The sequence below is a fragment of the Pan troglodytes genome, chromosome 10, assembly GCF_028858775.2.
Source record: "Pan troglodytes isolate AG18354 chromosome 10, NHGRI_mPanTro3-v2.0_pri, whole genome shotgun sequence".
NCBI classification, from domain to species: Eukaryota; Metazoa; Chordata; class Mammalia; order Primates; family Hominidae; genus Pan; species Pan troglodytes.
Genome location: NC_072408.2, coordinates 108,663,859 through 109,214,227, shown reverse-complemented (window position 1 = coordinate 109,214,227; position 550,369 = coordinate 108,663,859). Strand labels below are relative to the sequence as shown.

The window sequence follows — 550,369 nt, the reverse complement described above, 5'->3', positions numbered from 1 at the left end:
ATGTCTATTGGACAGTACTGACCTAGATCTACCAACCATTCAGATATGGAGCACTTACTGCATGCCATGATTCTACTTGGTGCCTAACTTCTTATACTGTCAGTACTTCAATCTGGTGAGTCTAAACTGAATATGCTCCTTCCCCTTTCTCATCCCAAGGTTACTCTACACTTCCACTTTGCCACTTTCATCAGTTACTGTGTTCCAACTTTCCAGAGTTAGAAAGTCAGACATCTTTATCTTTTCTCACAGTGCATCATTTGCCAGGTCCTGTGCAGTTCCCTCAATAACGTCCTCTCTGTTTTCTCTCTCCCCACTATTCTCATGCCACTGACATCTCTCAATGGACAACTTAGTAGGTTCCCTGCCTCCTTCTCTTCCCACCCCAGTCTAATCTATATGCTGCTGCCACATCAGTCTTCCTAATCCACCAAAGTGATGTCAGAATAAAAGAATGGTGCATTTGAAGGGGCCTTCCAAATCTCTGTAGGCTCCTTTCAAAATGAGATGAATAGATAAGATTTACAGGGGAAGTACTGCCTGTTTGCCACTGACTATTAATAGCTCACATGCATAATCATGTGAAATCATTCCAATAATATTATGAGAGATGTATTATTTTTATTATGCCCATTTTGCAAATGGGAATCCCAAGACCCAGGGAGATTAAGTAACATACCCCAAGGTATGTTAACATTATTTGTGAGCCCAGGTCTATTTGCCTCCAGAGGTGTTGCTCTTAAATTCTATGCTATATTATTAAAGTAATTGGGGAAAGTCTTCATAGTCCTCTCCCCCCAAAACTTGCATCTTTCTAGATCAGTAAATTCATCCTATGTCAGATCAAAAGTCCTATTCATCCTATGTCAAGTCAAAAGTCGAAGTCATTTTTGATGCTGTTCTTTCTGTCACACTCCAAATGAAATCCATCAGCGAATCTCATAATCTCTCTCATAGAAACATACACCAAATCTTCATATATACACTGTCATCATAAGCCCTGCCAATGCTCACTTAAAATTTAATTTGGTTACTTAATGCTGTAGTGGGTTGAACTGTATCCCTCAAAAAGATATATTTGAGCCCTACCACCCGCACACACACACTTATTAATGTGACCTTGTTTGGAAATGGAGTCTTTGCAGATGTGGTTAGTTGAGAATCCCATGACTGAATCATTCTTGATCTAGGGTGGATCCTAAATCCAATAAATGGTGTCTTTCTAAGAGCAAGGAGAGGGCGATTTGGACAGAGACACTGATACATGGGGAAAGGCCATGTGAAGAGGGAGGCAGACTGGAGTTGTGCTTCCACAAGCCAAGGAATGCCAGAAGCCACCAGAGCTGGAAGATGCAAGGAAGGATTCTCCTCTAGAGCTTTCAGAGAGAGAGCATGGCCCTGCTGACACCTTGATGTCTTACTTCTGGCCTCCAGAATTGTGAGAGAATACATTTCTATTGGCTTAAGCCACTCTGTTTGTGGTAGTTTGTTGTGGCATCTCTAGAAAAATAATACTCCATCCTTTCATCTTCTACAGTCTGTTCTTAACACAGGAACTTCTGGTTTCTGGTCTTGCAGGTAAGGATCTTAGAAGTCAAAACTCCAAGTAAAAAGCTGAACAGAATGAACAATCAACAACTCTTTTTGGATCCATAATAGAAGGGAAGACACAAGGCAAACTGCTATCCACAAGACTGGAGACAGAGGCAAATACAGGGAATCATGGCTTCCCAGGACATGCTCATGAGCAGAAACTGCCATGGGAACTAGTGCTGTGGAGGAACACCTGAACTGTAATTGACTAATTACTGGGGACTCAGTGCTGTCAAGCCAGATAATTAAAAACTTTAGGGGTCTCAGGAGCTCAACCAAGTTCCCACAGTAAGCCTAAGAGAAAAATCCCCTCATGTTTCCATCAGGGGGAGGGTAAAGGGAACCATTTTGAAATAGGCTGGGGAATTCTGTTCTTAACAAGATCTTCCCCAGAATAAACTAATTAATCAGAGTCTAACCCCCTAGGGTATCATCAGAAACTAACTGACCTGGGGGAAAGGAAATACCCAACTCCATCCCACTCTAGCCATTCTGTTCCACCTAAAAGGGAAGAAAAAACTGAGAAATACTTCTGAAGTTCACAGTTCAAAGGCATAGACTCACTAAAGGACTGAGACCTAAGTATATGACTATAGATTGCTTTCCTGCTCCCCACAGCTTACCCCACATTACAAGGGGCTTACTTACCTGATACATCACATCCAACTGCCAAAAAATTATAAACCATACCAAAAGACAAAAACATCATTTGAAAAGCCAGAGCAAGCATCAGAACCAAATATGGCAGGGATATTGGAATTATCAGACCAGGAATTTAAAACAACTGTGATTAACATGCCAAGGGCTCTAATGGATAAAGGAGATAGCATCCAAGAACACATGGACAATGTAAGCAAACAGATGGAAATCCTAAGAAAGAATGAAATAGAAATGCTAGACATCAAAAACACCATAACAGAAATAAAGAATAACTTTGATGGGCTTCTTAGTAGACTGGACACAGTTGAGGAAAGAATCTCTGAGCATGAGGATACAGCAATAGAAACTTAAAAACTGAAAAGCAAAGAGAACAAATACTGGGGACAAAAACAGTACAAAATATCCAGGGACTGCAGGACAACTACAAATGGTGTAACATATGTACAATAGGAACACCAGAAGAAGAAGAGAAAAAAGCAAAAGAAATATTTGAAATAATAATGGCTGGGAATTTCCCCAAATTAATGTCAGGACGACAAAGTGTTGCAAGGAGCCAGTTAGTGTTCTACTGCATTGAAAGGTAATAAAATATTCAGTAAGGTATTTTATAATGTAAAGGATATTTGTGCTTTTCGTGAGTAGCTTTGGTGAATCAGAACAAACATCACATTGAGGCTGAAGTAAAGAATGAGTGACAGGTGTGGAAATGAAGAAAAAAATGTGTAGAAGACTTTTAAAAAGAATGTTGACCAGGAGGAATCAGAGAAACAGGGCTGTGGAATTAAGAGATTTTTTTTTAATGGAAGATGCTAGAAAAGGTATTGATGCTAACAGAAATGACAAAGTAAAATGTCAAACCCGCAACCAACATAATAGTGAATAGGGAAAAGTTGAAAGCATTCCCTCTGAGAACTGGAACAAGACAAGGATGCTCACTCTCACCACTCTTCTTCAACATAGTACTGGAAGTCCTAGCTAGAGCAATCAGACAAGATAAAGAAATAAAGGCATCCAAATTGGTAAAGAGGAAGTCAAACTGTTGCTGTTTGCTGATGATATGATTGTTTACCTAGAAAACCCTAAAGACTCTGCCAGAAAGCTCCCAGAACTGATAAAAGAATTCAGCAAAGCTTCTGGATGTGAAATTAATATGCACAAATCAGTAGCTCTTCTACACACCAACAGTGACCAAGGTGAGAATCAAATCAAGAACTCAGCCCCTTCTACAATAGCTGCAAAAATAAAATAAAATACTTAAGAATATACCTAACCAAGGAGGTAAAAGACCTCTACAAGGAAAAATATAAAACACTGCTGAAAGAAATCATAGAAGACACAAACAAATTGAACAAATCCCATGTTCATGGATGGGTAGCATCAATATTGTGAAAATGACCATACTGCCAAGAGGAATCTGCAAACTCAATGCAATTCCCATCAAAATACCACCATCATTCTTCACAGAACTAGAAAAAACAATCCTAAAATTCATATGGAAACAAAAAGAGCCCACATAGCCAATGCAAGACTAAGCAAAAAGAACAAATCTGGAGGCATCAAATTACCTGATTTCAAACTATACTATAAGGCCATAGTCACCAAAACAGCATGGTACTGGTATAAAAATAGGCACCTAGACCGATGGAATAGAATAGAGAACCCAGAATAAACTCAAATACTTACAGCGAACTGATCTTAGACAAAGCAAACAAAAACATAAAGTGCGGAAAAGACATCCTATTCAACAAATGGTGCTGAGATAATTGGCAAGCCACAGGTAGGAGAATGAAACTGGATCCTCATCTCTCACCTTATACAAAAATCAACTCAAGATGGATCAAAGACTTAAATGTAAGACCTGAAACTATAAAAATTTTAGAAGATAACATCAGAAAAACCCCTCTAGACATTGGCTTAGGCAAGGATTTAATGACCAAGAACCCAAAAGCAAATGCAATAAAAACAAAGATAAATAGCTTGGACTTAATTAAACTAAAGAGCTTTCACATGGCAAAAGGAACAGTCAGTAGAGTAAACAGACAACCCACAGAGTAGGAGAAAATCACAATCTATACATCTTCGAAAAAAGTTATAGAAATGGCCAACAAACATGAAAAAATTCTCAATATCACTAATGATCAGGGAAATGCAAATCAAAACCACAATGTGTTACCACCTTACTCCTTCAAGAATAACCATAATCAAAATATCAAAAAATAATAGATGTTGTCTTGGATGCAGTGAAAAGGGAACACTTCTAAACTGCTTGTGGGAATGTAAACTAGTACAACCACTATGGAAAACACTGTGGAGATTATTTGAAGAATGAAAAGTAGAACTTACCATTTGATCCAGCAATCCCACTACTGGGTAACTATCCAGAGGGAAAGAAGTCATTGTACAAAAAAGATACTGGCACATGTATGTTTATAGCAGCACAATTCGCAATTGCAAACATGTGGAACCAACCCAAATGCTCATCAATCGAGTAGATAAAGAAACTGTGAGATATATATATGTGTGTGTGTATTATATGTATTATACATATGTGTGTATATATGTAAATGTAAATGATAGAATGCTACTCAGCCATAAATAAGGAATGAATTAATGGCATTCACAACAACCTGGATAGGATTGGAGACTATTATTCTAAGTGAAATAATTCAGGAATGGAAAACCAAACATTGTATGTTCTCACTCATAAGTGGGAGCTAAGCTATGAGGATGGAAAGGCATAAGAATGACACAATGGACTTTGGGGACTCGGGGGAAAGGGTGGGAAGGGGATGAGGGATAAAAGACTACAAATTGGGTTCAGTGTGTACTGCTCAGGTGATGGGTGCACCAAAATCTCACAAATCACCACCAAAGAACTTACTCCTGTAACCAAATGCCACTTGTTCCCCAAAAAACCTGTGGAAATTTAAAAAAATGATCCAGTATAAAGTTAGAGGCTAAAGGTAAAAAAGAGAGAAAAGAGAAAACTTGAAGAATGAAGTCCTTGAGAAGATGAGAAGGCATAAAATCCAGAATCTTGCAGGAGAAATGTTACTTCCTTGATGACAATGGTGGGGTGAGAAGAAGAAAAAAAAAAAGTGCAGCTGCAAGTTTATAGACTTAGCAGAAAAAGTAGGGTGTGCCTATGTGATAATGTCTATCTTCTCCATGAGGTAGAGTTCAAGGCCATCACTCAAAGTGGGGATAATGGTGAAGAAGTGGGCTGGAGGGTGAAAGTTTGAAGTGAGCGTAAAAGGTATGAAATGTTCATTGTGGGGCAGGCATGATGGCTCATGCCTGGAATTCCAGCACTTTGAGAGGTAGAGGTGGGTGGATCGCTTGAGCCCAGGAGTTTGAGACCAGCCCAGGCAACATGGTGAAACTCTGTCTCTTAAAAAAAAAATTACAAAAAATTAGCCGGATGTGGCAGCACATACCTGTGCTCCAAGCTTCTTGGGAGGTTGAGGTAGGAGGATCTATTGAGCCCGAGAAGTCAAGGCTGCAGTGAGCCATTATGACACCACTGCACCTGGCCAATGGAGTGGGACCCTGTCTCAGAAAAAAAAAAAAAAAAAAAAAAAAAATGCTCATTGTGGCAGGCAAGACAACTTTAGTAGAAAACTACATCAACAGAGAAGGTCCTTTTGAAGTTCTGAATTACAAATATATAGTGATACTTTATCCCCAATATGACTTTCACTATGGCCCCAGGTTGAATGTACAAAGGAGAAAAGTCAAAGTCTTTGCTAAATGCAACATTAAGTTTTACTTTCTTTCAACCTTCAACAAATTCCTTGCAGTCAATCAAAAAGTGTATACTCCATCTGGTATTTATTTTTTGATACCAAAGAATTGTTTGGGGAATATTTTTAGTGTTGCCTTGTTGAAACAATCCTGGGTAATTTTTCATTGCTGAAATAAGTAGTATTCTTTTTGTTTTTGCAAATGAACTAAGAACAAATATGTATACACAGGTTATCTTCAACTCCTCTGTTCTCACTCCTACAACTATCTGTGGCCATCAAGCCCTGCACACTCTGCCTCCTAGGTCATTTTTCAATCCATCCTCTTTCTCTACATCCACTGCTATCACTCTAGCCCTACACATCAGTGGGACAACATATAGCTGCACATAAGAAAACTCTGAGCCCCACCCAACTGGCTCAGAACTTCTAGAAACTGGGACCCTAAATATCCATTTGTAATAAACTCCCCAACTGACACTTCTTCTGTCAACATCTGTCCACATTTGGAACCCATTCCACCAATATGCAACCTGCATTTTGGACTTCCTTGACTTTGGAAAAAAGCACCTGCACCTAACAGAAAAACAAATCTGAGAAAGAGAAAGAGCATCCCATTTTTGAACCAATACATGATCCTCAGAGATGACCACTTGAGTCTAGAATACACATAGCCATTTTGTGTGTAAGAATTAATGTTTATGGAATGAATAAGTGCATGGATAACAGTTGATCCCACAGGAACGAATGAGGAGGTGCTTCATTCAGTAGTAGTCTACAAGACTTGTCAGGAACTTTGCAATGTTGAAGGTCTGCCAAGGAGGAGAAATGCCCAAGGCCAAGGAAAAGTTTTGTAAGAGGAAAACTTAAAGAGGAGTATGGAAGTTTGAAAGGAGCCACATATGAAATAAAATGTCATTTATTCTTTTCTAATCACAATTTAGTTTCATAAGGAGATTTGGCAGGGAGGGAGCCCTGGTTGGAATAAAGATATTCTGTTAACCAGGGAAGGCAGTGGAGATTACAGTAGCCAAATACACTGGCCTTCCCTAACTTGCCAGCTGTTTCCTTTCTGTTGAACGGAAATAGAAAAACTAAGCCTTCTAAACTCAAAATGAAAATAATTTTTTCAGACTCTAGAGAGCATGATCAGGTTCTTACAAGAGAAACGACTTAGCAGTGACTTAATAATGCATCCCCAGAATACAAATTCAAGGGACCAGACATGGAATGTTCGCAGCCTTTCTAATGACATTCACAGAGTTATTTTTATGCTTAATCAAATGAGTCTCAGACAGCTTTTGAATATGGAAACGATGATACACAAATGTTTGTGCCAATTTCTGGTTATGCACTTTGCTTAAAAATTGACTTGGACTAGCTGAAATTTTGGCTGAAGGGATTTCTTGGTGAAAACACAGTAAAATATGCAGGCATTTCATCTGAATTGAGGGAGGTGTCACTTCACTTTGAGTTTCAGGGTTGTAAAAGGTCAGCTAGGTGACAAAGTGACAAATTCTCATTACACTATTTAACAAGATTTTATAGATTACATGTTGAAGTAGGCAATTTCCATTACCATTTCCTGGATGGGGAATACATTGAAATCCTCTATTAAAAGTATAATAAATTACTCATAGCCTAAAAATTAAGCATGTTCCCTTCATTTGCTTTTGCCTTAGAAATGCAAAATTATAATATGATATAATTTTGAACAAAAAGACATAAGAAACATTTAACTTAAAACATCTGTTTCACAAATAAACAGAAGCTGTTAGATTTAGTTCAAAATTAGAGCACCTACGAGCTGACTGGATTTATGGTAGCACTGTCAACTTAGTACAATTTTCCTTATATGTTATATATCAGGAATAAGACCAGGGCTCCCCAAATACCCCATGGACGAGCAGTTTTCATTTCCCTCGAAGTCCTTGTCTTTATATTTTACCCACGCTGTGCTGGTTTCTAGGAAATACCTGGTTGAATAATGCAAAGCAAGGAAGGGAAGACCCTAGGAAAATCTCACCAAAACGAATTCATTTGAAGAGAAAAAAAAATCATTTTTTCCTTGGCGAAAGTAATTTAGTTTGGCTTTCCACATGACCCAAATTCACCATATAATTACCAGTTCTCTGTTTCTCTTCGTGCCGTTTTGGTCTGGCCTTTGAATCCTGGGTGTACCCACAGTCCAAGGGATTAACTGAAAATTTCCCCTGACATTATTAAACCCATATACCATGCATTTTATGGCCTGCTGCAGGACCCCGATTGCCAGCACTAGGAAATGTGCTCAGGAGATTGGCCCAGGCCCCAAAATCAGATAAAGGGAAAAGAGTTATTGGAATAGACTAGTTGTAGTTGTAAACTACATGAGGGCAGGGATATGCCTATCTTACATGCCATTTTATCCCCAGCAATTAGCCCAGTGCCTGATAGGCACATAGAAGGGGCTCCATAAATATTTCTTAAAAGCATATACAAATGAATGAGTAGAAAATCAAATTAACAACCCCAGAAAGGTGAAATAGTAAATAAATAACTTCTCTTTGTGTTATTGCAAAAAAAAAAAAAAAAAAAGCTGTCAGAGATTCTTAGCTCTGTACCACACACACACACACACACACACACACACAAATTTGGCTGGGCACAGGCAGTAAGAACAACTACAACAAGCAATTATTAAACTATACTGTGTAGCAGGCATTGTTCTAACTAAGTCCTTCCTGTGTATTAATTTATTTAGTCACTGCAAACTATGTTGCAGAAATTATGATACTGTGATCGAGGAGACAAGGAAGCTAAGAATCTAAGGGTTTTATAAACTTCCTCAAAATTTCCCAGCTAATAAGAGGAGAGAACCAGGATCTAAGGCAGTCAGTCTGATGCCAGAGACCATATTCTTAATTGCCGTGCTGTATTAACTCCTAAAATTAAACCTAGGGCATGAGGATGGTTGCTGCATCCAGTACAAATGCTGAGGGCCTATGCTCCACATCTCCAAGCATCTTCTGGAAATCATGCCTATGTTTCACGGTATTTATTAGTGACCGTGGTCACTGAAAAAGAGATATCCAAATAGATAACTCATATGGACCTTAGCAAAATCTGGGGACATTGTCGGGTATCACTTCTGCTGAAAATTTATGGGTTGATATGTAAGCATATGTTTACAGAAGGTTCTCAACAGCAAAGGCTGAGAGAGACAGCTAACATGGCCCTCCCCTAAATGGCAAAGCAAGGTACACTGTCCACTTATACTTGCCGGGTCTCCTCCCCATGGTCCCCTCTAGCATCTTCATCCCAACCCTCAGCCCACCAGTTTTCTCCCTCCTCCTATCAGGTCACTATCAACTACCCACTAGCCCAGAGAGGGGGTGGGGTGACCTGGTTCTTCCCCTGTTCTCTTTGTAACCTAACTTTATGTCATGGGCAACTTGCTTCCTTAAAGACCTTTTCTTTGGATTCTCAAGCTTCTTCCTCTCTCATTAAGAACCTGGCTCTTGCAAGTCAACACTTTAGCATTCGAATCCATGTTTCTATTGTGGGGTGCAAGAATCTATTTTATTAGTTTCTTTCTTTTTGCTGTCCTAATCTAACAATGCTAACTCTCCTCAAAGCAATATGGATGCCTCTGGTTGAACAGGAAAGATATGCTGTAAACATAAGCAGAGATGATATTTCTAAAACAAAAACCTTCCTTCTATGCCAGTGAACTATAGACCACTCAGCTTAAGAAATCATCAAAGCATCAAAATTTACCTTGAAGTGTTTAGCTTTGCTGTCTCCTTCCCAAACCTGAGGAAACAATTCTTAGATGTAGTAGAAAGAAGCTCTGGATCTTAACTTTTCTCCTACATCTGCCATTAACTTGCTGTTAAACTTGGGCTAGCCATGTGTCTGCATTGGGGGATCTTCCCCAGCTGTACAGTTTATGGAACAATCATCTCACTCACTAATTATGAGGCAATTACTATGGGCCAGACCCTCTCTGGGAAGGTGTACATGCATTGCCTCTCTTGACCTTGCAATGATCTTCAGAGCTAGGGAGGTATTTTTATCCTCATTTTACAGACAAGGCAGCTGAGGCCTATCACCCAGGTATAGTGATAAATTTTGATTCCAATTCAGATTTGCTGGGCTTTGAAACTCTTTCCACTCTACAACTATATAGTGTTTAGATTAGTTTTCAGTGTGTATTTCTACAGAGCTGCTAAATCTATCATAAGGGCAGCTTTAAGGGGCAAATACAAAGTCTGAAACACATCTATGCACAGTACAAGAAAGAGAATACCCAATAGTTAGACACCCCAGTCAAGGGACAGAGTCATGGAGATACCCTTGTCCAAGAACATACTAGCAGCAAATGTGATTCAACAAGCAAATTCCCTTTGGTTGACCAATCTGGGTTGATTACATTGATGGGATAATTTCTCACCCTCCTAAGACAAGAACAGAGTTGCAAAATCTTGGGGAAAAAAAGGGCAAGGCAGAGACCACAAGCATTCTGGCAAAAATCTGATTTGCAGTGGCTTCTCATGCGACTTATTTCTGCCGAAATGATAAGGAGTTCAGGCAGGCTCTCTGGGCAGGAAGCTCCAACGCCTAGGGAGGGAGCCTAATTGGGAAATGGACAATGAACCATACACAGACTCTTGTATCCCTGACACAGCATAAAAACTCCCTTTGCTCTGGATGGCAAACTTGTTTTCCCACTGTGCGCGTGGGAGAGTGATGACGCATTCTGTGACAGTAACTGCGAACAGGTGGGGGGAAAAACAAGGGTCACTTCCAAGAGGGCTGTTAAAACTTTCCCTTTTCAAAGTCTGAGGAAATAATAATGTGGCTGCCCAAATGAAAACCTATCTGTTGCTATGCGTTCAGTGTACACCTTGCTTATCCACTCAAAAGTCGCAATTAAAATCACAGCTGTTATTTATGTTTGGATTCAGATGCTCTCTCACAGCTGTGGCAAAGGAACAAAGGAAAATACCCTTGTTGGTTGTTACACCTGCAACTGGGATAAATGGTGGTTGATGTCAGCTGCACTTACATTGTATCTGGAATAATAATAATGCTTTTCATTTGCAGAGAGCTTTACAGTTTATGAAGCCCTTTTGCATGCATTTCATGCATTCACTAAAATTAAACATGGGGCCTCCCTTACAGAAAATAATACAAAGGGATCTTTTTTCAAAAATCAGCTTCTGCATCATGTGGATGGCCCAACATTTCTGCATATTTGAAAATATTTATTACATGGTCATCATGATGACCCTAAGGTTTCCCACTGAACAATTTTTTTCTTTACTATAACAACAACAGCAGCAAATACCACGCACACACGCACACACTCATGTTTCCCATTTTTAATTGACTTTTCTTCTTTGCTTATTGATTTGTAGGAGTCACTTACATATTCTAGGATGAGTTCTTTGTCAGATATGTGATTTTTTTCATATCTTCCAGATGCTTGTTTGGTCTGTGATTCACATACATTCTTTGGCCTTTAGAATTAGAAAAATTGCTAGTGATTCTTTAGCCTGACCTCTTCATTCACAGTTGAGGAAAACGGGCCCAGAGAGAGGTTCATGTAGCTACTTAATAATAAGATTAGGAGACAAATCTTCTAACTTTTTCTCCTCATCTGTAGCTAATAATCTGCACTGATGAATTCTTAAGTTGTGGTAGTCTCACAATTCACACATTGCAACAACAACAAAAAGACTCCTGACATATGCAACAATATGGATGAATCTTAGACACAAGGTTGAGTGAAAAGTCAGGCACAATGGGTTATATACGCTGTGGTTCCATTCATATAAAGTTCAAAACTAGGCAAAACAAACCTACAGTGATAGAAATTAGATCTATCCCTTGAGAGAGGGTAGTGAAGGCATGAGGAAGCTTTCTCCAGTTGTCAAAATGTTCTGTATCTTGATTTGTGAGATAGTTATATGGGCGGATACATATGTAAAAATTCCTCACACTGTACACTTAAGACTTGTGCATTTTACTGATGTATATATGTTATATATCAGTAGAGAGCAAAGGAGAAAACCAAAGCAAAATAGAGATTTCCCTATTCCTCATTAATGTGATGGATATTGACCAAAGAGAGTAATTCTGGCCCTCAAATAATTTTTTAACCTCAATTATTCTTTTTGGCTGATTTCCACTATTATACAAGCCATGAAGTTGCCAAATCTCTACTTCTTTGAATAATCTGGCTCTGCCTTGAACAAGCTGTGGGTTGGGCTAACTGACCTTCAAAGCGTCTCCTAAGTCCACATTTCTGGCATTTTTTAAAAAAGGGATGCCAATCTCTGAGTGGGAAGGAATGTCAGAAGTTGTCTTGTTCTTGTCTGTTATTTTGTAAGAGAGAAGAGTGAGCTTGGAGAAAGAAAACGACTTGTTCAAGTGGCATCAATAGTAATTTGCTGCAGACCTGCAGGCCTCATCTCAACTCAACTCAAAAAATAACCCATGAGTGCCTGCTATTGGGCTAGGACTGAGTCAGATGCTACACTGGATTCCCAGACTCCATAATGTCACAGATAATGTTCTCATTGCACTGTTGTGTGAGAGAAGCAACGATCTCATCTTCCACATACTCATGAGGGCACCAGCAAACAAGGTTAGAAGCCTTCAAAATGAAGCAAGACCAAGGTCAAAACACCAAAGTTATGTAACCACATCCTGTCTTTTCCTGCACTCAAACACACAACCATCAGACAAAGTCTTTCCTTGTCCCAGGGTAATGGTTCTGGGACTCTACATCATGATAATGGAAAACAGTAATTTTAGAATCTACTATATAAAAATTCTACTTATATGGCCTAAAATTATGTAAACCTGAACTTTCCTATTTTATAAATTTCTACTTCCTTTCTGGTGAAACTCGCATTCTTAAGCAAAGCACATTCCTTCTTTATGAACTTAGCACACATGATGAACTAATTGCTATAGCCTTCTTACAAAGTGGTTGTAGGAACCAAACGTGAAGAGTGTACAATTTACCCCTCAAAGCATGCAAAGCATGAGAATTCCCCATTGTGACCAGAGCATAGCACAGTAGATGCAGGCTAATAGAGAAAGTCAGAAGATATGGATCTGTTTGAATTCTACCGCTAACCAGCTCTATGACCTTTTTTTTCCCCCTGGACAATCATGTCTCCTTTCTGGACCTCCATTTCTCCATTCACAAATTGAAGAGGTTGTACCAAAGAATCACCAACATTCTTCTTAGCTCTAAGTTTCAACAAAGGCTGTAACTCATGGGCCCATTAAGAAATGTTGGAGTCTGGTAGGCTTTATTGTTGTTTCTGGGAGCACTATGGGCAGTGAGGATGCAGAGGGTTAAAGAAGAGGGGAAAAGACTGAGAAGATAGAAGAGGGAAAGGGGAGAAAATCGAAGAGACAATGAGAGGGAGAGACTTCACTGAGGTCTGCATGACTAGCTGCTAGTCAGGGTCTTCAGGTGGCTCCAGCATTAGACTTCTGACCTCCCTTCCTTTTCCTTCACAACTGTACCCACAACATATCTGGTTCTATCTTAATCAAGGTGGTCCACAAAAGTCCCAACACCTCACTGTGGAGTGGTGATTGGCTTATAACTATACTTTCCCCCCTCACCTCTCACCTCTCCTTCTTCTATGCCATTGCAATCTATCCCAAAACTTCTCTGTGCCCTGTAGGCACAATAATCCACACAACACATTTCCTTCTATTCCTGAACTTCAAGGTTGAAGTCAATACCTGTAACTGCTGGGCCTAATGGAGACCATGTGAATATATAATGCCCACCACCAATCTCCCTTAGGTCTTCCCTTCATGAAGCTTTGCATGGCTCAGAATTTACCTGGGATACAGTTGAGGATTTTTCAACAGTGAGTACAGGATAGGTGCCCACTGTGTCTCTTAAGAAAGCAACAGGAGTATTCAGAGCCTTTATCTGAAAGAAGAACAGTTACTCTGAGGGCATAGTTGAGCCTACTTCATGGAGCGGTAGTAAAGCATCCCTTCCCTCAACACCATGGGTGTACAAACCAGATTCAATCTTGTTTTCTAACACCACCATTTATTGAGGCCTAAACAGAAATATGAGCCTGTAGGAGCCACCTCTTGCATTGTCTCTTCACCATCTACAAAATTGAAACCAAACTCCCCAACATGGCATGGAAAACTCTGCATGAACTTTTTACATCTCCATTATAATTTGTAGCAGGTCTCCAAGTGCCTGCTTTGCCTTCTTGAATCTGATGCTCTCATTCTGTGGTCCTCAAATTGGGTGAAGTGGTTCCATGTATTAAAATCACTGAGGAAGCTTTAAAAATGGAGATGCCCAGGCTATATCCCAAACCTCTTAAATGGGAACCTTGGAGGATAAGATCAGGCCTCAGTATTTTCTAAAGCTCCCTGATGATTATAATGTACCAAAGTAGAGAACAACTGCTTTATTTTCAGTTTAAAGAATCACTGAGGGGATTAGTTACGAATAAACGTTGTCAGGCTGCACCCCAAGATTACATCAGTAAGTATGAGGTTAAGATCTTGAAATTGTATTTCTAATAGGCTACCCAAGGAATTGTGGATGAAGATGGCATGAGGACCACACTTGGAAAAAACACTGCTCTTGGCCCACTGGGTGACTCAGTCCAAGTTGCCGGAGTAAATCAAGCACTCTCACTCTCCTTGGACTTGTTTCGGCTTTGCTCTCTGCCTGGAAGGCCCTCCCCTCTCCCTGACCTCTGAGAGAACTTTTGATTACCTTCCAAATGTAAACTCTTCTCTGTGACTTTTCCTGACCCTTCCCAGGAGGAATTAATCACACTCTCGTCTGAGTTTCCATAGCACTTTGTACATGCTTCTGCTAAAGCATTTATCACACAATATTATGGCTGTTTCTTTATGTGTCTGTCACACCCTTTAAACTGTACTTTCCTTTTTTCATCTCACCAGCACCTAGCACAGTGCCTGGGACATAACTCAAGTCAGTAAATGTTTATTGAATTAAATGAAGTTGTTTGTGGAGTTGATCACCATATCAGATGTCCATCTACATGTGGCAAGACTGCAGACACTGGAATGGGGCACAGGAAAGAGCCTAGTGCCAGAAAGGAGGGTTGGTCATAATGAGGCAGGGTAAGAGAACTGCCCGCCCCAGTATGAGGACTAGGGCATGACTCCTCCAACACAGAGGGTATGCAGAACAGATTCAGGTTTGTTTTCTAACACCAGCAAGGACAGGGGAAATATGTAAGATGGTAATTTAAAGTTCAAAATGGACATGAAGCAAAACTTAAGGCACAGGGATGTAGTAGATGATTATAAGAATAACTGGGGCACTTAATATTTAAATTAAAATAAAACAGATTCCTGAGCCAAAACCCAGACCTACAATCAAAATCTCCATTAGACATGCTGCGAATCTGAATATTTAACAACAGCCCCAGGTGATTCTTATCATCAGTCCAGTTTGTAAAACATGGTGTGTATTAGTCTGTTCTCATGCTGCTAATAAAGACATACACGAGATGGGGTAATTTATCATGGAAAGTTAATTGATTTACCTTTCCACATGGCTAGAGAGGCCTCAAATCATGGCTGAAGATGAATGAAGAGTTAAGTCACACCTTATGTGGTGGCAGGCAAGAGAGAGTGTGTGCAGGGGAATTCCACTTTATAAAACCACCAGATCTCATGAGACTTATTCATTATTACAAGAACAATATGGGAAAGACCCGTCCCCATGATTCAATTACCTCCCACTGGGTCCCTCCCATAACACATGGAGTTTATGAGAGCTACAATTCAAGATGAGATCTGGGTGGGGACACAGCCAAACCATATCATCCCATGATCCCACTTGGGTGGGGACTCCATGGTCCCCACCCAAATCTCATCTTGAATTGTAGCTCCCATAATCCCCACATGTCGTGGGAGGGACTATGGTAGGAGGTAATTGAATCATGGGAGCAGTTACCCTCATGCTGTTCTCATGATAGTAAGTGAGTTCTCACAAGATCTGATGGTTTTATTAGGGGCTTTTCCCCCTTTTTGCTGGGAACTTCTCCTTGCCACCATCATGTGAAGAAGGATGTTTGCTTTCCCTTCCACCATGATTATAAGTTTCTTGAGGCCTCCTCAGCCATGTTGAATTGGGAGTCAATTAAACTTCTTTCCTTTATAAATTACCCAGTTCTGGGTATGTCTTTATTAGCAGCATGAGAACAAACTAATACAGTAAATTGGTACCACAGAGAGTGAAGTGCTGCTGTAAAGATACCCAAAAATGTGGAAGTGATTTTAGAACTGGGTAACAGGCAAAGATTGAAACTATTCGGAAGGCTCAGAAAAAGACAGAAAAAATGTAGGAAAGTTTGGAACTTCCTAGAAACTTGGAGGGCTAAGAAAACAGGAAGATGTGGGAAAGTCTGAAACTTCCTGGAGGCTCGTTGAATGGCTTTGACCAAAATGCTGATAGTGATATGGACAACAAAGTCCAGGGTGATCTCAGATGGAGATGAGAAAATTCTTGGGAACTACAGCAAAGGTAACTGTTCTTATGCTTTAGCAAAGAGACTGGCAGCATTTTGCCCCTGCCCTAGACATCTGTGAAACTTTGAACTTGAGAGAGAGGGCTTAGGGTATCTGGCAGAAGAAATTTCTAAGTGGCAAAACATTCGAGAGAAAGCACAGCATAAAAGTTTGGAAAATTTGCAGGCTGACAATACGATAGAAAAGAAAAACCCATTTTCTGGGGAGAAATTCAAGCCTGCTGGAGAAATTTGCCTAAGTAACAAGGTGCAGAATGTTAGTCACCAAGATAACGGGGAAAATGTCTCCAGGGTATGTCCAAGACCTTTGCAAAGGCCCCTCCCTTCACAGGCCTGGAAGCCTAGGAGGGAAAAATAGTTTCATGGGGCAGGCTCAGGGCCCCCCTCCTCTGTGCAGCCTTGGGACATGGCGTCCTGTGTCACAGCAGCTTCAGCTCCAGCCATGGCTAAAAGGGACCAAGGTACAGCTTGGGTCATGGCTTCATAAAGTGCAAGCTCCAAGCCTTGGCAGCTTCCATATGGTGTTGAGCCTGCAGGTGCACAGAAGTCAAGAATTGAGGTTTGGAAATCTCTGCCTAGATTTCTGAGGATGTATGGAAATACCTGCATGTCCAGGCAGAAGTTTGCTGCAGGGGCAGAGCCCTCAGGGAGAACCTCTGCTAGGGCAGGCAGAAGGGAAATGTGAGGTCAGAGCCCCAACACAGAGTCCCCAATGGGGCACTGCCTAGTGGAGCTGTGAAAAGACAGCCACCATCCTCCAGACCCCAAAATTGTAGATCCACCAACAGCTTGCACCATGCACCTAGAAAAGCAACAGACACTCAACGCCAGCTGTGAAGGCAGCAGGGAGGGGGGCTATACCCTGCAAAGCCACAGAGGCAGAGCTGCCCAAGGCTGTGGGAGCCCACCTGTGCAACAGCATGCCCTGGATGTGAGACATGGAGTCAAAGGATATCGTTTTGGAACTTTAAGATTTAATGACTGCCCTATTGGATTTCAGACTTGCATGGGGCCTGTAGCCCCTTTTTTCTGGCCAATTTCTCCCATTTGGAATAGGTGTATTTAGCCAATGCCTGTACCCCCACTGTATCTGAGAAGTAACTAACTTGTTTTTGATTTTACGGGCTCACAGGTGGAAGGAACTTGCCTTGTCTCAGATGAGACTTTGGACTTGGACTTTTGAGTTAATGTTGGAATGAGGTAAGACTTTGGGGGACTGTTGGAAGGGCATGATTGTGTTTTGAAATGTGAAGCCATGAGATTTGGTAGGGGCCAGGGTGGAATAATAGGGTTTGGTTGTGTCCCCATCTTGAATTGAGTTCCCATATCCTCATCTTGAATGTCCTCATCTTGAATTGAGTTCCCATAATCCCCATGTGTCACAGGAGGGACCCAGTGGGAGGTAATTGAATCATAGGGGCAGTTACCCCCAAGCTGTTCTTGTGATAGTGAGTGAGTTCTCATGAGATCTGATAATTTTATAAGGGGATTTTCCCCCTTTTTGTTGGGCACTTCTTCTTGTTACCACCATGTGAAAAAGGATGTGTTTGCTTCTCCTTCCACTATGATTGTACATTTCCTAAGGCCTTCCCAGACATGCTGAACTGTGAGTCAATTAAACATTTTTCCTTTATAAATTACCCAGTCCTGTGTATGTCTTTATTAGCAGCATGAGAATGGACTAATACATGGGGCTAAGCCAACATCAGGAAGTATTGGGAAGAGGCAGAAAAGGTTTTTAATGCAGAGGAAACCCAGCATCCTCAGGCACCTAATGATCTGTCCTGGTGGTACTAAGTCCCAGGTGTGATTGGAAGTGAGGGAAGTTGTAAGTTTGTGGGACAGTGGCCAAGGGTCATTCCTGGTTCCCAGGAGGCCACTTCTGACTTTTAGAGAGCCTTAATAGTGAGCTGCACCAGCTGCATTGCAGGTCTTCCTATCTATCCTACCACCATGAAGCCTGGAGCTGAGGCAGGGATGAGTACAAGATGAGGCATATTATGCAGAGAGGGTCTGGAAGCTGAGAAATGAAGCCAGCACTAACGGAGTGGGTGAGAAAATAAATTAGAACACAAAGAAAATCCAGTCCTGTCTCTCTCAAGCTACAACAGTGTAAAGTTGTCATTCCAGTCAACTGGATAAGTTGTCATTACCCAGGAAAGGCAGGGGGGTTGTAGGTGTTTCATTACCTGGAGTTAGCCAAAGTGGGAACAATCTCCCAGACTGCCGTAAGTTTTGACACTAACTGCGAGTTTGGGGAAGTCCCTAAACTACCTTAGGTTTGATAATTATTTAGAAAGATTCATAGAACTCACTGAAAACTATTATACTCACAGCTACGATTTATTACAGAAAAGGATTAGGACCAGCGAAAAGAAAAGACACACAGAATAGAGTTTAGGATTCCAAATGAGAAGCTTCTATTGTCCTCAATACAAATTATCTTTCCAGCATTGATGTTTAACAATACAGAGTATTACCATCTTGGGGAACTCAGGTCAGTGTCCAGAGTTTTTTATTGGGGTTTTATGATATAGGCATGATTGATTGATTCATTAATTATCAATCAATTGATTGCTCACATGGTTGTACCCTGTCTTCAGCTGCACTCCTGCTTTCTTGGATGTTGGGGGTCAGGCTGGAAGAGGCCTGAGTGGTGGCAGGGAAGGTATGCCTGGTCTTTGCTATCTTAGGAATGGAGTTAATTCTTACAGAACCAAAACTGGATTTTCCTTGTAGTCACATTGCATAGTCATAGGATCAATCTAAGAACAGATTAGAACTAGCACAGCTGTCCTGAAAGTTTGGAATGGAGGTAAAAACATCAAATATATATACACATGGTGTCTATCTATATTTCAGTGAAAAAAAATCAATTAGGACTCAATAAAAAAATCAATTAATTCTTGTAGAAAAAAGCATCCATTATGTGCCCAGTACTATTCTAGGCATCAAACCACAACTAGAAGAATACTATAGAAACATGAGATACAATCAAGGATGCAAGAATTTACAATCTAATTGAGGAAGATAATTCAGACAAATGAAATAATAGGCAGAGGTTTTCAAATAGAATGGAGTGGGGCATGTCAAGCTCTCTAATACTGATGATTACTGATGAAGAAATGTGTTGATGATGGGAATGTGTGAACTTATAACTACATGAAGGCAGAAGAGTGTCTGAAGCCCTGAAGGAATAATGTGTAACAGCATATAATTAAGGGCTTAGATGTGAGATATAAGCTGTACATGTGAAAGGAGCTCAAGGAGAAGACCAGTAAGGCCTGAAAAAAAAGCAGGAGTTTCCAGACAAACCTTGAAGCAGCAATGATTTGAAGCAGAATGATTTGGACAGAACAAGTGGAAAAAGAAGGCCACCTCAACTGCCCTGCTGGACAGTAAAGAGTTAACTCCATACTATATCTATTTCACTAGAACCAGCCATCTGAGCAGCAGCCTGTACATTCTGATAATGAAAGTACGAAGCAGAAGCTTTAGAATAGCCTTCAAAAGCTGATACACAGAAGCGAATGGCACATTCATCAGGATACTGGGCAATAACAAATATACAAGGCCCCTTCCCACCATCTGCATGAAGCAGCTGCTGAATAATCAAAATATACCACTTAGAGAAGAAAATGTTAAACAAAAAATGGGAAAGAGGGAGAGAGGTCTGTTGCTAGCTGGAAAAGGAAACAAGGGTAACCAGCAGGGAGGGTTGGGGGCACTTACTGAAGAACAGGGATCAACATAAAAGCATCCCCAGAACAGCGCAAGCCATTGGCACAATTCTGAATGACCAAAGAACTTGGAAGACAGCAAAGGTCCCTGAGCAATTTCAAAAACTCTCTAAAATAGCTTCTATTTTACTCCTTACTAATTTATTCAAAATGTTAAGGTTCCAAACATCTCAGTCTGATTTCCAAGGCTTTCTAGAATCTGTTAACAAATCTTTTCTCTGTCATAAATTATTTAAATCATGTATTCAACAAATACTTGAGCACCTCTACAGTTCTAGGCTCTGAGGATTCAACAACCAACAAAAAGTCTCTCTCTTCGTGGAGATTATATCCCACTGGAGAGGGACAGATAAGAAACACATACATGTCTAATATGTAATACAGTTACCAGTTCTAACATGGGAACTAAATCATGGATAAGGGGAAGAGAGAGAACATGGGGTAGTACTGTTTATATTGGGTGCGAAGGGAAGGTTTCACTAACAAGAGGCATTTGAGCAGAGAGTCAAATGAAGTGAGGGATTAAGCCATCTGGATATGTTGGGGGAAACATTCCAGGTGGAGGGAACAGCTAGAACAAATCCTTGAGGCTGAAATGAGCTTTACCCATAGGCTTAAACATGGCAGGCAATTGGATAAGTGGAATGAGATAGAGTGAGAGAGGTAGGCAAGTGCCAATTTACACAGTATTTTGTAACCCTGAATAAATTCAAATAAGTTTGGATTTTATTCTGGTTGCAGAAGAAAATCTTTGGAGGGTTCGCTTTATGATTTTATGTGCTCAGTAACAGAACTGGTTAAATGAAAATATGTCCTGCTCTTTTCATGTCTTCTCTCAAAGCATGGCTTCCCTGGTAAAAAGACCATAGTGAAAATTTATTATTTCCACCCTCAACTACTCATCTATGTTCCTTTTATTTTCTCTTCAAATGGCCAGTGTTTCTATTGTGAAGTGACCCAAAACTTGACTCCTGAGGGATCTGAGTTTTCAGTGGTTCCTGCCTATGTAGAATTGCTATATCTTCCCTTAACTTACCACCAGACAGGGGAATCCTAAAAGGTTCCTTTAGATTCATTTATATTCCTCTCTGATCCCACTGTGTATCAAAATATGTATCAGAAATCTTTGCTAACAGGATCAGTCACCCCAGCCAATACTATGACCCATATTTTCCCTGCCAAGTGGTAAAAGGAGCCTGAAATAGCAGGATGGCAGTATCTGTTGTTTCCTGTGGTTAAGGCATTTCTCCTCCAACTACTAAAATCCTATACATTTATTGTCCAGAGTCACAGGTGTAATATTAATGTGATCATGAGAAATGGCATTCCCATTTCCTTACCTTGGTCCCTGGATTTATCTTTTCAGCAAGAGCCTTCATCATGTATCAAACACAGGAAAACATGTCTCACCTCCAAAATGGTACCCCAACCTTTCAAGATTTCAACTTCAAGTTGGCATCATAACTGAGTCTTACCTCAGTCATTCCACTGTTTTGTAAAGCCAGTTGCTTCCAGGACAGAGAGTTTATAAGAACATGAATTTTCATGTGTGTCAGCCTGTTGGCTTCCTCTCCCAAAAAAGTTTCTTGGTGAGAAGCAACACTGGGTGGGATACTGTGATAGTGAACAAGGAATCTAGATTATCTACAGATGATAGCTTTGGCAGAAGCAAGGTGGGGGAGGAAAGGAAAGTAAATCCAAATCCAAATAGTGCTTATTTTAGTTACGGTATAGTGCTTCTTCCTCCCCAAAAGAAGGAGTTAAATATGGCTCACCAGCCACCATGTGACTGACCAGTATCCTTGGAATGGTATCAGATGGGAGTGTCAGTGTTTGTCACCAGAGCTGGCAAATTGATGATGTCAAGAAACCCTTGGTGAAGGGAAGCTCACATAATTAAGCTAGGATGTCAGTTTCTGCCACCATGGCCACTTGACTAACAAGTCCACTGAGCACCATTGACAAAGCTGAGGACAAAGCCCTTCAAAGGGTAGATTACATTAATCACCTAATAATTGTGGGGAACCACAATGTTACATGGAACTCAAATATTGTAGATTCATTATGAGGGCACATCAGATTAAAGTACACCTGGACACGTCGGAATGTATGGTTTTGTAATCAGAAAACATTGTTCAGAATTTCAATTTTGTAACTATTTTTAATTACAGAAACAAATTTGTAATGATCTACCAAAAAATTATATTGAGTAGCTCAAAAAATCTCTAGGAAAGTCAGCAAATCAGGCTTCGATGCTATACATTAAGGGATCATGTTCAAAATCATGCTACAAAACCCTAGTTGATAAAGACACCACTGTTACCACTACTAAGTGGGTGTGATGATCCACACTCCCATGACTGGGAATTGCTAATTGCCCTGCAGCCATTGCTGTCCCTTGAAATTTGAAGTAATGCTGTTGCTGCCACTCATCACTTCAATAGATCTATGTGATCCTTGAAGTTCTGCATCCATCCCTATTTTGTCTTTGTGTTTGTGTTTATTTGTTTTACTGAAAGGCTTTTTTCTCCAACAGTAAAGTCTAGAGAGATAACATAGAGTTTATAACATAAACCAAAGGAAAGGAGAAAATGAATGATGAACTAAGAGCAGCTTTTCTATTCCAAAAGAAATTAACCATTGGATGGGAGAACAATCTCAGGAATCTTGACTGGTGTTGATATAAGGTAGGTCACTTGGAAATAAAAAGCACCCTGTCTCCTTCATAGGGTCAAAAGCCCAAAGAGTTCAGTGAAAGAAACCTAGGGTATGTTCAGAGAAACCTAAGGACTGAAGGAATCATTACCTGGTTTCCCAGTTTGTGGCTTGGGAGACTGCAAAACTTGCATGGGAGACTTCAATCCAAAATGAAGATGAAGTAGCAATGACTGAGAAACATGTAACAGTGAAAGTCTAGTCAGAAAAACAGAAACCAACTGAGGCATTTTAAGCAGAAAGAATTTAATGCAGGGAATTGGTTACATAAATGATGAAAGAGCTAAACAGCCAAAAGCGGTCACCACTTCTAGGGCTGGAAGGACAAAGAGAGAATACAGCATTACCAGAACCAGAAACTAAAGCCATTTGGTGAGAGTTAAAACCATGGCAGGGATCACTCCATAGGAGCTGGAAACACAAAGAATGGGGCTAACGAATAAGAGCTAAAATTTCATAAACAAACAAAAGTAGCCACTGCTGGAAGCCTCATTTAAAGCAAAAAGGAGGAGAAATACTCTGGTTCATCTGCTCTGCAGTGCCTCTCATTAGCCAAACCTACCTGAAAACCAGTTGGAAGTGGAACCTGGGAAACATAGCTCCCTGCAACAGAGATGGCATTAGCTCTCCAAAGGGTCCAGCAGAAGGCACAGGAGTCTCTCTATGTTGCCCATAAACACTATTGAACTCAACTACCTGATTCAGAGCAGGCTTCAGCACGAATACTGCAAGCCTGGGGTTGCCATGGCCAGGCTGGACGTACTCTGTCTCAGGTCTCATGGCTGGAACACAAGTCATCATTATGGAGTCACACATGTGTGATATCTAGTGATTATTTCATAACCTGTGACTAAAGCAGCAATGAACACTGATGCCACCATGACCACACTAGGTTCAGGGGTGATGAGATTGAAGGTCATGGAAGAACCTAACTGTGTCATCTTTTTGTACTTGTGGGTCCTAAGAATCTACACTCAGTGAATGTCTCCTATTTTATATCATCCCTAGCCTTTGGTGAGACTTCTTTCCTTTAAGTTGACCTCAGCAAGGTATAACTTGCTATATTAGTCAGCGTTCTCTAGAGAGACAGAAGTAATAGGATAGACGTATATACAGAGGGGAGTTTATTAAGTAGTATTAACTTACACAATCACAAGGTCCCACAACAGGCCATGTGCAAGTTGAGGAGCCAGGAAGCCAGTCCAAGTCCCAAAGCTGAAGAACTTTGAGACCAAAGTTCGAAGGCAGGCAGCATCCAGCATGGGAGAAAGATGTAGGCTGGGAGGCTAAGCCATTCTAATCTTTTGACGCTCTTCTGCCTGCTTTTTATTCTGGCCAGACTGGCAGCTGATTGGATTGTGCCCACTCAGATTAAGGGTGAGTCTGCCTTTCCCAGTCCACTGATCAAATGTTAATCTCCTTTGGCAGCACCCTCACAGACACACCCAGGAACAAAACTCTGCATCCTTCAATCCAATCAAGTTGACACTCAGTACTAACCATCATATTCACCTAAAACATGTGTACTGGTCATGCCCATTTTCACAAATTCTCATACCCAGTCCTCTGTTGGACTAATGAAGAGGCTAGCAGCTTAAGCTGTCAGGCAGCCAGACTTTCAAGAAAACATTTGAAGCTGGGAGATGAAAGAAACAATGGACAATTCATTGCACATACTAGTTTGGTTATTTAGGAGAAACTTTGTCTCTGGAGCCAAGTCCTTGAGACCTTCACACAAAATTGGCTTGCTTTCTTCTGGGGAAAGATCCCCTAGGATTATTTGGGCAAAGAAGACATACTAGGCACTCAGCATCCTGAGAGAAGGGTGCCATATGTAACCTTAGTACTTCTCAAATCTACTGGGTCATGAGTTTATACAACTTCTCTATAAGAAGGAGGTGGTACCCCATTTACAGATGAAGAAACTGAAATTTAGGTGATTAAGGCAATTTCCTAAGGACATACAGCTAATGAGTGGTAATACAGTTTGAATGGGTCCCCAGAAGTTTATATGTTAGAAACTTAATTCCCAATGCAACAGTGTTAAGAGATGAGACTTTTAAGAGGTAATTAGGTCATGAGGGCTCTACTCTCATGAATGGATTAATGCTACTGCGATGGCAGCATTAATCCATTCATGAGAATAGAGGTTATATTAGAGGTTGCTAATTTTTTATTTAAAAAAATTAGCCCTCTCCTCTCCTTTCTTCTCCTTCTTCTCCTTCATTCCTTCGTCGTTTTCTTCTGCTCCGTCCTCCTCCTCCTCCTCCTCTTCTTCTTCTTCTGCTTCTTCTTTTCTTCTGTTTCTGCTTCTTCTTCCTTCTTCCTTCTTCTTCCTCTCTCTCTCTCTCTTTCTCTCTCTCTCTCTCCCACCTGTGTGATGCTTCCTGCCATTTTATAACACAGCAAGAAGGCCCTCACCAGGTGTGGCCTCTCAGTCTTGGACTTCTCAGCCTCCAGAAATGTAAGCCAAATAAATTTCTATTCATTATAAGGGATCTAGTCTGTGCTATTCTGTTACTGCAGCACAAAACAAAACCAAGACAAGTAGCGGACCCAAGTTTGAGGTAACAGCATCCAAGACTATCCTTCTAGAAAACATTTAGGAATCCCTCCCTCCAAAGAATGGAGAAAGGAGGTAAGTCTAGGAATTCTTAGGGTCTAATAACCCAAATTGGACAAATTAAAGTACCCTAAGGCTGAATTAGATCTGATTCCATTGGGATTCATAAAGATTACAAGGGAAAAATAGGCAGGCGTTCAAGACATTGCATTGTCATAGGATTCTGGAGCCTTGTCTAACATCAATTATTTCCCAAACTCTTCTTTTATTTGCTTTGGATTATCAGTGACCCTCTAGTATAGCCTAGACAATGGAAATATTGCAGCAAATTACACAATGCCATTACGTGGTGAAAGGAACCTACTTAGGTTGATGGATTTACCAATCAGTGTTCCCTATGATTCACCTTATCTGAGGGTTGGAAGAAGGAAAAGAGGAAATTGCTCTTCTTCCCACTTGCTTTCTAGCACAATATACCTCTCCTGCCCCTTCTCCCTACCCCAGCTCACATCTGACTACCTTCCTCTGGAGTGGTCTCTCTCATACATTATTTGTTGGGCAGGAACTCTAGGCAAGGCACTTTCCCACCTGGGAGGGAATTTTAGGGTCTTAGCTTTCCAGAAGTGGAGTGGAAGGCCATGCTACTGGTAAGCCCAGCTCAAGTTCAATGCTTCCTATTGCACACACTCACTTATTCTATAAAACAATACTTGTAAAGCATGAGACAATCCCTTCCGGCCATGGCCTGTCACTGCAATTCCCATCATTATGCTAGTCTTTCTGTCAGGGCTTCTCTGTCAGTCTCCTGGCCTGGGGACTCTGAGGTTCTCTCTCTTTTCAGAGAGTCTGTTTCATCTCCACATTCTAGCATCAAGTTAAACTATTGTTTTATGAGAAGTGTTAGAACAGAGAAAGGAAGCAGGGAAGTTAGGGCTGGTCTTGCTCTCTGGGTCCCAAGAGAAACCTGGTTCTTTCCTGTTATCTATCTTCTCCCTTCAGCCCATAACCTAGGTCTTTTTAGAGGATGTCCTTTTTCCTGTCTCTGGATTAAACAACTGGGATCTCTGACTTTTGGTCCTGAGGGCTTTATCTGTAGCTCTGCATTTATTCTGTATCCTCTTTGATCTCATCCCTCTTCCTGCCTCAGTTTTTCTCCCTTTCATATCCCATCCCCATTCCCCAAGCTTGATTTTCCTGACTCTACCTTTTCATGTTCCCTGATCTCTCAGGTTATTGTCCCAGGAACTCAACCATCATGATCTTTTCTACAAATAACTTTGGCACTACCTGCTCACATCTGACACAACTATAGGTCCTGGCCTCTTCCTCCATCCTAGACAATGCTATTTTCCTTGAAAAGTCTTGTTCACAGCTTCACAATGCACAGCTGCATTTCAAAGCAATAGTTATTGGTTCCTACTATGCCAGCAAAATACTTAAGGCTACACTTTTTTCTATTTTAACAAAACATTTTTAACCAATCATAACTACTTTTTTCAGGTCTTAGTGCATTCTTTCCTAGAGAGAACACTGGAAAACATACACAGCAAATCAGAATATTCCTGCAAATATGTGTGTATGAAATGTTTCGGTGTAATGTTAAAGTTGATATGTTTCTAAGAACAAGTTTTTCTCCCTTCCTCTCTTCAGTGTCATAAAACCTTAAAACGCCATCAAAAACCTCCATAATCTATTGGGAAATTGTTCCTCACATATTCCTGCTTTTATTTACCATACACATAGGCAAGTCCATTAAAAGGAAAATTTATGTTGTTCAGTGTCAAAAGCCAAAAGGAAAAAATGTATTTCAGAATGAAAAAGAAGCAAGCAACTACAAAGTCAAAAAATTCTGGAAAAACTTCAAGGAATGATGTAGTAGGACAAGTGAGAGATAATTGAGGCAGAGAAAACTGATTTTTTGTAGATGGATTTCTTAAGCCAGAGAAACTCTGCTAACATCAGTTCCCACATGTGCCATAAAACTCAAACTACAATTTAAAGCTACTCTAAGGAAATTTAGGTACCAAAAAGCAAGATATTTCATGGACTCATAGTTTCAGAGCTGGGAGGGACTTGAAAGATCAGTTATCCAAACCACTAAACTGCAAAAAGATAGACTTGTATAAAGTGAGTGCCGGTACTGGATAATGGAATGACAGCTAACATTAATCACAGAAAACTTACAAACTGACATGTGCTTTCTGTACATTATCTTATTTCACCTTACAATAGCTCTAGGAGGTCAGTATTACTATTATACCTATTTTTCAGATGAGGAAATTGAGACCTAGATGGATCAAGTAACACATTCAAGTTTTCACAGGTAGAAAGCAGCAGGGCTGATGTACCTATGGTGACAGCCTGACTGCAGAGACCTCTTAACTACCAAACTATATAATCATCACAAGAATTTGGTCAATTCAAACCTCTGGTTAAACCTCTCCGGTAATGAAAGCAAATACATTTAGGCAGGACTTTTTGGCTTTCTGGCGGATGGTTCCTGTATGAGTTAGCACAATCTAGTTTGTGCTACATTAACAAACAATCCCCAAATCTCTATGACTTATAACAGAGGTTTATTTATTTCTCGCTCATGGTACTTTGGGTTGGTAGTGAGTTTGGCTTCACATTGTCATCACTCAGGACTCAGGCTTGCAGACCTGCATCCTCTGGAATGTTGTTGGTCACCATGGCTGGAGGAAGGGAAGATGTCTCCTCCGCTGAACCTAAAGGCTTCTACCGGAAGAGACGTACATCAATTCTGCTCACATTTCATTGGCCAATGCAAGTTACATGGCCACACCTAATTTCAAGGATTTGGGGAATTGTGGTCTAATATGAGGATCACTTGCTAATACATTATATGGCTTGAGAACACTGCAGGAAGAGAAAGTCTGGAAATATTGATAAATAGTTCTAATGACTGCTTTAGTACCAAATTCACAAAATTGTCCTGTGAGCTCACTTGACTCTAGTGGTGTTGACTAGCCCTAATAGAGTTTGGATGTTGTCCCCTCCCAAACCTTATATTCAAATGTAATCCCCAGTATTGGAGGTAGGGCTTGCTGGGAGGTGATTGGCTCATAGGGGTGAATTTCTTATGAATGGTTTAGTAACATCCCCTTGGTATTGTCCTCATGATAGTGGGTGAGTTCTCATGATATCTGGGTCATTTAAAAGTGTGTAACACCTCTCCTCTCTTTCTCTTGTTCCTGCTTTCACCATGTGCCATGATTGGAAGCTTCTTGAAGCCTCCTGAGAAGCAGATGCCACTATGCAGCCTGCAGTTCCTGTACAGCCTGCAGAACTGTGAGCCAATCAAACTTATTTTTTTGTAAATTACCCTGTCTCATTATCTCTTTATAGCAATGTAAGAATGGCCTAATACAAGCTCTAACTCTGTAATGTGAATTTGTTTGTGTACTTTGGATTTCTTTGTGTACTTAATGAACAAGCCGAATTCCAAATTATTTGCTACCTCTGTGGCTCTTTTTAACCACTGAATACACTTTCCTTCAAGTGCAAAATTACATAGGCAACACTTCAAACAAAATTACTAAAAGGAAGACTTAAATAAAATCCCATATTCCAACTCATAAGCAGAAAAATTGAGATTCTGTGACATGAGATAGCATATGCAGAAATTCCTAGCATATTGCCTGGCACAGAACAAGCACTCAATAATTGTTAGCTTCCTTAAACATTTCAGACTCCAATTAATCTTTCTCCAAGAGACACATCTATCTCAATAACTGCCAAAGATTGTTGAAGTCTAGCAACACTTCTGGCTCTAATACTGATTGCCAGACACATGGCATACTATGAAATTACAAAGACAAAAATGAATGACCTTGGAGGGGGTTGTCCCAAAGCTCTTCCCCAGAGAGAAAATGGTGAAGATAAGTTAGCTCTCCGAGCCAGTAATTTTCATGTGAGTTGAACTTTCTAGAGCATGGCTCTTTCTAGTTAACTAGAACAGTTTTCAAACACTTTTGACACATGCTGGTCCTCATTGCCACCCTCTTTGTCATGCGATGACACATTTGTACAGAATACTGGAGGTAAAGGCAGGTGAAGGGCAATAAAGGTTGTTTTCTCAAGAAGAAAAAGCAAAACCACAATTGGCACAATGGAATTTTCCTGTTAATTGCAGGAAAGATAGACTTGGGTGTCCAAAGGCAAAATGCAGGAAACCCCACACAAAAGTGAACCTTGGTAACCAGAATTGTAGATCTTGGGGGAAACCCATGGTATGAGAGCAATTCCCTTTGAGAATTTAGAAAACAAACAAGGGCAGTGCCAATCGCATAATTCTGCTCATTCCTTTTCTGATTAAAACCAGGATCAAAGGAATACCAGTCTACTAGAAAAAAAGAGTGGATATTTTTTACTGGCCTCACCCATGATGAAGACACTTTGATGATGGAAGATCCCCCTAACTTTATTCTACCTTACTTGACCCCAGATATGAATACCTACAAGTGAAACCTTGCTTCTTCATTTTGCAATATGAAGAAATGCTTGCTGGGGGAACTTTCTAGCCGGATACCCTTGAATGCACTTCCTGATGAAGTGGGAGATGCGCCAGCTGCCACTACAGATGCTGAAAGAACTGGGAACAAGTGAAGCTGATTGTAATAATATGTTGCACAAGACTGAAGGAGCTATGGTGATGGAGAGCCCCAGTACAGTGTGGAGGTACCATCCAGCTAAACAAAGGCCAAGGCAAAATTTGGCCCATTCCTCTAGCACAACTATGAGGATTACTTGCTAATATATTACATGACATGAGAGCGCTGCAAAGTATCTCTTAAAAAGAAAAAGAAATAGTAGCATCAGGGTGAAACTGAAAGGTTTTTGTTCCTAGGAATTATAATTGGCAATTTAAGTAGATTGTATAGGCTGTGATTTCAGAGACATGGAGAAGGCTCTCAGCCAAGAAATATATCATTTTACTACTTGCAAATGCTATCATTTCCATCAATAGAGATATATTTAAGTCCTGTCCTGTTGTTAAAATAAAAGTTTAGGGCTTAGTAAATCAGCATCAAATCATTTATACCTGACTATGAATTAATTAGTATATTACCGTCCTAGCCCAGAGATTTGTTGACATATCCCAGCAGCAAAATGGGGGAGAAAGAAAAATAAAAGAGTGTTTCATGTTTGAAGGAGATGTTACAGCATACAGGAACAGATTACTTTAGATTTCAAAAGCAGAGGGGTGGGAATGAGATTTCTGGGGATATAATACAAAGAGGAAGACAGATAGTGAAGGCAAAGGTAAAGTTAAATTTTATTCCTTCATTTGAATGTTTTTGTTTGTTCAATACATTGATTGATTGATTGATTGAGCCATTTGCAAAACACTGGATTTTTTAAGGCTAAGAGATACTAACATTTTAGGCCAAAGATGAAGACTTAATAATTAGTATTGTTTTTTTCTTTTCACTACTTGTAACTGCCTTTTCACTGCCTAGAATACCACCAGGCACATGTCAGATAATAAATATTTTTTTCATGACTGGATAAGTGAATGAATAAAACTAAAGCTCTAAAAGCAAATAAACAGTGTTTCCTTCAAAGTTATCACATGGGAGATCGTGTACTTTTTCCAATCATTTCTTTATTGCTCAAAACATATCCAGACACTCTTCTATGAATCACCAAGGCAAGCGACAAAGTCAATTTAAAATCATTAGTGGTACTGACATGGTTTGGCTGTATCCCCACCCAAAACTCATCTTGAATTATAGTTCTCATAATCTCCACATGTCATGGGAGGAATCCAGTGGGAGGTATTGAATTATGGGGGCAGTTTCTCCCATGGTATTCTGATGATAGTGATTAAGTTCTTATGAGATCTGATAGTTTTATAAGGAGCTTCCCCCTTTTTGTCACTCTCATTCTTCTCCTTCCTGCTGCCATGTGAAGGACGTGTTTGCTTCCCCTTCTGCCATGATTATAAGTTTCCTGAGGCCTCCCCACCCCTATGGAACTGTGAGTCAATTCAACCTCTTCATTATAAATTATCGAGTCCTGGGTATGTCCTTATTACAGACTAATATAGTAAATTGGTACCACAGAGAGTGTGGCACTGCTGTAAAGATATCCCAAAATGTGGAAGTGATTTTGGAACTGGGTAACAGGAAGAAATTGGAATCATTTAGAACGGTCAGAAAAGGACAGGAAAATGTGGGAAAGTTTGGAACTTCCTGGAAACTTAAAGGGCTCAGAAGACAGAAAGATGTGGGAAAGTTTGGAACTTCCTAGAGACTTGTTAAATGGCTTTGACCAAAATGCTGACAGTGATAAGGACAATGAAGTCCAGGATGAGATTGTCGCAGATAGAGATGAGAAACTTCTTGGGTGCTGGAACAAAGGTGACTCTTGCTATGCTTTAGCAAAGAGACTGCCTTAGAGATATGTGGAACTTTGAACTTGAAAGCAATGGCTTAGGGTATCAGGTGGAAAAAATTTCTAAGTGGCAAAGCATTCAAGAGGAAGCAGAGCATAAAAGTCTGAAAAATTTGCAGGCTGACGATGCTATAGAAAAGAAAACCCCATTTTCTGGGGAGAAATTCAAGCCTGCTGCAGAGATTTGCCTAAATAACAAGTAGCAGAATGTTAACCACTAAGACAATGGGGAAAATATCTCCAGGACATGTCAGAGACCTTCATGGCAGCCCCTTCCATCACAGACCAGGAGGCCTAGGAGGGAAAAATGCTTTAGTGGATCAGGCCCAGGGCCCTCCTGTTCAGGACATGGTGGCCTGCATTCCCACTGCTTCGGCTCCAGTCATGTCTAAAAGGGGCCAATGCACAGCTTGAGTCATTGCTTCAGAGGGTGCAAGCCCCAAGCCCTGGCAGCTTCTACATGGTCTTGGCCCTGTGTATGTGCAGGAGATAAGAACTGAGGTTTGGGAACCTACGCCTACATTTCAGAGGGTGTATGGAAATGCCTGAATGTCCAGGCAGAAGTTTGCTACAGGGGTGGAGCCCTCATGGAGAACCTCTGCTAGGGCAGTGTAGAAGGGAAATGTAGGGTTGGAGCCCCCACACACAGTCCCCACTGGGGCACTGCCTAGTGGAGCTGTGAAAAGAGGGTCACTGTTCTCCAGACCCTAGAATGGTAGATCCACTGACAGCTTGCACTGTGCACCTGGAAAAGCCAAAGGCACTCAATGCCAACCCATGAAAGCAGCCAGGAAGGGGGCTGTACCCTGAAAAGCCACAGGGGCAGAGCTCTTCAAGGCCATGGGAGTCCATCTCTTGCATCAGCGTAACCTGGATGTGAGACATGGAGTCAAAGGAAATCATTTTGGAGCTTTAAGATTTAATGACTGCCCTATTGGATTTCAGACTTGTATGGAGACTGTGGCCCCTTTGTCTTGGCCAATTTCTCCCATTTGGAAAGGGGGTATTTGCCAATATCTGTAGCCCCATTGTATCTAGGAAATAACTAACTTGCTTTTGATTTTGCAGCCTCATAGGTAGAAGGGACTTGCCTTGTCTCAGATGAGCCTTTGGACTTGGACTTTTGAGTTAATGCTGGAATGAGGTAAGACTTTGGGGGACTGTTGGAAGGGCATTGAATTGTAGTTCCCGTAATTCCCACATGCCATGGGAGGGATCCAGTGGGAGGTAACTGAATCATGGGGGAGGTTTCCCCTGTGCTAGTCTCATGACAGTGAGTGAGTTCTTACGAGTATGAGATTTAATGGTTTTATAAGGAGCTTCCCCCTCTGCTTGGCTCTCATTCTTCTCTTTCCTGCTGCCATGTGAAGAAGGACATGTTTGCTTCCCCTTCTGCCATGATTGTAAGTTTCCTGAGGCCTCCCTAGCCCTGCAATTGTGAGTCAATTAAGCATCTGTCCTTTATGAATCACCCAGTCTCATGTATATCCTTATAGCAGCAGGAGAATGGACTAATATGGGTACCAAGTCATATTCCTCGGTGACGTTTTTTTTTTTTATTTTTCTTGTTGTCACAAGTCCAACAACAGGTGAACTTTCAAGCAAGTCCTATTTTTTAATAAAAAATGAGATATAATTTTATGAAAAGGTAGACTAACTTTCTTGTGGCATGACCAAATCTAAAAGGGAATCCCAATCACTCCAAGAAAGCTCTAAGAAATTGTTGGGCTGATTGGCTAGCCCTCCCAAGAGGCTACCTTGAAAGATAATTCTTATTAAATATTTAAATTTTGAATTATTTGCTATTAAACAACAAATGAACAAAAACATATTGTATTCAAATCCTACTCTATGTTTCCTTCTATTATTCATTAAGTACATCATTTTAAAAAGATAAGATTTTACAAGTATATACTCCAGTAGGGCAGGACAATGATGTATACTTTGTTTGCATCACCTCATCTCATCACTCAGCCAAGATGTAGCTTAGGTAATAACTATTACATGTATACAGTAAGGACTCCTACACATATATCTCCACCTCTGACCTATCCCCTGAACCCTAGATTTATATTTTCAACTGTCTACTAAACTCCCACTTGGATGTATAATACTTATCTCAAACTCAACAAATCTGAACAAAATTTTGCATGCCCTAGTCTTCTCCCTCTCAGTTAATGGTTCCACCATTCCCCAGTTGCTTAAGCCAGAAATCTAGGAATCAGTTTTGATTCTATTCATTCCTTTAATCCCCAGACCCTATCTATTAGAAAATCTTGTGAGTTCTAGCTCCAAAATATTTCTAACCTCTCTACCACTCCCATCCTAATCCAAGCCGAGGATAACTGGGCCAGTACAATAGCTTCCTAAATGGCCCTTTCTACTTTCATTCTTGCCTATAAATCTTATCTCCTCAACCAGACTGATCTTTCAAAAATATCAACCAGGCAATCTAAACCCTCTAAGACATCCCATTACATAAAAATCTAACCTTATTGCCGTGGGGGCAGAGCCCTTTGACATGGCCTCAGCCTCCTCCTCTTCCAACAACTCTACTGCTTACTTGCTCTGCTCCAGCCCCTCTGCACTGTTCACTGTTCGCAGAACCACTAAGCTTACCATGGATTCAGCCCCTTACACTTTGCCTTCCTTCTGCCTAAAATTCCCTTCCCCCAAACCTTCACAAGTCTGATTCCCTCTCATCACCAGGACTCTGTTCAAATGCTATCTTCTATCTAAAATTTCCACACTCTAGCCACTCTCTATTCCCCAACCCTGCTTTATGTTACTCATATGACTAACCATATCTGAAACTGTTATTTTGTTGTTGGTTTACTGTCTGTCTCCCCTACATCTCAAACATGAGTGCCATGAAGTAGGAATTTTGCTTAGCTTGTTCACTGCTAGAGTTTAGAACACACTTGGCACATAGCAGGCACAAGATAAATATTTGTTGAATGAATGATTAAATCAGTATTCAATAAACCATACAAATTGCATGATAGTTGTATTAGCCAGAGTTCTCCAGAGAAATAGAACCAACAGAAGATGGATAGATGGATGGATGGATAGATAGATAGATAGATAGATAGATAGATAGATAGATAGATATAAGAGGATATTTATTGCAGGCATTGGCTCATGAAATTACAGAGGCTAAGAAGTCCCATGATATGCCATCTACAAGTGTACAAGTGGGAGACCCAGGAAATCCAGTGGCAGAAGTCAATCCAAGCATGAAGGCCTGAGATCAGAGGAACTGATGGTATAACTCCAAGTCCAAGGCCATAAACCTGAGAACCTTGTGGCGAGTGGGGGCATTGTTTTAAGTCTTGAAGTCCAAAAGCCCAAGAAATAAGAACTCTAAGACCCAAGGGCAGGAGGAGATGGACGTCCCAGCTCAAGAAAAGAGATTAAATTCACCTTGCCCCACCTTTTTTTTTCTATTTGGCTCTCAATGGATTGGACGATGCTCACCCACATTGGCAAGAGTGTATCTTCTTTTCTCAGTCTGGTGATTCAAATGGTAGTGTCTTCCAGAAATACTCTCACAGGCACACCCAGGACAAATGTTCTACCAGCTATCTGGGCGTTGCTTAGGCCAGTCAAGTTGACACATAAAATTAACCAACGAAGTAATTCTAACAAAGATTTATAACCAGATTACACTCTTCTGAAGCTAAAGAACTGCTAATGGAGATAGCAGTCATCAGTTACTGTGACAGTTAATGTTGAGTGTCAACTTGATTGGATTGAAAAATGTGAAGTATTGTTTCTGGGTGTGTCTGTGAGGGTGCTGCCAAAAGAGATTAACATTTGAGTTAGTGGACTAAGAAAGGCAGACCCACTCTCAATCTGGGTGGGCACCATCTAATCGGCTGCCAACATGGCTAGGATAAAAGCAGGCAGAGGAATGTGGAAGGACTAAACTGGCAGAATCTTCTGGCCTCCATCTTTCCCCTGTGCTGGATGCTTCCCGCCCTCAAACATCAGACTCCCAAGTTCTTCAGCTTTTGGACTCTTGGACTTACATCACTGATTTGCCAGAGGCTCTGAGGCCTTTGGCCACAGGCTGAAGGCTGCACTATCAGCTTCCCTACTTTTAAAGTTTTGGGACTTGGAATTGCTTCCTGGCTCCTCAGCTTGCAGACAGCCTATTGTGGGACTTCACCTTATGATCATGTGAGTCAATACTCCTTAATAAACTCTTAATAAACTTTCATATATTAACCTATCCTATTAGTTCTGTCCCTTTAGAGAACCCTAATACAGTTACATAGACAAACCATTGGATTTAAAACTAATGTGTTCACACAGGCCTGGCTAGGTTACTAGTTGTGAACCTATATTAAGTGTTAGCTGGTAAAGGGATCTTAACAGGGTGTCACACTAGTTTCAGGATCTTTGAGTACTAGATAAAATGCCTCCTTGGGCAGGTGGAAGATGACTGAAATAAAAAAATGTGCATATATCATCCTGGTCAGTCCTCACAAGGTGCAGAAAATGACCAATGCTGGCATTGATTGACTGTCCTTCTTTGCTCTCTCTCCTTTTAAGAGTGTGGAGTCTATTGGAAAAGAAGCATTAAATGAATTCACAGCATTATCTTACCAAATCCCTGTAATTATTTTAAGTATGTGGCACAATCTGTGCACAGCCAGTGATTAAGCCATGCCACAATTAAAACAATACCATGAAATAATTACAAAAGAGCTAGACAGACTGCTATCTCTCTGCTTGGTGTCCAAATGTTACACAGAAGAATGTAATTCTACTCTGCAGAGACCATTAAAATCTTCCAACATATTTTTAAATCCCTGGCTGTCTGAGGGTGAGTGAGGTCAGGGAAGGCTGGGTGACAACAAAGAGTGGGGAAGAATCTTGAATGAAGCTTGGGCTATTTAGATAAGCCTTTCATCACAAGAGAGAAAATAACTAAAAATAATTCTTGAGAAAATACATTTTTTTCTCTTTATAAAAATGGATTTCTGTCTAATCAGAAATCCAGATAGCTTGGCTGGACTACAGGACCTATCTAGAAGACAGAAAGACCTGGCTAATATTTCTCCATTTAGACTGAAGCTACAATTATTCTCCTAGTCAGAGCAGATGAAGGAAAGAAGAAAGAATCCAAAGGCTAATGTTAAATTCATTATTTTACACAGTTATCCACACAAGCCCAATGGCATGAATAAACAGTTTATGTGTATGCATCTCTATGTTAACAATACTTTAGCAGGTTGCTTTCACTGATACTATCATTGTTTTTATTTCCAACTAATGACAAGAGAGGCAGCCCATAAATACAGGTTAAACCACAAAGGAAGGTATCTGGCACAAAAAATTTGCCCCAGATCAGTGGAAAACAGCTATGAAATAAGTAATTCCAACTGATTCTTTTATTTGAGTCCAAGGCTACCTGGACAAAACCATACAAATGGAATCATCTTGTGGCATTATATGAGGGAATGAGAGAATTTGATTTGGTGGAAAGTAAGTATCAGGGCTTACCTTAGTTCAGCTGGTCCTAAACCAGTAGCATTTGCATTGCTTGGGGACTTCCTAGGAATGCAGCTTCTGGAATCTGAACTTAAACCTACTGACTCAGGAACTCTGGGGGTGGGGGCCCAGCAATAATGTGTCTTAGGAAGCCTTCCAGGTGATTCTGATGCCCACTCAAGCTGGAGAGCCATTGCCTTTGAGTCTCTTCACTCTTTGATAGAGAATTATAAGGATCCAAACATGCCATCACCTGGGTGTTCCAGGCTTCTCCTTTGGCTCTAATCCCAGCCTTCCCATATGCTAGGCGTGTGAGTAGAAACAGAAATAAACTGCCAGCTAAACTCCTCTCTACCCCTGAGGGGAAGGTTATAGGTAGACCCATCTGCAAAACCAAATCAGAGAAGCTAGAATGTCGTGTATTTTCTCTGGATAGAGTGATGCTATTAAGAATAAAGTAATTTAGGGTAGCATTATACATTGGATCTTAGATCTAAAGAGTAAGAGATCTTGAGTTCTTTGATTCCTAGTTAAATATTCTTCAGTACCTGACACTATATTTTGACTGTATTGGCATTCTGTAAATTTTGGTGTAAGTAAATAAAGTACAAATTACCCTACTTATGGGAGACACTTACTTTCAGTTCTGTTTTCTCTCTACTGTCTTCACCTGGCCACGTATATCATCCTAAAAAAAAAAAAAGAAGAAGAAGGAATGGCCATTTCCCAGGTTCCCCAACTTAAAAGTCAGACCTTACTGGAAAGGCATGAATGTTATTCATTCATACTTCTGTTCATTCAACCAATGCTAACTGTGCATCTGTCACATGTCAGGCACTGGGTTAAAAACTGGAGAAACAAATTCAGGTATGGCATTGCCATACACCTGGGAGCACACAGTGTGCTATAAGGGAACACGCATAAGTAATTAAGGACAATAAGGTCTTCTAGTTGCTATGATCATAGGGAGCACAGGATATGGCATGCATACAAGATGGTATGTTTGAGTCTACTTCTAAGAGTGTGGAGGGGTGTCTGGTAGCCTTGTGCCTGAATATACTCCATAGATATTTCTATGCCAGCTTGGACTAAATCAACTCTGTAAGGATTCAGAGCTTGTTATGTGACCTGAGATTCATAATGACCAGAATTTGTCAGTTTGGAATCAGTCAAGGACAGGAGGATTTGAAAAAAATTTTTCCTTAGACAGAGTCATCTGAACATTTTCACCACATACTACTTTTTTGGGACTGTCTACCGAATCTGTGTGTCAGCTCACTTGTGCCTCCTTGACAACTGAAGTCAAGGCCGAATGCTTGGCAAAAATATTTCAAGCAGCATGCCACCCACTCCCCTCTCTGCTGCCACAGTGATTCTAGACTCTGTGCAAAACCACCCTAAGCAACTAGGGACCATAACTAAGGAAATTGATTTCCTTAAAAAGCAAATGGAATGGAGTTGCCAAAAGAGTTTCTAGGAGGATATGCATGGAATTTGGGATTTTTGATTTGTGTTTCTACAAACTCTGGGCAAGCTGCCCTACTAAAATTACCATTAAGTTGAATTTATGACCAAGTAATGGTGCATTTCTCTCGTTAAAGACAAATCTTCTCTATCTGTCTGGGCTTGAGCGTGACCTGCGTGGGAAAACAATAAATCACCAACCCTGCGCTGCTTTTTTGTATGCCTTGGGACTGGAGGGGGATGCCAAAGCACTTAAGGTCAGCTTTGTGATTTGTGTCTCAGGAGGGCAGAAAAATCAGTTTGAGGATTTGCTAAAGGATCAACAAAATAATTGATAACCAGTGCACTGGCATGATTCTGAGGTTGGAATGCCTTTGAAACAGTTCCCAAATGGCACCAGGGATTAGGAAAGATTCTTGAACAGAGAATGAGTTATGTGACCTGGGATGTACTTTAACTCTGCCTTTGACCTGGGTGTCGTCGTGAAGAACACTTGGCCTCCATGACCTCATCGTCTGTCAAGTAGGTAGAATAATGGCTGCAACCCAGATGGAACACACAAAACATCCAGAGACACCCTCCAAAAGCTGGCAGTTATTTCTGGGGGCTTCCACAGCTTTTTTATTAAAATAAGAGAAACAAAAACAGATGAAAATAATACCTAATTTTAATCCTTAATTTCAAATTATGGGATATTGACTGCTAATGTTTTTGCTCGAATTTTTCAATGCTGCTTGTCCTTCAAATTTCTCCCTAGAATAAACAATAATTGTAATATTTTATATTTACTAAGTGTTTAAAACCCTGGGCCAGGTACTATACTAAGCCCTTTACTTGCATCTCCTATAATCCTCACCAGCACCTCTTCAGGTGGGGATTTTAGTTCCATTCTGTAGGTTAGAAAACTTGGGTTTGTGGAAGCCAACCCACTGATGATGTTGAAACTCAAACTCAAACTAGACTGTTCTGGAGTTTGTACTTATAAGCACTAAGAGAGGAAATAACAGGGATGATGAAGGAAATTCTACCTGTTCTTAAATTTCTAGATCAAATTTTTCAAATGTTAGATATAAATTCTTAATATTAGGAGGTTTAATAATTGGTTGGTTGGGAATTTCTCTTTTACTCTTACAATACAGAGGTCCATTCAATACCTGTTCCTTTCTCTCCCACTGACAATTAACCATATCCTTCTATTTCATATTCAGAATATTTAAAGCAGAAGAATTTTCAAGATAAACCCTCTACTTTAACTTCATTCAGCAGTCTCACTCCCTTCTTTGGCAAGTTTTATACTTTTTATAGCCTCTGATCATATCATAATATAAATTATATTATCAAGGAGTTAACTATACATTCTTCAAAACCTTATTCCCTTTAAGAACTTATAATTTATTCCAACCATTTCTGAGATAAATTATTACAAATCTCATGACTCCATGTCCTCTGGGAAATTCATACTTAAAAGGCTTTCTATACAAATACAAAATATATCCAGACTTCTTTGCATTCTAGTTTTGGGGTCTGTATTTTCTCTGTCTCTCTTCCCACTGTTGTGAACTGTTTTTCCACATGCTGTCAGTGTGGCCTCACTGGTTATAATCTATCTTGCTTTATAAATAATTGTCTACATAAGTACCTGAAGGCAGATCCATGTTTCTACTGTGAAGTAAAGTGCACAAGCTTTGTGATACATATTTTATATTATCATTTAGTTTATTATACCTGTGAGGTCACAACAGTTTGCCTGATGGTTATATTTGACCAAAGATGTAAGTTGAATATGAATATAAGTTGGATTTTTTGCAAGTTATACATACATATATAGAAATAGAAATAGATTGGTGTATGATGATGTGGGAGATATAGATATCACACATGGGTGTTTTAGCTTAGACTCTTTGTAGACCAGGCATAATACTGAGAGAAACCATGAGTCTAAATTGGTGGCTGTTCTGAAAAACATGCATAAAGCCCAGAATTCAAGCTAAAACATTACTTACTACAATGTTTACTTATACTGCAATACTTTATACACAAAAGTCACTTAATAAAAGCTAACTAAAGAAAATCTTACACAAAGGCATTCAATGCCAAACCATTGAATGGTTTGCTAATGTCTTTTTCTTCCCAGATCCACCTATGCTGCTCTTTGAACTTAAGAGTATGTAAAATATTTCACATGTTAAGATTTTTTCCTCTTTAAGAACATACCAAATATTAATAGAATTAAAATATAAGTCAGACTGCAAGAAAATATTTGCAAATTATGTATCTAATAACTTTATGCACAATATATTTTTTAAACTCTCAAAAATCAGTAATAATTTTTAAGAACTAGAAAAAATATTGTGACAGACACTTCATCAAAGAAGATATACAGATGGCAAATGTATTAGTTCATTTTCACACTGCTATAAAGAACTACCGGAGACTGGGTAATTTATTAAGAACATAAGTTTAATTGACTCACAGTTCCATGGGCTTAATAGGAAGCATGACTGGGAGGCCTCAGGAAACTTAAAATCATGGCACAAGGTGAAGGGGAAGCAAGGCATACCTTCCCATGGTGAAGCAGGAGAGAGTGAGTGTGGAGGAAATGCCACACACTTTTAAACCATCAAATCTCACGAGAACTCACTACCACAAGAACAGCAAGGGGGAAGTCTACTGCCATGATTCAGTCACCTCATGCCAGGCCCCTCCCCCAATACACAGAGATTACAATTCAAGATGAGATTTGGGTGGGGATACAGAGCCAAACCATATCAGCCAATAAGCAGATGAAAAGATTTTTAACACTGTTACCACAAGAATGTACATTTAAGACACAATGAGATACCACTGCATGCTTATTAGAATGGCTAAACTTTAAAAACTGACCATACAAAATGTTGGTGAGAATATGGAGAAACTAGAACTCTCACAGACTACCAGTGGGAAAGTAAAATTGTTCCACGACTTTTGAAAAGTGTGGCCATTTCTTAAAAAATTAAACATGTAATTACCATATGATCCAACCATTCCACTCATAGGTATTTATTTACCCAAGAGAAATAAAATCATGTGTCTATATAAGTATTTATATGTGAATGTTCACAGCAGCTTTATCCCTAATAGCCCCAAACTGGAAACAACCCAAATGTCCATCAGCAGGTAAATGGAAAAACAGATTGTGGCATATCCATACAATGGAATACTGCTCAGCAACTTAAAAAAATGAACTACTGGTACATGCAACAACATGTCTGTATCTCAAATCAATTATGCTGAGTGAAAGAAGTCAGACAAAAAAGAATACATGCTCTAGAATTCCATTTATCTAAAATTCTGTAAAGTGCAAACTAATCTATAGTGATACACAGCAGCTCAATAGTTGCCTAGAAGCTGGGGTAAGAAAAGGGAAAGGGAAGAACACAAAGAAATTTGTGGAGATGATGGATATGTTTACTGTTTTGATTAGGTAATGCTCATCGGTATAAAAGTATGTCAAAAATTCTCAAATTGTACACTTTAGATTTTTCAGTTTATTGCTTGTCAATTATACCTCAATAAAGCTATAGCAAAGAGAAAAAAAAACATACCAAACAAAGGAAAGGGAATAAAAGTGATTGCAGAATCAAAATTTAGATACAAAAGAAATCGAACAGATCAAACCATCTACTTATCTATTTTATGGATGAAGCAATTGAGGCCTAGACAATGGTTATTCACTAGGTAGACTAATTAGGAACACTAAAATAACAAAAATTAACAAATTTAACATTTGGTAATTCAAAAAATGCATCAAGTAGTCACCTTGGTGAAAATCAGAATTTTGTTGTATTTGCTTACATTACATCTGGGGTCATAATATCATAATATGTTCAATGTATAGGGCTTCTAAGTATCTTAATCCCATTATGTTCCTAGTAATGTCAATTGGCTTGATTGAGCTCACACAGTTGGTGACACAGCAACAATTTGTGTCTCTAGATTCTCATCTCAGACTCTACCCTTTAGAACAGATTCACAGAGCTGGAAGAAAAGTCCATATCTGAAGAATTAGCAGTCAGATGACCTGATGACCCCCAACTGGGAAGAAAAAAGAATTATGCAATCCAACATATGGGCATCTCTCTTGCCAAAAGCAACCCTGCAGAAATTACCTCTTTGTTAGGCTGTGCAAACTTCCACTGGTCACAGAAGCTCACCCCTAATCCCTGCTTCAGCTTGGGATTTGTCTGCTACAGATTCCTGCTAAACAGGAGCCAGGCACAAGTGGGGAAGTCCCCAAGAGGGAGTAAACACAAAAGAAATCTATAGACTGTCTACAAAGGAATGAGTCACCAACTAACAGGAAAAATAGTACTGAGAAGTATCTGATAGTCTCTTCTCACAAACAGATTACTAGGTGTCCAGGTTTCTATTGCTGTATATTAAGCTACCCCAAAATTTCATGACTTAAACAGCAATAATTATTTAAGAATTTGCCATTTTGGCAGGTCTCAGCAGGACAGCTTATCTCTGCTCCATGTGGCCTAACTGGGGTTGGATGACCCACCTCCAAGATGGCTTACTTTCATGAATGGTAAGTTGATGCTGCCTATTGGTTCCTCTCCATGAGGTGGCCTAGGCTTCCTCACAGAATAGAGACTAGGTTCTAACAGCAAATATCCCAGAGATAGGAAGTGGAAATAGCCAGTTTCTTGGTATACAGTTCGGACCTTACCAGATCAAGTGCCAGTTTCCAGACCTGTATCTTAAGAAACTGCCACAGCAACACTTCTGCCATGTACTATTGGTCAAGTAGTCAAAAACACAGATTTAAGGAAAAGGACATAGACCACACCCAACCTCTACAAGGAAGAAGTTTCCAAGAATTCAGGGGCAATATTTTAGAGCCATTACATCAAAATGCCACATAATCACTACAGTTAAAAAGTACCTGGAGGCTGGACATGGTGTTTGAGGTCTGTAATCCAAGAACTTTAGGAGGCCAAGGTGGGAAGATCACTTGAGCCCGGGAGTACAAGACCGCCTGGGCAGCATAGTGAGACCTGGTCCCTACAAAAAAATTAAAACAATAGCCAGGTGTGGTGGCACGTCTGTAGTCCCAGCTACTCAGGAGCCTGAGGTGGGAGGATTGCTTGAGCCCAGGAGATCAAGGCTGCAGTCAGCTGTGATCGTGCCAGTATACTCCAGCCTAGCTGAGACCCTGTCTGAAGAAAAAAAAAAAGTACCTGGACACTTTTGTTGGTTTCTCTTTAAACCTTCGCTCTCTGATAAGAGAGTAAAGGACTGTGTGTATTCAGCTTGACCACAATCCCAGTACTGTAAACAAGACTGGGAAGCATTCTCTGCTGGCTTGTGTGTGATCTGGCATCCACTTTGTTTTCACACTTTATAAATAGAAATGGTAACACTGCATTTTTAAATCCACCTAAAAGCTCTCTGTAGACAAGGATTTTATCATGTTATAGTGCCCCAAACTTAGTAGGTACTTACCGATATTGCAAATTGATATAATAAACCAAGTTGGCCCTATACAACTGTCAGATTTTTTGGTAAATATTTATCACCTCAATATTTGGTAATACAATAAAAGAGAAATGGAAGCTATGACTTCTTCCTTCACCTCACCATTAGGTGGCAAGTGTAATAAAGGAAATCTTAGACAATATTCTGCTACATAGAAATATCTATTAGCAAGCAAGCTTCAAAATAGTCATAGAAACTATTCCCCTGGCTTGAGGAAGTCAGTCCCTGATATCTATCTTTTAGGCACTCCAACAAGCTTTACAATAATAATCTAACAGAAGAATCAGCAAAGCCTGTAATTGGATCAGGTAATAGAGCCTTGATTAAACAGGGAGGTGTAGAACCAAAGTTCTAGACCCAGGGGATACTCTGAAGATGTAAGGCTTCTGGGCTTGATGGGTCCTTCAATACTGTTCCTTCAAGGACAAAGATGCCTGTGTAATCTTTTTTCAGCCAGACATACCTTGGACACCATTTACTTATCCCCCAAAATTATGCTCAACATCCCTTACCCTCATCAATGAACCCTCTGGTGCAGATTTAAATAGCAGTATCTGTATTCCTGCATTAGGTGACCTCACCCTGGGAGCCTGAAACCAGCCATGGTGAGAGTATTGATGGACAGAAATCAGCAAATGCTACAAATCAGGACTCTACTCTTCCCCAGAGCTGGTTGTTAAACATTTTTTATTACATTACTGTAACTAACTGCCCCTAAAGTATTGATTAAAGTTAATTTGTTTACATTATTTATACTGGAGTATTCAAAAGTTACTTACTAATAACATAATATGTAAATATTAATTGATTATATTAATTATTGTATACAGTTCTATATTTAAATGAGTAGGGATGTATAAGTGTGTGGGGATGTGTGTGTGTGTGTGCGTGTGTGCACCGTAAGTGAGGAGTTGTTTGTCTAATCTTTCCAGCTCAATATATTCCATGAAGTTTTCAGTGACATCATATTGAATAGAATAGAATAGCATTTGTCCAGCAGGACTGAATTAGATCACAGTGTAAGAGCTTTTATATGATTAGCCAATTAAGGTTAAGACTGATCAAAGATAGAATGACATATTAATCCAATTTTAATTGTATTTTCATTGAAAATTCTGATTTCTCCTAACCTGAGGCACAGTCCATAATTTTATGTGCAGCATGATAAGAAACACCAGAGTTCAAGTTTCAACTTTGGCATATCTTACCTGTGTGACCTCAGACTAGTCATTTCTGAGCTTCAATTTTCTCATGTGTAAAAGGGGGTGATAAAAATGAGATTATCCATGTGAAAGCACTTGCAATTTGTATAATGCTGTAACATACTGATAATTTATTATGAAAGAGCCTCACAAAGAACTAGTTTCTAAAATGTTAATAGATCAGGGGCTGGGCATAGTGGCTCACATTTGTAATCCTAGCACTTTGGGAGACCAAGTTAGTAGGATTGCTTGAGCCCAGGAGTTCAAGACCAGCATAGGCAACAGACCGAGACCCCATCTCTACAAAAAATACAACATTTAGATGGGCATGATAGCATGTGCCTGTAGTCCGAGCAATGCAGGACGCTGAGGTGCGAGGATCGCTTGAGCCTGAAAGTTGAGGCTGCAGTGAGCCATGATCGCACCACTGCCCTCCAGCCTGAGTGACGGAGTGAGAACTCGTCTCAAAAAAAAAAAAAAAAAAAAAAAGGCCAGGAATGTCCTATTCTTCTTTCTTTAATGAGAAATAATAATTTTACATTTTAAAAAGAATTTATCTGTCAAAATCAAGAGTATTAAAATTAACTTTTCTGGATTCTCTATGATTGCAAACAAAGCCTGATCACAAAACTGTCATCAGTTACGTACACTTTGACACATTAAACGTCATCATCCTCCTGGGATGTACATGGGATGTTCTAGCTGAGGCTCACTGCCTCAGAACCAGCTCAGGTCCTGCAGTTCATTGCCTGTCAGTAGTCTATATTTACAGTGTTTCCCCCAGTGAACTATATCTTCACATTTTTTCTTTCCGTTTACTTCTTTATTATAAAACACCCTCCTCTCCCTACCCCATCCACACTCACACATATGGAGGAGGAAAAAAAAATGGCCCTGAAGTGTCTGTCCTTTAATCTAATTTTCATTTTCAGTAAACACTGCTCCACCTTACCTCACTTAATAGGTGCTGGAACTTTATTTGTATTATTCCATTTATCTCTCTTCAAAATATTCTCTTTTAAAATATAAGAAAACAAACTGAGCTTCAGAAAGTTGAGAGACTTGCTCAAGGCTCACAAAGTTCATAATTAGTATAACCAGAAACGATTCTCATTTTTCCTTGCTAAGAATCCCTCATAAGCCTTACAAGTGAAATCACAGACTCTCAGAAATCAGTCTATTTTAAAAGGTCTTCTACACCACACAATAGTTTAATGGCTGAATCTCTTATTTCCCATTAGAACAATGAGCAGTTGTATTAAAACTGTATGTCTGACACTAAAACGTACACTTGTTAAAAGCGTGCTTTTTTATCTTTGAACTCCTAGTGAGTGTCCCAATGCTTGGCAAAGGGAGTCGTTTAACAAATGTTTGTTCTTTAATGAAAGAATGATTCCATTGGCCATGCATTCTGACCAACTGAACACCTTCAGTGACAGAAAAGACACTATTGCCAGAGGAAACCATCACCTTCAAGACCTCCTAATGTCAAATTACTTGTCTAAAAACAAAAGAAAGAAAGGAAGGGAGAAGGGAAGAAAGGAAAAAATAAAACTTAAACAAATAAAAGGCTCACTGTGGCTCATGTCTGTAATCTAGCATTTCAGGAGGCTGAAGTTAGAGGATCACTTGAGCCCAGGAGTTTGAGACCAGCCTGAGGAAACATAGCAAGACCTCATCTCTACTAAAAAATTTTGAAAAAAAGCAATTAGGCATGGTGGTACACACCTGTAGTCCAAGCTACTTGGGAGGCTGAGATGGGAGGATCATTTGAGCCCAGGAGTTTGAGACTGCTATGAGCTATGATTGTGCCACCACACTCCAGCCTGGGTAACAGAGCAAGACCTTGTCTAAAAATTAAAAAAATATATAAAAATAGAGGCTTCCCAGGAATAGATTTAACTACTTGAAACAAACTATTTTCAAATGAGATGCACTGACCAGGAAACCAAGCAAAGACAGACATCCTGCCTCCTTTACTCCCTCCAAAACAAACCACATTGCACTCTATAACAAAGGAATGTTTTTTTCAATAAGAGCTAAAAGATTCAGAAGACTACACTGTTGTTAGTAAATGGAGAGCTTTCGTTCAATAGTCAGTTCACAAAAATAACTCAAAGTTAACTATGGAAACTGTGTCAGTTTTGAAAGTGATGAAATAATAATGCACATATGCCATAAAAAATAAGCAAAAAGAAGATTATTTAAAGTTTAGAATTCTTTTTGGATTAACATTTTATACTTTTGAAATTTCAGAGTTCTGGGGTATGTTCACAGCTGCTCTGATTCTTCAAACATGTATAAGTTAAAAGTGCCTCTCTTTTCTCAACAGATGAATGAGTGAGTGAGGAAGAAAGTGGCCCCAAATGAAGTTGTTGTGGAAATAGGCAGGGCTGGATCATTCACGGCCTTGCAGGTCATGGTGAGGGGTTGAGATTGAGTTGCCTTTAGAAAGGTAATGGGGAAACACTGAATGATTTTGAGCAGGGATTTGACATGCTCAAATTTTACTTATATTTTTAGAATGTGATAAGATTTATGTCTTAACTTTCACTGCTGGGTGGATGATGTAGTCTACGAGGACAAAAGTAAAAGCTGTGAGATCCTCTGGTTGACAAAGAAGTCCAGACAACAGATGATGACAGCTTGGACCACACTAGTGACAGCAATAATGGAAAAAAGTAAATGGGTTTTATATTTATTTCAGAAATAGAATCAATAATTATAGTGGTTACTGTTGTATTGGATGTATGAGGTGAAGAAGAGAAAATCAGGAAAACACTTGAGTTTCTGGCTTAACCAACTAGGTGGACAGTGGTACAACTTACAGAGATAGGCTTAGGGTGGAACAGGCAATGGTTGGGGCAAACCAAAAGTTCCATTATATATATGTTAAGTTTCAGACATCACTTGGTCCTCTGGGTATGCATTTGTTGATTTGAATATCTGTTAAATCAATGAATATAGTTCTAATTTCACTTAGGATATAGAAACTGCAAAAGAATGTCACTATCACCAAAACAGGAAAAGTTGGTAATCTAAACTCTTAAATAATTTACACTGCCTCAGGAAAAAAAAAAAAAAGGCTGAAAATCTACAAAATAGTTTTCAAGTTCATCAGTGAGCTGAGGTTGATCAGTTGAACTAAATTCCTAAGGGTGAAAGGCTCCTCATAGGTAACATAGGACACTCAAATGTTTCACCTTTTAGGGAGAATAGGAGGGAAGGGAGGCAGTTATTGGAGTCAGTAAGATGAAAATAGCTGAAATTTAGCACATTCTTAAAGGACAAGTGTGGACTAGTGTGAAAGTGTAGAATCTTCAGGTGCCACAGGCACAGGGAAGTCTGCACCCACTCATGGGGTTCTTGATGGGTCTCATCTGAATATTCACAAGAACGATTGAGGGCAGGTAGGAAGCTGGAGAAAGCGCCTCTTGGTGGCACAGGTGTACAGGGTCTGCTAAGGTTTGAGAGAAGAGCAGGAGTGTCTATGGAATTTTTTTTTTTTTTTTTTTTTTTTTTTTGAGACAGAGTCTTGCTCTGTCACCCAGGCTGGAGTGCAGTGGCACCATCTCGGCTCACTGCAAGCTCCACCTCCCGGGTTCATGCCATTCTCCTGCCTCAGCCTCCTGAGTAGCTGGGACTACAGGCGCCCACCACCACGCCCAGCTAATTTTTTTTTTTTTTTTGTATTTTTAGTAGAGACGGGGTTTCACCAAGTTAGCCAGGATGGTCTTGATCTCCTGACCTCGTGATCCGCCCTCCTCGGCCTCCCAAAGTGCTGGGATTACAGGCGTGAGCCACTGTGCCCGGCCACAGGAGTGTCTATGGAATTTCATCTCTCAATGGGCTCTGCATGAGTACAGTATGGTGAGCAGCTGCTACTTCCCACAGCCCAGAATGTTCTCAGATAGGAAGTAAAATCTGTCGCTGTTGAGATGATAGAAAGAACATGTTCACATCCCAGACATGACAATGCTTTCACATGAAGTAAAATGAATCTGCCACTGAGGGAGGGACATGAAACCCTGTCATGTCCCTATTTCCAGGCAAAGGTAGGCTGCTACTGGGAAAGTGGTAGAAAACTTTCTCATGTGCAGGATCCTGCACTAATACAAAAAAGAGGACTGCTATTGCTGGGGGCGGAGGCAGAGTTCACCTGTTCAGCGGGGAGGGAAGTACAGGAAACCTACCTGCACTCTAAAACATGGACTGAAAAGGAGGCAAAGGCTTGTCATGGGAGAGACATAGGGGTATTCAAAACAACTGACATCAGGCTCAGGAGCACAGGACCTGCCTGAAACTAAGGCTGGAACAGGAGAAGTGAAAGCCTCCAACTCCAGCATGAGTCTTGCACAGAATAACAAACAACAGAAGTCTCTAGGCTAGGGTAAATACAAGAACATGGAGATAAATCCCCCCAGTGGCAAAGTCATACATGGATTGCTGAAAGCTGAGAGTGAAGAAACATTTAGAAAATTCCTCTAGCACTTCAGACCTCACACTAAGGGTAAGGTAGCACTTGTCTACCACAGGAGGAATTTGAAGCCTAGGGTTCACTGAATATAACAATATATCAACACGACAACAGCAAACTTAAACTCAGCTCATGTACATATCAGAGAGCCTCAACTGCCCAAAGACTCATGATCTAACAGAAGAAGAAGCATGCCTACTGCTGGGCATAAATATTATTTAGCTCAGTTTCTAATGTTATTTTGTACACATTATCTGGTATGTAAACAAAATTGCCATATACACAAAAAGCAAGAACATAACAACCCATTGTCAAGAGATTAAACAAACTCAGAATTTGGTCCAGATGTTGAAACTAACAAACAGGAACTTTAAAATAATTATAATTAATACATTAAAGGATCTAGTGGAAAAAATATGATACATACTTAAAGAGATAAAGATTTCAACAGAAAGATGTATTCTTTTCCTAGGGGTACCATAACAAATTACCACAAACTGGGTGGCTTAAAATAAGAGAAAATTATTCTCTCAGTTCTAGAAGCCTCAAGTCTGAAATCAAGGTGTCAGCAGAGCCACACTCCTGGAGGTGCAAAGGGAAAATCCTTGCTTTTTGCAGCTTCTGGGGGCAGTCAGCATTCCTTGGCTTTCTTGACTTGTGGCCACAGCACTCCAATCTCAGCCTCTATCTTCATATTGCCATCTCCTCTGTCTGTCTGTGTCTTAACTTCTTCTGTATATTACAAACACACTTATCATTGAATTTAGGAATCACACAAGTAATCCAGGATGATCTACTCTCAAGAACCTGAACTTCATTCATCTGCAAATACCCGTTTTCCAAGTAAGATAACATTCACAGGTTCCGGGGATTTGGACATAGATATATCTTTTGAGAGGCCACCATTCTACCTACTAAAGGTGGAAATCCTGAGAATCAGATGGTGCCATCAGCACAATAATGGGACACCCCATTATTACCAAAGATGTCCATGTCCTACTTCTCTGAACCTGTGACTATATTACCTTACATGGCAAAAGGGACTTTACAAATGTTACTAAGTTAAGGATCATGATATGAGAATATTATCCAGGATTATCCTCATAGGCTCAATGTAATCACAAGGACTGTGAAAGAGGGAGCCAGGAGAGACAGAGTAATTTGGAGATGATTTGCAGTTTGGCTTTAAAGATGGAGAAAGATGGAGAAAGAGAACATGGCTTTAAAGATGGAGAAAGAGGTCCTGAGATAAGGAATTCAGTTGGTCTCTAGAAGATGGAAAAGGTAAGGAAATAGATCCTCCTCTAGAGTCTCCTAAAGGAATGCAGCCTTACTGACACCTTGATTTTAGACAAGTCTGAGACCCATTTCAGACTTCTGAATTCCAGAACTTTAGTATAATAAAGTGGTGTAGTTTTAAGCTAGTAGCATTGTGGTAATTTGTTACAGCAGCAATAGGAAACCAATACCAATGGAAATTCTAGAGTTTTTTTATTATTATTATTCCTTTGACAACTTTATCTGTAGACTAGACACAATGAGGAAATAATTGATGAACTTGATGACAGGAACTACTGAAAATTAAATAATTAAATGCATGGGAAAAAAGAACAGATCATCCAAAAATTAGGGAATAAAACCAAACAGTCTAATATACATGGACTTGTATCTCCAGAATAAGAAGACAGCAAGAACCAAAGAAATATTTGAAGAGGTAATGGTCAAGAATTGTCTGAAGTAAATTGAAGGCAAAAACAAAAACAAAAAGCAAAAAAAAAAAAAAAAAAAAAAAAACCAGACCAAAGAATCTCAGAAAACTATAAGCAATATAAACAAAAATTTTAAAAACACAGCTATGAAAATTATAGTCAAACTGCTGAAATTCAAGTTTAAAGGGAAAAATCTTGATGTAGAAAAAGAAAAAGGAAACATTACATAGGGAGGAAGATAAGAATCATACCAGACTTCTTTTTAGAAACTATGCAGTTCAGCAGATGATGTAACATCTTCAAAGTAATAAAACAAGCACAACAATAAACTGATAATGATATATCCAGCAAAAATAGCTTTCAGAATAAAGATAAAATAAAAACTTTCTCAGACCAACAAAAGCTTAGGGAATTCATTGCCAGCAGACCTGCAACTAACCTATTGAAAGTTCTTTAGGCACAAGAAATATGATACCAGATAGAAAATTACATCTGTGTGAAAGAATGAAGAGCATAGAAATGGTAAAAATATGGTTAAGTATAAAAGATGTTTTAAATTTTGAATTCCTTTAAAATATAATTGTCTAAAACTATAATAGTAACAATATATTATAGGGTTGATAATACACACAGAAGTAAAAACTGTAACAACAATAGCACTAAGGTTGGAAGAAAGGAAATAGAAGTATATGTGGTAAAGCTACTACACTCTATGTAAAGTGATACATTTGGAAGTAAACTGTGATAAGTTAAAGATGTTTAAATCCTAGAGAAACCACTAATAAGCCAATTTTGAAAATAAATATAATAATGAAAAATATTTAGTTCAAAAGTAGGCACTAAAAGAGGAAAGGAAAAACAAGGAACCAATGGGAAAAGTAGAAAACATTTAGCAAGATGGTCTATTTAAACCCAAACATATCAATACTTACATTAAATACATCTGGAATTAGCACTCCAATTAAAGCCTAACATTGTCAGGTTGGACAAACAAGTAAAATGCAATTATACGTTGTCTACAATAAATCTACTTATAAAGACAAAGGAAAAAGTAAAAGGATGGAAAAATTATACTATTAATTAAAGGAAGCTGCAGTGCTTATATTAATATTAGCTAAAGTAGTATTCAGAATAAGGTATATTAACATCAACATTACATAATTATAAAAGGGTCAATTCATTAAAAAGACATAATATTGCTACATGTATATGCACCCAATAAAACTCCAAAATAAAGCAAAATCTATAGAACTGAAAGGAGAAATAGACAAATATACAATTACAGTTGGAGACTTCGGACACACCTCTATTACTAATTAACAGGACAAGTAGACACAAAAAATTAGTTGATGAGTGATAGAAGATCTGAATAACATTATAAACTTAATTGACTGTTTTAGTGTGCTTGGGCTGCTATAACAAAATGCCAGCCATAGGCTACAGGTCTTAAGTTACAGAATTTTTTTTTTATCACGTTTGTGGAGGCTGTAAGTATGAGATCAGGTGCCAGTATGTTTGAGTTCTGGTGAGGGTTATCTTTCCAGCTTTTAGATGGCCACTTTCTCTCTGTGCTCTCACCTAAGGTAGAGTTGGGGAGTGGGGAGCCGAGAGAGAGAGAGAGAGAGAGGATCTTCCCCTTAGAAGTACAACAATCCCATCATGAGGATTCCCATCCTCATGACTTCACCTAGCTATAATTATTGTGCAAATGCCCCATCTTCAAACCACATTACATTGGTAGTTAGGGTTTTAACACATGACATTCAGTGATGACAGAAACATTCAGTCCATAATATTCCACCCCTGGCCCCCCAAAATTTATGTTCTTATTGTATGCACAGTACATTTATTTCATCCCAACAGCCTCAAAAGTCTGAACTTATGCCAGCATCAACTCTAAAGTCTAAAGTCCATAGTCTTATCGAAATACCATTTGAATCAAGTATGAGTGAGACTCAAGGTACAATTCATCCTGAAGCAAAATTCCTCTTCAGATTCAGCTCTGAATCTGTGAAACCAAACAAGCCATGTGCTTCTAAAATGGTGAGCCAGCCATAGGAAAGACCTTTCTATTACAGGAGAGAAAAATAGGAAAGAAAAGGGTGATTAGTCCCAAACAAATCTAAAACCTAGCAAGATACATTCCATCAGATCTTAAGGCTCAAGAATCATTCTCTTTGACTTGATTCTCTATCTTCCAGACCCACTGGGGTCCTATCTTCAAAACCCATGGGGGCAGAGATCCTGTATTCATGGCCCTTCCAGGCACCCTGTCCCCAGGGTTCTTCAAGGTGTCCTGATCCTTCAGCACAACAAAGTGGTCCTGGCCTCACAGCTTCAAGAAAGAGGGCATCTGACTTATTGAAAACAAGATGGTGGCTCTGTTAATTTCTGAATTACCTTTAGGGTCATTTTTCCTCTTATTGAAGGATAGCACATGTTCACAGCCAAAAGACTCTTTCATCTTTTCCCCCACAAATCCCGATGAGTCTAATAACCTTCCTTCCTTTTGTCCTTTCTGCATCTCCTTCAGTTTAAACTGGCAATGTTGCTGCTTATATAGTCCCATAAGCTCTTCATTGAATGACAGTCCAGGCACACCCTTGGTGTTCTCTTCTGAATACTTTTTCATTTTTTTGCAATATACGTAGGCTGAAACTGTTCCAAATCTTCAAATTCAGGTTCCTTTTTGCTTAACAATTCCTTCTTCAACTTATCCTTTAACAATCCCTTCTTCAACTGTCTCTTATCAGGTTTTAGTATAAGCAGTCAGGTGGAACCAAGCCACTTCTTAAACATTTGCTTAGACATATCCTCAACTAAATATCCAATATCATCATTTGCAAGATCTACCTTCCACAAACACTAGAACCCAAACATAATTCAGCCAAATTCTTTTCCATATTATAACAAAGATCGCCTTTCTTCCAGTTTCCAAAAATATGTTTCTCATTTCATCTGAGAGCTCATCAGAATTGCTCTTAACATCCATATTTCTAGCATGCACCTCAAAACACTTCCAGCCTCTATTCATTACCCAATTCCAGAGCCACTTCCACATGTTTAGGTATTTGTTACGACAGTACTACAAACACTTTTCAGTACCAAAATATGTATTGGTATGAATTATCCAGAGAAACAGAATAGAAGATAAAGATATAGATGAAGATGTAAATATAGATATATATTTATTAGAAGAAATTGACTCACATGGTTATGGAAGCTAGAAATTTTCAGGATCTACAGTCATCAAGCAGGAGGACCAAGAAAGCCAGTGAGATACTTCTTCTCTGAGTCCAGTGGGTAAGGACCAGGAGAGCCAATGGTATAAGTTTCAGTCTGAGTTCAAAGATCTGAGAACCTGTAGATCCAAAGATGTAAGTTCTAGCACAAGTTCTAGGGCAAAGCCAGGGGACAATCAATGTCCCAGCTGGAAGACAGTCAAGCAAAGAGTGACTTCTATTTTTTTCTTCTTTTTGTTCTATGCAGGCCTTCAATGGATTGCACGAAGCCCAACCATACTGGGGAAGGCAATCTACTTCACTCAGTCTACACAATAACTCCCTTCTTTTCCTGCTGATTCAGAGGCATGTTCAAAGTGTCCAGGTGGCACTCTTATCTTGCAGTTCAATGGAATCATTGTTGTGTCTCTTGGTGGAACCATTTCTCCATTTGGAACTAAGACTTCTAGGCCAGCAGAGAACAGGGTCATAGGAACAAGGAAAAAAAAGTTTTGCTAGTGGGTCATTAGCAAACTGTGAATGTGAATGGAATGTAATTGTGAATGGTGCAACTCTCACTTTTCACCCATTGATTCCTGTATATCATACAGAACTATCTATAAACTAGGTCTGAGTAATCTTTTCTCCTATCAATTGATCATAGGTGCTATAGTTTGAGTGTACCCTCAGAATTAATGTGTTAGAAATTTGGTTCTTGGTGCAACAGTGTTGGGAGGTAGGGACTTTAAAAAGTCATTGTGGCTGGGTGCAGTGCCTCATGCCTATAATCCCAGCACTTTGGGAGGTCAAGGAGGAAAGATTGCTTGAGTGCAGGAGTTTGAGATCAGCCTGGGCTATGTGGCAAAACCCCATCTCTACAAGAAATAAAAAATTAGCCAGGCATGGTGGTGCATGCCTGTAGTTCCAGCTACTCAGGAGGCTGAGGTGGGAGAATTGTTTGAGCCCAAGAAGTTGAGGTCACAGTGAGCCAAGATCACACCACTGCACTCCAGCCTGGGTGATAGAGTGAGACCCTGTCTCAGAAAGAAGAAGAAAGAAGAAAGAAGAAGAAGAAGAAAGAAGAAAGAAGAAGAAGACATCATTGAGTCCTTAAACGGGATTAATGTCACTCTTGAAGGACTCAGTTAATTCTCTGGGGAATGAGTTCTCACTGTCATGGAACTTGATTCATTACCACAAGATTGGGCTGGGGGTATTATAAACTGAGGCCACTCCTCATGTTTTGATCATTTCACACACACCCACTTCTCCTTCCACTTCTCCATCATGTTATAATGCAGTATGAAAAGCCCTCACTGGAAGTTGCCACCATGCTTTTGAACCTTCCAGCCTCTAAGGCTGTAAGCCAAATAAGCTTCTACTCTTTATAAATTACCCAGTCTGCTTGATTCCGGTATAGCAACAGAAAATGTACTAAGATGATAGGGAGCTCCTCATGAGGCCATAAGTGCAGACTGAGGGAGAGAAGGCAGTGTAACAGGAGTTGAAACCATTGGCATTTAGACCACTTCTTTGTGTAACTTACTTGTGCCTTTGGGGCCTTCTTAGGTCCTATCACATATATACCACTTCCATTTGAAGTGGTATATGCCCAAACTTATGGCTTGGTGAGTCAAAACACCATGATGGGCAGCTCAAGTTGCACCGTAACTTTGTGGCCCATGATTAAGCAGTCAGTCTCTATTAAGGCCTTGTAGTAGGCCATCAGCTGTTCCTTAAAAAAAAAAAATAGTTATGTGCAGAGGATGGCAGAGCTTTATTCCAAAATCCTAAAGGACTATGCCTAAATTTACTTATAGGAGCCTGGCAGAGGCTCCAAATAGCTTCCCTACCTGCCACTGACATTTTAAGCACCATTGGGTCTGTTGGATCATATGATGCAAGAGCCAAAGCAGCTTGCATAGCAGCCTGGACCTGTTGTAGAGCCTTCCCCTGTTCTAGGCTCCACTTAAAATTAGCAGCTTTTCAGGTTACTTGGCAAATCGTCTGGAGTAACATACCCAAATGAGGAATATGTTGACTCCAAAATCCAAAGAGGTCCATTAAGCATTGTTCTTATTTTTTTGGCAGTGGTGGGGGGTGAGGGGGTTGTCACCCTTAGACATTTTACTGAGATAGAAAGTCTTTCCATTTTTGTCTGATTTATTTCCCACCTTCTGAAATGCAAATGACTTAAGTCTAGAGTAGTTGCTACTTCTTGCTCACTACTTCCAAACAGCATAATGTCACTAATATGACAAACCAGTATAATATCCTTTTGAAGAGAAAGATGATCAAGATCCATGTGAACTAAATTATGGTGTAAGGCTGGAGAGTTGATCTACTTCTGAGGTAGAATAGTGAAGGTATATTACTGGCCTTTCCAGCTGAGGGCAAACTGCTTCTGATGGTTTTTATTGACAGGTATGAAGGAAAAGCATTTGCCAGATCAATAGCTGCATACCAGGTACCAAGGGATGTGTTAGTTTGCTCAAGCAATGAAATGCAGCAATTGGAATCACCTCCTGGTTAAGCTTACTTAACTGCTATTCTCCAAGATCCATCTGTTCTATGCACAGGCCAAATAAGAGAGTTGAGTGGGGAGTAGTAATCATCACCCCTGCATCTTTCAAGTCCTTGATGGCAGCACTAATCTCTGCAATTCCTCCAAAAATGCAGCATTCCTTTTCGTTTGCTATTTTCCTCTGTAGAGGCAGTTCTAGTGGCTGCTCCCACTAGGTCTTTCCCACTACAGTAGTCCTTACTGTGCAGGTAAGGGAACCAATGAGGGGATTCCAACAGCTGCTGAATGTATCTATTGCAATTATGCATTCTAGAACTGGAGAAATAATCACAGGATGTGTTCAGGTACCCATCGGGCCCACTGTGAGATAAACTGGAGCCAAAGCTTCACTAATCACCTGACCTCTATAAGCCCCTACTCTGACTGGTAGACCACAGTGATGTGTTGAGTCTCCTGGAATTACTGTCACTTCAGAGCCAGTGTCCCGTAATCTCTGAAAGTTCAAATTATTTGTTTTGGTTTTTTTCCCAATGCACAGTACCATTAAAAAGGCATAAATCTCTTTGTGGAATTCTGGGAGGAATATTAACAGTGTAAATATTTGTCCACGTACAGGGGTCCTTCCTCAAGGGGATCCAGCCTTCCCTTCATTCAGGGTGTTCTGAGTCTGTAAAGTGGTTCATGTCTGGAAGTGATTGTGAGTGAGGGGCCATAGTTCTGTTTTCATGATAAACTATTTCCCCTCCTCCATGACGCCAGCTTTCACTGGGCTCATTAACACCATTTCCTTCCCTGGCCCCTGCAGCCCCAAGAGTACTAATAGCTCCCTGATGTTGCTAGTCCCTGGGTGCCTCACCATCCTTTGTTGGTTTTCTTATCACGGCTCTGACATAGTCTCTTCACAAATCAGTCCTACTCTTCAGAATATGCTGTGTTTCTTCTGTGTTTCTTGCCAGAACCCCTTGACTGATCCACTCTTACTTGCTTGTGTTTTAAATTAAAGTCTATTTCTGCTTTCCTGTTTCTCTTCTCTACCTCTCAGACAATTAATCTGGAGCCTTAACTGGTGACAGTCTAATGATATTTCTGCTTCATTTTGGCTTGGATTATTTATCTTGCAGGAATTAAAAGAATTAAAAGGCAAGGAATAAGCTATTGCATCTGGTGCTTCCTACAGTTAAAAAAAAGAAAAGAAAAGAAAAGCACAATGCCTAATGGGGCTCTTTGGATTTTGGAGGCAACATATTCCCCAACTGGGTGTGTTACTCCAGCCCATTTGCCAAGTAACTCATCCTACCAAACATATTATATAGTTAGCTTTTTTATAGAGCTTTCTCTGACTTTTCCCTCCACTCCCAACCAGTTTTAAATGTTTCCTTCTCTTTGCTAGCAGTTATTACATATTCCTTCATCATAATACTTATCACATTGTTCTGTGACTGTTTATATACACCTCTCTCCACTAGACTATAATTCCTGTGGGACTGTGTCCTATTTATCTTTCTACCCCAGCATCTAACACATGCATAGTCCATAGCAGTTATTCAGTAAGCTTATGATAAATGAGTTAGACAGGGAAGCTAGATTCCTCTATAATCCAGGTACACTCTAAAGGTAAATCCACTATTAATCAACAAGTCTATAAATTGCCAGTGTTCGATGCCAAAAAAAGTTTTCTCCAAAATTAGTTGGAAACACACATGCATTTGAAACTTTCCAGTCTTTTTGGCTCATCCATATTCCTTAACAATACCTTAGTTGAACCCTCCACCCAGCATAGGACCACAGAAACACACATTTACAGAGTTTAAGTACAAGAATCTCCTATACACACACATGGACATTGTCATACTCCCCAGCCCAGGTAAATCAAAGGGAAGCATTCTTTTCTCCAGCTTCTCCAAGCAGAGGCAGTGAAATTCCATACCTAATACAATTTATCCTCTCTTGCCTATTTTCTGTAAGCTAACTTTGGAATCTTAAGGTTTTAAGATAGATCCTAAATACTAAACACCTCTATGAAAATGCTATTTTAAAGAGTTTTGCAAGGTTACACTCTGGGAGGCTTCAGTTCATGTGCCTTTAGCTTCCACAAAACCTATGTCAATCTGCTGTTTTCTACTCCATATGGTCTGGAAAATAACTCCTCCCTTTTCCACTGCAGGAAGCTAACTCTACAGCAGAAGCGGTGAGTCACAAGGACAAGAACCAAATGATATGGACGACCCCATCACAACAACTCAAGCTGGTATAAACATTCTCACATGGCATGAGAATGAAACATAATGCAGTGCTCCCTCTCCCCAGACCTGGGTCACATTCCTCTATGGATTAAATGCAATAGCAGTTAGGTTTTAATTGCATTCCTTTGAGCAATGTCATTTATTTTACCTGTTGTTTACCATTAAATTTATGTCCTGGAAGATGTTGATAAAACTACAAGAGGGAAAGTATCCTTTTGCTATGGTTTGAATAGCAAACCAAAATTTGTGTTGAAATTTTATCCCAAATGTGGCAGAGAATTAGTCCATTCTCATGCTGCTAATAAGGACATACCCAAGACTCGGTAATTGATAAAGGAAAGATGTTTAATTGACTCACAGTTCAGCATGGTGGGGGAGGCCTCAGAAAACTTACAATCATGGTGGAAGGGGAACCAAACACGTCCTCCTTCACATGGTGGCAAGAGAGAGAAGTGCAGAGAAAAGGAGGGGAAAGCCCCTTATAAAATCATCAGCTCTCATGAGAACTCACTCACTATCATCAGAACAGCATGGAGGTAACCGCCCCCATGATTCAATTACCTCCCACTAAGTCCTTCCCATGACCCATGGGGATTATGGGATACCTGAGAACTTTGACATGTTTCTGACATGCCCTGAAAACAGCTGCCACATTGCCTCAGTGATTAACATTCGGCTCCTCATCACATATGCAAATTTCAGCAGCCGGCTTGAATTTCTCCCCAGAAAATGGGTTTTTCTTTTCTGTCACATCATCAGGCTGCAAATTTTCCAAACTTTTAAGCTCTGCTTCCTCTTGAACACTTTGCCACTTAGAAATTGCTTCTGTCAGATTCCCTAAATCGTCTCTCTCAAGTTTAAAGTTTCACAGATCTCTAGGGCAGGGGCAAAATGCCGCCAGTCTCTTTGCATAGCAAGAGTGACATTTACTCCAGTTTCCAACAAGTTCCTCATCTCCATCTGAGACCACCTCAGCCTGGACTTTATTGCCCATATCACTATCAGCATTTTAGTCAAAGCCATTCGACAAGTCTCTAGGAAGTTCCAAACTTTCCCACTTCTTCCTGCCTTCTTAGCCCTCCAAGTCTCTAAGAGTTTCCAAACTTTCCCACATTTTCCTGTCTTCTGAGCCCTCCAAATGGTTTCAACCTCTGCCTGTTACCCAGTTCCAAAGTTACTTCCACATTTTCAGGTACCTTTACAGCAGCGCCCCACTCTCTGTGGTACCAATTTACTGTATTAGTCCCTTCTCCCACCTCTATAAGGACATATCTGAGACTGGGTAATTTATAAAGGAAGGAGGTTTAATTGACTCACAGTTCCACAGGGTGGGGGAGGCCTCAAGAAACTTACAATCATGGTGGAAGGGGAAGCAAACACGTCCTTCTTCACATGGCAGCAGGAGATGTGCAGAGAGAAGTGGGGGAAAGCCCCTTCTAAAACCATCAGATCTCATGAGATCTCATCAGATCTCATAAGAACTCACTCAATATCATGAGAACATGATATGGAGGTAACCACTGCCATGATTCAATTACCTCCCATGGGGTTTTTTCCATGACATGCAGGGATTATGGGAGCTACAATTCAGTATGAGATTTAGGTGCGGACACAGCCAAAACCATATCAGGCAGTATTGAGAAGTGAAGCATTTAAGAGGTGATTGGGTCATGAGGGCTCTGCCCTCATGAATGACTTAGTCTATTCACAGATTAATGAAATAGTGAGTTATCATTGGAAGGGAACTGTGGCTATATAGGAAAAGGAAGAAAAACCTAAGCTAGCATGTTAGCGCACTCAGCCCCCTTGCCACGTGATGCTCTGCACTGCCTCCGGACTCTGCAGCATCCCCATTAGCAAGAAAATGTGGCACATATATACCACGGAATACTATGCAGCCATAAAAAATGATGAGTTCATATCCTTTGTAGGGACATGGATGAAATTGGAAATCATCATTCTCAGTAAACTATCACAAGGACAAAAAACCAAACACCGCATGTTCTCACTCATAGGTGGGAATTGAACAATGAGAACACATGGACACAGGAAGGGGAACATCACACTCTGGGGACTGTTGTGGGGTGGGGGGGTGGGGAGGGATAGCATTAGGAGATATACCTAATGCTAAATGACGAGTTAATGGGTGCAGCACACCAGCATGGCACATGTATACATATGTAACTAACCTGCATATTGTGCACATGTACCCTAAAACTTAAAGTATAATAATAATAAAATAAAATAAAATAAACAAAACAACAACAACAACAAAAAAAAGAATCAAAACTTAAAAAAAAAAAAAAAAAAAAGGCTCTTACCAGATGCAGCTGCTGAACTCTGGACTTCTCATCTTCCATAACTGTAGGAAATAAATTCCTTTTCTTTATAAATTAGCCAGTTTCAAGTATTCTGTTATAGCAAGAGAAAACAAACTGAGACACCTTTCTTATTGCCAACCACTCCCTTTTAGCTTGTTATACTCTAGCCACCCTGAACTGGTTAGTGAGGAATTATTTAAAGCCCTCAAATGTGACATTGGTCTCCTTTGCATATACAGATGGCTTATGCCAAGAAAATTCTCCTAAACCAGAAGGTGAATAGAAACTAGTTTAGAGAAATGCAATAACAGTCAAATTTAAATTATCCTCAAGGGGGAGTAGCATAGGAGATGTCTTGATAGTATGACAGACAGCACTGGAATTAAATTGAATGCAATGAATTGAGTGAAGAGGGATGATAAAGTGTGAGGAACCCTGCTCAACACCTTCCTTTTAGTATCCTACCTCATTTAATCCATTTAATCATTTAATAATTTAATCTATGGCTGGTAGGTATGATTAACCTCATTTTACAAATAAGGAAACTGGGACTCAAAAGGGCAAGTAAGGGACTGAAGCTTTACTGTACTTTAACTAAATGAACCTTTGAGTTAATAGGATTGGTGATGGGGATGGGAGGGTTTCTGCTCCAAACAAATTAATCTTCTCGTTGCTTTCATCATCCTGCCCCACCCAAACATGTATTCTACTTTTTCATTTCTGTGCCTTTGCTTCTTTCCTCCCTGAAATGTCCTTCCCACTGCCATCTCTGCTAATCTAAACCTCAGATCCCAGCTCCAATTCCATTTCTTCTGAGAAGGCTTATCAGATTGTTCTGTGCACAGAGAATATACCCTTGCTGAACTTCCATGGCCTTTTTTTCTATGTTTTGCTCACATGACACTTGTCATATTTTAGCTATTTGTCATATTTTAGCTATCTTTCCAAGTGTGTGTCTTTTCTTTCCAACTAGCTTATAAGCAGCCCAAGACCAGGTACAGTACTTGATCTTGATTTTAGCAGCCCCTGTGTTTCCCATCATTCTTTTTTTTTTCAGAGCAGGAGTGAAAGTTTATTTAAAAGCTTTAGAACAGTAAGGAAAGGAAGGAAAAGTAAAGTAAAGTACAACTTGCGGGAGGGCCAAGTGGGCAACTTGAGAAACCAAGTGCACTTCTTGAGAAACCAATTGGGCCTCATCATTATTTATTTTGTTTTATTTTTATTTTGAGACAGAATCTCACTCTGTCACCCAGGCGTGCAATGGCACAATCGCGGCTCACTGCAACCTCTGCTTCCTGGGTTCTAGTGATTCTCATGCCTGTCTCCCCAGTAGCTGGGACTACAGGCACCTGGCTAGTTTTTGTGTTTTTAGTAGAGACAGGGTTTCCATGTTACTCAAGGTGGTCTGGAACTCCTGGGCTCAGGTGATCCACCCACCTCAGCCTCCCAAAGTACTGGGATTACAGGCATGAGCCACATGCCCGGCACACCCCATCATTCTTAAAGATAATTCTGAGCACCCAGTATAATACCAACATATAATACACATTTAGGGAGAAAGGAGTGAACAGTTTTTAGAAGAAACATTTCAAAACATTTCAGAACACGTCTACTGAAGAAACATTTCAAAACATGTAGAAATGTTAGATGTTGTGGGAAGATCAATAAGTGTCTTGTATATGTATATGTCCTATGATTCTGTAGTATTGCTAGGTTCTCATTTGCCATAGAAAAAGTAAATCTATTTACTAAAATTATTAACTAAATAAAATAAAGAAATAACTAAATTCTTCTATAAGAGTTTTCATTAGCAACAGCTGAAACAAACACACAAAAAGGACAAATCACCATAACCTGAGTTAACTGGATTATCCTATTTTGTACATAAGCTTCCCTTACATGGCTTCATTTTTCCTTGAAAGAGAATGTACCTTTCTAAAAAGGTGTTGAGAGTCAAAGGGCATTTGCCTGGGACCCAACAAGCTACTTGGATGGCCCTGTTTTCCAACCACAAGCCATAGAAAGAGTGATAGAGTTGAGGAAGGTAGTCAGAAACAGTCAAAATCTCAACTGAGTGAGAACAATAAACTTAAAGAAAACCCAGGTCAAACAAACAGCTTCACTGAATGACCCACTCCTTCAAGGGAATTGCCCATTCTTTAGAATCATAAATCCTTTTTCTTTCTTTCCTTTGTCATGTTACACAATTAAGTCTTCTAGTTAACAAGAAAAACATCCAACTTACTTATGTTCAATTAAATTCCCATGAAAAGGACAAAAACTGGAAATGTTTTCAAGCTGAGAAGCATTAAAAAAAAAAAATCAAAAGCATCCATCAAACCATTCTGAACCAAATTAAGGCATTTAGCACCATCTTGGCAACCTGAGCCATATGCCCTACCCTGTCCACCCAGCAAGGACCATCTAAGAAACCACAGGAAGCTCATCCCAGCCTCCTTCAGCAACATTCCTCAGTCTCAGATCAGGCCCAACCCAGCCTGGGATATCCCAGACACAGACCTCAGAATGTAACCTACATATGTTCTTCAGTATTAGGTTATTTCACTATCAAAGCCTCTTTTACGAAAAATTTAGGGGTAAAAAATAGGGAAGAAAAAAATCACCTATAATTATACTTTTTAAGCTAGCAAAAGATTAATAAAAGTCTAGACAGATTTCTCCCTCGAAACCTTCCCCCACCTCCCAACCAATTCTCATCTCACCAAATGGCATTACCATCCACCAATGAGGCTAGAAAGGCTGCATATATTTAGCAGTCAGCCTATATTTCTCTATATATATCCAATTAACCAGAATTTTTCTAATAGCTTTCACATTTATTCTTATAACATCTCCACTTCATCAAATATTTAAAGGGGTTAACATTTTGAAAATATTAAACCAATGTTCTTTTTTGTTGTTCTTTAACTATTATAGCCCCAGAGAATTACCCCTATGGCAAGGAGAGGATTATGACAAACAGGAAGTGCCAACAAGACAGGAAAACACAAAAAGCTTACTTGTCTAGCCTCTATGGCAAGCTTGTCCAGTCCATGGCCTACCAGCCACATGTAGCCCAGGATAGCTTTGAATGAGGCCCAACACAAATTTGTAAACTTTCTTAAAACATTATGAGAGTTTTTTGCAATGTTTTTTAAAGCTCATCAGCTATTGCTAGTGTTCATGTACTTTATGTGTGGCCCAAGACAATTCTTCTTCTTCCAGTGTGGCTTAGGGAAGCCAAAAGATTGGACACCCCTATTCTAGAGAATTGTGAAGGAGAGAGAAACAGGGGAAGCATGTAGTATAAGAAGAAAATAAACCTCTGAGGTTGTAAGCCATCAAGATTGGAAAATACTTTGTCACAGCAGCAGTACCTAGCCTATCCTGACTGCTATTCTGGGTTACACCACACCCAGAAAGCCCTGATAAGCAGATTGATGCTATCTCCAGCATCACCTAGAGGCATTCCAAGCTGACAATCTCTTGCTCTGCCTTTTCTCTATCTCCTGTAGAGGTGTCATAATGCTCAAATCACTCATAAGAAGTTAGAATAGGTATGGCTCCATGTTTGGAAGAAAACAAGAGTATGGTTTTCAAGATTTATGTGAATCTTAGGTTATAACTTGAGGTTCAAGTCTCACCATTCCCAGGTATACTCCGTGCCTAATCAATTCACATCTCCCTGCCTTCTGTCCCCTCCCAACCACTACCAATCATCAGCAGGAAATGTACCTGTGTAAACCATGTCTAGCCTTCCTTTCACCTGTCCTCATTTCTGTTCTTACTTCCCATCAGAGATCTAGATTTAATAATTCTTGTTTTCTTCTCTCACAGTCAACATTTTAGAAAACATGACCAGTATCTCCTACAAAAGAAGCCTGATTTTAATCATTGTTTTCTACCAATGACCAGAAAATATACTTCTTGTGGCCTCCATAATATCACTGTAACATCTCTTACCCTACAAATTGTCTTTTCAAAAGCAGGACATGGTGTGTCCTAAAATTTAAGCTTCCAGTGTAAACAGTTACATTTTCATTGAGATGAATAGGTTTGCCCTTTCCACTGTTGCAAATAAACCGAAAACAGAACACTACTCCCTGGCTCACCATCATTAACTTTTAACAGACAATCCACCTCGTATTAGCAATGATTGAAGGAGCCATGCAAAGATTGAACAATGAGACAGGCTTTGCAGCAATCCCTCAAGGGCAAGGAGACTTTGCAGACAAGGTACCTAATTCCAAGAGTAGGAGAAGCTAAATCATTCTTTCAGGTTCTTCTTGGCTTTTTGGGTTCTGTGGTTCTGTGATAATGCAACAAAGCTATTCTAAAGCCACTTAAGTCAGGTTAAGAGATTTTTTAGTTTAAAATTCTATACTTACTGGAATTGTTAGAATTTAGGGCCCACGAAATTAAAAACAAAAAAAAACTTCAATACCCTTGTATGTCAGAGGATAATTAAATATATTTGCTCATAGGAAGAGAGAGAAATAAAGTTTTTTCATTTAAAACAAAAGCAAAAATGTAATTGATTCAAAGTAAATTGAATGACTGATCTTTAGAAAAAAATTATTTCTTAAAAAAATAAACATTTAGTGGCACTTACTATGTGGCATTCTTCTAAGTCTTACAACCACTCTGTGAGGCTGATAGACCCATTTTATGGATTGCAAAAAGGAAACACAGAGAAGTAATTTTCTCAAGGTTATACAGGTAGTAATTGAAAAACGCCAGGATTCAACCCAGGAATCTGGTTCTAGACTCTGTGCTTTTACTCACTCCGCTGCCACTTAACTAAGAGATCCTGAATAGAAATTTCAGGTTGACTAGAGATTTCTGGAAATCTTCGAAGAATTTCGGGACCCAGAATGACTTCTAGGCATATCTCCTGATAACAACCCACCAAGAGATCATTCAACCTGTGCTAGAACATCTCCACCAGTAAGAAACTCACTATGTATCAAGACGACTCATTGAACAAATGTAGTTATTAGTACGTTCTTGATTCTGTTATGATAAAATCTATTTTTGTTACAATAAAATATTTTCTTGTTGCATCATCTATTAATTTTGATTCTATTCTTTTGAGTATGTAGTATAAATCTAAGCTCTCATTCTCATGTCTTCCCTTCAAATATATGAAGAATCATATATCATATATAGTTTCAAGAATCATTACGAGCCTCATCACTGTCCCCTAAACATAATCTAGTTTGTCTGCATCACTCTTAAAGTGGGCTGCATATAACTGAACAAAGTACTAAAGCATGGTCTGATCAAGGCTGGATATGACAATACCTTCAATTTCCTTAACTCCAAGTTTCTTAACAATATTATGTACAAGAGACACTAACTCTTTTGAGTGAGTCATATCACATCAACAATTCATATTGAACTATCACTTATTGAACTATACATAAAATACAGTATAGTTCCAAAAGAGTATAGAAAACATATGTACAGTGTAAAGAACTAGAATAGAAATCAACATCTGTGTATTCACAACTCAACTTTAGAAATATAACACTAAAGTGGTAGAAACCTCCACATACATCTCTCTGTTTGAGGCTCTCTTCCCGTTCCCCAAAGTAAGCATTAGATGGTATTTTGTGTTCATTTCCATGTGTTTTTCATTATGGTTTTACCAAACATGCGTCCTTAAACAATAAATTGCTTAATTTTACCTTAAAAATATCTTATAAATGGAGTCATAATGTGTTTATTCTTGTTTCACTCAATATTATGTTATGGAGAGTCATCCTTTAAGTTCATTTTATACCTTTCACTGCCAAGAGGAATCTATCCAAATTTTTCCCATAGGGTGAATAAAATTTTACATTTATCTCTGTTACATAGAATATACCCATCTCTTTCATCTTAGAAAACATCTTACTGAGTAAGAAAAACCTTAAATTGGTATAGGGGAACTGCCCACACTGTAACCCCTGGATCCCTTCAAACACAGCAGCCCCAAGTCTTAAAGGAATTGCTTGAGAAGTAACTATGCTTCCATGATTTAAACTACATACTGAACAAAATGGTCTTTAATTAAAAATAAAAAAGTCAGGTGCCTAATAAATTTAAAGCTGATTTTGATTAAGCTCAAAGGCAAATTATAATTTTATATTATTTGCCACAGGTGTAAAGTATGCACATTTAGTTTTTTTGAGCAAATAGATTTCTTTAATTAACATTTTCAAGTGATCTTAGCACAGAAAGTCATTATGCCACTTGAAAATAAGGAACTTTTAATTATTATGCAGGATATTTTTAGTTATCCTCCATAATAATTAAAGGACTGTAATTCTTGGTAAATATAGAAGCAACACTAAATTCCTAGAATCAGATAATGTGGAAACTCTGAAAATCCGTTTAATTCTCTCTCTCTCTCTCTGTGTGTGTCTCTGTCTCGCTCTCTATTTCTCTCTTCTCTCTCTTCTCTCTCTCTCTCTCTCTCTCACACACACACACACACACACACACACACACACAGAAACATAATACATTATAGTAAATTACGGTAAAGGACTATAATTCTTGATAAATATGGAGGCAACACTAAATTCCTAGAATCAGATAACATGGAAACTCAAACTCCATGTTTAATTATATCTGTCTCTCTCTCTCTGTCTTTCTCTCTTTCTCTTCTCCCCCACTACCACACACACAAACACACACTCCTGAAACTCATAAGTAGATGAAACAATACCCCGAGGTACCCTTTAAAAATCAGAACTGCTAGTCTGCAGGAAAAGAGCTTAATTTCCTCTCTTTTCCCCTTCTAATCTTCTAGTGGAGGTGCCAAATAGCAGCAGAAACATCAAAAGGCAAATGAAAAGGAGGACAGAGGAGAAAAGATCCTGGTTCATGCCTGTCATTTCCATGCAATCTTTTATCACACATTGACTAGGCATAATGGGGAGGTGTCAATAAGTAATGACCTTAGGACAGTAGAGGGGATCACTTACCTATCATTTTAGATCAAGGAGCCCCTGTTATCCAATAGTGGGAGAATAAACACTGATAAACACACCTCACTACTGTATTTATTTAAAAGCAAAGCTAATATACAGCAGGGAGAATGTTCAAAAACCATTATCCTGTCCTGTCCTATTAAGAATAACATGTCTACAATCCCTATTAATTTTTTCAACCAATAGATAGGTACATATTCAACTTGAATGAAAAACCAACAAATCATCTAGAGATGTTCTTATTTTCCATCAATGTTTTGACGAAACCTGATGGTTTAGGTATGTAGAAAAATACATTAGTCAGGATAGGCAACTGCAATAACAAACCACCCCTAAAAACCTCACTGGCTTGTACCAAAAATAGTTTACTGTGGCTCACACTACTTGCCAGGGCTCTTATCAACTGTCGGGTCAAAAAGATCTCTTCCCCAATTATTCAGGATGATGAAGGCTCTACCATATGGCCTTCTTGGTCAATAGAGAAAAGTAAAAGATAGATGGAGACGTTTGTGTGGACTCTTCTAAGATTCATATCAGAGGCAATATATGTCATTTCGAGCCCATTGACCACAACTAACCACATGACTCAACCCAACTGCAAGAATTCTAGGAAATTTGGGGGAACATTACTGTCTTTGCCATAAAACAGTATCCAAATCCAGACTTTATGATGGTAGAAAGTTAGCAATCTCTCATTTTTTTAACCTCCTTTCTCTACCAGAGAAACATTCATGAAAACCCAATAAGAAAGGCAAATTTTCAATAGCCCAGGAAACTAGCAGTGTTCATCAATGATCTATCTGAATGCAATAAAAAATTCTACTAGTCAAAAGGCAGAAAACCTGTAAACAATTTGCAGAGGCATGTGGACAAAAATACATTAGAATAAATTCATCCATTTAGTCCGGGTTTTTGCATTTAAAGTTTGCCTTGGCTGGCCTTGGTTGATTCAGAGTTGCTGCCAAAAGCAGCCTGGGATATTTCATTACCTCCTCAATCAGCTACTCGTACCAGTCTCTGCAGTTCAATTTAACTGTGAGTACAGATAGCTGGGAAGAGCTTTAGAGGCTTGACATTTCCTCTTAGTGAGAAATTTAGTAGGATAAGAAAATTTCTTGTTAGGCAATCAGAATTCACATGAAATAAAAGACTGGAAAACACTATAAAATAGGTAAGGAGCTATGCATATCAACCAGTCTCCCAGCTTATGATATGAGGTTCCTAGCAGCAAGTGATGGGAAGCTGGCACAAATCAAAGAGAATCCAGCAACCTTTTATAACTGATATTGTCCTAATAAGTAGTTTGGGATATAAGCAATGACCTCTGAGTAATTGTTTTAAAAAAGGTACTGAATGGAGGAAGAGAGTAGAACAATATTGACCATCTTAGAAAACAGCTGTAATGCAACACTAAGCTCTATTTGCCCAGATTAGTAGGAACCTTTACTATCTGTTCCCTAGAGATCCCCATTCCTGAGTCTAAAAACCCTCCAGGATGCTAACTCATCTTATAGAACAGTCTTGCCTACTTCTCCTTGATTCTGATACCAGAAATAAGATGCATTTCCTTGAGGATAGAAGATCTACTATAGTTTCTGAAATCTGGTTGAGAGGCGGGGACTCCCTTCTCTCCAGACCCTACTCGTGGAATACAGGGTGTACCTTGGTGCCACTGAAAATACTGCGGCCTCATTTGCCCTTTCCCTGGCTCATGGGGCAAGGGTGTGATAAAAGAAAAACTTCAGCCAAATTAAACTTAAAGGAGTTTAATTGAGCAATGAATGATTCATGATTCGGGCAGCCCCCAGAATCACAGCAGATTCACAGACTCCAGGGGTGCCTCCTGGTCAGAAAAAATGTATAGACAAAAATGTTAAAGTGACACACAGGAATCAGAAATGAGGTACACAAACAGCGAGATTGGCTACAGCTCCACGTTTGCCTTATTTGAACCCATGCCTATTAAGAGGGAGACATTTCTAATTATTGCCTCTTGTATTCTAAACCATGGAAAAAGGACCTAACAAATTATGTCCTTCTAGAAAAGTGAAGGCCTCCTGGCAATGTTCTCTTTAATCCATGATGTGGGTTAAGAGGAGTTTTGACTGATTATGAGTCAACATATGTACCACTAAAGTTTCTCACCCACCTTGGGCCTTCATCTTTTATCTATTAAAGTATAAGTTTATTTATGTATAAGGCTGGCTTCCCGCAAAATCCTTCACAAATAAAATTATACCCTATAAGTGCACATTATAGACCCACTTTTCATTTCTGTTGCTCATAGAGGCATAAACAAGGTAAAAATATTCAAAGGTAAGAGTCTCATGATAGTAGAAGTTTTGACCTGTGATCTTGGGAAAAGCTGTTCACATCAAGGATGCCATCTTTTTCTGGGGAGAAACTTTCCTGGTTAGTTTTACCTTAAGAGTTCCAATGGGTGTACAGTTCCAGGAGTATGGAGGGACCCTTCTCAGTTGTGAGATTATAAATCCAAGGTTCAAGGCTCCAAAGTTTTACTGTAGTGTGGATGGCAAAGATAGTCTTTCTCTGATGTTTTCAGAAGATCCAATCTACGGGTTCCCGATTGCGAAGGTCTTTACCTGGTGAAAATACATGGTAGCACAATAATCTACTGTTACATCAGCCCTCTTGCATGGGAAAGCTTTTATACAACCAGAAAACATGCAGTGAAAATGACAATTGAATGAAATCTCTTTATAAATGTTTAAATGACACATTAGGTAGCCAAATGTACCTGAAGCTTTGATTGCCTTCCCAGGAATATGAAACCAAACATTGGCTTTAAAATATTTCCACAATCTATAAGTCACCACATCAGTATATTCTATTTGGATTATTTTATCTTTTCCGTGATGAGTCATGGAATGCAGAACCTTCAGTAACAAAAGCTTTAAGGACTCGGGAAGGACTAGGAGGCTGTCCTGGTTCTTCATGAGTCCATGCTTAACATCAGACTCATGTCCTCTTGAATACCAGTTGTTTCTCCAATTTAGATGCATAGCACTGATAACTAATGGGTTATCATAGGTAATTTGACTTAGACCAGGGAGTTCATTTAAATTGTATATTTAAACAATTTTAGTATTGGCTGATTTAGCATGATAATCTAGAGCTTGATTTTGAAAGGTTTGTTAAATACCAAATGTTTAAAACACTGGATATTACAAAATAGAATCTTAGGTTACCATAAGTCATTCATTTAGCCAAAATGATAACTCAAAAATGTTTTAAAGGACAAAACATTCTGATAAAGAGGAGACTCAGCTTTCCAAGCAAGACCCAATGAAGACAGCATTAGGACAATTGACTCTGTCTCCTTTCTTTCCTTCCCTCCACTTTTCCCTTTTGTAGCTTACTTAAAAGGTAAACTAAAACCTTTTATCTTTTAATATTACATAAAAATCCTTTTTAAAAGAGAAAAACAAATTTTATGTTCCCATTAGTGTATTTTTTATGTTAAAGCTAGTTTTTAATGACATTTTATAAATCTATTGTTTTAATTAGTTTGACCATAAGGTAAGATTTTCATAAACCTTTGATAACCCTTTACAACTCTTTTTCTCAGAGCAGAACAATGTTCTAAGAAAACTCTGTTGTTCTTCTATTCCAATGTCCAATTTATAGAAAAAAAAATGAATAATGCCATTTTAACTTTAGCCAATACATTCACACATAGAATCTCTTGTAATTAATTTTTATAAACATTCACAACTTGTTCTAACCTTTAGCTTTTTAATTCAAAATAAATCTTTAACCCTCTAACCTAGACAAAAATTTACATTCCCATACTTTCTTATAATCTCTCACAAAAACACATTTTATTCCCTTTACAAACCTTGTATGTAAACTTATTTTTTCAGTAGTCTCAATTACATATTAAAATGTTAACTCTTAGCAACTTTTACTTTTGGTGAAAACCTTGGTAAGTAAGGGATTTTAATTATGTACTAGGTGTGGAGCCTACGACCCAAACAGAAATGCAGATAAGATCTGAGCCTTTCCAGTGTCTAACTCCATGTGTCCCAGGCCTTACCTAGCTGTAGAGTAGGCAAGCTGTACAGTTAAGAGTCATAGTGGCATTTTATGAAGCATTTAGGAAGCCTAATCACCTTTAAATTGTAAAACAGTGGGGAAGAGCCAAGATGGCCGAATAGGAACAGCTCCGGTCTACAGCTCCCAGCGTGAGCGACGCAGAAGACGGTGATTTCTGCATTTCCATCTGAGGTACCGGGTTCATCTCACTAGGGAGTGCCAGACAGTGGGCGCAGGTCAGTGGGTGCGCGCACCGTGCGCGAGCCGAAGCAGGGCGAGGCATTGCCTCACCTGGGAAGCGCAAGGGGACAGGGAGTTCCCTTTCCGAGTCAAAGAAAGGGGTGACGGACGCACCTGGAAAATCGGGTCACTCCCACCCGAATATTGCGCTTTTCAGACCGGCTTAAAAAACGGCGCACCACGAGACTATATCCCACACCTGGCTCGGAGGGTCCTACGCCCACGGAGTCTCGCTGATTGCTAGCACAGCAGTCTGAGATCAAACTGCAAGGCGGCAGCGAGGCTGGGGGAGGGGCGCCCGCCATTGCCCAGGCTTGATTAGGTAAACAAAGCAGCCGGGAAGCTCGAACTGGGTGGAGCCCACCACAGCTCAAGGAGGCCTGCCTGCCTCTGTAGGCTCCACCTCTGGGAGCAGGGCACAGACAAACAAAAAGACAGCAGTAACCTCTGCAGACTTAAATGTCCCTGTCTGACAGCTTTGAAGAGAGCAGTGGTTCAGTGGTTCTCCCAGCACGCAGCTGGAGATCTGAGAACGGGCAGACTGCCTCCTCAAGTGGGTCCCTGACCCCCGAGCAGCCTAACTGGGAGGCACCCCCCAGCAGGGGCACACTGACACCTCACACGGCAGGGTATTCCAACAGACCTGCAGCTGAGGGTCCTGTCTGTTAGAAGGAAAACTAACAAACAGAAAGGACATCCACACCAAAAATCCATCTGTACATCACCATCATCAAAGACCAAAAGTAGATAAAACCATAAAGATGGGGAAAAAACAGAAAAGAAAAACTGGAAACTCTAAAACGCAGAGTGCCTCTCCTCCTCCAAAGGAACGCAGTTCCTCACCAGCAACGGAACAAAGCTGGATGGAGAATGACTTTGACGAGCTGAGAGAAGAAGGCTTCAGATGATCAAATTACTCTGAGCTATGGGAGGACATTCAAACCAAAGGCAAAGAAGTTGAAAACTTTGAAAAAAACTTTAGAAGAATGTATAACTAGAATAACCAATACAGAGAAGTGCTTAAAGGAGCTGATGGAGCTGAAAACCAAGGCTCGAGAACTACGTGAAGAATGCAGAAGCCTCAGGAGCTGATGCGATCAACTGGAAGAAAGGGTATCAGCAATGGAAGATGAAATGAATGAAATGAAGCAAGAAGGGAAGTTTAGAGAAAAAAGAAAAGAAAAGAGCAAAGCCTCCAAGAAATATGGGACTATGTGAAAAGACCAAATCTACGTCTGATTGGTGTACCTGAAAGTGATGGGGAGAATGGAACCAAGTTGGAAAACACTCTGCAGGATATTATCCAGGAGAACTTCCCCAATCTAGCAAGGCAGGCCAACGTTCAGATTCAGGAAATACAGAGAACACCACAAAGATACTCCTCGAGAAGAGCAACTCCAAGACACATAATTGTCAGATTCACCAAAGTTGAAATGAAGGAAAAAATGTTAAGGGTGGCCAGAGAGAAAGGTCTGGTTACCCTCAAAGGGAAGCCCATCAGACTAACAGCGGATATCTCGGCAGAAACCCTACAAGCCAGAAGAGAGTGGGGGCCAATATTCAACATTCTTAAAGAAAAGAATTTTCAACCCAGAATTTCATATCCAGCCAAAATAAGCTTCATAAGCGAAGGAGAAATAAAATACTTTACAGACAAGCAAACGCTGAGAGATTTTCTCACCACCAGGCCGGCCCTAAAAGAGCTCCTGAAGGAAGCGCTAAACATGGAAAGGAACAACTGGTACCAGCCACTGCAAAATAATGCCAAAATGTAAAGACCATCGAGACTAGGAAGAAACTGCATCAACTAACGAGCAAAATAACCAGCTAACATCATAATGACAGGATCAAATTCACACATAACAATATTAACTTTAAATGTAAATGGGCTAAATGCTCCAATTAAAAGACACAGACTGACAAATTGGATAGAGTCAAGACCCATCAGTGTGCTATATTCAGGAAACCCATCTCACATGCAGAGACACACATAGGCTCAAAATAAAAGGATGGAGGAAGATCTACCAAGCAAATGGAAAACAAAAAAAGGCAGGGGTTGCAATCCTAGTCTCAGATAAAACAGACTTTAAACCAACAAAGTTCAAAAGAGACAAAGAAGGCCATTACATAATGGTAAAGGGATCAATTCAACAAGAAGAGCTAACTATCCTAAATATATATGCACCCAATACAGGAGCACCCAGATTCATAAAGCAAGTCCTGAGTGACCTACAAAGAGACTTAGACTCCCACACATTAATAATGGGAGACTTTAACACCCCACTGTCAACATTAGACAGATCAACGACAGAAAGTCAACAAGGATACCCAGGAATTGAACTCAGCTCTGCACCAAGCGGACCTAATAGACATCTACAGAACTCTCCACCCCAAATCAACAGAATATACATTTTTTTCAGCACCACACCACACCTATTCCAAAATTGACCACATAGTTGGAAGTAAAGCTCTCCCCAGCAAATGTAAAAGAACAGAGATTATAACAAACTATCTCTCAGACCACAGTGCAATCAAACTAGAACTCAGGATTAAGAATCTCACTCAAAACCGCTCAATTACATGGAAACTGAACAACCTGCTCCTGAATGACTACTGGGTACATAATGAAATGAAGGCAGAAATAAAGATGTTCTTTGAAGCCAACGAGAACAAAGACACAACATACCAGAATCTCTGGGACACATTCAAAGCAGTGTGTAGAGGGAAATTTATAGCACTAAATGCCCACAAGAGAAAGCAGGAAAGATCCAAAATTGACACCCTAACATCACAATTAAAAGAACTAGAAAAGCAAGAGCAAACACATTCAAAAGCTAGCAGAAGGCAAGAAAAAACTAAAATCAGAGCAGAACTGAAGGAAATAGAGACACAAAAAACCCTTCAAAAAATTAATGAATCCAGGAGCTGGTTTTTTGAAAGGATCAAGAAAATTGATAGACCGCTAGCAAAACTAATAAAGAAAAAAAGAGAGAAGAATCAAATAGACGCAATAAAAAATGATAAAGGGGATATCACCACCGATCCCACAGAAATACAAATTACCATCAGAGAATACTACAAACACCTCTACGCAAATAAACTAGAAAATCTAGAAGAAATGGATACATTCCTCGACACATACACTCTCCCAAGACTAAACCAGGAAGAAGTTGAATCTCTGAATAGACCAATAACAGGAGCTGAAATTGTGGCAATAATCAATAGCTTACCAACCAAAAAGAGTCCAGGACCAGATGGATTCACAGCCGAATTCTACCAGAGGTACAAGGAGGAGCTGGTACCATTCCTTCTGAAACTGTTCCAATCAATAGAAAAAGAGGGAGTCCTCCCTAACTCATTTTATGAGGCCAGCATCATTCTGATACCAAAGCTGGGCAGAGACACAACCAAAAAAGAGAATTTTAGACCAATATCCTCGATGAACATTGATGCAAAAATCCTCAATAAAATACTGGCAAAACAAATCCAGCAGCACATCAAAAAGCTTATCCACCATGATCAAGTGGGCTTCATCCCTGGGATGCAAGGCTAGTTCAATATACGCAAATCAATAAATGTAATCCAGCATATAAACAGAGCCAAAGACAAAAACCACATGATTATCTCAATAGATGCAGAAAAAGCCTTTGACAAAATTCAACAACCCTTCATGCTAAAAACTCTCAATAAATTAGGTATTGATGGGACGTATTTCAAAATAATAAGAGCTATCTATGACAAACCCACAGCCAATATCATACTGAATGGGCAAAAACTGGAAGCATTCCCTTTGAAAACTGGCACAAGACAGGGATGCCCTCTCTCACCACTCCTATTCAACATAGTGTTGGAAGTTCTGGCCCGGGCAATTAGGCAGGAGAAGGAAATAAAGGGTATTCAATTAAGAAAAGAGGAAGTCAAATTGTCCCTGTTTGCAGACGACATGATTGTATATCTAGAAAACCCCATTGTCTCAGCCCAAAATCTCCTTAAGCTGATAAGCAATTTCAGCAAAGTCTCAGGATACAAAATCAATGTACAAAAATCACAAGCATTCTTATACACCAACAACAGACAAACAGAGAGCCAAATCATGAGTTAACTCCCATTCACAATTGCTTCAAAGAGAATAAAATACCTAGGAATCCAACTTACAAGGGATGTGAAGGACCTCTTCAAGGAGAACTACAAACCACTGCTCAGTGAAATAAAAGAGGATACAAACAAATGGAAGAACATTCCATGCTCATGGGTAGGAAGAATCAATATGGTGAAAATGGCCATACTGCCCAAGGTAATTTACAGATTCAATGCCATCCCCATCAAGCTACCAATGACTTTCTTCACAGAATTGGAAAAAACTACTTTAAAGTTCATATGGAACCAAAAAAAAGCCCACATCGCCAAGTCAATCCTAAGCCAAAAGAACAAAGCTGGAGGCATCACACTACCTGACTTCAAACTATACTACAAGGCTACAGTAACCAAAACAGCATGGTACTGGTACCAAAACAGAGATATAGATCAATGGAACAGAACAGAGCCCTCAGAAATAACGCCGCATATCTACAACTATCTGATCTTTGACAAACCTGAGAAAAACAAGCAATGGGGAAAGGATTCCCTATTTAATAAATGGTGCTGGGAAAACTGGCTAGCCATATGTAGAAAGCTGAAACTGGATCCCTTCCTTACACCTTATACAAAAATCAATTCAAGATGGATTAAAGACTTCAATGTTAGACCTAAAACCATAAAAACCCTAGAAGAAAACCTAGGCATTACCATTCAGGACATAGGCATGGGCAAGGACTTCATGTCTAAAACACCAAAAGCAATGGCAACAAAAGACAAAATTGACAAATGGGATCCAATTAAAATAAAGAGCTTCTGCACAGCAAAAGAAACTACCATCAGAGTGAACAGGCAACCTACAGAATGGGAGAAAATTTTTGCAACCTACTCATCTGACAAAGGGCTAATATCCAGAATCTACAATGAACTCAAACAAATTTACAAGAAAAAAACAAACAACCCCATCAACAAGTGGGCGAAGGACATGAACAGACACTTCTCAAAAGAAGACATTTATGCAGCCAAAAAACACATGAAAAAATGCTCATCATCACTGGCCATCAGAGAAATGCAAATCAAAACCACGATGAGATACCATCTCACACCAGTTAGAATGGCAATCATTAAAAAGTCAGGAAACAACAGGTGCTGGAGAGGATGTGGAGAAATAGGAACACTTTTACACTGTTGGTGGGACTGTAAACTAGTTCAACCATTGTGGAAGTCAGTGTGGCGATTCCTCAGGGATCTAGAACTAGAAATACCATTTGACTCAGCCATCCCATTACTGGGTATATACCCAAAGGACTATAAATCATGCTGCTATAAAGATACATGCACATGTATGTTTATTGCGGCATTATTCACAATAGGAAAGACTTGGAACCAACCCAAATGTCCAACAATGATAGACTGGATTAAGAAAATGTGGCACATATACACCATGGAATACTATGCAGCCATAAAAAATGATGAGTTCATGTCCTTTGTAGGGACATGGATGAAATTGGAAATCATCATTCTCAGTAAACTATCGCAAGAACAAAAAACCAAACACCGCATATTCTCACTCATAGGTGGGAATTGAACAATGAGATTACATGGACACAGGAAGGGGAATATCACACTCTGAGGACTGTTATGGGGTCGGGGGAGGGGGGAGGGATAGCATTGGGAGATATACCTAATGCTAGATGATGAGTTAGTGGGTGCAGCGCACCAGCATGGCACATGTATACATATGTAACTAACCTGCACAATGTGCACATGTACCCTAAAACTTAAAGTATAATAAAAAATAATAATAATAAAAATATAAATTGTAAAGCATTTCTGGCATTAATTTCTTTTCATAAATTGTCACGACTTACACATACCATGTATGACATGTTTAGACTTTCTGACCTGCCCTAAACATCCCTCTTTTTAAACAACCAGTCATTTTACTTTAGGACAATAATTTACCAAAAAACATCCTTTCTTATGTAAAATCTCTTTATAACCTTCTTTGCATAGCTAGGGGGCATGGATAATTCCATATATCCCCAGGCCTTATTTAGAATTTAATGTCTTCAAAATAAATTGAACAATTTTCAAAAGTGAAAGCAGTTTATGACCTTAAAGCATTTAGCAAACCTAATATCTGACCGGCATAATTTAGACAAAATGTGTTTATTTTATCAATAATCTTTAAAGCTGTTTTTATTTCCCAATAATTACTAAAGTTACATGAACTAAAAGGCCTTACAGTTTTTATTTTGCTTTCAAAATATTTTATTTAACCACTTGTTTTTGTTTAAGCCAATTATTGGAGATCTTTTATATAAACATTACACACAACACATATATAATTACACAAATAGACAGACATAAGAAGATTACTACAGTAGTTGTAAGATTTTTCATTTGCCAGTTTTTAAGTTTCTTAATTGGTTATTGGATTTAGGGTGGAGCCCTAGGAAGAACAGGGCCAGGAAATGGGTTTCTGGTGCCTCCTGTTTTTCCCAAGGAATCCAGGCTCTTAGAGCTTGAATATCTGCTTTTAATTAAGCTGACTTTTAACCATAGCACCCTTTAATAATATCCTTTTAAAATTTCTTATTACCCAGTTTGGCCAATATTTCTGGTTTTGAACTTTACCAAAGGTAACCTCCCAGGTGCTCAGCGAAAGGAAAACTTAGGATAGTCCATGGTGGAAAAGAGACTAGACAAGGTTATGTAGATATTAAACCAGAAAAGGCTTGCTTTCTAAGCAGGGAATTGAACCTGGACTTCTAGTGTGAAAGGCCAAAACCTTATGTACCGAGCTATACCACAGGGAAAGTTCCACTGTTCTTCCCAGAAGGAGTCTAGAGTAGTTAATTTTGAGCTTGTAGAGGCTTTTAACTACTTAAGATAATTTTTAGAGCTAACTATGACATAAAACCTAAAATTCGTGTTCCCTGGAAGGTGGAGACCAAGAGAAAGTACTGCCACGTGGTTACAAAGTCAAGCTCCCAAGGACATGAAACAAGATGGAGACCCCATCCAGTTTTTTGTTTGTTTGTTTCAGGGACCTGCAGGAAAGTTTGTTATTGACCAGCCTGCTGGGCCATCTTGAGCAGCGAGCTTATGGGGTCCTAAGCCCATGTTTTATCCTAAGGCACCCCTTGACACAGAAAAACAAATTCATAGCACAAATATATCAGTTTAAGACTAGCCTCGGAATTCTTTTTTGCATTAATCAAAACTTTACAGAAGAGATAAACAGTGACTTTTTTCTTTTTCTTTTTTTTTTTTTTTTTTTTTTTTTGAGATGGAATTTCACTCTTGTTGCCCAGGCTGGAGTGCAATGGCGTGATCTTGGCTCACTGCAACCTCCACCTCCTGGGTTCAAGTGATTCTCCTGCCTCAGCCTCCCGAGTAGGTGGGATTACAGGCACCTGCCACCACACCCAGCTAATTTTTTGTATTTTTAGTAAAGATGGGATTTCGCCATGTTGGCCAGGCTGGTCTTGAACTCCTGACCTCAAGTGATCCGCCCACCTCAACCTCCCAAAGTGCTAGGATTACAGGTGTGAGCCACCGTGCCTGGCTTAAACAGCAATTTTTACCATTTAATCAACTGTCTGCACAGAGAGGGAGAAGCCAGAAATCTGACTGGTAAGAAATTCTTACCCTTTGGCCTGCATGCCAGGTTTCTGTGTTTCCTTTCCCTAAGTGGCCCCGGTAACCCAGCTTGCCACACCATCCCATTGCGGGACAAGCTGCATCATAAAGGAAAATTATCTTTTTTCATTCTGGCCAGAGTAAAACACATGTGATAAACAGACATTAGCCACTCTGCTTAGCACCCAATATCAAACTGGCAAGGCTTAAATTTGCCCTCGGCTGGGCCCCATCATCTTTGATCCAACCTCTGACTAGGAGTTTCAACACATGGTCTCTGGGCATGATGGTTGCCCTGAGTAACAGAAAAGATGAAAAACAGAAAGGAGAGAGAGAAAAGGTTTGCCTGTGGCAGGGTGGGGAAGGCAAAATGCTCAGGAAGACCAGAGAAAAACCAACCCATTGCAGTGATACTGAGAAGTTCAGGCGGCTGCAGCTGCTGTTGTAAAAGGATTTTTTTTCCAGCAGTCCCATCAGCTCTCAAGTTTTCCCTTTTGGGGGAGGAAAAAGCTCTCCGTGTCCCACGATCCTAATTCTGTCACCCATAGTTGTCAGCAAAGAGTGCAAGGCAGATTATTCCAAAGAAAACAGCAGTTGACATCCCGTAGTGCCAACCCTGTTCTTAGCCAAAAGGGACTTTACCGAGAGCCCTCACTTGTAAATGTACTTCAGTGCCTTGTTGTTCATTCGGAACGTTCCACTGTAAGTTACCTTTAGTAAGATTTTGCCATTTCTGTAAGACTTCGCTGCCTCCCAGGCCTAAAGTATAAGCCAGAAGGAACTTAGTTTTCCAGAAATTAAGGATTCCATTTTTACCTAAAATATTGGCTTTACTCTCAGGCTCTCTTGATTAACTTATCCAATGATTTTTTTTCCTACCGATGCATGCAAGAAAAATGAACAAAAGGGTAGAACACAAAAATCCTTGTGAATTTTCAAAAGCCAAACTCTATAACCCCTGAAATATTACTGCTTATTACCAGTTCCTTTCTGACCCAGTCAGATGTAAGAGGCCTCTAACTGGATCCAAGCCAGTTAATTCCCGGATCAAATCTGTTCCTGGACCCAGTCCAGTTTCTGTCACAACTCCAAACCCAGTTTGGATCAGAAATTTGCCCAAAGAAACTCAGAGAGCTCAAAACACAAATCCGCGGAGCTCCAAAATCCAAGAGGGAACTTACCCACGATCCCCAGCTGCTCTGAGAGATCAATGGACACAAGTGGGTCCTGCAGGTACCTTGTGTGTTTACTCAGCACTCCTGGGGGTCACTAGAAGCTCCACTTTGGATCCTGCTTCTGACATCATCTGATAAAAGAAAAATTTCAGCTGAGTTAAATTTAAAGGAGTTTAATTGAGCAATGAACGATTCACGAATTGGGCATCCCCAGAATCACAGCAGATACACAGAGACTCCAGGGGTGCCTTGTGGTCAGAACAAATTTATAGACAAAAAGTTAAAGTGATGTATGGGAATCAAAAGTGAAGTACAGAAACAGTGAGGTTGGTCACAGCTCCGCGTTTGCTTTGTTTGAACACTCAGCAGTCTATGAGTGGTTGAAGTATGACCACTGGAATGGCCAACACTCAACTATTGTTACGGTGCATACTATTAAGTTAGGTTTTCAATTTTATCTGGCTATTAAGCTAGGTTACAGTTCATCTACAAGGACTCAAATAGAGAAATACAGAGTCCTTCTCAGGCCATATTTAGTCTGCTTTAACAGATGCCTGTATTAATCTGTTCCACACTGCTAATAAAGACATACCCAAGACTGGGTAATTTGTAAAGTAAAGAGGTTTAATGGACTCACAGTCCCACATGGCTGCCTCACAATCATGAAGGAAAGTGAATGAGGAGCAAGGTCACATCTTACATGGCAGCAGCTAAGAGAGAGCTTGTGCAGGGGAACTCCCATTTATAAAGCCATCAGATTTCATGAGATGTATTCACTACCACAAGAACAGAATGGGGTAAACTGCCCCCATGATTCAATCTCCACGTGGCTCTGTCCTTGACAGGTGGGGATTATTACAATTCAAGGTGAGATTTGGGTGGGGACACAGCCAAACCATATCAGTGCCATACTAGGAGAGTCAAGCCGAGTTGAACTGGGACCACTTCACACACACACCAAAAGTTACTAGCACTTAAAGTGGGTATATCATTTAGAGGGAAGTCTGTCATTGTCCCTGTTCCAGGACCAGAGCTGTGGCTCAGAGATTTTGCCCAAACGTAGAGAAGCACGCTGTATAACAGAATACTTCAAATCTCTCCCCAAAGAAATTGACTTCATTTCCAACAAACCATGGACAATTTCAAGCCTAAAGGCACTCTCAAAAACAGTGAAAGTTTGTGAAAAGCAATTGGGAAAAAATTGATAGATTCGTTAGAGATATAGCCTAAGTTGTAAGCTGGATGATTTGCTATAGAGAAATAGAAAGCAAGACATCTGGGAGGAACCCTCTTAGGGTCAAAACAAATCTCAAAAACTGACCTCAGGAACAATTTTTTAAGAAGAGCCCAAATTTTGGGGTCAGTTTGTAAAACAATCTATATTCCAGGGCATTGTTGAAAGCAACAGAGCCATCAGCCAGCAAGTAAGTAGTGGAGCATAATACCTGGGTATGACCAGAGAAAAAGACAAAAGAGAGCTCTGCCAAATCCACTGTGTTGCCAGCTGACTGTGAGCATATCAAACTGCATCCCCTGAGAAACAACTTTATAGACTTTATGCTTCAGAGGAAGAAATAAATTACACCAAAATAATCTAGTCAATCAACAAACAAGTAAATAAGCAAATAACAACAAGCCCCAGAAGACCAGTACCCAGTATTATTATAATATACTACCTAAAATTTTTCAACAAAAAATTATGAGACATATAAAGAAGCAGGAAAGAATAAGCAATACACTGAAAAAAAAATTGTAGACAACAGAAACTGCCTGGAAGACTTACCAGATGTCAGATTTAACAGACATCAGATGTCAGATTGAACAGAAAAAGTTTTCAAAGTAGAGATTATAAATAATTTCAAATAATATTTTCAAATAAAATGGGCCATGATTTAAAAAGTGAAGTATGATTACAATGTCACATCAAAAGACACCTAAAAGTGAAAAAGCTAAAGCTAAAGACAATAAGAAAATTTTGACTACAGCAAGATAAAAATGACTCATCACTTAGACTGAAACTCCAGGAAGATTAACAGCTGATGTCTCAGCAGAATTAATTGAGGCCAGAAGGACAACATATTCAGAATGAACCAAAAAAGGCAATTATTAACCAAGAATTCTATATCCACCAAAATAAGGTAAAATAATGACATGTCCTAATAAAAACAGAGGGAATGTGTTGCTAGCAGACCTACCTTATAAGAAGTACTAAAAGAAATTCATGCTACAAACAAGTGAACCCTGACAGTAATTGGAATATATATGGAAAAAAGCAAAAAGAACCAGGAAAGGTAATTATCTAATTGTAAAAGTCAAGGCATTTCTTTTCCTTTCTTCTTCTAAAAGATTTTAAAAGTAATTGTATAAAGAAGTATATAATGTGATGTTGAGCCTATAACATAAAAATGTAATATTTGTCAATAATAGAACAAAAGAGGTGGGTGGGGGCAAAGCTGTATTGGATTAAGGAAATGACTTCAGATGGCAACTTGTATGCACAGGAACACATGAAGAGAACCAGAAATGATATATTAAAAGGCTAACACAACAAAAGCTATAAATGTGTGTGTGTGTTTGTGTGTGTCTGTATTTGCTCTCCTCAATATCCTTAAAAAACATAAAAGCGTGTAAATTTATCATTACAACAATGCATTGTTGGGTTTGTAATATTCAGATATTAGATGTAATAGATGTAATATGAATAAGAATAGTACCACAAAAATGGGGGGAAGGGAACAAAGGTATATAGAAGTAACATTTCTGTATCTCACTAGAATTAATTTAGTATAAATCTCAAACTGATTATTATAAGTCACAGTGTATATAGAAAAACCCTAGAGTAACCACTAATAACTTAAAAATATAGTGAAAAAATAATTTAAAAAATTAAAATGCTACATTATAAAATATTCACTTCATGCAAAATAAAGCCGTAAAGCAGAAACAGAGGAACAAGAGAAACATGAGATACATAAAAAACAAAAATGGCAAACATAATTCCAACTATATCAATAATAGCATTAAAGGTGAATGGACTAAATAATCCAGTCAAAAGGCAGAGATTCTCAGACTAGATCAAAAAACAAGAGTCAATACATGCTATCTATGGGAAACACATTTTAGATTCAAAATACAAATAGACTTAAAGTAAAAAGATGAAAGAGAAATATCATGCAAACAGCAACCACAAGAAAGTTGGAATGGTTATACAATTACCTGACAAAATACACCTTAAAACAAAAGATATTACTATAGATAAAAGAAGATGTTTTTTAAAAGGTCAATTAACCAGAAAGATACATCAATCAAAAATATATATGCACCTAACAACAGAGCACCAATACATATGAAGCATAAATTGATTTAAATGAAGAGAGAAATAGACAATTCATCAATAATTGGGTACTTCAATACCCAATTTTCACTCATGGGTAGAACACTAAGCATAAGAACCACAAGGGTGTAGGAGATAAAAACAGACATAAGCACCACCTACTGGCCTGGAAGTTGAATGGTGCAACACAACAGGAAATCTGCTGACTCAAGTGCAGAGTACTGGAGAATGAAATAAGCTTCCTGAGACTTCCATCACCCTGAGCCCACAGGAGGCAGTGAGTGAGGCTGCTCACATGCTTAGCACATCACTACAACAACCAGCATTTGAGAAAGTCACCATACAAAGGCTATTACCAAAGAATTTATACAGACTCTTTGCCACTGAAAATACCCAGAACCAAACCCAAAGGACACTACACCACATCATACAGTACAGACACCTCCTCAAGGGGGCAAAATAATCCTGTCCAAAGGAAAGCAAAATTAAAAAATAAGAAGGAGAGACAGCTTATCCGGATAAGAAACAACCAGGGAAACAACTCTGAAAGTATGGAAAAAACAGAATGTAACAACACCCCCAAAGGGGAATACTAACTCCTCAGAAACAAATCCTAACCAAAATGAAGTCTTTGAAATATCAGATAAATAATTCAAAATACTGATTTTAAAGAAGCTCAGTGAGATCCAAGAAAAAGCAGAAAACCCATACAAATAAAACAGAAAAGCAATTTAGGACATGAAAGAAGAGATAAATTGTCATTTAAAAAAATACACACACACAAAACTTCTAGAAATAAAAGATTCAGTCAAGGAGTTACAAAATACATTGAAAGTGTTAACAATAGGCCAAGTGGAAGAAAGAATTTCAGAGCTGGAAGACAGGTCTTTCAAATTAACTCAGTCAGACATAATATTTAAAAAAATTTTTTTAATGAACAAAGTCTTTGTGAAATATAAAAGTGTACAAACCTATAAGTTATAGGTATTCCAGAGGGAGAAGAAGAAAAAGCAAAAAGTGTGAAAAACCTATTTGCAGAAATACTTCAAGAAAACTTCCCTGGTTTTAGGAGAGATTTTGACATCCAGATACAAGAAGCTCAGAGAATTTCTGGATAATACATTGCAAGAACTTCACCAAGACTATCCAAAGTCAATGTAAACAAAATAATCCTGAATGGCAAGAGAGAAGTGTCTAATTGCATTTATATATATATAATCATATCGGACTAGTAGCTGCCTTCTCAGCAGAAAACTTACAATCCAGAAGAGATTGGGGGTCTATTTTTAGCATCTTTAAAGAAAAAAAATGCCACCCAAGAATTTTATATCCTGTCAAATTAAGCTTCATAAATCAAGGAGAAATAGGGAATTCATCAACACTAGACTGGTCCTCCAAGAAATGCTCAAAGGAGTTTTGTTTTTGTTGTTGTTGTTTTAGTAGAGATGGTGTCTCACTATGTTGACCAGGCTGGTCTAAAACTCTTGGCCTCAAGCAATCCTCCCCCTTAGCTTCCCAAAGTGCTGGAATGACAGGCATGAGCCACTGCCCAACCTCAAAGGAGTTCTAAACATGGAAATTAAACAACAACATTCACCATCATAAAAGATCACATAAGTAAAAGCTCACAGACCTTATAAAGCAATTACACAATTGAAATCCCAAGGCAATCAGCTAACAACAATATGATAGAAACAAAACCTCACATATCAATATTAACCTTGAATGTATGTGGCCTAAATGCTCCACTTAAAAGATACAGAGTGGCAAACTGTATAAAAAAGGAAAACCCAAACATGTACTGCCTACAAGAGACACACATACTGGCTAAAGACAGCTATAGACTCAAAGTAAATGGGTTGAAAAAGATATATCACGCAAATGGAAAACAAAAGCAAGAGAGAGTAGTCATCCTCATATCAAATAAAACAGACTTTAACCCAACAACAGTTAAAAAAAAAAGGGGGGGGGCAAAAAAGGTCATTATAAAATGATAAAGAAGTCAATACAACAGGAAGATTTAACTATCCTAAATATATCTGCACCCAACACTGGAGCACCCAGATTCATAAAATAAATACTACTAGACCTAAGAAAACATATTGATAGCAAAATAATAAGAGTGGGGGACTTCAGCACCCCACTGACATCACTAGACAGATCATCAAGGCAGAAAATCAACAAAGAAACTCTGGACTTCAACTGGGATGTAGACCAAATGAATCTAATAGAGATTCACAGAACATTTTATCTAACAGAATATACATTCTTCTCACCTCCACATGGAATATATTCCAAAACTGACTATATATTTGCCCATAAAGCAAGTATCAATAAACTCAGAAAATCAAAATAATAACAAGTATCTTCTCAGATCACAGTAGAATAAAATTATAAATCAATACCAAGAGAAACTCTCAAAACTACACAAGTACATGAAAGCAAAACTACTTGCTCCCAAATGACCTTTGGGTAAATAATAAATTAAGGCAGAAATTGAAAGACTTCTTGAAACAAATAAAAATAGAGACACAACATACTAAAATCTCTAGTATACAGCAAAAGCAGTGCTAAGAGGAAATTCTGTAGCATTAAATGCCCTTATAAAAAAAGATAGAAAAATCTCAAATTAACAACCTAACACTGAACCTCAAGGAACTAGAAAAATAATAATAATCCAAACCCAAAACTAGTAGCAGAAAAGAAATAACAAAGATCAAAGCAGAACTAAATGAGATTGAGATTATTTTTAAAGACATAATGAATCGATGCGACAAAAAGTTAGTTTTTTAAAAGGATAAACAAAATTGATAGATTGCTAGCTAGATTAACCAAGAAAGAAAGAGAGATTCAAATAATTATAATCAGAAATGAGAAAAGGGACATTAAAAATGATGCCACAGAAATACAAAATATCTTCAGAGACTACTATAAACACCTCTATGCACACAAACTAGAAAACCTAGAGGAAACTGATAAATTCCTGGAAACCTACAACCCTCCAAGATTGAACCAGGAAGAAATAGAGATCCTGAACAGACCAATAATAAGTAATGAAATTGAGTGAGTAATAAAAAAATCTTTCAACAAATAAAAGCCCAGGACCGGAGAGATTCATAGCCAAATTTCACCAGATACACAAAGAAGAGCTGCTACCAATCTTACTGAAAATATTCCAAAAACTCAAGGAGGAGGGATTCCTCTGTAACTCATTCAATGAAACCAGTATCATCCTGACACCAAAATCAGGCCAGTACACGCACACAGAAAAGCAAACTACAGACTAATATCTCTGATGAGTATAGAGGCAAAAATTCTCAAGAAAAAACCCGCAAACTGAATCCAACAGCACATCAGAAAAATAATTAATTATGATCAAGTGGGTTTTATTCCTGGGATGCAAGTACGGTTTAACATCTGCAAATTGAAAAGGGTGATTCATCACACATACAAAACTAAAAAGAAAAACCATATGATTATCTCAATACATGAAAAAAGGCATTCAATAAAATCCAAAGTCCCTTCATAATAAAAACCCTCAACAAACTAGGCATCAAAAGACCATACCTGGCTGCTCTGCCTATGGAGTAGCCACTATTTTATTCCTCTAAAAAAAATAAAAATAAAAATAAAAAAGTACCTAAAAATATAAGACCCACCTACAACAAACCCACAGTCAACATTATACTAAATGGAAAAAAGTTGATTGCAGTACCTTTAAGAACTGGAACAAGACAAGCATATCCAATCTCACCATTCCTATTGCACATAGTACTAGAGCACTACTCAGAGCAATCAGGTAAAAGAAAAAAAGCATCCAAATTGGAAAAGAGGAAGTCAAATTATCTCTGCCCACTGATCACATGATCATATACCTAGAAAACCCTAAAGACTCCTCCAAAAACCCCTAGACTTGATAAACAAATTTCAATATACAAAATAAACATACATAAATTGACAGCATTTCTATACACCAATAACATTTAAGCTGAGCGCCAAATCAAGAACTCAATCTCATTGGCAATAGCCACGCACACACATACAAAATACCTAGCAATTAATTTAATCAAGAAGGTGAAAGATCTCTACAAGGAAAACTACAAAATACTGTTGAAATAAATCATAGATAACACAAATGGGGAAACATCCCACACTCATGGATTGGAAGAATCAGTATTGTTAAAATTACCATACTGCTCAAATTAATCTACGCATTCAACACCTATCAAATTACCAATGTCATATTCCACAGAATTAGAAAAAAATTCTAAAGTTCACATGGAATCAAAAAAGAGCCTGAATAGCCAAAGAAATCCTAAGCAAAATGAACAAATCTGGAGGCATCACATTGCCTGACTTCAAATTATAATACAAGGCTACATTGACTAAAACAGCATGATACTAGTACAAAAATGGCACAAATATCAATGGAACGGAATAGAAAACCTGGATATAAAGCCACAAACTAACAATCAACTGATTTTTGACAAAGTCAACAAAGATAAACAATGGTGAAAGGACACCCTATTCAATAAATAGTGCTGGGAAAATTGGCTAGCCATATGCAGAAGAATGAAACTGGACCTCTATCTCTCACCATATACAACAATTAACCCAAGGTGGATTAAAGATTTAAATGTAAGACCTGAAACTATAAAAATCCTAGAAGAAAACATAGAAAAAACTATTCTGGACATTGGCATAGGCAAATAATTCTATGATGAAGATCCCAAAGGCAAATGTAACAAGAATGAAAATAGACCAATTGGACTTAATTAAACTAAAAAGCAAAAGAAATAATCAACAGAGTAAACAGACCACCCACCAAATGAGAGAAAATATTTGCAAATTATGCCTCTGACAAAGGACTAATATCCAGAATCTATAAGGAATATAAATAACTCAACAAGAAAATAACAACCCCATTAAAAGTTGGGAGAAGAATATGAATAGACATTTCTCAAAAGAAAAAATACAAGCAGCCAACAAACACGTGAAAAAGTGCTTAACATCAGCAATCATCAGAGAATTGCAAATTAAAATCAGAATACCATCTTATACCAGTCAGAATGGCTACTATTAAAAGGTGAAAAAACAATAAATGGCATGGATGTGGAGAAAAGGGAACATTTGTACATTATTGGTGAGAATTTGAACTAGTTCAACCTCCATGGAAAACAGTATGGAGATTTCTCAAATAACTAAAAATAGAACTACCACTGGACCCAGCAATCCCACTACTGGCTATCCACCCAAAGAAAAGGAAACAATCATATCAAAAAGGCATCCGTATTTGTATGTTCATTGCAGCATTATTCACAATAGCCAAGTCATGGAAGCAACCTAAGTGTCCATCAACAGTTGACCAGATAAAGAAAATGTGGCATACATACACGATGGGATACTACGTAGCCATAAAGAATGAAATTATGTCCTTTGCAGCAACATGGATGGAGCTGGAGGCCATTATACTAAGTGAACTAACTCAGAAACAGAAAATCAAATACCACATGTTCTCACTTACAATAGGGAGCTAAACAATGGATACACATGGACCTAAAGATGGAAATAATAGACACTAGAGACTCCAAATGAGAGGAGGTTGTGGAGGGGAGCAAGGGATAAAAAATTATCTATCAGGTACAGTGTTCACCATTTGGGTAATGGGTAAACTAGAAGCCCAGTCCCCACCAGTACACAATATACCAATGTAACAAACAAGCACATATACACCCTGTGGGTAAAATAAAATAAATAGATAAATAAATAAAAAGAACTGGGAGTCCAGAATAAAACCATGTGTCTTTAGTCAACTTATTTTTTACAAAGGTGTCAAGACAATTCAATAGTGAAAGAATAGATCTTTCAACAAATCATTGCTAAAACAACTACATAGCCACATGCCAAAAAAAAAAAAATTGGGCCCTTACCTCACACCATAAGTAATAATTAATCCAAGATGGATTAAGAATATACATGTAACAGCTAAAACTATAAAACTCTCAGAAGAAAATATAAAGGAAATATCTTCATGCCTTGGATTTTGAAATGGATATGACACCAAAAGCATGAGCAAGAAATGAAAAATTAGATAAGTTGGCTTTCATTAAAATTAAAAACTTTTGTGCATCAGAGGAACTATCAACAAGGTAAAAGAAAACCCATAGAATTAGAGGAAATATTTGCAAATCATATGTCTGCTAAGGGCATAGTATGCAGAATATATAAGAACTCTTACAACTCAACAATTCAACAATAAGAAGACAATTTTAAAATGAGCAATCTCAGAAAACATTTATCCACAGAAAATATACAAATGGCCAATAAACACAAGAAAAAAAATGCTTGACATCATTAGTCATGAGTTTCCTGGGGCTGCCATAACAAAATACCATAGAGCAGGTGGCAGAAAAAAATTTTTACACAGTTCTGGAATCTAGAAGAACAAGATCAAGGTGTCAGCAGGTTTTCTTTCTTCTGAGGGCCTTCTCTTTGGCTTGCATATGTTTGTCTTCTTGCTCTGTCTTCACATGGTCTTTCTTTTGTGCACATAGATCCCTGGTGTCTCTCTATTTGTCCTAATCTTCTCTTCTTATAAAGATATCAGTCAGATTGGGCTAGGGCTCACCCTAACAGCCTCATTTTAACTTAATTACCTATTTAAAAGGCCCTATCTCCAAACACAGTCACATTCTGAAATACAGGAGATAAGGGATTCAACATATGAACCCAGGAAGTTTGGGGAAGATAATTCAGGTCATAACCATTATAATGGGAATGCATATCAAAACCTTAATGAGATATCACTTTATACCCAGTAGGATGCCTAGAATCAAAAAGTCATATAATAACAATGTTGGAGAAGATATGGAGGAATCGGAATGCTCATATACTGCTGGTAGGGATGCAAAATGATGTAGCCTTTGGAAAACAATCTGAAAGTTCTTCAAACAGTTAAACTTAGGGTTACCATATGACCCAGTAGTTCTACTTATCGATATATACCCAAGAGGAATGAAATCATATGTCTACATAAAAACTTTTCCATCAGCTAATTAATGGATACATAAAAATGTGTTGTGTCTATATAGTGGGATAATATTCATCTATAAAAGGAAATAATCTCAGCACTTCGGAAGGCCAAGGAGTTGCAGATCATCCTGGGCAACATGGGGAAACCCCATTTCTACAAAAACAATTAGCTGGATGGAGTGGTGCACGCCTATAGTCCCAGTTACTCAGGAGGCTGAGGTAGGAGGATGGCTTGAGCCCAGGAGGTGGAGGCTGCAGTGAGCTGAAATCGTGCCACTGCACTCTAGCCTGGGAAACAGAGCCAGACTCTGTCTCAAAACCAAAAACAGGAATAAAGTACTGATAAATGCTACAATGTGGATGAACTTTGAAAACATTACACTAAGTGAAATAAGCTGATCACAAGGGCCTCGTGTTATATATGATTCCATCTATATGAATTGTCTAAAACTGGAAAATCTATAGAGACAGAAAGTAGATTAGTAGCTGCTTAGGGATATGGAAACTGGTGGACAGGCAGAAGATAGCTAAAGTACATGGGTTATCTTTTTGTGGTGATTGAAAGGTTCTAAAATTGACTGCAGATATGGTTATGCATACCTCTGTATATAATAAAAAATAATTGAATTTTATACTTGGATAAATTTTATGGTATGTGAATTATACTCAAGAAAGCTGTTAAATTTGAGATATACACATAGAAAGAAATATATAAATATCATATTACAGTGGGGTATTAGTTCCCTGTAAGGATACTAGTCAGATTGGACTAGGGCTCACCCTAACAGCCTCAGTGGGGCTGCTGTAAAAAAGTTTCAGAGATCTTGGTGTATTAAAACAACACAAAATTAATTTCTTACAGTTTTGGTGGAGAGGAGTCTGGATCAGTTTCACTGGTATAAAATAAAGGTGCTGGCAGGGCCACGTTCTTCCTGGAAGCCTTAGGACAGAATTTGTTCCCTTGTCTTTTCCAGTTTCTAGAGGCCACCAGTACTCTTTGCTTTTGGCCCATTTCTCCATCTGCAAAATGCATCACTCCAATCTCTGCTTCGGTCAGCACATCACCTTCTCTCTTATGAGAACCCTTGTGATTACACTGGGCTTGCCTGGATAACCAAGGATAATCACCCCATCTCAAAATCCTTACCTTAATCACACCTTGAAAAGTCCCTTTTAACAAACAAATTAACATTCACAGGTTCCAGGAATTAGATATCTTTGAGGGGCCATTACACAGTTCATCACAACTAGAAGGTAAATTGGAAATGAAATGGACATTCATTGTAAATGTTGTATCTAGGAGTAGAAACTCTGAATAGACTAATAATCCTTGAAAAAACTGAAAATAAAGAATTGCTTCCTTCAAATCCTTTGGGTCTAGGTGGTTCTACAGGAGAGGTCAGCATTTTGTGAAGATCTTTTCTGCATGCATTACAAAAGGACTCTCTAAAAATTTTTACCAAAGACTGTATAAGGTATTGTTAACTTTCTATCCACATATCTAATTTCCTACCGGATATCTCTTTTCTATAAAGATGTCTCACAAACACCTCAAGCTCAACATAGCCAAGGCTGAATTCAACCTCTACCTCCACAACTAGTTCCTTCATATGTGGTGTCTTATATATTTTTGAAAGTGTATATATTTAAAAGCCTATCTGGCTTAAGCCAAAAAACAACTTATTAGTGCACATAAAAGAAAAGGTGCAGGGGGTGGGGCCAAGATGACTGACTAGAAACAGCTGTGGTCAGAGGCTCCCACTGAGAAGAATGAAAACAGCGAGTGAATCCTGCACTGACAACTGACGTATCCAGGTTCTCTCACTGGGACTGACTAGGTGATTGGTGTGACCCAGAGAGAGCAAGAAAAAGCAGGGTGGTACGATGGGCCACCTGGGAGCCACCCAGGGCAAGGAGAGCTCCCACCCCCAGCCAAGGGAAGCGGTGACTGAGTGTGCTAACCTGCCCAGGAAACTATGCTTTTTCCACAGATCTGTTCAACCCACAGATCAAGAGACTTCCTCGTGAGCCCATGCCACCAGGCTCTTGGGACCCAAGCAGAGAGTTGTAAAGATTCTCAGCAGCCACTCTGCTAGAGACTGCCTAAGACTACTGAACTCCTGAGGGGAAGGGTGGACACCATCACTGCAATTGTCTGCTGCCTAAGATGACTAAGACAACGGAGCTCCAGGCAAGAGAGGTGGCAGCCATCACTGCAGCTCTAGTCTGCCTTTTTCCCCTGCTGGACTCAGGAAGACTGGGAGGTTCAAACCTAGGGAAAATTCCCCACGGCACAGCACAGCACAGTGGCTGTGGCAGATTGTGGCCAGACTGCCTCTTTAGGCTGGACCCTGACCCATCCCTCCTCACTGGGCAGGGCCTCCCTAAAGGAATTTTAGCAACTCCAGCCAGGGGTTTACAGACAGAACTCTAATCTCCCTGGAATGGAGCCTGTATTAGTCTGTTCTCATGCTGCTGATAAAGACATACCCAAGACTGGGCAATTTACAAAAGAAAGAGGTTTAATGGACTTACAGTTCCACATGGCTGGGGAGGCTTCAGAATCACGGCAGAAGGCAAGGAGGACCAACTCACGTCTTAACATGGATGGCAGCAGGCAAAGAAAGAGAGCTTGTTCAGGGAAATTCCCATTTTTAAAACCATCAGATCTCATGAGACGTATTCACTGTCATGAGAACAGCATGGAGAAAGACTCATCTCCATGATTCAATTACCTCCCACTGGGTCCCTCCCAGATCATACGGGAATTCAAGATGATATGTGGGTGGGTACACAACCAAACCATATCATTCTGCCCCTGGACCCTCCCAAATCACATGTCCTCCCATTTCAAAAACAATCATGCCTTCCCAACAGTCCCTCAAAGTCTTAACTCATTTCAGCATTAACTTAAAAGTCCACAGTCCAAAGTCTCATCTGAGACAAGGCAAATGCCTTCCGCCTATGAGCCTGTAAAATCAAAAACAAGTTACTTACTTCCTAGATACAATGGGGGCACAGGCATTGGGTTAATACGGCCATTCCAAATAGGAGAAATTGGCCAGAACAAAGGGGCTACAAGCCCCATGCAAGTCCAAAACCCAGTGGAGCAGTCAAATTGTAAAGCTCCAAAATGATCTCCTTTGACTCCATGTCTCACATCCAGGTCACGCTGATGCAAGAGGTGGGTTCCTATGGTCTTGGGTGGCTTCACCCCTGTGGTTTTGAAGGGTACAGCCTCCCTCCCAGCTGCGTTCACGGGCTGGCATTGAGGGTCTGCAGCTTTTCCAGGCACATGGTGCAAGCTGTCAGTGGATCTGCCATTCTGGGGTCTGGAGGATTGTGGCCCTCTTCTCACAGCTCCACTAGGCAGTGTCTCAGCAGGGACTCTGTATGGGGGCTCCAATCCTACGTTTTCCTTCCACACTGCCCTAGCAGAGGTTCTCCATGAGGACCCCACCCCTGCAGCAAACTTCTGCCTGGGCATCCAGGCATTTTCATACAACTTCTGAAATCTAGGCAGAGGTTCCCAAACCCTAATTCTTGACATCTGTGCACTCACAGGCTCAACACTACCTAGAAGCTGCCAACGCTTGGGGCTTGCACCCTCTAAAGCTATGGCCCAAACTCTACATTGGCCCCTTTCAGCCATGGCTGGAGCATCTGGAACACAGGGCAACCAGTCTCTAGGCTGCACGCAGCATTGGAACCCTTGGCCCGGCCCATGAAATCACTTGTTCCTCCTAGGCCTCTGGGCCTATGATGCAAGGGGCTGCTGTGAAGACCTCTGACATGCCCTGGAGGTATTTTTCCCACAGTCTTGGGGATTAACACTTGGCTCCTCGTTACTTATGCAAATTTCTGCAGCCAGCTTGAATTTCTTCTTAGGAAATGGGATTTTCTTTTCAATCACATTGTCAGGCTGCAAATTTTCTGAACTGTTATGTTCTGCTTCCCTTATTAAACTGAATGACTTTAACACACCCAAGTCACCTCTTGAATGCTTTGCTGCTTATAAATTTCTTCCACCAGATACCCCAAATCATCTCTCTCAGTTCAAAGTTCCACAAATCTCTAAGGCAGGGACAAAATGCCACCAGTCTCTTTGCTAAAACATAACAAGAGTCACTTTGCTCCAGTCCCAACAAGTTCCTTATCTCCATCTGAGACCACCTCAGCCTAGATTTCATTGTCCATATCATTATCAGCATTTTTGTCAAAGCCATTCAACATATCTCTAAGGAGTTCCAAACTTTCCCACATTGTCTTGTGTTCTTCTGAACCCTCCAAACTGTTCCAACCTCTGCCTGTTATACAGTTCCAAAGTCGCTTCCACAGTTTCAGGTATCTTTTCAGTAGTGCCCCACTCTACTGGTCCCAATTTACTGTATTAGTCTGTTCTCATACTGCTGATAAAGACACACCCAAGACTGGGCAATTTACAAACAAAAGTTTAAGGGACTTACATTTCCACACTGCCTGGGGAGGCCTCACAGTCATGGCAGAAGGCAAGGAGGAGCAAGTCACATTTTACATGGATGGCAGAAGGCAAAGAAAGAGAGCTTGTTCAGAGAAACTCCCATTTTTAAAACCATCAGATCTCATGAGACTTATTCACTATCATGAGAAAGACTTACTCACAGCATGGGGAAAGACTTGCCCCCCATGATTCAATTACCTCCCACTGGGTTCATCCCACAACACATGGGAATTCAAGATAAGATTTGGGTGAAGACACAGCCAAACCATGTCAGAGTCCCTGAGGGAAGGGGAAACCATGGTCTCCACAGATCAGCCAACTTAGTCTTTCCCCCGCCGGCTCTGAGGAATCTGGGCAGTCCGGTGACTGGGATTCCCCCAGCACAGCGCACCCCCTCTGCCAAGGGGCAGCCAGAGTGCTTTATTAAGTGGGTCCCTGAACCCATGCCTCCTGACTGGGTGAGACCCCCCAACGGGGGTCTCCAGACACCTTATACAGGAGTGTGTTCCCAATGGCATCATGTTGGTGCCCCTCTGGGACTGATCTCCTAGAGGAAGGAGCAGGCAGCCATCTTTGCTGTTCTGCAGCTTCCACTGGTGATACCTCCAGGTGTGGGAGGGACCCAGGTAAATAGGGTCTGGAGAGGACCCCCAGCAAATTGCAGCAGCCCTACAAAAGAGGGGCCTGGCTCTCAAAAGAAAAACAGAAAGCAACAACAACAACAGCATTAACAAAACAGTCCCCACCAAAACCCCACCCAAAGGTCAGCAGCCTCAAAGATCAAGCTGGATAAACTCACAAAGATGAGAATCAATGAAAAAATATGCTGAAAACTCAAAAAAGCCAGAGTGCCTCTTCTCCTCCAAATGATTGGAACACCTCTCCAGCAAGGACACAGAACTGGGCGGAGGCTGAGATGGATGAATTGACAGAAGAAGGCTTCAAAAGGTGGGTAATACTCAAAAGAAGACATTTATGCACCCAAAAGACACAAGAAAAAATGCTCATCATCACTGGCCATCAGAGAAATGCAAATCAAAACCACGATGAGATACCATCTCACACCAGTTAGAATGGCGATCATTAAAAAGTCAGGAAACAAAAGGTGCTGGAGAGGATGTGGAGAAATAGGAACACTTTTACACTGTTGGTGGGACTGTAAACTAGTTCAACCATTGTGGAAATCAGTGTGGCGATTCCTCAGGGATCTAGAACTAGAAATACCATTTGACCCAGCCATCCCATTACTGGGTATATACCCAAAGGATTATAAATCATACTGCTATAAAGACACACGCACACCTATGTTTATTGCGACACTATTCACAATAGCAAAGACTTGGAACCAACCCAAATGTCCAACAATGATAGACTGGATTAAGAAAATGTGGCACATATACACCATGGAATACTATGCAGCCATAAAAAATGATGCGTTCGTGTCCTTTGTAGGGACATGGGTGAAGCTGGAAACCATCATTCTCAGCAAACTATCGCAAGGACAAAAAACTAAACACCACATGTTCTCACTCATAGGTGGGAACTGAACAATCAGAACACATGGACACAGTAAGGGGAACATCGCACACCAGGGCCTGTTGTGGGGTGGGGGAAGGGGGGAGGGATAGCATTAGGAGATATACCTAATATTAAATGACGAGTTAATGGGTGCAGCACACCAACATGGCACATGTATACATATGTAACAAAACTGCATGTTGTGCACATGTACCCTAAAACTTAAAGTATAATAATAAAAAAAAAGGTGGGTAATAATGAACTTTTCTGAGCCAAAGCAGTGTGTTCTAACCCAATGCAAGAAGCTGAGAACCATGATAAAACATTACAGGAGCTGTTATCCAGAATAACCAGTCTAGAGAGGAACATAAATGACCTGATGAAGCTGAAGAACACAACACAAGAACTTCACAATGCAACCACAAGTATCAATAGCCAAATGGACCAAGTGGAGGAAAGAATTTCAAAGCTTGAAGACAATTTTGCTGAAATAAGACAGGCAGACAAGTTTGGAGAAAAAAGAATGAAAAGGAACAAACAAAACCTCCGAGAACTATGGGGTTATGTAAGAAGACCAAACCTACAACTGATTGGGGTACATGAAAGAGACAGGGAGAATGGAACCAAGTTGGAAAACATACTTCAGGATATCATCCAGGAGAACTTCCCCAACCTAGCAAGACAGGTCAACATTCAAATTCAGGAAATTCAGAGAACTCCAGTAAGATACTCCATGAGAAGATCAACCCCAAAACACATAATCATCAGAATCTCCAAGGTCAAAATGAAGGAAAAAATGTTAAGGGCAGCAAGAGAGAAAGGTCAGGTCACCTACAAAGAGAACCCCATCAGACTAACAGTGGCCCTCTCAGCAGAAACCCTATAAGCCAGAGGAGATAGGGGGCAATATTCAACATTCATAAAGGAAGTAATTTCCTACCCAGAATTTCAAATCTGGGCAAACTAAGCTTCATAAGTGAAGGAGAAATAAAATCTCTTTCAGACAGGCAAATGCTGATGGAGTCTGTCACCACCAGGCTGGCCTTGTAAGAGCTCCTAAAGGAAGCACTAAATGTGGAAAGGAAAAATGGTACCTGCCACTGCAAAAATACACTGAAGCACAAAGGCCAATGACACTGTGAAGCAACTATATCAACAAGCCTACAAAATAATCAGCTAGCATAATGATGGCAGGATCAAATTTATACATAACAATATTAGCCTTAAGTGTAAATGGATTAAATTCCCCAATTAAAATACACAGAATAGCAAGCTGGGTAAAGAGTCAAGACCCATCAGTGTGCTGTATTGAAAAGACCCGTCTCATGTGCAAAGACACACATAGGCTCAAAATAAAGAGATGGAGGAAAATTTACCAAGCAAATGGAAAGCAGAAAAAAGCAGGGGTTGCAATCCTAGTTTCTGACAAAACAGACTTTAAACCAACAAATATCAAAAAGGACAAAGAAGAGCATTACATAATGGTAAAGGGTTCAATTCAACAAGAAGAGTTAACTATCCTAAATATATATGCACCCAATACAGGAGCACCCAGATTCATAACACAAGTTCTTAGAGACCTACAGAGAGACTTAGACTCCCACACAATAACAGTGGGAGACTTTAATACCCCACTGTTAATATTAGACAGATTATTGAGACAGAAAATTAACAAGGATATTGAGGAATTGAACTCAGCTCTGGATCAAATGGAACTGATAGATATCTACAGAAATCTCCACCCAAAAACAACAAATATACATTCTTCTTAGTGCCACATGGCACTTACTCTAAAACTGATCACATAACTGGAAGTAAAACACTCCTCAACAAATGCGAAAGAACTGACATAATAATAAACAGTCTCTCAGACTACAGCAGAATCAAATTAGATCTCAAGATTAAGAAACTCACTGAAAACCACACAACTACATGGAAATTGAACAACTTGTTCCTGAACGACTCCTGGGTAAATAACGAAATTAAGGCAGAAATCAAGAAGTTATTTGAAACCAATGAGAACAAAGAGACACTGTACCAGAATCTCTGGGATTCAGCTAAAGGAGTATTAAGAGGGAAATTTATAGCACTAAATGCCCACATTAAAAAAACTGCAAAGATCTCAAATCGACACTAACATCACAAGCAAAAGAACTAGAGAACCAAGAGCAAACAAACCCCAAAGCTAGCAGAATAAAATAAATAACCAAGATCAGGGTGGTACAGAAGGGGAGAGAAACATGAAAAATCCTTCAAAAAATTCAATGGATCCAAGAGCTGGTTTGTTTCAAAAAAATTAATAAGATAGACTGCTAGCTAGACTAATAAAGAAGAAAAGATAGAAGAATTAAACAGACACAATAAAAAATGATAAGAGGGATACCACCACTGACCCCACAGAAATACGAACAACCATCAGCGAATACTATAAACACCTATATGCAAATAAACTAGAAAATCTAGAAGAAATTGATAAATTCCTGGACACAAACATCCTCCCAAGACTGAACCAGGAAGAAGTTGAATCCCTGAATAGACCAATAACAAGTTCTGAAACTGAGGCAATAATAAATAGCCTACTAACCAAAAAAATACCCAGAGCCAGACGGATTTACAGCTGAATTCTACCAGAGGTACAAAGAGGAGTTGGTACCATTTCTTCTGAAACTGGAACTCTCACAGACTACCAGTGGGAAAGCAAAATGGTTCCACTACTTTGGGAAAGAATGTGGTAGCTTCTTAAAAAATTAGACATGCAATTATCCTCAGCAAACTAACACAGGAACAGAAAACCGAACACCGCGTGTTCTCACTTATAAGTGAGAGCAGAACAATGAGAACACATGGACACAGGGAGGGGAACAACACACACTGGGGCCTGTCGGGGTGGGGGATCGGGAGAGGGAGAGTATCAGGATAAACAGCTAATGCATGTGGGGCTTAATACCTAGGTGATGGCTTGATAGGTGCAGCAAATCATCATGGCACACATTTACCTGTGTAACAAACCTGCACGTCCTGCACATGTATCTTGGAACTTAAAATTAAATTAAATTTAAAAAAAGAATAGAAAAAGTGCAAGGGAGAGGATGACATAGGCATAACTAGATTCAGTACTTAAAGGGCATTCTCAGAATTTTCTTCTCTCTCTCAGCTCTGCTTTCCACTGTGTTGGTTCCTTTCTCACAGACATTCCTCTGATGGGTTCAAGATAACTGCTTCAGCTCCAACAATTCACACTCCCATGCCTTTTTCAACAAGTCCCACCAAAGCTGTCAGACTCACTCTAACTGTGTCAGCTTAGTTGCTGTGACCAACCCTGACATGTGGCTGGGAGAATGTGATGCACTAATTGGTCCAATCTGGTTCATGTGCTCCACCCTTGGAGCTGGAGGTGGAATCAACTCCATCTAAGAGCACATGAATTGAGATTGAGCAGGAGTTGCTCCTAGTTGACAATTGAGACATAATTACCAAGGATATATACTGACTAGCCACAACCACTGTCCATTCATTACAGACAATGTTTCCTGTCTCAGTAGATGGCATCAATCACATGCTCAATCTAGAAACCTGGGAATCCATCTTTAGGTCTTCTTTCTCACTCTCACTCCATATCTAGCACTGTATTATTACCAAGTCCTTCTGACTCTTTTCCCATAAACGTCTCTTAGATTTCTCAAGTTCTTTTTCTATTCACGCCTACCACTCTAGTTCCAAGCCTCCAACATCTTTCTCTTGGATGGTGCACTGGCATTTTAACTGATCTTCCTATATCAACTTTTAAACTCACTTTAGTATATTACCTACGCTGGAGTTGGAGAGCTCTGAAAGCTAAAATATGAACATGACACCCTTCTCTTCTACACCTTCAGTGATTGCCTATTCTTCTCAGAATAGAGAGGTTTGTGCACCATCCCCTGTCATGAACTATATAGTGCATTTAACTGAGCCTTGTTAAGTCCTTAAATGTGTCATACTCTCTTTCCCCTGTATCATGGATCCTCTGGCTACCCTGTCTTCTTGAAACTGCATTCCTCCACACCATTCACTATCACATGGCAAGCCCCTATCCATCTGTCTAATCTGTTTGCATTGCTATAAAGGAACACCTGAGACTAGGTAATTTATAAATAAAAGAGGTTTATTTGGTTCATGGTTCTGCAGGCTGTACAAGAAGCATGGCAAGAGCAGCTATGTCTGGGAAGGACATCAGGAAGCTTCCACTCATGGCAGAAGGCAAAGGGAGCAGGCATCACACAGCAAGAGCAGAAGGAAGAGACGGGGTGGGAGGAAGGTGGCACTCTTTTTAACAACCAGATTTCACGGGAATAAGAGTGTGAACTCACTCAGTCTCACAAGAATGACAAAGCCATTCATGAGGGATCCACCTCCATAACCCAAACACCTCCCACTGGACCCCACTTTCAACACTGGGGATCAAATTTCAACATGAGATTTGGAGGGTACAAGCTATATCACCATCCTTCAGATCTCAGCTTAGACACTGCTTAGACCAGAAAAACTTTCCTGATACCCTTAGTCTGGTAAGGGGTCCTCCATTAGGCAATTGTGGCACCCTACACTACCCTATGATAGCAGTTATCATACTGTATTACAATGACCCATGTGTTTGCCTGAATATTTCATCAAACTTTACATTTTATGATAGAAGTAAAGATGAGCACTTGTTCATCGTGGCATCCCCAGCACCCACAGCACAGTTTCAGTGTAACAGGTGCTTAATACTTGTTAAAAATAATAATAGCTAATGTTTACTAAGAGCCTGATATGTCCCAGCTACTACTTGAAGTGTTCTACATGTGCTGACTCATTTAATCCACCAACAGTTAATCCACCTTCTGGTTTATAGATGAGAAATCCAAGGCATAGGAGGTTTGAGTGAATTACAAAGGTCATAGCACTGAAGGTTATGGAGCCAAGATTTGAACCTAAGCAGTCTGGTTGCAGAAGCCAAGTTTTTAACCACTATGCTATATTCTTAAATGTACACGAGCATGCAAAAATGCTGTCCTAGATATTTTGAGGAATACAAAAATGACAGGGGGAGTGGAATAAAAAAGTATACAGATACATAAAATACCCAACAGAGAATTATATAATATAAGGCTTTCTTGATTTTAGAACACACAAACAGTAACAAAATCTTTCTGTTTGGTGAGGTTGGATTTGCTCACAGAGAAATATTTCAGTATAAAAATTCCTGAATTCAAATATGTTTGTGATTCAATTACACAGTGGCAGTTGATATTTATGTTGAAAATGAAAAATAAGACCAACAAGTTATTCTGGACACCAAATCATGTTTAAACTGCTACATTTATGTTTTGAAATATTTTTCTATAACTGCTAAACTTTTCAACAGGACCAGCTCTCTGACATTTCTTAAGAATTCCCATACAAAGTCTAGTTTCACCTGCTTAAAAAAAAAAAGATATTATGACTGTCTGATACCTCGGTCGATAAGTAATTAAAGTAAAGGAGATTTCCCTCACAATCCCTCAAAATTAAGGTAAAGTTTAGGGAAAATGTTTTATAAGCATAACAAAAGTAGTTATCAATTAATCATTACTTCCTTCATTACAAGAGTACTTAATAAATGCTTTAACTAGTTCTAAGACTGTTCAAGGTAGATATTGGAACACATAGAGAATAAAAACCTACTTTGCAAATTCAACTGAAAGAAATGCTACTGTTGATATAATTTGTGAGTCTCTGAACCCAGTTTAACGAGGTTGTGGTTAAAGTGATACAGTTTTTAGTGACCAGGAGCATCTTCCAAAAGAAACAGTGACCACTTGCTGATGATGATCAAAAATACTCTTGGTAGAATCTTTCTAACAAGTATAAAATAATATTGCTATTTTATTACATTGATGGAAAATGTTAAATTAATAGAATTGTATGCACATTCATGATAAATATGAGTGAGTTTGACTTTGTCTCTGAAAATTGGGAAGGTGAATGCATTTAGTGATGCTCAAATAACAATACTCTTAGCATAGTGAATGTTAGAATAGTCAGTCTGCAGAGGAAATATGTAGATGCTCATTCTCTAACATGTATTATTTAAATTGGCCTAACCACAAAGAGTGAAGAAAAGCTTACCTTTGTGAATTAATTGATGACCATCTTTGAAGTTATGATCCTCTGAATATAACAAACCATTAAAAACATTTTCACTGCAAGTAAACATCCAATTTGGACCTGTTTAGTGAAAGGACAGTTTGAGACAGATAAAAGGCTGGACATTAAGATAATTTTGAAGAAATTTTTATTAAAGGAATAAGTTTAACAAAATGTTAGTGAGTAGAGATGCTTAGAATTAAGATTTCATAAAGAATAATAACAAAGACCTATAATTCACTTTTCCATCTTGGAGAAGAGTTTATTCTCAGGTTTAAAATGTCCCAAATATTTTTGTTCTAATAACTATTTCCTTAGGAAACCTTTTGTTTACATGTAGCCCAAAGTTAAAATTTTATTCTTATACAAATGGTTATAAATTCTTAATAGAATTTATCTGCATTTACAAAATTATCATGTGACCATTTCAACATATATAAATGTTATATTTGCAAAATAAGAAACTTATTTTGTGAATGTGATTAGTTCCAGAGAGTCCGAGTATGACTTTCTAAACCAACACTGCAAAATTTCAGTAAAGATTAAAAGCTCTTCATAGGGAAACAAGTAATGGCTGAAAAAGAAAGCAAAATAATCAGGAATAAAAATGAAAAATGTAAAATGTTATTTTCTATGAGTGTCAAACTTGAATAATTTATTCATTAGCTTTGTTAGCTGAAGAGAAAGTAATTTTGAGTAGTTACTGTAAAAGGTCAGATGGAAAACAAATTTCCTCTGTGTCAATAGGTTAACAAAATGTTATGCTTGCTGACTGTAGAAAGAGGGCAACTCAGAGAACACTTGACCTGATTAGCTCATCAGCAACCCATTAGGATGTTTTTCTTGGAAAAGAAATGGGGAACCCATTTGCACTATTTTCATTACCTTCCAGACTTTGTATGCTGTTGTGTAGCAGATGCTTAGCTACTAGTGGGCACTTGATGTGCAATTACTGGAATATCTGAGTTCTGGTTTAAATTTTCAGGAATCCTGATCCTTCCAGGTTCCACAGGAAACTAAAAGGGCAAATATTTCACACAAACGTTACCTTCATGACCAACTTCCATATATACATTCAAAGACATATGGTATACACAAATAAGTGATATATATAAGTACAGTCATGTGCCACATAATGACATTTTGGTCAATGACAAACTGCATATACATTAGTGGTCCCATAAGATTATAACAGAGCTGTTAATACCCCTGAAGGCCTTCCAACGGGACAAGATGTGGAGGTGGAAGACAGCAATATTGATGATCCTTATCTTGTATAGGTCTGTGATGGTTAATATTGAGTGTCAACTTGATTGGGTTGAAGGATGCAAAGTATTGATCCTGAGTATGTCTGTGAGGGTGTTGTCAAAGGAGATTAACATTTAAGTCAGTGGGCTGGGGAAGGCAGACCCACTCATAATCTGGGTGGACACCATCTAATCAGCTACCACTGATTATAAAGCAGGCAGAATAACGTGAAAAGACTAGACTGGCCTAGCCTCCCAGCCTGTATCTCTCTCCCGTGCTGGATGCTTCCTGCCCTTGAACATTGGACTCCCAAGTTCTTCAGTTTTGGGACTCAGACTGGCTCTTCTTGCTCCTCAGCCTGCAGACGGCGTATTGTGAAACCTTGTGACCTATTGTAGAACCTTGTGATCATGTGAGTTAATACTTAATAAACTTCCCTTTATATATCTCTCTCCTATTAGTTCTGTCCCTCTACAGAACCCTGACTAATACAAGGCCTAAACTAATGTGTGTGTTTGTACCATAGTTTTTACCAAAAACTTTAAAAAGTAAAAAATTAAAAATAGAAAAAAGCTTATGCAATAAAGATATAAAGAAAGAAAATATTTTTGTATAGCTGTACAATGTGTATATGTTATGTTTTATGCTAAATGTTATTACAAAAGAATCAAAAAGTTAAAAAATTTTAAAGCTTGTAAAGTAAAAATGTAATAGTAAGCTATGGTTAACTTACTGAATAAAGAAAAGTATTTTTAATAAATTTAGTGTAGCCTAAGTGCACAGTGTTTATAATGTCTACAGTAGTGTACAGTAATGTCCCAGGCCTTCACATTCACTCACTACTCACTTACTGACTCACCCAGAGAAACTCTGAGTCCTGCAAGTTCCATTTATTGTAAGTACCCTATACAGGTGCACCATTTTTGAATCTTTTATACCATATTTTTACTGCACTTCTTCTATGTTTAGATATGTGTAGATACCAAAATACCATTGTGTTACAGACACCTAAAGTATTCAGTACAGTAACATGCTGCACAGGTATGTAGCCTAGGAGCAATAGGCTATACCATATAGCCTAAGTGTGGAGTAGGCTACACCATCTGGGTTTATGTACATATGGTACACTCTGTGATGTTCACACAATGATGAAATGGCCTAATGATGCATTTCTCTGAACATATCCTCGTTAAGGGACACATAACTGAATGTATAAGCTTGTACATATCATGTATAACTCATTTTTAGATAAAACAGGTTGGGGAGGAGAAAGAGAGAGAGAGAAAGAGAGAGAGAGAGAATACTGTAAATATTTGAAGTTTGTGCTTACCTGCCCCCAACTTGACTCTGAGCTTCTTAGACGTACAAGCTTTGCCTCCCAAGTTTCTAACACAGTGTCTGACACATCATAAATGTTCAGTAAGTATTTTCTGAATGTATTTTTCCATTGACTGGATGTTCACAAGTCCTTTCAAAATAAATGTGGGTTTTTTAAAGTGGTGTCAACAGGTATACCTGCATGTTGTCTCAATTTTGTTCATGTATACAAATCTCTCTACTTCTTTTAATAAATAATAATTAATTGGTAGGGCAGAAAATATCTTAACCTCCACATTCCTAAGGTTTGTTTTATGAATTTTGACTTCTGACTTCTTTTTTGGCCAAAATGATTTCTCACATTTATATATAGTGTTAAAAAGTTCTATGTACAAATAAAGAACTAAGATTTAAGTATTTCTTCCTTATTTTTAGGTTTAAAAAGAATTATGTGTTTGAATGGTGCAATTTACCTGCTTTATGTTTTGGCTAATTATTTTCAATGGAATCTATCATTTAAATTTTATTTATTATCTAAGACTTTAAAAGTGATTATAAAAAATTTGAAAAATAAATAAAATCACAATGGACCAATATAAAGATCCTGTAACTCTGGGACCAGCCCAAACTGGGCCCATGTTGTTAATAACAAAATGTTGAGTTACCTTGTAGTAACAGAGCCAAAAACTGCAAGTCATGAAGCCCAGGCATGCACAACAGAAAAAGCTTTGACCTCTAACAATACCCAAAACAAATGATTTCTCTCCTCAAAGCCAACAAGACTGGAACATGACTGGAACCATAATACCAGAACTCTTTCTGAAGCAAGGGGTCTGTTGACCCAGAAGATCTAGAGCTAAAATTCACTTCAATATACCTTACCATAACTGGTCAAATTTGAACCCCTGCAATCAGATTCTACAAATCAACATTCCTAAATCTTTTCTCTTGCTCTCCAAGCCCATACACTTGCTCCAGACCCCAGATTGAGGAAACAGATTTGAGCTCACTCCTGACTCCTTGTTGACTCATTTTGCAATAAAGTCTTTCTTTTCTCAAAAGCTAGTGCTATAGTTATTGGTTTCTGTGTACATCAGGCAGTGAACCCATTTGCTTGATAACAATTCTGAAAACAAGGAAAGATATGAGTGTATTTATGAAAATAAATACAATTATTTTCATAAAATACTATATCATGAATTAATATTCAATAAAATTACAAAAATTATGGATTCTGGAAGTACAGAAAGAAACCTGAATCAAAAACAATGAAATACTGAGACAAAAAAGAACTAGAAAAATTTTAAAGCTATAATGAAGGAAATAATGTCATATAAATATCTTCTACATTACTATAAGTAGAAATTAAAATAGCGACACCACTGTAGACAAAAAAAATCACTTGTAAGGTTAGAAATGCTTGAGAAATTATCCAACAATATGAAGTAAATGAATCCAAAGGAGGAAAATGATAGATATAAAAAGCCTGTTTCTAAAGAAATGATCAGAAGAAATGGAACACAGGTGATAAAGATATAATAAAATAACTATCTTATTTATCTGTGGAAAAACTCATGAAATCAGTAAATCAAAAAGGCTTCTTATGTACTAGGCAAAATTAATTTTAAAAAGTCATCACCTTAAAATATCCTGGTGCTATTTTTAAATTTCAAGGAAACTGAAGCAATTCTATAAGCATTCAGGTAAATGTAAAAGATTTCCTACAACTTCCAATTCCAGTAACAGCATTTCCAGTAACAAATTAGTCTATTCATAACAATTCTAATTGCTAAAATCATTTTCTTAAAAGAATCAAAGAAGGCTAGGAGCGGTGGCTCACCTGTAATCCCAGCATTTTGGGAGGCCAAGGCGGGCAGATTGCTTGAGCTCAGGAATTCGAGACCAGCCTGGGCAACATGGTGAAACCCCGTTGTTACCAAAAATAAAAATAAAGCCAGAAGTGGTGGTGAGTGCCTGTACTCACAGCCATTCAGGAGGCTGAGGTGGGAGGATCACTTGAACCTGGGAGGAAAAGATTGCAGTGAGCCAAGATCCCACCACTGCACCCCAGCTAGGGTGACAGAGTGAGACCCTGTCTCAAAAAAAAAGAATAAAAAATTTCGAAAGATTGTGAGGATGAGATACCAAGCCAAACTCTAGAAGAAAGCAAATATTCAGAAAAATGAACACCTCATTAAGCTGCTTTCTTTTTCCCCTGAGGAAATTTTCTGACCTAGATAAAATTGAGCTGAAGTTTAGAGGGCCTCAAGGGGCATGGGGTATATAAGTCAAGGTCCAAATCCATGAGAATCCAAATAGGAGACAAGCACATTAAACTAAAACTCTGAACTAAGTAAATGCACTTTCCTAATCACAATCCACATGTAGGGAACTTTCTAAGGGTGAGATTTCATGCTGAGCAGAGAAGGGGGAAATCGAATCTTTAAAAAGTTGTAAAACTTAAAACTGGTAACCACAAGTGAACTCTTGCACGGATTTTCAGCCCTGTCTCACATTAGTGGGGTGGTCCAGGAATCCTCAAGCTGTAAATTTAGTTTAAAGTAATTCTGGGATGGTTATGCACCTAGGGATCTGACAGGAGTAAATACAAATTCTAACTAGAGGAGGAACTTTAAGGCCTAGGGAATCCCCATAAATAATTCTTAAGGAAACGTGGTGGCACATAGTCAAAAATAACCAAGCCCACAAGGAAAAATGATACCATAAGGGAGACCAGAAACATGAATGGCCAGTAAAAAGAGAGTCACAAAGATGTCAGATATTGGAATAATCAGACACAGATTATAAAGTGAATAGGCTTGTAATGTTTGAAGAAATAAGTCAAGATTGAAAATACCTGAAGGGAAGTAGAAATATGACCTACAAGATATGAAAAAGAACCAATAAGAGCCTTAAGAAATAAAAATACAATATCTAATTTTAAAAACTGAATTGGATGTGTTTAGCAACAAACTGAACAAAACAAAAGATAAAATTGCTGAGCTAGAAAATAGGCCATTAAAAAACTCACTGTAGCATAGTAAGAAAGACCAATACAGAAAATATGAAAAACAAGAGACAATAGAAGACAAAGACATGCAAAGATTGCTTTGCTTGGAGAAGAAGGTAAGAGATGTGTAACACAATATTTGAAGAGATAAATGACTGGTAATTTTCTACAAATGATGGAAGATACCAACCCACATATTCAAAAAGCTGGAAGAATCACAAGCCAGATAAATTAAAATGTACCCAAATTAGATATTTCAGAGTCAAAAGTATAGAAAAATAAAGACAAGGTCTTAAAAGCAACCAGAGAGAAGAATAGATTACTGTATTAATTATACTTTTTTATTTTCTTTATTCTTGATGTTCTGGCATCTGAGGCCTCACTGACCAGGAAAGGACTGCCCCTGCCAGGGTTACATAATTCTTAAAGATAGCAAACAACTCACAACTTTCACATGCAATCTAACCAATCCAGGGCACAATCCCCTATCTCCTCTATGTGGCTCTTACTCTTTAGGCCAATATTCAACTGCCTCAATCAACCCAGGATCAAATATCAGACAACTCAAGACATCTCCTACAGCCCAGAGCCTGCTGAAATTATTCAAACTAGCCAATCCTGAAACCATTCGCCCTGCCTCATCTATTCTTTTATAGTTCATTTTACATGTCAACTTGACTGGGCTACAGGGTGCCCAGACATTTGGCCAAACATTACTCTGGATGTGTATAGGAAAGTGTTTCTGGATGAGATTAACATTTAAATAGGTAGGCTGAGTAAAGCAGACTGCCTTCTCTAATGTGGGTGGGCCTCATCCAAACAGTGGAAGACCTGAATAGAATGAAAAGGCTGAGTAAGAGGAAACTCCTCCTGCCTGACTTCTTGAACTGGGACATTGGTCTTTTCTTTCTCTTACCCTTGAAATGAAAAATTGGCTCTTCTTGGCTTCCCAGTCTGACAACTTTTGAACTGGAACTTACACCATCAGATCTTCTCATAGGCTTTCAGACTTGGACTGGAACTACTGGACTGAAATCAGCTCTCCTGGATCTCCAGCTTCTTGACTTCAGATCTTGAAACTTCTCAGTCTCTATAATTACCAGAGCCAATTTCTTATGATAAATCTATCTAGCTATCAATCTGTCTACCTATCACATTATTCGTTCTGTTTCTCTGAAGAACCTTGACTAATACACATTCCTTTATACAGAAGCCACAATAATGCCTTTTGCCCATGTTTTGTTTCCATTCCTTCTGCTTCCTGACCAACCTGGTGTTTCTCCATGTGATATTACATGGCATGCATGTCCCCTCCTGTTGAGAGCTGTGAAGAACAAACTATCTTTTTAATGGCAGTAGTCTCCTGATCTGACGGCCTCAATATACCTGAATTATAATAAAACCTATATTTTAAAATAATTACTTTGAGAGAAACAACAGTTAGAAAAGACAGCTGACTTCTCAATAACAACAATGAAAACAGAAGACAAAGGAATATCTTTGTGTCAATGGTACTAACTGCTAAAATAGAATTCTATACCTAAAAATATAAATATTAAAAATGAGAGTATAATAAAGATTTAACATACAACTATAAATTTGGAGTTTGTCATCAAAACACACTTCGTAAATTGCAGAAGAGAGGACTATACTAGAAGAAACACAGCAGTATACAGATGACACTTAGACAATAGAGAATGGAAAGCAGAAATCTCTGAAAAAATCAAGTAGAAATGAAAAAACAAAAGGATATATATACACAGCATGTATGTATAAGATTCTCAAAGGAAAAAAGCAAATCAGCGCCAGAAAACAAAATTTTAAATATGTCATTAAAGAAAACTTTGTTAAAATAACAAAATACTTTACATATTAAAGGGAATACCATGTACATAGGAAAATTTTCCCAGAATGATTACCACCAAAATGTAATAAAACTATTGTACCTTAAAAAATATTCTCTTGTTATTTAAGCCAAAAAAGTAAATTACATACAAGAAGGAAAGTTATCAGTTTGGCATAACTCTTTTAGATATGGAAGACAATGGAGAGATATATTTCTTACTCAAGGCCAAGAAAAAAATGAGTCAATGATTTTATATCCAACTTAAGTGACCATCAAATATTAAAAGCACAACTGAAATTTAGAAGCATGCAAAAAAAATTCAGAGAATATTATAAATCTTCAATAATTAAATTTAAAAAATGTAACAATGATACAATAATAGACAAATCACTAAAAAAGAAGATAATATGAAAGTGATCTTATGGGAATTTAATATATTATAGAAGTTACACTTTAAATCAATCAGGAAATAATAGGCCTTTACGTAAACGGAACTGGTATAATTAGCTTCATATACAGATGAAAAAAATTAAAATTAACATTCCTACCTATGCCACATGGAAAATATCTAGACAAATTTTTAAAATAAACATAAAACCAATAAAATTACTAATACAATATATAAAACATTTTTAAGCTTCACATTAGGAAAAGCATTCTCAAACAAGGCTTTTTATCTAACAATTATTTAACAATTATTATAAACAAATTATTGTTAAATTTGACTATATAGTAATAATAATTATTGAGTACTTATTATATGCCAGAGACTATTCATTATTTAAGCCATTTAACATTCACATCAACCCTGTGAGGTGATTTCTATTATAATCTTAAGTTTACAGGTGAGAAACTTGAGAATAAGAGGTTAGGTAACTTACCAAAGATCACACAAATAGTTTCAGAGTGGGGATTCAAACCCAAGTCATTTTCTTTTAAAGCCCATACTCTTAACCACTATGCAATATCCTGCTCTACTTAAGACACAAGAAATAGAGTTTAAAAATAATCACTAGGCTTGGATAAAATAACTGTAACACAAATAATATAAAAAGGATTAATATTTGGGACAAAATAAAGAACTCATACAGGCCTACAAGAAATTGAAAAGCAGCCCAAAAGAAAACTGGGCAAAGGATAATTCACAGGGAAAGAAACTTGAGTGGCCAGTATGCATATGAAGAGATAATCAACTCAGTAGTAATCAAGAAAATGCAAATTAAATAATGAGATACTTGTTCACATTCACCAAATTAGCACTAATTTTAAAAGTTTGACAAAATTAAGTGTTGAAAAGATGTAGAGAAATCACCATTATTATATACTGCTGATGGAAGAATAAATAAGTACAGCCATTTTGAAGAATAGTTTGACAGTATCTATTAAAACTCAAAATGCTCATATCCTATAAACCAATAATTTCAATTCCAGGACTCTTTCTTTAGGAAAAAGTCTGCACTGGTAGACAGTTATAAGCATTGTTATTTATAATAATGAAAAACCAAAAGTAAACTACATGTCCATCAACAGAGGAATGTGATTATGTGTATATGTATTTAATAAAATTCTGTGCAACAGTTAAAAGAAATGAACAAGATCTAAATGTCTCAATACAAATAGATATGAAAAATATAGTGTTGAGTGAAGAAGTGAAACAATCTCTGGAAGTATAAGCCCCAAACTTCAGTCTGAGGTTGAGGTTTTGGTGAAGAGAAAATCAGGCAAGAGAGTAGAAACAAAGGGATCTTTAGGTTTATCTTCGCTTGTCTTTTTCAAATGTGAACGTATCCATGTTTTGTTGTGTAATTAAAATTAATTTTTAAAAAGTTTGGCAGTAATCAAAATTAGTAAGTGTGGCAACAGAAAGTACTCTATCAATAATGAGAGTTTTCATCAAATTTGTTAAATTTAAATTCAAAGTGCCATGTTTTGCAATGTCATGCAGCTTAGGTTCATTATCTGTTAAAGTGTATCATTCTGTGGCCAAGGTCTTTGACTAAGCTTTGGTTAAAATAATAGTTATAATGATAGCAATATGTTTCAATGTTATTTAATGAGAAACTTTGAGTTGTTGACACAAGTGCTTTTAAAACACAAAGCATTGGACTAGACATTGCCCTTTGTTTTAGCTAAATATTGAAGAAGTTCAGAGAATATTTATATACCAGTTACCATAAAATTTAAATTAAATCTATACTTATTCTGTATCATGTTATCTTAACATTGAATTTCTGCCTAAGTTTACAGAATAAGACAGTTTTCTTATAATATTCAAAGGTTTGTTTTAATAATTTCAAGAATTGTTGACTTGTAATGTTGAGAATATAAATTCTCGTTATAGGAAACTACATTTTTTAGAACATTGGCCCTAGAGAATTGTCTTTGTTTCCATAAAACTGTAAACTGTATTTGCCATAGTTTGCATTTGCTCACAAAGTTTACAATAGCTAAACACACTCTCTGACCTTCTTCCCACCCTAATCTTGTTACAATTAACTCAACCAGACTATATGGCTTTTCTTGGAGTGGGAAAAAAATCTAATGAAGACTCTTTTCTTGCAGAACTTATTTTTGCAAGTAAATTAAATAAGTGATTCAAACACATTATTTTGAAGGTACAAAATGGAATCTTATTCCATTGCCCATGATTCATCAAAAAATTAAAGTAAAAGTTATAAATGGAACATCATGGATGTAGCAATTAATTGTCTGCTTTTCCCTTTAGACAAATTCCCCATTGAGAAAGATTTCAACATAAAAATAAAATCAGGAAAAGATACTAAAGAAAGCATGAGGTATAAGACAATAATCTCTTGAGTGAGAATGGTTTGACTAAAACCATTTTTTAAAAGATGGATGAATTCAACTATATATAAATAAAAAGTCTAAGTACCTAAAGAAACAAGCAAGCAAAGTCAAAGCACAGCCAATAAATTGGAAGAAAGTATCTGCAATACAAATTATAAAAGGCTAATTTCATAAAATGTGTAAGCTCAGAAAAATCAATATAGAAAAATGGGCAAAGGTCATAGACAGATAAGAAAAAAAAGGAGTACAGACAAAAATACAAATTCATTTTTTAAAACGAAAGGAAAAACAAGAAGATGCTGATTTTCATTTATCAGATGAGAACAAATTTTAAGAGTTTAATAATACGAGGAAATGGGCACTCATACTTTCAGGTGAGAATTTCACTTGGTACAATCCCTATGGAGAGTCACTGGGCAATACCTGTTAATATTTTCAATACACGTAAGTATCATCCCTGTATTCTACTTTTAAAGTTATCATTCACATATATTCAAACAAATGCACAAAGAGGGAGCTAAAAACAATTCACTATAGCACAACTTGTAATAGCAAAAAAACTGGAAATAATCTAAATTCCCATCAATAGAGATTGCTTAAATAAATCATGGTGCATCCCTAGAATGGAATGCTAAATACAACTATAGAATAGTATCCAAGACATCTTGTTACAAGGAAAAGGCAAGATACAGAGCAGTGTGTAAAATATGCTATCATTGCAGGTCTGTTTTTAGACTGTATATATATATGATAATATGTATACATAATATCTCAGGAAACACAAATAACTGATAGCTGTGTTAGGACTGAGGGGCAACATTTATTTTCATTGTCTATTTGTTGACGCCTTTTGAATTTTTTTTTTTTTTTTTTTTTTTTTTGAGACGGGGTCTCGCTCTGTCACCCAGGGTGGAGTACAGTGGCTCGTTCTTGGCTCACGGCAAGCTCCGCCTCCTGGATTCACACCATTCTCCTGCCTCAGCCTCCCGAGTAGCTGAGACTACAAGCGCTCACCACCACGCCCGGCTAATTTTTTGTGTTTTTAGTAGAGATGGGGTTTCCCCGTGTTAGCCAGGATGGTCTCGATCTCCTGACCTCGTGATCCGCCCGCCTCGGCCTCCCAAAGTGCTGGGATTACAGGCGTGAGCCGCCGCGCCCGACCGCCTTTTGAATTTTTTTTGTACCAAGTGCATATATTACCTACTTTGAAAATTAACTAAAATTGGGTGGGGGAGAATTTGTAAATACATGCAGATGCTTGATCAACTTCACAATTTGTATACAACATAATTTTCTAGGAATATTAAAGAACAGCCTGAAAAACTTGAGACTAAACATAGTAGCCATAGATCTCAGAGTGCACATCTGGGTAAGTAAACTATGCCAAGAGAGCAATGGAATTTTATAAATCTGAATCTCAGCTACCTTTCTCTTGTGTGCAGTTGTGTCTAAGTTCCAGGGAGCTGACAAACTATTGAGATATTGGCAGGGAGGAGGGAATAGAGCAGATGTAGTGTTGGAATCACTTCTCTACACAGACATACACTGAGAAATCTACAATCCCAATTGGTCTTCCGTCATCAGCCCACACAGCTTAGCAAGAAGTTGTTCTTATTCCTGTCCGAATGGGCATTTCAGGATCTCCATTTCCTCTGCTTCTTCAGCACCACACTAAGAGTGGAACAGGATTCTTTCTCCTCCTGTTTTCATGTCACACTAAAGAATATGACTCTCTTTTGGGAGGTCGAGGCTGGCAGATCACTTGTGGGTCAGGAGTCCGAGACAAGCCTGGCCGACATTGTGAAACCCCATCTCCACTAAAAATACAAAATTAGCTGGGTGTGGTGGCACGTGCCTGTAGTCCCAGCTATTCAGGAGGCTGAGGCAGAATTGCTTGAACCTGGGAGGTGGAAGTTGCAGTGAGTTGAGATCGCACCACTGAAATCCTGCCTGGGTGTCAGAACGAGACTCCATCTCAATAATAATAATAATAATAATAATAATAATAGAATATGACTTTCTTTGAGGCTGACATGGCCTTATCATCCAGGGGCAGGATGCCCAAGTCATATCATCCACCCATATCCCAAGCTTCTCTAAAGTCTGGCACCATGCCTCGTCTGTCAGCCTGGAGGCAAGAGACAAGGACCCTCTCTCTGGGACCTCCTAGACTCCCCATTTTCATTAATTCTCCTCTATATAACCTCATTCCTCTCAGCCCCAGGGAATCTTTTTCTTTTCTGGTAAAGTAAGTAAAAGCCATATTATTTCTCAATGTTTCTCAGAAACATTTTATCTATATTCTCAATCTTCTAACTTCAGCTAAAGCTTAGACTTTTTGAACACCTGCTTTTTTCTACCACATTATATCATTTACCTTTGAAATGGATCTCAGGGCCAACTCTCCTCTTGAAAGCAGAGATTCTAAACAAATAAGAACATAAGTTAGTGTTCAGTATTAAATATTGATCTGCCTCAAATACAACAGAAGACATTTAAAGTGGTAAGATCTTGGAGTTAGATACTTAGGTTCCCAAATTCTGACCTTCCATTTATTGGCTATGTGATCTCGGGCAAGTTGCTCAATGTTTCTATGTATCAGTTTCCTCATTAATAAGATGGAAATAATAACAGTACCTTTCTCATAGCATTGTCATAAAGACTTGATGAGTTCATAAGTGAGTGCCTACTAGGTAGTATGGGCTCCATAAATGTTAGCCACTATTGTTTTTAGTCATAATAGCAGTACCATTTTGTATAATCATTATGTTAAGTTTTTACATCTCTATTCTAAAACATCACTGGTTGTTCATTGCCCCTGCTGTAGTATATTCTAGCAAATTTTCATCCCCATATGGGCTTACAAAGAACTATTTGAAAGAGAGGTGTTAGAGTTGAAGATAAAGGCTAATGCTCTGGGTGGTTTCAGAGAACAGATGTAGAAGACAGACTGCAGAACGCAGAAGAGACTCTCGTCTCTTACTCCTACTCAGTGAAAGCTTCCTGTGTCCAAGGTAGATGGCATATTAAGAATGGGTAGAAATGTCATACCACTTACCAGCTCAACCCCACATTCCTCCTCAAGGCCCTTTCCATATTTCACTATTAGAAACTCCTCTAGAATTTTGTCAAACATGCCTTTTTTAATTATTTATTTATTTATTTATTTTTGAGATGGAGTTTTATTCTTGTTGCCCAGGCTAGAGTGCAATGGCATGATCTCGGCTCACTGCAACCTCCACCTCCCAGGTGCAAGCAATTCTCCTGTCTCAGCCTCCCAAGTAGCTGGGATTACAGGCACCAGCCACAGTGCCTGGCTAATTTTTTGTATTTTTAGTAGAGATGGGGTTTCACTATGGTGGCCAGGCTGGTCTGGAACTCCTGACCTCAGGTGATCCACCCGCCTTAGCCTTCCAAACTGTTGGGATTACAGGCGTGAGCCACTGCACCCGGCCTCAATATGCCTATGTTTTAATGCTACTACAACTTCATATTTCTTCTCATGTTTTCATAAATAAAGAGGAGATAATAATAATTTCATGAATAATTATTGGGAGATGAATTCCTCCCCAACCCTCCCAGTTAGGAGAATGTATATGGAAGCAATTGTTACAACCTGAAAATGTTCACTGATGAACTAAATACCTATGAAATTATTTTCCTCTCAATATCCCTCACATCCTGACATATCAATATCCCTCAATATCCTGACATCTATTATAACATTTAACAACACAAAGCACACAGACTGAAGGGCAAAATTTAAGTCTTGCAATATGAAAAAGACAAGATAGACACCTCAAAAAGGATAATTTGAATATAAAAATATGAAATGAGGCCCTCAGGAAAATCTATGAAGCCAATGAAATTTTTTTCAAAAACTGACTCTACATGATCACATCAAGAAAAATCAAAAACATAAAGAGAAGAATGTCATATTCTACTGTCATACCATTTGTCAGAAAATGTATGCCAAAGTCAACATCTGATTTATTCCTTGTTTTAAATCAATGCATAGTTACAAGCTAAATTTTATAAAGAGAAATAAAATAAACTTGTTTTAATGATTTTTGCTTTATTTGCTAATGCTGTAATGAAACCTTTTATTAACTATATACCGTAAAATTTTTATCCCCATTTAAAATGGATGTATATTAAAAGTAGGCTTTTTCTAGTGCCTATTTTGTGCTTATCATTGGGAATTATTGCATAACAAAAGTAGAACCCAAGGACTTTCAAACTCAAATGTTAAGTTCTATTCCTTGTTCTCAGTTGAGAATCCCACACGAAATGAGTCTTCATTATTTTTCCAAACCTCAGACAACAGTATGCATAATAAGGTACCATGCGCTCAACTTTTGAAAAATGGGTTCAATTTTACAGTCTTAAATTATAAGAATGGCCTTGAAGCCATAATATTTGGAAGAAACATTAGATATAACATCATAAAGCTAGTTACCATTAAGTTGGTTGCTACTGTATATAGCTCAAATATCCATACTTTAAATTTATACGTATGGGAAACACAGATTATAGGATTAGCACTCACTATAGCTTTCTGACTGGATCTAAACCTACAGCAGATATAGATTTTTCCCCCACACACTATCTCCATTAACAGAGACAAATAAATAAATAAATCTAGGCAAGTTGCTTTGATTAAAACCATACATTCAGAGTATGCCTTGCAGGATAGTTCTGCTGGGCTAACCATACCTCTGAGGGCCAGACATCACAGCATGTGTCTCTGATTCATATACTTCCCTGTGGATGACCCAGGGAAAGGTTCAACATAGAAAGAAAGATGGCTCAATCTTTCTCAAGTCCTGAGGAAAAACAGGGGGAGTTTGTTCATTGAGCTAGTCACCTTTTAGGATGTGAAAACAACCAGACTCCATGGCTTCTGGCATAGTCCACTCTTCTCAGATTTCACCATCTAGAATTTAACATCTTTATCAAAAACACCTTTTTCTAGATTCAATAACAATTAAACTAAAGTACTATGGCAATGTTGGAATTGAGATTGTCTCCAATATTACTGTCTAAGACTCCATGACTAATATGGCAGAAGATCATAAGTGAAACTAAAATAAAGAATCTAAGGCTAATGTGCTTAATCTGGGGTCCCAGAGTAAAATTTGAGAGATTCATGGTCATGGGAGGGAGGAAAAGATACATTTTTTACCAAACTCTAACTTGACATTTTTCTTAATTCTAAATAAAGTTAATAAACCACCATAATATTAGCAGCATCTATGACTTAGTCACCAACAGAAATCACAAATATTTTCATACCACCCTATAGTTGCAATGTATATCTAAAAAATAACATTTACATTTATCTCTATTTCAAAATTATAGTAGTAGCTAATCTGTTGCTAAAATTGCATGTGCTTATAGTCTTCTTGCTATAGATGCTCAGTGTAATGTGGGTAACCAACTATTGAGGAACTCTGTACTCCATAGTCACTCAGCCACCACATCTCCCACCTCTCACATGGGGGACCCAGATCCCTGCTGCTTTCCAGTATCTCCCATCTATAATTATTGATCCATCATTGAAAGTGGTGAGTCTTTAATAAATCAAATTAATTGTAACTTAGCTATAGTCAGCCTTCCATATTTGTGGGTTCCGCATCCATGGATTCAACCAACCACAGCTGGGGGAAAAGTGGATAGTTGATGTGGCAAGAATCCATTGGTCAGAAAAATTATAAATGCAAATATATTTTTAAGTGGATGGTTACATCTGTATTGAATATATATGGACTTCTTTCCTGTCATTATTCTCTAAGCAATAGTGTATAACAACGATTCATATAGCATTTGCATAGGATTAGCTATTACAAGTAATCTAGAGATGATTTAAAGTGTACAGGAGGATGTACATAGGCTATATGCAAACATTGCACCATTTTATACAAGGTACTTGGGTATCTATGGATTTGGGTATTTGAGAGGGTTCCTGGAACCAATCCCCCACAGATACCAAGGTAAAACTGGAGAGTACTCACTTTGGTAGCACACATACAAAGTGCTATGGAGATACAGAATGGAGAGTTTGGCTCTGCCAGGGGAGGTTAGATTTGGTTCACAGGGAAGGTATTCCCAGAGCTAGCTCTTAAAGAAAGAGGCTTGAAGAAAACACAACATACACTATACTCAATGATACATTGGTAGAAATATTTTCTGTGCTGAAAAAGACATATGTTTAAAGTTAAAGTGGCTCTGAAATCATCCAGAGAGAGAGAAACAAAAAGTATGCCTACATAAGAATACAATTTAAACTAGTTGACTTATAGTAAAACATAAAAGATAGAACTTAATCTTGACTCATTCCTCCTGAAACCTCACCAAAATGGTGCTAAAGGATTTTAAGATATAAACCCACAGGTAAGAAGAGAATAGCAGAAGAGATAAAGAAATTCAAATTTAGAAACAAGAAAGCAGATGGACAAGTAAAACTCCCTAGCAAACCAGAGAAAGCTGAAAACAAACTGGCCATGAAGGAAGAGCAGAACTAAGCTGATTTGGACTGCAAACTCCAAGAGGGCCTCAGGAATTGGAAACCTCAGGTATCCCAGAAAGTGACTATGAAGGTGAAGCTGAAAATGGGTGAACTGATGGCAAGTCTGAATAAGAAACAATAGGATTCCTAGCTCTCCAGTTCACTCCACATCTGGGTGAATACTCTTCCCCCACCTTGGAAGAAGGTTGAAGGCTTTCTTCTCTTGCATACTGAACCAGACTTAGTAGCACCAGGCTTACAGAGAATTGAGATAAGGTGTGCTACTAAAAGAAAAAAAAAAAAAAACTGGGAAAATGTTGGAAAGTATATAGTGAATGGTGATATTTGGGAGCCTCCATTTCCAACTTGATTCCCAGAATACTGGTAGCAAAGATTTTAACTCTCAGGCAGGGGATTGAACGAATATTGCTCTGGGAAAATTAAACCACTGAAGATTGTGTGTGTGTGTGTGTGTGTGTGTATTTCTTTGGGAGACTTCCAAAGGTAGGAAGTCTCCCAAAGAAATGGCCCATTTCTATAACCAAACATGAAGCACACCATTTAAAACCTACACACAAACACAAAACCTCTTAGCTCTAAAGTGTGCTGGGACTACCAAGAGCAGCAGACATGTAAGGAAAGACTCTAACATTAAAGAGAAAAAAACAGAAGCAAACCAAGAGACAGAAGGAGAAACTTGGAGGAAAGGAATCCATTCTAAAAGCAGAATAAAATCTCAAAAATATAATTAATATCTTCCATAAGATACTGCATCCATGAGCAAAAACAAAGTATAAAAACAAAGTTCTTAGGGATTAAAAGTATGGTAGGATAAATGAAAACTCAGTGGAAGGGTTAGAAGATAAAGTTGAAGAAGTCCCTAGGAAGTAAACTAAAAGATGAAGAGTCATTTAATCTGTTTAGCAGCAACAGATAATTAAATCATTTTTTAAAAAGACAAAAAGCTGAAAAACAGGAGAAAAAGAAGAGAAAAATTGGAGGATCAGCTCAGGAGCTCCAGGAGATCACCAAATAATAGTTTACAGAATAAAGAACAGGAAAAAAAATGGTGAAAAGATTATCAAAGAAAAAATACAAAAGCAATTCTCAAAGCTAAAGAGCACTAGTTCACAGCGGGAAGAAATTACTGAGTCCCTAAAAAAAATGAATATAACCGGACCCACACCAAAGCAAATAGTTATGAAATTTTATGCTGACAGAGACACACAGAAGTTCCTAAATTTATCCAGAGGTAATAGCTCTTATGCATAAGATGAGGGATCCCAGTGGTATTGAATTTCTCAGTAGCAACACCTGGAAGACAAATTGTATGTCTTCAAAACTGTGAAAAAAACACATTCTATTATTGAACTACATATTACTTCATATCCATTACTGAATATGTACTTTAGCTGTATGACAAAGGGCAAAGTATTAGAATCAACATCCAGCCAAAATCAAATGTCATTATCATAGAATAAACTTCTGAGATACAAGATTAAGTTGAAATTTTATCTTTCAAAAGTAAAAGCTATTACAATTTTATTAAAGGTTTTAGTAATCTTTAAAAAAAATTTAACATGCTGAAGAATTTCTCAATATAATTTTGCAATTAGCTACTAAATTGCTCCTCTAGCCACTACAGTTCCCATATGAAAGGCCCGAGGCCCATTTTCAGGTGAAGTCAATGGAGAACCAAGCTATATTTTAGCTAACTCTGCTGACACAAAGTACTATTGTGGTAATGTTGCCACCAAATTATTAGGTTCTCCTTTCTCTCTAATGGTAGCTAAGGAAAAGATTATATTGACTTAAACTCCTGGACTCGAAGATTTGGTCAAAAATGAACCAATTTTATTAAAATAGTCTCACAAGTTAACTATACTGCTTTAAGATGCTTTTGAAATATTTCCAAAATACACTTAAGATTGTTGTCCTCCCTTATACTTTAATTTCAAATATTTTCATCTACATACTTCTATTTCACACAATCGCCTACAAAACCTTGTCCTTGATCTTAGATTAAGACTGGGAATAAAACCATGTAACTGAATACCAAGATAGTAAAACCACCTCTGAATTTTTTCTGCATACCAGCTTTCATTGCATGCCCATCAGTTTCAGCATCCACACCTGGAGTAGAATTATACAAGATCCTTAAAGCAAGTATAAAGTGAAAAATATGTGCATTATCAAGATACAACAGGTTAGTATTCAGTCTTGTTATGCTGGTTTAGGATTTTCAAAGATTTCAATTAAGTCTTTCTTCTGTACAAGGGCATGCCACCATGCCCAGCTAATTTTTGTATTTTTAGTAAAGACAGGGTTTCACCATGTTGGCCAGGCTGGTCTGAACTCCTGACCTCAGGTGATCTGCCTGCCTAGGCCTCCCAAAGTGCTGGGATTACAGGCATGAGCCACCAAGCCCGGCCAGCCTTTTTAATATAACAGGTCCTATTCAACCTTATTTGTCCATCTTATATAAGTTCCATATTCAAACTTCTTGTATATTAAAAGGAGTTCCATATTTATACTTCTTGTATATCATATAGTTCCCTTCTATAAAAAGAGTGATAAAAGTAGACCATATTTATGCTTTCAACAAGAATTTCTTTTTTATTGTACTATAATTATTTTCACACAAATGAAGGGTATAAACAAAACTTTATGTGATTCCTAAATCACTCACATTCTTCATTATATTTCTTCTACTGTCAGTAACAACATAAGACAACTTAAATGAATGATTTTTCCAGAAAATTATAAATTCTTAAAGCCAAATCAAAAATAAGTAAAATAAAAATCTAGGCCAGATGCGGTGGCTCCTACCTGCAATCCCAACACTTTGGAAGGCTAAGGTAAGAGGATTGTTTGGGCCCAGGAGTTCGAGACCAGACTGGATAACATAGGAACACCTGTCTCTACAAAAATTTTTTTAAAAAAATAGCTGACAGTGGGATGCATGCCTGTAGTCCCAGCTACTCGGGAGGCTGAGGTGGGAGGATTGCTTGAGCCCAGGATGTCAAGGCTGCAGTGAGCTGTGATCATGCCGCTGCACTCCAGTCTAGGCAATAAAGCAAGACCCTATCTCAAAAAAAATCTAAACATACCAATAATCATACAGTAAATTAGAAAAGATGACCAGAAATTACTCAGTGATATACTAAACTCTTGAGAGTGGATTGCATGCATGTCTTCCCAACTCTGTTTTCAGCGACATCACATTTATAGCTTGAAATCTACCATGATGGGAATATTTACATCACAGAAATTGGCAACAGCTACAAAACAAGGTTTTTTCTTTTCAGAGACCTAGTTGTTGAACATTTAGCAGCATATTCCTGGAATTAATCCTCCATCCAAAGTAGCTCAGGTCCAGTGGTTTCCCAGTAAAGTTCTGGCAAACATTCAAGAACAAGTGATTACTGTATTACAATGCTTGCTATTTATATTTAAATTATTTTTCACATAATCTTCACATTCTTAATTTTACAGCAAAACTCTTTGAACAGTTCTTCATACTCTCTGTCTTCAATCCTCCCCATCCCCACGTTTATTTTGAATCCATTCCAATCAGGCCTTCATTCCCAGCACTCTACTGGAACTGCTTGTGTCAAGACCATTTGGACCCCAGTGTTTGACAAATCCAATGGTGAGTCCACATTCTTATCTCACTTGACCAATTAGCACTATTTTACACAGTCGAATATTACCTTTTCCCTAAAATATATTCTTCTCTAGGTCATTACACTCTACTAGTTTTGCTCCTATCTACTTGCTGTTTCTGAGTTTGCTAATTTTTCCTGATCTTCCTGATATTTTAAAGCTGCCCAGGGGCTCAGCCCTTATCTCTTCTCTCAATCTATACCAAATCCCTAGAAGATCTCATTCACTTCAAAACTTTATATGAATTATATATGCTGGTGAATCTCAAATGTATGACTCCAGCACGGACCTCACCCTTGAACTCCAAATTCATGTATCCAACAGTCTATCACACCTCACTATCTGTTTATCTAATAGACATCTCAAATTTAACATGTCTAGATATATAGTTCATGCCATGATGAAATAATTCATATAATATTTATCCTCCTACAACAAACAACTCTAAAATTCAACAAAAATAAATAAATAAATGGCCTTCAGACACTGGAAGAAAACAGTACAGGTGCAATTCTTGAGAGAAGAAAAAAATCCATAAGGTAAACTTCATGTTCTCCCTGGTTTTTTGCCTGTGGGCACCTTATGAATAGTAGCACAGAGAAGTAGATCACAAATAGAGAGCAGATATCTTGCCTAATAGAGAAAGCAAAGTGAAATGTGTGAGGCAAGTTACCAGAGAAGAGAGAGCTGCATAGAATTATAGTCCCATTTGTTTGTATAGAGATCCACTTTAGTATCTGCATGAATATTAAGCTATGCATGCACAGAGCAAGATTCCAAGAGATCGGTTAGGGAACAACTACTAAAAGACTGTGAGATTAATGCAAACTTCACAGCTCTTACAATGCCGAAGATGTTCAATTTTTGATAAGCCAGAATGAAGAGATTTGGGAATACCTTGGGCATTTAGTTTGGATCCCAGAAAGGGTATTTCTTAAGTGAAGAGTTACTCTATCACTAGATCAAGGGCTATTCCAGACCCACCCAGAGAAAGCTTAAAATCAAGTGGGATCAAGATGATTGAATATATTTCCTGCCATCCACAACAAAACTCAACCTTGCTTAATGGAATACATGCTCTCGGCATACTCTATCAAATTTGTAACAACATAGCATCATAAATGTCCAGCATACAATAAAAATTACTAGACATATGAAGAAGCAGGAAAACAAGGGCCAAAAACAGGAGGAAAAGGTCAGTGGAAGCCCAGAGATGGCACTAATGTTGGAATTAACTGACAAGGACTTTAAACATGTTCAAGTATTAAAGACAAAGATGATTGTAGTAAGTAAACAGATACAGACACTGAAAAGAGAATAAAACTTGGGTGGAGAAAGGAATGAAAATTCTAGAACTAAAAAACTTATCTGAAATGAAAATTTCACCTAATAGCCTTAATACTAGACTATACATTGCCAGAGAAAGATTAGCTTTGGAGATTAGACAAAAGAACTATCCAATCTAAAGCATAGAAAGAAGAAATTTAGATTAGAAAAGTGAACACAGCCTCAGTGGCCTGTGGAACAATATTATGTAATCTAACAAATATGTAATTAGAGTTCTAGAGGGAGAGGAAAAAGATATCAGAGGGGGAAATTTAAAAAACACTATAGTCTCATATTTTCCAAGAAGTTTAACTAATCAGATAAACACAAATAAAACCACACATGGACACACTACAATAAAACTGCTGAAAGCCAAAGAGTGAGAGAAAATGTTAAAAGGGCACAGAAGGGGTAAAAGACATATTACATACAGGTGAGCAACGGGAATGATTGCTGTCTTCTCATCAGAAACAGTACAAGCCAGATGACAATAAAATGTGACATATTTAAAGTACTGAAAACATAATCAACAAGAATTCTATATTCAGAAAAAAAGTTTTGATATTGAAGGCAAAGCAAATATATTTAGATTTTTTTAATCTGAGAGATTCATAAATAGGGGCAAGACCTGAACCTTAGGCTTAAGAAAAAGGATACCGGCCGGGCACGGTGGCTCATGCCTGTCATTCCAGCACTTCGGGAGGTGGAGGTGGGCCGATCATGAGGTCAAGATATCAAGACCATCCTGGCCAACATGGTGAAACTCTGTCTCTACTACAAATACAAAAATTAGCTGGGCATAGTGGTGCATGCCTGTAGTCCCAGCTACTCAGGAGGCTGAGGCAGGAGAATCACTTGAACTCAGGAGGTGGAGGTCACAGTGAGCTGAGATCACACCACTGCACTCCAGCCTGGCGACAGAGCAAGACTCCATCTCAAAAAAAGAAGAAAAAAAAAAAAAAAGAAAAGGAAAATGATACCATGCAGAAACTTGTATCTACGAGGAATGAAGTATACTGGGAAAAAAAAAAGGTAAATATAAATGACTCTCATTTCTCAATTTATTTAAAAATTGGCTAAAGCAAATATAATAGTGTTTCATTGTATTTGTAACATATGTATAACAAACAGAAAGACATAATCTAAAATGTGTATGTAATCAATAGCAAGCCAAGATAAATGATGCAGAAACTGGCAAAACTAAAGAAATAAATGTACAAGTTCCTACTTCCAGTATGATATTTTAACACTACTCCCAGAAATCAATTTTCTAAAAGTTGGTATGATTAGAAAAAGATCTCAGTCCATTATTGGAAGGGTAAAAAAGATTAGAAAAAGATTTGATCAATATTATGACCAATTGTACTTTCCAAAAATGTTCTCAGCAACATTTACTGTCCCACAAGCTCCTCCAGACCTAGTCATACCCTCATTAAGAGGTGAAGTCTATATCCCCTCTCTTTGTCAAAATGGACAGTACTCTGTGACCACCAAAACAAACGGAACACAGCAGAAGTAGGGCTGCATGACTTCCAAGACTAGGTCAAAAAGTTGATACAGTTTCTACTTGGCTCTGTCTCTCTCGTGACATGAAACTTAGGAGCTCTAAGCCAATCGCTTCCCCAAAGCCATTGCAGATGCCATATAAAGAGATCATTTTAAAACAGAGAGAGATTCCCAGCTTATAGCCTTTAATTCAGCACAAACTAGCTGACACTGAGTGGAGTCTGCCTTTGAGATACTCCAGCTGATGCTGAATGTAGCATAACTAAACTGTTACCACCAAGACTTGCCAAAATAGCAGAATTTTGAGCCAAATAAATGCTGTTGTTTTAATCTACTATTTGGGGGACATTTGTTACATAGCAATAGATAACTGAAACAATCATTATCAACCAATACTATCTGATTGACATTTATAGAACACTATAACCAAACAACTACAGAATACATAATCCTTCAAGTATTCACGGTACATTAATCAACATAGATCATATATTGGGCATAAATTTAAAAGGATTAATACCATACTAAATTAGAAATTAATAAAGGAACTAAGTTAAAAATCAATAACAAAAATATATCTTGAAAAAAATACCCCAAATATCTGAAAATTAAGCAACACAGTACTAAAGGATCCAAAATCAAAGAAGAAATCATGAAAGACATTTTAAAATACCTTGAAATAAATGAAAATGAGAACAAAACATAATAAACATTATGAAAGGCATCTAAAGAAGCACGTAGAAGGTAATTTGTAGCTTTACTAGCTTACTTCAGAAAAAAGGAGAAAGGTTGAAAACTCTTAAATTACCTCAAAACTCTACAAAATTAAACCTAAAGGATGAAAATGTAGGCAACTAAAAAATAAAATAATGGAAATCAATGAAATAGAACACAAACAAGAGAAAAATTAATAAAATCAAAAGCTAGTTTTTTGAAAAGTTTAATAAACTTGGTAATATCTTACCGAGACTGACCAAAAAATAAAAGGGAAAAAAAAAGAAAAAGAAAGAGAGCATCTGGAATGAAGGAAGGCACATCACTATAGATGATGCAAATAGTTAAATAATAATAAGAGAATATTATTAACAGCTAAATGCCAATTAATTTGACAAGTCAGAAGAAATGGGCAAATTCCTTGAAACACGTAAATTACAAAACTGACACAGGAAGATAGTTAAGAAAAAAAAAAAACAGAATACTCCTCTAAGGTAGTCCCCTTTTATCCACTGGGCATACATTGCAACACCCTCAGTGAATGCCTGAAACCATAGACAATATCAAACCCTAAACATACTATGGTTTTTCATATACATGCATACCTATGATTAAGTTTACTTTATAAATTATCCACAGTAAGAGATTAACAACTTCTCTTTGACATATATTTGACTTCTCTTTGGTATATCCTAATTGCCAGCATCACTATGCTCATGCTTTGGGGTTATTATTAAGTAAAATAAGGGTTATTTGGACACAAGCACTGTGATACCATCACAGTCAATCTGATAAGAGAGGGATAGTAAGTGGCTAATGGGTAGGTGTCATATATAGTACTGACAGCTGGACAAAGGGCTGTTTCACATCCTGGTGGGACACAGCAGGATGGCAACAGATCTCATTATGATACTCAAAATGGTGTGTGATTTGAAACTTATGAATTGTTTATACCTGAAATTTTCCATTTAACATTTTCTGATCACCGTTGACCATGTTCATGTTCCACTGAAACTGCAGAAAGTGAAACCATGGGTAAGGGAGGACTACTGTATCTGTAAAAGATATATTGAATTTGTAATTAAAATTCTTTACATAAAATAAATTCCAGGCCCAGATGGCTTCAATGGGGAATTCTTTTAAACTTTGAAAGAAAAATTAATCCTAGTCTAATGTGAGATCTTTCAGAACATAGAAGAGGAGGGAATTCATTGTATGAGACAAGCACACCGTAATACTAAAACTAGATAAGAACCTTGCAAAACATGGAAAATTACAGACCCACATCTCTCATGCTTATTGTCTCAAAATATCTTCACAAAAAATTAGCATATCAAATCAGAAAATATATACAAAGAATAGTACCTCATGAGCAAGTTGGGTTTATCTCAGAAATGCAATGTTTATTTAGCATTCAAAATTAAATCAACATAATTCACCACATTAACAGAATAAAATGGCCACCTCTCTAATTACCTCAATAGAAGCAGAGAAAGCAGTTTACAAAATTAACAGTTTCCTGATTTTACAAAAACTCTCAGTAAAGAGTAATAGAAAGACACTCCTGTATATTTGCATTCATCTCCTAACTTTAGCCTTTGTACCTGTAAAATCTATTCTCAAAAGAACAACAAAGTTATCTTGTTAAGACATAGTCAGATTAATTTCATTCTTTGGTCCAAAACATCATGTGGCTCCAAATTTTGCTCTGCATTTTAATTGGAAAGATAACTTAGTTATGTGTATAATCTCTAGAGCAAGTGCTAAAAAATACAGAGATATAGAACACAAGTGAATAGAGAAATCAAAAATAGACTATCAGAAAAAGACAGCAGGTAAAAAGAATAGAAGACAAAACCAGAGAGGATAAGTAAAATAATAATAATAGTAATAATATAAAGGTAGATCTAAATGCAACCAAACCAATAGTTACTTTAAAGGCAAATAATTGACACACCAATTAAAAAAAAATGATTATTAGATGGGAATTTAAATTAAAATACTTTTTAAAAGACACTTAATTGTATGAATTTATTTGTGCATATATGTGTGTGTGTGTGTGTGTGTGTGTGTGTGTATTATACATTAAGTTCTGGGATACATGTGCAGAACGTGCAAGTTTGTTACATAGGTATGCACGTGCCATGGTGGTTTGCTGCACCCATCAACCCATCATCTACATTAGGTATTTCTCCTAAACCTATTCCTCCCCTTGCCCCCCACCACCTGACAGGCCCCAGTGTGTGATGTTCCCCTCCCTGTGTCCATGTGTTCTCATTGTTCAGCTCCCACTTATGAGTGAGAACATGTGTTTGGTTTTCTGTTCCTGTGTTAGTTTGCCAAGAATGATGGTTTCCACCTTCATCGATGTCCATGCAAAGAACATGAACTCATCTTTTTTATGGCTGCATAGTATTCCATCGTGTATATGTGCCACATTTTCTTTATCCAGTCTATCATTGATGGGCATGTGGGTTGGTTCCAAGTCTTTGCTACTGTGAACAGTGCTGCAATAAACATATGTGTGCATGTGTCTTTATAGTAGAATGATTTATAATCCTTTGGGTATATACCCAGTAATAGGATTGCTGGGTCAAATGGTATTTCTGGTTCTAGATCCTTGAGGAATTGCCACACTGTCTTCCACAATGGTTGAACTAATTAACCCTCCCACCACCAGTGTAAAAGCATTCCTATTTCTCCATATCCTCTCCAGCATCTGTTGCTTCCTGACTTTTTAATGATTGCCATTCTAACTGGCGTGAGATGGTACAGCATTGTGGTTTTGATTTGCATTTCTCTAATGACCAGTGATGATGAGCTTTTTTTCACAAGTTTGTGGGTCGCTTAAATGTCTTCTTTTGAGAAATGTCTGTTCATATCCTTTGCCCAATTTTTGATGGGGTTGATTTTTTTTCTTATAAATTTGTTTAAGTTCCTTGTAGATTTTGGATATTACCCTTTGTCAGATGGATAGATTGAAAAATTTTCTCCCATTCTGTAGGTTGCCCGTTCACTCTGATAGTTTCTTTTGATGTGCAGAAGAAGCTCTTTTGTTTAATTAGATCCATTTGTCAGTTTTAGCTTTTATTGCCACTGCTTTTGGTGTTTTAGTCATGAAGTCTTTGCCTATGTCTATGTCCTGAATGGTATTGCTTAGGTTTTCTTCTAGAGTTTTACGGTTTTAGGTTTTATGTTTAAGTATTTAATCCATCTTGAATTAATTTTTATATAAGGTGTAAGGAAGGGGTCCAGTTTCAGTTTTCTGCATAGGGCTAGCCAGTTTTCCCAACACCATTTACTAAATAGGGAATCCTTTACCCATTGCTGGTTTTTGTCATGTTTGTCAAAGATCAGATGGTTGTAGATGTGTGGCATTATTTCTGAGGCCTCTGTTCTGTTCCATTTTTCTATATATCTGTTTTGGTACTAGTACCAGGCTGTTTTGGTTACTGTAGCCTTGTAGTATAGTTTGAAGTCAGGTAGCATGACGCCTCCAGCTTAGACTCCCACACAATAATAGTGGGAGACTTTAACACCCCACTGTCAATATTAGAGAGATCAATGAGACAGAAAATTAACAAGGATATTCAGGACTTGAACTCAACTCTGGACCTAGAGAACCTAATAGACATCTACAGAACTCTCCACCCCAAATCAACAGAATATACATTCTTCTCAGCACCACATCACACTTATTCTAAAACTGACCACATAATTGGAAGTGAAACACTCCTCAGCAAATGCAAAAGAATGAAAATCATAAAAAGCAGTCTCTCAGAGCACGGTGCAATCATATTAGAACTCAGGACCAAGAAACTCATTCGAACCTGCACAACTGCATGGAAACTGAACAACCTGCTCCGGAATGAATACTGGGTAAATAACAAAATTAAGGCAGAAATAAATAAGCTATTTGAAACCAGTGAGAACAAAGACACAATGTACCAGGATCTCTGGAACACAGCTAAAGCAGTGTTTAGAGGGAAATTTATAGCACTAAGTGCCCACAGGAAAAAGCAGAAAAGATCTAAAATTGACACCCTAACCTCACAATTAAAAGAACTAGAGAAGCAAGAGCAAACAAATTCAAAAGCTATCAGAAGATAGGAAATAACTAATATCATAGCAGAACTGAAGGAGATGGAGGCACAAAAAACCCTTCAAAAAATCCATGAATCCAGGAGCTGGTTTTTTGAACAGATTAACAAAATAGATAGACTGCTAGCCAGACTAATAAAGAAGAAAGAGAGAAGAATCAAATAGACACAATAAAAAATGATAAAGGGGATATCACCACTTATTCCACGGAAATACAAACTACCATTAGAGAATACTATAAACACCTCTATGCAAATAAACTAGAATATCTAGAAGAAATGGATAAATTCCTGGACACATACACTCTCCCAAGACTAAACCAGGAAGAAGTTGAATCCCTGAATAGACCAATAACAAGTTCTGAAACTGAGGCAGTAATTAATAGCCTACCAACCAGAAAAAAGCCCAGGACCAGACAGATTCACAGCCAAATTCTACCAGAGGTACAAAGAGGAGCTTGTACCATTCCTTCTGAAACTATTCCAAACAATAGAAAAAGAGGGACTCCTCTCTAACTCATTTTACGAGGCCAACATCATCCTGATAGCAAAACCTGGCAGAAACACAACAAAAAAAGAAAATTTCAGGCCAATATCCCTGATGAACATCAATGAGAAAATCCTCAATAAAATACTGGCAAACCGAATCCAGCAGCACATCAAAAAGCTTATCCACTGTAATCAAGTTGGCTTCATCCATGGGATGCAAGGCTGATTCAACATATGCAAATAAACAAACATAATCCATCACATAAACAGAAACAATGACAAAAACCACATGATTATCTCAATAGATACAGAAAAGGCCTTCAATAAAATTCAACACCCCTTCATGCTAAAAACTCTCAATAAACTAGAATGTATCTCATTGATGGAATGTATTTCAAAATCATAAAAGCTGTTCATGACAAACCCACAGCCAATATCATACTGAATGGACAAAAACTGGAAGCATTCCCTTTGAAAACTGGCACAAGACAAGGATGCCCTCTCTCACCACTCCTATTCAACATAGTATTGGAAGTTCTGGCCAGGGCAATCAGGCAAGAGAAAGAAATAAAGGGTATTTAAATAGAAAGAGAGGAAGTCAAATTGTCTCTGTTTGCAGATGACATGACTGTATATTTATAAAACCCCATCGTCTTAGCCCCAAATCTCCTTAAGCTGATGAGCAACTTCAGCAAAGTCTCAGGATACAAAATCAATGTGCAAAAATCACAAGCATTCCTATACACCAATAATAGGCAAAGAGAGAGCCAAATCATGAGTGAACTCCCATTCACAATTGCTACAAAGAGAATAAAACACCTAGTAATACAACTTACAAGGGATATGAAGGATCTCTTCAAGGAGAACTACAAAACACTGCTCAATGAAATAAGAGAGGACACAAACAAATGGAAAAACATCCCATGCTCATGAATAGGAAGAATCAATATCGTGAAAATAGCCATACTGCCCAAAGCAATTTATAGATTCAATGCTATCCCCACCAAGCTACCATTGACTTTCTTCACAGAATTAGAAAAAACTACTTTAAATTTCATATAGAACCAAAACAGAGCCCATATAGCCAAGACAATCCTAAGCAAAAAAAATTAAAATTTTTTTAGACCCAACTTCGTGTGGTCTACACAAGCACTGCAAAATCATCACAATGTACTTTTACATTAAACATCAAAACGACAGTAAAACAATCAATTTATTCTACTATAATCAAGAATAAGTGAAGTATGCCTGCTAACTCTATTGTTAATTAACATTGTTCTGGGAAAGTTGGCCAGTGCAATTGAATACGAAAGCAAGTTAAAAAGTATGAATATTGGACACGAGGAAAAACTAAGTTTGAAAATGGCATTACTATCTAGATATAAAACTCAAAAGAATAACCTGAAAAGCAACTAGGATTTGTAAGAAATATTTGTAGAGTAGTAATTACAAAATAAATAAAGCTCAATATTTTCTTATATTTGGCAATAATGGATTGGAAAATAAATTACATTCATAATAGCAAAACAATATATATCACCTAAGAGTTAAACTCATGAGAAATGTGCAGAACCTCTGTGAAGAAAACCACAATATTGTTGTTGAAGAACATAAAAGAAAACTTGTCTAAATGGAGAACTATATCATGTTACCAGCTAAGAAGACTTAATATTGTCAAGATGTTAATTCTTCCCAAATAAATAAATAAACTCAGTACAATCCCAGTGGGTTTGAGGATTTATTTCTGGAAACTCAACAAATGATTCCACAGTTCATCTGGAAGAATAATACATGAAACTAAGTAAGAGATTTTGAAAATTCTAGTAATGGTAGAGATTTGCCCTGCTAGAAAATAAAATGCATTAATATATAAAATAATGGTTAAAATGTTGCAGTGCTGCCATAACAACAAGCAAACAATGAAATAAAATTTAAAGTTTAGAACTGTTTCTATATAAACCTAAGATTAATGTGTTAGCAGTGGCATCTTAAATAAGTGGGGAAGAAGACATTACTCTATAAATGGTAATGAAATACATAACTAACAATTTTGGGAAAAATAAGCTAGATTAGTATTTTATACTATATTCAAAACAAATTCCAGACTTATTAAAGATTTAGATACAAAAAATAAAACAACATTGAAACACTAAAGGAATATATACGTGGATATATAATTTTGCTATGGTAAAGAAAATGAGTCCTAAAGTAGAAACCACATGGGAAAATATTAAACTTGCTATAAAAATATTTTTTCATTTGGTAAAAGATTACATTAAAATAAACTTGCAAATTACTAACAGAAAAATATATGCAACATATCTTTAAGAAAAAGCTCATATAAATCTATATGAAGTTGACAAAGGCATCAAAAGGAAACAATATTCACTAAAGGATAATAATGGAAAATTCCCAAAAGAAGATATAGCCCGGCCAGCCACCCCGTCCGGGAGGGAGGTGGGGGGCAGCCCCCGCCCGGCCGCCACCCCGTCAGGGAGGTGGGGGGCTCCTCTGCCCAGTGGCCCCGTCTGGGAGGTGAGGGGCCCCTCTGCCCGGCCGCCACCCCGTCTGGGAGGTGTACCCAACAGCTCACTGAGAACGGGCCATGATGACGATGGCGGTTTTGTCGAATAGAAAAGGGGGAAATGTGGGGAAAAGAAAGAGAGATCAGATTGTTACTGTGTCTGTGTAGAAAGAAGTAGACATAGGAGACTCCATTTTGTTCTGTACTAAGAAAAATTCTTCTGCCTTGGGATGCTGTTAATCTATAACCTTACCCCCAACCCCGTGCTCTCTGAAACATGTGCTGTGTCAACTCAGGGTTAAATGGATTAAGGGTGGTGCAAGATGTGCTTTGTTAAACAGATGCTTGAAGGCAGCATGCTCCTTAAGAGTCATCACCACTCCCTAATCTCAAGTACCCAGGAACACAAACACTGCGGAAGGCCGCAGGGTCCTCTGCCTAGGAAAACCAGAGACCCTTGTTCACATGTTTATCTGCCGACCTTCCCTCCACTATTGTCCTATGACCCTGCCAAATCCCCCTCTCCGAGAAACACCCAAGAATGATCAATAAATACTAAAAAAAAAAAAAAAAAAAGAAGATATAATTATTTGTCCCCTAATAATTAAAAGTACAATTTAAGAGGTATACCTTGTTAGAATATCAAATAGGCAAAGTTCTCTCTATATATTAGTAAGTGTGTAGGAAAATAGTAACTCTGATATATGAGTAGAAGAGTATAGATTTGTATAATCTTTTTGAAATGCAGATTGGAATTCTTGAAATTTTGTAAATTTACCACTTAGAAAAATGAATCCTAACAAAATAATAATGGATTTCTCTAAATAAATACTCATGGTAGCTGATTAGGAAATGCCAAACTAAAGATGGCTCCACATAGTTTTCTTTACAAAATCAACTCAAACCAATGATGAAAACTAAAAAAGAAAAAAACAATAATTTTTGATAAAGTTAGAACACACCTGTAACCTCGAACTACAATATTTGAGTAAGAGCTGCCAACAGGGAAGTTCAAACAGGAGTGCAGGGAAATACCTATAGACATCTGTGGCTGAGAATCTCAGCTAACTGGGAGGCCAAGGTGGGCAGATCACAAGTCAGGAGATCGAGACCATCCTGGCTAACAATGGTGAAATCCTGTCTCTACTAAAACTACAAAAAAATTAGCTGGGCATGGTGGTGGGTGCCTGTAGTCCCAGCTACTTGGGAGGCTGAGGCAGGAGAATGGCGTGAACCCAGCAGGCGGAGCTTGCAGAGAGCCGAGATCCTGCCACTGCACTCCAGCCTGGGTGACAGGGCGAGACTCTGTCTTGAAAAAAAAAAAAAAAAAAAAAAGTCTCAACTAAACCAGGTAGAGTACAGTTCAAAGTATGTGACACAATATGAGAGGCAAAACCACAAACCTTGTCTAGAACAATGAGAACAGGATGCCTGGTCTTTCGAGGGAGCTTATCTGGACCTTCTTTGAGCCCAGAGAACAGGCAGGGAAGGTGAGGCTGAACAAGGAAACACACACATTTCTGAGAAGCAGTGTATCCTTGAGGAAGCGTGAAGGAAATGGATCTGAATTATGAGTAATCCAGCAATTGCTGATTTCTTTGAACTAGAGAAAAACGAAGGTTAAAATAGTGTACATACACACACACACACCCCTGAGTCATAAGGAGCTTTACTGTGGAGGAGTTACTGCTTGCCTGGAACACTACTCTATTCTCTCCCCTGAAGGAACCTCTTGAAAATAACTGGAGGAATTAACCTCATTCACAAAAGTAATAACACAAAAAGAACCAGCCAAGGATCTATACAAAGTTACTTTCAGGAAAAGGAAGAAAAATGTGGGAAAAACAAGTGGCAGGTGATGAATACACACCAGAACAATATTGTCACTGCCCAGATAAAAATCATGACCAAATAAATATGGCCGTGAATACTACGCACCTAATGAATCAAAAAGCTCAAATCAGACAGCTGGAGGAGATGAAACATGAGCTGGCAGACTTGAAAAATAAATAGAAAAATAAATAAATAAAGCCATCCAAGAAATCAAGGCTACATTAAGCAGCACAAAGAGTCATCACTGAATTCATACTAAGGCACAAAAGAGCAGGGTTGAGGAAAGCAAGCAAAATAATAGACATGGAAAACAGACCAAAAAAAAAAAAAAAAAAAAGGGTGGTGGGGGGAACACACAATAAATAAAACATAAAATAAAATTTAACACATAATTTTGAAGAACCTATAGCTTAAACCGAAAATCCTTACCAAAATTAAAAAAGCAGAAAACCTCATGCAATTTTATCAACATTGAAACATTTCCTAGTGATAGTATAGGTCTTCAAATATCAAAACAACAACAACAAAAACTTTGGGCATTCAGGCTAAGATTATTAAGTAACCTACAAGTTTGAAGTGGACTCATATTTGTTCTTCCTAAATTTTCTATTTCTAACTCTAAGGCCACCCAGCTAGATACTGCATTTTCTAGCTTTTTTTTTAGTTAGCTACGGTGGCCATGAGCAAGTTCTGAATATTGAATATGTACAAAAGTATGTAAAGTCATTTGCAATTTAAAGAAAATCTGCTTTCTCTGTATTTTGCCTCTTTTCCTCTTTTGCAAGCTGGAAGGTAGATTTGCCAACATCCCACTTTTGATTTTGAGGGTGACAAAATGCCCAAAAAGGGATAGTGGAGCAACAACATGGAAGAAATGGCTCTCTGGGTGACCTTGCGCAGCAGTTGCTCTGATAACTTAGACCAGCCAGACTGATACATGAGAGTGATACAAGGTTGAATCTTAGTTAACTCACTGTATTTTTGTACTGTTACAGTATTACTTTCTTTCCCATACTTAATACAAAGAAGAAAAATTAGACTGACCTTATAGTTCACAACAATATTTGATGCTGGAAGACAGAAATATGATACAAAGAACCCAGGAAAATAATATGTGATCCATGATTTCTATATCCAGCCAAACTGTCATTTAAATATAAAGGAAACAGATAGATGTGACTTCCATGAACACTTCTGAAGAACCTACTAGACAATAAACTTCAGTCAATCAAAAAATGAATGGAGAAAAATTACTCACAGTGACTATGGAATCTATTTAATCACGGATAAAGATGGCAGCAAAACAGAATGCATAGGTTACAAATTATAAGAATGAATGATAATATTAGACAAAGGTGAGAAAGAGAGAAGACAGAAGATGTGCAAGTATGCATATTTTCTCCTACATACAGCCAATAATCTTTCAAAAACATAAAGACTAGAAAAAAATTTTTAAATAATATATAATTGATTAAAATTGTTGGTGGAGGGGAGAGAGGGTAAAACAGTGGCTCTCAACTGTAGCTGCTCTTTAAAGTCATATGGGGGACTTTTTGAAAATAATCATCTCTTAATCTTAGAGGCACTGGTATTTTTTAAAAGCTCCCAGATGATACTAACGTGGACCAGTGCTGAGAACCACTAAAGTAGAAGAGTACTACCAAATGTCATTGCTCTAATGGTGAATCAACAGACACTGGCTGGAATAAATGCTAAAGCATATTAAATTGCAAGGTTTTAAGATGACCACTAACAGAATTTAAAATAAATCTTTGAATTACAAGGAAGCATGTGCATGCATAGATGTGCCTGTGAATACATACATGCATACACACAAAAGCAATAAAAAACAAATTATATAAAAAGATTATTAAACAAAGAACCAATATAAACTGAAATCACGATATACATAAAATATGATGACAAAAATTTATCTGTCTTACATTAATGGGATAAAATGACCTGTATATGTATATATATCAATCTGATATAAATTCATAAAACATATATTCATAAAACAAAATAGAACCACACAAGACATAAAGAGAGAAATGAAGTAAACCTGATGAAAACAAAATGAGTTAAATAAGGCACAAACAATTCATTCATTAGAAAACAAGAAAAAAGATAAAATAACAAATAAAGCCAAGAGCATACTGTTTAAAATAATGAAATAGATAAATTATTAGCTTACCTAATCAAAAAAAGGACAGAATAAAATCATAAAATAAGAAGTGAGAATGGGAAACTAATACAAACAGAGAATAAGTACAGATACAATGACTAATACTTAGCCAATAGGCACTATTATGACCATATCAGATATTTGTGTTTGATATATATTGTGGTTGGTTGCAGCATCTGCTATGAGTTATTAATGCCCATGCCAACTAAGTTTTCAACATTTTGCACATCATGTCTACACAGAAAATCAACTGAGTCAATTCTATGTAAATAAACTTGGGATCTTGAAAGACATAGATTGTTTTCTGGGAAAACAGACTGCCAAAACTGACCCAAAAGAGATAGACTATGTAATAAAAAAAAAAAAAAATTAAGATCACCCTACAAAAAAATAAAAAAGAGAGAGAGAGAAAGAGAAAGAAAAGTACCAGGCCCAGTGGGTTTAATTAACTAAATTCTCCCAAGCTTTTACAAACCAGTGACATGAGTGCTAACTAAAAGTGTCAAAGCATTGAAAAAGAACAACTTATCAAATATTTGTTATAAAAACATAATAGCACCAAAACCTGAAATGAGCAGCCCAAAAAGAAAAACTATAGATCAATTTCACATATGAGTAGTAATACAAAACAGTTTAAATAAATTATTAAAATTAAAATCTAGCAGCATATTTACAGAATACCACAAAATGATTAAATGGGGCTCCTACCAAGACAGTTCTGATTCAATATGAGAAAATAAATATAATTCACCATATTAATGAATCAAAATGAAAAATCATATGGTCTTCTCCATATGTCCTACAAAGACATTTGATAAAATTCAATATTGATTTGAGATGAAAATTCTTAATTAAAAAAAGAATAGGTAAATGTATCCTTGTATCTTTAACATAATTCTTAGTGGGGAAACCGTAGGAACATCCCCGTTACAGTCAGAAACAACACAAGGATATCCATCATCATCATCATCACCATCATCATCATCACTATCATTACCGTCATTCTTTTCTAGGTACTTTACATGTTTTAATTTAGTCATCACAACAACCTTGTGACATAAATGTAATATAGTTTTTCCTGTTTACAACTATTATCTAAAATTTTTCTGAAAGTACTAACCTATTCAATTGGACTAGTCTGGTGAAATAAGAAATGCAAAATTCTAAAATGAGAAGCATTTGCAAATAATTTGTACAGTTGGAAAACACACAAAAAGTAATTACAGACAAGATAATTTAATAAAATGCCTAGGTTCAAAATTAATATAAAAAATTTCTATTTCCATGGAAAAGCTTGTATTGAATCAAACCTCCCTACAAGAAAAGCTAGAAAAGTTGGATAAAATTAAAACATCTGTTTGAAAGCATTCAAAACTATCAAGGCAGTCAGCACCTGAAAGATAAAGCTCTTCAAAAACCAGGAAGTGAACTGAGATAAAACACAAAATTCTGTCCCTCTTTTTCTCTGAATACATTTGCTGATTCGTTAGTGTCACAGGGTCTAGAGTCTGAAAATTTAGCAAAAAGGGGTGTCTATAAGATGGTCAAATTATCTCCACGATTTTCTCATATGTGATGTTTATCATTCAATTAAAAATTATAAAGTGTAAAAGGAAATAGAAACAACTGAAACCAACAGGAAAAGAAACAATAGAAATGCTAGTGATCCAGAGTTACTATTCTAGATGCACTATATCTGTTTTTAAAATGGTCCTCAAAAATGTCAACCAGATCTCCAAGTGAATTAACCACCTGCTGAAACAAAGCCCAACAATTATTGAAGGAAGACAATAAAATAAAGACACTCAGTCAGGTGTGGTGGCTCACACACATAGCAAGAAAAGAAACTGTCTGAGGTCTAGAAGCAAGCAATGTCAAATCCAGGAGCAAACTGAGCATATCATAAATAAATTACCAAAAACTGATGATAAAAAGAAAATCTTAAAACAACCAAAGAGGGGAAAAAGACACATAATGAACAGAGAAACAAAAAACAAGAGTACCTGAAGACTTCTCATTGTAAACTATGCAAGCTAGAAGACAATCAAATAACATCTTTAAATTGCTAAAAGAAAAAAAAATTGTCAATCTAAAATTTTATATATAGTAAAAATATCCTTCAAAAACAATTAAAAATTAACATATTTCACTTAGACATATAAATGTTGAGAGATTCATCACAGAAGATTAGTATTAAAGAATATTAAAGTTTTTCAGACAGAAAAAAATAATACCAGATGAAAATTGTATCGATGTCAAAGAATAAGAGCACCATAAATGGTAAAGATATAGATAAATACATAACTTTTTCTTTTTTTAAACATTTATTTAAAAGATTGTTGTCTATGTAAAGCAAAAATAATAATAATGTAGTGTGGAATTTCTAACATATGTAGAACTAAAATGTGTGACAATAACAACATAAAGGAGCAGAGGCGACTGGAAGTATACTGTTGCTTCTTATGACCAAGCTGAAAATCAAATCAAGAACTCAATCCCTTTTACAATCGCTGCAAAAATAAATAAATAAAACACATAGGAATATACTTAACCTTGGAGGTGAAAGACCTCTACAAGGAGAACTAGAAAACACTGCTGAAATAAATCATAGATGACACAAATGAATGGAACTACACCCCATGCCCATGGATTAGAAGAATCAATATCATGAAAATGACCAAACTGCCCAAAGCAGTCTACATTTTCAATGCAATTCCTATCAAAATACCAACATCATTTTTCACAGAATTAGAAGAAACAATCCTAGAATTCATATGGAACCATAAAAGAGCCCAGATAGCCAAAGCAATCCTAAACAAAAAGAACAAATTAGGAGGCATCACATTACCCAATTTCAAATTATACTACAAGGCTATAGTAACCAAAACAGCATGGTACTGATATAAAAGGAGAGATACAAACCAATGGACCAGTGTAAAGAACTCAGAAATAAAGCCAAATACTTTCAAGCAACTGATCTTGGACAAAGCGTGCAAAAACATAAATTGGAGAAAGAACACACTATTCAGTAAATTGTGCTGGGAAACTGGATAGCCACATGTAGAAGGACGAAACTGGATCCCTATCTCTCACCACATACAATAATCAAATCAAGATTAAAGACATAGTCTCAGACATGAAACCTTAAAAATTCTAGAAGAAAGCCTAGGGAAAAACTCTTCTGGACATTGGCCTCGACAAAGAATTTATGACTAAGACCCCAAAAGTAAATGAACAAAAAAGCAAATAAATAAATAAATAAAAATGGGACCTAATTGAACTAAAATGTTCTGCATACCAAAAGAAATAATCATCAGAGTAAATAGACAACGCACATAATGGGAGAAAATATTTGCAAGCTATGCATCTGACCAAGGACTAATATCCAGAATCTACAAGGAATTCAAGCAAATCAGCAAGAAGAAAACAAATAATCCCATCAAAAAGTGGATAAATGACATGAATAGACACTTCTCAAAAGAAGATATACAAATGACCAATAAACAAATGAAAAATGCTCAACATCGCTAATGATTAGAGAAATGCAAATTAAAACCATAATGAGATACCATCTAACCCAGCCAGAGTGACCATTATTAAAAAGTCAAAAAACAACAAATGTTGGCATAAATGTGGTGAAAAGGGAATGTTTAAACTGCTGTTGGGAATGTAATCTAGTACAGCCTCTATGGAAAACAGTATGGAGTTTTCTTAAGCAACTAAAAGTAGATCTACCATTCAATCCAGCAATCCCACTACTGAGTATCTACCGAAAGGAAAATAAGTCATTATCTCAAAAAGAGATGTGCACATGCCTGTTTATCACAACACAATTCATTCACAATTGCAAAGATATGGAACCAGTCTGTGTCCACGAACTGATGTGTGGATTAAGAAAATACAGTATGTATACACCATGGAATACTACTCAGCCATTAAAAAAGAATGAAATAATGGGGTTTTCTTGCAGCAACTTGGATGGAACTCAGGGCCATTATTCTAAGTAAAGTGACTCAGGATTGGAAAATGAAATACCATATGTTTTCACTTATAAGTAGGATCTAAGCTATGGGTATGTAATGGCATACCAAGTGGTATAATGGACTTTAGAAACTCAGAAGGGGCCAAGAGTGAGGGATAGAAAGCTACATATTGGATACAATGTACACTACTTGGGTGACAGGTGCACTAAAATCTCAGACTTCACCGCTATACAATTCATCCATGAAATAAAATCTTGTACCCCAAAAGGTACAGAAATAAAAAATGTATACATAATAAAAAGAAAAAAATGGCTAAACAGAAGTAAAATTACAGATATACATATGAAAAGAATACTATACAACCATTAAAGCATAGAGTTTGTTCTTTCCAAGCAGCTCCATGTCTCTGTAGTTAAGATATTCATGACAAAACATCTCTTGGATTTAAATAACCAAACTTTATAGATGTGTGAATCTCTCCATACATCATTTTCTAGTCAAAGTTTATATAGGAACATTTGATATTAACTTCCTCAAAATGCAATACAGTTTTACCAAAATTATGAGCAGGAAAACTATCAAGGTCCATTCTAAATACAATTAACAGAATCTCAGAATAAAGAGTAGTTTCAAAACCTCATGAAGTGTCCAAAAAAATGGAATGTGAATTTCTGAATGTTGATACTAAAAGAGGCATTACAATGGATATAAAGCCACTGTTTGTTAAAAACCATATGAATTGTCTAATACTCAGAAAGTGACATTTTAATCATTTTACATCCTAGCATGATTGTTTGTTGCTCATACATTGAAATTTTATTGTCCAGGAGGTGACCTAGTGGTTCTCCAAACTTAGAATATTAGATATTTCATGGCTTTCATTCTTAGCTGTGAGATTTATCAATCCCAGGGAAACAAAAGTCTCCAAATACTATCCTGTTGGTTTTCAATGGGAGAGGGGAAGAAAGAAGGAGGGACGAGAGGTTATAAGAAAATATATATAAAGACATTTACAAAGAAAATAAAGGTATAAAGTCTAAAAATTATTTTTTAGATAGAGACAAACTGAGCAATGAGTATGCTCAGGTGAAAGAGCCAACCAAGAGTCAGAGTTTAAAATGAAGGATAAGAGGAGGCATTTGCTGGAATAAGGCTCCTAAAGAGGTGGAGAAGGTAGGATAGAACACCTTGGCAAAGGACTGAATTGAACAAGAGGAGGCATATTGAAACAGAAAGGAAAATGGAACAAATGGATGCAGGTAGTAAGAATGTTACAGAAGCTAAAAGTAACCACTGAAAAATTACTGACTAGATCAGGTTTCCCATAGTGGAATAAATAACAAAAACAAGGTTATTCTTTAAAAGGTGTCTTATGCTTATACAGCATATCCATAAAGAGAAAAGAGAGAGAGTGAGGTAACTCTTGCAAGACTCCCTAGCAGTGTTGAGAACACAGTTGAACTAAACATCATAAAGTTGTAGGAGCTTACTATGTATTTCCTTCATAAATCCTTAATAGTGTTGTATGTCAGAGGAGGATGACAATGATCAGATATAGTTTGCTGCTGACATTTTTCAGGCCAAGCAGAGCAGAGAAACAGAAAGTGAGAGTATTAAGGGTGATGAAGAAGGACAAGCTCAAGTAATAGATTATGGGGCACAGAATAAATAGAGGAAAAAAAGAGCCAAATGTGAACTAATCTACTGGGACACAATGCATTAGAAAGTAACTGAAATATAAATCAGTCTACTATAATGACACATGCAAACATATGGTTTCTTATTTTTGCTTTCTTAAGTTTTTGTAATTTTTATTTTTTTATTATTATACTTTAAGTTCTAGGGTACATGTGCACAAAGTGTAGGTTTGTTGCGTATGTATACATGTGCCATCTTGGTTTGCTGCACCCATTAACTCGTCATTTACATTACGTATTTCTCCTAATGCTATCCCTCCACCATCCCTCCACCCCATGACAGGCCCCAGTGTGTCATGTACCCTGCCCTATGTCCAAGTGTTCTCATTGTTCAATTCCCACCTATCAGTGAGAACATGCGGTGTTTGGTTTTCTGTCCTTGCGACAGTTTACTCAGAATGATGGTTTCCAGCTTCATCCATGTCCCTACAAAGGACATGAACTCATCCTTTTTTATGGCTGCATAGTATTCCATGGTGTATATATGCCACATTTTCTTAATCCAGTCTACCATTGATGGACATGTGGGTTGGATCCAAATCTTTGCTGTTGTGAATAGTGCCACAATAAACATAGGTGTGCATGTGTCTGTATAGTAGCATGATTTATAATCCTTTGAGTATATACACAGTAATGGGATCGCTGGGTCAAATGGTATTTCTAGTTTTAGATCCTTGAGGAATTGCCACACTGTCTTCCACAATGGTTGAACTAGTTTACGTTCCCACCAACAATGTAAAAGTGTTCCTATTTCTCCACATCCTCTCCAGCATCTGTTGTTTCCTGACTTTTTAATGATTGCCATTCTAACTGGTGTGAGATGGTTTCTCACTGTGGTTTTGATTTGCATTTCTCTGATGACCAGTGATGAGGAGCATTTTTTCATGTGTTTGTTGGCTGCATAAATGTCTTCTTTTGAAAAGTGGCTGTTCATATCCTTTGCCCACTTTTTGATGGGGTTATTTGATTTTTTCTTGTAAATTTGTTTAAGTTCTTTGTAGATTCTGGATATTAGCCCTTTGTCAGATGGGTAGATTGCAAACATTTTCTCCCATTCTGTACATTGCCTGTTCACTCTGATGGCAGTACTTTTGCTGTGCAGAAGCTCTTTAGTTTAATTAGATCCCATTTTGGCTTTTGTTCCATTGCTTTTGGTGTTTCAGTCATGAAGTCCTTGCCCATGCCTATGTCCTGAATGGTATTGCCTAGGTTTTCTTCTAGGGTTTTTATGGTTTTAGGTCTAACATTTAAGTCTTTAATCCATCTTGAATTAATTTTAGTATAAGGTGTAAGGAAGGGATCCAGTTTCAGCTTTCTACATATGGCTAGCCAGTTTTCCCAGCATCATTTATTAAATAGGGAATCTTTTCCCCATTTCTTGTTTTTGTCAGGTTTGTCAAAGATCAGATTGTTGTAGATGTGTGGTGTTATTTCTGAGGCCTCTGTTCTGTTTCATTGGTCTATATCTCTGTTTTGGTACCAGTGCCATGCTGTTTTGGTTACCGTAGCCTTGTAGTATAGTTTGAAGTCAGGTAGCATGATGCCTCCAGCTTCGTTCTTTTTGCTTAGGATTGTCTTGGCAACGCAGGCTCTTTTTTGGTTCCATATGAACTTTAAAGTATTTTTTTCCACTTCTGTGAAGAAAGCCATTGGTAGCTTGATGGGGATGGCATTGAATCTGTAAATTACCTTGGGCAGTATGGCCATTTTCATGATATTGATTCTTCCTACCCAAGAGCATGGAATGTTCTACCATTTGTTTGTATCCTCTTCTATTTCATTGAGCAGTGGTTTGTAGTTCTCCTTGAAAAGGTCCTTCACATCCCTTGTAAGTTAGATTGCTAGGTATTTTATTCTCTTTGTAGCAATTGTGAATGGGAGTTCACTCATGATTTGCCTCTCTATTTGTCTGTTATTGGTGTATAAGAATGCTTGTGATTTTTGCACATTGATTTTGTATGCTGAGACTTTGCTGAAATTGCTTATCAGCTTAAGGAGATTGTGGGCTGAGACGATAGGGTTTTCTAAATATACAATCATGTCATCTGCAAACAGGGACAATTTGACTTCCTCTTTTCCTAATTGAATACCCTTTATTTCTTTCTCTTGCCTGATGGCCCTGGCCAGAACTTCCAACACTATGTTGAATAGGAGTGGTGAGAGAGGTCATCCCTGTCTTGTGCCAGTTTTCAAAGGGAATGCTTCCAGTTTTTGCCCATTCAGTATGATATTGACTGTGGGTTTGTCATAAATAGCTCTTATTATTTTGAGATACATTCCATCAATACCTAGTTTATTGAGAGTTTTTAGCATGAAGGGCTGTTGAATTGTGTCGAAGGCCTTTTCTGCATCTATTGAGATAATCATGTAGCTTTTGTCACTGGTTCTGTTTATGTGATGGATTATGTTTACTGATTTGTGTATGATGAACCAGCTTTGCATCCCAGGGATGAAGCCAACTTGATCTTGGTGGATAAGCTTTTTGATATGCTGCTGGATTCAGTTTGCCAGTATTTTATGAGGATTTTCACAACGATGTTCTTCAGGGATATTGGTCTAAAATTCTCTTTTTTGTTGTTGTGTCTCTGCCAGGCTTTGCTCAGGATGATACTGGCCTCATAAAATGAGTTAGGGAGGATTCTCTCTTTTTCTATTGATTGGAATGGTTTCAGAAGGTATGGTACCAGCTCCTCTCTGTACCTCTGGTAGAATTCGGCTGTGAATCCATCTGGTCCTGGAGTTTTTTTGGTTGGTGGGATAATTATTGCCTCAATTTCAGAGCCTGTTATTGGTCTATTCAGGGATTCAACTTCTTCCTGGTTTAGTCTTGGGAGGGTGTATGTGTCCAGGAATTTATCCATTTCTTCTAGATTTTCTAATTTATTTGCATAGAGATGTTTATAGTATTCTCTGATGGTAGGTTGTATTTCTGTGGGATCGGTGGTGATATCCCCTTTATCATTTTTTTATTGCATCTATTTGATTCTTCTTTTTTTTCTTTATTAGTCTTGCTAAACTCAAAATAAACGGATGGAGGAAGATCTAACAAGCAAATGGAAAGCAAAAAAAAGCAGGGGTTGCAATCCTAGTCTCTGATAAAACAGACTTTAAACCAACAAAGATCAAGAGACAAAGAAGGCCATTACATAACAGTAAAGGGATCAATTCAACATGAAGAGCTAACTATCCTAAATATATATGCACCCAATACAGGAGCACCCAGATTCATAAAGCACGTCCTTAGAGACCTACAAAGAGACTTATGACTCCCAAATAATAATAATGGGAGACTTTAACACCCCACTGTCAATATTAGACAGATCAATGAGACAGAAGTTTAACAAGGATATCCAGGACTTGAACTCAGCTCTGCACTAAGCAGACTTAATAGACATCTACAGAACTCTCCACCCCAAATCAACAGAATATACATTCTTCTTAGCACCACATCGCACTTATTCCAAAAACTGACCACATAGTTGGAAGTAAAGCACTCCTCAGCAAATGTAAAAGAACAGAAATCACAACAAACTGTCTCTCAGACCACAGTACAATCAAATTAGAACTCAGGATTAAGAAGCTCACTCAAAACAACACAACTACATGGAAACTGAACAACCTGCTCATGAATAACTACTGGGTAAATAATGAAATGAAGGCAGAAATAAAGATGTTCTTTGAAACCAGTGAGAACAAAGACACAACGCCAGAATCTCTGGGACACATTTAAAGCAGTGTGTAAAATTATAGCACTAAATGCCCACAAAAGAAAGCAGGAAAGATCTAAAATCAACACCCTAACATCACAATTAAAAGAACCAGAGAAGCAAGAGCAAACAAATTCAAAAGCTAGCAGAAGGCAAGAAATAACTAAGATCAGAGCAGAACTGAAGGAGATAGAGGCACACATATGTTTATTGCAGCACTGTTCACAATAGCAAAGACTTGGAAACACCCAAATGCCCATCAGTGATAGACTGGATAAAGAAAATGTGGCACATATACACCATGGAATACTATGCAGCCATAAAAATGGATGAGTTCATGTCCTTTCCAGGGACATGGATGAAGCTGGAAACCATCATCCTCAGCAAACTAACACAGGAACAGAAAACCAAACACTGTATGTTTTCACTCATAAGTGGGAATTGAACAATGAGAACACATGGACACAGGAAGGGGAACATTACACACCAGGACCTGTCAGGGGATGGGGGGCTAGGGGAGGGATAGCATTAGGAGAAATACCTAATGTAGATGATGGGTTGATGGGTGCAGCAAACCACCATGGCACGTGTATACATATGTAACAAACTTGCACATTCTGCACATACATCCCAGAACTTAAAGTATAATTTTAAAAAAGGACCCTTTTAAACAAGTCATTTGTTCTTTCTCTGTATGCTCAGAAAATTGGTTCCATATTTCTACTGCTTTTCTGTGCTGCCACTTCTCTTTTCTAGTTGCTTTTACCTCTTTGAACATAGGACTAATTGTAATACTTCCTCTCTCTTCAAAACGATCCAACAAGTACAGTACAGGTACAAAACTACAAAAACAAAAAAAGAGAAAGAAAGCAAGAAAGAAAGCGAGAAAGAAAGAAACTAAAATAACTGGTGCAGTCAAAAAAGTATCTGGAGTCAGAAACACCTCCTCTAACATTTGCAGGGAGATAGCAAGAGTACAAATGGACTATTTATAAATTTAAGAGTAATATTAGTAGTCTAATATTGCAAATGTTTTCCACCCTCCATCGGCAACTATTGTGAATATTATGTTCATTTTTTGGTGTCTCCAGAACCACAAATTGGAATGTGAAAGAATACGTGGCATTGGCTTAGGAGCCTGTATTTGGGTGGTGATAAAATTTAGAACGGGCTAAAACTGGTAACATTTGTTAAAACTTTTGCTTGAGGTAACTTGGAAGGCAAATCATATACTCAACTAACTTGTAACCTTAGGAAAGAAAGGTTAGAAAACAGAATGTCAGTAGCATGTCGTAGTTGCTGTTGGCTGTATTTGGTAAGTATCACGGATTAAACTGTGTCCTCCTAGCTCCTCAAAAAAGATATACTGTCATCCTTAATCCCCAGTACACCAGAATTGGACATACGGATAATTAGTTTAAAAGAAGTCCTAATATAATCGGTATCATTATTCAAAGGGGAAATTTGGACCCAGAGGCATGCATACAGGGAGAGTGCCATGTGAAGTTGAAGGCAGAAATAGGGAGATTCATCCACCGGTCAAGAGACAGCAAAGATTGTCAGTAAACCACCAAAAGCTAGAAAAGAGGCTTAAACAGATAGATTATCCCTCATAGCCCTCAGAAGAAACCCACTCTGCTGATGCCTTAATCTCAGACTTCTAGTTTCCAGAAATGGGAGACAATAAATTTCCAGTGTTTAGGCCACCCAGTTTCTGTGACTTTGTAACATCAGCTCCAGAAAACGAATATAGCAAGGTATTAGAAGGAAGAAATGTACTTAGAAAAGGATCGACCAATATGCAATCAGTAATAAAAGGGAAAAAGTCCAGGAATTTGCGGACTTAACAGGGTTAGAGAAAGCAACTGCTTTTCAATCCCATAAGGTAAAATAAACAACTGAGCAACAAACGCTGATCAAGACTCAACCTTGAGGCAAAGATCAAAACAAGGGTATGGCCATTACACTCATAGTTAAATTTGCTGAATAGGTTAAAGTGTCCCAGAGCAAGATTGTGATATCCAATAAATCTTTTCAGTTGTATGCAATGGCTTAATGAAAAGAGATTTAGGGTATGGTCTCAATCATCTGAAGAGCAGAGGGACAGCTCAAAGAATGCTCCACTCAACTCATACCCATAATCCAGACTTGAAAGACAAGCATCAATACCTTCAACAAATGTGCAATTTGGTAAAAGATGGCAAAAAGAAGAGGTGGTATTTTTATACAGCATAGGCTTCAAAAGAGGTATTCTTATCAAAAGAGTTAAAATAAGCTTCTTCCAGCACCTAGACCAGAACACCTAGACTAGTAGCTACTCAACAAATATTTGCTAATTGCAAGAATAATTGAAAGAGAACACCAGAGGAATATTGGTATTTTCTCTGCTTTTCTCTCCTGGTTCCATCACTGTGGTGGAGTGGGGCGGGGCACGGGGGGTGGTGAGAATAAGAAACCATGTAAGCAGTATTCTCAAAGGGAATTGAATTTCATTGACAGTAAGAAGGTAGAAGGAGTTTTTATTTTAGCAGTTTATAAAAGATAGTACAGGAACTCTTTGGCCCTAGCCACTCATGGGCAGGTCCTGTCATTAATTTATCACTGCCTCCCTAGCTTCATTCTTCCAAAACTAGTTCAGACCTCTTTTGAAGGCCACAAACTTCTACAATCCCAACCCTTACTTTTCAGCAGATAATGCTAATTCCCTTTTTTTACTGAAAGGATTGAAACCATCCGACATAAGCATTCCAGTAGAATCTTGTTGTCCTCTAAATCTGCGACTCTCTAGTATCCTAGTCTAGTATCCCAGTATCTTTAAGACAACATATCTGGATGCCTATTTCTCTGTAAAGAGGACATTTCTGTTCCTTGCATTCATGTAAAACGTCCGTTCTTTACTAAACTGGAAATTAACACTTTGGTTCTGTTGTTCTCTGCCTTGCTCCTCCCCATCCTCTGCTTCTTCAGACCAAGAACTCTTTCTCAAGATCTCGAGGTAAATATTTCCAGATGTAGAAAATTCCCAGTTTTCTGGTTCTGGCTGCTAGAGTACAAGCATCAACAGTCCATGTGAACTACCATTATAAATTACATGGGAAAGGGAACAAACACATTAAAACTGAGTTAAAATCATTCTGCAAACTGGCCAAAGCTGGAACTGCATCTCAAGGTTCTTGATCTTCATGTACTCTGTTTGCAAACATCTTTGTTCACATTCACTTTCTTGATGTGCACCTTTATTATGAGATATCTAATCTTATCCTAGTTTTTCTAAAACAGCAGTTTCCAACCATTTGGGCACCAGGGACTGGTTTCATGGAGGACAATTTTTCCATGGTCCAGTGGGAGGAAGACAGTTTTAGGATGACTCAAATGCATTGCATTTATTGTGCACTTTATTATTACTACATTGTAATATATAATGAAATAATTATACAACTCACCATAATGTAGAATCAGTAGGAGCCCTGAGCTTGTTTTCCTGCAACTAGATGGTCTTAACTGAGGGTGACTAGAGACAGTGACAGATCATCAGGCATTAGATTATCAGAAGGAGCACACAACCTAGATCCCTTGCATGCACAGTTCACATTAGGATTTACACCTCTATGAGAATCTAATGCTGCCACTGATCTGACAGGAGGCAGATCTCAGGCTGTACTATGAGTGATGGGGAGCAGAGATGAAGCTTCACTCACTTGCCTATAGCTCACCTTCTGCTGTGCATCCTGGTTCTTAAGAGACCACAGACCGGTACCTCTGTGGGGTACCAGAGACCCCTGTTCTAAAGCCATAAGAGTATTTTTTAAATAATATTTTCTAGATCTTCATGCTTATTGTCATATATTACCCCAGACGTCACCTGGATCACATTGATCCCATGGATAGTTAAGTGAAGTTGATTTAAGCCTTCAGTTCTAGTTTGCAGAAATCCAAAGCTGTCCCCAAGACTTCTGCAAATTCCCAAGACTTATATTCTCAGTATCTCTTCTGCTCAGTTCTGCATTATGTCATTCTGAAAGCAAAGCTCGGCCTCTTCATGAATTCCTATAGGAAAGTTACCAGTCACACAAAATATAGATTTTACTGACTATATGAAGATCACAGAGCAAACATTTAAAAACTCTATACCAATCATCCCTCTTTCTCCAGAGTCCTTTCTGGCCATCCACTCCTAGGGATTTCTCTGTTGGTCCTTAACCTACAGAGTTCCCAACTTCATGTCTTTCAATAAATTCTCCTCTATTCTTCCTCCCTCCCTCTACAGAAAACCCAGTCCCTTGTGGGGGACTTTCTAACTCCAAGGTATTTTTTCAGACAAATACTGTTTCTTCCATCATAAGAATGCTGATGCGAGCTGTTAAGTTTACAGGAGATTAGAATCTATGTTAATTTCTGGAGACAATTTACTAATTGATTCTAGTCTTGCCTTTGTTTTTTAAATAAGGAAAGTGAGCCTCAGACATCTTACATGCCTTGCTTACTTTAGCTCTGAGAACAGTGATTACACAGACCTCCTAATTCAGAATCACATGGGTGGTTTTTGTTTATAGAATGCCAAATTTACGACTGCATCTTTGCTCTATTGAACCATGATCTACTGAACAAGCTCCCCAAATAATTTTTTTCCTTCAACTTTTATTTATAAAGGTTCTCTCTCCCAAATAATTTTTAAGGCCCCCAAAATTACCACTTTAGACATATCTTAAGGCCTAGGGGGAAAAAAAACACATGAAACACTAAAAGATGTTACAAATTTTATTTAAATCTGAGCTATAAGAATGACAGCTTGGATCCAACCAGCACCTAAAAGACTTTGAACAACTTTGAAACAAGACAAAGTAAATACTAGTGTCATTTTGGTGGAAAGAATACCAGACTACAAGTCAAGGCTAATTGTGTGACCTTGAGCGAGTTACTTAACATCTCTGGACCTCAGGTTCCTAGGGGAAAATACTGCTTTTCCTACTTAACTCCAAGGACTATTTGAAGGATAAAATGAGATCATGTATGTGAAAACACTTCTGGTAGGAGGGGAAAATAAATAGCTCTCTGCAACTGCTAGGTACTATTTCAAAGTCTTGCTTGGGCCTGGAAAATATCAATCTTCTGCATGTTACCAGTGTGCTAGTAAGGCAGCCTGTGGAGTTTTTCAAGAAGCCTGTAGGATCCAAGTTAGGCAGCTCATTGCTCAGGCTGAGTAGCCAAAGAGGGAAACTCTTGATTCAGAACAGCATCTGTTTGCGATTAAGGTTTCAGAGGCATGTGCCTGAACTGAAGGCAACACTACAGAATTGGTCATAGAAGCAGTCCCAATTGTAAAACAGATTCCATCCTTAAAGTGGATATGAAAGGTAAACATAAAAGCATGATTCTGTAATTACATGAAACAAAATGATACTTGTTTATCATGTCCCACAGCACACACACAAGCACACACAAAGGGAAACAATAGACAGAGACTTATGTGAAAGAAAGAGATCCCCAAGCAACAACAGCCACCACCAAACTCAGAAGAGCTCACTTGAACTCTGTTAATTGCAAAATATATTTGCAGAGTGGGCCTCTTTGGCATCCACCCCTGACATGTTCTTCTTTAAAAATTCAAGTTGGGTCAATTTGGATCCTTGACAAAAAAACAAAACAAAACAAAAGACCTTATCCAAAACTCACTATGAATTCTGTCTGTGTCAGAGAACTGACTATAGTTAAAGTAAGCATGCTTAATATAACTCAAAAGACATTATGGACCCTGAACAAAGACCAAAGATCTGGGCCAGTGTGGAAAAGAGTGATCTTAGGACTTCTATGTGGGCCAGGTAAGTGAGAAGTTCTGAGAATGGTTAGGGGGTGGAGGTAGAATGAGATCTGAAGGTTTTTATTAGTGTTATTTTGTGAAAGTGTGCATTTTATGTCTATAAAAGAAGGTGTGAGAAGTGTTCAAATTGAACTTAGAGTGAAAGTCTAGGGAGGGGTCTGCTTAAAAATATAAAGAAAAAATCTATGAATATATATATAGATAGATATAGATATAGATATATAAATATAAAGAAAAAGGCCAGCCTAGAGTTTAAGGTAAGTAAGAATTTACTGATCAAATTATAAATCTCAGTTGAGGGCACATTAATAAAAAAACACAATGTCTCTATCAGGAGAAAATCCTGGTTTTATGTGGAATATTTAGAAGATACCCAGAAGATTAGCAACTCCAATAGCCAGCTGGTTTAAGTTCCATCTTTCTAGAAACATTTGAAGCAAAAGCATGGAGAGCTGTGCCTATGCCCAAAGCAAGTGACCAAAAAAAGAGAAAAGAAGGCCAAAGTTACCATGTGATAGATGGATCTAAGGACAATCTCAGTACAACAAAGCTGCTCCAGGAAAGCAGAACGCTGGTCCTGTGGGACCAGTCATGGAGGCCAAATGAGGGACAGAATAGATGAACTACAGTCATTTCTATTTGGTTAGAAGTGTGTTTGTTTTTCCTTCAAAAATGGATGGTCACCTTGTAAATTCAATCTGGCCATAAACCACTCAAATCAGTCTTACAGAAACTACTTCTTTAGGACATCCAGCAAACTAAAAATATAAAATTGTGGGATGAGGTTGGTGAGGTCCCTTAACTAGCAACGAAAAGACCTGGGTTCTAGTCCCATGTCAATTCCTAGCTGAGGTGGGATTTAGGGTGGGGCATTTAGCCTGTCTATATATCTTCTGGAAGCCTGCAGTGGTAGGACAGTGAAAGAAGGTAGGGAAAGATGGAAAGATGATCTCCAAGGTCTCTTCCAGTTATCACAGTCTATAATTCCAGTTAGCATATAAAATAATTGAAGTCAAAATATTACTGGTAGCTACCTGTGTGGAATGGGATTGGAGCAAGGGTAGAGAGACAATTGGAAATAAAACATTTGGAGAATATTTTTGATGAGGAAAAATACAATGGCTGAAGAGATTTTTAAATGAAATATTAAGCAAGAAAGGTTCAAAATGGTATGTAAAATAATAAAATCTAGAAGGTCAGCTATCAAGACATTACTAGTAGTTGGCGTCTAAGCATGGAGGGAAAGAGTGAAGGGACTTGGGAGAACCCATGGCGTAATTATTTTATTGTTTCTTTTCCTATTGTCCTTGCTGAAAAAGCCCATGGTAAAGCTATTGGAGGCCACTCAATTCCATCTAATTCCTCTTTGTCCTTGAGGGACAAATACTCCATGCCCAGCAACAGGAGAAGGAGGTGTGATAAAGGGGCTGCCTGGGAGCCTGTTCTTCAGCTTTCTGTATAATACACCATCTGGTTTCCTGGCAAAAAGTGAAGAAATCTGAGTTTGTCTTCACCCCACATGGATCATGCTACTTTCCCTGGAGATTTCAGCATCATCACTGTGGCTTCTTATTTCACCATGGCTCGCTTCTCTGTCACCATCAGCTTCAGAGTCTACAAGTCTGTCATTCAAGCTGTACAAAAATCCAAGAAGGCCGTGCAATTGAACTGTTTTCAAAGTTCATAAATTTGCCATAATTATGAGAGTGACCACTTCATTGGACCTCAAAACTCATCATTTGTCTGTTTCTGGTGGAAGATCTGGCCATCTTCATGTGGCCAATGACCTCAGTTGGTGTAGTTCCATAGAACTGCCCTTCCAATCTTTGTCAAACTGTACATTTTCAGCATTCCAATGAAAAGTACAAACCCAGATTGATTATTATGTTGTGTTGCCAGGTATCAGACCAAGACAATTGTTGAAGGACCCAAGCAAAACTCTCTGGCACTCCAAATAAAAAAGCAGAATAAACACATGAAAATCACAGATGTGACAAGTTACTAAATCACCATTGAAGAGTTATAACATTGCACTTGAACCATAAAGGAATATGTCCAATGTTCACTTCCAAACTTTAGAAATGTTGATGTTTTCTTACCTCCCTTCTCTGCAGTCTCAGTACCAAGCTCCAGAATAGGTTAAGCTGAAAATGAATTGATAGCTTAGAAACCAAAATAAGGAAAGATTCAAATTATTAGGATAAGCCAGAACCTCTAAAGGTGGTGGAGTTTTTGTCCACAGCTTGAAAAAGCAAAGGGTGAAGATAAATATGGAAATGAAAGATAAAGCACACTTCTCTGGTTCTCTAAGGCTTAAACTAGTTTTCTACCATAATTTTGTCCTTATTTTTAAGTTAAGGAATGAGGATTACCCTACAAAAGTTATTTGGGGATAGGAGTAGAATAATTCCTATCTAGCTAACTTTTACCTAATCTTTCACATGGATTATTTTTACCTTCCTCTGACCTCATCTCCTTGTCCCATAAAGTGAGCAGTTACTCTTATTATCATTTCCTTTTCCTCCACCTCACTGGTCAAAATAACTTGCTATTCTATTAATAACTCATAGGTGACACTGATAATTCCTGAATCATAAAATTCCATCTGACGAACGAGATTAAAAACAGAAAATAAAGCCATTGAGGGGAACACTCCCTTCCCTGCTTTCCCTTAGGAAAGGAACACTCACTTCCCTGCTTTCCCTTAGGAAATAGCCCCCCGACTGGGAAAGAAGGTTTCTGTCCTATTTCCTCTGGACATGATGTTGAGCTTGAGTGTGAGAAAAGTTCTTCCTGCCCTCTCCTCTGTCTACCTCACTCCAAGCTTAACAGACAAGGCTGTGGTTTTCTTAGGAAATTAAATATCTGTAACTTCTATAAAAATAATACTAGTGGTCACCTCTGGGTAAATGAAGACACAAGCAGTTCACTTTAACTCACTAAAGTATCAATTAATAAATAAGTATAGTAGATGATTCATAATTTGGAAAAACACCTAAATGTGAGTAATAAAGAAAAATCTCTTGGAAGTTATCTCTCTGATAAAGAAAAAATACCTAAAAAGTGAAATCTCTGCTACATTTTAAAACCACTTAAAATTGATTTAAATCCTGTGCCTGTGAACTGGAGGAAGAGAAGGTTTATATTAGGCACATTTATTGCTGCTTGATCACCAAAAATCACTTGATGAAGTCAGTGCCTCACTTAGTCTCTGTTGTAGCTAAGCAATCTTCCCAATAATACAGGTCTCCAAAGTTTTTATGATATGGAGAAAGTACCATAGAAAGATAGTGGAGTAAGTTTAATAAAATAAATAAATAAATACCTTATATCTCACCTTCTGTAGCTGAAGATGCTCCTAAACCTAGTTTGAAACTTCATTACCTTTTAAGTCCAAAGAGTGAAGATAAGTAACAAAGATAAGGTGAGGGAACAAAGATAAGGGCAGATTCCGGTCCATGCCAACACTAATTCTGAGTCTAAGATTTATATTGTTGGTTAAAAGGAGATGTAACTTAAAATACTAATCCCTAGGTATCTCAGGTTCAGAACAACAAAAATTAAATAAGTGTTCTGATAACATAATAGGAGAAATATCATGAAGCTCACATAGCTGAACACTGTTCTTACCTAACTTTGTTTTCCTTTTTTACGGAGACACAGAACCCACAGAAGCAAAAACGAATGGGTTTTGTATAATCCTGGCCTTCTCCTAGAGCCTAATTATTTGTTCTCAGAAACTTAAACCACTTCACTATACTGAAGCAGGCCAGAAAGTTTGCAGGTAGAGCTGAGCCAAAGAGTCTGGTTTGGTTATAGGAGCCAAAACACGAGTCGACCCATTTAAGCTGACTAGACACATAGGCAAAAGAAAATACATAAATTTATATATGTGTGTGTGTGTGTGTGTGTGTGTGTGTACGTGTTGGTCTGCATAGTGTTTGTGCGTATGGCCACTGGGGCTGACAGGGAGTAACAGTGTATTTTCACTGGCTTGTCTTTTCATTGGCTCATCTTTTCTGTTGGAGGCAGAGCAGCAGTGCTAGATCCTGATGACTTTAATTTGCCTACCTTGTTTCTTGACAAGCAGGAATAGAAATTACACTAGTCTTTGTTATTTCAGTAACTGATACAACTCTTTAGGAGGTTCCCCACCCCCACTTAAAGCATCTTTTTTGTTAAACTCAAATAAGCTTCCAAGATTCTGTATGGTATTTGAGGTAAAGAGAGAGTTCTTATTATTTATGTATTCAATAAATGCTTGCCCTTCCTAATATTTACACTAAATTGTGCTATGGCACTATGGGGGGGAAAGCAAATAAAAAAGAAACATGCAGAACACATCAAATCTTAAATTCTAATTGTAGGATAAGAAAATATTTATTCATAATGTAATATTCCCTTTAAAAAAGCACAAACTTTGGGAGGCTGAGGCGGGTAGATCACGAGGTCAAGAGATTGAGACCATCCTGCCCAACATGGTGAAACCCCATGTCTAGTAAAAATACAAAAATTAGCTGAGAGTGGTGGCATGTACCTGTAGTCCCAGCTACTCGGGAGGCTGAGGCAGGAGAATCGCTTGAACCTGGGAGGCGGAGGCTGCAGTAAGCAGAGATCATGCCACTGCTCTCCAGCTTGACAACAGAGTAAGCCTCCATTATAAAAAAAAAAAAAAAAAAAGCACAAATTTCTTTTCTTTTTCTTTTTTTTTCTGTCTCTCAAAATATATGGATTTAGATATACGTATATGGATAAATATATAAAAATAGATAATATATAGCTATAGATAAATAACTCTCCCTGATACATAAGAATTTTCTTTCTGTGTCCCATATAGATGTATTTGCACACGCAGGTCTGGACCTGGATAAAATAGTAAAATGGGTGGCCTCCACCTTTATGGCTTCCCTACATTCCTGTAACTTTTCTGTCCTTTCAGGGTCTATTTCACTCATGATTACCCCGACTGCCAAGGGTCTTCCACCATGCCTCTCCACTCAGCAGTCCATTCTGGACCTTGCAAATTCTCTCTCCTCCCAACTCCACTGTGCCACTGCAACTCCAGTGTGCAGCTCTCTGAAGATGGCTACTCAGATACACCAATTTCGCCAAAGCTTAAGAAGTGCTGGTAGATTACCAGCAGGCAGCATGGTATGCTGTGTGGAAGCATTGTTCCTGGGTTGAGTTAAACAATTGTGTGGAATCCTGGCTCAAGCATTTACCAGTTCTGTGATATTGAACAGATTACTTAACTTCTTCATGTTTCGGTTCCTTTTAGGTCAGATTGGGTAAAGGGGGATGGTGGCTAATATCATATTTCATCTAATCTATGATGCTTTCTTATTGTCACTCTCACCATGATTTTATGTGCCACTTACAAAACAAGAATACTCTAAATTATGTTTGTAAGATGTCACTGATTGTAGGCTCATGCCTGTAATCCCAGCACTTTGGGAGGCCGAGGCGGGCAGATCACGAGGTCGGGAGATCCAGACCATCCTGGCTAACACGGTGAAACCCCATCTCTACCAAAAATACAAAAAAATTAGCCGGGCATGGTGGTGGGCGCCTGTAGTCCCAGCTACTCGGGAGGCTAAGGCAGGAGGATGACGTGATCCCGGGAGGCGGGGGCCTTCAGTGAGCCAAGATAGTGCCACTGCACGCCCGCCTGGAGTCTGGGTGACAGAGGAAGACTTTGTCTCAAAACAATAACAACAACAAAAAAAGTCACTGATTGTAAAACATCCCAATTTTAGAGTGCTAAAATGTGAAAAAAGTGTGTCTTAAAAATGATTAAATAGTACCAATTTCATAAGTATTATATATTATATATATTATATAGCCATACTATATTTAATAAGCATTAAGACAGCCAATGTACAGTCCTTAGCATAATGTTAGGCACAAATTAAGTGCTTAATTGTCAGCTAATATTAAGATCTTACTCCTGCCAGACAACAGACTTCATTTTAACAAAAATTTCTTTAAACAGTATGCCTTAACATACTGATGGAGAATAGAGGCTTAGAGCTGGTGGAAACATACCTTAAGGTGACTTAGACTTTTCCATGCCCTCTTATAGGACTGCTCCAACTTAAAGGCCTAGTGACACTGATATGGCTTGGCTATGTCCCCACCCAAATCTTATCTTGAATTGGAGCTCCCATAATTCCCATGTGTCATGGGAGGGACCTGGTGGGAGGTAATTAAAACTTGGGGGCGGGTTTTAATGATGCTCTTCTCATGATGGTGCTGTCCTCATGATGGTGAATAAGTCTCACGAGGTCTGATGGTTTTATAAATGGGAGTTTCCCTACACAAGCTCTCTTGTCCACCGCTACCTAAGATGTGACTTTGCTCCTCCTTTGTCTTCTGCCATGATTGTGAGGCCTCCCTAGCCATGTGGAACTGTGAGTCCATTGAACCTCTTTCCTTTATAAATTACCCAGACTTGGGTATGTCTTTATTAGCAGCGTGAGAACAAATACAGACATAAATCTGGGATCAGAACTTTTGTCACAATTTAGACACATTTTTCACTATGTTAAACTTTTTAATCACTTTCATAATTAGATGAAGACATAAAATATAATACCAGGTTTATAAAATATATATATATATACCAGTTTCCTGGCTTACTAGCTTTCTTATGCTTTTTAAATCTGCAAGTTTATTTCACCTACAATTTATTTTAAGTTTATTTTACCTATGATTGTTTATTCTCAGGGTACAAAGACAAAACAGGGGAGAACACCTTTACACTACCAGAAATCATAGTTATCTCTCAGAAGAATGAATTATAGAACAAGAATATTTTAGCACTCACATTGAATGAGACAAATGCCCCATCTTTAGAAATGGAATCCTGTTATCTTTATGTTAAATTCAACCCAGAAAATCTTAAGATAACACTCATCCAGGAGTTGAATATGATGTACATAAAAAATGTAATACCCATACAATATGCTGTAAAGCATCATTTTTAAAAAATTGATCTTCAGTTTAGTCTGCAGCTTAATAACTGTTTATGCCGGCATGTCTGTCAGCTTAGTAGTATACTAAATCTGTTCATGTGATTCTCTAATGACTTGACTTCAAGTGCCACAGTTGACAATATGTTGCCACAATTTCATAACTTCATAAAAGCTTTTATCATGCTCTTGCCAAAAATTTAGACTGTGTCTATTTATAACCAATCAACCATTTTCAAGGAGTTGGTCATTTTTATATCTCTCACATGAGCAATACGCTGTAATCTGAAGTGGTTAAGAGATTGCTTAAAACTTTCTATACACTTGCCAAAGACAAGTTGATCAATTATTTTAGACCTATACCTGGGTTATTCATACCAATATTCACCTGCTCAGACAGAATTTAGGAATAGTGCTTACCAGAAGACAGTTATTCCAATTTGCAAGCCCAAGGCTGGAGTAATCATACTCATCCTACATGTAGCACTCTCTTCTACTGTGCTACCATTTTCATATACCTACTTGAAGTACGTATTAACATTGTAGGCTCTCCTGTTAAATAATATACTTACTTGAAGACAGAAATTGCGCCTTATCCCTCTTGGCACATTCCTTTACCCATCCTGCTTTTTCTCCACAATGCTTCATATACAGTGGAAGTTTAAATTTGTTTAATTAAATTATATATGTCTCTACCCTTCTGCAAATTGTACTTGAAGGAAAAAAACACATAATTCTACACAAGTTCTTGAAATCAAAAGCCTAGGAAGACTTGACAATGAATGTACTTTTAAGTTTCTCCTAGTTAAGAGAAGCCTTGGGGAGAAAAGAAAATATGCCACACCAAATATAATAGAACTATTACCAACAAATGGCTCTTATTAACTGGAATGATTTTTTCTTGGTACCCAGCTACAGGAGATTGGAAAGATCCTCTAGAAGGATTATAAATGTAATGCATTTTATAAGACAAGGTGGGTCAAGGAATGCTACTCAGAACACTCCCTAGACCACAGTTCTTCAAGGAGATAACTATGTTTTCAAGAAACTCTGAAGCAGTCTGCTTCCTGCTAGTTAGAATCAAGTCAATCAATTAAAGCAGAAAAATACCCTAGAGGTTGACACTGGTTCCAAGGAACTTGAAGGAACCTTAGAGGTCATTCAGTGAGTCTAGTCAACTCCTTCCTTTTGCAAATGAGAAATTTAAGCCTCCGGCTGAGTATATGACTTGACCAAGTTTCTAAAACTTATCAGAGACAGAACTGTGAAAAATCCAGATATTTGGATTCTTAAAAATATTTTTACTGGGTTGTAATTTTAGTGTAGCTTTGACTAGGAAACAAACTAATTGTAATTTATCTCTGGTACATTTTACATGTGGCAAAAATAATACATTCTACAGAGTATGAGACCACAGAATAACATGTCAATTTAGGGTCAGATCATAGGCTTTGCACATAAACCCACTCACAATAACATTATTCAAGGACATCTAGCCTCAAATGTTGCATTACTTCTGTAGGTCCTACTCTAAATATGCCTGGAATCTTCTCCCCAGCCCCACAGCCTTTGTCTTGGCCTCTATCACCTTTCTTCGGTCCCTGCAACAGGCACTAAACTGCTCTCTCTTCTCTAAGACTCTCAAACATTGCAGTCAACTTTCCCCTTTGCCACAAAAAGCTTGGTTCTTTATATTATCCCTTGCTTTAAAACCTCCATAAAATCCAACATCAAAGGGCTTTCAAAAACTGGCTTCTACAGCTACTCCCCATCCCTTGACATCACCCTCTGAACTTGTCACGCTTTTCTGAACACCTACTTCCTACCTTGGCACATGACGTTCCTCAAGCCGGAATGATCTTCTGTCACTCTCATCCCATACTTCACACTAATAGAATCCTCCACCTGAAGACACTGAAGGCCAGTCCATATGCCAATAGCTTAATGAAGGTTTTTCTAATTCCTCCATACAGAGTTGGTTGCTTCATTCTAAAATAGTTGTTTTCATAACATCACTTGGCTTGAAGGAAAAAAGAGGCCACTAGAAGGTATTAAATAGGAGGGTAATAGTAATCAGGTTTGTGGATTTAAAGGATTACACTGGCTTCTGTGAGGAGCAAGAGGAGATGCAGAGGAGACACGTGAAATACTATTGAGTTTGTTCAGATGACCGAGTCTTCAACTAGTGGGGCAGTGGATGTGAAGAGAAGTGTGTTTACAAGATTTGGTGATGAATTAGATGACAGAAATGAAGAGCAAAGGGGGGTATCAAAAATGACCCCGAGCTTTCTAGCGTGAGCAAGTGGGGAGAGTGTCATGTTACTTACTGAAATGGAAAACACTAAAAGAAGACCTGGTTGTTGTTTATTTATGCTTATTTGTATTTTGTTTTGTTTTTTAGTAGGAGCACGGGGAAATTATAAATTTAGTTTCGGATGTTGAAGTTGAAGTGGCATCTACTGATACCAAAGTAAGAGCTGTTGATATATGGGAGCTAGGGTGTTAGGGACGATGTTCTATATTTGTGATATAATTCCAGAAGGTATTGACATATAAATGGTGATTCTACATGAAAGAGATTGAATCTGCCTGGGGAGGGAGAAAAGGAGAGGGCCTGGTACTCATCTTGCCACTGTTCTTTTTTCTCCTTTCTTCCCAAAGGGTTGAATATACCTGCTTACCACGACTGCCTCCTTATTTCTCACACAATTTGGCTCTGCTCTTCCTACTCTATGAAAATTATACTTAATTGGCTTCAAAGACTCCTAGTTGACATAATCAATGGTGTTTTCCATTCCCCATTCTGCATAGCCTGTCTAAAGTATGAGATACTGCCTAATCACTACTATTATTTTGAAAACTCATAACTTGTTTGACTTCTATGACTCTATCATATTCTGGTTCTTTTCTTTACGTTTCAATTGCTTTGTTTTCTGTCTCTTTTACTGTCTTTCTTCCACATTTCATCACCTAAATCTCGTGTATCCTACATCTCACAGCTCAGATATTTGCTTTTCCATTTTTAGCATTTCTAAGCCTTTAGGTGATATTTACCTCTCCAACTTCGGTTGTTACTTATATATAAATGGTTACCATTTTTTGTTACTAGTCCTGATCTCTCTCATAAAATTGAGTCCTGCATTTCCACCTGCTTATTAGAAGACATGCCACTATCTCAAGAGCAATTCACTTAAAACAAAGCCTATTTTCTACCCTTAACCCCAACCTGACCTATTTTCCAGATTTCTCATTTATGATAATCATTATCCCTGATACACAGGTTCAAAATCATACATTAAGCCAAAAGATGTCATTTTTAAGTTGTCCCTCACTTCCCATGTCTAGCAATCTCAAAATTATATTGATTCCTTGTTCTCTTCCTAATGTTTCTCCTTCCAGCACTGTAGCCACTACTACACACTAGATTTTTTATCATCTTTTCTTAGGCAAGTGCAAATTTTCTAATCAATTGTCGTATCTTCAACCATTTTCTTTCCCACTTACCCTGTTACTACCTGCGTTATCTTCCTAAAACACTACTTCACCATTTCAATCCTCATCTCAAAAACTTAAAACAGCTCCTTGCATCTATGGCAAAAAGCCCACAGCCTTCCAAAATCCGGCTTTATCCTACCTTTTAAGCTCTAACACCCACTACTCTCCTACATCAACTCTGTGTTTAAGCCCAGCAAAGAGGTCTTCTCATTGTCCTTCACACACACAGCATGCATTTTCCAGCCTCTGATGCATCAATTTCTCACCTCTGAAACACATGCTCACTAGTCTCTAAATGCATATACCTTTCAAAGGAGAACACTAATTTCACCTCCTCCATGAGGACTCAGACCATCCCCATCTGGAAATGATTACTTCCTTGTTTGGAATTGACTGTCCCTGCCACTTAATAGGCATTTAACATTCAGATTTGTTTCATTTCCTCAACCACTGGTTCAATCCCTAAGTACAGAACTTTACACAGTATGTTTTGGTTGCCCAATAATAGTTTTGATAAATATTCAGAATCAAATTTTAAAATTTCAAGTTATTAAAGAATATGATATTCCTATAGTTCCACTATTAACTGTAATCATTATTGCATCATTATTAGTTCAGAAAATAGTTCTAGGAGATCTCCAAATTTTGAAAAGTTTACTAGATGGATTTATATTCTAAGAAACAGATTTGCTCCCTGTAGTTCTAAAGTACATAAAGAAGGAAAGAAATTAGATACTGACATCATCAAAGCATAATATTAAAACAATATTTTAAAAGAAATGCAAAAAAAAGGAAAATTTCAAGTTACAACAAATACCATTAACCACATTTCACTGGCTGTGATTCAGATTTCATGTGAGTTAATTCAAATTTCATAGTAACATGATTCCATATAATAGCAGAAATAATCACTTAAAAGGGTGGTGAATGCTTAATATAATCCAACTAAAATCACTAAGTATATCCTCAATTAAGAGAACAAGCTAGTTTGATAAGAATATAGATACTTTGGGGGAATATTTATGGCACTTATTAACTGGAACCTTGTTAGTTAAGTCACTTCTATTATCTGGCAAATCTGTCTCTACCTAAATAAGAAAACACGAACTTTATTAAATTTTCAGTATTTCTGGATGCTCTGAAGCCCCAAATAGTCCGGAAATCCTCTGAGATTGTGTGCTTCAGAAATTCAGCAGGCTGCTGATGCTTTGCCCCTTTAGGCTGTGCTCCACATCTGCAGAGCCTGAGGCTCGACCTCATTTTGCTCTGCAGTATTTGATAAGTGATCAACTGTAAATGAGGTGACATACTCTATTGGGTATGTTTAAAAATCAACTGAGGTTTTCTAGATTATTTCAAAATAAATCCTTTTTGAATTTGTTTTTGTTCTAAGATGTTTTCATTGTTGATTATTGAACTGGTCCAAAAGATCTTTGAGGACATTTTTCCCCCTATGTTGTATACCTCTGCCTGGAATATATTATCCTATGCCAGATATAATGAAGCCACTCAATAAATAGTCATTAAATTAAATTCTTATTCCTGGAAAAAATAAATTCTATCCAAGGAGGATAGGGTCTAAATTATTGGGCTCTCTTTGAAGTGGAAAATTTTGTTTCAGAAGTCAACTAGGTAAAGAACTACAGTGGTTCTCCTGGGATGACTTTTGAAATGAAAGTTGACCAGGAGGGAAATCACAATGACAGACCTTAACTCTATTGGATTTAATCACCTATGAAAGATCTTCCCTGTTGTGCACATCAGGAGGCTTATAAATTGGATGCAGGCCACTCAATCGGTTTCAAAAGTCAGCTCTCTCTGAAGGAATTGGAAAGAATGGTTTCATAATTCCTATAGTAAGAGGAGCTGCCACAGTAAAATAGCAGCAATTGGGGTTAGGTAGGTCCCCTTTCCCATGCAGATTCCCCAGTGTTTTTATTTCTTGGTTTTGTTAAAATAAGATCCAAGTTATGGTTTCATAATTTCCCCATCACTAGCCCTGAAATGAAGTTACTACAGCCATTAAACTGAAATAACTCCACTAGCTGCATAGAAAACCTTTGTCCAAGATTCAAACCAAACTGAATGTTTGAGGGTTTGGGTTGTTTTGAGTTTTCTAAACTTCAAGCTTAAATTTTCATGAACCTTACTGCACTTCCTGATATTTTCTGGGAGAGAGAGTGGAAAAAGTGACCTCTTTAGTGCCAGTCTTGGAAACAGCCCTCCAAGTGTTGTAACTAACTGCATGAAGGGAGATAAGCCTAGATAGAAATATAGTAAGATGATCGACTCTGAATCTATTTTTAAAAGTTATTGCTGAAGCCTGCTCTTAAATTGTAGTCTTCTAGTCCCTCCCATTTAATCAAAACATTCAGTAGCAAAATTGGAGTGCTATGTTTCTAAAACCTGTTGTCACAATGACAAAAAATAGCCAGCAATTTTAGTTCAGAATTATATATTACCTATCATAACAATAACAACTAAGTATGAAACAACCATGGCAATATCCTCAATGCCATCTTAGAAATGAAACTGCATGGAAGAGAGGGGGATGACCAGATTTAAACCTTTAGGCTTGGAAGATTCATTGAATGGAAATGGAATGGAAAATGGAATTGCATGAAGAAAAGAGGTTGTGTGAGAAGCAGAGGAAGGAGGAAAAATAAGACTTGGCAATGCCATTTGTTGTGGTAAAGACAGTGAAAGCTATGGATTAGACATACAATTAAGGATTGTGTTATTCTCAATAAGTTTATTGCAGTCTATTCCTGGCTTGGATGGATGCTAGTTCAGAGACCACCTCCATCAATGGAAGCTTCAGATTTCCATATTGATGGTCCATGTCAAGAGAAAGTTTCAAGGAAGACTAATCACCAAAAATCAAGGATGAAAGAGGTAATATAATCACAGCATCACTACCACCATCTCATTCTTCATCACGGTGATGGGTAAGTTAATCATACAGAAATTCACACTGTGACTAAATATGAAGTCAAATGCACCTGAAGTCACTTGGCATGAGCTTTTGCTTAATAAAGAAACACCATACTGATACAGTCAGAGCCTCTCTGTTAAGAATTATAAAGGGAATCATTTGGGAACAAGCCAAATTCTAAATGATGTTCTCTATGAGCCCTGCTGAACAACGTTATCTTGGAAATCCTGGGTCCTAGGCCTCTTCATTCTCCCAATATAGAGCCCCCATAAACCAAACGTAACTTGGACATTTCTCTAAAAGCAAGGCTGGTTCATCCCATTCAGATTCTTAATCACCACGACCACCACCAATATTTGGAAATAAAAAATATTTATTCAATTCTTTGTAAATATTATCGTGAACAGTCAAAACTACCCACAACTACTCTGTAGGTTGGAACATATTCAAACAAAACTGACCATAGGGTGATCATCACGTGTGGGGAGTTTTGGTTTTTGTTTTTTTTTTTTTTTTGAGACAGAGTGTCACTCTGCCGCCCAGGCTGGAGTGCAGTGGCGCGATCTCGGCTCACTGCAAGCTCCGCCTCCCGGGTTGACGCCATTCTCCTACCTCAGCCTCCCGAGTAGCTGGGACTACAGGCGCTGCCACCACGCCCGGCTAATTTTTTGTATTTTTGGTAGAGACGGGGTTTCACCGTGTTAGCCAGGATGGTCTCAATCTCCTGACCTCGTCATCTGCCCGCCTCCGCCTCCCAAAGTGCTGGGATTACAGGCGTGAGCCACCGTGCCCGGCCAGGTGTGGGGAGTTTTAAAGTCATGGCAAAAGGGAAACTGCTAGTCACACACAACAGGAATACTGAAAATCAAGAAAACTGATCAAATTACGCATTGGTACAGGGGGAAGAAGTGTCAATCTGGAGCTGTGGAATCACCGGGAGTCAGTACTGGATAGCCGGGGATAAAATAAGTTATGTAAGCCAGGTACAATGGCATACACCTGTAGTTTCATCTACTAGGAAGACCGAGGCAGGAGGATCGCTTGAGCCCGGGAGTTCTGGGCTGTAATGTGCTACATACAAATGGGGTGTCCACACTAAGTTAGGCATCAACATGGTGACCTCCCAGGAGTGGGAGACCACCAGGTTGCCTAAGGAGGAGTGAACCACTCAGGTTGGAAATGAAGCAGATCAAAACTCCCGTTCTGATCGGTAGTGGGATCATGCCTGTGAATAGGCAACTCTAGCCTGGGCAACACAGTGAGACCCCATCTCTTAAAAATAATTAAATAAGAAAACAAAATGAGTTATAAATCAACTTTTAACAACTATTCCTGCATCAAAGCATATTTCCTATATGCATTCTGATATAATCAATAATAGAGATCACTTATTTTTAGTTCTTTTTTTATAACAAGGCTTAATTTAGAAAACTCAGAATACAGATAGGCACAAAGAAAAGTAAATACATGTATTTTAACTACCTATAATCCCACTACCCAGAAATAACACTACTGATATTTTACCATATACGTGGTTCTCCCTGTGTGTCTGCATCCACAGATTCAACCGTGAATGGAAAATACTCTAAAACAAAACAATTAAAAAAACACAATAATAAAAAACATTTTAAAAATTACATATAACAACTATTGACATAGCATTTATATTGTATTAGATGTTGTAAGTCATCTAGAATTGATTTAAAGTATCTCAGAGAATGTGCATAGGTTATATGTAAATATTACACCATTTTATATAAGGGACATGAGCATCCCTGGATTTTGGTTTGGTGTCCTGGAACCAATGTCCTGTGATAGGTAGGAATGATTGTATAGTCTTTGAGACACACAAACATATACACGACCAGAAAGAAATATATGCTTGGTGTTTTTTAAATGTATCTTAAAATGGTTTTGTATTTTTCTTTAAATAATATAGTAAATAATTACTTAATATATTAAAAGCTTTTTTCCATATACAAATATATAGTCATGTGCTGCATAATGACATTTCAGTCAATGACAAACTGCAGATATGGAGGTGGTCCCATAAGATTATAATGAAGCTGGAAAATTCCTATTGCCTAGTGATGTCATCGTGCAATGCATGACTCACATGTTTGTGGTGATGCTGGTATAAACAAATCCACTGCAGTCCCAGTCATATAAAAGTACAGTGCATATGATTATGTACACTACATATTTGATCATAACAAATGATTATCTTACTGATGTATGTGTTTACTATACTTTTAATCATTATCTTAGAGTATACTCCTTCTACCTCCAAAAAAAAGTTAACTGTAAATAGTCTCAGGCAGGTCCATCAAGAGGTATTACAGAAGGCATTGATATTATAGGAAATGACAGCTCCACGAGTATTGTTGCCCCTGATGATCCTGCAGTGAGACAAGATGTGGAGGTAGAAGCCAGTGATATTAATGATCCTGACCCTGTGTAGGCCTAGGCTAATGTGTACGTTTGTGTCATAGTTTTTGAACAAAAAATTATAATAAGTAAAAACATTAGAAATTTAAAAATAGAAAAAAGCTTACAGAATGAGGTTATAAAGAAAATATTTTTTGTATAGCTGAACTATGTGTTTGTGTTTTAAGCTGTTATTACAAAAAAATAAAATGTTAAAAAATTTAATTCATAAAATAAAAAAAGTAAGCTAGGGTTAATTTATTATTGAAGAAAGAAAATTTTTTAAAATAAATTTAGTATAACCTAAATGTAGACTTCTTAAGTCTACAGTAGTATAATGTCCTAGGCCTTCATATTTACTCACCACTCACTCACTGACACTGAGAGCAACGTCTAGTCCTGCAAGCTCCATTCATGGGAAGTGTCCTATACAGGCATACCATTTTAAATATATATACATATATATATTTTGTTTATATATACATTATTTTGTTTATATATATATAAACTGTATTTTTACTGTACCTTGTCTATGTTTAGATATGGCTAGATACACAATCACAATACCATCATGTTGCAATTGCCTACAGTATTCAGTACAGTAACATGCTGTACAGGTTTGTAGCCTAGGTGAAATAGGCTATACCATATAGTCTAGGTGGGTAGTAGGCTATATTATCTAGATCTGGGTAAGTACAATCTATAAAGTCCTCAGAACAAAATCACCTAACAAAGCATTTCTCAGAGCATGTCCCTATTAAGTGGCATATGACTGTAATTATGTTTGGACTGCATTTTCTGATAAGGACTTATAGAGTTCTAACTTTACTTTTTCCCAAGTGATTAGACCATTATGTTAAACTAGTCATTGTACAAAATAACTTTTCCTCATTGATTTGAGTGTAATTTTTAGCTTATAATAAATTATAACAAACAGTTGGGTATATTTCTGAGCTTTCCACTCAATTCATTTATCTACCTATTCCTGGTTCCATATGTACCATATTTTAATTACTATAGCTTTAAAAAAATGTTTTGCTATCTGGAGGTAAGACCCTATGCAGAATTATTTCCCTAAAAATGTATAGGCTATTTTATCAGATGATCAAGTTTTTAAAAAATCTTGTGTTTAAAAACTCGGGAAGTTAAAAAATTTATTTCCACACTTCTCTTTGCATAGAAAAACTGAATTCTGATTTATTTAAACACCCATACTTTGAATTTCTATTACTAAGCTAATTATTATAATTATTGTTATTATTGTTTTTGAGGCAGGGTCTTGCTGCTGCCCAGGCTGGAGTGCAGTGATCTGATCTTGACTCATTGCAGCCTTGATCTCCTGGGCTCAAGTGATCCTCCCACCTCAGCCTCCTGAGTTTGGCTAATTATTAACTGGTACAATAAGCCCCTGATTATTACATCAACAGTGTCAGTGTCCAACAATAAAAAGCACACAGATACACCATTTTAGAGAAGTCTGGATGAAGTTGCAAAAATCAACAAAAAGAAAATAATTCTCAGAGGTGGAAATTATATGTCATACACCCTTCCATATTAAAGAAGAACTGCTAGGGCTTAACAGCATAAGCAAGACTTGATGATGTGAAGAGAGAAACAAAATCAAAATAATAATGGTAAAGTGTCAATCTTCATGGTTTATCTTCTGCAACTTTCTATGTAATGTCATCAGCAACATCAGTAGCAACAGCATCAAAACACTTATTAGGCATCTGTATAACTTCAAATTATACAGGGATAACTACTGCTTGAATGAATTTGACAGCATAATTGTTGCCTTTTAGGGAACATTCATATGTGCTCATGTCACAACATATGAAGGGCTTAAAGACACAAAGATTGTCTTCAACAAGAAAAACATAATTTTTGGCAACTTCCAGGACACATCATTTCTTTCCATCATTGGCAAGACCTTGGCTGGAATTCTTTTGGATCAGCTACTACTCAATGATGGCAACTGTGCTTCTAGAATAACTGTGGCTTTAAACCACAGGGCAACTGACATAATCTTTGCTCTATGTCAAAAATAAGAAAAATAACAAAAACAGTCTGAACAGAACTAAATTTATTGACTGCACTGAAATTTTAATGTTACTTGCAGACCTTAACTATAAATTACTACCTAGCTTTTTGTTCCTATGATTTGTCAGTATCTAAGAAGATGATGGAACTGTACACATTAGTCAATTAATCAACAGTCATTTAAACATCTACTATACAACCAGCACTATAGAGACTATAGTTATTTGTATGATTATCTACTTAATGACTGCTCTTCCATTAGAATACAAGCTCCATACAGAAAGGCCTGAGGCTATCGTGTCTATCCCTGAATTCCCAGTGCCTAGTAGAGTGCCTGGTATATATTATTAGAGGCAAAACAAACATCTGTTGAGCAAATAAAGGTACAGTATAAGAGAATTACAAGACACAATTCCTTACATTTCCCCACTGTGGATACAAAACATAAAACGATTATATCTTATTATCTAGCTCAATGTTCAGAGTTCCTACTGTTTGGAGCAGTGCTGTATAATAGAACTTTCTGTAATGATGAAAATGTTCTATATCTACACTGTTCAATATGGTAGCTACTAGCCACATGCAGCACTGGAGCACTTGAAATGTGGCTAGCGCAACTACTCTATGCTACCCCATTCTCATCTTTTTCTACAAAGCCTCAGTAATTTTTTATTAAAAATTCAGTTAAAAATGTCTAGAGTTTCAAGTAGAGAATGGGGCCCTAACTTAGGTTTTGCCATTAAAATGTCCCTTTTCCCCACTACCCCCAAAATATACACAAATAAAAGATATTCAGTAAAGATGGTCAATAGGTTGCTTGCATGGAAATTCCACTTCTCTAAATTGTAGTTAAAGAAGGGCAGAAGAGAGTTTAGCCATCTTTGGCTATCTAGAAAACTAATAGCATTTGAAGTACACAACATTAAAAGATAGGATTATAAACTCAATCATTAATAATACAAATAAATCCATAGAAATATCTCCATAATAGTGTCAGACAAGCAGGCCACACTGCATCCCAAGCAGTGCTATATAGCTAACTGGACTGTTACATTGCAGAACATTCATTCAATTATTCAATACTTTTTTGTTTTTTTTTTTGAAGACACAGTCTTGCTCTGTCACCCAGGCTGGAGTGCAATGGCCTGATCTCGACTCACTGCAACCTCTGCCTCCTGGATTCTAGCGATCTTCCTGCCTCAGCCTACCAAGTAGCTGGGACTACAGGCACATGCCACCATGACTGGCTGATTTTGGTCTCTTTAGTAGAAATGGGGTTTCACCCTGATGGCCAGACTGGTCTTGAACTCCTGACCTCAGGTGATCCACCTGCCTCGGCCTCTCAAAGTGCTGGGATTACAGGCATGAGCCACTGTGCCCAGTCCAATACATATTTATTGAATGCTTACTGTGTGCTAAATACTGTTTAAAGCACTAAAGGTATAGAAATGAACAAACTGATATTAATAAAATTCCTGTCCTCATGGCACTTACATTTTGGTGGAGACAGCCAATGAACCAAGAAATAAGTAAAATATATAGCACACAGGGGGATAAAAGTTATATGGATAAGTAAAAATCAATTGTTGGGGAGCAGGATATAGTGAGGGAAAGGGCTGGCCAAGCAAGGCCTCACTGAAAAAATGACATTTGAGACAAGACTTGGAGGTTAAGAGGAAGGCCAGGCAGATATCTGAGGAAAGAGAGCTTCAGGCAAGGAAACAGCAAGTTCAAGGAATTTGCATGTTCAGGCAACAGCAAATATGCCAATGTGCCTGGGGCTGAGTAAGTAAGTATAGGAATGTTAAAGAAGAGATTAGAGATGGAAAGAGGGTACCAGATCAAGGAGAGGCTTGGAGATTACTGTATAAGGATGTTAAATATAATCCTAAGAATAATGTGAAACCTGTTGAAGGTTTTTAATGAACAAATGAAGTGATCTGATTTGCTTTGTCAAAGGTCTACTCTGGATGCTAAATTTAAAAGAAACTGTTGGTGGTGGATGGCAAAGGTGGTGAGGGAATAAATGGAATAAAACAGAAAAAAATCCCCTGCCCTCAGCTTACATTCTAATTTTACATTTCAATGACCTGAAGCAGATACTGAATCTTACAAAGGCTTTTCTTAATTCAGTTAGTTATAAAATTACATACAACTCGTTAACAGCTAATCTCAACAGATACCTGCAACGACAGCAAACAGTAGATAAGCAGGTGCTTCTGGTGGATATACACCAAGTTCATTCTGCATTGAGCAAGGTGAGAAACAGAAGAGGCACACTAACTGGTTCTACTTACTTAAATCTCTAAAGAAGGGTGGATGTCTCCATAATCTGTCCAAGCAATTCATGTGCCATTTCAAAGGTCTTGAGACTAATAAACCACTCTATCAACAAAAGGAAGTCATATTAACACAAGGCTATAAAGATTCATGATTTCTCCTCTGTGATTCACATGTCACACAGAAGCCTCTGGTTTTCCCAAAAACGTTAATAGAAATTCCACAGCAATTATTTTATTTTTATTTATTTTTTTTGAGACAGGGTCTTGATCTGCTGCCAAGGCTGGAATGCATTAGTGTAATCATGGCTCACTACAGCCTCAACCTCCTGGGCTCAAGTGATCCTCCCAGATCAGCCTCCCAAGTAGCTGGGACCACAGGTGCACACCAATAGGCCTGCCTTTTTTTTTTTTTTTTCAACTTTTTGTAAAGATGGGGCCTCACTTTATTGCCCAGGCTGGCCTTGAACTCCTGGACTGAAGTGATCCTCCAGCCTCAGCCTCCCAAAGTGCTGGGACTATAAACATGAGCCCCTGCACCTGGCCCTGAAGCAATTACTATTATTATTACTAATTGAGACAGGGTCTTGCTCTGTTGCACAGGCTGGAGTGCAGTGACACAATCATGTCTTACCGCAGTCTTGACCTCCTGAGCTCAAGCGATCCTTCTGCCTCAGCTTCCTAAGTAGCTGGGACCACAGGCATGTGCCACCATATCTGGCTTTTTTCTTTTTCTTTTTCTTTCTTTTTTTTTTTTTTTGGTAGAGATAGGGTCTCACCATGTTGCTGAAGCTGGTCTCAAACTCCTGGGCTCAAGCAATTCTCCTGCCTCAGCCTCCCAAAGTCTTGGGATTACAGGTGTGAGCCACCACACCGAGCCTAGAGCAATTATTTTAAAACAACAGTAGCATCATTCAGAAAGGCCATATCTGGAGCGGTTAAGAGCACAGACTTCTGGAGCAGAGTGTCTGGGTTTCAATCACACCACCACTTACTAGGTATACGACCTTCAGCAAGAGACAGTCTCTACTCATAGGATTGTTGTGAGGATTAAATTGGCTAAGGCATGACATGTACTTGGGACGAAGCTTGGCACATAGGAAATGTTCAGTAGGCATTGCTTAACAGTGTAATGATATTTATTGAATACTTATGTCATAGAAACTACTGGGTACTTACATATCAATCCTCACAACAATCTTTGGAAATAGGTACTATTGATATCTGTGCTTTGCAGGAGAGCAAGTAGGCACAGAGAGCTTAAACAGCATGGTCATGTGCAGATAATACTGTTTTGCCTCTTATATACTAGAGTTGATAGTGTTTATACTTCTGGCAGGCCAAAAAATGGCCCCCAAAAGTATTCACACTGAATCCCTGGAAGCTGTGAATGCTATCTTTTAAAAAATATTTTATTATTTTTATAATTTCAACTTTTTAGATTCAGGGTGTACATGTGCAGATTACTTGAGTCACCCAAGTACTGAGCATAGTACCCAACAATTTTTCAGCCTCTACCCCCTGCCTTCCTTGCTCCCTCCCCTAGTAGTCCCGAGTCTACTGTTAGCACCTTTATGTCCACAAGTACCTGTTTTACTCCCACTTATAAGTGAGAACATGTGGTATTTTGTTTTGTTCCTGTGTTAATTTGCTTAGGATAATGGCTTCCAGCTGTTTCCATGTTGCTAAAAAGGACATAATTTTTTTTTCTATGGGTGCATAGTATTCCATGGTGTATAATACCCCATTCTCTTTTTCTAATCTGCTTTTGATGGGCACCTAGATGACTCCATGTCTTTACTATTATGAATAGCATTGTGATGAACATATGAGTACATATGTCTTTTTAGTAGAGCAACTTACTTTCTTTTGGATGCATACCAGTAATAGGATTGCTAGGTCAAATGGTAGTTCTGTTTCAAGTTCTTTGAGAAATCTGCAAACTGCTTTCCACAGGGGCTAAACTAATTTACATTCCCACCAACGGTGTATAAGCATTCCCTTTTCTCTACAGCCTTGCCGGCATCTGTTGATTTTTGACTTTTTAATAATACCCATTGTAACTGCTATAAGAAGGCATCTCATTGTGGTTTTGATTTGCATTTCTCTAGTGATGCTGAACATTTTTAAATGTTTGTTGGCTGCTTGTATGTCTTCTTTTGAGAAGTGTCTATTCATGTATTTTCTCCATTTTTTAATGGGGCTATTTGTTTTTTGCTTGTTCAACTGTTTGTTTCTTATATATTCTGGATGTTAGACCTTTGTTGGATGCATAGTTTGTGAATATTTTCTCTCATTCTGTAGGTTGTCTTTTTATTCTGTTGATAGTTTATTTTGCTGTGCAGAAGCTCTTTAGTTTATGCAGGTCCCACTTATCAATTTTTGGTTTTGTTGCAATTGCTTTTGAGGACTTAGTAATACGTTCTCTCCTAAGACCAATCTCCAGAAAGATGTTTCCTAGGTTTTCTTCTAGAATTCTTATAATTTGTGGTCTTACACTTTAATCCCTCTTGGGTTAATTTTTGTATATGGTGAAATATAGAGGTCTGGTTTCATTCTTTTGCAATGTGACTAGCCAGCTATCCCAGAACCATTTATAGAATAGGGAGTCATTTCCCCATTGACTATTTTTGTCAACTTTGATGAAGGTCAGGTGGCTGTAGGTGCGCAGCTTTATTTCTGGGTTCTCTGTTCTGTTCCACTGGTCTATGTGTTTCTGTTTTTGCACCAGTGCCATGCTGTTTTGTTTACTGTAGCCTTATAGTATAGTTTGAAGTCAGGTAATTTGATGCTTCCAGCTTTGTTTTTTTGCTTAGGATTGCTTTGGCTATTTGGGCTTTCTGTTGTTGTTGTTCCATATAAATTTTAGAATAGTCTTTTCCAGTTTTGTGAAAAATGATATTGATAGCTTGATAGGAATAGCATTGGACTTGTAGATCGCTTTGGACAGTATGGCTATTTTAATGATATTGATTCTTCCAATCTGTGAGTGTAGAATAGTTTTCCATTTGTTTGTTTCCATCTGGGATTTCTTTCAGCAGTGTTTTGTAGTTCTTCTTGGGGAGATCTTTTACCTCTTTGGTTATTTGTATCCTAGGCGTGTGTGTGTGTCCACGTGTATTGTAAACGGAATTGCATTCTTGATTTAGCTTTCAGCTTGAATGTTATTGGTGTATAGAAATGCTACGAACTTCTGTATGTTAATTTTGTATCCTCATACTTTACTGAAGCTGCTTATGAGTTTCAGGAGCCTTTTGGCAGAGTCTTTAGTTTCCTAAGTATTGAGTTATATCATCAGTGAAGACAGTTTGACTTTTTCTCCTATTCGCATGCCTTTTATTTCTTTCTCTTGCCTGATTGCTCTGGCAAGGACTTCCAGTACTGTTTTGAACAGGAGTGGTGAGAGTGGGCATCCTTGTCTTATTCCAATCTCAAGGGGAATGATTCCAGTTATTGTCCATTCAGTATGATGTTGTCTGTAGGTTTGTCAGAGATGGCGCTTATTTTTTGAGGTATGTATCTTCAATGCCTAGTTTTTTGAGGGTTTTTATCATGAAGGGATGTTGGATTTTACTGAAAGCTTTTCCTGTGTCTATTGAGATGATCATATGGTTTTTGTTCTTAATTCTGCATATGTGGTGAATCATATTTATTGATTTTCATATGTTGAACCAACCTGCATCTCAGAAATGAAACTTACTTGATCACGGTGAAGCAACTTTTGGATGTGCTGCTGGATTTGGTTTGCTAGTATTACGTTGAGGAGGTTTGCATCTGTGTTCATCAGGCATATTGTCCTGTAGTTTTCTTTATTCATTTTGAATGTTACCCCTAAAAGAGTCTTGGCAGATGTGACTAAGAATCTTGAGATGAGGAGATAATCCTGGTGGGCCCTAAATGCCATCACATGAATCCTTATAAGAGAGAGGCAGAGGAATATTAGGAACAGACACAAAGAGGAGAAGGTCATTGAAGACAGAGCAGAGGATGCTACCACAAGGCAGTGAATGCCAACAGTCACCAGAAGCTGGAAGAGGCAAGGAAGGGCTCTCCCCTAGAGTCTCTGGAGGAAACACAGTCCTGTCCATGCATTGATTTTGGGCTTTTGTTGCCTTAAGCCATCAAGTTTCTGGTAATTTGTAAATACTAGCAGACCTAGGTAATAAGTAAATACTCTATCATATTCTAGAACCTATCATAGTTTCTACCATCTGTTCTCTTAATGAAAAAATAATTCATACATTTATTACATGTTTATTGAAAGGCTACTATGTGCCAGACTCTGTTCTTGATACTCTGTTCTTGATACCATCTCCCTCACTGGCATTAGAGGAAATGGACAATAAGCGTGTAAACAAGTAAGATAATTTTAGACAGAAGCACAGTGAAGAAAATAAAGGAGTGAAAGGAATAGGGAAAGAATGAGTGGGATGGGGGCTCCTTTAGCTCATAGGGTCAAGGAAGCACTCTCAGAAACCATGATATTTGAGCTGAGCATCACAATAATGAGTGATAAATGCTCAGATAAATAACAGAAGAAAGATGCTCCTGACAAAGAGAATAGCAGGGAAAAAGTCTTGAGTCAGAAATGATCTTGGCATATCATAAAAACAGAAGGCCAATATCACTAGAGAGTGACGAAAGAGGGACAGAGTAGCAAGAAATAAATTTAGCAAGGAATGCATGGTCCAGGCCATGTAGGACATTTGTATCAATTATCTATTGCTATAGTAATACGGTGTAACAAACACATGCAAAACTTCAGAGGGTATACAACAATAAATGTTTATGTCTTATGCTTTTTGGGTCAGTTGGGCATCTGCTAGGCAGCTCTACTGACCTCAAGTGGACTTTCTCCAGTGTCTGGTGCTTGAATGGATGTGTGCTGATCGAGGATAGCCTCAGCTATGGCAATTAGGGTAGCATGGCTCTCCTCCATGTGGCTCTCTCCAGCAGGCTAGCATGGGAATGTTTTCATGGTGGTGGCAGAGGCTCAAGAGGGAATTCCCAATGTGCAAGACCATTTCAAGCCTCTGCTTGCATGATATCTGATAATATCTCATTAGTTAAAGCAAATCACATGCCTGAAACCAGAGTCAAACAGTGGGCAGGTTACCCCACCCACAGTGGGAAGGCATGCCAAAGTTACATGGCATGAATATAGAGAACAATGAAAAAGTGAAACCATGAAGGCAAGCTTATGCAGATATTTAGGGCCTTGATAAATTAATAAATATAAGAAATAATTATATTTAAACAGGATGATAATGTATTACACATGTTGGAGTTCAGACAAGAGGATTTGGCTGTAGTACTCAGAGAAAGCTGCAAAAGGAAGGTCTTGAAGGATATTTTAGATATAGATAGGTGGAGGGACAAGATGAGGGTATTTTAAGAGCAGGGAATATCATAAACAAAGTTATGATGGCAAAAAAGGACTATAAATACATAGAATGAAAAGAATGGCATGTATATCATTATCAAGACACTTTCATCTGATCCAATCTCTATCACAAACAGAAGAAAATGAAGCAGAACAAATGAATCACATGTTCCTCCTACATAGTAAAACCACTACATTTCAAAATGTTTTCAGTCTAGAGTTCTCAATATAAGTAGAAATGTCTGAGGGTTAAAGACATCCATGAGTACAAACATAAATTCCTAACATGCGTTACAATGAAGACTCAATACACTACTTACCATAATGGTGAAGAAACCTGAAATTATGAATCAATGTATACAAAATAACAAGCTTTGTTGGTAACCCAATGTTGAAAGCTATCATCAGATTGTTATTCTCGAAGCATACTATCAGATGACTCCAAAAGTACTCAGAATCAAAACAATATCCAAGAATCATCTTTACAAGGTAACTGAAAAATTTAGCCATGAACATCATTTCAAGCATGTTCACATAACTTTTTTTTTTTAATTGAGATGGAATCTTGCTCTGTCGCCCAGGCTAGAGTGCAGTGGTGCATTCTCAGCTCACTGCAACCTCCACTGTCCGCATTCAAGAGATTCTTGTGCCTCAGCCTCCCGAGTAGCTGGGACTACAGGCACATGCCACCACACCCGGCTAATTTTTTTTTTTTTTTTTACTTTTAGTAGAGACGGGGTTTCACCATATTGGCCAGGTTGGTCTTTAACTCCTGACCTCAGATGATCCATCCTCTTCAGCCTCCCAAAGTGCTGGGATTACAGGTGTGAGCCACCACGCCTGGCCTTACATAACTCTTAATGTTACTTATATCTTGATTTGTGACAAAAAGATGTTAAGGCAATTTTCAAGATATTAGTCTACAGCTCTAAAAATTGGTGATGTGTAATTCACTACAACTGGTTTCTTCATTTCACTTTTAAAATAATTCTGTCTGGATGACACTAAGAGCAACATACCATCCAGTAACGAGATCCAGGGAAGCAGCTAGTCCACTAGCACTCATAGACAGAGATGAATTCAAATGTGCATATAATTAACCAAAAAGAGGAAACTATATCCATAATTCAAATCCACATTGTTGCAAAATAAATATTTAAATCAATTCATCCATGTTTACCAGCTGTAACAGTGGAACAAAGCTTGAGGATATCCACGTTCCTACTCAACTGGTCTCACAGTTACTGGACTAATTACAGTGGAGCATCATAAACTCTCCCTGTGTCTCCCACCCCACTATCTCACAAACCAACTGCATTGAGCATGGTGAGAAGATACCTTACCCACTCCAATTCTTGGAGCAAAACAAGAGCTTAACCATCTTCACCACTCTCAGCTGGCCCCCATATCTCGCGTCTCTAAGTACTCCCTACAAGCCCACATGCTGGAAGCCTTGGATCTCTCTTCTGAGCCTTCAAATTAAAAACAAACAAACAAAAAAACTCAAGTTGACTCTTCTCAAAGAAAGAAAAAAAAAACTGGAGGTCAACTTACCAACCAAATTCAAACTGTCTCAGAAGGATAACCTCCTAATTTTATTGCTGAATTCTGAGTGGCCTAAACGCCTACCAGGAGCTACCCTTCCCTGCCAACTACATCAACTCCACACACACACACACACACACACACACACACACACACACACACACCCCTTCTAAGGGAGTGTCAGGACTAATTCCCTTGCTAGCCAAATTACCACACCTTGTTCTCTCTTACCCTTGCTCTCCATCCAGATATGAGCCCCTCTAGATATCTATCCTCCCACACTTTCATCTCTAAACAGCACTGTGTTTCTTCTCTCTTCTCTCTCCAATCTTTGTACTATACCTTCTGAATAACAAATACCCTTATAGCGTTCTCCACTTCACTGATCCCATTACCACCACACATACTTAAGAGTTGGGAAGGAGGATGAATGTCTATTTTATTCCATACTGTTTACAGCATGTAAATCCTTTTGTTACTTGAGTCCCACAAATTCAGCATAGCCACTTCTTTTCATTATCATGCTACAATATCTTCCATCTTTAAATATCAATAGCCAACTCTCTTCCATCTACAATCTAATTTTTCTGCATTCTTCAGTGTAAATCGGTGACATACTATTTATATTCACTGTTTCCATTTGTTCTCTTTCCATTCTTATTAAATTCTCTCCTATCAAGGTTGAATCTCTACCAGTGTCATTGAAACTGCTTCATTAAGGTCAGCAATGACTATCACATAGCCAAATCAAAGATAAATTCTCAGTTCTCATCTTACTCAACCAGTAGCATTCAGCACAGCCAATCATTGTGCTTTTCTATATTTGAGATGATCATGTTTTTTTCTCCTGTATTCATTTACAGTGGTGAATTTTACCGATTTTTTTCTGAAAGTTCAATTTTACATTCCTGAAATAAACCTCACCTGGTCATGAAATTTTACCTTTTTCATAACTGGATTCTATTTGATAACTTTTGTTTAGGATTTTTACATCCATGTTCATTAGAAATATTGGCCTATAATTTTCCCTTCTTGTAATATCATTATCAGGTCTTGGTACCAAATTTATGCTAGACTCATAAAAAGAGTTGGGAAGTGTCCGTCAGAAGTCAATCACAGAAGCAGAACAACACACATACATATTCACATATACAGAAATATATACACAATTTGTTACATAAATTTGTCTCATGCAATTGTGAAAGCTAATTAAGCAATATTAAGCAGATCATTCCATCTAATGCTGGAGTCCACAGGGCAGGCTGCCAGGAAGGAAAGATGGATGTAAAGTAGGGAAGAAGAAGAACATACTGGAATTCACCAGCATGAGCTGAAACCCATGAGGATAGACTGAAACTCATATCACATCTTGCTGCATCTGACCTCAATGGTATGGATGTCCTCAGGACAGCTAGTCTCCTTTGTCACAGAACTGCACACACGTGTCCCAGGAGTCAGAGAAACTGAAAGTGGATCCAGCGAAAGTGGAGCAGTCGCAGGTCTGACTGCTGCAGAGCCAACGACATGAGCCAGCAGATAAGCGACATCATGTGTGAACCGTACGTGACATCTGCTTCACTTCTGCTCTCCAATCTTATACAAGAATGTCTCATGTGGCCCACTCCAATTGGAAACATAGATAAAGAGAAGAAAATTCTGGGGTTGGGGGGAATTTCTGGGGTGGGAGGAATATATATGTAATATATATAACTCTTACAACTCAGTAATAAAAAGAAACATCCCTCGCCCAACAAAATGAACAAAAGATTTAAACAGACACTTCACAAAAGAAAATATATGAATAGCTAACAAGCACATGAAAAAGTGCTCAACAACATTAGTTATTAGGAAAATGTAATTAAAACACGGTATCACTACTCATCTACCAGAATGGCTAAAATTAAGACTGACAACATCAAATGCTGGTGAGGATGTGGAGCAACCAAAGCTCTAATACAGTCTTTGTTGAAGTATAAAATGGTACAATCACTTTGGAAAATAATCTAACAATTTCTTACAAAATTAAAGATACATCTATCTTATATCCTTGCAATTCCATTCCTATATATTTACCCAAGAGAAATAAAAACACATGTCCACAAAAAGTTGTGCAAGAATGTAGATAGTGTTATTCGTAATAGCCAAAAACTGGATACAATTCAAGAGTCCATTAACAGGAAAAGAGACAAGTCAATTGTAGTATATTTATACAACGGTAATAAAAAAGGAAGGAACTACTGCTTCTTACAACATTAAAGATGAATGTCAAACATGCTGAGTGAAAGAGGCCTTCCATAAAAGACGTCATACTGTATATTTCCAAAATAGGCAAAACTAATTCACAGCAGAAGAAATTAGAACAGTGATTGTCTAAGAGCAGAGTTGGAATGACGGGTGGGAGTGGGGGAAATGGTGGTACATGTAAACTCTAACAAGGTAAGACATAACTTTCTGGGGTGATGGCAATGTCCTGTATCTTGAAAGGACTTTGGGTTTCATAAGCAAACACATTTGTCAAAAATTAGCAAATATGCACTTACAGTTTATGCATTTTACTTTCCATAAATTTTACTTCAAAAAAAAGCTGTAAACAACTATTAAATTCCAGTTAATGATATGTATGTTGAAGTATTTCATGAAAAGCATACTGATATATGCAATATCCTTTGAAATGCATTAAAAGAATAAGATGATTAATAAAGGGATGAAGGGATAGAAGTAAAACGTTAATGGTAAACGCTAGGTGAAAGTGTATGGGTTGTTTACTATAGAAATCTGAGAAGGAATTTTAAGTTTTCTTATATCTTTTGATAATTTATATAAGTGAGCAACCTTGGCTTTTACACTCATACAATTAGCCACTAAGAAATTGATGATTCTCAGTAAGCCAATGGCCAATTGACATTTAATTTACTGGCGACACATAGCAAAGATGTGTTAATTGGAACAAAGAGAACTTTAATAAAGTGACTTGCAAATATACAGTGTTAGCAGTAGTTCAACAGAAAATGAAGATCATATTTTATATAAGCCTTTTGCCTTTGTAAGGTTTACTGAACCACCCAAGCCCATCTGGCAATAGTTTTACTTCTCCAAAGTTCCCTTCTACTACTTGGGGACATTCCATTTTCAGCATCAATGAAAAAGAAGTCTACTATGCTCCACTGCACATCACAGTAACCAAAGTTTTTTTTTTTTAAAGTTATCATTAAAAAAATTGGAAACTATCTCCATAATTAAATGGTTATGGCAAAACCTCATAATGCTCAGAGGCTATGACAGTTTAAACAAAATAAAACATTAACTTCTCTAAACCGTCAAAATCATTTGGATTTGGTCCCAATTTTGAGTGAAGATCACCCAAGCCAATTCATCCAGTGGAAATTTAAAACAAAGTACATAATTATTAATATTTATTACCCTCCCACAACAGCATCTAAGAAAAAAGATTTCCATTAACAAGGACTTTTTTTTTTTTTCTTCTTCCAGACAGAGTCTCGCTCTGTCGCCTGGGCTGGAGTGCAATGGCACCATGTTTGGTTCACTGCAACCTCCGTCTCCTGGGTTCAAGCAATTCTCCTGCCTCAGCCTCTCCAGTAGCTGGAATTACAGGCACCCACCACCATGCCCAGCTAATTTTTATATTTTTAGTAGAGATGGGGTTTCACCATGTTGGCCAGGCTGGTCACAAACTCCTGACCTCAGGTGATCCACCCACCTCGGCCTCCCAAGGTGCTGGGGTTACAGGCGTGAGCCACCGTGCCCAGCCTAACAAGGACTTTTATAGATTAAACAGGCACATCCAAACCAGGTTCAAACCAAGGGAAACAAAGTAGGGCACAACTAACAACATTAAAAAAGATAAGGAAGCTCTAAGATCAAAGAAGTCAAGGGATGTCAGAGTCCTTTGTTTATAATTATAATCACAAAACATTTACTGAGAAAGATCTTAATAGTCCCCGAGAAAATCAGCAGTTAAGTCTACCTCAGATAAAAAGTACTTAAGTGAAATGGACAAATTATACAATAATGTAAATTCCTAAAACAAACTAAAAAAGAAACAGAGAAGCTAAATGTTACTACAGCTACTGAAGAAAGTACATCAATTCTTAACAACAGAAATCCTACCAAGAAAACACCAAACCCAAAGTCTAACAAGAGAGAAAAGAAAGAAGGATAAATCTTGCCCTCAATGTAAGAAATTGGTACAAACTTAATATCAAACCAAAGTCAATATAAAAAAGGAAAATTACAAATCAATCCTACTCATAATAAATGTAAAGTGTACTAAATCAAATATTGCCAAATTGAATCCGATAATTTAAAGGTTTCTTCATGAACACATGGTTAGTTTAACATTAGAAAAATCTGTTAATATTTCCAAAGACTGAAGGAGAAAATGATCTGGTCATCTCAATATATGCAAAAAAAGCATTCAATAATATTCAACAACAATTCATGATAAAAACTATTAGTAAGCCAGAAACAAAAGAGAACATCCTGTACTTTACAGCGAGTATCTATAAGAAACCTACAGCAAACATTACGCTCAGTGGTGAAGCATTAAAATCATTATCTGTAAAATCAGTAACACTGTAAAGATATCTCTTCTCTCCATTTTCAGTATTTACTGGAGGCTTTGGCCAGTGTATATGAACACATGAACAGACACACAGACATGTATACACAATATAGATGAAGTTAGGAGAAAGAGATAAAATGCCATTATTTTATCATTTATATCAATTGTCTTCATACAAAATCCCAAAGAATCTATACATTTATAAACAATTAAAAAGAAAAAAAATAAGTTTAGAAAGTTTTTTCTGTTATCAGATTACTATGCACAAGCCAAATGCACATGCACATACCAGCAATAATGTTAGAAAGATCATTTCAAAATACAATTTATAATAACCAAAAATAAGAAATTCAATTAAATTATAAAGAATTATAATTCTCTCAACAAAGGTATGCAAGACCTTTATGAAGAAAAGAAAATGTCATTAAAAGATTAAAGAAGAAAAAAGATTAAAGAAGATCTAAGCAAATACAGAAAAATGTCATGCTCATAGATAATAAATTACCTTCAGGATATCAGTTCTTCTCCAAAATTAATCTATAAATCTATAAAACCAATGTGATTATAAGTTGAGCATCCCAAATCTGAAAAACCAAAATCCAAAAATGCTCCAAAATCTGAAACTTGTTAAGCATTAACAATATGCTGGCCGGGCGCGGTGGCTCACGCCTGTAATCCCAGCACTTTGGGAGGCCGAGGCGGGCGGATCACGAGGTCAGGAGATCGAGACCATCCTGGCTAATACGGTGAAACCCCGTCTCTACTAAAAATACAAAAAATTAGCCGGGCGTGGTAGCGGGCGCCTGTAGTCCCAGCTACTCGGGAGGCTGAGGCAGGAGAATGGCGTGAACCCGGGAGGCGGAGCTTGCAGTGAGCCGAGATCGCGCCACTGCACTCCAGCCTGGGCGACAGAGCGAGACTCCGTCTCAAAAAAAAAAAAAAAACAAAAAAACAATATGCTAAAAAATATATATTCATTGAAGCATTTCAGATTTCAGATTTTGGGATACTTAACTGATATAATGCAAATGTTCCAAATTCTGAAAAAAATATCCCAAATCCAAAAATACTTCTGGTCCTAAGCATTTCAGATAAGGGATACCTAACTAGAACCTTAATATCCTGTCAAGTGTTCTACAGAACTTGAAAAGCTGATTTTAAGATTTATATGGAAAAGAAATGACTAAGAATAGCTAAGGAACTGCTGTAAAAGAAAAACATGTGGGTAAGTAGAGGGCTGGGAAATTTGACCAGATATTAAAAATTATTTTAAAGTTATATTAATACTGTAGATTTGGCTGTGGAATAGAACGTTCTGAAAGGAGCCCACACATATATAGAAATCTGATATACTGTAGAGATGGCACTGCAGATTAGTGGGGACAGGATGAATTCTTCGAGAAATATATAAGGACATTGGAAAAAGTAAAATTACATCTCTATCTTATATCATACACAAAATTACAGATGAATTACAAACCTAAATATGAAAGTCAAAATATTTAAACTTTTAGAAGAAAATATATGAAAACACGTTAATAATCTAAGGATTGAGAAGGATTTCTAAAAAAAAAAAAAAACACATTAAAAGTAGTTGCCATAAAGAAAAAAGAAAAATATTTAAACATTAAAATTAATCAGTTTGGTTCACCAAAAGACACCAGAGGGGTTGAAAATATGTCACAAACTGAGCGAAAATAATTGAAACATATATAACTAACAATTAATATCCAGAATATATAAAGAACTCCCATAAATAAATTAGAAAAAGACAACCCAATAGAAAAATGGACAAAGCCAAAAAAAAAAAAAAAAAAAAAAGCATTTAACATAAGAGGAAACATAAATGGCTCAGAAACATATGGGAAGACACTTAACCTCTTTGGTAATTAGGAAAATACAAATTAAAAGGACAATGAGACACAAGAGTCAGCTAGGACATGGAACAATGGAAATTCTCATACCCTGCTTATCGAGGGCACAAATCGCTTACAACTATGTTGGAAAACATTTTGGCATTAGTAAAGCTGAACATATACATACTCCATGATCCAGTAATTCCATACTGAGAAATATACTCTAGAAAAATTCTTACATATATGTACCAGAAGACATATAAAAGAATGTATTATCTTATTCATTGGGGTCAAAATTAGAAATTAACTCTGAAATGTTTAATTAAAAGTCATACAACATAAACTCATCATCCAAAAGTAATGTTTATGGGCACATAAATATTCTTTTCATGGACTTATTCATTAATTTCTAAATTCATTAATAAATATTTGTACATATTATCCTTTTGTAAATGCAGAGATAAAATACACCTGACAGGTCAATTTTTGATATAGCATGAATGGCTTTTTGTTCACACTGACAGGCATATGTACTTTAATCACCAAAAACTATATCAAGTATTTATAAAAGAAAATCTCTTTTGAGGATTATTTCAGTTTAATCAGGATTAAAAGGAAATAAAACTTTATCCTTATCATCCTTGAGTGAAATAACTTGAGTTTTAATATCTTTACTTAATCAGAAAATACACAAAAGGAAACAATAATATAGAGAGAGCCTGATGTCCTGTGGTCTTCCTTAATAACAACCCATTTTCAAGAGACTATAATCTACTCAACAGAAAGCATTCTACCAAGGATCTTAATCAGATTCTGAGAAAATTCACACTCAAAATAAACAATGTGCCACTAAAACCAAAACAATGTAGGTATTAGCAGCTGCATAAAGGTTAGCCTCAATCTAATGAGTCATTTCTAAAATGATGAAAAGTATAATTCTTTGAAGTGCTTTCTATTCAAGCTAGAAAATATATAAAGATACAGAATCGTTTACCAAGCAGGCTGACAGAGAAATTTTTCATTTTCTTTCTTGTTTGACTGTATGCGAACATCAAACTAAGAATGGCAAAAATGAATCTCTCTTCCTATATATTAATACTAACTTTTTCTTTGTTTTCTCAAGGTATTTTACTTTCAGCATCCAAGTCCATAAGAAATTCAGACGATGACATGGTATTTAATACATTCAGGTTGGGGAAAGCCTTTCAGAAGGAAGACACTGCAGAAAAATCAGTTATTGCTCCTTCCCTGGAAGAATATAAAAATGATGAGAGCAGTTTCATGAACGAAGAGGAAAATAAAATTTCAAAGGTAAGTGGCAATGTGACTTGTCATTTATTTCAATGAAAATTTAAATGATTCTTACAAATCCTCTGAAAAGTAAAACTGATACTTTTATAAACAGAAGTATATGCAAACAGTCACAATATGCATTAGGACAACTGACGATATTTCTTACATGCCAGGTAGTTCTTCCATCCCAGCAAACACCTCTTATCTGAAAGTATTTTTTCTCCTATAAATTTGCATCTAAGGTATTTTTAAAAAGTCAAAAACAGTGCAGAGCAACTTTGAATTGATCAACAAGAATATTATACAATTGTATTATAGTTCCACTCCGAATACGATAGCTAAAAACCAAATCAACCTTCTCTTTACAGAACACAGGCTCCAAACATAATTTCTTAAATCATGGTCTGCCACTGAATCTGGCTATAAAACCTTATCTTGCACTAAAAGGATCTGTAGCTTTTCCAGCTGAGAATGGAGTTCAGAATACTGAATCAACACAAGAAAAGAGAGAAATTGGGGATGAAGAAAACTCAGCTAAATTTCCTATAGGAAGGAGAGATTTTGACAGTGAGTAGTCTTTTCAAAATTCAATTCTTACATCCTACCACCATTAAACAGAACTCTGAGTTAAAGTGAATTTGGATGCAATCATAACAAAATCAAATAAGACCATGGCTCAATTACACCTGCCAAAAATGTGGGATTAAATAGCAACAATTAATTATTATCATTTTGGTTTACTCAGAATTAGTTATACTAGATCCATTCTTTTTTTTCTTAATAAATTTTGTGTGATAATTATAGTCCTTTAAACAATTTAAACTTTCTTCTTCCTTCAGTGCTCAGATGTATGCTGGGAAGAGTCTACCGACCTTGTTGGCAAGTCTGATACCTGTTGGTCCACATCATCTTTTCAGAAGAAAATAAAAGCATTTAATTGCCAATGGGAGGAGAAGCCCATACTGCTACTATAACTTGTGTATGTTAAATGTCTGTTTTAAAAGAAAGTAGTGTTAAGATGTATCAGTAACTGAAATGATATGCTTTCTCTGTACATTAAACTTTGTGAAAATTCTGCATAATTATGACTTACTAGTATTTTTAAACAATGCTTAACATACTAACCTTACATACACTGTAGACCAAAATAATAAATCATCATAATTTACACCTTGATCTCTTAAAAATTAAGCATGTCTTTGGTGAATGGTTTATAGATACATAAACCTAAAGCATATAAGACACAAATTTATAGTCTAAAAAACTGAGTTAACTTTGCCTGGCCAGGAATCAATTTGTCCTTGGCAGTACATTTATTACTTTTTGCTACTTTAGCTAGTTTGCCGTACAATCTATTCTGTGAATCATTTGATTTCTTAGGTATTTTAGCATTTTTATGTTGAGGTGGTTCATTTCCATTATCACAGAGAATATTTTCACCATCCAAATCCACCTGTTTCCTTTTTGAGCTTTTATTTCCTGTCTGACTGGTTGATTTTCTTGATACTTTTTCATTTTTACTTCTGTCCAGATGAACATTTCCAAAACTCGTTCCAATTGTTGATCTTCCAACAGATGGATTTACACCCTCTGTTATGCAAGATAAAAAGGGGAAAGGAATTATATGATATTGAGTATTAATATTTACGAGAACTTTACAATAAACTTTAAAAATGGCTAACGAATATTCAAATTTTTATTTTTAAAGTAAAATAATGCTATAAATAATATGATTGACAAATATAGCTACATTACTATCCTATTACTTTTCATTTTATCATAGCACCTCTGAGTTAACTTTGGCCAGTAATCAACTTGTCAGCCCTATTAAGAAATATTTGTTTGAATGCATGACATTTAATCCTTAAACATATGCTACAAATTACTTGTTAAATACATTTAGTTAAATCAAACTGTGTCCTATTCCTATCGATAAATTTGTACTTAGATTTAACTTTTTAAATAAACTGAGGTCTTTAAAAATATAACCCTTTACATTTCATAGTACTTTGCAAAAATAATCTAATTTTACTTAAGTTAAAACTAATTAGTAGACTAGAATTAAATTGTTATTTAATTGCACAAATAAGGTCAATTACCAGAAAGGTCATTTTCCATGTAAAGAACACACAAAGGCTTTGATGCTAAATTAACATTATTCCAATTATCCTTGCTTATCATGTAGTCATCTTTATAAGTACAAGCAAATTGGGATCTAATTAAAGTTTGCTTCATCTAGTAACAGAAAGAAAGAAGAAAATATGCAAATTTATTCATTATTTTATTTCTTCATCTAGATAGACACACACTCTATAGTAATCAAGGTATAAAAATTTCCCTTAGAAATTCTATTACTCATTGAGAACCTCTAACCTTTTATATTTCATAGTTTGCAAACTCATTCATTGTTATGGCTAGCATTTTTGTTCTTTTCCAAAATACTAGCTTTATGTATACTTTTGATTTTTTTTTTGGTAACAGTTACAAAACAATCAATTTTAGACTCTTCGCAGGGCTTTGTTACATGTTCCTGTGTCAGCACTGCTTTGGAGCGTCTTATTGTAAGTAAAATAACAATACAGGTGATATACATAATCATAGAAAAATACAAGTTCTTCATCCTAAGAAGAACACACTCTTGGGAAAAAAACAGCATATGGAATTCAAGAAATTAGGGAGGGAAGAAATGCTAAGATGAAAAAAAGAACTAAGTGAGGTCAATCAAAAACAGGAAACTAGCAAAGAAATAAACTGCAAGATAAAACAAAATGATATAGGAAAGACATTATTTCTCGAGTATTTAGGAAAACAAGAAAGATGATTCAATGTATCGGTCTAGAAAGATTTGACCAAGTGACTTAATGGTCAGAAATCCAAAGTATACTCTTCCATTTATCTTCAAACATCAAATAGGAGGGCCTAACTTTCTACATAAATAGGAGAAAATTACAAAGATGAACTCAATTCTTGACCACTGAAAAGGATGCCAAAAAAAGTAGTTTTGGAAATTTGTTCCACAAACATAAACCAGTGAGCTATTGGGGGATAGAAATTAATTTTAGAACAAAGTAGCCTATACAAATAATGCCAATTTCAACAATTACAAATGATGTGTAATACCATTCAGGTTTAATGGAGAGATGTCTCCAAATAATTAGAAGTCACCTGAAATCGTTTTCTGACATAGACAAAGTTTCAAATACATAATTCAATAAAGATGACTTCAGTAATTCAAAAATGTAACACTTCGAGTGTAACTACATTACCCTGATTATTACTTACAGAGTATTTGTTGATACAGTCATGAAATCTAAAACAGCATGACTTTATATATTCAGTAGTTATATATTATATGTTCAAAGATCGATGCATTAATTCACTCAGATGTTTGTAAAGACAATGGCAGTGAAATCTACTGACTATGGCTTAGAAAAAGTTAGAATATTCGCCTGTCCAGCTGCTTCATAAAAGCAAGTTTTCTTAGGATGACAAATTTTCTGTCTTTCTGACTAATGAGGTCTGTGACAGTCTCCATCTCCCAGATCACTAAAAATTATGTTTCATGTGCTTACATGAAGCATTAGACAATTGGAGTTTTATCTTCCATTTAAGCATAAAATGCACAAAACTGAAAATAAACGTGAAAATATACAAGATCAAAAACTATTTTTTTAAAAGTTGAACAGAATGGACTCACAACCCACTACCTTCATGAATCCCTATGAATGCAACACTTATTAAATAGCTTCTACCACAAGATGCCCTATATGTAACTGAAGATTTTAAGTAGCTCTTTCTGGACTTTATTAATCCTATAACTACAGATTTAAAGCAGTAGATAAACCTATTTAAATAAGTTTTATTAATAAAATTGACTCTATATTATACTACATAATAGTAGCATTATCCATGAACTTTTATTTCCATCTACAAAACCAGTACTAACTGTTGACATTATCTTATCACACATTATTTTCACTTCACAAAAGTTATGGCTTATAGAGAATTATAAACTTATTGCTTATAAAGAGTTATAAAGAGTATAGTAAGACCACGCAGGCAAATAGATGCTGAGTGGCTGGCTTGGATCACTCTTTGTAACCCAATAGTGATGGCACCTAGAGTTAGCTTGGGAGATGTTAGCTTCTCACTGCAAAACTTTCATGAGCACCACCCATAAAATATTCTAAATAAAAACATAATACTAAACAATAATTATATTATTTAGTACAGAAAACTAATGTTTCTTCAATCTCATGTTTAGCACGAACAAAAATTTCTTTAGAATGTTTTGTTACTTTTATTAATTTTTAACATATAGTCTAGGTAAAAAAATCTTTGCTTGCTATGCAAATAGTCACAAAATAAGCGCGACAGCTCTCCTTACAACTAGATTTCCTCAATTCAGCCTCCCCCACAGACAAATTCTAAACTCCTCAGAGACCACAGTACAATTTCAGAAAACTACCATCACAAGGCAGTGGATTCCTGAAGTACTGAAAACAAGTTCAGATGTAAAAGAAAAATAATTAATGACTTTCTCTACCATGAAAAATATTATTTATAAACATATTAAAATATAAGAAATAAACACAACAGAACTCCCCCCCAATGTATATTGAGATTTTTTCTTTTCATAAAGGATTATATGCAGATTTTCTTTCCCTTGCCCTGTACAAAAATCTCTTTTTTTTAAATCAATTACCACTTATTAAGTTCCAACTATGTGACAAGCACAGCATATACTAGAGATTACTAGGATGGCTTCTACAACTTCAAAAACATTCTACTTATAAAATTTGCTATTGACAAACAGCTGGGAGGAATAACAAATAAACTGGATAACAGAATCAAGATTGAAAAGATTTCAGAAGGCTAGAACCATAAGTAGAAAATAATAAGATGAAAATGGATGGGGATAAACAAAGTCCAGTATTTAAGTTTAAAAATATCAATTACAGAGGTACAGGATGAGGAGAACCTGACTTAAAAACAACATATGTAAAGGACCTAGAGATTTAAATTGATATGAACTTGACTGAGCCAACAACTGTCCAACTAAGAAAGCAGCACAAAAAGATAAGATGACGTGATGGGAAAAGCATCAGATTTGCAGTCAGAAGACCTGGCTTCTAATGCTGGCCGTATTACTTACTAACTAGATAACTTTGGGGAAACCATTATACCTCTCACTTATCCACACATAATGGGAATATTTACCTCACAGAATTATCAGAATTCGATGCAGTTAACATATGTCAAGGTTATATAAACTGCAGAAATCTATGTAGACACTATATCATTATTATTGTAATAACATGTAGGAAGAGGGTATTCCTGTAAGAAAAAGATCTGTTCAATTAGATGTCTCAGAATCAGGCCAGTTCTACAATGATCCTAGGAATGCAGCTCAAAAAAATGAACTTACAAACAGCTTCTTCATTTTAATTATTTAAACAACGCAACCTACATTGGCTTATATTTATAACTTAAAAGAGATTGCTTTTCCTTTGTTCATAAAAGTTGAATTTTTCTACACAAGATTAGTGGCTACATAGAACTGAGATTACTTCCTGTTGCAAATCTTCCAAATCTCTCTGTGTATTTGATTTGGAATCACAAATAAGCAAAACAATTCCCTCTTAAAAGTGCTTTTGAAGTACTAAACAACTAAGAATAATGTCCAGATTCATACATGGCTGTTAAAATCATTTCATGTTCAAGTCACATGAGAGAAATGGATTGAAAGTATTCCTTTGTAGAGTGATTTCCTCCCTTTGGAAATATTTCTATCCACAACATAATTGCAATGAACTTCACACTTGCCAAGAACTGGAAAAGTACTTTTGCCACAAGCTCTTTTTAATTTGAAATTATTAGTAAGTTCCCAGTTTGAGGAAAATAGTACTTCACATAGGAAAGCCTGACTCCAGTTAAATTAAAATAAATGAGTCAAAACACTGCAAAGTCATAGACACTCAGAGTTAGCTGTATTAACACGAAAATGAAAGTTCTAAACCCCCATTATACCAATAAATATATTAGCAAGTTTGAAAAAGGAAATTATTCAACATACCTAGTAAATATGTAACTAAAAATATTCTAAGTTTATCTTATTTTTACATTATCACATTTTTGAAAGAACAGAGATTTTATATCCTTAATGACATATTAATTGTATATAAATCAAATAATCCTTTTCTTCATCAGTGAAATTCCATTTACTCTGCTTAATAGCAGAAAAAAAATCTTTTTGACCTAAGTAGTAGCATTATCGTTTTATGATCCTACATCATAATTGTCATGCCTTTATTTAATCTTTGAAGACAGCATAAACATTGAAGTCTGACACCTGACTATAAACCCTTGCTGTTACTTACTATATGTATGGTCTGCAAAATGATGCCTTCCAGAGTTGAGCAAGGATTAATTGGGATGAGGGATATAAAATATCCAGTATAAACACTGAACACTTAGTAGGTACTCAATAAATCCTGATCCCATTATTTCAGCTAAAACAAATTCAATTTTAATTCAGTCTAATACAAACATTCCTTTTTCATTCTAATGGAAAATGTTGCTCAGTCCCTTATAGACTTTGCTGAATGTCAACCTTCTCAAGGAGACTCCTACTTATGGCTATGTAAAACCCAAACACACACAAAGGAACCCCACTTTCCTTAGGCCCCACCCATTTCATTTCACTCCACAGCACTGATAACCTTCAAATATACCATATAATCCACTTGTTTGTTTATTGTCCGCTTCTCCCAACTAAAATAAAACTCCATCAGCAGTAAAACCCTTACAGTTTGACAACAGAGGGCCAGCTGTGGTCCTCCTGTTGCCATCCCCTCCTTACAGGGTGAGGAGTGCCCAGAGCTTCAGACATGCTCACCAGGAAACCATGACCTCCTTTATAGATCCTGTTTCAAGGACCCCTGGGCACTGGGCTGGCACTGGCCTCTTCCTTTAGCCTCAAGAGCTGACTGTTTATGGCAAGGGTGATGGGCTGTGGGGTAGATAGACCTACTGGCAGAGTATTCTTCAGAGTATGAAACAAAATCAAGGTTGAAGGGGTTTCAGGGTAGGCCAGTGGCTTCCATTTATATTATTGCACCTCAGCTGTACAAATCTTTAGAGAAGCCTTGTCCTTTAGGGCAGGAAGGTTTGTCTGTTTTTTTCCACTGATGTATCTCCAGTACCTAGGACTGAACTTGGTATCCAGGAGGTACTTACTGTTTTTTGAATGAATTAATTAATGAAGTAAAATACAACAGACTATAACAAGTATATGCAAGCAGAGCTGTGAGGGAACAGAAGCCATGAGCAAGCAAAAGTTTGGAGGTGGAAAAAGAGAACAGACTCTATAAGGTAACCACACGATAATTGTATGCTTGTATCAAAATACCACATGTACCCCATAAAAATATACAACTAGTATGTATCCACAATAAATTTTTAAAAAGTAAGTAGACTTGAAAAGAACAGCTACATCACCCTAGGAACACAAGCTTTGAGGTAGAAAAATATGTTCAGAGTAAACTCTACTCTGTTCAATAGGGTAAAGAAACCAGTTGGTACAGAAACGAGAGAGAAATATACATGCAGAGAAAACCTAAATCACATTTAAGTACAAAGAACCATGCAGCTGAATTCCTTAAGCTGCTTAATTTCCACCGTTTACTTTTGAGTTCTTAAATATTCTGCCTTTCTCTCTCGTCCTTACAATAAACCCCTTAAAAAATTACTCTATTCCTTAATACCATAAAAGGCATACTGTCCTTAATCTTCCCCAACATTATTTATTCACTGTTTTTTTTCACAACTACCCTACACACATTCTCTTTACAACAGCAAGGCAATTTAATACTTTCATCATCAGTTGTTTGAAATGCTCTATTTCAATCTCTCTGCCTATTCAAATCCTATTTATTCTCATCTCTTATTATTTCCTCCACTTAATATGGGTCTCTAGTTATTGCATTTAAGTGTATCTTTAATCCATTAGAACTGCATTGTTTAATGTGCTAGCCATGTGCGGATAATTAATTACAATTAAATAAAATTTAAAACCCAGTTCTTCAAATGCAGTGGCCACATTTCAAGAGCTCAATAGCCACATGTGACTAGGACCTTCAGTAATGAACAGTACAAACACAGATCATTTCCATCACTGAAAGTTCTACTGGAGAGCACTGCTCTAGAACAAAGCTTTACAGTCTATGCCCTGTGGCACATTCATGTCTGCAGATGGATTCTCAAAGGACTCTGGGACATTTTGTAGTATGCTGGGTCCACACATTTGGAACCCATAGGCAACTTTATATTTGTAAAGGAAACCCTGCATTTGTTCACCCTCTCTTCTAAATGCTAGGTAGTAATCTGATGTGAACTGACCTTTGGAAAGAATTATGATCAATGTATCTTCAAATATTGTTTCTACCCTATTTTCTCCTCTCATTCTGGGACTCCAATTAGGCATACGTTAGACATTTTCTCTGTGTCCTGCTCTTCTATTTTGCTTTTTCATTCGTTTTTCTCTCTTTTCTCTCCAGTTTGGAGATTTTTTTAATGCTCCATCTTCAAGTCCACTTACCCTACCTAATGCTGTGTCTGGTCTTCTACTAACCACATCTAACAAGGTCTTAATTTTAGATAATGTTTTTACAATTCTGGAAAAACATTATCTTTTTGTTCTATGTCATCGATTCTAAATCTCTGTTGGAATTCTCCATTTTTTTCATATATTTTGACCATCTTTTCCTCCAATTACTTTTATAAGTTAATTTCTTTCTGATTCCTTGCCAGTAAATTTCAATATCTGGATCATTTGTGGGTCTCCCTCTATTGTTAAATGTTTTCCCTTTATTAAAGGACAAATCATCTTGCCTTTTCTCATGTCCAGTACAGTTTATTTCAAGCTGGATATTGCACATAAAGGAACTCTAGAAGCTACAGATGACCTCTTCCAGCAAGAAGAGTTCTCCTTTTCACTGTTAGGCAGACACAGTGAAAGACTGATAACCTCAATACAATCAAGGAATGAGCTGCATCAGAGCTGGGTTGCACTTTTCATTAACTCACATTTGACTTCTGGTTCTTATCTCTTCCTCGGGTGTGCTCTAAGCTTTCAACTGCGAGCCTTGTAGGGATCTCTGTCACCTCTGGCCTAAAATCTGGGAGATTCAGTCTGTTTTTCAGGGGTTTTCACACTATGTTCTGTGATCTCCCACCCCACTTTATTTCCAAATATGGCAAATATCTTGAAAAAAAAAAAAAAGACCAGCCACGTGTTTGAGGCACGTCCCACTTCTCAAGTGGAATCAAGGTGGTTTTAGTCTATTGTAGTAAGGCTCCCTACCTCCCCACACAACTACAAAATTCAGAGTATGTGCCCTAGGTAAAAATAACTGCATTTAGGACTGCTAAAGTTTCCAATTTGTTGACAGCCCCTCAAGACACCCAAACACTTTGGTGGTTTCCCTGTTCCTCAATAGAGTTCCTTTACATGGGCCAACACCAATCCTCAGCTCATATTCAAAAGTAGCAACAAATCCCAGGGAAGAAAGCAGCTGACAATAGACTTCTCACATCAGAAGGATGTTATCCTGTCCAGATTTTTAATTTTTTAAAAATTCTTTGATTATATAGCTCTCCTATGTCTTTAAAATATATTTCCCCCAACTTATCTGCCTTTTATTGTTTTGCTATCGTAGCGAGAATGGTGTTCTACCATGACGTACTATATCCTCATGAAAAAAAGAAGTCTCCACATCTTTTCCTTCTGTTCCTTCCTTATCTGATTCTGTTCCTTCCTTATCTGACAGCATTTTATTTTCTCCTCAGAGTTACATTTTGAAAGCTGCATTTTTTCTGTTATCCCTCATTTTTCCGTAGCTTGAGGAACAGTAGAGGTAGAAGCTCAACTCATCTGAGGAGACAGGTAGTCTACGAAAATTTCTGGGTTCTGCACCCTAGGAGTTTATTACATATTGTATATACCAGAGGAAGGTTCACTTCATCTCATTAGGGAGTGTATTTCAATCAAGTGGAAGGAAAGCATTTGGATAATTTCCCCAATTCAGTAGATAGAACTAGAGCCTTTATTTCTCTCAGTGTGTAAATCCCAGGGTTCATTTTCCACATTTTGTCTATATTCCTCTTCCATTGCCACTTCTACTATTTCTCTAATGAACAAGAAAAAAGAAAAAAAAGGAATGCACACCTTAGTTCTCAGTTTTGGAAGTATTAGTGGTAATCCTCAGAATTTTGCTAATTCACTAGTTCTGTATCTGGGGACTAGGACTAACTAAAGTTGCCAAATCATTCTATGCCTCTTCACTCTGAAATCTTCAGTTTCTTTCCCTGACCATCATCTTTTAAGCTTATTGCATCTGATTACATTATTCTTTCTTAGTTGATGCTGATTATTTTTATTAGTTTTTATTACTTTGTACTCATTTCAAGTATCAGGCAGGGGAAGAAAATTCTATTAGTTAAACTCAATCCACTATTTTAATTTAGATGTACTCAAGAGTTTTCAAATATCATAAAGGTTAAATTTGAAGTTTCTAATACCATGGGGTTAAATAAAAGAATTTGTTAATACCATAGGCATTGGACTACTACCTGGGTGTTTATGAAAATAAAGAGTTCTAGCCAGTCCAGTTTTTTATACCAAGTCCTGACTTTCACTGTCCCAACAGCTCCATGTTAAAGGTCCAGTATTTTCCTGATTAGCACACTTAAGTTATTGACTGGCTAAATGATGATTACTCAGACATTCAATATAATATGCTATAAACATTAGACTCAGAATAAGGAAAAGACCTGTATATATGACTTTTCAATTGTGCCTGATGTGCAAACTACCACTAAACCAAGTTGGAAAGAATAAAGCCAATTAATTTACAGGGATTTAAGGAGGTATCTCCTTGAAAAATCATTTAATAAAAAGGTATAAGGGTACTTATAATAACTTACTTAAAGTGCTTAATAAATTAAAAAGGAAATTAAAAAATTTCTTGAAACAAATGAAAATCGAAACATAACATACCAAAACCTATGAGATACAGCAAAAACAGTACTAAGAGGAAATTTTATAGCAATGATCAACTACATCCAAAAACAAGAAAAACTTCAAATAAGCAACATAAATATGCATCTTATGGGACTAGAAAAGCAAGATAAACCAAAATCAAAATTAGTAGAAGAAAAGAAAAGGATTAATAAAGACTAGAGCAGAAATAAACATAATTGAAACCAAGAAAACAACACAAAATATCAAGGAAATGAAAAGTTAATTTTTTGATAAGATAAAATCAACAAACCATTAGCTAGACTAAGAAAAAAAGAGAGATGACCCAAATAAATAAAATCAGAAATTTTTTTTAAAAAGGAGACATTACAACTAATATTGCAGAAATTCAAAGGGTCATTAGAGACCACTATGACCAACAAATGCCAATAAATTGGAAAACCTAGAAAAAATAGATAAATTCCTAGATGCATATACACAATCTACCAAGATTGAACCATGAAGAAATAAAAAACCTGAACAGATCAATAATAAGTAATGAGACTGAAGCTGTAATAAAAAGTCTCCCAGCAGCTGGGCCGGGTGGCTCATGCCTGTAATCCCAGCACTTTGGGAGGCCGAGGCGGGTGGATCATTTGAGGTCAGGAGTTGGAGACTAGCCTGGCCAACATGGTGAAACCCCATCTCTTCTAAAAATACAAAAACTAGCTGGGCATGGTGGTGGGTGCCTGTAATCCCAGCTACTTGGGAGGATGAGACAGTAGGATCACTTAAAACACAGAAGGTTACAGTGAGCCGAGATCACGCCACTGTACTCCAGCCTGGTTGAGAAAGTGAGACTCCATCTCAAAAAAATAAAAAAAATTATCCCAGCAAAGAAAAGCCCAGGGCCCAATGGCTTCACTACTGAATTTTAGCAAACATTTAAAGAGAACTAATACCAATCCTACTCAAACTATTCCAAAAATAGATGAGGAGACACTTTCAAACTCATTCTACAAGGACAGTATGACCAATACCAAAACCAAACAGAGAAAACTGTAGGCCAACATCTCTAATGAAAATTGATGCACACATCCTCTACAAAATACCAGCAAACCAAATTCAACAACATATTAAAAAGATCACTCATCATGACAAAGTAGGATTTATCCCAAGGATATAAGAATGGTTCGACATATGCAAATCAATCAATGTGATACATTATATCAACAGAATAACGGACAAAAATCATATGATCATTTCAATTGATGCTTAAAAAGCATTTGATAAAATTCAACACCCCTTCATGATAAAAACCTCTGAAAGACCATCATAAACAAGATTCCTGATACATTACAGTAGGAAATAAAAGTTGAGGACCTAAAATGAGTGTGTTCATGAACTATTTCCAAAGGGTTTCATAAACTTTTGTGATCGCAGGAGCATCTATTTCTATTTAAGAATGAGGAAACTAAAATCTGAGTTAATTTACTCCATATAATAATGACATGGATATTTCATAAGCAAGTACATCAAAATTCTAAGTTATCTAATTATTTTCTACCTTTGAAATGCTCATTTCAAGATATTTTCTGTGTAGATCATATATTATTTCTGTGACCAAAAACCACTATATGCCAAAAGAGCAAAAGTAACAGAGTAATAAGATAATCAGCTGCTAAACTACTTTTCCATAGGAACTTTGGTAGTAAATATTGGCAGCATTTTTTGTTATTCCAACAAATACTCTACATGGCTATGGTTCAGTTGTATACCTGGTTAAACTAATCATTTTCATACTTCACTTTTAAAAAGAGTATCGCAAAAACATAAGCAATGCTTTCCTTTCTTGATTGCCGTTTATTAACAGATTCAGAGCTGTATAGACTAAGTCAGCTCTACTGTTAAGTAATGGAAGCAATGTAATCATAACCTCATTAGTATTTAACCATGGTTTTGCAAACTGTTATAAAATATTTCATGGTAGTTACGAGATCTTGGATAAGGTGCCTTCTTAGAATTTTGGTTTCCACATCTGTAAATGAGACTGCATTAGATGATCTCTGTTCTATTTCCCAAAACTTTCTAAATTTGTCTATACGCTTCGTAGTAATTAGTTGAGCCTTAACATTTTCTTTAAAAACACTCTCATTTCTCAGATAGATTTTTTCATTTTGATTTACTTAATTTTAAGAAAATCCAATTGGATTGTTTATAACACCAAGGATAAAATGCTTGAGAGAATGGATACCCCATTCTCCATGATGTGATTATTATGCAATGCATGCTTATATCAAAACATCTCATGTATCCCATAAACATATACACCTACTATGTACCCACAAAAGTTACAAACAACAAAATTTAAAATAATAAAAGTAAATAAAATAAAAGAAAACTCTAAGCCCTTTCCTGGTAATATTTAACGTACTTCACTGTCAGTGATTTTTCCTTATGTGATGTCTTACATTCTTTTTTTTTTTTTTTTTTTTTTTTCAGATAGAGTCTCATTTTGTCACCCAGGCTGGAATGAAGTGGTGTGATCTCCACCTCCCAGACTCAAGCGATTCTCCTGCCTCAGCCTACCGAGTAGCTGAGATTACAGGTGCCCGGCTAATTTCTGTATTTTCAGTAGAGACAGGGTTTCACCATATTGGCCAGGCTGGTCTCGAACTTCTGACCTCAAGTGATCTGCCTGCCTTGGCTTCCCAAAGTGCTGGGATTACAGGAGTGAGCCACCATACCTGACCCACTTTCGTATTCTATTTGAAATGGAGACAGAGAAATTGAGCTCCCCAAAATATGACTTATTTTTAAATCAAAATATTAAAGTTTGTCAGTATCCATAGCAAGAAAAAAATTTTTTTGATATGTTACACTTCTGTTTCTATCCAAGTCCAATGGATAGATTTTAAAAATCTTATCCCTTGATTGCAAATACTTATATTAATATGACAAAGAATTGACAAATTTTATTCACAGAAAAATTTTATGAAACTCAATGATGTATTCCACAAGCATTAATTGCTAACAACTACTAATAATCAATAGAAAGAAAAGGTATTAATAAATAAACTAAATGGGCATAGGGTATGTAGATGAAACAGGTATTAACTAAAAGCTTTGGTAATTTAAACTAAATTTCCAAATGAAAAAATAAAGGGCATACAAATTAGTCTTCTCTTTTTTGTTGTATCAAGATGAATATTTGACAATTTAAGGATGATTATAAATTTTATATAAAAATCTTATTTAGTGAATTAATGAATTCCCAACCATACAACAGTGTCTGGATCATAGTAGATACCCAATAAAAGTATGATAAATGAGTTAAAGCCAAATTTCTTTTTGAAAAATAAGGCCAATAAAAATTGCTTGAAAACACATTATTGATTACTTATAGGCACAGATGTTTCATATGAAGACAGCAAAACTTAGTTCAAACTAAATGAACAAAGAACAGGAACAGTTCTAGTCAAGAGCAGTGTAAAATGCTCTCAGCTCAATCTATAATTAATTATATTCTGCCATTATATCTTCAGACAGGAGCAAATTTAAAATCACATATCTTGAGATTCAGTTTAAGATATAGAAATGTAAATGAGAAAGCCTTATCTTCTTTTATTTTCCACATCACTCATTCAACGGATATTTATTCAACACTTACAATAGCAACTGCTTATTCCTTTCCCTTTTTAGGTCCAGTGGATTAAGCAAACCAGAAACAGATTAGTCAAGACTGTATAAAAGGAAAGTCTCTGTATGTCAACTGTCATAACTCATTTTCCATTTAATTCCTACTGTGTCATGTACAATGTTTACAATATTTACAATACCCAGCTCAGCTTTATGTATTTATTTCTTCTAAAAATAAAACAGTGTTTGCTATTTTCATGGCATGCATTAAATTGTACCTTAATTTTTTTCTCTTGCATTGACATACAGATGCGTTCTCTTAGGGGTTTTATCGAATTATTCACCTGTGTGGGAGACCTATGTCAAAAAAAAAAAAGGCAAAAATTAATTGCTATGGTTGGAATGTTTGTTTCCCTCCAAATTCACGTTGAAACTTAATTCCCAATACAATATAGTTTTTCCTCAATTTATGATGGGGTTACCTCCCAGATAAACTCATCATAAATTAAAAATACCATTAAGTCAAAAATGCATTTAATACACCCAATCCACCGAACATCATAGTTTAGCCTAGCCTATCTTAAACATGGAATTAGCTGGAATTAGTACATTCCAATATCTGTTGGGCAAAATCATCAGGCAACACAGCAGAGTATCAGTTGTTTACCGCCATGATCATGTGGCTATCTGAATACTGTGGTTCACTGCTGCTTCCCAGAATCATGAGAGAATATTGTTCTACATATTGCTAGCTCAGGAAAAGATCCAAATTCAAAATTCGAGGCACAGTTTCTACTGAATGTGTACAGCTTTCACACAATTGTAAAGTCGTGTGAAGGTAAATCACAAGTCAAACCATCATAAGTTGGGGACCATCTGTGGTATTAAGAGGTGGGGCCTCAGGGTGATTAAATCATGAGGACTCTGCCTTCATGAACAGGATTAGTGCCGTTATGAAAGGGTTTGTGGGAGCACTTTTTGCCCTTCAGTCTTCCCAGCCACGTGAAAACCCAGCAAGAAAATATAATCTATGGGGAAGAGGCCCTCATCAGACACCAAATCTGCTGGTGCCTTGATCTTAAGACTTCCAGACTCCAGAACTATGAGAAACAAATTTTTGTTATTTACAAATTATCTAGTCTGGGGTGTTTTGTTCTAACAGCCTGAAGAGATGAAGACACTTACAAACCAAAATGGCTTTTAAACTAGTATCTGCCCCGCCCCTACCCAAAAGCACAGTTATAGGATAAAGGACCACTAAATCTACTTGTTTATAATACGGTCATGTGCTGCATAACAACATTTTGGTCAACAACATACCACATATTTGACAGTGATGCCATAAGATTATAATGAAGCTGAAAAATTCCTATCACATAAATACTTACCTTTATGTTACTATTTCTTTATACTATTTAGTACAATAACATACTGTACAGGTTTGTAGCCTAGGTGTGTAATAGGCTATACCATCTAGGTTTGTGTAAGTACACTCTATAATGTTCACATGACAAAATTGCCTAACGATGCCTTTATCAGAATGTATCCCCATCATTAAACAATGCATAACTGTACTTTATAAAAGTGTCATTATTTCTATTCTGAGAATCCTAAATATTAATAGTTTGCTTAGTCAATTAATCCAGTAACTAAATGTTTCATGAGCTTCTACTATTTGTAAGGCACTATACAAGATATTGTGAAGAATAGAAAGTTGACTTATTTATTGACCCTATATTCAGGCATCCTGAAGTCTAAGCAAAGAATATAAGAAATCCACATAACTGAAATTCAAAATAGTATGAGAATTCAAAAGAGAAAAACATAGAAATAGGAGGGTCAGAGAAGGTAAAAAGGAGAAGACCCACCCTATAGTTTTGGATTCAGACCAACTTGAATACCTTAATAAATTAATCCCTTTTGGCTTAATAGAGCCAGAATTAGAACCCCCTTGACTCAAATGACTACTAAGCAAGAATAAAAGATTGCCTGCCCTAAGAAAGAATAAGTTGATAACCTTAAATTGATATACCTCATTGTCCTTAATTTTATCATTTCAGTGCAGACCACTGAAAATTTACTTTACCACAGACCAGTGTTTGTCTGCACAATGACAATTAGAAATGCGAATGCAGAATCCAAACTGTGAACAATAGCAATGTGTTCAGTGACATGATTAAGTATAGAAAAACCTTTTCTTTCTTGCTCTGTCACCCAGGAGAGAGTGCAGTGGTGCAATCATAGCTCACTGCGGCCTCAAGCAATCCTGAGCTCCCAAGTAGCTGGGACTACAGGCATGCACCACCTCAGGCTCCCAAGTAGCTGGTACTACAAGCATGCACCACCACACTGGGTAATTCTTTTTTATTTTTGCAGAGATAGAGTCTTACTATGTTGCACAGATTGGACTCAAACTGCTGGTCTCTGGCAATGCTCCTGTCTTGGCCTCCTAAAGCTCCGGGATTATTAGCATAAGACACCATGCCTGGCCTAGAAAGATTCCTTTTTAAAATGGACTCTGGGATTAAATTTGTTAGAATAAAAATTTCATGAAAGGAAAATAACTTTCTCTAAGAAAATGAATTCAGTCTGAGAGAAAATTGAAATTATTTATATTTCTACCTAAAAGCAAACTTGTTAAACAGAAGTAAGATGAAAAGAGAAAAAATAAAAGTTCATTTATTTCTTTTTACTGTTTTCTGGGATCCCAGCAGCAGGTATAAGTAAATCACTGATAAAAATATTTATCGTTAATAAAATATCTGGGCATTCTGAGGTAGAATGTGGAAGAATTATTTCATGTCCAGATATAAAAGAATAGTCATGGAAGTTGGTAAAGAAGATGAGATTTTAAGGAATTAGATGACAACACTGAATGACAGACCACTGTAAAGTTTCTGTTTAAAGAGAAGAGAAAGGATACTGAGGCATAGGAGAGAGTATGTGAAGCAATCATGAAGCCAGATTTCAATAAAATAGCTCCAGTAGAAAATAGAAGAGATCAAGCAGTAGGATAATTTTGTGAAAATTCTCTACAGTGTACTAAATACAATTTAAAATGGTTGTTCTAAAAATTTTAATGTTTCTCAAAGTGAATGTCCAATTAATTAAAAATAACAACCTACTCAACGACTGACCTAATCATCAAAACTGGAGAGCATCTACTATAGATGAAACTGCATCACCCATATATATATATGCCTTAACTCCCAAATGTGACTGTATTTGGAGATAGGGCTTTTAGGAGGTAATTAAGATTAAATGAGGTCACATGGGTGGGATCCAAATCTAACAGGACTGGTGGCCTTACAAGAAGACAAAGAGATCTCTCTCCACGTGCTTCTACCAAGGAAAGGACATGTGAGCACACAGCAAAAAGGCAGTTATCTGCAACCCAAGGGGAAAGCCCTCACCAGCCCTGACCATGCTGGCACCCTGATCTCCAGCTTCCAGCCCAAAGAGAAAATAGGTTTCTGTTGTTTAAGCTACCCAGTCTATAGTATTTTGTTATGCCAGCCTGAGTAGACGAAGACAGCATCAATGTCTTACACATAATACCAGCATGAATTTGGTAAATATTTTTCTTCATAATTTGAGGGAGAAGCAGGAGCTGTCAATTCCAGTGTAAGTTTGGTGTATGTGCTCTCTCTTATTCTAGGCAGAATAGTAGTCCTCGGAGCATAGGCCTCAGGCTTTAAGAAAGACACCCTTGCTAATTGCTAACATACCTCACTTGGGCAAATTACTTAATATCTCTCAAGTCTCTAATTCTTCACTTATGAAGTGGAGCCTCTAATTCTTCACTTAAGAACATGGTGGTTGGGAAGGCTGAAATAATTTAACTGAAACATTTAGCAAAATTCTTGACCCACAGCAAAGGAAATAAATATTTTCAAAGCAAAACAACAAGAACTAAAAACAACACTGAAACCAAAGACATCTCTCAGGCTGTACTCTCATAAAATATTACTTCTTTTATATATAACCTCTTTGAATTCAAATGTTCAATCTCCCTTTAATTAACTTTTATTTTCTTTCTTCACAATTTCTGTAGTTTCTAAGTTTCCTACCATAAGCATACATTTCTTTTATAATTCTCTAGAGTTAACATTTATAACACATGTAACTTCCACATAACTTACCTAAAAAGTGTAAGAATAGACGTTCCATGACGATGGATTGTGTTTTCCTCATCATATAAAAGCTCTGCTTTGTTTTTGGTAGGAGCATTAGCTGCTTCTTCATCCAAAAGAACTAATAAGGCTTTCACAGTATCTCTGCCACAGTACGCAGTACCATGGTTTATGGCATGAGATTTTGGCTGAGACAAAAAATAATTTTAAGTAAATGTAATAATCACCCCAGCTGGGTGAATGGCCATACTTTTAAATTCCCTGTGGCACTGGCCTCTTTCATCTATTGTTAAAGTAATAAAACATCAGCTATAAGAAGTGGCTGTGAGGCATGTGACCATTTTTCCTTAAGCCATGCTATAATCAACTTTACCAATTCCAAAAGCACAAAAATAATATCATCAAAAGAAGACATTAGGTTCTGGTCAAAATAACATTAGGCTTTGAGTCAGAAAACTTTAGCCACTATCTAGCTATGTAACATCAGCCCCATGGCTCAACATCTCTATTTATTTTTTCTCTCTTATGCCAAAGAATGATGAGGTTCTGGCTATCTGAATACAGGCCCCATGGATGACTGTAACGATCAAATGCAAAAATGAAAAGCTAGTTGACATTCATTCAATAATCATTGATAAGCATATACTATGTCCCAAGCACTATATTTAAAGCTAAGGTTCCAAAGGTGACAACCATTGCCTTCAAAGAACCCATAGTTTCCTTGATAAGATAAATAAGTAACTGACAATTGCATTACAGAATGCTAAGTGCTATTTCTAATAAGTGTACGCACAGTGCAGTGGGAGTACAAAAGAAGTGACCAATGTACCCTGGCATCAAAGATGATTCCACAGAGGAGGAGGCACCCAGAGGAAGAAGAGAGCATGGTGCTTTCAGGGACCAGGTAACATGGCATGGCTGAAGAATAAGGTAAAAGGGAGGAAGTGGTATGAGATGAGCCTGGGAAACTTTGTATATCATGCCAAGAAGTTATAAGCCAGTCTGTTACAAAGGAAAAATCTCTTGCTTCAGTAAGCAAGGAAGTAAAATGATCCTGTTTAGATTTTAAAGAACCAATGATGGCAATGTGTAAAATATATTGTGAGATACGAATGTTATCAAATCTGGAGACAGGTCACAAATTAAAGACTATAATAGAACAGTTTAGAAATGGAGAGTTCTGAACTAAGGTAGTAGTAATAGAGATAAAGCAGATTAAAAAGGGAAAGCTGAAAAAAACTTCATGACTAGATAGAATAAAATAAAATATATAATAATAAAATATTATGTATAGATACATGTAAGCACAAACTCTGAAGGCATTTCTGGCTGGATTTGATACCAACCGCTTAGTTGTATATCCTGTATAACTCTGGAGAAGGTGCTTGAACTCTCTTCTTAAACTCCGTGACAAAATAGAGGCAATGATAATGCCTAACCCAGAGGGTTGCTGGACATTATACCTAGATATCAAAGCTACATCTTCTGGGACATCTGTTATAAGCTGTGCCAGTTTCTTCAGCTTTCATCAATATCGTCTTGGCCTTCTTTCTCTGTTGGCAGACTCAGGTTACCAGGTGAACTATAATGTATATAGCTCTACTGGAATTATAACAAATTGCCTATCACAATCTGGTGCTTCACACATATTTTTCATTAGTACCACAGAATTCCATATTCCTTAATAGTAACTTCATGAATATCATTTGATTATATTTTTCAAAGATCTCTGATTTGGTTGAAAACATGAAATTAAGAACCAGATTGTTGGTATCTTTATTTCTTCTGCCAAGAAATGGAAGCAATTGATGTTTTTAATTATTTGAAGTTGACAGATTCTGATTGATACTTATAGTAATAACCTGGTTGTCATTTGAGCCAAACTATTCACCAGGAAGTGTTAACACCCATGAAATACACAGGGCAACAACCCTGAATCTTCCCCACCTTCAAAGTAAATCTAAAAACAAGCACTGTTATAGAAAAATAGCTAAAAGTGGTCCCAGAGTGCTGTGAGTAAATGAATGAACGAATGAATGATAAATAATAAAAATTAAGCAAAAGTCTTTCTTCATACACTGGCTACCATAATCATACCTAATAAAAAGGGGCTATTAGAAAATTGAATAAATTGCAATAAGCGAACTATACTACTCTAAAATTCTGTTCTAAAAACACAGTAGTCAATTTCTCTTATAATTCTGTGGGTTAGAATCTACTCTATTTAATTATCTCTGTAAAAAAAAAATTAAGAATAAGTAAATGTTCTGGGAATATATAGTTTAAAAATTGCCAGGTACAGGTTTTAGTAGGCTGAGAATGGAGGTAGAAAATAAGAGACAGAGATTTATAAAAGAAAAGTAAACTGCTGAATGGAAGCAATTTCTAACAGGACTGTTGTTGTCCTAATACAATGCTTAGTATTAAAGTCAGAAACAGAAAAAACAGGCTTTTATTTTATATCTGAGTAAATGGGAAAGTAATTGTTTATGAGAATATTTAGGCCAGGCGTGGTGGCTCATGCCTGTAATCCCAGCACTCTGGGAGGCCGAGGCGGGCAGATCACGAGGTCAGGAGTTTGAGACTAGCCTGGCCAACATAGTGAAATCCCATCTCTACTAAAAATACAAAAAATTAGCCAGGCATGGTGGCAGGTGCCTGTAATTTCAGCTACTCGGGAGGCTGAGGCAGAAGAATTGCTTGAACCCAGGAGGCAGAGGTTGCAGTGAACCAAGATCGTGCCATTGCACTACAGTCTGGGCTACAAGAGTGAAACTCCGTCTCAAAAAAAAAAAAAGAATATTTATGGAAAAATAGCATAAAACACCTTAATATCCATCAAGAATTATAAGTTTTTAGTACTAAAAGGGATACCAGAGATTACCCTATGCCTTACTTTAACAAATTCAGAAATTTGGCCCAAATATGTGATAATTTACCCAAGTTGAACATATAATCCTACATAATCCTATTGAGAAACTTACATTTTCAATATCATTTTAGAACACAGGAAACACACTCTTCTGACTTAAGTAGCAATAATAAACCATTTCTACAATAAATAGAAGAGATAATGATTTGTATAAAAGGATAATGAAAAATAAAAAGCTCATTACCCGAGCAGGACTGATGTCAGTGGTGCTAAGAGCTACAACACCTTCTTGAGAATTGATAATACTTTTAATCCTCAAATCCAAATCCTGAGCAACTTCCTCTATTGCTTTGCAAAAAGGATCCCTGCTGTTTTGGCCTTTAATCAGTTGCATCTTTATTACCGACAGTATTTGACCCCCTGCAATGCTGAAAATAGAAATAAGATTGCCTCTACAGCAGTATTGCAAATTATAATATGCTTATAGACTTGAAAATATAATTTTCAGAGTTAACACTTTTCAAAGACTATAGCTTTGATCTTATATATCAAACAGTTAAAGCATTTAAGAAAAAAAATAAGGACCATTAGAAACAAAACTTAAAAATTTGTCTAAAAGCAAGTAATTTCAATAAGTTTCTTCTCCCTTGATTTGAAAGCTGATGGGAAATAATTTAGTTATATGTGAAATATAACAGGTTCAGAAGTGGTTGTACACATGCAATATATTTAAAATATATACCTTTAGATACAACTAAAATAACAAGAACAGTTATCTCTCATTGAATATCTAGACTCTTACATTCATTTAATCTTAAAACCAATTCAGTAAGTTGATATTATTATCCCTAAATCACAAATGAGAAAATTTGAGTCCCACAAAGGTTAAATGGTTTGTCCAAGAACACATGGTGTTCCGTGTGAGGGAAGAGACAGGGAGGAAGGAAACTGACGTGAAAAACATGATATTGCATTCTAATAAGCGAAAGGTTTTATTACATGGAAGAGGAAACTAAGCAAGTTAGTAATGACCTAAAGCAAACAAGAAACTGGACCAACTATGGCCAACAGACAAGTGTTTTTAAAAACCCGAAATTGATATTTCTTTATACCACACCTAAATCTAAGAGTTTGGGTTGCAGCTTCTGCTCTAAAGGACAAATGTGAGAAACATATAAGAGGAAGGATTTTGGTCCGTTTTAAGGAAGAAATGAGGTGTGTCCAATAGAAGAGGATTCTCTTTTAAAGCCAGGAGATCCCATCCCTAGAGGTATCACTGGAAAGGCAGCACAGTGCCAAATGAGAAACTGGTGTGGTCTGACTACAGACCATGAAGTCAGGCTGCCTGAGCACATATCACAGCTCTGCCACTTTCAACCTTGGGTATGCTATTAAATTTCTCTTTTGTAGTGGCATAAAGGAAATTATGAAATGAAGTTTTCACTCTCGCCTTATTGCCAGGTTGTATGTTTTACAGAAATGCCAGGTTCCCTAACAAGCTAGAAAGAGATGAATGTCCACATTTAAGTAGCTGGTCCAGATAGAAGAGGAAAGTTAGAAGAAAATTGCAGAGAGACTTAGTGTATGATGACAATGCATTTTCCTAATCATCAGACTCATATCCGGCATTTGTTTAAAACATCAACTCCAGATCCCATCCTATGGAATTACAATCTCCAGAGAAGAGCACTAAATGTTTGCATTGTGTTAAAAGTACCACAGGTGATTCTTATGATTAGGCAAGGGTGAGAAAAAAGTCATGAAAAAATCAGCTCCTTGAGAAAGCAATCATATTTTACTGATCTTCATACTGTCAGTTTACATTTGGCACACAGAAGAGATGATTGATGTACGTTTGTTGAATAAATGAATACTATCACATGCAACAATCTAAAGTTTTTAATAGTAAGACAAATGATATATATTTTACTATTCATATTATTATTATTTGCAATACAAAAGTACTTAGGTGGTGTCTACTTACACAATGGCATACTAGATACCCTGAAGAACATATCACCGAAGAGACAAAAATCTCCCAGTACCACCCAATCTCTCCCTCAAAAAGGAACCAACCAGAGCTGGCATGGTAAGCTGAAAGCTGTGCATAGTAAGCAAGCAGGATATCATCCTGAGGACAAACATCTCTAGTAACACTGTGATCAGGATACAAAGCTCAGGGATAGCAGCAAGGTGGAAGAGGACAAGCAGGGACTTTCACATTCAGTTTGAACCTTTCAAGGGAAAATAAGCCAGCATGGTTTTTACTAGATTTATTCTATGTATTTTATATTTTTGAAGTTTTTAAAAAAAAAAAATCCTTCTATTTAGTAATGATACAGAAATCCAATTGCATTTTGTTTATTGGCCTTGTGTCCAGCAACACTCTTAAACTGTACTGCCAATTGTAATAATTTGCCTTTACATTCTTGGAGTTTTCTATATAATTAATCATATTATCATCAAATAGAATTTTATTTTTTCAACTGTTATATCTCCTATTTCTTTTTGTCTTACTACACTGAATTGGACATCTCATGCTATGTTGAACTGATGACAGCAGGAACTCTTGTCTTATTCTTAAGCAGAACACTAAAACGTTTTACCATTAACTAGGTTTTTATAGAAACCCTTTTGTCAAAGTAAAGCCCTTATTCTTAGTTTATTTTTACACTGAGGGCTTAGCCCTGTAGAATGGGTATGTGTTTCCTATTTATCTCCCCATGCTGGCCAGTTCCTGGGCTAAAAGCTGGCTTCCCTTCTTCACTTGCCTCGCTGGCTTTCCTCCTTCACCTATTTTTGACCTATATTTTCATTACATTTGCCTACTTACCAATGCATTTAAGAAGCATTTTTGAAATACGCTATCCAACATTATTAATTATTTTCAATGGAAGAATCAATCTGGGGGCCTAGTCTGCCATACTTCTGTAATCAGAAGTCTGAGTAGACCCTAGGAATTCTTTCACATATATGTGGACTTTCTTTTTCAGCTGTGAACTGGATGAAATGTAGCCAAAATGAAAACATAATTAACATTATATGCTTTTCCTGGGAATTAATCTCTAATAGAAAAGAGTTTTGGAAAAGATTCAAATGGTTAATAAAATCTGGGACTGTCTTAGTGCCAATTATAGGAACAAAAAAAAATGCTTCAAATGATATTAGGAAAGTCACCTTTGACCTCCTTTTCTCATTCCTTCTACATGACAAAAATGTTAAATTTTAAAGATGATGTAATTCACTGGCTGAATTGTATTTAGGAAAAAATAAGACTTGTATTTCAGAGACTTGCCAAGGTCAACATTTTGAAGCCATGGCAAAATACCCCAAACAGTAGTGCTCTGATTACTCCATTACTATATACTCACTTCTAGAGCCACCATTAGGTTAGCTTCTAATATCTGCTCAGCAACACAGTGGTTTAATTCAAATTCTTGCTTCTAAAGCCTAGAAACTCCAGAAGTTTTAACTAAAATGACACAGGATATTTATGCTGTTCACCGGCAATACAAAAATGAATAAAATCTTTCTCTTTAAGAGCTCACAAGTGATAATTATACAATGAACTACTGACAGTATAGACAAGTTTGAGTGGGGAAGTAGAGAGAAGGAGGAGGTATTCAGGAGTGCTTCCCAGAAGATATATTATGGCTATTCTGGATAAACATTAATAGGAGAATTTAGATGAGAAAGAGGCAAACTGAGCTCCTGACTCCTAACTGCATCACACCAGTGCCCTGGGGCAGAAAGAGAAACAAGAGGCTGCTGATGAAAAGCACAACTGAATCCCCAAGCTTGTACCAAAATAAAGTAACTGGAAGAGAACACTAAGCAATAATACAGACAAATGATTGGTAATACTTCAATGTAATTACTGAGTTCTTCACTTTCCTAAATAAAGTGACTGCTTTTCCATACCATACTCAAGAATTTGATAACTATTTGTTGAAGTAAATTTTACCTTTAAAAATTAAATGTAATTAAAGGTGCCACATAAAATATATGAAAAATATTTCTGAATTTTTTTTTTTTTTTTTTGAGGCAGAGTCTCGTTCTGTTGCCCAGGCTGGAGAGCAGTGGCGCGATCTCAGCTCACTGCAAGCTCTGCCTCCTGGGCTCACGCCATTCTCCTGCCTCAGCCTCCCGAGTAGCTGGGACTACAGGCGCCCACCACCACCACACCTGGCTAATTTTTTGTATTTTTAGTAGAGACTGGGTTTCACTGTGTTAGCCAGGATGGTCTCGACCTCCTGACCTCGTGATCCGCCCGCCTCGGCCTCCCAAAGTGTTGAGATTACAGGTGTGAGCCACCAAGACCGGCCACGAAATATTTTTAAACAAGAAAAACTTTAACATTAGGAGATTAGACTGAAAAAGTTCAGTGAGATTTAACACTCCAAACATGTATATTTAGCCCAATATAAATAGTTATGTGCTGTATAATAACATTACAGTCAGCAACAGACCACATATATGATGGTAGTCCCATAATATTATAATGGAGCTGAAAAATTCCTATTGCCTAGTGATGTAACATCGTAGCATCATAGCTCAACACATCACTCACATGTTTGTGGTGATGCTTGTGTAAACAAACCTACTGTGCTGCCAGTAATATAATAGTATAGTGCACATAATTATGTTTAATACATAATACTTGGTCATTATAATAAATGACTCTTACTGGTTTATGTGTTTGCTATACCTTTTATCATTATTTTAGAGTGTACTCCTTCTACTTATTTAAAAAAAAAAAAAAAAAGCACTAACTGAAATAGCCTCAGGCAGGTCCTTCAGGAGGTATTCCTGAAGAAGGTGTTGTGACTGTAGGAGATGACACCTCCAGGGGTATTACTGCTCCTGAAGATTTTCCAGTGGGACAAGATGTGGAGGTGGAAGACAGTCATATTGATAATCCTGACCCTGTGTAGACCTAGGCTAATGTGTATGTTTGTGTCTTAATTTTAAACAAAAAAGTTTAAAAAGCAAAAAAAAAAAAAAAAACAGAAAAGCATATAGAATAAGGATACAGAGAAAAAAATTCTGTACAGCTGTACAATGTATTTGTGTTTTAAGCTAAGTGTTATTACAAGACTCAAAAAGTTTCAAAATTTTAAAAAATTCATAGTCAAATTTTAAAGTTCATAAAGTTAGAGCAAGCTAAGTGTAATTTATTCTTGAAGAAAGAAATATTTGCTCTATAAATTTAGTGTGGCCTAGGTTTATAATGTGTATAAAGTCTACAAGAGTTTACAATAATGTTCCAGGCCTTCATATTCACTCACCACTCATCCAGAGCAACTTCAAGTGCTGCAAACTCCAGTCATGGCAAGTACCCTATGCTTATCTATGTTTATCTATGTTTATGTTTTATACTGCATTCTGAACAGGACCTTTTCAATGTTTAGATATGCTTAGCCACACAAATACCATTGTGTTACAATTGCCTACAGTATTTGATACAGTAACAAGCCATACAGGTTTGTAGCCTAGCAGCAATAGGCTATGCCATATAGCCTATGTGTGTGGCAGGCTACACCATCCAGGTTTGTGTATGTACAGTCTATGATGTTTGTACAGTGATGAAATTGCCTAACAATGCATTTCTGAGAGCATATTCTCGTCAAGTGGCGCATGACAGTATAATGTAAATGTGCATTAAAAAGTTGTGTGATAAATGTGAAATACAGAATTTTCAACTTCTAAACAACAGGGAACTATTAATTGATACAACTTGAAACATCTCATTTAAGACATCTTTCAGGTGAAAGTACGCTATGCATTTTATGGTGTCACCTACTGGCAAAGTGTAGAAATGCAGCCACCTATAGCTAAGATGGCCTCATGAAAAGTGGGCAGTGGGGCGATGAGTGTTCTTTATTTCTTCCCAGTCTGTCTATTCCACCCTTCCTTGGACTCAAACATTACTGTAATTTTTCTATTTAAAAATAAGTAGTATAAACTTTTCCTCAGATACAAGAGCTAAATACATTTTTATTTCTAAGTTTTAAGGTTGACAGAGACAAGGAGGATAAAGAGGTCAGAGTGAGAGATGGGCAGGAGTTAGAGCACAGACAGTTTTGTGTATCATATTGAGGTTCCTGAAGCTTTACCCTGTACCAAATATGGAATCACTGAAAAGTTTTAATTATGGGAGTAACATTTGTTGTTTCAGAAAAATCACTCTGGCAGCAATGACGACGACAGTATAGGGCAACTTAAGACTGGAGGCAGAATAGACAACTCAGTGACACGTGAAAAGGTCCAGACAAGAAAGGATGAAAGTCTGAAACGGTAAACACTGGAAATAAAATAGTAGCTATAGGAAGAGATGAGGAGAAAGAACATAAAAAATGTGAAGTAAGAAAAAGTGACGGATCTTAGTGAGTGAATGTATTTAGGATATGCCCCAGATTCTTGTTTGGGAGCTGGAGAGAGACAGGCTTCATCGCTTCAGGAGGAGAAGCAGTTTTGCAGAGAAAGACAAAAATTTAGTTTAGGACATATGAGTTGCCTGTGAGGCACCATCTTAAAGATAGTTGAAGATATGTTTCTGAAACTCAGGAAAGAGGTTCGAATTTCACTGAAATATAGATTTAGAAGAATTTGCATATATGTAGTAGAAGAGGTAAGTGGAAAATAAGAGAATGACGTATCTGAAGTTATAGGAAAAAAGAGTTCCAATAGGAAATGACTAAATTTGAAGACTCAAAAGAGACCAAAGACTATGATAATTAGAAGATCACAAGTGACCACTGGCAGAATAGCTTCAGTAGAGGGAAAAAGTGAAGGAGTATAAATCAGTCAAGTACAGACAATCAAATAAATATTGACTGTCTATTCTGGCAAAAATTGTGCTAGGGCTAGGGAATATTGGTGAAGAAAACCAATAAACTCTCATTGAGTTTACTGTCTATTGAGAAATATACATTAAATACTTACAAAGAGGGAAGCAGAAAAAAGGAAAGTATTTTCTTTAAGAATATGAGCTGTAAAAGGAAGAAGGAACTGGAAGAAACAAAGAAGACAGTTTGTTGTTTATTTCTTATAAGCTTATAGAATGTGGCTAAAGTACTAGTAAAGGGAGAGGTTGAAATTATAAGATAAAATGAATAACCAGTGAAGCAATGTCCAAATGGGTTATCCACTTTCCCACCCACCATGTCTAGTTAACTCCTTCAAGTTCATCCTTCAAAATTAGGCTTAACTGTTAACACCCATCCAGATAAGCATTCTTGACACCCTTATCCCTGGCTCCCACAAACCAGGTCAATTGCCCTTTCCTCTGTACACCTTCTATTAATATCTATTATGATATGCATAGGGTATATGTTTTTAGTTTTTAATAATTTTATTTTATTTATAAAACAAACCTATACCTACTGCAGAACAAAAATAAACAAACAAATCAACACAAAAAAGATAACAAAAATTGCTCAAGTGGACTATTCAGACACCCAATTGAAGACATTCACTATTTAGATACTCACTTCCTCAAGACCTTCTCTAGAAGATACTTCCTTATTATAACCACATGGAATATCCAAAATAAATGGCTGCTAAGTTGAAGAAGTCTATTCCCTCACCCTAGATGCCTCTAAAACAAATGTACTTCTACCCTGTTGACCACAACCAGAAATTCCTCCAAAAGGAATGTAATTATAACAAACCATATTGGATTGAACATACACATTTCTCTCTGCTCTTTTCCAAAACTTCACTAAAATGACAAAAAAGCAAAAAACAAAAAAGTTTCCATCTATGAAGAAAAAGAGAATGAGAGAGGAAACAACAGCTGATGAGAGTGGAGGCATTTCATCAAAGTACAAAAAAATGAAAACAGATGGTTGAGTCATAACTAACTACCCAGAATACAAAAGCTAAAACCTAAGTAACTGCTAAGAGGAACATTGGTAAGAAGCAAACTCAGAAATTAATCAGAAATTGAAGGCAATACTGATGGCTATGTAAAGGCAGGGTTGAAAACAGAAAAGCTAGTTGACAGTCTCCATAAGGAACACTTATACCCCCATTCTCCCTCTATTCTGAGCAGTCAGGCTAGTGCTTCTCTCCCACCTCAGCATAGGAAGCAGAACTGTTCTAAAGAAACTATGAGAGGCTCCAGACCCAGGGGCAGCAGGACTAAAAACAAAGGAATTGAGTAAGTCTACATACAGAACTGTGAGACTCAGCATCAACCTGGACCTATCTCAAATCCCAGAATATTGCTAGCCAGATTTACAGCTTTCAGAGATTAAAAGATTCCTCTGTGGAAATTTTTGGAAAAGTCCCAAAGAAAAGATCTAAAGTTACTGACATTTGGAGAGTAAGTCTCCAACAAAAGAGCCAACTGGGCATCATGCTATAAATAAGCCCACTATACAGAGCTACTAATCAGCTCTATAGGGCCTCACTCTTAAATATGAAAGGACAGTTCAGAATCACCATACATTGTGGGAACACCTCTACTATGAAAGAGGGCAAAAAAAAGAAAGTAAAAAACAGAAAAGCATCCAGTCTAGGTAAAACAAAGACCATTCAGGAAGCAGATAACAATATTTTTACATTAAATATAATAAATAATCTTAGAGAAATAAATGAAACATGACATAAAATCATATGCAACCAAATATAAGACTAACATAAAATATTTGCTTACCATTTACTTTTTCTGAGAAAGCTACTTGAGCAAAATAAGGGGTTTACCAATTAAAATAAAGTCATAAGAGCCAGGAAACAGGCAGAGACTGTTTCACGAGGTGAGGATGAAGGTTCATGGTTGCCACTCTGACACAGGCCTAACGAGCAAAAGCAAAGATTGAATAAAGATGACGACAGGGGACTTTCCAGAAGGAATATCTTCAAGGGCAAAAAACTGACAGATGACTGTAGTACCACCTGACTTTAACAAAATATATCTATATTGCCTTACAAAAAATTTTTTAAAAATTAAATATCTGATATTTCAATAGAAATGGCTCCCCAATATATTATCTGGAAGTTCAGAAGATGTCACTTATTTTGTCTCTAAGTTATTTTCAAAACCCTCTTCCAAATTTACTTCTTTGTAATGGATATCCATATGAGAAGATAGACTGCAATTCAGAATAAAATCCTGAAAAAAAATCCTTCTTAGAATCTTAGAATGGAATGAAGTTTCATGGAACAAGATATAGTCATTAAGAGAATGGATGCACAGTACTGACTGTGTTCAGATCCCTACTCTGCTACTTAATATAACCTAGGGCAAGTTACTTGATCCCTGTGTTTTAGTCTCTTCACCTCTAAATTAGGGATAGTAATAGTATCTATCAAGTCAGGTTGTTGTAATGATCAAATGATAATCTGAGTAAAGAACTTAGCACAATGTCTGACATATAACAAGTGTTCAATAAATATCAGCTATTTTTATTATGTTTATTTATGTTATAGGATACCAAATTGACAATGATCCACCATGATTGCTAGCATTACAATCCACTTCTGCCCCCAAAACTTACTTACCATTCAATATACCAATATTATAAATGGAGGTCTATCAGATTTTTAAAAATCTCTTACCTCCAATATCATATAAAAACAAATCCCAGAAGAACCAAAGATTTGCACATAAGAAAATGAAAAACAACAGAAAATAGAATAGGGATTTCATATCTTTGTCAATTTTCTTACTCATTCTTGATATCAGTTTCCTTTATTGCTAAATAAAAAATATACAGAAATTATCTGTCTGCTCATTGCCAGTCCTCAAAAATCTATTTCATCCAGATAAAAATAAATGGTAACTCTCTTCTCTAATCAAATTTAGTATGGATGTGACTTTTGACTTTGGCCAAAACTCAGAATCACAGGCAGAAATTTAGGAGGTAAGGTCATGTAATTATAATTTATTCATCTAGATTTTGTTTCTTCGCCTCACCGTTTGGTCTGATGCTTGGTCATTTCAATATCCCTTATTTCTACCCAATTCTGTAAAGTTTTAAAGATAGATTAAAAACATATTTGTAATATATGAAAAGTCATTACCTTGGGTTTGGTATTTCTCCAAGAATCTCATCTAATTTGTCAATGAAATTAATAAAATTAGACAATCCCTTTACATGTGTCCTTAAAGGATCTGATGGTGGTGGTGCATATCCTTTCCCTCCAAGCTCTATTGTTCTAATAAATGACGTGGCCACCTATGAATTAAAACAAACGGATAAGTTATGTCCAGTGATTTATTAAACTGTAATTTACTTCATAAAGCTAAGTAAATCTATATAATTCTGGGTATACAGTTAAAAGTGAAGCACATTTTATGGCTCGTGACACACTTTGAGTCAGAAGTAAATAACCAAAGAAACAAATGCCATGCAGAATTCATGCTAGCAAGTGTGGTGGCAATGACACCCAGCTGCAGATTGAGGCTGAGGAGCTGAGTTAGGGGACAAATTAAGAGCTAAAGTATATTAATTAGAATGTATTATTGACTCTAAAGTACTCATTTATGAATATATTATAATATAGTTGACTACTAGCTGTTGAAATTGTTATATGGAACAAGGGAATTTTTAGCGTCAGCTGATCTGTTGTGTTAAACAGGTGAATTGGTTGGGCAATTTAACACTTCCAAACCTCAGCCTCTCTATTTGTAAAATAAAAATACAGACTAGATAATCACTAAGTTACATACAGCTTTCCCATCCTGGGATCATGTATAGTTCAAAAGGTTTGTCCTTACAATGATAAAAATACATATGTGATAGCTGTACGTAAGTGTTCCAATCAAACATGAAATGTTCCAAGGTACATTCTAAGAAAGACAAATCCTGTGAAATGTCGATAATTTAGGAGAAAGTTCCATGGTCAAATAAATTAGGAAACAACAGATTAAATAACAAGCTTAATTTGCTACAAGCAGATTTCTTTATGGCAGGACTTCTCAGAGCTCTTATATACAATCATGGATTATGTATAACCAATAAGGGTATATACTACTTCTAAACATTTTGCCCTTGGAAACATTTATTCAAAGAACATTTAACAGAAACGTTTTGACACTGGAAACATTTATTCACAGAGAATTTATCAGGGCTAGCACTATACAGAACATATGTAAGGAAACACTGCTTCAGAGAAATTCTCCTTTACCAAACTTGAAGGATATGGTAAAAAATTAAAATACCATGGATTTTCAAATACAGAGGTAGAACATAAATTAACCACTTAAAAGTTGTTTCATCCTAGTTACAAGCATATTAGGATACATGGATCCACTGTGCAAGGAGTCTTAATTTTGAACATGTCACACATCCATACCAAAAAGATAGACATTTGTTTCTCTCGAGCAGCATGTTTCAAATCAGTGAAGGCTTCTCTTCCTAGTCCTCTATCAGGAATATTGAGAATATAAGCCACAGCCAGGTCATTCTTTGAATTCACTAGCAGATTTAAATATGAAAAGATAATTTTCCTTGCTAGCAGCTGCACCTGTGCAATAAAATATTCAGTTAATTTCTTTATTGCAGTTCTTCTAAATCCATAATCTTTTTCATATGCAGTAAAAATGTATATAATCATTCAATCACAATACCTCACTTAACTCTTTAGAAAAAGAAAACTGCCATATAAAAACAGGTTGGACAATCAATAAACTCCATCTCTCCCCAAATTCTTGACTGACTACCAAATTTGGCAGGCAGAGGGGAGACCTACAAAAATCCAGCTAAAAAAAGCAGCAAAGGAAGACCCAAGAACAGATATCAGCAGTTGTATACCAACATAGAATGGAGACAGAGTATTAAGTTGGAATTCAGGCAAGTCAGTTGCCCACTAGCACGAAAACACAATATTTCTCAGAAGAACATAGAGGAATCCAGAGTTGTTATAAAATATTACCTATAATATCCAGTTTTCATCCAAAAATCAATAAACAAAGAAAAAAGAAGGTGTGATCCCCCTACTCAAGGTAAAAAGTAGTCAACAGAAATTGTCACCAAGTAGACTTAGATGCCGAGTTTAGGAGAAAAACATCAAGGCAGTTATTATGAATTATGTTCAAGATATTAACAGGAAATATGTTCAATGAATTAAAAGAATATCTGTTACCAACAAATTAACAGAGGGAATGTCAACAGAAAAGTGGACAAAATAAATTCTGGAAATGAAAAGTACAATAAGTAAAACAAAATTTGCTTGATGGGTTCAACAGCAACTTGGAGAGAGTAGAAGAAAGTATTGTTGAACTTATAGACAAACCAATAGATATTATCAAATCTGAAAAACAAAGGAGAACAACAACAACAAAAAAGATGAAAGAATCAAAGGGATTAATGAGACAATTTAAGAGGTCAAACATACACGTAATTGGAATCCCTGAAGAGAAGTGAAAAGAGTAGAAAAAATACATGAATACATTTTGTCCCAAAGCATCCCAAATTTAGTAGAAAACATTAATTTATAGATCCAATAAGCTATTTAAGTAGGAAAACCAAACAAAATGAATACAAACTCTGACAGCCAAAGGTAAGAGAAAATCTTGAGTGCAGCCAGAACAAAATGACACATTACCTACAGAGGAACAATAATAAGGTTAACAAATCATCCAGAAGTATGTAGGCCAGCTGATATTGGAACAGTATATTAAAAATGCTGAGAAACAATCTAAATTACTATACGATTACAATAATTAAGATAGAGTAGTATTTACGAAAGAACACTCAGCTCAATGGAACAGAATAGCGTGCAGAAATAGACCAACACAAATATAGCAATCTGATTTTTCACAAATGTGCAAAAGGAACAATGAAGAAAAGACAGTCTTTTCAATAATTGGTGTTGGAGCAATTGGTCATCCATATGCAAAACACATGAACTTCAACTTAAACTTCACACCTTTTATAAAAGTAAACTCAAAGTGGATCATAAGTCTATAAATGTGCAATATAAACTATTAAACTTTTAAAAGAAAACATAATAGAAAATCTGCATGACCTGGAATAAAGCAAAGAGTTCTTACATAAGACACCAGAAGCACAATGAGAAAAGGAAAAATAAAAAGATAAATTTCATTTCATCAAAATCAAATTCCTTTTTTTTTTCTTTTTTTGAGAAACAGGGTCTTGCTGTTAGGCTGGAGTGCAGTGGCACAATCAGGGCACACTGTAACCTCAACCTCCCAGGCTTAAGTGATCCTTCTGCCTCAGCCTCCCCGGTAGCTAGGATTACAGGCATGTGCCACCACAAGCAGCAAAACGTTTTTATTTTTTGTAGAGAAAAGGTCCCACTATGTTGCCCAGGTTGGTGTTGAACTCCTGGGCTCCAGTGATCCTTCTGCCTTGACCTCCAAAAGTGCTGGGAATACAGGTGTGAGCCACCATGAGCAGCGCAAAATTAAATTCCTTGCATGGAATTTTCTTCCTATTTTTGCCTTCTCAACTACTTCGATCCCACCTTCTGCTCTAGAATCCTGTTTCTAATTCTTATTGTTCCCAAACTGTCCACTTGAAATCATATTCTTGCCTATTCCCTCAGATAACAGACTCACGAATTCTAAACTCGATTCCCACTCAAAACACATGAAATTCAAAAATCCTTCAGTAATTTCAGTCACAACTAATATCCCTGGAATTTATCATCTGTAAATGCTAAGAAAATATTTCCCTTATTAAAACTAAAATTTCATCATATTCAATCTAATCACGTTAAATTTTTGAAGCATAAAAGAAACTAAAAAAGGCAGCAATAAAAAATTACAAATCCTTAGCAAGCCTCTTAGATAGTTGTTAAGCATATACACCTTAAAATAAATTCAAAAGATAATATATTTTGACGGTTTAAGTTTCCATGTAAAAAACAATTATTAAAAGACTAGGAGGCAGGCAGGGTCAACTTGAAAGAAAAACTTCACTGGACAGGAAAGCATTGCCTTAAATATGGACTCGAGATAGAATTAAAGCAAAATTAATTACAAGAAAACAAAGTTTAAAGATTAACCATGAGAAAGATTTTTTCTTGCATATTAAGTAAATGTTACCTTTTCAGAGATGCTCCCTGATTCCCCAGTCTAAAGTAGACATTCATGTATTCTCTTTCCTGCCATCCTGTGATAACTCTGCATATCACCCTATTATAATTCTCTGCATACTTTTCTTTTTAATATTTTTTTAAGGATACAATATTTCACTATGTTGCCCAGCCTAATCTTGAACTCCTGGGCTCAAGTGATCCTCCTGCCTTGACCTCCCAAAGTGCTGGGATTACAGGCATGAGCCACCATGCCTAGCCACTTTCTGATAACGTTTCTTAATCCTCCTATTACTTTGTGAGTTCCATGAGAGCAAATCATCTGTCCTTAGATCCTAACAGAATGACTCACATTATAGTAGGTAATCAATCTGTTTTTGTCAATAGGTTCTCAATGAGTTTTCATTCAATGATGAATGAAAGAAAAATTAATACATAAATTTGACTCTTTAAAAATTTCAAAATTAAAAATCTATTAAGAAAAACTTACCTGAGGCTGGGTGTGGTGGCTCACACCTGTAATCCCACCACTAGGAGGCCAAGGCAGGTGGGTCACTTGAGACCAAGAGTTCAAGACCAGCCTGGCCAACACAGTGAAACCCTGTCTCTACTAAAAATACAAAAAAATTAGCTGGACGTGGTGGCACACACCTGTAATCCCAGCTACTCGGGAGGCTGTGGCACAAGAATCACTTGAACCTGGGAGGTGTAGATTGCAGTGAGCCAAGATAGTGCTACTGCACTCCAGCCTGAGCGACAGAATGAGACTGTCTCCAAAGAAAAAAAACTTACCTGGGATAAAATAAATGCCATATTTTTTATTATGGTGCCTTACAAAGAAAGGTATTCTAAGTCACAACCAAATAAAAATAAGCTTTAAGGCTTCTCCTAAAATTTTATAAAATAATGTATAATATAGTTTTCTGATTATATTTCTTTTTTTTTTTTTTTTGAGATGATGTTTCCCTCTTGTTGCCCAGGCTGGAGTGCAATGACACGATCTCGGCTCACCACAACCTCAGCCTCCCAAGTTCAAGCGATTCTCCTGCCTCAGCCTCCCAAGTAGCTGAGATTACAGGCGTGTGCCGCCATGCCTGGCTAATTTTGTATTTTTAGTAGAGACGGGATTTCTCCATGTTGGTCAGGCTGGTGTCAAACTCCTAACCTCAGGTGATCTGCCTGCCTCAGCCTCCCAAAGTGCTGGGATTACAGGCGTTAACCACCATGCCCAGCCTCTGCTCATATTTCAAACGCCCTTTTATCTTTACTTTCACAGTAAATCACAATACTTCTATTACACAAGTCTATAATATGAGTTTCCATTTTAACTTCACAGTGCAATAGTCTGTCTAAAACACAATTCTTTGTATTCCTTTGACATCTGAGAAGAATAACACAATTTACCGAAAATCAAAGCAGAGAAAAAGTGACATTCACATTGTAATCAGAAACTTTTCCTACATTTAACTTAATGCAATCTCTATGTCACTGTGCTTCTGCTGTTCAAAAATAACAAGAACTTAACAAATATGTATATACCTGATCCTAATTGGGTACAAAACCAGGGCTTAAGCTCTCACATCTACAACTTGCTCTTTAAGGTTAGCAAATTTTGTCCTTCTGATCTGTGATGTTGGGCAAACTTCAGGGAAAAACATCTTGGAGTCCTCAGAGTTAGAGTGTTTCTTTTAGCTCATGGCTGCAATTGGAAATCTATCCCTCTTATTATGGTCAGATAACATGGCTGTTATGGTTTCCTTGCTCTTGTATTTACAAGTGAGTTTTAAAGAGGTTCCCTGGAAAAGCAGTCCACATAAGTATAGTTATGATGTCCAAGAGCAAGGGCCTAAATTGAAAAAATCCACAAGATTGAAGCCTTTACCAAAACACCAAAAATAAGGATACTGTTCTGTTTATTTGTTTAATAAACTGATTCTATCCATACCACAAAGTATTTGCAATGTTTGTTTAGAAGCTGGACAATTTTATTTAAGCTTTCTGACAATTCCAAGTTTCTTTTCCTATCTCTTCTTACTGAGAGGCAGATATTCAACCTCAGTTTGAAGAAAGTCAGTTTTTCTAAGCTGAGAAGATTAACAATTTATACAGGGTATTTTTTCAACTTTTGTTTGCCAATGCATAAATGCTTATATATACTGACAAAAAAAAATTTGGACAAAAACTAAGATACTTAGTAGATTTTTTTTTTTAACTGATGATTTTCTTTTTCTGGCCTTTATTCTATTATTCCCTTCATTACTTCAGAATTTTAAAAGCAATGGTTTAGTACCTTAGGAAAAATAAAATGAAGTAAAATAAAATAAGGAAACAAAAATATTGTTTCTCAAATTCAATCCATTCACCTACTTGAAGACTCCGGTGTCATATTAGTAAACACATTTGATGGTCAAAATATTTCTCTGCAAGACTGCAGCCCAAAAATTCACATTAGGATTTTAATTAGAGCTACATTGACTTCCAGCCGGGTGCGGTGGCTCACGCCTGTAATTCCAGCACTTTGGGAGGCCGAGGTGGGTGGATCACGAGATCAGGAGTTCAAGACCAGCCTGGCCAACATGGTGAAACCCTGTCTCTACTAAAAATACAAAATTAGCCAGGCGTGGTGGCACGTGCCTGTAATCCCAGCTGCTCAGGAGGCTAAGGCAGGAGAATTGCTTGAACCCAGGAGGCGGAGGTTGCAGTGAGCTGAGATCACACCACTGCACTCCAGCCTGGGTGACAGAGTGAAACTCCGTCTCAGAGGGGAAAAAAGAAATACACTGACTTCCAAAAAGACCTTGTAAAAAGAAAAATTAGAAACTGCAAGTATCAGAAGCATGGTTAGGAAGATGGCTGCCAATTTAATACTCCTCAGAAAATTAAATCCATTAGTTGAACTAGTAGGTAAAATTCTATTAGAAAATATAATCCAAGAAAGCAAAAGTTAGAAATTAGAGAATTAACACAATGAAACTATCAGTGTTGTTTAAATCAGGAAACTACATGCTTATAATCTTTAGTCACAGATACCCCTTTAAACTTTATAAGCCGAAGTTCTAAAAGCTTAATTCTTTTCACATATACAAATTGGTTCATTCCTCTTTAAAAATACAAATATAACAATTATAATTTCCTCCCTATAGCACATACAGGATAGATAAAAGAGATCTTTAAGTAATCTACCCTTTTGATACACAAATACACTGCTTAAGCGCCACCGAGAAAAGATCAGGCAATTTGGCAATCACTTTGTCAAGATTTGGAGCATCAAGGGAAAAGAAAGGAAATGTAAGTGAAAAATTAATTTCAAGCAAGAGAAAATAGTTACAAATCTCTAAAAGGAACCAGGTCTGGGCAGGAAACATTCAAGGTGGGCTTGGGATATTTTCTTGTACCAGAAAAGAGGAAAATGCTTGAAAAGTCTACTAGAGCATGTAAAAAAGAGACAAAAACCTGCTTGAAGCAGCTTCCTCTATTTTAGCATCAAAGATTAATGAGTGTAACTCATTTTAAAACACTGAATAAATATAAATTCATGAATCCATACAATAGACACACAAAAAGGAGAGCAATAAAAGAATATCTAATTTGCTTATATTATATCTAACTATTACACTAACCCCTAAATTGGTAGAGAATTGAGGAGTTACCCTGAGATTTTTAGAGAAGGGTACTTCATCTCATTTGATAAGATAAAGCTTTACTGAGAAATGGCAAGTAATTAATGTAAAGACATAACAGAATTAGAAGCTCACTATTCTTTTTTTTTTTTTTTTTTTTTTTGAGATGGAGTCTCACACTCCCTCCCAGGCTGGAGTGCAGTGGCACCATCTCGGCTCACTGCAAGCTCCGCCTCCCAGGTTCACGCCATTCTCCTGCCTCAGCCTCCAGAGTAGCTGGGACTACAGGCGCCCACCATTACACCTGGCTACTTTTTTGTATTTTTAGTAGAGACGAGGTTTCACCGTGTTAGCCAGGATGGTCTCGATCTCCTGACCTTGTGATCCACTCGCCTCAGCCTCCCAAAGTGCTGGGATTACAGGCGTGAGCCACCATGCCTGGCCAGAATCTCACTATTCTATAGATACTACAGAAATAACTGATTCAAGTCAGGATCATCAATGCTTAAAACCATTAGATAAAAGGTTATTGAGAAACAGGATTATTTATACAGTGCCAAAGTGTCACCTCACAGATCTTTGCTGACAGCAAAGGAGAAACTACATCTTTGTACTGGAGAGACCTGGCAATTCAGGATAACCTGAGTTTGTTTCCCAATAAGATATAAAATGAAATACTCTGCATCAGTTAAGAAGTATTTCTTAGGAAATATTAAACCAAAATCTAAGCAAGATTTCAGATATCACTTCCAGTTTATTGGAAATACAGCAAATAGAGAAACAAGTTAAATAATACCACAAGGAATTAATCAGAAAATTAAAAAAAAAAAGATTAGGGGAATTCTTCTGGAGTAAAAGAGTCTTAAGGAGATATAAAACCATTTTGGGGACAAATGGAGAAATTTAAATATGGAAGTTAGTAAATGATATTTTAAAATACTTATTTAAGTTTTCTTATTTCTTATATTGCAGTTATGCCATTACTTTTAGGAAATGTACGCTAAGGAATTCCAGGGACCCACATGTCAGCAACTTACTTTCAAATAGGACAGAAAAAATATCAGATGCACATATAAAACACTTTATTAAATCTAGAGTATTACAAGAGTATTACAAGAGACATACAAGTATTTGAGGGCACTGATAAAATATATATTTTAAGTGCAATCTATTTAACATGGGACATATAGAAGAATCTACCTCAGCAATGTTTGTCAAAAATGAAGGTGATTCACCAAATGTGTTAACTTACTGGAGCAGGTGATTTTGGAAGTAAATGCATTCTAGACCATTTACATATCGTATTTCTAAAATATGTTGGCTGGGCACAGTGGCTCATGCCTGTAATCCCAGCACTTTGGGAGACCAAGGCAGGCAGATCACTTGAGGTCAGGAGTTCGAAGCCAGCCTGACCATCATAGTAAAACCTGGTCTCTACTAAAAATACAAAAATTAGCCGGGCGTGGTGGTGCACGCTTGTAATCCCAGCTACTTGGGAGGCTGAGGTGGGAGGATCGCTTGAACCTGGGAGGCAGTGGTTGCAGTAAGTGGAGATCGTGCCACACTGCACTTCAGCCTGGGCAACACAGTGAGCCTCTGCCTCAAAAAAATAATAAGCAAAATAAATAAAACAAAAATAATTAAAATATGTTGAATATAATTTTACTTTTTTCAACACTCTTAAATTCTCATCTTGTCAATGATGATTTTATTAATCACAGAAACTTTGCCAAGAGTTAAGCCCCGTAAAATATTTAAGGTTAATTCTGGGCCGGGCGCAGTGGCTCACACCTGTAATCCCAGCACTTTGGGAGGCCAAGGTGGGCGGATCACGAGGTCAGGAGATCGAGACCAACCTGGCTAACAGGGTGAAACCCCATCTCTACTAAAAATACAAAAAAAAAAAAATTAGCTGGGCGTGGTGGTGGGCACCTGTAGTCCCAGCTACGCGGGAGGCTGAGGAAGGAGAATGGCGTGAACACGGGAGGCGGAGCTTCCAATGAGCTGAGATTGCACCACTGCACTCCAGTCTGGGTGACAGAAGGAGACACCGTCTCAAAAAAAAAAAAAAAAAAAAAAAAAAAGGAAGGTTAATTCTGAGCCAAATATGAGTGATCATGGTGTTATCAGGGGGTCCTTGTTCTTAGAGCTCCCAAGATGGTGGCGGGCCACTTTCAAGATGGCAGCAAGCCTCTTGTTCTCTGACCTGGGGTTCTTGGCCTCACAGATTCCAAGGAATGGAATCTGGGGCCATGCAGTGAGTGTTATAGCTCTATTAGAAGCCATGGGTCACGGAAGAGAACCGTGGAACCCAGCGACTAGTGTTCAGCTCGATTAGGATGAACCTGGGCATTTAGCCATGCAGGAACAATGGCAAGCCTTTAGCCACTTGGGAGCGGCAATGGGCGCCTGGCTAGATCAGGAGCACAGTGGACACCCTACCGAAGTCAGCAGCGGGTCTGCAACAGCCACAAACAGCAGTGGTGGACTGGAGCAAAAGCTCTGCTCAAGCCATAACAAACACGGACCAGAAGAGTGTGCAGTTGCAAGATTTAATAGAGTGAAAACAGAGCTCCCATAAAATGGGAGGGGACCCAAAGGGTGTTGAAGTTCCTGCTTGAATGCCTGGGTTTATATTCCAATCATTGTCCCCGCCCGCTCCCCACCATGCTCTCAGGCGATAGATGATTGGCTATTTCTTTACCTCCTGTTTTAGCCTAATTAGCATTTTAGTGAGCTGTCTTTACTACCTGATTGGTTGAGTGTGAGCTAAGTTGCAAGCCACTTGTTTAAAGGTGGATGCGGTCACCTTCCCAGCTAGGCTTAGGAATTCTTAGTCGGCCTAGGAAATCCAGCTAGTCCTGTCTCTCAGTGGCCTGAGGCGTAGTCTCAAGAGATCCTGAGAACATGTGCCCAAGGTGGTTGGGTTATAGCTTGGTTATATATGGTTTTTTTGTTTTGTTTTTGTTTTTTTTGAGATGGAGTCTTCCTCTGTCACTCAGGCTGGAGTGCAGTGGTGTAATCTCAGCTCACTGTAACCTCCACCTCCCTGGTTCAACCAATTCCCCTGCCTCAGCCTCCCAAGTAGCTGGGGTAATATATGTTTTAGAGAGACATAAGACATCAATCAGTACATGTGAGGTAAAGATTGGTTCAGCCTGGAAAGGTGGGACACCTTGAAATGGGGCTTACAGGTCATAGGTAGATTCAAAGATTTTCTGATTGGCAAGCAATTGGTTGAAAGAATTATTATCTAAAGACCTGGAATCAGTAGAAAGGAGTCTCTGGTTTAAGATATGGGATTGTGAAGACCAAGGTTCTTATTATGTAGATGAAGTCTCATAGGTGGCCACCCTTAGGAACAATAGATGGCAAATGCTTCCTATTAAAAGGTGCTAGACTCTCAGTTATCTCTTCAGGACTGGGAGGGCCTGGAAGGGGAAAGATTTAGTTAATTGATAGAGATCCTTTACAAACGCAAATTTTCCTCCACAAAAGACAGCTTTGTAGGACCACTTCAAAATATGGCAAAGAAACATATTTTGGGGAAAAATATTTTTATTTCCTTCTCTATCTGTCATGTGATGTTATGCCAGAGTCAGGCTGGAAAGTAAACCACATTATAGAGGGTTAAATAAAACCCATCTGATGAGATGTTACAGTTTAGAAGGTATGACTCCCCAGGCCCCTTAAATAGGAATTTGGGCAAGAGAGAAAAAAGGTCATAGTTTAGTCCCCGTTTTCGTAAGTACTACTACTATGGTTAGTGGGGTTACCATATATGTTTAGGTACCCAGCATAGTATTCAGCTGAACGTAAATTATATTAAACCAAACTTGTATGTGGCACTACTTTTCGGTGGTTTATACGACAAACCCTATCATCCAAACTCCTGATATATGAGTTGTACTACTGCAAGGGGTACAGACCAGATTTTTCAGTTGAGCATATTCTCCCAAGGATGAACCATCTAAAAGAGTAAATGTGAAGTTTACCAAAGAGAGTCAAAGAACTCTGACAAACTGGACCTTCAATTACTTTCCTGATACTTTGAATGATAACTATTTTTATTCAATGCCTGTTACCTTGGCCCCAAACCATAAAGACTCTTTTATCACATTCTCACCAGCCTCCAATGTATTATTCTTTGCGAATACAGTTTTAAACAAACTAAAGATTTGTAAAAAAATTTTTTACAAAGCATTAGTAACTTTAAGGTACCACCAAATTCAGTGATTTGAAAGGGATTATAGTCTGCTTTAATTTACTCACAGTTTATCAGTACCTTTTCATTATCATGGTTGTATTTACTTGTTGGTGATGTTGGTATAGAAAGATCAGTTTCATCACCTACTGCATACTGTTTGCCAGACAGAAAATCCAGTAGTTGACTCTGTAGAAAACATAGAGTATTACTAATAAAATGCTATGCTGACTATAAAAAATACTTCACACAAAGCTCTACTCAGTGTCATTGATGTTTCAGTTGAGAGTATTACCTGACAGTTGTCAGCAATCATTAAGAATACATATAATTAAACTTCATAATGTAACTGCCCATGGGTTCTTCCTGTGTGCTACACAAATAAAGACTACATAACTGCAGTAAAGAAAGAGTTTAGGGTCAGGTACCGTGGCTCACACCTGTAATCCTCAGTTTGTGTGGCCAAAGCAGGTGGATTGCTGGAGCCCGGGAGTTCAAGACCAGCCTGGGCAACACAATGAAACTCTGTCTCTGCAAAAGATGCAAAACATTAGCTGGGCATGGTGGCATGTGCCTGTAGTCCCAGCTGCTCAAGAGGCTCAGGTGGGATGATCACTTGAGCCCAGGAAGGCTGCAGTGAGCTGCGACTACACCACTGCGCTCCAACCTGGGCGCCAGAGTAATACCCTGTCTCAAAAAAGAGTTTAATAGGCACAAGGCTGGCCATGCCACGTGGGAGACAGGTAGTATTCAAACCAAGCTCATCCAAAACTCATAGGTTAGGGGGTTTTCAAAGGCAATTTGGAAGAAGGGGTGAGGGGTGGCTAGGCTTGCTGCTTATTGGTGGAGGCAGAGATGATATCATAGGGGATCAAAGCTGTCGTCCTGCATGCTGAATTGCTTCTGGGTAGGTCCAGGTGGAACCATGGGTGTCAGACATGCAAAGAACCTGAAAAGATATCTCAAAAGGCCAACCTACAATAACGGTGCTATCTGCTTTTGTTTCAGCTAAGGAAAATACGTCTTATAACAAATATATTTATATCAAATTATTATGTATTTAATTATAGCCTCTTATGCATCTGTTTCTGTTTAACTCCTTTTTTTCCTTTTTTTTTTTTTGTTTTACTGTTCTTCTACTTGGAAAATTACTAAGTACTTCATGATTTCTTTACCTAATATTTTTCTTTGTGCTTTAAATATTTATTGTGCTTTATTTTCAAGAAACTAATTTTGGTCTGAATTGATCTACCAAAGGGTTGGGAACCCTTTTTTTTTTAATCGTCATGAAAATGATTTTTAATAAGTATCAGACGAAATTACTCTGAAGTATTTATCTCAATGTTATGCAATTACAAAGGAAAGTCTGCTTTTTTATACTTTCGTGTTGTATTTGAAAAAGTAATAACTTTCTCTTATTTTTATCTGATAATTTTATAACCAGATAATAACTGTCACAGGAAAACAGTGAACAACTTGAATTGTCAGCTTATACAGGAGGAACTAGCTCATAAAACTTACAAATGTTTAAACATACTACACAGTAAATAAATTCTTACCACATATGTAGAACATCAATACACGAAATTTATAGTAACCCAGTAACTGCAACTACCAGCCTGCATCTAATCCCTTTTGTGAGTAATTTCATCATTACATCTCTGCTAGAAACCTTAAAAGAAATGTGGGTGCTCCCAGGGAGAACTGGAACCTTGATCTGGAATACTTTCCACCCATCCTGCAGTTTGAGAGTAAATCTTTACACCTGTCTCTTAAAACAGACGATCCTAGATGGACTTAGACTATATTATGACCTGTGTTTTTCAATCCAGTCTGAGATTTCGAACAGGGGCTGCCCTTTTTTATTCCACTCTAGCAACAAGCTTTCATCTGCATCCCTGAGAAGACCCAGCCCACCTGCCCAACATCTAGGAAGAGGAGCGAGGAAGCAGCAGAGCAAGGGATGCAGTTGGAAATAAAAGCATTCTTTGGTTTTTAGGAAGAAAAAAGAAAACTTTTTGATAAAGTAGGAGATGCAAATATTTACAAAAATAAAATCTAGCTCTGTATTTGGTAACCATGTGTACACAAAAAAAGCATTTCTCTGAGATGTCTGGACTTCGGAGGTTTGCTCCTGGTTTTACATTAAACTGAAGCTCCTTGGGTCCCTGGTTCCTTCTTCTCAGCTTGGACAGTGAGTTGGTGCCAGGTGGCTTCTTCAATGTTCTGAAGCAGGTGGCTTTCCCATTGTCTCACTTGCCGCATGACAGCCGCCAGCTTCTTCAGGTCTCGTCTCTTCTTCTGGACCGTGATGGGAATCCCAGGCAATCTCAAGTTTAGGGACCAGCTCCAAGCTAAGAGGGACTCTCCCTTCTGCCGCTCCAGAGTCAATGAGGCTGACACTGGTAGATCTTCCCCAGGAGCCAAGAGATCTGGCCTAGGCAGCAGCAAGCTTCCTCTTTCTGAAGGTGGCTGTATAGTTGACCCCTGCCAGGTAGATCAGAAGGTCCTAAAAAGTGTGCAGGCATCAGGGACCCACCCACAGGACCCCATTCACTGATGTTGATGCATCTCCCAGCAGCCGCAGGCTCCAACTAAGGACCATTTCTGCAGAGGTGCTACATTTTATGAGCTTTCTCAAGGGTGGCCTTCTCATCACAAAGAAGTTAAAGCCAAAAACCTATGCCTTCGGCTGCATTCTTCCGTGGGTAGTTGCAGCACCCTCTGCCATCCCCCCATCCCAGAGAGCCCAGCATCATGAAGCACCCGCGGCACCCCCACCCAGACCCAGGCCCACGCAGGTGCACTGCCTTCTTTTTTGCCAGATCCATAGTTTTATGTTGAGGTGCTATTCTTGAATTTTCCCAAGTACCTAACATTTATACATATTCAAGTTGCTGTCATTCCCCCCAGTAGCTCTGTTCTGTTACGCATGTGTGTTGTCATCCTTCTCTGGCTGCTGGAAACCCTTAAATGGTGTGTTGTTTTCTTCATTAGCTTTTTGGGACTCAGATCTGACTGCTGAGGTAGCTTAAGTGATGACAGTTCTACAAGTAATAGAAGTTGAAACTGTATCTATACTTACAGAGCAGCAGTGGACAAACAAACAGGCTACCAGTCATCTGCTGAGGCTAAGGAAGAGTCTTGTGTTCTCCCAAGCCTCACCAACAAGAAGTGAGCCCATCTATTCAGCTACTTCTTGGCTTGAGGGTCAGGGAATATGAGCGTACCTACAGAGGTCATTTGCTGACCTTCCCCCAAAGACATCCACAGATCTCTGAGGCTAAGCTCTTCTCAGGATTAACCATTTCTGCTCCTCACCCCAGGTCTCTGATCCTGTCTTCCAGATACTTGCTCAGTTCATGAGAAAGCAAGCCCTGAATCAAATCTCTCTACTTAGTCTCCAGTTACAATCTAAGGCCTTGTATGCTCCGAGATGCCCATGGGCCCTGAATCCATTTTCCTTAGGAGAGGAATCGTAAGTAGGGAGTGAAGAGGGAAGGGGCACTGTTTAAGTGACCACATTCCCAAAATTGCCCTGACTTAGCTTTATCTTAATTCCTCATAATCCCTACCTTATTTCAGCTACAACAAATATGAAACAAAGAAACTTTATCAGGATTATGAAAATTCAGGATCATGACATTCAAAACTGTTTGGAATATTCTAATATGTACCTTGAAAGAGACTTTTAGCAAAAATTGGGATTATACTTAGTGCATTTTTGAGAAATCAATCTAGGGATATGTTTTCCTGTCTACTTTTTCCCCGCACTGGAAATTTCCCTAGAACAAACAATAGTATCAGAGATTAAGTTGTTGATCTTCCACGGTTAAAATGCAGAACATTTTCTACTTCATGTACTACCATCTTAGCAGCTTCAATTTTACTCCTGATGACATGATGACATTTGGAGAGAGTCTCCCACAGAGACAACCTCAAACTTGTACCCTGATATATATCATACTATAACTTAACCCACTCAAATGAGGAAACTTAGACAAGGGCGAGGAATAGAAGGAAAACAATGTGCCCGAAGACCTCAGGTAGATTATACTGTCACTGGTTTTTAAGATCTTTGTTGTCCTACAATCCAGTACTGATATATGATTAAGCCTCTCTAAATCAACTATGTGAAAAATAGACAAAAATCATCTCTGTAAGCAAGCAAATAAAATATAGCTAAGGAAGAATTTAAAAAGCTATCTTTACAAGTATCCTTACCATAGTGTAGTTGTACATGTGTGTGGATATGTTTTGAGGAAGCTGTAACAAGGCAAAGGTTTTTACGATAGTTCAATGAGGCAAAGACAGCAAGCTGCCTGCCAATATCCATTCTCCCTTTCTTCCCTAGTAATAGAGCTTTTGTTTTTATTCTGGCAAGATATTACCCAGAATAAGATCTATATTCTCCATCCTCCCTTGCAGTTTGTTGCAGCCATGTGACTAACCTTTTGGCAATAAGATGAAAGAAAAAGCTATGTACCCTTAAGAGAAAAGCAAAGTGCTGTACTTCCTTACTACTTCTTGGTACAAGGAATACCAATATAATGAATATAATGGCTGGAGCTCCAACAGTCATCTTGGACCATAAAATGGTCTTGAGGGTAGGAACCAAGGACTAAAATGGGCGAGCAGAATGATAGAAAAAGTCCAGGTCTCTGATAACCATGGAGCTATCATATCAGTCCTGGTTGCATATCTTTAGACATCTTACATAAAAGAGTTATACTTCTATTTTTCTCTAAATAACTATTGTAGTGGAGGTTTCTATTATAATCAGCTAAAACACTGTTCTCAAGTATTGTGTTGAAATATTTATAAAATAATTGATTATCTTACAAAATATAGCAAACATTTTCTTCTAATTCCAGCTTCAGTTATTTATTGCCACGATTTAACTACTACTTTATTGGCACTCAGTAAATGTTCAAATAACTAAAAATATTTCCAACACTTTAAAAATAACTAGATACACCCAAATATATTCTAAAACAGTTTATAAATTCTAACGTAGACAAAACCAAACTGCAAGGGATACTACTCCATTTAATTTTTACATTTATACTCCATTAAGAAAATGCTTGTGCAAAAAAAGAATAGTCTATTATCTCATGTATATTGCATAATACTATTTTCATAAAATAAATGATACCTATATGTAGTAAAATAACATTATTAATCCATAGAAAAAGTCATACCAATCACTTATCCAACATATGCCAAATGAACAGATGCACATTAAATCAAGAAAGTGAATACAAAAGCAATCTTTGACATGATTCAAAAAGAAATCAGGCATTTGGGACTAATTTCTTTGTTAAGAATTTTTGATCTAATAAGAAGCTATTCGTATAGCAACTAAATAACAATAACACAAGTCCAAGAAAATTTACCACAAAATCTTTCTTTCAAGTAATAAGTAGCTTTCAGGTAGCTAAATTTTCCCATTTTTAACATGATTCACAAAGCAAAAACATTACCAAGTTACTATAACTGGTGATACTATAATTCAAAATAAATAGAGCTAAATTTTAATTTGATTAAAATAGAATTGTTTAAAAAATACTTACAGGAGATATTGTGTTATAATTTTCACAATTAGAAGTCAAAGCCCTACATTTTTGATAAACATCAATCAGATCTAACATATTACTATTCTTCAAGAAATCATCATAAATCTTCCTAACGTCCTCATAATGGTCAGTCACGTCCATGTTTTCAACTGGTAAGTTCAATTTCTCATGGAGCAAGTATTTCCACGTCAATAAAACATCACTGAGAGAGACTGTAAATTCTCCACTGTGCTGAAAAAGATAATGCCAAAAAAAAAAAAATAAAGTTGGGTATCAGAATATTCAATAACTTATAACTGAGATAAGAAATACAAATTAAATTTTGGTAAAGTCTACATTCAATTTTTGTGGGTTTGAAGAGAACACCCAAGTTGAACTATGAGACAATTTTGGAAACCAGATATAAAAGAAAAAGGTTTTCATGATTTTATAAAATATGAACAACTAAGGCAAGTTTGCACATGATAAAACTGGTAAATACATAGCCGCTGTTACATTTCTTGAAATTCGTCAAATTTCTTCTACCTAAAATGGATGGATGGGTGGGCAGTAAACTATACTTAAGTACTATTGATGGGGGAAAATTTTTATTCTTTTTAGTTCCTTTTCGTTCTTTTGGCTAATCTATTTTTAATCTCGTATTTAAAATTCTCATTGCCATAGTGAATTCCCATATATCATAATATTCCAAGGGTTTAGTCTAAAAATATGGTCATAAAGATTAATTTTTTTATTTTATTATTATTATACTTTAAGTTTTAGGGTACATGTGCACAATGTGCAGGTTAGTTACATATGTATACATGTGCCATGCTGGTGCGCTGCACCCATTAACTCGTCATTTAGCATTAGGTATATCTCCTAATGCTATCCCTCCCCCCTCCCCCTACCCAACAGTCCCCAGAGTGTGATGTTCCCCTTCCTGTGTCCATGTGTTCTCATTGTTCAATTCCCATCTATGATTGAGAACATGAGGTGTTTGGTTTTTTGTTCTTGCGATAGTTTACTGAGAATGATGATTTCCAATTTCATCCATGTCCCTACAAAGGACATGAACTCATCCTTTTTATGGCTGCATAGTATTCCATGGTGTATATGTGCCACATTTTCTTAATCCAGTCTATCATTGTTGGACATTTGGGTTGGTTCCAAGTCTTTGCTATTGTGAATAGTGCCACAATAAATATATGTGTGCATGTGTCTTTACAGCAGCATGATTTATAGTCCCTTGGGTATATACCCAGCAATGGGATGGCTGAGTCAAATGGTATTTCTAGTTCTAGATCCCTGAGGAATCGCCACACTGACTTCCACAATGGTTGAACTAGTTTACAGTCCCACCAACAGTGTAAAAGTGTTCCTATTTTTCCACATCCTCTCCAGCACCTGTTGTTTCCTGACTTTTTAATGATTGCCATTCTAACTGGTGTGAGATGGTATCTCATTGTGGTTTTGATTTGCATTTCTCTGATGGCCAGTGATGGTGAGCATTTTTTCATGTGTTTTTTGGCTGCATAAATGTCTTCTTTTGAGAAGTGTCTGTTCATATCCTTTGCCCACTTTTTGATGGAGTTGTTTTTTTCTTGAAAATTTGTTTGAGTTCATTGTAGACTCTGGATATTAGCCCTTTGTCAGATGAGTAGGTTGCAAAAATTTTCTCCCATTTTGTAGGTTGCCTGTTCACTCTGACAGTAGTTTCTTTTGCTGTGCAGAAGCGCTTTAGTTTAATTAGATCCCATTTGTCAATTTTGGCTTTTGTTGCCATTGCTTTTGGTGTTTTAGACATGAAGTCCTTGCTCATGCCTATGTCCTGAATGGTAATGCCTAGGTTTTCTTGTAGGGTTTTTATGGTTTTAGGTCTAACGTTTAAGTCTTTAATCTATCTTGAATTAATTTTTGTATAAGGTGTAAGGAAGGGATCCAGTTTCAGCTTTCTACATATGGCTAGCCAGTTTTCCCAGCACCATTTATTAAATAGGGAATCCTTTCCCCATTGCTTGTTTTTCTCAGGTTTGTCAAAGATCAGATGGTTGTAGATACGTGGCATTATTTCCAAGGGCTCTGTTCTGTTCCATTGATCTATATCTCTGTTTTGGTACCAGTACCATGCTGTTTTGGTTACTGTAGCCTTGTAGTATAGTTTGAAGTCAGGTAGTGTGATGCCTCCAGCTTTGTTCTTTTGGCTTAGGATTGACTTGGCGATGCGGGCTCTTTTTTGGTTCCATGTGAACTTTAAAGTAGTTTTTTCCAATTCTGTGAAGAAAGCCATTGGTGGCTTGATGGTGATGGCATTGAATCTATAAATTACCTTGGGCAGTATGGCCATTTTCACCATATTGATTCTTCCTACCCATGAGCATGGAATGTTCTTCCATTTGTTTGTATCCTCTTTTATTTCATTGAGCAGTGGTTTGTAGTTCTCCTTGAAGAGGTCCTTCACATCCCTTGTAAGTTGGGTTCCTAGGTATTTTATTCTCTTTGAAGCAATAAAATTATGTTTCATTACTATTACTAGGAAAGCAAAACATCAGTGCTAAAACCTTGAGCCACTGCTTCTTGGCCTTTTGGCTAAGATCAAGTGTAAAACCTTGAGCCAGAGATTAATTTTGATTCTTCTCAGTTCATGGACACATGAAACTGTAACAAACAAGTGCTAAAAAGACACAGGTTTCTTTCTATAAGTTGTCAGATGTTAGTAATCAGGCAAAATTATTCTTTTTCTTTCTCTTTTTTGACAGAATTTCTATCTTTCCCACGAGAAATAAAACAGATTATAACTTGGCTACAGTGACATATATTTGCTTAGAGACCCACTAATGTTACCAACATGTTTGCATGCTAATATTTTATCTAACTATAATGCTTTCTTTAAAGTCTTCTTCAACATCTGCATAATAAATTCTCTCAGTGAACAAGTTGAAGGTTTTTTTTATTGATTCCATTCTGCTCCCTCATTAATATTCTAGAAATTAATAATGATGCCTTCCAAAAGCTGCCAGCCCTAATTCAGCAAAAATTAAATTCTAACTACTCCTTTTTAATACACCATGAGTACTAAATATTTTTAAGTATCCATATATGATTTATGAAATGTAATACATTGCTGTCTTCTATAGTTAAGTTCCTTTAATATTTTAGTAGTTTCCACTAACACCAAGATCTGTCAACTCATTGCATTTGAAGATGGGTGGGTATTCAAGTACAACTATAGTTCACTAGAACTAAACTACAATATAAACTTTACACAACAAAAACAGAAAGAAATCAAGTACTCCTAAATATTATTTCTATATATTTGACCCTTTTAAATCTATGTTTTTATACTTCCTATAATAATTAGCCACTGGTAGTACTTACTATCCAGATTTAAGACTAAGTGTCCAAACTGCCTTAAAATAAGCAGCTCTTTACTCATCTATACAAACACAACTAAAAAAATTATCCTCATTGTCCTTAGTGCAGGGGCCTGTTGTGTCATGAAAATCGAAATTAATTCTATTTCATGCAACTAGTTCAACGAATAACCAAAAACAAAAAAATCAGTAACTCTCAAACGTTGGATCTATTCTCCAAATGTAGGACATACTTGTAATTTTCCAGCATTGTACCAAAAACTGTACACTTACTCCCCAACCCCACAAAGGTTACACATCAGAAAATTTCCAAATGCTATTTAAATTAAATAAATCCAGTTATTTAGAGTTTTAAAACTAAACTGTTTTATCTCAAAAATTCCTAACACTATTTTTAGTCTGACATCCTTCATGTTTAAAATAAATTAAGATTTTGTGTAATGTAAATGCACAACTTATTCTTACCCTTTTGACTATAACTAGTTAAAGTAAAACTATGCAAGCTCTTGATCTTGTGAGAAAAAGTTTTGACTAGATTAACAGTGTTTATACTGGGATTGTAAAAACATTTTAAATCCAAATAAAAATGCACTCCAGATATCAGTTTTCATGATCAGGTGCCCACCATGACAGCATATTCTATTATTCAAACCAGTAACAACTGATTGAGAGAGTCTGTGGTCAAATCAGAAAATATTTTGCTAGGAAAACATGCCAGCTGGCTAATATATGAAGGAAGTTCAAAATGTTCACCACTTTAATTCTCTGATGGACATAAGAAGGATTGTATTGCACAAGAATAAAATGAGAAAATCAAGAGTTACATATTTTCCAGAGCATTCGTACTTTGTACATTATATCATATTTTTCTAATAACTCAAAATTTTAAATAAACTTTACATTTTTAATTGACTAGACATTTTGTTGTCATTAAAGAAAAGATAGGTCTACTTAAGAGCACTAATGGGCTATGTGACCTTGGGTAAGATACTGAAACCCCTGAGTCAGTTTCCTTGGTTATAAAATGAGATTACACAGATTAAATAACATCTGACAAATGACAGGTAATCAAAAATGTCAATTTCCTTTCTCTTCTCCTATTTAAAGTAAAATCATTGTTTTGAGGGGAAAGAGGGGTGATAAAATGCAATACAATTTTAAAAACCTGTTTCTTCTTGTTAGATCACAGTTACATCATTTTCAAATCGGACAGTCAATCACAGGTACTATAATTGCTTTCCATAAAGGTATAAAATTAATACCTTCATCTGTTTTATGCAATGGAATACTGTAAGTTTCTCAATAAGACGATTTAAGGCAAAAAAAAAAATAGCCTCTATTAACATGATTGTCAGTCAGATGCAAACTAAGAAGCTAATTCCAAAGAAAGAAAGCCAAAATATTAATTGCCTCCTAATGAAGTCATATACATTTGCCATATAATGAAGTCAAAAGTCCTCAATGAATCTATAAAGGTTACATTTTTAGGAGGAGGTTCCAAGATGGCCGAATAGGAACAGCTACAGTCTACAGCTCCCAGTATGAGTGACGCAGAAGATGAGTGATTTCTGCATTTCCAACTGAGGTACCGGGTTCATCTCACTGGGGCTTGTCAGACAGTGGGTGCAGCGCACAGAGCATGAGCTGAAGCAGGGCAGGGCATCACCTCACCCGGGAAGCGCAAGGGGTCGGGGAATTCCCTTTCCTAGCCAAGGGAAGCCATGACAGACGGTACCTGCAAAATCGGGACACTCCCACCCTAATACTGTGCTTTTCCAATGGTCTTAGCAAACGGCACACCAGCAGATTATATCCCGCACCTTGCTAAGAGGGTCCCACGCCCACAGAGCCTCGCTCACTGCTAGCACATTAGTCTGAGATCGAACTGCAAGGCAGCTGGGGGTGGGGGGCGTCTGCCATTGCTGAGGCTTCAGTAGGTAAACAAAGTGGCCTGGAAGATCAAACTGGGTGGAACCCACCACAGCTCAAGGAGGCCCACCTGCCTCTGTACACTCCACCTCTGAGGGCGGGGCATAGCTGAACAAAAGGCAGCAGAAACTTCTGCAGACTTAAACATCCTGTCTGGCAGCTTTGAAGAGAGTAGTGGTTCTCCCAGCATGGAGTTTGAGATCTGAGAACGGACAGACTGCCTCCTCAAGTGGGCCCCTGAACACCAAGCAGCCTAACTGGGAAGCACCTCCCAGTAGGGGCCGACTGACACCTCATACGGCCGGGTGTCCCTCTGAGACGAAACTTCCAGAGGAAGGATCAGGCAGCAACATTTGCCGTTCTGCAATATTTGCTGTTCTGCAGCCTCCACTGGTGATACCCAGGCAAACAGGGTCTGGAGTGGACCTCCAGCAAACTCCAACACACCTGCAGCTGAGGGTCCTGACTGTTAGAAGGAAAACTAACAAACAAAAAGGACATCCACACCAAACCCCATCTGTACGTCACCATCATCAAAGACCAAAGGTAGATAAAACCACAAAGATGGGGAGAAACCAGAGCAGAAAAGCCAAATATTCTAAAAAGCAGAGTGCCTCTTCTCCTCCAAAGGAATGCAGCTCCTCACCAGGAACGGAACAAAGCTGGACAGAGAATGACTTTGACGAGTTGAGAGAAGAAGACTTCAGATGATTGGTAATAACAAACTTCTCTGAGCTAAAGGAGGATGTTTAAACCCATTGCAAAGAAGGTAAAAACTTGAAAGAAGATTAGACGATCAGCTAACTAGAATAAACAGGGTAGAGAATACCTTAAATGACCTGATGGAGCTGAAAACCATGGCACGAGAACTATGAGATGCATGCACAAGCTTCAGTGGCCGATTCATCAAGTGGAAGAAAGGGTATCAGTGATTGAAGATCAAATTAATGAAATGAAGCGAGAAGACAAGTTTAGAGAAAAAAAGAGTAAAAAGAAACAAACAAAGCCTCCAAGAAATATGAGACTATATGAAAAGACCAAATTTACATCTGATTGGTGACGGGGAGAATGGAACCAAGTTGGAAAACACTCTGCAGGATATTATCCAGGAGAACTTCCCCAACCTAGCAGGGCAGGCCAACATTCAAATTCAGGAAATACAGAGAACTCCACAAAGATACTCCTCGAGAAGAGCAACTCCAAGACACATAATTGTCAGATTCACCAAAGTTGAAATGAAGGAAAAAATGTTAAGGGCAGCCAGAGAGAAAGGTCAGGTTACTCACAAAGGGAAGCCCATCAGACTAACAGCGGATCTCTCGGCAAAAACGCTACAAGCCAGAAGACAGTGGGGGGCCAATATTCAACATTCTTGAAGAAAAGAATTTTCAACCCAGAATTTCATAGCCAGCCAAACTAAGCTTCATAAGTGAAGGAGAAATAAAATCCTTTACAGACAAGCAAATGCTGAGAGATTCTGTCACCACCAGACCTGCCTTACAAGAGCTCCTGAAGGAAGCACTAAACATGGAAAGGAACAACCGGTACCAGCCACTGCAAAAACATGCCAAATTTTAAAGACCATCGATGCTAGGAAGAAACTGCATCAACTAACGAGCAAAATAACCAGCTAACATCATAATGACAAGATCAAATTCACACATAACAATATTGAACTCAAATGTAAATGGGCTAAATGCTCCAATTAAAAGACACAGACTGACAAATTGGATAAAGAGTCAAGACCCATCAGTGTGCTGTATTCAGGAGACCCATCTCACATGCAGAGACACATATAGGCTCAAAATAAAGGGATGGAGGAAGATCTACCAAGCAAATGGAAAACAAAAAAAAAAAAGCAGGGGTTGCAATCCTAGTCTCTGATAAAACAGACTTTAAACCAACAAAAATCAAAACAGACAAAGAAGGCCATTACATAATGGTAAAGAGATCAATTCAACAAGAAGAGCTAACTATCCTAAATATATATGCACCTAATACAGGAGCACCCAGATTCATAAAGCAAGTCCTTAGAGACCTATCAAGAGACTTAGACTCCCACACAATAATAATGGGAGATTTTAACACCCCACTGTCAACATTAGATAGATCAATAAGACAGAAAGTTAATAAGGATATCCAGGAATTCAACTCAGCTCTGCACCAAGCGGACCTAATAGACATCTACAGAACTCTCCACCCCAAATCAACAGAATATACATTTTTCTCAGCACCACACCACACTTATTCCAAAATTGACCACTAAGTTGGAAGTAAAGCACTCCTTAGCAAATGTAAAAGAACAGAAATTATAACAGACTGTCTCTCAGACCACAGTGCAATCAAACTAGGACTCAGGATTAAGAAACTCACTCAAAACCACTCAACTACATGGAAACTGAACAACCTGCTCCTGAATGACTACTGGTACATAACAAAATGAAGGCAGAAATAAAGATGTTCTTTGAAACCAATAAGAACAAAGACACAACACACCAGAATCTCTGGGACACATTTAAAGCAGTGTGTAGAGGGAAATTTATAGCACTAAATGCCCACAAGAGAAAGCAGGAAAGATCTAAAATCGACACCCTAACATCACAATTAAAATAACTAGAGAAGCAAGAGCAAACACATTCAAAAGCTAGCAGAAGGCAAGAAATAGCTAAGATCAGAGCAGAACTGAAGGAAATAGAGACACAAAAAACCCTTCAAAAAATCAATGAACCCAGGAGCTGTTTTTTTGAAAGGATCAACAAAATTGATGGACCACTAGTAAGACTAATAAAGAAGAAAAGAGAGAAGAATCAAATGGACACAATAAAAAATGATAAAGGGGATATCACCACCGATCCCACAGAAATACAAACTATCATCAGAGAATACTATAAACACCTCTATGCAAATGAACTAGAAAATCTAGAAGAAATGGATAAATTCCTGGACACATATACCCTCCCAAGACTAAACCAGGAAGAAGTTGAATCCCTGAATAGACCAATAACAGGCTCTGAAATTGAGGCAATAATTAATAGTCTACCCACCAAAAAAAATTCCAGGACCAGATGGATTCACAGCTAAATTCTACCAGAGGTACAAAGAGGAGTTAGTACCATTCTTTCTGAAACTATTCCAATTAACAGAAAAAGAGGGAATCATCCCTAACTCATTTTATGAGGCCAGCATCATCCTGATACCAAAGCCTGGCAGACACACAACAAAAAAAGAGAATTTTAGACCAATACCCCTGATGAACATCCATGCGAAAATCCTCAATAAAATACTGGCAAACCAAATCCAGCAGCACATCTAAAAGCTTATCCACTAAGATCAAGTGGGCTTCATCCCTGGGATGAAAGCCTGGTTCAACATACACAAATCAATAAATGTAGTCCATCATATAAACAGAACCAAAGACAAAAACCACATGATTATCTCAATAGATGCAGAAAAGGCCTTCCACAAAATTCAACAGCCCTTCATGCTAAAAACTCTGAATAAACTAGGTACTGATGGGACGTATCTCAAAATAATAAGATCTAATTATGACAAAGCCACAGCCAATACCATACTGAATGGGCAAAAACTGGAAGTATTCCCTTTGAAAACTTGCACAAGACAGGGATGCCCTCTCTCACCACTCCTATTCAACATAGTGTTGGAAGTTCTGGCCAGGGCAATCAGGCAGGAGAAAGAAATAAAGGGTATTCATTTAGGAAAAGAAGAAGTCAAATTGTCCCTGTTTGCAGATGACATTATTGTATATTTAGAAAACCCCATCGTCTCAGCCCAAAATCTCCTTAAGCTGATAAGCAACTTCAGCAGTCTCAGGATACAAAATCAATGTGCAAAACTCACAAGCATTCTTATACACCAATCACAGACAGACAGAGAGCCAAATCATGAGTGAACTCTCATTCACAATTGCTACAAAGAGAATAAAATACCTAGGAATCCAACTTACAAGGGATGTGAAGGGCCTCTTCAAGGAGAACTACAAACCACTGCTCAATGAAATAAAAGAGGACACAGACAAATGGAAGAACATTCCATGCTCATGGACAGGAAGAATCAATATGGTGAAAATGGCCATACTGTCCAAGGTAATTTATAGATTTAATGCCATCCCCATGAAGCTACCAATGACTTTCTTCACATAATTGGAAAAAACTACTTTAAAGTTCATATGGAACCAAAAAAGAGCCCAAATTGCCAAGACAATCCTAAGCAAAAAGAACAAAGCTGGAGGCATCACGCTACCTGACTTCAAACTATACTACAAGGCTACAGTAACCAAACAGCATGGTACTGGTACCAAAACAGAGATGTAGACCAATGGAACAGAACAGAGCCCTCAGAAATAATATCACACATCTACAACCATCTGATCTTTGACAAACCTGACAAAAACAAGAAATCGGGAAAAGATTCCCTATTTAATAAATGGTGCTGGGAAAACTGGCTAGCCATATGTAGAAAGCTGAAACTGGATCCCTTCCTTACACCTTATACAAAAATTAATTCAAGATGGATTAAAGACTTGAATGTTAGACCTAAAACCATAAAAACCCTACAAGAAAACCTAGGCAATACCATTCAGGACATAGGCATGAGCAAGTACTTCATGACTAAAACACCAGCCAAAATTGACAAATGGGATCTAACTAAACTAAAGAGCTTCTGCACAGCAAAAGAAACTACCATCAGAGTAAACAGGCAACCTACAGAATGGGAGAAAATTTTTGCAATCTACCCATCTGACAAAGGGCTAATATCCAGAATCTACAAAGAACTTAAAAAAAATTTACAAGAACAAATCAAACAACCCCATCAAAAAGTGGACAAAGGATATGAACAGATACTTCTCAAAAGAAGACATTTATGCACCCAAAAGACACAAGAAAAAATGCTCATCATCACTGGCCATCAGAGAAATGCAAATCAAAACCACGATGAGATACCATCTCACACCAGTTAAAAAGTCAGGAAACAAAAGGTGCTGGAGAGGATGTGGAGAAATAGGAACACTTTTACACCGTTGGTGGGACTGTAAACTAGTTCAACCATTGTGGAAGTCAGTGTGGCGATTCCTCAGGGACCTAGAACTAGAAATACCATTTGACCCAGCCATCCCATTACTGGGTATATACCCAAAGGATTATAAATCATACTGCTATAAAGACACACGCACACATATGTTTATTGCGACACTATTCACAATAGCAAAGACTTGGAACCAACCCAAATGTCCAACAATGATAGACTGGATTAAGAAAATGTGGCACATATACACCATGGAATACTATGCAGCCATAAAAAAGGATGAGTTCATGTCCTTTGTAGGGACATGGATGAAGCTGGAAACCATCATTCTGAGCAAACTATCTCAAGGACAGAAAACCAAACGCTCCATGTTCTGACTCACAGGTGGGAACTGAACAATGAGAACCCATGGACACAGGATGGGGAACATCACAAACTGGGGCCTGTCGTGGGGTGGGGGGAGCGGGGAGGGATAGCATTAGGAGATGTACCTAATGTAAATGACAAGTTAATGGGTGCAGCACACCAACATGGCATATGTATACATATGTAACAAACCTGCACGTTGTGCACATACACCCTAGAATTAAAAAAAAAAATCTTTAGCAGTATATAACTGCTAGAGAGGCATTATATAATTCAAGCTAAAAAATTTTCCCCCTCAAAAAACATGCTAAAAGCCTAAAACTTAAAGGGTATTTTAATATCTTTTCTTTTCTCCCACTTTAACAGTTGAGAAAAAACAAATATGCCATTAGACAGACTAACAACTCTACTAGGTATTCAAAAGTTTTACTGTAGTCAAATTCAGCTGTAAGAATTATACTTTAAGACTCATGTTCTCAAACTTCAGAGAATTAAAAACTTACGTGGTGGTTCACGCCTGTAATTCTAGCACTTTGGGAGGCCGAGGCGGGTGGATCACGAAGTCAGGAGATCGAGACCATCCTGGCTAACATGGTGAAACCCCGTCTCTACTAAAAATACAAAAAATTAGCCAGGTGTGGTGGTGGGTGCCTGTAGTCCAGCTACTCGGGAGGCTGAGGCAAGAGAATGGCATGAACCCAGGAGGCAGAGTTTACAGTGAGCAGAGATTGCGCCACTGCACTCCAGCCTGGGTGACAGAGTGAGACTCTGTCTCAAAAACAAACAAACAAACAAAAAAAAACACAAAACAAAACAAAAAAAAAACCAAAAGAGAAATCTAAATAGAGCTCAAACAAAGGATAAAAAATATAAGTCATGGATATATACAACCAACTCTATCTACTTTCAATTACTATATGCTACTCACGAATGCACCTGCAGACATATAGGTATGTTGTTTCATATTGCTTGGAAGTCAGAGCACAGTTGAAGATGCCTAAGCTAACTCTGTATGTGGAAAGTTGAAATAAAACTGAACTGCAACCTACCACACCACTACACATGTGCACACACATACAAGAACCGTGAAAAGCTCAGTTGCAACTCACCTCTTCTTTCCCACCCAGAGTCTGAACTTTCACACTGAATTATGTGAATTAGCAAGTAGAAAATTAGCAAGTAGAAAGAAACACTGAGTGACTGCTACATAAACAAATCCTGAAGAAAAACTGACTTGGATTGAATATTTCAGTATGTAAAAATTTTTACAATGAGGGTTAAATGTTTTTCAGGGTGTATTTCCACTTAGCTTGTTGATAAAATCTACTTATTTCTTTAAAAGTAAGTCATAAATAAATGAAAGGAGGTGATTTGAATATAGTCTGATTCCAGAATAACAGCCTTCAATCACTATACAATATTGATGCTGAAAAATTGCCTCAATTCCTCTCTCATTATTTTCCAGTGTATGGTCACCAAGGTTTAACCCTTAGCTAGTCTATTTATTCAATATTCTCATAATCCATCATTTACCTTAGTACTATTTCCTCACACTACTAAAGAAGAATAAATTAAAATAAAAATAGGGTATCTAGCTTAAGTTACTGAGTGAACAATGGCACATGCCAATACGACTAAGAATATGAACGGGAAGGTCAGTTGAAAAAGCAAACAATGTGCTCTATTTTAAAAATTGATGTGGGAGAGACTCCCATCTCAAAAAAAAATGATGTGGAAACAGTACAGGGACATCAAGGTAAAGATGATCATACTGGATTTAAGACTCAGTAGAATGGTATCTCACATAAATGCAGGTAGAAGAATGTAAGGGAAATGCATCCAGTGAAAGTAGGTAAAATGGAGAAAAGCTAAAACTTGTAGGTAAAACTAGAAGATACTGAAATAATTAAGATCACTCCACCCCCAAATTATGCCACCTGGTAAAATGAAAATCTAGGCTAAAAGTACTTGAAAAACAGCAGGTGCAAGATGATCACTATGAACTTCCTTCCATTTCTTCAAAACAGAAGACAAAATTCCCATGTGAAAGATACCCTCTTTATACAAGTAACAGTCTTATCATCAAGGAGTATAAACTGAGGTCCAGGGAAATCTATACAAACCTTATTAAACTAATCTTTATTTCCTGGCCACTACTCCATCCAAATAAACACCCAAGTTCCTTTGCCTTGTCATTTTTTTTTTTTTTTTTTTTTTTTTGGAGACGGAGTCTCTGTCTCCCAGGCTGGAGTGCAGTGGCGCGATCTCACTGCAAGCTCCGCCTCCCGGGTTCACACCATTCTCCTGCCTCAGCCTCCCAAGTAGCTGGAACTTCAGGCGCCTGCCACCACACCCGGCTAATTCTCTCATATTTTTAGTAGAGATGGGGTTTCACCGTGTTAGCCAGAATGGTGTCGATCTCCTGACCTAGTGATCCACCCACCTTGGCCTCCCAAAGTGCTGGGATTACAGGCGTGAGCCACCATGCCCGGCCCACATTTTCATTTTACTACTCTTTCTCCGATTCAGTATGTAAGTGTTCAACTCTAACTTGTCTTTTGGTCTTCATTTCCTTATACATATTCCTGTGCCATGTAATACTCCTATTAAATTTGTATGATTTTCTCCTGTTGATCTGTCTTATGTCAATTTAATTCTCAGGCCCAGCCAAAAACCCTAAAAGGGTGGAGGTAAAATTTTGCCTCCCTTACAGTACCAACAAAATTTATAACAAAGAGAATATCTAAAATACATATAGAAATATTCCAAATAAGAAAGAGGTCAGACATAGTGGTTCATGCCTGTAATCCCAGCACTTTGGGAGACCGAGGCAGGCAGATCCCTTGGGCCCAGGAGTTCAAGACCAGCCTGGGCAACATGGAGAAACCCTGTCTCTATAAAAAATAAAAGAATTAGCTGGGCATGGTGGTACATACCTGTAGTCCCAGCTACTTGGGAGGCTGAGGTAAAAATCACCTAAGCCTGGGGAGGTCGAGGTTGCAGTGAACAATGATTGTGCCACTGCACTCCAGCCTGGGCGACAGAGTGAGAGCCTGTCTCACAGCAAAAACAAGAGACAAAAACAACTCAACAGTAAAATAAGAAAAGGATATGAATAGAAAGTCTATGAGGAATACTTACCTACTGGCTTCATAAAATGAGCTGGAAAGTGTTCCCACTTCTGCATGCTTTTGGAAGAGTTTGAGAAGGATTGGTATTAGTTCTTTAAATGTTTGGTAGAATTCAGCAGTAAAGCCATCAGGTCCTGGGCTTTTCTTTAATAAAAGACTTTTTATTACTGATTCAATGTCCTTAGTTCTTATTGGTCTATTCAGAGTTCCTATTTCTTCATGATGTAGTCTTGGTAGATAGTACGTGTCAAGGAATTTATCCATTTCTTCTAGGTTATCCAATTTGTTGGCATACACATTGTTCATAGTAGTCTTTTATGACCTGTTTTATTTCTGTGGTATTAGTTATAATGTATCCTTTTTCATTTCTTTTTTTTTTTTTTTTTGAGGCTTCTCTTTTTTCTTACTTTACCTAAAGGTTTGTTGATTTTGTTTATCTTTTCAAAAAGCCAACTCTTAGCTTCATTGATCTTTGCTATTGTTTTTTTAGTCTCTATTTCATTTATTTCTGCTCTCATCTTTATTATTCTCTTCCTTCTGCTAAGTTTGGGCTTAGTGTGTTCTTTTCCTAGTTTCTTTTGGTGTAATGTTAAGTTTATTAAAGATCTTTTTTTCTTTCAATGTAGGTGTTTATTGCTACAAGCTTTCCTCTTAGAATTGCTTTTGCTCTATCCCATAAGTTGTGGTATGTTGTACTTCCATATTTTTTAAGGTTTTTTAAAATTTCCTTTTAATTTCTTCTTCGAACCGTTGGTTAATTTCCACGTGTTTGTTAATTTTCCAAATTCTTCCGTTACAGATTTCTAGTTTCATACCACTGTAATCAGAAAAGATACTCAGTATGATTTCAATCTTCTTAAATTTGTTAAGACTTGTTTTGTGGGCTAACATATGATCTATCTTGAAGAATGTTCTGTATGCACTAAGAACTCTTCCAAAAAAATGAAAAGGGAATACTTCCAAACTCATTTTATGAAACAAGCATGACCCGGATTCCAAAGCCACACTAGGACACTACAAGAAAAAAAAAATTAGAGGACAATATCCATAATGAACACATATGCAAAATTCCTCAACAAAATACTAGGAAACCAAATTAAACAGCACATTAAAAGGATCACTCATGATGATAAAGTCAGATTCATACCAGGGATGGTTCAGCATACGCAAATCTATAAACAAAACATGGCACATAACAGAATGAAGGACAAAACACTATGATCATCTCTAAAGACACAGAAAAAAACATCTGACAAAATTAAATATCCTCTCATTATAGTAATTGTCAACACATTAGATATAAAAAAATACTTCAACATGAGAAAGGCCATATATGACAAACTCACAGCTAACATCATACTCAATAGTGAAAAAGTTGAAAGATTTCCCTTTAAGATCAGGAACAAGACAAGGATGCTCACTCTTCCCACTTCTATTCAACATAGTACTAGAAGGTGTAGCCAGAGTGGTTAGGTAAGAAAAAGAAACAAAAGGCATCCAAATTGGAAAGAAATAAGTGAAAATGTTCCTGTTTACAGATAACATGTTCTTATATATAGAAAACCACAAAGATGCCACCAAAAACTGTAAGAATAAACAAATTGTGTAAAGTGGCAAGATACAAAAATCAAAATACAAAAATCACTATCATTTCAATGCACTAAAAACAATCTGAAAAAGTAATCCAGAAAACAATCCCATTTATAATAGCTATAAAAACAAAAAATTTTTATAAATAAATTTAACCAAGAAGATGAAAGATCTGCACACTGAAAACTATAAAACATGGATAAAAGAAATTAAAGAAGACACAAGTATATGGAAAGTTACCCCATATTGATGAACTGGAAGAATTAATATTGTTAAAATGTCCATATTATCCAAAGCAATATACAGATTCAATCAATGCTATTCCTATCAAAATTCCAGTGCCATTTTTGACAGAAATAGAAAAAACAATTTTAAAATTTATATGGAACTACAACAGACCCCAAACAGCAAAAACAATCTTGAGCAAAATGAACAAAGCTGGAGGCATCACACTACCTAACTTCAAACTATACTACAAAACTATGGTAATCCAAATAGCATAGTACTAGCATAAAAACATACGGATAGACCAGTGGAACAGAATTGAGAACCAAGATATATATCCACAAATTTACAGGCAATTGGTTTTGAAAAAAGATACAAAAAACACCTAATGGGGAAAGAACAGTCTAATCAATAAATGTTGGACAACTGGGTATCTACCTGCAGAAAAATGAAATTAGACCCTTATCCCTTTTACAAAAATCAACTCAAAATGGATTTTTTTCTTTTGAACTTTTAAGTTCAGGGATATATGTGCAGGTTTGTTACATAGGTAAATTCATGTCATAGGGGTTTGTTGTACAGATTCTTCTTTTTTTTTTTTTTGAGACAGGGTCTCGCTCTGTCGCTATCCCCCAGACTGGAACGCAATGGCGTGACTTCAGCTTACTGCAACCTCCACCTCCTGGGTTCAAGTGATTCTCCCACCACAGCCTCTCAAGTAGCTGGGATTACAGGCACATGCCACCATGACCTGGCTAATTTGTGTATTTTTAGTAGAGATGGGGTTTCACCATGTTGGCCAGGCTGGTCTCAAACTCCCGACCTCAGGCCATCTGCCTGCCTCAGCCTCCCAAAGTGCTGGGATTACAGGCGTTAGCCACCGCGCCCAGCTGTACAGATTATTTTGTCACCCCGGTATTAAGCCAAGTGCCCATTAGTTATTCTTCCTGATCCTCTCCCTCCTCCCACCCGTCACCCTTCAGTAGGCCCCAGTACCTGTTATTTCCCTCTATGTGTCCATTTGTTCTCATCATTTAGCTCCCACTTATAAGTGAGAACATGTGGTATCTGGTTTTCTGTTCCTGCATTAGTTTGCTAAGGATAATGGTCTCTAGTTCCTTTCCCTGCAAAGGACATGATCTCGTTCTTTTTTACGGCTGTAGAGTATTCCATGATGTATATGTACCATATTTTCTTTATCCAATCTATCATTAATGGCCATTTAGGTTGATTCCAAATCTTTGCTTCTGTCAATAGCACTGCAATAAACCTACATATGCATGTGTCTTTATGATAGAATGATTTATATTCCTTTGGATATATACCCAATAATGGGATTGCTGGGTCAAATGGTAGTTCTGTTTTTAGGTCTTCAAGGAATCTCCACACTGCTTTACACAATGGTTGAACTAATTTACACTCCCCCAACAGTGTATAAGTGTTCCTTCTTCTCCACAGCCTTGCCAGTACCTCTTTTGTTATTCTTTTGAGACAGAGTCTCGCTCCATCACACAGGCTGGAGTGCAGTGGTGTAATCTCAGCTCACTGCAATCTCTGCCTCTCGGGTTCAAGTGATTCTAATGCCTCAGCCTCCCAAGTGGCTGGGAATACAGGTGCATGCCACCACACCCGGCTAATTTTTGTAATTTTAGTAGAGATGGGGTTTCACCATGTTGGCCAGGTTGGTCTCAAAATCCTGACCTCAAGTGATCCACCCACCTTGGCCTTCCAAAGTGCTGGGATTATAGGCGTGAGCCACTGTTACTTTTTGATTTTTTAATTATAGCCATTCTGCTGGTGTGAGATGATATCTTATTGTGGTTTTGACTTGCAATTTTTAATGATCAGTGATGTTGAGCTTTTTTTCATATGCTTGTTGGCCACATGTATGTCTTCTTTTGAAAAGTGTCTGTTCATGTCCTTTACCCACTTCTTTTTTTTAGTTTTTTTTTTTTTTCTGAGATGGAGTTTCACTCTTGTTGCCTGGGCTGTAGTGCAGTGGCGTGATCTCAGCTCACTGCAACCTCTGCCTCCCAGGTTCAAGTGATTCTCCTGTCTCAGTCTCCCGAGTAGCTGGGATTACAGGCGTCTGCCCCCATGCCTGGCTAATGTTTTGTATTTCTACTAGAGATGGGGTTTCACCATGTTGCCCAGGCTGGCCTTGAACTCCTGACCTCAAGTGATCCGCCTGCCTCAGCCTCCCAAAGTACTCAGATTACATGAGTAAGCCACCATGCCCAGCCCTTTGCCTACTTCTTAATGGAATTTTTTCTTGTAAATCTGTCTAAGTTCTTTATAGATACTAGATATCAGACTTTTGTCAGATGTATAGTTTCTAAAAATTTTCTCCCATGCTGTAGGTTGTCTGTTTACTCTGTTGATAGTTTTGTTTGCTGTGTAGAAGCTCTCTAGTTTAATTAGATCCCATTTGTGAATTTTTGCTTTTGTTGCAATTGCTTTTGGCATCTTCATCATGAAATCGTTGCCCATGCCTGTGTCCAGAATGGTATTGCCTAGGTTGTCTTCCAGGGTTTTTACAGTTTTGGGTTTTATATGTAAGTCCCTCATCTTGAGTTGATTTTTGTATGTAGTTTAAGGAAGAGGTCCGGTTTCAATCTTCTGCACATGGTTAGCCAGTTATCCCAGCACTATTTATTGAATAGGGAATCCTTTCCCCATTGCTTGTTTTCATCAGCTTTGTTGAAGATCAGATGGTTGTTGGTGTGTGGTCTTATTTCTGGGCTCTGTATTCTGTTCCATTGGTCTATGTGTCTGTTTTTCTACCAATACCATGCTGTTTTGGTTACTGTAGCCCTTTAATACAGTTTGAAGTCAGGTAGCATGATACCACCTGCTTTCTTCTTTTTGCTTAGGATAGCCTTAGCTATTTGGGGTCTTTTTGGGTTCCATAGGAATTTTAAAAGAGCTTTTTCTAGCTCTGCAAAGAATGTCACTGGAAGTTTGACAGGACTAGCATTAAATATATAAATTGCTTTGGGCAGTAGTCAAGTCTAGAGGCAAATCAGGAATGCAACCTCATTCACAATTGCCATAAAAAGAATAAAATACCTGGAAATACAGTCAACCAGGGAGGTGAAAGATCTCTACAATGAAAACTACAAAACACTGCTCAAAGAAATCAGAGAAGGTACAAACAAATGGAAAAACATTCCAGGCTCATTGGCTAGAAGAATGAATATCAAAATGTATTAAAGGCTTAAATTTAACATTTGAAACTGCAAAAGTCCTAGAAAAAAACAGAGGAAAAACTCCATGACATTGGTCTGGGGAATGGTTTTTTGGACATAAACCCAGAAGCACAGAAAACAAAAGCAAAAATACATGAATGGGATTATATCAAACTAAAAACTTTCTGCACAGCCAAGGAAACAATCAGCAGAGTGAAGAGACAACCTATGGAATGGGAGAAAATATATCCAAATCATGTATCAGATAAAAGGTTAATATCCAAAATATATAAGAAACTCAATAAGAAAACAACCCCATTAAAAAAAAAAAAATGGGCAAAAGAGCAGGATGCAGTGGCGTATGCCCACAGTCTCAATTACTTCAGAGGTTGAGGCAGGAGAATTCTTGAGCCTAGGAGTCCAAGTACAGCCTGGGCAACATATTGAGACTCTGTCTCTAAATAATAAAATGAATTTTAAAAATAATCGTTTTTTAAGAATTGGACAAAGGATCTGAATAGACATTTCCAAAAAGAAGACACACAAATTGCCAAGAGGTATATATAAAATGCTCAACATTACTAATCATCAGAAAAATGCAAATGGAAACCAAAATAAATTATGACCTGTTAGAATGGCCATTATTGAAAAGATAAAAGTGTTTAAAAAAAATGTGAAGAAAAGGGAATCCTTTGTATACTGTTGGTGGAAATGTAATTAGTATAAGCATTACAGTATGAAAGTTTCTCAAAAAATAAAACTACCATATGATCCTGCAATCCCAATACTGGGTATATATCCAAAGGAAATGAAATCAGTAGTGAAGAGAGATCAGGACTCCTATGGCCATTGCTGCATTGTTCACAAGAGCCAAGATATGGAATCAACCTAAGTATCCATCAATGGATGAATGGATAGAAAACGTGGTATATATACACAATGGAATGCTATTCAGCCCCATAAAAGAGAGAAATCCTGTCATTTGTAACAACATGGATGTACCTGGAAAACATTATATTAAGGGAAGTAAGACAGGCATAGAAAGACAAACACCACATAATCTCACTTACAAGTGGTGTGTTAAAAAGTTGAACTTACAGGCCGGGCATGGTGGCTCATGCCTGTAATCCCAGCACTTTGGGAGGCCGAGGTGGGCAGATCACGAGGTCAGGAAATCGAGACCATCCTGGCTAACATGGTGAAACCCCGTCTCTACTAAAAATACAAAAAATTAGCCGGGTGTGGTGGCGGGTGCCTGCAGTCCCAGCTACTAGGGAGGCAGAGGCAGAAGAATGGCGTGAACCCGGGAGGGGGAGCTTGCAGTGAGCTGAGATTGCGCCACTGCAGTCCAGCATGGGAGACAGAGTGAGACTCCATCAAAAAAACAAAAGAGGTGAACTTACAGAAGTAGAAAGACAATGATGGTTACTAGGGGATGTGGGGGCACGGTGGGTGGGGTGGATGGGGAGATACTCATCAAAGTATATACAGTTTCTGTTAGGAGGAATAATTTCAAGAGATCTATTGTACAACATGGTGTTGCTAGTTAATAACACTGTTGTATCCTTGAAAACTGTTCAGAGAATACATTTTAATTGTTATCACCACAAAAATGTTAAGAATGTGAGGTAATGCATATTAATTGGCTCAGTTAAGCCATTTCACAATGTATACATATTTCAAAATATATTGTACATGATAAATAAATACAATTTTTTGTCAATGTAAAAAACTAAATTTTTTAAAAAATTAAGTGATTTGTCTAAGGCCACTCAGCCAAAAGGCTGAATTAGGCTGTGAACCCAAGCCAACTGACTCCCTAGCATTTACTCTTAGCCATAATACAAACTGCTCTGTTTTATTAACAATATATTTTGAATATTTTTCCATGTCAATAAATGTACATGTACCCAAGCTATTTAATTATTGCACACTATTCTACTGGTGGTTTACAATGCTATATAGAACCAACCTCCAGGTGATATACATGTAGAATATTTCTAGTTTATTTCATTATTAAAAATGAATCTACTATGAAAAAGAAAGATACCTAAATGATCAAATAAGCATTTAAACAAATTTTTAAACATGGTAGCTGTCTAAAAAAATAAAATGAAATACCATTTTTTAATCTTTTCTAATAAAATCTGACATCTAATATGGAAAGAAGGATAAAAAAATGGCACTCTCTTCCATTGATGACATAAATGTAATTTCTTTTTTTTTTTTTCTTTTTTTGAGATAGGTTCTCATTCTGTTGCCCAGGCTAGAGTGCACTGGAGTGATCTTGGCTCACAGCAAGCCTCAACCTCCCAGGCTCAAGTGATCTCACCTCAGTCTCCCAAGTAGCTGAGACTACAGGCACACTCCACCACACCCAGCTAATTTTTGTATTTTTTTGTAGAGACGAGGTTTCGCCATGTTGCCCAGGCTGGTCTTGAACTTCTGGGCTTAAGTGATCTGCCCATCATGGACTCTCAGAGTGCTGCGATTACAGGTATGAGTCAGTGTGTCTAGCCCACAAATGTAAATTCTGACTGCCATGTGTAAGATAAAAATGTGTCTATCATGTAACTACTTAAATAAAGAGCCTAAAAAACCTCTTGCTCAGTGCAAACATTTCATTTCAAGGCAAAACTATTCATAACACAAAAGAACTTCAGTCTAAAGATCCACCAATAAATAGAATATGGCAGTCATATTAAAGGAACATGTGAGAGTGATAAAATGAATAAATTAGATTAACTTTTCTGTCTATCACTACCTGAAAAGATCTTGAAAATAATGTTGGATGGAAAAAAACAAGATACAGAAAGAGCTGATACTGTTATAATTTTATTTTATTTATTTATTTTTGAGGTAGAGTCTCGCTCTGTTGGCCAGACTGGAGTGCAGTGGCTCACTGCAACCTCTGCCTCTTGGGTTCAAGTGATAATCCTGCCTCAGCCTCCCGAGTAGCTGGGACTACAGGCGCCTACTACTACGCCCGGCTAATTTTTTAATTTTTAATAGAGACAAGGTTTCACCAAGTTGGCCAGGCTGGACTCGAACTCCTGACCTCATGTGATCTGCCGGCCTCAGTCTCCCAAAGTGATGGGATTACAGGCGTGAGCCACAGCACCCGGCCCCATCTGTTACAACTTTAAAACAGACACACCAACAGTGCAATATGGCTAACTTGATTTGCAGAAAAACTTCCTGGTACAGAACACCTAAAACTACAGGAGAAAATAGAAAAACTTTTTTAAAGCATGACTAAATAGTCTATAAAAGAGAAACTACAAAAGGTCAAAAACAAAGAGAAAGTGCCAATATACAAGGGTAAGCAAAAGGTGGGGCTTGTGTTTGTTTCAAGGCATCTACTACTCCCTGGCACTCTAGAACCTGGTTTTTATAAACCCTGAGCGCAAATTTTGAAAGACAAAGGAGAGTCCAAAAAAAAGGTAGAAAGCTGAATCAGGAACCCTTTCTGCTCACCCCACCACATAAAGCCAAAGCCTTTGAAAGGCAACACTCTTAATATGTCTCCTAGAAGAACAATCTGCCCAGTGGAAGGCATTGGAGAAGAGATTTGCCAATGAAGTGATTCTAGAAGTTATTCCAGTATTGTGCTTATCTCTCTGGGTAATCTTTGCTTTGATTTTTGCCTAATAATTAATTTCTGTTGAGGTAGGGGAGAATAATCATCTAACTTGGCAAAAAATTGAAGGTTCATTCCCTGGAGAGGGTAAAAAAGAGCCTCTAGACCAAAGAGTACAACTGAGGGGCTCAGCTTGATCTCTTTGACGAAGTCAATTATCTGGTGTCTGAGCATCATATTCTTCTTATGGCTATTAGTTTACATGTATTTGTATGATCCTCTACATAATGTCTGCCTTATCTACTAGGTAATATGTTTCATGATGGCAGGAGTCAAGTCTAGTTTTGCTCACCGTTTTAACCCCAACATATATCACAATGCCTGGCTTATAGTAGAAGCTCAAAAATAGAAAAAGAGAAAAAAGTAATTAGTGGAGGGAAGGAGATTAACATTTATTCAGACAGCTGTATTGGCCTTTTTACTGTTCCTGGAACATCCAGGCATAGAGCCACCTCAGGGCCACTACACCTGCTCCTCCCTTTGCCTGCGGTAGTCCCTTCCCATAAAAATCCCCATGGCTAATGCCCTCCCCTGTTTCAAATCTTTGCTCAAATGGTACTTTCCAGGTGAGGCCTTCCCTGACCACCCTATTTCAAATTCCAACAACCCTTTCACCCCAAACTCTGCATATTCCTTAGTCGCATGTTTTATTGTTTTCTGTATGTTTATTATGTACATATTAATAACACTATTATTAATAGCATTTATTATGTCCTAAAAGACTAAATATCTTACAGTACTAGCTATCTCTCCCCAGAAGGTTCACTCCATAAGAAGTGACTTCTTTCATTACTGTATTCCCAATTTTTACAATGATGTCTAACACACAGTAAAAACTCAGTATTTGTTCAAAAAATGACTACATAAAATAAAATAACATTTTGTCATTGTTTTAGAGATTCAAAATTTATCTTAACATGCATTGTTTAAATATGCAAAACTGCCAACTATTCACAGGTAGAAAACACTATCCCTGTTTTAAGATTTTATACTTTTTAATTTTTAAGTGTTAAAATATTCTTCCTTTTTCAAAATGATGATCATATATACAGTAACTATTTTTTCTCAATGGCCTTATTTGCAAAAATGAGAAATGGTTAAAATCTGTCAGTGTCTAATAATTTTTTAGAAATTTTACTGTCTATGGAATCTAAAAATCTGGAAACTACTGACATATAAAATTAAAATAACTCATCAGAATGTCATTTCAATATCTAGCCCAACAGACCCATTGAAGCTAATTCTACCCTTCAAAAATCCTCTTCTCTAGTCAAGCCAGTATCTTTGCCAAGTTCATACCATGACTTTGATTCCCCTGAACCCTTCTTCTGAACTGACTTTCCTCATCATACCTCCTCTACAGCCTTCTCTTCCTTTATCTAAAATCTATCTAATATCACAAAGCCTTTCCTTACCACTCTATCCTACGTTCATCCTTCTCTCATCTGAACACCTCTAGCCCTTAATCTACGGCTTAAATCCAAACGCTGGTTTGGCTCAAGCTACCTAAGTAAGAATCACTTTGTGGAAATTTTTAAAGGCAGTTTCCAGTATCTCGGTGCAGATTAGAAGAATTTCCAGGATTGGGGTACAAGAGTCAGTAGTTTTTAAAAGTTTAGGGAATGAAAAAAGTCTTATTAAATAAAAATAATTTGACCACAATAATAATAGTTACATGTTTATCCTAAATCTTCCTATTAAACATCAAATATGCATGTCCCGTGTATAATCATACATAAGAGCTTAATTTTGAAATAATTCATTTCAAATTCTATCATAACATTCTGACACAGATACACAGAGGCATTTGTGAAAATGGTGTATTATCACAGAAGGGCACATAATGTAAAGAAATTAATATTCTCAAGCTTAAGTTTATTCAAATGGGCAGCAATGAAATTTTGCTTTAAAAAAACAAGTTAACCCAAATATAGTTTACCAACCTGTTTGTTGTTCTCTGCCATAGAAAGCTGCAATGCCAAGAGCATGGAGTCTGCACCACATAGAGTAGTTCTCTCAGAGTTACAAAGAGCACGCCAATTCTTTCGAAACTCTTTAATCATATCCAAGACAGACTTCTGATTAAACACAGCCATTATCTTAAAGTAGGACAGAATACAAAGTTAAAGTATCTTATGTTAACCTGAAATTAACATTTAACATGTATAGGCAAGCACAGATAGAGAAAAACATATGGTGAATGAGAGGTCATTTCATATTTACCAAGATTGCTTTTAATTAAATTTAGGAAAACAAAATAATACAATTTCTGCGTAATCATATTTCCCTCCCCTTTGGTTTCTTAAGCCAAACCTTCTGAAAGAACAAAATGTAGCCTTCAATTCTGAAAATTCACACAAAAACAGACACGCAAATTTACTGCAAACTTATAATTACAAATATACCTAATTAAAGCTGTATTTAAATATATATATTTGTTTTGAGATAGGTAATAAGTCTGATAAATTGGGGGGAAAAAAAAAAAAAAAACCCTAAAAAGCCAATTTCCTCCCATCCTACGTTGTCCCAAAAGAGGTGGCCTATTTTTCTACCCTTTTGAATCTGGACCAGGCTTGTAACTTGATTTAACCAATAGAATGTGGCAAGAATGACGCTGTGGGAGTTCTGAGCTTAGGCCTTCAGTGGTGTGTGCAGAAGTACTAATACAATAGGCCTGAATGCTATCCTTTGAAGCTGGAGTCCAGTTCGGGAGCTTAGATTTCAGGAGTGTTTCCAGTAAGAGTGGTTCACTGTGCTAAACTGTTCATACAAACAATATAGTTTATGCTAAACACTTGCGAGTCTGGAATTTTGGTACATGTCAGACAGTGGATGCCTTTGCATTTAGCCCCCAATAAAAACCCTGGGCATTAAGTCTCTAATAAGCTTCCCTGGTAGACATTTCACATGTGTTGTCACAACCTGTTACTGGAGGAATTGTGTCCTGTATGACCACTAGAGTATCACCAAGCAGTGTCCCACCCAAACTGCTGATCCACAGAATCATAAGGAAATGGTTATTTTAAAACCTTAACTTTTGAAATGGTTTGTTACACCGTACTACATAACCAATAAAATAACTAATATTTAGGAGCTTACTTGGTGGAGATACTTTTCAAAAGCTTAATATTGATTACCTCACTCGATTGTCATAAGTGTCCAATAAAACAGGTCTGTTATTATCCTTATTTTACCTAATAACCTCCACGTCACTCAGCTTGTAAGTGGACAAACAGCAGAAGCTTAATATGTCTAACTCTATAAGCTGTGTTCTTAAAGCATCACGTTAAGTAACTTCTCCTGATGCACACAAAAGCCTTTCAAAACAATTTGAGGTAGTGCCAATGTTTCATATACCCAAGACTATATAAGGCATCCAATTCCTTTCTCTGAGTTTACAGACATGCCTGCTAAAAGTTTTTTTCCTACTTTAAGTACTCAAGTCTCAACATACTCACATGCCCATCATCTTATTTTGGGTATTTTCCTGTACTTATTCCATTTCCTGACTCCTTCTGCTATCCTTTTCTTCTATTTTTATGTGGCATAAACAGAATCCTAGATGTTTACTTTGGTTTGTATAATCAAGAGCAAAGATACATGCCACTTGCAATATAATTAAATTATAGACACAATCTATGATGCAACTTAAAGATACAGGTAGAAGATTAGAGATTATTTACATAAATGCAAATCCTAGTAAATAGCTAAGAATTGTATTTCTCTTCAAAAAATCACCCTCATCTCTTGAAAGAAAAAAAAAAGTGAAGAACTGTCAGCTTCAGTGACATGGTCACTTTGCCTGAAATACATTTTTAGGAGTAAATTACTTACTGGTATTATTTAAAGGTAGTATTATAAGATTTGAATGAAGACTCACTTGGGAATTAGGCCATTCTGAAATGTGGCTCCACCACTTACTGGCTGCGAGATCTTGGCCAAGTTACATCACCTTTCCCTGCCTCAGCTTCCTCATAATGAAAATGAAAACCCTATCCCATAGGGTTTTATGACAAGTAAACGACATAAACACAAGTAAAGCTTTTAGAACAGTGCCTGGCATGTATAAAAGCACATTAGCTATTATCATGCATTATGAGTTTCTAAGTTGTTTTGAGTTAAAAGTAAAAGAGCATTGCCTGGGCATGGTGGTTCACACTTGTAATCCCAGCACTTTGGGAAGCCGAGGCTCACCTAAGGTTAGGAGTTCGAGACCAACCTGGCCAACATGGTGAAACCCTGTCTACTAAAAATTAGCTGGGTGGGGTGGTGTGTGCCTCTAACCCCAGCTACTTGGGAGGCTGAGACAGGAGAATCGCTTGAACCAGGGAGGCGGAAGTTGCCATGAGCCAAGATAGCACTACTGCACTCCAGCCTAGGTGACAGAGTGAGACTCTGTCTTAAAAAAAAAAAAAAAAAAAGAGCATTACTATGGTGACAGAAAACCAAGAGTCTCATTCAGGGATCAGCTAATTTTTTCTAAAGGAACAAACAGTAAATATTTGAGGCATGCACAACTACTCACTTTGACCTTCTAGTGTGAAAATAGCCATGGACATACATAAACAAACAAATGAGTATAGCTGTGCTCCAATAAAACTTTTTTTATGGACACTGAAATTTGAATTTCATGTAATTTTTACACATCACAAAACATTATTCTTTTCATTTTTTCCCCCAACCATATAAACACGTAACACTCCTTCTTAGCTCAGGAGCTGGCTGCACAAAAACAGGCAGCACAGCCAGTTTGCCAACCCCTGGTCTAGTCCCAGCTCTTCCTGTAGCTAGCTGGCTGTGGGAGCCTATGCCATAAGCCTTACACGTGGTTGCCTAGGTGGAGGCATCATCACACAGAAATACTTGCCTTCCAGTCCCTTGTGAGAAGTCAATGAGACAATAAATATGCAAGCACTCTGAATGGCAGGCTGCACTATACAAAAAAACAGTAGCCAAAGGCAGCAGCGATAACACTTGTTTTTAAAAAATTGGATTCCAGGTTGCTCTAGAGCAAAACCTGTGAGACAGAAAATTGTCACTGGGCAGGCAGTGTGAAATGGTTGAAAGAACTACACTTCCGAGTCAGATATCACTTCCAGGCTCCCCCTTTATGACCTGTAGTCCTTCGGTATTTAAAATCTCTAATGAGCATAAGTTTCTTCACCTGCAAAACCAGGAAGGGAATTCCTACCTCACAGAATGAGACGTTAGTGAAACAAGTACATAACCCACCTAGTGCCAGGCATTTAGTAGGTGCTCAATTTAAAAATTGCACTCAACATCATTATCAGTGTTCGAGTGCAAGTCCCAAAGGTTCCTTGGGAGGCTGTAACTAATCAGGAGTAGGAGAAAGTTGAGGAATTGGAGTCCGTGTACATAGTGGGACTAGAACCCAGGTTTCCTGCCTAACTAATGGAAGTTAAGCAGGCCTCTACGGGCCTGTCTTCCAAGCTGCAGACGAACCCTCAGGGCCTACCAGCTCCATCGCTAGATACTGTGAACTCCGCCTACAGCCCCCAGGCCCAACCAGGCTCGAGCGTCAAGTCACTGCACCATAATACCTCGGTCCCACGGCACTTTGCTACGACCGAGGTATTACAGTGCAAAACACCCTCAAAAGCCACAGCCTGAATCACCACTTAAAAATGCGACAGAGCAGGTAGGGCAGACGCGAGACTTACATGATTAGGGGTAGACCCGAAGACGTACTCTTCAGTGTGCGGAAGGATCCCCGACGGGATGCCCTCCTGCCGCCGCCGCAGTCGCCGCTGAATACAGTTCAAACCTCGCGGGAGGCCCCGGGAGCCAATCGCTGCGCTCGCCCTCCGACCCGGAAGCAGAGCCACAGCGCGTCGCGGCAGCCCCCAAGGAAGACCAGCCTGCCTCTGGTCGGTTCCCGGCGCTCTGCGGTGCGTATCGAGCTGGGAGCCCGAGAGGCCGGGATGCTTTTCTGCCGGCCGCCCAGCCTTGCCACTCTATTCCCGGGAGTTTTTCCTTCCCACCTCGGGCCCCGGGAGGTGGGAGCGGGGTCTTGAGGAACTCGCCTGGCCCGGGGAGAGGTGTCGGGGCTCATTGCAGAGACTTATCTTGTTCCCTCCCTTCTTCTCTGCCGTTGTAGTTTTACAGGGGCAAGTCCTGTCCAACGTGTACGGCGAGGCCCCGGCCACTGCTTTAATGAGCAGTAGGTGTGGAGACGGAACAATTTCGTGACCTCGAATCTCTTGCACTTCTATACCTCTCTGCCTCCGTGTCCATAACACTTGCTGGTCACCCTTCAAAAGTCTCCAGTCCCTGATGTCCATTCCTAAAGTTACTAGTTTATAAGCGTCTCGAGGTGGGACTCATTCTCAGTAGATACTCTTAAGGTGCTTGATATGTTTGTTACTGAGTCCAGCTGTTTTCAGGACAACCCTTGTGTCGAATTTTTTAAAAAACCAAAAACTCTAAAACCCATAATTCTCATGTGGGAATGCTACTTCCAGAGTGCACACTAGTCCCTGACAGGTTAAGGTCTTCTGCCTAGTTTTAAAAATATTATTATTTTAATTTTTAAGTTCCGGGATACGTGTGCGGGACGTGCAGGTTTATTACAAAGGTAAACGTGTGCTATAGTGGTTTGCACACCCATCACCTAGGTATTAAGCTCCACGTGCATTAGCTATTTATCCTGATGCTCTCCCTCCGCCCAACCCCCTGAACATTATTTTTATATCACACATTTTGGTACTCCTTAACAACAGATCCTGTATTTTCTATCTGTTTATATTATAGCCCTTTTCACGTTGAGTCATAACTATCCCTAAACTGTGGTCTCCTTCAAGCCAGGAGGCTGTTTTTTTCTTCATTAGCGCTGGTTCTCCACACACAATGAAGTCTTCCAAATCCTGGCCCTGCTTATGAGCTTGGCAAGTTAGTTAACCTACTGAAGCCTCAGTTTCTCCATCTACAAAATGGAGACCAGAGGTAGTACCTGCCTTTAGATTTGTACAGATACCAGATGTGATCATGTCAGTAAAATGCTTAATATGGCACCTACAAATAGTGGTTCATAAAAGTTATTAATTTTTATTAACATTTGCTGTTAAAATGATTCCATCTTCAGATGAAATACTATTTGTTTTAGATAATCTAAACAGAACTTTGCAGTGTTATTGTCTGCTAGAATCACAGATATGGGAAAGAGCTGTGGAGCAAATGTGGAACCATTAATAACTAGATTTAATATTTTTCCTGCAGTTTCTGTCCCTTGATAAGTACTTTAAATGTTTCTTTTGAGCTTTCTGTCTCATTGTAACACCACAACCTTATTTTGATGCATTTGCTGAATTACAATATTGACCATTGTAATTGTACCTGTGCTGTAATCCACAGTTTCGTGACCTTGTCCAGTAGAAGGCTATTTAATTTTCACAACTGCTTGAATTTTGACATACAAGATGAAGCAAGATGCCTCAAGAAATGCTGCCTACACTGTGGATTGTGAAGATTATGTGCATGTGGTAGAATTTAATCCCTTTGAGAATGGGGATTCAGGAAACCTAATTGCATATGGTGGCAATAATTATGTGGTCATTGGCACGTGTACGTTTCAGGTTAGTCTACAAAACTGCACCGAATGACAGTGAACATATTTCACTACTAAGAGAACTTACACAAACCAAATATAAACTTTGGAAGTATATTGAGTTTGAATGTTAAAAAAAAAAAAAAAGAAAAGATCCATAGAGAAAGATGTTCCCAGTTATATGTGCCTGAGATTTATGTAAACATTATATAGATAGTGAAAAAGAATGGTATGAGGCTTCACTTTTGCCTCATGATCATTAATGGAATATTCTGATAAGTGAAGGCTATGATTAACTGAACATTGGTATGTACAGGAAAAAAACAATATAAATGAGATCCAATTAATTACGGTTTTTCTACATCCTGCTTTGACATACGAAACCAGCTAATGTTGAGAGCCCGAAAAACAATCTTCCAGGAGATTTTATAGCTTTTATAATATTCAGCTTTCCTATTAGTATGCTGTCATACTTTTTGTGCATCTAGTGTATGCAGAATATGGAGTCATATTAATTGAGCAGGCAGTTAAGCATAGCCATTAAGAGCATGAATTCTAGAACTGGAATGCCTACATGTTTACTCCTGCTTTACTTCTTACTAGCTATGAGACCTTGAATAAGATATTTAGCGTCTCCTGTAAACATGAGGAAACTAATGCTTGAATTTTAGTATATGTAAAATTCCAAGAGGGCATCTGACAACATTGTAATCCATATGTATGTTTTAGTTGTCATTGATATGAGCAGTGGTAACACTCTCAGGTTTAATCACCAAAGTAAGATTGCTTTGTGGTGAACATAAACCATGTTTTCACAGAGGAAAGCTAGTTTTACATGTAAGAGAGACTTGGAATAATGAAGGTTCAACCCTCAGGACTATCTGGTTAATCCTTTGTCTATCAGAGTATTATTATTATTTTTATTATTTTTTTTCAGACAGAGTTTTGCTTGGTCGCCCAGGCTGGAGGTCAACCTCGGCTCACTATAACCTTCATCTCCCGGGTTCAGTTGATTCTCCTGCCTCAGCCTCCCAAGTAGCTGGGATTACAGGCATGCACCACCACACCCAGCTAATTTTTGTATTTTTAGTAGGGGGTTTCATGATGTTGGCCAGACTGGTCTCGAACTCCTGACCTCAAGTCATTTGCCCACCTCGGCCTCCCAAGTGCTGGGATTACAGGTGTGAGCCACCCTGCCTGGCCTAGCAGAATATTATTAATAGAACTGTATTTCTCAAATTATAATGAGCACGGTAATTTGGAAGTGTCCAATTTTCAAAGATTTAAAATAACTATCACTAAAGTGATAGTTATTATAAATGTTATTTCCTCCTTTACTGAGAAGGCAATTCTGTTTTTGTTTTGTTTTGTTTTGAGACGGAGTCTCGCTCTGTCACCCAGGCTGGAGTGCAGTGGTGCGATCTCTGCTCACTGCACCCTCTGCCTCCCGAGGTCAAGCAATTATCCTGCCTCAGCCTCCTGAGTAGCTCGAATTACAGGCACGTGCCACCATGCCCAGCTAACTTTTTTGTATTTTTAGTAGAGACGGGGTTTCACCATGTTGGTCAGGCTGGTCTTGAACTGACCTCGTGATCCGCCCGCCTCAGCCTCCCAAAGTGCTGGGATTACAGGCATGAGCCACCATGCCCAGCGGCAATTCTGTATCTTACAGTATTCTGACATCAAAAATGCAATTTGGCATTTTATAGCACAATGAATATATAAAGCTTTACAAATTGGAATATAGTCATATTTAAGAGGAAGTATGAATTAAAAGTTTCAGTTTGTTGCCGTCTGAGTAGAATATGACAGCTCCTAGCCTATTTCGTACTGTCTGTTTGGGTGGGAGTAGAAATTAATAGCTTTTAGACTAAATATGACCCTAGCCTGACTTACATGGACATGGTTTAGGATCATAGAAAGTCATATGATTAAGACAATGTTACGTACTTGAAAAAGACTGAGGAAAAACCATTTCTCTAATGCAAGCCACCAATGCACAAAAGAGTAAAGCAGCCTCCTACAGGTAAAACTGATTTTTACTTCATTACTTTTAAAATTAATAACAAATAGGATTGTATTCGCAAACACTGAAAAATGTTTATCTCATTTATGATTAAGAAATGTTGAGGGAGAAAGTCAGTGGAGAACAAATTAGGAAAAGAGAGGCAAAGATGAGAGAGGGAGAAGATGGGAGAAAGAAGGAAAATGACTAACATGAGAAAAAAGAACTAGTATAAACATTTGTGTTCTGTTATAGTTTATGGTCACATGTATTGTCTCAGTTACCCTCATACCTGTGAGATTAGCAATGTAGGTCTCGTGCCCAGATTACTAAGGAAAAAATTAGATTTTTATTAATTTGGACAATAGTAAACACAAATTATATTCTGCACCAGACATTGGAAATACAATTAAGTAAGTCCATTTCAAAATAAATTATTGCTTTTCTGTGAAGTTATTTTTTATCTAGCTAAACACTGTTAAACATTACTATTCTGTTGTCCTAGAACCTTCAAGTTCCATTGCACCCAGTTTCATGCCTCTTGTCTTGAGAGAAAACTAAGTAAAGGTAAATTAAGTGGAAAGATTTTCACATTCCTGACAGAAAGATAATCCTTATTTTAAGGCTGTTTAGAAAACGTTGTAGATATAGTGAATTTGAATTTCAACAAAGCATTTTTCAGAATCTCATGCTGTCCCTTTGATTATGATGGACATATGAGCTTCTGAATGATAGTACTGTTAACTGGTGTCGTGTATTTGTCAAATTTTCATTAAGTGCATACTGGGTGCCAAGACATGAAAAAAGCAAGGACCATATCCTTAAGGAAATATTTAAATATAAAGCAGTGCAATAAGAAAACTGCTATAAAAACCTTTGTTAAAGGGCAGAGGAGCATGAACATATATGCTTGCCTAAATCAATGTTCTCATCCAAGTTCTACTAGAGGCCTCAATTCACTAATGAAGACCCCTTGAATAGACTTAGAAATCTGGTATGTATTTTACACTTTTTAAAGTGTACACGTATCAAATAGAACTAGCCACATTTCACGTGCTTCATAAGGTCCTGTGTGGCTAGTGGCCACCATATCAGACAGCACAGTTCTCTCTGCATCTTCCTCTGTAAATCGACAGTAATCTTTAATATAATAATAATACTCTGTAGTTCTCAGCAGTATATTATGATTCAGAGAAGATAATGTATTTTAATACAAATTTCAGGGTAGTATCTAAATGTTTAAAACTGTGAAAGAGGTATTAGACTCAATGGTAAATGGATTTTATGTTATTTGTCATCTCTATTTGAATGGACAGAGTTGTTGCTTATAATGCTTTCAGGCTGAGGCTGAATCTGCTGCTTAGTGTGTCTTCACCTAGAGGAGAACAACTATGGCCAGATATTTGTCATCATTAAGTTAGACTGACTTGGTGTGGTTCCAGAGATGGAACGTGGAATAATGAGTAGAATTTACATGGAAACAGATTTTGGCTTAACGTTAAGAACTCTTCTAATAATTAGAGCTATCCCCCAATTGAATAAACTTCCCAAAGAAATAGCTAGTTCCCTGTCACTGGAAGTGTTCAGAGAGGGGTTGTGTAAACTCTTTTTTTCAGATGCTCTCCTAGGGATTCAAGCATTGGGGGGAAAGAATTGAACTAGAGAAACTTGACAGTCTTGACTAACTGAAATTGGTATTTGGCCTTAAATGGGTGTGGTGGGAGGGCCTGCCAGTTTCAAACCCTTATAATAGCCCTTCCATCAACCTGGCTTTGCCCCAACCTCAAATATGCCGAAACCTTGTATAATCATTTGTATTATAGCAAGTTTTCCAAAGTATCTTAATTTCCTGCCTATACAATTCTGCTTATACCCCACACTAAATCCAAAATAGCATTTGTCTCTGCCTATACCACACACACACACTGGCCTTTTAGTTGGCTCAGTGGCAAACAGTGCTGCCAGGAAAAAAGGTTTCACTGGTAAAACAAAAAGCCCAGGCTATACAGTCCCTGAGATTTCTTTATCCCCATGACCACCCAGTAATTCCATATGTGATTTGGGTAACAAATTAAAGGACTTGATTGTCAACAATATTGTTACAGTAGCAAGATGATGTGTATTTACATGTAAAAACTTCATTTTTAGGAGACTGATTTGTCAAGTTTGGAAAAATAGCTGTAATCCAAACTGTGAAGTCAGCTATGATTAGGCTCCTAAACTTATTTTAAAATTGTTTAGTGGCTGCTGTCTTGGCATATCTGGCTGTTAGCTATACAACTATTATACACACAAATTACGAAGTAGTAAAATTTGACAGTGTTTTTCTTTCCTTGATAAGTGTATTTCTTTCATTTATGGAAAAACTTTTTGCTGTTAACTCTTAAGTTCACCTGAAATTTGAAGTTATTTTCAAAGGGTATCTGAATTATGCAGAGAAAGATGTGTAGTATATTTGTGAAATGACCTTACTGGGATCCCATAGGCTATCCTGGAAAAATCAGTATATCTACTTGGATTTCATTCGAGTATACATTATAAAACTTTGCATTTAGATTCTGGGTGAATGGAATGCTTAGATCAGGCCTTCAAGTAATTCCTATCAATATAGACATACGTATTTCATTAAATATCAAGTTTCACCTGCTGGATTTTTTCCCTGATACTTTATAATCCCATACACTTTTATAAAGAATAACTGTAGTTAGCACAGAAGATTCCTTGGACAAATTTGTCGCGAAAATTTGGCCTTCTTTAGGCTCAGACCCAGTTCAGGTATTGATTTAAATAACAGAAGGATGATTTACTTATTTTTAAAATTGCAAAATTTTTTTATCATTTTCTTTTTTACCTTTCCTATGGTGCTGAGCAGTATTTTAATGCTTATAAAAAATGTGTTATCCATAAAGGCATAAAGAATAATAAGATGGATCCCTGTATACCTGCTGCTTAGTTTAAGAAAAGGAACATTAGCAATTCTTTTGAGGCCCCCTAAGTATCCTTCCCTTACTCATGGTAGGTATTTTGCATGGCAGGATTTTCTTTTTGTTTGTCTGTTTTTTCCTGCTTTCCCCTTAATCGGGCCCTGGATCTATGCAGAAATCTCTGATGTGGCATCCTTCCTTGTGCAGGCACTAGGATTTGTCTCTTCTGTCTTGCAAACTGAAGCTTTAAATCATTGCATGTAGGCAGATACCCTTATAACAGCTGCATACCTTGGTAGTCGTTTGCTTGTCTGTATTTGAATTTTTGCAATGTTGTAATGGGAGAACTTTTCAGGTTATTGTCTCCATTGCCAGCGACAGATGGCTTGACTTTTAAAGTTGATTTTTTTTCTCACCTTCCCGTAAGGATAAACTGAAATCATTTTAGTAGGGCTGAACTGGATAAATAAGCCAACTTTATTAAGCATTTATTCCCAGAATCAAATATCTAAAACTAAATTAGCCAGATTATTTATTACATATTCACTATTCATAAACAATAATAGTTCAGATGAATTATTTGTAGCATCTTACACACATATAATGCCACATGTAACACTACATGAAAATCATTGACACTGATTATAAAGACTTTGAGGTCTTTATAAGGTCCCAAAGTATTTTCCATGTAGTGAGAATGTTCAGTGTATTTTTTTAATATTGTTAGTAGATAATCCGGTTCTGGTAATTCATTTACCTAGAATATCTTGATTCTTTAGAGCATTCCATTTTCTTTGTTTTCTTTTTTTATAACGTAGACACAGGTCTCACTGTGTTGCCCAGTCTGGTCTCAGACTCCAGAGCTCAAGCAATCCTTCCACCTCAGCCCCGCAAAGTGTTGGGATTATAGACGTGAGCCAACACGCCTGACCAAGCAGTCCATTTTCATTGAACTTATTATGAAATGCCTCCTAAGATAAAGTAGAACATGTTTACCATTTGTTTCTAGTTGCCTTAGAGAGTTATTTTGTGAGGCTTAGACAACTTTGGATTTTTTTTTAATTCAATGAACTAGTTAAATCTTAATATGTAATTTGCTTTTGAACTTTTCAAAAGCATAAACATAACCTCCTGATAAATTCATTATAATGAAATACAGAATATTATATTGTTTGTTCTCATTACTTATTAAAACATTTACTGTGTATGCTTAGGAAGAAGAAGCAGACGTTGAAGGCATTCAGTATAAAACACTTCGAACATTTCACCATGGAGTCAGGGTTGATGGCATAGCTTGGAGCCCAGAGACTAGACTTGATTCATTGCCTCCAGTAATCAAGTAAGTTTAACAGTACCAAATGCATTCCTTACTAATGTACTTTGATTGTGTTACATGATTTGAAGTCTGATCATAGATACTTCTCAATTTCCATTTTCCACAATCCAAGATATTAGATATTTTGATATTTGCTACTACTTAATAATTTAGGCTTATCATCTGAATTTGTGATTTAAATATACAGCCATGAATATGATGCCTTGACCATGTGTTTGAGCCAAACTACAAAACCTTTTACGTGAGATTCATCTAAATCAAGGTCTTTACAGATTGTTCACTGAATTTACAACTTTATTGAAAGTATAACTCTTAAAATAACTAAATTTGGTTGAGACATTAATGAGCTTTCCTTCCCCACCCATAGGCCAAGATCACATTTTCTTGTCCAACAGTATATAAATCTGTAAGTTCTGGTCCTTGGACTTCAGTTTTTGTGAAAGTGTTTAAAAGGAATGATGGTTTTCTGAGAAAAAAAATCCTAGCAATGCCTGCTGAAGCCCTCTTTACAGGGGCAAGAATATGTTAGGTTATTTAAGATCTGTTACAAAACACTAGCCTTGCCTTCTACAAATGTCAAATCTAAAAGATGTGTCTTCTTTTAGTAGACAGTACTTAGGAACTAAAAGTTATCAACTATTAAGCTAACTTCGTTTTTTTTAAATTAAGGGATAATTTAGATACTCTGAAATTCTCAGCTCTTAAGGGTATAGTTTGATCAGTTTTGACAAATACATATATTTGTACAACCCACACCCTATTCATGCACTGTTTCTGTCACCCAAGAAAGTTTCGTCATATTTCTTCCCAGTTAATCATTGTACCCCACTCCCTGCAGAAGCAACCATTGATCTGATTTCTATTACCAGAAATCAGTTTTGCCTATTCTAGAACTTCATACAAGTGGGATCATACAGAATGTCTTTTGTGTCTGGCTTGTTTTTGCAATTTTTCCACATTGTTATGTATACCAGTGCTTTTTAAGTAGTACTCCATTACAGTGTATCAATAGACCATAGTCTGTTTATTCATTCTTCTATAAATAGGTACCAATACAGTTTCCAGGCTTTAGTTATTATTTTTTGCTGAATACTGCTTTGGGTGGTTATATGATTTAATTTAGGGGTAGAATTGCTGAGTCACAGGGTAGATGTATGTTTAACATTTTAAGAAAATGCCAGTTTCTAAAGTGGTTCTACCATTTTGTCTTTTCCCCAATAATCTAAGGGTGGTCTTCCTACTCTCCAACACTCATTCATTCATTTTGAGACAAGGTCTGGCTCTATTGCCCAGGCTGGAGTACAGTGGCACCATCTCCACTCACTGCAATCTCTGCTTCCCAGGCTCAAGCCATCTTCCCACCTCAGCCTCCTCCTGAGTAGCTGGGACTATAGGCGCCCATCATCATGCCTGGCTAATTTTGGTATTTTTTGTAGGGACAGGGATTTGCCTGTTGCCCAGGCTGGCCTCAAACTCCTGAGCTCAGGCAATCCATGTGCCTTGGCCTCCCAAAGTGCTGGGATGACAGCATGAGCCACCATACCTGGCCTATTCTCCAATATTTGCTATTGTCAATCTTTCTTTTTTTTTTTTTTTTTTTTTTTTTTGGTACATGGTCTCACTCTATCTCCCAGGCTGACAGCCAGACCCATAATCACAGCTTACTGCAGCCTCAACCTCCCTTGGCTCAGCCTCAACCCTCCCTCTCACCTCAGCCTCCCAAGTAGCTGGAACTACAGGCATGCACCACCACTCCTGGCTAATTTTTTGTATTTTTTGCAGTGATGGGGTTTCGCAATGTTGCCCAGGCTGGTCTCGAGCACCCTGGCTCGAGCAATTCACCTACCTTGACCTCCCAAAGTGTTAGGATTACAGGCATGAGCCACTGTGCCCAGCCTGTCTTTAATTTTAGCCATTCTGGTTGATGCCACAATGACATTTCCATGATGAGTGATAATGCTGACGCTTTTTTGGTATATTTGTTTCTTCTATTAGAAATCTTTGTGTGATTTCTTATAGGTTGTGAAGATGTTGCATGTTTTTTCCTAGAAGCCTTTACCGATATTTAGCTAACTTAATTGAGTAATCTACACAATAGCTTTTGTCAGCACACATAATGTCATTGCCAACAGCTGGTGTGCTGTTGATTTCCTTTTATATTAAAAGAAAGTGGTCACAATATCTAGACCTAAACAAGAACAAGTGTCTTTGATTCTTTAAATTTTTAAAGCTGTGGAAACAGTCTTCTTCCCTTGGTTTTAAGTTTTGTGATACCTCTTTAATCTACATATTCAGCTGTTGTATTCTATGCTTTCCTTGTTGCTTAGTACTTGTTTTCCTGTCCTCTTTTTAGTGAATTTGCTGTGTTTCATCATTTCTGGTTGGTGTTTTTGTTTGGTTGGATTTTTCTTATTTTTTGGTAAACTGTCTCCAGACCTTTTTGGAACTATACAAATTCAGTAACAAATTCAAAAGACATTAGCAGGCCATTAATTTTAGACTATTTTTAGAGCAACCTGAAGGCACAATCTTGTTTTCAAATAAATTATTTTTATTATAAAATAATAAATGCTTAATAAAATTTAGAAAACACAGAAAATAAGGAGAAGAATGCCACCTATACTCCCAATACCCTTTTCATTTTTGTACATAATTGTGATTATACTATAGTAACTCTCTATACTTTCTTTACTTTGCTTTTTTATAGTATTCTAAAATAAATAGTAGTCTATCACCATGACTAAGGTATAACTCAGCATCTCTCTTATCATCATTAATTTTTATCTTACATTTAGAAATCCTTCATGATGGCTTATCATTAGCATGTAGTTGCCTTAAATTCTCTTTCTCCCTGCCTTTCTACTCTTTCCATCCCTACTTGCTTTTCTTGCATAGTGGCTAGAGAATTCATTGTTCATGTTATTTCAGTTCTCTGAGGTTTTCTGGTTCAATTAAAGAAGGACTTAAATATCCCTGAAACAGCAAGGATTCAAAGAAAAGTGAGGCAACACAAGGCTGGCCATAAAGTTTTCTGGGTTTGTTTGTTTGGTTTTATTTAGATCCCAGTAAGATTATTAATTTTCTTTTTAAGTAAGTATCCTTTGATTACTGTAACTACTCTGTTTGCTGACATTTTTACTGAACTTGGCTTCATTTTGCTATTAATACCTCTTTACAAACCCTTTTAGTTGGGATGTTTCTTTTAACAACTTCCAAAATAGCTTTTATCTGTTTTAGAGATGACGTTTTGAACAAAGTTTTATGATTTCATTATGCTATAACTGAGGAAATCCGTAGGAGACCCTCAACATGAGTGATATTATTGTGGCAAATTTGTCTAGAGTTTCCTATGAGCAAATAAATAGTGAATTCCCAAAATAATAATTGGACAAATTCAAAGGAGAAGAATTAGATAGAATAAGCTTTGTTTTACAGTTGTTCTTACCCTTTATTTGCATGTATAAAATATAACATACATGTTTAAACACACATAGAGTATGTATTAGGGTTCTCTAGAGGGACAGAACTAATAGGATAGATGTATATATGAAGGGGAGTTTATTAAGGAGTATTGACTCACACGATCACAAGATGAAGTCCCACAATAAGGCGTCTGCAAGCTGAGGAGCAAGGCAGCCAGTCTGAGTCCCAAAACCTCACAAGTAGGAAAGCCAACATTGCAGCCTTCAATCTGTGGCCTAAGGCCCAAGAGCCCCTGACAAACCACTGGTGTAAGCCTAAGAGTCCAGAAGCTGAAGAACTTGAGTCTGATGTTCAATGGCAGGAAGCATCCAACACAGGAGAAAGATGAAAGCTGGAAGACTCAGCAAGTCATCTCCTTCCACCTCCATCTGTCTGTTTTTTCTAGTTGTGCTGGCAGCCAGTTGGATCGTGCCCACCCACATTATGGGTGTGTCTTCCTGAGGGTGGGTCTTCCCCTCCCACTCCACTGACTCAGATGTTAATCTCTTGACACCCAGATACACCCAGAAACACCCAGATACACCCAGAACCAGTACTTTGTATCCTTCAATCCAAGCAAGTTGACACTTAATATTAACCATCACAGAGTATATATGTGCATTTTAACATGTTTATTATAAAGTAAACATTCATGTAATCACAGAGGTCAAGAGATAGGACATTACTAACACTTGAAGCTGCCAGTGTGCCCCTCTCCAATCAGCCTTCTTCCTTCCCCTTAAAGGCTATCAGTTTCATGTTTATTAGGATAATCATCTCCTTGCTTTTTTTTGTAGTTTTATCAGTTATTGATGCATCCTTAAGCAATATAGCTTAATTTTGCCTGCTTATGAACTTTCTTATGAATATAATAATACTATATGTATTTTTTTGTCCTGCTTTGTTCACTTCACATTATATATATGAGATTCATCCAAGTTTCTACTTGTAGATCTAGTTATTTATTACTCTGTAGTATTTCATTGTGAGTCTATTACAGTTTATGCATTCTATTAATACTATATTTGCAGTTTGGAGTTATGAATGTGCTGTTTGAGCATTACTGTGTGTATATATCATAATGTCCATGTGCACACTTGGACCACCCTTAACATACTTGAAACATTTTCCCCTAACAGCCGACACGTATTTCTTCAGTGTTTCTTAGGCCTTTTCTTTCGCCTCCTTTTCCCCTTTTTTTTCCTTGTCTTGTCCACTTGTGAAAGAAGTGTGAAGAATGGTTGGGGAGATAGACTGACAGGACAACCAAAGGGAAGCTGACTAGCCTAGACAGGGGATGTTGAACTAAATTGGGCAAAGTTCTGATATCAAAACTTGGGCATTAGCAACCTATCATACCATGTGTGTGCCAAATGCAGCATAGGAGGGGATTATTTTTTTTTTAACGTGTTGCCATTGTTACCGAAACACAAGGGGTTGGTCTAGGCCCTGTTGCATACCACACAGAAAGCCAGTGACTAAGACAACAAGTATTGCAAGGGAAGAAGGCTTTATTCAGGTGCTGCAGCTGAGGAGACAGGAGATAAGTCTCAAATCCATCTCACTAACCCACTAAAATTAGGGGTTTATATAGCAGGGAAGAAATGTAACTACATGTGGAAAGACAGGAATTGTGGGGTGTAAGGAACCAGTCATGACAAACGAGGGGTCTGGTGCCTCATTGTGCAGATGCAATGATCTGGTAAGTTTTAGTTCCTTTATACTATCTGGGAGGCCTGAAGGTCAGTTTCCTGAGAAAGGAACTCAGAGGAGACAAATACAAGTTTTCAGGCTTTAAGATCAGGAGAGTCAATCTCTGTAATTATCTCCAAACCATGAACATTAGTTCTGTGGGGAAGTTGGGCCAGTTTCACCATCAGGACCACAAAGTGGACCTGGTTGGGTTTTGGCTCTCCCTGGTTTTTTTTTGCTTTTTGCCAGACCTGTAATGTCCCAAATCAAAGCACCTATTTTTATAATTCATTGTTAATTAAATATAGGTATTTGTTAGGTTAAATGAAAGTAATGATAAGAGTGTACATTTGCATTTTAAAATGAGATTGATAGAGTGCTTTCATTTATTAATACAAAGGGCATTAGAAGTAAACTAATCCAGTCTCCTTTACTTTATTGAGGAGGAAACTGAGCCCTGAGTTTTTAAATGTCATCTTCAAGTTGCATAGCTAAGAAGTAATAAAGGCACCACTAGGCTGACTTGGTTAATCAAATGAAAATGTTGTTAAAATATGGCACATTTTTAGGGGATAACTTGATACTCAACATCTGTTAAGCAATTTAATGAAACAGTCATATATTTGTATACTATTTATGATGACGTATTTATTTCCCACTGTTGCCATAACAAACCACCACAAACATGATGACTTAAAACAACAACAGAAATTTATTATCACAGTTTTGGAGGCACATATTCAAAATCAAGTTATCAGTGGGGTTGGTTTATTAGGCTCTGAGGGAGAATCCATTCCATGCCTGTTTTCTAGATTCTGATGGTAGCCAGGAGTCCTTGACTTTCTTTGCCGTGTTGATGCATCACTTCAATCTCTTACCCTTCGTATCTCCTTCTCTGTGTTTATCCTTTTTTGTGTTTCATTCATTGTTAAATTTTGGGCCCACCCTAGATCCAGGATGATCATCTTAGTATCCTTTAATTTAATCATGTTTGCAAAACCCTATTTTCAAATAAGGCAGCACTCGTAGTTACCAGGGGTTAACACATAGACTTATCTTTTTGAGGACACTTTTTTATTTTTATTTTTTTTGAGAGGGAGTCTCACTCTGTCACCCAGGCTGGAGTGCATTGGCGTGATCTCGGCTCACTGCAACCTCCACCTCCTAGGTTCAAGTGATTCTCCCTGCCTCAGCCTCCAGAGTAGCTGGGATTATAGGTGCACATCACCATGCCCAGCTAATTTTTGTGTTTTTAGTAGAGATGGGATTTCGCCGTGTTGACCAGGCTGGTCTCAAACTGACCTCAAGTGATCCACCCACCTTGGCCACCGGAAGTGCTAGGATTACAGGCGGGAGCCACTGTGCATGGCGTGAGGGCACTTTTCAACCTGCTAAAAATGACACGGAATTCTTGTTGTTGAGACAGGGTTTCGCTCCTGTCACCCAGACTGGAGTGCAATGGCATGATATCAGCTCACTACAACCTCTGCCTCCCGGGCTCAAGAGATTTTCCTACCTCAGTCTCCCAAGTGGCTGGGACTACAGGCACACGCCACTGCACCCGGCTAATTTTTGTATTTTTTTTTTTTTGTAGAGATGGGGTTTTGCCATGTTACCCAGGCTGGTCTGGAACGCCTGGGCTCAAGTAGTCTGCCCACTTTGGCCTCCCAAAGTGCTGGAATTACAGGCATGAGCCACTGCACCCGGCCATGACATTCTTGTGCAATGTATAAATATATAGAGGTGCAAAATAAATGCTAATGTAGTGCACAGTATCCCCTTTCATATAAACCCTCACTAGACAACCAACGAAGCCAAAGACTAAAAGCTACAAAACATTGCAGAAAGAAATTAAAGACACAAATAAATAGAAAGACAGCCTGTGTTCATGGATTGAAAGATTTCATAGTGTTAAAGTGTCTGTGCTACCCAAAGCTCTACAAATTCAATGTCGTCTTTATCAATCTCTGTGGCACTTTTTACAGAAACAGAAAAGCCATCCTAAAATTCAGATGGAACCTCAAAGGACCCCAAATGACCAAAACAATCTTGAGAAAGCTGAAGTTCTCACACTTCTTTATTTCAAATCGTATCGCAATGCTATACAGTAATCAAAACAGTATGGTACTGGCATAAAGATAAATATGTAGACCAATGGAACAGAGTGGAAAACTTAGGAAAAATGCCTTCACATAGCCATCAAATGATCTTTGACAAAGGTTCCAAGGCTACACAATGGGGAAAAGGATAGTCTGTTCAACAAATGGTGTTGAATAAACTGAGTATCATGCAGAATGATAAAATTGGACTTTACACAAATGAGCTCAAAATGGGACCTAAACATAAGACCTGAAACTATAAAACTCCTAAAAGAAAATATCTGGGAGAAGCTTTATGACACCAGATTTGGCAGTTTTTTCTTAGTTTTGATAACAAAAGCACAGGCAACAAAAGCAAAAAATAGACAAATGAGACTAAATCAAACTTTAAAACTAGTACATGGCAAGGGAAGTCAACAGAGTCAAAAGGCAACCCATAGAATGGGGGAAAATATTTGCAACCCATATATCTAACAAGGGATTAATATCCAGAATGTATACAAAAAACTTCTACAACTCAACCACAACAAAATAAATGATCCAATTTAAAAATGATTCAAAAAGACTTAAATGAACATTTCTCCAAAGAAGGTATATGAATGGCCAACAGGCATGTGAAAAGATGTTCAACATCCCTAATCATTAAAGAAATACAAATCAAAACCACATGAGAGGTTACCTCACATGTTAGGATTGCCACTACTAGAAAAGCAGAAAATAACAAATGTTGACCCAGGATGTGGAGAAATTGAAACTTTTCTGTACTGTTGGTCAGTATGTAGCAATGGTGCAGCTGCTATGAAAAACATTCCAAAGGTTCCTCAGAAAATTAAAAATAGAATTACCTAACTTCCAGTATTATTTTGAATATAAGTGGCAAAAATGGGCATCCTTGTCTTGTTCCTAATCTTAAAAGAGAGACCACCATCTTCTCACCATTAAGAATGATGTTACCTGTGGGCTCGTCATAGATGGCCTATATTGTGATGCGGAACATTTTGTCTATACCTAATTTGTTGAGTTTTTATCAAGAAATAATGTTGTATTTAGTCACATTCTTTTTCTGCATCTTTTGAGATGATGTGGTTTTTGTCTTTCATTCTGTTAATAAAGTGAACCACATATATTTATTTGCATATGTTGAACATTGTTGCATCCCAGAGATAAGTCCCACTTGATCATGGTGAATGATCTTTTTAATGTACTCTTGAATACAGTTTGCTAGTATTTTGTCAACATAGTACTTGAAGTCCTAGCCAGAGCAATTAGATATGAAAAAGAATTAAAACGCATCCAAATAGGAAAGGAAGAAGTTAAATTGTCTGTTTCCTGATACATGATCTTATATATAGAAAAGCTAAAGACTCCACCAAAAAACTGTTAGAACTGATTAGTGAATTCAGTAAGGTTGCATGATACAAATCAACATTCAAAAATCAGTAACCTTTCTAATATACTAACAATGAACTATCTGAAAAAGAAATTAAGGTAATATGATTTACAAAAGCATCAAAATATCTTGGGAATAAATTTAACTGAGGAGGTAAAAGATCTTTACACAGAAACGATAAAACATTGATGAAAGACATTGAACTTGGCACAAATAATTGGAAAGATATCCTGTGTTCATGGATTGGATGAATTAATATTGTTAAAATGTTCTTACTCCTCAAAGCAATCCACAGATTCAATGCAATGCCTATCTATCAAAACTCCAATGTCATTCTTCACAGAAATAGAAAAATCAATTAAAAAATTTATATGAAATTATAAAACACCCCAGATAGCCAAAGCAATTTTGAGCAAAAAAAGAACAAACCCGGAGGCATCACACTACCTGATTTCAAAATAAAAGCTATGGTATTCAAGACAGCATGGTACTAACATAAAAAGAGATACCTTGACCAATAGAATAAGATAGAGAGCCCAGAAATAAATTTATGCATTTATGGTCAATCGATTATTTACAAAGGTGCCAAGAACATAAAATGAAGAAAGGACAGTGTCTTCAATGAATGGTGTTGCAAAACTGTATTTACACACACAGAAGAATGAAATTGAACCATTATTTCACCCCATATGCAGAATCAACTGAAATTGGATTAAAGACTTAAACTTAAGACCTTAAACTGTAAAATGGCTAGAAGAAAACAGAAAAAGCTTCACAACATTAATCTCCACAACAGTGAATTTTTTGGATCTGACCCTAAAAGCACAGGAAACAAAAGCAAAACTAGACAAGTGGAATTGTATTAAACTAAAGAGCTGCACAGCAAAGGAAACAACAGAGTGAAGATGCAACCTACAGATTGTGAGAAAATATTTGCAAATCATACATCTTGATAAGGGGCTAATATCAACAATATGTAGGGAACTCAAATTACTCAATCACAAGAAAACAGTTATATTTTAAAATGGGCAAAGAACCTGAGTAGACAGACATTTCTTGAAAGAAGACATGCTTTATTCCACTACAACTTTAATTTTGCCTCTGAGAAGACCTTGGACAAAGAATCATTCCCTGGTGGCTTTGATCTGTTTTCTCTAACAACTCTTGACAAATTACTGGAAAGGGGTGTAGTAGCAAAGGTCTACCAACACATCAGGGTCTGTGGATTAAGAGCCTTTAGTTGAGAAAAAATGGCTCACTGTACTCAAACTAAAGAATAAATTTAGATTTGTGTATGATACTCTTTCTACCAAAGAATTGAAAATAAACTTTGTTTTTCAGTATATAAATATAATTTATATTTTTTTCTCAGCCATTGTCTCACATCCTGAGAATCTAGAAAATTTAGGATTAAAGATAAACTAGTTTAAAAAGTAGTTGTTGGCCAGGCGCAGTGGCTTATGCCTGTAATCCCAGCACTTTGGGAGGCCAAGATGGGCGGATCATCTGAGGTCAGGAGTTCGAGACCAGCCTGGCCAACGTGGTGAAACCCTGTCTCTACTAAAAATACAAAAATTAGCCATGTGTGGTGGTGGGCGCCTGTAATCCCAGCTACTTGGGAGGCTGAGGTAGGAGAATCGTTTGAACCTGGGAGGTGGAGGCTGCAGTGGTATGAAATCATACCACTGCACTCCAGCCTGGGCAACAGAGCAAGTCTGTCTCAAAGGAAAAAAAAAGGAGTGTTTGCTGCTTAGGTTTTGTTTTTTAATTTAATAATCCATTGATTAACTACTGAAAAACATGTTTTAAATGTTTAAAGTATAAATAATACTCCAGCTTTTAGTAGGTATAAATATATCAGCTTTTATAGTTATAAAAATAGTATCTTACTTCATCTGATTTATTTGGAGGAATAGAAAAAACTAAGGATTATGGATAACAGAAGAGGGCAAAGACTAAGGTAGATGTATAACAATATTTTTAATATGTCTTGGTGACCTGGCTAAAATGAAGATACTTTTTAAAATCCATCCTTTTATGCTTTTAAGAAAATGTTTAAAATTAAATTCAAGTGCTGATTTAGTGTAAAATTCTACACTTTTATTACTGAAGAAGCACATCCAGAATAGACTAACCTTTTGTGTGTTCTCAAAATAAAATAATATGACTCCTACTTTCTGTGATGGCTGTATAATACTTTTTACAGTAGAGCCACAACATTCTTCTTTCCCCCTCCATAAAAAGCATGATTATGAGTTATGATAAAAGCTTCAGTGACCTGAAGGGAAGGATGGGGGGGAGGGGGAGACCTTTCACTTACAAAGGCTAAAAATTGGTATATTTTTGTTTTTTTGCTTCCAGATTTTGTACTTCAGCTGCTGATATGAAAATTAGATTATTTACTTCAGATCTTCAGGATAAAAATGAATATAAGGTATGTTGACAACCATATAAATCTTTAGAGCTTATTTTAAAACGTGTTTGTTTTTTGCTTTTTTAATTGGATTTATTCCAATTTAAAATGGCTTTTTATGGTCATCATTAAAGTATATAATTTAGGGTCTCATTTACTCTACTATAGGTTATAATAACTAGCTTACTATATTATTAAGAACTAAGTTCTTAATGACTGCAGATTATAAATCTGATATCTCTTATTAAATTGAAATATTAGGTAGGAACAACAAATAAGAAAGAACTAGAAATTTACAGTTGGATATAGTAGGAGTATAATAGACATGACCATTCATACAGTAAGAGTTGAACTTCATGGGAACAAATGATCAGTACAGCATAGCACAGGCAGAATTCCAAAGCGGTTAAGAGCACAGACACAGAAGCCAGATTCCTTGCATTTAAACCCCAGTATTATTACTTAGTCGTGGTGTGACCTTGGTTAAGTAACCTAATCTCTTTGTGCTAATATCCTTACCTGTAAAATGTGAGTAATCGTAGCAGCTGCCTTATAGGATTATGAGCATTGACTGAGCAAATTCATATAAAACGCTTAGAATAATGTTGATACATAGTAAACGCCGTATGTGTGTGTTCTGTTACTATAATAATAACCCTCAGATTGGGTCAAAATTGCATCATGTTTTCTTTTAAGAATGGTATTGCCTTCTTGGCTTTCTAATAAGCCAAAATATGAATATTGTTATAAAACAAAGATAAATTACAAACCTTTCCAATCATTTAGAAAATAGTAAAAATTATGCTGTAAGCTATTTACAGTGGGCTTAATGTACTGTATGGATTGGTTAATTTAAGGCTGTACCAGAAATAACCAAGTATATAAATGGCACATAAAATTTTGACCTATCCAAAGTTAATATGCTAGTTATAATACACATTAAACATTTACTGTTAATTTAGTTTGTCTTGTAGACTGTGACAGAAGCTTTGGAGAATGATTTGGAGGACCTGGGTTTGTTAAAGTTGCTCAGGAATGTTTGACCCAAATCTTTTTGTTTTTTGTTTTTTTTTTAATATTACATTTCTACATAGTGAGCAGTACTATATAGAACTGCTTTAATAACCTCAGAACTGAGATCAAATTTGAGTTTTTGGAAAGAAGGAAGGGTAGAAAGAATGATAACCATTAAAGTAATTATCTGACAGGCCTATTTAGGATTTCAACTATGAAGATTTAGACAGATTGAACTTTATCTGCTCACACAGTCCTCCACTGTGCAACTTCTCATTTGTTGCTTCTGTGTCGAGATTTTTTGTGTTGGTGATAACTATGGGCTTATAACAACTAGCTGTCTTCACTGCTAGCAGTCACATTGAGCATGTAAATGAAGGCATTAGATGGTGAAGTCCATCCTGTGTGTGTTTGTTAAGTAGTAGTGAGTATGCAGAACAGCAGATATAAGGTAAAAAGCCTAGAGGTACCCTACCTCAGTACCCCTAAAAAGTTTTCTAGCTCTAATTTTTATTTAGGCTTTATATAATAAGTGAGAAAGGAGGTGATATGAGGACAGGTACAATAAAAATGTGTGTGTGTGTGTGTGTTTGTAAGAAATGCATACTAGAAAAGAAAGACTAAGCTAATAGTGTGTTGAATGATCAATTTTTTTCCCAAGATAAACCTTCTAGAAAAGTGGGTGTATAAATCATGCTTTAAAAATAGCGGATTGCTTAAGAAATATTTATAGAAAAACAGGCAGTGAAAGCTTTTAAGGCAATGAAGCAAAAATATTATGTAGGAATATTGTAGGTTATTTTTCTGTTTTCTTGCTAAGCTTTCTGTTTCTCTTTCTGTCAGGTTTTAGAGGGCCATACCGATTTCATTAATGGTTTGGTGTTTGATCCCAAAGAAGGCCAAGAAATTGCAAGTGTGAGTGACGATCACACCTGCAGGTATGTTGCTTATGTTATAACCATATTTTTAAATTGCCATTTTAATCAGAATTACATTTTTAAAATGAGAAAAAAAATGTGACTTTTACCTAAATTCTATAGAGTGTTGTCAAAGAAGCATACCTTATTTGAACTGTAGGTATGGCACAAACATGAGTTTCAAAACCAGTGAGATAGTCCTCATCACCATTAATGAAAACTTCCTTGCCTCCCATGGGTGTCTTTTATCTCTTATTTCAGATTTTCACATTTCTGAAATCCAAATCTATATTGGACTGGGCACAGTGCCACACGCCTATAATCTCAGCTCTTTGGGAGGCCAAGGTGGGCAGATCACCTGAGGTCAGGAGTTAATGACCAGCCTGACCAACATGGCGAAACTCCATTTCTACTAAACATACAAAAATTAGCCAGGCACGGTAGTGCGCACTTGTGATTCCAGCTACTCGGGGGACTGAGGCAAGGGAATCGCTTGAACCTGGGAGGCTGAGGTTGCAGTGAGTCAAGCTTGTGCCACTGCACTCCAGCCTGGGTGACATAGCAACACTCCATCTCAAAAAAAAAAAAAAAACACAGACATATTGGATCAAATTCTTCAATATTGGACAAGATGAGTAGGAGTAAAATGCAGTTGTCAAGTTACTTTACAGATGCTGTATGATAAGTTTGTGTGTAATAATGAACTATGACTCTCATCTGCTACATAAGATTGATGGAAAATTTAGTGTTTTGATAAATTCAGAGGTTTCTGCATAAGGTTTTCTTTAGATACAATACATTTAACTATTATGTTCTTCAACCTCACCCCCTAATTTAGAACGGATGAGGTAGCTATAACATTTTAATAGTGTGTAAAGCTGGAGAATATCACAAATAAAGAACAAGATGAAAAGGAAGAATAGCAGGTGGAAATAAGCTGAGGAGTCAGGAGTGAAATGAGTGCATCAGTCATTGGAAGGGTGTCAGTTGCTTCATTTGCTTTAACAATACTGTGAGGGAGAGAAAAACTGCTGCTCTGCTGTTTTGCATAATGTTTCATAAAACTATGCCAAAATCCTTAGTATTTATTAGTACTTATGTACATATAAAACTATGAAATATGTATGACTTCACATTAGAAGTAAAGCTGCTAGCTACTTTTTAAATTTTTAATCTTCTTAATATAGCTCGTCTTTTTAAAGTGATAGAGTCATAGGCCATTATTCTTTATGTACTGTCTGTTAAAATTTTCATGTCAGAGATATGAAAGATTTACATGACATTAAGATTCTAGGGCCCCAGGTACTACAAGTTTGTATAGTGACCTGAAGAGTAAATGGAATCGTTTTAAGGTAAAAATTCGGTCACTGGAAATAAATAATGGCATTTCAGCTCTTTAAAACATAGATTTTCCTAATCACAAGCATTTGGAATAATGAAACCTGCAAAGGGGAAAAATGAGTGTCTTTGCAAGCCAAGGAATGGCCTCTGAATAGTGAACGAAAGCCGGAGAGACCTAGGATCACACTCAGTAGTCTATGTTTTTGTTTGTTTGTTTTCTTATGACTCTGAGATTTTTTTTGTAAACTAGCAAAATTCTCTAAAAATTTAGGGGACTGACATAGGGTTGCTAACTTTTTATTTTGTCGAATATAAGACTTTTAAGTTTACTGCCTTCTACCACTATCATTTTGTAAAAGAAAGGACATTATTACTCTAAAAAGTAGGAAAGGAATAACTAAAGAGTAAGTCTTTTAGTTTAAATAAATTTAATTTTTTAAAAACCTGACTACATTGCCTCTAAGTTTCTCATTTTGCCAGACTGGTTGTTGATATTATTGTTCAACAAATATTTGCTTTCCTTTCACCTTCCCATGAAAGGAGATTTTCCCATCTAATTAGCCCTAGCTTTGTGAATTGTTTAGGCCAATGTAGCATTAACAGGTGTGACACAGCAGAAGCTTCAAATGTTTTGCCTGGCTTGACTTGACCTCCTGTGCTCTGTCATTTGCTATGAGATGAGCATGTCCTAGATAGCTACTGATCCCAGAATGAGAAACACGTGGAGCAGATATGGACCCATATGGCATTATGGAAACAGAGCTTCCCATAGACCCATGTGCAAGAAATTTATGCTTATTTCTGTAAACCACCGAGATTTTCGGGTTGATGCACAACATCAAACTAGGAGTATTTTTAGAATTTACAGCTTAGTTCACCAACCAAAAATAAACAACTCTGATTGGTTATTAAAGCCAAACCTCTTAGGCCAAAACCTAAGCAATATAGGTAAGATTTTTTTAAAAACAGAACGTATATAAAAACAAGTTTAAAATGAGAAAGAGTAGATAGTATCATACACTCTCATAGCAAGGAAAGAAGGAATTCTAAGAGGACATATGTGATAATGTAAGATTCTTACAATATCACATATATATTCTTACATTATCAATATGTGACAAGAGAGTATATCATATGAGCAGTTCTACAATATGTATTCTGTACTGTAAAGAGCAGACCCAGTGCTTACTTAAGAAAATTTAAAATAACCTCAATATTTTGATCTATGCATATTTTCTGATGTTTCACGTTGACATTTCCAAGAAAGACACTATATTATAATCAGCTAGCAGAATTTTGCCCTAGGAACACTATTTTAAAACAATCTGTGACCTGAATAGGTTCACGAAATGTATGTGTTGTATTGAAAATTGCCAAATTCTGAATCAAACAGAATAAAGAGTCGTACTGTGAACAAAGGTACCTCTGATAATACAAAATGTTATTATGGAAGATGATAGATTACATTGTATCTAAGACTCCATCTAGTTTTACTATTCTGTGATCTGTGCAAGTTTATAAGAAAATTGGGTTCTCATTAAAGTTGGTCTTTATCAGTTCCAACACTGCCTTTCTAACAAACATTTTATAATGCCTACCACACCTTTTTAAATGAAACAGAAAATGTAGCCTTCCAAATATATAAATACAGAAAATTATTATCGTCCCTTAATTTTATGATATATTCTATAAAAGGAAAACAAAGAGAATAATAATGCATTGTGTATAAGCTCAGATAACAACTACATATGAAGACATAGGTAGTCTTTCTTCTTCTTTACAATGAGTAAGACTGGATATTAGAAAAATAAGATAACATGAAAATGTAAGGCAGAGGCAAGGCAGTCAAGTTGCACAGTTGTAGAGATTTATGAGTTGTGTAGAGTATAATGTAAATAGTGCCATCTGGAGTTCTACAGTGTCATAGCCCTGAGCAGATCTACAGTTTTAGGATAAAAGCTCATGTTAGTAGTAATACAATGAAATTAAATCTCATTAGAGAAATAGGGAAATACAGGTAATCAAAATAGGAATAACATAGCAAGATAAATCATAGGATGTCAAGTTGAAAAAGTAAGATAATATTCTTGCAATATTTTCTGTATGAAAAGTATGAAAAGTATATATCTTGATGAAGAAATATGTATCTTTATGAAAAAGGTGCCATTACTGAAACAAAAAGCAAGCGTCTGATAGATGTGTTTAATAAAAGAAATTCCCAAGTAAAGCATGGGGTTGCTAGTCATTCAGCCTCATATTCTACACCATTTTCTTTATGATCCCTCATCATGTCTACCATATGCAGATGCACTCACATGCATATACATGTATATATAAAAATATATGCACACATATATACACAGGTTAATAAAAATACTGATGCTTTATGTGTGTGTTTGTATATGCATATGCACAGAAAAATATAAATACGTTCATAGTTATGACCTAGTGTCATTGAAAGAAGGCTAAAATTATTACAGTATTTGAGAGGTAAAGAAGTGCATATTCATTTAGAAAAAATTATTATCTCCTCCTCCAAAAGAAGGTAAAAGTGTCATTTAAGTATTTAGTGGGTTAAGCTTATTATTTTTTAAAACTCACTAATACAGAACATCTCATTCCCAGTCATTGCCAAATAACAGATGTTCTTGTATATTAGAAACAGTACCATTCTGTAAGAACAAGTCAGATCAACAAGTATTTATTAAACACATTTCGTATACCCAATATTCAGTACTTTGGGGGATACAAAAGAAATACAAGACCTAGTACTCACTGTAACTACAAAGGATATCAGTAGTAAATCCCATCCCTCCTCCTCATCCCTCTAATCTTTTAAAATATTAGATAAAAGTTTATGGTGAAAGAAAACTGACTTCTAGAAACCAGAGAATTTTTAGTTTAATAAAATATAGGTGTGCATATAGTGTGCCATTCACTTTCTCTATAAAACATGAAATATTTGTAGTTGTCATGTTCTAACTGGGATCATTTTTTAAAAGAATGAGAGAAGGGTGGCATATAAAAAATAAAGAATAAGATATTAGAATGTAACCAAATCACTGTATAAAGGAATACTAAATTACCTAAGCTATTCACTAAGCCAGTAATATAGTTGTTTAAAAAATGTTGCAAGAGGAAAAATGATTTTTATCAAATTTGTTCTGTGTACCACATGCAAGCTATGTGTTTTTCATATTACCTTTGTTTATGTACATTTGAAAGTCTTTAAGATCCATAATTAAGATGGAGTGTTCTTCCTCCACCCCCACCCCAATTGAGATCACAAAATATGCAGTATACCTAAAAATAGTCCTTGTGGGAAACAGCAAAAAGGAAACTGAGAGCCTTCTGAAGGTAGGCCAATGAACCATTCATTCTTTGGAAAGTAATCCACGTCTGGGAGTGCATAAACCATGCCCAGGTACAAAGTATAATCAGAATAATTTACATGATGTATTATACTGTTATAGTTAAAATTCAGGAAAAGTTCCCTGCTTGTCTTCTAAAACTCACTCTAATTTTTTCTAACATTTTGAATCAAGATCAGTAATTGCATAGTTCTAACAAGAGCCTTGAGAATGGGGTAAAATGGACACTTTGTGCTGAGCATGGCAATACTTTAGCTCCAGTGATGGAACATAGAGATTCTTTGTCTTTAAAAGAACTCTCCAAAAATTATACTAAAACCCATTTATCACTTTTGCAGACATTTTTAAATTCAATGCAGTGAAATAGGGTGTTAATGAAAGACTGTAATAGAGTAGAAGTCAGTAAAGTGATGAAAACATTTTCTAAAACTTGACATGATCATTTACTGGTAAAATCACTCTCTAGTAGCTGATACTTTGTTCTTTTCTGTATGCCCTTGTAGATGAAATACAAAACAAGTGCTTAATAAAATATATCACCAAATCAGTGACTACAGTAATTTAAGCTTGCTTTATGTGGCCCTCGTGGTTACAGTAAGTGGATTATAAAATGGGAATCATATCCATAAACAGTTCCCAGATTTTGAAAGACCATTGATGTGAATGATAAAGGAGTACTTTCCCTTATTGATAGCTTTAGTATTCAGCATATAGTCAAATTTTAAGTTGTAAAGTTTATCAAAATTTTTCTTGGAAAAAATGAAATGCTAATATTTCCTGGGTAGTGTTACTGTTGCTTTTGTTAAGGCTTATGTTAGTTAAAGAAAAAGCCCTTCTACTCTGAATTCCTTAAAGATGAAATCATTACACATGGTCTGTTTGAAAACTACCATATGGTATTTCTTTGCAGTTGAGAGTTTAATTTTTGAAGTTTATTTTTAAATGTGACAAAATTTCTCACAATTTCCATCCTTCAAAAATTTATCTGTCTGTATAAGTTAAATGAGATGTTAATAATTCTCCTCTGAGACAGCCTCAGTTTCTTATCTCTGTGATAATAAATTGTAGTTTCTGCTCAATTTGTTTACAATTACAAGAAATCAAAATGAAGCAACAGCATACAAATTGATAAAATTTTTATCCTCCCCAAAGCTTCATGAAGATGTATAACAGATTAAATTTTGTGTGGTGTAGTTTATTAGTGTTCTGTATGAAACAGGGTACCTCCTTCCTTCTCTCTCCACCCTCAAAGTACATGCAGTCTTTATTATCAACTCTGATTTTGACATATTATTTTCAGTTATTGAAGAGTAAAATAATAAGCCTGTACAATTATCTCATTTTTGCCCTTTTAATTCTTGCTCTGAAGTCAGTAAAACTTCTAATAATAATCTTTTATCATTAGTACTGCTAGTACATTAAAACTACTACCGCTACAACTACTACTTGCTCAGTAGTCTCAAGTATTAAAAAAAGAATTAATCTAATCTTATTTTCTAAATATATTTGGACACACACACACTGAAAGTATCCTGCTACAAAATTCTTCCAACTTTCCTGCTATTTTGTTGTCTCCACCTTTAAGGCTTTTGCCTAGCTCTCAAAGTTCTCCATAGTCTCAACCATAAACTGACAAAACTTTATTTACCAACTCTAACCTACCCATACCCACTGTAAAGATTTGTCCATCTAATCTCTAGATTTGGGCTTTCAGTTACATGGTTCCCCACCTCTGAACTCCTTTTGCACTTAAAACCAGATATTTTAGCACTGAATTCTTTTGCAAAATGTTTCACTTTCTAATTGTGTGCTCATTTGCTAAGGAAATACACCATGACTTACCCTTCTTTGAATCATCTATAACCTGATTAACTTAGTAATTGATTAATTGGAACTAAGAGAAAATCCTAGTTTTGCTCTCACAAGCTCAGTGGAAAATATGTTTCTTGTCTAAGAATGTTGAGGGTCCCTTTCCTGTACCAGTGACATTGTAAAGTGCCTGCTAATCCTTATAACTACATCTCTGTATTACTTTGTTCTTTTCTTTCTTATTTAATTAATCAATACACAGATTCATGTGATCTAGTCATGTCTTTTAGAAAGATTGTGGTTCATATTTTTTGCTTTACCAGTTAGGGCCAAATGGATACAGATGTGTCATTTAATGTCATCCATTCTTTCTTTTGTGTTGTCAAAAAACATTTGGTAGTAGAAATTCCCTTCTGCGATGAATTTCCTAGCAAACAGTGAGCTGCCAAAAATGTTAAAAATGGAGAATGAACAAATAAACAGAATATTACAGAATATTCCTGTTGAATCCTCGGACAGAACATCTTTCTTTATTAACTGTCCATTTAAAAGACCTTTGAGAATATCTAGGATATCCCCAGTATGCCAACACCCAATTTATGGGACCTTTTTGTTAATTTATTGGGACAATAACATTTAAATACCATATGGTAGGGATACTTAATGTTCTGCTGAAAAGCACTCGGCCTGAAATGAAGCAATAATTATAGCAATAAAATACTAAAAGTAAAATAAGCATAATTCATAATCTTAGATCTGAATAGCTCTCTATCCCATCATCACAGCTAAATCTAAGAGTTCTATTTAGGACCACAATGTCAGGAGAGATGGGGATGTTAATTATAATTATTGTTCAAATTGGATGAAAACTGTCATTTTATTTCACTTGAGGAGTGATGCTTTACTTACCCAGTGCCCTTTGATTTGGTCTGTATTGGCACCTTAATATGTCAGCACATAACTTTCCCATAAAAGCTTTTCCTTTTAAATTTCCCTTGCAAACATTTAAATATGTACTATGTATGTTAATATAGATCCTAGGTTTTGGCCAAGGTAATTAAACCTGATAACATTTATTCTATACTTTTATGCTTTGAGAAATGGTCTATCATCTTTTCATATGCTTAATTATGTGTATTATGAAGGCTGTGGGGTTTTTTTTGTTTTTTGGGTTTTTTTTTTTTTTTTTTTTTTTTTGAGACGGAGTCTCTCACTCTGTTTCCCGGGCTGGAGTACAGTGGCAAAATCTCAGCTCACTGCAACCTCCACCTCCCAGATTCAAGCAGTTCTCCTGCCTCAGCCTCCCGAGTAGCTGGGATTACAGGTGCCTACCACCATGCCCAGCTAATTTTTGTGTTTTTAGTAGAGTCAGGGTTTCACCATATTGGTCAGGCTGGTCTCGAACTCCTGACCTCAGGTGATCCGCCTGCCTCAGCCTCCCAAAGTGTTGGGATTACAGGCGTGAGCCACAGTGCCGGCCAGCTGTGAGCTTTTAAAGCATTTCTCTTTCTGTGATGCACCACTGTCCTGAAAAGTGTGCTTCTGTGGTTATAACTGACTTTGCAATAGTAATAATTTTGGAAATATTAAAACCTGAATTTTCAAATTTTGAATTTTTTTCTTTTATAGTAGAAATCCTGTTGTCTGACGTGGTCTAGACCAAAAGTTTCTTAGATAACAAAAAGTCAGTAAACTCAGGAAATCATTGTAAAAGAATGCCTACCTGCCTTATTTTAATATACAACCCATGTATGTTAAAAACCATTTGCCAGTCTTTTGATATTAGGCCAGTGCTTTTTTTTCTTAGGTTATGAGTCCATTGATTGGCTTGGGACCACTTTTTTGGCATGAACCACAACCAAAATACAATGTCTTCAATGAAAATAACACTTAGAAAAGCAGTCTTAATTCAGAATACTTCTAGATTTTTATTTTTATTATTTAAACTTTTAAAACTGTCACACATACCTAATATGAGTGAGTTTTTTTTCTTTTAGAAACTTAACCTTTAGTTAGTTGGCATTGACTTAGTTTCATTGAAATAGCTTTCACATTCATATTTTGTCAGTTTATGTAATATTATGTAATTACATTAATAAGCATGGGTTTACATCCCATACAACCAGTGGTTTGCTAAGCAAAGAAGCTGTATTCCCTCTTCATACACATACAACAAATGCACATGTGGGCATATTAGAAAATAGCCTTCTCATTCTTGGCACTTCCATAGGGGGAAAAAAGAAAAATCTGTCAGAGTCAGTTCAGAGAGATTCTACTGTACACTGTGTTTACAACATTTTAAAACTTAGGCACATTTGTCCATACATAGATACTGCAAATAAAATGCAAAAAAAAAAGAGTTGAGAAATGTACCTTACAAAATAAGAGCACCTGGAAAGCTGTACCTATTACCATTCATATAAATGATTAAGACTGTTTTTGTCAGAAAATGAGAGAAAGTTTTGGCTTTTTCCACTGGTAATTAAATATGAGAGGGGAAAAGGAAATATGAGGTGCAGCCAACTTGGAAAGCTATTTGATGATAACTACCTGCTAAAGTTGAATATATTTGTAAGCTGTGATCCAGCAATTCCATGCCTAGGTATGTACCCAGCAGGTGTGTGTGTGTGTATGTGATCGTATGTGGGTATCTATATTCACTAAAAGACATGTGCAACACGGCTTACAGCAGCATTCTTGGTGACGACCAAAAATTGGAAACAACCTAAATGTCTGTCAGGAGTAGAATGAATATATATGTTGTTGTGTACTGAATTAATTGAAGACTGTATAAGGCATTAAGAAAAAACAAATTGAGGGGCGCCTCTGCCCGGCCGCCTCGTCTGGGAAGTGAGGAGCGCCTCTGCCCAGCCGCCCATCGTCTGGGATGTGAGGAGCGCCTCTGCCCTGCTGCCCTTCGTCTGGGAGGTGAGGAGTGCCTCTAACCGGCCGCCCCGTCTAGGAAGTGAGGAGCGCCTCTGCCTGGCCGCCTCGTCTGGGAGGTAAGGAGCGTCTCTGCCTGGCCGCCCCATCTGGGAAGTGAGGAGCGCCTCTGCCCGGCTGCCCCGTCTGGGAAGTGAGGAGCGCCTCGGAAGTGAGGAGTGCCTCTGCCCGGCTGCCCCGTCTGGGATGTGAGGAGCGCCTCTGCCCGGCCGCCACCCAGTCTGGGATGTGAGGAGCGCCTCTGCCCGGCCGCCACCCCGTCTGGGAAGTGAGGAGCGCCTCTGCCTGGCCACTGTGCAATCTTCCAAGTGTGAAGTGACAGCCTTTCTGCAGGTGTACCCAACAGCTCCGAAGAGACAGTGACCATCGAGAATGGGCCATGATGACGATGGTGGTTTTGTCGAAAAGAAAAGGGGGAAATGTGGGGAAAAGAGAGATCAGATTGTTACTGTGTCTGTGTAGAAAGAAGTAGACATAGGAGACTCCATTTTGTTCTGTACTAAGAAAAATTCTTCTGCCTTGGGATGCTGTTAATCTATAACCTTACCCCCAACCCCGTGCTCTCTGAAACATGTGCTGTGTCAACTCAGGGTTAAATGGATTAAGGGTGGTGCAAGATGTGCTTTGTTAAACAGATGCTTGAAGGCAGCATGCTCGTTAAGGGTCATCACCACTCCCTAATCTCAAGTACCCAGGGACACAAACACTGCGGAAGGCCGCAGGGACCTCTGCCTAGGAAAACCAGAGACCTTTGTTCACGTGTTAATCTGCTGACCTTCTCTCCACTATTATCCTATGACCCTGCCACATCCCCCTCTCCGAGAAACACCCAAGAATGTTCAATAAATACTAAAAAAAAAAAAAAAAAAAAAATTAAAACAAAAACAAAAACAAATTACAACAACATGCAACAAATGGTGGTAAATCTCACAAAACCTAATGATGAGTAAAAGAAGTCAGACCAAGAAAATACGTAACATATGAAAATGGACATCATTTTTATGATGTTCAAAAATAGGCAAAAGTAAGCAATAACATTTGAAGTCAGAATAGTGGGTACCTTTTGTGAGACAGTAAGGAAGTATGAGTAGAAGGGAGCGCAAGACAACTTTTGGAGTCTTGGAAATACTCTGTTTCTTGATTTAGGTGCCATTCTTTTTGAGTGTATTCTCTTTGAATTGTACATTTAAGATTTGTGTATTTTTATTATATATGGTATACTTCAAAAATTTTATCCAAAAAAAGTGACTATCTCATGTAAGTAATATTAACCAGATGAGCTATATAGTAAAGACACAGAAAAATGAGCTGAGCTCCATAAAAGGATTTGAGAAGGGCTTAATTAAGGAATCTATCAAAAAGGAAAATAAGACTTAACAACTTAAATTGTGCCATCTGTAGCTAATTTAGTTAGGATAACTAGTTTCAGCCCAATTTGTTGTATTTTACATACTTACTACTTGGATTGTGTAACCACTAAGAATTATTGAATAAGCATATAATTATAAACCATAAATCATTTTATACCAATCCCTTGAAAACTAATCTGGATCACCCTCCTCATTTTTAAGTCAGGTTTTTGTTTGTTTGTTTGTTTTCTTAAATGTCAGGTTCTGTTCAGGATAAAATACTGGTTAAAAATTAGGTAAAACTTTGGTTCATTGGACAGGAATACACTTCATTAACTGACCAGTTTTTATTTAATATTTTTATCCATATTTTCTACCTCTTTTGTTTCCTTCATTTGAAAGAAAAAAATCATGAAAATATTTTGGAATGTATTTACTCAATTTATATAATAACCAACAAAACAAATACATATTAGAATAAGATCAAAAGAATGGAGGTTTTAAACCATCCTCTCATGGGACTTGCTGAATTTTCAAGACAAATTCATACTATTTCAGTAGTGGTTAAAATATATGCTAGCCCAACACTTTATTTTGCAGAAAGCAATAGAGAAGAAATACTTGATCAGTTGCCATAATTAATAATCTAATTCATCGTGGGGAGTGAAACACAGTTGCATAAACCCCTGCTAAATGTGATTTCTCTCTTCAGTTAAATTGTAATTGTCTCCCTTGTATAATAAATACAGATGAAAAGTATTGATTTGGCAAGAGAACAGTATGCTTCTAAATTGTTTAATCATTAAGATAATCATTTTGAAAAACATCTGTGTTCATTTGTATGTAACTATGATATTTCAACATTTAGAGACCCAATAATTTGTACAAGGAAGAAGAATATTTGAAGTTATGTGTTTTGGCACAGAATAGTAGCATTGTCCAATACATACTCTACTTTCTTCGAAATAAATTTTTGCCTACACATTGAAAATAAATTCCTCAAATTGGTTAAACCTGTTTGGTTTAACCTCATTGGTTCCCTAATGAGATATGAACTATAAAACCTAGAAGAAAAATTCCAATGAATGAGTTCAGTCCTTTTTTTATTGTTGGTTTTTGTTGTTGTTGTTTTGAGACAGGGTCTCTGTCACCCAGGCTGGAGTGCAGAGGTGCAAACGTGGCACATTGTAGCCTCCACCTCCTGTGCTCAAGCAATCCTCCCACGTCAGCCTGCCATTTTAGCCTCCCAAGTAATAGCTGGGGCTACAAGTGTGCATCACTATGCCTGGCCAATTTTTATGTGTTTTGTAGAGACGAAGTTTCACTGTATTTGCCAGTCTGGTCTTGAACTCCTGGGCTCCAGCGATCCTTCTATCTCAGCCTCCCAAAGTGCTGGGATTACAGGCATGAGCCATGGCACCCAGTCAAGTTCAGTTCTTAAGGATCAGAATTATATGTGCACTTTGCCAGCCTCCCACTGACTTCTGTCACTGGCTGTACTCTGTGCCATACTCTGTGCCAGTGCAATGTAACAGTGGCTGAGTATGGAGAATGAGCAGTGGGTGAGGGATAGCATTCTCACGACATGGTGCCATGACTGAGATTTCTGAGTCTTGCTCTCCCTCTGCAATGGTAAAGCAATTGAAATGGAGAGCCATGTTGGTGAGTAACCTGGTCCTTGTTACTGTGGATTTGTAACTATTGAGGAAAGAGAGAACAGGAAGAACCAAATGCCTCTTTCAACCCAGCTTTAATCGTCAACCATGGCCAGCTTGGGGAGAGAAAACTGGAAAAGTAAGCCAAATTACAAAAGGTATAAATAGGAAGTAGCCACTGGGTTGGAATCCTAAACGTAGAAGGAATAAGCAGTATGGAAGATGGCCGTGTTGCTAAATTTACATAACTTCATATTAGCTTCTCTGTATGTTGTTTTGAAAATAAAAATACTCGGCTTGCATGCGTGTGTGTGTTTGTAAGCGCCCCAGTAGTAATTATCGTCAGTTGAAATGACTACTGAAGTAGTCAGACAACCTGATTAGTGACCTAGAAACCTCAAGATTTTGCCCACAAAATAAAGAATATATAAATAATTTAATTTGATTACCATGTAAAAGTGTTGCTGTGATAGATTAATTAGAGGGAAAATGTGTGTGACTCTTTTGTTCATGATTGAGTATGGTAAAATTTAAATTCTTCATCCTACTGTCATATTACTTAAAAGTGGTGTTATAATTTTCTTTAAAAGATATACATTAAGTACAAATGTCTGCCTTATAATCTGTAGTTAATAGCTTTGAATAAATTCATGGAAATTTAATTTTTTAGTAATGATATATCAAGAACAATTAACATTATACTGTTATTCTTTTATTAGGATTTGGAACTTGGAAGGAGTGCAGACAGCTCATTTTGTTCTTCATTCTCCTGGCATGAGTGTGTGCTGGCATCCTGAGGAGACTTTTAAGGTTATTATTTATAATTTAACTCTCTTATCAAATTGAAAAGACTTATAGAGATATAAGACATCACATACATAGAGGAGGAAGATCAATGATTTTTCCCATCTCAGAGGTACTAATCAGCACAAAGGCATTTGGATTAGTCTAGAAACCTGTACTGTAGAAGTTTCTCTATAATTGTTAAGGTTTTTATTTGACAGCCATCATCCATAAATGGCATTTATTCAAACTACACTTTTCCTGACCTTTAGTGGATTTCAGTGTAAAAACTGGTGTTCCAACAATCTAGTAGCAGTAGGCAGGGATTTTTTTTGTTTTTGTTTTTCTTTTGTTTTTGTTTTTGTTTTTGTTTTTTTTAGACAGGGTCTCACTCTGTCACCCAGGTTGGAGTGCAGTGGTGTGATCTTGGCTCATTGCAGCCTCCGCCTCCCAGGTTCAAGTGATCCTCTCACCTCAGCCTCCTGAGTAGCTGGGACTATAGGCACATGCCACCACACCTGGCTAATTTTTTTGTATTTTTGGTAGGGCTGAGGTTTCGCCATGTTACCCAGGGTGCTCTCAAACTCCTGAGCTCAGATGATCCGCTCATCTCAGCCTCACAAAGTGCTGGGACTACAGGCATGAACCACCATGCCTGGCCCAGTAGGCAGTTTTTTGTTTGTTTGTTTGTTTGTTTGTTGTTTGTTTTAAGTTACATCATCCACGCTTGTGAGCCCTACTGTGTGAACAAAAAACATTAGTCGCATAAGGCAAATTTGTCTTAGCTACAGTAGTGTTCAATTCCTATTCAAGATAGAGCTTTCTAAAATACTAAAAATACACTACAAGTTCTTATTATCAACTACCCTTAATGCTGATTCATTGGGAAGTTAGGAGCCATTAAACAAGAATTCTCTCATTTGCCAGTATCTTCTCTTGGTCATCACTGTAGTTATTGTATGTTTCCCTAGAATCTGAGAAGTTACTACAATCATCTTTCTTAAAGTTAACTCTTCATCTGTTCTCTAAAGTTCATGGTAGTTCCTTAGGCTCCCACAGTCCTCTAATGTCTTCATACTTTTTTTTTTTTTTTTTGAGACAGAGCCTGGCTGTCACCCAGGCTGGAGTGCAATGGCACAATTAACCAACCTTTAATCTGGTAGTTACCAAGCATGGCCCCAAGTTTCATTTCCAGTAACTCTAGCATTCATCATTCACTGCAACCTTCGTATGCCGGGCTCAGGTGATCCTCCCATCTCAGCCTCCCGAGTAGCTGGGACTATAGGCACGCACCACTACACTCGGCTAATTTTTGTATTTTTTGTAGAAACAGAGTTTCACCATGTTACCCAAGCTGGTTTCAAACTCCTTGTCTCAAGCGATCTGCCCACCTCGGCCTCCCATATTGCTGGGACTACAGTTGTGAGCCACCGTACCGGCCATCTCCATGCTTTTTCTCTGTTGATTCTGTTCTGTCCTCAAGTTTGCATGAGAAGATAAGTTTCGTTAATCATAACAAGCACGTAGTGCTTACATACGCCAGGCCTATAGTCAGCATTTCATGTATGTTAGCTTATTTATTCCTCATGGGAACATGAGATAGGCACTGTGATTATCCCCATTTTACAGATAAGGAAACCAAGGCGCAGAGAAATTAAATAAATTATCCAAGGTCACACAGCTACTAAGTGGAAGAATAGGTATTTGAACATATGCCTCCCAGCTCCATAGGTCTTGCTCTTAAAAATTCCCTTTTTCCACCTCCCCTTTAATTTTAAACTGTCTTCATCACACCTTTTATTTCTAAATGTTTGAATCCATCACTTGTACCTTTTAACTTCATTTCGTCTTTTCCCATCCCTTGGTCTAACACCATAATCTCAGTCAGTCTCCACTACTGTCTCACAAGGTACCAGGGATATTTTCAACACATCCCATGGCCTTTTCCTTCATTCTTATTCTCCAGCCAGTGTTTTACACTGCTGATCCCCTCCTTCTTGAAACTGCTAGTTTGATTTTTAAAGCCGCATTATCTGAGTCCTCTTGAGCGACTTTGCGTATATGTTCCCTTTTTTCTTTATACTCTGCCAACTTTTCTTTCACCATATATTTGTGAATTGCTTCAAGGGTTAATTGTCACTACACTGTACCCTTTATTGTAATAGGGAATAAAAGAATGAATAAAATCCTTAGTATACTGATGTATAAGGGAGAAAAAACATGTAAATACAGCAACACAAATAAGTTTTAGAATAAAAAAATCTATTAAGTAGAATGATGACATAAAGAAGGATTAACCAAATCTTCTCGCAGCTTTCACAGAGGAGATAATCCCCAGACTGTATCTAAGTGTGTGCTCTGAACCCTGGGATTTCATGGAAATTTGTTCCAGGCCCATTGAGTCTTTCATCAGTAGAATTATACTCTGCATATGTGCATGAGTGAAATGTTCTAACTTATTAAATTGATAGGTTTATTTCTGAGTCCAGTTCCTAAATTTTGTTTTATGCCTACATTTCTCCCTGAGAGCAGTGAGTCTACTTAAAACACACAGTTTCTACCAAAATGTTAATATCACCACATATAATTACAATAAACTGCTTTTTAAAAACTATGACCTGCATGACAAATGAGAACATTTATTACAACTTCTATCCCAAAACTTACATCTTAATGCTTAATTTCTTGCTGTTATTTTTTATCTCTTTCTTCCATATGCTTTAACTTAATTTCTGTTTTTTTCTCCTACATATCATTAAAATTCCACCTTACCCCATCTCCTTTCTTTTATGATGTTTCCATGACTTCAGAATGTTTGAAAGTCCCTGTTCTAAATCACATAAACTCAGAATCCTAAAATCATCTTTAATTCTTCTTTCCCTATACACAAACTATTCCAGGTCTTTTAATTTTTCCTTCATTTTCACTAACTCTAGCATTCTTCTCTTCATTAAGGTGCATTCTCCCCCTTTCTTTTCTCATGCCTAACTTGCCAAGCCTTAGCTTGTTTCTAAAGTCTTTGGCTCTTTACTCTTTGATTCTTCTTGCCTACTAGACTAAGAGTCTTAGAATATCAGTTTCATCCTATCACTGCTAAACTCAGAAACCTAGAATACAGAGAAGTGGTTAAGAGTGTGGACTCTTGAATTAACTGCCTGGAGTCAGATCCCAGTTTCACCACTTACTAGCTGTGTGATCTCTGACAAGTTACTTAAACTTTCTCTGATTTCACTTCATCTTATAAAATGGATACATAAGATTAAATGTGCTAACGTGTAAAATCCTTTAAAAAGCACATAGTAAGCACTCAGTCAATTTTAGCTGCTGGTCATTGTTGATACTGTTATTGCAGCGATAACAAGCCTAATGGCTTTCAGTGCTCTGCCATACGTTTTCAGTCATTTACAGTGCTCTACAGTCGTTTCAGTGCTCTGCAAGCCCAGAATTGTTAGCCTCTTATGCTTGGCCTTGATGAAAATAAGGCAGCTAGAGAAGAAAGAGATGAGTTCATGATTACCTATCTCATAGAATTCTTATGAAAATCCCAAGAGATATAAACCATAAAAAAGCCATAAGATCAGGAAAACACAAAACAAATGGCTAGAATTTAACAGTTAGTAAAATATACAAAAGTCAAGAGACCTCCAAAAACTAAGCTCCCAAATCCAATAAGACGCAATAGGAGCTAGGATTTCAATGCATACTAATAACAGGACCAAGGATTCAGGATGTCACGGGATCAAAGAATTGGGACTGAGGACATCTCAGTCTCTGACCCTAAGAAAAAAGAGGTTAAAGAGTAGCTAAATGTGGCCGGGAGCAGTGGCTCATGCCTATAATCCCAGCACTTTGGGAGGCCGAGACAGGTGGATCACTTGAGCTCAGTAGTTGGAGACCAGCCTGGGCAACATAGTGAAACCTCATCTCTCATCTCTACTAAAAATGCAAACATTAGCCAGGTGTGGTGCTCGACCGTAGTCCCAGCTACTCTGGAGGCTCAGGTGGGAGGACTGCTCATGCCAGGGAGGTTAAGGGTGCAGTGAGCCCTTCAGCCTGGGCAACAGAATGAGACTCTGTCTCAAAAAAAAAAAAAATAGCTAAATGAAATAGGTTTAACAGCCAACATTTGTTGAATGCTTTCTATTTTCCAGGGACTGTACTGAGTACTTGACATGTATTCTCACTTAATCCCCAGAAAACACTGCAGAGACAGTAGTAGTATTGTATTTTGTAGATGAGAAAACCAAAGCACCAAAAGTTCAAGCATTTTGCCCAAGGTCTCACAGTGACAGATTTGAACTCAATCTGGTTCAAATACAACAGTGTTCTGTGCCACTTAAAGTATTTCCACCTTGGAAATTCACAGTGCATAGTATTGTTTATACTTCTGAAAATTCCTAAAGGAAAAATTCCCCCTGTAGCATTTTTAGATTCAGCTACTCCCAAACTTACTTAACTTTTCTACCCTATCTGTTCTTATCACCCAAAAAAAGATTTGTCATAATTGAGCACAGTTATACAGACAGTAAATAACAAAAATCTTTTGTTAGAACTGAGTTTTAATTTGACTTTAACCTATAATAATAGCCAGTGTTTTTTGAGTGCCTGCTTTGTGCCAAAACAGTTCTAAGTGCTTTATATTTACTAACTCATACCGTTCTCCCAATAGTCCTATCAAGTAGATACTCTTATTAGCCCCTTCTTAGTGATAAGAACCCGAAACACAGAAAGGTAAGCCGTTTGCCCAAGATCTTACAGCTCCTGAAGGCAGAGCTGGGCCCCATCCAGGCAGTCTGGCCATAGAGGCTGCACACCTGCTTACCATGCTTCATTGTTCATTGCCCCTACTACCTTCGGACCGGGCTCAGGTAGACTTAGCCCTTTCGTAGTCCATAAGTTATACCTGAAATTCTCAAGATCTTTCAAGTCACTCTTAAAATATCAAATATTTTTACTAGGTCCTGGTGAATTTTCCTCGATCTCTTACCTTTTCTGATCCTTCCCCACTGCATACTATAGCACACAAGACCACTCACCAGTCTTCAGCAGCCTAGCCTTGTAGCAAGGAACATGTGTGCACTGTAGTTAAACAGACCTGGATTCAAATCCAGGCTCCATCATGGGCTAGGGTTGATACCTTGTACAAGTTACGTGAATCACTTTGAGCCTCAGTCTCATCTGAAAAATGGGATTAACGATAGTAATTTCCTCATACAGTGGTTTAGGGGATTAAATAAAGCAGACATGTAAAGCTCTTACCCCAGTGTTATACTTGTTTTTGTTGTGTTTGTCATTGACCTCATTGTACTTATTGTTAGTAGCATTAGTATTATCTTAACATTTGCCTGTTCTTAAAGAATCATTTTTGTTTTCTGTTTGTTTTGTTTTTGAGGCAGGGTCTCACTCTGTGGCCCAGGCTGGATGCAGTGGGACAATCATAATTCACTGCAGTTTCTATTTCCCAGGCTCAAGTGATCCTCCTGCCTCAGCCTCCTGAGTATCTGGGACTACAAGTGCTTGCCACCTCGCCTGGCTAATAAGAATAATTTCAAATTCCACTTCTTCTATTAAGAATACTGTAATTCCAAACATTGTCTATATTCTGAAATAATTCCTTTTTGTACTCTAGAGCATTTTGCCTTAAATTATTGTCTGATTTTTTCATAGTTCTCTTCTAGATAGAAAGTTTCTTGAGATCAAGGATTATGTCCTTTATCTTTGACTTCTGTTGGAATTAATACAGTTTTGTGTATGTATGTATGTATACAGTAGATCTTCATTATTCACAGATTTTGTATTTTTGAATTTCCCTCCTCACTAAACTTTATTTGTAACCCCAAAATCAATGCTCATAGCACTTCTTTAGTCACAGACATACGCAGGGAGCACAGAACAACAAAAAGTTTGAGTCCGCTTATGTGCACTTGCTCACCTAAAATTGAACAAGGTGAACTCTGGCTTCTTATTTTAGCTTTCATACTGTAAATATGTGTCTTTTCCTCGTCAGTTTAGTGCCACATTTTTAACATTTTTGTACTTTTTGTGGGTAATTTTACTGTGTAAAATCATCCCCAAGCACAGTAATGTAGTGCTGGCTAGTGTTCTAAGTGCAAGAAGGCTGTGATGTGCCTTATGAAGAAAATAAATGTGTTAGGTAAGGTTTGTTTAGGCATGAGTTATAGCACTGTTCATGGTGAGGTCTATATTAATGAATCAGTATATATTAAGTAAGATATCTTTAAAAAGAAGCACAATTTTCAAAAGCTACGTATTGATCAGTCATCAAAAAGGCTGGCAGGGAACCTAACTGTGTATTTCCCCAATGGTTCAGTATTCACTAATTGAGTGTTTGCAGCAACTTTATAACGACAAACTATCATGAATAATGAAATTGACTATCCATGTGTGTGTGTATAACATAGATGCTCAGTAAAAGCCTGTTAGATGAATAATAGAATAAATGATGTTTTATGTGTTTAGGAAAGTACAAAAGTACGTTCTTAAAGAACAGTCACATTTTAGCCATACAGTAAGTTTTTGAATCTGATATAATTATCCTCCATTTTACAGATATGAAAGATAACTCCAGGTCACTCAACAGGTTTAAATGGTACAGCTCAGGAGTTTTGATGCCAAATCCCACATTCTTGCCAATCTACCACTACTATTTACACCCTCAAGGATTTTTCAACTTAATAGAACCAGAATTAAAAGAACACTGCTTAAAAGTAAGGACTTTACAGAGATGTAGAGAGTGGAAAAGCATTTTATTCAGGCATCAACTACTCATGCACTTAGATACTCATAGCAATCTCATACCTTATCTCCCACAGATGGGTATAGCAATGCCATGATTCCTTGAGATTAAGAAAAATTTTTTCACATTTTATTATTTTGTAAAATTGGAATTTATATTATAATTAATTTGTGCATTTGATAAAGTATTTCACACATAAAACTTATCAGTGTATTAAACATCTTAAGTCAATGGTATCTTAGAATAAAGGAAATAGTGAAGTAATAGCTACTATTTTTTGAGTGGGTGGCTACTATTTGTCAAGCATTACATTGAGGTACTTTACCCACATTACTATTTAATCATCACAACAATCCTGCAGCCATTCTTATCCTCCCATCTCCATTTTAGAAATGAGAAAGCTGCCAGTCACATGGCAGTCACTCAGCTTATAAGTGAAGGAAGCGGCGTGTCTGTGCTCTTTAACTATGCTGCCCTGCCTTCCATTCTAGAAACAAACTTCAGTTGCATAAGTATGTGTAACACATAAATGTCTGTCTCTCTTGAGAGATACATACTTAGCTATTCTTTCTAGACAATATAACTAACATAACTTAAAAGTAACTTTTCCCAGAAGGAATTGTTAAATTGATCTCTTCTTCTTAGTGACGGCACATCATCACTTAAAATTCTACCAAATCTCAAAATCTTTTTTTTTTTTTTAAGATGGAATTTCGCTCTTGTTGCCCTGGCTAGAGTGCCGTGGCACAATCTTGGCTCACTGCAACCTCTGCCTCTCGGATTCAAGCAGTTCTGCCTCAGCCTCCCGAGTAGCTAGGATTACGCGCATGCCACCACAACCGGCTAATTTTTTTTTTTTTTTTAGTAGAGACGGGGTTTCACCATGTTGGCCAGGCTGATCTCGAACTCCTGACCTCAAGTGATCTGCCCGCCTCAGCCTCCCAAAGTGCTGGGGTTACAAGCGTGGCCCACCACACCCGGCCAAATCTTGAATTGTTTATCTTGCCAGTTTTCTCTAAGGTTTTTTATATTCTCTAGAGATTTTTACATAGCCTCTTCCTTTACATTTGATCTTCCATTTGTAATATAGGTTGAGGATCCTTATCTGACATTCTTGGAACTAGAAGGGTTTCAGATTTTGGAATTTTTTGCATTTTGTAATATTTGCATATACATGAGATACCTTGGGAATGGGACCCAAGTCTAAACATGAAATTCATTTATGTTTCATGTATACCTTATACACATGACCTGAAGATAATTTTATATAACTTTTTAAAATAATTTTGTGCATGAAACAAAGTTTGTGTTAAGTGCTTATATGTGGAATTTTTCACTTGTGGTATCATGTTAGCACTCAGAAAGTTTTAGTTTTTGGAGCATTGCAGATTTTCAGATGAGGAATGCTGAACCTGTATATTGCAAATCTTTACATTTTACCGTACAACAGTGAATCTCTGCTTACACTTCAGGTATAGTTAGTGAGTACAACAGTGAATCTCTGCTTACACTTCAGGTATAGTTAGTGAGATAAGTGATTGAGTTTCTTTTTATTTTTCTGTCTTACAGCTAATGGTTGCAGAGAAGAATGGAACAATCCGGTTTTATGATCTTTTGGCCCAACAGGCTATTTTATCTCTTGAATCAGAACAAGTGCCATTAATGTCAGCACACTGGTGCTTAAAAAACACCTTCAAAGTTGGAGCCGTTGCAGGAAATGATTGGTTAATTTGGGATATTACTCGGTCCAGGTACTTTCTTGATATGTTTGTCTATTACACACAAAAAAAGGCAGTAACTGTTGCTAAATGATCCACTCATCTATCCTGTTATACCTGAGACTATGCTGTCAAGCGAAAGCAAGTCTTTCCTATAGAAGGCCAGAGCTATGGATTTTTATATAACATAAACTTGCTATGCAGATTTACTCTGGGAGTAACCCAGAAAGGACAGTGCAGAAGAGGAAATCTTGGATCTGTGCAATGTTTACTTATATTGGAAAATAAGAAAAACACCGACCCTGTTGCATGATGGTTCCCTGCAGTGGTTCTGTCTTTATTGTATTTCATCTGTTTTAACTGATTGCTTGTTTAGGATTTATTATAGTTTAAACACATTGGACATTCTGTCCTATAAAGAGAAAATACTGTTTAAGCCTTAAGTTCACCCACTTGAGTTTAACACATAATTCATAAAATGCAAAATATTATCTTTTAGTTATCCTCAAAATAAGAGACCTGTTCACATGGATCGAGCCTGCTTATTCAGGTAATGTACCGTTTTTGTTGGAGCTGTGATTTGATCTTTTGACGTTGCTGTGCCACCACTGGGATACTTTTGTAGTTCTCTTCTTTGCACTGGATTTTTTTTTTCCCTGATTGTTTTATAAGTGGTTATTTTACTTTCCCAACTAAGTCATTGCCTTTGTCTTTTGGTCTAGACAAGGAGTTGATTTGTTTTCCAAATATTTTCTTTACACAGAAAAACATGTAACCACTCCACCACTACCACCCCTACAATTTGGAATATATTATGCTTCCTGATTGTTCTGTGCTGTTAAGGATGTAAATGTAGGGGAGCCCATGTTCATGTATATAAACTTTATTATTATGTGTTAAATGAAACTATGCTAGATAGTATATCTCTGCAACATGTTTTTGCTTTTCACTTAAATTAACATACATGTCTACGTTGTTCTTTTTCATAATATTCCATTGTATAGTGTGGTCATTAAGCCATTATTTCTGCTTTTTAAGTAACAGCAAAACCAAATAAGAGACTAAAACCAGTGAAATTTTATTATATGCTATATTCCAATAAGTTGTAGAACTTAGGGATACCATTTATAAGAGTAAAATACATTCGACTAAATGTAAGAATGCCATGGATTGTTAAGATACATCCTGACTTCAGAGATGTGTGAACAAATATACACCAATGAGCAAGTATCCATCAATTTTAAAATCAATGAGCTATGGTACTTATAAGTCTAGAGGAGGTAGTCTCAGGGCTTGTTGAGCAGCTCATCAATGTCATCAAGAGCTCAGACCCTTTTCATCCTTTCCCTCTGCTATTCTCAGTGTCAAGGATTGGGACTTGTTGCTTCATAGTTACAAGATGGCTATGAGAGTTCCAGGCATAAGAGAAGTACTCCATTTGCCGAACAATTAAACAAAAAAAAAAGTAAGAGGAGAAGAAGGAACCCTCTCCTTTTATGGGAGATTGCTATGACTGCCTTAAACTAATTATGTCTCATCACCTAGGGTAGGACACACTGTGCCCTGAACAAAGTTAGGCTTCACTTAGCATGGAAAAGGGGCAGAATGGCTGTCATATTTGATGCCTTATTTGTTTCTTCTACCACACTGTTACCCCTTTGGTTGTGAAAAAAAGGATTGTATCAACCTTGTGTAACTTTGGAACTTAATGAAATGACACAAAATAAGCACTTCATAAAACTTAAAAGTATGAGAAAATATGGAATATTTTCCTGGAATTCCCGGTCTAATTGTAAAGACATATTAACAAATTTAGGATTATTAAAATCACTGGTTTTATACAAAAAGAAACCTGTTTCTGGCTAGGTGCTATGGCTCACACCTATAATCCCAGCACTTCAGGAGACCAAGGCAGGAGGATCACTTGAGGCCAGGAGTTTGAGACCTGCCTGGGCAAGATAGCAAGACCCCATTCCTACAAAAAACAAAAAATTAAAACTTACCTGGGCATCGTAGTACACACCTGTAGTCCCAGCTACTAGGGAGGCTGAGGTGGGAAGATCACTTGAGCCCAGGAATTTGAGGCTACAGTGAGTTTTGTTAGCACTTCTGCACTCCAGCCTGGGTGACAGAGCAAGACCCTGTCTCTTAAAAAAAAAGAAAAAGAAAAAGCCCGCTTCAGAAAAGCTTGTCATTATCCATAGGATACGATACTTAATTTTACGCTTCCTTATTTCTTAGGTGGTCCACAATTAGTGAAAATCTGTTTGCAACCACTGGTTATCCTGGCAAAATGGCAAGCCAGTTTCAAATTCATCATTTAGGACACCCTCAGGTAATGTGGAAATGTTTTGTAACATATGTGCTTTTTTTTTTTTAATTTGTGTTTTTGACTTTTCCACTCGTAGCCCCAAATTTGTAATTTGTTGACTAAAGACATTTATGTTTGTTATCTGCTTAAATTGCAAGAAAAGGTGGTTCATTTGTTTTTGTTTTTTGTGTGGTTTTTTTTTGATGTTTACATTACCAGTGACAACAGGTTTTTTTGGCCAGTATTCATATAAGAAGCTTTTTATTCTGTTGCTTTTATATTTTCTTCTTTATTTAAATACATTAATTTTGCTTGTTTGGTTGGTGTAGACTGCAAAAATGGAGTCTGGACTGTACCAGTTATTCATAGATGGATTGTATCCCATGTTTCAGCTGCATATCAATAATGTGTATTTCACCTGTAAGGGAGCATATTTTTAAATGTTGTTTATGCTACAAAGATAAATCATCAATGCATTTCATATTTTTGAAAGTCATTTTTATTTATTAATTTTGGGGACTTACTGTGCTTCTTTAACTCTTCACATATTTTATAGCCCATCCTCATGGGTTCTGTAGCCGTTGGATCTGGACTGTCCTGGCATCGAACTCTCCCTCTGTGTGTAATTGGAGGAGACCACAAGCTGTTGTTTTGGGTGACTGAAGTATAAAGTGTTTTCTGTACCTTAGATTCACAAACTTTGTATTTTTAATACATATTTTGAAGAATTTCTATAGTACATATTTTGAAGAATTTTTATATCAAATATACCGTATACTTTAGAAAATGTCTCAGTTGCTTTTATTAAATAAAATGTTGATGGTTTGAAAAATTACTTTTCTACTCTGTTCTCTGTGTGTGTATATATATATATTTTTAATCTTACAAAATCATATTGACTCAGCAGCTCACCTCCAGAGAAGAGATGACTAAGGAAAAATAATGCTTTTGAGTTTATCAAAAAAGGAGTATTTGAAGTGTATCCTGTTTTCTATACTTTGAGTATATGCTGTTTTTCTAATTCTCAGGGACACATTTATCAAAAGAGAAAAAAAGGCCAGGTGCAATGGCTCACACTTGTAATCCCAACACTTTGGGAGGCTGAAGGGAGTGGATCACTTGAGGTGAGGAGTTCAAGACCAACCTGGCCAACATGGTGAAACCCTATCCCTACTAAAAAATAAAAATAAAAAAAATTAGCCAAGCATGGTTTGGAAGACTGAGGCAGGAGAATCACTTGAACCTGGAAGGCAGAGGTTACAGTGAGCCAAGATCGTGCCACTTCACTGCAGCCTGGGTGACAGAGCGAGACTATCTCAAAAGAAAAAAAATCCAAGGAGAAAAAAATATCTTAGGGTATTCTGGAAGTGGTTGTTGAGTATATATATGTGTATGTGTACTCAATTTAATGTAAAAAATTGTTTTCAGTTTCTTAAATATGTGATTGATTATATTGCTCAACCCTGTTTATTATACGCAGATTCCTTTGGACGAGGTGTTCTAACAGTCTTAGAACACCTGATATATGGGATCAAAAGTTACCTTGAAAAATGACTTCTAGTGTATACCTTTAACAGCCTCCTTTTTATGAATCTTCACTGTTCTTACCAAGAAACTTAAGTGTTTTTGAGATGGGACCTATTGGCAATGGAACTGTGTTCACCCTCTGAAAGATCATTAAAATCAACGTTATCTAAGACAGCTGTATCACATTTTTGGGATACATCATGGTACAGTCAGAAGCATATAAAATTATGGTTCTGCTTGTCAGTCACATACAGAATCCAATACATTTTGACAAACTGCCCATTCCTGCAAGTTAATGCCCTTTTTGAAGCTTCATTTCCTCTTGTAAAGTACAGATAGGAATCATTATTTTGTGGAGTTGCTGTAAAGATTAAATAAAGGTGAATGAAAATACCTAGTATGTGTCTGTCACATGGTTCAGAGATGTATAGAAATTATTTATTTCAGAGATGAGTAGGTCTTATTTTTGAGGTTTTAGAGATTTATGTTTAATGCCAGTAAATATTTTTTACTCCAGTTTTCTATTATTAAGGTGTCTTAAAATAATTGTAGAATCAAGAACATTATATTTTTAAGAGATAGGAGAATGTTCCAGGTAATTAAAAGAAAGAATTCAGTGAAATTTTATAACCATGTAGATGTTTGGGTTCAACTTTTACATGCTTTAAAGTACAGATGAAAAATTTCATAGCAATTTCCTAGTCAATTTTTTAATACAGTTAAATATTATAACCAAATGATATAAATTGTTTTGTTTACCCCTTCATAAGAAGATTTTGAACTAACAAAGGAAAAAGCAAAGAGCAAGGAATTTTGACATGGTTCTCTTTAAGAATCTCTGTGATGGGGCAAGGATTCCTAAAAGCATCAGGATAGCCAAAGGGCTATCAATAGTGACTCTTACAAGAATTTGTCATTTCAGGATATGTCCAAGAAATATAAAAATCATCTCTAAGGCTAGTGTATTCAAAAATTGTTGTCATATACTTAGAAAAATTGATGTATGAAGTGGGTGGGTTTTATTTAGGGATGGAAATTAAGGAGATGATTATGTTGGGCTTGGGTATATAAGAAATGGATTCTCTGGAATAAGAGCTTAACCAAAATATAAAAGTTGTCTGATGAAATTACCCAGTAGGGCTGGGCGCAGTGGCTCATGCCTGTAATCCCAACACTTCGGGAGGCCGAGGTGGGCGGATCACTTGAGGTCAGGAGTTCGAAACCAGCCTGGCCAACATGTTGAAACCCCACCTCTACTAAAAATACAAAAACAAAATTAGCAGGACGTGATGGCGCATGCCTGTGATCCCAGCTACTTGGGAGGCTGAGGCATGAGAATCGCTTGAACCCTGGAGGCAGAGGTGGTGGTGAGCCAAGATTACACCACTGCACTTTAGCCTGGGTGACAGAGCAAGACTCCATCTCAAAAAAAAAAAAAAAAAAAATACCCAATAGAACTTCTATCTTTTAGTAGGGGAAGCTGTTTTGGGAAAAGATAACTCATGATGATTGTATACTGTTATGCCAAAAAGAGGCAGGAAGTGTTATCCTCAGAAGAAAATAGTGATTCCATTTGTGGATTAATATAGTGACTGTAAGATAAGACATTCTCAAGAAATGAGAGGGTTGCCTTTACCTGTTAGTTTCAGGAGTGAAATGTACTTTATCCTATGTAAGCATTGAGAACTCTAACCTCTTTTTCTTTTTTTAGATCTTAAAAGTAGGCTACAGGACCATGTTCCAACTTATACTTTGTTGTTAAACTTTATTGTGTTTAATTATTTTAAAATCATATAATGTTGTTTTTTTCTTAGTAAACTTTGTTCTTCGAAATATGTTTAAATTACACTAAGACAGGAGGAAGTATTTATGAGGAATTAGTTATTGGTCATCACTTCTAATTCCTGATGATAATATGAGATATTTCACATTGTGTGTATGTCCCAGTTTTAGTTTTTCCATGTTTGTTTATAAATATGTCTAAGATGGTTTTTCTTCTGTTGAAATTTAAGTTTTCCTCAGGATTGCTTCACTTAAAACATCAAAGAGAAAAAAGTTGTACTTATGTTCTAAAACTTGTATTATTTAGGACTATTGAAGCAAACAAAAGTCAGGATATCACAAATCTGCAAGATGTCAGAGCTAAATCCTACGTTTTCAGAATGATGATGGGATCATAAGTCCCATTTCATTTTTATGATTTGGCTTCTACGTTGTGAATATTTCAATGTCTCTCCCATGCCAAAACACAAAATCACACACCCATGCACTCCAATTTGTTTCTTACTTTGGTAATTTGTGACTACATATTGACACTGACCTAGAAATGTTTCTGTTGCTGTTTTAAATCTCATGTCAGTGGAGAAGAAATTGAAATCTGGTTTGCACATTTGTGTCTGGTTTTCTGTAATTGTCTAAAATCTGACATTGTCCCAGAAACGCTGATTGGGAAGTTATGAGGCAGTATTGTGCCCAAGACTGATTTTAATAGTTTTTAGGAGAGAAAAAGTTCTCACTCTACATTATTTTCCATGTTTTTCTATACCTCAAAAAGTTAAACTCAGTCTAACCCAACTTTATACCATACAAGTAATAATAGCCTTAGCTCTGAGCCTAAATAAAATTTGCCAAATAAAAATGATAATTATGATCCATTTCCACATACTCCTCATGAGAGCTTGGTCAAGTCCTCAGAAGCAGCATTGTGTTCCAATATATCTTTATCAAACTGTGTGCTCAGCAACAAGGACAGGAGAGAACACTCAGTTTCTTTAATTTTAACACCTTGCTGATTCAAAAACATTTAACAGGCATTTGAAAAGAATTTCAAAACAATTAACATTTGTTTCTAATTATACATTTAAAAAATAATGCCTTTTAAAATGTGGGTAGAACTTTTTTTATTAACATGGCTTTAATTTATAGCAACCATTTGTTACCTAATCACAGTAACACAACAAAATAATTAGTGTATCAGCTTTGAAGATCTCATTTCACAAAAGCTAAAAAACACGTTATGATATATCCATTACTCAAACTCATAAGCCCTTTTGCATGCATTGGGCATAGATTTCATGGAAAATCAAAAGCATTTAGTCTACTTTCTGACATTTTCATCTGTTCTTTGAACTACCTTAATAAAAAAAAATTGTTGCCCTTATGTAGGGTCAAGTGATGTTTGTCTGTCTGAAAATTTCCTTGGATCAGCTTATTTCTGTGTAACTTATGTCTTTGTTATACAGCTATTTGCCTTTTTAACTGATTTTTAACAGGATACTCTACCTTGGGACTTGTAACACTTAATGTAAGCTTATAAAACAATAGTAAGTAATGGGGAGACTACCAGGTTTCTCAGCCTTTACAAACAATTTGATTTAAAGATTTATGAAATACTGATTTCTACCGACTGCATTTATAATGCTGTAATGAGTTGAGTTTCTATTTCTATGTAGTAAAAGACAATAAATGCTGCTGGTATCTGTGCTTCTAATGGTGGTTGAACATAAAACTTTGATCTTACAAACACAGCTGTTGTCCTATAATTGAGCCAAATTCAGACAGGATTAAACCCTGGCCAAAACTAAGGTTAATCTTTGCAACCATCTCAAGTAAGAGCTTGCTATTACTGTTTTAGGAAATCTTTGTTTTTGAGACAGCGTAAAAGGAAGGAAGTTCCAGACAACTGACCTCTAAAGTAAGCCAGACGCAACTAATGATAAATTATACCATAGTGATAAAGAAGATGGAAAGGTGGAAACCATCTAACCAAATAAGTTCATTTGGTTCATTTTTACTTAGAAAGTCACTTCTTAACCGTAATAGTCTTAGTTGACATTAAGTTTAAATCAGACCAATATAAGTTACTTTTTAATGAACTTCTTTCTACCATCTTAATGTATCTTTGGTTAATTGCTAGTACTTTCTTTCACTAATACTAAAACTAGGTGTTTATTACAAATAGAATAACTTGATTTATTTTATTGTAATTGTGTAATAGCTCGTTTTGGTTTCCAGCCTACAAAAAAAAAAATTTTTTTTTCATTAAGTATTAGACTTTCTGGAATTTTAAGTACTTTGCCAAATGTTTTGTAGGGCTGATTCTCCTGAGATTTGGACACTAGCACCTCAAGCTGTGTTGTGAACAGCTAATAATGCATTTCTCTCCAAATTGCCTATTCCAAGGGAACGTCTGTGGGAGTACCCCTCACCTGAAATCTGTAGAGCTCTAATATTGGATTGGTCTAATAAGATTTTCCTGGCCCTTGATTTTGAGCAAGTACAGGATGTGGTTATATAGACAGCTGCTTCAGAGGTCTCACCTCATCCTAGACTTAACCCACAAATACGTTAAACCCCAAGACAATGGAACAATTCTGGAACTCTGTCACTGTTTTTGACCTCTTTCTTTTCCCATCATTATACCCACCTAACACAATAACTAAGATATATTTTATGAATACATCATTTTCATGTAACCCTGGGTCATTGCTCCCCAACCTTGGTGGTAAGTACCTGGGAGAATATGGAACTATTGCAGGGGTTTCTCAAAATTATATTCATGCTACCATTAGCAAAATTCTCTTTTTTCTTAGAAGCCATGACCTCCTGGGGTCCTGAGATAATATAGACAGCCCCAAAATCAAACTTACTCACATGTTCCTAAAAGACTTTGACTTAAGGTGTCTTGCCATCTTCCACTTCCTCCCCAAAACACCATAACAGGAAGGAGGGGAATGACCTAGCCAAGGAACTCTCCATTCACATTCAGAGATAGTGGCTTTTGTAGATTTCACTCAGCAATCTTGAGAGGGCAAAAAAGCGTTCCCAGATATGTGGAGATGTGTCTGTCAACCTGATAATCTACTACATATCTTCAGATTTAGCTTTGGTGTTTGGAAATAAGCCAGTGTACTTTAACCATTCCTTCCTATGTGATATACAGGAGGCAAGACTTTCTAAGGCAGGATATATTACAGGAAAACTAATAAAACCTAGCCTGGAAAATGAAATGGAGAGAAATACTATCTTTGAATGAAAATTTGGGATTTTAAGATTAATTTCCCAATAGAGCTCACCTATATTCCTATTTTAAATTTCCCACAATAATGTATATGTGTTTGTTCAGTGAACATTAGATGTCCAACCACAATCATCATCGATGTTCTTCAAAATGTTTTTAATATTATTAAAAGGGCTTCTCATGCTGGAAAACACCATGAACCATTTTCCTGGATTGACTGGCTTTTAACTTGTGACCCAGTTATTTTTTTAAAGTTGATAGCAAAGGCTCTAGCATGATCCTTTTGAACTCTAGAAACAAAGCTTCGGGAAGAAATGTTGGTGTTGAACTTCTGAGTAGTTTTAAGTGATTTTATATGGTGGTGATTCAAAATAACCTGACCACTTTAAGAAGTCCAGGTGCTGAGTCATTTACAGACACAGCCAGGGGAGGTTAATTAGAAGCAGCTGATAGTGGCATCATTTGCTGCTTTAAAAAAAAATAAACGGAGATGGTGATTCTATGAAGAGGACGGAGTGCTAATGAAATGTACAAAACTAAGCAAAGACTCAGGACTGAGGTTTACCTAATTACTACTGCACCAAAGGGGGAAAAATATCACTCAGTGAATTCAAGATAAAGTACCATAGCTCTATAAAAATGGTAATGGTTGCTCCTAAGAAGTCCCCTTGCTTCTGCCTCTTTCTCCTGACCAAACTCGTGTTTCCCCTGTGGCCTTGCATGGCATGGTGTGCCCTCTTGGGAACTGTAAGTACTAAATTCTTTCAATAGCATTGCCCTGTGTATCACTTAGTTGTCTCCATAAGTAAAAGTCCCATGAGTACAAATGAGTACACTGAGACCTTTTCCCAATCCCCTCAAAGAAGGCAGGATAATTTAGATTGTTTGCTCTTTTACTGGGGAATAGCTGACTATAAGTATCTTTAGGTCTCTTCTCTTGAGGTAGTTAGCTTTCCAAAGTGGAATCAAGTCTCCTGCCTAGAGGATATAAGGTTACAACTCAATTTTCTGTACAAAGTTAAGAAAGCCAGAACGATTTAAAGGAATAACGGGAAACATGAATTCTTAACACAATTGAAGTAACAAGGCTAGAATTCCTTCACTTAACCAAGTCTCAACAGATTATTGGTATCACTCCTGAGAGATGGGATTGAGGAGGGAATAAGGATGGGAAACATTTAATTTTATTTTCCCACTATTATGAATCAACACCACACCTCTCTAACTGTTCCATCCTGAAGCAAAGCACGGAGAAATACAACAACAACAAAAAAATGGGGGCGATTTTTTATTGTTTCCCCACCCAAGACCATACCTGTGATAAAAGTAAATAACAGCAATTTTCTGGTAATCTTATTACCAGAACATTTCAAGCAATTGAAAAATTCTTAGTTTTTTATTAAATGAATATATGGAGGTGGCACATATAGTCTTTGAAATCAGTATTCATTACAATCTATTTTGCCCCCAAAATTCACTACAGTAAATGAAATCTGGTAATATTTTTCATTTTTACCAGTGCAAGAAAGCCTGAAGGAAAGAGTACCTATTTCATCTGGTGGTTGGCCAAGACTTCTAGGTATAGATTCTTTTTAATAGTCCTGGAAATCAGTTATTAAAATGTGAATGGCCCTGCTCTCAGGAACTAAGGATGGAACAGTAATCATCAAAGATCCTAGGAGGCAAAGAAACTGCCACTCTAAAAACCAAACCATTCTACAAATTTTTTTTGATAGTCTATTGCTCCTAGGCCACAAACCTGTATAGCATGTTACTGTACTAAATCCTATAGACAATTGTAACACCATGGTATTTGTGTATCTAAACATGGAAAAGATGTATGAAAAACATACCTTTTACTATAATAGGTCCATCCTCTAATATGTAGTCCATCACTGATGAAATGGTTTGTGGCCCATAACTGTGTATAGAACCATATCATATACATGTATATACACACATACACATATATAAATGCCTGCTACTTATACATAACTATAACCATGAAGTTGCTGTGTTGGTTTGTCTTAATTTTTCTCCTGGCTGGGAGCCTGTCTTGGCTCTAGAGAAGAAGGCTAGGCTGACCAGTGGGGAATTCTGCTCAGGGAGACTGATTAAGTGAGTACCCAGAGTTACGAGTCCCACCTAAATCAAAGGTTAATGAAATATTAAGTAAGATGTGGAAGTACAAGATTCATTAAGCCCAAATGTCACTCAGAAGATACTTAGTGTTTACTATAGGACAAACATTGGGCTAGGACCTTAATGGTGAACTAACAGAGACTCTGCCCTAAATTGGTAATATAGTAGGCTTTCAAGCAAACAGGCAATTATATGTGCTAAGATAGAGTTAAGCAGAGAATGCTATGGAAGCATGTAAGAACAGTTAATCTAATCTTTGTGGCTTTGGGAAAGCTCTAAGGATGGAATGTTGACTTCTGCTACTAGTTCGAATACAGAAAGATGCATGAAAGCCTTTTATTTAGTGGTAATAAGAAATAACCAGATAAAAATCAAACTTTTTTGGGGGCTGTTGAAAAGCCATGTATGTAAGACCTTAATGAAATAAATTCTATAGTCATGCCTATGTTTGGAGGAACATAGTTGAGCAGAGAGCTGTGGCATTGCCATGCCCAGGGAGAAGGGCGTGGTCTGGATACAAGTAGATGGAAGAACAAGCCTGCAACACTCTAGGAGACTTTGCAGAGTTAAGGAGAAAGTGGCTAAGACTTTGCTACAAGCTGGTGAGACAGACTTGGGTCTGGAAGGACCTCAATCACGAAAATAAATCACTTGGGCCTACACCCTACCCCTAAGATTGCTAAGAAAGCAGTAATGGAGGAAATGTTTTCGGTAAGTAGAATTCACTAAATCTTGCACATTCTTAAGGTGCTTGGATTCCTGAGCCCTGCTGAAGCTGAATCCGAAGGTGAACCAAATGATCTGAAACTATGGCCCATCCCTCTCTAACACAGACAAGATCCAAGAGCTCAGTCCTTTGCAGGAGGTTGAATTGAATTAACTGCAGGTAAACTTAATCTAAAGCTGCAGCCCAGCATCAGCTCAATTCAAATTGTGAATGAATCTGAATGTTCCATTTCTCACTGAACTTTGTTCTTTTTTTCACAATGTCCATAATAAAATTAAAAATTATAAGACATGCTAAAAAGCAGAAAACATAACCCATAATTAGGAAAAAGTTGTCCACAGAACCAGGCACATAGATGAACCAGAAATTGGCATTATTAGATAAGGACTTTTTAAAAACTTATAAATTTGGTTTTTTTAATATAGAGGAAAAGATGAATGAAGGGAATTTCAAGAGAAAAACAAAGTCTAAAAAACAGATTTTTAGAAAAAAATATATCTGAAATCAACTTATTAGATGAGTTTTGGAACTAAATTGAAAACTAGAAAATAGTTAAATTGGAAACTAGAAAATACTTGAAGATAGGTTTGTAAGAATTATCCACACTGAAACACAGGGAGAAAAGAAAATGATTGGGGGGAAATGAGCAGAGCACCGTGATCTACGGGCAAAATCAAGCAGTCTAACATACAAGTATTTTTGAAGTCCCAGAAAAAGAGAAAAATGACAAAAACGTTTTTTGAAGAATTAATGGCCAAAAATCTTTCTTCCAAATTTGATTTAGAACACCAACCCACAGATCTGAGCAGCTCAGCAAACCACAAGCAGGATAAATACAAAGAAAACCATACCCATACCCCACGCACATTATATTCAAACTTGAAAACCAAGGATAAAGGAGAGAAGAGATGTGAAGAATGAGTAGGAGTTAGCCAGGCAGGGGTTGTTGGGAAGCAGGGGAGATTGTTCCAGGCAGAGGGAAGACAACATCTTGAAAGACCCACACACAGCAAGCAATTCCAGGAATTGAAAGAAGTTATTTGGGGCTAAGGAGAAAGTTATAACAGTGAGAGGTAAGGTTAAAGAAGTGGCCAAGAGCCACAGAGAGGACCTGTGAGCATAGTATCTGAGGGAGATGGGGAACAAAATTATATCCTGAGTAATATAATCAGATTTGTCTTTTTAAAAATCACTATGGCTACAATGTGTGGAGTAGATTGGAGAGACACAAAATGGAGGCAGGAAGAGGCTATTGCAGTAACCCAGGCACAAAAGTGTGTTGTACAGAACTTGAGATATGGCAGTAAGGATGGAGAGTTACAGACTGATTCAAGAACTACTTAGGAAGTAGAAGAGGTAAGATTTGATGAATGACTAGATGTAAAGGAGGATGGAGTAAAGAGTGACTGTTAGACCTATGCAACATTTCCAGGTTCAGCCACCTACCCTCAAGTCACATTCATTACCTTGTACCAAACAGAATGTCCCGAAATGCAATTCTGATCATGCCACCCCCTGCTTAAAAGCTCTTCTGTAGCTCCCATCATTTCTCTGCTCTAGATCTTTCCATGACTTCCCATCATACCCAGAGTGAAAGCCAAAGTCCTTATGATGTCCCATAAAGCTCTGCATGATCAGGTCTCCACATAACTTTTAGCCATCATGTCCTTCAGTTCCCCACCTTGCTCACTCTGCTTCAGCTATACTGGCTTCCAATGTAAGGTCTGGGTTAGATATATAAATGTGAGAAACTCTAGAGATTGGGGACATAAGAAGCAACCAGCAAAAGAAACTGAAAGGAAATGACCATAGTGATACAAAGAAAACCAGAGAAGATCTGCTTTCCTGAAAGAAAAATTAAGAAAGTTCAATCAGGAGAAGGTGATCACGCTAAGGTTAAGCTGGGCAACGTGCAACTTTAAGAAACACCACCCACACCCAAATAATTGCTACAGATGGCCTATGAATCACATTAGATAAACATGGACTATAGTATCAAATCTGGCATAAAAGGCCCTTAAACGAAAATTTTCTGGCTACGTCTCCTGAGGCAGAATAGGGTCTGGAGGCAGGGAACCTAACGCCGATTCACGCTGACTTCCTAGAACTAAATCAAAAGGTAAACCCCAAATTTCCACACCTAAGTAACAAAAGGACCAGCGGCTACTCCCTTTGCAAATCCCCACCTTTTCTGACAGGCAGATGGAAATTGAAAGTACCTCAACCAATCAGACTGATTGCGGGCCAAATCTTCCTTTGCAGAGAAGTGCAACTAAGTAACATCACTTTAGCCAATGATTGGTTGCTTTCCACAACCAATCAGATGTTTGTATAGGAGTATGACCTTTGTCATTTTACTTCAGCCTCTGATTGGTTGCTTTCCATAACCAATCAGACTGATTGTGGGCCACCACTTCATTTGCATGAGGAGAACACCAGTGTCCAATGGGAAATCTCTAGTGGGTATTTGGACCTAAGAAGATTCTGTATCCAGTACACTGTGGAGCGTAGTTTGGTTTTCAATGAATCTTTGCTTTTGTTGGTTCATTATTTCCTTGATTTGTGCGTTTTGTCCAATTCTTTGTTCAAAAGAACCTGGACACCCTCCACCAGTAACACTCTTACCTCATTTCCTACCATTCTCCATTTATGGGATTATTTGCTTCAACCAAACCAACAGGCCAGGTGCCAGTGGCTCACACCTATAATCCCAGCGCTTAGGGAGGCCAAGGCATGAGGATCATTTGAGCCAAAGGGTTTGAGACTAAGGTGAGCTATGATCCTCACTGCACGCCAGACTGAGTAACAAAGCGAGACCCCCCATCTTTAAAACAAAACTGCCCACTGCAGTCTTGGTCTTCATCTTTTTGATGCTCCCTGTAAGTGGCAGTCACTTCCGTAGGTTTGTGCCTCACATCTAGTAGTTGACATTTTATTTCATGTTTTAAAAACCTTTGGAAGACCAGGCGCGTTGGCTCACGCCTGTAATCCCAGCACTCTGTGAGGCTGAGGCAGGAGAATCGCTTGAGGCCAGGAGTTCGAGACCAGCCTGGGGAAATAGCGAGAACTTGTGTGTATACACACACACACGCTTTGGAAGTAGGTCTTATTTCTCATTCTTCAGGGCATAAACCTCTCCCGTGCAGCAATCAAACTCAATCTTTGTTTTCCCAGTAAAAGCCTAGCAGAGTATATGGCACTTAGGATTAACAACAACAAAAAAAATTGTTGCTCAAGGAATGACGGAGTTATTATATAACAGACAGGACTAAGTAGGGATAACCTCAAAAGGACGCAACTTCTGGCTTTGTTTTTTTGTTTTGTTTTGTTGCCTCCTTTCTAAGATTTCAGTGCTCTAACTGCATCCTTGCACCACCGCGCGCCACCCCGAAATTGACGTCACAATCTGGACTAAAACTACCAATCCCAGAATGCCGAGCGAGGAGGCGGGCTCTCCGGAAGCCGCCGAGTGATTAGTGAGCGGAGAAGTTTTCTTCCGGCGGGAAGGGCCCCGGAGGCGGGGACTTGAGGGGAAAGTTGAGACGTGATTACCGGGTTGGGCGGGCCCTATCTGGGAGGGGTTTGTGGGTGAACTTGGGGTCCACCGCCCGCTGAGGAGATGGATGAGGACGGGCTTCCTCTCATGGGGTCAGGCATAGACCTGACCAAGGTTTGTAAAAGACGGTGCTAGACTCCCGACGAGCCGGGAGGAGGATGGGGAAGACGCAGCTTTCCGGGGAGACACCCACCTTCCGAGTCCCCACTCTGTCACGGCCTCGGGCCCTTGTGCGGGCCTCAGGAGGGAGAGCCCCACAGTCCACCTTGAAATGGGGTCCCTCCTGAGCTGATTAAGGAGACGGTGTGCATCTCCCAACTTTCGCTTCCCATCTCGCTTGTCTCTCTGCCGCCGGCGACACACGCCGGTTGCGATAGCTAGCCCTACCTCTTATTCAGCCCCCAAGATTTTGTGTGTGTTTATGTGTGGTGCTTTTTGCTTGCCAAAATTCGTACCAGTGAGTCTAGAGCCTGTTCTCAAACTTTTATGCACCTCTGTCATCTTCGGACAGCCCACCCACAGTTTAGGAAACAAGTTAATGACTATTCCCAGTTCTTCAAGAAATTCATATCACACAGCAAAGTGCCTCGTGATTATGTCCAAATATGAAAAGATTTGCACTGTGTACGTTCCTCCTGTATGAACCATGTTTCTTTTTACGTAACACAGGTGCCAGCTATTCAACAGAAAAGAACGGTGGCTTTTCTAAACCAATTTGTGGTGCACACTGTACAGTTCCTCAACCGCTTTTCTACAGTTTGTGAGGAGGTAGGTCCGGTGATACTGGTTTATAGAGTCGCCTGGAAATCACCTTTCACTGCTGAGATTGACAAATGGAGTAAAACAAGAATTACAGTCTTTATTCATGTACCGTGACCTCTCATCACCCAATTGTGTTAACACACCTTAGGTTCTCTTTTACTCTGTTAAAATCAATCCTGCACCCCTCCTCTACTGAGTTAGTGTTCTAGAGGTCCCTGTGAGATAGTTCAGTCAGGCTTATTGCGATTAAAGGGAACAATAGGAAATCTAATTTTTTTTTTTTTTTTTTTTTTTTTTTTTTTTTTTTTTGTGAGACAGGGTCTCACTCTGTCACCCAAGCTACAGTGCAGTGGCGCGATCTCGGCTCACTGCAACCTCCACCTCCCGGGTTCAAGCGATTCTCCTGCCTCAGCCTCCTGAGTAGCTGGGATTACAGGCATGAGCCACCATGCCTGGCTAATTTTTTATATTTAGTAGAAACGGGGTTTCAACATGTTGATCAGGCTGGTCTCGAATTCCTGATCTTGGGCGATCCACTAGCCTCAGCCTCCCAAAGTGCTGGGATTACAGGTGTGAGCCACCGCGCCCGGCTTCTAAAATTTCACAGTTGAAAACAGTTTTTATTTTGCAATTTGTCGTTCGTTCCCGTACCCCAAAACCACATTGTTTAAATTTATTTTACATTCTGGATCTAAAAGATGGCTAGAGGAGATAGCCTAGAAACATAACTTTGGCATCAAATATGATTATAGAAATAAAAATATTTTCTGCAAATGACTTGTGATGTAAGGATTAAGTACCCAACTAGGGATTAGGTACCAAAACTGGCACAGCAGTGCGCACCTGTAATCCCAGCTACTCGGGAGGCAGAGGCAGGAGGATCACTTGCGCCCGGGAATTTGAGACAAGACTGGACAACAGAGAAACTCAGTGTTTTGTTTTTGTTTTTGTTTTAAAAAAGAGGATTAGGTACTAGATCCAGGATCCAGGGAATCCCTGTCTTTTAAAAAGCCAAAAGAGGATGGGGAAGACAATGGGAACCATGGGTTGAAATTGCATTTAAGGAAAGAGAAAAGTAAATTATGGGACTTAGATATTCACAAGTAAGTCTGTTGAACATTCTGTCTTATGTAAGGTATAGCCTTAGCAATTAGAGTTTTTGTTAAGTGTGTTACTACTATTAATAAAAATTGCATGGAGATGGGAAAACTATTTTTTACTTGTATGAAATTCCAGTTATTGTTTTGTCTAATTATCAACATTTCTTCTGCCTTCTAAGACAAAGTAAAATATAGTAATTGGTAGAGTAAGGGGCTTAATTCAATTTAGTTTTATATGTTAATGGCCAGAAACTAGGTGCTTGCTTCCAGTCAGTTTTATTTCGTTCCTACTATCTCTCTAAATAATTTAGGATATAAAATTGACTGAATAAAAACCAGTAAGCCAAGGTTTTCACCCTTCAATTTTTATACCAGGGCAAGATGGAGAAGTATCTGGAAAGGGACTGTCCCAGGATTACTAGCAGAAAGGAGCAAATACTCTTATCCCCATAGCCCTTATCATCAAGCTGAAAAATAAAGAACAAAGCAACAAGTAAACACACCTATGAAAGCAACTTGTTTGAGCTGTCCTGAAACAGGGATAGCCCTTCACCTTTGTAGTGCCTAATGGTTCTTGAATGAGGGCTGTTTACTGACAACTAGATCAAAGAAAACAATAGTCATCTCATTTATTGATAGATTATGATCAAAGCCTCATGAGTCACTCTTTAACCTCCTCCTGTTCCTGTCTCAACTTCTCTGCAGCTGTTCTGGCTGTATCTGTATTCCAGTACTTCTTTGAATTCTAGAGAAAAGTTTGTTCATCAAAACCTCATGAAGTTTAAAGGTAGTCTATTGCCTTTTGTCCTTTTTCAAAAATCTTATTTCTTTATTTAAATTGACAGGTAAAAATTGTATTTTTATGATGTACAACATGATGTTTTGATATATGAATACATTGTGGAATGGCCAAACCAAGCTATTTAACATAAGCAATGCCTCACGTACTTACTTTTTTTCGTGGTGAGCACACTTAAAATCGCCTCTCTTAGCAATTTTCAATACAATATATTGTTATTAACAGCAGTCACCATGACATGTAGATCTCTTGAACTTATTACTCCTGCCTAACTGAAATTTTGTATCCTTTGACCGCATCTCCCCAATCCTCTTAACCCCAAGCCCCTGCTAACCACCATTCTACTCAATATTTCTATGAGTTGTACTTTTTTATCCTCCATATATAAGTGAGATCATTCAGTATCTGTCTCTGTTTGACTGGCTTATTTCATTTAACACAATGTCTTCCAGTTCATTCATGTTGTCACAAATGACAGGATTTCATTCTTTTTTAAGGCTAAATAGTATTCCATTGTGTATATATACCACTTTTTTTAATCCATTCATCCATTGATGGACACTTTTGATTCCGTATCTTGGCTATTGTGAATAATGTTGCAGTGAACTTTCAAGTATAGATGTCTCTTGAATGTACTAATTTTACATCCTTTGGATATATACCCAGAAGTGGGATTGCTGGATCATATAGTAGTTCTATTTTTAATTTTTTGTGGAGCCTCTGTACTATTTTCTATAATAGCTGTACTAATTTACATTCCCACCAACAGTGTACAGAGGTTCCCTTTTCTACACATCCTCATTAACACTTGTGATCTTTTATGTTTTTGATAATAGCCTTTCTAGCAGTTATGAGGTAATATCTCATTGTGCTTTTAATTTGCATTTCCCTAATAATTAGTGATGTTGAGTATTTTTTCATATACCTGTCGGCCATATGTATGTCTTCTTTTCAGAAATATCTGTTAAGGTTTATTGTCCAGCGCAGTGGCTCATGCCTGTAATCCCAGCACTTTGGGATGCCAAGGCGGGCGGATCACTTGAGATCAAGAGTTCAAGACTAGCCTGGCCAACATGGTGAAGCCCTGTCTCTACTAAAAATACAAAAATTAGCCAGGCATGATGGCAGGCACCTGTAATCCCAGCTACTTGGGAGGCTCACTTGAACCTGGGAGGCGGAGGTTGCAGTGAACCGAGATAGCAGGACTGCAGTCCAGCTTGGGCAACAGAGCGAGACTGTGTCTCAAAAAAAAGTCTATTGCCCATTTTTTAATGTGATTTTTTTTTTTTGCTATTGAATTCTTTGTATATTTTGGATATTAACCCTTCATCACATATATGGTTTCCAAATATAGTCTCCCATTCCATAGGTTCTCTTCACTCTATTGATGGTTTCGTTGGCTGTGCAAAAGCTTCGTAGTCTTTTAAAATAATTTTTAAAAAATAATTTAAAATCCAGATTCTACAAACTTCTTAGTGTGATGTAATCCCATTTATTTATTTTTGGTTTTGTTACCAGTGCTTTGGGGTTTATATCCAAAAAAAGTCATTGCCCAGACCAATGTCGTGGAACTTTCCCCTTATGTTTTCTTCTAGTAGTTTTACAGTTTCAGGTCTTACATTTAAATCTTGAATCCTTTTCGTGTTAAATTTTTTTATATGGTAAAGGATGAGGGTCTAATTTCATTCTGCATGTGGATATCCAGTTGTCCCAAAATGATTTATTGAGACTGTTATTCTTAACATCTGTGAAAAGTATGTTTCTGTAACTGTCTTTTCTGTGTTCTTAACATCTTTCTCAAAAATCAATTGACTTTAAATGCATGGATTTATTTCTGGGCTCTTTATTCTGTTTCCTTGGTCTATGGCTGTTTTGATTACTGTAGCTTTGTGGTAGATTTTCAAATCAGAGAGTGTGATCTCTCTGGCTTTGTTTTTTTGGCTTAATATTGCATTGCCTGTTCAGGGTCTTTTGCGGTTCAGTATGAATTTTAGGATTTTTTTTCTATTACTGTGAAAATATTATTGGAAAATTGATAGGGATTGCATTGAGTCTGTAGATTGCTTTGAGTGGTGTCAACCTTGTAACAACATTCATGTTTCCAATCCATGAACACACATTATCTTTCCATTTATTTGTGTCTTCTTCAATTTTTTTCATCAATGTGTTATAGTTTTCAGTGTACAGATCTTTCACCTCACTGGTTAAATTTACCCCTATGTATTTTTTTTGTAGCTATTGTAAATGAGATTTTTTTTCTTTTTTTTTCAGATAGTTTACTTTTAGTGTATAGAAATGCTACTGATTTTTGTATGTTGATTTTATATCCTGCAGCTTTACCAAAGTAGTTTGTTAGTTCTAACAATTTTTTGGTGGAATTTTTTATAAGATTTTCAATATATAAGAGCATGCCATCTGCGAACAGAAACAATTTCATTTCCTTTTTTTCAATTTCAATGCCTTTTATTTTTCCCTCTTGTCTAATTACTAATGCTAGGACTTCTAGTACTATGTTGAATAGAAGGGGTAAGAGTGAATATCCTTGTCTTGTCCCTCATCTTAGAGGAAAAACTTTCAGTTTTCACCATTGCGTATGATGCTAGCTGTGGGCTTGTCATAAATGGCCTTCATTGTGTTGAGCTAGATTCTTTCTATACCTAATTTGTTGAGAGTTTTTATCATCAAAGGATGTTGAATTTTGTCAAATGCCTTTGTTCCATCTATTGAGATGATCATACGGTTTTTGTCTTTCATTCTGTTAATGTGATGTATCACCTTTACTTATTTGCATATGTTGAACCATCCTTGTATCCCAGGGATAAATCTGACTTGAACATGGTGAATGACCTTTTTAATGTGCTGTTGTATTCAGCTTGCCAGTATTTTGTAGAGGATTTTTGCTTCTATGTTCACTGGGGATATTGACCTTTGATTTTCTTTTCTTGTAGTGTATTTGTCTGGCTTTGGAATCAGGATAATGCTGGCCTCCTAAATAGAGTTCGAAAGTTTCCCCTCCTCTTCAGTATCTTGGAAGAGTTTGAGAAGGATTTGTATTAGTTCTTCTTTAAATGTTTGGTAGAATTCAGTAGTGAAGGCATCAAGTCCTGGGGGTTTTGTTTAGTGGGAGACTTAACTACTGATTCGATCTCTTTACTTATTATTGGTCTGTTCAGATTACCTATTTCTTTATGATTTAGTCTTGATAGTTTGTATGTGTCTAGGAACTTATCCATTCTAGGTTATCCAATCAGTTGGCATATAATTGGTCATAGCAATCTCTTATGAGCCTTCATATTTCTTTTGTTTTAATTGTAAAGTCATGTTTATTGGAGTATGAACTTATATGCAGTAAAATTTACCATTAAGTAAGAGATTTGACAAATGCATAATCATACCATAATCAAGATGTAGAATAGTTGTAGAACAAGATATAGAATCACTCCAAAAATTCCCTCATGCTCCTTTGCAGTCACCCCTTTTTTATCCCTAGGAATCCATTGTTCTGTTTTCTGTCAAAAGGGCCAAATTTAATCACTACAATGGTCTCCAGTACTGTGGAAAAATTCCTGAGCATACAAAACACACAAACCAAGTTTTTAAAAAATGAGATACTTTTAAAAATGTGTTTGGCATATCAACCAAATGAAGGTAGCTTCATATTTTACTACAGATGCTCAGATATCTTAGGCAGAATTAAGTCCACAATTGCCATATATATGCCTCAACAGTAATATTTAAGAGTAGACTGTAAAAATAAACTTACAATCTTTAGAATCATCAAAACAATGGGATTATTAAATGACCTTTGTAAGTTAAAGCAAAGTTTATAAAGTTGTCTTACATAGTTGTGAAATAGCTAGTCTAGTTAGATAGAATTAACGTCTCCTAAAACTGACCTGCTTGAAGAACTACTGTAGGTCATGTCTTTGTAGGTAGAGTAGGTGAACGAAGATTAAGTACTTGCTCTTTTGTGTTAACACTGTGTCAAGTTTCAGACTGGGGCTGGTTGATAGAAAAACTAGTTAAAAAAAACTATTTTAAATAATGGAATTGAATTTTATGGAAATTGTCTGTGACACCAACTCAACCACAGGACAGAAACAAAAAATTCTCATCTAAACATTCCTGTAGAAAATTGGGACCATCTAAAAATTCATCCCAGCCACCACCATGAAAGAGACAAAGAAAGCAAAAACTTCTGTTCTGAATATTTCAGTGGTCCCATATTCAGATACTTCTTATCTACTTGAAAAGCTTTGATGGGCGGGGCACGGTGGCCCACACCTGTAATCCCAGCACTTTGGGCCCAGGTGGGCAGATCACCTGAGGCTAAGAGTTCGAGACCAGCCTGGCCAACATGGTGGAACGCTGTCTCTACCAAAAATACAAAAATTAACTGGGCGTGGTGGTGCACACCTGTATTCCCAGCTACTTGGGAGGCTGAGGCAGGAGAATCACTTGAACCTGGGAGGTGGAGGTTGCAGTGAGCCAAGATTGCGCCATTGCACTCCAGCCTGGGTGACAGAGCAAGACTCCATCTCAAAAAAACAAAACAAAAGAAAAAAAGAAAAGCTTCGCTGATTCTTTCAAACACACATCAGACCTTAAGTTCATTAGCATTTATAACGTCACTGAGCTGCATTGCGCTCTGTGGCTGAAAAAGCCAATTCTTTGTATTTCTTTGGTATCAGTTGTAACATCTCTTTCGTTTCTGATATCATTTGAATCTTCTCCTTTTCTTAATCTAGCTAAAAGTTTGTGGATTTTGTTTTTCTTTTCAAAAATCCAGCTCTTAGTTTCATTGATCTTTTCTATTGTTTTTCTAGTCTCTTTCATTTTTTTCTGTTCCGATCATTATTATTTTTTTCCTTCTACTAACTTTGGGTTTTATTTGTTCTTCTATTCCTTCAGTTGTAACACTAGGATGTTACTTTGGATCTTTCATCTTTTTTGTTATAGGTCTTTACTGCTGAAGCTTCCTTTCCTCTTAAAACTGCTTTTGCCATCTCCCATAAGTATTGATGTGTTGTATGTCCATTTTCATTTGTCTCAAAATATTTTTAATTTCCTTTTTAATTTACTTGACCTATTGGTTGTTTAGGAGCATGTTATTTAATTTCCAGATATTTATGATTTTTTTCAAGATTCCTTCTATTACTGATTTCTAGTTTCAAACCAATATGGTCAGAAAAGATACTTGATATGATTTCAGTCTCCTTAAATGTATTAAAATTTGTTTTGTGGCATATCATATAAACTGGAGAATGTTTTGTGTGCCCTTGCGAAGAATGTGTATTCTGTTGCTGTTTTATTGAATTTTCTACATATGTCTGTTAGGGCCAGTGTTTCATTATTGATTTTCTGCCTGGATGATATGTCCATGGTGTTTGTAGAGATGGCATCTCACCATGTTGCCCAGGCTAGTCTCAAACTCCTGAGTTCAGGGGATCCTCCCGCCTTGGCATCCCAAAGTGCTGGGATTACAAATGTGAGCCACTGTGCTGAGCTCTTTTCCATTCTTTCACTTCAATCTATGTGTGTCCATTTTTTAAAGGTGAAGTGAGTCTCTTGTACACAGCAGGTAGTTGGGTCTTATTTTTGTATCTATTCAGTCAATCTGTGTCTTTTGATCAGAGAATTTAGTCCATTTACATTCAGGGTAATTATTGATAGATAAGGACTTACTGCTGCGATTTTGTTCATTGTTTTCTAGTTGCTTTATAGATCTTTTGTTCCTTTCTTCCACTCTTGCTGTCTTTTGTGATTAGATGATTGTCTCTAGTGATATACTTTGATTCCTTACTTTTCATCTTTTGTGTATTTACTGTTAGGTTTTTGCTTTGTTGTTCCCATGAGGCTCACATAAAACATGTTATAACAGGCTATTTTAAACTGATAATAACATAATTGATAACATAAAAAACCTCTGCACTTTTACTCCACCTCTCCACATTTTGTTTTTGATTTTGCAACGTATATCTTTTTATACTGCATATCCCTTAACAAGTTATTGTAGCTATTATTATTTTTAATAGTTTTGTCTGTTCACTTTCATACTAAAGATATAAGTGATTTAATCACCATGACAGTATTAGAATATTCTGAATTTGACTGTATACATTTTTTTTTCAGCTCTAAAATTTCTGTTTGATTTTTTAAAAAATAATTCCAATCTTTCTGTTACATTTCTCATTTTGGTCATTTATTATTTTCTTGATTTCATTGAATTGTTTCTCTGAATTTTCCTGAAGTCCACTGAGTTTCCCTAAAACAATAATTTTGGATTCGTTGTGAAGAAGGGTCAGTTACTGGTGATTTGTTTCTTTAGTAGTGACGTGTTTCTCTGATTATTCTTGGTCTTTGTGGCCATGTGTTGGTATGTGTGTGTTTGAAGAAGTAAGGACTTACTCCAGTCTTTGCAGACTGGCTTTGTCTGGGAAAGCCCTTCACCAGTAAGCTCATCCAGAGGTTCTAGACAGGCCATCTGTTGTGGTGCATGGCAGGCTTGCTGCTGGAGTCCTTGGGTAGGCTGGCCTGGTGCCTGGGTTCATAGGGTTGTTCCTGGAGCCTGATCCACTGGGGTGGACCTGCTGATTAGCTCTATAGGGGTGGGCCTGGATCCTTAGGGTTCCAACTTGAAGCCTAAGTCTGCAGGGGTTGGTCTGGCACTGGGGTGAGCCTTGAGCCTGAGTCTGCAGTGTCTGGCCAGGTTCCAAGGTGGGCCTGGTGCTTGGAACCCCTGGGGTGGACCTGGAGCCAGAGTATGTGGGGGTGGTCCTGGGTCCTGGTTGTACTGTGACTAGCCTGGAGCCTGAGTCTGCAGGAGTGGTCCTGAAGCCTCCGTCCATGGGGGCCAATCTGGCAATGCAATCTACTGGGGTGGTCCCAGACTCTGGGTCTGCTGGAACATACCTAGACCCTGACTCACCACAGGGATTTGTCTGGGGCCAGCTTGGTGCTGGGGCAAGTGTGCAGCCTGGGGTCACAGGGGCCAGACTGGAGCCTGGGATTATAGGTGCTGGCCTGGTAACTTGGGCTACATGGGGCTGGCCTGGGTCCTACGGCAATAGTGGCTAGCCTGGAACTTGAGTCCACAGGGATGGTCCTGGAGCCTGTGTTTATGGGTGTCAGCCCAACAGAAGGGCCTACTGGGATGGGCCTAAACCCTACTTCCACTAGGGTATGGGCTGCAGGAGCCAGACTGGGGCCACAGGAGCTGACTTGGCACTGGTCAGGCCTGGAACCTATATCTGCAGGAGCTGACCTGGTGCTGGGGTGGGCCTGAACCTTAGGCCCATGGAGGCTAGCCCTGTGCTGGGATTGGTCCAGAACCTAGGGCCACTGGGGCTGGCCTGCCCCTAGAGCAGACCTGGAGACAATCTATGCAGTCTTGCCTGGTGCTGGGACTGTCCTGAGCCTTGAGCTGGTCTGGAACCTACGGTCCCAGTGGGACAAGCCTAGAACTCAGGACTGGGTGATCCAGCCTAGTGCCAGGATGGGCCTAAAGGCTTCGCCTGCAGGTGTCAGCCTGGAGTCTGGGCGGAGGGGGCTTGCTCAGCACTGAGTTCTGCTGGGGTGGGCCTGGTGTTGTGGTCCAAGGCAAAGTCCTGTGCTCACTGCCTCTCCTTCGCCCACCTGGAGGGTATCTCTCTCCATGCTGTGCTGCCTGGAGCTGGGGGAAGGGTGACATGAGTTCTGTAAAACTGTCCTTACCCTCTTCAGTGTGTTTTTTCTTACTTTTGTGCTAAACCCAGTGCTGTAATTTCTCACCTGGTTTCCTTAGCTCTTGAGAATGTATTTTCGTGTGTGAATAGTTTTTCAAATGGATGTTTCTGTGGGAGGATCAGTGCTGGAAAGTCCTATTCCCCCATCTTGCTGTTGTCCCACCTTTTTCTCCTTTATGTATGATAATCTAGGGTTCACTGTAACTGATTGTCTACAATATATATTTTAGCAATTTGGATATTCGTGTCAGCTGGAGACTGCTCAATGAGATGACAACTAATATTTATTGTGTACTTACTCTGTGCTGGGCATCATACTAAGTGCTTTATGTGTATTTAATTATCGCAGTCAGTCCTTTGAGAGAGGTTTAGTTATCCCACTCATACAGATACAGAAACTAAGATGTAGAGAAGTTTAAATCATTTGCTTAGTCATTCATTCATTCAACATATCTTTGCATGCCCCCAGTAGTTGTAGCTGCATTAGCTGCACATACACAGATAGAAAGTAGCAGAACTGGATTCCCACTGATTTTTTAACTGGAAAAGTCAATATCTCATTACTTTCTTACATTGCACTGCTTTATCTGATTAAGAAGCATGCTTATGTCAACTTCAAGTGAGAGAGTGCAGTACAAGTACCTTCTTATAGCTATATTAAAATCTATTTTTAGACTCATTCACTTCTTTGCTATGCTATGTCTGTTTGATGTAATATATTTTTATGTCAATTCCAAAAATACATGTATTCAAATGTAAGGTGCCATTTTCTCCCAAGGTAAAGTCACTTTGGTGTTTTGAAATGTTTTTGTTAATAGTGCCTAATAGGCCTCTAGTCCTTATTTATTTAAAGCCTCAAACAAGAACCAACTGACTGTTTCTCTCAACAAAAGAGGAACCTCAACTGTTAGTTTTTGAACTGAGAGTGAACTGGGAGGAAAAAGAAAACTTTTCCCACCCCCCGACAGGATCTGGTTTGAACCAAACCCAAACTTAAACAACTTCAGTCACAGATAAACCCTCAAGCCAGAATTAAGTTTGAAACAAATTGCTAGGGTTCTTTCTTCATCAGTGGCACTGTTTCTAGAGTTCTTCATTAAAGAGAAGAGTATAAAACTGCATTCTGTGAAGAACTCAACTTTGCAAAAACTTTCTGCATATTAGGCTACTTTTGTAACTCTTCCAGTGATTGGCACCAGAGTAGAAGAGAGATTAGATGACAGAGAAAGTAGTAGAATCAGACCCACATTACAGAGGTACTTAGGGTCATCTCCTCTTCCATCACAAATCCCCAGTGAGCATTTTTATTCTTGCTCTAGTCAGCAAAATCTTATGGTCATCCATTGGGACTGCACATTTTGAGGGGTTGGCAGGAAGCAACATAAGCTCTATGCATATTGCAGGTGAAACCTGAGCATTTAACCTTATAGTGAATTTTAAAGTCAAAGGTACTTTGTAAACAGGAGTGTCAAATGTGTTACTTTTGTTTTTTGTTTGTTTGTTTAATAATTTTTTTTTTCTTTTCTTTTCCCCCCGAGACGGGGTCTTGCTGTATCACCGAGGCTGGAGTGCAGTGGCGTGATCACAGCTCAGGGCAACCTCAACTTCCTGGGCTCAAGTGATCCTCCCACCTCAGCCTCCCTAGAAGCTTGGACTATAGGCATGTGTCACCACACCCAGCTAATTGTGTGTGTGTGTGTGTGTGTGTGTGTGTGTGTGTGTGTGTGTGTGTGTGTTAGAGATGGCATCTTACTACATTATCTAGGCTGGTCTCCAACTCTTGGGCTTAAGTGATCCCTCGGCCTCGGCCTCCCAAGTGCTGGAATTATAGGCGTGAGCCACTGTACCTGGCCAGAATGTTATTTTAATTCAAACTTTTTTTGTTGTTTTTTTGTTAGACAGGGTCTCACTTTGTCACCCATGCTGGAGTGTAGTGGAGTGAACTTAGCTCACTGCAGCCTAGACCTCCTGCCTCAGCGCCCCAAGTAGCTGGAACTACAGGTGCGTGCCACCACACCTGGCTAATTTTTTGTATTTTTTGTAGAGACAGGGTTTCCCTATGCTGCCCAAGCTGGTCTTGAACTCCTGAGCTCATCTGCCTGCTTCGGCCTCCCAAAGTACTAGGATTACAAGCACCCTCAGCCAAACTCAGACTTATTACATGCCTAAGATACTGGATTTTTAAATAATTTTTTAATATTCTGAAATTTTTCTTTTTTCTAAAATCTTTAGGTACAAGCAAAAGTGCTGAGAATTGTCACATAACCTGAAAGTTTCTTTAGTGCTTATCTTCTACATTCATTTTTTTAGCCTGCCATTGGACTTAACCTTTAATCAGATAATATTTTGCTTAAATCCTTATTTGCTCTTATATCTTTAACCACTGCTGGGCTTAAGTATCAGACACAACCTAATAAAACCATTAATTGCTTCCTTTTCTGGCTTCTGGGGCACATGCAACACAGTGGGGTATACCAAGAGATCCATTATCTTAAAATACTGTTTCTCTTTTAGAGAAATGGATATATAAGCAAGATATTTTACAACCATGAAAAACCAGCATTTTATTTTGTTTCCATATTCAACTAGTAACTCCATATTTCCTTCTTTCTTTTGTCCTTTTTTTTTAACTTTATAAAATGTACTGCCTTGGAAATACATGGGTAGTAAATCAAGCTTTCAGCTTATCTGACAAATATCAGGGACTTTGTAAATTCCCCTGTTATCCCAAACCATAGCATTTCAAGTTTGTTTTCAGTCTTCATGAAGACGATGGTTAAATGGATGGGAAAGACTGTTACCTTTCCATTTCCTCTTGCTAAAACTTTCAGAGGTGAGAACAGCTACTGTCACCGATTATGTTACTTATGTTATATCCACAGTCATCCATAATTTAGAGCGGTGGCTCTCAACCAGGGGACATATGGCTATGTCTAGAGGTGTCTTTGATTGTAATAACTGGGGAGTGCTACTGGCATTTAGTGGATAGAGACCAGAGATTCTGCTACCCATCTTGTAGTGCACAGGACAGTCCCCTGCAGCAAAGAATATTTCACCCACAAATGTCAATATAGCTAGCATTGAAAAACCTGTTTTATAGTGGTCTGGGGATTGTATAAGGAAATTGCCACAAGCATAAACATCTTAGAAATGAACTTCAGCAGCCCATAAATGAACCCAGGTATACCTTTTCACCTGACAATGGCTCTTTAAAAAGTATACATTCAGGTATGTTATAGCAATAATTACACTGGAACATACAAAACCATTTATTATACTGAATTATCTTTGAAAAGTAGTTCTTTCTTAATCATGCCATGGACCCTTTGACAGTCTAGTGAAACCAAATTAATGTTTTCAGGTGGATAAAATAAAATGCATAGGATTACAAAAGAAACCAGTTGTATACTTAAAAAAATTTAAAACTATGACATACTGGTAGGTTCTTTATTAAAGCATTAAATTATATAATCCTTTCATATGTCTAATAACCATAATTTTGAAGTATGAGGAAATCTGCGGCAATTGTGATGTGATTAAAAAAAACTATGATTTCTATTGGTGACAGTCTTAGATCCTAAAACCACTGTGATTTTTTTTCTTTTTCTTTTTTTTTCTTTTGAGACGGAGTCTCACTCGTTGCCCAAGCTGGAATGCAGTGGCGTGATCTCAGCTCACTGCAACGTCCGCTTTCCAGGTTCAAGCGATTCTCCTGCCTCAGCCTCCTGAGTAGCTGGGACTGCAGACGCACACCACCACACCTGGCTAATTTTTTTTGTATTTTTAGTAGAGTTGGGGTTTCACCATGTTGACCATCCTGACCTCAGATGATACACCTGCCTCGGCCTCCCAAAGTGCTGGGATTACAGGCATGAGCCATTGTGCCCAGCCTATGGTGATTTTTTTTTTTAACTATGTTTTTAAACAATGCCGAATTTAAGCTAGAAGTAGATAAAAATAAAGGTAGAATTTTTTCTCTCATCCTAGTTCATGTACTGTAGTTCAGAACCACTTTGTAAATGATCATCTCAGAATCAGAAGAGCAAAAGGCTTTTCCTCTTGGCACAGAATCATCTTAGTGAGAAACGAATTGATCATTTGTTAGCTTTGGATAACAAAAATTCTATGCAATACCCAAGAATTTACCATTATGTTTTAACAGTGTAAAATTATCTCAAAAAATCTCGTGAAGTGTATTGCCTCTGGAGTTGGAGGGTTTGAGTTCAGGATATTTTACTTGTATGAGACTCAATTTTCTCATCTTTAAAATTGGCATAATATTTCCTACTTTATAGATTTGGTGTAAGATTTCAATTGATATGTGGCATATACACTGTACCATATGTAGCAAGGTAAATACTCAGATACTTACAGTATTGATGATTGCTTAAAAGTAAATATATAGGTATATTAAAACAGAAAAAATTTTAATTCAATTTTTTTGTTTCCTTTTGTGTTTCCTTCAATCAAACCAATATGTCCATTTTTAAATAAGTTGTAGATTATGTCTTTGTCGATATCAAGATGCTAAACTAAAAATAAGTGATCTGTAAAGAAGCACTATCTGCTTTGTGGCCACTTTCAGTTTTTTGCCCCCTCTAATTGTAGGCAAAGTGACCATTTCACAGGATGGTAAAGTTCTACTTAATAGTCAGGATCTTAATAATATCCCAGAATACAATCAGGATGCTGTGTATCTGCCAACTTGTAAACTGGGTAACCGCTCTTGGATTATGTGACTGAATATAATGTTTAAGATTAGGAGGTTTCAAGTAAATGTTCTTTACTTGAATGGTCATATTTTATGATGTTACCTTTCTTTGTATAGGTGTATATTTACACAGAGGTACATTGACAATTTAATTATACAGAGTAACAAGCATGATAAGCTCTTCTATCTGGTTTATCTTGCATTTTGATAGTAGATTTTGTTTTAATACTCTAGTTTTTTCTCTTCTCTTTCCAAAATGAATTACTCATCTTCCAATTCCATTCCCCTTTATTTTTCAAACTACAGATGTTTAAATCTGGGACGAATTGTATATGCTGATGCATTTAAGTAATTTATAAAGGCAGACCTTGTTGCAGCGTGTCTCTGAATAATTTTTATTCTTTTATTTTCTATGAAAAAATTCCTTCATTCATCAACAAATAATTATTAAGCTCCTATTAAGTGTCAGGGTACTATTCTGGGCACTAAAGGTACAGTAGTAAACAAAAGGCTCTGTCCTGGTTTGTTTATATTCTGGTCTCAACAATTGTTTACTGCTCTGATAATGAGTTTGCAGAAAATGTCAACTTTGTTATAAGTGAATATAATTTTATAAAATAACTGAGAAGCGACTGGGTGCGGTGGCTCACACCTGTAATCACAGCACTTTGGGAGGCCAAGGCAGGCAGATCACGAGGTCAAGAGATCAAGACCATCCTGACCAACATGGTGAAACACTATCTCTACTAAAAATACAAAAATTAGCTGGGCGTGGTGGCACGTGCCTGTAGTCCCAGCACTTGGGAGGCTGAGGCAGGAGAATCACTTGAACCCAGGGGGCAGGGGTTGCAGGGAGCCGAGATCGCACCACTGCGCTCCAGCCTGGCGACAGAGCAAGACTCCGTCCCAAAAAAAAAAAAGAAACTGAGAAGCATTATAATACAGGTAATAGAAGAGTTCTCATTCCTACTCATGTAAATAAGACAGTACTGTATTAGAATATGACAAATATTTAATGGTTTTTAATATTTTCATATCTGCCCTTAGTTATTGTTAACAGTTTATTTTAATTAAAGTCTTTACTTTTATGTCTCTAATTTTTCTTTTACAGAAACTGGCAGACCTTTCACTTCGTATCCAACAAATTGAAACAACTCTCAATATTTTAGATGCAAAGGTTGGTATTTCTCAATAATTTGTAGTATAAAGTTTGCTGTGCATATACCAGCTTTCTTAATCATACTTAATTTTCATTGCATTTGGGAGTGATTCCATTTAACTTCTGTATCTGTGAAGTGATACTGGTTGTGTTTTTAATTTTACTGCAGTTGCAAAGAAAATGGTGTTCATTATGAACCATTAATTCAAATGTACACATGGTTTGCGATTTCTTTCATTGTGCTAGGCAAACGCATAATGCGAGTAACATGTTAACAAGCTGAGCTGTTATCTAGTTCACTTCATTTGATAGAAAATTCCAGATTTATTTTACTAGTTATTATTTGATAATACAATAATAACATAAATCTTTAGATGTCTCAGAGCAAATTTTAGAGACAATATCAGCTGTTTCTATTTGCAGATACCTTAAATGCTAATGAGGAATACCAGTTTTGATGTCAGAAATTGCAAATAATAACTAAGAAAAATAGAAGACTGTTTTAGATTGCAAGCTTAAAGATTTTGATAACAGTGATGTCTTTAGTTTGGTTTCATTTTTAATATTTTTTTACATGTGTTTTTTCTGTTTATAAAGTTATGGAGACACTAGTGTATTTTCATGACTAACTTTCCTGAAGTTAATATTTTCTTTGTCCATTTACCAAAATAAGACTAAGAAATATTCTGTAAATATTTATGAGGAAGAAAAAAATGATATCCCTTTTTAATATGACCAGAATGTCTAGTTTGTACTTTCTACGTCTCTTTATGGACTTCAGCAACTGTGTTTCTCTTAGAACATTTCTCTAGTTTGGAAACCCGGTCTTGAACATGTTCAAGATATTCCTCTAGCAGCCATACCCACTTGAAACTATTTGGGCCATAGCCACTGTGCTAACTATGGTTATCAGTCAACAGTTCTCAATGAGTATTGCTGCTTGAGATCTTATTACTATTGGTTTTTTTTTTAAATTATTATTCTTTATTATGAATATATGTCTTATTTTAATGTGAATATGTGTCTTATTTTAATGTTTAAGGAATTCTTAGGGAGTTAGAGTCCAAGGTCGCACATTAAATGACCATATGGACAAGTTAACCTTAGTTATTTCCATGGCCATAGAGTCATCCCCAAAGTTAGCCAAACATCGACAAATGCGTGTCATTGATATCAGGATGAACTCAGAAAAGTAGGTTTGTATGGGTCTCGCAGATCTAACCTGAAATGCTTAACTATTTCATAGTGAAAGCTAAACCATTTCAGGTTGAAATACCAACAATATGCCCATTTTTTTGCATACAAGAAACGTATTTTAATAACATTCAGTGGTGAATGTTCAAAGAAAGAAAAAAGAATGAGCTGTGTCACACATTAAAGTGTAAAGACAAGTTTTGTCATATCCTAGATAATTGAAACTCAAAATTTGCACAAAGCCCTTTTTTTCCGAAGTATTATCAATAGAAATATTTTTACAACAACTTTTCTAGGTACATGTTCTTATCTCCACTTTACAGGTGAGATAATTGAGACACAGGGAGTTTTACACAAGATCACACAGCTTGTGAGTGGTAGAGCTAAAAGTTAAACCTGACAGTCTGACTTCAAAGACCAGGCTCTCAGTCCTTACACTAGGATTGTCTATATTTTGAAAATAATGGTTATGTAAACTAAATTAGATTTTTGAGAAGTTCTTCAAAAGAATTTGTGACCGTCTTTCACTTTTAGTTTATGACATGGAAAATTAAAGACAAGATATTGTGAACCTATTTGTATAGCCTTAAAACTTAAGACAGCTATTAAAAATAGTGTTTATTTATGCAAGTACTATCTTCATATTCCAATACTAATTTTCTTTTCTCAGTTGTCATCTATCCCAGGCCTAGATGACGTCACAGTTGAAGTATCTCCTTTAAATGTCACCAGTGTCACAAATGGAGCACATCCTGAAGCCACTTCAGAGCAACCACAGGTAAGTGAGTTCTAAGAAACGAGCAGATGTTCTTAGTTGAAACTGATAGTGTTAAGCAGCAGGTTGGAAGGAAGAAAAATAAACATGTAAAACTTCTAATAGTAAAATTTTAAAACCTTAACATAGAAAATGAAGTTTGGGAAAAACAAATTAGCTGTGTTATTTTGAAGGGCTTCCTGAAGTTAATACTTTCTTTGCCTATAAAAAAGAAAATCAGTCTATATAGGACTAGGAAAAAGCTTCAAATAATTATTTTCTTCAAAATAATTAGAAATTTTTCTAAGTTCTTAGAAAAAATGTACTTTTAAAATATTTTATTGTAAAATTTTTAAACATACACAAAAATAGACCTGGATTCACCAGTTTTCACAATTGCTTCATCTATTTTTTTGGTCACTTGCTGAAATTAATTCCAGACATCTTGTCATCTCACCCTGCATAAATTTTTGAGCATCTCTGAAAAGTTTTGACATTTTCTTTTGTAACATTTGCTTATATAAATGCCTTTATCATATACAGTGTAATTAACAATAATTGGCCAGGTGCAGTCACTCAGGCCTGTAATCCCAACACTTTGGGAGGCTGAGGCAGGTGGATTGCTTGAGCTCAGGAGTTCGAGATCAGCCTGGGCAACATGGTAAAACCCTATCTCCACTAAAAATACAAAAATTAGCCAGATGTGGTGGCACGCACCTGTGGTCTCACTACTCGGGAGGCTGAGGTGGGAGGATCACTTGAGCCCACAAGGCAGAGGTTGCAGTGAACCGAGATTACACTACTGCACTCCAGCCTAGGTGACAGCGCAAGTCCCTGCCTCAAAAATAAAAAATAAATAAATAAATAAAACATTCTCTGGTATTGTCTAACCCCTTGTTACTCAAGTACACGCCATGGACCAACCACATGGGCATCACCTGGCAGCTTGTTAGAATGAAGCATCTCAGGCTCCACCCCAAAACTGCTGATGAGAATCTACATTTTAACAAGACCCCTAGGTGATCTGTAGGCTCTTAAAATTTGAGAGCTACTGATCTTAGAAATACCAGTTGTCTAAAAAGTGTGTTTTTGAAGTTGATTCGTTTGAATCAGCATCCCAGTAAAAGCTATACTTTTCATTTGGCTCTTAGATCTTAACATTTACTTATGCTTCTGTATGAATTTAAATTTTCTATTACTTTTTATTTCAAAAAATAAAAATTCTTTGTTGTTTGAGAACAATCTCTAGTGTATCTCAGCGAGGTATTAAAATCTAAAACAAAGTAATCATCAAAATGGTGGCCTACCAAAGTAATAATAATAAACAAATAAAACAAATAGACTTATAAATGGAATTCTGCCTTTGTACCTGGAGGCACTTTTCACAGGATATTTTTTAGATCACGATGATGTTGACAGTGATGATAACAGCTAACACTTCAAGAGTGCTTTCTGTGTACCAAGGCATGCACGTTTCTAAGTGCCTTTCATAAACTAATTTAATCTTTACAACAGCCCTATAATATAAGCACCATATTATCAATCTTAGTTTATAGATGGGTCAAATGAGGTATATAGAGGTTAAGTAACTTGCTGAAGGTCGAAAAGTAACGTAAGAGCTAGAATTTTAACCCAGACAGTCTGGTGCCAAGAGCCCTAGCACTTACCTGCTTCACTACACTATACTACACTACACTACACTGTTTTCAGTACTTGTATTCAATTTATTTAAACATATTGAGGATGCGTGGTATGAGGCCCTGTAGAAAGAGCCATATATTTAGAATATAGTATATATTTGGGTAATAAATTAGATGATCATTTACTTAATTAGATATTATAAAATTTAACATCCATTTATTTAATATAGCAAATTTCATTATGGCCACTCAAATATATAAAATGTGCAAGAGGATATCCAGATGTTGTAGAGGAGTTTAACTTTACATTCTCTCAATTAAATATGACTATCCTCTTTCTAAAATAAAGCATCTATAAAGAATATTAAGAAAATATTTCCACACTACCTAGTAGTTATCATGTGGTAGATAGAGCTGTCATATATTTCTGTAAGATTTTTAAGTATACCTGTCTAACTTTGATTATTAATTTTTCCAGGTGCTATTATGAATGCCATCTATAATATGCCCTTTAAAATTCTTATGCAGTTGTGTTGGTCCTCACATATTTAATGTCCCAAAAATTGATTACCAGTAATCACAGCTGAATTTCTTAATTTGCTTTGCAAATTCAGAATAACCTGGTATATTTCTGGCAATTTTATTTAAAAATTGTATATGTATTTATTTAGAGGGTTTATGAAGTTCTGTTGGCTTCCAAAGTTTGAAATACTGTGATAAAATTGTGTGTTGATTAGCTTAATAAAATAACTGCTCAGCATGTTCTTAATATTCACATCAACTTCTCATTTATTCATTGTTATTAATTGGTATATTTTATACAAAATATTTTGAAGTGGGCTTAAGTATTGCTTAATCCAGAGTTTTCATTGACATTATAGTCAACTCACTTATCAGACAAAGGAGAATAATGCACTTTTAAAAAAAATCATCTGTTTATCACTCTCTCTAATCTATACATGAGTCAAAGACCCAAGGTTTGTGTACTGATTTTTCTGCAACTTTAATTTCATGGTTCAGATTTCATCATTATTCACAATAGAATACCAATTGTGCAGAGTGAGATTGATTTGAGAATAAATGAAGGACAGTTGAGAGATATGATAGAGGATTTAATGGGTCATTCAAATAGCAAAGGTGTAATACATTTCATAATTAAACCTTGTTGAGGTCTTGGTTATTAGGCAAAAGTTAATGACTGAGAATTGATATCTGGCCAGGATGTAGTTCATTTGCACCATTTTGCTATTATATGAGTTTAATTTCCATAAATTGTTAAAAAACATACTTGGTTATTGTTTTAATTTTTTATTTAATTAACAGTGTTTTGGAATTTTTGTATTTGTATTATAGATGAATATGTGTGTGTGTGTGTGTATATATATATGTATATATATATACTCACTTTGGTAAAACTTAGCAATATCATGTAACAGAAGAAACCTAAAGGATTTTTGGATGTTTATTTGCTTTGTAGTTTTTGACAGATTTAATTTATATTTGAATTATCTGAGGAAAAACTTCAATATGTAATTCACATTCATAGTCTAAAGACTATGAAGATATAAAGATATTGATTTATCTACATTTCAGAATGAACAATAGACATAAAATTGATTTCTTCTAAGGAAATTCTTTTAATGCTTATATACAGATAATGAGAGAGATTCACCAAAGTAAGCTTTTTCTAAATGTTTGGTTTGATAGAAAAATCAAGTACTGTATACAGGCAGTTCTATCTAGTTTTGCATTTAAGCAAGGATATGGTTCTCATATGCACAAGTTTCAGTAACATGGTACCATGCAAAGTGAAGACTGCCTGTATAACAATAGCATTTTTATCTAAAAAGACCATTCCCCAGTATTCTTTATTGTAAGTCATATTTAGTATGACATTATGACTTTAAATCACTCTGTAGACAATGTTACCATTAATAGTTCCATCAGTATCTGAAATGTATAAAACCAGATAATTTTGTCTAACAAACTGGCTTCTCTTTTACAACTTCTCCAAAAATTGCTTTCTAAAAGTTAGAAGAGCCATGTCCACTTAGAATAAAATGATTTAATAAATAAAGGGCTCAATTAGGTAGATTCTAGATACCTAGGAAATCAATTCATCATTATCTCAATAAATTTATTATTAATTTGTAAACAGTTGATAGTTTTATTAGCTTTCTTAAAAGTTTTGTTAAAATAGTATCACCACCTATATATAATTCATGCTTTGTATCAGCACTCTGGGGACAAGTAAAGCAGAATTTTTATTTTAATGCATGAATATACTTGCATTTTAAGGAACCAATATAGTGTTGAAATGTAACCTTCTCTGAAATGATATTTAAATATTTGTAGATATTTGGAAACATATCTCATAATTAAATTATTGGTATTTAAATTGGGGGAGATGATTTTTTTCTGCAATTTACTGCCTTAGAATTATGGAAAGAAACATTCCTTTTAAGTAACATGATAGACCCCTTTTGTAAATTGTCTAAAGATTTACACCAAATACTCTCTACAGCAGAACAGTACACAAGACTCTGGACTACAGGAAAGTGAAGTATCAGCAGAAAATATCTTAACTGTAGCCAAGGATCCAAGATATGCCAGATATCTCAAAATGGTTCAAGTGGTAAGCTAATTTGGTCTGTCTTCTTTGTGTAGCAGCCTCACTTGAAATTCTTAACCCTGGAGGTTTTACTGTTATTTTTTTCAATCTGAGAAAACTGCTAAACCAAGTAACTAAGTTTTCTATTCTCTTACTTCCTTTCTATTTTAATTCTCTGATTAAAAAAAAAAAAGGAAGTCAAATCTTTAGAATTGATCCCACACTTTAAATTAACATAGTTTAATATAGATTTATGTACATTTTTTTGCATTACACAAAGTTATCAATGCAAATCTTAGATACAGAAAGTAATGAAAGTAGACTATTCATTTGGTAAATCAGTTGACTCTAGACTCTAGCTTAATCCCCATATTATTAGCACAAGTAATATTTTTAAAAAAATTTTTATGTTTATCAATGATCTCTTGGCCATGTGTAATGCTTTTAATATTATATGACTTCAGAATTCATATTTTTCCTAAGAAATCATAACATGCTGTGGTACCAAAAATATCTGCAGTTGTCTGTGATAGCAGAAGCTAACATTTTTTTATTCCTTTAGAAAGTATTTCAGTAGTTGAAGGAGGTAGTTGTCCATCATTTTTCTGTTAATCAAACAGTTAAAGCCTGGCGCAGTGACACACACCTCTAATCCTAGCACTTTGGGAGGCTGAGGTGGGAGGATGACTTGAAGACAGGAGTTTGAGACCAGCCTGGGCAACAAAGCAAGACCACCTACTTCTACATTAAAAAAAAAAAAAAAAAAAAAAACTAACTCCATATGATGGCGTGCACCTGGTAGTGCCAGCTACTCAAGAGGCTGAGGTGGGAGGATTGCTTGAGCCCAAGAGTTCAAGGGTGCAGTGGCTCACCTCACTGATTGTGCCACTGTACTTCAGCGTAGGTGACAGAGCAAGACCCTGTCTCAAAAAATAATAATAATAATAATAATGCTTTTGTAAAATTATATTATCAAGCAAAAGAAGCACAATACTAATACTAAAGGACAGTTTTGTTTTGCTGTCCATGGGATAGTTTATCACCTAGTAATTTAAAAGCAAATTCTGACAACCAGAAAGAGTAGATTGGCTCATTTGGAAGCTGCACTTTTCCTAGCTATCAGAAGTGGATTTTTCACTTCCACAGTTCTTTTTTTCTGAAGCCTAGAGCTCAGGATATTGGCGATCAATTAAGAAAAAAATAAACCAGACTTTGGGATGAAAATAGATGAAGTTTTTTTAATTAACAAGAATAAAACAAAGCCAGTTTAAGTATGAATCATGATGAACACGTTTTTAAAGCTAGAACCCAGGAAAGCCTAAGCTTAAAAGATAGACTTGTTAAAAAACAACAACAACAACAACAAAAACTGTTTCACTCTTTTAAACAAAAGGGAGATGCTTCTAAATGACTCAGAAAGATTTTTTATGTTAGCCTCTTCTTGCCAAACCTATATAAAATAACAAACAGGAAAATCTACTAGGTGATACTCTGTAAAAATGCCCTGAAATCTTTATGAAGGCTGCATCTTAGGATAACTGTTAAATTCTTGATAATTGTCTTCAATTTTATAAGAACTTCAAAAAATCTTTTTCTTTTTAAATCCACCATCTGTTTATTTCACAAATATTTATCAAACACTTACTTTAAGCTAAGCTACTGTATTAGGTATTATCTAGATTTATTTAGCCAACTAAGGTTTCCAGATACCACTTGCAATTTTTATTTTTGTTATTAATTACGTGAACAAGTTCGATTGCTTTTCAGTCATAAATATACATATAAAATAAATGACCCAGGCCGGGCATGGTGGCTCACTCCTGTAATCCCAGCACTTTGGGAGGCCGAGGCGGGCGGATCACCTGAGGTCGGGAGTTTGAGACCAACCTGACCAACATGGAGAAACCTTGTCTCTACTAAAAATACAAAATTAGCTGGTCATGGTAGCACATGCCTGTAATCCCAGCTACTCGGGAGGCTGAGGCAGGAGAATCGCTTGAACCCAGGAGGCGGAGGTTGCAATGAGCCGAGATCACGCATTGTACTCCAGCCTGGGCAACAAGAGTGAAACTCTGTCTCAAAAAAAAAAAAAAAAAAAACGAATAAAATAAATGACCCTTTAAATATTTACTTTTTATTCATATGTCTTATCACCTCACTAGGAATAAGAGCCAAGATCCTTCACAGGCCCAAGAAATCCTATACAGTTTAGCTCCCCTGTTACCTTTATGATCTCATATCCTCACTCACTCTTCTCCAGCTCTACTGGCCTCCTTTATGTCCCTTGAATAAATACATTGCCAGCCCCTGTCTCAGGGCCTTTGCTTCAGCTGTTCTGTCTGCCTGAAACACTTTTCCCCAGATGTCTTCATGGTTTGCTCCCTCACTTCCTTCAAGTCTGTATTCAAAAATATTACCTTCTAAGTACAGCCTTCCTTGGCCACCCTATTTTAAATTGCAGTGTCCTCCTACCCAATTCCCTTTCTCTCCTGTATTTTTCTTCTTATCAACTTCCAGCATTCTACATATTTTATGTATTTACTCTCTCTCTTCCCTACAAAGTTATAAACTCCACAAGCACAGGGGATTTTTTTGTGTACTACAGTATTCCTCATTCCTGCAATAATACCTTGTACATAGTCCTGTGAATGAAAATGCTTATAATTTGTCTATACTATTTCACCTTTTGATAGGTTTAGGTGATGGACTCCTTTTTCACACTAACTCAGTGGTTTGAGAAACTTCCAAAATATAAGTTCCTGGGCCCTACCCTACAAAATTAGAATCTCTAGAGTTGGTACTTGGTACATACAGCATATGTATTTTGGAAAAAACTCCTGATTAAGACTTGCTTAAAAATATTTTAAACTATATCTTAATATCATTTACATTTTTTAAATTTAAAAGCATTTAAGAAAATAAATAATTGTTTTATTTTTAAAAAGCCTTAACTTTTTTCTAGCAGTACTTAGCACTTAACTCTAGCCCATCCTTTTTGCTTGATGTCACTGAGTATGATTAGGGGTTCAATTTCTTCTGCCTCAGACTGTTTCTGATTTAAGACAAATTTTTCTGTTGTTAGCCCTTTGTCTCCTTTCTGCCTTTGGTGAGGGTATATCTATTTCCTAAGCATTTTCAGCATTCTGGAAGGGCTGCTTCTTCCTGGCATCTCCTCCTTCAGGCACATGGACTTGACCTTTTTTTGCTCTGCTAAGTCATCAGTCATTCTTCTATCTGCTCTTAATTTTTATGTAATTGGTTCATATATGCCTCTTAGTCATTAAAGTTGGAGGTCATATTCTGTTTCGAATTGTTTAGGGGTGATTTTCAAGAAGAAAGGGGGGAGCTACATCCAACTGCCATCCTAAAACTAGAAGTTCATCCAAGTTAAATTTAATTTTATTGTTTTTAGTTTATTGTGCCAACCTGCATCCCAGAACCTTATTACCCAACTTTTATTTCCTATTGCTCCCTGTCCTGAATTGGATTTTTTTTTTTTTTTTTTTTGAGACGGAGTCTCTCTCTTGTCACCCAGGCTGGAGCAAAGGGGCACGATCACGGCTCACTGCAACCTCTGCCTCCCAGATTCAAGCGATTCTCCTGCCTCAGCCTCCTGAGTAGCTGGGATTAAGGTGGTGCCTGCCACCACACCCAGCTAATTTGTGTACTTTTAGTAGAGACGGGGTTTCGCCCTGTTGGCCAGGCTGGTGTTGAACTCCTGACCTCAGGTGATCCACCTGCCTCAGCCTCCCAAAGTGCTGGGATTACAGGCGTGAGCCACCACACCCAGCCCTGAACTCCATTCTTTAGTCAGACAAAACCACAAACCATTCCCTATATAAGCTCCATGCTTTTCCTTCTCTGAATCTAGATTCTCTTTCTCTTTATTATTGCGTGTCCAAATTCTATTATCTAACATGCTCCTACGATTGCGTCCACTAAATCATTCCAGATTCTAAACCCACCAACACACGTAAAGCTAGAAGTAATAGCTCCTTTTGTTGACCTATCCAATGACTTTACCGGTATTCTTCCTGGAGTTTGTCACTTAATACTCTGTTTTATGATTATCTGTACATATTTTTGTATCTCCAGTTGAAAATGGAACCATGAGAGGGAGAATGGTATCTTGATTAATCCGTGTATTCATTTTAACACCTTACCCATAAAGGTGCTCAATCAATATTTGTTAATGGACTCTATATGTAATCCTGCATATGATCTCTCATTCCTCACTTTGTGCTACCTGGATATGTATAAATATGCTCTCATTTCTTCAAGTTATCAATTTAAAATATTTTTCAGGACTAAAACAAGAATAGACCCAGCAGAGGTCTTCCTCAAGGTTGACATGAATCTGCCAATCATTATTTTTTGGATTATGATTATTGAACCATCTATAAATTCACTCCTTCTTCTTCTGTTTTCTAAGCGTATCATGAGTGACTGTCAAAATTTCCAACAACAGATGTAGGCTACACATTTGACAATGCCCAGGAATTTTCTTTCCTTGGCATAATCACTACCAGAATTCCTGTCCCTTCTTCATTATCATTTATTTTGGCCTTTGTGTTCAAACTTAGGCGCAAATAGTTGCATGTTTGCCTCATTGCTCCCTTTATTGAGGAATTAAATTTTCAGTGGGGCAACTTAGGAATTTATCAGGTATTCTAATATAGGCAAAATTAAGCTGCTAGTACCTGTAGATGGATAATATCCCCCATCATGTCTGTATCTTTCTGCTTGTTTACAGTGTTTTAAGAAAGCCTTATCTAAATCTTCCATCCGGCTAGGTAGCTAAAAAGTATGCCCCATCTGATAAAATTTCTGCCTTCTTTTAGCCTCACTTAGGGGTTTCTTTATCTCATGTTCAAGAATTTCCATATATGTGTATATATTTTGATTTACGGTTATTGTCCTCTTTCTGCTGGGAAACATTGTAAGACATTTCTTTGAAATGCCAGTTCTCATACACAAGTTTCTTCCCATTAAGTGTTAGCAGTCCCCAAGATTTACTTATTTTGAAATTTCAGATTTGCGGTATTTACATACTCACACACACACACACACACACACTTTTTTTTAGGCTATTGGATTTGTTTGCTGTTTACATTTTCCTCCTAATAATTTCCTGGCAGTTATTCCACTGTTTTTTCCCTATTATATTATTGTTATTCATAGGTCTAGTCTTAAAATTTTAACTGAGGATGTTTTAATCTTTTGATTTCAGTGTAAAGCTTCTTGAACATACCTGTGGGTATTATGTCAACATAATCTTTTGGTTCTTCCAAACCACTTAGCACTTTTCCAAGAGTACAGTCATTCTAATGTCATAAGTTATCACCTAAAATATTATTCTTCAGCAGTATCTGCATAGCTAGTTGTGTTTCCTATATCCATTCCATTACCAAATTATAACTTTTAACTGGAAGAGCAGATAACAGTACCACTTTGCTTTAGAAAATGCCTCAGAGAAGTGGAGTGAAGAACAATCACGAGAGACCTATTATAATTTGTACCATTGAACCATTCATTTTCTGTCATTGACATGGAAAGAATACAGATAGCTTTATATCTCTATACCTCAGGATGGTGATATGCCTTCCTATTTTCTGTGTTTGTCTTCTAATCAGTTGTTCACTCTGAAAATGTGGTTCAATTCTTTGAGTATAACTGAGAACAAACAGGGTTCAGGGGGATATAGATAAAAAAGCAAATTTGACCACTGGCTATAAGGAGGAGCCTAACCCCAGCTAATTCTAGAGGGTGACTTCATTACAGACTACCTTATCATACTGAAAAGTGTTTCACTTTCCCAACAAGATTTTAGATATGTATTAAAATACCTAATTTTTCTCAACTTTAGGGGTGACTAACATTTGCTTACCCACCACTCAAAATTCAGTTTTAGTTCTTAATGCAGAGAAAGACCGATAACAACATAATTCTTTAAATGAGTTCTAATTTGTCCATTAGTATGACCTTGAGTAGTTTACCATCCATTGTACATATGACTACAGCTTATAGAAACAGTTTTAGAAGCCTACATGTCAGCTTTTAGGGAATTGTTTATATTAACACAAAGGAAGATGACATAGTCTCAAAAAAAAAAAAACTTTCTGGAAAAAAAAAAAACTGTATTTATACCAACAATATCTAATCCTTTATACCAACAATATCTAATACTAAGATCCTAAGAATAACCATCTCTATGCATTCAAAAGGGAATTAACAGTGCCACAAGGTCTTTCACCTTGTGAAAGGGAAATAATAGGATTTGTCTCTTTTCAGTTGCCTTTATATTCTTGTCATTTAAAAATATTAGTTACTGCCCCATAAGAAGAGTCTTAATACCTCTATTACAATTATACTGAGTTTCTTTTTCCAAAGTGTAATATACTTTCACTCAGTATCATCTTGATACATAGCTCCTCAACAATCTTTTAACCATTTCTCCTACTATTTTAATTATTGTTTAGAACGATTTTTGTCTTCTGTAATATGATAGAATTGTGTTTTTCAAGACCTTTCAGCTTCTTCTGTAGCATAGAAAGCTTTAATTTGCAGACTTCTGATGTGATCATTCACTTCAGATATGAATGAAAGTCTTGCGGGTTACAAAAACAGATTTTTCCTGATTTTAAGACTTCCTGGATATCAGGATGAACTACAGACCCCTTTGGCTTCCTCTCTAAACTGCCATGAAAACTCCCTCTTCCTGGGTACTAACTGTCGCCTGGAATGCCTTGCTTTTATATGTGCCTTGCTTCACTTGCCACGTACCTGTAAATCTATTTTACAGTCTAGATAATGAAAACTATTTAATCAATATAAACTCCTTTGTACAAAAACCAACACAGTCCTTCACTAATCACAAGTACCAGTTGACAGAGTAATAAGTAATACCTTGTTTTTTGGTCTCCATGCCTTTTTCTGTCACTGCTGGATTACTACCCTCTGAGAGATAAAACAATGATTAGATTAAAACAATGAAAGAAAAGTTGTTCTTTCTCTGGGAGAAAATTTCATTGCCTAGGAATACACCCAGATCTTTTCCCAGTACTTCTGGAATACAACATGGTATAGTTTCTTAGCTTTGCCATCACATCAAGTCATGTCACCTCTCAAGACTTCAGTTCCCTCATACATAAAATGAGATCTGAAGTTCCTTTTAGATTTATGATCTATTAATTGATCCCCAAATTTGGATCTCATTACTAATGAATGTTCCTGGAACACCTGCTGGCACTTTCTGACTTTTTTTTCCTTTTTAAGCAAGTTTTATACAAGATTTTTCAGTGAGTAATACTGTTGTGTTCCAAATGTGGCAGATAATTGATTTTGATTTAATGTTTGTTGTCATAATAGTGCAGCACAAGCCTTTACTAAATTACATACTGCTTTTATAACTTAACTGGAATTGTGTACATAGATCACTTTTCCAACAATTCTCCCCTTTTTACTGGCAGATCATGGTGAATCCTCTGCCAGTAATAAATTGTGCATTGGGCAAGTCCGACTTCTACATTAAGAAGCTAATGACTTGTATTTTTTGAAACCATATTTGCCAAAACAGTCTCTTAGACACTTAGATTTTTTTAAAGCTCTATTTTCTTTGGCTGGCTTAAAATGTGAATTGAATAATCTCTTTGGTTCTGGTGGTTCTGATGCATCCATTGCCAGTGGTGGATGTTGGCCTGAGGAAATGTGACTTCCATTACCTAAGGATGAGGAGCTTCTAAATGATTATTAAAGATGTTCATCAAGAAGGTATGCACCTTGGACCTTGTGAAACCAGTCAAGCATGAAGTAGCATGTTCTTTAGATGACAAACAAGATACAGTTATTGTAAGAGTAATTAAAGTCTTTAAAACATTTTTTGGATATGACCCCAATGTGGCTTTCCATGGTTTAGAGAACTCCAGGTAGTTTCCTCATCAGTGATCAACAGTATAGTCAAAGTATAGTCAAAAAGGAGGAGCTACTGGTTCATACATAATCATAGCTGTGAAAAACACTGTTACAGATTTAGCTTAATAACGATGTGATTTCTTTTTTCATTGTTTTTTAACTATAGGTATAATAATATTAATATGTATTTCATTTCTTTTATAATACCTAAGGTTTACTAATCAATATCAAGATCAATATTTTTTGAGTACATGAAGGTTTGCGGGATGGGGGAATAACTTTTGTGTTGTTTTAGCCTCATTCTGTTTATTGAAAAATAAAAGCTTCATGACCAATGACTTTGATTTGCCACACTTATGAATATAAAGAAAAGATACAAATGAACATTTATCTGTTTAATTAATTGTATAATTTAGCCAACTTTGAAAATTTCAAGTAAAAATATTTTATTCTTCCCATGAACTAAGTAAGTTAGGCAGGTCTGACTACAACTAAAAGAAAGAAGCAAAGCTTAGCAAAATAGTAGACTATATGAATAGTAACTTTGAGTTGGGATAAATGGGATTCAAATGACCTCTGACATTTGTCCTCCTCCTTCTACTTTCTAGCTTATATCAAATGCATCAAGGTTTGGATAGAGTTTTCCCTTAGGCAGAAAACTGTGACAGCCACCAACCGGAAGCCCCTGCCATATTACCTATGCTTTGCCATGGCCCCAGTATACAGAGGACCTAGAGAAAGATAACTTTTGTCATACTTTTGACAAGAAATTTCAAAAATTACTCTCTGCTAAAGTCAGTGAACTGGCCTCTAAAGAAATCATGTGTGAAGAATGATTATGCCAGTTTTACAGATTAGGATTTTTCCATCATTTTAGCTGCCTTTTGAACCCTCCATGTTGCCTTGAAAGTTAGGGAGCTTAGAACCAGTCATACTGTGTACAGATTTAATGTTGAAACGACATTAAATCTGCCTATTATGTATTTGCCCTTTTGCATATTTTTAAATTTTCTTGTTATAAATGTTTGTTAGAGGGCAGTAAGCAATGATACTGCTAAGTTCAGGTTTTAAATTTCTTGCTTTTTCTGGTGTGTGATAAAGCTAGAAGAGTGAAGGAAGTACTGGCCATGTAGTGGGCAGATACTAAATAGTTATATGGTTGTCATGTCAGTACCTACTTGGTAATACTATATATGCCTCCCTCAATTCTCATCTATTTATTCTTCACTGATACCACTGTTGTCATAATCATATAGCTGAGAATATTTTAATACTAATATCACATTTTTTATTATAGCCATCCTTAGTGACATTTAATTGCTGTGAAAATGTTCATTTTTGAATAATTTGTTTCCAGGAACTAGTTGTTTACCAAATATTTTCTAGATCTGTATAGGTCATTAGAAATAAAGTTTCCATTTTTTTTAGGTAGCCGTATTCATTTTACAGTGATTAAAAAATTTATTTAAATTAATTGATATTTCTTCACTGAAAGCTTCGAGGAGAAAAGGTCATTGAGCATTTGTTTTCTTTTGTGTTATGATTTGTTCAGTGAACAATAATCCATTATATATAATATTTAATCTGAAAATTTCATCCTAAATGTACATCCTACTAATTTATTTCATAAAATACAGTAATTTTTTTTTTTTTTTTTTTGAGATGGAGTTTCACTCTTGTTGCCCAGGCTGAAGTGCAATGGTGCAATCTTGGCTCACCGCAACCTCTGCCTCCCGGGTTCAAGTGATTCTCCTACCTCAGCCTCCTGAGTAGCTGGGATTACAGGGATGTGCCATCACGCCTGACTAATTTTGTGTTTTTAGTAGAGACACGGTTTCTCCGTGTTGGTCAGGCTGGTCTCGAACTCCCGACCTCAGGTGATCCGCCCACCTCAGCCTCCCAAAGTGCTGGGATTACAGGCATGAACCACTGCGCCCGGCCTCAGTAAAGTTTTTAAATAGGAGTGTTGAAATTCAGAAGGCAAAGATATGATTGAGTCCATTTTATTAAGTTAAATTTTAAGTAAAAGGAGCCTGATTGGGGGACTAGCTGCCTTTTAACAACCCGTAGCGTTTTTTCAAATTCTACTAGTTCCCGTGCTCTGCAAAGAAAAAGTTTTTTCCACCAACGTATTCAATAGATCTGTTTTTTATTGTTGCCTTAGGTAGGGAAGAAAACTTCATGTTTTTCATTTTTCATAATTGAATTGTTACAATTCACACTCTTAAGAGGAAAAACTCTAAAATATAAGGAGCATTTTTAGTTATTTTTAAACAAGGAAAGTCATTTATCTCTCTTAAATTGAGAATGAAGTTTTTTTTCCCCCTTCTAATCTAAAACTTTAGGAAAATTTCAACATGGTTTATAAAAGGATTTTGTAGTTTGACTTTCTTTAACACAATAAGAAATAAATGTAAATATTGGCAGGACTATAAACCTCCAAACAGTTTTTTGTGATATAAGAAACTAGTATTTAACTATTAGTGCTGCCATCATAATTTCATTAGTGTGGCTTCTTTACACACTTTCTCCAGTGACGCAAATACAGACGTGATTTTTTGGAACATCAGACTTATGGCTGCCTTCTCTCTTCTTCATTACTTATGTTGGACACACTGTCATTTTCACTTGCCAAAAAAAATCCCACAGTTCAGTAGACTTCAGTTTTGAGGTCTTTCTTGTCCTTCTTAGACCACCAGTAGCTTTGTCTGTTGGCGATCAGAAATTGGACACTTCTTTTTGGTGTTTAACAAACCAGACTCTGTTACTTGACTTCTAAGGAAGAATATAGCAAAACAACGAATTTTCTAAGCAACATCACTGGAAACAACAGCAAATCCCCTTGGAATGCATTCTTTGGAACACAGGCCAAATTATTCTTTTTTATCAAGCTTTATGAGATTTGTATTAAGGTAGTGATAGTAAGTCTCAGAATCAGTTAAGATATTAGCAATTGTATATATTTTTCTTTACCCATATGCATATACAGAAATGACTAAAAATGCCAAATTGTATGTGTATCTGTGCTGTTCTGCTGTAAGCAGGCCCCAGAAACTAAGGTTCAAATTTGGAGCTTACAGGTTTAGGTTTCTATTATTCTTATACTTATTCTTATTATTCTTATAATTCTTATTATGATATAATTCTTATTATTCTTATTATATAATTCTTATTATTCTTATAATTCCCTTATAATCAATTCCATGAAGCTGATGTTCAAATAGAGGGCTTATCTAATTCTACCAACTTCCTTGTTCCCCATTCCTCCCTTCCCACGCATTGCTTCCCCTCACCTCCACCCAACATACACTTTCTTTGCTATATTTTAGGAAATTTTTTTTTCAACCTCATTCTCCTTCCTTCTCTTTTCTTGGCTTTGTAACTTATTTGTGTAACCTTTCCAATGACGTCCTGTGGATTATGCTAAAGTATAATAAATAAATCACATGCTTGAGTTTATAGAAAGACCTTATACCATCAAACCATAGTTAGTAGAAGCCAAGAGGTCTTTTTAAAGAACTATGACATTAACTCTGCTCTTCTTCTCTTTTTTCCTGGCACTCATATTTTTTTGTGGAATGTTTCAAACTCCTAACTTACCCCCCGTTATCCTAAATAATTGAATGAGATTTAATTATCAAGTTAAATTCCCAGCTGTGTCATTCAAGTAATCAGCTTTCTCCTCTATTATTAAAATTAATTTTGTTATTAAGTATGTTTTGTTTTTAAATATATTTCATTCAAGTCTTAGTTTTAGATATATATTTCAAAAGTGGTGTTAGTTTTAATTTCTTGCTTTCTTTATTCCAAACTTGAATCTGTTCACATCGGATGCCCCTAGCAAGTGGGCTTTTTTCTGTTTTTCTCTTTTTGGTCATTAAACTTATCTTCTACCTTCTTTGACTTCCAAACCTATTATAATGCACTTTTCAGAATATCTTTCTGAAACAAAGATATCTTCATGGAACAATGTTGCTTTCAGAGGTATGGTTTTGAAGAGAATTCAAAGATGGTACTATTTATATTGATTCATGTATTATTTAGAATGCATTTAAGTATTAATTTTTACCTGAGTCTTAATAAGCTAAATTTTACTAATTTATAAGACAAAACAACAGTTACCAAGATAAGTATATAAATGGGCCTGCAAATGACCACATTGCCTTTGCTGCCTCTCATGAGAGTCTTCTAAGTAACCTGTAAACTCAAAAGAAAGCCTTTGCATTCCTAACCTTATTTAACCTAGCAGGCTGTGAAAGGGGATGTGGGTATTTTCTCCTCCATAGCCAAAATAAGTGATTATGACTCTTTCCATAGCTATCTTTTCTGGACAGTTTTTTTGAAGTAAATAAAAATTAAATTTTTTGACATAAAATTTTCTGATTAAAAAAATGAGGATTAAATTTAATGATTTAACTTAATTTGGCAAGATCTGTGAGATGCAAGATACTCTGTTATATATAGTGTCCTTAACTTTGAAGACTTTTCATATTAAATTTGTAATAAATTTAGCTGTCACGTTTGTACATATGCATGCCTGGACTTAAACTCAGATTTTACTGGGAAATACAAAATCAGCATTTTGGAGGGGGAGGAGTATATCTGGACAAGCATATACTTAAAAGTTTGAGACAAGTGTACATATGATAGGTTATATAAAGATTTGTGTATATTTCTAAGTATTTGTACTTTTCATTTTAGACAAACTCCTATCCCATCTTCAAGATGTATATTTCAAAATAGCTATGGGAGAGAATTTTAAAAGTTCTTACCACAAATAATAAATATTTGAGGTGACAGATATGCTGAATAGCCTAATTTGATTATTCCTCAATGTGTACATGTTTCAAAACAGCACATTATACACATAAACATGTGCAATTATTATTTGTCAATTAAAAATAAAAGTTAAAAAATGAACATCACAACTGGCTAATGATAAAAGAAGCGTGTGCAACAGCAATAGAGAGGTGATTGGGCTTTTTCCTGAGTGTATCTGGGTGTACTTTCCTTCTTATGCTACACGGGGTGAGAGGGAGGGTCCCATGCCATGACCCTGCCTCCTTTAAGGAGATAGAATCAAGGCCCTCAAATTGAACACATCAGTTTAGTGTTTCTTATCCTTGGGGATGGTGTGAAGAGAGGGGAGTTGAGAGAGATTTGATTACATCTTCTCCCCTTAGAGCTTTACCAAGTGAACTTGGAATAAATGTTTAGTTATACATCAAGTCTCTTTCCTTTCCAAGTAAATGTGTCTTTATTTCTGTCATATTCTTTTCTTAGTGTTTTCATGTTCTTAACCTGAACTCTGAGATTCACGTGTTTTTACTATTTTTGCAACGTATACACTTCTAAAATTGTCATTAGTGTTTGTACCAGTGTTGGGAAGATGTGTAATGTAGTCCCAGGGAGGTTCTTGAATTAGATTTGATTTTTGTGTCTAAAGTGTTCAAATGGAATTGGACTCTTTGCTTATTAAAAGAACATTAATATAGTTATACTTAAGAATGGAACTCTCTGAAATCTTTGAAAAGATACCTATTCATATTGTTAACTATTCATTGTATGGCTTCCGCTGGTATTTTAGTCATTTGAGTAATGTTTTCTTTCTTTTGGTGATATAAGAAGAGTGAGAATATGATCTCTGTTCTCTATACAGCAGAATTAGTAATGAATAAGCTCAAATGATGTAATTTGGGCTTAGGTGGTATTGGATAAGACTAATTCTGTTAGGTCAATGTAAAATGGGTACTTTACTAGATTATTCAAGTGCTAGGCACATGCTAATTTTAAAGTAGAATAAGAACTTTTAAATAATGAGGCATCTGAAGGTCTTGTTTTAGATGGTATGTGTCGACATATAAAGGAGACATTTTTAATGATGAAATTATCTTATATCCTTTGCTTAGGGTGTACCAGTGATGGCAATAAGAAACAAAATGATATCAGAAGGACTAGACCCAGATCTTCTTGAGTAAGTAATTCTTCTAATATAATGATATTATTGCCAGGACATTGAATTTGTCAGTTATAATAAAAATATTTCAAATTCTCTGTATTTTTATTCCTACAGTGTTTTATGGTTGAGGATATCATCTTTGTAAATAGTGTGTCTGTTATGTTACCAAACAGAAAAATATCATATTCTACTAAGACCAGCCTTTACACATTTTAGGAACAGTTTCAATAGATTAGTAATTATTCTAGATATCCAAAGGAGCTGGAATTTAATGACAATTTTTTTTTGCTTTTTTTTTTTTTCCTTTTTGTGCTACCTCTTTCTTGGCTTGATTGTTTTTTTTGTTTATTTGTTGGTTTGTGCTTTTTTGGTGGGGGGGTGATTATTATGTACCAGGGGGTAGATGATTTCATGTAAGATCTTAGTTTGTAGGAAATTTAGTCTGCTATAATCTAGGTTAAGCCAGATTGAGAAATAAATAGGCTAAAGCTGTTCTGGGTCTATGTTAATGGTTATTAAGAAACTAGATACTAATTTATGTGAGTTTTTTTTAACCTTAAAGTATTTAATCCCTTATTGTGTGAATTTTATAAAATATTTTTGAGAAATGATAAAAAAAAAATTGTGGCTCAGAAATTTGACAACAGTTTATTTCATCCAAGCAAATCTGGCTGTATAGTTCATCTTGGATAAAATATATCGTAATGCATTCTTCAGAAGAATTCTGTTTTGCAAGTATCTAGGCACTTGTAAAGAATCTGTCCAATTTGGGGCTGTAGTTCACCCCAATGTATTTAGCTATGCACTCTAAGCATTCATTACTGTACTAGCAGTATACTTTGGAATTTTTCTTGGCTCTCAGTCCTCCAAGAAAACATGTACACTTTGGAGGTAAAACATTATGAAGTAGTCTTTTTCTCATATTTTATCTGCCAAAATATGAAATTTATGAATTCTTTTAAAGTCTACAAGAACAAATTTCAAACATATATCTACATTTGGCATACATCCAAGTAGCAAACAGTTCAAGTACAATGGCATAGCTTGGCAGCTTGAACTGAAGCATCTCCGAGATATTTGGCATTTGTTGTGGAAATTGTTCCTGACACAGACTTTTAAAGCCAGACGGCTTGTGATATGTATTTTAATGTGAATCAGACATATAGGTTCAATCCATTTTGGTATTCATTGCAATATATTTAACATTAACTGTGACCTCCTTTTGCTTCTGGAAATACACAGTTAGACCTCCTATAATAACAGAGAGCTAAAATTGCCTTTTAAATGATTATCTTTTTCTAGAGAAAATATAATAAATGGAAAACTAGCACCCTATAAGCATCAGCATATGCTGGATATCCAAGCCTTTTACCTGCTACTGGCTTCATTTCATCCCCTGTCCAGCCTAAACCTACTTCATAATCCTTTACTTCAGCCAGCTACCTGCACTAGCAACTTGATAATCATCCTTGATTCTGTCTTCTTCCTTACCCACTACAGTGTCAATCACTATGATGTTCTCATTTTTAATATCTCTCACATCTCACCATATGCCTCCATATCCATTGCCGTTTAGTTCACGCCCTCATCGTTTGTAATCTGAATTACTATAGTAGCTACTGATTGGTTTTCCTGTTCTCTTTCAAGCCATCCACTAAAGCCTGAGTGGATCTCTTCATACTTCATTCTTGCTTCACATCTTCCTGTGACTCTCCACTGCCTTCAACGTGTAGTCTAACATCTTAGTATTGCATAGAAATGCTTTTATCATCAAGATTCAGATTCTCTCACTAGCTTCCTCTCTTGTGATTCTTTCACATATGCCTATTTCATATAGCCATAGCAAACTACTTGCAGTTCCCTGAATGTAACATTTTCCTATTCCCTTTTGGTGTCGTCAAATGTTTTCCTTTCTCTCTGTGGAACTCCCTTCCCTCATCTTACTGGCCTGGCTAACCTATTATTCTTTAAGACTCCATCAGGTATCACCACCTGATAGAGTCCATAGGTAACTACCACGGAGGAAGATCCCAGGCCCTTCAACATTTCCTTGTGTCTCACTTGGCCAGTTTGAGGGTATTTCGTTGTCTATGAATGTTGAGAAACATTCAGTTGTGAGGTAGTGCCAAGTTTAAGGGTAGAATTCCAGTAACAATTAACATTGTCTTACCGAAAAGCTGCTCCTCAACCACAGCCTAGAGCCTGAATTCTGACCCATTACCTCATATGCACATGCCATTGGTCACCAGGGGCACTGGTTGGAGTGGGGGTGACTCAATGTAACCTATCACCACTACTAGCAACCCAGTTTCAACTGCATTTAGCTAGATGTGATAAGTGCAGTCAACTACCATGTTAACAGAGGAATTATGATGCTTGTGGAATCATGTTTACATAAAAGTTACGGAGCCTCACTTCAGGAGAAAAGTATGAGATGATGAAAGAGAAGAAAATGTGCCATCCAAGGGAAGAGTACACTTTTATTTAGAATCTTAGGTACATTTTAAGCCTCAGCCAAGAACTTTCAGTAAAGATTGTTCTGTGTTCTTTTTTCTTTTAAAGTATAAACATACACTTTATTTTTTATTAGCTTTAGGTAGTAAGACAAACTCATATAACTGTTGGAAGAAATGGCCTACCTCTATCTGCACTGAGCAAAGGGCAAAACTGAGGTTAATATAGAAATAAATACTGATCAGAAAAATATTGATAGTTGATTGGCTTATGTGTATAAAATTGGAAGCTAAGAGTACATAATTTTAAATCAAAAATATTTACATGATAAGGGAGAAGAGATCCTGGCAATTTTCCTAGAAAAATGGCTATTACAGAATTTTAGGAATTCTATAAAACTGTAGAAAATGCCTGATAATTACTAAATAAATATTGGATTTGATTCTTCTAAGTGATTGTTTGTTTTTAAAAATTCAAGTTTTTGAAAATAATCATTTATATATAACCAAGAATTAGTCCTGTTTAGCTCCTAAAAATTAATTTCAATACCACCGAGATAAAAAGATATGTGAAAGAATATTTGTCACCAAAATACTCAAAAGAGTTAAGGGGAAAATGGAAAATTTTAATTGGTCTTTGGCCAAAGGTTAATACATTCAGAAATATAGAATGGGTATATCGCGCCTTAAATATTCTTTCAATCATTGCCTAGATTTTCTTGCTTAGAAAAAAAGAAAAAAGTTTCACCCCATCCTGGTCTGTACACTTACATTTATGTCCCTGAACTAACATTACTATTGTTACCTAGTAATTGCTACTTTTACAATTCTAGGATAAACAGACTAGCTTCTGGACTTGCCCATCAGCAAGCCATGAAATTCATGATAGTTAAGGCTCAGGATAAGGCCGGCTTTAGAGATGGTCTACTTACTTGTATTCAGATGGTCTACTTACTTGTATTACTTGCCACTTTCTAGTTGTGTAACCCTGGTTTGATTACCTAACCTCTCTGTGCATCAGTTTTCTCATCAGTAAAATGGGAAATAGAAGAGTTCACTCCCTTACAGAGTTGTTCAGACTAAGATAAACAATGTTGTAAGCACTCAGCACAGCTCTGGATAAGCAGTAAATGTTTAATAAATATTAGTTGTGATTTATGAATGTTTTAATGGAGGAATATGTGGCAAATTCTAGGCAATGGATTTATCAGGCTTTTGGATCATAACTTGTTTATAATCCTGTAGTTGCCTATATACTATTATGTTCTCAACAAAGACATATTTAACATATACAGAGTAGTTATCTTTTTAAATTATATTGTTTTCTCAAACTGAGAACCTATATTGTTAACTTTCCTGTAAAGAACAGATTTCTGAAATTGAAATTCAATTGAACATACTCCTAACCTTAGTGGGAGGGTGCAGTGTGCAGCTTATTGATTTGGCTAAAGAAAGCATATAATTGAGTTCAAGTTACTCTGCAGACTTTGAACAGAACCAGCTCAGTTGGCATTTCTCCTGGATATATCTATCCAAAAGACATTTATACCATCCTCCCAGATGGTGGAATGACCACTCTTATAGTTGCCAGAAATAAAAGTAGCCACCTTAGCCTACTTATCACTGAGACAAGAGGGGATTTATTATTGTTAAACAAAAGGATACTGGAAAGCAATAAAACTTTTTTTACATGGCATGCCCAGCAGATTTTCCTGCCCTCTAAGATCATTCCTTATCTGCCAGGAGGATCTTTACCTCCTGCTATACAACAACATAGTGGATTAAAGGTTGAGTTTTGGCCGGTTGAGGTTAGATTAGATCTCAGTTGCACAACTGGACATCCAAAAATAGGGTTTTTACTGTTTCCATTTTGTTAGTTTTTGCTGAGCTAGGTTCTCCATTTAATGTAATTACCAGTCCTCATTCATTAGCTGGCAGACACTAGCTAGAAAGTATAGGACAAATAAAAACCATATCAAAAAATTGTAATTGGTCTGCTTTTAGAGAACTTGATCATAAGAATGAGAGAGATAATAGATATATCAAAGAGGAGATGTTAAAAAGCAGTTGTGGTCTGTGAGTGGCTAGCAAGCAAGTGACAGAGTTGCTGCTGGGAAATAAAGGATCCCAAGATCAAGAGCAAAAGTCCATCCTACCTAGAACAGCTGCTTTTCTTTTTCTTCATGATATTAGGCATTAAATTGTTTTCCTGGTTGCAGGAGTCTACCTACTAAGACAAAGAACAGAATATACCTGTCTTGATGAGAATTCAAAAGAGAAAAGATCAAATTGATCTCACTAGCTGCTATAATTCAAAATCAAAATTGTTACATTTTTAATTACCCAGAGGTTCTTATTAAGTCAATACAATCTCAGTTCAAGAATCTTAGTGTTTTGGTGTTTTGCTTGTTTTTTGTTTTTGTTTTTGTTTTTTAAGATGGAATTTTGCTCTTGTCGCCCAGGCTGGAGTGCAGTGGTGCAATCTCACCTCACTGCAACCTCTGCCTCCCGGGTTCAAGCGATTCTCCTGCCTCAGCCTCCCAAGTAGCTGGGATTACAGGCACATGCCACCATGCCTGGCTAGTTTTTATATTTTTAGTAGAGACAGGGTTTCACCATGTTGGCCAGACTGGTCTCGAACTCCTCACCTCAGGTGATCCACCCACCTCGGCCTCCCAAAGTGCTGGGATTACAAGTGTGAGCCACCACGCCTGACTCTCTTAAGACCACCTATTGCCATCGCATAGCTCTGACAGACCATTAATTGACAACTGTACCATATGACTTTATAACTTTATGTGTATGTAGTTTCCATCAGTGATTTGAATAATAACTACCTCATCATCTCCTATTCAGCAATATTTTTACTGACAATGTTTTTGGTACTTAATCTGCTTTAAATTCAGTGTCTTTAAGTGTCTAGAAACTGAAAAATGTTTTTAAATTCTTTATCATACATGTTTTTCCAAAGAATGTTTGGTTTTTCTGTCCTTGAAGTAGCTAGTTTTAAACACAAATATAAATCTTCCTCTAATGAAAACAAATTAAACCAACAATAATGATATTTTAGGACTCTCTTCATATTTAGGATGGCAGAAACCAACTCAAACTAGCTTATATAAGAAGGGAAGTTATGGACTCTCATAGCTGAAAAATCTAGGTAAGGACAGGATCTAGGGACTCAGTGTCATCAGGGCTGGCTGACTGGCATTCTCCTCTCCCCACCTCATTCTACCTTTACTTCCTTGGTGTAATAAACCGTGTCTCTCCTAGTGCTAATGGGTTTCCTCTCTGAAGCCTGGGAACATAGCTCCCCAGCGAGGCTTTAATATTGCTGTTTTTCCAGTTGAACAGAGAGAGAGTTCCCTCTTCTCCATAACCCATAGTTCATTTAAAAGGAAACATTCTGACTAGCCCTGCTTGAATTGTGTGCCTTTCCTCGAATCCATCTCTCTCTCTCCAAGGGAATAGATTCCTGTGATTGGCCAGGCCTAGACTGTGTGACTGAAACAAGGAAGTGAATAGGGAAAAGATGAGGACAGCAAGGATTCTAGTTGACAACCTTCATTGATTCACATCAATGGGAGAAGAATGGGTGTCAAAATTAGAATGTGCACAGCATCTGGTATGCTAAAAAGGGCAGATTTGTATATACTTCGTCCTTCCTGCTGCGCCTTTGTATATTTTGGCTCATTTTTAGTTGAGGACAACCTAGTAACTTCTTTGAAAAGATATATATTTTTAAGATAGTTTAGACTTAGTAATTAGCTTAAACTTAAACTTTTTAAAAATTTGCTTTTGTTAAGAATTTTACTGATAATTTTGGTGTCACAAATATAAATATGCTTATTAAAATGTAGCCACCAAGCTAGTGTTTTTATTGTAACCACCAAAGATTGAAATTTTTAAAAAATATACATGATATTCATGATATATATTTTTCTGTATTTTGTTGATATAATCTTTTTTGGAAATTCACTTATGTATTTAAAATAACAAGTGACTATTATAAAGTCCTAATTTCCAAATTTTAGTAGTAAAGTGTGTTTTCTTTGAATTGGGAGAAGCTAAACTTTAGTAGTTTAAGGTAGCAACTTTTTCAAATATGTCTTAAAATTTCTTTCCATGAAAAACAACTTGTAGGGTGAAGTAAGAACATTTATGATCATAATATGCAGAGCCAAATTTCTGTTCCCCTTGAAAATATGAATATCCCGCCTGGAAATGATGGTATTGCTGTGAGTTTTATTATTACTAGTAATATTTATAAGGCTTTACAACTTATAAAATGCTTTCCTATAAATTACCTCATTTGATTCTTGTGGCTTGCTTTTCTTTTTTGTACCCAAAGAGAACTAGTATGCACTTTTTCTTTTGTTCTCCTGGCAATTCCAATTTTTTGAACATGAATGAGGGGGCCAGCCGCGGTGGCTCATGCCTGTAATCCCAGCACTTTGGGAGGCTGAGGCGAGCAGATCACCTGAGGTCAGGAATTCGAGACCAGCCTGGCCAACATGGCGAAACCCTGTCTCTACTAAAAAATACAAAAATTAGCTGGGTGTGGTGAAACTCGCCTGTAATACCAGCTACTCAGGAGGCTAAGGCAGGGAGAATTGCTTGAACCTGGGAGGTGGAGGTTGGAGTGAGCCAAGATGGTGCCACTGCACTCCAGCCTCAAATAAATAAATAAATAAATAAATAAATAAATAAATAAGCAAGACTTCATCTCTAAATAAATGAATAAATAATAAAATGAATGAGGAGCCAGGTGCAGTGGCTCATGCCTGTAATCTCAACACTTTGGGAGGCCAAGGGTAGAGAATCACTTGAAGCCAGGAGTTCTAAACCAGATTGGGCAACAAAGTGAGACCTCATCTTTACAAAAAATTAAATTAGCCAGGCGCGATAGCGTGTATCTGCAGTCCCAAGTACTTGGGAGGCTAAGGCAGGAGGATCACTTGAGCCCAGGAGGCTGAGGCTATAGTGAGCTCTGACCGTGCCACTGCACTCCAGCCTGGGCAACAGAATGAGACCTTGTCTCCAATAAATAAACAAACAAAGACAATAAGTACTGGTAAGGATATGAAGAAATTGGAGCCCCTGTGCATTGTTGTTGGGAATATAAAATGATGCAGCTGCTACAGAAAAGAGTATTGTGATCCCTTAAAAAATTAAAAATAGAATTATTCAGCACTTCCACTTTTGGGGATGTACCCAAAAGAATTGAAAGCAGAGTCTCAAAGAGATATTTGTATACGCATGTTCATAGCAGCATTTTTCACAATAGCCAAAAGATGGAAGCAATGGAAGTAAGTATCCATCAGTGGATGAATAGGAACAATTATGGTATATACATACGGTGGAATATTACTCAGCCTTAAAAAGGAAGGAAATTCTGACACATGCTACAACAGAGATGGACTTTTAGGACATTATACTAAATGAAATAAGCCTATCACAGAAGGACAAATATTGTATGATTCCACTTGTATGAGGCATCTAGAGTAGTCAAATTCATAGAGACAGAAAGAATAGTGGTTGTCAGCAGCTGGACGGATAAGGGAATGTTATTAAATGAGTACAGAGATTCAGTTTTGCAAGATGAAGAGAGTTCAGGAGATGGATGGTGATGATGGTTGTACAACAATGTGAATGTACTAAACACTACCGTATACTTAAAAATGGTTACAATGTTAAATTTTATGTTATCTGTATTTTACGATAAGAAAAATTAAAAAAAGAAAAAAATGAAGACAGACAATAACAAGTGTTGCTGACGGTGTGGAGAAATTGGAACCCTCATACATTGCAGGTACAAATGTAAAATGGTACAGCTGCTGTGGAAAAGTTTGGCAGTTCCTCGGAAGGTTAAAGAGAGTTTCCACCTATTGCTCCTGCTAGATGTTCTAATCTCATCTACTGTTGCACCCCAGTGTACTTTACACTCTAACTACCAAATGACTTACAGTTTCTGAATGCAGCCTGCTACACCATCCCATTTTATTCTTTACCCAGAATGCTGTCATTCTCTTTTATTTCCGCCTTCTCTGTTTCTGGCAAAGTCTTACTCGAATCACAAAACTCTTCGCAAGTGTTTCCAACTATTTGGAGTCTTCTCTGACCAACTTCAGCAGACTATTTTTTCTTTTCACACAAACAGTTCAGCCTTATTTGTATATATACAGCCGTGCATCGCTTAAGGACAGGGATATGTTACAAGAAATGCATTGTAGGTGATTTTGTCATTGTGCAAACGTCATAGAGTGTACTTACACAAGCCTAAATGGTATAGCGTACTACACACTTAGGCTATAAACCTGTACAGCATATTACTAGACCAAATACTGTAGGCAATTGTAACACAATGACAAGTATTTGTGTATCTAAGCATATCTAAACATAGAAAAAGTACAGTAAAAATGCTGTATAAAAAGTAAAAAATGGTACCTGCATAGGGCAGTTACCATGAATGGAGCTTTCAGGACTGGAGTTGCTCTGGTCACCCAGTGAGTGAATAGGGAGTGAATATGAAGGCCTAGGATGTTATTATACACCACTGTAAATTTCATAAACACTGTACACTTAGACGACACTAAATTTATTTTTAAAAATTTTTTCAATAATAAATTAACCTTAGCTTACTATAACTTTATCAACTTTTTACCTTTTTAACTATTTTGTAATACTACTTAGCTTAAAAGACAAATCATAAATTTTACAGCTATACAAAAATATTTTCTTTCTTTATATCTTTATTCTATGAACTTTTTATTTTGACTTCTTAAACTTTTTTGCCAAAAACTAAAACACATACAAGGCCTACTCATGTCAGGATCATCAGTATGACTGTTCTCCATATCCTGTCTGACTAAAAGGTCTTCAGGGGCAATAACAGGCATGAATCTGCTATTTTCTATTGTAACAATGCCTTCTTCTGGAATATCTCCTGAAGGACCTCCCTGAGGCTGTTTAACGTTAACTTTTTTTTCAAAAAGTAAGTAGGAGTACCCTCTAAAATAACAACGAGGCCAGGCACAGTGGCTCACACCTGTAATCCCAACACTTTAGGAGGCTGAGGCAGGTGCATCACCTGAGGTCAGGAGTTCGAGACCAGCCTGGCCAACATGGAGAAACCCCATCACTACTAAAAATACAAAAATTAGCTGGGCATGGTGGTGCATGCCTGTAATCCCAGCTACTCAGGAGGCTGAGGCAGGAGGATGGCTTGAACCCTGGAGGTAGAGATTGCAGTGAGCCAAGATTGCACCACTGCACCCTAGCCTGGGTGACAGAGCAAGACTCTGTCTAAAAAGATATAAAATAAAATGAAATAACAACAGAGGCTGGACGCTGTGGCTCACGCCTGTAATCCCAGCACTTTGGGAGGGTGAGGCAGATGGATCACTTGAGGTCAGGAGTTCAAGACCAGCCTGGCCAACATGGTGAAACCCGCTCTCTACCAAAAGTAAAAAAATTAGCCAGGGGTGGTGGCGCATGCCTGTAGTCTCAGCTACTCAGGAGACTGAGACAGGAGAATCTCTTGAACCCAGAAGGCAGAGGTTTCAGTGAGCCGAGATCACACTACTACTCTCCAGACTGGGCAACAGAATGAGACTTCTGGTCAAATAAAATAAAATAACAGAAAGTACAGTATAGTAAATACTAGGCGATAGAGGTTTCTCAGCTCCATTATAATCTAATGGGACCATCGTCATATGCAGTTCATCACTGACTGAAACATCATTATGTGGCACATGGCTGTATCACATTCTGTAACAATTTGTTTGCATTTCTGTCTCCCTCACAAAAATTTTAGCTACTTCAGGGAAGGAACTACTTGTTATTCATCTCTGTATCTCCAGTACCTAACACATTTTCTAGCAAATAGTAGATGCATGATGATGAAAATAAATCATCATAATAACAGCAGATAATATTTATCTGATACTATGTGCCAGATATTATCGAACACACTTTACATTTATTAATTAATTTAATCATCACAAAATCCAATCAATCAGTCAGACACAAAGTAGTTAAATAGCTTCCCCAAAGTTGGCCAACAAGTAAGAAACAAGGATGGGATTTTAGCACAGTCTGTACCCAGAGCCTATATTCTTAGTTACTATGTAATATAGCATCACATGTATCAATAAATGGTTACACACATAAATTAATGAATTTTATAGTTTCAGTTTCTTCTGGTCCTAAGCTGCTTTTACCCTTTTCCTTTTTTTTTTTTTTTTTTTTTTTTTTTTTTTTTGAGACAGGGTTTCACTCTGTTGCCCAGATTGGAGTGCCCAGGCATGGTCACAGCTTACTGCAGCCTCTGCCCCCAGGCTCAAGTGATACACCTCAGCCTCCAAAGTAGCTGGCACAGTAGGCCACTACTGGCTAATTTCTCTCTTTTTTTGCAAAGGATGGTGTTTTGCCCTGTTGCCCAGGCTGGTCTTGAACTGCTGGGCTCAAGCAAAACGCCCTCTTCGGCCTCCCAAAGTGCTGGGATTACAGGCGTGAGTCGACATCCCTGGCCTACCCTTTTCTAAAGTAGCATTTATTTTAGGAAGTTATGTACATTGTTGTATTTGTTTGAGTTGTCATAGATACTAATACAATTTTGATGTGGTATTAAAATAATTCCCACTGGTAATGTTTTCCTACTTAACAAAGTATAGACAGTAAGAAATCAAATATATAGCAAAGAGAAATTTACTGGGTAAAATGTGCCTAGTATTCATACCCACTAATTGTAGAGTTGTTGCTTCTAATGAAAAGGGAGAAAGATGATGGTCCCATGTTAGTATTTTAGGCAGATGGAGCATCAGTCAAATCCTGGAACTGCTGTACCCAGCTTTAAAGTTTCACTGTATTGACTACATAATGCTTCCTTGTAGATATAATCTAAAATTGTTCAGCAGAGCAAGTGGGTTTATATTTGACAACTAGGGAGCAATGCCAGCATTATTTTCTCTTTTGTAGTATGCCAAATATATTTAAAAATATAAGCCATAATTTTAATACCTAAAGTAACTGTTAGACTGTGCATTTTCTTATTTTAGTAATAGTAATTTCTGTTTGTGGTGAATATGAGTTTTATTTTTAAGTGTCCTAAATGTTTAATAAGAGTCAAGCCTGAGGGAGAAATCAGTCTGGTAGTTTGTAATTATTAAGATACAGCAGTTATAGGCCAGGCACGGGGCTCGCATCTATAATCCCAGCACTTTGAGAGGCCAGAGCGGGTGGATCACAGGGTCAGGAGATCAAGACCATCCTGGCCAACATGGTGAAACCCCATCTCTACTGAAAATACAAAAATTAGCTGGGCGTGGTGGCGCACACCTCTACTCGGGAGGCTGAGGCAAGAGGATGGCTTGAACCTGGGAGACAGAGGTTGCAGTGAGTCGAGATCACACCATTGCACTTCAGCCTGGTGACAGAGCGAGACTTCATCTCAAAAAAAAAAAAAAAAAAAAGATGTAGCAGTTATATTGTTACTCCTTTTCCTCTTGGTTTCCCCCCCAAAAATACTTTTCTTGCTTAATTTACTTTCTTGGTAAGAGTGAATAGAGGCTAAGTGATAGTGCCACTACACTGATTAAATGACTTACTGGCACAAAACTATTGAGGTTTAACTAGTTGACTGTTTTAATAACATCATTAAAATTTCATTTTGGTTTATTAGAGCACATCCATGCAAAGTTGGAATCTAACCATTCTCATGTCTCCTTATAATGCCTAGGGGATCTTTGAAACAGTATTTTTGCCAACTCATACTTTCTATTTTCATTCTGTAAAGATAAAACATGTAAGTGAAAACGTTTAACAAACATTAAGAACCTTCTTCGACCAGGCACTCTCCTTCGCTACAAAATTTCCACATTACCTATTTTTTTAATAGCCATTTTTGAACTGTCTTCCATTTCTAAGTTTCTCCCTGCAGCTTTCCTGAACATGAAGCATTTCCTTTTCTTTTCATTTCTAGCTTTCCTTTCTCTGTACCTCATGTACACTTGGAAGCTTCAGGGATTTAGCACTGGTCATGCCAGCCTCTACAGATCACATCTCTCTCTGTCTATAATTGGGTCTCCATGGTAATGAGAAGCAGAAAGTGCTGAAGTAGCGCACTATGTAAGGACTGGCAAGAGAAAAATACTGTCGCGCCCTCTACAGGCATAGCATTGAATCCCCATGGTGCCCAAGAAGCCCGAGAGAAGCACGCTGTGGTGTAGAGCAGGAGACTGAGGACACGGACTTGGCAGATTTATTAGCAGCAATATTCTAAGATGAACCAAATTTAAGAGTTTGTAAGTGCTCTTTTCAATTGGAAAAGACCTTTGAAATTTTTTTTTCTTTTCTTTTAGGAGGCCAGATGCTCCCGTGCCTGATGGCGAAATTGAAAAAACTGTAGAAGAAAGTTCAGATAGCGAATCTTCTTTTAGTGATTAAGCTTAATTTTGATAAGAATTACATATGCATGCATAGGGGTACATTTACATTCTGTAAGAGATTGAGCCTGAACTCTCTTAGTCATAAAAACATCAAATGGCCCCATGTCCACTACCAAGCTTCTTCTATGTTAAAAAAATAATAATAAAGCAGTTTTAACCTGCCGGTATGTCTTGTTGCTAAAATAAAGGGCCTCAAAATGAAAAATAGGATAACCTAAATAAAGTACAATTAGTGCTACAAATACTAAGATAGAATATTTTAGAGATGCAATGAGCAATTACAGTCAGGCACGGTGGCTCACGCCTGTAATCCCAGCACTTTGGGAGGCCGAGGCGAGTGGATAACCTGAGGTCAGGAGTTCAAGACCAGCCTGGCCAACATGGTGAAACCTCCATCTCTACTAAAAATACAAAAAGTAGCTGGGCGTGGTGACAAAAATTAGCTGGGCGTAGTGGCAGGTGCCTGTAATCCCAGCTACTCAGGAAGCTGAGGCAGGAGAATCACTTGAACCCAGAAGGTAAAGGTTTCAGTGAGCTGAGATTGCGTCATTGCACTCCAGCCATGGTGACAAGAGTGAAACTCTGTCTTAAAAATAAAAAGAGATGCAATGAGCAATTTTAAATGAAGTCAGTGTGAGTTTAGTGATCAATAGTAGACCCAATGCAAAAAAAAAAAAAAAAAACCAGTGAATTTGGCTAAGTGAATTATTCAATTTTTGTGAATATTTTAGCATGAAAAGTATATGGATTCATATCATGAGTTGTTAAAGACATTTCTGGTAGAAAGTAATACTGGGTTGAAATTTCTGTGACAACTTAAAACTTACATATCACATATGTTATGGGTATGGAACTTTTTGGTAGTATTGTTTAGCATATGCAGCCTTTCACCACTTGGCCATTAGTTCATGTGTTTTTTAAGTCAGATATTCTTATGCAGTCATGCATTGATTAACAACAGGGATATGTTCTGAGAAATGCGTCATTAGGCGGTTTTATTGTACAAACATTGTGGATTTCATAACAAGTGTACTTACACAAACCTATTGCTTCTAGGCTACAAACCTGCACAGCATGTCACTGTACTGAATACTGTAGGCAGTTGTAACACAGTGGTATTTGTGTATCTAAATGTAGAAAAGGTGCAGTCAAATATGGTTTTATCATCTTAGGGGATGTTGACCAAAACATTATGCAGCACTTGACTATATTTATTAGCAGATGGAAATTGAATTGAAGGTCGTTTCAGTGTGGTTCAGAATGAGTAACCATCGTTGCCATCAACTCCTATATTACCTAAACAAAAAAAAATGTGTGCAGGATTAAAATGTTCTCACCTCACCTTGCAAATAAGTAATTATTATTCATAGTTATTTACACACAGTCTAGAAAATTCCTAAAGTACTTATGTGAAAAATATATAAATGCATTTAACTAATTGTGCCCATTTTAGTTTAGTTCACCTGCAAGTAGAGCCTGAGAAAAGGACTTGGGTGTATACAGGTCATTCACAAGGTGATCCCAGAAAACAGAAGTAAAAAAACAGGGAGAGGAAAAGGGAGAAAACCACTTAAAAGTTTATTATCGGCCAGGTGAGGTAGCTTATACCTGTAATCCCAGCACTTCGGGATGCTGAGGTAGGTGGATCACTTGAGGTCAGGAGTTTGAGACCAGCCTGGCCAACATGGTGAAACCCTGTGTCTACTAAAAATACAAAATTTAGCCGGGCGTGGTGGCATGCACCTGTACTCCCAGCTACTGGGAGGCTGAGGCAGGAGACTCACTTGAACCCAGGAGGTGGAGATTGCAGTGAGCCCAGATGGAACCACTGCACTCCAGCCTGGGTGATAGAGTGAGACTCTCTCAAAAATAATAAAAAATTTAAGAAGTATGTTATCAAGATTGCCAGTTGGGGTTTGAGTGCTCCAAGACCCTCTGAGAAGCTTTCAGAATGCCTCCCAAAATTTTCCACCTAATAAAACTGGGAACATTTATTAAGCAATTTCCATCCCCCGTTAGTTGAGTTGCCTCCAGGGGCATTAATTATCCCTGCACTTCTGGGCTGTGCTTCTGTGTGGAAAAGCAGCACCCCAGTGTTGAAGAAAGACTTGGAACAGGAAGCAGAAAGATACATGGCTTCGGCTTGCGGTGGGATTTCACAAGCAGAAAGGACAAGTCCAAGCTTACTCACCTAGAACTATCCATGTAGCTGTGACTGATACCGGAAGTGGACGAGGGAATGTGCAAAAGAGATATTTGCTGCAGTCTACCCAAATGCAGTCAATTCAGAACTGATTGAGTCCCGTGTTAAGTCTACTTTGTCTTTTGTCTGTGGGATAACACAAGGTGATGGCTAGCCACAGTCTTTCTAAAATCTACACAGGAAGATTAGTGAGACAAGCCACAATTACTGTCACTACAACTGAACGCAAGGCCAAAACTGGTACTTATCATCTTCCACCACCCATTTTACATTTCTCCTGCTCTATATCAGAAATTCCGCTGGTCTAGGCTGGTTGTCAAGCATAGTGACCCCGACCTTCATCCTTTAAGTTTTCTAGGGCTTTGATTGCTTTGCCCTGTTTAGGCTATGATTATCACAATCATCTGTTTGCTGTTTCTTACCAGGCACTGAAGCACCACGACATGCCCCAGTGAACCACCTGCGTTCTAGACACATTCTTCCTGTTTCATTTTGTAATCACAACCCTAGCTCCTCATGTTAACATATTACTTCCTATTTTTGTCCCACAGACATGAGCAGTCCCAAGGGACCGATTGGCAGCAGTAGATTCAGCTTAGTGGAATCCTTACTGTGCTCCCCCATGGAAGTGTGCTAGTTCCGTCCCCCTACCCCATCTGGGAACTGGGACTTCCAGGAAAGTCTGAGGCGGCAGGGATGGGAAGCACAATCACAAAAGAATGTCACTGAGAATGGTGGAGAAGGACCATTCCTATTTCTTTTCTCTTGGTTCCTGGATCTGTGAATCCTGGCAGCTGAGGACATGGCATGATATGCTAGCCATTTTTGTAGTGCTTTTACCACATCCTAGAGATTAGCACTTCAACCTTGCAGAATGTCATCTCTGAGCTGGTGCCTACAATGAGCCTATAATAGACCATTTCATTGTTCTATTTGATTGATTTCTTCTGGATGATGCTGTATGCGGTAAGACAAGTGGATCCAACAATTCATGCGCCTGTTGTTAGTCATTTACTACAAAATAATCCTAAGATCTGAGGCAGTGTAATGCGAGATACCATGTTGGTAATAGACATCCTGTAGGCTATCAGAGAGTAATGCTGGCAGAGGTGCTGCTGGAAGGAAAGGAAAGCCCCTATTAAGAGTAGTAATTAATTACAATAAGAAAGAATTACTCCTCTTCCAGGGTGGAAGGAATTTAATGCAAATAAATTGCTCCCAAGTGACTGGTTAACCTCTTCAAGGAATAGTACCAAATCATTGGTCTCTGCTGCCGACAAATAGGGTATTCAGCAGTAGCTGAATCCTAGCTCATCTAGCTCATCACTAGATGAGCATTAATGTGGAAGCCCAAGCTGTTGGGCCCAAGCATAGCCGGCATCTCTGCTGCCACGATTACTCCATTTGTGGGCTCATTGTATAACCTGGGGCAATCAAGGACAAGGCTGGCTGACATCTACTGGAGAAATCATCTTGTCCACCTAATTTTTGCCTCCTCAGGTGAGTGTTTTCTTTCTGGCATTTCATCCTACAAAAATCTCCACACTTTGGGCACATTCCCATAGTTTTGTCCACATTCTTCATCCTTAAATCTCACTTTCTCTAATCTTCCAATATCGCTCCCTCCTTATCCCTGACCAGCCAAACCAGTTACCAAGATCAAAAGTCTGTAGCATTTAACTCAGGCCATGTGCTTCTTCAGCAACATCATGACAAAGTGTACTGTTTGAAGCTCTGTCCATCAGGAAGATTGTTTTCCCCACCACTAATTGTTAGAGCCACCTCTGTCAGAGGCAGCAGTGTGGCAGCAAGCCATTTTTGCCTACACCAATATATCAAGCTTGTCCATGCATCAACAAGGTCCACTGTTTGCTGTCAGCTAGTGAGATAATATTGCAAAAGTAGCTTCAATTATTCACTTTCTCCCTATTGCATGCCTTTTGCTATATGTTTGCATTGCCCTCCCCCTCTGAGTAGAGCATTTGGCCTTAATTTTGGATTCTGAACTTAGCCAATGGAATATTAACAAATGTGATCCAAGCAGAGGCTTGACAAATACTTGGTTGGTCTTGCCTTCTCTTGTGGCTCTGTTATTGACATAAGAACTTGACTTGGATAGTCTAATGACGATGAAAGATGCATGGAGCAGAGATGAGTTGTTCCATTCATATATCAGCCAACCCAAGACATGAGCAAGACCAGCCAAGATTGGAAGACCTACCTAGCCAATTCTCAGCTGGCTGTGGATGTGAATGATAAATGCTCACTGTTGATTATCTTACAGTTTTTTATTGTTCTTGGTTGTTACCACATAATTGTAGCAATAAATAACTGATACAGTTGACCATTGAAGATTCTGCATGAGATCATACAAGTAGGTTGAAGAATAGGCATTAGTGTTAAGAGATGTAAATGATATGGGAAATAAATGATAGGTCACTTGTCCATGTAACTTACATGTGCCTTATTGACTTTTATAGGCTTCATCCCAAACATATAATTCCATTGAATAATGGATTGCTACTGTGACTAGGTGGCTTTATGATTTGGTGTATCTGATAAAACCCAGCTTATGATGGGCAGCTCAGTTAATCACTTGATATCATATATAGTCAGATTCTCAGCTTCTACTGGGCACATGCTAGGTGTTGCTTTTCAAACAACAAGAAGGCAAGACCTTTGCTCCAGAAGCAAAGGGTCTGTGCTATTAATCTTCTATTAGGGCTGACTAGACATGCCACACAATCTTCATATCTACCATAGACATCTCTATCATCAATGGGTAATCTCAGCCATATAGTTCAAGGAGGAGGGCAACTTATATCATAGCCTGATCCTGCAGCAGAGCCCTCTCTTGTTCTGGGCCCCACATAAAGCATGTAGTCTTCCAATTCAGAGCTGTATTCCTGAGAAAGTGTATGATGCTTTCAAAAGCAGAAGTCCCCAACATGCTGTGTCTCTTTCTTACCGGTAAAGGGTGAAAGTTCACTAATCTGTCCTTTACTTTGGAGGGGATGTCCCAGCACCTTCCAGACTACTGGACCTCTAAAAGCTGTAGGGATCTGAATCTTCCATCCTCTGGCTGGTGTGCATCTTATAGAACACCAAGAGTTCTTTCTGCTTTCTGTTTACCAGATACATGCAGCTGATGTTATCAATATAGAGGATCAACACAAGGTTCTGTGTAATGTGAGAATGAACAAAATCCCTGAAGACTACACCGTGGGCCAGGCACGGTGACTCACACCTGTAATCCCAGCACTTTGGGAGGCCAAGGCAGGTGGATCACTTGAGGTTAGGAGTTCGAGACCACCCTGGGCAACATGGTGAAAACCTGTCTGTACTATAAATACAAAAATTAGCCAGGCATGGTGGTGTGTGCCTGTAGTCCCAGCTACTCAGGAGGCTGAGGCAGGAGAATCGCATGAACCCGGGAGGTGGAGGTTGCAGTGAGCCGAGATGGCACCACTGCACTCCAGCCTGGGCGACAAGGACTCTGTCTCAAAAAATAAATAAATAAATAAAAATTAAAAAAAAAGAAGACTACACTATGAGAGAGAGCAGGAGAGCTAACATAGTTCTGGGGCAATCAAGTTAATACGTATTGCTATCCTTTCCATATAAACACTTTTGATATTCCTAATGATTGAAAAAATGTTTGTCAGAACAACAGCCACATATCATGCAGAGGCTGTGTTGATATGTTCCAGGAAAGGTACCATGCTTGACATGGTAGACATGATTGGCACTATCACTTTATTAAGTTGATAATATTCCCTTGTCTTCCACCATGGCAGATGCCATACTGGTAAATGCAGAGGATGCTACCTCTGCATCCTGTAAGTCTTTGGAAGTGGTGCTAATCTCAAAAGTTCCACTCAGAATGCAGTATTGTTTCTGGTTTGCTATCTTGGCTGGGATAAGGAAGGTACAATTTTAGGGATTTTTCACTTGATCCTCCCTACCACAATGGATTTTTTTTTCCCATAGGTCAGGAAGCTCACGAGAAGCTTTTAAGAATATTTATCCCAGGTATGCACTAGAGACCAGGGAAGCAATCAGAGGGACCCCACTGGAGCAATTGAAAATACTGTGAAATGGACTGGAGCCCAAACTCCATCTATTACCTGGTATCCATAGCCTCCACTCTATTTGAGGGACAATGAGGACATTTTAGATCACTTGATATCAATTTAACTGAGCCCTGTATACAACAACCTTTGAGAGGATTGGGTATTCCACTTGTTTGACTTTGCTAAGTGGTTTAAAGTCCTTTGAAGAAAGATTGGGTGAACGTTCACCATATATACTCCTGGTAACATAGGTAGCATTTACTTCAGGCTTGCTGTCACTTTGCTGCCGATGGTTGAATGCCACTACCTGCCTCCTGCCATTAAGGAATCCTATCATCTCAATTAGTACTAAAGAGCCCAGTTCTACAGCATCATATCCTACTGTGAATCCTGGCCTGTTGGGTACAGCTTCTGATGATTTTATCAAAGATGTTGATGTCACCCTCAGTAACATCCTTTATTATCTTAATCAAGAGAGTGTTCTCTGGGCCCTTCCTGGGAAAAATGGTACATTTGCTCTCTTGTCATTAAATAAATGCATTCAACATATCCACCTCTCTCTGCCTCTGACCTCTTCTTCACTTTGATAAGGCATTTCCAGCATTCCTGCCTCATTTAGTGTAGGCCATCATGACCAAGTCTCAAGAAGCCACCCCAACAGCCTGTTAAGACCAGCTCATGTGTCATAAAGATGAGATACTATATCTTTAGTCATAAGAGAGTGCTCCTGTGTCAGTAAACTCTCCTCTATCCAGCCTTATATTCTGCCTCTCTGGTCCAGCCCACACAAGACTTATCTTCACTCATATTCTCCAACTTACTGCCAGTACTTATTAGCCAGTACCTAAAATTCTTTCAGTAAATAAGCTATTTCTTCCCAGCTCAAGGACTGTATTTTTCTTCTCAGCTGAATTCTGAGATTAGTTAATCTAAAAGCAGTCGGGGAAGGCAGAATTAGATCTTGAAGAGACAGGAGTCATTTTACAAGCCATCCACCTCAGACAAACACTTCACATGGTCTCCAGGTAAGGGGAGGTTGCTCTCCTCTAGGGTGGGAGAAATAGCTCCTTTGGTTGGCATGGAGGGTTCAGAAGAAATCAGTGACTCAAGATCCTCAAGCACATGCACTCGAATTGTCTCATCCCAGGTCTCAGAGTCTCACTCCTTTGACATGAGGGCCCTGACTTTAGCAAAGGAGACTTGTTGAGGTGGCATCTTTTATCTCTTTGCCACTCTGCCATCCTTACAGTTACATTGTGTATCTGACTTTCAGCACAGCTTCCCTATGGCTGAAGGGATAATAGCCTTTTTAAACACTGCCAAGGAGGACTTCTGGCTTTCACAGAGTGCCCTAAGTTGATAATTGGCTGATCTGGGCCTGCCAGGTTTTTTTCAAGGCTTCCAAGGCAGTTGACAAATGTGAGCCAATTCCACAATCCTTTGTCTCCATACCACTGTAGTGACAGAGCTACCAGATAACCCACTTCTTCTCACGCCAATCTACCACAGGTAAGATTCATACGAATTAGGATGCGCACCAGGGGTTATCACCATCTCACTTATCCCAGCAAAAAGGGTAAGTGATCCAGTTCCAGAATCCCATCCTAAGATTTGCCCTCAAGGGTCATGCCTCATATCAAAGTTTTACATTTCTCCTAAAGCAGAACCTGGGACAAACATTTGGGTGCAAGGAATTTATTTGGTAATCCCAGGAAGCAAGAGTGAGAGAGCAGGAAGAGTGAGAGAGCAGGAAGAATGAGAGAGAAGACAACCTAATAAGATGTATATTACTGTGATTGCCATTATGGGCATGTGGGATTTGATTCCAGGACCAGCAGCTCCTTAGAAATGAGCAGTGCTTTTAGAATTGTCCACTGGAAGGCCTGGTGGCTGCAGCATTTGTCCACTAACCTGGACCCACTGGTGGGGGGCATTACTCCTCTATACTCATGGGATTACCTGCACACAGGTATCAAGGAAAAGAGTCAAAATCTATAAAATATTTGAAAAGATTTATTATGAACCAAATACAAGTGACCAGTGTCCTGTGACACAGACTTCAGGAGATCCTGAGACCACGTACCCATCGCGGTTGGGCCACAACTTGGTTTTATACATTTTACGGAGACAGAAGACATCAACCAATGTAAGATGTACATTGGTTCAGGCTGGAAAGGTAGGACAACTGGAAGCAGGTGCTTTCAAGTCACAGGTGGATTCAAAGCTTTTCTGATTGGCAATTGGTTGAAAGAGTTATTATCTAAAGACCTGGAATCAATAGAAAGGAATGTCTGGGTTATGATAAGGGGTAGTGAAGTTTTATCATGCAGATGAAGCCTCCAGGTAGCAGACTTCAGAGAGACTAGATTGTAAATGTTTCTTATCAGACTTAAAGAGTCTGGTCTATCAGTAATTCCAAAAAGGAGAAGGGCATGTCTGGCTTCCCCTTTCCATCATCCCCTAAACTAGTTTCTCAGGATAATGTTGGAATGCCCTTGACTGAGAGGAGATGTCCATTCAGGTGGCTGGGGGGCCTTGGAATTTTATTATTGGTTTACATAGGCCTAGGGTGCTCCCATGACCTTGGAAAGGTTACAAGATCAGAAACTAGAGAAATGGGGCAATCATTTAAGGTTGGTTGCTGTCACCAAAAAGTGAATCAAAAATTGAGTGGAACTCTCCACTACAGCTGTGGCTGAAATCCAAGGTGGGCCTGGGGATATATTTCAGAATACCACCAGAAGTATCAGCTACAGACAGTTCTGCTTCCAAAACACCAAATGGGCCTGAGATTACCTTTATTTAAAATGCACACTTTTCTTGTTGGATATAAGGACAAGTTGGATAGTAAGCCACATTCAAGATTTCCAGAACTTTTTATTAAAAAATTTTAATTTTAAAAATCTTCCAAGAACGAGCAAAATATAAACAATGACTAAATCTGTATCTTTATAGTCTGCTGTAATTATAATACAATTTTTAAATGTTTCCTTTTACACATACCCCACAGTGTTTTTCTGTGAAACTTTTATATCTGAACCAGAACATGGCTCCTGTTAAAGAATAAATTGTGTCCATGTGCTCTTGAAGACTGTCCAGACAGCATAATGTTCAGTAAAACTCTTTTGTTTCTGAACAAGTTCCTCACAAAAACAATCTTGATTTCCAGGGCTTATGAGGAGCTTAGATTCACACAATTTAATCCTCTACTTTAATAGCTGCTGCAACAGTGCCAAGGTGTCTTTTCAAAAACACTCACTTTTACCTTTTTTGTTGGTAAGATTAATAAATGAGAGGACTGACACCAAAGCAAGTCTCACTCTGACTTGGATTTTGGGCAGATTACTTAAACAAGAGACATCTCTCTTCCTTTGGAACATGAAGTATAAAGAGTAATTTGTGACTCCATTTCCTCTCTTCCCAAAACAATATTACTTTAGATTAGCAGCTTACAAGTAAATAAATGTGGAAAAAACTCATTTTACAGTATCTATAAATTATTTGCTAGGCATCTGTATATACTTATGTTCCAATTGATACAATTATTTTAAAACAATTTAGAGGTAAACACTTTGTTTTACAGTTAACATTGGAAACTTTTTTTTAAAGTTGAGGTCTAGAAGAAGTCTTAGCAAAAATCTAATCTAATTGACCCATTTTTACCAATGAATAAATTGAGGCCCAGAGAAGTTGAATGATTCCCCCAAGAAATGTGAGAAAGAAAAGAGTTTTATTATATAAACAAAAATGTTTACCAGTAATATTCTTATAATAAATATTAATAATTTTAGTTATCTATACGAGACCAAATACTTAAAATTTTGGTAATCTTATTAAAATTTCACATTGTAATCTGCAAAATGAAGTTGTGAAATGTTTTTTATGTGTCTCTTAAGTACATTTTAATATTGATCTCTCAATTTTTCACCTGCATTAAAGGATGTGACACTGTGGCAATCCAGTAAAGCTACTTCTACATTTTCTTAGGGACCTCTTAATTATATTGGTTTATACTTTGCTATACTGTCATTCTAGTTTTAGAAATAAAACCTTAGAAAATTCTGAGAAGCTGGAAGAATAATTTTTACTTTTTATTTTAAAATATTTCATTGACAAAATTGTGTATATTCAAGGTGAACAGTGTGATGATTTGGTATGAGTATACATTGTGTACTGATTACTACAGTCAAATTAATTAACACATCCATCATCGCCCTTCTTTTGTGTGTATGTGTGTAGTGAGGATGCTTAAAATGGCCAGAATAAACACAGAATACCTAGATAGAAAAATAAAAAACAACTCCATGGCTAAAATCTATGAAAAAATTTCTTAAAGAACACAAACTATCAAAAATTACTCAAGATTAAATAATTTGAACAGCCTTATGTCTACAAAAGAAATTGAATGCAGAGTTTAAAACATTCCCATAAAGAAAACTAGAAATGCACATGGTTTCAGGAGTGAATCCTACCAAACATTTAAGAAATAAATAAAGCCACTTCCACATAACCTCTTGCAAAAAATTGAAAGAAGGAAACTACTTCCTAAGACATTTTATGAGGCCAACATATGAAAGCAGACAAAGACATTACAAGAAAAGAAAATTACAAACTAATATTCCTCATGAAAACGGGGTAAATATTCTTTAAAACATTTTAGTAAATCAAATCCAATATTATAGAAGATATATAGATATCAACAAACATATGAAAAAAGGCTCATTGTCATATAGCATTAGGGAATTATAAAGTAAAACAACAATGAGATACCATTACATATCTACTAGAAAGGTTAAAATCCAAAACACTGACACCACCAAATGCTGATGAGTGTGCAGAGAAATAGGAACCCTCAATCATTGTGGTAGAAATGAAAAATAGTACCACTACTTGGAAAAATATTTTGGCAGTTTTTTTACAAAGCTAAGCATAATTTTGCCATGTTGCAATCACACTTCTAGATATTTGACCAAAACTTTTGTCTTCATAAGAACCTGCACATGAATGTTTACAGCAGCATTATTTATAAGTTTTATAAACTTTATTTGCTTATAGTTTTGCCAAAGCTTGGGGCAACCAAAATGTCTTTCATTTTATTTTATTTTTTATTTATTGATTTATTTTGAGATGGAGTCTCACTCTGTAGCCCAAGCTGAAGTGCAGTGGTGTGATCTCCGCTCACCGTAACCTCCACCTCCTGGGCTCAAGCAATTCTTGTGCCTCAACCTCCTGAGTAGCTGGGACTACAGACATGCGCCACCATGCCCCACTAATTTTTTGTATTTTAGTAGAGACAGGGTTTCACTATGTTGCCCAGGGTGGTCTCAAACTCCTGAGCTCAGGTGATCCGCCCACCTTGGCCTCCCAAAGTGTTGGGATTACAGGCGTCAGCCACCGCACCCAGTCCAAGATGTCTTTTAATAGGTAAATGGATAAACAAACTGATAGATTTACACAATGGAATATTACTCAGCAATAAGAAGAAATGAATTATCAAGCAATAGACACAGAAAAACCTTAAATGAATATTGCTAACTGAAAGAAGCCAGTCTGAAAAAGTTACATATTTAATGATTCCAACTATATGACATCTTGGAAAAGACAAAACTATAGAGGCAGTAAAAGATCAGTGGATGTGAAAGGAGGGAAAAGAGGATTGAATAGGTGAAGCATAGAAGATTCTTAGGAAAGTGAAACTATCCTGTATGAAATTATAATTATGGACACACCCCATTATACAGTTGTCGAAACCAATAGAACTGTAAAACACAAAGAATGACTCAATGTAAACTACAGACTAATTCATAATAATGTATCAGTTGTTCATTATTTGTAACAAATGTATCATGAAAGCAAGATTTTAATAGTAGGAGAAACTGGGGAGGAATAGCCTGAGGTAGATTTATGAAACTACATATACTATCTGCTTAATTATTCTGTAAATTTACAACTGTACTAAAAAGAGAATCTATAATTTAAAAAAAAAATACATCATGTCCAAGTGGGGTTTATCCCAGCAATGCAAGAATGGATTGGCACTTGAAAATCAATCAATGTAATTTGTTATATTAACAAACTAACAAAAAAAAAAAAACCATATGGCAGTCTCAATAGGCACAGAAAATACATCTGACAAAATCCAACATCCACTGCCGATTTTTTTTTAATTCACAACAAACTGAAAACAGAAATGAACTTCCTCAACCTGATAAAGATTGTCTACAAAAATCGTAGACTTAACATCATACTTAATAGTGAAAGGCCAAATGCTTTTCCCCTAAGATCAGGAACAAGACAACAATGTCTGCTCCTACTACTTCTGTTCGACACTACATTGGAGATTCTAGCCAGTAAAATAAGCAAGAAGCGATATAAACAGCATACAGATAGTGAGGAGGAAATAAAACTACTCATAGATGACACTGTCATCTATATCTAAAATCTATTGTAATCTATTAAAAAGCTACTAGAACTAATAGGTAAGTTTAGATATATTTTTATGTATTGATCTTGACCAGAAACATGATCCGTAAAAACCAAGTTGGTAAATTGGAACACAAAAATTAAAAACTTCTCTTTGGAAGACACCATTTAAAAAATGGGCAAAGGGCCAGGTGTGGTGGGTGACACCTGTAATCCCAGCACTTTGGGAGGCCAATGTGAGTGGATCGCTTGAGCCCAGGAGTTTGAGACCAGCTTGGGCAACATAGTGGGACCCCGTCTCTACAAAAAATACAAAAATTAGCTGGGCATGGTGGCATGCCCCTGTGGTCCCAGCTACTCAGGAGGCTGAAGTGGGAAGATCACTTGAGCCCAGGAGGTTTCGGCTGCAGTCAGCCAAGCTTGTGCCACTGCACTATGGCCTGGGTGATACAGCAGGACTCTGTCTCAAACAAAAGGACAAAAGATTTCAACAGATACTTTACCAAAGAAGATATACAGATGACAAACATATGAAAAGATGCTCAACATCATTAGTCATTAGGAAAATGCAGATTAAAACTATAATGAGATGTTAATGTACACCTATTGGAATGGCTAAAATTTAAATGACTGAACATACCAACTCTCGGCAAGAATGTGGAGAATTTGAGATAAAGTTTATATATATACAAACTTTAGATATATATTTATTATATATATGTATATATCAAAGAAGATTCTACATACATGTTATAGGAGTTCATGAAGAAGAAAAAGAAAGCCATACAATGTAACACAATGTTAAAAAGTACAATTCAATAAAACTTTTCTAAAACAAAAATGATTACATATTGAGAAGGCACACTATGTATCTGGGAAAGTAGACCCAGAACAGCTAACATCAAGACATATTTTACTAAACCTATTAAACAGTAAGAAAAAAAAATCTTATAGGCATCCAGGCAAAAAGACCAAGTCATTTCTAATTGAAATAACATTAGATCATCATCAAACTTTTTGGTAGTAATAGTTTATGCTGAAAGATAATGGAGTAACATATTTAAGACACCCCAAGGAAAAAAAAATGAGCTAAATATTTCATATCCAACCGAATGGAACTTCAAATATAAACATACAAACAACACTCCAACTCAGCAAAAACAAACAAACAACCCAATTTAAAAATGGACAAAGCACTTGAATAGCCATTTCTCAAAAAAAAAAAAATCAAAGATGTATATATATACAAATGGCCAAGAAGCACATGAAAGGATGCTCAGTATCATTAACCATTATGAAAATACAAATCAAAACCACAATGAGATACCACCACCCACCCATTAGGATGGCTATTATCAAAAAATAAAACAAAAGACAGCAAAAGCTGGCAAGGATGCAGATAAATTAGAACCTTTGTGCATTGTAGGTGGGAATGTAAAATTGTGCTGCCACTGTGGAAAGCAGTAGATCAGTGCCTCAAAAAAATAAACATAGAGTTACTATATGATCCAGCAATTTCACTTCTGGGTATATACCCAATAGGAGTGAAAGCAAAGGCCTAAACAAATATTCGTCTGCCCATGTTCATAGCAGCAATATTCACAATAGCTCTAATTGGAGCCATCCTAAATGCCCATTGATGGATGAGTGGATAAACAAAATCTGGTATATACACACATTGGAATATTGTTCAGTCTTCAAAAGGAAGGCTTTCTGGTATATGCTACAACATGAGTGAACCCTAAGACACTGTGAAAAATAAAGTCAGCCAGACTCAAAAAGGACAATTTTTTTTTTTTTTTTGACACAGAGTCTTGCTCTATTGCCTAGGCTGAAGTGCAGTGGCATGATCTCAGCTTACTGCAACCTCCACCTCCCGGGTTCAAGTGATTCTCATGCCTCAGCCTCCCAAGTAGCTGGGATTGCAGGTGTGCACCACCACGCCTGGCTAATTTTTTGTGTTTTTAGTAGAGATGGGGTTTCACCATGTTGGTTAGGCTGATCTTGAACTCTTGACCTCAAGTGATCCACCCGCCTCAGCTTCCCAAAGTGCTAGGATTACAGACATGAGCCACTGCGCCCAGTCAAGGACAAATGTTTTATTACTCGACTTGTCTGGGGTACCTAGAGTAGCCAAATTCATGCAGACAGAAAGTAGAATGGTGGCTGCCAGGGACTGAGGAAAGAGAGGAGTAGGGCATTAGAGTTTAATGGGTACAGCATTTCAGTTAAAGAAGATGAAAAAATTCTAGAGATGGATGGTGGCAATGGTTGCACAACAATGTGAATGTAGCTAATGCCACTGAACAGCAGACTTAATAATGATTAATGATCTAGGTAGGGTGGTGTGCACCTATGATCCTAGCTACTTGGGAGGCTGAAGCAGGAGGACTGCTTGAGCTCAGGAGTTTGAGACCAGCCTGGGCAACATAGTGGACCTCATCTCAAAAAAAAGAGAAAAACCAAAACCAAAACAAAACAACCACAACAATAACAAAAAGAAATTAAGATGTTAACTTTTATTTTATGTATATTTTACCACAATAAAATGCTTACAAGAGCATGCAAGAACCTAATTACAGAATATTTTTCCCGTATGATTTTTCTTAGGAATCCAATAGAGAATGAGCTGCAGGCCACCAAAATAACTGGAGAAACATGACACGAAGAACTGTTGCCCTGGCCAGGTATGGTGGCTCACGACTGTAATCCCAATACTTTATGAAACCAAAACGTAGTATCACTTGTGCCCTGCCAGGAGTTTAAGACCAGCCTGGACAACATGGCGAGACTGTGTCTCCATATAAACTTTTTAAAAGTTTAAAAAAGAAAGAACTGTTGCCCTTTGTGCTGAAAGACCTAAAAATCATGATCAATTTAATATCAGTGAGCATCCTTAGGTTATAACTTTTGACTTTTTACCGTTTCTCATAAGAGGAATCAAGTCTCCTGGGAAAAATAGTTGATTCTAAGCCCAGGGTAGAAAATATACAAAATGAACCTGGACAAGATGTTGTCATCCTCAGCAAGCGTGAAAGCTATTAGAAGCCAGGCTTGGCTGGGTGTGGTGGCTCATGCATGTAATCCTAGCACTTTGGGAGGCTGAGGTGGGTGGATCAGTTGAGGTCAGGAGTTCGAGACCAGTCAGGCCAACATGGTGAAACACCGTCTCTACTAAAAATACAAAAATTGGTCAGGCACAGTGGCTCGTGCCTGTAATCCCAGCACTTTGGGAGGCCGAGGCGTGTGGATCACCTGAGGTGAGGAGTTTGAGAACAGCCTGACCAACATGAAGAAACCCTGTCTCTACTGAAAATACAAAATAAGCCAGGTGTGGTGGCACATGCCTGTAATCCCAGCTACTTGGGAGGCTGAGGCAGGAGAATTGCTTGAACCTGGGTGGTGGAGATTACGGTGAGCCGAGATTGCACCATTGCACTCCAGCCTGGGCAACAAGAGTGAAACTCCATCTCAAAAAAATACAAAAATTAGCCAGGCATGGTGGTGCATGCCTGTAATCCCAGCTACTTGGGAGGCTGAAGCAAGAGAATACTTGGAAGGCTACTTGGGAGGCTGAAGATGAGAATCGTTTGAACTCAGGAGGCAGAGGCTGCAGTGAGCCAAGATTGCACCATGCATTTCCAGCCTTGGCGACAGAGGGAGACCCTGTCTCAAAATAAAACAACTATCCAAGAACTGGCTTGCATAGATTTCCACTGGCCAAATAAGATAATTGAGGATCAATAAAGATAATAACTGCAATGACTTGAAAACACTTTAAGTATGTTTAAATCCATTAGATCACAAAGGTACAAAAAGTTAAAAATAAAAATATACTATTTTTCTTTGAAGAATGCAAGTGAACTAACTCATTACTTTGAAACAAACAAAAAAAGAATTAATGTTATATTTTCTATACAAATTGTTCTTTAGGGTAATCAAATAGTCAGTGAGCGAAAATGTGTCTTTTTAGAAACATTCCAGCTTAGAAAAAATAATCAAAATAAAATATCACCATTTTGTTACCTCTAATAAATTAGTAAATCTTTGCATTATTCAGATAAAGAAAACAATTTATGAAATAATCCCAATTTATTACACTCCTCTCATAAATTTTATTTTTTAACAGTGTAAACATCTAATTCTTAACTTGAAATGATAAGACCCCCAAGGTTGAGTTTCAAAAAATGATTTTGAGTATGTATAATGCTATTCACACACCCTGGTATTATGCCTCACTTTTATAAAGCATTTTGTTTGTGGCTTATGCTCAGCTGGCAATAAACACACATTCATCAAATATCTTTTATGTGGAAGGCAATATTCCAGGTGTTGTGGGACCTTACACCTGCCCTGATGAATTTGCAGTATTGAAGAGATTTATTTATTCGGTATAGTATATGCCAAAAAAATATGCTAAGCACTGGAGATACTGAGATAAACAAAATACAGTCACCTTGAGGAGTTACAGTCTTGTAGTGGTGACAGATGAGTAAACGAGGTTGCAGTAGAGTGTAACAACCCATATTATGTGTTAGATACTGCAGTAAGTGCTCAGGGCGAAGATTTATTTGTTTACATCACAAATGACTACTGAATGCTTACTACGTGCCAGACACTGTTCTAGTCTAGATGTCAAGGATATTGCAGTGAACATAACAGGTAAAACATCTCCACCTTCATGTATCTCATATTCTTTTTGAGGGATAGAGACAAACCTAGTATGCCAGATGGTGATAAGTACTTGAAGAAAAACTAAGCCAGGGCAGAGGATAGACAGTAGAGAGGGCAGGGAGGGACTCACAATCTAGTGATGGGAAAACCATGAACAGATACTTTTTAAAAATCAAAGTCAAGTCTTCACAGATAATATATATGGACTATTTTCTACATATACCAGGAGGGGCGCCCAATCTCAGCTTGGAAAAGGGGAACGTCAGGGAAACTTCAGACATGGAAGTGTCTGACCTGAGTCTTAAAGAATGCCATGAAGAGGTATTACTAGCAGGGAGCAAGACCCAGCAGAAGGAACAGCATGTGGAAATACTGGGATCTATGAGACAGCATGGGGCATCTAGGGAACTGAGTAATTCAGAATGTGGTAAGAGATGAAGGTGGCAGGTTAGGGTACTATGGGCCATGGTGGTGAACATAAGTTTCATCTGGAAGCCTACAGAGAATTATTTATTTTTAAATTGTGTGGAAACAATAATAATTAGATTGTATTAGGTTGGTGGTACAAAAGTAATTGTGTTTTTTGCCTTAAAAATGGCACACACAAAAATCACAATTACTTTTGCATCGACCTAATATTTCAGAAAGGTCATTTTTTGTTTGTTTGTTTGTTTGTTTGTTTGCTCTATGGGACTAATTGAAAGAAACCAAGGTCAGAAGCAGGGAGATAAGACTAATAAGTCCTAAAGAAATGATAAGGTCTGAAGTAAGTCACTGGCTGTAGGGGTAGAAAGGAGACCCATTTGAGAAATGCTTAAAAGCAAATAAACAAGATTTGGTGGCCAATGGTATGTGGGGTTTGAAGGAGAGAGAAATCAAGGATAATGACAAGACTTAAGGCTATGGTGAGTAGGTCCCATTTACTAGATTAAAGAGCTCAGAGGTGAACAAATTTAAGGGAAAGAATAATTCCATTTGAGACTTGTTTACTTTGGAGCACTTGTGGATATCCCAGTGAAGCTGTCCAGGAGATATAGCAATTCTGGAACTTAGGAGAAAAATCTCAACCTGGCATATATATTTGGAAGTATCAGCCTAAAATGGACAGATAAAACCATGGACATGGATGAAATCATGAAGGAAAACGTAAGATATAAAGTGGGAAGAGGAGAAAGGATGGACCTGCCAGGAATAACCAGCAGAGACACCCAAGTAGTGAGCCATGAGCCTTGGGTGAGACTCTAAGACTGATGGCTTCAGGTGAGACTCAGTACATTCCTATCTGTTGTAGTTATGGGGATAGACTCCTTCTGCTTGAGAAAAGTGGAGAGAAAAGTAAAGGAGATTTGTTTTGCCCTTAAGTATCAGCTCAGCCATTTGGGGGTAGAGCACCAAGCAGGTTTTTGAGGTCCCCACTTCTAAGACTTGGCTCTTGGATGGCATTTCTGGACCTGCTGTGGGCCAGAGGGAGCTCACTGTTCTGAAGGGTGAGTTCCAGGCCAGGCTGCATTTGCCACAAGCTGACTGAAGACCCCTTGGGTCTTAAGGGAACATCAGTGGTAGCCTGGCAGTATACCCTGTGGGCCTATGGTGGTGGTGGTCATGGAGTGAGGCTCCTCTGCCTGTAGAAATGGGAGGGGAAAATGGGAAGGACTGTGTCTTGTTGTTTGAGTGCCAGTTCAGCTGCACTACAATAGAACACCAGGTACACTTCTAAGGTTTTTGACTCCAGTCCCTGGCTCGCAGACAGTACCTCTGGACCTGCCCAGGGACCGGGGGAGCTTGCTACCCTGAAGGGAAGGACGCAAACCTGACTGGCTTCACCACCTGCTAATTGTAGAGCCCCAGGGCCTTGAGCCAACAAAGGTGATAGCCAGGTAGTGGTTACAGCAGGCCTTGGGCAAGTCTCAGTGATGTGCTGGCTTCAGGGCTGACCAAGCACAATGCCAGTGGTGGTGCCCACAGGGGTGCTTTTGTTGCCCTACACCCAGCTCCAGGAACCTTAGAACAGAGAGAGAGAGAGAGAGAAAGAGAGACTCTGTTTGGGAGAAAGTAAAAGAAGAGAACAAGAATATCTGTCTGGTAATCCAGATAATTCTTCCAGATCTTATCCAAGACCACTAATGGTCCCTTCATGAGTCTGCAAGAACCACAGCATTACTGGGCTGGGGGTGTCCCCTAATGCAGATAAGGGGCATTATCTTAGATAAAAAAAATTCCCAAGTCCTTTCAAATACCTGAAAATAGCTGTACCCAAGAAGGATGGGTACAAGCCCAGACTGTGAAGACTATAATAAGTACCTAACTTTTTTTTTTTTTTTTTTTTGAGATGGAGTCTCGCTCTGTCACCCAGGCTGGAGTGCAGTGGCGCGATCTCAGCTCACTGCAAGCTCCGCCTCCCAGGTTCATGCCATTCTCCTGCCTCAGGCTCCCGAGTAGCTGGGACTACAGGCGCCCGTCACCGTGCCTGGCTAATTTTTTTGTATTTTTAGTGGAGATGGGGTTTCACCATGTTAGCCAGGATGGTCTCGATCTGCTGACATCGTGATCCTCCTGGAATTACAGGCGTGAGCCACCGTGCCTGGCCAATACCTAACTCTTTAATGCCCAGACACAGAAAAACATCCACAAGCATCAAGACCATCAAGGGAAACATGACCTTACCAAATGAACTAAACAAGCCACCAGGAACCAATCCTGGAGAAACAGAGATATGTGACCTTTCAGACAGATAATTCAAATAGCTGTTTTGAGGAAACTCAAACAAATCCAAGATAACACAGAGAAGGAATTCAGAATTCTATCAGATAAATTTAATAAAGAGATTGAAATAATTAAAAAGAATCAAGCAGAAATTCTGCAGATGAAAAATGCTATTGACATACTGAAGAATGCATCAGAGTCTTTTAATAGCAGAATTGATCAAACAGAAGAAAGAATTAGTGAGCTTCAAGACAGGCTATTTGAAAATACACAGTCAAGACAAAAGAAAAAAGAATGAAGCATTCCTACAAGATTAGAAAGTAGCCTCAGAAGGGCAAATCTAAGAGTTATTGGCTCTAAAGAGGAGGTAGAGACAGAGATAGGGGTAGAAAGTTTATTCAAAGAGGTAATATCAGAGATCTTCCCAAACCTTGAGAAAGATATTAATATCCAAGTACAAGAAGGTTATAGAATTAGGTCCAACGTTTTTTAAGTTGGCCCTAAAGGTTTTTCTGTACATCATGAGCTATAAGTGGAGGTGTAACCAGACTGTAGCCTACACTTGTGCCAGTCACTGAGTTTTGGTCAATCAAATGTAACCAACTGTTTGAACTGTGTTCAAATAAGGCAAAAGCCAAGCTGTAACCAATCCAGCTGTTTCTGTGCCTCACTTACATTTTCTGTACATCACTTTCCTTTTTCATCCACCATGTGGCTGTTCTGGAATCTCCAAGCCAACTCTGGCTGGGAAGGCTGCCTGATTCATGAATCATTTATTGCTCAATTAAACTCCTTTAAATTTAATTCGGCTGAAATTTTTCTTTTTTCAACACCAAGCAGATTTAAACCAAATAAGACCACCTCAAGGCATTTAATAATCAAACTCCCATAGGTCAAGGATAAGGAAAGGCTCCTAAAAGCAGCAAGAGAAAAGAAGCAAATAACATACAATGTTATCAGCTTAAAATGATGAGTTATAAGATAGTATTTGCAAGCCTCATGGTAATCTCAAATCAAAAAACATAGAACAGATACACAAAAAAGTAAACAGCAAGAAATTAAATAATACCACCAGAGAAAATCACTTTACTAAAAGGAAGACAGGAAAAAAGACCACAAAACAACTCGAAAACAAATCACAAAATGGCAAGAGTAAGTCCCTACTTATCAATAATAACATTGAATGTAAATGGACTAACTCTCCAATCAAAAGACATAGAGTGGCTGAATGGATTAAAAAAACAAAACCCAGTGATCTGTTGCCTATAGAAAACATACTTCACCTGTAAAGGCACATAGAGACTGACAATTAAGTGATGGAAAAAGATATTCCATGCCAATGCAAACCAAAAAAGTGCCAGAGTCACTACATTTATATCAGACAAAATAGATTTCAAGACAAAAACTATATGAAGAGACAAAAAAAAGGTCACTGTATAATAATAAAGGGGTCAATTCAGTAGGAGGATACAACAATTTTAAATATATATGCACCCAATACTGGAGCACCCAGATATATAAAGCAACTATTACTAGAGCTAAAGAAAGAGACAAATCCCAATACAATAATAGCTGGAGATTTCAAGATCCCACTTTTAGCACTGGACAGATCTTTGAGACAGAAAATCAACAAAGAAACATCAGACTTTGTCTGCACCATAAACCAAGTGGATCTAATAGATATTTACAGAACATTCCATCCAACTGCTGCAGAATATACATTCTTTTCTTCAGTACATGAATCAGTCTCAAGGATAGGCCATATGTTACCACAAAACAAGTCTTAAAACATTCATAAAATTGAAATAATATCAAACATCTTCTCTGACCACAACGGAATAAAACTAGAAATCAACATCGAGAGGAATTTTGGAAAGTATACACATGGAAATTAAACAATATAATCCTGAATGACCAATGAATCAATGAAGAAATTAAAAAGGGAATCAAAAACTTCTTTAAACAAATGATAATGGAAATACAGTAGAACAAAACCTATAGGAAACAGTGAAAGCAGTACTAAGTGGGAATTTTATAGCTATAAGTGCTTATATGAAAAAAGAAGAAAAACTTTAAATAAACAACTTAATGATGCATCTTAAACATAATTAAACTAGACAAAAGCAAACCAAACCCAAAATTAGTAGAAGAAAAGAAATAATAAAGATAAGAACAGAAATAAATGTATTTGAAATGAAGAAAACAATACAAAAGATCAATGAAACAAAAACGTGGGTTTTTTCAAAAGATAAACAAAATTGACAAGACTTTAGCCAAACTAAGAAAAAAAGAAAGAAGACCCAAGCAAATAAAATCAGAGATGAAAAAGGAGACATTACAACTGATACCACAGAAATTCAAAGGATCTTTAGTGTCTATTATGAGCAACTATATGTCTTATTTATTTTATTTATTTATTTTTTTTGAGACGGAGTCTCGCTCTGTCGCCCAGGCTGGAGTGCAGTGGCGTGATTTCGGCTCACTGCGAGCTCCTCCTCCCGGGTTCACGCCATTCTCCTGCCTCAGCCTCCCGAGTAGCTGCGACTACAGGCGTCTGCCACCACACCCGGCTAATTTTTTGTATTTTTAGTAGAGACGGGGTTTCACTGTGTTAGCCAGGATGGTCTCGATCTCCTGACCTCGTGATCCGCCCGCCTAAGCCTCCCAAAGTGCTGGGATTACAGGCGTGAGCCACCGCGCCCGGCCGGGCAACTATATGTCAATAAATTAGAATACCGAGAAGAAATGGATAAATTCCTAGACACATGCAACCTACCAAGATTGAACCATGAAGAAATCCAAAACCTGAACAGACCAGTAACAAGTAATAAGATCAAAGCCATAATAAAAAGTCTCCCAGCAAAGAAAAGCTCAAGACTTGATGGTTTCACTGCTGATTTCTGCCAAACATGTAAAGAAAGATACCAATCCTACTTAAAACTATTCTGAAAAATAGAGGAGGCAATACTTCCAAACTCCTTCTATGAGGCCAGTCTCACTCTGATACCAAAATCAGACAAAGACATATCAAAAAAAATATATAGGCCAGTATCACTGATGAATATTAATGCAAAACCCTCAACAAAATACTAGCAAATCAAATTCAACAATATATTTAAAATATCAGTAATATGACCAAGTGTAATATATCCCAGGGATACAAGGATGTTGATATGATACATTAAGCAACAGAATAAAGAACAAAAACCATATGATCATTTCAATTGATGCTGAAAAAACATTTGATAAAATTCAACATCTCTTCATGATAACTCTCAAAGAAATAGAAAGAACATATCTCAACATGATAAACGACATAAGCAACAAACCCACAGCTAGTATCATACTGAATGGGGCAAACCTGAAAGCCTTTCCTCTAAAATCTGGAACAAGACAAGGATGCCCACTTTTACCAGTTATTCAGCTTAGTACTAGAAGTCCTAGCAGGAGCAATTAGACAAAAGAAAGAATAGAAATAAAGGGCATCCAAATTTGAAAGAAAGAAGTAAAATTATTAACATTTGCAGATAATATGATCTTATATTTAGAAAAACCTAAAGACTCCACCAAATCTCTATTAGAACTGATAAACAAATACAGTGAAGTTTCAGGATACAAATCAACATACAAAAAAGAGTAGCATTTCTATATGCCAACAATGAACAATCTGAAAAAGCATTGTAATCCCATTTGCAATAGCTAAAATAAAATAAAATACCAGGGTTTTAACTTAGCCAAAGAAGTGAAAAATCTTTACAATGAAAACTATAATTGATGCAAGAAATTGAAGAAGACACAAAAAATGGAATGATATTCCATGTTCATGGATTGAAAGAAATCAATATTGTTAAAATGTCTGTATTATCCAAATCAATCTACAGATTTAATGCAATCAATTCCTGTCAAAATACCAATGACATTCTACAAAAAATAGAAATAACAATCCTAAAATTTATATGGAAACACAAAAGACTCAGAATATCCAAAGCTATTCCAAGCAAAAAGAACAAAACTGGAGGAATCACCATTACCTGATTTTAAATTATACTACAGAGCTACCTATAGTAAACGAAATGGCATGGTACTGGCATAAAAAGAAACACAAAAATCAATGGAACATAATAGAGAACCCAGAAATAAATCCATAAATCTACAGTGAATTTATTTTTGACAAAAGTGCCAAGAACACATATTAGAGAAGGATAATCTCTTCAATAAGTGGTACTGGGGAAAGTGGATATATACGCCAAAAAAAAAAAAAAAGTGAAACTAAACCCTTATCTCTCACCACATACAAAAATCAAATATAAATACATTAAAGACTTAGAATCTGATACCTGAAACTATGAAACTACTGTAAGAAAACATTGGGAAAACTCCAGGACATTGGACTGGGCAAAGAATTCTTGAATAATACCCTACGAGCATAGGCAACCAAATTGAAAATGGATAAATGTGATAACATCGAGTTAAAAAGCTTTTGCACCCCAGCCTGGGCGACAGAGTGAGACCCTGTCTCAAAAAATAAAGCACAAACAAACAAAGAAGCTTTTGCACAGCAAAGGAAACAATCAACAAAGTGAAGAGACAACTCACAGAATGGAAAGAATGGGAAAAAATGTTTGCAAAATGCCCATCTGACAAGAGCTTAATAACCAGAATATATAAGGAGCTCAAACAACTCTATAGGAAAACATCTAATAATCTGATTTTAAAATGGACAAATGACCTGAGTAGATATTTCTCAGAAGAAGGCAAACAAATGGCAAACAGGTGTGTGAAAAAGTGCTCAACATCATTGATGATCAGAGAAATGCAAATCAAAACTACAATGAGATATCATCTCACCCGAGTTAAAATGACTTTTGTCCAAAGACAGGCAATAACAAATGCTGGTGAGGACATGGAGAAAAGGAAACGCTCATACACTTTTGGTGGGAATGTAAATTAGTGCAACCACTATGGAGAACAGTTTGGAAGTTCCTGAAAAAAGAAAAATAGAGGTATCATGTGATCCAGCAATCCTCATTGCTAGTTGTAATATATACCAAAAAGAAAGGAAATCAGTATATCAAAGAGGTATCTGCACTCTCATGTTTGTTGCAGCACTATTCACAATAGCCAAGATTTGGAAGCAACCTCAGTGTCCATTAATAGGTGAATGGATAAAGAAAATGGGGTACTTACATTCTCATTAAAAAAGAAATGAGATCCTGTCATTTGCAACAACATGGGTGGAACTGGCGGTCACTATGTTAAGTGAAATAAGCCAAGGACAAAAAGACAAACTTTACCTGTTCTTACTTATTTGTAGAAGCTAAAAATTAAAATAATTGAACTCATGGAGGTTGAGAGTCGAATGATGATTACCAAAAGACGAGAAGGGTAGTAGGTAGGGGTCAGGGGATGGGAGTGGGGATGGTTAAAGTGTACCAAAAAATAGTTAGAAAGAATAAGACCTAGTATTTGATAGCACCACAGGGTAAGTCTGAAGTAATTTAATTGTACATTTTAAACTAACTAAAAGTATACTTGGATTGTTTATAACACAGAGGATAAATGCTTGAGGGGATGGATGCCCCATTCACCCTGATGTGATTATTATGCATTGCATGCCTGTATCAAAATATCTCATGTAGTCTATAAATATATACACCTACTTTGTACCGACAAAAATTAAAAATAAAAAAGAGGAGAAAAAATACAAAGATTAAGCTAAAAGAATACACTGGATTTGGCAGCAAATAGGTCACTGGTAACCTTGATGAGAAAAATTTCGGGGCAATGATGAAGATGGAAGCCATATGGCAGCATGTTGTGGTATAAATGGGGTATGAAAAAAATACAGAAATCTTTTCAGTGGCTTGGTGTGAGGGGAAAAGATAAAACAGCCAGAAGTCAAGTGGGGTAGAAGGGTCATGGTAGGCTTTTTGATCATTAAACCTTTTATATTTCAAAAGCTTGTAGAGATCTGAACAGGAAAAGAAGAGAATTGAGGGAGAAAGTATCTTGTGAATTGGGAAGAAGACAGAATCCAAAGCTTGAGTGGAGGAAAGATACAAACGTGGCAAATTTAAAAATGCATACAAATTAAAAAGTCAACTATAGAAACAAGTATTCATTGCAAACAAGAATTCAAGTATTCATTGAAACAAGTATTCATTGCATCTGGTCAAAAAGTTCAGTGTTCAGAAAAAGACTAAATCATTTGGACGGGTCTAGGAATGTTCTTTTAGAGGATTACTCTGAAAGTGTGTTAGGTGAAGGTGAAGAAACAGAGCAAGAGCATTTGAGGTGAAAGGACAACAGAAGTAGTGGTTTATGATGAGAAAAAGGCCCTGGATCTTTTAAGCCATGCTTCGAATTTATCAAATGTGGAAAATTTCAGCCATTGTTTCTTTAAATATTTTTTTCTGTCCCCATCTTCCTTTCTTCACCCTTTGGAACTCCAATTATACTTGTTATGCTGCTCGATGTTGCCCATAGCTTGCTCACTGATGGTCTATTCATTTTTTCCCCAACTGTTTTATTGTTTGGTTGGTTTTGCTTCTTTCTTTGTTTTTAAGATAGGATCTCACTGTGTCACCCAGGCTGGAGTACAGTGGCATGATCGTAGCTCACCGGAGCCTCAGCTCCAGGGCTTAAGCAATCCTCCCACATCAGCCTCCCAAGTAGCTGGGACTACAGGTACACACCACCATGCCCAGCCAACATTTTTATTTTTTGTACAGACAGGGTTTGGCAATGTTGCACAGGCTTTTCCCCAGTGTTTTAGTCTCTGTGTTTCGTTTTAGGTAGTTTCTTTTCTTTTCTTTTTTTTTTTTTTAGATAGTCTCACTCTGTCACTCAGGCTGGAGTGCAGTGGCTGTGATCTTGGCTCGCTGTTGCCTCTGCCTCCCAGGGTCAAGCAATTCTCCTGCCTCAGCCTCCCAAGTAGCTGGGATTATAGGCATGCACCACCACATCTGGCTAATTTTTGTATTTTTAGTACAGACAGGCTTTCACCATGTTGGCCAGGCTAGTCTCGAACTCCTGACCTCAGATGATCCGCCTGACTCAACCTCCCAAAGTACTGGGATTACAGGCATGAGCCACCACACCCAGACTTCATTTTAGGTAGTTTCTATTATGAACTTCTAGTCCGTTGCTCTTTTCTTCTTGTGATGTCTGATCTGCTGTTAATTTCAGCTACATTCAGTGCACTTTTCAACTCTAGAGGTTTGACTTGGGTCTCTTTTCATAGCTTCCATTTCTCTTCTTGTCATGCTCATGCTTTCCTCATACACTTTAAACATATGGGATAAATTTATACTAGCTGTTTTAATGTTGTTGTCTACTAATTCCATCATCTATGTCACTGAGTCTGCTCCTATTGATTTTCTTCCCATCATGGATCTTATGTTCCTGCTTCCATGCATGTCTGGTAATTTTTTATTTAATGTCAGATATTGTAAACTTATTTTTTGAGGGATGCTGGATATGTTTGTAATCCTTTCAATATTTTTGGTCTTTGCATAAGAATGCAGTTAAATTACTTGCAAACAGGCAAGTAATTTAGCAGGTAACCCCAGCATTTTGGGAGGCCGAGGCAGGTGGATCACTTGAAGTCAGAAGTTTGAGACCAGCCTGGCCAACATGGCGAAACCCTTTCTCTATTAAAAATACAAAAATTAGCCACTGGGCATGGTGGCATATGCCTGTAATCCCAGCTACTCAGGAGGCTGAGGCACAAGAATCACTTGAACCCAGGAGGCAGAGGTTGCAGTAAGCTGAGATCACACCACTACATTCCAGCCTGGGAAACAGAGTGAGACTCCATCTGAAAAATAAAAAATTACTTGAAAACGGTGTGATGTTTTCAAGGCTTGCTCTTTAGCTTTGTTTGGTGGCTGCAGAACAGCCTTTAGTCTCGGGATAATTTGACACTACTATTGAGGCAATATCCTTTGGAAGGCTCCACTCAGTTTCTTTTGTGTTAAGAAGTCTCTCTACTGTAGCCCATGGGAACATAAAATATTCCCAGCCCTGGGTGTGCTCCAAGGATTGCTCTACCTGCTCCTTTCCAGTGGTTTCTTCTCGAGCTTGATAGTTTCCTCAAATTCATGCACTAATTATTACTCACCTAAAGACTCAAAGGGACCCTCTGCAGATATCTGGAGCGCTCTCTCTCTCTCTCTCTCTCTCTCATTGCAGCTTCCTTCTATCCTGTACTTCGCCCCTCTGTGAAGTCTAGCTGCCTTGGCCTCTCTGGACTCTGAATTCTGTCTCTTCAGCTCAGGGAGACCACCAAACTAGGCTAGTTCCCATTCCTGTGCAGTGACCTGGAAATTCTTTAGCCAGTAATCTGGGTCATTCTTCAGGTTCATCCTGGCTTTTTTTCCCTTTCAGGGGAATGCCTTTTTTCTAATGTCTGAAAATCATTGTCTCACAGATTTTTGACCAATTTTTAATTTTTTAAGAAAGGAGGGCAAATTTTGTTCTGGCTACTCTATTATGGCCATAAGTGAAACTTTAATGTTTTAACTTCAATTAGAGTCTTAAATTTAGTTAGAATGTGAGCTTATTGAAATTAAGCTAGCACCTAGAATAGAACTTGGCACATAGTAGGCATTCATTAAGTATTTTTTGAATGAATGAGGTCTGCTTCCTTCAGTATTGTCCTCAATAAACTTTTTTTCTTTTACTTCTAACCATTTCTCTAACCATTTGCGTTTAGGAAGTAAACATTATCAGTTCCATTTACTCTCCTGAAATATTGACTCTCCTATATCCATCTTGGTGTGGTTAACATACTTCCATAAAATTTATTTTTTTTATTTTTTTTTTCAGAGGCGGGTCTCATTATGTTGCCCAGGCTGGTCTTGAACTCCTGGGCTCAAGTGATCCTCCCACGCTGGCCTTCCGATGTTTTGGGATTACAGGCATGAGCCAATGCAACCGGCCTTCCATAGAACTTTTAAAATGTTTAGAAAAAAATTTCCAAGAGAGGACCTACATAAACTGTAGGTTCCTCTGTTTGACTTAATCTGCTGAAATCTTTGTGAGCAGAATCTCTCATCAGTTGTGTACCCATCAAACAGTAGTCTAATCCAGTGGCCTAAATTTTCCTCAGAGGAAATGATTCGTATGTCTGATCTGCCAAAATAATTTAGCGTGGCCCTGGTCTCACATTATAATTTATGCTCTGAACACTAGAAAGTGCTAGAGAATGGCTAGTATTGGCATATTGCCTCTGTCTCTTACATGCTACCAGGCTACCTGCTTAAAAAAAAAAAATGTCTTGGGTAAAATTGTCTCTTAAATCAGAAGAATAAAGTAAATTCAGTTCAAAGTTATTAACTGTGTTAGCACATAGCAGGCATTTAGGCTCCCTCCATCCTCACTACAGCTGGTCTTCTTTTATCCCTACTGGCATGTTTGTAATTTGAAATGACAAGAGTTGAACTGCATACATCATTCCAGCATTAAAAGAAAAAATAACACTTTATTTGGATTAAAGGAATCAGATGTGAATTAAATGAAAATGAATTTTAAGTGAAAATAATTTCACTTAAATATATTCTCTTAACATATTCTCCTCAACTTAAAGTGGAATTTAGTGAGTACCAGCAGACAGCCACAGCATAAACGACTTATCACCGCTGCTTTTAAAGGGAGCATTTCCTGATGTATTGCTTTTGCTCTACATTTATTTTTTACTTTAGAATAATAAATCTAGATCCTTAAGTCCTAGAAGGAATTGGCTTCACTTAGCAACTTGAATTGTAGTCCCTAGACTCCGAGGGCTTATCACTAGCAAGATAGATCAGGACTGGAAGTATGATTTGTTTAGAGAGGTTTTTGGATATTTCTTTTCAGTTTTCAATGAAGAAGAGCAATAAGTTTGCTTATTTGGGCTTACTGTTGAGTCAAAGTTAAAACACACAGCCTTTTTTTTTTTTTCTGAGACATAGCATGTTAATAACTGAAAGTTTTCTTCTAGGTGAGATGCTCAAGTCACAATTTAGCTCTTATTATACATTGCCCTCACAGTAACCATACATTTCTGGAAGCGATCTCACTTTAAACAGTTGAAACCGAATGGAAATGAAAAGGATCTCTTAGAGTTTCTTACGTTTAAGTAAAAGAATGCAATTATTTTTCAACTTTAGGAACTACACTGCCCAAACAGGCTAGTAAAGCAATGATAGTAGTAGCAAAACACAACTCTGTAAATTTAATTTATTAGCAGAAACTTAGTTTGATTTTCCAGATGAAAAAGTGCTGAAACATTTCGAGCACAAAACTTCCAAGGTGCAGGTGGATGTCATCCATCACATGGGGGTGGAAGGGCCAAGTTTAATTTATTTTTCCCTGCTTTTATTTGTACTAATAATTTGAGGGCAGAGCTTTTCAATGTTGACTGTAATTATTAGGCCAAGAGATTTTAGTCAACAAGGTTACAACATTCAGTGCAGAGGAAAACCGGGACAAATCAAAGTCAAAATAAGTTTCTCCTGGAACTATTACACGAGTGGGAACAGCTTGTTCATTAATTGCACAGATGAAGTCATTTTTGTTGTGCTGATATTAAAAGCTTGACATGAGAATCTTTCAGTCCCATCTCGCTCTGCAATATAACCCTGGTGACAGGTATTTAGGAACTGCCCGTTCTTCCAAAATGTTCACTGTCTACCAAGTACTATCAGACTGTCCATATACATAGTTAAACTGCTCCCAACTGTTTTAAAGCACCGCAGACCTTCCATGTGGTAGGCACGCCTCAGGTTGTAACTCTTCCCTTTGAATTGGATAGTCATTATTTAACTTTTGAATTTTTTTTTTTTGCTTGCTTACACTTCAGAAACAGTGAATAATGCTTTGCTTTTTTAAAGAGACCACTTCTATTTAAAAACAAACTTACTTCCTAAATGCAAAGAGCCTTGCAAAATGTAGTAAAATACTTTACAGGATGTCTCAGACCCTTGCTTAAGTTTATTTTCATTGGTGGAGACTCCTTGGGGCTATTTCACATTCTGTTCAATGCTAACATATACCAAATTTGTAGAATCATGGGAGATTGTTGGTATGAAGCAGGAAGGTTTGCAAAATTAAGACAAATTAAGCTGAATGTCAGTGTTATGACCAAACATTACAATTTCCACTAGTCCACAGGAAAGTAATAATAACTGGAAGCCCCGCAGTTGAATCCAGGAATGCCCTTTCTGAAGTTGCTTGCTGTTTACCAATGTGAAAGCAAAATGATCCTTCAAGTACTGTTTCTTGAGAATTTGCTATTGTTATGTGATCTTCTAATAGAGATATTGGCTCCAAGCTCTTTGCAAGAGTATTTTGCAATAACCTCTTCTTTAAAAAGGTTGACTCGATGTGAACATGTCAGACTACAACTTGCCTGACATGAAAGTTATTATTATGAGACCTTTTCCCCTCCTTGACTTTTTTGCTTTTTAACGTCCCCAAATAATAAACCATCTCAAATTTCTTGTTTAAATAATTTTTATAATATGCAAACTGTACTGAACACCATGGCTATCAAAACGAGCCTGCAGTTGCACTGATCTCCATGGAAACATTAAAATGCAGATAAGCAATCCTAGACAGTAGATAAGAATGCATTAACCTGTTTATTACAGTTTGAATTTCTTCCTAGTACACATATTGGCAAGTTCCCTAAGAGGAAAAAAGTTCAGAAAAATCAGAGGAAATAGAGCAATTTTATGATTGCAATATGAACTTTCTATAGAAGTTCTGACCAATAGTATAATAGGCCATATAAGTTATTTTAATTTTGTCTAAAAGCCATATCTTTCAAAGTAAAAAGAAACATTTATTTTTATAATATATGTTATTTAACCCAATATATCTGAAATTGTATTCAACATGTAGCTGGTACAAAAAGCAGTAATGAAACATTTTATACTTTTTTCTCATATTAAGTCTTTGAAATATGGTAAACTGTATTTGACACTCAACGGCAAATCTGAATTCAGACTAGCCACATTCAAATGCTCAATAGCCACATGTGGCTAGTGCTACCATGTTGGAGAGAGCAATTCTACAGGATAGAATTGCTTGACATATCTATTGCATTTAAAAAAGGAACAGAGTCTCTTTGGTGTATAGCCCTTGCAGTTTTCCCCTTGGACTTGTTTAGAAACTATATTATCCCCCTCACTGACCCCCAAGGACCTGATATGTTCCTGTCCAGAATGATTAGGGTGCTATGCATGTTACAAGATGGTATTTTGCTTCCCTTTGTCTTCTATATTAAAATTGTGCCCCAAGCCAAAAGTGAATCTTGGTTGCTGGCTGTAATATTAATCTTCTGGAATCTTTCCCACTTCAAGGCCTCTGTTCCCACAACCTACTGCTGAAGCTGATTTGAACCTAACAGGAGGCTCATCCAATTCTGATGGGCCAAAAGCTGTTGTCAACATGAACAGCCTATCAGCGAGCACACATTGAGTGCCACTGTAGGCTGGTCAGTAGCTTCATTCATAACCTCATTTGCTCAGATCCTCATTTGCTTCCAGCAGCACATCAGTAGCGTAGTGTCCATCTAGTTCCCTAATTGTACAGCATCTCCCCACGCTCTCTCTGCAGGTGCTCCAGCCACATGGAAATCGCTTCTTGCCAGTTCTTGACCATGCCTTATCATTCTTATCACACCAGGTTTATATACGCAGTTTCCTTTTTCTAGAATGAAATTTTTCCCTCTTATTTACAGGTCAAAATCCTACACATCCATTCTACGAAATCCAGTGCAGTGTCTTAGCTTCCCTACTTATTCCTGGTGAGTTGCCCTGCTAATCTGAAAACACCTTTGTTTCTGATGAGAGGATCTACAGCTACTTCCATGAGCTAGTCCAAAAATGCTCACACTTTGAAGATCATTAATGCTTCCGTCTTATCAAGACTAGTCTCTTAGAAAAAGAAGTAAAAGCTTTATTTTAAAGGTTCACTTGGAAGCATTTGAAAAGAAGAATTAATACTTTTTACCATAGTCCTATCAAGAAGGGACTAAAAATGAGACATGGACCTTCTAATGCCTTTTTGTGGCCTGAATCCACATAAGCACTCATTTTGTGAGTATTAATTCTCTCTTTTGTATTTTTCAGTGTTGTTTCCATTCATGTTTTTATTATTTTATTTTTATTTATTTTATTTTTGAGATGGAGTCTCACTCTGTCACCCAGGCTGGAGTGCAATGGCACAATCTCGACTCACTGCAACCTCCACCTCCTGGGCTCAAGCGATTCTCCTGCCTCAGCCTTCTTTGTAGCTGGGATTATAGGTGCCCACCACCAGCCCAGCTAATTTTTGTATTTTTAGTAGAGATGAGGTTTCACCATGTTGGCCAGGCAGGTCTCGAACTCCTGGACTTAAATGATCCACCTGCGTTGGCCTCCCAAAGTGCTGGGATTACAGGTGTGAGCCACCAGGCCTGGCCTATTTCATTTATTTTATTTTTATTTATTTATTTTTTTTTTTTTTTTTTTTTTGAGACGGAGTCTCGCTCTGTCACCCAGACTGGAGTGCAGTGGCACAATCTCGGCTCACTGCAAGCTCTGCCTCCCGGGTTCATGCCATTCTCCTGCCTCAGCCTCCCAATTAGCTGGGACTACAGGCGCCCACCACCACGCCCGGCTAATTTTTTGTATTTTTAGTAGAGACGGGGTTTCACTGTGTTAGCCAGGATGGTCTCAGTCTCCTGCCCTCTGGACCCACCCGCCTAGGCCTCCCAAAGTGCTGGGATTACAGGCGTGGCCCACCGCGCCTGGCCTATTTTATTTTATTTTATTTTTTAAGACAGAGTCTCACTCTTGTCACCCAGGCTGGAGTGCAATGGTGTGATCTCAGCTAACTGCAACCTCCACCTCCCGGGTTCAAGTGATTCTCATGCCTCAGCCTCCTGAGTAGCTGGGATTACAGGCATGTGCCACCAGGCCCAGCATTTATTCATGTTTTTACAGCAGAGATATCAACAGTTCACTCTCATACCTAAGCATATTGCAGATCAAACTCATCACCATCTCTCTAAAACCTGTTTTTGTGGACTCTCTGAGTTATCAAAAGGACATTACTTGGAATTACACTCAATGTGTCCCTCTGTGTCACTCCTGACAACAAATACATTGCCAAGTTTTCTTATTCTACCTCTGCGGCATCGTTGGCAGTTGTTCCGCCTTGCTGTTTCCATTGCCAACATTCTAGTTCAGGCCCACATCACTTCTCACCTATACCCTTGGAATCACCTCTAGCCCTGTTTCCCTTAAACTCGTAAATTTCAACTTCTATCAAGGTGATGTTTCTAAGGCCCAGGTCTAAGCATGTTGCCTCCCAGCTCAAAAACCCTCAGCTCCTTCCCTTCACCTAATAAACACCGTCCAAATTCTTTAGCCTGATAGTCAAGGCCCACCCATGCTCTCACCCCAATATAACATTATAATGTGATCTCCTTCTACTCCCCTACAGGCTCTCCAGCCAAAATGTACTCATCAACTCCCAAATACACCCTACCCATTCTAGCATCTGGGTCTTGTCTGCAGTGTTCTTGTCCTTTCTTACTTCCCTAACTTCTCGCTGATTGAAATATGACACCATCCTTCAAGTCCTAGTCAAAGCTACTATCTCTTCCAGGCAGTCCTTCTGGATTTTTTTCAGCAGAAAATAATCTTTTGGTCTTTGTGTAGACTTTAGTTGTATCTCTATGATGACTCGCTCTGTAGTTTACATTGTAAGCTTGTTTGTGTGTGTAGTATGTCAGTATCTCATCACTGCCCAAATTATAAGATTCATTTCATTTGTTCAACTAATATTTTTATTGAGTATTTGTGCTGTGCTAATGCAATATAGAAAACGGTGAGCCAGACAGATATAGAATGTTCATTTTAGAGGGTCATCGTACAGTGCCTAGCATGCATCTTGCACTTTGCAGACAATGTTATTTGTTGAATACCCGACTGAATTTATCTGAAACATATATATCCAGAAAGTTTTATTTTCAGAACAGAAAAGTAAGAATAGAGGATAAATTTAAAAGTCTTCGGAGCAGCCAAACCCGGCGTTCACAACATAGATGTGTTTGACTCTTGCCCAGTTTGGCCATGGAGACTCCGGCAAGCCCTCACACAGAGAGCCCTTTTCTCTTCGTTTACACACATTTCTAACAATAATAATCATGACAACAACCACAGTGAGCTTGGGCATCTGATTTCCAACTCATTTTAGATGAGAAGCAGCAAATTAGGATCAGGGAATAGAAATGGCACACTCACATGGACATCAGTGAGATGGACAGCGGCAAGGGAGGACTCAGAAGAGCCAAAAAAACAAAACAACAATAAAAACACAGAAATCTGCAGCCATTTAGCATAGGGACAAACAGTTCTGCAAACCTCAGAGGGGCCTGAGGGCTTCTCAGCGTTATAGGCTTTAATGACAACCCCGAGTCCTCTGGCTGGATCATGTTCATAATGCACTATTTGAGAAGGCAGTTAAGGTGGCTATACTGGAAATGTTTCCATCCAAGATAATTAAAAGTAAAACTTTTGATGTTCAAAAAGGTAAATCCTCAGCCATCCATTAAACTCACTTATCCAGAACAACTCTCACCCCACCCTGCACCCACAGCCTCTGGATTCAGGGTTTTATTGTGCTTCCCCGTACTACTTGATTCATTTGCCTTAGAACGTTTGTTGGCTCTTGGCATCCAGTTCAATTTTCATTCAGTAAGTTTTATTCTCATTTTATTTGCACAATACTCTAAGAGAGCCAGTGGAGGACACAAAAGATTTTTAACATCTAGACCCTAGGCTTGTCTTGGGAATGCTCAGGGTCTAGTTGAAGAGATAAGACCTACAGCCTTGAACCAACATAAGGACACAATAGAGTGAGATAGATGTGAGTGCATGGTGAAACATGAAGTTTGTAATGAAGGATCATTTAGGAAAGGACTAGGGCTAATCAGGCAAGATTTCTTAAAGATGAGCCTCTCAGGTAGAAGTGGAAGATTGGGGGAGGGCATTTTGGGTAAAGAAAACAGCACAAGAAGGAGTATATAGTAGAGGCAAGAAAGAGCAAATTGTGTTCAGGCAATGGTAAAGAGCCGGCCTGGCAGACTGGGGTTGAGGGGCCCCATTTGGATATAATAAGAGATAAGTTTAGAGCGTTTCTGTAATTTTGTACAAATCCCTGTGATCTTTCTTAGATCATGTCTTAGTTGGCTAGGGCTGCCATAACAAAATCCATAGACTTGGTGGCTTAAACCACAGACATTTATTTCTCACCATTCTGGAGGCTGGGAAGTCCAAGATCAAGATGCCAACCAATTCAGCTTCTGGTGAGATCTCTATTCCTGGTTTGCAGATGGCAGCCTTCTCACTATGTCCTCACATGGTTGAGAGAGACAGAGCAAGCTCTCTGGTGTTTCTTCTTATAAAGGCACTAATCCCATCATAAGGGCCCCAACCCTCATGATTTTGTCTAGCCCTAATTACCTAGCAAAGGCCCCATTGCCAAATAGCATCACATTAGGGATTAGGGCCTCAACATACGCATTTTTAGAGAACACAAACATTCATTTCATAACAGATCATGTGAATGTAAATTTCTGCATTGTATGAAAATCCCCCCAATCAAGTTTAATGTATAGACTGTTATTGTCTTCAATCACATCATTTTGCTAGAGAGTTTAAGTGACAGCTAATTGCAAACTACAGAGCTGCCTTGATTTGCCGTCTCTATGTTCATTTTACGAATACAACCATAGGAAATGTAAAGTTCTCCTTTGGCTAGACACCCTGGAGGATACCACATCTAGAAGACACCACCTAGTGAAGTGTGTGAAGTTTTGGGTGATGGTTAATAGATTCATGGGTAATTGGGTATGAACACAAATATTTTTCTAACACTTATCAACTAATAAGGACTGGAGACTTATCAGCCTGTTAAAATGAGGTTCTAACAACTGTACTTTTACCTTTTTCACTAGACTATAGGCTGTGGGAGGATGAAGTGTTTTCCCTAGTGTCTAGCCCAGTGCCTACCAGCAAGATGGGATTTAGTATTACGTGAACAACTGAAAAAATGATTAAATGTAAAACCAATTTATTTGTTAACACTTGACTAAAGTAAAATCATGTATTTCTCAAAATAAACTTGGTCTGAATTGGCTGAGACTTTTGTGACTGCTGGATCATGCTTTTTGAACGAATTAGAAATAAACCACAAAGTCAGGGATTTAAAAGTAATTCTTCACAAACGTGTTAGTTATAAATCCAATTCACGTATCCTGCTGAACTGGCTGCTTTGTGTAATTGAGAGCCAATTTCAACGTTCACATGACAATGAAAATCTCAAGCTTAAATTTATTAATACATTGCCTTGGCAGAACACCAGCCCCCTTAATAGCAAAATATGGAGAGAAAGGATATTAGTCTCCAAAGACTTGAGTTTGATTTTGAAAATAAGCTGATGTTCATTTTTAAAAAATCATGCATAAGAAGACATAACTGTGGAACTATAAAGTTATTTACATGGAAAATAATTTAAAGGACAGAACCAAACAAAATGTTAGTACAGTATTTAGTTGGAGTTCCTGTTTAAGGAGAGCCCAAAGATAAAAATATTTAAGTGTTTTGGGGCCCACCTGAGCAATTCAAGTCTTGAATAGCTGCTAGCTCACTAATCAGATAACTCCTAATCTAGACATAACTGACAAATAATTTGCCAAATACACCAAGATATGAAGCAGAAGCACTGCGTGGTTAACCAGACAGATCCCAGCAAAAGAGATGACCACATTTCTAATAACTGTGGCTGTCATTTATTATCAGCACTATATCAAGTGCTGGACAGTCATCATTTTATTTAATACATACAAAACCCCTAATGAGCAGATGAGAAACAAAGGCTTAAAAATAGTTGAAATAAATTACCTCAAATGAACAAATCTTTAAACAAGAAAGCAGGATTTAAGCCCAAGATTGTTTAATGGCAAAGCCTTTGCTATTGACCACTCCATATTATTTTATTGTTTCTCAAAGGATGGTAGTTAAATTGGCAACATCAGCAACAACTGAGAATCTATCCCAAAGTCTCAAATTCTACCCAGGTCTACTGAATCAGAATCTCTGGCTATGAGACCTACAAGTTTATTTTAACCACCTCTCCAGGAGATTCTAAAGCTCACTAAAGTGTGAGAAGTACACCTCTACTCTATTTCTCCAAGCTTAAGAAAATATATATAATATTTCACTTTGCCAGTGAAGATTCTTACAAAACCCAGAAAATGCATATCACATCCATTTCCTTGTTTAGGCTATGTGATCAATTGTCACTATAATTCCTACAAACAGAATATATAAAATGAGCACCAAGGAAAATGACACAATAGCATTATTACCCACCTAAAATATGAACAAGGGCTACAATGATTGGAATTCTTTCAAGACCTGACTACACATATTGATTTGGGATTAAAACAGTATCACTTAGCTCACTCTCTAAGCTTTAACAGATAAAACAAAATTTTAATATAATCTGACAAATGAGTATCTTGCCAAGAGGGCAAGAAAAGTCAAGAGCAACCATCCAGTGTGCTGTGATGAAAGTGAAACACATGAAAATGACAATCTGAATTTCAATCTATTGCTATGAGTGGTTATCTTGCCAAATAATGAAATGTATTGACCCTAATGCTGCGCTGTCATTGGCATGTTATACAGACGTTGAAATTTTCTAAGCAAAGTTGCTGGAGGTCATTCAAATATTTATAATGGTGTAATAGGTGAACTGAAGACTCTCTTTCAAAAAATTGTTGTTCCAAATTCCTTGATGAGAAAATGTTTGGAATAAAGCAAAGTTTATATGCAAACTTATATGACTGAAATTGATTTTTGTTTCCCTGGGAATTTAAGAATCTTTTTTAATAGTTGAGAGCTGGTGTACAGCTGCAAGAGGATGTCTTAATAAGAACCCAATATTTATTCTTTCTTGATAGAACAAATGAGAGTTCACACTCTGTTTTCTATCTTACTTATGCTGAAAGCCTGGCAACGCTAGAATATAATACTTGCTCCTTCAAAATGTTTCTAAATTGTTGTTCACTGTTTTGTATTTCATCTCAGTGCTGCTTTATTTATAATATTATTAAACCTCAAAGAAACCCATATGGTGGAAGAGAATGAAGAAATTTTGTGATTTCACTGTTTTATTCCTTTATAAAAGAATTGACTTGAAAGTGAAAATTGTTTTAGTCTGCTTTTTATTCACAAGGACTGTGTCCCTGCTTTGCAATGGGATGGCTTAAACAGACAGGTAAATTATATTACACAATAATTTTTTTGACTGATGTATAATTCTAGAGAAATTGTCCTCTTTCCAACAGGTATGTGAAAGTTTATGTAGATAGTTGCTGTTTATATTTATTTATTTATTATTTTTTTAATTGTTTTGTTTTGTTTTGTTTTTGTTTATATTTAAATAAAGCAAACCCAGCCTTGCAAAAACACAAACATTTTTGTCCAAATACAGACAAGGAATATTGCTACCAGCAGCCTCACTCCTTAAAAATTTCTCGGTTCTTTCTAGCATTACATATTTATTCCTACTGCTTACCATTTTTTCCACTATATTGAGGACCTATAAAAAGCTAGCATTTTTAAGCTAACTTATTTATTTTCATGAGTTCATAATTGTTATATATATTTATGGGATACATGAGATGTTTTGATACCAGCATACAATGTGTAATGATCAAATCAGGTAATTGGGGCATCCATCACCTCAGCTATTTATCACTTATTTGTGTTAGGAACATTCTAATTCCACTTTTTTTAGTTATTTTTAAATATACAATAAATTATTGTTAACTATAGTCACCCTATTATGCTACTGAATACTAGCTCTTATTCACTTTATCTAAGTGTATTTTTGTATTTATTAACAAGTCCCATTTTATCCACCCCTGCCTGTTACCTTTCCCAGCCTCTGGTAACCATCCTTCTACTCTCTATCTCCGTGAGTTGTCTTTTTTTCTTAGCTCCCACATATGAGTGAGGAAATGCAATATTTATTTTTCTGTGCCTGGCTTATTTCACTTAACATAATGTCCTCTAGTTCCATCCATGTTGTTGCAAATGACAGGATCTTACTTTTTATGGTTGAGTAATATTCCATTGTGTATAAGGATCACATTTTCTTTATCCTTTCATTCACTGATGTACACTTAGGTTGATTCCATATCTTGGCTGTTGTGAATATTGCTGAGAGTACAGATATCTCTTTGATATACTGATTTTCTTTCTTTTGGGTATATACAGAGTAGTGGGATTTCTGGGTCATATGGTAGTACTATTTTTATTTTTTTTAATGCTATACTGTTCTCCATAGTAGCTGTACTAATTTACATTTACACCAACAGTATACAAGAGTTCGCCTTTCTCCACAACTTCATCAGCATTTTTGATAGCTTGTCTTTTGGATAAAAGCCATTTATGGAGAGATGATATCACATTATAGTTTTGATTTGGATTTCTCTGATAACTAGTGATGTTGAGCATTTTTTATTTACCTATTGGCCATGCGTATGTCTTGAGAAATGTTTATTCAGATCTTTCTCCTTTTTAAAAATCAGTTATGGCCAGGTGCAGTGGCTCATGCTCGTAATCCTAGCACTTTAGGAGGCCGAGGCGGGTGGATCACCTGAGGTCAGGAGTTCGAGACCGACCTGGCCAACATGGTAAAACCCTGTCTCTACTAAAAATACAAAATTTAGCCAGGTGTGGTGGCATGGACCTATAGTCCCAGCTACTCAGGAGCCTGACGCAGGAGAATCGGTTGAACTCAGGAGGTGGAGGTTGCAGTGAGCCGAGATTGTACCACTTCACTCCAGCCCAGGTAAAAGAGCGAAACGCCGTCTTGGGGAAAAAAAAAGAATTATTGGTTGTTTTTTTTTTCCTATTGAGTTGTTTGAGCTCTTCATATATTCTGGTTATTAATCCCTAGTCAGACAGATAGTGTGCAACTATTTTCTCACATTCTGTGGGTTATCTCTTCACTTTGTTGATTGTTTCCCTTGATGTGCACAAGCTTTTTAGTGTGATGTGATTCCATTTGTCCTTTTTTTTTTTTTTTCTTGCTTTGGTTAACTGTGCTTTTAAGGTCTTACTCAATAAATCTTTGCCCAGACCAATGTCCTAAAGTGTTTTCCCAATGTTTTCTTCTAGTATTTTCATAGTTTCAGGTCTTAGATTTAAGGCTTTAATCCATGTGATTTGATTTTTGTACATGCTAAGAAATAGGAGTCTAGTTTCATTCTTCTGCATATGGATATCCAGTTTTTCAAGCACCATTTTTTGAAGAGGCCATACTTTCCCCAGTGTATGTTCTTGACACTTTCGTTGCAAATGAGTTCACTGTAGATGTATGGATTTCTTTCTGTGTTCTCTATTCAGCTCCATTGGTCTATTTGTCTGTTTTTATGCCAATACCACACTCTTTTGGTTACTATAGCTTTGTATTATAATTTACAGTCAGGTAATGTGATTCCTCCAATTTTCTTCTTTTTGCTCAGGATGGCTTTGGCTATTCTGGGTCTTTTGTTGTTCCATATAAATTTTGGGATTTTTTTGTTGTTGTTTCTGTGATGTATGTCCTTGGTATTTTGATAGGGATTGCATTGAATCTATAGATTGCTTTGGGTAGTATGGACATTTTAACAATATTGATTCTTCCAAATCATGAACATGGAATATCTTTTCCATTTGTCTGTGTCCTCTTCAATTTCTTTTGTCAATATTTTATTGTTTTTATTGTAGAGATTTTTAACTTGTTTGATTAAAAAGGTATTTTACTACTAGGTATTTAATACTAGTTTTTTGGTTTTGTTCTGTTATTGTTGTTGTTGTTGCTGCTGTTGTTTGAGATGGAGTCTCTCTCTGTTGTCCAGGCTGGAGTGCAGTGGTGCGATCTTGGCTCACTGCAACATCCACCTCCCAAGTTCAAGTGACTCTCCTGCCTTAGTCTCCCTAGCTGAGACTACAGGGACTACAGGCACACACCACCATGCCCAACTAATTTTTATACTTTTCAGTAGAGATGGGGTTTCACCATGTTGGCCAGGTTGGCCTTGAACTCCTGACCTCAGGTGATCTGCCTGCCTCAGCCTTCCAGAGCATGGGATTACAGGCATGAGCCACTGCCCCAGGCCTAATACTAGGTATTTTACTTTATTTGTAGCTATTGTAAATGAGATTACTTTCTTTGTTTCTTGTTCAGATTGTTACCTTTTGGCATATTGAAATGCTACTGATTTTTGTATGTTGATTTTGTATCCTGCAACTTCACTGAAACTGTTTATCATTTCTAATAGATTTATTTAGTGGAGTCTTTAGGTTTTTCTAAATCTAAGATTATGTCATCTGCAAACAATGATAATTTAACTTTTTCCTTTTCAACTTAAATGTCCTTTATTTCTTTATTTTGTCTAATTGCTCCCACTAGGACTTCCAGTACTATGTTGAATAACAGTGGTAAAAGTGGGTATCCTTGTCTTGTTCTAGATCGTAGAGGAAAGGCTTTTTCAGCTTTTGCCCATTCAGTATGATACTAGCTATCGGTTTTTTGCATATGTCTTTTATCATGTTGAGGTATGCTCTTTCTATTTTTTGACAGAGTTTTTATCATAAAGAGATGTTGGATTTTATTGAATGTGTTTTTGGCATCAATTGAAATGATTATCTGGTTTTTGTCCTTTATTCTGTTGATATGATGTATCACATTAACTGATTTGTATATGTTGAACCACCCTTGGATTCCTGGGATGAATCCCACTTGATCATGATGAATGATCTTTTAAATGTGTTGTTGAAATTAGTTTTCTAATATTCTGTTGAGGATTTTTGCCTCTATGTTTATCAGAGATATTGACCTGTAGTTTTTCTCTCTTTTGTTGTGTCTTTGTTTGGTTTTGGTATCAGGGCAATACTGGCCTTGTAGAACGAGTTTGGAAGTATCCCTTCATCCTTAATTTTTTGGAATAGTTTGAGTAGGATTAGTATTAGTTCTTTAAATGTTTGACGGAATTCAGCAGTGAAACCATGAGGTCCTGGGCATTTCTTTGATAGGATAATTTTTATTACTGCATTTATCTCATTACATGTTATTGCTTTTTTCAGGTCTTCCATTTCTTCATGGTTCCATATTGGTAGGTTGTATGTATCCAGGGATTTATTCACTTATTCTAGGTTTTCCAATTTATTGGCATATAGTTGCTCATAATAGTCTCTAATGATCCTTTGAATTTCTGTGGTATCAGTTATAATGTCTCTTTTTCATCGCTGATTTTGTTTATTTGGGTCTTTTCCCTTTTTTTCTTAGTCTGACTGAAGGTTTGTCAACTTTATCTTTTCAAATGACCAACTTTTCTTTCATTGATCTTTTGTGGGCCAGCATTATGCTGCATGCTTTACCTGAGATCATATGTACAGGTGCAGAACTCTGACACATGGTAAGCACTCAAGCAAATGTTCTTATCTATAAAATAATACTTGTACTCTCAGCAGATGTGCCTGTAGACAAAGTAATTTATGCTTCTTACCAGCAGAGTTTTGACATAATGTGCATCATCTATTTTTTTTTTTTTTTTTGAGGCAGAGTTTCACTCTGTCACCCAGGCTGGGGTGCAGTGGTGCGATCTCAGCTCACTGAAACCTCTGCCTCCTGAGTTCAAGCTATTCTCCTGCCTCAGCCTCCCAAGTAGCTGGAATTACAAGCATGTGCCAACACGCCCAGTTAATTTTTGTATTTTTAGTAGAGATGGGGTTTCATCATGTTGGCCAGGCTGGTCTCCAACTCCTGACATCAAGTGATCCATCTACCTTGGCCTCCCGAAGTGCTGGGATTACAGGCGTGAGTCACTGTGCCCAGCCAATGTGCATCATATTTTAACAAAAAGATTAAGAGCAGGAATCCAATCTGTTAGTATAAAGTAGTGGTTAAGATCATGTGCATTGGTGCCAGACAGCCTTGGTGTCAATTCTTGCTCTACTGCTTACTACTTATGTGATCTTGAACCAGTCACTTAGCTTCCTGTGCCTCATTTCCAATCTCATAGGGTTGTGGTGAAGATTATCAAAGAGAGTGCTTGGAACAGTGCCTGGCACAAGGTAGGTGGTTGATAGATGGTAGCCATCATTATCATTCTCTTGGCCTCATTTTTATCACCTATAAAATGGAACTAAGACCTCCGAAAAGGTCTATTCAGTGGCATCATGGAATAACTCCTTTCTTGACTAGAAAGCATTGGACTGGAAATCCAGATCAAGATTCAAGTCCTGGCTCAACTATTTCCTAGTTGTTTGCCTTAGACAAGTCGTTTCACCTCTTTGAGTCTGTCACTTTGATTGTGAAATGATTTATTTGGGTTGAAAGGTCCTCTTCTGACTCTGGATCTCTACAATTTTAGAAAATATGTCCTAATTTTGTTCCCGAACATATGAACAATTTTTATGATCTATCCTTCATACACACACACACATGCATACACACACACAAATGTGTCTGTATGAGTCAACAGTGCCTGCTCAAAATTTTTTCATATGATATAAAAATGTTTCTTCTGAAACAGTGAATTCCTTTCTCCTTTTATTCTTTGTTGGTGATACCTGCAGGAGAGTCGCGCATTTAGATCTGGCTTCCTTATTATATTAGAAATGATAAATGTTCTAAAAGGAAGCCTTGTTCTTTTTTCATCTATATCAGCCCAATGTTATTCCCCTCCTCCAGACTTGTCTATTATTTTTGTTTGTACCAATTATTTGCCATTTCTCATATATTTAACTGATCGTGTGTGTGTGTGCATGCACGTGTGCATATGTGTGTGCTGTCTCCCTATATAAGAATAGCTATCACTAATTAAGCAGCCACTATTTTCCAGGCACCATGCTGGAAAATTTTCTAATTCTCATAACCATCCTGAAAAATTGCAATTAGGAAAACTGAATTTAAGTGCTTAAGTAGGTGCCCATGTTTAAACCATAGTCATTAATGGAGCCAGAATTTGAACCCAGGTCTGTCTCACGAAAATCAATGTCCTTTCTACACTGTACTGTGTTTTAAACAGCTGTTTGCTTTGTCAAATCTCAACAGCCTAAAAACTTCCCTGGAAGCAGCTCTGCTTATCATGTTTATTTGAACTATTCCACCACACACACCACGCACACACAGAGAAGTATACGTAGTGGGTGCCTAGTGAATGTATGTTGAGAAAGTACAAGAAGAAAGGGGCACAGTCGGCCTTCTACACTTTGTGGTCTTTTCTCCTAAAAGCTCTTTTTGGGGATGAAAACAGGAAGTGGTAAGGTTGTGACATAAATACAAATCACAGAGTAGTGACAAGTGCCATACTGCTTCTAAGGCATCAAGGAACTCAAAGCTTGGTCCCTCTTTTGCAACATTCAGCAGGCCTGAACCTCAGTATCCCCATCTTATGACAGCCTCTGTAAACAGCAGCCTGCTGTGGAAGGCTCGAGCACTGTCCTTACCAGTGACGGGGATCCCTGAGATCTTTTCATACCCTATGCCTAATAGTTTTCTCTAGGTTCATTAAAGTATCTCTTAAGAGAAATTGATCTTTTTGGGATATTATTACCACTCACATATTTTGAAGACTATAAATGTAAGCGATTGAACAAAGCTATTGTTTCTAATCACAGAAATAAGAGAGTTTATACTTAAATGGATTAATAAATACAGTTTTGGAATCTTTTTTATGGGGTACTTTTTTGAAAAGTAGGTAATTATGATCAATCTAGGAAGGTTATATTAAACTTAGTACTTAGATTAGTCAAGATAAGCTAACATTTGTAACAAGCAGTCCCAAATTCAGAGACTGTACACAATAAAAGTTTATTTCTAACTCATGCATTAGTATCATGCAGGTGTTCTCAGTCAGCTATTAATCCCCCTAATAGCAACTCAGGGGGCCTAGGCTCCTTCTGTCTTGTAATTCTACCTCTTATAGATCTTCAGGGTCCTCTCCATTAAGCTATCAGATGTAGAAAAAATATAGATTAAGCAGAAGGTTTTTATAGGCCAGATATATATATATATAATGTATAATATGTCATAACATATAATATGTATTACATTATATATATTATATATTTATATATATAATCACTTCCTGTCCACATTCCATTGGCCAGAACTTAGTTACATGATCACACCTAACAGCAAGGAAGGCTGGGAAATATAGTCTAGCTGAATGGCCAGTAAGAAAATGGAATGGGGTTAGGTGAACATCCAGCAGCCTCTGCCACAGCTCTAAATGTGTACTTCTCACCCAGCATGTCAGAGTTCACAATGTTCTATGTAAAAAGTCAATAAATGATTACTCTTGTTACTATTTGTACATCTGACTAAATCCAATAACCATTATCTCAGCCCTGTATGGTGCACATTCTAGTGTTAGTTGTGGGCTATGATAAATAAAACATTACTTCTGCCTTTAAGAATTTTGCACTAAAATAGAGCTCTCAACCAATACTGATATAGAGAAGATGAAAGTAAGGACAAAATAAAGGTGAAAGATTTTTGTAATATACATTATATGTGTGTATATATGTAACATACATGTGTATGTATATATGTAACATACAGATTATATGTCTATCTGTTCTAACTTTAACCTTCTTGAGGCCAAGACCTAATAATATTCATATATGTGTCTGTGATCTTTTGTCAGTGCCTGGCATATAGTGAGTGTTATAAACGTATGCTTAGGGAACAAAATAAAGAACTGTACTGAAGGAGTACAGAGAACAAAATAATTGCTTATGACTGGAGCTTGTTATAAGTTGTACATTGTACAACTCTAGGGAGTGCAACTTACATTGTAATTATGAATGGCTCTCCTTAGAGTTGTGTGGTACACACCTGCACAGGTATATGTGGCAGCCCTAGGGAAAAGAGCAATCAGAAAACACATCCAGGAAAACATGAAAATTGAACTGGGCTTTGAGATACTCAAAAAAATTCTACATGTGGAGAAAGAGTGCAGAGGCATTCCATACTGAGGAAAAAGTCTGTAGAGAAGCTCAGAGTCAGGGAAAGGCAGCTAGTAGACCAGGTAGCTGAGAGTTATGTTGTGATAAGGAGGTAATGGATGACAGGTAGAGAAGTTACTTTGCCACTCAGTAGTGGAGGACATTGCCTGCTATACTAAGAGTGAGATTTTCCTGGTGAGCATTCAGGAACTATTGCTGCTTTTGAAGGAGAGAAATAATGTGAACCTACTCATGTTTTAGAAAGCTCACTCTGGCCATTTTGTGGAAGATGGACTAAAGAATAAAAGGCAGAGAGACCATTGCGGTAATGCAGCTGAGAGATGATAAAGTCATTATTAGGTTAATGACAAAAAGGATAGAAAGAAGAAGACAAAAAGAATGTTGTGACTTAATGGCTGCTCCAGGTGAAAGAGAGGAATAAAAAATTATTCCACGGGTGACTTGGTAGACAATGGTACAATTAATTGCAAAAGGGGACAGGACTTTTTAAAAGGGAGCTGATGTGTTCAGTTTAGCAACAAATGTATTGCATTTGAGGTACCAGCAGGACATCTACATAACTAACTGGTGTAGAGCTCAGAAAAGAGTTAAGATTAAGATTTCTGAAGTATCAGCTCATGGAGGGTGGCTTAATCCATATAGGCCAGGTGGGCAGCAGTATAGGATGTTACTGGTTCTTAACAGGGTTAAGGCCAGGGAGACAATATAGGTTCTTCAGTGGTTCTATTCCTTTTTTTTTTTTTTTTAGATGGAGTCTTGCTCTGTTGCCCAGGCTGGAGTGCAGTGGCACAATCTCGGCTCACTGCAACCTCTGCCTCCCAGGTTCAAGAGATTCTCCTGCATCAACCTCCAGAGTAGCTGGGATTACAGGCACATGCCACCACGCCTAGCTAAATTTGTATTTTTAGTAGAGATGGGGTTTCACCATGTTGACCAGGGTGGTCTCGAACTCCTGACCTCAGGTGATCTGCCCTCCTCAGCCTCCCAAAGTGCTGGGATTATAGGCCTGAGCCACTGCACCTGGCCAGCTTCATCAATGATTCTTAACAGGATGGTATGTGTGTATAGGTAAAGAGGGTTGGTCTAGTTCACCTATTGTTGAGTAACAAACTACCCTAGAGCTTAATGACATAATACAACCATTTATTTGGTTTATGATTTTGTGGGTCAGGCATTTGGAAAGGGTATAGCTAGGTAGTTTTGTTCTACATGATATTGGCTGGGCCTGAAGGATCCACTTCCCAGATGGATTCTCCACTCACACATGGGATCTCATCCTTTGCAGCTGCTTCACATGGCCTAGCTTTCTCATACCATGGCTGTCTCAAGATAATCACACTTCTTACAAGAGGTAGGAGGTGAAAGCTACCAGACCAATAAAGGGCTATGTCTAGAACTAGCACAATCACTGCTATCACATTCTATTGGCCAAAGATGTCACAGGGCCCCACTATATTCAAGAGGTTGATAAATAGACTTTATCTCTTTTTTTTTTTTCCAGATTAAGCATCTGTTTCATTCAAATCTGGGTAAGTCAGAAGCTTTAGGCAGCCTGTTTTGCAGGAAATTTAGTGCTGCAGTGTCTTCCTACCTCACATCCCAAGAACCTGCTCCTGCAGATGAAACCTCAGAACCCTTCCTTCTTGTCAAAAAGGGGCTGGTCTTCAGCCTTGAAGTCCAGGTTGGGGCTGCCAAACTCATTGAGAATTGTCTGAGCCCTGTAGCTGACAATCGGGTGTTTGGCTTTGTACACACTGGTGAAGACATCATCCATGGACTACAACTTCTTGGCTATGAGACCTGTGGTGTGTCACAGGTGAGGTCTACATGATCCAAGGACACCTTGGCTACCCCTCTAGCAGAGTCCTTCCTGGTCAAGGCATTGTAGGGGGCTCTTTGTCCATAAAACCCCCTTCCAGAGGTGACATCAAGCCCCACTCCCTTCACTGCCAAATAGATGGGCTGATCCTTCTCCTGCCATAGTAGACCAGCCCCCCAGGCTAGCACCAGAATCAGGACTAGCACTGCCAGCTGCTGCAGCCACTGCCCTGGCATGGGGCCCACCACAGTGAGCACGTGGTGCAGAGCAAGGGCAGCCTGGCCAGCCTAGACTTTATCTCTCTCTTGATTCTCTTGATGTGGGAGTGGCACACATTGCAGAAGGACATGTGGGATAGGAGATATTTTGGAGCCATATTTGTAAAATACTGTCTGTCGTAGAAGTGTTCACCAAAGTCACCTGAGGAGCTTTTGCAAATTATAGCAATTATGCTTCCAAGTTTTAAATAAATTACACAGAGGCTTCTGACACATATGCCTGACCAAGACCCACTAGAAAAAGTGGCTCAGGACTGACATGTGTAAGGAGGGGAGCAGCTTTGAATATGGAACTCCTACTGTAGACCAGAGATGAAAGAAATGAACTAGAAGCAGTACGCAAGCCAAAGGAGAAGAGAATTTCAAGGAGGCTGAGGTCAGAAGCACTAACTATGATGGAGACAGTGAGGATGAGGAGAACTAAGCAAAGGCTGATGAATTTGGCTTTAAAAGCTCTCCAGAAATCTTTGAAATCTGTTTCAATGGGGTTGAAATCTGAATTCAGAAGCTTGCAAACTGAGTTTGCAACCAAAATAAGTTTTTTTCCACTAGAAGTGTGGCTAGCCTCATTAAAATCTTATTTGTAAAGACTGAAATAGCAGTTCTATGACAATATACCCAGTCTGCAAACAAAGTGTTGTAAAGGCAGCTAAGGTGTAAACTTTAAAGGCAGCTAAGGTGTAAACTTCAAGCAAATGAAGATATTTTCCTCTTGCTACTTCCTTTTATCTTTGCAAATACATTGCTTGGTATTAACTTTGATGTTTTTCTTTATTTGGGATATCAATTCAGAATCATGTAGTGTATCAGTTAGTTCTTGTTGTATAACAAATCACCCAAAACTCAATGCCTTAAAATCGGGGGTCAGAAAACCATAGCCTGTGGTCCAGATGCCAGTTTTTGTGAACACAGTTTATTTAGACACCACCATGTCTGTTCATTTACACATGATCTATGGCTATTTTTTGGCACTACAGTAGCAGAAGAGAGTTACAACACGGTATGCTGCACAAACCTATATTATGTACTATAGGGTCCTTTAAAAGTAAAGGTTTGCTGAATTCTGCTTAAAACAATGAGTATTTGTGACTGCTCATGAGTCAGCTGGGCAGTTTTTCTGGTCTCAGCTGTGCTCACTCAAGCCTCACTCATGATCAGCTGTAAGCTCTGGCAATGTGGGGTAAGCTCTCTCATCTGTGGTGGTTGACTGGTTGTTGGATAGCTTAGTATGGCTTTGACTGGAATCACTGGGATCTTCTCCATGACTTTTTATCTTCTAAGTATAGCCTAGTACTATGTCCTGAATGTGTCCTCCAACAACCCATGTGTTGAAACTTAATCACCACTGTGATAATATTAAGAGGTGGAGCCTTTAGGAGGTGATTAAGTCATAAAGGCAGAGCCCTCATAAATGGGATTAATTACCTTATAAAAGAAGTGCAAGGGAGCTGTTTGCCCCTTTTCCCCTCCGTGTCTCTATTTCACCATGTGGGGACACAGCATTCATCCCATTTGGAGGAAGCAGTGTTCAAGGCACCATCCTGGAAGCAGAGACTGGGCCATCACCAGGCACCAAACCAGGTGGCACCTTGGTCTTAGACTTCCCAACCCCCAGAACTGTGAGAAATAAGTTTCTATTATTTATAACTTATCCAGTGTCAGCCATTTTCCATAGCAGGAGGAACAGACTAAGACACCTAGACTTGACCATACAGTGGTAGTAAGTTTACTGCAAGCAGAAGCTCACAGGTCTCTTGGTGCCTGTGCTCAGAAGTGTACCATCATTTCTACCACATTTCACTGGCCAAAGCAAATCACAAGACCATCCCAGATTCAAGAAGTGGGGAAATAGTCTACCTTGAGATGAAAGGAATTGCAAAGTCATATTGCAAAGGATGTGGATATGGGGAGGCCCAAAGGATATGGGGATGGCCATCTTTGCATTTATCTGGAGTAGTGCATTCTGGAGTACAAAAAGTACACCAGACTGGGACTTGAGAGAACTGAGGTCAGATTCTGACATGGCTGCAAACTCACTCTGTGACCTTATACACATCACTCATCATCTCTGAGCCTCAGACTCCTTAGCTCTAAATTAGTATTTTTAAATGCCATACTCTGTTCTTGTTTGCATTCAACAAATGTTTATTTTCTTGAAATATCTTTTAACAACTCTTGAAAATACTCTCTATTTTCTAATGTGGTATTACTTGGGGCCAACATAAAGGAAAACATCTGCTTTTTTTTCACTGCTTTGACAAGGATTCTAAATATTTGTAATTTACGTGAAAAAATTACAACAGTCATACTGGGTTTCTTTCAAATGTGAAGAAAGAGCAAAGATTTTTCAAATGAGAATGATAGAAGCCACCTTCATGGGAAAATATTCTGAAGATGGTGTTTGCTCAGAATGGCTCAAGTCCTTGCCTTCATCAGGCAGTACTGGTAGAGTGGTAATATAAGAGAGATTTAGTTTAATGAACTCTCTAGAGCATTCTACAATAAGAGTTATAATGACTGGGTTTGTCATATGCTTAGCAATCCATTTCCAAATTAAACTAGAAAGACAGTGGTGTGAACCTGGCCCTGCCTAGGCCTGCCATCAGGGTGAACTTCAAGCAGCATCTTCCCCACCCAGCCCCTGAAAAGGCTCTCCAACATCCACCTTCAGTAAGGCCAAGTCTTGAAACAGAGTTTACATAGATGGGCTGGTGTCATGAGGATCTTCATTCTTTGTAATCAGGTTCCCAGTGCTACAATGGGATATTTATAAAGATGGGGAACCAGCGGGGTGCCATGGCTCACACTTGTAATCCCAGCACTTTGGGAGGCCCAGGTGGGTGGATCACTTGAGCTCAGGAGTTTGAGACCAATATGGGAAACATGGTGAAACAGCGTCTCTACAAAAAATACAAAAAAACAGCTGGGTGCAGTGGCATGCATCTGTGGTCCCAGCTACTCGGGAGGCAGAAGTAGGAGATAAGAGAATTGCTTGAGCCAAGGAGGCAGAGGTTGCAGTGAGCCGAGATCGAGTCACTATACTCCAGCCTGAGTGACAGAGTGAGACGCCGTCACACACACAAAAAAAGATGGGAAACCAATTGAGTTATTAATCAGTCCTACTGTTTCCAAATCACTTCAGCCTTGTCCTTCCTCCATCCCCTAGCTACTACTTCCTGCTCATTCTTGTTCATATTTTATCTTCCTCCCCTTTCTTTGTCTCTCTGTCTTATTCAAATCCTAACCAGACTTCAGAGTCAGGCTAAATTCTGCTTCTCCCTGGAAGCTTTCTTTAACAATTATAGGTCTCTCTGACATCTTCCATACAAGCATGGGTTACACAATAGGGTGAATAAGTATGTGTTCAAGAAGTAACATTTATTCTGCATTATATGGGGAGAAAGCACACAAAAAGTGTATGTTTTTTAGTTTCTGGCTTTTAGAGCTCTTAATTTTGTTCTGATCTTTTCTCTGAAATTATATTTTACTTGTTGTGTTTTCCGTACATATGGGCATGTAATTGTATATTGTCTTGTGTATGTGTATGGCCTAGTGGCTGAGAATATGTATTCTGAAATTTGATTTGTGTGGTTTGAATCTTAACTCTGACACCTGACTTGTTCTGTGATTTTGGCAAAGCATTTGTGGTAGATAGTCTCCAATCATGGCTGTCATCAATTCCTTCCCTCCTATATATTCACACCACTTCTCCACTGAAAGGTAAAATTTCTATCCCCTTCTCTTAAATCTTGGTGGGCCTGTGACTGCTTTGATCACTAGATAGTGGCAGAAGTGACATTCTGAGATTTCTGAGCCCAAGTGTTAAGAGAACTAGAAGCTTACATGTCTTCTCTCTTGGAATGCCCCCTTTTGGAACACAGCTGCCATCCTATGAGAGGTACATGGAGAAGCATGGGTTTGTGCCCTTATGGACGGTCACAGCTGTGCTCCCAGCTGAAAACCAGCATCAACTGCCAGCCATACAAGGGAGCCATCTTGCATGTTCCAGCCCAGTTGAGCCTTCAGATAAATGCAGCCCCAGACAACAGCATGTGGGGCAGAAGAACCACCCAGCCGAGCCCAGTCAACTCACAGAATCATGAGATATATTAAAATGGTGGTTGTTTCAAGCCACTATGTTCTGGGGGTTGTTATGCAGAATAGATAATTTCCATCTTAAACAGTATTTAAACTCACTAAGATTTGTAAAATTGGGTCAATAATGGTACCTCTCTCATAGAATTGTTTTGAGGATAAATGAAGTTATATGTATGGTAAGTGCTTAGGGCTAGTATGTTACTTATTTTTATAAGGGAGAAAATGAGTGGAGCTAACATTTATTGGACAGCAAGTAGGTTGCTGCAAAAGTAATTGTAGTTTTTTCCATTACTTTTTTTTTTAATCTTTTTTTTTTTTTTTTGAGACAGAGTCTCACTCTGTCACCCAAGCTAGAGTGCAGTGGTACAATCTTGGCTCATCGCAACCTCCACCTCCTGGGTTCAAGTGATTCTCCTGCCTCCGGCTCCCAAGTAGCAGAGATTACAAGCACCTGCCACTGAGCCCAGCAAATTTTTGTATTTTTAGTAAAGACAGGGTTTCACCATGTTGGCCAGGATGGTCTTGAACTCCTGACCTTATGTGATCCACCTGCCTCAGCCTCCCAAAGTGCTGGGATTACAGGCATGAGCCACCATGCCTGACCTATCATTACTTTCAAATGGCAAAAACCACAGTTACCTTTGCACCAACCTAATACTACTAGTACTACTACTATGTGCCAGGTCCTATGCTACATTTTCACACACATGATCTCTCTTGCTCTTCACGGAAACCTTGTTAGGCACATATTTTTGTTCTTAGCATTAAGCTGAGATTCAAAGAGGTGAAGTGGTTTCCCCAAGATCTTACAGCTAGCAGGTAGTGCAAGTAGGCTTCAAACCCCTGGCTGTCTGACTGCAAAGCCCATTCCTTTTTTCTACCTTTCCACACACTTTGGATAGAGGGCCTTCCTGAAATCTCTAGAGTGTAATAAATATTTTCAGTGAGAAATTACATAATCAGTCAGATCCTATGCAACCCAACCAATATTCTGCTTCTGACATGAATATTAAGGAAAACTTAAAAACATTCCCTAAAGCATTTCACTCCCACTAAGAAAAGTATTTGCAAATCTAGTAACAAAGAATCTAGATAAATCTTTCATGGAACTTTTCATAGTTACTTTCAGCCTATGCCACTTCTCTGGGAAGCAATTTCCAGGCATCTAAAGTGGTATTTCCTTTTATTTTCTCTAAAATATTACCTTAAACCCTCCAGGAAAGGCTGCCCCCTCATGTGTGTATACATTGCTACCTAATTTATAAATGGGAAGGTAAATTAACTGGCTCCCATTTCTCACAGAGCCAGTTTGCTTGGTAAGGTCAGTACAAAGCTGACAAGAAAACCCAAACTAGGTCCCCCATACCAGGCCTCCAACATCCTGGCTGCAAGCTCACCAGAGATCTGTGTCCAACAATAAAATCCTCCTCAAATCTGGGAGCACTCAGCTTATTCCTGCCTTCTCAATCTTTTAAGTGCCTCCTTCCCATGCTCCTTTTTTTCCTTTCCCCAGTCTCTTGCAAAATCTTGTTCCAAAATGTCAGTCAACCGTCAGCTAATGGGATCAGAAGTTGCCTCACAATCACAAAAACCTCCTGATCCCAGCCAAGGGCCCCCCATCACATCCAGTGTCCCAAGATGAACTCCCAGCCTCCATGACATAAGAAGACATTTCAGAGAAACTTTATAAATAGAGAAACTCATTCGTTATTTTTTCGAAAGACCAAGGAAAGAAAATGCAATGAACAAGGAAATTGTTGGTGGGTCATTGGCTGGGACACTGACATTCGAACATTGAACAATTAATTTGAAGATAATATAAACAGGTTTCATTACACCGATTTTAAGAATATGATACGAATAGTCTGTTGTTTTGAATTCTAGAATGTCCCTCCCCCTACCACACACCGTCTCCCTTCCTACTGGCCCCCTTACTATGAGCTGGCACTTCTCACTACTCTCTCTCCTGCTGGTTGTTTTCTTCATCCATGTCTGCTGTTAGAGTACAAATGAACTCAGTCTGCGACTGGCTTCCTGTGGTTGCCTTGCCTACATTTATTCTGGTTTTCTATTGTGTTCCTGACACATTTTTAAGAGTTCCATTATGTTGGAGCTTTTTTTTTTCCTACTCTCTTCAGAAAAAACAAATGACTTTTCAAAAGGAACATCTTTTAAAAAATGTTTTTGTTTAAAGAAATAAGGTTCCCTTTAGTTCTTTGTGCTCTTTCACAATTACAGCCATGTAATCCATAAGGAATCCATTAATGTGTAAGAGGCTTTGAAGCTATCACGTGTGTGTGTGCGCGTGTGTGTATGTGTATGCATGCGCACGCGCTGTTTTTTCTTTTTCTCTTTCTTTCAGAATATTGCTGCTGCCAACCACTGATTTAGGAATGTTTAGAGGTATATGCCAACTCAATAATCAAAATCATTTTGGTACTGGGAACCCAACCACAGTCTCTGTAGACCAGTGGAATTTATTGCTTGCTCCAGTTTATTAAGTAATAGTACCAACAGCATTTTGAATAAAAAAGAGTCTGATAAGATGTGATAGAATGTCAGGATAATTCATTTTGATCATAAAACAATGCTTGTTTTGAATCTGAAATGTTAAAAGCACAAACAGCCTGATGATCACGTTTTCCATCCCTTGACCTGGTATGGGAATATGATTCATAACTGTCTTCAGGAAAGAAGCTCAGTATAAACTGATGGTTTTCTGCTACACACACATCCCTGTTTTTATTCCACAAATACATATCTAATACCTATTGGGAACCAAGCACCGTACTCGGCATTGGGACCACAGTGGTGAAGAGAATAAACACAATTCCTGCCACATGGCACTCACCGAGGGAAGCTATCTTGGCCGCATCAATTACTTAAGACATTTGAGATGCACACAGGGTAATGCTGAGGCTTGTGGACTCTGGAGTCCAACGTAACTGTGTTCTGTTCCAGGCTAGACCACTCCAAGCTATTTTATTTTGAACAATTTATGCAGCCTTGCTCAGCTTCAGATTCCTAAATTGCGGTACTTACTTCATAAGGTTATTTCTAGGATTAAGTGGGAAAATGCTTGTACAGCTTTTAGCAAAGTGCCTCATTAGCCAGTAATAGTAGTAGCACTAGTAATAGTAGTAGTATGAGATGGGCCATATCTGGGGTCCCCAAGCCCCAGGTCACGGACCAGTACTGGTCCGTGGCCTGTTAGGAACTGTGCTGCACAGCAGAAGGTGAGTGGCAGGCGAGTGACAGAGGCTTCATCTGTGTTTGTAGCCACTCTCCATCACTCACATTACCGCCTGAGCTCTGCCTCCTGTCGGATTAGCAGCAGCATTACATTCTCGTAGGACCGCAAACCCTATTGCAAACTGTATGTGTGAGGGTTCTAGGTTGTGAACTCCTTATGAGAATCTAATGCTTGATGATCTGTCACTGTCTCCCATCAGCCCCAGAGGTGACCATCTAGTTGTAGGAAAACAAGCTCAGGGCTCCAACTGATTCTACATTATGGTGAGTTGTATAATTATTTCATTATATATTGCAATGTAATAATAATGGAAATAAAGTGCACAATAAATATAACGTGCTTGAATCATCCTGAAATCACCCCTCCCCCCACACTGGTCCATGGAAAAACTGTCTTCCATGAAACTGGTCCCTGGGCGCCAAAATGGTTGGGGACCACTGGGCTATATGAACCTTCAGTAGAACAGGCTCTTTCCTTATCCTTGGTATTTCAAGTTCTTAGGTCCACCTGTTACCAGGAGGTCACAGATCCATCCTACCCTGGGATTCTGTTCCATTTGAAGGAGAGATAAAAAAAGGCTTGCCCAATGCCCAGAAACACATTTTCTGCCTTCTCTTGCAGTGCCTCTTCTTGCCCATGGAAGGACATGCAGCTTCTTACTCCTCCACTGCCCAACACAGTTTAGTGGCTGGCCGCTCCATGGCTAGGATCCTTCACACTACCTGAGACCTGATGTCTCTGGCTCCAAAGGACACAGCTCTGCTCATCCCCCAGTGAGGCCTGTCGTGAGTTGCTGTGGCTGTGGAAGCCTGCCATCCTGGGATGGAGACTTTTCCCACCACCCTGTCCCTTTAATTTCAGCAGGCACATCATCCCGCTTCATGTGGATCCCCAGAGCAGCAGATCTGGAATCTCCTGTGATGCTGAGGCCTTCAGGGACCACAAGAAACCCATCTTAATGATGAATCCTGGACTTTCTTTGCCCTTGGAACAGTCCTGGTTTCACACATTTACCTCCAAAAGAGCACTTAACAGCTGCCACGTGGCTGCCCTGAGGTTTGGGCAGAAACAACATGACCGTCATACCTTCCCAGAGTCCTCCCAAGAATGGTCTCTAGGTTCTCCTTCGCATAGTGGGGTACGATGGGCTACTCTGCCCAAACTGTGTACTCTCCTTGGGCTACTCTGCCCAAACTGTGATTTGGGGCATATAGCTATGCCTTCTCTGGTTCCTCTGTACCAAGGTCTCTCCAGTGGCTACCTCTTCTACTCAGCAGGACAGAGAAGCTCTCTTGGTTTTTATTCTTAGGATCCAGGTTCAAAAAACAAATAAACAAACAAACAAACAAAAAACCTCACGGTAGCTAATCTGCCCCCTCCCTTCTCTATGAAATGGGCAGGCAGAGAAAATCCCCCTGACCCTGCCTAGCCCATCCATTCCTAAGGGACCTTACCATAGCCAGATTGCAAGAGGAGAGCAAATTTAAATGAAATAAATATGAATTTCCTCCTAACAATAATAGTTCCATTCATTCAACACTTACTGAGTTCCCAATTACCTACTCAGTGCTAGAGGACAGATAAATCCCAGCAGCCTTCTTGGTAGTTTAGCAAGAAGCTGGCTGAGCAGGTCTGTGTTAGTTCAAAGGAAAAGCAGGCTGATGCCTGAGGCTAAATTCTAAAAGGTCTCTCTTCTAACAAGGCTGCTTCTTCAACCAAGAAGTTCCCAATATCTGCAGTGTACTAGATGCCCTCTGCCATCATTTCCCCAAAATACATAGAGCAGTAAGGGGCAGGGTCCTTTCCCAGGAGCCACTCCCGGGAAGCTAGCATCCAGCTCTAGCTGATCAGGCACACAGCTTTTTGTCAATGATTACAGCCAGGGTACTATGCATTCTGCTGCCACTCCACATCGAAGCATCCCCAGTAAGCCATATTTCACTCTCTGCTACATGTCACTTGTCAGGTGTGTATCTGTGCCACCTTGGTAGGACAACATCAGACTCCAGCAGATTAGCCATACAAGTGTGAACTCAAGGTCCTCATGCATAAAGAATTCATAGTCTTGTGGAAAAGAAATCAAAGACAATAATAGATGCAAATACATTTATAGACATTTCTTAATTTAAAAAATGACTTTAACAAGCTGTTACTCCACCCTCACTCCATGCAACAAATATACTATGTGCAGTGATTGTAATCTTAACTAAGATGCATATTTCTGCCTGCTTAGCAAAGTCCTGTAGGACCACTCCTTTGAGAAACATAAAGAGACCAGAATTGGTTCCTGGATCCTCACTTTCACTCTCCAGGTATTAAAACAAACAAGCAAACAAAAGATCCGCTACAGAAAACTTTATCCTAACAAGAACTTCCACTAGGAAGAAACTCCAAAGGAGGATGCTGTGGTCTGAATGTTTATGTCCCCCCTGAATTCATATATTGAAATCCTAACCCCCAAGGTGATGGTGGTGGGGCCTCTGGGAGGCGATGAAGTCATGGGGATGGGATTAGTGCCTTCATAAAAGAGACCTGAAAGAGTTCCCTTGTCCTTTCCAACATGTGAATTACAGCAGAAGGCACCACTTGTGAATCAGGAAGTAGGCTTTCACTAGACACCAAATCTGCCAGACTTGCTCTTGAACTTCCCAGCCTCTAGAACTGTAGGAAATAAGTTTATGCTGTTTCTAAGCCACCCAGCTTATGGTATACTATCATTAGAGCTTGAATGGACTAAGACAGAGGGGATCTTCACTAAAAGGGAACCAATTTTGATGGAGAATGGACCACTAACTCAAGTATACTAACTCTTTTTTTTTTTTTTTTTTGAGATGGAGTCTCGCTCTATTGTCCAGGCTGGAGTGCAGTGGCGCGATCTTGGCTCACTGCAACCTCTGCCTCCTGGGTTCAAGCAATTCTCCTGCCTCAGCCTCCCAAGTAGCTAGGATTACAGGCACGTGCCCCCACGCCTGGCTAATTTTCGTATTTTTAGTAGAGATGGGGTTTTGCCATATTGGGCAGGCTGGTCTCAAACTCCTGACCTCAAGTGATCTGCCTGCCTCGGCCTCCCAAAGTGCTGGGATTACAGGCGTGAGCCACTGTGCACGACCTTAACTCTTTACTTACACTGACCCATTTAAGAAATTTAACAGAAAATACTAAGTTTTTGCTACAAACCAAAGATAATGTTTCCACATGAGCAGACACTCCAGTGGGGATGAAAACATGGTAGTTGGCCCTTTGAAATGAGATGGCAAACCTAGGAAAATACTCAGGCCTGGGCTGCTGCGTTCAGGTTATGCCTTACACAACAGAGACGGACTGAGGGGAAGAAAGAGGCTGCAATTGACTCCTCTTTTAGCTTGTGTGGCTGCAGCATCCAGTGGAAGGAATACCATGCTTTTATTTCACACAAAGACACTACCACCCACCAAGCCTAGAGAAGCCCATTTTTTCTAATTCATCTGCCCAGAGGCTTTCCTTTTTATAATTGCTGTAATTTGTATGTGCTAACAGGTGCTCCAACTTCCTTCAAAGCTTTCTGAACTTGATGGTTCTGAGGGCAAGTGGGGGATCCAACTATTAATAATTTGAAGCATCCACCCTTCACTTGAAAATGGCATCTTCTTCAAGGCCTCAGACTTACTTTGGACTCTGGTCTTCTACCAGGGGGTAACCAGGGAGCTTTCAAAAATGATGGGCTCTGTTCATTTAGGGATTTAAAAAAAATTATTATTAAACTTTTTATTGTCACATCACTGTAAATTCATTTGCAGTTGTAAGAAGTAATACAGTGAGATCCCATGCATACTTTACCCAAGATTTATTTTATTTAATTAATTAATTTATTTATTTATTGAGACAGAGTCTCGCTCTGTTGCCCAGGCTGGGGTGCAGTGGCGTGATAGCTCAGTGCAACCTCCGCCTCCCGGGTTCAGGTGATTCTCCTGCCTCAGTCTCCTGAGTAGCTGGGACCACAGGGGCATGCCACCACGCTCAGCTAATTTTTTGTATTTTCAGTACAGACAGGGTTTCACCATATTAGCCAGGATGGTCTTGATCTCCTGACCTCGTGATCTGCCCATCTTGGCTTCCCAAAGTGCTGGGATTACAGACTTGAGCCACCGCGACTAGCCCAAGGTTTATTTTTGCAAACCAACATTTGTTGAGCATTTTTCTGTACCAGACATTAGGAAAACAAAGATGTTTTAGATGAAACCCTGGCCCCTTAGGACCTTCATTCTCATGATGAAGACAGACACAGAAGGTTTTTTGATGAAGTTCGTCATGCAAAGTGCCCAGAGTGAAGTGAACATCTCAGAGAAAGAGTCCTGTGCAGTGTCTTAGGGGATGAGCAGAAGTTTTCCAAGAGCAGTGGATGTTGGAAGGGCAGTCTGGGCAGAGAAAACAGCATGGGCCAAGGCTCAGAAGTAGGAAGTAACATGGCACCGGTGTGCTGGGGGCCATTCAAGAAATTCAGCATGAATTGGAGCAAAACATTCAAGGATCGGAGTTCAGAGGCATCCTGAGAACAGCAAGGGAATGTTGTGCGATCCTGACCTCCCATGTTCTATGCCGGGGAAATGATAAGCAGATGGGAATTATGCTCCCAAACATGACTAGAGAATGACTCTCAGAGAAGCAGAAGAGAATCTCATTCAGATCTGAAGAGCCTGCAGAGACCTCACTGCAACCACTGGGATAATAGGGCCCAACTTCCTTCTGTGACCTTCACCCAAAGCCAAGGACAGGAAGTCTAGCTCACATCCTTCCAGCAAGGCAGAAAATTCTTCTCCTGTATAAGGGCAGCAATTGGAACAAAACAGAGTGCCCCCTCTACCAATCTGGGCTGCTAAGCCCAGCTGTCCTTGGCTCTCATGTGGTGTGAAGAGTGCCCTGAAGTCCTTCAAGGGCCCATTGAAAGATAAAGAAAGTAGATGGTGTGCTGGCAAGCTCAGCAGAGGGTTACCAAAGTGGGAGCTTGCGGACAGACCACCTGGGCTGGTGATCGAATGGGAATCCCCACAACTTTAAAGAAATACACAATCTCAGAGAGCTGAGATGATGCAAGTTAACCAGGAGGCCCCCAAACCCTGGCTGAGCTGAGAGACAGCAGACCAAGAGTATTACTGTAGCCACAGATGTTTGCAGAAGGTGCCGGTAGAGTGAGGAGTGACAGGGTAGACAGGGAAATCATTTCTTCAAAACGGGTGAAGATCTGGCATGAGACCAACACAAAGATTGGAGTTCCACCCACCCACCATCACAGCGACACAATCAGCAAACCCTAACAAGCCACTTGGAGCAGAAGACAGAGGGGACACTGAAATACTTAAATCTAAGTTTCCTTGTTACTCAGCAGGGTGGAGCTTATAGGAGGATTAGGTAATTTGTAGAAAGATAAGAAGTTTCATTTTCTTTGAATAAATGAGCATTTTGTGTATAAATGATCAATCTTCTGTACATTTTAAGAAATCCCTGGCGAGGTTTTGAAAGAAACAAGTCCACTTTAATTCAGAATAAGGGTTCTATGCTGGTTAATGACTTCTGAATGATGCCATACTCCCTGCCAGTGTTAAAATATTCTCTAGAATAAGCCTGTCCAACCCGCGGCCCACGGGCTGCATGCGGCCCAGGATGGCTTTGAATGCGGCCCAACACAAATTTGTAAACTTTCTTAAAACATTATGAGATTTTTTTTTTTTAGCTCATCAGCTATCGTTAGTGTTAGTATATTTTATGTGTGGCCCAAGACTACACATAAAAAAATTGGTGGCCCAAGACCACCAATTCTTCTTCTTCCAATGTGACCCAGGGAAGACAAAAGATTGGACACCCCTGCTCTGTAATATTCAGTAGAAAAAGAGATGAGCTCCTTTTTTTTTTTTTCAACCTGTCCTGAGGTCCAAAGAAGTGACAGCTCCTGGTACATCTCCAGAAAACGGGAATGTGACCTACTACTTTACAAGAGGACGAGAGTAGACCTTGTATCTGTGAACTGGTTTATTTCAGGACAACCTGATTTTGTAGTATACCACCTTGAAGTTGAAAGGGAGAGAGAGAGAAAATGGTGTGGGATAAAGAAGGAAGCAGTGTCCTTTACAGACTCAGAATTTGGTGGCTTATGAGTCACTGATGGTCATATTCTTAGGTGTGTTTTTTAAAGTAAAAAATACATTTTCTTAGTGAGGTTAGCTGTGTTAACAAAACCCCTCCAAATCTCAACAACTCAGAACAAACATTTTTTTCTCGCTCTCTGTATTTCTGTCTCATTCCAGGAACCAGGCTAAGAGAGTAACTCCTTCATGGGACGTACCTGGGAAAGAGCAAGAAAACTGGCCAAAACTCACAATGCATCTTAAACACCCAACATAGCAGACACCATATTTACTCACATTTCATTGGCCAAAGTGTGTCACATGGCCAAGCCCAAGTCCAGTGAGATGGAGACATAAAATTCCCCCACAAGAAGGATAGTAAACCACCTGCTGATGGACAGGGATGAGTAATACTCTTTTTTTTTTTTTCTTGAGACAGAGTCTCACTCTGTCACCCAGGCTGGAGTGCAGTGGCGCAATCTCAACTCAGTGCAATTGCTGCCTCCCGGGTTCAAGCAATTCTCCTGTCTCAGCCTCTTGAGTAGCTGGGATTACGGGCATGCACCATCATGCCTGGCTAATTTTTGTACTTTTAGTAGAGATGGGGTTTTACCATGTTGGCCAGGCTGGTCTCGAACTCCTGACCTCAAGTGATCTACCTGCCTTGGCCTTCCAAACTGCTGGGATTACAGGCGTAAGCCACCACGCTCAGCTGAGTAATACTCTTATAGGGACGGGCTAGGGAGAAATTGAAAAAATATATATATCATTTACCCATGATAATACAAACTCATTATCAAAAATTCGGAAAATACGGAGAAGAAAAAAGTAATAATTACCTGTAACCCACTGTTAAAATTTTGATATATTTCCTTTCAGTATATATGTGTGTATGTGTTTGCAAATACAAATGCAAATTTGGGATTATATAACATATACAAGTATGCATCTGCTTCATAGGCTGCTCATTTACAAAGAGTTTTATTATTGAATTCTTTCTCACATAATTATTTTCTAAAAACATCATTTCAGTCCCTGCATAATTTTTGTATTACTTTAGACAAAGTAGGTTACATAGCAATAACAAAAATTCTCTATGTGACTTAATAGAGCAAAGGTTTGTTTCTGATTCAAGCCTCATGTCTGGTGCAGGACAGCATTTTGATCACTTTGAAACAGAGCCCGACTGAGCAGCTGCTATTTCAAATGTATCTGATCATCGAGCAAGAGGAAAGGAGAATATAGAAAAGTATACATATTTTATTAGCCAAAGCAAGTTACATGGTGTGAAATAAATATATATATTTAATTTTAATTTTTTCTTTTCTTTTTTTTTTTTTTTTGATACAGAGTCTTTCTCTGTCACCCAGGCTAGAGTGCAGTGGTGCAATCTTGGCTCACTGCAACCTTCACTTCCCAGGTTAAAATAATTCTCATGCCTCAGCCTCCCAAGTAGCTGGGATCACAGGCATGCACACACACCCAGCTAATTTTTGTATTTTTAGTAGAGACAGGGTTTCACCATGTTGGCCAGGCTGCTCTCAAACTCCTGGCCTCAAGTGATCTGCCAAGTGCTGGGATTACAGGCGTCAGCCCAGCCAATATCTGTGTGTGTGTGTGTGTGTGTGTGTGTGTGTGTGTGTATAATGGCTACAATATTTTGCGGATCCTCCAATCAAGAGATTGAGTCTATTTCTCCACCTGTTGACTCTGGGCTTGGCCATGTGACTTACTTTGGCTAATGGGACATTAGCAAATGTAACATGCGCAGAAGCTTGACACATGCTTGTGCATTGGGGCTTTTCTCTCTTCATGCTTTTAGAATAGCCTAAGATTGACCTAGGGGATGAAAGACCACATGGAGAGAGAGGATGAGCCATCCCAGCTGTCCCATACATGCAACCAGCTCCAGCTGACCCAGCTCAGACAAAAAGATTCATCCAGCCAGTCCATGAATTTTGACAGCGTCTTAAGCCACTGAATTTTGGGGTGGTTTGTTATGCGGCAAGAGCTGGCTTATACATGTGTTTATTTCTAACTTAATCTGGGAGGAAGCCATAATAGTTTTGAAGGACCTTAATGTCTACCTCAATATTAAATTTTATGGATGTGCCATCATTTATTTAACCATTTTTCATTATTCAAATCATACTTTTAACATCACATTTATTAGAACTATAAATAATGCTCCCATAAACAGCTTTGTTTATAAATTTTTATCCAAGTTTCTGATTATTTCATAATAATAACAACTTCCACTAAATAATAGACTGGTGGAAAAAGAATTACTAGGTCGAAATTTAAGGCTGTTATTATTTATCAAATTATGTGCCAGAAGGATTGTACCAATTTATGTATCTAATGAAAGTGTGTAAGCATGACCATTTCTCCATACCCTCACTCACCATCATTGGCTGTGAGCTTTTAAAAATATCTTTGTTGCCCCTGAGACTGAAATATTATATACATATATATATATATATGCTAATCTTTTTTTTTTTTTTTTTGAGATGAAGTCTCACTCTGTTGCTGGGGCTGGAGTGCAGTGACGTGATCTCAGCTCTCTGCAACCTCCATCTAATTTTTGTATTTTTAGTAGAGACAGGATTTCGCCATGTTGGCCAGGCTGATCTCGAACTCCTGACCTTAAATGATCGGCCTGCCTCGGCCTCCCAAAGTGCTGGGATTACAGGCATGAGCCACTGTACCCAGGCATATATGTGTTAATCTAATGGAGAAAATTTTCTGATTTAAATATTAATATCTTTGCAAATTGAGATTGATTTTTTATATATTGTTAACAGTTAAGAATTTTTACACAACACTCATAGAGTGTATGGTGAGTATTTCTTTATTTTGCTATATCAAATTAAATCCAGTTTGAGTGTCCCACAGGACAAAATTGGCAGGAAGCTCAATAACAGATCTCTTTCCCAGTTTTCTTTGTCTCTCTTAGATGGTGGGGATCCTGGACCCTGCATGGCTGTGTAAAGGCAGGGAGCTCTGTTCTGCTGCCTCATCCCTCTAAGGGAGGCATAGGGAAACCTTTATAAAGGGGAAACTTCACCTGGGTTCCCACAGCACTGAAGGCAGTGTCCGGTTCTCACACTTCCACATGCCTTATATCTACCTCAAAGACACTGGAGTGGGTACAGGGCCCCTTCCTGCTCAAACCTTTAACCACCTGTTGCTTACCCACTGTCACCTCTGTCAGCACCACAGGAAGAAACCTCTAGTTCCCATTACTTGGAAGAGTTATAATTTGGGAACACTTAAGTGTGGCATGCTAGGCTTGTTGCTGGTTGTAAAATTAAACAAATAGGCTTGGTCCTGTGGCTCACGCCTGTAATCCCAGCACTTTGGGAGGCCAAGGCGGGTGGATCACCTGAGGTCAGGAGTTTGAGACCAGCCTGGCCAACATGGTGAAACCCCGTGTCTACTAAAAAGACAAAAATAAATAAATAGCCGGGCATGGTGGTGGGTGCCTGTAATCTTGGCTACTTGGGAGGCTGAGAGGCAGGACAGTCGCTTGAACCCAGGAGGTGGAGGTTGCAGTGAGCCGAGATCATACCGTTGTACTCCAGCCTGGGCAACAAGAGTGAAACTCTGGCTCAAAGAAAAAAAAAAATTAAATAAGTAAGTATGGCATGCAGGGTGTGGGGAGGTTAAGGGAAACAAATGGCTGGGGTCACAGAAGGTTATGTGTATTCCAAAATGCTTTTCCCAGTGGAATGAGCAGATATTTCAGAAGACAAAAGTTTTAACTGTTGGAAGTGTGATATAAATGTCACAGGTCTAAGAAATCAGATATGGAATTATTGACCTATGAGCCATCCTATTTCCTTTGTAACCAAGAAAAAAAATCACATCATTTTTATCGAGCTAGACTATAAATACAAAGTCAGACTGAACAGCACTTCATGGACACACTTACTACCAAGGCCCTCTGTATTCACGCCTCCCACAGCCACTAATTTTTCATATCCTGCTCTTTGAAAAAGCTTCACTTCCATAAAGTGCCACAGGATGTACCTTCTGCCAGCCAATGAATTGGCTACTGGTCTCATCACTTGGGGTGACGGGACAGATGCAAAAACCCAGTCATAGTTGCTTGTACCCAAGGAACATAAAGTGCTGCTTTTAACTCTTCTTTCAAGGAAAGTAGCTGAGTGAAAAAGCCAAGTCCTCATGAAACCCACCACCAACTATCCAAACCTGCCTCTGTGTTAGACAGTGCAGGGGCCAGTCTGCATCTAAGACAGAGGAAGAACTAGCCAGAAACCACCTGAAGGCTACTAATACCAAACACGTTACGAGACAACACGTGCCAGTGCAATCTGTGTGCATTATGCCTTCCCTAAAGGTATGTCAACAAAGGAAGGAAACAGAAACTATTCCCCATGTGGGCAACCTCCCCTCTGCCACACGTGCAAGAGCTGGGGCAATGGATGCAAAAGAGGGCAGAGGAATGAGGGCCCCTAAGAAAGTAGAACAGATAAGGGCTCAGCTCTTGTACTTTGAATTTGTCAATGGATAAGAGAGGGGCTTTTAAAACTGTTTCACTCTTCCAGGTCTATGTGAGGTCCCATGGATGTAGTTACTCCACCACAAAATCTCACATCTCCTTAAGATTCAGTTCAGCCCTGAAGTAATAATGCCTCTTTGGAAAGAACAGAAGAGCCCAGAAGCCTCTGGGTTCAAAAGGGCATGGTCTAAACTGACAGCCTGCTTGCCAGCCTCAGAGATAATAAAACTTCTCAGACTGGGAGAGAAATCCACTGTCAAGAATGTCTGCTGAGGAGAGCTCGCTCTGATTGCCGCCATCCCCATAAACAAAAACAGATGTGTGTGCTCACGAGTAAAGTAAACATTCAAGGTCAATATACGCTCCTCTCCGCCAATCTAGTTTGGCACCTCAATGTGAGCAAATAGTCTGTGAAGCAGAGTGGAACTTTTCTATAACATGGGCGGTGTCAAGTGACAGGGCTCACATCTGTGTATTAGGTTACTTGTTATATGAAAAAGCTATAGAATAGACTTTCTGTTTCCCAGGGAATGATTTGAGCTATGGTAAATCTATTGCAATGGAATAAATAGTTGCTCCATATTAAAGAAACAAAAGAGCCTCATGTTGAAGAACATGAGTTTAAATCCTGGTTCTACCACTTAGGGTTTGTGTGACCCTGGGCAAGTCATTTAACCCCAGTGTTTAACATCTGTAAAATGAGTTTTAGTAGTACTTATCTCTCATCTTGTGGGTGGCAAGCATAATAAAATGTGAGCTCCTTCTAGGATTCTTCCAGGGCACTAGAGGAAGTAGGATCTAAAAGTCTGAATATCTAAGCTTGTCTTTATTCATCCTTTCAACAAATATGTATTGAGTATCTACCGTGTGCCAGGCACAGAGACAGAGCAGTGACGACGACAGGTATAACTCAAAGGGACAGGATAGAAAAGGGATGAAACACGTCCCTGTTGTTTACTGTGGACTCTTCCTGGATGCAGCCATGTGGCATTTCTGCTTACATCCCACTGATCATAGTAGCAAGAGGGCTGGGTTAGTTGTTATTCTAGATGGCTTTGTGACTGGGTATAAATTAGAGCACTTTGGCTGGGCATGGTGGCTCACACTTGTAATCCCAGCAGTTTGGGAGGCCGAGGCGGGCAGATCACGAAGTCAGGAGTTCGAGACCAGCCTGGCCAACACGGTGAAACTCCGTCTCTACTAAAAAATATAAAAATTAGCTGGGCATGGTGGTGGGTGCCTGTAATCCCAGCTACTCGGGAGGCTGAGACAGGAGAATTGTTCGAACCCAGGAGGCAGAGGTTGCAGTGAGCCGAGATCACGCCATTGCACTCCAGCCTGGGCGACAGTGTGAGACTATGTCTCAAAACAAAACAAAACAGAACAAAAATAAATTAGGGCATTTATTCATCACAGAGTCTACAGTCTTGTGATTTATCTGCCCCCTAAGATGTGGCCCTCCTATATCACTTGCCACCCTGAGCTTGGTGTTTCCCAAAGTTTTTTAAACATAAGAATCCCCTGGCATCCCTGTGAAAAGACAGATTCTGAGACCTCACCTCATCCTACTGAAAATTACAGGAGGATTCTGACTCCTTTTTCCTCACTGGCAAAACAGGCAGCAGAGCAAGCCCTATCACAATCTTGCATGTTTCAACGGAAATAGCATATGCAAAGGAGCTTTGGAAACCATGAAGTTACTCTCTCGTGGCTGGTATCCAGGCTCGCTCTGGAGGTTCAGAGGCAAAAGCCACTCTGAGGCTGTGGCCCATCACAGTGTCCTTCTCCCCCACACCACCTTCCCTTTTGGGGCTTTCTGGAGACACCAATCAGAAGCCACCAACCTCCATTTGAACCCAATGAACTGATGGTCCCGGGCTGGAACCTGCCTAAAGTTTACCACCAAGGTGGACACCTGAGTTGTGTTCTAGGAGTGCTGATTACAGAGCTTCAGGGGGTCAGTCAGCAGTCAAAACTGATGGTTTTCAAGGGATGGCCCTGCCTTCCCTTGGTACCTGCTGGAATGGAAAATGAACCCAAAGATTAGAGTGGGGAAATGTAGGGTCTTGGTAAGTTCTCATCACCCAGGCCCTGCCCCCTTCTCCAGCTACATCTCCCTCTACCCCTCCATATACCCATCTAGCCTCTGATTACTCCTCTCCTTCTTCCAGTAATAAAATCCTCTACTTTATAACCAGTCACAAAGCCACCTAGAATAACAACTACCCCCAGCCCTCTTGCTACTATGATCAGTGGGATGTACGCAGAAATGTCACATGGCTGCATCCAGGAACAGTCCATAGTAAACAACTGGCATGTGTTTCATCCCTTTTCTATCCTGTCTCTTCTTTCATCCTGCTGCTTGGAATACTGATGAGATGGCTGAAGTTCTAGCATCTATTTTGGATGTTGGGGATGAAACTACACATTAGGAGTACTGGAATAGAGAAGGAGCCTGGAGCGCTGAGCACTGTGTGGAGTTGAGCTTCTAGTCTAGTTTTGGACTATCTAGTTTGGACTAACCTCTGGACTTCTACCTAAGAGAAATAAACTTCCATTTAATTTAAACCACTGTTGTTTTGGGTTCTGCTATCACAGCCAAAATGAATACTAACTAATAGAGTGCTCAGGAGCATGTATTCTGGAATTAGATTGGCCAGGTTCAGTCACTTATTACCTGGCAGCCTTATGTAATTTGCTTCCCTTCTTTGCCTCAATTGTAAAATCAAAATGCTCCAGCCTGGCCAACATGGTGAAACCCCATCTCTACCAAAAAAGCACAAAAATTAGGCAGGCATGGTGGCACACACCTACAGTCCCAGGTACTTGGGAGGCTGAGGTGAGCAGCTTGAACCTGGGAGATGGAGGTTGCAATGAGCCAAGATTGCGCCACTGCACTCCAGCCTGGAAGACAGAGTGAGACCCTGCTTCCCCCCCAAAAAAAAAAAAAAAATCAAAATGCTAAAGACAGCATCTACTTCCTGGAATTGCTAAGAATGAGCTAAAATATGTAAAGCTTAAAACATGGAAAGCCCAGCACATAGTACACACTCATTGAACCTGAGCTATTATTGAAATCAGCTATTAAATACATAAAGAATAAAGATATACCCCTAAAGAAGCAAGACTGAAAGATATTCTCTATCATGCTGCATGCATGCACTTTTGCAAAGGGCTACATTTTTCTGTTAGTAAAGAAACACAGAAGGTGGGCTGGGCAGTGTGGCTCATACCTGTAATCTTATTGGGAGGCTGAGACAGGTGGATCACTTGAGGCCAGGAGTTCAAGACCAGCCTGGCCAACATGGTGAAACCCCATCTCTACTAAAAATACAAAACAATTAGCTGGGTGTGTTGGCACATTCCTGTAATCCAAGCTACTTGGGCGGCTGAAGCATGAGAATCATTTGAACCTGGGAGGCGGAGGTTGCAGTGAGCTGAGATCACACCACTGCACTCCAAGCTGGGTGACAAAGCAGGACTCTGTTTCAAAAAACAAAAAAAGAGTCATAGAATATAGAAGGTGCCCAAATTCCCAGTGGAAGAATTTTGTTTTTTCATCCCTGACACAGCTCAGATATAAATAGGCCCTTTATTTGATCACATAAAATGGTAGTCCTAGAATGTACTTTGAAAAAGGAGGTCCAATCTAGGCTTAGCTCGGAAATGGAGATAGAAGGAAAGCCTTGATCCCTCTTGATGGCATCTGGATAACAGGGCCTGAGCCTGAGTGATATTCATGTTCACCCTTAAAGGGGCCCAAGGAGTGGAGCATCTGGATTGGGGCGAGGGTTCATGACAGTGCATGTGTTTTGAATTGGCGATTCTTTTAACAGAAGCAGTTTGGAACCAAGACTGGGAAGCTGCTGCTAACTGGAATGTTCTAGCCATGTTGCATGTTCCCTGAGGGCAGGGCTGGTGGCTCTCAGTGCATTGGGGGGATTTAAGTTAGATGCTAGGAAGAACTTGTTTACTATAATGGTTGTGAAAGGCAGATACAAATGTGGTTGTAGAATGTTTCTATCTGTAAGAAGATAATCTGAAGATAGTAGGGGGGAAAGTATCTTTCACAGATAGAGGTTATGAACTGAGCATCCTCCAGTAAGAAAGAGGAAGTGAGAACAAAGAAAGTAATAGCATAATACTTCTGAGTAGTTGTTTCTTCAGTCCAAATAGACCTAAGTTCAAATCCTAGTTTACCAGTTCCAATTAACCACTCTGACCCTCAGTTTCCTCCTCTAACAGGAGATCACAGTACACCCGCCTCTGAGAGTGACTGTGAGGTTGAGACAAAATATATCCAATAATATGGGAGGTGTTCAATAAATATTCATTTTATTCTTGTCTTACAAATCTTTTCCTATTCTGCGACTCTATGATTCAGCACTTCCTGGAATTCTAAGGCACTAGAAACTTTCCAAAGAGTTTAAACTGCTTAATTGCTAGCTTCCAAGCTCTTCCCAGCATTTCTTTGAGAGGTGAATAGTAGAAATGGATCACAAATCAGACAGACAAATTGCATTTTGTTTGCTGGTCTAGCAATATCCCCTCACATGCTATTTTCTCCATTGTTCTCAGTGGGACAAGAATGGGATTGTCAAAAACAAGTCGCACCCTGCAATGTGTAGAATTAGGATGGGATGTGGTTATTGCTCCTGCTCTTTGCTGCCTGCAGAGATAAGCACCTGAAGTCTCTTAAGGGCTTGAGACTGGGGTCCAGCACAGGGCAGTGGGAAGGGCATTGCTTTGGGGAACAATTGTCTAGAAGCTCCCGGACTGGCCAGGTTGGTACCTCTCTGCACGACTCCCTGGTCCTCTCCTGTACATAATGCAAGGATGAAATTAGGTGAATGCAAAAGACTCTCCAAACTCAGAGTTTCTCTGAGCTGGTGATTGCTATGGGTGGAGAGTGATTCCTCTGTCCTTTGCTGGTTTCTGTGGGCTATATTCCTGGATCTTGTTTTCTCTTTCTCTTGAGGAAAACATTTTAAAAGTATATGTAAAGTCTTCTCCTACGTGGGAGGCTCTGCGTAGGGGCTGTGTTAGCGGGTAATAAGGGAAGATACAGAGAAAAAAATAACCAACCTGAGCATTTGCTGCTGACAATTACCTTAAGTCTCTTGTGTTTGGCTCTGTAAGTCTCTTGTGTTTGGCTTGGATAGGGAGGCCTGTCTGTCTTGTTCTACTTCACAAGAGAACAATAAAGACATGATAAGTGAGAAAAAGCTATGTGATATATCCACATACGAGGGAGGCTCTGTGTAGGGGCAGTATTCGCTGGTAATAACCTCCTCTCCCCTCCTCTCCCCTCCCCTCCCTTCCCCTCCCTTTCCCTTCCCTCCTCTCCCCTCCCTTCACCTCCCCTCCCCTTCCCTCCTCTCCTCTTCTCTCTCAAATTGCCTCCAATCCTTTTATAGCCTGCCACATCATTAAAAAGAGTCTTATTGTATACGTCTTGAGCCCAAAGTCTAGAGAAAAAATTTAAATTACAAAGAACTTATGTCCTAAAGAAGTTTGTTCTTTTCCTCACATGTGCAATTTATTCCCCCTTTAAAATGAGAAAGCTGGTGAAGGAAAGAACCACTCATTTCTCAACTCATAGGCGCTATGTTTCTTCAATAAGAACTTCCACAGTGGAATGTAGTTGCCCCAAGGTGGAAACAAACCATTGACAAGCAGTTGTTGAAAAGAGTTGCTTTATGTGATTTTCTATCTATAAAGGGAATGAGCAAAAGAAAGATGTTAACCTATCCTGATTCTATCTCATTGTATTCCTCCAACAGAAAGCCAGAGAGAAACCCAAATTGCTCTCAGTAGCTTTCCATTCAGCTAGAAAAGGAATTGCTGAAATCCCTCCCTCCGTTTGCCACAACTTTGGTTTGCCCTTTCTTGCTGAGTTTGTGGAGGGGTGGCCATTACTACAGTCCCCTAGTGCCCCCTGTCGTTCATATTGCGAAAATAACCAGGCAGCATGAACTACTAAACTTTTGGTTCCTTATCTTAAAACCCTTTAAACCTTTTGGATGCATCTCAAAAATCCAAAATTGTGACTCCACCTTTAATTCACTGAGGGGAAGTTTATAGTCAACTTATATTATTATTTCATAAACTTACAGAATGTGAGGGAAGGTCCTTAGAATCTATTCAGCCAATTGTGTGTTTTGTTCTGTTCTGTTTTGTTTTGTTTTACCAAGTATGGGATTAGTTATGAGAGATATTTGCTGTTATTATGTGAAACCAAAGAGGGTTAGGAAATGCTGGGTTAAATAAGAATTAAGTAACATTAAATAAGGAGCTTCTTTCCTGCTGGCCTTCTCAGAGCATTTAATATGGACTGTGTCTCTCCCAAGGGAAAGGCAATTTCCCAATCGTGCTTTTGACAACAGAACCGCTTTTTATATGAATTTCTTGCAGGGCCAATATTCCAGGGAACACGCTTGGGAAGTGCTAATCAAGTCCAAATGAATCGTTCTACAAGTCTGGAAACTGAGGTCCAGGGAGGTGCCAGTGACTGGGTGGTATTAGACACTGCAAGGCCCCTGTCAGGAGGCTCCCAGGCCACTTGCTCACCAGGATCCCTCCCATTCATTGGAGTTGGCCTTTAGTATTTCTGTATCCATAAAGCGTGTTTACTTGTGGAATGGGGAATGGTGTTGCCTTTAGCCAAGGATGTTGGAAAAGTTTAGTAAACCTTTTTTCAAGAATGCTCTAACTTCTTGGGGAAGAGAATTTGCTTCCGGTATTTTCAATTCAATTTCTTTCTGTCTCTTGTGAAGAACTTCATTGCTTTCTAAAAAGCTCCTATTCAACGAATTTGCATTAAGCACCTACTACGCACAGATACAGAGGAGGTCAAGATAATGCACTACTTTGGATAAAAGAAAATATTTGGGGGTCAAGTTCTGGTTCTGCTACATCCTGACTGTGTATAATTGGACAAGTTGCTTATCATCTTCTAAGACCCAGACTCCCCATCTATAAAGTGGGGGTAATAATACCCCCTCCAGAGGAATTGTTGAGGATTCCATTAGATAATACATGTTAAATGGCCAGCACAGTGCCAGCACATATAAGCACTCGATGAATATTTGCCACTGCTGTTACTGTTGTTAGGATTGTTATTGTTAGGATTATTGAGGCATGGTCCCTGCCCTCAGGGACTTAGCTCAGCTGGAGAAAGAAGACAAGCACGCTCAGAAACTTTAAATGCGATATAAGGAAATAGATAGATCAGAGACAGCAACTAGGCTTCACAGAACTCCAATCAGCCTTTAGTGGCTGCCTCCAGTGCTGTGTTGGGAAGAATTCTGAGGGTTTTGCCAGCTACACAAGGAAAAAGCACCACCATCAATTAGTGATGTCTGTCACGGATGTGTGGAGAGTGGGTACGTGCTTATATGACATGTATTTGCCATTCTTAGAATGAAGAATGAAATGCCAGGTGTGGCAGATTAGACAGAACAGTGGTTTCTGGAGGAGGTAAGAAAGTTGGACCTGGAGAACGGGTAGGACGTGAATGGAAAACAGATAAAGGGAGGAAGAGATATTTGACACTCAGAACTTGTGGCATATGCCAAGGATAAAACCCACATGGGCCACTTGGGTGGCAGTAAGTAAATTAGCCTGTCTAGAGTAGGTCTTGATGCTAAAGATTAGCTCTATAAATATGGTAACCGGCGATGCCAAGCTGCTTTCCCAACATCAGACAAGCTGTCCCATTGTTTCCATAAATTCCCTCATATGCTATGTGCCTGAGTTTGAGGTTCAGAAAATGTGAACACCACTCAGTCTTTATAACCATCTTCTCTACCATGGAACTGTGCAAAGGCTCTTTCCCACTGCCTTTGCTCATGGAGACTATATTTTGGTGTAAGTCCATGGCTGCTGTTCAGAAAGCCCATCACCCTTTGTGTACTTTAGAAAATCTTTATGAATGTTTTTCATTATGCACAGATGGTATTGCAGCCCCAGGCATCTGAACGTCTCAACAAATGCACACAAGGAAAAAAGTTGTTGAAAATGAAAAGCGAAGACCCAAGCTACCAGAAACTGTAGCATCAGGTATGCTGTGTGCTTCCTCTATATCTGGTACTACACCAGCTCTGGGAGGGGTGGTGAAAAGGTGCTTATTAAAGCCACAAATGAGCATGAGAAGTTTTGAAAAATTCCTGTTTGCAAGACTTCATCACTTGGTATCATGAGATTTTATTCATCCCGTCTTTTTTATTATCTACCATGCAATAATAGTAGACAGTCTTCTATAGTAGTTAGGACTTGTGTGGTTACAAGTGACAGAGACCTAATTCAAATTCATTTAGGCAAAAGGAGTGGGAAGGGTATTAAGAGATAATGTGACGGCCATGAACACTAGCAAGGTTCTGTTTGATTCTTCTTGTTTCTGTAGTTCCACTTAATCTCTTCATTAGCTTCATTCTTCACTCCAGCTAGAGATGAGCCTTCTCTGTGCAGTGAAAAACAAGGGCGCCAATGGCACCTAAATTTACCAGTACATCCACATAGATCTGGTCCCTAGAAAGACACTATCTTAACATTGTCTCTGGTTCCAAGTCAAAACGTCTCAAAAAATAACTCGCTGAAGCAAGTTGCATCAACTCCTGTGGCAGCTACAAAGATGGGATTGGGTAAGGGAAACTTCTGGAAGGAGAGGAGGGAGGTGCTTGGTAAACAATATGAGATGCCTGCTAAAACTTCCCTTATCTACCTTTTCATGCCAACTCAACTTAGCTATCAATCAACAATTCCACTCATTTAATAAGCACCTATTTGCTTATTGAGTGTCTGCTACATGCCAGGTGCTGTGCTAGATTTCAGGGATGCAAAGGGGAACATGACGCTTTTTAAATTATGTTCCTCTTAGAATGCTAGGCATTCAGAGAGACAGAGGAATATCAAATATTATGGGTTTAGGATGTCTAGGAACTCACCATATAACTGGAGAAAGGAGACTATGTATTTGGAGAATAATAAGTGTTAAACCGTGTGCCATGGGTGATGAGGGTAAGAGAAACTTCAAGGTAACTGAGGTCAGCAAGGCCTGGAGCATTCAGGAGAGGAGAAGCGTCTTGGAGTGATACTTCTGTGAGGTCTTTAAAGGGTGAGGAAGCTTTGTTTATGACTACATGTGTTTAAAGTGCAGTATTTTCACAACATCACACTAAGTGAGGCCCTCTGCATCTGGAGGCGTTCTGGAATGCAGCCGTCAGCCAGTGGCCCTGTTCCTTTCTCAGAGACAGGACTACCACCCACAGCTCTTCTGATAGCCTTGTTTTCCATTGCCATGGCCTGTTGGATCAAAGCCTCTGAGTTTGATGCAAGTTCAAAATAATTTCCTTCAAGGATTAACTGATCTTTTTGGGCCTGAGGAGCTACAACAAGCAACATCTGGTATAGCCTGCAGAGGGATTTTTTTTTTTCACCCAAGGAGTTTCAAGTTTCAACATGTGAGCCATCCTGCTGAATAACATCATCGACGGGAAATGGCACGCAGAGACCTTATCTTGTAATGAGAGCTCTGTGTAACACCCCACAGTCATGTTTTGCATCGACTATAATAGATGGTGCAAACTGTAACAGGTTCCTTCTCACTTTGTTTCCTGCCAAAGTGACTGAGTTCCACACTGATGGGGTTGAAATCCCCTTGTGGGTTTCCTCTGGGGCCATTCCATAGCCCATCCTAGTGCCGTTAATAACACCCTCCCTGTGTTCGTCAGGCCCACGTTTTAATGCCGTCATAGGGAGTCTCTTGGTCAGTTCCTATTATCAGATCCCATCAGTCACTTCCCTGTCTGCCTAGGTCTCCTGGAAAATTCCTGGGACCATCTCCTTGCTTTTGGTAAATCCTGGCTTCATTCCTCCATGCTGTGTTTTCTGTATTCCCAGCTCACCCCTTTGCATCCCTTGGGCTAGTCCCACCACCCCTGGAATTCTCTCTGAGGTCAAGATTTTGCAATGTTTTTAAAGGTGAAACAGTGTAATAGCTACAGTTGAGTGTTATGTGTCAGGGATGTATTATTTATAGGGGTGCTATTATCATCACCCATGACTTACCAGTGAGAAAAATGAGGCTCAGAGTTTGATTGAATTGCCCAAGTACAAGACATAAACCCACATCTTTCTCACACTTAAGACTGTGCTCTTTTTAAGGGATAAAATAGGGACCTAAAGAATGGTCATGGGAGTCCCGAGTTCCAAGCAGAGGAGGGAGAAGGAAAGAGAAATGAGGAAAACTCCAAGAGTGGCATCTCTGAATTCAAAGGAGGAGAATTTTGAGACATAGTCAACTGCATCTAAAGCCGGAACAGGTTTGAGAATATAGACACCATTGGCATGAAGATGCCTATTGGCAAATCTTTTCAACAAAGATTTCAGTAATGGGTCTGGAAGAGGTTATTAGGAAGAGGGTAAAACGATATAGATGGCAAACAAAAGCAAAGAGCAGCCACGTAGATGGTGGAATAAAGCAGGTGAGTTGTTTTGTATCCACTAAATGGAAAACTCTGGGGCAGGTCCCAGAAACTGTGTTTTAACAAACCCTCCAGGTGATTCTGATGCATAGTAAAGTTAGCAAACCGCTACAGCAGAACCGTGTTTCTCAGCCTTGGCTGCACACTGAAATCACCTGAAATAATAACGCTTCCATCTGACTTCCTGAAATTCTGATTTAATTGCTCCAGGCAACAGGGTTTCAAAAAAAACTCTCCAGGTGATTCTCATGCGCAGCCAGAGTTGAAAACTGCTGCTGTACAGGGAGAAGACAGTTGAGGGTATGCAGTCGAGAAGGAGGTGGAAGGGCTATAACAGCATCTGCCATGCACAGCTCTGGCTGTGCCAGGCAAAGTGCTAAGGCTGGGCATTTCAAGCTTCAATGCGCAGGCATAAGGATCACCAACAAGTTCCCAGGTGCTTTACAGGCATTGCTTCAAGGAATCCTCGTGACAAGCCTACAAGGCAGGTGCTAGCATTATTCCCACTTTACAGATAAGGATACTGAGACACCAAGATGTTATCTGACTTGACTGAGGCGTGACAGAAAGGAAATGGTAGGTCTTGAAAATTAGGTCTTGACTCCAAAGTACTTATTCTTTAAAAAAATTATGATAAAATATACATAACATAAAATGTACCACTTTAATCATTTTAAAGTATTTACAATTTCATGGTATTCACAATGTTGTACAACTATCCATTTCCAGGAATTTTCCACCATCCCAAACAGGAACTCTTGTCCATTAAGCAATAATTCCCCATCTCCCCCTGTCCCCAGCCCCTAGTAACTTCTATTCTGCTTTTTCTTTATGAATCAAAGTACTCATTCTTAATCACTATCTTTCAGGATTGGCTCAAATATGAGATGGAGGTATCAAATTTGATCAAACTTTTTTCTTGAATTGATGGCATGTCTGAGCTAAGTGAGGCCACCATCAGCAATTTGTTCCCAAAATATGGAACAACTTGTAACTTCCCCCAAACAGCACATCCTCTTTTGCCTGTGTGCCAAAGCACATGCCAATTTGTCCAGGACATGTGCCTCTTCCCTCCTCGCCTTCATTTAGCAAACTCCATCTTCTCTAAGTCTCTTGCCAGGCATGACCTCTCCTGGGGATCTGAATCAAGTGCTTCAACTAGTGTGGTCCCATAGACCAGGACTTCAAAAGCTGACATTCATTCCAATCACCTAGGGATCTTGTTAAAATGCAGATTCGCATTTACTGAGTCTGGCTCGGGGCACTAAGATTCTGCATTTCTTTCTTTCTTCAGACACAGCGTCTCACTTTGTTGCCCAGGCTGGAGCACAGTGGTGCAATCATAGCTCACTGAAGCCTCAAACTCCTGGGCTCAAGCCATCCATTCTGCTGCCTTAACTCTCAAGTAACTAGGACTACAGATGTGTGCCACCACACCAGCTAATTTTTTTTTTTTTTTGAGAGATGGGGTCTTGGTGTGTTGCCCAGGCAGTCCTCAATTTCTTGGCCTGAAGTGATACTCCCACCTCAGCCTCCCAAAGCTGAGATTACAGATTTGAGCTACTGCCCTAGGACTTAGATTCTGCATTTCTACAGAGCTCCCAAGTGATGGTCATGCTGCTGGTCCCTGGACAACACCCTGAATAGTGAAGCCATAGGTTGCGGTGCTTTGCCATGTCACATATTGCTACAGCATCCCCTTGGTTGTTTCTCTACTCCGCTATAAATATCTTGAGGGCAAAAACTCATCTTATTATTATATTCCTGGAGCCTAACATTGTAGACCCACAGTGACAATAAATGTGAACAGAGCAATAGATAAACGAGCAAACAGCCTGGAAGGCTAGAAGGAACCAGATCTGTGAGGAACCTCATAAGCCACACTAAGGAATTTGAAATGTATCATGACATTATGGGCAGATACTGAAAGGTCTGAAAAGGGTGATAGATCAAATGTTTATGTGCAGTGTGTAAGATACGTTGGAAAGGACCAAGATTGAAGTCAAGGAAACCGTAGCAAGCTACTACACTAGTCTAAGCAAATAATTTTGAAGGCCTGAACTAAGGCAGTAATAGCAGGGAGAATGTAATGGGAAGAGGATTCAAGACCATATGGACGGGTTGACCATACATCCCCATTTGCTTCAGACAGTTTACCCTGGGTATGATTATTAGTAGTGTCCCATTTGCTCCCCCAAATGCCCTAATTTGGATGATAATTATCTATTCATACTGTACATAGGAGCCTTTTCTTTTTTTTCTTTGAGACGGAGTCTCCCTCACTCTGTCGCCCAGGCTGGAGTGCAGTCGTGCAATCTCGGCTCACTGCAACCTCCGCCTCCAGGATTCAAGTGATTTTCCTGCCTCAGCCTCCCGAGTAGTTGGGATTAGAGGCGTGTGCCACCACGCCGGCTAATTTTTGTATTTTTAATAGAGACAGGGTTTCGCTATGTTGGCCAGGCTGGTCTTGAACTCCGGACCTCAAATGATCCACCGGAGTGGGCCTCCAAAAGTGCTGGGATTACAAGCGTGAGCCACCGCACCCGGCCAGGAGACAATGTTAATAGAACATGGGGTGTGGGCTTTGAGCAAAGTGAGATGTCTAGGATAATGCTCATGTTTCTGCCCTGGGTGACCCAACAGATGGTAACATCATTGACCAACCTAGGCAATCCAGGAGATAAAGCAGTAGGAGAAGTTTCTCTTTAAAATAAAAATATTTAAGTTAAGGAGCCATTGCAAAGTATTAAGTAAATTTTCGTACACAGCATGACAAGAAATTTCAAAAGAAGCACAGATGGCTGAAGTTTGGAACACTGATGGAAGGTATCACCAAGTGAAAACATCCTCCCTCCCTGGCGCTCTGAATCAAATTAGTTTCAGAGCAATGTACTACATTAGGAAACCTTCCCTATGTGCTATTCAGACCAACTGCAGACGGGCTGTCACAAAGGCCAACGAATTCCGAGTTTTGTTTCTCACTCCTTATTCTCTTCCCTTCAAGTCATTGCTGTGAATGCTCCAAACAACTGGATCACAGTTGACTGCAGTCATTGAGACAGTCAATATAAAGATATACCAAGCCACGGCCAGGTTGAGTCTGAAGACCACATCGCTTGGTTCAACTGTCCTGAGTCAAAGGTCAGTAACACCAAAATGTTCCACCACATTTAAAAGCCTCATGACTCAAGATCCTTCCTAATCTCTACTCATATTTGCCAACATCTCAGCTTTTTTCTCCCGCCTACAACATTTCAACAAGTAGGTAATTATTTAATAAATCTCAGAACATACCTTTGCTTCTTCTGGCCAGAGACCTGGGGTTTTCCCGGTTTCAGTTTCAAGGTGGCTGTTATTTAAGGGTCCAAATGCAATCAAGCGGAAGAATAAATTCACCTGCTAGAGCCTTTTAAGAGAACTTTAAAACAAAACTGTAGCTTTTCAAGTATTAAAAGGAAATGAAAGACTGAACTAAGCTCAGTATTCATTTTAATATGCGTGTTAAAGGTTATGTTTGCAGCTGTCAAAGCACTGGCCAATTCTAAATACATCACTCTTCACCTTAAATCAGATGTCTTAGGTGGTACCCAGAACCTGCTACTCTGGGCTGACCCTGAGTAAAAGGATTGTTAAAGAAGGTGAAGTTAGTCTTCCAGGCTTTCCTGTCACTCATGCTGATATTAGCCTGATGAGCAAGGGAGAGCAAGAGAGCTGGAACCCAGGAGCCAGAGTCCTCACCGCTTCCTGCTGCTGCTTCAGCTCCAAGAAGACTAACTTACATGCTGCTGATCTGATATCACATCCATACATGTGACAAGACTGAGGACTGAGGAAAACAACCCAATTCAAAAACGAACTGAACAGATGTTTCTCCAAAGGAGATATATAGGTGACCAATAAGCACATGAAAAAATGACCAACATCATTAATTCTTAGGGAAATGCAAACCAAAATACTATGAGATACCACCTCACACCCATTAGGAAGGCTACTAACCAAAAAAATGGAAAATATGTCAGGTGCTGTGGTTTGTGACTGTAATCCCAGCTACTTTAGAGGCTGAGGCATGAGCATCTCTTGAGCCAAGGAATTGGAGGCCAGCGTGGGTAACATACCAAGACCCTCAAATTTCAAATAAATAAATAAATAGGAAAAAACAAATGTTGGCGAGGATGTGAAGAAATTAGAATCCTTGTGCACTGTTGGTGGGACTGTAAAATGGTACAGCTGCTATGGAAAACAGTATGGTGGTTCCCCAAAAAATTAAAAATAGAATTTCCATATGATCCAGCAATCCCACTTCTTGGTATATACCCAGAAGAATTTAAAGCAGGGTCTCAAAGAAATATTTGTACACACATGTTTGTAGCAGCATTATTCACAATGTGGAAGCAACTGAAGTGTCCATCAACAGATGATTGGTAAACAAAGTGGGTATAAATGTACAATGGAATCTTACTAAGCCTTAATATGGAAAAAATTCCAACACATGCTACAACATGGATGGTGCTGAGACATTACACTAAATGAAATAAGCCAGTCACAAAAAGAGAAATGCTGTATGATTCCACTTATATGAGGTATCTAGAATAGTCAAAATCATAGAGCCAGAAAGTAGAATAATGGTTGCCAGGGGCTGGGGCAAGAGGGAATCAGGAGTTATTGTTCAATGGGCACAGAGTTTCAGTTTTACAAGATGAAAAGGGTTCTGGAGATGGATGGTGGTGATGGTTGCACAACATTATGAATGTATTCAAAACCACTGAACTGCACACTTAAAAATGGCTATGACGGCCAGGCGTGCGTGGTGGCTCACGCCTATAATCCTAACACTTTGGGAGGCCCAGACAAAAGGATCTCTTGAGTCCAGGAGTTTGAGGCCAGCCTAGGCAACATAGTGAGACCCTATCGCTACAAAAAATACAAAACTTAGCCAAGCATGGTGGTGCACACCTGTAGTCCCAGCTACTTGGGAGGCTGAGGTGGGAGGATCACTTGAGCCCAGAGGTTGAGGCTGCAGTGAGCCAAGATCACACCATTGCACTCCAGTCTGGGTGGCAGAGTGAGATCTGTCTCAAAAAAAAAAAAATCACCAAGATGATAAAATTTATGTTATATTTTACCACAGTAAATTAATAATAATGGTCACCAAGAGTGTTCAAAAATAATAGTAATAAATTAAAATAACTTTTTTAAAAAGTGAGCACTGAGGACTTCTTTTACCCAGCCCTGTGATAGCCTAGATGGTCCTTTCCCTGGGTCTCACCATGACTTCTCCTTTGGGAAGTCCAGACAGACGGACGACAACCCCCAGTCCCTCTTACCGCACCATCCAGAAGCAAAAGACACCAGGAGTTGAGAGTCATAAGAACCCACACCTCACAGCCACCAGAGCCTGAATCGTGCTGAAAGCCTGCTGCACCCTGTCTCACTGCGCAGTGGAATCCTTGGCCTCTTCAGTGCTCCTCCTCGGGCTGTGGTGGTTGCAGGAGAACTGATATGGCTTGGCTATGTCCCCACCTAAAATCTCATCTTGAATTGTAATAATCCCCACGTGTCAAGGGGGGACCAGGTGGAGATAATTGAATCATGAGGGCGGTTTCCCCCATACTGTTCTTGTGATACTGAGTTCACACGAGATGTGGGGGTTTTATAAGGGGCATCCCCCTCTTTGCTCGGCTCTCATTCTCTCTCCTGCCACCATGTGAAGAAGGATGTGTTTGCTTCCCCTTTCGCCGTGAATATAAGTTTCCTGAGGCCTCCCTAGCCATGTGAAACTGTAAGCCAATTAAAGCTCTTTTCTTTATAAATTACCCAGTCTCTGGTACGTCTTTATTAGCAGCGTGAGAACTGACTCATACAAGAACTGATCCCCATTCCCACCAAAGACCAGGTGTATCATACAAACCCTCTCTTAGGGTTTCTACTCCTGATTCCTATCACCTGCTCCCACCCCCACAATTCTTAGATGCCCAGACTTCAACCAGGACCTGCCCTTTTGAAGTGGCAATCCAAACATTTCACCCATTTTTCTAAACTTGCCAGCTTAAGGGTTTCATTTCTCAAGGCCTTATATTATATAACCCTAGAAAAGCTGACAAATTAATTCATACTCCTAAGGCAGTGACTGGGAATCACACTGTCAGCATGGCAAAGGTTGACCATAGGAGTCACAGTCCTGGGTTTGGTTCTAGCCCCATCATTTGGTATCTGGTGACAACCTCGCTACATCTTAATTTCCTCATTAATAAAATAGGGTTAACTATGAGGAAACGCCCTCCTCACAGTGTCTGTGATATAAGAAATAATCAGTATTAACAGAACGTAAGTGATCATGTAAGCAGATGAAGAAATATCCTTAGTTTTTAGGTGAAAGTCCCTGAATACCTGGTACTGAAAAAATTATGATGCCTCCCCATAGGTAATTCCAAATAATATTTTCTTTTTCCAAATGACATAAAGGATACATTTAGGCAAACATAAAGCTGATTATTTCCAAGTCAATTATTAAGTTTCTCAAAGGTAAAGTTTCTTTCGTCTCTCTTTCTCTCTCTCTCTCTCTCTCTCTCTCTCTCTCTCTGACTACTGAATTGCTGGTGTCCCCCACTCATTGAGTCATTCTGCAGTAACCACCAAGCTACAAGGTCAGGGAGGATCAAAAGGTCTGTGGGTTGCCCCTGGTGTTCTGTCCTGGATCACTTTGCCAGAGAGGAGAGAATATTGTGCTTGATTGTTGATGTCTATAAAAATACAATTGTCTCCAGCTGGGCACGGTCGCTCACGCCTGTAATCCTAGCACTTTGGGAGGCCGAAGTGGGCGGACCATGAGGTCAAGAGATCAAGACCATCCTAGCCAACATGGTGAAACCCCGTCTCTACTAAAAATATAAAGCTTAGCTGGGCGTGGTGGCACACGCCTATCGTCCCAGCTACTCGGGAGGCTCAGGCAGGAGAATCACCTGAACTCGAGAGGTGGAAGTTGCAGTGAGCCAAGCTCGCACCACTGCACTTTAGCCTGGTGACAGAGCAAGACTCCATCTCAAAATTTAAAACAAACAAACAACAACAACAACAAAAATACAATCCTCTCAAAAGATAGGGAAGAAGTGTAAGACAAGTAACAGGACTTCAGAGAGATAGCAAAAAGGAAGTGAGTACAAACTGGAAGAGGCATTGACAAAACTTTTGCAACTAATTGCAAAAGTTTGCAAGATCATAATGAAAAACCCAAGTGAACTGGAGACACTCTTGCCCATAAAAAGAAGACATGTCCGGGTTGGGGTAGGAGGCAGAAGATAGGTGAGTTCTGCTGTCAGCAGAAAGAGGAGCACACAGCCTTGCATTCCCTGCAGTAGGTGGTTACATAAAAGAGGGAACAGAAGAGGTGTTTGTAGAAGACCCGTGACCAAGTTGGCAGGCCTCTGTCCCACACCATCTACTGCAAAATCCACATTCGCACCTGATCTACAGTCATGGATGACTGAGTCACCAAGGAAACATGAACTTATATTCAGCATCCTCAGGTTAGAAGAAAATGTGTGTAATCAGAAAGATTCCTGGCTTGTCCGAGTGCAGTGGTGTTTACAACTAATTGATCACAACCAGTTACAGATTTATTTATTTTAGTTTAGTTTTCTTTGAGACAAAGTCTCGTTCTATAGCCTAGATTGGAGTGCAGTGGCACGATCTCTGCTCACTGCAACCTCTGCCTCTCCAGGCTCAAGCGATCCTCCCCGCTTGCCTCCTGAGTAGCTGAGACCACAGCTTGCACCACCATTCTTGGCTAATTTTTTAAATTTTTTTGTAGAGATGGGGTCTTGCTATGTTACTTAGGCTGGTCTTGAACTCCTAGACTCAAGTGATCTACCCGCCTCAGCCTCCCAAAGTGTTGGAATCACAGGCATGAGCCACCATGCCCAGCCCAGTTACAGATTTTTTTCTTCCTTCTCCACTCCCACTGCTGCACTTGACCAGCCTTTTAAAAAAAAAAAAAAGAAACAAAAAAGAAAAAGAAAAAGAGGTTCCCAACAAAAATATTCAAGTAAAAAAGTTCTAAAGGCAAGATAACATTTGCAAAATAACAGATGAAGTTTCCAACATCCCACTCACTGGAATTTGTCCTAGAGATTTCCTTGCACATGTGTGATATGATGTATGTACAAGGTCATCTACTTGTAATTGCAAAAATTTGGAAACCACATAATTGCTCATCAGATAGGGAACTTGCTAAATAAATGATGGCACAGCCATACAATGGAATACTGTAAGGTATAAAACAAAGCAAATTAACCTTAAAAATGAGGGAGATCTCTATGTATTGATAAAGGAAACATCTCCAAGATACATTGCTATGTCAAAAAAGTAAGGCTCAAAACTGTTCTTACAGTATACTATATTTGGGGTGAAAATGAAAAGGAAAACGTTAAAATATTTGTTTTGGCTTGTATTTTCATAAATATCTGATAAAAAGTGGATACCTAGGCTGAGCACAGTGGCTCACACCTGTAATCTCAGCACTTTGGGAGGCCAAGGCAGGCGGATCACTTGAGGTCAGGAGTTGACCAACATGGTGAAACCCTGTCTCAACTAAAATACAAAAGTTAGCTGGGTGGGGTGGTGGGCACCTGTAATACCAGCTACTTGGGAAGCTGAGGCAGGGAGAACTGCTTGAACCCAGGAGGCATAGGTTGCAGTGAGCTGAGATCATGCTACTCCACTTCAGCCTGGGCGACAGAGCAAGGCTCTGTCGTTAAAAATAAATAAATAAATAAAGTGGATATCTGCAAGGAGAGAGTGAATTGAGTAAATGCAGGTAGGGAAAAGCAAAAAGGCTTTTCACAGTATAACTTTTCATACTGTTTTGAGTTTTGAATTGTGAAAATATTACTCAAATTTTTTTAAATAAAAACAAATGGTTCAGAGGGCGAGGGTTGTGAGTGGGGGCAGCTGAATCCACTTATATAAAAATGATCTTTCCTGTGAAGGCAAGTCTGTACTGAAAAAAAAATGCAAAAGAAAAAAATGAAATAAAAATGACTCTAGATGATAGTTGTTTACTGTATTTTCATATTAGGGGAACTCTTGTGTATCCGTTATCAGTCAGGACTCTTACAGGTATAATCATCTGAAGTCTAACTCCAGTTTATTGAAGTTAGAGACTTTATCAACTCATGTAACTGAGTCGTCCAGAGGTGGAACTGGCCTTGAGGATGGTGGGGCACAGAGCAGTGCTCCTTGCTGAGGAACTACCTAAACCACAGGCTTTCCAGGCACCCCACGCCACCCCGTCTTAAACCACAAGGCAGATTGTTGACATCTTCCTCAGCATTTTCCAAGCATGGACTCTGGAGGTCACTGCCACCTCCAATATGGGTCTGGAAAACTGCTACCCTTCATTTTAGAAGATGAATCTGGGGCCGGGCGCAGTGGCTCATGCCTGTAATCCCAGCACTTTGGGGAGCCAAGATGGGTGCATCACCTAGGGTCAGGAGTTTGAGACCAGCCTGGCCAACATGGTGAAACCCTGTCTCTACTACAAATACAAAAATTAGCTGGGCGTGGTGGCATGCGCCTGTAATTCCAGCTACTTGGGAGGCTGAGGCAGGAGAATCGCTTGAACCCGGGAGGCAGAGGTTGCTGTGAGCCGAGATCACGCCATTGCACTCCAGCCTGGGCGACAAGAGCGAGACTCTGCCTAAAAAAAAAAAAAAAAAAAAAAAAAGAAGATGAATCTGCTGGGAGTGACCAAGGAGAGTCAAAGGCTTCTCCTCCAGGGCTTGAGGCTGTGGTTGCTCTCTTGTGCAACAGACATGATGCAGATGCATGACATTCTGGACTGGAGAATGTGGGGCATTCAGAGCCAGACCAAGAGTATGTGTGTGGGGAGACGGCTGGGCTTACTGGCTTGCCAGAATCAGGCAGTGGGAGAGAATGGGATACCACTTATCTTCCTCCCACTCCCCTTTCCTCATTCCAGGCTCAAACACCAGACTAGTGTGTCTCCAACTGAGTAAAAATGGGAACATGGGACAATGCCACATGTAAGGGATGTTAGGAAACCCAAACACAGCACAACACTGATGCACTTAATTTGGTTTATAAAATGCAATTTCTGTGGAATCCTCAGTGTTAATGTTAAAAAAGAAAAAAAAAGACCCACTTGATTAGAAATCAGGAAAACTGATTCTAAATAAGAGAGACTAAATAAGAAAACAAGAACTTTTTAAAAATATAAACAGAACTTTGGAGTTAACACAAGGTTTTTGTATTATCTAAATGGCTTATTTACTTTCAAATTCGAAAAGGTTATTAGCAAGTATATTTTGGTTTACTGTGAAGCGAGTTAGGTTGCCTTTTGGGCGGGGAGGGTATGAAGGGAAAGGGGGTTTTAATTCTACAGTGGAATCTGCTGCTTTTTGTCTGTTAGAGACCCATTTCCACCCTTTTCTTCTGAGAAACAACCTTCAGCCACCATCAGCCCACTAGTTTCGGCGGTGTTGACCCCTCCCTGCTCCAGAGGTGAACATGTGACTCGTGTCTGACCAATCAGAGCCTCAGACCTCCCAATGGCATGTGATCCAAGCCAGCCAATGGGAGACAATTCATGGGCTTGTGGTTGGAACTGTTGAGAAGTCCTTTCTTTCCACCTCTTTTTGTGGATAGGTTGTGGGTCTGGGGGTTCTAGATGCCCTGTCACTTCCACCAGGGGAAAGCCTGCCTGAGAATGAAGCCAGCTGAGAGGAGGAAAGAGAAGATGGAGTCCTAATGGCACTTTTAGATCCAGCCCCCATAAAGCCAGTTCCACTCCTAAATGTCTCAGTTACTTGAGGCAATATAGATTCCCTTTTCCCCTTCTTGTTGGATTTCTGATTCCCTTTTCTCCTTCTTGTTGGATTTCTGATTCCCTTTTCTCCTTCTTGTTGGATTTCTGATCTCTTCATCTCTGAATCTTGAGTGACATAAACTTCTGATGCTAACGTTTGAGAATCTACAAAGATGAACCAATCGTGCCCTCGTGGAAAACTACATGAATTAAGAAAGCATAAGGTTTAAATCGTAATCATACCTTTATAAAGTCCAAATGGATCTGGAATCATCTCCCAGATAAATCTACTTCATAGTAGTAGCCAAGTGACATTTTCTAATTTAACAGCAAAACAAATTACTGGGCCGGGCGCAGTGGCTCACGCCTGTAGTCCCAGCACTTTGGGAGGTTGAGGCAGGCAGATCACGAGGTCAGGAGATTGAGACCATCCTGGCTAACACAGTGAAACCCCGTCTCTACTAAAACACAAAAAATTAGCTGGGCGTGGTGGTGGGCGCCTGTAGTCCCAGTTACTCGGGGGGCTGAGGCAGGAGAATCCCTTGAACCCAGGAGGCAGAGGTTGCAGTGAGCCGAGATCGCGCCACTGCACTCCAGCCTGGGCAACAGAAAGAGACTCCATCTCAAAAAAAGAAAAACAAATTTTAAAATAAATATTTCATTTCATTTAACTATTTCAGCCATGAGGTACAAGGAAATGCAAGTTCATGGAAATTAGAAATAATACCAAAATCCGAATAAGACCGGGTTTAGAGGTCGCATGGAATCTGCTGAATATGGTTGTCTGGAGTGATTTTTTTGGCCTTCTCAGTTTGCCAAGACAGGTGTACCATTTGGTCTAGCCCATGTAACAATTTTCTGTGGTAACTGTCCAGGTTGAAGATAGTTGTCATAGAATGGTGATGCCGAAACAACTGAAATGTTTACAGTACACAAAGAAGAAGAGTCAACATTACCAGGCGATACAGACTATTTGTTTATTATGAAACTAACTGGTAAAGCAGAGTAAATCCCATTCTATATTATAGCACTACAAACATCCTTAGTCATTCCTTCATTTGTTCATTCATTCATCCATGCATTCAGTGAGTATTTCTTAAGCTCCTACAGTGTACCAGGAGGCACTCTGTTCATTGTGGCATTACAAAGATAAAGATTAAGGCACGTACTCTGCCCTCAAGGAGCTCCCAATCTAATTGTGCAGAGAGATGTGAAAATGAACCATGAAACTCCATCGTGAGGAGTGCCGAGAACAAAAGTCTGCTCGAAGTGAGGCAGAAGTATGGATTCATTCCACCACAGGTCCCATGGGAAAGGTATGTGGCATTTCTCCTCCTCTTCAGAATAACGAATGCTTGACATAGCTTTCGTCACTATCTTTCAGTTCCAGTGTTACAAGGGGGATCCCCAGCACTACAATGAGTCACAGTGAACCCAGAAATGATTAGCATTCTCTTTATTTATTTATTTATTTATTTTTGAGACAGGGTCTCACTCTGTTGCCCAGACTGGAGTGCATTGGCATGGCTCACTGCAGCCTCCACCTCCTGGGCTCAGGTGATTCTCCCACCTCAGCCTCCCAAGTAACTAGGACTACAGGCATGCCACCGCACTTGGCTAATTTTTGTATTTTTGTTGTAGAGATGGGATTTTGCCATGTTTCCCAGTCTGGTCTCGAAGTCCCAGGCTCAAGCAATCCTCCTGCCTAGGCCTCCCAAAGTGCTGGGAATACAGGTGTGAGCCACCACAGCCAGCCAGCATTCTTAATGTTTTCTTACAAAGGTGTTTCTGTCAAACTCTTCCATTCACTTAAAGAAAACCATGTATGATGCGTCTTAAAGAAAGCATGCTTACATTTGCCTTTTATTGCCAGATTTCTCTACTTGGCTTTATTAAAGGGCCCAAATGGCAGTGGTAGGGGTGTCGGACGTGTTCTAATAACATATGCTAAACACATAGAGGGGAGGCAGCTTGTCATTGCAGAGGTACCTGCCACTGAGCCTCACCCCTTTACTCACCCAACAAATAGTTAATGAGGAGCTATCCCGAACTCCCTACACCCCCATGCCCTCTGAAGCTGTCTACATGGGCTGCTCTGCCCTTGGCATGTGCCCTTGAGGGCTGATCCCACTTGGCCACACATGAGTTTATGCTCTAGGATTTGAAAGAGAGAATTCCTGCTCTTCACCTTTCAAGCCTAAGCCTTAACATTTCAAGGGCTGCTTCTTCCTCTGGAATAACTTGCTTTTTATTGGTCATTCATGATTTGGGTGAAAAGATGGAGTCTGTAGTTCTTGCTTAACACAAAGGGCTTGACTTATATTTCCTATAGGGTTGTGGGACATCCAGCCACAGGCATGAAGAGGAGGAGCAAATAAACAGCACCCTGAACCCAGAAGTTCTTCTTGGCTGCCCCCTTCTCCATTCTTCTTGTCTCGCTCTTGGGCCTTTCTTCTCTTTGCCACATTTACTGGCATGAAATGAATTTGAGATGTGAGCTTCAGTTCTGAGTCAGACTATTTATCAAGTTGTGCCAGCAACAATAAAGGATGGTTTTCACCTGACTTGCTGAAACCATTCCACCTGGAATTACACCCACTATGAATGGGCAATTAGCAGCAAGAGCAAAAGGTGCGACCTCATGAGCAGGGAGAAACAAGGTGGCAGAATTTCAAAACCAAGGTCTTCCGTATTCACTTAGAGTTACTGTACATGGTGGTATAAAGGCCTCCCAGTAGAAGCACTTTGTTTAGTTCGGCTAAAAATCAGAGTATCTTAGTGTTAATGTATCAACTAAATCTTCATTATTTGGGTATATGATCTTTATAAATTGAATTTTATAAATGCTCTCATGATAAAAAAAATTATACAGTTCATTCATTAAGAATAAAATTTACAAATGAATATCCCCTGATTTCACTTTGTAATAAATGTACTGAACCTGAATTACTCATTTAGTGTATTTCCATAAATCGCACACAAATAAAAAAAAATGACAGAATCTGTACAAAAATAAGAGCTCTCCATTTTTTGTAACACCTTATTTTTTCTGTATATGAATTTGTTAATATAAAAAAATCTACTTAGAAAATTATAAAAACATCACTACAGTGTCATGAGGCTGTACATTCTCTGGGAAACACATCTTTAGAAATACAACTATTAGGAACTCGTAATGAAATTCAAGTCCTGGATGTGCTGCAGATGCATCCCAATAATCAGGGTGGCCTCAAAACCCTGTCTGTCCTCTGTAGCACTTTTAGAAATGGCCTGCGACATTCACTGAGTGAGACTGAATTCTTCCTTCTTCAAATATCACCATTGATTTCTGTGGATATCCTTAGGGTGACACTCTATTTTTAAAAATGAAAGAGAAAGGTTTAAAAGAAGTTAAACAATCCCAGCATTGACAATGACATTTCCAACAGCTCTGCACCACCTAAGGAATGATCTCACTATTGTTTGTGCTATGCTTGAGTCAGGTCCTAAAGAATTTTCTTGGCTTTCTATATCCTTTGAGCTAATAATTCACTTGTTTCAAAATGTAAGATTTTTCCTGTGGACAAATCTGATATAGTCCCATCTTCTATCTGCTTTGGGAATGTTTTTTGAACAACACACTTTTATTTTTTATTTATTCATTTATTTCTTTATTTAGAGACAGAGTCTCGCTCTTGTTGCCCAGGCTGGAGTGGAATGGCATGATCTCAGCTCACGACAACCTCCGCCTCCCAGGTTCAAGTGATTCTCCTGCCTCAGCCTCCTGAGTAGCTGGGAATACAGGCATGTGCCACCACCCCCAGCTAATTTTGTATTTTTAGTAGAGACGGGGTTTCTCCATGTTGGTCAGGCTGGTCTCGAACTCCTGACCTCAGGTGATCTGCCCGCCTCAGCCTCCCAAAGTGCTGGGATTACAGACGTGAACCACCACACCTGGCATACTTTTATTTTTAAAAAAGATATATTTACTTTGTATTATTTGGAACTAGTAAGTGAGACCTCCTAAGAGAAAACAACCAGGATACATGACTATTAACATCAAACAGCAGAGGACATATGAAAATCTCATTGGTGGGAGAGCTATTAAAGATGCCTCCCATTGGGAATAAGCTAACACATGAAGTTGCACAGTCCTTACAGATTTTTCTCAAACACATTAAGGATAAAAAGAAAGTGCTCTTTTTAAAAATGCAAAATGTCTTCTGCAAATTTTTACTAATCCTAATTGTCCGCAATTTAAAACATTTGAATTGATAAACACCTACCTGGAAATCTTGGATGAAAGTTAGGAAGTAGAAAATAAAACCAAAGGCCACTGTCCATTCACAGATCGCACTCACTACGTGATATACATAATCCTAATGCAATAATAAAGAAACAGAATTTAGCCGAAAAAGACTCACTTTAATGTACATACTGAAATACAATGAGGAGTTTCAACCAAAGGAAAAAGCTGTCCAGTGAGCATAAGTCAGAACTTTGAGGATATACGGTAAGCACAACCACGTTACTAAGTGTCAGGGCACCTGCCCACTGAGAATGCGAAGGCAGGTATTCCAAAGTTCTTTCTGGCTCGCACAAACTCTTGTTTTAAGATTTAGTTTGTCACTTCAAAAGGTAGACTAAGGACTGCAAAATGGCTGAGACTGGGAAGCAAATTTGGACTCAACAGAAGAAAGAAATTTCCATACAAGGCATGACTTGGTCTCGCTCTGCTGAGAGTCCCTAAGTGTAAGGGCATGCTTAACAAGCACTCTCGCAGTTGTTCCAAAGAAAGTGTGTACACATCTAGATGAACTTGGCCAACTAGTCCCCTAGGTTTCGTGTTTCCCTGTTTATATAGAAATGATCATTCAGGAAATAGTTCTGCTTAACATCCTAAGGTAAATACAGCTACAAAGAAAATGCTAATAATGGACATCCACATGTTAACTGTATATCTTCTTGGAGGCAAGAATGGGAGAATGGAAGCCAAGGAGAATGGCTTCAATCAGATGTTCCAAACTCAGTTGCCTATGGAGGCCAGAAAATTAACAATAATAAATAAAACTGATGGTTGTGAAAAGAGAGGGAAGTTAGGGAGCCCACGCCTCATCAGCTCAATTCCATGGGAAAATAATACACTAGGGTTGCTTTCAAAGGGGTTTAAAAAAAAAAAAAAAAACGTGTGTGCATGTGCGTGTGTGTGTGTGTGCGTGTGTGTGTCTGTGCGTCTTTGGATGTGTCTGTGTGTGATATCTCCTGATTTTTCAGTGCTGGAAACTAATTTTAAAACTCTGTTGCAATGGCTCACACCTGTAATCTCAGCACTTTGGAAGGCTGAGGCAGGAGGATCACTTGAGCCCAGGAGTTTGAGACCAGCCTGGGCAACATAACGAGACAAAAAAAAATTAGCTGGGCGCGGTGGCCTGCGCCTGCAGTCCCAGCTACTTGGGAGGCTGAACTGGGAGGATCACTTGAGCCTGGGGGATAGAGGTTGCAGTGAACCATGATTGCGTCACTCTACTCCAACCTGGGTGACAGAGTGAGACTCTGTCTCAAAAATAATAATAATAATGAAATAAAAATAAATAAAACTCTGAGTCAAATATGCATGTCTGCATTCTGATGTTAGCTCACATGCCAAATGAGGCCTGGGGACTGTCAGTGTGCCCCCTCTGTTTTCCTACGTCACTTTCTGCTCTGCTGAAATGAGGAACTACCCCTAACTCCCTACACCCCCATGCCCTCCGAAGCTGCATACATGGGCTGCTCTTCCCTTGGCATGTGCTGTTGAGGGCTGATCCCACTGCTCTTCTACCCCAAACTGCTGTAGGCTACAAGGGTAAGTAAATGTGCTGGATCACAGGGCAGCTCCATGGTGACAGTTGTTTTCTTTGATCCTGTTTTCATCCAGACAGATCGAGTGGAGGCACACCAAGCCCTCCGAGCGTCACTCTTCACTCTCCTTGTCATGGTCACACTCACCCACTGTTTTCATGCTAGGTCACACCGAGGAGGACCTGACCAGCCTACAGTAGGAGGTACAGAACAGAGGCTTCCTCCTTCTGGTACCAGTACCAGGGGACCTGCCACATCCCGTATCATTCCTGAACAAGGAAGATGGCTTCTAAAAATAAAGGCAGAACTTTGGGGGGAATTTCTTAAGCATAATATTAATGAAAGTACATGGAACCAAGAATCCTGAATGCAGGCAAAGCCCTAATATCCTAGCTATGTGAAATGAGATAGTGACATTATAATTCTCACCTCCCCCTACCAAGTAAGTCACTGCATATAAATGTGCTGTGAAAGCTGTAAAGCACTACACAGAAGTTTGAGGCAGTACCTAAATGATTATTCAGTGAATTAATGTAAAGGGAAATTTTTTACATCCTTTGATATTAGGAACAGGAGGAAATGCAAGAGTGGCACAGTCATTTATGAAGTGAATAGAAAACCATGTGCTTTTCACATTTTTAAGATAGAAAGTGGAATACAACAGATTTTTAACTGCCTGGGAATATACTTCGATAAGCCCTTCCCAGCAGCGGGTTTGTGATAGAAGGTCTCCCCCGAGTGGCTGAAAAGTAAAGTACACCTGAACTGCTCCGCTATGCGGTCTCACTTTCGGAAAGAGGTTCTCTCCAATGGAAAGAGGAACTGAACCCCCTTCGCATGATGGGGCTAACTCCCCATATATAAGAAAGAAAAAAAACCTGCCTTTTGCCTAGGTCTAACCTATTGACGAATTTGACCATTTTAAGGTTAGATTTTAAAGAAGCCTTTTTTTTTTTTTTTTTTGAGATGGAGTCTCACTCTTGTTGCACAGGCTGGGGTGCATTGGCGTGATCTCGGCTCACTGCAGCCTCCAACTCTCCAACTCCTGGGTACAAGCGATTCTCCTGCCTCAGCCTCCCAAGTAGCTGGGACTACAGGTGTGTGCCACTACACCAAATTTTTTTTTTTTTTTTTTAGTACAGACAGGGTTTCGCCATATTGGCCAGGCTAGTCTTGAACTCTAGCCTCAAGTGATCCACCCACCTTGGCCTCCCAAAGTGTTGGAATTACAGGCCTGAGCCACCGCGCCCGGCCAAGAAGCACTTTTTGATCTCCTGTCTGGATCATTCTCTTCCTCACCATCTTCTGTCTCTCTCTTGTCTTGGCAGGCTTCCATTACCTGCCAGAGTTCTCCATATTGGGAAATCCTGCTGTCTCCTCTAGCCACCCTGGTGTTCCTCCTTTACCTCTTACCTCCAGTCCAGAACAGGACTCAATAAACATTTGGTTGACAGCTGAATGAATGAACCATCCCTCTCACTATTTAACTTCTTGCCATTGGCTTCTAACCTCGGCGTTTTACTGAAACTACTTTTTGACAAACATCACTGACTCCCTTATTGCCCAAATTGAGGGACTTCATTCCTAAAGGCTATTCAGCTGCATATGCCATAGTTAGCCATTTCCCTTGCCTTTGAAAAATGTCCTTTAGTCTCTGGGATCGTATCTCCTCTCATTCCATCATTAGGATTAATTGCTATTGCTTCTGCATTTCCACAATGTGTTGTCTGAAGTCCAGTTCAGCATTTTTTTATTCTTCAAAGTATTACATTTAGCCATTGACAACTGGCTGTTTGCCCCTCTGAACTATAAAATCCCTCAGGATCCTCTATCCCATGGCCACCCTGCCCTCTATAATCTTTCACAGTCTTGCATGTGGTAGGGACTCATCAATGAGGTCTACCATACAGCACAAGTCTAGTTCTTCTCTGTGGTCCATGATCCCTTTACTTCTCCTTTGCTGGAGGTATTCTTCCACCTGCTCCTTGGGGGAAAGAATCCTCTGTCTCTCACTAACTCTCTTCTTTCCTGGGGCATCCTTGATTCTCCTGTAAGGCATCTAGATGAACCACTACTACAGGTATCTAACAGGATGGGTTGATCTCAATGTCAAACATTTGGTTCCATGTGTTCTGATGCTTGGTCCAAAATGTCCTGGTCTACCCCACACTCTAACAACTCTACCCTACACTCTGACGACTCCCAGTCCCACCAGAAGTCTAGGCCCACCGGAGTGCAAGTGATCCTTCCACCTCAGCTTCCCAAGTAGCTGGGACTACAGGCGCATGCCACAACGTCTGGCTAATTTTTGTAGAGACAGGGTCTTACTGTGTTACCCTGACTGGTCTTGATCTCCTGGACTCAAGCAATCCTCCTGCCTCAGCCTCCCAAAGTGCTGGGATTACAGGCATGAACCACAGCACCTGGCCTAGGCCCATGTTTCTAACCTCGCTATCTCATCATATCCTCAGAGTCATCAACTCTAACCAAACTCATCCACTTCCACCTACTAAATTATTTATCCCTGTTAGGGGCCTTATTTCTGGTCAAGGGAATAAATTCTTTGGTTCACCTAAGATAAAAACTTAGAAGTCATCTTTGATTCATCATGCCACTTCATTCTTGTGTTAATCATTTGCCAACACCCATCAGATTTCCCCTATTTGAAATGTGAACTAGTAGAACTGCCTTCTCCTTGTCCTCCTAATGCCAAGCTCTCCAAGCCATCCCAGGCATTGCTTCTGTCTAACACTCATCTAATAATACTCTTTCTATTTGCTTTACCGTTCGAAAGTCTGCAGGTTGGGCGTAGTGGTTCACGCCTGTAATCCCAGCACTTTAGGAGGCCAAGGAGGGCAGATCACGAGGTGCAGAGATCAAGACCATCCTGGCTAACACGGTGAAATCCCGTCTCTACTAAAAATACAAAAACTAGCTGGGCATGGTGGTGCACGCCTGTAATCCCAGCTAGTGCCTGTAATCCCAGCTATTTGGGAGGCTGAGACAGGAGAATTGCTTGAACCTGAGAGGCAGAGGTTGCAGTGAGCCGAGATCGCGCCATTGCACTCCAGCCTAGGCAACAAGGGCGAAACTCCGTCTCAAAAAAAAAAAAAAGTCTTCAAAGTCTTACTCTGGTCACCTAGGCCAAGTACAAGCCTCTCTGCCTGCCTCTTACAGCCACTACACCCTTGCACAGTTATCCCCGGCTGCAGTGATTTCTCACTCTATCCTGAAATGAACTATCCACCACACTGGAGCTGGTATCGTCCTCTCTACTTAATATTCCACGCTCCCTTTCACCACCAAACACCTTCATTCACACTGTCCCTCTACCCTCTTTTACTAAAGATAGATAGTTGAAGTGTTTAAGAAAGAAATTAAAGGCCAGGTGCAGTGGCTCACACCTGTAATCCCAGCATTTTGGGAGGCCGAGGTGGGCAGATCACAAGGTCAGGAGATCGAGACCATCCTGGCTAACACGGTGAAACCCCATCTCTACTAAAAATACAAAAAAGTAGCCGGGGGTGGTGGCAGGCGCCTATAGTCCCAGCTACTCAGGAGGCTGAGGCAGGAGAATGGCGTGAACCCGGGAGGCGGAGCATGCACTGAGCCAAGATTGTGCCACTGCACTCCAGCCTGGGCGGCAGAACGAGACTCTGTCTCAAAAAAAAAAAAAAAGAAAGAAAGAAAAGGAAGAAATTAGAGGGACGGGTGCGGTGGGTCACGCCTATAATCCCAGCACTTTGGGAGGCCGAGACGGGGGGATCACTTGAGGCCAGGAGCTCCAAACCAGCCTGGTCAACATGGGAAAAACCCTGTCTCTACTAAAAATACAAAAATTAGCCAGGCATGTGGCGCACGCCTGTGGTCCCAGCTACTCGGGAGGCTGAGGCACAAGAATCACTTGAACCCAGGAGGCAAAGGTTGCAGTGAGCTGAGATCACGCCACTTCACTCCAGCCTGGGTGACAGAGCGAGACTCTGTCTCAGAAAAGAACAAAACAAAACCAAAAATTAGCTGGGCCTTGTGGCAGGTGCCTGTAGTCCCAGCTACTTGGCAGACTGAGGCAGGAGAATCGCTTGAGCCTGGGACGCAGAGGTTGCAGTAAGCTGAGATTGTACCACTGCACTCCAGCCTGGGCAACACAGCAAGACTGTGTCTCAAAAAAAAAAAAAAAAAAAAAAAGAAGAAGAAGAAGAAGAAGAAAGAAAGAAATTAGGAACTCAAAATTTTGAAAATACTTCCAGGAAGCATTTGGAATTACCCTGATAGCTAATTACTACATACTGCCAAATGATTGGACAGTAAATTGATTACATGCCATATTTATTTGACATTTTGCAACTTGTTCTAAGGAACGGCAGTGATCTTCCCTACGCCTAGCCTGGCCACAAGCTCACATAACCACGTCCGACAACCACATTCACAACAACTTAAATGTTACCTTTTCTCTTGGATTCCACTCCAGCTTGGTTATGGAAATTAGTGAAGCACAGACAATCACTGAAAGAAGTAAACAGTTAAGGAAACTACAGCACACAACAGTTCCTTTAATGTTAAGACTACATTATTCTCCTAATAACATAATCATTATACGGTGTTAAAATGTTAATACCAACATTTCTATCATCAATTAAAATGTTAATACCAACATTTCTACAATCAAACCAGTTATATTAGCTTCTTATAAACTCAAAGTTCAAATTCAATGATGAGAGTTAAATCACAACACGGAAATACCTTCGCAATAGTTTTCCAGTGTGTATAGTAAAATTTATTAAAACTTGTCACTACATTTTGCACAACCCTACATGTTTCTGGATCTTCCCATTTAAACTAGCTGTTTAAATTCGGTCAAAATGACTGACGCAGCAGTCCAGGATGGTTCTTTTTGAGTACTTCCCACTGAATAAAAATACTTTTTCCCTAAAGTACTATTTTCCTTTCCTTTTTTTTTTTTTTTTTTTTTGAGACGTACTCTCGCTCTGTCACCCAGGCTGGAGTGCAATGGCGCGATCTCGGCTCACTGCAACCTCCACCTCCTGGGTTCAAGCATTCTCCTGCCTCAGCCTCCTGAATAGTTGGGATTACAAGCACCCACCACCATGCCCGGCTAATTTTTTGTATTTTTAGTAGAGACGGTGTTTCTCCATGTTGGTCTGGCTGGTCTTGAACTCCTGACCTCAGGTGATCTGCCCACCTCGGCCTCCCAAAGTGCTGGGATTACAGGCATGAGCCACCGTGCCCGGCCTGAAACACTATTTCCAAGTTAACAGCTTTAAGGAAAATTTTAAATTCCAAAGTGCCAAGGCTCATATACAAAAACAAGCTACAGAAACTCAAACTATTATCTTTAAAAAACAGACTTCTGTTGGGTAATTGGGTATAAGGTGAGCCTTTCCTTCCTGGACCAAAGATCTGGCAAATCAAAGAGATTTGCCCCATATCAGACTTCAGGGATGACTGACACATGCCTACAGTCCAGCCTAATAATGCCAGGGGCTGAGGCTCCTATCTTCCACCGGCAATACTTTCTGCATGAAGGCAGTGATAACCATTTTGATTGAACTTAGAATGCAAAAGAGAAAGCTAGAGAGAAATGGGATGCTCTAAAAAGTCTGCAAAATATTAGAAATTCAAAATGTTAGGCCGGGCGCAGTGGCTCACGCCTGTAATCCCAGCACTTTTGGAGGCTGAGGCGGGCGAATCACCTGAGGTCAGGAGTTCGAGACTAGTCTGACCAACATGGTGAAACCCAGTCTCTACTAAAAACACAAAAATTAGCTGGGCATGGTGGCGTGCACCTGTAATCCCAGCTACCTGGGAGGCTGAAGCAGGAGAATCGCTTGAACCTGGGAGGTGGCAGTGAGCTGAGTTTGCACCACTGCACTCCAACCTGGGCAACAGGGTGAGACTCTGTCTCAAAAAAAAAAAAAAAAAAAATGTTGAGCCAAGGAAAGTTTAGAGCCTCCTCTGAATTCAGAGTCAGCGTCATCTCTCTTAACTCCAACCCCCCGCAAATTGTGCAGAGTTTAATGCTTCTGATTCTCAAAATAAAAGAAGTAGAGAGCACAGAAGATTCTCTGATCATTTCATCACCTCACATCTGTTTCTAATAGTTTAAAAGCCTCTTAATTCTTTCGTTTATTTATTCTTAGCTCCATCTTCAGTGCACCAGGTACCATTCTGGTCTGGGGGTGGGAGAAGGGAAAACTTGGTCTCAGCTCTCAGAAATATCACAACTTTGTTGGACCAGACCCAGAGAACGTACCATAGTAGACAGAAAAGAACTGGGTACAGCAATGACTGTAAGGGAAAATTATTAATTCAGAATGGAATGGGAGAAAGCTTCATTCAGTGAAACTTAATGTAAGTTGTGAAGTTTAAGGAGCTCTCTAGAGCAGCACCATCCCAAAGAAATATGTGTAATTTTTAATTTTCTAATATCCAAATTTATTTATTTATTTATGTATTTGAGATGGAGTCTCGCTCTGTCACTCAGGCTGGAGTGCAGTGGCGTGATCTCAGCTCACCTGCAACCTCCACCTCCTGGGTTCAAGCGATTCTCCTGCCTCAGCCTCCTCAGCAGCTGGGATTACAGGTGCCCACCACCACGCCTGGCTAGTTTTTCTATTTTTAGTAGAGATGGGGTTTCACCACGTTAGCCAGGCTGGTCTCGAACTCCTGACCTCAAATGATCTGCCCACCTCGGCCTCCCAAAATGCTGGGATTACAGGCGTGCCTGACCCCTAACTTAATTTTAATAATATATCTTATCTAACCCGACACATAAAAATATTGTCAATATAAGATATACATAATATGCAAAACATATCTTATATATTGATAAACAACATACATCTTATTTAACTCAATATATCAAATAATATTGCTGATGATATTATCATTTCAATGTGTAATAATATAAAAAATTATTGAGATATTTTACTTCTGTTTCTTATCAAATCCTTGAAATCAGGTATATGTTTTACATTTAGGACACATCTCAATCTGGACTAGCCACATTTCAAGTATGCAAAAGCCACATGTGGGTACCCTGTTGAACCAACAGCTCTAGCAAGACAAAGTGGAGGAGGATAATCCAGCCAAGTAGAGATCAGTTAAAAACAGAGGACAACAAACAACCAAGCCTAAGGGAGAAGCCGTAAAAACAAGGATGAAGAACTAGGAGGTCTCAGATCATGGGTCTGATGCAGAGGAACCTGGACTTTATGCTGTTGGTGAGTTCTGCGAAGGCTTTCAGAAGCTTTAGAAGCCCGGTGCAAGACAGATAATTCATCAGGAAAGGTTTAGAAGCAGGATTCTAACGTCTGCCTCACTAGGTGCCTCGGTTTCTTCGGTAGTCAAATGAGGCTATTATACAGAAATACTGCAGTAAGAAGAAACCAGGGCATTTTAAAGATGCTTTCAACTCTTTTTTTTTGAGACAGAGTCTCACTCTGTCACCTGGGCTGGAGTGCAGTGGCACAATCTTGGCTCACTGTAACCTCCCACTCCTGGTTCAAGCGATTCTCCTGCTTCAGCCTCCCAAGTAGCGGGGACTAAAGGCATACGCCACCACGCTTGGCTAATTTTTGTAACTTTAGTAGAGATGAGGTTTCACCATGTTGGCCAGGTTGGTCTCGAACTCCTGACCTCAAGTGATCCACCTGCCTCGGCCTCCCAACGTGCTGGGATTACAGGTGTGAGTCACCACACCCAGCCTATTTAAAGATGCTGTCAATTCTTTGTAAGGAAATATAAATACCACGTTAATGTTTAAGACAGAAGATCTTTTCGTGTGGATGAATTCATTCAAGTTAATCTGACATAGGGTTATAACCCCTTTCTGTGTGGGGCTGCTTCCTGTTGGCATGACTTATAATAAGAACTTCCTAGAGGCCAGGCACAGTGGCTCACACCTGTAATCCCAGCACTTTGGGAGGCTGAGGCGGGTGGATCACCTGAGTTCAGGAGTTTGACACCAGCCTGGCCAACATGGTGAAACCCCCGTCTCTACTAAAAATATGAAAAGTAGCCGGGCGTGGTGGTGAGCACCTGTAATACCAGCTACTAGGGAGGCTGAGGCAGGAGAATTGCTTGAACCCGGGAGGCGGAGGTTGCAGTGAGCGGAGATCGCACCATTGCACTCCAGCCTGGGTGACAGAGCAAGACTCTGTCTCAAAAAAAAAAAAAAACTTCCTAGAAATGAGAATTATTAGTAAGTGAAACTCTGAGGCCTGAAATGCTTATTTTGCAAAAACTCTCTGACTTTGATATCTAGGGATCTGTTTCCGAAGTTGGAAGCAAGGGAAGGTTTCCTGCATCAAGAAACTTTGCTTGTAACACTACAACCACTATTATGAATTTTACAACTAACACAAGATAAAAAGTTGAAGGAGATATATTCAAAGAGAAAGTGTTCCTTTAACCTATAAGTAAGACAAGGAATTTGAGAAGCAACTATCTTAGGAACAAGGGTATATATTTTGTTGGTAAACTTCTCGGTACTAGGATTTGGCTACTCTGTGCTTGGAAATTTTGTAATTAAAAATGTCCTTCCCCAAGATGGAAGAAAACCCAAAATCATACTTAGACTTCACATTTTGTAGTTTCTATTTTAGAAAAGAAACACAAAGCTTAATATTTAGAAGCAAGTGATGTGTTTTCACTCCATCTTGCCCACTTTATACCGTAACTCAACCCAGACTAACAAAATTGCCGCCGATAACATAGTTCCGATTTTCCTACAATCTGACATTAGTCATCAATGTTTAATGACCCTGAAGCTTTCTCTGATATGACTACAGATGGTATTTTGAAAGATGGGGAATTCTGCAACTCTTTAAGATCACGGCTTTTTTTCTTTGTTAAATACTTCATTAAAGAAAAGAAAAAGGGAAAGAAAAAGCTTTCGTTTCCTCTAAATCAGAATCTACAAGCATGCTAAATTTATATTTTCATTTCCTTTCAGATTGCTGAGTTAGAAAATAAAATGGATTTCATTTTGAAAATGAAATCAGTGACTATAAAAAGAAAAGGCGAAACATTTTAATTTACTCAGTAATAAGTGATCTAGAGCTTTTTAGAAATTTCTTCACATGAATGAGTAAATCAAACTGTCTTGCCACCTACGTGCAGGGAGGGGGGAGAGTTTAGCCTTGAGGGACTTTGTGGGGCTATTACTTTGAGTACAATATCAATATTTGGTGTCTTTAGCCAAGCACTACAAAGAAAAATAAATATTTTCATATGGCTCATGAAACTGGCCCTGTGAGAAGGAAAGTAAACAGAGACTAAAGTGTTCCTACATTTTCCACCCTTCTTTCATACCTTTCTTCCCCGCAAAGAGACTTTTGATCTAACTAGACAATGTTGAGACATTTTCTCAATGATCTACACTTTTTTTTTTTTTTTTTTTGAGACGGAGTTTCGCTCTTGTTGCCCAGGCTGGAGTGCAATGGTGTGATCTGATCTCACCGCAACCTCCATCTCCCGGGTTCAAGCGATTCTCCTGCCTCAGCCTCCCAAGTAGCTGGGATTACAGGCATGTGCCACCATGTCCGACTAATTTTGTATTTTTAGTAAAGACAGGGTTTCTCCATGTTGGTCAGGCTGGTCTTGAACTCTCAACCTCAGGTGATCCACCCACCTGAGCCTCCCAAAGTGCTGGGATTACAGGCGTGAGCCACTACGCCCAGCTTGATCTACACTTTTATCCCAATTGTTTTTCTGAAAAAATGTGGAAACTTGGTTGTTATCCTTTGCTTTTTTTTTTTTTTTTTTTGGTTGTGGGGAAGGGAAGTGTCAAGCTTTGCTAAGACACCATGACAAAGATCCTTTGCTTGGCTGAACTTTAGTCAAGCTCCTGAAACTTCTCCTAGGTCCATCTGTGCACTTCCTTGTAAGATCCAGTTTTAGCAAAGAACCCTGGCTAAGTCAGTTTAGCAAGGACCCCCCACCCTCATATCTGATCACACTCAATATCTGATTGGGTTCCTCCTCCTCCACCCTTCCCAGGTGATGTCTGATCACATGGCCAGTACTCAATAAGAATCCTGTTAGGTTGGTTTGGCCAGAATTCCCCTCATCCTTGAGGTTTCCTTTTAGTACTTTTCCATTCACTGACCTCATCCTACTCCTTGGCTATAAATTCGCACTTGCCAATGCTGTATTCAGAGTTGAGCCCAATCTCTCTGCCTTGCTGTCAGAACTCATTGCAGTGGTCCCTATAAAGTCTTCATTACCCTTCTTTAACAAGTGTCATTGCATGTTTTATTCCTTTAACAAGGCACAAATGTGAAAAAGGATACTGGGGATGACAGCTGCGCAAGAAACGGCAGAGATGACCATCCGTATGTGGCATGTCGAGAGACTGTTCCACTGGGGACATGATTTGTAAGAGATGATGGACTGTAGGAGCGTGTACACGACACCACAGACAAAGGCCAAAAGAGCGCCCCCGTCATGAACCACTGGCACAGCTAACTCCTGGAGAAAAAGTCATAAATGTGTGTTACTCTGGGTGGGTTTGTCAACATCGAGCCGCAAGCAGTCTCACTCTGGGCTGCTTTGAGCCATTGGTCATCACAGATGCACCACTTCTTGGAAAATGTGGCTGTTTAACTACCAAAAGAAAAGCCCTCCAGGTGCTGAAATTAATGCCAAAAAGTTGGTTGTTCCACAGCCAACCTGGGCTCATGGGACAAGGAAAGGAGGTCTGCCTTACAGGTGGGAGGGTTGAGTATGGTGGGGTTCAGAGTCTGGTACACCTGGATTAAAAGTCCTGACTCCACCATGAGGCTCTGTGACCTTACTGCAAAGCCTCGATTTCTGTATCTAAAAATGGGCATAATCATCTCAGTCTTGCATGTTTGCAGTGAAGATTATAGGATACATATCATATACAATTTTCTTTTTTTATTGTTGTTGTTTTTGAGACAGAGTTTCACTCTTGCTGCCCAGGCTGGAGTGCAGTGACATGAACTCGGCTCACTGCAACCTCTGCCACCCAGGTTCAAGCAATTCTCCTGTCTCAGCTTCCCAAGTAGTTGGGATTACAGGCACGTGCCACCACGCCCGGCTAATTTTTGTATTTTTAGTAGAGACGGGGTTTCGCCATGTTGGCCAGGCTGGTCTCGAACTCCTGATCTCGTGATCCGTCCACCTCGGCCTCCCAAAGTGCTGGGATTACAGGCATGAGCCACCGCACCCAACCCTGCCTTTTTTGTTACAGAAATTTTTGTTTGATGTCATCAATAAACTTCGGTATGATATGATTGAAAAAAAAAACCAAAGTACGTGACTCGTTCCATGATGGTGCCAAGGGTGGTTTGGGGTTTTTAGGCTCCCTGCTCCCTGATAATCTCTACTCATCCCTCCCAAGGCACCTCAAATGAACACACCATCTAAGTAAAACCACTGCTTTTGTTATGCAAATGCAGCTTCTTCTTTTTCTTCTTTTTTTTTTTTTTGAGACAGGGTCTCACTCCGTCGCTTAGGTGGCAGTGCAGTGGCATGATCATAACTCACTGCAGCCTTGAATTCCCAGGCTCAAGAGATCCTCCCAGCCCAGCAAGTAGCTGGGACTACAGGCACATGCCACCACACCCAGTTCTGGCTAATTTTTTTTCAAAGGCAGCTTCTAAACAAGTTCCCTGTCCCCGCCATCCTGTAACCAGCCATTTCAACCAGAAGGTAGCCCCTGTGCCAGTCTAGGCAGAAAGTTGGTGCAGACCCTATACACACTACACACTCAAAATGCACCTCACCTTCGGCTCCCTTCTTTTCTTTTCTTTTTTTTTTTTTTTTTTTTTTTTGAGGCAGAGTCTTGCTCTGTCACCCAGGCTGGAGTGCAGTGATGAGATCTCAGCTCACTGCAACCTCCACCTCCTGGGTTCAAGCGATTCTCATGCCCCAGCCTCCCGAGTAGTTGGGATTACAGGCATGCACCACCACGCTGAGCTAATTTTTCTGTTTTCAGTAGAGACGGGGGTTTCTCCATGTTGGCCAGGCTGGTCTCGAACTTATGACCTCAGGTGATCCACCCACCTCAGCCTTCCAAAGTGCTCAGATTATAGGCATGAGCCACCACACCCAGCCTCGGCTCCTTTCAAATGTGCACTGGGCACAACCTTCCAGTCGAGGAACATTTAGATGGAACCACTGGGTCTTGACTTAAGCTTGAACATGCAAGCTTTGCAAAGGGCAAGTTAAAGTGTTGTCCAGGAGAGCCTGGTTTTGGCCACAGGCCACCCCTTGGCCTCAGCTCACGGTGAACACACTCTTCCCCCAGCTTCCCTCTGACCTGGGCTTCCCCAGCACCACAATATTTGCCATCCAGACAGTTCAACCTCAAGCTGGAGCACAAATGAACTGATATTAAATTTTCATTCACCACATAAGAAAGGGAGGTGCAGAAAAAAAAAAAAAGACCTTTTAACTTATTTCTAAGGAAATGTATTTCTTAGTATCAAACCTAGAAATAAGGGGAGAAATTGATTACATGATTGGTGTTATATTCAAATATGACTGCACTGACTCTGCAATACATCATATAGTTTCTGTATACCTAAGATACCTTGCATGGGCCAGGTACTGTGGCTCACGCCTGTAATCCCAGCACTTTGGGAGGCTGAGGCAGGTGGATTACAAGGTCAGGACTTTGAGACCAGCCTCGCCAACGTGGTGAAACCGCGTATCTACTAAAAATACAAAAATTAGCCAGGCGTGGTGGCGCGTCCCTGTAATCCCAGCTACCAGGGAGACTGAGGCAGGAGAATTACTGGACCCCAGGAGGTGGAGACTGCAGTAAGCCGAGATTGTGCCACTGAACTACATACAGTCTGGGAGACAGAGCGAGACTCCATCTCAAAAAATAAATAAATAAATAAATAAATAAATAAATAAATAAATAAAATCAGATGGGCATGATGGTGTGTGCCTGTAGTCCCAGCTACTTGGGAGGCTGAGGTGGCAGAATCACTTGAGCTTGGGAGACCAAGGCTGCAGTGAGCTATGATAGCACCACTGCACTCTAGTCTGGGCAACAGAGTGAGACCTTGTCTCAAAAAATAAAATAAAAATAAATAAAAGACTGGGCACAGTGGCTTATGTCTGTAAACTCATCACTTTGGGAGGCCAAGGCAGGTGTATCACTTGAGCTCAGGAGTTCAAGACCAACCTGGACAATGTGGTGAAACACTGTCTCTACAAAAACTACAAAAATTTGCTGGGCATGATGGCATGAACCTGTAGTTTTAGCTACTCAGGAGGCTGAGGTGGGAGGATTGCTTGAGCTCACAAGGCAGAGATTGCAGTGAGCCATGATCACACCACTGCACTCCAGCCTGAGCAACAGATCAAGACCCTGTCTCAAAAAATAAAGGTAAAAATACAAATACAAATAAATAAATAAATAAGATTCCTAACATAGGCATATAGATTCAGGGAAGTTATATATGAAAAATAAAATACGACAGGGTATGGTGGCTTGTGTTTGTAATCCCAACATTTTGGGAGGTGGAGATGGGAGGATCACATGAGGCCAGGAGTTGAAGAACAGCCTCAGAAACATAGCAAGACCCCATCTCTACAAAAGTGAAAATAAGAATTAGCTGGGCATGGTGATGCACCCATAGTCTCAGCTACTCAAGAGACTGAGACAGAAGGAGTTCAAGGCTTAGTCTAAGCGTTCAAGGTTACAGTGAGCTATGGTTGTGCTATTGCACTCCAGCTTAGGTGAAGGAGCGAGACCCTTCCTCAACCAATCAATCAAAAAAGCAGGGAAATGATTTTTAGATCAGACATGAATTTTCGATAAAGTTAAAACCCGGCACTCTTTCTGGATTGCTTTTTAGAAACTCTCTTGGTAATTTAAAAGGTAATAACAACAGAGAGGGAGAGAGAGAATAGTTTAATAAAGCTCTATCAGCCAGGCGCGGTGGCTCACGCCTGTAATCCCAGCACTTTGGGAGGCTGAGGCAGGTGGATCACGAGGTCAGGAGATCAAGACCATCCTGGCTAATGTGGTGAAACCCCGTCTCTACTAAAAATACAAAAAATTAGCCGGGCGTGGTGGCAGGCGCCTGTAGTCCCAGCTACTTGGGAGGCTGAGGCAGGAGAATGGCGTGAACTCGGGAGGCAGAGCTTGTAGTGAGCCGAGATTGCGCCACTGCACTCCAGCCTGGGTGACAGAGCGAGACTCTGTCTCAAAAAAACAAAAAAACAAACAAACAAAAAACAAACCCTAAAGCTCTATCACTCAGCTTCAAAAAAAAAAAAAAAAGAATACGTGAATACTGACAGGGTTAAACCTTGGAAAGTTTGTTTTCTAAAAAGGAAACTTTAAAAGTTTTTATTTTTAATTGACAAATAATAATTGTTTATAGGCTGGGCACGATGGCTCACACCTCACAGCACTTCAGGAGGCCAAGGTGGGAGGATCACCTGAGGTCAGGAGTTCAAGACATGCCTGGCCAACATGGCGAAACGCCATCTCTACTAAAAAAATACAAAAATCAGCTGGGCATGGTGCCAGGTGCCTGTGATACCATCTGCTCGGGAGGCTGAAGCAGGAATAATTGCTTGAACCTGAGAGGCGGAGGTTGCAGTGAGCCGAGATCGCGCCACTGCACTGCAGCCTGGGCAACAGAGAGAGACTCTGTCTCAAAAAATAATAATAATTGCTCATATTTATGAGGCTTATAGGTGTGTGTGTGTGTGTGTATGTGTGTGTGTGTTTCCAGAGGCACGGTCTCCCTGTGTTGCCCTATGTTGCCCAGACTAGTCTCAAACTCCTGGGCTAAAGCATTCCTCCTGCCTTGGCTTCCCTAAGTGCTGGGATTACAGGTATGAGCCACCACACCTGGCTGTAGATGTTTTGATGTATGTTTACACTGTGGAATGATTAAATCAAGGTAATTAACATATCAATCACCTCACATACTTATTCATTTTTTTTGTGATGAGAACATTTAAAATCTACTGTTTTAGCAATTTTGAAATATACAATACACTATTATTAACTATAGTCACCATGCTGTGCAGTAATAGATCTCCAGAATTATTAATTCAGTCTAACTGAAACTTGGTACCCTTTGACCAATAACTCCCCGCTCCTCATCTTCCTCTTCATTCCTGTAACACCATTCTACTCTCTCCTGTAAGTTTGATTTTCTTAGATTCCACATATAAGTGACAGCATTCAGTATTTGTCCCTCTGTGACTGGCTTATTTCACTTAGCATAAGGTCCTCCAGGTTCATCCATGTTGCCACAAATGACAGAATTTCAAAAAGAAAACTTTCTGAGGGAAAATAAAGTATTGACAGAAGTTAGTGAGGACACACCAAAAAGTAGCCATCTCACCCACCCATTTGGGAAAAAGATTATCTGTGAAATTCTCAAAAATGTGATTTATTGCAACTCAAGAAAAATCACCATGGCTGGGCACGGTGGCTCATGCCTGTAATCCCAGCACTTTGGGAGGCCAAGGCAGGCAGATCACTTGAGTTCAAGACCAGCCTGGCCAACATGGTGAAACCCTATCTCTACTAAAAATACAAAAATTAGCTGGACATGGTGGTGGGTGCTTGTAATCCCAGCTACTCGGGAGGCTGAGGCATGAGAATCACTTGAACCCGGGGCGGAGGTTGCAGTGAACCGAGATCACGCCACTACACTCTAGCCTGGGCGCCAGAGCAAGACTCTGTCTCTACAAAAAAAGAAAAAAAAAAGAGGCAGTCACACTCTCTCTTGCCCACACATCTCAAAATCATCTTGAGTTAGCTCAAGTTGGTTTGCTCCTGATATGACGAAAATGAATTACAGGATACCAAACAAGGAAGTTGTAAAGATACAGTTATCGGAACAATGACAAGTCAAACACTTTGCTCCTTGGGAAGTTAAGATTCTATTTCTGGTTTTTGTGAAGATTTAATCACATCATTGAAGACTTAAGGGGAACCAAAAGTTGAAATTATTTAACCATCTAAGTTTTCTTCTTAAAGTCAGCCCTTAAATGGTTTAAAAACTGACATCTGTATCTCTCATGATGTGGTTATTCAGAGGATAAAGTGATATATCTATACTAGCCCCCATTAAACCATAACCACACTGTACTAGACAAATTATACCACTCTAGGTCTTCCTTTTTAAATTTTGTGTGTGTGTGCTTCCTGATGGTAGAACTATGCATCGTGTACTTGGTTTTTTTTGTCACAGATATATCTTCATGTTAGCATTGAGGATAGCTCTCACAGGCTCTAGGAAGATGACTTCAATTCAAAGCTCGCCTCTGCCATGCATTATTCAACTGATCTTAGGCAAGTATTAACCTCTCTAGGCCTCCATTTTACCATTGATAAATGGGGAAAATAATAGTGCCTATCTTACAAGGCTTTTATTATAATTGTATGGTTAAAATATGGAATATTTTCTTAAACATGTGTCACAGGAAAATTTCAATAAATGTTTGTTGTTATGAAAAACAAAATGCATACTGTCATAAAAATATAAAGAAATGTCACCGGGAGCCTCCTCTTTGAATACCAGAGGTTTACATGGTAGAATTGGTAAACACATACAAATATTTTCACACTCTTAACAAAATCATCACAGTAGCTGAAGTAGCTCTCCCAACACATCAAACCACATCAATGACAACATGGAGCAATGCAAAGCCCAAGGCCTCCTCTGAATCACACACTCTCATAATCATGCAAATGTGCACCCCATTTTTCCCAAGTATCAGAACTCACTTTCAAATGCTTTTTTTTTTTTTTTTTTTGAGATAGAGTCTCGCTCTGTCAAGTGCAGTGGCACAATCTCGGCTCACTGCAACCTCCACCTTCCAGGTTCAAACAATTCTCCTGCCTCAGCTTCCTGAGTAGCTGGGATTACAGGCATGTGACGCCACGCCTGGCTAATTTTGTATTTTTAGTAGAAATGAGGCTTCACCATGTTGGCCAGGCTGGTCTTGAACTCCTGGTCTTATGATCCACCTCAGTTTCCCAAAGTGCTGGGATTACAGGTGTGAGCCACCACACCTGGCCCTGATTTCCAAATGTTAAAGGTTTCTAAAAAGCAAACTAACCCACTTATTGTAAACTCATCAAGCATTTAATGGCTATAATGGCATAAGTGTGCCTCTTGCATTTCTGCTGCTCTCTTCAGACACATACACTCCACCACTCCTCATAACTGAAAAAGCTCCAGGTTATACCTGAAAATTGGCGACAATGCCCATTCCGAAACATCCCACCAATCCAAGCACTAAAGACACCAAGTTAAAAACAGGAGTGCTGAAATAGCAGGTTTGATTTTGCTTCTGTACTATTTTATATCTTGTATACATCGTGGCTGCACCTGAAAAAGAAGAGAACTTTGATGAATGTTCATAATTTGATGTCTTTAGGATGAAAAACAGGAGCAGCTTTGTATCACTTTTTAATAATGTACTGATTGCAAGTCTCCCCACTTTCCCACCCCTGTCCCTCCTGACTCCATCTTACTCTCTCCCCAGCATGAACAGACACACACACACACATACACACACACACACACACACCCCTTGGCTGTTGTCCTTTTCATGTAAATGCTATTATAGTACATGTATTACTCTGTGACTTGCTTTTTCCATTTAACAGTGTACCATGGAGATCTTTTCAAGCAAGTACAAACAGATCTACTTCATTGTTTTCAGGGATCTTATCATGGTCTGTGGTATGAGATACTATATTTATTCCTCATTCTCCTAAGAATGAATTTCTACATTGTTTCCATGTTTTTCCTGCTACAAACAACACTCCATGAATATCCTTGTATATAAATCTTTGGGTTTCTGAAAGACCAGTTCCTAGAAGTAATATTACTGGGTCAAAAAACCATGCACAATTAGAAACACCTCCAAATTGCTCCAGCCCGTTGACGATTTAGACTCCCACCAGCAGAATTTGCGAGCAATTGTGTATGCCCTTGCCTTTTTAATTCTGTCAGTCTAATAAATGAAAATCCAACCTGTTGGGTTAGTTTGCATTTCTCTGATCATTAGCAAGATTTAGCAACTTTCAGTATATCTACTGGTCATTTGCATTTCTTCTTCTGAGAAATGCATGTTTACAATTTTCTTTTTATTCTTCTCTTGGGCTTGTCGATATCTAATTTGTAGTTACTTTTTACACATTATGTCCATTAGTCTATTATCTGCTATAAATATTACAAATTTTCTTCTGCTCTGCTATTTGTCTTTTAACATTGTATCTTGTATCTTACATCATTTGAAAGTTTTAATTTTTAATCTACTCATATCTATCAATTCTTCTGCATTTTGTGTTTCTATTCCAAGGTTTAAAAAACATTCTCCTGTAATTTAATTATTGCATAGTTTTGCTTTTCATGTTTATTAAATTGCAATTGGTTTTTGTGTATGATGTGAGGAGGATAGTAAAGGTATGTTTTTCCAAATAGCTAGTCAATTAACCAAATACCATTTGTTGTAATTTGGCAATAAAATGTAGCCTCCATGAGAGCAGGGCTCTTGTCTGTTTTGTTGGCTGTTGTAACCTCAACACTAAGTCATAAACAAGCACAAACCCTATCATATAGTACATACTTAGTAAATGTTGAATAAATAAATAGCTACCATAATTTTAGATACATATTCCCTTTAACTCAGCAAATTTATCTTATAGAAAAACTCACACAAATATGCAAAGATATATTTAAAAGATGTTCACTTCAACATTAGAATTACAAAATACCAGAAATAGCCTAAATGTTGGACAATAGGGAACTGATTAAATAAATGATAATACATCCTTGTGAAAGATATCATGCATGTGTGGAAAGGATAAAGTAGATGTGTATATATTTACATAGTATGACGGCCATAATCTATTCCTGAATTTTTAAAAAGCAGGCTAAAAACTAATAACTTATCATAAATCTTTTTTTTTTTTTTTTTTTTTTTGTGGAGACAGGGACTTGCTCTGTCACCTGGGTGGGAGTGCAGCGGCACAGTCATGGTTCACTGCAGCCTTGACCTCCTGGGCTCAGGCAATTCTTCCACTTTATCCTTCCAAGTAGCTGGGACTACAGGCACACATCACCACACCCAGCTAACTTCTTTTTTCTTTCTTTCTTTCTTTTTTAACTTTTTGTAGAGATGAGATCTCACTACATTGCCCAGGCTGGTCTTGAACTCCTGGGCTCAACAGATCCTCCTGCTTCAGCCTCCCAAAATGCTAGAATTACAGGCATGAGCTCACATAGACTATTTCAAATGAATATATTTATGTCAGTTTCTGCTTTATTCAGAAGCAAAAGCCGTATTTATCACTTGCTGTGATAAAATAATCTCTCTGTTTTCCAAGTCTGGATTCTTGGCAAGGATGGTGTAAGAGGGCACTGGGATTGACTGACTCCATATTGCTACTTCCCCTTGCTCACCTCCAAAACTTTAGGAGGACTACAAATGGTGATGCGGTGAAACTTTCCTGCTACCAAGTAGGATGAACAAATTCCAAAATGCCAAGTCACTAAGTAGGGTCAGCATCACTGTCCCTTCTCACACTGTACCAGTAGAGAGGAACAGAAAGCGTTGGTTACAAGATAGGCCCTTGGCAAACACTTGATTGTTTGGGGGGAGATTATAGAAGGACTAAGAGAAAATGCCCCACATCTGATATCTATATACTTGGATCACCTTATAGAAGACTGAGCTTTACATTAATTATACAATAGTTGTAATTAATATGCATTACATTAATTGGCTTATGACAAGGTTGTACCCTATCATCTGCATCTTAGGTACATCTGAGGAACTGAAAAGAAAAATCATACTATTCCTTGCTCCACCTGTCCCCTTTCTCTAACAGATAAGATAATGCCTTTGTCAATGGTCCTCAAACTTTAGTGAGAAACCAAGTCCCCTAGAGTGCTTGTTTACAACCCATCTTCAGGAACCCACACTCCCAAAGGTTCTGGTTGAGTAGCATGGCCCAGGAACCTGCATTTTACGAGAACTCCAGGTGACTTCTCATCAGCTTGCCTTCAGAATACACTTTGAGAAACTTAGCTTACGCATTGGGTGTCTTTGGCTTACATAAGTGTCTTGACCATAAATCAACACTTTTAAAAACTAAATTGCACTTAAAATCCGTTCCAGAAGTTTGGTATTTAAAACCACCTACAGCAAATCCTGTTACAAATTACTAATTAAAGTATAGTTCTCTAATAAAGCCATAATTTTTTATATCTTTTAACTTCAGTTTCTCAAAATAGGACAAAAATCTAGCTGCAAAGACTGTGTTTTTAAAAAAATTATACACAAGGCCGTGTGCAGTGGCTCACACCTGTAAGTTCAGCACTTTGAGAGGCCAAGGCAGGTGGATCACTGAAGCCCGGGAGCTCAAGGCCAGCCTGGCAACATGGTGAAACCCCATCTCTACAAAAAAACTACAAAAAATTAGCTGGGCGTGGTGGTGTGTGCCTGTAGTACCAGCTACTCCGGAGGCTGAGGTGGGAGGACTGCTTGAGCCTGGCAGGTTGAGGCTGCAGTGAGCCGTGATCACACCACTGCACTCCAGCCTGGATGACAGAGACCCTGTCTCAGAAAAAATAAATAAAATAAAATAAAAATTATATGAAAACTACAAATGACACATCAACTTCACTTGGAATTGTGAGCTTTTCAATTATTTATAATAATTATTGCGTACTTACCAAGAAATGCAGAGAAGTTTATCATAAACCCAAAAATACCACTCTCTGGAGGTGTTGTTCCCGTATCACTGGCAAAGGGAAGAAATGTCCAAATTATTAGAAAGAAATTCTGTCCAGACCTCTGGGAAGACACGTAATTGGCAAGTTTTATATTCTGTTTCTTTTAGGTGTTCAGCCACTTTGAATTCCAAAGATTTGGCCTGATTTTGTTCTAAAGTATTTTCATTTTGGCTCTGAAAAATCTAAAATTTATTTTTATACCATGAGAGATTCCATAGTAAAAAGCCAGAAAATGTTTAAAATGAATGGTGCTGCCATTTTTCAAATGATCAAACCCACTAACCTTGGTATGTGTTCATTCTCAGTGAAGAATGACTACTTTGAAAAAGAAAAAAAAAACAAAAAAAAGATCTAAAATCATGTTTGAGGCCGGGTGCAGGGGCTCACACCTGTAATCCCAGCACTTTGGGAGGTGGAGGTGGGAGGATCACCTGAGGTCAGGAGTTCAAGACCAGCCTGGCCAACATGGTAAAACCCCCATCTCTACTAAAAATACAAAAATTAGCCCAGCGTGGTGGCAGGTGCCTGTAGTCCCAACTACTTGGGAGGCTGAAGCAGGAAAATCTCTTGAACCAGGGAGGCGGAGGTTATGGTGAGCCGAGATCATGCCACTGCATTCGAGCCTGGGCAACAGAGCAAGACTCGGTCTCAAAAAAAAAAAATAAATAAATCGCGTTTGAAAATTCTAATATTGGCATGTTAAATACACATAAACACATCACTTTATTTTCTAATAATTGAGATTTTATTATCTGCTGAAAATATTATGATAAAAATCTGAGGCTGGTCACGGTGGCTTACGCCTGTAATCCCAGCACTTTGGGAGGCTGAGGCGGGCGGATCACCTGAGGTCAGAAGTTCGAGACCAGCCTGACCAACATGGAGAAGCCTCATCTCTACTAAAAATACAAAATTAGCCGGCCATGGTGGCACATGCCTGTAACCCCAGCTACTCAGGAGGCCGAAGCAGGAGAATCACTTGAACCCGGGAGGCGGAGGTTGCGGTGAGCCGAGATCACACCATTGCACTCCAGCCTAGGCAACAACAGTGAAACTCTGTCTCAAAAAAAAAAAAGAAAAAGAAAACTGAACAATATTATTGATCTCTAGGAATACTTTATGGAAATAATAGGGTATCTAGGGTATATTAATTGTGGTAAATTATTTTAACAAAAAAGGGTTTCTGTAAAACATTTTTCAGGTACAGTCTTTCAATTAATTAAATGAGTTGGAAAATACTGTTTGACATGTTCTTTTTTTTTATTTTTTAGAGACAGAGTTTTGCTATGTTACCCAGGCTGGTTTTGAAGTCCTGAGCTCAAGCAATCCTCTTGCCTCAACCTCCGAAAGTGCTGGGATTACAGGTGTAAGCCACCATGTCTGGCCAACATGTTCTATTTTCTATTAGTGCCAAGCTTTAATTTTTTTCATTTTCAGGCTGCTCACTTTAAAACTGATGGCAAAAGAGCTCCCAACATGAAACAACTTGAACTTATTTTGAGTGTTTCTACATTTGTAAACAGCTCTGAAATTTAAGTATTAAAAAACCGATCACGTTGAAAATGATGCACTTGTAAGTGTTTGAAGAATTCCACAAGGAGCCTGTGTATGCAGAAAACAGGAATTTTTTAAGTTTTGCGAACACTTCGTATTTAAAGTGGAGTATAAAGAAGTTAATAGGGCCAGGCGCAGTGGCCCACGCCTGTAATCCCAGCACTTTCGGAGGTCGAGGCGGGTGGATCACCTGTGGTCAGGAGTTCGAGACCAGCCTGACCAACGTGATGAAATCCCATCTCTACTAAAAAATACAAAAATTAGCTAAGCATGGTGGTGGGTGCCTGTAATCCCAGCTACTCAGGAGGCTGAGGCAGGAGAATCGCTTGAACCCAGGAGGCAGAGGTTGCAGTGAGCCAAGATTGCGCCATTGCACTCCAGCCTGGGCGACAGAGCAAGACTCTGTCTCAAAAAAAAGAAAAAGAAGTTAATAGCCTCCCTTATGACCAGGCGCGGTGGTTCACACCTGTAATCCCAGCACTACGGGAGCCCGAGGCAGGTGGATCACGAGGTCAGGAGTTCAAGACCAGCCTGGCCAACATGGTGAAATCCCGTCTCTACTAAACATATAAAAAATTAGCCAGGCGCGGTGGCAGACGCCAGTAATCCCAGCTACTCCGGAGGCTGAGGCAGGAGAATCACTTGAACTCAGAGGGTGGAGGTTGCAGTGAGCCAAGATCGTGCCACTGTACTCCAGTCTGGGTGACAGAGTGAGACTCCTTCTCAAAAAAAAAAAAAAAACAAAAAAACAAAAATAGCCTCCCTTACAGCAAATGCCTTTACTCCAAATTAATTCAATTTCAATGTCACTGGTATTGCAAGAACCTGAAGGGTTTAGAATTTAGGCTGGGTATAGTGGCTCATGCCTGTAATTCCAGGACTTCCGTGGGCCGAGGCGGGAAGATCACTTGAGCTCAGGAGTTCGAGACCAGCCTGGCCAACATGGTGAAACCCTGTTTCTACTAAAAATACAAAAATTAACTGGGCATGGTACAGCGTGCCTGTAATCCAAGCTACTCGGGAGACTGAGGCAGGAGAATCGCTTGAACCCAGGAGGTAGAGTTTGCAGTGAGCTGAGATCACGCCACTGCACTCCAGCCTGGGTGACAGAGCGAGACTCCGTCTCAAAAAAAAAAAAACCTGAAGGGTTTAGAATTTAGCATTACCACTTTTCCTACAATAACCATTTTTCACACTACAGGAATGTTGAGGTGGAGGATGCCCTTCTGAGCACAATGCTGAATGGGCAGAGAGACAGGAATGGGAACCAGTAATGGGGAAAAAAGCAGAGACAGCTCATAACCTTGGGCAGCACTTTTGCCACACAATTAACTCTGCCAGGGAAATCAGGCCTCCCTGCCTTGGCCTGAGGGTATAAAAAAGCAGGCACCAGGTGACTCATCCTAGAGTTCTTGTTACACAGGTCTGAGAATAATTCTGAACCTCAGACAGCCACATGCCAGGCATGGGAGCAAACACAGAGGAGAAGCGCTGGGAAGAAGGTTGTTTGCCTGTCTGTGGAGAAAGGGAAGGCAATGAAACAATGAGGAGGATATTTAGGAAGATAGGGAGGTGGGGATATGAAGGTGCTCTAGGTGCTCTGACTGAAGAGAAGACCAGACTTGGGGACTCGTCTATTGATGGCAAATTGAGACTATGTCAAAGGCCCAGGTGTGGAGTCCACATGACATCAAACACATGATCTGAAAACTCGGAATTCCAGGGTCGTGTTTTATTCTTGCTTATCTGTACATTTAAAACCATACAGGTGGAGGCCAGGCACGGTAGCTCACACCTGTAATCCCAGCATTTTGGGAGGCCGAGGAGGATGGATCACTTGAGCTCAGGAGTTCAAAACCAGCCTGGGCAACATGGTGAAACCCTGGGCAACATGGTGAAACCCTGTCTCTACAAAAAATACAAAAATTGGCCGGGTGCGGTAGCTCATGCCTGTAATCCCAGCATTTTGGGAGGCTGAGACGGGTGGATCACTTCGGGTTAGGAGTTCAAGACCAGCCTGGCCAACATGGTGAAACCCCATCTCTACTAAAATATAAAAATTAGCCAGGCATAGTGGTGCATGCCTGTAATCCCAGCTACTCAGGAGGCTGAGGCAGGAGAATCATTTGAACCTGGGAGGTGGAGGTTGCAGTGAGCCGAGATCATGCCATTGCACTCCAGCCTAGGCAATAGAATGAGACTCTGTCTCAAAAATTAAAAAATAAATAAAAAATAAAATAAATACAAAAAGCCAGGCATGGCGGCACCTACCTGTAGTCCCAGCTACTCAGGAGGCTAAGGTGGAAAGATCACTTGAGCCCAGTAGGCAGAGGTTGCAGTGAGCCGAGATCATGTCACTGCCCTCCAGCCTGGGTGACAGAGTGAGACCTTATCTCAAAAATAAATTAATTAATTAATTAAAAAAAAATACAGGTGAAGGGAAGCTCAGAATATTTGGGACTAAGATTAAAATAAATAAGTAAATAAATAAAACTATACAGGTGGAACCAAAAGCACTTTGCAAATAGCCATTGAATGAATATCAGTACTGGCCAAAAAAAAAAAAAAAACTGACCTAATCAACACCACTTACTGAGCATTGACTATGTACCCACCAGGCACCATTAGGTGCTTACCATATATCATTTCATTTCATCTTTACAACCCTGAGGGGGGTCTATATCAACCCCATTTTACAAAGTAGGAAATTGGGTATTAGAGAGGCTATATAACTTGTTCAAGATCACAGAGCTACACAGAGGATTCCCTATCCCAATACAGATGTTTAACTCCCTGACTTCCCAGCCTCTCCTCTGCTTTAACAGCAGACAAGGAACTAAGCCATTAGGAGAATGATTGGGGGCGGGGAGCAAACACTAATATAGATGCTGGTCAGTGTTTAACAGCCAGCTCTGGAGGGTGCCTGGTTTGTGGCATTTGCCAACTTCCATGGTGAAAATACTCTCAACACGTTAAAATTCAGGCTACCAAAAGAACCAAAACAAAAAAACGAAATAAATAAATAAAAACAAAATTTGGGCTACCAAACGGCAGGTCATTGAACGTGGAGTTGGAAGAGAAGCACACAGTCCCTGCTCAGGAGCAGACACCAGCTAGCTCCAGCACGCCACGGGAATGAACCAGCATGGTGATGAGAAGACATCATTATGCCTTTGTTGTAGACCAGAAAGATGTAAACTAGGCAAGATCTTAGAAACTCCTCAAATGCTATAATTGTAAAACCTTTCTGCCAAATACTGCCATGGCAAATCTGATTATTTTTCAGGATGACTGAGGCTATAACACCCACCATCAATGCCTGAATATCAATAGCCCACATTCCTACACCTTTGCACTGCAACAGTACAATACAACAGTGTTGACACAACAAAAATTCATACCCAGTTGTTTGATTAAACACCCATCTTTTCAAAGTTTTTTTCTTTTAACTCCACAGATAGCTATAAAATTTACTCATTCATCAGCAAAATATTTGTTAGATACAATCTGAGTCACAAATTCCCAAAACTATCAGATAACAATTATCAATTTGTGATTTATTTACACTAAGTGTAGAATTCAAAGAGGTGAGGAAATAAAAAATACATAAAAATAATTTTTAAAAAATTCCACCAAGTGACAAAGCAGTACCAATTTACATTAGCTGAAATTTTGCTCAAGAATAGTTCATGAAAACTTTCCAAGAGGCAAATGAAAATGTGAACGTTTCAAAACTTTTAAGAACAATAGTGTTTGCCCATTACCATTTTAAAGATGAAAGAAGGCTGGGTGCACATTAGCTCACACCTGTAGTAATCCCAGCACTCTGAGAGGCCGAGGCAGGTGGATCACTTGAGGTTAGGGGCTCGAGACCAGCCTGGCCAACATGGTGAAACCCTATCTCTACTAAAAATACAAAAAAAAAAAAAAAAATAGCCTGGCATGGTGGTGGGTGCCTGTAATCCCAGCTACTCAGGAGGCTGAGGCATAAGAATCTCTTGAACCCAGGAGGTGGAGGTTGCAGTGAGCCGAGATCGCACCACTGCACACCAGCCTGGGTGACACAGCAAGACTCTGTCTCAAAAAAAAAAATAAAAAATAAAATAAAAATGAAATAGCTCTTACCTCTCAATGAAAAATGTTCTTATGTCTTTCCATGTCTGATCTTATATATTAAGTAAATATTTTTTATTTTTGTTGGTTTGTTTTTTGCTTTTTTGGACAGCATACATAAGTAAATATTAAGTCACATATTCTGGTGATACTGGAATCCAGATAAGTAAACACTAAGAGGTAACCAAGAGACCCTGTGGGTAACCTCTTTTTATTTATTTATTTATTTTTTTTAAGCTCAAGCTAAGTGATTCCATCATGCAAGGGCAGAGGTAGTAGTATTTGGTTGGCCTAACTGTGCCTGGGTGCCTGATTCAGTAAACTGGAGAATGAGTGAGAGGCAAAACCAGTTGCTTCCCAGCCTGGCAGCAGTAGTCTCTCTACCCAGCTCCTACCACATCATTCTGCACCACACAGTTTCTGCAGTGCAGTGGGCCCTGCCCAGCTCCACCCACCACCTGATTTGCCTCCTTGCTAATAAGGCACTTTCTGGAAACTGTGAAGAGGACAAGGCCAGCAAATTGTTCATTTGCCTGTGGTTCAGAAGCTGTTGAGGCTGTTATGTGTACACAGTTATTTTAGGGGTAGGTTGTGCCTAGGAAATCCGTTTATGTCCACATTTCCTGTATTTACATTTCTGCAAGTTAAGCAGACTGTGGAAAATTCCAAGTCGTTTGTGTAACATCCTACTTCAAACTAATTTATGATGTTAAGCTAGTGAATAATCACTTGATACTGAAAGGAATGAAAACGATACAAAGAAAACATGCTGGATAATAGAAGACTTTCTGAAGCTTGGTCAAACTTTGTTCTTTAAGTTACTGGATACACAGGATTTAAATATTCCAAAGCCTAGAATTATGGTTTATTGGAGGAACTTAGATGCTAACAAAATGCAACATCATGTGTGTCTCCAGCCTGAAATTTATTAGATTGTTCCAAACTCATACACTAATTGCTTGGATGATTGATAGGGACTTAGAATCTAAAAAAAACATAATTCCCCAGTATAAAGAGAACATCATTTCCTTTATCTTTATAATATTTAAATATATTATTTAAAAGGGATAAGTACGGAATAAAAAGTCATACTACATTTTATTAGCTACTTTTAGTTACGAGAGCTAACTTTCTGGCAGCTTCACTTGGTGATGACTGTTTTAGAATGTGGGGGGCAGGCCGGGCGCGGTGGCTCACGCCTGTAATCCCAGCACTTTGGGAGGCCGAGGCGGGCGGATCACAAGGTCAAGAGATCGAGACCATCCTGGCCAACATGGTGAAACCCCGTCTCTATTAAAAGTATAAAAATTAGCTGGGCGTGGTGGCGGGCGCCTGTAGTCCCAGCTACTCGGAAGGCTGAGGCAGGAGAATCGCTTGAACCCGGGAAGTGGAGGTTGCAGTGAGCTGAGATCACGCCTTTGCACTCCAGCCTGGGTGACAGAGCAAGACGCCGACTCAAAAAAAAAAAAAAAAAAATAGAATGGCGGGGGCACCCTTCAGCTATATCAACTATTCTGAAACTTAAAAAGAATTTCCTACTGACAAATACAAATACCTTGCTCTTTTCTCACTACCCACAAGCAATTTTGCCCTCTCTCCATCAGAGTTCCCTCTTGTTCACACATACAACACGTTTTTAAAGGATGTTTTGAAAAGACCGTAGAGAGGCAATTGTGGACCAGGGAGACCGTAAGGAAGCTATTTTAGCAGTTTGTCCAGAGTGCTTAGCCCAGTATGGTGATAAAGAGGGCTTTATCACCCTCTTTATGACAGTGGCTTAGCCCAGTATGGTGATAAAGAGGGAGATGAACGTGGTTTGATTTGGAAAGTTATTTGAGGGGAATCTCTAGAAACCATCCCCACATGGACTCCAGTGGCTACAAGGACCAAAAAAAATAGGGCCGGGCTCGGTGGTTCTCACCTGTAATCCCAGCACTTTGGGAGGCCAAGGCAGGCAGATCACCTGAGGTCAGGAGTTTGATAGCAGCCTGGGCAACATGGTGAAACCCTGTCTCTACTAAAAAATACAAAAATTAGCCAGGCGTGGTGGCACATACCTGTAATCCCAGCTACTCGGGTGGCTGAGGCAGGAGAATCGCTTGAACCCAGGAGGCAGAGGTTACAGTGAGCCAAGATCGTGCCACTGCACTCCAGCCTGGCTGACAGAGTGAGGCTTCATCTCAAAAAATAAATAAAAATCAAAAAAGAAAAAAGAAAAAGAAAAAATTAGAAATGAACACTTCCTTAGCAACTACATTCCGCCAGGCACATCTTACTTGATCTTCACAACATTAGAAAGTACTCATTACTGGCATCTTTTTTTTTTTTTTTTTTTTTTTTTGAGACAGAGTCTAACTCTTGTCATCCAGGCTGGAGTGTAGTGGCACGATCTCGGCTCACTGCAACCTCTGCCTCACAGGTTTAAGCAATTCTCGTGCCTCAGCCTCCCAAGTAGCTGGGATTACAGGCACCCACCACCATGCATGGCTAATTTTTGTATTTTTAGTAGAGATGGGGTTTCATCATGTTGGCCAGGCTGGTCTCAAACTCCTGACCTCAAGTGATCCACCTGCCTTGGCTTCCCAAAATGTGGGGATTACAGGCGTGAGCCACCATGTCCTGCTCACTATTGCCATCTTAAAGATGAGGAAACGGTCTTAGGAAACTAACTTGATCACAGAGTAAACAAGGAAGCCAAGCTGTGCATCTAGAACTCTCCAGTTTCCTTTTTTCCTGCCTTCTTTTCCTTCCTTCCTTCCTTCCTTTCCTTCCTTCCTTCCCTTCCTTCCTTCCTTCCTTCTCTTCTCATCTCTTCTCATCTCGTCTCTTTTCTTGTCTGAGTGGAGGTTTAATAGGGAAAAGAAAGAGAAAGGAAAACAGCTCTCTCACGAGAGGGGACTTCCAAGAGGAAAGAACCCTAGAACTCTCTAATTTCAATGGAAACAATTTAGGAACTCTTCTCTGCTGTGCTATATTACATTTCTTTAAAGTTGTTATCATTTTGATGTGAGTTTACATGTTGTACATTTCAATCAGGGGTGTATCAGCTATTTCTTCTGGAGCCAGCTATGGTGTCCTTGGCTCACAATAACTCTTCAATGCATGTTCTTGATGGAATGAAAGGCAATTACTGTGACGTAAAGAGGACTATGAAACTTTTTTTTAATTGAGATTGAGGCCAGGCACAGTGGCTCACACTTGTAATCCCAGCATTATGAGAGGCTGAGGTGGGAGGATCTCTTGAGCCCAGGAGTTCAAGACCAGCCCAGGCAATACAGTGAGATCCCGTCTCTACAAAAACACAAAATTAGCCAAGCATGGTGACATGTTCCTGTAGTCCTAGCTACTTGGGAGGCTGAGGTAGGAGGATCACTTGAGCCCGGAAGGCAGACGCTGCAGTGAGCTGAGATCATGTCACTGCAATCCAGTCTGGGCAACAGAGTGAGACCCTGTCCCCTGACCAAAAAAAAAAAAAAAATTGAGATGTTTGAAAGTCGTCAGCCCTGCATCAGTCAAGACTTTTGAGCAATACTCTAATGCCCTTTTAAAAGGAAAAATAGAAGAAAAATATTCATAATTTTACTTAATTCACTGAGAACAAAAGAATTTGTTGTACCCAAATGACAGGGAAAATTCAAATCAGAGGAGAAATTATATATTTACAGTAGACTCAGGATGAACAACACTCCATCCATCACCCTCAGTTAATTTTGGGGCTGCAAAAGTTTGGGATCTTCACTTTTCTTACTATGCTTTTCTTAGAATTAACTAATTTCATGTGTTTGTGAAATCAATATTCAATTATAAATGATCATCTCAAAAATAATACTTTTCGGCCAGGCACAGTGACTCATGCCTGTAATCCTAGCACTTCGGGAGGCTGAGGTGGGTGGATCGCCCGAGGTCAAGAGTTCGAGACCAGCCTAACCAACATGGTAAAACCCCGTCTCTACTAAAAAATACAAAAATTAGCCAGGCATGGTGGTGGACGCCTGTAATCCCAGCTACTCGGGAGGCTGAGTCAGGAGAATCACTTGAACCCAGGAGGAGGAGGCTGCAGTGAGCTGAGATCACACCATTGCACACCAGCCTGGGCAACAGAGCAAAAACTCTGTCTCAAAACAATAATAATAATAATACTTTTCTAGCTAAAGGTTTTAAATGGCATGCCTACCTTTTCATCTTTGTGACACTGTAGATTAGAAATACTACGAGGTTATAATCACTGCACTGTAAAAACTGATATGTCATTAACATCATGTCAGAATACGTGATTTTATGCACACAGCCCTCATTAACTGAGTATTTTTTATCCTGGTACTCATTGTTACGGCTGAACAGGAAAGCCAACATCACCACTGCCTGAAAATCTGTGTAGTTTCAGTAATCAAAAAAGTTGGTTTAAGCAAAAGTCATCAAAAATTAGGGCCAGGCACAGTGGCTCATGCCTGTAATCCCAGGACTTTGGGAGGCCAAGGCAGGCAGATCACTTGAGGTCAGGAGTTCGAGACCAGCCTGGCCAACATGGTGAAACCCCCGTCTCTACTAAAAAAACAAAAACAAAAAATTAGCTGTGCATGGTGGCACGTGCCTGTAGTCCCAGCTACTCAGGGGGTTGAGGCCAGAGAATCACTTGAGCCCAGGAGGCAGAGGTTGCAGCGAACCGAGATTGCAACACTGCACTCCAGCCTGGGTGACAGAGTGAGACTTCGTCTCAAAAAAAAAAAAAGAAAAGAAAAAAGTCTTCAGAACTTGTATGAATGAATACATACCACAAACATTTTATTTTAACTTAAAGTGTATCAATGTATATTCATTTGCCCACCTGTGGATGTAGACCAAAGCCGTTACAAGAGTATGGGTCCACTATGTCTTCTTGGCATATAAATCGCATCTACTCTGAATCATCTCATTTCCAATTTTGGTTTCTTTAAAGTGGAGGGAAGTTTTAAAAACACTTTTGAAGCAATTTGAATTCAGACTCCTTCCAGTTTTCCTTATACCAGTTTCCTAAATCTTTACAGCTGTCAGATAATTACTAAAAGGGCTACAAATTTTTTTTGGACAATTTGTCTCTTTTTAATCTTTCCAAAGCATTCAACCAATTTTTTCTTTTTTGAGACGGAGTTTCACTCTTGTCGCCCAGGCTGGAGTGCAATGGCACAATCTCAGCTCACAGCAACATCTGCCTCCCAGGTTCGAGTGACTCTCCTGCCTCAGCCTCCCGAGTAGCTGGGATTACAAGTGTGTGCCACCATGCCTGGCTAATTTTGTATTTTTAATAGAGAAGGGGTTTCACCATGTTGGCCAGGCTGGTATTGAACTCCTGACCTCAAGTGATCCGCCCACCTCAGCCTCCCAAAGCACTGGGATTCCAGGCATGAGCCACTGCATCCGGCCCAACCAAATTTTTTTAGAAATTACAATTCTCTTTTTGCCTACACAGATCAACAGTTAATATGTATTGCATTAAGTCACACAGTTACAATACAAAATACAACTGGCATGAACATAAATACAATTTGGGAATAAACACAATTGGCATTTGATGAGAATACAAAGACATGGGTAAGAGAAGCAAGTACCTATAGAGTGGCCCTCACAGGAGGGAGTTTTCAGAGGCCATTGGCTTCAGTCAGTGCATTTTTCAAAGAACAAATTCATCAGTTAACCCAGCAAGTTGATTAAGTTGAGGCTACTGAATAAAAGAGCTTCTGATATTACATTCACATATAAAGCGATCACTTCTAAAATTAGCTCCCAACCAAACATCCTTTCCTATCCAGACCAATGTGGACTGGCCCCTTGATAATACTAATAGCAAGTGCTTCTACATACTATGTTCCTCCACCAGGGTGTTAATGAGTTTTCTGTGAGTTCATGTTAATAATGAAGTACGTGCAATTATTAACCAATAGAGAAGCAGAGAGAAGTCAAGTAACCTGTCCAAAGTTCTACAGCTGGAACACATAATGGAGCCATACCCTAATCCAGCCTGTCTGTTCCAAAGCTGTTGCTCTTAATCATGCTATGTTCCCTCTCAGTATTATTATTAAATATTGTAAATAGTCAACAATGCAAGTCAAATCGACCACAAACTGGGACCGCAAATCTTCTGAAACACAAGGATTTCATCTCTAACTGTGCTGGAAAACAGAGCTGCAACCAAAGTCAATGAACAATGAGGTGCTGGCAGAATCAGTTAACAATTAAAGAGGAGGAAACTAACAAGGTTAATGAAACAGGACCATATGACACAAATTATCTTGTTCAACATTCAACCAATATTTACCAAGTGCCTGCAATGTGTCAGGCTCTATCACAAATGCTGTGGACAAACCCCAAATCTCTATCCTCATGGAGCATGTATTTTGTGTGAGACAGGTAATAAACAAGATCAATATCCTTACATATAGATTAAGAATGGCCACTGGGAGGCCGGACGCGGTGGCTCACACTTGTAATCCCAGCACTTTTTGAGGCCGAGGCGGGCAGATCACTTGAGGCCAGGAGTTCGAGACCAGCCTGGCCAACATAGTGAAACCCTGTCTCTACTAAAAATAAAAAAAATTAGCTGGGCATGGTGGCAGGCACCTGTAGTCCTGGCTACTCAGGAGGCTGACACAGGAGAATCGCTTGAACTGGGAGGCAGAGGCTGCAGTGAGCTGAGATCATGCCACTGCTCTCCAGCCTGGGCGACAGAGCAAAACTCTGTCAAAAAAAAAAAAAAAAAATGTCCAGTGGGAAAATTGGAGTCTTCAGACATTTTTGCAAAAATGAACCTCTTCCTATCCCCCTTCAAAAGCTTAATGTGCTTCATGGGAAACCTGGTGTTAAACCATTCATAGACAACCTGCTCCTGGGGCAGGGTTTCGTAGTAGCAGAGCAGCTCCCTCCCTCGATTTGAGCTACTGAAAGTCAGCGCTTGACACAAGGGTTTATCAAAAACAAACAAAAAGAGAAGAAGGAAACTTTCTTTAAAGTTAAATGTGAAATGAAAGACTTACTATAATATAATCATAAAATTGTATTGGAAAAAGAATGCAAGGCTGGGCATGGTGGCTCACGCCTGTAATCCCAGCACTTTGGGAGGCCAAGGCGGGAGTTCAAGACCAGCCTGACCAACATAGAGAAACCCCGTGTCTACTAAAAATACAAAATTAGCCGGGCGTGGTGGCACATGCCTCTAATCACAGCTACTCGGGAGGATGAGGTGGGAGAATCGCTTGAACCAGGTGGCAGGAGGTTGCAGTGGGCCGAGATTGCGCCATTGCACTCCAGCCTGGGCAACAAAAGCGAAACTCCAACTCAAAAAAAAAAAAAGCATTTTCTCTATAAAGATCAGCATCTGAAGATTTAACACACACTTGTCATAACCCAAAATTTGTGATTGTTACATAAATGCAAGTTAAAATCGTTATTTTCCTAATTTTTAGTATCATTTTTGAAGTTAAAGACCTGACCAAACTTCTTTTACTTCATTTACTCTGCAATTTTGTTCCTCCTTTTAAAGTGGCTTGATTCTAGGTGACCCAGTTTTCTGTCATCAACTACTGAGCAGAGATTATGGGGTCATGAGGTAGGACAATATGGGTGGCCAAAGGCCACAATCTATCCCACAAAACTGTATTCACACGGAAAGTGAGACGTGCTAATAAAGAGAAAAGCCAGGATCTAGAATCGGCAACACTGAAGAGTAAAGGATCACAGAATATCATGAGCAAGATATCATGGCAGGAGACACATGCCAAAAAGAAGATGGAAGACAGTGATCTATCAGCTGGAAAAAGTTAATAATTTGATAAGAAACTATAACAAGTTAAGCATGATTTGGCTTGAGAATGTGGGTGTGGCCGTGTGCAAATCTTTTTTTTTTTTTTTTTTTTTTTGAGACAGGGTGTCACTCTGTCACCCAAGCTGGAGTGCAGCAGTGTGATCATAGATCACTGCAGCCTCAGACTCCAGGCTCAAGTGATCCTCCCACCTCAGGCTCCTGAGTAAGTGGGACTGTAGGTGCATCCTACCACGCTCAGCTAATTTTTTGTATGTGTTGTAGAGACAGGGTTGCACCATATTGCCCATGGCTGGTCTCAAACACCCGGACTCAAGTGATCAGCCCACTTCAGCCTCCCAAAGTGCTGGGATTACAGGCATAAGGCACCACACCCGAGTGCAAATCTAAACTAATTTTTTGAGATTAGCTTTTATTTGTCCTTCCTTTTGATATGCTTTTGTTAATGGTTTCAGAATAAGAAATATCACTTTATGCTATCCTAACTTGTTATATCTCACGGTGGTTGGTCCCATGTTTTTATTTTGTATTTATTTATTTATTTTTTTTTTGAGAAAGAGTCTCGCTCTATCACCAGGCTGGAGTGCAGTGGCACAATCTCGGTCCACTGCAACCTCCACCTCCGGGTTCAAGCGATTCTTCTGCCTCAGCCTCCTGAGTAGCTGGGACTACAGGCACATGCCACCACGCCCAGCTAATTTTTGTATTTTTAGTAGAGATAGGGTTTCACAATGTTGGCCAGAATGGTTGCGATCTCTTGACCTCGTGATCCGCCTGCTTTGGCCTCCCAAAGTGCTGGGATTACAGGCGTGAGTGAGCCACTGCGCCCGGCCTCATGTTTTAAATTTAATTTTCTGATAGGAAACATTCATGCGGGGCGCAGTGGCTCACGCCTGTAATCCCAGCACTTTGGGAGGCCGAGGTGGGCGGATCATGAAGTCAGGAGATCGAGACCACCCTGGCTAACATGGTGAAACCCCGTCTCTACTAAAAATACAAAAAAATCAGCCAGGTGTGGTGGCACGTGCCTGTAATCCCAGCTACTCAGGAGGCTGAGGCAGGAGAATCGCTTGAACCCGGGAGGCGGAGGTTGTGGTGAGCCGAGATCATGCCATTGTACTCCAGCCTGGGCAACAAGAGTGAAACTCCATCTCAAAAAAAAAAAAAAAAACCTATTCATTTGGCTAAAAAATAAAACAAAAAAGTATGCCTTATAATCATCCTTTTTCCCCATCTGCCAATGTCTCACTGACCTTGACCTACTCCTCCCTCCATCACACACAGATAAACCACTTTTATTAGTTTCTTTATGCAAGCTAATGCAAATATATATTATTTTTCTCCTCTTTTTTCTTAACTAAGGAGAGCATAGGTTGTTCTGCATCTTGCTTTTTCCCATGTAACAATGTATCTTGGAGATTTTTCCATATAAGTGTATTGATGTAAAAATCTGCTAGGTACAGAGAGCTTTCACTTGAAGTATCCTTTAATAAATAAACCATATTTATTTAGGCAATTCTCTACTGATAGTCATTTGTAGTTTCCAATCTTTTGTTATTCAAAGCAATGCCCTGAGTAACTTTGCAGAAATGCCATTCTTCACATGGGCATGTACACCTATAGGATAAATTTCAAAAAAAAAAAAAAAAAAGGCTGTTGCATCAAATGATGGGGGGGTGTGTGTGTATCTGTCATTTCCATAGATATTGCCCAAGTCCCACCATGGAGACTGAAATCAATTCACGTTCCTGTAAGCAATGTATGAGAGAGACTGTTTCCCCATATTCTCACCAGTACTAGTATCAAACATTTGGGTTTCTGCTAACCCAGTAGATCACAACTGGCATCAGTGAGTTTTAATTTGAATATTTATTCCTATTCATAAAGTTGAGTATCTTTTCATATGTCTAAGAGCCATTTGCCAATTTATCCAATATGCTGAAGAATAACAATGTTACAAGGAGAAAGTATCTGATAAGGAAGCTGATTCTAAATGTCATACTGGGGAGAGGTCCTCCTTATGGTTGTGGCTCTTATTTAAAGTGTTCAACTGTGCTAAAAACATTAGACCATCAGGGGCCGGGCGCGGTGGCTCACGCCTGTAATCCCAGCACTTTGGGAGGCTGAGGCGGGCGGATCACAAGGTCAGGAGATCGAGACCATCCTGACTAACACGGTGAAACCCCGTCTCTACTAAAAAAATACAAAAAATTAACCGGGTGGGGTGGCGGGCGCCTGTAGTCCCAGCTACTCGGGAGGCTGAGGCAGGAAAATGGCGTGAACCCGGAGGCGGAGCTTGCAGTGAGCCGAGATCACGCCACTGCACTCCAGCCTGGGAAACTCCGTCACAAAAATAAATAGATAAATAAAAAAAAAAAAAATTAGACCATCAGAATGACTGAACAATGTTAGAATGTAAAAGGAAACTCATCCTAAGGACTTTCAAATCACTGACTAGCCACCAAACAGAATGGCCATGTCAAGCTTTTCCTTAAGGGATCTGCCCTGTCCTGGGGTAAAGAGTGAGTACCCAAGAAATATTCATTCAGCAAATATTGAGAGCTTTCATGGACCTTACAATCCAGTGAAGGGAGACAGAAAATAAACACAATAAATAAGTTAAATCACATGATTTGTTAGAAGGTGATACGTGCTGTGGTGAATAATAAGACTGGATATGGAGACCAGTAGTGGTCAGGTGCAATTTTTAAAAAGGGTGATCAGGGCAGGTCTCATCAAGATGATAACATTTGAACAAAGGAGGTAAGTGAAAAAGTCTGCAGGAAGGTAACATTTGAAAAGAGGTAAGTGAAAAATAGCTGCAGGGAGAACACCTGGCAGAGGGAACAGCCACTGCAAAGGTCTTGAGAAGGACGGGTGCTTGATGTGTTTAAGACACAAGGCCAGCGTGGTTGAAGGGAAGTACAAAGAGTAGGGGTAGAGGAGAGGAGGAGGTGATGAGCTAAGAGATACCTTCAGCCTGGCATGGGGGTGCACACTTTTAATCCCAAGTACTCAGGAGGCTGAGGTCAGGGGATTGCTTGAGCCATGGAGTTCGAGACCAGCCTGGGCAACATAGCAAGACCCCATCTCCAAAAAAAACACAACAAAAAAAGAGATAAGGTTGAATATTTCAGGGCCAGTGGATAAATGTAGAGTTATCACTTCTCTATGTCTGGTTCTTTCATTTTTTTGAGAAAGAGTCTCACTCAGTCACCCAGACTGGAGTGCAGTGGCACAATCTCGGTTCACGGCAACCTCTGCCTCCCTGATTCAAGCGATTGTCATGCCTCAGCCTCCTGAGTAGCTGGGATCACAGGAATGTGCCACCACGCTCAGCTAATTTTATATATTTTTAGTAGAGACTGCACCCAGCCTTCTTCTCTATGTGTGGTTCTTATCCACATCTTGTTGCTGCACCAAGAACTTGTTTTCTAGGAGCGGGCAGAGGCAATCCAGTGCTCCAGCTGCTCAGGTAAGCAGAGAGCAAACAACCTAAAAGACCCAGGCACACATGGGCAATCAGTACAAATGTTTGTTGTGTGTTGGCTGAGAACTCCTGGCAACAAGGGGGCATGCCTTTTTCTCCTGTAATTCTGCTTTTCCTGAAGGCTTCCTTGTTAAATTTTAAACCCCTTCCTTGTAGGGTCTGTGATTTGAGCATCTCATAAGTGGTTCACCTTGTCAGCTTATTTTCCCATTTCTGAATGTCTCCCATTTCAAGTTCACCTTGGAGTGATATTAATCACAACTACATCAGACACCTCTATGAACATTCAAAACCTGCCTTTGACAGCCTGGCCAATGAATATCACGTATTATCTGTCCTCAACCTTCAGATCTGGGACAAACATGACTACTGTTTTCTCAATAAGAAACACTGCAGGCTGGGTGTGGTGGCTCACGCCTGTAATCCCAACACTTTAGGAGGCTGAGGCAGGTGGATCATCTGAGGTCAGGAGCTTGAGACCAGCCTGGCCAACATGGTGAAACCCCGTCTCTACTAAAAATACAAAAATATTAGCTGGGCGTGGTGGCAGGTGCCTGTAATCCCAGCTACTTGGGAGGCTGAGTCAGGAGAATTGCTTGAACCGGGAGGTGGAGGTTGCACTGAGCCGAGATTGCACCATTGCACTCCAGCCTGGGCGACAGAGCAAGACTCTGTCTTAAGAAAAAAAAAAAAAAAAAAGGAAGCATTGCAGGACACAGCAAGATGCCATCTCTACAAATACAAAAAAAAAAATTAAAAATTAGCTGGGCATGGTTGTGCATGCCTATCTATGGTCCCCAGCTATTCAGGAGGCTGAGGTGGGAGGATCAATGGAGCCCAGGAGGTTGAGGCTGCAGTGAGCTGTGATCCCACCACCACACCACAGACTGGGCAACAGAGCGAGACTTTGTCTGAAAAAACAAACAAACAAACAAAAGAAGCAGCACTGCAGGTAGAGCAGCTCTTTACCTTTTTTTTTTTTTCTGAGATGGAGTCTCGCTCTGTCACCAGGCTGGAGTGCAGTGGCTCTGTCTCGGCTCACTGCAACCTCTGCCTCCCGGGTTCAAGCAATTCTGCCTCAGCCTCCCAAGTAGCTGGGACTACAGGCGCGCACCACCACGCCCAGCTAATTTCTGTATTTTTAGTAGAGATGAGGTTTTACCATGTTGGCCAGGACGGTCTTGATCTCTTGACCTCATGATCCGCCAGCCTCGGCCTCCCAAAGTGCTGGGATTACAGGCGTGAGCCACTGTGCCCAGCTGAGCAGGTCTTTACTTTTACACAAGTCTAGAAGGATCTATCCTGCTTCAGAAGCAAGATGATGGCACTTGGGCCTGAGATGTGCCATGAGAAACCAAGCCTAGGTTTCTTCCAAGCATAATACCAGATGGGAGGGCCAGGCGTGGTGGCTCACGCCTGTAATCCCAACACTCTGGGAGGCCAAAGCAAGGAGAATGCTTGAGCCCAGGAGTTTAAGACCAGCCTGGGCAATATAGTGAGACTTTGTCTCTACTGAAAATAAAAAATAATAACAATAAATGGAAAAAACCGAAAGGCCAGATGAGAACATCTTGATATACATAACATCTCTTCTTTCATAGGCAAAAACCACCATCATTACTGCAAATTTGCACTATTCTACCTATTGCTGTATTCCCTGCATCTTTTAAATGCTAGTTCCCTGGGAACACTGGCTCACACCTGTAATCCTAGCATTTTGGGAGGCCAAGGCAAGAGGATCATTTGAGGTCAGGAATTTGAGACCAGCCTGACCAACATAGTGAAACCCTGTCTCTACTAAAAATACAAAAAAATTAAGCCAGGTGTGGTGGTGCACGCCTGTAATCTCAGCTACTCGGGAGGCTGAGGCAGGAGAATCGCTTGAACCCGGGAGGCAGAGGTTGCGGTGAGCCGAGATTGTGTCACTGCACTCCAGCCTGGGCGACAGAACAAGACTCTGTCTCAAAAAAATAAAAAAAATTTTTAAAAATGCTAGTCCCCTCTTGCTCGATCTTTGTTTCCCCTTTCTCCACACTCCTCACCCCCACCCCAAAAAAAAGGAAAAAAACAAACAAACAAACAAAAAAACACAGAACATTGCTCACCAGACAGAATGGCTGCAGGGAAGAAGACGCCCTACATTTTCTATCATAGCAGTAACAAACCTTGGGTGTCACCAACCTTATCATCCGTTCACCAACCAATGCCTGTCCAGAGGGGTGACACTACTTAGATAAGGATGGATGGTTCTAACGTTTAAAGAATCCTGCCACTATGAGAAAGGCACTGAGCTGGAACCCACATAGGAGGATCAGACCACTGTCCCTGGCACTGAAGTGCCCCTCAGGAAAGGTAGAGGCCAAAGCACAGGAAAAGTGAATGGGTAAAATAACACAAAAGATGTCACAAGTTGTTGACAAGTTGAGGACTTTGGGGTCACGGTGCCCAGAGGTGTCTGGTGCAGCTCCAGAGAATTTAAGCCAGACTCCCAGAGACCTGGGGGCAGCACAGTGTTGCTTTCTGCATGGCCGGGTGTGAATTCTGCTCCTACCATTAACTAGTGTGACATCAGTGTCACGTTTATGATATTTCATCAACTTTACACCACCGCTCGCTTGCGGGAATAATAAGCCCAAACATCCACTTCAAGGGATGTTGGGATGCAGAAGTGAAAATAGTGGCTGTTTAGCATATACCTGGATCTACCTCTTGTATAATATATGTCATCTATCAGAACCCATCTTGTTTCAATATCGCCTAAGAACGTCCTGCTGAGATTCTGTCCCATACCCAGAATGAAAGCTCTACCATCTATCCTGAACCTCTCCTTGCTGCCACCCTGTTCCATGCTCCGGGTGCAGGCAGAAGTGCTCAGCGCCGCACCCGCTGCCTCCCTAAACATCCCAGGCTATCGGGAGCACCTCTCCTCCTGCTCCCACCTCTGCCTGACCACACGACGCCCCAAGCTGGGTCCGGACGCCTTCCCTCCCCGTCGGCAGCGCTCCCTGTGGTCCCTGTGCCTGCTCCTGGGGCCCTGACGCCCACCCTGCCACTCACCTGATATACGGGAGGAAGGGGTTGACGTGCCCGGAGAGCACGGCGACCACGTAGGAGATAATGAAGGCGGCTGACGACCAGGTCACCAAGAGGAAGGGGACGAAAGCCATTCCCCTCAGGAAGCACAGCATCGCGCCGCCGCCGCCGCCGACGGAGTGCTGCGCCCAGCGGGGCCGGGCGCCGGGTTGCTCCGGGCTGCCTGGAGGCGGCGGCCGGGCGCGTACACTCACGGACGGTGGGAGGGGAGGCTCCGCGACGGCCGGGGCAGGCCCAGCCCCGGAGGGAGGGGAAGCGCGAGGAGCGGAGCGAGGCTGCGGGCGGCGAGGCTGCCGGGCCAGAGTGGGTGGGGCGCGGGCTGCCCGGGCTTGTTGCGAAACGAGTGAAGTCACAAAGCGGCCCGGCAGGGTCGGAGGCGCCGGGCGAGCTCCAAGCGGACGCGACTACGGAGCCGCCGGAGGGGACGCGGGGGTCGGGTTCCTTTCGCTTTTGGTTCGGACACTCGGCGGAGGCCGGGTTGGGCGCGGACGGGCGGCGTGGGGTCACTGGCGGGGACGCCCGCTCTGGCCTTCCCACTCTGGCCCTACCGCGCTGGCTCTTGCGCAACTCTGGAGAAAAGGATTTATTTCTCCCAACCCCTCCCTCCCGGGGGATTTCCGGAGTGCCGGGCCTCGCACCCCGAGGGCGCCCCCTCCGAGGTCCCGCCGCCGGCGCTTCGCAGCAGTGAGAGTGGCCACCGCGTGGTGACACCCACGCCATCCGGTCGCGCTGCTGCTGCGGGGGTCGGGCAGAAGTGTTCAATGAGGTTCGCCAGGTCGCGGGGCGCAGATGTGGCTCCCACCTCAATGGTGAACACCCGAAAACCCAGACAGGGTGGGAACGGGTGGGGTGGAGAGTACGCGGGTGGGGTGCGAGGCAGGCGGGTGGGACTGCGCGCCCACGGAGCCGGGAGGCCCATTGTGCTGCTTTCCAGGAGAGCGCAACTGGAGAATATTTCCTGGAAATAAGATTTCCCAGGCCGGGCGCCGTGAATAGCCATCACTTTGGGAGGCATCCAAAAGCCATCACCCCTGGAATGCCATCACTTTGGGAGGCATCCAAAAGCCATCACCCCTGGAATGCCACCACTTTGGGAGGCCGAGTTGGGAGGATCGCTTGAACCCAAGAACTAGAGATCAGCCTGGGTAACATAGCGAAACCCCTCTTCTACAAAAAAAAAAAAAAAGAACGAAAAAGAAAAAAAGCCCGTTCCAGTTACTCAGGAGACTGAGTTGGGATGATCACTTGAGCCTTGGGGGTCGAGGCTGCAGTGAGCCTTTATCACACCACTTCACTCGGCCTGGGTGACAGAGCAAGACCTTGTCTCAAAAAACAAAAAACAAAAACAAAAACAAACAAAAAAAAAACTCCCCTCCGGGTTCTGGAGTAGCCCAGACTCAGAGCCTTGGCCTAAGATGATTAATGGTGACTTGATACATTTCAAGCCCTGTGAAAGGGATTTGTGTTCTGGAGGCACTTATAATATAAGCACATGATTTTGATAGTTTAGGGAGTCTGAGCCCAACATATGTGGCCAAAATTGTTGGGTCATTGGTGACCAAAGATAGGTTCCTTTCAGCCACAAACACATTTCATGGGCGCCATGCTAGGCTACAAAGATGAAATAGTAATAGTACCCTCAGGACGAGGACACTCATAGATCAAAATAACAAAATTAGGCCAGGCGTGGTGGCTCATGCCTGTAATCCTAGCACTTTGGGAGGCCAAGGTGGGTGGATCACCTGAGGTCAGGAGTTCGAGACCAGCCTGGCCAACATGGTGAAACCCCATCTCTACTAAAAATACAAAAAATTAGTCAGGCACCATGGCTCACGCCTGTAATCCCAGCTACTCAGGAGAATCGCTTGAACCTGGGAAGTGGAGGTTTTCTCAGTGAGCTGAGATCACACCACTGCACTTCAGCCTAGGTGAGAGAACGAGACTCTGTCTCAAAAATATAAATAAATAAAAACAAAATTATGTTATGTGGTTTATTAAATGGAAAGGAGAGGATTTTAAAAAGTAGAGACATGCCCAGAGCTGAGGGCCAGGGACCTGGGCTCAGAGGAAGGACCACGGAGGTTTTCTGACAGATGACATCAGAGTTTTCAAAAGGAAGTAATTACTAACCAGGCAAAGAAAAATAAGATTAGCATTCCAGGCCCAGAAAACAACTGGAGGAAATGCATACACAGAGCTTGCTTCCCTGGGACTATGAAAGCACTTAAATAAGTGTGAGGCAGCAAATGGAGAGAGGAACAAAGAGGCAAAGTCACCAGAGTCCTGCTGAGAATCTTGGATTATTTTTGGTATTAAGGAGAAAGTAGGAACATGGGCAGACTAGTATTTCAAGAGATCACTGTGGCCGTGGAGTGAGTGCCTGCCATACAAAACAAAATAGAAAATTTAAAATAAGGCTTTTTAAAAACCACAAAAGCTGGCCAGGCATGGTAGCTCACAGTTCTGTAATCCCGGCGCTTTGGGAGGCCGAAGCCTGGACAATATAGTGAGACCCGCAACCATATCTACAAAAAATTTAAAAATTAGCTGGGTGTGGTGTTGCATAACCTGTGGTTCCAGCTACATGAGAGGCTTAGGTGGGAGGCTCACTTGAGCCCGGAGTTCGAGGCTGCAGTGAGCTATGATCACACCACTGAACTCCAGCCTGGATCACAGATCGAGACTCTATTTCAAAAACAAATAAAAATTTAAAAATGGTCAGGTGCAGTGTAATCCCAGCACTTTAGGAGGTTGAGGCAGGCACATGACCTGAGGTCAGGAGTTCGAGACCAGCCTGGCCAATATGATGAAGCCCCATCTCTACTGAAAATACAAAAATTAGCTGGGCATGGTGGTGCTCGCCTGTAATCCCAGCTACTCGTGAAGCTAAGGCATGAGAATCGCTTGAACCTGGGAGGCAGAGATTGCAGTTGAGCTGAGATTGCAGCCACTGCACTCCAGCCTGGGTAATAGAGCGAGACCCTGTCTTTAAAAAAAAAAAATGGCCAGGCACAGTGGCTCACGCCTGTAATTCCAGCACTTTGAGAGGTGGAGGCCAGTGGACCATGAGGTCAGGAGTTTAAGACCAGCCTGGCCAACATGGTGAAACCCCGTCAATGCTAAAAAATACAAAAATTAGCCAGGCATGGTGGCGGGCACCTGTAATCCCAGCTACTCAGGAGGCTGAGGCAGGAGAACTGCTTGAACCCAGGAGGCAGAGGTTGCAGTGAGCGGAGACCGTGACATTGCACTCCAGCCTGGGCAACAGATAGAGACTATGTCTCTAAATAAATAAATAAATTTTAAAAATAAAAAATAAAAATCACAAAAGTTAGCAACCATGGTTTCATTGTAATCTCTACCTAGGTTTCTGTGTTCTGAAAATCACTCTATTCCTTCCCTTTTTCCTTTCGTGCCCTACTACTGATTCATCAGACTAAAAAAAAAAAACTCTCCCTAAGCAAAGAAATTATAATATCAAAGGGAATTCACCTGATCATCTTACCCTTCTGCTGCTTATGTAATTTCCTTAATTAAGCAATTCAATTGGCTAATCACTTTTAACACAGATATAAGAATTGTCTGGCCGGGCGCGGTGGCTCACACCTCTAATCCCAGCACTTTGGAAGGCCGAGGCTGGCGGATCACGAGGTCTGGAGATCAAGACCATCCTGGCTAACACGGTGAAACCGCGTCTCTACTAAAAATACAAAAACAAAATTAGCCGGGCGTGGTGGCGGGCGCATATAGTCCCAGCTACTCGGGAGGCTGAGGCAGGAAAATGGCGTGAACCCGGGAGGCAGAGCTTGCAGTGAGCCGAGATCGCGCAACTGCACTCCAGACTGGACGACAGAGCAAGACTCTGTCTCAAAAAAAAAAAAAAAAAAAATCTGAGGCCGGGCATGGTGGCTCACGCCTGTAATCCCAGCACTTTGGGAGGCCAAGGCGGGCGGATCACCTGAGGTCAGGAGTTCGAGACCAGCCCAGCCAACATGGTGAAACCTCATCTCTACTAAAAATACAAAAATCAGCCGGGTGTAGTGGTGGGCCCCTGTAATCCCAGCTACTCGGGAGGCTGAGGCGGGAGAATCGCTTGAGCCCGGGAGGCGGAGGTTGCAGTGAGCCGAGATCATACCACTGCACTCCAGCCTGGGCAACAAAGAGCAAAACTCAGTCTCAAATAAAAAAAGAGTTGTCTGACTATAGAGCTAACAAGAATTTGTCACTTAAGATGAGTATGTATACACAAGAGCAGAGTACGAGTCTGAGGCGGAGGGAATCATGGCAAGCCAAGCGTTTAGAAAGTTTCTTCCACTCCTTGACCGAGTTTTGGTTGAAAGGCGTGCTGCTGAAACTGTAACCAAAGGAGGCATTATGCTTCCAGAAAAATCTCAAGGAAAAGTATTGCAAGCAAGAGTAGTCGCTGTTGGATGGGGTTCTAAAGGAAAGGGTAGAGAGATTCAACCAGTTAGCGTGAAAGTTGGAGATAAAGTTCTTCTTCCAGAATATGGAGGCACCAAAGTAGTTCTAGATGACAAGGATTATTTCCTATTTAGAGATGGTGACATTCTTGGAAAGTACGTAGACTGAAATAAGTCACTATTGAAATGGCATCAACGTGAAGCTGCCCATTCTACTGAAGTTCTGAAATCTTTCATCATGTAAATAATTTCCATATTTTTCTTTTATAATAAACTAATGACATCCAGTGTCTCCAAAATTGTTTCCTTGTACTGATATAAACATTTCCAAATAAAAATATGTAAATGAGTGTAAAAAAAGAGTATGTATACATATATATTTAAAATAAATACACTATAAATGTAAAATTTCTGGCTTTTTTCTTACTTTTTTTTTTTTTTAGAGAGTCTCACTCTGTCACCCAGGCTGGAGTGCAGTCGTGCGATCTTGGCTCACTGCAACCTCTGCCTCCCGGGTTCAAGCAATTCTTGTTCCTCAGCCTCCCAAGTAGCTGGGACTACAGGCATGCACCACCATGCCCAGCTAATTTGTTGTTGTTGTTGTTGTTGTTGTTGTTGTTGTTGTTGTTGTTTTGAGGTGGAGTCTCGCTCCCATCATGCAGGCTGGAGTGCAGTGGCACAATCTCTGCTCGCTGCAACCTCCACCTCCTGGGTCCAAGCGATTTTCCTGCCTCAGCCTCCCGAGTAGCTGTGATTACAGGCAAGTGCCACCACCCCCAGTTAATTTTGGATTTTTAGTAGAGATAGGGTTTTCGCCATATTGGTCAGGCTGGTCTTGAACTCCTGACCTCAGGTGATCCACCCACCTCCGCCCCCCAAAGTGCTGGGATTACAGGCTTGAGCCACCCGTGCCCAGCCAAGCCATTGATCTTAGGAGTAGTTTAGGGATGGTCAATCTTGTAGCCTCCAGCGGCATGACTCCTAAACCATAATTTTTAATCTTTTGAGTAATTTGTTAGTCCTACAAAGGCAGTCTAGGCCCCAGGCAAGAAGGGGGTTTATTTCAGGAAAGGGCTGTTATTGTCTTTGTTTCAAACTATAGTCTATAAACTAAGTTCCTCCCAAAGTTAGTTCGGCCTATGCCCAGGAATGAACAAGGACAGCTTGGAGGTTAGAAGCAAGATGGAATTGGTTAGGTCAGATCTCTTTCACTGTTTGTTATAATTTTGCAATGGGAGTTTCAGAGTCACATGATTTTTTTTTGTTCTCCAGTGCATATAGAATTTATATTTACATTATACTATAATCTATTACGTGCACAATAGCATTATGTCTTTAAAAACCATGTACAGACCTTAATTTAAAAATATGGCCAGGCACAGTGGCTCATGGCTGTAATTCCAGCACTTTGGGAGGCCAAGGAAGAAGGATCACTTGAACTCAGGAGTTTGAGACCAGCTTGGACAACATAGTGAAACCTCATCTCTACAAAAAAATCAAAAAATTAGCTAGGTATGGTCATGCACACCTGTGGTCCCAGCTACTTGGGAGGCTGAGGTGGGAGGACTGCTTGAGCCCATGAGGTCAAGGCTGTAGTGAGCCATAGTTGTACCACTGCATTCCAGCCTGGGTGACAGAGAGACCCTGACTCAAAAAAAAAAACAAAAAACAAAAAACAAACAAACAAAAAAACAAAATAGTGCTTGCTTTGGCAGCACATAAACTAAAATTGAAACAATACAGAGAAGATTATCATGGCTGCTTAAAAAATATATTACAAAATAATTTTTAAAAAAACTTTATTGACTGGGCTCAGTGGCTAACACCTGTAATCCTAGCACTTTGGGAGCCCAAGGCGGGCAGATCACAAGGTCAGGAGTTCGAGACCAGCCTGGCCAATATGATAAAACCCTGTCTCTACTAAAAATACAAAAATTAGCCAGGCATGGTGGCGGGCGCCTATAGTCCCAGCTACTCAGGAGGCTGAGGCAGGAGAATTGCTTGAACCCAGGAGGCAGAGGTTGCAGTAAGCCAAGATTGCACCACTGCACTCTAGCCTGGGCGACAGAGCAAGACTCTGTCTCAAAAAAAAAAAAAAAAAAAACTTTTATTGGTGGCAGGGCATGGTGGCTCATGCCTGTAATCCCAGCACTTTGGGAGGCTGAGGCAGAAGTATGGCTTGAGGCAAGGAGTTCAAGACCAGCCTGGGCAACATAGTGAGGTCTTCATCTCTACGGGGAAAAAAAAAGATAAATATGTATTTTAAAAATACTTTATTGCAAAACATTGCTAATCATCATCTGAGCCTTCAGCAAGTCATAACCTTTTTGCTGTTGGAGTGTTTTCCTCGATGTTGATAGCTGCTGACTTAGGGTGGTGGTTGCTGAAGGGTGGGGTGGCTGTGGCAATTTCTTAAAATAAGACAGGGAAAATTGACTCTTCCTTTTACAAAAGATTTCTCTGTAGCATGCAACTCTGACAGCATTTTACCCACAGCACAACTTCTTTAAAAATTGGAGTTAATTCTCTCAAGCTCTACTGTTTCTTTATCAATTAAGTTTATGGAATATTCTTTTTTTTTTTTTTTTTTGAGACAGAGTCTCACTCTGTCGCCCAGGCTGGAGTGCAGTGACCCCATCTCGGCTGACTGCAAACTCCGCCTCCTGGGTTCACGCCATTCTCCTGCCTCAGTCTCCCGAGTAGCTGGGACTACAGGCGCCCGCCACCACGCCCGGCTAATTTTTCGTATTTTTAGTAGAGACTGGGTTTCATCATGTTAACCAGGATGGTCTCGATCTCCTGACGTCGTGATCCGCCCGCCTCGGCCTCCCAAAGTGCTGGGATTACAGGCGTGAGCCACTGTGCCCGGCCAAGTTTATGGAATATTCTAAATCCTTTGTTGTCATTTCAACAATGTTAACAACATCTTCAAAAGGAGTAGACTCCACCTCAAGAAACCATTTTCTTTGTTCATCCATAAGAAGTAAGTATGGCTGGGTGCAGTGGCTCACACCTGTAATCCCAGCATTTTGGGAGGCCGGGGCAAGCAGATCACCTGAGGTCAGGAGTTCAAGACTAGCCTGGCCAACATAGAGAAACCCCATCTCTACTAAAAATACAAAAATTAGCTGGGTGCAGTGGCATGCGCCTGTAATCCCAGCTGTTCAGGAGGCTGAGGCAGGAGAATTGCTTGAACCAGGGAGGCAGAGATTGTGGTGAGCTGAGATCACACTACTGCACTCCAGCCTGGGTGACAGAGTGAGACTCCATCTCAAAAAAAAAAAAAAAAAAGTAACTCCTTGTCTGTTTACCTTTTATCATGAGATTGCTGCAATTCAGTCACATCTTCAGGCTCTACTTCTAATTTTAGTTATTTTGCTATTTCCACAATGGAGGAGTTACTTCCTCCACTGAAGTCTTGAACCCCTAAAAGCCATCCATGAGGGTTGGAATCAAGTTCTTTTAAACACCCATTAATGTTAATATTTTGACCTCCTCCCATGAATCATGAATGTTCTTAATGGAGTCTAGAATGATGAATCCTTTCCAGAAGGTGAATCCTTTGCCAAGATCCATCAGAGGAATCACTATCTATGGAAGGTATAGCCTCATGAAATGTATTTCTACAATAAGACTTGAAAGTTAGGGGCTGGGCATGGTGGCTCACACATGTAATCCCAGCACTTTGAGGCAGGAAGATTGCTTGAGCTCAGGAGTTCAAGGCCAGCCTGGGCAACATGGAGAAACCCCATATCTACAAAAAATTTTAAAAAATTAGTTGGGCATGGTGGCATGTACCTGTAGTCCTAGCTACTTAGGAAGCTGAGGTGGGAGGATAGCTTGAGCCTGGTAGGCAGAAGTTGCAGTGAGCCACAATCACACCACTGCACTCCAGCCTGAGTGTCAGAACAAGACCCTTTCTTAAAAAAAAAAAAAAAAAAAAAAAAGAAAGTTGAAATTACTCCTTGATCCATGGGCTGCAGAACGGTTGTGTTGGCAGGCATAAAAACAACATTAATCTCCTTGTACATCTCCACCAGAGCTCTTGTGTGACTAGGTGCATTGTCAATAAGCAGTAATATTTTGAAATAAATCTTCTGAGCAGTAGGTCTCAAAAGTGGGCTTAAAATATTCAGTAAATCATGCTGTAAACAGATGTGCTGTCATCCACATGTTGTTATTCATTTATAGAACACAGACAGTGCAGATTTAGTGTAATTCTTTTTTTTTTTTTTTTTTGAGACGGAGTCTCGCTCTGTCACCCAGGCTGGAGTGCAGTGATGGGACCCCGGCTCACTGCAACCTCTGCCTCCTGGGTTCAAGCAATTCTCCTGCCTCAGCCTCCCAAGTAGCTGGGATTACAGGCACGCGCCACCACGCCCAGCTAATTTTGTATTTTTAGTGGGGATGGGGTTTCACCATGTTGGCCAGGCTGGTCTCGAACTCCTGACCTTGTGATCCCCCCCACCTCGGCCTCCCAAAGTGCTGGGATTACAGGCGTGAGCCACCATGCCTGGCCCTTTTTTTTTTTTTTTTTAATTTGAGACAGAGTCTCGCTCTATTGCCCAAACTAGAGTGCACTGGCATGATCTCGGCTCACTGCAACCTTTGCCTCCCAGGTTCAAGTGATTCTCCAGCCTCAGTCTCCTGAGTAGCTGAGATTACAGGCACACACCACTACACCCATCTAATTTTTATTTTTAGTAGAGACTGGGTTTCGCCATGTTAGCCAGGCTGGTCTTGAACTCCTGACCGCAGGTGATCCGCTGCCTCGACCTCCCAAAGTACTAGGATTACAGGCATAAGCGACCATGCCCAGCCTCATGTCTTTACTTCTATATGTTTTTATTCACAGGCAGTAAAAACCTCAATTATCTCTCCATTCAAAAAGTTGGAATATCTCCTCTCTCTCTCTCTTTTTTTTTTTTTTTTGAGACGGAGTCTCACTCTGTCGCCCAGGCTGGGGTGCAGTGGCATGATCTCACCTCACTGCAACCTCCGCCTCCCAGGTTCAAGAGATTCTCCTGCCTCAGCCTCCCGAGTAGCTGGGATTACAGTCGCCTGCCATCACACTCGGCTAATGTTTGTATTTTTAGTAGAGATGGAGTTTTACCATGTTGGCCAGGCTAGTCTCAAACTCCTGACCTCAGGTGACCCACCTGCCTCAGCCTCCCAAAGTGCTGGGATTACAGCCATGAGCCACCATGCCTGGCCAATCCCCTCTCTTAGAGTGTGGACTAAAGCTGGGGATGGTGGCTCATGCCAGGAGTTCAAGACCAACCTGGACAATATAGTGAAAACCCACCTCTACAAAAAATACAACAAATTGGCTAGGCATGGTGATACACACCTGTAGTTCCAGCTACTCAGGAGGATGAGCTGGGAGGATTACCTGAACCCAGAGGCAGAGGTTGCAATGAACTGTGCTCACACCTCTGCACTCCAGCCTAAGTGACAGAGTGAAACTCTGTCTGAAATAAATAAATAAAATGTAAAAAAATAATAAAAAGGAGTGTGGACTAAGTGATTTGCTTCTGAAGACTTGAATATGGAAAGAGAAAAAAAGATCTTTGCAGGAGAAATATGGTAGACACCAATTTAACAAGCTGATTAAAGTTAACATTGAAACCACCATTGCAAAATTATAACTGAGCTGACCTAACCAACTCCATTTTACTTCCAACCTCCAAACTGTCCTTGTTCATTCCTGGGCGTAGGCTGAACTACCTTTGGGAGGAACTTACTTATAGTTATGGTTTAAAACAAAGATAAGCCAGGCATGGTGGCTCACGCCTATAATCCTAGCACTTTGGGAGGCCGAGGCGGGCGGATCACCTGAGGTCAGGAGTTTGAGACCAGCCTGACCAACATGGCAAAACCCTGTCTCTACTAAAAATACAAAAATTAGTCGGGCATGGTGATGGATGCCTGTAATCCCAACTACTCAGGAGGCTGAGGCAGAAGAATTGCTTGAACCTGGGAGGTGGAGGTTGCAGTGAGCTGAGATTGCGCCATTGCACTCCAGCCTGGGTGACAGAGAGAGACTCTGTCTCAAAACAAACAAACAAACAAAAAACAAAACAATCACAAAAAAAACAAAGATGATAACAGCCCTTTCCCAAAACAAACCCCCTTCTTGCCTGGGGACTAGACTGCCTTTGTAGGACTAACAAATTAGCCACAAGATTAGAAATTATGGTTTAGGAATCATGCAGCTGGAGGCTCCAAGATTCTGACCCTCCCTACACTGTTTCTAATGAAGCAGGATATTTCCCTGACCCCTTCACGGGACTTGCAACAGGGGTGCCTTGTTTACTTAGCCCACCACTCTCAACTCCTTGCAGGAGGAAGCACACAAGCGAGCAAGGCAGGAATTGGAGTGCACAAGCACTGGAATTGGCTGGCTGCTTCAGCACCAGTGGAATCAAACTCCACTCACGCAGGCCCATTGTGTTCCACCCCTTGCGGGAGGGAGCACACAGGTGAATGGGTGCAGGAGCCAGAGTGAGTGCTTTTGGGCACCAGCAGTAGTGAAGTTTGTGCAGGCCCCTCAGCAGTGTCCAGGCAGGGGTACCTGCAACTTCCAAAGCCCCAGGGGGCAGGTTACAGTGCTCTTTTAGCTCTGCCATCCATCAGCAACTTTGTTAACAGCTCAGTGGGCCCGCTGCCCTTTCGTGTAGGCAGCTGCCCTCTGCCAGCAAGGGCTAAGGGCCAATAGACAGCCTTTTGAATCCGCACTTGTGGCTCCTGAGCTCTTGTCCAGAGTCCAGGAGAAACGAGGTCACATAAACGAATTGAAGGATGTTCATGCAGGGGATTTTATGACGGATTAAAGTGGCTTATAGCGGGAAGGGGAGCTGAAAAAAAAGATAGAGTGGGTAGGTAATCTTCCCCTGAAGTCAGCTGTCTCTGGCCGGATTGTTCTCCGAAGTTATGCCATCAAACTGTCCCTCTGAAGTCAAGTCACTTCTCTCCAACGTCCAGCCATAGTCCCCAGTGTCCAGCTGCTTCTCCTTTCTGAAGGTGAGTCTGGGGTATTTATAGGCACAGGCTAGGGTAGGGCGGGGTCATAGGTGATTCAGGAAAAGGCAACATTCAAGCGGGAAAACGGGGATATGAGTTCTGACTTTGAGCCGTGGTCTCAGGCTTTTCAGCTTGAGGGTGGGGCTTCACCAGAGACCTGCCCCTGTCTGCCTGGAATTTCTCTGCCTCCTGCCTCTATCATTGTATCACTAAGATCAGTGCTTGAGATATTTTGCAGACCCTGCACTTGATGGATCAGCTGGAACCACCCTAGATGGATGAATTGGCTCATCTGATCTTGCGGCCCCCATCCAGGAACTGACTCAGCACAAGATGACAATTTCAACTTCCCGTGATTTTATCTCTGACCCAACCAATCAGCACTCTTGACTCACTGACCTTCCCCACTCACCAAATTATTCTTAAAAACTCTGATCCCTTGCCAGGCGCAGTGGCTCATGCCTGTAATCCCAGCACTTTGGGAGGCCAAGGCGGGTGGATCACAAGGTCAGGAACTCTAGACCAGCCTGACCAACATGGTGAAACCCCGTCTCTATTAAAAATACAAAAATTAGCTGGGTGTGGTGGCAGGCACCTGTAATCCCAGCTACTTGGGAGGCTGAGGCAGGAGAATCGCTTGAACCGGGGAGGCGGAGGTTGCAGTGAGCTGAGATCGCACCATTGCACTCTAGCCTGGGCAATAAGAGCGAAACTCTGTCTCAAAAAAAGAAAAAAAACAACAAACAACTCTGATCCCTGAATGCTCAGGGAGACTGATCTGAGTAATAATACAACTCCATCTCCCACACAGCTGGCTCTGCATGAATTACTCTTTCTCTATTGCAATTCCCCTGTCTTGATAAATTGGCTCTGTCTAGGCAGTGGACAAGGCAAACCCATTGGGCGGTTACAAATTTGGGGCTCGTCTGGGATTGCCCTGTAATTACCTGCCTGTGGTTCAGTAGCCCCCCTCCAGCAATGGATCCGGAGGCCAGCCCAAGCAGCCACCTAGTTCTCTTGGACTGGGGGCTGACTCTGGTACTCTCTACTGGTGGGACACGGTTGACCCAAAGAGATGAATTTGGCAGGGTGTCTGTTTGTAGCTCCATCATAGGTTGTCTGTTTTGTTTGGCTCCTGGGAGGTCTCACTTGGCTCTCCCTAACTAATAGGAAGATTCCTGATTCTGGAGACTTCTCCTTGATGAGGAAGATTTCAGGGAGATTTCTCAGATGGAGAATAGGATAGTTTGGAAGGGATACTCTTGGAATTCTTGGTTAGGGATCTGATTTGGAAGGCCTTCTGTCTGTCATATCTTTGTGTGTGTTTGTATATGTGGAAGGGATCTCAGAAGGAATTGCTGATGGAAGTCCAGCATGCCTAACTCAGAGAACCCTTCTTATTTGTCTGGTGACATTTGGTGAGCCCTGAAGAAAGTTCAATAGGCCTGTCTCGGGGTGTAATTCTCATAGTGTGTGTGTGTGTGTGTGTGTGTGTCACACAGGGTTTCACTCTGTCACCCAGGCTGGAGTGCAGTGGCATGATCTCAGCTAACAACAACCCCTGCTGCCTGGGTTTAAGCAATCCTCAGCCTCTCGAGTAGCTGAAGCTACAGGCATGTGCCACCACACCTGGCTAATTTTTGTATTTTTATTAGAGATGGGGTTTCGTCATGCTAGTCAGGCTGGTCTTCAACTCCTGACCTCAGGGTTTTGCCATGTTAGCCAGGCTGTTCTCGAACTCCCAACCTCAAGTCATCTGCCCGCCTCAGCTTCCCAAAGTACTAGGATTACAGACATGAGCCACTGCGCCTGGCTAATTCTCACAATTTGGAAGGCTAAGGTGGGAGCATCACTGGAGCTCAGAAGTTCAAGCCCATCCTGGGCAACATAGGGAGACCCCTGTATCTACAAAAAAATTTAAAAATTTAGCCAAGTGTAATAGCTGGACCTGAGGTAGGAGGATTGCTTGAACCCAGGGGGATGAAGCTGCAGTTAGCCATGATCTCGCCACTGCACTGCAGCCTGGGCAACAGAGTAAGACCTTGTCTCAAAAACCAAAAATACAATCTCATATAATTTCACACTTCATTAGTGTCTTAGTTTGGGCAGCTATAACAAATTACCATAGATAGAGTGGCTCCAATTACAATCATATATTTCTCACAGTTGTGGATGCTGGGAAGTCCAAGATCAAGGTGCTTGCAGATCCCATGTCTGGTGAACCCCAGCTTCCTGATTTGCATCCTCTTGCTGTGTCCTCCCAGGGTGGAGAGTATAAAGAGAGAGGAAGCCAGCACATTTCATGACTTCTAATAAGGGCATCAATCCCATCATGAGGGCTCCACCCTCATGATCTAATTACCTCCCAAAGCCTCCACATTCTATTAGCATCCCATTGTGGTTTTCTTTTTTTCTTTTCTTTTTTTTTTTTTGAGATGGAGTCTTTCTCTGTCACCCAGGCTGGAGTGCAATGGAGTGATCTCAGCTCATTGCAACCTCCGCCTCCTGGGTTCAAGCAATTCTCCTGCCTCAGCCTCCCAAGTAACTGAGACTGCAGGTGCATGCCACGAAGCCCAGCTAATTTTTGTGTTTTTAGTATAGATGGGGTTTCACTATGTTGGCCAGGCTGGTCTCAAACTCCTGACATCAAGTGATCCACCTGCCTCGGCCTCCCAAAGTGCTGGGATTACAGGCATGAGCCACTGCAACTGACCCCGTTGGGGTTTAAGCTTTCAACAAATGACTTTGAAGGGGACACAAATATGTAGCTCATAACACTGAGTCACCTTATTGATACAGAATGCCTGGGGTCCCAGCTAAACCCACTCTAAGCCTGGCCCTAAGTGAAAACAGCTGACTCCATTTTTCCACCCAAACGCTGCCTTTTTGGTCTGCCCTGCCCCTATGCTGTGCCCACAAAGAACATCAGCCGGCAAAGCCAAAAAAAAAAAAAAAAAAAAAAAAACAGCTAAGCGTGGGGGATACAAGCGGCTGAATGGCAAGCAGAGAAGCAGCAACTGAGCATTGGAAACTACGGATAGACACAGCTAACTTCAGATGGTGCGGCTTCAAGGAAAGATCCCTTCTTCCCACACCATCCCCTTTCCAACTCCCATCCCACTGAGAGCCACATCCATCACCCAATAAAATCCTCTGCATACACTACCCTTCAATCTATTCATGTGACCTGATTCTTCCTGGATGCCGGACAAGAACCTGGGTTCTTGAACACTGCACAGAGCCTGCTCCCACCAGAGAGGAGTGACTGGGTGGTTCCAGCATTCATTCCCTCCGGTTCCCACATTCACTTCCTCACATGCTACCTCTAGTGGGGAGTGGCCAGCGGTGGGCTGAGTGAAAAGAGCCATTCCTGTTCCCACTCATGACGGGGGTCAAGGTCAAGGGAACAATCCCATTTCACTATGACAACCATACTCCTTTTTTTTTTTTTTTTTGAGATGGAGTCTGGCTCTGTCGCCCAGGCTGGAGTGCAATGGTGTGATCTCGGCTCACTGCAACCTCTGCCTCCTGGGTTCAAGCGATTATGCTGCCTCAGCCTCCTGAGTAGCTGGGATTACAGTCATATGCCACCATGCCTGGCTAATTTTTGTATTTTTAGTAGAGACCGAGTTTCACCATGTTGGTCAGGCTGGTCTGAAACTCCTGACCTGGTGATTCGACCATCTCGGCCTCCCAAAATGCTGGGATTACAGGCATGAGCCACTGTGCCCTGTCTGACAACCATACTACTTTTCTAAGTTGTATTGTAGAAGCAGAAAACATATGTCAAGGCAGAAATGATGAGATGTTCACCTGGGATAAGAGATTTATGCTACTTTTCTACTGTGTAGTTCTTGCTGGGAAGAGGCTTCTCAGGCAGGGACTTCATTTCCTAGGCCTCTGAGAAAAGAAAAATAACTCAGAGCACCCTGTGGTATGGGAAGTATGTAAAATTCAGCAGGCCAGAAAGACATGAGTAGAGGACTTCAGCCATGCCCTGCCATGCCCATGCCTGAGGACAATTGTTTAAAGATATTTTGTTCCTGACTAGCTGCCTTACCCATTATCATTGAATTCCTGGAATTTGTGATGCAAAGAACAATGTACGGCCAATCAATAGCTTATGTTATTTGAATATAAATTCTTGGGAAACAAGTTAGGAATTACCTTTTCTTTTTCTTAAAAACCTGCTTGGCTGGGGGCTGGGGGGTAGTTTCGGGATGAGACAAGCACATTAGTTATTGTGTACTTTATTTCTATTATTATTATATTGTAATATATAATAAAATGATTATATAACTCACCATAATGTAAAATCAGTGGGAACCCTGAGCTTGGTCACCTGCAACTAGACAGTCCCATCTGGAGGTGATGGGAGATAGTGACAGATCATCAGACATTAGATTCTCATAAGGAGCCCACAACCTAGATCCCTGGTATGCACAGTTCACAATAGGGTTCATGCTCCTATGAGAATCTAATGCTGCCACTGATCTGACAGGAGGCATGGCTCAGGTGGTAATATGAGCGATGGGGAGTGGCTGTAAATACAGATGAAGCTTTGCTTGCTCACCTGCTGCTCACCTCCTGCTGTGCAGCCTGGTTCCTAATGGGCCACAGATGGTACTGGTCCATGGTTCAGGGGTTGGGGTCCCCGATGTATAGTATTATTCTTACTTTGTAAAATAAAATGCATGTGTATTAATTTATGAAAAATAAGCATGAAGAATGAATCTGTAAAATGATATACCAAATTATTAGCAATGTCATCTGGAACCATATGATTCTCCTTCTATTTTCATTTATAAAAATATCTGTATGCCTAATTTTTTTACACTGGATATATAGTATGTGTTCAATAAGGAAATAGGAAGGAAGAAAGGGGGGGAGGGAGGGAAGGAGGGAGGGAGGGAGGGAATGCATTCACACCCACACCTTTATATATATATATATATTTTTTTAAATAGAGACAGCATCTCACTGTGTTTCTCAGGCTGGTCTTGACCTTATGAGCTCAAGCAATCCTCTTACCTTGTCCTCTCAAACTTGTGGGATTATGGGTGTGAACCACCACAGCCCGCCCACATCTTTATATCTTTTGAAAAAAATCAAGATACTGTATTTTTTCATTGCAAGATCATAGGGATCATTACACCCAAGTAGATGTTACATCCTCCATCCAAGAGTCCTTTGAAACACTTAAGTTTATTTGAGTGAGAGTGCATAACCATTGCTCAGAAAAAAAGGGGCACACATACTAGTGTGTACTCTCTCTTTAAAAAGCACCATGAATATTACAACATCTACTCTCCCTTTTGTGATCAGGAAGAAACTTAAAACAAGCTCTTGTGGGTAGGGACCAGGTAGAATCTCTTCCTTCTATTCCTGCTTCTGGCATTGAGCATTGTTACAATGGGGATGTCAAGACTGGGACTAGCCAGTGCAGTGTCAGTGGTCACCATGTGAATGGCTCACCCTGTGTGTGTGCATGTGCATGTGTGTCTCTGTGATTGAGTGCACATATGCGCCTGCACATGTCTTTTTCATGGCAGAGGCCCCTCACCTGTGAATGGATTCTAGGCCCTGTTCGCTGGTGTGGAGGGAAGCACTCCTCTATAGAAACTGGGGACACTTCAACATGTTCTCAGTGAGTTTTGGATAAGAAAGAGATTACACAGTGAGCTGGAGACTTTTCTGAGCTATGCTTACTTATATATAACTAACCTCCAAAGATACACTGTTCATTTCTTTGTGGATCATTCATCTGGCAAGCTTCTGTTCTTTCTTCACGTTATTCTCCTAGAATGTAAGCTTCATGCAGGTAGGAATATCTTTCTCCTTTATTCACTACTGTATACCCAAGCTTGGAGCTGGGCTTGACATAGGCACTTAATAAATGCTTGTGGATTGTATTCTCCTCAGCAATGGCCTTCTTCAGGAAGCCCTTCCTAACAGCCCCAAAGTGTGACCTCTGTGTCACTTCTTTGTATCCTCAGGCTCTTTATATTACAGATTTCACAATGTTAACTTGTCAACCTAGTGGATAGACTCTAGACTCTAAATGTTGTGAGCAGGAATTGAATCTTATATATTTCTATTTCCAGTGCCAAGCACCAGCACAAAATAAGTGGTTAATACATGTTTATTGAAAACATGTGTACAGATAGATGCATGCTTGATAGTAGTTTGACACTATTACCTATAGAATCTGATGCTATACATTTGTACATACCAGCAGCATAGTAGCACCTCATAAAAGGTACTGTAAACGCTATGAGTACCGACATCAGAAGGAAGAAGCAAAGGTTTAAAATTTTTCATTACTCAAAGGGAGAGAGCACCAGTGCCCTTTGTGGGAATGACACTTGACTGTTTTAAGGATAATCTGATTATTACAAGTTATTACAAGTTTGGGCAATGGCGTTAAATACATCTTAAGTTTCATATTTTTTGGCAGATGCTTTCATGCTACCAGAGATGAAGAAAAAAAGCACATTTGAGAAATTTGGGAATTTCCATTATGACAATGTGAGAAATTCTTGTAAGTTTTAAGAGGTCAGGTTTTTTTTCTCCCTTCCCCTTATGAATAGTTTCTAAATTACCTCATGAATATAGGAACTCATATGATCTGACTTTCTCAGTTTAGCTAATCATAAATCTCTATTTACTTCAACAATTCTACATAGGGTATTCCTACAAGGTGCAGTTCATGTTTTAGTTGTCATTATCTGCAGACAAACTGAGGATGATACTCCCATTCACAAAGATCTCATTGATTTATCTCTCCACATAGTGAATATATTACAAAAGGAGGAAAAGATTTTGTCAGGTTTTTTTGTTGTTTGTTTGTTTGTTTTTTGATACAGAGTCTCCTTCTGTTGTCCAGGTTGGAGTGCAGTGGCATGATCTTGGCTCAATGCAACCTCTGCCTCCCAGGTTCAAGCGATTCTCCCCCTTCAGCTTCCCGAGTAGCTGGGACTATAGGCGCCCACCACCATGCCTGGCTAATTTTTGTATTTTCAGTAGAATCGGGGTTTCTCTGTGTTGCCCAGGCTGGTCTCAAACTCCTGACCTCAGATGATCCACCCGCCTCGGCCTCCCAAAGTGCTGCGATTACAGGCATGAGCCACCACTCCTGGCCACAGTTGTTTTTCTTTTTATATCTGACATGAATTGGACAAGAATTGAAAGTGGCTATGATAATGACAAAAAGTTCAGAAGGTAATCGTTTGCTTCCCTGCTCAAGGGCAAAGAGAGGAGGATTCTTTTGAGAGAGGGGTTTCTTTCATAATTCTTTTACTTAAAAATTAATATCTTGCTGGGCACAGTGGCTCATGCCTGTAATCCCAGCACTTTGGGAGACCAAGGCAGGAGGATCACTTGAGGTTAGGAGTTTGAGACCAGCCTGGCCAAAATGGTGAAACCCCATCTCTACTAAAAATACAAAAATAAGTCGGGCGTGGTGGCATGCACCTGCAGTCCCAGCTACTCAGGAGGCTGAGGGAAAAGAATCACTTGAACCCTGGAGGCAGAGGTTGCAGTGAGCCCAGATCAAGCCACTGCACTCCAGCCTGGGAGACAGAAAGAGACTTTGTCTCAAAAAATATGTAATAATAATAATATTAATTAATGTCTTATTCAGAAACCACCATCCAGGATCCATGATTAATTCATTCAAAAGTTGATTGAGGATGTACAATTTGTCATTCTGCTTTGTGATCAAGGATATGCAAAGAAAACACTCAGTGCCTGAATTCAAGGTCATGGTGTTCAAATGAACTTGATTCATCTAGGGGATAAGTGGTCCAGTGTGACTGGAACACATGAGGATAAGGCTGGGGAGACTGGTGGTGATGACATTATAAAGGACCTGGTGTAACATGCTAAGGAGATTGGATTTTGCCCTGAGAGCAACAAGGAGAGCTCATGAGTAGGGTGGTGTCATCATCAAGTTTATTTTTTGTGATGATAACTCCAGCAACCCTTAGATAGATTGGACTAGAGGTAGCATTAGCGATTAACATCAGGAGGGTCGTTTTAAGAAATGCTAAAAACCTAATTTAAGGCAGTAGATTGTGGATGGAGAAAAAGGATTTGCTGGCCAATTGGATGAGCAGACTAAGAGATAGAAGAGTTGAAGAAGAGGAGAAGTTGGTTCTAGTTTGAAAGGCTCAATGAACTGGGTATGGTGTCTAGTGCCTGTATGCCCAACACTCTGGGAGTCTGAGGCGGGCAGATCACTTGAGGCCAAGGGTTCCAGACCAGCCTGGCTAACATTGTGAAACCCCATCTCTACTAAAAATAATACAACATGTAGGCCAGCATGGTGGTGCACATCTGTAATCCCAGCTACTTGGGAGGCTGAGACATGAGAATTGCTTGAATTCGGGAGGTGGAGGTTGCAGTGGGCCAAGATGGTTACACTGCACTCCAGCCTAGGTGGCAGAGTGAGACTGTCTCAAAAAAAAAAAAAAAAAAAAGGATCAGTGAATATTAATCATTAATTGAGCCAGGGAATAGAAGAAGTCTGGAGGATTATGAATTTGGTTTTAGACATCCAACAGTTTGAGATGTCTGTAGGACACCTAGGTGAAGACAACTGCTAGATAGTTGGAAATTGACTTGGGAAACATCAGTGGAAAGGGGTTGGTATATATGAGATTACCAAAGAGCAAATGCTGCAGTGGAATCAGCACAAAGGGGAAGAGAAGAGGTCGGTTTGGGCAGATAAGCAGTCACTGGCAATCTTTGTAGGAATTTCAGGAGAGTGGTACAGATAGAAGCTGGATTGCATGGAACTGAAAAGTAAATCAGTAGGTTCAGGCTTCTATTCCAAGAAGATAGGTGGAGAAGCGCAAGAAGACAAAATGGAGAGATACATTTGGGGGTTAGAACAGAATGCTTTCTGAGAGAGAATATGAAGACATAGCAGAAGTAAGTGATGAAGCAAGAGCAGGAGGAGGAGGAAGGAATTAATAGTAACAAAAATGTGTTTACTTCTCAGAAAATTTTCAGGTTTACCCATCTCAGCCATGTAATTCATGTGCCTGTGCTTAGACCGGATATATCATTCAGGAGTTCTTTCCATTCTGGCCAATTATAATGACCCCAAATCCTAAGGGGCTGGAGAGTTACATAATAGCACTGTAATGCATTGCAGTTCCAGTGAGAGGTTAACATGTGACTCAATGAATAACTCAGCTTGCTGACACATTTATGGACAATGAGCCATCTGAGCATTTCAGAAAAAATTATAGATCTACAGAAAGGTTCCTTAGAGGCCATCTGGTCTAATGCCTTGGATTTGTGCAAGAGGAAACTGTAAAACCAGAGAGGTAATGTGTGCATACTCACATATTATTTAGTGGCAGTCTCCTTCATAATGATCATAATCCAGGTTTTATGGTCTCATCCAGGACCTTTGTCCTCACATTTCTTTGGTTAAAGAATTAAAATAAGAGGCCGGGGGCAGTGGCTCACACCTGTAATCCCAGCACTTTGGGAGACTGAAGAGGCAGTATCACTTGAGGTCAGGAGTTCGAGACCAGCCTGGCCAACAGGGTGAAACCCCATCTCTACTAAAAATACACAAATTAGCCATGCATGGTGTTGTGCACCTGTAGTCCCAGCTTTCAGGAGGCTGTGGCAGGAGAATCACTTGAGCCTGGGAGGTGGAGGTTGCAGTGAGCTGAGATCACGCTACTACACTCCAGCCTGGGTGACAGAGCAAGACATCATCTTTAAAAAAAAAAAAAGAATTAAAATAAGAAAAGTCTTATTTAAGATTGGCTCAAATTACTCATCAGCAGACCAAAATCCTAAGCATTAAGTATTCTGATTACTTTTTCATGTTTATTTTTTATAAACAGGTCTTTGTGGCAGAATGCATTCCAATTCCTATCAAGTGCAGTTTTCAGTGCTTTTGCTCAATTCTGTTGTTATTATGTCATCATTAATATGTATTGAGCTCCAATGTTTCAATATCAAAATTTAAATATTATGTGTTAGCCTGTTCTCATGCTGCTGTAAGGACATATCTGAGCCTGTGTAATTTATAAAGGAAAGAGGTTTAACTGGATCACAGTTCCACAGGGCTTGGGAGGCCTCAGGAAACTTATAATCATGGCAGAAGGGGAAGTAAACATGTCCTTCTTCACATGGTGGCAGCAGGAAGTGCAGAGTGAAGGTGGTGTGGGGGGGACGCTCTTTAAAACCATCAGATCTGGGGAAACTCACTCACTATCACGAGAACAGCATGGGGGTAACTGCCTCCATGATTCAATTACCTTCTACTAGGTCTCTCCCATGACACGTGGGGATTATGGGAACTCTAGTTCAAAATGAGATTTGAGTGGGGACACAGCCAGACCATATCATATATCTTAGCTATGTAAAAACATGTACTCTTGATTTTGTATAATTAATCTAAAAAGAGAAGAGGAGCAGAAGACACTCAGATTTGATAGTTAAAGGGTGATATAAATGTTGTACCTCCCCAGATAGTTTTTTCTCTATAAACTTTTCCCTGTTCTTGCAAACATTCCTCACTTTGGGACTAGGAGATGTTTATTGCCTCAGGGAAAAGAAAGAGAAGAACTAGCTTTAGGTCAAGGAAGAAAAACAAAAATTCTAAAAGGGACGTCTACCCAGAGGGAAGCCTTCCTCTGGTCTAGTGGTGCAGGGTGTAGAAGATGTGCAGGAAGAGATTAGACACCAAGACCCTTGCTTTACACATAGCTCCTTCTCCTTGTTGAAACTCAAGGGGTTGTAGTGATAAGTGTTAGCCAGCTTGCTTTAGGCAGACAGTAAAGGAAGGGTCCCCGGAGAACCTCCCACCCACCCTACAAGTGCTTACACCAGATGTTTTGTGCAGATAAGGGAACTTGCACGGGGAGCTTGCCTAAACATGCCTGCAGTGGAAAATTCCGTTCCTTAACACATACACAGTAAGGGAAATAAATCAATATGGAGCTGCTCAGTCCAAGGGCCTGCATCAGCACTGGAAGGACAGGGTGGAGCCACCAGAAATTAATGCCTTAAGCCCTGGTATTCAACTGTGAAGGGGGCAACCAGTAACCTGCTTTCAGGTCCCCTCTTTTTGCTGAGAGCTTTCCTTTCACTTAATAAATTCTGCTCCACTCACTCTTCAAGTGTCTGCATGCCTAATTCTTCCTGGTTGTGAGATGACAACCCAGACCTAGTGGTGGTAAGGAGTAAAAAATCCTGCATCAGTGGCTGATTAGAAAAGCGAAAACCCAGTTTATGTTGAAGAGAGAAAATATATGTAAAGACAGATTTAACCTGACTTCTTGTTTTGAAATGGAGAGAACACCACTGCAGAGTGCACCTAGGCCTATGGTGATGTAATGGTAGCCTAATTAGCCTAATTCAACAGTGCAGACCTCCCTTGATGACTTGGAAGAGAGTCAAAAGACCCCTTTTCAGCATCCTTTTTGGGGAAGTGAAAGGTAATTGAGTGTGACCTGCCATTGGGTCACCATGAGGAAGTGGGTAGACAGGGACCTGATAACCTCTACCACATGTCTGAGGGAGGCAGTGGCTGAGCCTTGAAGGGATGCAAAAGTGAGGTCAAATCACATTTGTAGATCAATGGGCCCTACCACAACTGATATGGTTTGGCTGTGTCCTCACCCAAATCTCACCTTGAATTGTAATAATCCCCAGGTGTCAAGGGCAGGGACAGGTGGAGATAATTGAATCATAGGGCATTTTCACCCATACTATTCCTGTGGTAGTGAATAAATCTCTCAAGATCTGATGGTTTCATAAAGGGCAGTTTCCCTGCACAAGCTCTCTTGCCTGCCACTGTGTAAGACATGCCTTTGCTCCTCACTTGCCTACCGCCACGATAGTGAGGCCTCCCAGCCATGCGGAACTGAGTCAACTAAACCTCTTTTCTTTATAAATTACCCAGTCTCAGGTATGTCTTTATTAGCAGTGTGAGAACAGACTAATATACGCCAACCAAGAGGACAGACCAATAGTCATACTGCACACTCTAGCAGCAAATGTCCCCAGTGTCCCAGTGGCTGAGCATAACCAGGGTATCAATAGTAAGTTGAGCAAAAACCTTGAAGCCTACAAGGATTCCAAAGCCTATGGAGAGACTCATTTATGGATAAATGCGCCAAGAGTGCACATGGCTTGCCCATGGAACCCTGACACCTTGAAAAGTAAGAGAAAGAAGGATGAAATGGCTCTGATGTGGAGTTAAATATTAGATTATTTAATATTTACTCAGCAAGAGATAATCTTAACCATCTTGCAGAGACTAACGGACCTTTATTTGACAAGTTTCACTCCTGTGGCATCCTACTTCTCTGCCTTCCTCCTCCCTCAAACCAAACGGAGTTTACTGAGAATGTTTAGATCAATTATAAACAGAGACAAAGGAGTAGCAGTTGTGGCCTATGGGAGTTGCGGTATTTAAATTCTTAACCTTATGCTGAGCATGGTGGCTCACACCTATAATCCCAGTATTTTGGGAAGCTGAGGCAGGTGGATCACTTGAGGCCAGGAGTTCGAGACCAGCTGGGCCAACATGGCAAAACCTGTCTCTACTAAAAATACAAAAAAAATTGGCCAGACGTGGTGGCTCCTACCTGTAATCCTAGCACTTTGGGAGGCCAAGGCGGGCGGATCACCTGAGGTCAGGAGTTCGAGACCAGCCTGGCCAACATGGCGAAACCCCACCTCTACTAAAAATACAAAAATGAGCTGGGCGTGGTGGTGGGGAGCCTGTAATCCCAGCTACTCGGGAGGCTGAGAGAGGAGAATTGCCTGAACCCGGGAGACAGAGGTTGCAGTGAGCAGAGATCGCACCACTGCACTCCAGCCTGGGCAACAAAGAGCGAAACTCTGTCTAAACAGAAAAAAAAAAAAATGAGCTGGGCGCGGGGGTGCAGGCCTGTGATCCCAGCTACTCAGGAGGCTGAGGCAGGAGAATCACTTGAACCTGGGAGGCAGAGGTTGCAGTGAGCTGAGATCACGCCACTGCACTTCAGCCTGGGTGACAGAGGAACGCTGTCTCAAAAACTAATAATAATAAAATAACAAAATGAATAAATAAAATTTTAACCTTATAACACTTGCTATGTATCAGGCACCATGCTGAGATCTTTATGTGCATTATCTCATTTGATCCACACAGCAGCCTTGTAAGTTATTATTATACCCATTTTACACATGAGGAAACTGAGACTTAGAAATGATAAGAGGAGACCTGGTATCAAGTCACACTGATTGATTCCAGAGGCTAAGTTTTTGATGTTTCCCTGTAGGTCTCTATGTTTTCCCTGTAGGTCAAGTAGGATACTTAATGAAAGAATAAACATTTCAATAATCACTGATTGATTGAGGTTTTATATACCACCCTAAACTTTTATGTCTCTGAAATTCCAAGTGTCATTCATTCATTCAACAAATATTTTTGAGTACTTACTATGTGTCAGTCCCTGGGCTTAGCAATAGGTGTATAATGGTTAATAAACTGCATTTGACAAAATTGGGGTGGTCACCCAAAAGGAAATCAGGATCTCTTGCCCTGATGTTGAACCTAAGTCAGTTTTCAGACCTGGTACTGGTGGACTGAAGAGGTGGCCAGGTCCCCAGAATAAAGAACCCTGAAACATCATCTTGAGTATATTCTGTAATGATTTTCAGTCCTTTATCAAAAAGACCAGTGGTCATTTACTGAGGTAGCTGTGCACTGGGGAAAGAGGAATACCCAGAGGCATTCAAGGACTATTCAACACGGGCTGAGCTGACACTGAGATTTGGAGTCCTGAAGCATTATCATGTGTTGTTTGTCTTTGTCTTTTAGTGTTTAAGTTAATAATAGGTACATCACACACTTAACATATATGAGTTTCAAACATTTTTTCAGGGCTGGGTGTGGTGGCTCACGCCTATAAACCCAGCACTTTGGGAAGTCCAGGTGGGCAGATCACTTGAGCCCAAGAGTTCCAGACCAGCCTGGGTGACATGGTGAGACCCCATCTCTAGAAAAACAAACAAACAAACACACACACACACAAACCAAGAAATTAGCCGAGCACGGCTATTTAGGAGCTATTTAGGAGGCTGAGATGGGAGGATCACTGGAGCTTATGAGGCGGAGGTTCCAGTGAGCTGAGATCACACCACTGCACCCCAGCCTGGGGGACAGAGTGAGACCCTGTCTCAAAACAAGCCACAAAAACAAAAACACAAATTTTAAAAATAGATCTAGATTTGTCATTCTTCAAAATAAAGTTTTAATTGGTTTTAGATTTTCTTTTTTTTCTTTTTTTTTTTTTTGTTTTTTGAGATGGAGTCTTGCTCTGTAACCCAGGTTGCAGTGCAGTGGTACGATCTCAGCTCACTGCAACCTCTGCCTCCCATGTTCAAGAAATTCTCCTGCCTCAGCCTCCCTAGTAGCTGGGATTACAGGAGCACGCCACCACGCCCAGCTAATTTTTGTATTTTTAGTAGAAACGGGGTTTCACTGAGTTGGCCAGGCTAGTCTCGAACGCCTGACCTCAGGTGATCCACCTGCCTTGGCCTCACAAAGTGCTGGGATTACAGGTGTGAGCCTCCATGCCTGGCCAAATTTGCATTTTTTAGGCTACATTATTTCTAGCAGATATAGATTTATTTCCAGTTTAAGAGGAAAAGACATTGTGCATGATCCAGTATGTTGTAAAGATTCACTTACTGCCTTTATCTAATAACTTCTGGTTTTTCATAAAATACTGACATCTTAATTGAAAATTTTTTTCACATAACTAATTATTTGTTTGCATTTTCAGAAATGTATAAAAGATCAATCCAAAGTTCAGAATAATCTCTTTTTTTTTTTTTTTTTTTTGAGACGGAGTCTGGCTCTGTCACCCAGGCTGCAGTGCAGTGGTAGGATCTCCGCTCACTGCAAGCTCCGCCTCCCAGGTTCATGCCATTCTCCTGCCTCAGTCTCCTGAGTAGCTGGGACCAGCCAGCGCCACTGCACTTCAGCCTGGGCAACAGAGCTAGACTCAGTCTCGAGGAAGAAAAAAAAAAGTTTCTGTGTAATCTGCCCCTTAATTTGCAAGTAATTAAAGGTGGATATAAATATGACTGTGGAACTGCCTCTGAGCTGCTACTCTGGGCACACTGCCTACGGGGTGGCCCTGCTCTACGACAAGCAGTCCCTTTGCTGCTGCTGTACACTGCCAGTTCAAGAAAAGTTGCTATTTAACACCACCAGCTCAACCTTGAATTCTTTCCTGGGTGAGGCCAAGAATCCTCCCAGGCTATGACCCAATTTTTGGGCTCACCTGCCCTGCATCAGTACAAACAGACCCTGGAAACTACTCAGCAGTAAAGATTAAATAACTACCGATACATGAAACAACATGGATGTATCATAAAAGCATTACGCTAAGCCAGGCACATACGCTATTCACTGTATGATTCCATTTATGTGACATTCTAGAGAATATAAGACTACAGGTACAAGAAATCGATTTCCAGAGAATGAGAGTGAAAAAAGGAGATTGATCTCAAAGGGCACAAGTGATGTTTTTTGGGGGAGGTTGCTGGTAGAATAGTTTTCTTATCTTGATTGTGGGGGTGGTTACACAACTGTACACCTTTGTCAGAAGTCATTGCATTTTAAAAGGATGAATTTTACTGCATGTAAATAATACCTCAATAAATCTGACTTTTAAACAAGTATGAAAAGATATCCTTACTATTGGCTTAACTCAAAATCATTAAATGTATTGAAATCACAGACTGATTAACATTTAGTGATGGAAGGGGTTGGAAGTCTATGAAACTGCTACGCTCATACATTTAATAGATGAAAAGGTGGAGGGGAAAAAAAAGCTGTTTCATCTCAGTAGTAATTAGGGAAAGACAACTTAGAACACCAATGGAGGTTTCTCAGTTTCATCAAGTCTCCATCTCAGGGCCTTTGCATCTCCTGCCTGAAATGATCATTCCCCAGGGTTTCACGTGGCTCTCCCTCACTTCATTCACATGTGCTAAAAAGTCACTTCCTCTGAGACCCTTCCTGATGACACTATCTAACCCTTCATTTCATCACTCTCTACTTCCTTATTCTGCTTTATTTTTCTTCATCACACTCATCATCACCTAACACTGTATTGTGTAGTAATTTACCGATTTCTTTATTGACTGTCTATCCTTAGTAGATTATACACTTAGCAGATTGTATACAATATCTACAGGGGAAGGAATATTTTTTTATTGTTCATCGATTGTGTCTTTGGCCTAGCACAATGCTTGTAACATAATTGGTACTCAATGAATATTTGTTAAATAATTAAGTGAATAAATGTATGAATGAGAAATGATTTTATATAGGTAGTTTTCTTTCACTGGATGTGTAAAACTTAGAATGTTCTGGGAGATACAAAAAATCGGGTCCTTTTTTTTTTTTTTTTTTTTTTTTGAGACATGGTCTCATTCTGTTACCCAGCCTGGACTACAGTGATGAGATCACAGCTCACTGCAGTCTCAGCCTCTGGGGTTCAAGCAATCCTTCCATCTCAGCCTCTTGAGTAGCTGAGACTACAGACGCATGTCACCAGGCCCAGCTAATTTTTGTATTTTTTGTAGAGATGGAATTTCACCACATTGTCCAGGCTCATCTTGAACTCCTGAGCTCAAGTGATCTGCCCCCATTGGCCTCCCAAAGTGCTTGGATTACGTGCCTGAGCCATCACGCCTTGCCAGAAATTTAGTACTATTATATTCTATAGAGGAACAGAGACTGGCACAGTGTTTTTGGAGGGCAGTTAACCGATATCTATCAACATTAAAATGTGTGTACTTTTTTGATTCAGTAAGTCTATTTCTAGAGTCTATTTGACAGAAATATTTAGAAATATGTACAGAGATATACAAACAAGGATCTTCACTGTATCATTAAATATAACAGTGAAGAATTAGTTAAAAAGTAAGGGAATTAGGCCAGGTGTGGTGGCTTACACCTGTAATCTCAGCATTTTGGGAGGCCGAGGCTGGTGGATCACCTGAGGTCAGGAGTTCGAGACCAGCCCGGACAACGTGGCGAAACACCGTCTCTACTAAAAATATAAATATTAGCCGGGCATGGTGGTGGGTTCCTGAAATCCCAGCTACTTGGGAGGCTGAGGCAGGAGAATCACTTGAACTTGGGAGGCGGAGGTTGCAGTGAGCCGAGATCGTACCACTGCACTCCAGCCTGGGTGACAGAGCATGACTCCACCTCGGGAAAAAAAAAAAAAAAAAAAAAAAGTAAGGGAATTATTATTACATTTAAGCTAATTCAGTGGAATATTTTGCACCTGTAAAGAAAGAATAGGGTAGATTACATGTTATTAACACGGAGACAATGCACTAGAGGACCGTACAGAGTAATAGTGCAGTTTTTGGGCTCTGGAGCTGAGCTGTCTGGGTTTATACCCCAGCTTTGCCATTTACTAGCACTGTGTTCTTGGGCAAGTTACTTAATTTCTCTGTGTCTCAGTCTCATCTTCTGCCACACAAGGATTGCAGTTGTTCTCACCTTATAGAGTTAAATTTATTAATAACTTAAAGTACTTAGAACAGTGTCAGGAATATGGTAGGCACACAATAAATAACTTTATTATTATGTTGTTATAATAATAATTTTTATATATTTTACTACTAATTGTTATTATTACTACTATTATAGAAATAGTTTCAAAAGCTGCATTAGAGTAAGCTTTTCTAGGATGAGTTACGAAGTGTGTTTGTTTTGCTTGTCATTGTAACCCCAGAGCCTAGCCAAGTATTTGGCACATAGTAAACCGTTAATAAATATTGACTTATTGAATGATAATATATTTATACCACAAGCTGTAGAACAATATGTATAATATGCCCTTTAAAAGGTAATTTGGCAGGGTACAGTGGCTCACGCCTGTAATTCCATCACTTTGGGAGGCCACGGCAAGCAGATCGTTTGAGATCAGGAGTTTGAAACCAGCCTGGCCAACATGGCGAAATCCCATCTCTACCAAAAATACAAAACACTAGCTGAGTGTGGTGGTGCATGCCTGTAATCCCAGCTAATCAGAAGGCTGAGGCAGGAGAATCACTTGTACCCAGGAGGCACAGGTTGCAGTGAGCTAAGATTGTGCCACTGTACTCCAGCCTGGGCAACAGAGCAAGACTCCGTCTCAAAAAAAAAAAAAAAAAGAGTAACTTATTTTTATTTTTTGAGACAGAGTTTCGCTCTTGTTGCCCAGGCTGGAGGGCAATGGTGTGATCTCGGCTCACCACAACCTCCAACCTCCGCCTCAACCCCTCCGCTTCAACCCCTCCGCCGGGTTCAAGTGATTCTTCTGCCTCAGCCTTCCTGAGTAGCTGGGATTACAGGCATGCACCACCACACCCAGCTAATTTTGTATTTTTAGTAGAAGTGGGGTTTCTCCATGTTAGTCAGGCTGGTCTCAAACTCCTGACCTCAGGTGATCCACCCACCTTGGCCTCCCAAAGTGCTGGGATTACAGGTGTGAGCCACTGCGCCCAGCCGAAAAAGAGTAATTTAATGCTAAAGTGTTTAGAGATGAAGTATATTCACCTCTGCAACTTACTCCGAAATACATTTTTAAAAAGATGAATTACTGATGAATGGGAATTCGCATAGATGGCTGGATAGATATGTGATAAAGCAAATAAGGCAAAATGTTAATAGTAGAATCTAGGTGGTGGGTACATGAGAGTTTCAGTGTACAAGGCTTTCAACTTTTGTGTATGAGACTGTGTATGTGTGTGTGTGGTATGTGTATGTGTGTGTGTGTGTGTGTGTGTTCACCTGCACGTGCATATGTTTAGTTAGCATGGAAGAGATTGATCGTACAGGGTTTCTCAGCAGGGGGTGCTAGCAGCATTCCACATGTTCTGGAACATTGCTCTGTTGCTTGGGAGCCTACTGGACATACCACAGTTGTTAACATCCCTGAGCACTATGCCCTCAACGAATAGTAGAGCTACTCACTGTGACAACCAAAAATGCTCTTCCGCATTTCCAAATGCCCAAGTGTTGAGAACCATAATCCACATGAAACTGGTGACTATGATTACTTCTATGCAGTTTCATTTGAGGGGTCTAGGGGTAAGGGAAGGAAGTAGAAAAAGAGAATATTACTCGTGTTGTACTTGTAATAAAAAAATGCTTACACTTTTTTTTAAAAAGCAACTACATTACAGAAAATAATTGTCTGGAATAATACAATAGCTAACTCCTTAGGGGTGAGAACAAGGCCTTGGAGAGAAGGAAGTCTTTAACTTTTCACTCTATGCACTTTTAATTGCTTTTATTTTTATGAGTATGAATTGTTTTAGAATAATATAATTTTTTTTTCTAGGGATGGGGTCTCGCTATGTTGGCTAGGGTGGTCTCAAACTCCTGGCCTCAAGCAATCCTCCCACCTCAGCCTAGCACTCCCAAAGTACTAGGGGTTTTTTTTGTTTTCTTTTTGAGACGGAGTCACACTCTGTGGCCCAGGCTGGAGTGCAGTGGCACCATCTCGGCTCACTGCAAGCTCCGCCTCCCGGGTTCACGCCATTCTCCTGCCTCAGCCTCCCGAGTAGCTGGGACTACAGGCGCCTGCCACCACGCCCAGTTAATTTTTTGTATTTTTAGTAGAGAGGGGGTTTCACTGTGTTAGCCAGGATGGTCTCGATCTCCTGACCTCATGATCTGCCCGCCTTGGCCTCCCAAAGTGCTGGGATTACAGGCGTGAGCCACCGCGCCTGGCCTCAAAGTACTAGGATTACAGACATGAGCCACCATGCCCAGCCAGAACAATATAACATTGAGGTCAATTTACAAAAGAGAAAACAAAGGTGAAACATTTGCAGAGAAAACAAGCAGCAGGGAGAGCTATAGGAGATTTTGTCTTCTTTTACATGTTTTGTACTAAGAATATAATAGTTTAAGAAAATGAAACTAAACTTTAAAAACAAAAAGAATATTAAAATGCATTTCAATCATACATGAAAGCAAATATTTACTATTAGCAGTAGGTTTTTTTTGATTCTCAACTGTATTTATGTAAAATTTTTAGCCAGGTTCTGTGGCTCACGCCTGTAATCTCAACACTTTGGGAGTCCGAGGCAGGTGGATCACTTGAGGTCAGGAGTTCAAGACCAACCTGGCCAGCATGATGAAACCCTGTCTCTACTAAAAATACAAAAATTAGCTGGGCATGGTGGCATGTGCCTGTAATCCCAGCTACTCAGGAGGCTGAGGCAGGAGAATCACTTGAGCCCAGGAGGCAGAGGTTGCAGTGAGCCGAGATCGTGCCACTGCACTCCAGCCTAGGTGACAGAGTGAGTGAGACCCTGCGGCTGGGCTGGGTGCAGCAGTTCACACTTGTAATCCCAGTGCTTTGGGAGGCTGAGGTGAACTCAGGGGTTTGAGACCAACCTGGGCAACACAGCAAAATCCCATCTCTATTTACTCTAAAATTAAAAAAAAAAAAAAAGAAATTATTAGGTGCAGTGGCTTGCACCTGTATTCCCAGCCCTTTGGGAAGCTGAGATGGGGGATCACTTGAGGCCAGGATTTGAGACCAGCCTGGGCAACATACTGAGATCCCATCTCTCAAAAAAAATAAATAAATTTAATTAGCTGGGCATGGTTGTGCGTGCCTGTCATCCCAGCTACTCAGGAGGCTGAGGTGGGAGGATCACTTGAGCCCAGACCTCAAGGCTGCAGTGAGCTATGATTACACCACTGCACTCCAGCCCGAGTGACAGAGTGAGATCCTGAAAAGAAAGAAAGAGAGAGAGAGAGAGAAAGCAAGCAAGAAAGAAAGAATCTTCTTTAGAGTAACCCAGTCCACACAGAAAGTAATTCACTGGTCATTTCCACTAGAAAGAGATTAGTCTGACTAGCTGGTTATGATCTTATTGTAGTCTTGTTACTATGGTTACTGAAGTCGCAGTGATGTGCTTGCTGGTATTGAACATCTTTGGAAGTTATCATTGTGGATGCTGCCACTTACTAGTGAAATGTGTTGACTCTTTGTTGCCATATTCTGTCATTTGGACAAGGAATTCAGGCAAGTTGTAGGCCCATGTCCACCGTGAACAGATCATTCATTTATTTATTTTACAAGCGTTGCTGAGTCCCTACCCTGACAGAATGCTGAGGGGCACAATGAGGATTTGAAGTATGAAGCACAGAACCTGCCCTGAAAATGCTCATTCAAGAGACAAGTACACACATGAGGATTTTAATTAAACCGTGATGTTAAGTACCATGAAATTGTGAAGTCTCACATTTATAGAGGATTCAACAGTCCAATCCTATGAGATGGGTAATGCCAAATAAGGGATAAGAATTTACTAGCAGGAAAAAAAAAAATCCATGAAGGGAGTTGGAGAGATTTCTGAGGTTCCAGCTTAAGAGGCTGGGAGAGTAATGGTGCCATTGATGGAGGCACAGAAGTTAAAACAGGGAGATGATTTAGGCACAAAAGATGGTGAGGGCCGGACGTGGTGGCTCACGCCTATAGTCCCAACACTGGGAGGCTGAGGCAGGCAGATCACTTGCAGTCAGGAGTTCAAGACCAGCCTAGCCAACATGATGAAACCCCGTCTCTACTAAAAATACAAAAATTAGTCGGGTGTGGTGATGTGTGCCTGTAATCCCAGCTACTCGGGTTGCTGAGGCAGGAGAATTGCTTCAACCTGGGAGGCGGGGGGCTGCAGTGAGCCAAGATCACACCACTGCACTCCAGCCTGGATGACAGAGAAAGACTCTGACTCAAAAAAAAAAAAAAAAAAAAAAACGGTGAGATGGTGAGATGTTTGCTTTAGACCCCGAATGTATTGGCTAGTCTTCATTTGCTCCCAGATTCATTCCCATACCCTTTGCTGACCACATGGACGGTTTTACGCAGACTCTCCTAACCTCTGGTTTCAACCAATGGGAGGCACCAGGAAGAGATCAAAGGGGTGTTTCTCTCCTGCCTAGCTGCATCCCTTCTCACAGTGCTGCATCCCTCCACTATGGTAGGGCCTGTCATTTAGTTTCCTTCCCACGGCTCCAGCTCTCACCATGCTCACATAACACCAGTTTCTTGATGACATCATCAGATATCTCACTGCCTTCTATAAATTTTCTTTTTTTCCCTCCTTTTTTTTTTTTTTTTTTTTTTTGAGATGGAGTCTTACTGTGTCCCCCAGGCTGGAGTGCAGTGGCGCAATCTTGGCTCACTCCAACCTGTGCCTCCCAGGTTCAATAGATTCTCATGCCTCAGCCTCCTGAGTAGCTGGGACTACAGGCACCCACCACCACACCTGGCTAATCTAGAAATTTTCTTGAAGACATTATAGTCGCCATGAAATAAAATGTAGAAGTAAAGCAGAGGGCAGAGGTCTAGTCTATGTGAATTGAACCACCACCTAGAAACGGCAGGAGGTAGACTACAACCCAGAAAAGGAAGTCATCAAAGATCTTCCAGAAAAATCAGAAACGTATTCTGTCCGGGACACCAAAGTAAGACAACATTTCAAGAAAAGATTATTGAAGACATCCAATACTGCAGGAGGGTCAAGGAGAAGATAAACCAAAATATACTACTGGACTTGTTAGTTAGGATTCACTATATCCACTGCATTTCATTATTTCAGAGGTTAGTTTTAATAGAAGCAGGAGTAGATGCCAGGTTGTTGAAGGTTAACCAAATTTTAAAAGTGGGCAGAGGGTTTGAAGAAGACTTTTCAGCAAAGAAAGCACACAAATGGCATGCACATATAGTGGCACTGTTCACCTATAATGAGTTTATTTTATTTTATTTATTTTGAGACAGGGTCTCACTCTGTTGCCCAGGCTGGATTACAATCTAGTGTCATGATCACAGCTCACTGCAGCCTCGACCTGCTGGGCTTAAGCAATCCTCCCACCTCAGCCTCCCAAGTAGCTGGGACTACAGGTATGTGCCAACATGCCTAGCTAATTAAAAAAAATTTTTTTTTGTAGAAATGGGTCTCACTATGTTGCCCAGGCTAGTCTGGAACTCCTGAGCTCAAATGATCCTCTCTCCTTGGCCTCCCAAAATACTGGGATTACAGATGTGAGTTACTGTACCCAGCTAATGGGTCAATTTTATAGAATCTTGTTTTGTGTGTGTATGTGTGTATGTGTGTGTGTGTGTGTGTGTGTGTGTGTGTGTGTGTGTGTTTCTTTGTTTGTTTTTTGAGACAAAGTCTTGCTCTGTCGCCCAGGCTGGAGTACGGTGGCACGATCTTGGCTCACTGCAAACTCTGCCTCTTGGGTTTAAGCTATTCTCCTGCCTCAGCCTTCTGAGAAGCTGGGATTACAGGCCCACGCCACAATGCCTGGCTAATTTTTTGTATTTTTTTTACAGAGATGGGGTTTCACCATGTTGGCCTAGGTCTCAAACTCATGACTTTGTGATCCACCCGCCTTGGCCTCCCAAAGTGCTGGGATTACAGGCATGAGCCACCGCGCCTGGCCTAATTTTATAGGATCTTAATTATAATCTCAATAAAGTTAAATAGAGAATTTTCAAGGAAATTGAGGAAGAATAATTAAAGCAATATACATGATTGCTCAGCAGACAATGAGGCTTTGACCCATGATTTTTTGTTTATTTAACCTTATTTGAGAGAAATTTATCTTAATAAAAAAGCACGTTTCTAGAGGAGAATTCTCAAAATTAATTAGTGGTGAATCTGCATATTGTGTGACACGAAAATAAATCCAACAAGAATGACTTTACTTTGAATCTAGGTTAATATGATGTAAGATGTGAAAATGGTAAAACCAGTCCTGCCTTATCTCATTTACAATTTTAATGTTGCTGCTTTAAACTAAGAATCCAAAGAATATATAGGCCTTGGAAAGGAACAGGGCTGTCCACATCGGAAGGGACTTATAATGTAGCTTTTAGAATCTTTTTGTTTTACGTGCACCTCACAGCAGAGCAATTGAGATAAACCTGCAGCTGGTTCGAACTTGATGACAGAAGAAAAGACAACAGAAAATCTTTTTCCTTTTCATAAGCTTCTCTCTATTCACACTAACCCTAATAATTATTCACCCTTCTTTTGGTATAATCTAGGGGTTCTTGCCACATTCATTTATTCGTTCCTTTAGCCTAAAATGTCAGAAGCACCAGTTATTACTCTTTCACTGTGATATTTATACTTTAGATAAATTAACTCTGAAATTTCCTTGTTGGTTGGCATCACTTGGACTTTTACTGTGCTCCTGGGATTGGTTACAGTGAGTTTAATACATCTAGAGCACTGCCAAAGCATTATAGCAAAATATCAGAGTATCCCTGACAGTATTCTGGAAAGCAGACTATGCAAAATGCAAAAGTCTCCCTATTTAATTATGCACTTGACATTGCAATGAATTAGAGAATCAGCATTTATGGATAATCAAATATATATATATTGAGTGCTCACTGCTTTGGGTGTTTTGTTTGCTTGTTTGTTTGTTTGTTTGTTTCCGGTGGGGTTGGAAGCTTTTGTTTTAAGGAGATGAAAACTAAAGAAAGTTCCAAATGCTTGGAGATCAGAAAATTGATCCAGTTTTCAAACACCAGGTACAAAGATGAGGGTAGGAGTTAGCTTTTGCAAATAGGTAGATTCTGCAAAGTACATCACAGTGGACTTCATATTGATCCTGAGGTTTGTGAGAACTTAAACAGGGAAGAAATTAGGAACTAAGGGGGAGACAGGAGAGACAAGACAGACAGAAAAACACACAGAGGGAATTTTCTTTCTTTCTTTCTTTCTCTCTCTCTTTCTTTTTTTTTGAGACGAAGTCTCACTCTGTCGCCCAGGCTGGAGTGCGGTGGCCTGATCTCGGTTCACTGCAAGCTCTGCCTCCTGGGGTTCACGCCATTCTCCTGCCTCAGTCTCCCGAGTAGCTGGGACTACAGGCGCCTGCCACCACACCCGGCTAATTTTTTGTATTTTTAGTAGAGACGGGGTTTCACCATGTTAGCCAGGATGGTCTCCATCTCCTGACCTCGTGATCCGCCCACCTTGGCCTCCCAAAGTGCTGGGATTATAGGCATGAAACACTGCGCCCAGCCTCTTTGTTTCTTTCTCTCTCTCTTTCTTTCTTTCTCTCTCTCTCGCTCTTTTTCTTTTTCTTTCTTTCTTCTTTCTTTCTTTCTTTTTCTTTCTTTCCCCCTCTCTCTCTCCCTTCCTTCCTTTCTTCCTCTTTTCCTTCTTTTCTTTTCTTTTTTCTTTTCTTTTGTCTTACTCTTTTGCCCAGGATGGAGTGCAGTGGTGCTATCACAGCTCATTGTAACCTCAAACTTCTCAGCTCAAGTGATCCTCCCTCCTCAGCCTCCCAAGTATCTAGAACTACAAGTCTGTACCACCACACCTAGCTAATTTAATTTTTTTTTTTTTTTGAGATGGAGTCTCACTCTTATCGCCCAGGCTAGAGTACAATGGCACAATCTCGACTCACTGCAACCTCCCCCTCCCGGGTTCAAGCGATTCTCAAGCCTCAGCCTCCTGAGTAGCTCGGATTACAGGCATGCGCCACCAGGCCTGGCTAATTTTTTTATTTTTAGTAGAGACGAGGTTTCACCACGTTGGCCAGGCTGGTCTTGAACTCCTGATCTCAGGTGATCCACCCGCCTTGGCCTCCCAAAGTGCTGGGATTACAGGCATGAGCCACTGCACCCGGCTAATTTTTTTTGTTTTCATAGAGATGGGTCTCACGATGTGCCCAGGCCGGTCTTAAACTCCTGGGCTCAAGCAACCCTCCAACCTTGGCCTCCCAAAGCACTGGGATTACAGGCATGAGCCAAAGCCATTGGTGAGAATATTTTCTTTTTGAGCAAACCTGAAACTTTACAAAAATGGACAATGTGCTAGGCAACGAAGGAAGAGTCAATGAATTCCAAGGAGTTTTACTATTATACAAGCTATGTTCTCTTACCTTATTTTGGTCAGGGTAATTATTTGTAGATTAAGGAATCTATTCACTGATTTAAACAGAAAGGGATTAAGTTGGCTTACCCATAAGCCCTCAGGAGGTCTGAACAAAGAGCCTTTACCTATGACAGTATTCTAGATAGAGACTACTGGGTTGAATTTGTAAGATCAGGTCCTAATACTCCACTGAACTAAGCTGTCAAGGGAGCTACTGACGCTGCTGGGATCAGAAAGAGCAGGATCAGGATGCTTTCTACAGAGGCAGGAAGCTGCTTCCAACTGCACCACACCTGCCTTGACTCACTCACTCCAGCCAAAACAGGCGCCCTTTGTACTGCCTCTCTCTCTCCATGTAGCTTACTTCCAGGTTGAAATCTTCTGTGAATTCACCTGATTAGGAGAACTTCAACCACACCTAGAACCCTGGCTTCAAGGATATGCCAATAATCAATTGTTGCCTCTCAGTTCCAAATTCACTCCTTCAGAACCTGCTGTGTATTAATGAATTGGACTTCTTTTGAAGCGTTTCTTTTGCAGTGAGTGTGATGTGAAGCTTTGCCAGTAGAGGGCGATGAAGGAATGTTGCAGGAAGAAGGTGGCATCACCCCCCGCCCCAACTCTTTCCATATTTGCTCCCCTCCCTTCCTCCGTCCTTTTAAAAATATTTATTTATTTGGCATAAAATTTTTTTACTGTTCTTTGTGGAGCAGGGCTACCCCATAGTGTGCCCATTTATTTTTTATTTATTATTTTTTTAGAGACAGGGTCTCACTACGCTGCCCAGGCTGATCTCAAACTCCTGGGCTCAAGTGATCCTCCCACCTTGGCCTCCCAAAGTGTGCTGGGATTACAGGCATGAGGCATTGTACCTGGGTTTTTTGTTTGTTTGTTTTGTTGTTGTTATTGTTTGTTTTGATTTTTTTTCCACAGGATCTTGCTGTGTCACCCAGGCTGGAGAGCAGTGGTACAATCACAGCTCACTGCAGCCTCAAACTCTTGGGCTCAGGAAACTCTCCTGCCTCAGCCTCCTGAGTACTGAGTAGCTGGTACTACAGGCACGGGCCACAATGCCTGGCTAATTTCTTTCTTTAAAAAGTTTTTGTACAGATGGGGATCTCAATATGTTTCCCAGGCTGGTCTTGAACTCATGACCTCAAGCAATCCTCCTGCCTTGGTGTTCCAAGGTTCTGGGACTACTGGCATGAGCCACTGGGCCACTCTTCTTTTCTAGATTTCATTGTTTGGTTTTTGTGTTTTCTTCTTCCTGCCACATGGTGGGTTAGGGTACCAGTATGGGAGGACATCAGCTGTGCTCTGCAGCAGCCATGCGTATCCAGAGATCACAGTATCTCAGAACCTTGCCACCCTGGCCTAGGCCTGGTGACCTCCTTGCCTTGGTCCTCCTGATGGGTACATTGTGTGCCCAGGCCTGACACCCACTGCAGTGCCCCAACTCCCAATTGTGCACCTGCATTCTGTGCCAATATTGATGGGATGCAATAAAATTAGTAATTAGAGGGACATTTATGCTTTGGAAAACATTTATTAAAAAACCATAAAATTGAAAAAATTGAGCTAAATATTAAATTTGAAAAATGAGTTCAAGAGCAACAGAGCAACAGAGCAAACAGAATAAGGGGGGAAAATTACCAAGACAGAGGCACAAATCAATGAATAGAAAACCACAGAACATTAGAGAGAATGACCCAAACAGGAAGCTGGGGTTTTTTTTGTCTGTTTGGTGTGTTGTTTTTTTTTTTTGTCTTTTTTTTTTTTTTTTTTTTTTTTTTGGAGACGGAGTCTCACTCTGTTGCCCAGGCTGGAATGCAGTGGTGCAATCTCAGCTCACTGCAACCTCTGCCTCCCAAGTTCAGGTGATTCTTCCGCCTCAGCCTCCTGAGTAGCTGGGACTACAGGCGCATGCCACCATGCCCAGCACATTTTTTGTATTTTTAGTAGAGACAGGGCATCTCGATATATTTCCCAGGCTGGTCTTGAACTCATGACCTCAAGCAATCCTCCTGCCTTGGTGTCCCAAGGTTCTGGGACTACTGGGCCAGCCTTCTTTTCCAGATTCCATTGTGAGCCACCGTGCCTGGCAGAAGCTGGTTTTTGAAAAGATTATTTAGGCTGGGCACAATGGCTCATGCCTGTAATCCCAGCACTCTGGGAGGCCGAGATGGGTGGATTGCCTGAGCTCAGGAGTTCAAGACCAGCCTGGACAACATGGCGAAAACCCATCTCTACAAAAAATACAAAAATTAGCCAGGCATATTGGTGCACGCCTGTAATCCCAGCTACTCCAGGGGCTGCAGTGGGAGGATCGCTTGAGCCCAGGAGGTCGAGGCTGCAGTAAGCCAAGATGGTATCACTGCACTCCAGCCAGGGTGACAGAGAGACCCTGTCTCTAAAAAAAGAAAAGGTTATTTAGGCAAAGGGAGAAAAGATACAAAGAAGTAGTAGACAAAATGAAGCAAACAAACAACCAGAGTCAATAATGATAGAAATAACAGAGGTTTTAAAACCAAGTTGACATTAGTATATTCCGCTATATAAAAATGATCCCAAGCTAGAAAGTTTTCCAAATGAGCTCTACCTCAAAACATAGGGTTATTCTCTATATCCTTTAATAACACACTGTAATTCAATTCATCAAAACTTTATACAACTCTGTGATTGGAACTTTTTTTTTTTTTGAAACAGAGTCCCTCTCTGTCGCCCAGGCTGGAGTGCAGTGGCGCAATCTCGGCTCGCTGCAATCTCTGCCTCCCAGGCTCAAGCAATTATCCTGCCTCAGTCTCCCACATAGCTGAGATTACAAGCATACATCATCACACCTGGCTAATTTTTGTATTTTTAGTAGAAATGTGGTTTCGCCATGTTGGCCAGGCTGGTTTCGAACTCCTGGGCTCAAGTGATCCACCCTCCTTGGTCTACCAAAGTGCAGGCATTACAGGTGTGAGCCACCTCAGCCAATGGTTGGTACTTTTATCAGTGCAAAATATATTAATTCATGTAATAAATTTTTATCAATTAGTTTCTATTGGCAAGACACAATGCTAAGATTAGGGATACATTTCTGGATAAGATGGGTAAGTCTCTTGCCTTTATGTTGCTTATATTCCAGTGGATGAAATGTACAAAAAAACCCACAAGTAAATATCACATAAACAGAATAAAGTATGGTTGGGCCTGGTGTGGTGGCTTATGCCTGTAATCCTAGGATTTTGGGAGGCCGAGGTGGGCGGATCACCTGAGGTCGAGAG

General features: G+C 38.8%; 5 protein-coding genes, 1 long non-coding RNA gene and 2 pseudogenes across 69 annotated transcripts; 5 read left to right on the top strand and 3 right to left on the bottom strand.

Moving 5' to 3' along the window:
- Nucleotides 1–189,645: 189,645 nt before the first annotated feature.
- On the top strand, nt 189,646–190,938 carry PMCH (pro-melanin concentrating hormone). The gene is given in 3 exon segments (NM_001134768.1): nt 189,646–189,960; nt 190,311–190,509; nt 190,782–190,938. Coding segments are annotated over 3 exon segments (498 nt in total). The 5' UTR covers nt 189,646–189,711; the 3' UTR covers nt 190,832–190,938.
- PARPBP (PARP1 binding protein) lies at nt 189,962–458,040 on the bottom strand. Of its 50 annotated transcripts, XM_063787060.1 has the most exons (15): nt 457,558–457,951; nt 455,528–455,582; nt 446,860–446,931; nt 312,027–312,170; nt 263,425–263,580; nt 239,014–239,247; nt 235,697–235,927; nt 233,522–233,629; nt 222,911–223,081; nt 221,636–221,790; nt 211,851–212,034; nt 208,744–208,922; nt 204,880–204,958; nt 192,042–192,177; nt 189,962–191,532 (listed from the first exon to the last, which is right to left on the bottom strand). In XM_063787060.1, exons 1-15 carry the CDS (start codon nt 457,563–457,565, stop codon nt 191,192–191,194), a joined length of 2,253 nt encoding a protein of 750 aa, XP_063643130.1. In that variant the 5' UTR covers nt 457,566–457,951; the 3' UTR covers nt 189,962–191,191. The 50 variants fall into 50 exon arrangements, 41 of the variants coding, with proteins under 41 accessions (XP_063643130.1, XP_063643103.1, XP_063643111.1 ...); XR_010148429.1 differs by lacking the exons at nt 235,697–235,927; nt 446,860–446,931 and adding an exon at nt 209,564–209,652 and having other exon boundaries at nt 233,509–233,629; XR_010148423.1 differs by lacking the exons at nt 235,697–235,927; nt 312,027–312,170; nt 446,860–446,931 and adding an exon at nt 209,564–209,652.
- Nucleotides 267,301–313,169, top strand: NUP37 (nucleoporin 37). Of its 2 annotated transcripts, none has more exons than XM_509316.9 (10): nt 267,301–267,390; nt 268,853–269,073; nt 275,189–275,313; nt 286,315–286,387; nt 288,224–288,318; nt 301,485–301,575; nt 309,875–310,056; nt 310,523–310,573; nt 312,265–312,358; nt 312,891–313,169. In XM_509316.9, the coding sequence occupies exons 2-10, from the start codon at nt 268,918–268,920 to the stop codon at nt 313,002–313,004; spliced, it is 981 nt and encodes a 326-aa protein (XP_509316.1). In that variant the 5' UTR covers nt 267,301–267,390; nt 268,853–268,917; the 3' UTR covers nt 313,005–313,169. The 2 variants fall into 2 exon arrangements, with proteins under 2 accessions (XP_509316.1, XP_054519461.1); XM_054663486.2 differs by lacking the exon at nt 267,301–267,390 and adding an exon at nt 267,397–267,815.
- On the top strand, nt 325,187–374,694 carry WASHC3 (WASH complex subunit 3). Of its 4 annotated transcripts, none has more exons than XM_009426110.3 (7): nt 325,187–325,420; nt 325,976–326,074; nt 341,514–341,579; nt 343,426–343,533; nt 347,677–347,784; nt 361,581–361,645; nt 374,445–374,694. In XM_009426110.3, the coding sequence occupies exons 1-7, from the start codon at nt 325,370–325,372 to the stop codon at nt 374,527–374,529; spliced, it is 582 nt and encodes a 193-aa protein (XP_009424385.1). In that variant the 5' UTR covers nt 325,187–325,369; the 3' UTR covers nt 374,530–374,694. The 4 variants fall into 4 exon arrangements, with proteins under 4 accessions (XP_009424385.1, XP_001156073.1, XP_054519464.1 ...); XM_001156073.4 differs by having other exon boundaries at nt 325,193–325,420; nt 347,674–347,784; XM_054663489.2 differs by lacking the exon at nt 374,445–374,694 and adding an exon at nt 368,227–368,316 and having other exon boundaries at nt 325,193–325,420.
- On the bottom strand, nt 357,804–366,316 carry LOC134807594 (uncharacterized). Its single transcript, XR_010148438.1, has 2 exons — nt 366,240–366,316; nt 357,804–358,446 (listed from the first exon to the last, which is right to left on the bottom strand). It is a non-coding gene; the product is annotated as an uncharacterized LOC134807594 (long non-coding RNA).
- A 5,967-nt stretch (nt 458,041–464,007) lies between the features above and the next one.
- Nucleotides 464,008–512,386, bottom strand: DRAM1 (DNA damage regulated autophagy modulator 1). 11 transcript variants are annotated; one of them, XR_010148432.1, is made up of 7 exons: nt 509,665–512,386; nt 497,383–497,504; nt 489,599–489,666; nt 486,099–486,241; nt 479,189–479,366; nt 473,320–473,378; nt 464,008–466,408 (listed from the first exon to the last, which is right to left on the bottom strand). XR_010148432.1 is itself a non-coding variant. In XM_001155589.6 (7 exons), exons 1-7 carry the CDS (start codon nt 509,793–509,795, stop codon nt 466,364–466,366), a joined length of 717 nt encoding a protein of 238 aa, XP_001155589.1. In that variant the 5' UTR covers nt 509,796–510,392; the 3' UTR covers nt 464,008–466,363. The 11 variants fall into 11 exon arrangements, 3 of the variants coding, with proteins under 3 accessions (XP_001155589.1, XP_063643131.1, XP_016779539.1); XM_001155589.6 differs by lacking the exon at nt 497,383–497,504 and adding an exon at nt 467,321–467,413 and having other exon boundaries at nt 509,665–510,392; XM_063787061.1 differs by lacking the exons at nt 497,383–497,504; nt 509,665–512,386 and adding exons at nt 467,321–467,413; nt 508,713–508,833.
- Nucleotides 512,387–513,966: 1,580 nt separating this feature from the next.
- Nucleotides 513,967–514,389, top strand: LOC452179 (heat shock 10kDa protein 1 (chaperonin 10) pseudogene; annotated as a pseudogene).
- A 1,431-nt stretch (nt 514,390–515,820) lies between these two features.
- LOC112205111 (U6 spliceosomal RNA) lies at nt 515,821–515,911 on the top strand (annotated as a pseudogene).
- The last annotated feature ends 34,458 nt before the right edge of the window (nt 515,912–550,369 follow it).

Bases quoted from the DNA above. Each gene is read 5' to 3' on its own strand.
- DRAM1 (XM_001155589.6), bottom strand. From the start codon at position 509,795: ATGCTGTGCTTCCTGAGGGGAATGGCTTTCGTCCCCTTCCTCTTGGTG. The intron at 486,242-489,598 runs GTAAGTACGCAA...CTTCTTTTTCAG, and splicing joins AAACTTCTCTGCATTTCTTG to GTGCAGCCACGATGTATACA. The intron at 479,367-486,098 runs GTATAACCTGGA...CTTTTTCTCCAG, and splicing joins GCATTGTCGCCAATTTTCAG to GAGTTAGCTGTGCCAGTGGT.
- NUP37 (XM_509316.9), top strand. From the start codon at position 268,918: ATGAAGCAAGATGCCTCAAGAAATGCTGCCTACACTGTGGATTGTGAA. The intron at 288,319-301,484 runs GTATGTTGCTTA...TTCTTTTATTAG, and splicing joins AGTGACGATCACACCTGCAG to GATTTGGAACTTGGAAGGAG. The intron at 310,574-312,264 runs GTAATGTACCGT...CTTATTTCTTAG, and splicing joins GATCGAGCCTGCTTATTCAG to GTGGTCCACAATTAGTGAAA.
- PARPBP (XM_063787060.1), bottom strand. The intron at 312,171-446,859 runs GTAATTGTCAGC...TTTTTTTTTAAG, and splicing joins CCAAACACAAGAGACTTAAG to AGACAGGGTCTTGCTCTGTC. The intron at 192,178-204,879 runs GTACAATTTAAT...TTCTGTTACTAG, and splicing joins TGCAAGAGAAAAAAATTAAG to ATGAAGCAAACTTTAATTAG.
- WASHC3 (XM_001156073.4), top strand. From the start codon at position 325,370: ATGGATGAGGACGGGCTTCCTCTCATGGGGTCAGGCATAGACCTGACC. The intron at 326,075-341,513 runs GTAGGTCCGGTG...TTTCTTTTACAG, and splicing joins TTTCTACAGTTTGTGAGGAG to AAACTGGCAGACCTTTCACT. The intron at 343,534-347,673 runs GTAAGTGAGTTC...TACTCTCTACAG, and splicing joins CCACTTCAGAGCAACCACAG to CAGAACAGTACACAAGACTC.